The following is a 571,024-nucleotide window of genomic DNA, read 5'->3' as shown; positions in this document are numbered from 1 at the left end:
TAAGGCGGGACATGATAAAACCCCTCTTATCAATACCTGGTATTCCCAGTCGAGTGGGTGTGGGACAAAGGCAAGCCTTTGATCTGCCCTGGCTGCTCCACTTGTGGAGGTGGGGCTCCTGGGAAACCTTTGGAGCAGACCTGCCTATACAAGGAAGCCAAGGTAACAGGACGCTGTGAGGTTCAATCCAACCTGATACCAGAAGGAACTCATGGGTGACTCAGAGTCTAAAAATGTGTTGTGCAAACAGACTGGGTGCCAGGCTCCTGGGTAATTTGGCTGGGCAGGAACAGGCTCCAGATGAGGGAATCAAGTCTCCAGGCTCATAATACAGGCTCCAACAAAGAGCCAAAGAATACCTCGACTGCTCAACATTCTCAAACAGATCATGGGCAGAAAGACATTTCCCATTTTCAACAAGGAAAGTCCAGAGAGAAAACATAATTCATGGAAGCCTCATACTTACCCTCAACTGGAAATGTACCTTAGCTGCATCCTCAGTCTCCAGGACCAATGTACACTTGGTACATCAGTGCGGAGCCGTTTTCCAGAAGGAATGGTCCCAGTGTCTGTCACCTTACATCATAAAGCTTCAACCATGATTGGATTAGAACTGAATAGCGGACAGTTCACCCTGGGCACAGGACAGGTCGACCCCACCACAGCCATGCACCAGGAAAGGCGAGGCCCATCCCTCCTATTTCTTTAGATAGTGAGGATCCTTCCTGTTTCTTTTTTCTCTTTTCTGTCTTATTTGGTATTTCTTTGTCTCTCTCCCTCTCTTCCTTCTACACTATGAAGCACAGACTGGCTTTGAACTCAAAACCCTCCTACCCCAGCCTCCTGAGTGCTGAGATTACAAGTTTTATCCCCTCCCTCATCCCTCAGGAGTCTTTCGATGAGATGAGGAAACCTCGAAGTCCCCAGTGTAGCTGGCTGTCAGATGTTAACTCTTTGATCACAACAGGGTCGGTGCCTCCATGGCAATGGGTCTCCATGAGAAGAACCCAGGCACCAGAGACGTGTGGCAAGGTCTCAGCACTGAGATGGGTGCTTGCTTCAGACACAGGGTAGGTTACCAGACACATCCAGGTGAGAGAAAGAACTTATTTCAGGGTCAGTACTTAGCTCAGCCTTGAGACTCCTCAGGCCGTGCTCAACGCTGTCACCCTCCTAGTGGTGCTGGCAAGGCAGTGGTCCTCCTTTTGCTTCCTCCCGATGTGGGCTCCAGAAGGAGGTGGAGCAGGATACGGGCTGGCAAGGAAGAAGCCCCCTCTGCGCCCTCTCCCCATCCTCCATCGTCAATATCTGGTCTAGTCTGCCTTTCTCACTTGCAACCTTACAGAGGGGGGAGGGGGGGAAAGGCAAAGAGGAAGGAGAGGAAAGGAGAAGGGGAGAGTTTTCCTTTGGTTAGGGTGACCAGAACAACTAGGACCTACACCATCACCCCCTGCTGCCCAACAGACACACACACACACACATTCACACACACACACACACACACACACTCACACATACACACACATAACACACACTCTGTAGACATACACACATTCAACACATACACACACATTCACAGACACATACACACAGACACATACACTCACACACATACATTACACACACTATAGACATACACTCACACACATATAAACACACTATAGACACACACTAAAGACACTCACACACATACACACCACACACACACACACACACACACACACACACACACACACGGCAAAACCAGTAATAATCAGTAAGTTTATTGTCAGAATCCCAACAACCAGCTGCTTCTCTTTTCTCCAGCCCACAGTTTCTCTTTTCCATCTGATGTACCAATATAGACCTTATAATCTAACCTCTGTCCCCAGCCAAAGTGAGATTGTTGAGATGCATACAATCACTGAGTTATAAACTCCACCTGCTCACTGCTATGGTCTTAGTTCTTGATGCACAATGGGTAATACTTACTTAATAAATACTTACTGGGGTGACAGATGCAAAAATGTGGATTTACCAAGAACCCCACTGCCTGACCATCTCTCTGAGGGCGTTTGTGCAGAGGAACCAACAATACCCACTTTAAGCAAGGAGTAGTAACAGTAAAATGCCCACAACGTCACTGCTAGTTAATTGTTGCCTATGAGTCATTTCACACAGTTCAGAAAAGAGTTTTGGCATTTCCATCAGCTTGCTGGCCTTGTGTTTCCTGTGTATAGGGACCTCCCTGGTTCCCACCATTGACATCATTCTGAGGGCCTCCATCCCTGTTCACAAATAACTGCAACCCTACCCACAGAATCAGTCTTCCTTGAGCAAACAGATCTCCTTGTTCTTCCTCACATTCGCACTAATGTTCCCTCTAAAAAGTTGTATACACATTTACATATGACATACATGTATGTCAAGGGGTAAGAGAGAGAGGAGCAGACAGACTGAGAGAGAATGATTCAGGAAGAATGTAGGTCCCGGACAGCCACTCCCCATCTGGGAAGTTTCTCCCTAGCCTCTAGCATTTCCCTTTTGCTTTTCCTCTGTGCACCCCCTGAGTGACGGTCTGCCTTGCTGAGGCAGGAGCCTGTCTGCAGGCCCAGCGGGAAGGAAGCTTTGGCCAAGTTCTGGGCCTATTGCCCATCTGGAGCTGCAGGTCTGACCTTACACATTAATAACCACTGACATTGTGTGAGGAGGGCCATATTTAGACAGCACACACCTTGTCAAGCCAAGCTCAGGGCTAGACAGGGAATACAGGCAGGCAGTGACTCACTTGTAGGGAGAGAGCCTGGCCATCCAGGCTGCCAGAGAGTGATGCGCGGAAGTCCCCGTCTCTCCCCAGTCACCCGCTTCCTACGTCATCTATCCTGTCTGCCCTTCAGTTCCCTCTTCCTTATTCCCACAGCACCATGTGTTCCAGGTACACGGGATGACCTACCTCTCTCCAGATGTCACCTGCTTTCCGCTCTGGGCTTTTATGTGTTGCCTCCTATGCTTATCTTGATGTCCCCTCTGTTTGGTTTTCATGCCCCCAATTCCAGCATTTCCTCCTCTGTGAAACTTTCCCTGCTCTCCTTTGCTCCTGGGAAGCCCTTCATGTGAACTGTATTCAAAAGGCAGCTTTGTATCACGGTGGCTCTCGAGAGTTCCCAGGAGATTTGGAGCCCTTGAAGGAGGGAAGGGCAGTTTGCTCATCTTCATATGCCCTTTGCCCACTGAGGGACTGGCATGTAACTGACTGACACAGGATGGGAGAAGAAGCAGAGATAGGGCACCAGGGGCAGCGCTGGGTCAGCAGAGGCTGGAGGCAAGGCCGTGAGTCTCTGTCCACTTTTTAGACCCTTGGCGTCTGAAAGGACCTGTGCTGGGCATGTGCTCAGGAATGGTCCTGTTGGCTTCCGTGCACTGCAATTGTTGTTTTCAGGAGCCCCAGCCTTGGGGAGAGGGGTGGATCCCCTTGTTCATAGCACTTGGGCAGGTCAGCTGGAATTTCCCTAGGTACCTGAATAAAAAGTTTTTGTTAGACATAGTTTGACTGAAAACAAAACAACAAAACAAACCCACAACAAAACCAATCTAGTACTTGTTTGCAGCTAACCCTGTATTCCAGCTCGAATGTTAGATACTGAGGAGGGTGAAAATCAAGCTGGCGACCTGGTTTGGGCAGGTGGGGAGGGTGAAGAGGAGGGGGAGGATGGCCAGCAGATTCTTGTCTTTCAGGCAGGAGGTGGTGGGCAGGCTGGGGGCTGTAGAGGAGGCTGCCATTTGAGAGTAATGGAAATGGCTGTCTGAGCAGCTCATCCCCGCCACCCTTCCAGCACTTACAACTATTAGAGGAAGAGAAGGGCCTGGAACGAGGAGTGGGCTACCCAACAACTCCAAGCTCAGAGGAACTTTTCCCTCGTGGAGGTCTGTCATGGGTTTTGAAAGTAATGATGTACTTGGATTGTACATTAGGTTCTTCATGGCAAAAGTCAATTTCTTTAATAAGTTTAATTGATGTATTGTTCATGTTTTGTGTAATTGCAAGTCATGTAATGGCAGAATTAACCTGGCCTTGGGTTATCCGACCAGGTCTACATCTAAAAACTATTACACACACACACACACACACACACACACACACACATACACACACAAATACACACACAAACATAATAATAAAAAAAACCCCTATCAATTGCATTTTCTAATAAGAATATTTAAGCTGGGTGGCGGCGGCGCACGCCTTTAATCCCAGCATTCAGGAGGCAGAGGCAGGCGGATCTCTGTGAGTTTGAGGCCCTCCTGGTCTACAGAGTGAGTTCCAGGAAAGGCACAGAGCTACACAGAGAAACCCTGTCTCAAAAAACCAAAAAAAAAAAAAAAAAAGGAAAGAAAAGAAAAGAAAGAAAAAGAAAAAAGAAAGGGGTTCGGGAATTAGTTCAGTGGTAGAGCGCTTACCTAGCAAGCGCGAGGCCCTGGGTTCAATCCTGAGTTCAAAAAAAAAAAAAAAGAATATTGATGGTTGTGGTGATATTTTGTGTATGATCTAACAAATAAAGTTTGCCTGAAGACCAGAAAGCAAAGCCAACCACTAGTTAGTCATAGTTGCCAGAAGTGGTGGCACACACCTTTAATTCTAACATTTGGGATCTCATGCCTTTGCTCCCAGTACTTGGAAGGCACATGTCTTTAATTCCATCACTAGGGAGGTTAAGACAGGAAGTGATATGGCTGGGCAGAGAAAGGAACCTAAGCCAGGAGTAGAAAGGAGCTCAGTCCTTTCGGCTGAGGAGTTGGTGAGGTGAGAGGTGGCTGTGGCTTGTTCCTTTGTCTCTCTGATCTTAGTCATGGAAGGGGTTTGATTGCTAGGCCCGTCCTCCGTTATCCTAACAGCCATCATGTTGAAGTTGGCATCGTAAATGTTCAGTGACGGCCCAGCCTGTGCCACTGTCCGTGTGGAGGACCGCTAGAAGATGGGGCCTAGTGACAGGAAGTGAGTTACTGGCAATGGGATTGAAAGGAATGGTAGGAACCCACTACTTTTCTTTGCTTCCCAGCAACTGCAATGAGCAGCCTCCTCCACCATTCACATGCTAAGGAACACCCTCACCACAGGCCCCAAAGCAAGGAGCCAGCTGACCATGCACACAAACCTCGAAAGCTATGAATCAAAACAACCCTTTGTTCTTTGAAATCTATGATCTCAAGTGCTTTATTACAGTAACAGGAAACCAAGGAGCACTATATGTGCCCCACATCGCTCCCCTGTGACTCGTAGGGGGTCTGAGTCCATGGGAAAGGACTACTGAACTTATCCAGGCCAAACTTGATCCTACATAGTGACCTACAGAGAACATGGGACCCATCTACATGGGGATGAATTCATATTCTCCTTGACTCCTCTTCCCCAAAGTCATAAATGGAGGTTCACAGACCCTTGAAAATCAAACATCCCTATGTTCAGTACAGTACAGGAATACCACTAATCTCCCTCTGAGATGTTACCAGGAATAAAGAAGTCACTGTTGGACACTCCAAAGACCAGAAAGTCCCTTAGAGCTATAATCTAACTTGAAATAAGATGATATTGTGAAGAATTTTTTGCACTATTTTTATGCTTAAAGATAATTCTGCTTCAGATGCATTGATATATACATACATTATATATATGCACACACACTATATATATGTATATATAATGTGTGTACACATGTATGTATGTGTGGATATTTTAGGGAAGGGGATTCATGGTCTTCCTGAGATTACATACAAAATCCTGTTTGGGATGGGGAGACAGCTTAGTTAATAAAGAGTCTGCTGTGTAAATATAAAGAACTGAGTTCTGATTTCTAGAACTTCATGTTAAAAGCTGGGCATGATGGTACGTGGTAAATGCATGTAACCTCAGCACTGGGTAGAGGGTGACCAGTTGACACTGAAGCCAGATTTGACCAGGCAGCCTAGTAAAACTGATGAACTTCCAGCAAAGAAAAAAGAGATGGAAAGTGATGGAATAAAGATATCTACCATCTACCTCTGGCTTCCACACACATATATGCATGTATGCCTATATACACATGTGAACACACCTACACTAACTAGTACCCCACACAGCCTGCAGTCCCCCACATCATGTATGCACAGTGGGTGGTTGTTTGTGCCATGCCCTGAAGCATAGCCCCTAGTGAGGCAGCAGGTAGCTGCTAGGTATCTGCCTCTTGGCATGGCTGCCAGGGACCCTTAAGACCTGGGATGCATGTATGTGCCCCCTTTCTTTGCTACCTCATGGTCTTGGATGCTGGTGCAGAACAAGGCAGAGCTCTCCAGAGAACCACTTGGACCGTACCCCACCCCTCCAGAATTCTGTGGCCAACTCTTTTATTCTGGTTGTGAGTTAACCCAGAATAAATTCCTTTGACCATCAAATAGACTCCGTGGATTTATACCATCATGTATGTGTACATAGGCACTCCCCCCATTTATTGTTGTTTGTTTGTTTGTTTCTGAGACTTAAGGTTGGGGTCCTCCAAGAATTCCAACCGGTGGTGCCTTGACTTCTCTGAAGAGCTGTGCTGAGCTGAGGGTGTCTGGTTTAAATGGAACAGACAGGCAGAATCCTACTGAAAAGGAGGCAAACTTGCCTCTCTGTCCTCAGCTTGTCCAGAAGTCTCTGTTCCCAAGCTCAGCCAGTGCATAATACGTCTCCTGTGCAGCCACATAGAGACATGTCACTGGCCCTTTGTCTGGGCTAGTGCTTTTCTTTCCCGGTGCGTCAGCCTATGTCTGTCTCAACTTCTCTATGTCGCCCCCGCCCCGCTGTGGCCAAAGCTTGAGGGATAATGGTGGAGTGTGGAGAGCAGAGTGTGTCACTCTGGTTTGCAGACAAAGGGTCACAGAGCTCATGCATGACTAAAATGTCATCTGCATGTCCGCTCAGGAAGAGGAAATGACTGGACCCATCACTCAAAGATGTCTTCTCTCCCTTGCAGTGAGTGCTTTGGAACGTACTGACAAAGGGACACTTTTCCCTTTTGTTCTGGGTAACAAGCAGTGACATCATCTCTGTGCTGGTTTACCTGGAGATGCTGCAGCATAATTGCCACCTGGGAGTGAGGAGGCATTTGAAGTATCCTAATCAGGCATCCACATTCCAAGAGTGGCTAGTTAGCAATTGAAATGCCCTAATTAGGGATCAACTCTACAGAGAGCGTTGCTTAGCGCCTCAAATATTATTACTAAAATGTACACCACAAAGGGTTTATTCATCAGCATGAGGCATGCCAGAAGTGAAACTTTCCTTCTGGCCATGGGTGGTATTCAGGGGGTGCAATTAACTGGAAGCATTTGTTTCCCTGCCGTCCTTGCCTGACTGGAGGTTTTAGGAATAAGACAACGGACGCCTCCATGGATAGATCAGAGGTCCAGAGCACATGTCTCAGGGAATTCTGCACCACCACCACCCCATATTTTCCAAAGACTCTGCAGTCATGGCTTTAGATACAGTGATTTCCTTTTTCCACTGCAGCTTAAGTTTTAAATGCAAGGTGCTTATCAGGTGTCCCAGAACAAAGCTGAACTAAACCCCGACCAGAGAAACGACAGTTCTTGGTCTGTCTCTAAAGCTTGCTCAGCTGGCTACTGAGATGCAGAGAGAAGTGGTGGGAAGGACAGGACCTCGCTCATTACTAATTGTCAGATGTACTTCCGTCTTCCATTCAAATGGGCAGCATTGGGCGTAAAGAAGTTTAGGATGAACTGACACCTTTGCATGTAAATTACTTGAGTTTGTCCTGTTCTGTTTGGACTCCATCAAAAGTTTTCATAGCTATGGAGTGGAAGTTTGAATTTGGAAGATTTACATCCCATGGCCAGAGCCACCTGAGCCCATCAGTGACTTCCCTCTAACCATCTGTGTTTGGTTGTGTTGCACACTCACAGTCCCACATGTGCAGCCCGCACAAATCATTCTTATTTCTTTCTTTAAGCTCTTCATATATACTGGTTTGTTTGGGGGGTTGTTGTTTTGGTTTTTTTTTTTTTTTTGGCTGGAAGCATTCTCCCAAACAGTTCTGCTACTTGATACCATTTCCAAACCTTCTCACCTCCATTTTTCTCATCTATAAAATGGGAGAAAACTAATGCCTACAGAATTCCCTTTAGATTACTGACACTTTTTCCTGTTCTCTTCTTATCTATCTATCTATCTATCTATCTATCTATCTATCTATCTATCTATCTATCTATCTATCATCTATCTATCTATCATTTATTGACAGGGTTTCATGTAGCCCAGGCTGGCCTTGAGCCCGTCTGTAACTCTGATGACCTTGTACTTCTCTGATGTTCCAGCCTCTTATCTCTGCAGTGTTGGCCTGCTGAAGTTACATCCCTGTAGCACCAAGCCCAGTTTATGTGGTGATGGGGATCAAACCCAGAGCTTTGTCTCTGCTAGGCAAGTACTCTACCAATCAAGCTACATCCCTAACCTTGGATTACTAAGATTCTATGTAAGGACATGTGCCTGGACATAAAAAATTCAATCCTTGTTTTCAAGGTTTTTACTCTTGTTAAATCCAAGTTGACCATGAAAACTCATCTTATAAACCTTCCTTTTAGCCTCCCAACTCCCAAATCAAATTGAGTCTCTTGTCCTTGCTGTATGTTATCAGAAAGCTGGGACAACTTATATGGAAACACCATCCTCTATTGTCAATTGCTTTATATGTGTTAACCTCTACCTAAAACCCATTGGCTCTTTTTTTTTTTTTTGGTTTTTCGAGACAGGGTTTCTCTATGTAGCTTTGCGCCTTTCCTGGAACTCACTTGGTAGCCCAGGCTGGCCTCGAACTCACAGAGATCCGCCTGCCTCTGCCTCCCAAGTGCTAGGATTAAAGGCGTGCGCCACCACCGCCCGGCTCCATTGGCTCTTTAAGGGCAGAACTATGCCTTGTCTCCAATTCCTAACACTCGTTACATAATAGATATTTAGTAAGTAATGTGTGAGTAAACAAGTACGTGAACTAATTTGGGGGTCTTGAGGGTTGCCATGCAATATTCAGATGAGATTGAGAGGCAAGAGGAGGCAACCAGTGTGATCCGGAAATTAAAGCTAGTTCAGCAGATGTTAATACTATAGCAAACAGCCTCACGTGCTGATGAAAAGGTACCCATCTCCAACACTCCTTGACAATTCCACAGGAGAAATAACATTCTATGAAATACCCTCTCAAGTGAACATTTGGATTTCGTTGCATATTGATTCTATATTTTAATATTCGTACCCTCTTCTTCTAAGTACACATTTTGGTTTTTTAGTTGATTTATGTTTCTCCTGATCAGTTTTATATAAACTCTTATTTTCTATGGAGCTAATATCCAACACAGTTTTATTGATAAGATGATGTATTGAGTGAGACTTCCGCTTGGCTATTGGGAAAGCAGAGTGGTGGTAAATTATTCATACCAAATTGACGGGTTTTAGGTCTACTTGCTAAAAGCACATGGATGCCTGGGGTGGGTGATTTGGCTTAAAATCAGAATATCTTTAAGCTCCAAATGGCTTTAAGACTAAAAATGAGGTAAATGCTGAATTAAGCTTTAAGTTCTCAGTATCATTAAATGATGAACAATCCAAAAGTTCTCAAGAGAATAGTCAAACTCAAAATAAATCCATGGCCCAAACTGCTTTTTTCCCAAATGCGGTGGTCAATTAACCATTGTTAAGAGGTGATTCTCAGGCTACAACTGGGCACAAGCTATTTCACCAGCAAGTGACCATGCTGCTTCTGGGGTCAGTCTCTTTACTCGCTGAAGGACACAGCAGGGGCATTGCATGACACAGGGAAGGCTTAGAAATTTTTAGGACATTTTTTCATGGGATGTATTTTGATCATATTCTTTCTCCTCTCCCAACTCCTCTCTGCTCCTCCCTAGCTCTTTACCCACCCAACTTTGTGTTCTCTTTCTCTCAAAACAAAAACAGAAACCATGAAAATCAAAACAAAAAACCAGCAAGACAAAAAAATACCAAACCAAACCAAAAAGGTCCCCTGTCCCACCCCAGCACACAATTGCAGGAGATCCAATGCCCTCTCCTGGCTTGTCCTGGAGTGTGGTTGATATACCTACAGACACACTTCATTGGAGAACGCTGATGTTCCCTTTCCCAGCAGGTAAGTATCAATTGCAAATAGCTTCTTGATTAGGGGTGGTACTTTGTGTTCACTTTCTCTCCTCTGGCCTGGGATTTTGTCTGGTTTGAACCTGTGTGGGTCTTGTGCATGCTGACACAGTGTCTGTGAGTTCAAGGTGCATCAGTCCTGTTGTATTTGGAAAATGACGTTTACTTGGAGTCACCCACCACCGTTGACCCTTACAATCTTTGTACTTCCTCTTCTGCATAGCTCCCTGACCCTGGGGGTTGGGGGTGGTGACATCCCATTTAGGACTGAGGGCTCCAAGGGTTCTCACTCTCTGCACATTGTCCAGTTATGGGTCTCTGTGTTAACTCTCATCTTATGCAAGAAGAAGCTCTCAGAGACTTTGGTTTTGTAACTATATAATAAGTAGATTTAACTCACTCATGAAGAGCATTTTTCTTGTTTTTAAGATGAAAATCAGATAATGGCCTTATGGGATTAGGCATGTAGCAACTTTGGTCCTAAGCTTCTTTGGAAAAGCAAGAAGGCTCTTATCACACAAGGAGAGAACTGGATTCTTCTCACATTTATTTCTCAGATACTTTCTTTGTTTATTTATGGGTTTTCTTCTCCATCAACTGGATCAAAAGAGAGTTAAGTGTCTATGGGTAGAAAGTGTTCCTTCAGATCGCCAAAGCCTCTTTTCAGCACATGCAGAATGTAGAATGTATAACAAGGTAGGTTGCCAAATTGTGACACTTGAGGAAAGCAGATTTGAGACTGCCTCCCTGTCTTGTTTACATGAGGAAATCATTGGCTCTATCTCAACTCCACTTGAAGCCATGGAGACAAAGTCTACTGACATTCAGCCCTAAGAATTTTCTTGGCTTTTACAAAAGTTTAGTGTGTTGTTGCTCTTCAGGATAAATGTGAAAAAGAGTCACACTAAGATCATATTAAGAAATTAATGAGCAACCGAGAAGCTTCATAGAAAACAGTGGTTCTCAACCTGTAGGTCAAGACCTCCTAGGGGTCCCATATTCATTATCCTGCATATCAGATATTCACATTATGATTCATAACAGTAGCAAAATTGCACTTATAAAGTAGCAATGAAATAATTTTGTGGTTGGGGGTCACCACAACATGAGGAACCATATTAAAGGGTCGCAGCATTAAGAAGGTTGAGAACCATTACGTTATATGGTATTTTGTGATCTGAAACTGCTACCATACAGTGCTTAAGACAGGCTCATGATAACCTCCATTAGTGTTTTTAAACGATTTCATGTTGTACAAAGTTGGTAAGACAATATTCACAGTCTTACTCTACTGAGATTCCCTTTTTTTCTCTTTTTTCTACAGTGCCATGTCAACAACAGAGGAAATAAAATAACACAAAGCATATCAAAAGCTGGATGGTGACTTCAACCTGACAAAGATCCTCCACCCACAGCTACACATCATTATGATTTCTTAATGACAAAACTCTAAAGAGCCATAAGAAAATGTCAGAGATACAAAGTTTTGAACCTTGGTCTTTAAGAATTGTGCAAACAAACAAATAAACTATTGTATAACTTTTGCTTTTTTGATATTGTATAGATTTAGAATTTAATTTCTTATTTAAAAGGTATGTATGTAACATCAATTAAAAAAAAAAAAAACCCAGAGGCCGTGAATTTGAGAGAGAAACGGGGAGCAGTGTGCATGGAAAAGGGGGAAGGGAGAGAATGATATGTTTTAATTTCAAAGAAAACTGAAAAAAAAAAAAAAATAGATCTCCCCAGCTGGAGCAACGGCTCAGCAGGCAAACACTAAGAGCTGAGCAAGCCCGATGGCCTGAGCCTGATCCACCGAACCCACTGGAGAAAGCTGGACAGGCAGCACACACCTAAAACTTCTTACGCAGAAGTGGGAGGCAGAGAGGAGATTCAGCAGAAGCTGGAGATGCAGCTAGCCTGGAGTCTGGAGTCCAGCAGGAACCCGAGGGAGACCTTCCCACAACGAGGTGGGAAGGGAGAAAGAACTCCAGAAAGTTCTCTGACCTCCACCAATGTCGCAGTGACATCGTGCACACTCTCACCTACTAAATAAATGAACTAATTTTTTTCTTTTAAATAAGTTTATTCATTTTTAAAAAATGAGGGTTACAGGGAGAGGAAAAAGAAGTCAACAGTCAAAATGGAACTGAAAATTTGCCTAAAAGTCCTATAATTCTTTATGATGGATAAATATTATGTCTTTGCACATATAACAAATTCCCTGGAAGTAATGGCCAAGACTCTACCAGTTTCTTAGATTATGTAATCCCAAATGATAAAATACTGGGAACTATGAGAAAGTCAAATATCTGAATTACTTATAGCTTATCCCAAATACTGAAATTCAAATACCCTTGAGTTTTAAGTGCATATTGTTAATAGTGAAATGTCTTTAGGAAGAAATACATCAGCTTGGCTTTGAGCAGAGACACATCCAAACAAGCCAGCACTGTCTGGCTATTGTTCTACCGGGCATGGGCCATCTGCTCTGCCCATTTAGGAGCAAGGACGGTGGCCACACAGACCACCACCACCCTCTCAGTTTGCATTTTGGTTTTCAAAGAGATCTTCTGTTAAACACAACACAAGAGCCTCAGCCCACTACTGAGAAACAGTGGTGATTTTCTGGCCCCGCCCACCAACTCCCACAATGGCTCTCGTAGAACTCGCCTTGTTTTAAATTTTTTCTTAACTATGTTTATCTATATTGATGTGGTATCTTAATGTTTAAAGTAGATCCCTAATCATTTCTTCCCATGGAATAACTTCACCCCTAAAACCAGTAACATTTGTGAAGCTAAGGAGAGCAGACAGCCAAAATACCTCTCTGTAATTATAGAAACCATAATGGCCTACTGAGTTACTTATGCGGTTACATGTTTAAACAGGGTTGGGAGGGATGGGAAAGAGGAGGCTGGCATGAAGAAGAAAACTGAATCTTTGACAATGGTCTGGAGACTTCCACCAGACGTATAACTCCTATGAAATTACCTACGAGAGCAACAGTAGTTTGTGTACTCACATTTATTTTCTGTCCTTAAACATCAGAGTTCTCTTTCAGTAAGGGAGTTGCTGGTAAGAAAGCAGGTGGGTTCCCAGCACATACATCACTTGGCATTTAACTCTGGCTCCAGAGTATCAAGTACCCCTTTCCGGCCTTTGTGTGCACCTGCACCCACATTTGCGTACACCCACATGAAATAAATACAAAAGAAAAACCTAGTGAATATGAGAAGAAAACCTGAGAGGCTGTCAGCTATGAGGTGGTGATGGTGGGTGGGGTCAAAAAACACGTGAGATGGCTGGAGAGAGGCTCAGTGGTTAAAAGCATCTCTGTTCTGGCAGAGGACCCAAGTTCAGGTCCCAGTGTCTGTCTCAGGAAGCTCACAATGGCCTTTAACTCCATCTCCAGGGGGACCCAATGCCTCTGGCTCCTACAGGCACCCATGCTCGCATGTACAACCCCCCCCCACATGCACATACAGGCAATTAAAAAATAATAATAATACAGCCGGGCGGCGGTGGCGCACGCCTTTAATCCCAGCCCTCGGGAGGCAGAGCCAGGTGGATCTCTGTGAGTTCAAGGCCAGCCTGGTCTACAGAGCAAGATTCAGGACAGGGACCAAAAGTTCATAGAGAAACCCAGTCTTGAAAAACCAAAAAAAATAAAAAAAATTAAGTAAATATATTTTTGTAAGACGAATTGCTAAACTGTCATATTAATAAAAAACCCAGAGCCAGATATTGGGGTGAAAACCGAGAGATCAGAGGAACAGGACAAGCCACAGCCAACCTCACCTTACAGACACCTCAGTCTCCAAAGAGACCCACTTCCTGTATACCCACACCTATATGCCTTTCTGTCCCTGCCATCACACTTCACTTCTTCTTTCTGCCCAGCTCTATCATTTCCTGTCTGTCTGTATAGACCTCCAGACCTCTATGGTTAGTGCTGGGATTAAAGGAGTGTGTCATCATGCCTGGCTCTGTTCTCAGTGTAGCCTTGAACTCACAGAGATCTGGATGGATCTCTGCCTCCCGAATGCCAGGATTAAAGGTGTGTGCTACCATTGCCTAACATCTATGTTTACTATAGCGACTGGCTTTTTCCTCTGATCCTTAGATAAGCTTTATTGGGGGTACACAGTTATATTCTCACCACATATTTTTTAAAAAGATTTTTATTATAAACAAAAGTTTAGTCTTATTTATGCAATCCTGAGATAGTATCTGGGACAGGAGTAAAGCTATGTGTGAAGGCATGATTCACTGCTATTAAAAAACGTGTGTGTGTGTGTGTGTGTGTGTGTGTGTGTGTGTGTGTGTGTGTGTGATTCTGTGTTTAGATAATCATATATATATGATTATTTAAAGTCATATATATAACTTTATGATTATATATAGATCAGATTTTAAATAAAAATTATAAAATACAACAACATCCTCAGTATATAGGCAAAGATGGTCTTAAACTCATCACCCTCTTACCGTCACCACATGAATGCTGGGATTACAGGCATGGGCCACTGTGCCTTGCTCAAAATTAGATTTGTAGTGACCCTTTGTCTGGTTACAAAGGCACTTCCAGTGACGACTTTAAGTTCAAGGTGTCTTCTTCCTCCACCCCCATTTTAATGAACGAATGAAGGATTGAAAGTGTAAGGACACAGTGGTGCTGAGGAGGGGCAGGGGGGACCAGAAGAATGTTTTCAGTGTCAAATATTTCTCCCACAACCCAGAGATGAGACTCTTAGAAGATACACAGCAGATCTAAGACGTGAAGACAAGAATGAGTAGACATTACAGTAAAGAATACTTTCAAGTGTAGAACTTTCTTACATAAACCTACCAGAAATGAACTCACCTGAAAGATTATTTTTCCAGGACACTGTGTAGAGAATTTGTGTATCAGGCAGGCAGATGGACTCTGAGATTTCCTCTATCCAAAATATTGGGTCATTCTATTATTTTAAACATAAGCAATATATATGCTATGTTGAATATACCTCTGATTTCTTCATTCCTTTCAAAACTTGGGCCAGAGAGTAATGATAGGCTTCCAAGTGCACTGATGTCACCTTCTCTGAAAGCCTTGAGTGTGCTTCTTGGATGTTCTAGTCTCAGGGTGAGTAACATAGGCTGCCATTAGATGTTGTTAAAGCTATTAGGTTTCCTACTATACGGTGACACTTTACTGTTCTCACCCTTTTATTTCATTTCTTTTCCTTTCCATCCTTTCTTTGTTTTTATTTTTGAAGACAGAATATGCATTGTATGTAGCCCAGGCTAGCCTCAAACTCATAATCCCTTTGTCTCAACCTCTTCTGTGTTACAATTCTGGTCATGCCTGATATTATTACAAATATTGCTTTTCTACTTAATTATGATAAATTCCCTATTACAAAGCCTTACTATGTTCCAGGAACTGAGCTATGCTCATTAAAATATAAATTCTTTGATGTGCCATACTAGGGCAATTTTTATTATCTCTAATAATAGTCTATAACCATGCTATCCTGAACAAGCCTGACCTCGTCTAATAATAAGACTGTGTATTAATTTGTAAATAAGAAAATTGAGATTTATAGAAAGTACATATTGTTGGTCCTCTCTGTCTGTGGATTCTGTATTTGTAGACTTAACCAGCTGCATATCAAAAATATGTTTTAAAAAATGACTGTACTGAATGTGCATAGATCTCTCGTTTTTGTCAACAACTATTTCCATAGCATTTATATTGTAAGGGTGTGACAACTAATCAAGAGATGATGTATGCATATGTAAATATTATATCATTTTACGTCAGGAATTTGAGCATCTGGAGATTTCAGTATCTGAAGAAGAGAGCATGGAGAAACTCGGCCCTATGGATACCAAGGGACAGTCTGCTTTACAAAGCCTGCAGAAACTGCTCTGGCATCTGTCCCGCATCTGTCCGACTCATACCACCCAAGATTCCTTCTGTTGTTTTAACTTCATCTTCTGCTCTTCTGAAAAAGAAGGCCTTTCATCCCGTTGCGGAGGGAATAGATATTAATAAATGTCCGTGGTAGCTCCCCTCCATTTTCTGCTGCAGATGTGGCTAGCCATGGTCCTACTTTGGGACTCAGACGTGGCCTGGTGCTTTTCTTGTGGTTGTTTTGCATCAGTATCCTGCCCAGTACCTCCTAAGGCAACACTCTACCAGTCTTGTAGTGGTAGCAATTCGCAGTTGCAACCTTTGTGGAATATCCCCCTTCGCTCCGCCACAGCTAAGATCCTTGAGTAGCTTAGCTATCTGCCAGCCCACTCTACCCTGCTGTGGCTAAAGCCACTTGGGACCAAGTCACAAGACAAAGACTTAATCCTGGTATAGATTGTGGGTGATAAGAATGTCCACTGGGCCCTGGACCAAAGCTAGTCTATAGTGGACTTTGTATTCTTTTTGTTGTTTTTGAGACAGAGTCTCATCATGCAGCCCTGGTGGTCTGGAACTCACTATATAGGCCATGGTTACATAGACATCATAGACTATATTCATAGACATCCACCTGCCTCTGCTTCCTGAGCTGGGATTAAAAATGTGTGTCACCACGGCCAACAGCTTCCTCCAGCTCCAGATCTCCCTTTCCTCTTATTTTCCTGTCCCAAGAGCAGAGGCTAGTAAGTCATTTGGATAAGAATTGCCATTCTTGGCTCCTTTCTCAGAAAACCTGAGTTAAGCCAGTTGGGTTCAATTGAGAGTTGTTTGTATAGAGCAACGCTTAACCCTATGCTAACTACTCCTGTGTCACTAACTCTGAAATTCTGGACAGAAACAACCGAAAAGAGGAAATGTTTATTTTGGTTCATGGTTTCATACAGACGTGGTGGCAGGAAGGGCTGTGTCTGTGGAGATAGGAGCCAGGGGTAGCCATTCACATGACGGTGAGTCAGTAAACTGAGAATCCATCATAGTCTGGAACCAGGAACAGGTACCACCTTCAAAGGCAGACTTGCTCCTCGTGACCTCCTTCTGCCAGGCAGGTCCCAGAGCTTTCAAAATCACACAAGCTGACCATGCCTTCAAAACATGAGCCCAGGGGACCAAGAGATGTCTCAGCAGCTAAAAGTGTGTATAGCTCTTTCAGAGGACTTGAAGTCAGGTTCCTATATCACCCATGTTCAGTAGCTCACAACCCCCTTAATTCCAACTCCAGAGGATCCAATGCTTCTGGCCTCTGTAGGTTCTCTCTCTCTCTCTCTCTCTCTCTCTCTCTCTCTCTCTCTCTCTCTCTCTCTCTCACACACACACACACACACACACACACACACACACTCACCATTAAATAAGCCCTTAAAAACATGAGCTTGGGGGTGGTGTATTTCAGATTTAAGCCATAACCTTCACACTCAAAGAATTTGTTAAAATTTTTCTACTTTATTTTATATGTATGAGTGTTTATATGTTTGAATAAAACTTTATTTTATAGTATGATATATATGCAGCATGTGTGTGCCCAGTAAGAAGAATGAGTCAGATACCCTAGAAATGGGGTTACAGATGGTTGCCAGCCACCATGTGATTACTGGGAATATCTTAAAACCCTGGTCCTCTGCAAGAGCAACACGTACCCTAAACTGTCTCAAATGCAATACTTTTTAAAAAGCCTTTTACAGTTTTCTTGCAGAGCTTATTTATAGCAGTTTTGTTTGCCTGGCTTTTGTTGTTTTATTCCCTGGGATTAGAGGAAGAGGTGATTTTAAATACTTGTTACAGTCCAGCAGTGTATTCTAAAAGGCCACCCCTCTTTAACGGCTGACACAGCAGTAGTGCTTCCTATTTGGGTCCGTATTTCTGGTCAGATGCTCACAGACCTTGCGACCTTGCGGTGTCTTCAGAGAACCTATGTGGCATGGAGTGGTCACTACAGCCCTGTCCCGGTGGCCGGCTGTGTCTCTCCCTCTCACACTATCAGAAATGTCCTCTTTCTTTCCTAAGGGACAAGCAGAACCACATTGTCACTTTTCTCTTTGGCTGGGCTACATGCTGGTCCCTAAATCAGGCTGCATAGGAGACTGGTGATAGCCTGGAGTCCCCTGACTGTACCATTCTGTTCTACCAGAAGCAATAACACAGCCAATCTCTGGGAGCTAAAGAAATAAAGAATAACAGAAATGCTTGTTCCAGATGGACCAGTCTTACAGTTGGCAAGAAAAGTTCCTCCAAAACGCCAACGGTTAAGGGAAACTATCTGTTTGAGGGAAATGATCAAAAGGCTTAGGAGTTTCATTTCTACCAGCTAATTATTTTCGGTCTAGGCAGGCTGACAAGAAACGCAGAAGATAAGGTCGGAGAGCCTCAGAGCGACATTTACCAGGTCAAAAAGTAGAGATTCTTCCTGTGGCTTCTGTGGTCTGATTCATGGTCCCCACACCCCTCTCAGCACTGGCTGAAGCTGGAGAGCAAGGGAAGGCCTTTGGAGAAAGGTTTCAAGATTCATCCAAGGGGGGGACCTTGGTGAGCTTCAGGGCCTCTTCACAGTGAAGATGGAAATCTTGCTTCCATGCCTGCTTTTTCCCGGGCTCAGGTGTTTTTAATTGTGTTATTTATACTGCGGTCATTTGATTTCTTCAGCTTTACAAGCCTGTCGGTGGAGAATGCCTGCCTCTATTCTCCACATTATTTCAGACCCTGACCGCCCACTTTCCTCCCTTCCCATAGAGCCTCTCTCTAGGTGACTTAGGAATGACTGATAAGGAGCTGACGCAAGGTGGAGGCTCCTGGCACCCCTACCAAAATTCTAAATGCTCATTTGCATGTCTGCAGGAAGTCTCAACCATTCTACTTAAATTTTAAAAAAGCCTTCTAAGGCACCATGTCCTCAGATGTCACATCCTACCTAGCTCCCAGTCTACTGGTTAGTGTGGGACTTAAAAGAACAGGCCAAAGAGGAAAGGCTCCTCCGTATTTTCTTGTAAACACTCACACATGCTTTCCACGCGCCTTCATCTGGGTAGCGATTCCTTGCTAATACCACTTTGCATGTGCCTCCCTGTGTATATATATAAAACACACCCATTCGCTGACTCATGAAAATACCCAAATGAATTTTATGCAGTAAAGAACAGTGTTTAGGACTTAATTAAGATTATTTGGGTCATTTATAATCACTGTGAATTGAACTGAGCAGAATAAAAATTAAAGCTTGCCAAAATGCTAACTCTTTCTCTCTGCCTGGCCAAGCCATCCAAGCAAAGGTTTCCGTGTTCCTCACCGAATCAGCCTGCTATCCAGAGGGCTTGTATTCAGTGGGCAGTGTACACAGGGACGCTGACACCTGCTCCCCCATGCCTGGTCACCCGGAGTTTGTACAGTGGAGCGTGGTGCCTGGCTGGGCACTGTGCAGAGAAGCAGGTAGACTGAGAGCCCCTTAGCCTCCCCACCCACTCCACACACTCCCCACCCGTCCTGGCAGAGTGCTTTCTTAATAAGCATCCTTTCTTCTCAGCGGTTACAATCTCCTTGCTAGTCATTCACAAAAAGGAACTAACCACTTTTTTTCAGGAATAATGACTTATGCCACTTTTTGATTACAAAGTGAGTGTCTATTTTAACACACACACACAAAATTAAGGAACACGAGGTAAGTTCATCATTTAGGGATATAGGGGCATTTCTGTAGCTAGAGTTTTCCTGCCTTGCCCACAGTCAGGACAAATCTTTGTCACCCGCCAGTCCCACAGCCGCTCAGACCCAACCAAGTAAACACAGAGACTTATATTGCTTACAAACTGTATGGCCGTGGCAGGCTTCTTGCTAACTGTTCTTATAGCTTAAATTAATCCATTTCCATACAGCTATACCTTGCCACGTGACTGGTGGCTTACCGGTGTCTTCACATGCTGCTGGTCATGGCGGCAGCTGGCAGTCTCTGCTTCAGCCTTCCGCTTCCCAGAATTCTCCTCTCTCCTTGTCCCACCTACTTCCTGCCTGGCCACTGGCCAATCAGTGTTTTATTTATTGACCAATCAGAGCAATTTGACATACAGACCATCCCACAGCACATTTCTCTCAGGTTTTGGGGCCTTTATTTTTTTATTTTTTAAAGATTATTTTATTTTACATGTATGAGTGTTTTGCCTAAAAGCATGTGTGTGGACTACCTGCGTGCCTGGTCTCCAAGGAGGCCAGAAGACCAGCTCAGTGATCTGACATGTGGGTGCTAGGAATCGAACCTGGGTCCTCTGGAAAAACAGCCACAGCCAGTCCTCTTCATGGCTGAGCCATATCTCCAATCCCATGGAGCTTTACTTTATTATTATTATTATTATTATTATTATTATTATTACTATTATTATTATTAAAATAAATAAGACCAGCCAGGTATAGTGGTGAAGAGGCAGGAGGATGTTGAGGTTGAGGTCAGTGTGGACTACACAGTGAGATCCTGTTTCAAAAAACAAAAATGGTTGAGTTTATTTTGTTCATTTTTCTTTTAGCATTAATTTAAAAAAGTAATTATTATTGTGTGTATGTGTGTGCGCAGATGCACAGTGTCGTGATGTGCATGTGGAGAAAAGGGGACAATTTTTGGGAGGTGGTTCTCACCTCCTGTTGGCTTTGGGGATTGATCTCAGATCATCAGGTCTGTGTGGCAAGTGCTTTCCCTTGCTGAACCATCTCCTTGGCTCAGCGAGTCATTCAGATCATGATTAAAGAGTGATGATAAAGGATTCATCATAACACATTCTGTAGCATCATCATAGCTTATTTACGGTTTCCTTGGTACAGAGCATCTGGTCTCCCTTCAGTAGTTAATAGTACCAAGCGAACTCTTTTACATATACCTCCAGGGCATTTTAATAGGCGATAACCCAAGAAATGTCTCCTTTACACTAATTGAGGGGACAGGCTACGTATAGCAGATACAATTTTGAAAGGCAGAGGAGCGTTTGCTTCATTAGCTTGCTTAACTACCCTTGAGGGTGTCCAGAGCCAGGCAGCAGATGAAGCAGATGGTGCTGGCCCACCCTCAAGTTGTCAGTCAGGTGAGATGAGTGTGGGGAAAGCTGACATGTTTTCAGATAGTTTGCTTTGCGAGCTTCCTGACTTCCCTTTATGCTGTCCCAAATGCAAGACTGGCCCTACTATGTGGACAGCCTCGGTGTTCCTCACTGTCTAATGTGAACATACAGAGCAGTGGCCTTCATTGACTGTTGAAGAGAAGAATCAGTCTAGGAATTAAGCAGTCTCCAAGGACAGATGAAGCAAAGCTGTCCCAAGGAATTTCCACCACTCTGCAGGCAATCTTTACTGCTGTGTTTTTTTGGAAGTTCAGGTCCCTGCCTCCCTCTAGCGGTTGACCCGCACACTGGACAAGCAGGATGATTTTGCCCTGCACAGACCAGAAGCCAAGATTGGTGTCCTTAAATGCCCTTTGGAGATAATGGGAGCTGTGTTCCTGAAAGAGCCCTCCTCACGCCGCAGAAGTTTCTGTCTTTAGCAGGCCATCTGTGTCTGCGGCTGCCACAAGGCATTAGGCAGTATTTCTCCTTCAGGGCAGCACCCCAACTTCTTTCTTTTAATGAATTCAATAACCCACAGTGGCTGTGTGTGTGTGTGTGTGTGTGTGTGTGTGTGTGTGTGTGTGTGTGTATGTGTCTGTCTGCCTGCCTGCCTGCCTGTCTGTCTATGTGTTTTGCATTTTCTTTTCACGAGGCTTTGAAACTAGTTATGTTCAGATTGACTTTATGTTATGGGCAAAATGTGTTGCTAATATGGGCCAAACACAGAATAAACCAGCCATGGAGTTAACAATGCTCACATAAACTATTAGGGAGCATGCACCACACACACACACACACACACACACACACACACACACACACACACACACACACTCCAAATTGTTTTTGCTTTTCACGAATTTAAAAACATTAGGAACACAGTGAAAATCCAAAGAGATTATCGGCACCACCAGCAAACCACTTACTTGGGGCTACGTCCAAAGTCTCTGTGAGATTTTCTCCTCACAGTTTAGCCAATTGCCTCAGTTAGCCATACCCCCATTTTATAACGTATTGCATAAATCTTTCATTGATTTCTTTATGTGCTTGACAAGTCTATAGCCAGACGAGGCAATTTGGTTCTTGATGGAGTACCTATCTACCCTCTCCTCCCTTCCTCCCTTCCTCCCTCCCTCCCTCCCTCCCTCCCTCCCTCCCTCCCTCCCTCCCTCCCTTCTCCCCTCCTGTCTAGTCGTTCCTAGCTCTCTCCTTCCTATCTATGGCAAACAGCTGGGAACACTGGTGCAGATTTTCCTATCTCTACCCTTAGAGGACTCAATCCACTGACAGGTAAACTGTGACTCACACATGCAAAGCAGCTGTTTCTCAGGGGCATGACCCAAGGAAGACTGTTACCTGCCACCACCGTGTTTGGCTCCATGTTTCAAGAAAGTGCCACCCATAAAGCAGGAAGCAGTTCCCTTTCGTGACTCCTGCTCAGCTGTCCAGTGAATGCTCTACTGCTGTTCCCTCCAGGCCATCCCAACTTCTCAGACTGTACTTGGCTGAGAACCAGCCACCTTCCAGGACTTCTGTGCAGCTGCAATGTGTGGGGGACACATGTCTCCATCTCATCAGAATCTCACCAATGAGGCCGTGCATTTGAGCTCTGCCCCGTATTTCAACTGACATCACCGTGTAGACGGAAGGCTGTGACCTGTGTGAATGGAGTTAGTACTTCAACCCGGACACCATTTTCCATTTTTTTTTGTGAGCTTCGCTCTCAGTACTTGTTTGAAGAGAGAGCTATTTATGGACTTGTGAACAAAGTGCCAGAGGAAAGGAATTTCAAGGCTGTCCTTAGCCAAGCCAGGGGGTTTTATTTCTAGAGTCCAAACTGTGCATTAACTGGTCACCTCCCAACACACAGCAGCGGCTCCTCCCGAGGCCCTGGAGAGATGGGTAGTTAGGGGCGTGAGAGCTCTGCTTGTGAGGTTGTGAGGAAGTCACTTTCCCAGTGCGCCAGCCCCTGCTCTGGTTCATGGTGAGCACCACAGGAAAGGAGAAGGGAAGGAGACCTTGAGACAGACCTTCAGGGTCTAGTGTGGCCCACTGACCCTCACTAGGTGATCTGCATCTCATTTAAAAGTTTTCAGTCCTAGTGGAAGAATGCGTGGGCTATTATTATTCTTGAAAACAGCAAGTAACCACTATATTGGTAAGCTCCATGCAAAATAAAACTATAGTCGATTTTGATAATAATAACAATAAGTTGATGGGTAGAAGTTCAGTAAGTTCAGAACTATCCCTTTCCTCCTGAGGTGCAGACATTAAACACCAAGGCCATCAGGCTACAGGGTTTTTAATTCATATTACTGTTCCTATTTTAGTCTTTTGACATTCCTTAAGCCTGGGTTAGGGAAAGGAAAAAAGTCTTTCACTGTTTTAAGCCCCAGGTTACCTTTTGAAAGTTTGAAGGCCAGGGTGGTACCCCAGTTCCCCAGTACTTACATGAGATGTTAATAAATGATGCTCTTGAAGGTTTTGTTCTCAGATGAATGAACTCAGCATTTTAGGTGAGAACAAAGCAAGGCCTGTGCTCCTGGCAGCCTCAGCTGACCCCGCTGCTGTCTTGCCCCATCACTGGTGATGGAAGGAACCAGAGCATCCTTGTGCGCCCTGGCACTTGGCCTTGCTTGCAGTAAAGCTGCTGGTCTGTTGCTGGGGAGTACGATTCTTCTCGCTGAATGACGGATGGCAGGGTTACAGAAGGACAGCATTGATTCTGGCTGCCCGGCTTGTGTTCTGCTCCTAGTATGGCAGAGTGGGCAGGAGGGCTCTGTCTTGGATGCTGCTCCCCAGAAGGCCTTGCCCGTGCTTACCTCCAGTGGGGAGGAACCTTTCCCAGAGAGCAATGCCTCACTGCTCATCTCCTGCCCATGCCAGTGGTTCCTAGAATGTGGTTTCCTAAGCATCATCACGTGACCCAGGAATCTGTTAGAAATGCAAATTCTTGGATTCCAATCCAGAAACCCAAAACTCTGAGGTAGGGGCCCAGCCACCGAACGTCAGCGGCTGCTGGGGATTCTGACGCTTGACCAAGTGTAAGAGGGCTGTTCCAATTGGACCACATCTCTGCAGAGCCATGAAATGCTAGCTCCTACCTCTCAGGCTTACCCAGGTCTCTCTATCCTGTGGCTGAGACAGACATACCTCCAGCAGGAAGACCGATGGCTATAGGAGAGCTTGAATTGGTGATTCACAATTGTATCTTGGTTACTTACCCTCTTTATTCCTTATTTTTTCAGTGCTGGATATTGAACCCAATGCCTGGCGTATATTGGCAAGGACTTTACCACTAGGCTGTACTCTCTCCTTCAAAAACATTCATTTCTAAGCAGGAAGACATACTATAATTTTTAAATAGTTTGTTAATTTGACTTAACTTTTACATATTTATGGTATGGCACGCAGGCCTCCATGTTTACTCCTACCCTGGTGTCTGCTTCTGAAAATTTGTAATATTTCATTTACTGGCTACACATTTGCATATTATTATTATTATCATTACATATTAATTTATTTCTGCCTAACAGTATAATTAATGCATTGAGGCATTTATTATTTATTTAATCTTAATAAAAACCCAGAGTCAGATAATAAGGGTGAAAGCTGAAAGATCAGAGAAGCAGAGCAGTCAGCCACCAGAAATTTCTTACCTCTTTGAATCCTCAGACCAAAAGGGGGATTCTGTCTCTATGAATCCTCAGACTGAATGGGCCAGACCCTGTCTCCACCTGCTTTATATTCCTGTCTCCACCTCCCTAGTGCTGGGATTAAAGGTGTGAGCCACCACCAACTAGCTGTTTCTGTTTTATACTGGTTCAATCTTGTGCAGCCCAGGGTGACCTTAAACTCCTGATCTTCCTGCTTCCTCCTCCCAAGTGCTGGGATTGGAGGTGTGTGGGACCAATGCCTGGCCTCTATGGTTAACTAGTGGCTAGCTCTGCCCTCCGATCTCCAGGCAAGCTTTATTTGTCAGAACACAAACAAATACCACACAACAATTCACTGTTATTATTCTAACTTTCTTCACTTCTTTTAAAATTATTTTCCATCTCTCTCTCTCTCTCTCTCTCTCTCTCTCTCTCTCTCTCTCTCTCTCTCTCTCTCTCTGTGTGTGTGTGTATCACAGTGTGCATGTGGAGGTCCAAGGACGACTCTCAGGTCTGTCTTTCCATCATGCAGGCCCCAGGGATTAAACATTAAACTCGGGTGGTCACCCTTAACAGCAGGCACCTTTATCTGATGAGCCAGCTCTTTACCCGGCAGGTGAGGTCTGTTTTGGTGTTTTTGAGACAAGGTCCTGCTACTCAACTTCTGTGCTGGCTGGCTCGATGCTCACTGCATAGCCCAGTCTGGCCTACAAACTCACAAGCCTGCTGCCTCAGTTTCCCAAGTGCGGGGACCATGGCCTCGTGCCACGATCCCTGGCTGTCCTGTCTTGATCATGGTTGCTTTTACTTTGACAGATTCAGAGTGGTTAGTTAGTTAGGTTCAGAGTGGCTAGTCAGGTTCAGAGTGGTTAGTAAGGTTCAGAGTGGATAGTTAGTTAGGTTCAGAGTGGCTAGTCAGGTTCAGAGTAGTTAGTAAGGTTCAGAGTGGATAGTTAGTTAGGTTCAGAGCGGTTAGTTAGGTCTTTTTTTTCTTCATTCTTGTTTTCTTTCTCGGGATGATAGAGAAATGCCGGTGCTGAACTATAATATGAAGGAAAGTGAGTTGTCTAGCTACAGCTTTTTTTTTTTTTTTGGCTTTCTTTTTAAAAATGTAATTCATTAGTTACATTTATTTCTGTTAATATGATATTTAAGTATACATTAATTTTAACCCAGTTACTATTTTTTACATATTCTATATTTTGTCATTAGACACATATACTAATATGTGTGATGACATTTGCTTATTGGTAACTAATATTTACCTCCTTTTCAAGCTCTTTCTCCCGCTGGAGGAGGGTGGGAAATTTCAAACCTCATTCCCTGGCCTCCCTCACCAAAGCTCATGGGGACCTTTCTTCAGCCATTTCTAAGGCAGTTATCACACACCCCCATCAGATATTTGCCACATCTCTGTATCCAATCTCCGAATCTCTTCTGGAGCCATGAACAAAATGATGTTCCATTAATTCATTCTGCATGGCCATGGTAGTTACACACTGACCTTCTGCCCCCAAATCTGAAAAGTCTGTCCACTCTTAGCAGGAGAGTTCTATTCTTGCTAAGTCAGCACATTTCTGTAGCCGCCATTTTTTTCTCATTAAAACAACAGCCTCCCTGTCATCCCTTCATTGTTGATTGAAGAATTGTATTTAGGGGTTTCATGCAGCTGGAGAAATGTTGGAAGTCAGAGGGCAAGGGGAGCCATTCTTCCTGAAGCAGAGGTGGTCTCTGGTGTACCTGAACTGTTGAACAAGAATGCCTGCAGGCTCAGCTGCATGTTACGCCCCCTTCAGGGCCTGCTCTGGGGCTGGCCGGATGCCTGGTGACTTCTGTGATGATTTCCACGCTGCCATCCTTTGCTGCCATCCTTTGCATCCTTTGCTGCCATCGCTCTGACCTTTTCCTGGTCCAGAGACTGGTCAGTTGTCCAGGTGGATTGCATTTGGCCCTGTGGGCTGAAGACACACAGCTCAGCTGTGAGACGGGATCAAAACCCGTGTTCTAGGGGCCCGTCTGAGACTGAAGTGGTGTAGCTGTGGGCGAGGGAGTACTTCACGGGACTGAAGGAGGGCATGGGATGGGTGGGAGCCAAACAGCTTTCCCTGAAAGCACAGATGTAATTTTCAGAACACATTAGGCGTGCTCAGGAACTTGCAGATTGAGAATGGCTTCAGTAATTGCTAAGATGAGCACCTCCAGCTCACTCTGCTGTTTCTGTTCAGAAGCGAGGTGCAGCTAGACCTAAGGAAAAGCAGGCTATCTTAGAGCCTGTGAGGAATGCTAACTAAGTAAGTAGCACTGGGAAAGAATAGTCTCTGTGCCCAAAAGGAAGCAATGTTCCTCTTTCTAGGTCTTGAAACAGCCAGGCAAGCAGGGATGGGGTTGGTTGCTGAGCACGCCTTTCCCGGGGATGGCAAAGGTGACCTCATTTTCTCATGATTTTGTTTTTATAGAAAAGCAGTTCATCAAATACCTCATTAAATGCAATTTTACTTTGAGATTTTCCTAAGAAAATGCATATGCTTAAATAAAAAAAAAAAACCTGCCTCTGTTAACATTCATGTATTCATTCATCCAATTCATTCAAAAAGAAGTTAAATATTAGTGACTCCTAGTTCCAGATACTGTTCTAGGCAACCAAGTTTCAAAAGCTGGGTATGGTGGTACACATGCCTGTAGTTTAAGCTTCGGTGGTGGGGGTGGGGATGTTGAGGCAGGACAGGCATGAATTTAAGTTCAACCCTAGCTACAGCGTGAGACATTGTCTTAGAAAAAGAAAAGAAGAGCCGATAAATAGCCTTGGACCTTAGGAAGTCCATGGTCTAGTCAGGGCAACCAATCCATATACTCATAATTTGATAACATTCATAGACTGCAAGAGGGTTTTCAGGGAAAAAATATATCTCAGAATTAGGATTATATATAATATTATTATATAATGCATTATATATATTAGAAATATATATCCTAATTATGATTGATGAAACAGTATTTCAGAGGACACTCATTCTAGAAAATCCCAGTCCCAGAGTTTGAGACCAACCAAAAGATGCCACGAGACCAAAGAAATGGCCAGATTTATGATTATACAGTATGCAACATTCCAGACTTAGTCACAGAAGCATAGTTTTGGGAAAACCAAGACAAGCTGGTTTGGATTAAGGGGGCCAGATAGAGCAATCAGTATAAAAATGGCATTAGGCAATCCAGAATATGCCCGGCTTATCTCAAGCTCATATAAAAGACTCCAGGCACATTTCAGACACCCCGATGGTGCCAGGGTCCAGGCAGAAGCCTCTAGATTTCAGTTTAGCAGTTTCATGTGTTTACAATGTGGTGGGAAATGACTCTGGGGAAAGCTGACCAGGTTTACTCAAAGGCAGTCATGACAGTGACCACTTCAGAAGGCTACAGGCAGGTCCAGTGGAAATCTTCCAAAGCTTAAATTGATTCCTCCAAGGTAGATAGGGATAGTCAGCCAGAGACTGTAAGCGAGGACAGTGTACGAGTTAGCATTTGCTGCTGTGAGAGAATGCCCAACAGAAACAAGTTAAGGACAGGAATCTTTTATATTGCCTTCTGGTTCCAATCTATTGTGATGAGGAAGGTACAGAACAAAGATGCTCGCAGGGAGAGAGAGAGAGAAGAGAGAGAGAGAGAGAGAGAGAGAGAGAGAGAGAGAGAGAGAGAGAGAGAGAGAGAGCCTGTCTTCTGTGGCACTGTCTCTCTTATTCTTTGTGTAGCCCCTCTGCCATGGGATGGTGCCTCCCACATTCAGGGTAGGTGTTTCTTCGTAGACTGACCCATTGGTGTGCTTTTCTAGTCTTATAGCACTCATACTGACCATCAAGATTGACATAGCAGGCATTATGGGAGGAAGGTCAGTTTACAAGTAACACAGAGGTGAGAGACCGAGAAGGTTCATTTACTTCACAGGACAAGATCTCCCAGTGCAAGAGAAGGGGTAAAACCCAGCGGCCTGTCCTGGAGAGCTCTTGTGACTCACTGAAAGCCTGCTGCTCTCTGTTCTGAGAAGCGACTGTCACCGAGGTGCTTTACACTGTTAGGGGCAAGGCCAGGTGTTGGCTTTGGGAGAAGTGGGTGGAGGTGAGGCACCAGAGACAGTATTAAGGCAGGGAAACCAGAGGCTGTAGATTAGCAGGAAACAGACAGACAAGGAAGGTCACACATGACAAATGCTTCAGTTATCACCTATTAGAACTGGGCATTGATTGAATGTCAGTACAAGGAATCATGTACCCCATGGCTGGTCACACCTCAAAAGTAAGCATATAACATGCACATTAGAATCAACTATCTGCAGATGGTCTCACTGCTCCGAATCCCTCTGCATGCCTGGACCATGTGCTTGGACTTCTGTATATTTCTTCATGTCTTTCCCACTCAAGAGCTCCAAAATAAAAAGGAAAAATGACTAAGAAGCAAAGACCTTTAAAATCTGCTCTTTTAGCTGAAAATATTGTTTAGCTTGTTGACCTGAGATCTGTTTGGATGTGATGGAGAACATTTTTCACCTTCTGGGGCCTTTTCCACAGATAGCCCTGTTTAATATCTTTTTAAGGATAACAGATGGGAATGGAGAGGTGTGCTGTCCTTAGCAAGTTGACTAGAGCTATCATAACACCACTGAGCAAAAATAGCAACCAGATAAAAGGACTCTGCTGTGGAGCTTTGCCTGCTGCAAGGATCTCAGCACACTCTGGCTCCAGGTGCCCCTCAGAGGGTCAACATATTCAGAAAGGAGTGGAGAACTGCATTAGCTGTAGATTGGCTAATTAATCCAGCAGATGTTACTTGAGCACCACTTTCTATGGGTAATTCAAGACAAACAGTCTGCATTCTCTGGAAGCTCATATTTTAATTGGGGGAGGAAGGGGGGAAGAGAGATGGGGAGGAGGAGTGAGACCAAGAGGAAAAAGGGGAGAGGGGGAGAGAGAGGGAGGGAGCGAGAAAGAAGGGGAGGGGGTGAGGGGAAGAAAGAAGGGAAGGGGGAGAGGGAGGGAGGAAAAAAGGGGAGGGGAGAGGGGGAGGAAGAAAGGGAAGGGAGAGAGGAAGAGGAAAAGGGAGGGGAAAGAGGGAGGAGGGGAAGGGAAGGACAGAGATTGGGGAGGGGTAAAAAGGAGCAGAAGGAGGTAGGAGGGAATTTCTGACAGGAGGAAGAAAACTAACAGAACAGAGAGCAGCTGTCCGGTTGCCTGGAGGGGACATGGCCACAGCAGGATTTTCTTGCCTGTTGTATTTAGTACCCTGGGTTGTCCTGTGGTGTGTGAAATGCGGAGTGGATTGTATTTTAGCCTCTGCTTGTATTCAGCAATATTATTTTCTGTAACAATAGCAAAATTAAAAGAACAAGTATAAGGACCAGGAAAATGAAAAGCTAAGTTTTAAAAGAATTTTGTTTACATTTTCAGGTGCCTCAAGTTTTTTGAATAAACCTAAAATAGATACTGTAGTAATGAAGGGGAAAAAGGGGAGCTACTCTATAGATTTCATATCTGCTTAGCAAGGCAGACTTTAATGCACTGGCTACAGCCTATGTAATACTATCTTAGAGAAATAACTCAAGTAATTATTATTAAATTAGTATTTATGAAATGAAGAGGTCTAAAAATGTATAATTAGCCAGGTGTGGTGGCATACACCTTTAATCCTAGCACAAGAAAGACAGAGGAGGGCAGATCTCTGAGTTAGAGGCCAGCCTGGGCTACAGAGAGAGTTCCAGCACAGCCAGGGATACACAGAAGAAACCCTGTCTCAAAAAACCAAACCAAATGAAACCAACCAACCAAACAAACAAAAGATAAAAACATACAATTTGAATAAAATGAAATCATGCCACTAAATGTTTTTCTGAATTAATTCTTTTTAAGAATTAGTTTTTTGCCGGGCGGTGGTGGCGCACGCCTTTAATCCCAGCACTCGGGAGGCAGAGCCAGGTGGATCTCTGTGAGTTCGAGGCCAGCCTGGACTACCAAGTGAGTCCCAGGAGAGGCGCAAAGCTACACAGAGGAACCCTGTCTCGAAAAACCAAAAAAAAAAAAAAAAAAAAAAGAATTAGTTTTTTATTTTATGTATATGAGTATTTTGCCTGCATATATGTCTGTGAAACACATGTGTGCCCAGTGCCCTCAGAGGTCAGAAAAAGGCATCAGATCCCCTGGAACTGAAGTTTTTTACAGATGATTGTGATCTGCCATGTGGGTGCTGGGAATTGAACATGAGTCCTTGGGGAAAGCAGCAAGTCTTCTTAACCATGGAGTCATCTCTAGCCCTTAAACTAAATCTTTAGTATCAAAACAGCTAGTAATTAAAACGAGTAAGCTTAAGTTAAAATATATTAAAATGCAGTAAAATACTCCATGTATAAACTGGTTTATACCTAACAAAAACTATATCTCATCTTGTAATTCCTCTCTTTCTGCTATAGATTCTAAATATCAAATAAGGAAACAAATAAAAATGTCAAGTAGTCACAGCAAATGGCAGCACCAACCCTCAAGTTTGTAGGACAGTCCTCAGGCTATTGTTTTCTCAAAACTTTCTGTTTAAATGCAAGACGCCCAGGTCCCCAGGAGTTGCAGGCATGGGTCTCACTTAAATCCAGCTCTGAAGATTTTGGGCTGGGATAACTGACTTCAGCAATCACATCTGAATCTGAGTGGTCTGTGTGTGTGGCCAATGAGGATCTCTCCAAATTAAATTCCACGCAGAATCTAATGTGTATCCAAGGAGAAGTAACACAATTGTAATAATTTAATATGTGTCATTGATAGCCCACTGGAGCAGTGGTTCTAGCCTTGAGCCTGGCTGAACACTTTTCAGTGTGCTGACTGTTTCTCAGATCATGATAGTAAAATGTAAACTCGTGTTGGTCAGATTTCTGTTTAAAAGAAGATTTTTATTTTTATTTACACCTATGTCATGTGTCTCTGTGTGTGACACATGTGTGGATGCCTTTGGAGGCCACAGGAGGGCGCCAGACCGCCTGGAGCTGGAGATACAGAGGGTTTTGAGCTGCCCAACAGTGGGTGCTGTGAACTAAACTTGGGTCCTCTGCAAAAGCATGTGCTATTCTATTAAGCTCTGAGTCTCCAGTGCTGCTCAGATTTCTCACTGCTTTGAAATTCTTCAAAGTCAGCATCCCCATTATCACCCACACTCTGGCTCTTAGGGCTCCTTCCATCCTTAATGTCACTGGATTTTCCCCTAAGCTTTTCCTTGCCCTGTACCAGGTGCTTGGGATTCTCAGCTCTCTCTCCTATGGTAGGGAAAGGCTTGGGGAGTGTCTCTGTGCTTTGTCTCTCATGATTTTGTTTGTTTGTTTGTTTTTGTTTTTTGAGACAGGGTTTCTCTGTGTAGTTTTGGCGCCTGTCCTGGACCTCACGCTGTAGACCAGGCTGACCTTGAACTCACAGAGATCCACCTGGCTCTGCCTCCCGATTGCTGGGATTAAAGGTGTGCGCCACCGCCGCCCAGCCATCTCTCAGGACAATTTTTACTTCAGTCTGAACTAGCACCTCGGAGCCTAACCTGGGAGTGGAGTCATCCACTCACTCATTCAACTTGTGGCGCAAACTCATAATACGGGAGAAGGAAACATGGCAGGATTGCATCCGAAATTACCGCACAGTCTTGTGGGAGAACAGACTTGAGTGGTAATTGACACACAGGAGATGACAGCTGTTCCCAGAGAACCCACAACTCCGTGAGGTGCTGGTAGAGAGCTGATCGGGAGATACACTGAGGGGGGGGAAAGCCGGGGCTCCTTTCTGATGGCTCCTTTCTGATGACTCCTTTCTCAGAGTCAGCACTGCGGGCAGTGGGCCCTGCCAGAGTCACTCTAAACACACTCATCTCCGCTGGGGTGGGAGACAATAAAGAGGAAAGTGGCTCACAGTGGCAGAGGGGGGATGAGTCTCCCTGTGACTCTCCAGAGGAAAGGCAGAGTCATTTTTTCCTTAAGAAACGCCCTGACCTGCCTGGTGCAGCGCTGACTCCTCTTCCCAGCTGCCCTATTTACTGACAGGGCCTTTGATAGGAAATGGTCCATGTAGCGCTTTTGACTGACTTCCTGTTAATTAACACACTACTTCCTCTCTGCCTAGACATTGGCAAGAATTTCCATGATGAGTTGTACCTGAATTCCTGCCAATCTGTCTATCTTGCGCTGCTTTGCATAATGCGCCTTGTCTGAGAAGGTGCTTGGTCAGAGCCACTGGCTTTGGGACAGACAGGCTTAGAGTTGATTTCCTAAGCTGTGGCTTGTGAATGGTGGCTGTCAGGGAGCCAACACACACTGCCACACACTGCGGTAGGGTCAGGCTGGGAGCTAGGTGGAGTGAGCACCCATGTTTTGTGCATCTGGGAGCTGTTTTCTTTGGGGGAGGGGAGGAAAGACGAACAGAAAAGGGATGTGAATTAGACGAGTCTGAAGAAGCTGGGTGCCCAGTCGTTTCAGGTCAGTGTGAACAACAGACTCAGAGGAGCAGGGCCAAGACTGGACAGGTCCCGCTAATTAGCATCTGAAAGTGGGGGCAGGGAATGGAGCTGAAGGTGGCTGCCCATGGCTTCAGCAGATGGCCAAGAGAAGGGGAACTGGCAGACACACACACACACACACACACACACACACACACACACACACACACACACACACATTCCTTCTGCACTTGCTGCCATGAAACTCAAGGCAGCCATCTCCTGAATGATGCAGTGAGTCATGTCACGGGCGAGGTAGCTATGAGGGGTAGAGAAAATCCACCCTTCCCGGATTGGTCTCCTCATGTGAAGACTGGCTTCTACAGTTTTCGAATTTTATTTGAAACGCTTTGTTTGTGTGTATGTGTGCAAATGTGCAGCTGTATGAGCAGGTCATAGGACAACTTTCAGGAGTCTGAGCCACTGTGGGTTCTAAGGGTCAAACTCAGGGTTTTAGGCTTGCACAGTAAGTGCTTTAACTCATGGAGCTATCTCGTAGGCCCAAGGCTGGCCTTTTATATTTGCAAGAGGTTCTTTTCTCATGCTGAAGATCTAGGATTCAGTCCTGGCTGGGGGGGGGGAGGTGAGGAAAGGCTGACAGACAAAAGACTAGCTAGCTGGTATGTGGAGGTCTGTTGCTTGTATGCATTCAAAGGAGCTGGAGAGCCTGTGGGCTAAACATGCCACACCTTTCTTTCATGAAAGACCCATTTTCACATTAAAACAACAACATATTGATGGTTTAAAGAGAGTAAGATATAGCCCTTGCTCTCAATGATAAATTGAGATAAATGGAAAATAACCCAAAATGTAAAAGCAGCCTGGGTACCCTCCCAGGAAATCATGACTCAGACAGTTGAGTCAGCTGAGTTTGGGAGAACAGTTCTTAGAATCTAGAGGGGTCTGATTACAGTGTGTTGATCCATTGGTCTAGAAGCATCCACCACCAGCACACTCAGAGCTCTTCCTGGGGGAAGCAGAGAGGATAGTCTTTGAGAGCTGGAGCTAATGAGGTCAAGGACATAGGGCTGTGTCTAGGCACAAATATCAAGAACCTGTTGCCCGATGTCTACTGTGTTCTCTCTGCTGCCCACAACTCCTCTGGGTTTGCCCACAACTCCTCTGGGATCATCTGTGGGATGAAAGGAACTAGAGTGTCAGATAAGTGCCCTCCCCATTGTGGCCCACAGCCTCACAGGAGCAGCTTTCCTATCCCATCCCCTCAGCCTAGCTCAGGAAGGACCCTGACAGAAACTAGGAAGTGCAGCCTGGTCTCATGTCAGCCCACAAGTCAGAGCCTGGATGGCTTCTCATCTGTGCCGGGACTGAAGTAGGTTCGTGTAACCATGTCCCTTTGGGGACAACTTGCTTTTGCTCTTTCCCCACAGCCCATCTGGGTCTGTTTATCATGACTGATTGGGTATTCCAAATCTGTTCCCCATCTCCAGCATGTGGGTCAGTCTTTCCTGGACTGTGATTCTAAGGCTGAAAACAATGACTCTCTCAGCCCAGCTGGCAATACTGGGTATCAACAGCTGAAGCTAGGATGGCCCTCCTTCCTGGGACATGGGGGAATCGACAGTTCTCAGAGCAGGGAGTGTGGACCAAGCGCTTGCTCTCAGGAGTGGGTTTTGCTCCTTTCATTACCAGAGCACTTCTCATCCTATGAATGACTCGCAGACGGTCTGTCTTGCTAAATTATGATAGTATCTCCCTAAAGACATGAACCAGGCCCCAGAGTCATTTCTGCATCCCCAGGGCCTAATAAGACAGGAGTGCCCCTAGGCAGCAAGGGTGGGACCCATAGTGGATCATCTGCTAGCCATGTAGCACATCTGGCCACTCCCCTGAAAGGATGAGTGACATTCCTATTGGGCAGAGGGAATATGCATAAAGCTTGTGGACTCCTTATTGGCTGGCTCCATGATGCACTAAAAAAATGACCTATATCAAAAAAAGATTATGTCAGCCCCCATCCAGTTCTCACCATGAAATCTGTAAAAGCCTGCTGGACAGGGCAACACATGGGTGGGTGTATTCTTCCCTCGGAGCCCCTCCCACTTCAGGACTCACTTTCTCAGACTATGTCTGTGTTTACTCTGTTCATTCCTTGTCCATAGTTTCTTGTCCTTCTTGGGCATGAGATAACAAACTCAATGACCTTGGAAGTCATTGTCTTGGGGTGGCTCTGGTTTCTCAAGTACCCCATGCCTCTAGTTATGTTCATCAAGAGTCAAGAAAGTCTCCATTGCCTTTAAAGAATGTATATCACCAGGGCTGGGCCAGGAACATGTGTTTGATATTTAGTGAATGTTTGTAGATGGAGGTAGTGAATGAAGGATCCTGGCTGGGTCATCTGCAATGCAGAGAATGTGGAGGATAAGGAAGAGAGTGGGACATAGCAGAGGATTTTATTTGTAACACACTGTCTTTCCTTTGCCTTACAGAAGACTCAACCCTGCTGGTTTCACAGCCAAATGTTGCATTGATTATATATTAATTTTCTTCACACACATTTCCTGCTAATTCACACAGTTCCTTCTCAGCAGATGAGCTGGCTGGACCTGCTGAATCGGTGTATCTGCCAACTGTCCATCTTGTGCCTGCTTTGCATAACGTCTTCGGTGTGACTGTTTCCGAAGAAATGACACTTGGCTTCTGCTTTGACAGGAACATCTCTACCTTTGCTGATCTTTCCACGTCATAGATTTTGTTCTGTTGCCCTTGGCAAAATTGTTTCCCAGCCAGTTGGCACTCTGTGGGGAGGGAGAGTTATGTGTCTCATTCAGGGATGGCAATCACTAACCATTTCACAGCCGTTTTCCACCGAGTTTATTAGGGTCTGTTTACAGAAAGCCAGCTTGTCTTCTAATAGTTTAGAAGCTGATCATAGGCTAAGGTTGAGTATCCACTTCCTCTCTCACATCTTGGAGAGCTGGTCTTCCAGTTTTGTTTCCCTAAAAGCCACCTGTTAGCTAATTGCTTAAGCAGGATGCTCCAACTAACATTCATAAACACAACATTCTCTCTCTCTCTCTCTCTCTCTCTCTCTCTCTCTCTCTCTCTCTCTCCTCTTTTCCCTCTCCCTGTCTCTGTTTCTCTCCTCCCTCTGTCTGGAAGAGGCAAGTGACTGAGTAGATTATAATCCCCAAATTCCTCTTCTTAAAAAAAAAAATTAGGGCTGGAGAGGTAGCTCAGCTGTTAAGAGCACTGACTGCTCTTCCAGAGGCCCTGGGCTGGATTCCTTGCACCCACGTGGTGGCTCACAACTGTCTATAACTCCAGTACTAGAGGATCTGATGTCCTTTTATGGCCTCTTCAGGCACTACCACCTGCATATAGTACACAGACATACAAGAGGATGAGGCAGGAGGACTTGTGTAGGCGCTTTTCTATCCAGAAGCCACTCTAAAATAAACACACTAAGGCTTATATTAATTATTAATACTCAGCTAACAGCTCAGACATGTTACTAACTAGCTCTTATATTTCAATTAACCCATATTTCTTATCTATGCTTTGCCGTGTGGCTTGATACCTTTTATCAGTATGGCATGCCCATCTTGCTTTTCCCTGTGTCTTCTGGTGACTACAGACTCTGCCCTTCTTTCCCCCAGCATTCTCTTGGTCTGACTCTCTTGACTAATGTTATTCCTTTCAGCTATTGGCCAGTCAGCTTCTTTATTGAACCAATCACAGTGATATATTCACACAGTGTAAAGAAACATTCCACAGCAGACCTGACTTTGAGGCCAGCCAAGGCTACCCTGTAAGAACCTGTCTTAGGGGAAAAAATCAAATCATACTTAAGTTTTATGTCTTCCCAGTTATTTTGAAGCAAAGCAAAGTATTAATATTTGACATGATCTTCATCTTACTGGGGTGTGTCCTGCTGCTTGGAGCACTTAAGGAAGATGATGTCATTGCTGGTACTGAAGGTTACCCTGGATTATGGAGGACTCCATCTGTGGGTCCTCTACATGGATTTGGCTCCAATTATAATGCATTTGTTAAATTTCATTTTGATAAACAGAGCCTTTCGAATTTATAACCGAACTCTGGGAATTATAAAACACTAGTGTATTTTTATAGGTGTGTTGCAGATGGAGAAATTATCAGTTTTCATAATGGTTAGCTGTAAAGATCTGTGTGAACATGTGTTTTCATTAAGACAAAAAATTTTAAATCATCCATTCATAACATATTACTGTCTCCTGCCCCTATTAACTACAAGAAAAAGAACGATAAAGTTGGATTGAAAATGAATTTGTGTGTTCATTTACCTCCGTTGGCTACTGAAGTAACGTCAACACTTTGAGATGCACTGATGGTTCAGGCTAAAGCCCCAGATGAGCCCAGGGGACAGCTCGGAAAAAGGCACCTGGCTTATGATGTTTGTCAAAAACATGACAGAAGAAAGAAGGTTAGAATGTCCTAGCTGCCAACAAACTAGATATTGCCAAGCCTGGAGGCAGTTGACTGACAGCCTGTTTAAACTGAAGCTGCTTACATAATAATAGTATCATTCCTTGATAATGCTAATACATGCAAATTCATGGACAATACATTCCTATAGATGCTGTGGACCTGAATATGAAGAGAGCAGGGTGAGATGGCATCTGAAGCTTGACTGTGCATGATGCCTATGTATAATTTTTGTTTTGTGGTGTGGATGTGGAATTTTCCCTGCTGTGTTTTCAGTTGTATTAACTGCGGATGTACGTGCATTTGTGTGTGTGTGTGTGTGTGTGTGTGTGTGTGTGTGTGTGTGTGTGTGGTGATGATGGGTATCTTCTTCATTCACTCTCCACTTTATTTATTGAGGCCAAGTCTTTCACTGAACTTGGACTTGGCCAATTTCAGCTAATCTAGGTAGCTAATTTGCTCCAGGGATCCCATCCTTTGGGTCTACTTCCTATAGGCAGCCACTTGGCTTTGTTGTGAGTTCTGGAATTCTGAACTCTGGTTTTAAGCAAATGTTTTATACACCAAGCCACCTCCCCAGCTTCTATCACCATCTTTTTGAAGCTATCTTGACTTGAAATAGTAATTTTTCTTAAAAAGTGAAGATCTCAACTACTCAAAGAGCTATAAGCAACTGAGGAAAACCGGGAGTTTGCAGGTGGTCTTCCCCAAGGAAGAGCATGCCAATTGGTTGTCAAGTGCCAAATGTCAGTGCCCAAATCATAGATATGACTAACATTATATGGACTTAACAGATCATATTAGGGAATACACATGTATATACATATATATGCATACATATACATATGTATACAAACATATGTGGTGATATTATGTTCCCGAAAATATTGTGCACCCTAATAAATTTATCTGGGGTCAGAGAACAGAACAGCCACTAGACAGACATAGAGGCCAGAAAATGGTAGCACACACACCCTTAATCCTAGCCTTCTGGAGGCAGATATCCATCTGGATCTCTGTGAGTTTAAAGCCACACTGGAAACAGCCAGGCATGGTGACACATGCCTTTAATCCCACGAAGTGAGCCTTTAATCCCAGGAAGTGATGGCAGAAAGCAGAAAGGTATATAAGGTGTGAAGACCAGAAACTAAAAGCATTTGGCTGATTAAGCTTTTAGGCTTTTGAGCAGCAGTTCAGCTGAGACCCATTTGGATGAAGACTCAGAGGCTTCAAGTCTGAGGAAACAGGATCAGCTGTGGAATTGGTGAGGCTAGGAAGCTGTGGTTTGTTCTGCTTCTCTGATCTTCCAGCATTCACCCCGATACCTGGATCCAGGTTTGATTTTATTAATAAGACCTTTTAAGATTGGTGCTACACACATACAATGACAATTGTTGAAAAAAGAGACCATGAATTTGAAGAAGAGCAGGGAGAGGTGTATGGGAAAGTTTGGAGGAAGGAAGGAGAAGGAAGAAATGCCATTAGATTATAATCCCAAGAGAAAAAAAGGAAAGAAAGAAATGAGCCCAGTCTCAAGCAAGCAAACAAACAAACTAACAAGCAAGCCAACAGACTGAGCAAGCCATGAAGAACAAGACAGTAAGCAGTATTCCTCCTCGGCCTCTGCATCCGCTCTTGCCCCCAGGTTCCAACCTTGATTACTTGTCTGGCTTCCCTGATGATAGACTATCACCTGCAACCAGATGAACCCTCCTCCCCCTAATGAAGAGCTCCCTATTCCCATCTCTGTTCTTTGTTCCCTTCAGCTATTCCCAAATTCTCAAGCTTCATTCTATAATGCTGAAATTATCTACTTTTCCAAAACCGCTATGTTGAAAGTAAACATTGTCACTCATGTTGCACAGAGAGGAAACTGAGGTAGAAAGGAGTCATGGCCTCCACTTAGTTGTTTGGAAGTGTGAAAGGGAGTAGTCATACAGCAAGGCGAGAGAAGCAAGAGGAATTTGGGGACTGGGCTTGCTGATGGCGTAATTCATTTTTGTGGGAACTTATTTGGGTTCCTGGGCACTCATTAACCCTTCTGAGGACTGAGTCCCAATATCCTGAGTTTTCCTTTCTATCAGGCCTCACCTCTGAAAAGCTCCACTTCTCCACAGCCACATGCCGGGGACCAAGATTGCTGTACATATAATTTTGGAGGTTCACCCACATCATATCCAAACTGTGACAGTCACAACAATGTTCAGCAAAATATTTCAGAGGCTAGGGATCTCCAGAGTCATTAGAAGACCAAAAGAGAAATTGAGTCTAATAGCATTTCTTTAGGCTGCTAGGAGAAGGGCCCCGGGGAGCTGGGAACTGGATCTGGTTCTTTATTTGGTTTCTATTCTCATCTCTAACCAGACTACAGCCTACATGAAGCCATGTGAAGAATCGTGGTAGAGCAGAGATACCTGTCACTCCACTACCAAGTCTCACGGCGAACGAGTGTATTTTCTCTTGTGTGTTCTCTCTCCCTCTCCCAGAGCAGAGGATCGAATTCATAGCCTTGTGCATGCTCAGCTCATCCTCGGGACTACACCCTGACTCACAGGGGAATTCCAAACTCCCTTTGCACACCAGAATCTTTATCAGTTTCTTGTGTGAAAGAAGGCAGATTCTCTTGTGTGGCTTCCCTGTTAGCCTCCTGTGACAGTTCTTTGCTGACCATGGCCCAGTAGCCCGGTAGGGCATCCCAGTGTGGCATCCCCGTGTGGCATCCCGGTGTGGCATCCTGGTGTGGCATCCCAGTGTGGCTTCCTGGTGTGGCATCCCGGTGTGGCATCCTGGTGTGGCATCCCGATGTGGCATCCCGGTGTGGCATCCCAGTGTGGCATCCCGGTGTGGCATCCCGGTGTGGGTGCAAGACCCTCTGCAGTCTGACTCTCCCTGGCCCACCTCTTCCTTGTTTGCTCCTCACTACAAGCAACCAACCTTCGCCAGGTAAACAAAAGCCTGACTGAAACAAATTAATAGAGGAAACATCTATCTTGCTAATGGCCTCTACGCAGAGTCATGCCGAAGAAGCAGATTACAGGGGAGCAGAGGGAGAGGCCAAGGGAAGATGCAGCCCCAATGCACACCTCCAGAAACTTCCTTCCGCTAGGCCTGATCTCCCTATATATGGCCCGTCATATTAAGAATCCACCCAAGGATTCATCTCCCTAGCAGGTCAGAACTTTTAAGGTCCAATCACCAAGCTGGGGTCGGGTCTAACCCCCAGTGCATGAGCCTGTTCCTGAGCACTTGGGTTCACACTCCGGCCACCTTAGCGTTCCTATATTTCCAAAGAAATCAGGAATCAGAAACTGGTAAAGGAAATGGATTTGTTTACGGCTTGACTGGGCAGAGCACGACTCCTGGTCTCCCTCCGCCCTGCGTCATGCTGTTATAGTCTTCTAGGACAGATGGAACAAAGGAAATCTGCGGATGAGATACTCTCAGAACTGAGACGGATTCTCCTGGAGGACAGGATGCAGCCTTTCCCTCCTCTAGCCCCGGGGTTGTGAGGAAATGTTGATTCTTAGGGACCACTGTTTTAGGGTCTTTGACTCACCTGTGAGGGACATTCAGATCCAAACCTGAAAACCATGGCACTTCGCTCAGGCTTCAGTCACAAGCTCTTTCTGCTGTCCATCTCCTATGGCCTGGATCAAGCCTTTCCTACTTGATCTCCCTTTCTCCCACTCAATCCCCTATTCACAGTGCTGTGTAAGGACAGCTAATCTTTCCTCACACATACTTTTATGGATGGCAGATTCACCCTGGATCGATTACACAGACAGGGCCCTAATACTGGACTCCAATTTGGCCATTTACAGGGTGACTTTTGTGAGCTGTTTGCTACCAGTCTTTCTTAGTTTTTCTGTGGAATGAATTTAATAATAGACCTATAGAGAAGATACAGGAAGTAATACATGTAGTAACAGACAATAAAATGCATAATAATGATAACTGATACACTTGATATATAGCAGCTTTCACTTTAACATAACGTGCATGGCACTCTTGGCAGGGTCTGCTCCAAGGACTTTACATATTTAATTCATTTAATCTTCCATGTGACCCCAACAGGTAGTCACTGTTATTATCCCTTTTATAGATTAACAGTCTGGGGGAGAGAGGTTAAGTAATTGCCCACCCCTCCCCAACATTATAGTTCGTAAGTGATGAAGATGAGATCGGAATCTTGGCACTTGGGCATCAGCCCATGTCTTTCACATGATAATGTTTCCTAATTATGACTCAACACCAATATGGGTAAAACCCACGACTCAGTCCCAGCCAAGGGTCCTGGGGCCAATCCAGAGTTCTGTGCTAGGTGAACCTTAAAAAGTTCAAGCTAGCTTTGGGTTTGCTTCCGGTCCCCTCAGCCCACATGTGGGACAGGACAAAGAAAAAGGAAGCCTCATGTCATCTCCACAAAGATTCCAGTCTGGCTTTTCCCCCAAAGCCAGATGTCACACGACCACATGGAGAGGTAGCTCCCATGACCCTGACACAAACAGCAGAAGGTGCATCTTTGCCAAGAGGTAGAGTTAACTGTGAAAACAAGCAGGGCATGCTCCTCAGCCTAACAAGCTTCTCAGGAGGCCAGGTGGGCTGCAAAGACAGCAGGTGTCCTGTGTGTCCACTGGCCACTTGCACAGGGGTGGGTAGAGGCGAATCCTGAAACGTCTCACTCATCATGTTTCTGGACCTTGGAGGCAGGTGACATTCAGCACAGCAGGAAATTAGACCACTAGGGGGTGCCTGGACACTTCAGTTTCCAGGCAGGAGCTCTCTTAGGACCTGAGCCTCACCGCTGCCTGTGCTCTGTATCTTTCCTAGAGACTCAGCAAGCTAAGAGCCCTAAGAACACACTGCTCCCTTTCCTAGCAGCTCACCTTGAAGTCCCTCCCACACAGCTTTGAGCATGGGACAGGTGTGTGGAGGAGGGTCATCCCTCTTAGGAGCCTATGTGGTTGGAGTAATATGTATGTATGCATGCGTGTGTGTGTGTGTGTGTGTGTGTGTGTGTGTGTGTGTGTGTGTGTTACTGCTGTACTAGGGATTGAACCCAGGGCCTCAGGCATGCTAGCCAAGCACTCTACCTTGAAGCTATATCCCCAGTCTTCTTTTTCTTTTCTTTCTTAATTAAAAAAAAAAAAAAGCAAAAAACCATTTTTAACTTTTTATATTTTGAGACAAGGCTGCTTAGTTTGACCTTGAACTCTCTTTGTGACCTATGCAGGCCTTGAACTTGTGATCCTCCTGCTTCAGTCTCCTGAGTAGCTGGATTGAGGCATCTTAAACTTTCTCCAAGCAACCCCCTAAATCATCTAAAACATCCTTATGTGACCTCAGGCCTCTAGGTATACAAAACACACATTAAAAACAAAACATTTACTGATAAAGAATCATCACAAGGATATGTATTTTAAGACAATTCTTTGCTGTACAGATAATTCTAGCACTGATTAGAGACGAAAGCAAATTTACATACTAATGACATGGATGTGCTTGTTTACTTTTACAGGGAGAATTAAACTGGGTAACTATTTGGTGCTAATGAACAGAGATCATCTTAACATGATTGATAGGAAGGCTGTAGAATCACTGGCTTGAGAATGCCACTTGGAATAAGTTTGCAGTACAGAGTGGCAGAATCTGTTTAGGGACATTTTCAAAATTGTTGGAAATTGTTCCCTAATCCTAAGACAAAGTTCACTTAAAGATTTAAATCAAGAAAGGAAGGAAGGAAGGAAGGAAGGAAGGAAGGAAGGAAGGAAGGAAGGGAGAAAGAAAGAAAAAAGGAAAGAAAGGAAGAAAGAAAGATAGAAAGGAAGGAACTGAAATCAGCAATTCAAACAGTTTTTAAATCAGATACTCATATATTACTTCCATGCTGAGGAACAATGGGAGGAAAACATCGAGTCTTTGCTTTCTCTAATGAAACCATTATGTTTCTATAGCAGCACAAAACCTCTGTACAGTAAAATCACTGCAGTCTATCATAAGCAGGGTCTGGAACCAGAGCCAGGGTGTTTCAGCAGCGTTTGCTGGTGTTGCATGGGGTGACGTCAAACACAAGGTGAACAAGTGTACTGAGAACCAAGGCTGCATGCAGTAAAGTCCCAGGATGGAGCTTGGGTGAGTGCTTTCAGAAACACATTGAAATCATTACACTTTTGATTTTCAACTGATTTTACATCGTGGTGTGTTCAGAAACATTTTCCTTTGACCAGGTTCTTCTCAACCTCCACAGTGTAAGAGGCTGGGCCTGGGATCACAGGTCTGCACCCCCTAGCCCCGGGTGTAATGTAGTTACAGAGCATGAGTCTAAACTTTTCCTTGTTTTCATCATCTATTAGCCCATATGCTCTCCTGTTCTATCAAAAAGGACATCAAGAAAACTTGAAAAGCAGCCCCAAGAGGAGGACACTGGGAGAGGACTAAGAGAGGCCAGAATTAGGGTGAGGCAGAGGCAGCCTTGCCTGTGCCAGCCTGACTGTGAGAGCCTGCATTCAGGTGCTCTGCCTCCTACCATTCCCTGGTTTGAACTGCCACCAGGCAGTACCCCGTAGTGATGAAAAATGGCTTCTTGCTGCTGCTGAATTTCAACTCCTTACTCATTCTCCTCCATTTCATTCTCCTAATCGTGTATCTTCTTGCTCATTCTGATTAAGACACTGATTGCTATGTAATAATAAGACTTCCTCATTAGGAGCCTTCAGAATCAAAGCAGCTAACATTCATTCAGAACTTTCTGTGTATCCAGGGCTCTTTCAAATGCTCTGCCAATATTGGCTCATTCAATCCCCTCAACTGTATAATGAAGAAAGTACCTCTTTGCAAAAACAGATATGGTAACTAAGGCTCGGAGGGATTCAATATGTGATTTCATGTGGTGTGCATTCAGCACACTGGCCATAGGAGACTCTGCTCTTGGAAGTGTCTGTTTATATTTAAAAACAGACTACTGCCTTTTTGAGTAGAGGTTTGGTATCACTGGCTTGTGATAATCTGCAAGACAGGATTTACTCATGTCTTATTCTGGTCTGGTTCTGGCTAGGTGACTATGAATTTCAGGGAGAGAAACAGCATCTTGCTCCCTCTGTATTTCTACAGCTCTAGGTTCATGCTGGGTTTCACTGTGTTAGACTCCTGGCATCTCCACCACCCATCCTTCACTATAGGGTATGGGAAAGTTCCTGTTCTAGAACAGGCAGATAGCCATGACCTGTCCATAATGGCCTGCAGGTGGCCATGACTTGTCCATCATTGGCCTGGAGATGGCCATGACCTATCCATCACTGGCCTGCAAGTGGTCATGACCTGTCTATCACTGACCTCCAGGTGGCCACGACCTATCCATTGTTGGCCTACACACAGCCATAACTTATCTATCACTGGCCTGCAGGTGGCCATGACTTGTTCATCATTGGCCTTCAGATAGCCATGACCTGTCCATCACTGGCCTGCCTTCCTCCAAGCCTCCTCATTTCTTTGTTCAGATTCAGCCTCTGGGGGTTGGTTCTGCCAGTCATGACAGACATATGTGTTTTCAAGTTATACCTTTTAGATTCATGTGAAGAGGAAGGGCTTAGAGAAACATACCTTTCATTTCTAATTGCTTGCCTTCAAGAATAAACAGAACACTATTATTCTATATCAGTCCATTTAACATATCATTTTACATGTTTTTCTCCACCACATGCTCTCCCTGCCCTCAATATCCTTTTACAAAAATCACAATTAGTTAATTTGTAGTGAATATATGTGCACATGTGTGATTGGCTATGTACTTGTGCAAAGATTAGAAGGTTAAGTGCTTTCCTCTACCACTCACTGCCTATTCCTTTGAGGCAGGGTCTCTCCCTGAACCTTGGGAGTGTTTTCTCAGGTAAGCTGGAAGTTGGCCAGTCCTAGAGACCATCTGTTTCTGTTCTTTGCTGAGCTGTTGTCACAGGTGTGTACAGGATGCCTGGATTGCTATGTGGGTGCTGGGATATGAATTGTAGTCTTTAGTCTTTATGATTGCACAGGAATCTCTCTTAAGTACTGAGCCAGCTGTCCAGCACCTACCCCTGCTCCCCTGCCCAGTGTCCTCTACAGGTACTGCAAATCCAAATCCTTCATTTTTGTTCTCCGACCAATCACTATTTATTTATTTATTTATTTATTTATTTATTTATAGCTTTTTTGAGATAGGATTTATCTGTGTGGTCCTGGCTGTCCTGGGACTTTCTCTGTAGACCAGGATTTCTCAAACTCAGAGTTCTTCCTGCTTCTGCTTCCTGAGTGCTGTGATTAAAGGTGTGCATTACCATGCCTGGTTCAACCACCTTTTTTTTTTTTTTAGTTGAAAATGGATTTTTTTCATTCAATAAATTCCAATTGTGGTTTCCCCTCCTCCAACTCTTCTCAGATCCTCCTCTCTTCTTCACTCACCCAAATCTACAATCCTTTCTTGTTCTTTCTCAGCAGAAAACAAACAGGAATCTTAAAATAACAACAAAAACAAAAACCCAAGCAAACATGAATAAGATAAAACAAACAAATGAACAGAAAAACAAAGAGCCAGGTGGGGTTGGGGGACACAAGAAACACATACAGACACAGAGACACACATTGGCACACACAGAAATACCCTAAAAATACAAGACTGGAAACCATAATATATAAGCAAAAGACTTGTTGGGTAAGAAAAGAAAATAGAAAAAGAAATTCCCAGACAAAGCATTATGTGACAAAAAAAACCCTTCCAAAACAAACATTGAGTTCATTTTGTGCTTTGCATGGGGCCTGGCCTTAAGAGTAGTTTGTCTACCTAGTGAGACTCCATTAGAGGAAACGAATTTTTCATTTGCTAGTGGTTATCATTTGGAGATAGTTTCTGATCAACCACGGATTTTTAACTCTGATAGACACAAATTTTATCTGAATAGGAACTTATAGATTGAGAACTACCTACCAAATTCTGGAGTGACAGGAATCTGAAAGATGCAGTGGTCTTTCCTGGACAAGTAGACATCCTGGAGAATCTAGATTCCCAGTGTAGGATAGATTGTGCTTGAGAAATGAAGTCCAACTGTACCTGGAACAATCTGGGACAAGACTGACAGCAAGCAATGACCCCAACAGTCAGGCTGACCCAGAGCCAGACTTGCTTTGTCAGTGAGGTGAGCTCACCCGCTGTGTGCAGGAATCCTGTCTTTGCCTGTTATAGATGCATGAGACCGCCCATCTTCTTCTACCAGTGTGTTTCAGCACATTGAAAATAAAAGGCCCCACAAGGCAGAGACCCACAGCCAAACTTTACGCAGAGCTCAGAAAACCTTGTGGAAGAGGGAGAGAAGGATTGTAGGAGACAGAGGGCCTGGAGGACACCAGGAGAGCACAGCTCACAGAACCAACTAAGCAGTGCTCATAGGGGCTCACAGAGCCTGAAAGGACAGTCACAGAGCCTGCATGGGTCTGCACTATGTCCTCTGCAAATGTGTTGTGGTTGTTTAGCTTGAGGTTTTTGTGGGACTCCAAAAAGAGGAGAGGAGGCTGTGTTGGGATGTATTGTATGAGAGAAGACTAAATAAAAAAAAAAATAAACATGTACTTTAAAAAGTTATTTGCCCTGGAGGAGGTGGGAATGGGAGGTGGGCTGGGGGGAAGGGGAGGGGGGCAGGAGGGGAGAGAACAAGGGAATCCGTGGCTGATATGTAGAACTGAATAGTATTGTAAAATAAAAAAAAAAAGAAAAAGAAAAAAAAAGAAAAAGAAAAAAGCTTCCACATCACTGCTGTGGACAATTGATTGATAAATAAAACACTGATTGGCCAGCAGCCAGGCAGGAAGTATAGGTGGGACTAGTAGAGAGGAGAATTGGGGAAACAGGAAGGCGGAGTGGAGGAGATGCTGCCAGCCGCCACAATGGTACCAGTAAGTTAATAGCCACGTGGCAAGGTATAGATTTATAGAAATGGGTTAATTTAAGATAGAAGAATTAGATCACAAGAAACTTGCCATGGCCATACAGGTTGTAAGCAATATAAGTCTCTGTGTGTTTACTCGGTTGGGTCTGAGCGGCTGCAGGACTGGCAGGTGAGAGATTTTTCCTGACCGTGGGCCAGGCAGGACTGGAGAAAACTCCAGCTACACATCACTTCCTGTGACCATAGCTGATTAATCCCAGTCCCAAGAATCTCTGAGTCTTTATTCTGTGTCCTGATATCATTCAAACCACCAAACTTAAATAATGACTTTGTCAGATCTCTTCTGTAGAAACAATGGGTTTAGAGTCTTTTCTGTGATAAGTGGATTTGGGACAATCTGGGTATTAGGAATAAAATTGCTTATATATTTTAAATGAGCCTTATTTTTTCTACTTGTGTATCTGTTGCTTTAAAAAGGTCCTCCAGACTTTGTGTGATGCTTTCCTTGCCAAATAAACAAGTCCGGGCATGCCATGTTCCCTCTCTGTACAAGCCTATGTTCAAGTCACCCAGGACAGTGTGCTGTTGGTGTAGAATCTCTCCCAGAGTGATGCTAGGAGTTCAACTCTTTCTTAATAAGCCCAGTCAGTATCTAGAAATAGTCGATGCCACTTTGTTATGCAGGAATTTTTCTACTCAGCAAAGATACTTTCCTTCTATGGGGGAAACAGACGCTGACCGGCTTTCTTTACCACACTTACATAACCATCCTTAGTGTGCCTCTGCTCTGGGGCCTCAGGATGAGGGAATTTTCCGCTGTCTCTACTATGGGCTTTCCTTAGGCAAGCTTGGAAAACCTGTCTCCTGCCATGCGCCCCCTCTCTGTGTCTTTCAGGCTTCACCTGTGTTGCTTCTCAAACTCCACTGGCTGAATTGGATGTGGAGCACACGAATGCTGAGGGATGGCTCAGTGCACGGAAGCGTTTAATAAATATTGCTCCAGAAAGGATTGCTTCTCTGAGCACATGACAGTGATGGACTTCTCGGGAGGCTTCTTTGTGTCCGTGAATAATCAAAATGCGTTGAGCATATTTTTGTCTCAGCTCCTAGTAATATTGACAAAAGGGCTATTTTTAGTTTGTTAAGGAATTACTCCACCAGGGAAGGTAGCTTTGGAGGAGGAGGAGGAGGAGGAGGAGGAGGAGGAGGAGGAGGAGGAGGAGGAGGAGGAGGAGGAGGAGAACTAACCAAAATAAAATCGACTGGAAAAGGATTTTGATAAATTCTTTTATTTTCTCTCTGAGAGACCTGGAAAACGATGGGAAAGGGAGTGGAGAGGACCACTCATCAAGAGGTGTTTTGAGAAATTTGCTGGCTTCTATTTCAGGAAGGTTTGCATTGACATTACTAACAGAGACAAATGAAGCAAGAGGAAACACGGCTCGTTAGCTGCGTTTCTTCTGAAGGCTGATGGATAATGTCTCCACATATTTGGGATGGTCAAGGACAGAAAACAGTGTCACAGGATGGAGAGACTCTCACATCGGTGGGGAGTGCAGCTGGTAATGGAAGCCATTTTCTGCTAGTTGTATTGGGTATCTTTGAGGTACCTCTGACATAGATGTCTAGAGTGTTCTTCCTCTGACCCTCTCACACAGCCAACTCCTCATTGGCATGGTTTTACCCCACGACCCGGCTCCCGTAGGCCATCATGCTCTGTTTATGCTCAAGAATGTGTTAGAAACAGGTACCACAGGTAATGGCATAGCTTTCCTCTTCCTTTGAGGGATGATGGCTTACTTTATTCTGGATAGCTCATATTACACTTAAATGTTTCTACTCAAGTCATCAAAGGCCAAATTCTCCTCTTTTTTTTTTTTTCAGAATAAGCTATGTAGATGAGCCTTGATCCTCAGCCTTGATCTCAAAGAGATTTGCCTGACTCTGCCTCTAGAATACTGGGATTAAATGTGCAAGTCACCACAGTGGGCTCCCTTTTCCAGATTCTAAAGGTAGAAATCTCTGTCTCATCAGCCAAATGGGAAGGTCATCCCCTTTCCCAGGGTGCCACACCCAGTCTGAGCTGTTCCTCCAAGCCTCAGTCAGCCCCATTTATTGAGAATGAAGTGAGACAGAAAAGTCTCACGACGAATTCTAAGCTGACTCATTTATTATTTTGCTTTGCACTTTTGAAAACTAGTATTGCTGGATGGTGGTGGTGCACGCCTTTAATCCCAGCACTTGGGAGGCAGAACCAGGTGGATCTCTTGAGTTCAAGGCCAGCCTGGTCTACAGATTGAGATTCAGGACAGTCACCAAATCTACACAGAGAAACCCTGTCTTGAAAAACCAAAACAACAACAACAACAACAACAACAACAACAACAACAACTATTATTTATTTTTCTGGCTGTAGAAGTGCTAATTCTGATGCTAAAATTTCAGGAAAAACATATTTAAAAAATTAAAATTCCACAAAATAAAAAATGCTATCAGAGTTTGGTGTCTTTCCTTCCATATTGTATTTTCTGGAGAAAAAAGTAACTATTTGGCAAATACTTATGTGTGCAGTAGTCAGTTTATTGCTGCATTGAACAAAAGGGCTTGGGGGGGGCAACATAAAAGGGGGCGCTGTCTATTGTAGCTTACAGTCACAGAGCTTTCAGACGACGCCTGGCCCAGTATTATTATGGTGGCAGAGTAGGTGTGTGTGTGTGTGTGTGTGTGTGTGTGTGTGTTTCTTTTCCTCACTGCAGGGAGGGAACAGAGTAGAGAAGACAGAGCTATACCAAGGACATCCCCCAGTGACCCACGTTCCTTCAGTACCCCCCAATAATGCCACCAGGATATGAATCCCCAGGCTTTTACCCACTCACTAGGTCAGAGCCCTCCTGATCTAAGTATCTGGAAATGCCATGATAGACACAGCTCTTGTTAAGTCTCCTGTGAATTTCTCAGTGTAAGCAAACTGTCATTCAAAATTAACTGTCATCTCCCCTCTCACAGACACACTCATATATAAATTCTCTCACAAGATCAGAATCGTACTCTACATGCAATTTTGCAGTGTTTATTTCCTCTTTGCATGTGAGGGTGGCCATTTCCTAATGTCTTCAGGTTCTGTTCATTCAATCATTTTAGTAGATGCTGCCACTATAAAACAATGGTTACTGGCGTCTACATAAATCTTGTATCCTGTTTCATTTTTCAGAATAAATTTGCAGGCAGCTAAGTCAATGGCCCGTGTGGCAGGAGACATTCTGACTGCATGCATGTATGTATATCTGTCTGTGAATATATATGAATATATACAAGAATACACACACACACACACATACAAACATCATCCTCAGTGGATGCAAGATCCAGTCCCAATACAACTTCAACTTTTTGTTGAAGAATGTATTTGCATGCATGTAAACATATCTTTTCAGATGAATAAAACAAGATAGATGTAAGAGATGGTGTCTGATTTTAACTTGTGTATTTTGTAGGTGGTAGAGTTCTTTTGCACAGATAATTGGAGAGCCCAATTAGCTGTTGGTCTGTATTGGGTTCACATCCCCTGTGGATTTGTAAGGTTGTTAGAGGTTTGAATTTGTTCTCCCCCCTTCACGTTCCTTCTTGTCATTTCAACAGAAACAAAACCAGGTTTGTCCATTTAGTACCAGGTGTTCCATGTGCACTGAAATGAAATGTAAATCAGAGGATGACGGCGGCAGGGCTGAGATAATCAGACCACCCAGACAGAGCACAATAGCAGCAGCAGAGGAGGCAGGGGAGAGACTGAAGCTGGCATAGCAAACGTTGGTATTGCTGGAGAATCTGAGACTAAACAAAAGTGTGAGAAGGAAATTAATAACACTTCTATCCATTTTATCTGTATTACCCTATTCCAACCAAGCCAGACCAGTTGCAGGGTAGGCAGCTTCTGTGGTACATAATCACCTGGGAAGTTAGCACTTATTGGCAAAGATCTTGGCTTTGTACCAGCTCTGGGCTTGAGCCCAGAATTTATACTTACTTCAAGTGGTCTTAGCAAAACTCATGTTTCTTAGCCTCAGTGTAGAGATAATACTGACTTCTCTGTGTAGCACATAGAAAAGGGAACAGTGTCTGGGACCCAATGGCAGCTGTAATTGTGATCTTCCGGGAGCAGGGAAGGGTATCCTCAGCAGTCTCTTGTGGTCACCAGCACTGTGTCTCATCTCAATGTCAGTCATAGACAGTAAATTGATGGTAAAAATGAATCCAAATCCTTCTTATTAATACAAATTCCGCTCTCTGGCTGTGAACTGGCTTAACACATTACCTGCCTGCATCATAGATCAAGTAATAATTTTCTGAACCCAGATAGGAATGAAAATGACCCAATTAGAGGGAATATAATAAAAAAGACCAGTCAGATTTTTATCAGTGTGTTTTGCTCATGTCTGGCTCACATTGCTCTCCAGATGTGTCTCATAGAAAGCAGTAATGATTAGGAGTGTGGATCAAGAGGGCTGACATTTCCAAAGGCTGTATTTCTTGTCAACAACACTGTGACTCTCCTGACTTTGGTTTCTAGAATAATTCTATTTTTATGTATTTTGCATTGGTTTAATAGTCTAGAACACATTTTAATAATATGGATCATGTACACATATATATGACTTAGAGATGCCAATTTGAGCCTATTTGAAGGATGGGATGTTTCCTTTTATAGTTGTTCCCAGGTCTCCTTCTTCTTGCTGCTAATAGACAAAAGTGATCTGAGTATTTGACATATTATTATTAGTTAATGGATTAATCCAAGACAATTTAAGAATAGAGAGGGAAAAAAAGGGACATTTTGGACACGAGCAATCCAAATGCTTTGCATTGGCAAAGTCACTGTTGACATTAAAAGCAGCCATCTCCACATCTTTTGTAGCTATTCTTTGTTGAGACTAGTTCTCACTACATAGTCCAGGGGCTCTTTGAACTTGCAATCCTCCTGCCTCAGCCTCCTGTATGCTGGGATTCCCGGTGTGCACCACTATGCCTAGTTTAACTATTCCTCCTCACCTCCTGCCTTAATTAGCACCGTCCTTTCACGAGAGGGTTGCTCCTAGTCTGAGATAACTGAGATGGATTTCCGGGATGCTCCAGGATAAGGTGGACCTCCCCTTTCTAGTCTGGCAGTTGAAGTGGGAACTTAGAGCGGCGCTGGCACAGGCTGGCTCCCAGGCAGCCCTTCCGCTCTCCCTCCCCTTCATGGTTTGGTGGGCAAAGGATCCGGTTGTCATGACAACCTCAGCAGCCATTTCAGGCTAGAGGGAACATTCCCTAAGGCTCCTCTCCATCTGTGTGTCCTTGGCGATCTCTCCTGCCTTGGTGAAGGAGGTGGGGAACCACTTCCTCCAGGGATCTCCCCCAGTGCGGCGATGGTAGAAATGGGCAGGGGAACGGCGTTACCATGGCAGCATCTCCTCTAGTTCTTCCATTCAAAGAAAGCCCGGCTCAAGGGATCTGCCTGGTGCTCCCAAAGGCAAGTCAGCAAGGAACTGCATTATCATAATGGCTTCCACAGGATCCTTCCAGGAGAGGAGTTGTTGGCATTGTGGGGTGGCACCTGGAGGCTGGGCAGGAAGGTTGGCTAGAGAGGCTCCAGTGTCCAGGGATCTTATTGCCATGGTCAACCCCCAATGGAAGGGACCAGGAAGGTTTCTCTCAGCAGCTCCAATGCCACCTTTTAGGTCTGCTTTTGCTCCCCTATGCACCTTTTGTCCTTTTCTGTTACTGTCACATCTGCTGGTTGCCAGGATCACAGCAACAAAGCCTTTCCTCCTCTCAAGACTTGATATAGGCTAGGATGCTGTCTTCCTGGGCTTGGAACCTTTCATGGATTGAATCTTGTTCTGATCTATTCTTACCAGCCGAGAGACCACGAGTGAGTCATGTACTCTTTCTCTTACCCACTTTCTTATCTATTGGAGGAAAAAAAAAATGTCTCCATTGCCAAATTGTGCTAAGATCAAGAGATAGTGTATAAAAAAGTACTTTGTCAGGACTCAGGCTTTTGGGGGAACCTTGGTTATTTTGGCAACTCTCATTCCCACAGGACACTCTTAATTGAGTGACTCAGTTGGTTAGTCATTCACTGGATGAATATGCAGCTCATTATAATAATTTCTCCTTTATGGTAGCTTCCCCATCTAGGTGCATTCCTTGCCCCATCTGTGCAGTGGGATACTACTCCTTCCAAGTACGATTCTGAGGATTAAATAAAGTACAGAATATAAGTGTACTTTGCATGCCCAGACAGAAAGTCCTTGTGCAGTTAAATCATTATTGTGATGGATTGTCTACTGTGTGTTCTTGTAGAGTTTTCCTCTCAAGGCTTGAGCATGTTCACAGCTTTGGTTCTAGTCTATCAACTCATGTTTTTAGTACTCCCCTTCCTCCCCCCCCCCCCCCCGCCCCCCCAGTGCTGGTGATTGAACCTAGGCTCACATGCAATCTAGGCAAACAGTCTGTCATTGAGCTGTATTCCTGTGATAATTCATTTCAACTGTCAACCTGATAAGATCCAGAATCACCCAGGAGGCCTGACTGGGCATGCTTACGATTCACCCACGGTGGGTGACACCATTCCCTAGTTGGGATACTGGAGAAAACAGAGAGAGTAAGCTGAACTCAAGCACTCCTCTTGCTTCCTGACTGCAGATGCCACGTGATCAGCTGCATTAAGCTTCTACGGCCGTGACTTCCCTACTACGATGGACTGTGATCTTAACTGTGAGCCAGGATAAACCACTCCTTCTTTCTTTATGTTGCTTCCATTGTATTTTATCCCAGCAACAAGAAGTAATTAAGACAACACCGAGCCTTCTTTTTACTATTATTTTGAGACAAGATCTCCCAAAGTTGCCCAGTCTGGCCTTAGCCTGCACTCCTTCTGGCCCAGCCTTCTGAGGAGCTAGGATCACAGACCTGCATCACCATGCCTGACTCTTTCATACATTTGTTTATTTTTGAGAGTCTCTCTATTATGAAGCCCTGGCTGTCCTGGAACTCACTACATAAACCAGGCTGACCTTGAACTCACTGAGATCCCCTTGTCTCTGCCTCCCAAGTGCTGGGACTAAAGGTGTGCACCATCATGCCTGGCCTCTTTCATACTTTTAAAGGCTGAAAATTTACAAAAATATGGGCAGGATCATAAAATCTCTGCAGCTAGTGGCTATGACCTGTAGCAACAGTTTGACTTGGGTAGAGATACCCAAACCTTTCCCAACCTTCTTTACGCAGTGGTGGCCTGCCAATTTTGGCCTGGGGTTTTGGAGCAGGGGCAAATAGTTTGAAGAAAACCTCTCTTCCTGCCTCATCTTTCCTTCTTTATGTCTTTCCATCTATTCCCACCAAGGGTCACTATCCCTTTGTTGGCATCCTGGGGACTCTCATCCAAGCCTGCCCTGCCTCTGGTGATGCCACCAGCTCTCAGACCTTTGCCATGTCCTCTCTTCCTCCAAGTTCACCTGACCCGTCAGAGGCGAGTTCTTTCAAGTCCAACTCAGCGTTCAGCAGCCTAATCAATAATTTATAGATAAGACATTAAAAAGTAATGAACACTTAAAACACCGCCCCACCCAGAAAATATTTTTGCAGTTCAACCAAGGCTTTCAAAGGCTTCACTCCTAATCCCTGGTGAACGCTTTTATAACTACATCAGCCTGCGGTGACTGACTCCTCCCCCTGAACTACTGCTAAACTTACAGCATTTCAGATTTAATTGTACTTTAGTTATTTCATGTGCTAGTCTGTTCTCCCCAGTGAGAGTGTACATTTCTTGAGGGCAGGAAATTTTTTAATAGCAGTAGAATTCAGCATAAATGAAACACTCAGAAATTTTTTTTTACAATTGATTAATTATGAGCAGAAGTTTATCAACCAAGAAAATGTCTTTTTAATGTACGGACTTAGATTTGCAAAGCAGACGCCACTCGCTTCTGACCACAAAGACCCTTGCGATTCTGTGTTTATACACTTCTCCGAGCAACCCATGTAAACCTGAGTAGGGTGACTATTCCACTTATTACCTTGGCATTCCCAGTGAGATAGCTTTAAGAGAATTCTTAGGCTAGCTCCGTATAAATGTACACCCAAAGAGGCAGTCGCGGACTTGTAAATATACTGTATTCAAAATGTCTAATTATTTCTGATAAACCATTGGATAGCTTAGTTCCAGGAAGTTCAAGCTTAAAATAGATCCTATGAAAGGAAGCGATGCGTAATGGAATTGCATTTTCCCTATTGATTAGATATTTTTAAGATGTGCCTTTTGCTCAAAACCAAAGGACAGAAAATAAGAAATTACATCCTCCAAAATAGTTAAGTCAGAAAAAATGGGGGAAAAAAAAACCCTCACCAGAAGATAAAGAAAAAAAAAATGCTTGAATTAGCTAGGCTACCTCAATCTGTAAGGAATTTCGTTTTGACTGTTGGCAATGGAGAGGATAAACTTCAGACACAGAGTCTCTCTAGTAAAAGGCTACAGGTCTCCAGCTTTCTCAGGCATAAATGAAGGAAATGTTAATTTCTCACGGCTTGCAATCATCAGAAGGTGTAAGGGAGAGCTATTCTCAGCAGTGACATCCAATGCATCAAATTACATTTTGTGAAAATTAAGTTAACATGCCCTTTAAAAGGCAGGATATTGGACTGGGGATGTAGCTCAGGGCTAGACTGCTCACCTTGCACAAGGCCCTAGGTTCAAATTGTACCAGAAGAAAGGAGAGGGGCAGGCCATCAGCTCGCAAGGTTCAGCTGAATGTACTCTGCAATGCCACGAAGCCGAGCTTTCCCCATGGGGCTGTTTGAGGAGTTGGAATGTGCTCAGTCCCACCAAGGCAGGCAGAAGGACTCCAGTGGAATTTTCCCTTCAGGAATTCAGTATAGAGAACACAGGGCCATCAGATGAGAAGGTGGGAGACAAGAGACATGGTCCTGTTGCCTTGGTCCTGCTACGGAGAAGGTGTGGGAATAGGACACACCACAGGTACCCTCATGCTCACCACACAGTCCCGTTTAAGACTGAAGCATCCGGGTTCCAGTTTCTGGGATTGTTGGTGCTGACTATTGAAGGTTCACTGTGGAGTCCTTCTCAGACCACTCCCAGCAGCCCGAACTGACTGGCCTAAGCTGCTCTGGTCAGAGTAACCTTCACTAATTTGAAAGTAGAGGGTGGGGTTGCCTCAGTTTGTACTCTGAAGGACCATCCCGACTCCAGAGGTCCTGTGTGATGATGGCTGATGGGACCATTCTGGTGACGACACTGCAGCTCGATGCTTCCCTTCTCCTCTGGCCCCTCTCCCCATGACCTCTGGTCCCGGTAGTACCCTCCTGTGGTAGTTTGAATGTAATCTGCCCCCATAAACTTATGGGGAGTAGCGCTACTAGGAGGTGTGGCCTTGTTGGAGGAAGTGTGTCACTGTGGGGGCGGGCTTTGAGGGTTCCTATGCTCAAAATATGCCCAGTGTCATAGCACTTCCTGTTGCCTGCTGGTCTAGATAGAGCTCAGTCTCCACTCTCAGCTCCTTCTCCAGCACCATGTCTGCCTGCCTGCTGCCATGTCCTGCCATGATGATAATGGACTAAACCTCTGAAACCGTAAGCTGCCACCTCAATGTAATGTTTTCCTTTATGAGAGTTGCCGTCCTCATGGTGTCTCTTCACAGCGATAGAAACCCTAAGACAGCTCCTCACCCGGGACTCCCTTGTACAAGTCTCTTCTCAAAGTCTTTTCTTTTTTTCTGAGACAACTAAACTACAACAGCATCTTTTAAATTGTGAATTAAGACTGAGATTCTTCTACCAGGGAAGTTTACCTTAGATGGTAGAGAGCTGCAGTCATACAATGGAACAGGGCGATACTAACTGGCTTTATCGAAAAGAAACTGAGACCACAGGAGGTTAGAGGGCTAAAGGCAGGTGGAGATGCTTCAGCATGGGCAGGGCAGACGCCAGGAAGGTGAAGCCCAAACCATGTACTCCTGGACACCTCCATGAGGAGAGGCAGGTATCAAGGGAACCGATGCCAAGGGACTTGCCCACTTCTGTGAGTCAAGGGATGGGTAGGATCAACCAGTCCCTACTGAGCTGTTGGAGTTGTGTGTCCTGGTTCCATGGCTGGTGATCTCCCTCTAGCATTTTCCCTTTCATATTAACTATGTTACAAAATCGATGTCTCGGGGATGAATGAGGAGCAAAAGAACCCTCCAGGCTTCTGTAGCTCAGGCTGTCCTGTAATAGCAGTCTTACAAGGAGGGCCGCTGCTAGAGTTACCAGCAGTGGAGCCTTCCCGAACGCAGGCAGTCTTTAGTGAGTGAGTGTCCGGAACTTCAATGACCCCATCACTGTTGTACAGCAGTTCTCCACCTGTGGTCAGGACTGTTCTGGGGGATCAAATAACCCTTTCATGGGGGTTGCCTAAGACCGTTGGAAAATGTAGGTATTTACATTACATTTCATAACAGTAGCAAACTTATAGTTATGGAGTAGGAACAAAAGTACTTTCATGGTTGGGGGTGGCCACACATGAGGAACTATATTAAAGGGTCACAGCATTATGAAGGTTGAGAGTCACTGGTGTAATAGGTCATACCTGCAAAATGCTTTACAGACAGTGAATTGTTTTCCCCAGACATCAATCACCACATCATTGCTTTCCTTTATTGAAAGAGTCCGAATCTATCAATTTCAGCGTCTGTAATGCACATTGCAGCCTTCCATATATCAGAAAAGCTCCCCACCCGGGCTTTATAACACAATATTCAAGGGCAATATTAGTTCCTAACGTCCTCAACCCCCAGCTAAAAGGGAATGTATCTGTCTCAGTACCCTAAACTGGTCAGCTAATCCCACCCACGTCACCATCGTCACTGTCTTGAAGATTATTTTTAAATGTGTGGTGGTCAGCTCTCAGTATCACCTTCCTCTTGGTGACTAGTTTCAGGGGGGTCAAGTAGAGGGAAAGTCTTCATGGTTGCAGGGAGAAAAGTTTTCTCTTCTCTTAAATGGAATCATGAAGAGAGAGAAGGTGCATATTTACCCATCTTGTCTGAAAGGATCCCCTTCCCCCTGAGGGGTGTGTGTGTGTGTGTGTGTGTGTGTGTGTGTGTGTGTGTGTGTTATGTCTGTGTGCATGTGGCTGTTCGTGTGTGCCCGTGGAAGCCAGAGGTTGACATTGGCTGTCTTCCTCTGTTGCTCTCCACTGTGTTTTTTGAGACAGGGTCTCCTGCTGAACCTGGAACTCATCAGCTTGGTTAGGCTGGCTAAACCATGAGAGACAGGATCCACCTTACGCTGATGCTCCATGACTGGGGCCACAGATACGTGTCCACGCACTTGGCCTTTACACAAGAGCTGGGGATCTGAACTCAGGTCCTCACGCCGTCATAGCAACCGTGTTTGCCATCTCAGAGTCATCTCCCTAGTTGTCGTCTTAAAGGGGCCTAGCAGAGGATGACTTCATTTTTTCTTGCTGTGCTAGGGATGAAACCCAGACCCCATTTATACGGTGGGTAAGAGGTCTGCCCCTCAGCTATACAGGAGCTCCTCATAGCCTGAGGCTGAAGCTAACACATAGCATGTGATGGCTACTATAGATCGTTGACTTGCCAGGATCTAGAGTCACCCAGGAGACAAGCCTCCATCGTGGAAGGTATTGTTTACATTGGGACATGCTGTGAGGGATCTTCTTGATTAGGTTAATTGAGGTGGGAAGACTCAGTCTAAATGTGGCTTGGACTCTTCCTTGCATTAGGATCCTGGACTGTAAAAACGGAGAGAATGAGCAGAGCTCAGGAGTTCATCTCTTTGACTCTACCCCGTTCTTCTGTACTCAGTGTGAAAAGCTTCCTCAAGCCCTGCTGCCGGGCTGTGCCCATCATGATGGACTGTAGTCTTGAACTGTGAGCCCAAAAGACCCTTCCTTCCTTCCTCAAGTTGCTTTTGTCAGGGTGCTTATCAAGCAAAAGGAAAATTAATTACTACCTAGAGCAGCAATGTGCAGTTTTATTTATTTATTTATTTATTTTACAACACCATTCAGTTCCACATAATAGCCACAGATTCCCATGCTCTCCCCGCCCCCCGCCCCCCTCCCCTCAGCCCACCCATTCCCACCTCCTCCAGATCAAGATCCCCCTGAGGACCGGGATCGACCTGATAGACTCAGTCCAGGCAGGTCCAGTCCCCCCCTCCCAGACCCAGCCAAGCGTCCCTGCATAAGTCCCAGGATTCAAACAGCCAACTCATGCAACGAGCCCAGGACCCGGCACCACCGCCCAGCTGCCTCCCAAACAGATCAAGCCAAATGACTGTCTCGCCCATTCAGAGGGCCTGACCCAGTTGGGGGCCCCTCAGCCTTTGGTTCATAGTTCATGTGCTTCCATTCATTTGGTTATTTGTCCCTGTGCTTTATCCAACCTTGGCTTCAACAATTCTCACTCATATAAACCGTCCTCTTTCTCACTAATTAGATTCCCAGCACTCCACCAGGGGCCCAGCCGTGGATGTCTGCATCCAGATTCCTCAGTCCTTGGATGGGGTTTATGGCACAACTATCAGGGTGTTTGGCCATCCCATGCAATGTGCAGTTTTTATGTTTTTTGTTTTATGGTTTTTTTTTTGACACTTTGTGGGCCCACCTCCCAGCTCCCAAATAAATACATGGAGACCTTTTCTTCCTTATGAATGTGCAGCCTTAGCTTGGTTTGTTTCTAGCCAGTTTTCCTAACTTAAATTATCCTGTTTCTCTTTAGCTATCTTTTTCCTCTGAGCTTTTTGCCTTTATGTATTCTATATATATTTCTTCCCTTCTTACTGTGGTTGGCTGTGTGGCTGTATGACTGGCACCTGGCCTCTTTCTTTCCTCTTGCTCCCCTCCTCTTCTCTGGAGCCTAGATTTCTCCTCCTATTTACTCCCCCTGCCTGGCAGCCCCACCTCTTCTTTCTCTTGCCTCGCTATTGGTCATTCAGCTCTTTATTAGACCAATCAGGTGTTTTAGGCAGACAAAATAATGCAGCTTTACAGAAATAAACAAATGCAGCATACAAGAATGTAATACATCTTTGCATCACTAAACAAATATTCCACAGCATAAATGAATGTAACACATCTTCAAACTGATATTCCACAACAGCTGTGGTTCTCAACCTTCCTAATGCTGCAACCCTTTAATACAGTTCTTCATATCGTGGTGACCCCTAATCATAAAATTATTTTGTTGCTCCTTCATAACTGTAGTTTTGCTACTGTTATGAATTGTAATGTAGATATCTGATATACAGGGTAGCTGGTATGCGACCCCTGTGGGGTTGTAACCCCTGGGTTGAGAACCGCTGACCTAGAAGAAGGCAGAGTAGAGGTGATTTCTGCAGGGCCAATCAGACAGCATTTGATTTACATCCTCTAGGGACACTTACCACTGACATGCGCTATGCGTTCTCTTTGTTTCGTGGCAGGGCTTGAACACGCGTCTCATGACGGTTGCTTCCTGCGTGTGGGTTCCTTTCCTGCGCAGTCCTAGTTACAATCTAGGAAGAGAGATTTCCGAGTAGAAAAATAAAATTGTGAGAAAGAAATCCAAAAGCCCAGCTCAAAGAACAGCCACAGATGGGCTTTATGCAGCCCTTCTGGCTTGTGTTGCAGGACACACATGTTGGCCTTTGCGCACACTAAGCTTCTCTGTGTGGGTTCATAGTTTTGTGAGCTGGAAGGGCAGAGGCAATACGGAAAGTATGTGACATGCATGGCAGCTGATGAAACGTTTGCATCCCAGGGATGCTTAAAAACAAGAGGGGATCCAAGTAAATTCAGCTCCTATTGCTGTCTCAAGCACATCCTCCACATTGGACAATATGACACTGTGAATTTTGGGACTAGAAAGCAAACTCCTGTGGCTAGATTTTTTTCCCTTGTTAAATCTCTAGCAATGGGCACAGTTTCCAGCCCAGAAAGAAAGCACCAAAACGTTTGTTGAACAGACTTTAGGTTTGGAACTACAAAATGCTGGTGGTCACTAGAATTTCACAATTCTGTTTTTCTTCAGAGCTGTACTCAATCCTTTCTTTCTCCTGCTAGATCTCTTCTACCACCCACTTCTTAGCCTCTCTCTCTCTGGGCTTTATGATTCTATCTCCAAAATCTCAAATCTGCCCCCTTTATGCCACCTCTGCCTTCTGACTCTCCGGTTTTTCTGTTTCTATCTTGTTCCTCTAGAACTGTGAAAAATCTGTCTTCATTAACAAATGGAATGGTTTCTAAAAGCAAATAAATAATACAGCATGCGTGCTTGGATTCAGCTGTATTTCTTGTCTCTAAGCATTACCTAACATTAGCAGGCCCTCAAAACAGTTTTGGTAAATGAATGATTGTGTGCAAGAGTGAGTCGCTGTGTATGTTTGGGAAGTGACCTCATCCTTAGGACCTCTCCTTTCCTCTCTTCTCTTCTCCTCCCATCTCCACTCCCTCTTCTCTCCCCTTTCCCCTCCCCTCCTCTCCTTTTTAAAACACAAACACACACACACACACACACACACACACACACACACACACACACACACACACCTCTATTTCTCTGTCTCTCTTCATGTGTTCTCTACTTAGCCCGAGAAGAATGGAAATTTGTCCTTTGAGGTGGTCCATATTTCTGTCTGTAAGGATGGTTTTGTAGCTGTAAAGCTGTTTATTTGCTTTTATGTTATTTGAGAGACTGTGGATTATGTTCATTTATATCTTCCACTATATGCATTTACATTAGGCTAACTTTTTATTCTATCTACAAGTTGTTTCTCTCTAAAAGCTGAAGTGTGGTAAACTTTTGGAGAGCTTAGTAAAGCAGGCTTTTCTAGAATGACGGAGGGGTGTGAGTGGGATGAGGCAATGATGATGGGATCCTGGAGGGTGTTCTGAATAGGATTGCTGGGACTTTCTCCCTATAAGCAACGCTGCATGACAATGCCCTGGGGTGATTGCCAATGGTCATTGTGCCGAAAGGAAATGACACTTCTCTAAGCTACTCATAAAGTTAGTCATAGTAAATGTTGAGTTAGGCAATAATCATCTCTTCTAGTGTGACCTTATCCTGGCAAATAATTGCCACTTCTAAGCAAGATGATAAAGGGTCTTTCATTTCTATTAGACTAAACAGCAGAATAACAAGGTTACAGGCAATGTTCCTCGTTCAAGACATTTTGAATGTAGAATGTGTATTTCCTTAAGAGAGTAAACAGTGTTTGGATGGCTGGAAACGTGTTCTGAGTCTGGTCTTTTTGTCCATTGGCTAGCTGACATTCAGGAGAACCTACTCATGCATAGACATGTATACCTATAATCCTACCAGTCATGAGATTGAGGAAGGAATACTGTAAGTTCAAGGTCAGGGTAGACTATATAGGGAAACTTCTATCTTAAAAAAAAAAAAAAAAAGAAACCAAATTAAACAAAACATCTGCCATTTATAAAAAATATGTAATTCATATAAAAGTTATCTGTTTTGTATGTATGTATGTATGAGAATTAAAATCATATGTCATATTACTCTACGGCGATTTGAATGAGAATGGTCCACATAGGTTCATATGTTTGAATACTTGGTTTCCAGGTAGTGGAACTATTTGGGAAGGATTAGGAGGTATGGCCTTATTGGAGGAGGTGTGTCATGGGGCTGGATTTGAGTTTTCAAAATCCACTTGAGCCATTCCCAGTGATCTCTCTGCCTTGTAACTTGTGCACCAAGACATTATCTGTCAGTTGTTCTTGCCACCATGCATTTCTCAGCCCTCATGGACTCTAACTCTCTGAAACCACAAGCTCAATTAAATTTTTTTTTATAAGTTGCCTTGGTCATGGTGCTCTGTCTCAGCAACAGAAAAGTAACTATGACACTTCCTTTTTTGATAATGTTGGGGATGGAACCGAGGACCTTGAACAAGCGCTCAGCCATTGAGTTACAACACCAGTCCTTATGAAAATACTTAAAAAATGTTAATATAATATGAATGCTCTACATATACACATTTCTTTTGACTTTTAATAGTATATTTTATTGTATACATACATTTTTTTAAGCGTTTGTATTTTTTTTGAGATTTATTTATTTATTATATATACAGAAGAGGGTGCCAGATCTCATTACAGATGATTGTGAGCCACCATGTGGGTGCTGGGAATTGAACTCAGGACCTCTGGGAGATCAGTCAGTGCTCTTAACCTCTGAGCCATCTCTCCAGCCCGTATACATACATTTATATAATAAAATATTCAATATTTCATATTAGATAAATTTCTACTTTTAACTATTATAGGTAATACAAAAATAAGTATCTTTGTAGAAAATTATTTTTACATATTCTTTCTTTATATAGAATTTTGTAAGCTTTTGCTGCACACTGTCCCGTCTTCCCTCTCACATCTCTACCCCCTGTGTAGTATGTGATTATCTACTTGTCTCCCCCCCCCCTTTACAGGTTTTTACTATGTAGCCCAAGATGAACTTGAATTATGGATCTTTCTGCCTTGCTTCATGAGTGCCAGGATTATAGATGTGTAATCTTTTGATTTTGTCTTTATTAATGTGAAACATAGATGTATTTATTCTTGTTTGATTTTGCTTTCTCAGTAACAGCTCTGATTCTCTGTTAATCCCTTCCTAGACATAGACTCACAGCTCTCTTTAGCCTAGCCTCTGAGGTGCCTTACCTTCTTTTCCTTGGTCCGTAAGGACAGGATCTATCTCGTCTGATTATCTGGGAGACCTTTAAGGAATGACAAATGTCAGCCCTTCATGGTTCCATTTTAGAAGTTCCCTTTCTATTTTCCTGTCCAGCACTGCCCAGGATGCTGGGAGACTGGCACTGGTTCAGGGGACAACCCCTCAGTCCTGAGCAGAGACAGGAGGACCTTGGGAGTCCAGGGGAACAAGTCCATATTCTATCTCATGTATACTGCCCAGGTCCTGCCTGGCATGGCTGGAGTTCTGCTGTGGGTCCCCCCATCCCGCCCCAAGCCTGTGGTCTAGCTCTTCTAGTGATTTCCTTCTTGTATTAGCTTTCAAATGCATGCACAGAGACTCTTTAGCTGTAATTCCCCAGATTCATTCTTTTCTTAATTTTCACATTGTGCTCTGCCTCCAAGGTCATCTATTACATATGCACTCCCTCCCACCCTCCACCTCCCCTATCCCTTCCACCCTCATTCTGTTGCTGTTGGTCAGGGGCATGAGCAACAGCTCACATCATCCCTGGTCCCTCACGCCATCCCTGGCCTCTGATGCATCACTTTAACGACACTGTTGACACCTACGCAGCTCTCCTGAAATTCCTCCATTAGTCATTCCCTCGGTCAGGGCTCCTGAGGTCCTTTTAAAATTCATAAACGCTCTGCGGGAAGGTGGTGCATCTAGCCACTTTTTAGCTATTAGTTTGCTTAATCAACTAGGTTCAGAGAACAGGACTGTGAGGCAATTAATAAAGTGGTTAGGGAAATATGAAGCAATGCCCTGGAAGATGTTTCAGCAAGGACTGAGCAGCCTCAGAACGGGAGAAGCTATCCAGTGATGAGAGACTGGAATTCAGCTCTCTGAGGAGATGGGAGGAAGCATGGACAGACACCACTCTGCTGCCTTGCCTTTTCCCTTTACAGATTTAAATCGAAGGGGGATAGTCAACCATGTGACTTTTAAGGAGTAAATGAGAAAACCCTTAACTTTTCTGTGATTGGGCTAGGGAGCTGGCCCAGTGGGTGCTTGCTGTTCAAATATGAGTTCAGATCCCCAGCTGACCCCCAGGTATAGTGGTATGTGTCTGTCTGGAGACAGGAGTATGGAGACCGTGGGCAGCCCTCTGGCTAGCGAGTCTAGCTGAAATGGCAAGCCCAAGCCCCAAGTTCAGTGAGAGAGACTTTGTTCAAAAATAAGGTGGAGAGTGATAGGTGAAAACATCTGATGTCAATCCTTGTCTGGCTTTCGCACATGCCTGGCAAGATGTACCCATAGCACAGACACAGAGGCAGAAACTCACACATGCACATCCATCCATGCGCATGTGCTCATGAATGCAGGTATGTACACACACACACACACACACACACACACACACACACACACACACACACTTTACATTATGAATAACATAAATAAGAATTGTTAAGAAAAAAAAGAATTGCTATGGGCCCTTGAGGGAGGCACCAATGAAGATTCTTTACATGGTTGAATACCAAATTTTGCATTTTCACTTAGGAGCCAAATGAAAAAAAAAAAACCTTTTTGTGTTTATGTTTTAGGGCTTCTACTGCTGCAATAAAACACCACAAACACAAGCAACTTGATGGGGAGAGGGTTTAGTCCAGCTTATACCCCTCAGATCTCAGCCTGTCATTCAAGGAAATCAGGGCAGTAACTCAAGGCAGGAACCTGGAGGCAGGAAGTGAAGCAGGGGTCATGGAGGAGTGCCACTGCTGGCTTTCTCCTCTAGTTTGCTCAGTTTGTTTTCTTATACATCCCAGGACTACCTACATAGGGGTGGTACTGCCCACAGAGGGCTGGGCCTGACCGCATCAATCATCAATCAAGAAAATGCCCTGGAGACTTGCCTACAGGCCCATCCTAGGGAGGCATTTCCTTTATTAAGATTTGTTCTTTCCAGGTGACCCCCCCCCTACCCACTAGGGTCAAGTTGACGTAAAATAGTTGGCATAGTCCATCACTGAGAGAAGTCAGGGCAGGAACAAAAGGCAGGAACCTGGAGGCAGGAACTGATGCAGAGGCAGTGGAGGAGTGCTGTGTTACTGCCCTGCTCCTCATGCCTCGATAAGCCTGCTTTCTTATAGTACCCAGGACCACCACCACAGGGATAGCACTGCTTACACAGTGCTGACTCCCTCCCCCCAATATCAACCCAGAAAATGTACCACAGGCTAGCCCACAGGCAGTCTAGTGGGAGCATTTTCTTACACGAGGTCCCCCTTTCCAAAATGACTCTAGCTGTGTCAACCCGACATAAAACTAGCCAGTACAGTCTGTGACGTTCATATACAGTCATATGGCAAAATTTCAGGTGAGAAAATAATATCTATCCATTCTTAGTTCAAAATAAAAACAATTAAATGTGAAAATTTAGAGTCAGGCGTGACTGGAGCCAGGTCAGGAGTATTTATTGACTTAATCCTATCTACAGAAAGGAATTCCTGGAGAAATGATGCAAAATGGCCTTCAGCTTACAAATGTGGCAGTCCCGATTCCCTCCTTAATTGGAGTTTAAGTGGCTTTCCATAAGTGAGTTGCCCATGGTCAATTGTGGTCAAGAACATCTTATGGAAAATTCCAGAAGGAAACAATACACAGACTGAAAGGCCTGCCGCCCTGAGACTTATTTGAACACAAATGTTCAAATCACCCTGGTAGTCAGTCTGACGGCTTTGATGGCTAAGTGACTGACTGGGTACAAAGTGTGGGTGAGTCGTACCCTGAGTGGGATGGAGCAGGGAGGTGGGAGACCTCATTGTTCTCTTCAGACTGCTTCCTGGGCTTCGGTGGAGACGGCTGATGCTAACCTAGTGTGATGACACATGCCCGTGTTATTCACTCTCCTCATCACATCAGTGAGCTATTGTGTTGCCCCTCATCATCACAGGAAGAGGATGAGTACAGTAAGACTCTAATCAAGGCTGACAGTAGTGGCTCACATCTGTAAGCCCTGAACATGGGGGTTGACACAGGAGGACTGTCACTGGCTCAGTGTCAGCCTGGGCTGCATGGTGAGACTGTGCCTAAAACAACAACAACAACAACAACAACAACAACAAGAAGCAAGCCAGCAAACAGGCAATGACACTATAATAGGGCATAGTGCTCTAACTGTTAGATTTTAGTATGGTGTTATCATTACCTACTGTGCCTAATTTATAATAAACTTTGTCACTGGGTTGAACATATAGGAAAAATCATAGTGTGTGTAGTGTACTAACGGTGGCTCAGGCATCCATTGTGGGTCTCCATGGATAAGGGAGACTTAGCTGCATTGCCTAGAGAATGAGTAGGCACAGCAAACACATTGGGAGTGGACAAAGCTTTGTCAGAGATCCCAGCTCACCATGATCCCAGTGCAGGCCCGAGGAACTCAGTGAGGGCAGCCGTGGAGGGCACCATGCTGTGTGCTGCATGGGAATGCGTTGGAGTTCTGCTGCTCTTGTGACTTGGCAGGTGGGACCTTTAGGAAGTGGAGCCTAGTGAGGGGTCTTTACAACATAAGGAATGCACTTGAAGGAGGTTATGGGACCTCAGGCCCACCCTACTCCATTGCATACCACTGCCACAATGTGCTACCACAGTCCTACGGCACTGGGACCAACCAGTCATCTGTCAAAACCTCCAAAACTGAGAGCCAAATAAATGCCATTTCTTAGAAAGTTGATTACATCAAGTATTTGTTATATTGACGGGACACTGACTAACACACAAGAGGTGGCTGAGTGTGAAAGACACCGTGTAGCTAGAGTGAATAACACTCGGTGAACGACTTACTGGATGCTGGGAGGTACAAAGAAAGAATCAAATGACTCATGGTGCTCAGAAGCTTTTTAATAAAGGATAATGCTGTTTGCCTGGATCGGAAACATGGGCAGAAGGTTGAAAATGGAAGAATGGCGAGTTTTGTTTCTTAAGTCAAGTTTGAAGTGTCTTTATTTTATGCCATATCATCCAACATAATCTTCACAGCTCCTGGAGAAGGCCTTGCCAGAATCCCTATGCTACAAAGGAGGAAACTGAGGCCAAGAGAGATGAAGTCCTTGCTCACTTCAGTGAGGGAGAGTGTGGAGGACTCTTCCTCTTTTTCATCTTCCCACTTTCCTCGCTGACATAATTAAACCTGCCGAGGTCCTGCTAACTGGAACCATCTCATTGTGAGCATGTGTCTGGCAGACACAAATTCAACTTTATTTCCTGTTTATATTTTATTTTCCTTCTGTCTTGTTCGGAGCACTTTCCCTCTGCTTGAGGTGGAGCTCCTAGCCTCTTTCTGAATGATATCATATTCATGACTGCACTTATCATATCTGTTTTTTTAGCTAGGGTTTCTATTGCTGCAAAGAGACACCATGATCATGGCAACGCATAAAAGAAAAACATTCAATTGGGCGGCTTACATTTTCAGAGGTTTAGTCTTTTGTCATCATGGTGGGACATGGTGGCATGCAGGCAGACATGGTGCTGGAGAGGTGCTTAGAGGTCTACATCTTGATCTGAAGGCAACAGGAAGTGAACTGAGACACTGGGTATGACTTGAGCATATATGAGACCTTAAAGCTGACTCCCACAGTGACACACTTTCTCCAATAAGGCCAAACCTGCTTCATCAAAGCCATACCACCTAATGGTGTCACTCCCCATGAGATTATGGGGGCCATTATATTCGAATTACTACCCTGTCCATCAATGAGTCCAAAGGAGTTATCTTGGTCCTTGAGAGTCAGTTTCTCTAATCTCTGATAGGACCTCTTCAGCTGCCTGCCCAACATGCCCAATTATGTAGCCAATGCTGCCCAAACACTCAGGCTCTTCTTGAGGATTTGTAATGAGCCAGTGGTATCAGTATGAGATGGATGTATGTTTTCTTTATGCAGCAAAAGGTAGTTTGGAGTAGAATATCTACAATATAGATTTTTCAGGTTGAGGCAGCAGGCAGCCCCTGTTGTCTAGTGACTGACATAATCTGTCTGCCCAAGGGTCTGCCTGTCTTATAACTTGCTTTGTCTAATATATTCTAAATTGAATTAGCTGTGGGAGTGTGTGTGTGTGTGTGTGTGTGTGTGTGTGTGTGTGTGTGTGTGTGTGTGTATGTTTGGGGCTCCACCACCAAGCTGAAGCAGTCCCAGCCTTTACTAGCCACATTTCATGCTCACATTGCCATGCTTGACTAGTGGCCATCCTAATGGATAATTCTGGTACAGAGCATTTTGATCATTGCAGAATGCTCTTAACCTGTAGATTAACCCAGCAGCATACCTGAAACTAAATGTCTAAGAAGCTTCACATTCCCGGGATCTCACAGTAGCATATAACACCACTGTTATGAATTGAATTCTGTCCTCTGCAAATTCCTGTACTGAAGCCATAATTTTCAGTGTGATTACATTTGGAGACAAGTACTTGAAGCTAAAAATACTTAAACTAGAACTTAAAAGAGATCATTAAGGTGGGGCCCTCATCTAATAGGACTGGTTTCCTCTGATGGAGAGGAAGGGGTACCACACATCTCTCTCCTTGCTTCCCGTTCCCTTCCGCATCCAGAGTACAGGCCATTTGAGAACACAACGACAAGACAACGGCCTGCCAGATACAGAGACGTCATCAGCAGTCACTCAAAGCGATACACTGCTCTTGGAACTCTGACCTCCCAAACTGTGAGAAAATACGCTTCTGGTGTTTAATCTTGCCTGTGGTATTTGGTTATGACAATCAAAGATGACTGATACGACTGTCTCCTGGAAGCCCAGCCCTACGACTCAGGTGTAACCTAGGGTGGCTCACTCCTACCCGCGCTTTCTTACCCAAACCTAGTGTTTCTTCTTTAAAAAACTATAGTTTGGACTTCGATTTCTTCGGTTTGCTGGAATCCACTCGTATCTGAGATACTGAGATACCTGGTGCATGTCCTCTACCGCTGCTCTCAGTCTGTAAATCAGCTGCACTTTCAGATTGCTCCCATTTATGTTACTGTATTAATTACACTTCTGTTGTTGGGATGCGATACCAAGACCAAAGGCAATTTAAGGAAGAAAGGGTTGGTTTTGGCTCAAGATTGCAGAGGGATAGAGTCTGTAATGGCAGGGAAGGCATTTCATGTGACAGGAGCAGGCTGGTTAAGTTTTCATCCACACCCAGGGAGCAGAGGAAGAGCAAACAAGGAGTGAGGTGAGGCTCAAACCTCCCAGTGACATTAGGTTCCACGTCCTGATGGTTCAGAACCTCTCTGAACACTAGGACCACCAACTGGGACCAAGTGTTCACACATGAGCCTATGAGGACATTTGCCATTCTAACTACAACAACATTCTTGTCATAGATCTTCAGAACTTCTGGATTAACTCCTGCACCAAACCCATACTTTCTATGCCTAAATACCCTGCCTGGGTGCTATGTACACTCACAACTCAAACTGTTCCCTCCAGACAAACTGATGCCCTGACTTTCCTAGTACCTGGTTGTGGGACTTGCTCTTTGTTCAGTCACCTTGTCCCAGAACATCATGCAGTCTCCTGTACACTGTGGTCACTTTCCCGTCATCCTTCAGGTCCGTACAACCACACTCAGCTCCCTCTATCTTCTCTTCTTTACTCAGCAATGGCAATACCATAACAATGGAAATTAGAACAGAAATAATGCTGTGCTGGGTTTTTTTTTACTATGATACAGAAACTGAACTAAGCGCTTTAATTATCTGACTCCCTCTGCCCCCATAACCCCATGCGATCAATAGCTCTGCCAACATCCACTTTTTAACGAGGAGGAAATGGACACTCTCGTTGTTAAGGTCAAGGCAAATCCTGACTTATTTTCTGCTTGCCACATTCTGTCCTCAGCCCTCACTTGGAGTTTGGTGCCAGAATGTTTCAAATGTGGATTCTGTTTCACCCAGTGGTCTGGCAGCTTCTTGAAGCTAACTCTCACGCATTCCTTCATTTGGGTGTCCCAAACCATGATGACTCTTCCCACGAACCTGCTTCTCTCCCTCACCCTAAAGCTGCGTCAGTTCCCAAATCTCAGTCTCAGTCCCTCTGCTCTTACTGCTTTTCCACTTCGTGTTGGCATCTCACGGCACCCTGAGTCCATTACCTAGTGTCTGAGTGCCAAGGACATCATCTCTCAAAGCATTTCCAACCTTCCAAGCAAGCAGGCCAAACAGCTTCTGGTAGCAGCAAACACCATCATGTAAGGAAATGTTGCCAGTGTTCAAGGATGATGAACTCTACCTTGTGATCTCTGACAGAATTAGCATAGCTCGAATGTTAAAAGGTCTTATTAATAAAAAAAACCTAGAACCTGATACTGGGGAAAATGCTGAAAGATCGGAGAGACAAAGGAACAAGCCACAGCCACCACCTCTTACCTCCCCATCTCCTCAGCCTGAAAAAGCCCCTATTTCATGTCTCCTCACGCCTTCTGTACCTTTCTCTGCCCAGCTATCACTTCCTGGGATTAAAGACGTGTGACTCTCAAGTGCTGGCATTAAAGGTGTTTCCCTCTGTGTTCCACCCTTCAGAAGAAGAGACACTGCTTATAAAAGACATAGGGACAGAAGAGTCAGGCACAGGGGGCAGGAACTCGGGGACCAAAGCAGTGGAAGGGTCTACAAGTGTGGCCTTGGACACACTGCCGAGGCCTCTCCTGGGAACTCGATAGCGCTCACCCAGATCTCTTGCTCTAAGCCTCTGGGAGCCAGTTCATTTCTCTAAGCCTTTTGGGTGACTCTATGCTAGATGCTGATCAGGCAGGGAATCGGACGGTGCTAGGAAGGACTTCTAGAGGCTGGTTAGATTAAAAACTGGAACTGTAGCTTACCAGTCTTGTTCGGGAGCAGAACAGACCTTGGAGAGTTTGTTTCTCTTAAAACCATTAAACACAGGAAACTTGGTTAGGCAGGAGGTTACCTTTGGAAGTTACTAACCAACAGGTTCCCAAAGGCACGACTTAAAGAACAGTGTGTAGGCTAGCTCAAGACTGCACATAGTGTCAAGACAACAGCCATGGTCCACTCCGGCTGGGCCAGCTCATAGTCCTCCAAAAGATGGAAGAGACTGTCAGTTAGATTAAAGCAACTTTAAGGCTTCCTCTGCAGGAGAGTGCTTGCTAAAAGTTATCTTTTCCTCTAGTAAACTTCTCAAGGTTAGGGCTACCCATACCCCTGTCCATACCCTCACATCCTATACATCAACTTATAACAGACTAAATTTGGGATAAAATAGGCTTCTGAGAAAAGCATGCTCCTTTTCTAGAAGTGCCTGTCATGGAGGAGACACAAAGGAGGGGACAACTTAGAGAAGAAAGGCATAAACCCGATGCCTGCGAGACTCAGGGACAGTGGCTGCTTTGCTGAGGCACTTTTTCTAAAGAGCGGGCTCTTGCTTCCAGGCTTGTTCTAATTAAACTCTTGATTACTTGATTGACTGTCCAGTTACACCTGGACTCTTCTCCTCAAGAGTGCAAGACTAGAGACCAGAGCAAACTGGAGACCCAGAGTTGTTGTTGTTGTTTTTTAAAATATTTATTTATTTATTATTATATATATTATTTATTTATATATATATTTATTATTATATATATTATTTATTATTATCATAAAAATATTTATAAATAAATATTATTTATTTATTTATTTATTTAGAGATATGTTCTCACTATGTAGCCTGGGATGGCCTTGAACTCCTTTTTTTTTCCTGTTTCAGCATCCCAAGTGCTGGGGTTATGGGTGTGTGCCACCATCTCATGTAAGAAATAGAGTATATTGAATAAAAAAAGTGAAAGGAAATAAATAGATTCTGAAGAAACTAGAATGCCAGGGGATGATTAAGGGGAGGCAAGCCAGTATGGAGGCGACTCAATGTGTCAGAACAGGCACAGGAGCATTGCAGGGAACCACAGCTTATCTTGCACTGTGATAGAGAAAAGTGATAGAGTGTGTGGACTCATACATATCAATCGCATTGTAGTGCTTCTACGATGCTTATGGCGCAGGAGATTGATCTCAGAGCCTCATGCACATGGGCAAGTTCTCTGCCACTGAACCCCCTTCCTTGTTCCTTCTTCATCCCTTGAGATTCCCCATCTAAAACTCCCCAAAAGCCATCCCAGTCAAGGCTATCCCAGTTTCTAGACACGCTACCGCAGTGGGATCCAATTGCAACTATTCTTTATATATAGACTGGGAAGCCCCAGATCAAGTCAGCCATGTTTTGGTGTCTGGTGAGAGCCTGCTTCTTTGTTCAGGGCTTCTTCTCACCCTGACATCATGTGGTGGAAGAGGTAAGTGAGTCCTTGGAACCTCATTTTTCTTTTTCCCTTTATTGGAAATAGATTTTTCTCTCATATAATATATCCTGATTGTGGTTCCCCCACTCTACTTCTCCCAGAGCAAACTGGAAAATAAGAGTTGTTTTTCAATATTTACTTATTTAGAGATATGTTCTCACTGTGTAGCCTAGGATGGCCTTGAACTCCATTTTTTCCTGTTTATATATGAAGTTTCCACTGTATTAGGTTTCCACACTACCCATCACATGGTCCTTAATTTTAGCTGTCTCTCTCCATATTCCCTCCCTCCCCACTTGATCCTTCCATTCCACTCCCCCCATCATCTATCCATAGCTATCTATTCTATTGCCAATTTCTAGGGAGATCTATCTGTCCACCCTTAGTCCCATACTCTATATCTAGCCTCTGTGGTTCTATGGATTATATCTTGATTAACAGCTAATATTCACATTTTAGTGAATACATTCCATATTTGTCTTGCTGTATCTGTGTTGCCTCAGTCAGGATGACTTTTGTTTTCTAGTGGAACCTCTCTTTTAAAAGTACTAACACTGTTCATGATGGTTCTTCATTCATGACATATCCCTGCTCCAAAGATCTATCTCCTGTATGAGAATGTGGATTTCACATGGGGATTCTGCAGCATCCCAGACGTTCAAAGTGTGCCAAAGCAGGTGCTCAGCTTTGTCTGACTCTACAAGTAAGCTGTTTGTTTTGGAACTGGGACTGAACTACACAGAGGTACACCCCAAACCTGTGTCAAACAAGTTCCTGGAATGTGACGCTGGCGTTGTTCTATGTCCTCAACCGTACCTGATCTTGTCAGTCTTCCCACAGCATGGGGCTAGAAACAGGCATTTTGCTATGGTTTGAATTTGAATCCTTTGAGTACTAACGTAGCCTAATTCCCTCTTATATAGATATTATGAGTTTCTTTTTTTTTTCTGGTGAGGAGGATGCATGTTCAAGACTTTTGCCCTTTTTTCTTGTTGGACCGTCTACTTTATTATTTAATATTTTTCCTTTATTTACTCAGGTGCAAGTATTGTGTATGACTTGCTTGGTCACAATCAGTGGTATCCTATGATAAATAAAGTTCTTGATTTCAATGTTGAATTTATCCATATTTTATCTCATGGTTAATGTTCTTGTGTCCTGTTTAAGAATTTGTTTTCTAGTTCATAGTCTTGAAGATTTTAGAGGATTTTTACAGTTCTTATTTAGACAAATGATCTTGGAGCTGATGGTACAAGCTGCTGTCAAGACCAATTTTTTCTAAAGCATTCCAAGTTCAGTTCCTATGAAATACAATCTGAGACAGCATGATTCTTTGTAGGAAAATGCTCAGGCAGGAATTGAGAGGGAACTGGAGATGCAGGATTGAATGGAGGAAGCTGTTAATTTTTTTCTTACTTTAGGAACTCTGATACAATGATGGATAAATTACCAAGATGAGTTGCTATGTTAGGTAATTATAGTACAATTTATCTAGCCAACAGATAGTTAAGGTGCAGAGGTTAAGATTAGCAACACATACAGGTCCAAGGAACGAGCTGGAACCAGAACAGTCTCTCAGAGGCCAGTCTAGGCAAGGAACCTGGACTTGGAAACCCTGGACTTACCATCTAATGGATGGCAATGGATCTGGGCTGCCCTCAGAGAGGGTTTGCTCTGGGTTGAAGTGGTCTTTGTTTAAGGGAAGTTCCCAAGAAGGATGCAGCTCTGAGCTGTTGGCTTCCAGTGTTCCCAGTGCCTCAGTTCTGAAGTAATCTGTGTCCAGCTGAGGTGCTGTGAGACTCCCCTGGGGTTCTGCAGGACCATAGATCAAGTGGCTGTCTCTGTCTGTCTGATGTTAACTCCACCCTGTTTCTTTTCTTTTTTTGTCAGTCTTTGGGCCCAATACCATGGTGTCTTAATGAGTATAGCTTTATCATTCTATTTCTATATGGGGGCTTAAGGACACTTTGTGTTTCATGACCATCATGACTCTGCTTTGTCCTGTTCACTTCTATTACCGTGCTTAAATTGAATTTACAGGTTTAATTAGAGAAACACTGCCATTTTTGTAATAGTGATGGTTTATTTCATGAATGTTATTGGTCTTTCCCCTCTTTTTCTTTCTTTGAATCTTAATAAGTAATATTTTATAGTTTTCTTTGTGGAATTTTCCTAAGTATTTCCTGCTGCAGGAATCATCTATAAATTTTAAATTTATTTATATTAGTATAAATATACACCTAATTTTGTGTTCTTGCTTGTGTCTGATGATGAACTTATATATATATTAACTTAAATAAGTGGCTTATAGATTACTTTGGATTTTATGCAAGCATGATTATGTTGTCATTAATAATGGTATCATTATGGCTTCTTCTCAATTGCTAATATATTATAACTTTTTTCTTACTTTAGAAACTCTGATACAATGATGGATAAATTACCAAGATGAGTTGCTACATTAGGTAATTATAGTACAATTTATCTAGCCAACATTTGAGTTAAGGACAACTAAATTGGTCTAGTCTCTTTCTTATAAACAACACTGCAAAGAATATCTCTTTTCATGACTGCTATTGTGCACCTTGGCCATCCATTCTTTTGAATATGAACTTGGGGCTTTTGGGGGAATAATCCAGTCACTTACACACATGTAAATTAAATAAAGCACTTAAGAACAAGCATAGATAGCTGTCAGACTGAAATACATTTTCTTTGTAATGTCTCTTTAGAGTTATGATGGAGCCCAAACTCTATAGTGTTGAAATGTAAATCTAGGAAAAGGGATTCTAACAGTCTTACTGTGTTTGAAAACCTCTCTGCAGCCTCAGAAGGCCCTAGTCTGCTGGAACACTGTTCCAACTATTTTTTTTTTTAAATTGAAAGCAGAGAAGGGGAGGATGGAAGATTTTGAGAGGAACGAATGGAAAAGAGAGTGCAGATGAAGGCTAAGAGACCTATTTCCTCCACTTGGCTACTTCCAGGCTGTAATTCTTGGTCTCGGGGCAGGTGCATGGCAGCTGGGAACCATCTGTAGAGTCTTCTGGGCTCCTTTTCATAAATCTACTACTAGGCAGACTGATAACTCTCCTAGAAAAGAGTTCCTATGTTCTAATAAGTAACAGTCCTGCTTATTTGTGCTATCTGAAGAGGTAGCACAGTCTCAGAGAGGAATATATAGGCAGGTAAGGTCTCTGCAGAGTTTTCAGTTAAAAATCACAGGGTATTTAATTAGATTTGAATTGGAATCATCTATACAAGCAATACATTTTTTTAGTACTATTACATGCTAAGTATTGCATTTAAAAGTTAGCTTTTTTTTTTTTTTTTTTTTTTTTTTTTTTGGTTTTTGGCTAAATCTCAAAAGCTTAAAATGCAGACACATCACAGTTTAGCTTTGTAAGGACTATGATTCTCGTGGAGTATGCATGGCTTGGTTGGTACTCACCAGAGACCCATTGGGTCTGAGTCTGCACCAGGGCCAGTGTTTGCTTTATGATAAATCATGGAGATAGGTCCTGAAGACTATGTTCCCAAACCTTATCACTATGTGAGGCTCCAGTACCTGAGATCAATTAGTTGCTTTCCAGAACAGTTGAGACTTAATCTCTTATTTGATTGAGATGAACCAGTAAAGTAAATTTAATTTGGCTTCTAGGGTATTTTCATATTCTTTGTTTAGTGTAGCCAGGAGGTTTCTCCAGTCCTGCCAGGCCCCTGCAGTCCCACATCCCACTTATAAAATTGTCATTCAGAGGCTTAATATTATTTATAACTGCTTGGCCATTAGCTCAGGCTTATTACTGACTAGCTCTTACATCTTAAATTAACCCATATCTATTAATGCATGTTTTGCCACACAAGTTGTGGTGGCGGCTGGTGTCTCCCTGCCCTGCCTTTCTTCCTGTCTCACTCTTTAAATTTCCTGCCTGGCTATAACCTGACTTGCCATAGGCCAGAGCAGCATCTTTACTAACCAACTGTAGCAGCACATATTCACAGCACACAGAAAGACGTCCCACAGAAGCTGAGGTTCTTATTCATGATAATTCAAAACTAAAACCCAAGGTAGGTGTGGTGGCCAAACCTGTAATCCAGCATTTGGGAATTTCACCAATATGAGTCTAGGTTGGGCTATGTAGTGAGGCCCCAACTTAAAAACAAAACATTAAGGGGGGGTTAGAATTTCAAATTTTGGGTTGCTAGGAGCATAACTCTCCCTTCCTAGTAGTCAGATCATAAAAAAAGTTTTGTTTTAATGGCAGGAAGCAAGCTCAGGATGCATGATGGTCTTATGGTACTAGCTGTATCTGAGTATGTCCTCCTATGGGCCTCTGCTGGCCCTGAGAGGCCTCTGAGCTTCCCAGTGCTTGGCATGAGAGATAGGCAGCTCAGACACACAAGGTATGCTCTTGGCTGGCTTACCCTAACGAGTCACATGCTGCCCTCTGACATGTCACCTCAGAGCTGTGACAGCAATGGGAAGAACCAATCAGTCTGGATGGTGAGGAGTGTGGCCACAACTAACACCTTTTAATTCATCCCATTTGAATGTGTGTGAAAACAGCTCCCAAGTCATATTGAGAACCTATCACTTTAGAGCTTATGTTATAACTTGCATGTAGCTTTCCGGAGCCTGATGAGTCTAGCTGGACCACAGGTAGGCAGTAGCACAAAATGCGCAATGGCTGAGTCCTTTTCCTAGCTGTTTCCTCTACGCTCGAGTGTTAGGATTGGCCTTTAATGTCCCATCACTCCTATAAGCAAGAAACTGCCCCACCAAGCCAAACCAAACCAGACAGACAACGGAAAGCTGTCAAGAAGAAGGTCTTGACAGTCAAGGCTGGACCACCTCCCCAGGGCTGCCTTTCTACCTGTTTGCTTGTTTTCCTTTGAGTTTTGTCTGGAAGTTGTTTATATTTGTGCCAGGGAAGAAAGGGCGTGAGAGGTCCTTCTCTCAGGAAGAAAGACATCCATGACCTACAGTTTTATTTCAGTTGCTTAGATGAAGAGTTTAAAGAATGGAAAAAAAAAATTCTAAAAGAGGCACTCAGGAGGTGTAGCTCTTAGTAGGTGTACTACATACAGATATGTGTGTGCATTTTCAGTAGGTGTATGACACACAGGCAACTATATGCATCTGTCAGTGGGTGAACTACACACAGGCAGGCATGTGCATTCTTATTCACTTATTTAATTCTATTTTTAGATATGTCTTCTTCACTTTTAATATCAAAAGTCCTCTTTTTTAGTACTGTGGTCCAGTGGTCTGCCTGATTATGATTCTAAATCCACCTTCACACCAGGAGGAAGTGGATGCAAAGACTGGGAAACTCACCCTCGTCCCTAAACACTGTAATACAAGACTAACAGACTGGACATGAAAACAACTTTATCAGAATTTGCAGGGAGCTCCATGGCGACTTTTGGTTTTTCAGAAATTCAGAAGTCACCTGATGATGTCACTAAGGATTTCCTGGCTCTAAAAAAAATACATTTTAATTTACATATAATTACATCACATAGTAACCTCTTTTTTCTTTATTACTATCACAACATATGTATATGTACTCACAAGTATGTAAATATAACCATTAGAGTCCATTTTGTTGTTTATGCGTATGTAAATGGTTCCGGGGTGACCACTTTGCATTGGATAATCAGTCAGGGGGCTCTTCTTTTCTCTCCTAGCAGCCATTAGTTGCCTGTAGTCCTTCCTCTAGGGCTGGGACCCTGTGAGGCTCTCCCTTTTCACTTATGATGTCCACCAATATTTCTATTGCTCAGATCTTGTCCCCCCACCCCAAGAATTACACTTTCCATGATTTCCAGCCCTATTTTAGAGACTAACTTATTGGCAATCGTAGAATTGCCGCATGAGGTCTATCTTCCTATGTTTAAGGAATCATCGACTTCCAATTTTTAAACTTTAGTCTGCATGCGATAATCAGGGTAGAAAAGCTTCGTAAGAGGCAATGATCTGGAATCATCTTTATTTTCATGTTGGCTTTCTAGCCTGCCTGAGTGTCTAACTGTGCTTCCTTCTTTCCTGGGACAACTGCCGACTTGCACAGATTCTTTCTTCTTATTTTGAAGCACTGGGGGTCAAACCTGGGGCCTGGCCTGCGCTGAGGCATACCTCCAGCTCCATAGTGCCTGGGTGTTTCAGAGAAGAGTCCTGCTGGGAGGGTTTCTCTTGTTATTAGGAGGAGGGCTGACCAGATAACTTCCACTTCCAAGGGAACACTGAAGCCAGCATCCCTGGGGCATCTATCCTCCTTTCAGGAGCATTGAAACTCGTGACTGTGGGAAGTGAGCCTTTCTGAGTTCACACCTTAAGTCCTTGTTAGCAAAGCACAGATCAGTGGCTGTGACCAAAAGCGGGGAGCAAGTGTAGAAACTTCATTATTTCCTAGGTCCACACCCCCCTTAGGGAATCTATAAATACCTATTGTCAAATAGGTAAGTCCTTACTCTTTTACTATTTTTACCCAGTTTTCAGACGCTGTAACCATTTTGCTATATTTTGCTGTATAAATCAGATTACATTTGTGGTCTTCTCTCATTTCCCATCACTATTTATTTGTGCTGAAAAACCAAGGACCATTTCTTCAGGGACCATGCTGCTCTGTCATTGATCAGAACTGGCTTTCTGGAGAATTCTGCAGGGCCACTGTGATCTCGCTGTGTGCCCCATGCCGAGAGCTTAGCTGTCCTCAGTGGGGACACAGCCTCTCATTTCCTAGGCCTTCTGTTCACCACTTAAGCATCAGATAGAGGACGGTATTGCTCCATTGGGAAAGTGGGTCAGCCAGACGGTCCAGAGGGAGCCATGTGGAAGCCCAGAAATAGTGCTTTGGAGATAGACTACCCAAGATTAGACACAAGCAAGGGAGAGAAGAAGGACCTTAGTGTGGGAAAGCGGAGTCAAGCTTTGAACAACTAGCAGAGACTCAGCAAAGTCTTAGGCACATTGAGGACGATTGATAGCTGTTATTAATGAAAAAAAAATCTGGTTTAAAGAGGACACAGAAGCAAAATCTTTCATGATCTCAAGGCTTCCCCAGAGCCTTGGCAGAACACAGAACCTCCATATGTGTATTGCTGGGCTGCTAGGCCAAGCTCCATGGAAAGACTGATTTAGGAAGAGAAAAAGACCCTGGTATCTGCTGGGACATTTGCAAAGCTAGTCCATCCGTCAGTCAGATCTGGAAACCTCATGAAACGCAAGAGATGAAAACTTGTCACATAGCATATGCAGATTATTTGTCAGGGGTCAAGACAATCAAGAAAACAAAAATTGCCAGACATTTCTTCCCTTCTCAACTCATGATCCGATTTGTCTATTTATTTGTTTTAAATGGACACCCATAAGTCCACCACCTGGCACTGGATATTTTCATCCAGCTCCATGCTCATCTCCTCACCTTACCAAGGAGTTCAGCATCTCCCTGATCCCAAGTGCATAACTCCCTTGCTTCTGTTTTGTCTGCCCATGTCACAGTTTAACAGTTCCTTGCTGATAAATGGTTGTGTTGCTTCTAGTTTTTATTACTAGAGCTGATGCTGTTGACACGCTCGCACATGTCAAAAGGAATGTGTGAGTTTCTTTTGTATACATGTCAAGAATGGAAGTGACCAGCAATGATGGAGGCTTGATGTTATAAGATAATGCTAAACTGCTTCCCAAAGTAACCATGCTAACGTGAGGGAGACTTTGGGAACGCACATCTTTTCCATTCCGTCCACAGCTGGTGCTGGTAACTTGACAATATTCAGCTTTCAGACTCTTGACAATCCCATAGAGTTAACTTGTACTTCACTGTGTTTTTAACTTGTGTTTCCACTCAGTAATGAAGCTGAACATTCTGTCACTTGCTTATTGCTTACTGTTATGCTTCTGCTTAAAATTTGTGTTTTTTGTCCATTTTTTCAATTGATATAGGAATACTTTTATATAAATATTTGAAAAATATTCAATTAGGACTCTGTTTCAAGATAGAACTGAAGAAATTATTTCTCATATTTATATAGTTCCTGTATTAAGACATCCTTATTTGTCTCTAATATACAGAGGGTATTGATGGGTAACATTCATGACCAGAAAATTACAGTCTCGATGTGCAATTTGTAACCAAACTGCCTTCTTCAATCCATCATGCTGCCTCCTGAAAAAAAATCCTGCCTTACTGAGCCCTTGCCTTCTCCTTTTTCAGTTTAGTAGCAGCCTTGGACTATTGTCAGTCCTGTCTAAATCCTCGGGTGCCGTCCGTAAGTCATCCCAACACTGGATCCTCAACACCTCTTTCCATGCCTCATTACCTGGTCTCCATTCACATGGTCATTTGACTGTTCCTGGATAGACTAAGCCTCATCCCTTTTTGTGGCCTGGATGGTAGTGTTTTCTTCCATGACATTTTTTTCCTTCTGGGGCTTCCTTATGTAGCACTCTTCCACACCTGGGTCATATGGTTGTTTTCGTCTCACATTCTGAGCTATGGCTGTTTTCTAGATAGGTTGTGCCTCTTTACATTCCCATCTGATATATGAAAGTCCCTTATTCTCTACCTGTCTAGCAGCCTTTGTCATCTTCTGCCTTCTTTACTGTAGCTCTTGCTGCAAGTGTAAAGTGAAATCTCACCGTGGTTTTTATTTCCATTTCCCTGATGGCTAATGAGGCAGAATATCTTTTCATGTGCATGGTCATTCACTCACCTCTCACATGTGGAGAAGTGCTTGAGAGTTGATGATGTTAAAATGTTTCAATGGAGAGGAAGCATGTGTTTGCAGATGTTTTCTCAGTAGACAGGATTACGTACTAAGAATGCAGACAGGTCAGCTTTTGTTAGTGTAAACCTGGTTAGATCTGGGGACTCCCTGAAATGTAATGGAGACGTGGTAGGGTGAAAAAAAAATCTCGCAAAAGGACTGCTAGACAAGGGAGACTGGGCTTGGGAGACAAGTTTTTGGTGTGTTAGACAAGTTTTCTGTTGCTGTAACTGAATACTGAATATGGGGTAATTTATCAAGGATAAAGGTTTATTCTGCTGGTGGTGAAGACTAGAGTTCAAGACTGGGTGGCCATGTCCAGTGAGGTCCAGATCACAGGAAAGATTTCGAAGTCCTAAGATGTTGCAGGATGTTAACTGAAGACTCAGTGAGAATGTTAACATGAGTCTCTCCTCCTTTTCTTACAAAGACATCGATCACCTAAGAAGGCCTCACTCCCCAGGACCCCATCTGATTCTATTGACCTCCCAAAGCTAAGTTCTGCAAACACCATTTATTTGAGACCATGAAACCATCTCTCATCATCCACAAATTCCCCCCACCATTTACAAATTGTTTATTTATTTTGTAAATTTTATTTTAATTTTCTGGAGCCATTCTTCTTTCATGATGAGAAAAGGAGTTAGTCACTGGCTTGGATTTTTACAGGTTTTTTTTTTTTTTTTGACTATGGTACTTACCCAGTCCTGCGCTGTTGAGTATCAGGTCATTGTCTTTCTGTGTCCCCAAAAGAATGTCCTCCAGATTCACCCATGTTACCTCTTAAGTATCTGCTCTTCATGAATGAGGAATTGTCATTGTATTATCATGATACACATTTATCACGTAGGCAGTTCTTAACCACTCTTATTTAAAAATGAAATATTACCCCACAAGCTCACGTATTATTGCCAGCTGATAGATAGGTTTGGGGGGAAGTGATTGAATCTTAAGTGTTCTGATCCGGTCAATGGATTAATACCCATAATGACATTATAAAATGTGATAGCATTGTTGGAACATGATGAAAAGTTAGAAGTAGGGCTTAGCTGGAGGAAATTGGATACCTCGAGGCATGAAGGATGTAATGGTCTCCTGCTTCTTAGTGTCTGTCCCTGCTTCCCGGTATGGGGTCAGTAATGTCTCTCACATGCCTCTCTTACTGTGGTGGATGCTACAGGCCCAGAAACATGGAGTCAAATGACCACAAACTGAAACCTCTCAAACCATGGGTCAAGTTGAATTTTTTTCTACGTTATTTCTATCGTGTGCGTTGTCTCAGCTTCAGGAAAGATAATGAACACATCAACTTTTCTGTGTTTAAAACAGAATGCCAAGTCCCACCTGCCTATGTTGTAACTGATCATGCTCCTGCTCAAGGCAATATGCCGGTGGAAACAACACTGAGATCTGATTGCAGATGGAAACCTTTGGACGGGCTGTTTCCCTCAGCAGCTGAGGCAAACAAAGTTGAGCAAAGAAAAAACTAATTCACTTCCATCTCTCCTTATCCACAAACTCCTCCCACCATTTACAGATGATTTATTTGTTTTGTGAATTTTATTTTAATTTCTTTGGGACCATAGGTGTTTCCTAATGAGAAAAGGAGTCAGTAATTGGATCTTTACAAGTTGGCTTTTTGTTTTTGACTATGGTGCTTGCCCTTTCCTGTGCTGTTGGGTATAGGGTCCATGTCACGGATCATGCAGGTAAAAACTGGGTAAATACTTTGCTTTAGTGTGTTCAAGATTTTCCTACCCAAATGCCATCCCCTGGTGGTTTCTTCCCCTGTGTTTGGGAAGGTCTTTAGGGGCCTTCTGGGTTACAGACCTGTTAAAGGCAGTACAGGGGGTAAGAGGGATAGCTGGTTTGGATTGAAGGACTGGAGTGTCTCTGCAGTTAGCGCTATACTTGGTAGTGTTTGTTTTTTAAATTTTCTTCCTTTCTTTTTTATTTTTAAATAACACACTTCAGTGGGAATGTGAGAGGATCCCAAGGCTTGCCCTTCACAGAGAAAAGCAGAGGAGACACCACAGGGAAGAGGCGTCAGGAGCGAGGCTGACCTGGAGGCAGAGATTTAAGGGTAAACTGGAGGCAGCGAGAACAAACTGCTAAGTGACAAACGTAAGCATCTCCAGTAGGCTTCCTAACTTGAAAATAGACGGACGGGATGATTTTCCTAGACCCCCAGCATCTATTTAGCTACTTCGGCTTTCTCCTCTTCTCATGTGAAAATGCACAGAAGGCTGTAGCCTACCTAATAGTTACTCTTCCCTGTCAATTTGAGCACATTAAGAAATGCCTAAGGGATCTGTTAAGTATGCTTCTGGACTTCTCTGAGGGTATTTCCGGGGGGCAGTAGATCATTAGGAGTGTGATCTCTTGCCTGTTGTAAGCCCTTCATAATATCCTATCATTTTTGAGAGGGTGTAAAAGGGTAGAGACAAGGCCCAATTAGGGAAAGTAACCATATCATGGGGGTGACATCTTGCCCTGGCTCTCTTCTGTATGCCCATCTCTCTGTTTCCCAGCTGCCATGATGTGGACTGTTCTGTGCCACCATGCCTTCCCTGTTGTGATGGACTGACCCTTTTGAAACTGTGAGCCAAAATAGAGCCCTGCTCCTCTAAGTCGTGTACATCGAGTGTTTTGTCAGAGTATCCAGCAAAGTAAGCAACATAGAACATAAAGGTGGTTCCCAGAATGTGTCCCCTGGACCAGCAGTACCGGAACAACTTAGGGAAGTGTTTGGAGTGTTGATTCTCAGGCTCCATTCCAGCTCCACCAAAACAGACATCTGGGGAGTGAGACCACTAGTCTGTGCTTTTAGAAGCGATTCAGGTGAGCCCAGTGCTTATTAACAGTTGAGGACTACTGGTCTAGTGATTAAAAGCCTGACATTTGGAGCCAGATGGCTACATTACTTAGGGCAATTCATTTTGCTGTTGTTGTTATTATTTCCTGCTTGTAGAATGTAGCAGCACTGAATTCATACTGTTGTAACGAAGATTAAATGGGCTAAATTATGTAAAATCCTTAGAACAATGCTTGGCCACTGTAAATACCCCACAATGACTGTAATGATGACAACCATGATTCTCAGTTCATCATGAGGCTTTGTGTTTCCCAGATCTTCCTTTCCTCCTGTATTTTACAATGATTTTCCATGGCTCAAGGCAGTATCAGCAGGGACTCAATGGTGCATTTGCATTAGAACCACTTACATTATTAAAATACAGGTTCTCAAGTCCTTCCCAGACCCACAAGATAAGAATTCTCTAGTGACACTTTTCATGCGGAAGTTTCAAAACCACTAGTCTTAGATGACAAAGGATGTAATCATCATTTGGCAAATGAGCAAATGAGACCCAGGTATAGGATATGATTAAGGAAATGGGGACTCTCAGTAGGACGGGCAGAGGCAGCCCATCTCTCAGTTTGTGTTATATTGAGAAACTGCTGTGTCTCTATAGTTTTATCTGAAATTTTTATTGGGGTCATGCTACTTTATTTACCAAGACTCGTAAATCTAGGATTATTAAAAACAATGAATTCCTGGAAAATATATCTTGCCAGATTTGTTGCTCAGCTGCACCCGTTCAGCTGTGGAGATGCATCTGCTACATCACTCCTACTTTACAGATGAGGAAATGCTTTCAGGTTGAGGACATTGTGAGTCACATGATTAGCTAAAGGAAAGGCCTTTAGAACTGGGTCTACCAGCTGTCAACCTAATGTCCTTCAATTATATCTGACTTCCTAATTCCTACTTTTAGGAATGACTTAGCCCAATATTCAAACATTAAAAGGTGGGTGTACTTCCTTCTATTCCTTTTACCAAAAGATACACCAAGTTTACCATGCCTTTTACAGATTTCCATTTTAGTATTTTTATTGCTCTGTGTGTGTATGTGTGTGTGCATGTGTGCACGCACCCATGTGTACATATCACGTGTGTGCAGGAGCTTAGGAATGTCAGAAGCAGGTGTTGGATCCTCTGGAGCTGGAGTTAAAGGTGGTTGTGAGCTGCCTGACATGGGTGCTGGGAACCAAACTCTGGTCCTCTGAAAGAGTGGCAAGGGTTCTTAATCTTTAGGTCCTTCTTCCTTTTAAAACTAGCGATGAATTATGAACCGACAATGAATAACTTGTAACTCCATTACATATTGCTGTCTCCTGAAGGAAAACTTGTTCTCAATTTGATTGGCTTTTCAGGTTGTGATGAAAATGACTTGGGCCTTTTCACACTGTACCTCCAAGTGTGGTATCCATTGTTCAATAACAGTCAAACTTCCACACAGTATTAATGTGCATTTAGACAACTTAATTCTTAATTTTGAGGCATGCACAGGGATGTTTTCCTACAAATCTACACCTACAAGTTATATTATGTAACTGGGAAGGGAGACATCCATATCCTACTCAATTATTGTCTTGATTATCCTAAAAAGTGATTTTCCTTTTGTCTCTATTGTTGATAGTTTTTGCATTACGCACAAACTTTAGCCAGTTGCAGGGCTCATCCTCCATCCCTCAACCTTGTTAAAGAGAGAATATTTGTAGTCATAGTGCCTTCATACCCTACACTCTAGTGAGGTAAGGTTTTCATCTTCTTAGTTAGTTTACTACTATAACTATATATATGTATGTATATATAGTTTAATACTGTAACTATATGTATAGTTTTTATATAGTTTATTACTGTAACTATGTATATATATAGTTTTATATAGTTTACTATTGTAACTATGTATATATGTATATATAGTTTTATATAGTTTACTACTGTAACACACACACACACACACACACACACACATATATATATATATATATATATATATATATATATATATAGAGAGAGAGAGAGAGAGAGAGAGAGAGAAAGTCCCTCCTTATTCTTTTGGTGTCACCTCAATTGACTCCTTTTGCTCCTCATTTCTGTTTACCTCTTTCTACAAGAAGCTACCTGTCTCTATGCCGTCTGCTCCTTATGACTTCACAGTGTGTATTTCTTCACGGTCCTCATCACAGTATGTAATTGCCTTGTTTATTTGCCTCTTTGCACCCACTTGAGCGTGACGGCCAGGAAAGCAGATGTTGCACCTGTTTTCATTCAGTACCAGGCTTGGTAGTTAGTAGAGGTTCACTAAACATTCACTGGACTAAACTCATTTTGTATCATTTGTGAGTTTGTAGGGGTTTTGTCTTCTGCTTTGAGTGTTGTTCTAAATCTTGGTTCCCAATGAGAGCTTTAGGAGGATTATTTACCCCTCTAATGGGTACTAAAACACAGGATTGTCCTTCTGTTCAGTCACCTTGACCAGATCTACTGATCATAAGAGCATGTGGGTCTGGGTGTCTTATCTTGTGGGGAACCTAGATTTTTCTACAGTGTTCTGAACCACAATGTACTGTTTTCTAGATCTGTGCTTTATGGTAGTTTCTAGTGATAGGCGACTTATTTAGGCTATTGTGAAGCACCAGGTTCTATGAATATAAAATACACACAATATTAGAAGACTTACTGAAAACATTAGAGGGATTGATAGTAATTTTATATTGTTTACTTATTGAAATGATAAAAAAACATGACTTCACTATATTGGGCAAAATCAAATATACTGTTGACAATAATTTTACATTTTTATTTACATTTAATTTTATATTCATAAGTGTTTTGCCTGCATGTATGTATGTGAAGCACATATATGCCTGGTGCTGGCAGAGGCCAGAAGAGGCTGCCAGATCCCTTAGAACTAGAGTTACAGATAATTGTGAGCCACCATGTAGGTGCTGGGAAATGGACCTGCAGCACCCAGTGTTCTCTTCATCTCTTCAGCCCCACACACATTTCTTTAAAATAGTGCCAGGGCCAGAGCTTAGGTGTTTTGATTATTCTGGGCCATTGAATTAATTGTGTAAAGGAACAACTAATGAAAAAATAGCTTCCTTTTAAATTATATACAGGAGAAATATAAAGAATTTTAAACAAGTTTTACAGGTTTTCTAAAATACTCAATAAGGAGATTACACTTCAGTTTTTAGTTGAATAGATGCAAAATCAGAGTATACTATGATAAATTCAACAGAAACTCCATCTGTAATTATTGCCACATGTGCTGTAACAGACTATTAAATTGGAATTACTTCTACTTAGCATAGGGGCATATGTTGCAAAGCAAAATTTAAGCAAAAATCAGATAATATGCTGGCTAGTTTTATGTCTACTTAACACAGGCTAGAGTCATTGGAGAAGAGGGAGCCTCAAATGAAAAAAAAATACTTCCATAACACTGGGCTATAGACAGACCTGTAGGGCATATTCTTAATTAGTGATTGATGGGGGAGGGCCCAGACCATTGTGTTCCGGGCCACCCCTGATCTGATGGTCCTGGATTCCATAAGGAAGCAGGTTGAGCAAGCTACAGAAAACAAGCCAGTAAGCATCACCCGTCCGTGGCCTCTACATTCCTGCTCTGTTTGAGTTCCTGTCCTGACTACCTTTGATGATGGACTATGATGTGGAAGTGTAAGTCAAATAAACTCTTTCCTCCCCAACTTGCTTTTGGTCATGGTGTTTCAGCATAGCAATAGTACTCTTAAGTAGGACAGACATGAACACAGAAGCTACGTATAAGTAAATACAAGTTAAATAACTATTCTTTTCATAGCTACAAAAATTCACTTGGAAACCATGTACAGCAATTGAGAAAACTGGTTGCTAAGTCCTGTTCCAAAAGCCTTCATCCCTAGCTCATTGAGAAAGGAATAATTAGATTCATCACTCTCTTGTTCATTCATTAATTACCAAGTATATACTGATAACTTACTATGTTCTATCTTAGATGGTCAAAGTACCACCATGATTGTGGTGGAGAAGATTTGTGTGCTTTGTCTCTCACATCCCAGTACTTAGCTATTGCTATTACTCAATGTGGATGGTGCTCTGAAGATTCCTTCATTGGAATCTTTGTCTGTAGTGTGAAGGTATTGATTAATATGGTAAAACATTAAGAGGCAGGACCTAGTAGAAGGCCATTGTTTTATGGGGGACTTTGCTGTCACTAATGGATTAATGCTGCATACTGAGAGTTGGCAGGGTTTGGGGGGGCAAGATTGTCATAAAAAAGCCAGTTTGATCCTTCCCTTAATGCTTGCTTCTTATTGTGTCAAATGACTTCTTTCTCCCTCTTCAAAATGCTCCTGAGCATCATATTATCTTCCATGTTCTGATGTATTCAGAAGGCCATCACAGGTTTCCCAAATCAGAGACTACCTGATCTTGAACACCCAGTGTGCAAAACTAGGAGCCAAATGAACATTTTTCTTTATGTATCAGTATATTATGATAGAAACACAGAATAGACTAAGGTATTTTCTCATTAGAACAAATTGGCATAGCACAGTAAATCTAAGCAGTACTATCTTGGACTGCCATGAGTGACATTTTTCTGAGTTGGGGGACTAAAATGAACCTGATATTTTTTTTATGTGTGTCTTGAGGAATTTGAAAGTGCGGAAGCATACAATAAAACAGGTCTCTGCACCATTTGTCCTTTGTCAGAGTGTAGGAGACAAGCTCAAATGCCCTGGGAAACTTCAAGTAGTACAGTCAAGTGGCTTTGGGGCCCTCCTAATTATTTAAGGAGCTGGCACACCTATTCAGCTCTTCTATGAAGTCTGAGTTGTTATTCATCAATTCCAGCAACTCACTCACAGTGACTTTGTATCCCACACAACACAGACTCACCCTTTCTTGTCCTCATTCTCTCACAGTTATAACACACACTTCTTGGTCATGCCCCTTCTCTACACATCTTTATTTTCACAGGTTCCCTTCCATTCTGGCCCTGAAGAAGAGGTTCCTTAAACATGACATTTATTTTTCCTTGAAGCTCAGCCAGTAGATGTCTCCGTTACTCTCTCACAGCTAAGACCTTTCTCAGCAAGCCAGGTTTAATCATTTCCTTAACCGACAACAAGGAAGGGAATTTGATAATTTGCCTAAAAAAATGAGCAGATGCTGAGAAGGACACGTTTCCATCCTACATTCCGTCCCCCCCCCAGTTTTAGTCAGAAATGAAAACTACTCCCTTCTCCCTCTTTTCCAGGCAAAAGAAAGGGCTGGTTTAACTAAGGAAGCAAGATGCCAACAGCCTCCTCCTTCTCAGTACGTCCAAGTTTCCTTCGCTCTCAGCCACCAAAAGCACCGCTTCTCCCCTCCTTTCCGCCCACTCCTCGCCACCCCTGCAGGTTTCCGAGTCATCAGGGAACACGAGTGGGTGAAAGCACCCGCGCCGCCGCCTCCTCCTCCGCCTCCTCAGTGCGCCTCGGGTTCAGCACTGGACAGCTCCCGCCCCAGCCAACAAATGGCAGTCACCTGATTGACAGAGGCGCCGACCAAACAGGGCACAAGACGACTTGAAGCCGCCCTACAAGGGTTTGGTTGCGGCCAAGCTGTCTCTTTAAACTGGTTTCAGCGGAGAGCAGGGAGAGGCAGCGATGTGGTTTGTGGCCAAACCAAAAGGCTCCAGTTAACCAGCTGCCTGGCTGTCTGGACTCCAGAGACACGAACGTCTTCAAAGAAAACCCTGGCTCCTTGGGACTCGCCGCAGCGCAGCGCTCGCGGCGTGGGTCTGTGTGCGCGCTTCCATCTCGGGGCGAAGGGGTCCAGGAGGGGCCAGAGCCGGGAGGCGGGAACGACCTGCCAAGGGTGAGATGATGGAGCAGCGTCTTCGGCGGCCGATGTGGCAGCAGCAGCATCAGCAGCATCAGCAGCAGCTCTTGAACACACCTCAATGAGAGCGGCGGTGGAAGCGGCTGAACAGAAAGACGTAAGCGGGCTAACTATAGCTGCCGGGGATGTAACCTGTTTGGCTAAAGGCTGCGAGGTGCGTAATCCCGACCCGACTCATTGTGGAGCGGGCGCAGCCAGCACTGCCACAGGTGATTTGGTCTGTTACGGCAGCTGAGCCAGCTGGGCCAATTTCAAAACATTCTTATTTTAAAGTCCATCTGGACTGAGCGCCACCTGGAGAAGGAGGAAGACACCCCCACCCCAGTAAAAGTCTTACTGGTGGTAAATTGAGGACCAAAATTTACAAAGTGACTCCTCCGGTTACCTTCTCTCTTCTGTGCTAGACAGATGGGAGCTATGGCTTACTCTTTATTTCTCTGCCTCCTGCTGGCTCATCTAGGATTGGGAGCGGTTGGCTCCAGCCTCGATCCTCCGGGACGGCCGGATGCCCCTAGAGAGAGGACCCTGAGGGGGAAGCAGCATGGCCAGCAGCTGGCGCGAGCCTCTGCCCCGGACCCCTCTACTCCCTGGAGCCGCTCCACCGACGGCACCATCTTGGCACAGAAACTAGCCGAGGAGGTGCCCATGGATGTGGCCTCTTACCTCTACACCGGGGACTTCCACCAGCTGAAGCGAGCCAACTGCTCCGGCCGCTATGAGTTGGCGGGCCTGCCGGGGAAGTCACCGGCCCTAGCCAGCTCCCATCCCTCCTTGCATGGGGCGCTGGACACTCTGACACATGCCACCAACTTCCTCAACATGATGCTGCAAAGCAATAAGTCTCGGGAGCAGACCGTGCAGGATGACCTGCAGTGGTACCAGGCTCTGGTGAGGAGTCTCTTGGAGGGCGAGCCCAGCATCTCCCGGGCGGCCATCACCTTCAGCACCGAGTCACTGTCCACGCCTGCCCCGCAGGTCTTCCTCCAGGCCACCCGCGAGGAGAGTCGCATCCTGCTCCAGGACCTGTCCTCCTCCGCTCACCACCTGGCTAACGCCACCCTGGAGACCGAGTGGTTCCACGGGCTTCGGCGAAAGTGGAGGCCCCACTTGCACCGCCGCGGCTCCAATCAGGGGCCACGGGGCCTGGGCCACAGCTGGAGGCGTAGGGATGGGCTCGGTGGGGACAGGAGCCACGTCAAATGGTCTCCACCTTATCTGGAATGCGAGAACGGGAGTTACAAGCCAGGGTGGCTGGTCACTCTCTCTGCTGCCTTCTATGGGCTTCAGCCTAACCTGGTCCCGGAATTCAGGTAGGGAGAGGGGAAAAGGGCACAAGCAGAGTCTTCCTTTGGATTTGCAGGTGGGCACTCTGGGAAAGCACACTTGTCCGTGATCCTTAACTCTCCAGCCTTGGAACAGAGCCTCGGGCTAAAGGATGCCCAGGCAGGCTCATGTGGGGAGGGGGTGGGAAGTGCCCGGGTCTGTCTGCTTCAGGCACTCACGGGAAGCTTTGCCCTGGTGTGCAGGAAAGGTAACACTTGGCCTCAACCCTCCCATAGCACAAGGGTGGTGTCCCCGAACTTTGGGGGTGCTTGGGATGCGCCCATCAGGCAGAGTGGAGAACATCAGCTGAGAGGGAGAAAAAAAAAATAAAGCAAGCCGCCGCAGGGAGTGAGAATTCCTTGAATCCGCCACTTCGGGGTAGCCTCAGCCCACTTCCTGTGAGTGTAGTCTGGAGCGCAAGCTTGCTGTTAGTCAGCTACCAGAGCGTGTAATTAAACCTGTGCCATCCCCTGGGCAGTTCTGGCCACTCAGCACTGAGTCACTCCGGCAGCAGAGCCATCTCCAGGATCCAGACTTGGCAGTTTGGTCAGAGTGTTCCTATTGGCTTCCTCCTCTCCTAGTCATCGGCTTTCCTTCCCTGGTGTCTTCCTCCTCCTATTCCCTGTTAGACACATCTGAAGGTTCTCTGCTAGAGTTGGGGAGGGAGGAATCTGTTCTACCCAGACAGAAAACTGGGGAGAAACTTCAGCATCTCTCCCGGTGGCAGGGGAGGAAAGCTAGCATTTGCAAATGAGCACTGCTGTCCCTCAACCTCACGGTGAGGAACTTCTAGAAGTAGCTTTTTAGGAATGGATGCAAGGAACGAACAGAAAAAAGAGAGGAGAAACTCCATAATGGTCCTGGAGAGAATTGCCCGTGGATGGGAACTGCTACAGGGCCTCTGATGGGAAACTCTGGAAAGAAGGGAAGGGGGATTGGAGTTGCTTTTATTTATTTTTCATTTAACCTTTTGAGGACTCGGAAAAATTGAGAAAACGTGTGTGTGTGTGTGTGTGTGTGTGTGTGTGTGTGTGTGTTATTTACTTTTGCTCTAGTACTTCAGGGACAGGATGCTGACATGCTAAAACACACCAGGAAGAGCAAGGCACGAGCAATCAGTGAGTGCCAGAAGCTTGCCTTACCGTTGCCATTTACTGTAGAACTGCTTCAGATGTGTTGGTTAACCTCTTTGGGCCTCAGGTACTTATCTACCGAGTGAGAGAACTGAAATGTATTGCCTCTAGGGAATTATACAGCAGAGAAATTCTATAGCCTCCAGTGCCAGCAGCACTTGAAAGGGCATAAGTGAAAACCCCCCTCTCTTCTTTGACTACACACGTCCCCCCCCCCACCATGTGTGTTTATGGCTTTTTAAAAGGTCTTATCTTCAACTGCAGAAACTTTCCCACTTTCGGGGATAACCTCATTTCCTCCTGATCTTTCAGGATCCTCTTAGTAAGAGCTCAGACCAGCTTTGAATCCTTGCCACACCATTTTCCCAGAAGAGAGCTCAGCAGATGCCACTTACAGCCAACAAAGCATGGCCTTTGGATGATCCTTTTCAGAGAGTCTCAGGACCAGCCTCTCTGTCCCTTTGTTTCTTTCTCCCTCTCTCCTCTCCCCCATTCCCTCTCTCCCCCTTCTCCCATTCCCTTTCTCTTCTCCCTCATCTTCTCTCTGCACTCTCCCATCCCCCCTCTCTTTCCCTTCTCCTCTCCCTCATCCTCTCTCTCCCCCATCCCCTCTCTCCCCCTTCTCCTATTCCCCTTCTCCTCTCCCTCATCCTCTCTCTGCTCTCCCCCATCCCCTCTCTCCTCTCCCCTTCCCCTATTCCCTCTCTCTCACTTTTTTTTTCTTGATGTTAGGCTCTGTGTTAATTGCTTGCTGTGACTATCTCGGTAACTTTTCATAGCAGTCTTCTGCTATGTGTTATTATTGTTTTCTCTACTTTTCAGTACAGGAATCTGAAACACAGAGGGGTTAAATTTCGTGGCTGATTGCACAGATATTAAGTAGAAGAGTCAAGATGAAAGTCCACTTTTGCTTTTAACCACTATGCTAAGCCCTGTTTCATGAAGATGCTTATGCAGCTAATGCATATAAATGAGAATATTTCCAAGGGTCAGGTGTGGGACCAGGAGGAAGACCTTTGGTTTTAGAATTGTTTCTCTCTTCCCCCTTTCTTTTCCTCTTCCTCTCCTCCTTTCTGTCTCCCTTTGTCTGTTTCTCTGTGTCTTTTTATTCATCTCTCTCTCTCTCTCTCTCTCTCTCTCTCTCTCTCTCTCACACACACACACACACACACACACACACACACACACACACACACACATTGGGGATGTAACCTGGGGCACAGCAATGCTAGCCAAGGGTTCTACCACTGACTCACACCACCAGCCCCTAGAATCATTTCCCCTATGATCAGAAAATCTATGTTGTCTCAATGTACCCAGTGCCTTCAGCCAGCCAAGGGGAAAGGCTGAAGATGCAAAAGGGTCCAAGCTTGGGAGAACTACACATTCCTTGACTATGTCCAGTAAAAGCTTGTTTCCTTAAATGCATTCATAGCTGCCAGTGGTGTTCTTCAGCTAAGGTACAGAGCCCATCCTTGTGTGTCTGGCTGCCCACAGAAGCCGACCGTCCCAGTGGATCCATAAAGAGCAGAATCTGCTCTTGTGAGCCCCATCTACTCCATAGATGTACTACCCCACCCTCCACCCGTATTGGAGATGTAAAGAAATGTTCTCTGCAGGAACTAGAAGAACTATTCCAAGGATCAGGTGGTTCTACCTGTTGTTTCCCAAGGATGCAGAACTAGACAAGAGAAGGGACTTATTCAAAAGTCATACACACAGTTCGTAACAACAATAGAACTGGGCCATAGGCTTCCTCTCACAGTTTAGAAATACTCATTAGATAAACCTACAGCATGTTTCTGCAGCTCCATGCATTGGAGATGGAGTAGAATAGGAACCCCTTTTGCTAAATAGATGTATAAACATCTTTCTGGTGGTGGCTGGTACTGTTCAGTAATCAGGACTGGTACAGGATATTTAAATCATGATCGCATAATGAGTGCAAGTGAATTCCCTTGAGATTTATATTTTTTTTGTAGTTGTTTTGTACTGAATGTTAAACCCAGGACTTTCATGGACAAAGTAAAGTACTCTACCACTGAGGTACATTGCCGTCCAGGGAATTTTCCATTTTTGATGAGACGAAGGGAATTCAGGACTAATTTGGTTTTATCCTATTTTTCAGTTGTGGAAATTGAGACACAAAGAACTAAAGAAACTTCTCAGAAGTGACATAGCTCTTCTGTGGCAGTTCAGAATCGATGGGACCCTTATTTGTTGAGCACTTACTATAGGTTGGTTGCTATATCTGAACAACTGCACTTGCTTCTTAAAACTATTCAGTACTTACAATGTCAAAAAACTTGAGTTTTTTGTCAAAAATTCAAGCTGTGAGCTGCTCATTAAGGAGCTCAAATCTGATTTCTACCACCCACCCATGAATTCTGTTTAATCTCTGAGTTAACATACCATGCTTTCAACCTTTTCATTCTCCATTGTTGAGTTCACATTTTTTTTTTTACTGTTTGTTTAAAAGACAGTATTTGCTGGAGTTAATATATTTGCCATGAATAAGTGATATACATTTATTCTTGTTGGCTAGTCATGCAATGAAGTATACTGTGTTATATAATAATAAATATAATAAAGTTAGCACTTGGCTTCAGTTCCCACTTTTGTCTCTAGACAGGCTACATCACCTGTTTAGGAACTAGTTTCTTCATAATTAAAATGTAAAATGGGCCCTAATGATCTTTGCGATTATCTACTTCTCTACATCTGTGATAGTAGTTCCTAAGTGGCTTATGCAAACAATGGTCAAGTAGCTTTGGAAGCTGGATAATATAGACAAATCTGGAACTTGGAAAAGTGATATTGCCATATCATGGTCATTTACTCACATTAACACACATAGAAAATCCAATCCATGTGTACAATGCTAAGAGTTTAAACTAATGGAAAAGAATGCTCCACTTCAAAATAAGACCAAGTGTGATTTGAGTTTCCTGGTCTTGAAGGAACGCTGAAATATATTAGAACCCAGTTTCAAGTTGTTCCACAGCTTTCTAACCCTAAAGTCTCCCTCTATCTCAACATAGACGTCCTGAAGATTGCCAATGTTTTCCTGTTTTGGGGCTCCACATTTCCCCTCTGAAGAGCTTTAGTTTCCATTTACCACTGTAGTTGTCTGTAAACTATTTAGGGGAAGTAATTCTTGCGGCCCCAGAGAACCTTGCTATCTTCTGGAAAATGTGTTTGGATGCAGAAGTGGGACACGCAGCTAAATAAATTGCAAGAAGTGAAGGCTCTGAAAATTGCCTACGCTCTAGAAAGGGAGCTAAGGCCCCTTCAGAATGGGTTTTTACAGCCTTAACTTCTGCATGAGCCAAGTGTTATTTTTAACTTCAGAAAGGTTCTGTGGGCTAGACAGTGTCTAGGTTGAAAGGCTCTCCTTCTCAGTCTTGAGTGCGATTGAATGTGACACACACTGCATCTTATGATTATATTTTAATGTCCTAGCATGCCACGAGGTATGTGGTTGATGGGATTTTGTGCTTAGCTGGTCAGCAGCAGCAGCAGAGTCTGATCTGTTTTCTCTCTTTAGTTCTAGCTTGGGGTGTGAAGGGATATTCAAGCTGAATACAGCACACTGGAATGCTGAAACCTCTGGCAGCTTGAGGGTTGTTAGGCACAAATAGGAAGCTTACTGGGGCTATGCCTCAGAGAGTCTGAAGCCAATAGTTCTTCAGCTTTCCCTCAGCATGGGAATGGTACGTGCAGCAGGAAAACCTGTTTTGTGGGTCTTTTAGCCTTATCTGCCTTTTAGCTTTTAGTAACAATTCTATGTGCAATTTCTACTTCAGCGGCGCACTTGTTCATTTAACTGGAGTTTATTCCTATAGGAAAAACCTTGATCTATAGAAGCATTTAGGTAGATGGCTGTTCCATGAAATATATTTTTGAGTTAGAAGAAGATTAATGATTTAGGCTGGAAGTCTTTTACAGCCCTTCTCACTTCACTTCCTAAAAGGCCAAGTCTAGTACAGGGATGGTGATGGAATTGCTTATTTATACCTTGGACTATCACAGTGCCTCAAAGTCATTACAGGATTTCTCTAGTTCATTACAGTAGAGTTTATGGAAAATATACACTGGCTGATATAGAATCTAACCCCAATATTAGAAAATTTAACCTATCTTCTTTTGTTCAAGAGGGGCAGTCTCTCTCTCTCTCTCTCTCTCTCTCTCTCTCTCTCTCTCTCTCTCTCTCTCTCTCTCTCTCTCTCCCCCTCTCCCTCTCTCTCCATACCTCCTCAGCATACATTATCATTAAATGAAACACCTATTTCAAAATAAACCAAGCCAATTGATTCTTACTCATTGTAATGCCTGTTATAATTTGCCGCACCTAAAAATATAACTAAAGCAAGGCAATATATTTTTAATGTTTTTCTAATTATCAAAGCACAGAGTAGCCATAACTTAAAAAAGACTGTAGTTTCATAAGTTTAACCTTTTTTTTTCACTATTTATACTTTCTGGAAAGACTTATATACATTAACATGACACATGACTCTTGGGGAGGAAAAGAAGTATCAATAAATGTATTCTATCATTTCTAAGATGTTTCTTTCTGACTTTTTAATGTTTCTCAAACCAAAATGAATTTTACAATTAGGAGCCTATAATTTACAATTGATATTCATTTTCCTTTGTTTGTAGAAAGTAAAAGAAACTTCATCTTAGAATCAATGGCATCTTACCTTTGATGAACTTGGATACTGCGAAAGGGGAAAATACATTCCAAGTTCTCTCAAAAGATAAAGTTATATCATCATTGGTAGAAAACTATGCATGTATGCAACATGAAATGCAGATCTTCCTCAGCACTGTATGAAGACTAGAATGCCATACATCTTCATCATAATTTTCTTTAAAATGATGAGCCAGAGGCTAGAGAGATGGCTCAGCATTAGCTCATATACTGGAGGAACTGGATCTGGTTCTCAGCACAATGGCTGGTAATTCCAGCTGCAGGGGATCCAACACCCTCTTCTGACCTCTGTGAGCACTGCACTCCTGTCAACCTATATACATAATTAAAAACCAACAATGATGAACTACATTAAAATGTGTAACCACATTTTCTTCCTCACATATATGAAGTGTGTTACATACTGGGCCAGAAACTATAGACGCTTTCAGAATAGGTTAGGGAAGTATGATAAAAATCTTTCCCATGCCATCTGGCCAAACATTTCATTCACACCATGGGAAAACGCCCTAAACACTGAGGAGAAAAATAAATGACCACCAGGAGACTAATGGGAGGGAACAGGAATATCTCACTTTTCCAAAGTGCTTCAATTTTTTTTTTTTTGTGTGTGTGTGTATGTATGTGTATGTGGAAATAAAAATTTCTTGCTTAGCAACATAATGAGTTTTGGTCATTGGGAGTAAAAAAGAATTCCTGTAGAGATGAATATTTTTCCTTTATTTTTGCCTGGGATAAAATGAAGAGTTTAGCTTCTCAAATGTTTGATGCCTCAGCCTGCTGTGTAGATCAGGGTTTCTTAATTCTGGCACCATTGATGTTTTAGGCCTTATAATTCTTTGCTTTGGGGCTTGTTTTTAAGGATTTTTAAGTCTTTAGCATTACTTCCGGTCTTTACCCATTAGACCCAGGGGCAGACACCCTTGGTTGAGAAAGTGCCTGTTTGAAAGCCACTGGTATAGAGAAGTGAGTATGACACATGGCATCCCACATATCCTGAGGATATATATATATATATATATATATATATATATATATATATATATATATATATAGTCTTCTTATATGTATACACACATAAACACGGGTATCCATGTATGTGTGCATGGTTATATATGTGCATGCAGAGATGAGTAGATTTCTTTACTTACTCAGTTAAAATATAAGATTATAGAAGAACATGACTTGAAATTTGATCATCAGTTAAGTAGCAATTTAGACTTCTATAAACCCAGGGCTCGGATGATCTCAAAGATTCCTGGCAGATTCTGTTGATAAGCATTGCTTTTTTTATATTCAGCATTTCCCATTAAAAGATGTGTTTTGAAAGGGTAGTATGTGTTTGTAAGAGTATGTGGGTGAATGGAGAACTGGGGCATGGGGCGGGGGGAGGAGAGAAGACGAGGGAGAGGAAACCACTGGAGATGAATAAGCAGATGAAAAATGATCAGCATGAACCATGCTGGGGTATTGTTTGAGAAGTTTCATAGGTGGATGAAACTGAGCTATTCTTCCCTAGAAGGCAGTGGAGGAACCAAGTTCCTGGAGATTTCATCATTATAAAGATAAGTTGCCCATGCTTTCATTTCAGAACTTCATTTCAGGAAGTTAGAGCTATTATTAGGCTAACGTAGAGCTTATCTCGTTAAAGGAACATTAATATCTTAAAATAGTTAGAAAATATTCTAGGCAAGAGCTACCACTCAGTGGTAGAGCTACTGCCTGGTATGTTCAAGGCCCTGAGTTTGACCTCCAGCACTGTAATGTATATACTCCTGTAATTGTTTGTCTCCTAAGGGAACTGCTCAGACAGCCTGCATCCTAGAAGTATGAGGATGCTTTGTACCTCTGTATCCAGTGCCTCCTACAGATGCTTTGCATATTTCAGAGACACAGCATGGAGTAGTGTCTAGGTAGAAGGATTGGGGATAATAAACCTAGGTTTGAATCCGACAGTTTTCAGTTCAGTTTTTTGTGACCTTGGGCCAGTTACACAATCCCTCTGTGGTTCAGTTCTCTTATGTAAAAGGTTTAAGAGGTAGGATATCCCCTGTTGTCACAAAGAATGAATAATCTATCTATCTATCTATCTATCTATCTATCTATCTATCTATCTATCTATCTATCATCTAATTTAGGAATTTCTATTTGTATTACTATTCATTTTTAAGATAATATTTTAGATTGTATTTCAATCTCTTGCTAGAGCTGTAGGGAATATATGATGGCAAACAAAATCCTGATCTCACTGACTTTTTTGGGGAATGAGGGTACATAGTTAACAAACTAACAAAATTAAAATAATAACTCTGGATAAAAACAAGTGCCATGAGAAAACAGTCCTCTGATACAGCATCTCAGGTACATTATACACTGTACCACTAGCTCCCTGATCCAAAGGAAATGAATAGGGGAATGTGGTTAAGAATGTCTGGAAGGTAGAGTGGGATCCATGAAAAAAAAAAAGGCTGGGAAAAATTCTTGTTAAGGGATGAGCTTAACTGAGAAAGGAAGGATGGGAAGGAGATGTGACCATGCTGCCCAAGAGAAGGAACACTAACACTTAGTGTTGTTTGCCCAAGACTGGCTCTGATTTATCCAGAAGAGTTTTGGTATCTTCTCTCCTAATATAAGAGAGTCCAATCTAAGAAGCAGTCCTGAACAAAGGCCACCCTGTTTATACATGAACAGCACAGCAAATATGATAACAACAAGGAATGAAGAACTTTTGTCTTAATCAATCTTTTATAGGAATCTCACAAGGAAGAAAATTATTTTTCCAGCCTTATTGCCTCAGAACAGCATTCAAAGCCACAATGAGATCTTATTCCTCTATGCTCTTATGTTGCTTCCAAAATATTGCATGTGTATAGGAGGGTGGGGGTCAGGGGGCCTTGCTTTCAATGACTCGCTGCTTCCAGAGCGTGGACGTGGTCTTAGATCTGGTCACCACCTCTCTCTCTCTCTCTCTCTCTCTCTCTCTCTCTCTCTCTCTCTCTCTCTCTCTCTCTCATCTTTCATTGTTTTGAGTCAGATATATTGATGGGCCATAAAGGAAAAAATAGGGAACATGGTAAAATCAAAGCTGTGCCTTCAGCTAGCTGAGCTCGTAGCCAGTGATTACATTGGGAATCCAAAGCATAGTGAGATTGATTACGATGTTTTTCCTAGAAGTCCATTAAATCTGAACAGCTTGAGTATACAGTATGTAAGCAGAATGAGTACATGGTTATAAACGATCTCCAAGCACATTATTAACCTGGTTGCAATTGGGTGAAAGTTTGATTTGTAAAGAAGAGCTTTTAATAGCCTTTCTTAGAAAAAGACATGCGCTCAAGGAGCCAGTCTTGGAACATGCAGTTCCAGAGGGAAGAGTATCAACAGCAAAGGCCCTCAGACAGGACAAAGCAGAAAGCACTCCAAGAACTGGAGGAACACTGGTGTTACTGGAATGTAGACAAGTGGATAACATATCACACAATGATGGTAAGGTACACAGAAGTTGATTCATGAAGGAACACAGTTGTAGCTGTGATACACAGATACATAAAGTCTTGTAGAAGTCATGGCTCACAGAAAGCAGTAGAAAAATCCTGAATTGTTAAGCATGCAGGTCTTTTCTCTTCAAGGGAAGAAAACAACTGATTCCTAGTCACTCAAAGGCTGGAGTGAATATGACCTAACAAGCTAGTGATCTTTTGCTATTCTATGGAGCCAGCCTACATTCAAATCCTCCCAAATGCTGAGCATTGCTTAGGCCCTAATCCTGAGCTTTGTCTTTCAGTGAATAGAACCAATCCTTATGAAAGAGGCCCCATGTACTTTGCATCCCACACCAATAGCATCCAGCCTTATGCTTATAACAAATCCCTCCTCCCTACCACTTATCCTGAGCACTCTATATGGGACAACAGGACTCATTCTTATTGTAAAGGTCACACAGGTGCTTTGCTTTAGAGATGCACTTTGCAAGGGACTTCTGATGTAGCCACTGAAGCTTTGTCATGATAACTGTCACGTGGAGATTTTCCCCAAAATTTTTACTGTATTTAAACATGTAAGAAAAATAAATGGTGAGGTCAGACTCTGGAAGTTTTTGACTCAGTGCCTGCTAAAGTGGTACTGACCCGAGTTTCATTCTTCACCTTACAGGGATCATTTCCCTGCTGACCATGACACTTGTAGGGACCCCGGCAACGAAAGACATAAGGTGATTCTGTTTTCTCTATTCTTGAATGTGGGTATTAGACAATTAGAAATGTAGAGAAAGTAGGAGTTAAAAAGCCAGAATCACTTTTAAAACTTTGGTGCATTTGTTGCTTCCAGGCTCAAGCCTGTAAGATACAACACTTCTTTTCAGATACAGAACCAGAGGATACAAGGAGAGGTCCAGTAAGGTGGGATAACGTCATACAGGTCCCTGACTGCCTTCCAGCTGGCCCATCTAGTCAGTGGATTGACTTTTGAGGTTATATCTAAGATGCTGGGGTCAGAGGCTGCTTGAAGAACAGCTGATGAGGCAGAGAACCCTGAAGCAAGACCACGAGCCTTTGAAACATGGATTTGGAGGTAGAGTTAGGAAAAGATGTGTAGGTAGACATGTTTATTGTGATCGATACCAGTGAAATCAGGCTTCCTTCTCGGGGCTCTTAGTTTCATGAGTAATAGAATTTAATTTAGATGGACTCAAATGGAAGCTCAAGGACAGTTTTATTTGAGCTTAAAAGAAAACCCCCAGATCAGGCAAGCTGTAAATCTCAGCATCTGCCTGGAGAAGGAGAATAGAAGAGAAAGAAAAACAGCAACAGTAGCCTGCTGTTGGGATTGCAATGTGGCAACAGGCAGCCATATGGTGGGGAGGAGGCCTTAGAGAAAAATTAGGGCAGCCCAAAGTATCATATTTAAGGTCTGGACGGTATGTGAAACAAAAAGACAGGACAAAGAAAAGAGAACGGTTGTCACTTTTTGAGTCAGAACTCAGAAACACGGGCATGCCCAACAAACATCATGGCAACCTCGTGGTGACTTGTAGAGACTGTATTGGGGGCTGGTAGTTTGGGGAAGGAAAAGTATAGTTTCTTATTAAAGGAATAAATATTCCACCCATCTCTTTAATGTGGCCTAAAGTGAACACATCTTCCCAGGGATGTTCCTTCCTGAGGGGTGGTTCCTTAGACAGGTCATTGACTGTCCAGTTGGAATGTTAGGTCTTCACCCAGGCCAGAAATTCTATTCTCTTGACCAGGAGTTTTCCCTTAATGGGACTTTATTGCTATTCGAACATGATTATTAATAATAGGAGATTGAAATGATAGCTTTTAGGAGTAAACCCTCATTATTATTTTTTTTCAGTGTGACAAATTGGGTTAGCTTCTCTGTACTTCCTGCGTTCCCTCTCCTTTGTTTTATTAACTATATTTTTAAAATATTTTCAGCAGGTTACTTTGGATTTTGCATCTATACATTTTAGTATCTTCTGCTGTTGTTTTTCTTTCTTTGGCCTCCTACTCTTATTTATTCTGATGTAATTAAATGGTTCTTTTATAAACATTTTTTACTTTATTTTTGACATTCTTATCCATATATACAATGTATTGTGATCATATTGGCACCCATTGCATCCCCTCCTCCTCTTATTGACCTCCTTCTTCTTCCCAGGAAGATTTGTCCTGCTTTCATGTCTTTGTGTGTGTGTGTGTGTACAGATCTTCTGCAGATAACTAGCCAAAGCTGTTATGTGTTCATGACAGTGATGACCATGTCATATCCAGAGGATAGCATATTGTAGAACTCTTTCTCGTCCTCCAGCTCTTACAGTCTCTCTCCCCCATATTCCACCACGCTTCCTGGACCTTGGGGAAAGGGCACAGATGTCCTGTTTAGGGCTGAGTTCTGAACAGTCACTTACCAACAGCACTTCAACCAGTTGGGAATGTCTGCACTAACCATTATCTACCACAAAAATATCTTCAGTGATCAAGGCTAAGAACACTCACCAGTGTCATATTTTACAGTAAAAAATTGTATGCTTCATTTTATTACCTCTAAGAACTGAAACTTGGGCCATTTAAGGAATATTCTAAAGTTCTAATGGGTCACCATTTTCTGAGATATCTGCTAAAAACTATGCTACATTTAGTTGGTATAAACTTGCACTTAGAAACCCACCATGCAGCCAAGGATAGCCTTCACCCCAGGATCTTTTCCTGCCTCAGCCTCCCGAGGGCAGGGGGTTATTGGCCCATGCCACTAAACCCAGGGATTGCTTAAATTGCCTTCTTTTTTCACAGTAAAGATACAAAAATATATTATGTGACGCTAACTGAATCTAGCCTCTTAAAGCCTTGTTTTGTTATAGGAAACTCATGTTTGTATTGATGACAGTCTTGCTTTAGGTCTCCTGCAGAGTGAGTTATGAGAATCTGCTCAAAACATTGACATTTTGTTTTCCTCCAATAACTATCCTAAAGAAATATCTGTATTTCTTCCCCGACCATGAAAGCATCTTCTCCAATACTGCCCCCCCCAAGGAAGCATGTGTAGAAGGCAAAATTTCTAATCTTTCTATGTCTGAAACTATCTTTGTCTTCATGAATGATTGATTAACAGAATACAAAAATAAAGGTTCAAAGTCACTTTGCTTTCCAAATTTTTTTTTTTTTTTTTTTTTTTTTTTTGGTTTTTCGAGACAAGGTTTCTCTTGTGTAGCTTTGCGCCTTTCCTGGAACTCACTTGGTAGCCCAGGCTGGCCTCGAACTCACAGAGATCCGCCTGGCTCTGCCTCCCGAGTGCTGGGATTAAAGGCGTGCGCCACCACCGCCCGGCTACTTTCCAAATTTTAAAGGCATTGTTATGCCACTTTTGGTATTCACTGGTCCCACTGAAGGCTTTGGCGCTAAGCCAACAGATAATACTTTATATAACTGGTATGTGCGTATAAAGACACACACACACACACACACACACACACACACACACCTCTTTCTTTTCCTCACGAAAACTTCTAAGATCTCCTCTTTTCCCTGGGGTCAGAATTGGAGTGCTGATGTCCTCAGATGGGTTTTTTTCTCATGCCTTGGTTTCACTACTTAGTGGCCCCTTTAGATTTGGATTTAGAAGCACATCTTACAGTGTTGTCTGCCATCAGTTTTCTCTTTCTGTAACTCCTGTTCCTTGTGCATTTGGCCTCCTGGGCTCGTTTCTGTATTTCCTGTATTATTTTCACTTACTTATTTTTAAAATTAGCTTACAAACTAACAGGTTTCCTCATCATAGTTTTGTAACAGTTGGGTTACTGGTTCCTCCCACCTGCCCCTCTTGCTTCATTCCCCCCCCATTTCTTCCCCAGCCTTCCCTCTTCCACTTTAGTATCTCACGTGTCCTGTTGTTTGCTGGCCTTCCTTTGGTCTCTCTCGTGCACTTTCTAGTTTTCTGATTTCTACCCTTCTATCTGCACATACCACACAATGAGAAGGTAGAAGGGGCATACGAGAGAAAAACATGTGGGTTTTGTGTTTCTAAGCCTGGGTTATCACACTTAATATAACAAAAACTGACCACAGAGTAGCAGCCCACAGAATGGAAGAAAATGATTTTTCAGGCAAAGGGTTAATATCTAGAATATATAAAGAAGTGCAAGAATTAAACATCACTCCCCAACTCCCAATCAACAAACAGGCCAGTGTACTGCACAGATCATTCTCAAAGGAAGAAATACCAAAGGCCAATAAGCATTTTAAAAAGTATTCCATATCCCTAGTCAGTTGAGGAATGTGAATTAAAACTATGTTGAGAGTCCTTGTCACCCCAGTCAGAGTGGTTCCTATCAAGGAAGCAAAGGACAGGGGAGAAGGAATTGGGGAGGGAAGAAGCTCACACTTTGTTGAAAAGAGGCAGACTTGTGCAAGCACGGTGGAGATCAGCAGGCGAGCTTCTCAGCAAACGTAAACTCCAACTGCTGTTTGAGCGCTGTGCTTTAAAACACGTTTGTTTACTTCGTTTGTGTGTGTGTGTGTATGTGTGTGTGTGTGTATGTGTGTGTGTGTGTGTGTGTGTGTGTGTGTGTGTGTGTGTGTGTGTGTACGCACACATAGAGGTCAGAGGATAGCTTGCAGGAATCCAGTCTCTCCTTCCACCAGGTGGGACCTGGGCTTTGATCTCAGATCATCAGGTTTGGCAGTTTTTCCAGCTGAGCCATTTCTCCAGCCCAATATCTGTGTTTCTTAATTATGCTCTCAATTCTATTTCATTTTCTTCACATTTTGTGAGATTTCATTTTTGTTGAATTATGCTATCATCATTTTCATATCATTTTTAGTGTTCACAAATACTTTCTTCTATCCAATTATTTCTTTTTCTTAATTGTATATTCATTCTCATTAGCCCCCTCGAGGCTGGTAATTAAGATGTCTAAAAATTCTTTGTTCCCCAAATGATCATTGTTCTTCCCAGCTTCTGATGTTCGGCTTGTTCTGGTCCAGTCCTCCTCTTGTGTTTCTGGTTTTCCTGGAAGATAGTCCTTAGCTGGTCATTAAGTGCTTGTCTGAACTTGATCAACTCGGATGGCATGGATTCTTGTAGCAGATGGGTAACTGAGTTTCTTGGTGTGCTGCCCTTGAATGTCAGACTTCATTCACTTTAGGGGTTTTGAAGAGGAAGTTGGCAATTTCTCCCTCCTTAGTCCTTTATCCTCGGAGAACTAAAAGTCATTGTAGGGGCTTCAGCTCCTTGAAAGCATTTCTTTCAACATCTGTATGGAAGTTCTTGCTTTTAATTCGGAAATAATGCATCGGCGCACAGACACAGAGAGGATGGCCGGCCCATGTCATTGTTCAAATGCCTTTTCATTTATGACCTTATTTGTGCCTTACTCTTCACTCCCCTCTTGACATTTGGTGATTTTGAGCTTACACTCCTTCTGCAAGATTATTTAGATTAGGAGTTCCCACCTGTGCTCTGGCCATCCTAAGCTTAACTGCCTCCATTTTTGATGCATCATTAGCACAGTCCTGGAGGAACCTGTCAATTCTGGGCTCTAATGTTTTCACTACTGTGTTTATTCTGTCTTGGACTTAATGATTGTCATCACAGTTAGATGGAGGAGCAGAAAAACACACGCTCAACTCATCATTTCCAACAAGAACTCGAGCTTTGGTCTTTTGACCAGCATGCTACCAGTATGAAATCACATCCTGCCCTTTCACATATAGTGTTGGGAAATCCATTTTCCCTTCTTTGTGTCCTAAATTTCTTAACTGCTGTTTAACAAGAAAAATGTCCACCACTTATTTCACAATACAAGTTGGGAAGAATAATAGCAAATGCAGTTTCAGTGAGGATGTCCTTAACGATGTCTTGCATAATGTCTAACACACACTAAGCACATTCAAATAATTCAGGGCTCAAAAAAATAGACAACAGACACTGAGTTTACATTTGGGAATCTAACCAAAACTTCTCATTTTAAAATCTAGTGGGAAATCATTGTTGTTGGCCGTACTTTCTGTTATTATTTATGGACTCCGAAGTGTTTATTCACATAAGCTACCTCTCTTACTGTGAAAAGTTACCCTGTAAAACTGACTACAAATATAATATGTATATGTAAAGAAATGCTACTTGGAATTTAAAATCTGTACATGTTATCAGCTGCATAATTTGACTTTAAGACCTATATGACTAAATGAGAGAGAGAAATAAGAAAGCAAAATACCTAAATATTTCTTCACTTAGATATTGCTAATATTCGCAAAAATGGCAAGTTTAACTAAATCACTATGGCATTTCAAGTTGTGAGACAGATGTTATGTATTTTAAGATAGATTACTGTGTTTGCATTTGTTTTTGCTGACAGACTATGTCTTGGTCCTTGTTTTTCCTCTTCCAAACTAAAAAAGTAACTTTGGACATATTATGTAACTTTTCTGGACCTTATTTTCCTCATCCATGAAATGAAAGGCATCTTCTCTCACAGGACTGCTTGAATGAAACAAGTTAGTAGAAGCGACTTCTCCACACCCAGTAATAAGTGGCCACAGCCATAGAGATGCTATAAAGAACACTGTAGGTGTGTTTGTTAAACCATAGCTCAGAGTTATTTCAGTGAAAATAACCACAAAATGAAGCATTAGTCAGCTCCCTCTGGAAAGGCAGCAGACTCAAAATATCTTTTCAGCAGACAATCATCTATTATCAGACAGTAAAGCAGAGCAATTTAAAAAGATGCACCACGTTTAGCTTTGAGAGTGTCACCCACAGACATCCCCCAATTCAGACTATATTTGTGGATGTAGGGCTTGATGTCTGCTTATACCTGAGCTGACTTCATCTTATATTTATTGGCTCTCATTAAAATTAAACAAGTTATCTTCCTTTTCTATGTAAAATGGACAGAGCTTCCCAAGGAAGCCTTGACCTGATTGTCAAATAGACTTCCCAGAACACGAAGCTAGGCAGATGGGGGATGCGTGTGCTATGGGAAATGTTGGCAAGCTGCTCCGGACATGGCTGCTACAAAAGTGATGTGGGGGAGGAGAACATTTTCTTGCTTCAAGAAGGAGTGCTGTGTAATTCTTCTAGAGATTGAGGAGGAAACAGAGTCTTTCACATTGTGTCACCATGACAGTATCAAGTCATGATTGAGACTATGGGCAGTCACACTGTTGGGAAACAGATTTAAGCTAACTTCTGACTTTACTTGGGGAAGATATTGTAATTATTATTATATAATGTCCTAGAGAAAATGACCTTAAAATAGCTCTTCAATTTGGTCTTTTAAATAAGCAGATATGCTTGGGTAATTATTCGTTCACCGTTGTAGAGATGGAGGAGGCAGAGATGAACTTATGGTCTTGTGGATGCACAATGGGCAAGAGGACAGTGACCATTTACCTCGCTCGGCATTGCATTCAGCTATCACTGGACCCAACTGTGCATAGTTGTCGGAAGGTCCACAGTCACATTAATGTTATTATTAACATAGCGTTGTTTGTTCACACAGGTCCGGTTGAGAAATTAGATGAGGCTTAGCATCACAATGACAAAGCGATCTCTACTGTGTCACTGTTCCCTTCAGTCTCCTCTGTTTTATGAGAGCATGCTGAGAGTACTTCTACTCAGGTTGCTGAGTTCAGTCCCTTGCTCCCTTGTCTTGACATTCACCAAATGGGCTTGGTGAATAGATGGAAGAGATTCACTCTGGGATCCAAACAGATTCTTACAAATTCAAGATCTTAAGAGATGATAAGGATGACAACAAATGATGTGGTGACTAAAAGAAAAGAGTTTGGAACATCATAAATCTTCTACTCCAGAGAGCACATAATGAGTGAAATAAGTATTGTCTAGTGTTAAGTTGAAACCAATTTTTGCTATAAAAATATGTGGTTACTTTAGAAATTGTAGAAAAGAATGTTCTACCAAAGGAACAAATATTCTGATCACCCTCAGTCTTAATGGTAAGAGATAATCACTGATACATTTTGGTATGCATCTTTTACTGAAAAATGTATGTACTATAATATTCTAGTTTTCTGGAAATGCACATCAAATGTTCTGTACAGTGCTTGGAATTGTGTTTCTAACTCTTCAGGTCTCATGCAGCACTATTGTTAATGGGTGCGTATTTGAAAATGGATCCTAGGTTTACTAAGAACGCAGACTTGATTTCTTGTGGTTAAACAACTTCTTTGCCAGAAGTCAGTGCAATTAACAGGCAGTTTGTAAAGATCCTATGCAAATCCTATCCAGACTTTACTGGCAGGTGAGAAAGTCAGTTTGTTACTGTTTTATCAATGCTGAAGATGACAGGAGGCTCCTGCAGCAGAGAGAGGACATGTCAAGCCACGCTTCCCAGTTCTCATTCCTGAAGAAGTGTCAGGATAATGTGGAAGGGCCCGTGATTGGCACCTCCTCATGTAGTGGGTTGCATTGTATGAGGGGAATTCTGAACCTAAGGATTTTTATAAGAAGCAGAAGAGAGCTTGCTCTTTGTCTGACAGGAGTCGTTATCTTATCTTGCAAGGTTGCTTACTATAGAGCACAACAACAGCCTAAGTAAAGAAGTCAGGATTTTGCATTTGGGGCATGTCCAGCAAGATCCTGGCTTCTCCAAACACATCTCCTTTGCTATATAAATATTTGATTGGTACATCCAGACAGATTTTTTCCCCCTTATTGTTGCTCTACTATTATCTTTGGGACATTTTGTTTTATGATGTTGAATTGCATGATAGAGGTTGTATTGCTACTAGCTTGACCCTATATAATTCTGTTTAAAGAATCAGAGGAACAGGGATGGAGTGGGAAAGCAATGAAAGAGATACCATGATAGAAGGAGACATCATGGGGATAGAGAGAAACCCAGTGCTAGGGAAGTTGCCAGGCATCCCCAAGGATGACCCGAGCTTGGACTACTAGAAATAGTGGAGAGGGTGCCTGAACTGAATGGCTTACCCCAGTGATCAGATCGGTGAATTGCCCTAACTGTCATCACAGAGCTTCTCTCCAGTGACTGATGGAAGCAGATGCAGAGATCCACAGCCAAACACCTGACAGAGCTCCAGGAGTCCAGTCAAGAGAGAGAAGAGGGATTCTATGAGCAAGTGCACGAAGATCATGATGGGGAAACCTGCAGAGATGACCAAATCAAACTAGTGGGAACTCATGAAAGATGGATCAATGATTGTGGAGCCTGCATGGGACTGGGCTAGGCCCTCTGCATGGGGAGACAGTTATGTAGCATGATCTGCTTGGGGGCCCCCTGGCGGTAAGATCAGAACCCATCCCTGTTGCATGAGAGGGCTTTTTGGAGTTCATTTCTATGATGGGACATCTAGTGCAGTCTTCAGGCAGGGGATGAGCCTCCTCATGGGAAGCCTTGCCTTCTGTGTGTGTGTGGGAGGGATGGAGGGGGGTTAGGAGCGGGAGGCTGGGGGAGCAGGAGGAGGGAAGGGGGATCTTTGATCGGTGTGTGAAATGAATGAATATCTCAAAAAAAAAAAAGAATCAAAGGTGCAGTTGGCAGAAAATGTAGTTTTTGGTTCTAAGAGGAAGTGGTATTTCCATCTGCAGGACTTTGGCAGACTCAAATGGTCGTATAAAAACTCACTTTTCTGGTCCTGTTGTCTGAAAATTGTTAGCTGTTCTGTGTGTGCGCACATGGGCATGTGTGTGTATGTATGTGCATATCGGGGCCGGAGATCTGTGTTGGATGTCTTCCTCTATCACTCCACCGTGGCCTTTTGAAATAAGGTTTCTCAATGAACTTGGAGCTCTTCCCCAGGGAGCGCCAGGGATCCCCTCATCTTCACCCCTCTAGCACTTGGATTAAAGTTGTGTATTACCACACCTGGCCCTTTACCCAAGGCCTGGAAATCCAAAGTCAGGTTCTCATGCTCACATGGCAAACACTTTGCTAACTGAATTATCTTCCCAGACTCTAAGTTATTAACATTTGACATTATCTTACTTAGCACTTTTAAGCTATGACTAAGACAAATATGTATTGCTGGTGTTGTTAAATATGGATTGGTAATAAGTGCCAAAGTCCTTTAAAAACTAGAAAGGACTCTGTAATTAGGAGAATTAATTCAATTTTGTGCATGGGACAGGGCTTTGCCATGTAGCTTTGGTTTGTCTGTAATTTACTGTGTGATCCAGGCTGGCTTGACTTTGTGGTGTGCTTCTGTATTAGCTCCCAAGTGTTAGGATTACAGGCATGCATTACTAACCCTGGCTAGAAATTTGAAATATAAGCTATAGTACCTGGTGTATCCAGTTCAACAGAGCACTGTTTACAAACCATATTTACTTTATTAGCCACAAAATTTGTGTGTTTTTTTTTTTTGGCCAGGCCCTAGTAACCATTATTATTTTAATTGATTTTTCATTTTCTTGTATGCAAAGTTAGTAATGACATTCAATTGTGCATCTCTGGTGATTGTTCTGAAGTTATTTTTTCCTAATTTTGCTTTAATATTAACAGATGCTTTTACTAGAAATGGAAAATCTTGAAAAAGAAAAATTCTGACTCTTAATGACTGCATTGTAATTGTAAGAGGAGGGAAGGCAGGAAATGGGACCTTCAGAAGTCAGTTTGCAGCTGGAGAAGGAACAACTGTATCAGGGATGCTTCTATGAAAGAATGAGCAAATAGCTTTCTGTGTACCCTGTATTTTTCTGCATGAACACAGGGTGCTTTTTACCATCTACCTCTTCAGCAACACCAGTATCTTCAGGAGAGCCTTATTCGTTCTGCATGAAACACTCTCACCCCCTCTCTCCTCTACCTATGTATGTATATATGAATGTATGTATATATATATGTGTGTGTATGTATGTATAGAATGATGCTGGCAGCAAGAACACTCAGCAGGGGGTGACCTCTACAAGCTGTATCATTAGGTAGGCCCCAAACCTACTTTCACCTTCAATTCCACCAAAGCCTGTCAATTTTGTACTGCTTGGTGAATGTGGCACGCGAGGACAGGTCACTTCTTATTTTCTTTGGGCATCTCTTTCCTTCATTGGTAATGTATAAATTCTGTAGAATATCATTTTCGAATCATCTTTAATCTTCCTTTGGCTTACTACATTACTCTTAGGTCTACACATGATTCTTTCCTCTTATAGACAAACCCTTAAAAATGGCCCTCTGCTTCCAGCATGGGCCACACCTATACACTCCAGCCCTCAGACAACGCCTCATCTGAGGACTGAAGGAGAGCACAAAGAGGTGGTGTTGTTCAGCAGTGGCTGTCAGAATGCCAGACTCCTCCAGCGCTATACCAATGACCTGCCCCTACTGTGCAGCTAACACTACTACTAGAGTAGTCAGTACTCAGTGAATTTAGCCTGGTTAAAATTTATTTTGACTTCTGGTTCTTTCTTCCCGCTGTACTGTGTGATCTGGTAAAGAACAGTTCCCCATTCTGTGCCTCTATACCACCATCTACTATACCCCAAGTCATCCAGATGAGCCTAGAAAGTCAGGTAATTGAATGAATATTCTGGCAGGCTTACAATGATGTGATCTCTCCTGAGCTAAGTGGAGTAGCTGGGATACAGGAAATGATTAAGATGTTAAGTTAGATGTGCAGGGTTTTTTTTTTTTTTTGGTTTCCTTTGAGATAGGGTTTCTCTGTGTAGTTTTGGTGCCTGTCCTGAATCTCGCTCTATAGACCAGGCTGGCCTCGAACTCACGGAGATCCGCCTACTTAAAGACATGCACCACTACTGCCTGGCCAGATGTGCAGTTTTGAGTACCTTATCCAACAATTCCAGAATTCATTAACTTCAAGGACTCTACTTTTTTTTTAAAATCTGAGAAATGGAGCATATAGTGCCTCTCAGGTTGAGTCTGTGAGGTTTTCTATACTGAAAACTATTATAGATATCTTGCTTTATTGCTAACACTACTTTTGTTTTTAACCTTTGGTTTTCAAGCCATGTTTGGTGTCTCAGCCCCTGACTTTGTCCACACCATATCTTATTCCCAAATAACCCAGATACCCAGATACCTGACATCATGAGCTCTGAGGTCACACTTGGTAGAGACATGCCAAATGTTTTCTCTGGAACTAAGACCTCATGCTTTTGCCCTTTTTCCAATTACAGGCTTGAGCTCTATGATGGCAGAGGCACTGAGTGTTTTTGTGAGCAACTACTACTTTGGATGAGAGGCTCTGGGCAAGAAATGTGTCCAAAGATGAATTTAGATAAAATTTAAAGTAACTTAAACATGAATCTAGACTCTCCTATAGTTACTTGGTAGAAAAAAAGGACATTTCCCCTCCATTTCAAACAAATCCTTTCTGTGACTCTCTTATCCTTTGCAGCCAACCTGGGAATTACATTATTCACATGCTATTTGCTAATTGTTCCAATTAAATGGGATAAATATCATTATTTCTTATTTTTTATTGACATAGTTTTCCAAATAGCTATCTTTAAATTAATTAATTGAGGTAGGGTCATTTTTACAGTCAGGCTGGCCTCAAACTTATGGTTTCCTTCCTCAGCCCTCAAAATGCTTGGATTACCTGCCTGTGTTACCATGCCTAGCTTCAGGTTCTCCAAAGCATTCATTTCTCTGCTGCCGCACAGAGGCCTGTGTTATATGTCCCTGCATGCATTTGAAAGAAAAAGTCAAGAGTAGGGTTTTGGGTTCAGAGTGCAATTGTACTAACTATTATAAGAATGGTCTCTAGAAGGCTGTATTAAGTCTACACACACACACTAGGATTCTGTAGCTTCATAGTACTGCCAACTCTTGGCATTACATAGCTTTTTACTCTTTCCCAGTCCAGTGGATGTGAAATGGTGTCTTGTGATTTTAATGAGCATGTCTCTGATTGGTAATGCTGTTGGAATTGCTTTAGATGCTCACAAGTCTGTTGGGCTTGCTTCTATATAATCTTTTGCCATTTTCTCTATTTTGGATCTTCTGTTTTTGTGGTGTTGCAGCAGCTCTTGCTGCCTTCAAGATATTATTTCCCTGTTACTTTTAGAAATTGCAAGAGCTTCCAATCTGACACATTTTAGTTAGCTTTACCCATAATATCATCCCATGAACATGATTACAAAGATACTCTGGTGGTATATAATAAAAGTTTTGCCTGTAGTTTTATAATTGGGGGTTTTGTTTATGAAGCCCTTCGATATATCATCACAAATTATTCTCCTATGTACCATCCACTAATTTTATAGTTTTACATTTCATAGTCAAATCTTGAACAGCTTAAATTTACTTCTGCACATTAGTATTGGGTGGGAGATGATACTCACTATTATTTTCTCACTTAGAGGACCATGTTCTCAATATTGTTATCTTTCATCACATACATGTGTATAATATTCATGTTTGTCTCTAAGCTTGCTTTTGTTCTCAGCAGCTTCATATATCTACCATGGTTTGGTAGGTAATATTAATATTTATTAATATTTGTTTGGGCACATTTTCCTCCTTTTCATAGATTTTATTATTCCATTTGAACTTAAGTAAGCTTTTAAGTCTTTAAAAAAACCCATCTGGGACTTTGAATGGTTGTACATTAAATTTATAGCTCAATTCAATGAGATTCAATGAGAATTGACTTGTTTTTTTTTTTTTTTTTTTTTTTCTGAGACAGAGTTTCTCTGTGTAGCCCTGGCTGTCCTGGAACTCATTCTGTAGAACAGGTTGGCCTTGAACTCAGAGATCCGCCTGCCTCTGCCTCCTGAGTGCTGGAATTAAAGGCATGTACTAACACCCAGCTGAGAATTGACTCCCCCCCCCCCCCCCGCCCCTTTCACAATACACTTTCATCTTTCAGAGCGTGCGATATCTATTTGTTTGGGTTATCTATTTTGTCCTTTGTGGAAATTTCAGAATTTTTCATTGGGGTTTTGTGTATTCTTGACTAAACTATTTATGAATTATGTTGCTATTTTAAATGTCATCTTTTTACTTACATTTTTTAATGGGAGGTTTTTGGTATAGAGAAGGGCTAGTGATTTTTGCTCTTTTATCTGGTACCTGCAAACTTGGCTGGACATTCTTCTTCTTCTTCTTCTTCTTCTTCTTCTTCTTCTTCTTCTTCTTCTTCTTCTTCTTCTTCTTCTTCTATTTATTACCTTATTTGCTAGGCACATGATGGCATATACAGAATTGAGAACTTAGTCCCCTCTGTTCTTTCTCCCTCATTTCTCTCTGCTTTTGTGCTTATAGAATTGGCTGGGACTCATTCCCAGGCTACATAAGCATTGTGGATACAGTAAGCCTCCTGCTTGAGAGGAAGCATATTAAATAATATCTCTCCTTCAAGTTCAGTTTTACCAGGGGCAAGGATGATCAAGCTTTAGTTTTTTTCTATTTTCTACTTTTCCAATTAAAAAGTTTAGATTTTGAACTTTGTAAAGTCTCTCTCTCTCTCTCTCTCTCTCTCTCTCTCTCTCTCTCTCTCTCTCTCTCTCTCTCTCTCCCTCCCTTCTCTCTCTCCCTCTTCTCTCTCTTTCTCTCCCTCCCTCTCCTCTCTCTCCCTCCTCTCTTTCTCTCTCCCTCTTCTCCCTCCTCTCTGTCTCTCTGTCTCTGTCTCTGTCTCTGTCTCTGTCTCTCTGTCTCTCTCTCTCACACACACACTGTTTAAACCTTTTTCCTAAAGTTGGGGTGGTAGGAGGGTTTTTCAAGGGAACATTGTCACTCCAAATAGCATGACTGCTTTAACATGCACACTTACATATGTGTGTCATTGTAAATAAACACAAAACAATATGATTCCCTTTGGATTTTCCAAACATCCTTAGGGTTATTAAGGGGAACATCTTTTCAGGTTGTTGGGCAGGGGAGTCCAAGAGATTCCCAAAACAATATAGGCTATACTGCCGTTGTCCTGGTTTGCCTCAGTTGAACTTGAAGGCCCTACTGCTGAAGATGCCACACACTTTGGACAGAGAATTTGGAGGAATAGATCTGGGTCTGACCCAGGGGCTTCCTATTTGAGGACTAACTTTCATAGTACCAGAAAGTGTTATGCAAGCTGCCAAGGGAAAAAAAAGCAATCAATAGCCCTAGTCAGCTCTAATACCCCCAAATCACAATGACCCTGGAAGGTGTGATAGTGGCATTTATATCTTGAGGACAACCAACAACTAATTGGACTTAATACCTGCTCAATGGGAGGGAATTCATGCCTGGTACTGTAAACCCAGCCAACTACCCATGGCTGGTGAGGTTCAGGACCACAGAGAACCTACTGTGGCTTCTTCCCTACAGTATGTTTTCTAACCACATTCTAAGTATTTATCCTTCTATTCACAGGTAAATATAGCTCTCACTTCCTCAGCAGAAGCTCAGAGAAGCTTCTTTTTGCAGCAGGGATCATCATAGAAAGCTACAACTCGTTAAAAGGCAGCAAAAAACTGACCATGGGTTGCCTAACCACAGTTGATACATGGATAGCACTCCTCCTCCACCTGAGGCTTAGGGAACATCACAGAAACAGGGTGGGAAAGTTTAAGGGCCAAAGGACCAGAATGTCTCCTGTGAGGTTGTATCCTCTATACGTGACAGGGAAGTTGCACCCATGAAATCTCAAGAACATGGATGACCAGAAACATGACAACACCAATTGTCATGCCAACGTGGATGGTGGAATCTCACAAGGCCCCACCCCTAGATCAAACCACATGTGTCAATGACTGCTAAGAGAGGGAGAATGAGTTTCCTACAAGGATAAGACCCCAAGAGGTTATCCAATCCTAAGCCATTAGCCCTATGCACATATACATATGAACAACTCTAAAGGAACTCAATAGGTTGTATCTATAAATTTATATGTATGTTTGTATGTATGCAATTATAATTCAAGAAAAAAAACAAATCATATTAAGAATTTAGGTTTGATGTTAAATTTTCTACATATAATTCTTACTTGAAAAACAAAATTTAGTCACTTGGACAAAGAGATATAGTATGACAGTGGTATTAGATATGGTATGATAATTCAGTGGGTTCCATTTCATTATGTTAATTTTAGAATTAATTTCCCAGGCCTCATTTTTTTAAAATAGAGAATCTAATTACTAGAATCAAGACTCGAGAATAATTTATTTTCTTCAGAATGGCATAGTGCAGTGATTTTCAACCTGTGGGTTGCAGCCCCTTCGGGTCACACATCAGATGTTCTGCATATTGGATTTTACATTATGATTCATAACAGTAGAAAAAATTACAGTTATGAAGTAGCAACAAAGTAATTTTATGATTGGGGTCACCACAACATGAGGAACTGTCCTAAAGGGCCACAACACGAGAAAAGTTGAGACACACTAGTGTGGTGTTTGAAGTATGCCAGTAGCTCTTCATTCTCCTTAACAGTTTGGTCAAGATGGGACCATGAAACAGAACAAGAGAAGGAAGATATCAGAGGCCTCAGTGAAAGATGGTAATAGCTTGGTTAATTTTAAATTTGTTTTAAATTACCGTTTGATTCTTGTGACACCCACAATATATTTATAGTTTAAACTTCTATTCAATATTGAACTGGAATATTCAAATACTTACTCACAAATTGGAGCTTCTAACCATAAAAATCGCAATACTTATCTTGCACAAAACTATTACATGGGGTTTATACAGTGAGTTTATAACAGTTAGTGATTTCCTTATTTTGATGCACAGACATTCATATTCATATTGTTCAATGAGCTGCCCCGTGTAATGCCTGCTCCCTGCTCCTTTCCTCTTTTCCTCTTTCCTGTCTAAATGATGGAGACATTGTCCTTCACATGTATCTAAGTTCATGATGTTTTGCTCTAGGATGAACCTAAGAGAGCATGGCTGGAACCCTCTGAAACCATGAACTAAATAAAAGCTACATCTTTTAAAAATAAAGTCAAATAGAATCTTTGTGCTCAATTCTCTTGGTCAATTTTCCTATTCTCTTGGGGGAAAATTTGGTATTTCATATTCTCTCTCAGTTTATCTATGTCATCTACATTTTTAAGTTTGTTAGAGTATAATCAATCATATTACATTTTTACATATACTTTTGTATCTTTTTACTTTATAAATTATTTATTTCTATATTTTTTGACTTCTTAATAATTTCTCTTTCTCTCATCTTTTCAATAAATGGCTTTTATAATTAACTAAAAACTATTTTGAAATAATTTTAAAGATCAGAGGATTAGCCAAGATAGTACCCCAAATCCCCGTGTACTTTATTCTGTTTCACAGAATAACACATTTTATGTAATCACTAGGCAATGACCAGTGTAAGGAGATAGTAAGTAGCTATAGTACAGATTTCATTCAGACTTCTTAGTTTTTCATTACTGAGGCCATTTATCATTTATCACATGTCACGGGCTGCACTGTGTCCCCTAAAATATGTATGTTAATGTTCTAGCTCCCAGCATATAAGGATTGCGAACATCAATGTGAAATTGCATGCAGCATCTTTAAAGAGGATGTTAAGTCAAAATGAGGTCATTGGAGTAGGCTAATTCAATAGATTTGGTGTTCCTGTGAGACAGAGGCACAGAGGGAAGTCCTTGGAAAGCCCCACGATGATCACCTACCAGCCAAGGAAGCCTCAGAAGAAACCAACACTGCTGACACCTTTTTGTTACACTTCTACTCTAGAGAATTATGAGAAAATCAAGTTCTTTCAAAGCTGCCTAGCCTGAGGTACTTAGTAGAGCAGCCTTAGAAGGTGAACACACCATACTGCATTTGTTTAGCATGTTCTTCTGTCTTTAGTGTGTAGCAGGCTTTCTTTTGGGCTACCAACAAACTCCCAAATAAAGATACAGACTTAATATTAGTTAAGAATGCTCAGCCTTAGCCTATGCTCGTTTCTGGCTAGCTTTTTTTTTTCTTTAACTTAAATTAACCTGTTTCTCTTCATCTATGTTTTGCCTCAGGGCTTTTTGCCTTCTGTATGTCCTAGTCTGTCTAGCTGGCTGGCAGCTGCCTGGATGTCTGGTACCGGAGGTCTCCCTCTCTTTCTCCCTTGCTCTCTCTCTCTCTCACTCTAGCCTAGATTGCTCCTCCTACTTATTCTTTCTACTAGCCAGCCCTGCCTATCCCTCTACGGCCTACCTATTGGCTATTTAGCTTTTTATTGGACCAAACAGGTGCCTTAGGCAGGCAAAGCAACACATGTTTACATGATTAAGCCAATGCAGTATAAACAAATGTAACACATCTTTGTCTAATGAAAGTAATAGCCCACAACATTAGTGTCTCAGTTTTTCCTTGTCTTTCAAATATACTCTAGTTATGCAATACATTAGAACTCAATTTAAAGGGAGATGAAGTTCTTTCCTCTTCCTGGAAGAAAGAATGTATACCAAAGCATTCTAGATATTAGGTTAAATCCACTATAGTAATGAGTGTCTTAGGCAAGATATTTTGAGGTTATTCGAATATCCTGTTTTTCCTTGAGGATTTTTTTCCACTAATGTTCAGCAGGTCTTAGTTGCAATAATTATTACTATGTTTTTCTTCCTTTCTTTCTTTCTTTCTTTCTTTCTTTCTTTCTTTCTTTCTTTCTTTCTTTCTTTCTTTCTTTCTTTCTTTCCTTCCTTCCTTCCTTCCTCCCTCCCTCCCTCCCTCCCTCCCTCCTTCCTTCCTTCCTTCCTTCCTTCCTTCCGTCCTTTCTTTCTCTCTTTCTTTTGCTCTTTCTTTCTTTTTCTGTACTGGGCATCTCACCCAGGTGTGCATTCTAAGCAACCACACTGTACCACTCAGCTACTTTCTCACCCCCAATATAATGCTATAATGATGAATTTTCTATTACCCTCATTCCTTGTATATTTGTCAACTGAAATTCTTCTTTAAGAAAGTATCCTTTGTGCCTCATTCATTTTATCTTGTATCTAGGAGTATGGACCCACAAATATTTATCCTTTTGTGTTAGAATCCAGTATGACCATTGTTTAGCTTCAGCCTTTTATTTACTTTCTAAGTTTTAGACAGGATTTCACTGCATAGTCCAGGCCAGTCTGGAACTCAAGGTTCCCCCACCTCAGCCCCCTAAATGTCAAAACAATGAGCATGCACTGGAACTTCCTGCTGGTAGCTCATCTCCTTAATGAAAAATATGCTCACTCCTTCTCAGGAAGACGTCTGTCCACTCCAGGCTCTTAGGTCCAGGTGAGGGTGGAGTTCCATGTGTGTGGATCCTTGAAACATAGTCTAGAGACCTATAAGGAAGTTTGCGTTCCTTCCCCCAGCTGCCTACCAACAAACTCTGAGGTAAAAGGCTAGGATAACTTTGACAGCCCTCTGGTTCAGAGGCCACAAGACAAGATAGGAGCAGCGGCCCCTTATCTGTGACAGTTTTGAAATCCACTTGTGCACATGCCACCAGGTCATTCCTTAGGACCCAGTTTTTCTCCCTCAGAATACTTTCTCAAAGGTTTTAGCTTTCCCCTCTGGGCTCTTGTTCACATCCTCTGAATTATCCTTCCTTCCCTGAGGAAGTGAATCTGTGTAGCTGTCTTAGCCTGCTTGCTGACCTCAAGAGACTGGGAGCTATACTCTAAAATGTTATGTGTTTCCCTGTCAATCAAGATGCGGATGCTCCTATTTATGTCAAAACCTGACAGCCGTGTGTATTCTTTTTTAAACTGATAATAGGTTTTTAAAATTTTTTCTAAGTTATTTTATTTTTTGACATTAAAATTACATCATTCCCCCCTTCTTTGTCCTCCCCCCAAACCTCTCATGCATTCCCTTGCTCTTTCTCAAATTCATGGCCTCTTTGAAAATTGTTGTTACACATATACAAATATAAAGATAAGTGTTACCTATACGTATATGACCTCAGGATCAACCATTTGATATTGCATAGCCAATAATAGCAGGACTCCTCCCCAGGGAAGACCGTCTCTCCTGCCCTCAGCACTCCCTTTTGCTGGTAGTTCTCTATCAAGGGTTGAGGCCCACTGAGAGCTCCCCTTCTCTGTTAGCGTGTCCATTAGTGTCATTGCTCAGGTTTGGTTTCAGCACCCAATGTTGATCAGACCTCATGGGCATAGTCTTGATGACTTTTCTAGATGCTATCATTTCCTCTGGCTCTTAGAGTCTTTCTACTCCCTCTTCCTCAATGATCCCTGAGTCTTGGCTGTTGAAGTTGTGTTGTGGATGTATCAGTTTGGACTGGGAGTCACACAATTTCTTGTTCATTTGCATTTTAATCAGTTGTGGTTTTCTGTGATGGTCTTTGTGGCAAAGAGAAATTTCTTTGTTGAGGGCTCCTGTGGTTATTCTATGAATCTTACTGCATTGCATTCTACCAGAAAGAAACCATACTTACAGATTTCATTGACATAACCTTTTCCTTTTGTTTTAGAAACTCTGAGTCTTGGAGCTGGGACTGGAGCTCAGTGGGTAGAGTGTTTGCCTAGTATACATAAAGTCCTGGGTTTGACCCTTAGCTTCTTACAAAACTGGATGTATTGGTCATGCTTACACTTAAAGGCAGAGACAAAATAATCAGAAGTCCAAGGTCATCCTCAGCTACATAGGGAGTTTGAGACCAGTCTGGGCAACAGAAGACTCAGTCTCAAAAAGAAGTGGACAAACAAGCAGCCTGGCAACAATAACAATCATAATGAAATAACCCTGGGCCCCACTGGCACTGTGCAATAAACCTTCAGAATGCAGGGATTCCTTTTGTTCAGTTGCTGCCCAGAAGCACATAGTTTGAACACTGGCAGACCTGTGGATGGAAATGTTCAAGAAGCATTGTCTTAGATCTGTTGTTAGGCCTTAAAGGTTGTCATTGCTCCATTCTGTGGTGGTTCTCTGTTCTGACCTTAATGTATATTATGAGAATCTTTTGCTAGGAGACACTAAGGATAGGAAACAGTTTTATTTTCAAACACTGCAGAACAGGCTTTTAATATTTCTTTTAAATGTTGCTAAAAATATGAAGCACCTCCATAACAGCATTATTTACATGCCCAATGTCTACTTGTAGATGAATAAATAAAGTGAGGAATATCTCTCAACTTTCAAGAAAGGAGATCCTGATACATGCTACCACGTGGATGGATTGAAGCATTACACTAAGCAGCATGGGCCACCAATAAAAATACAAGAGGAAAGAAACAAAAGTTAGAGAGGTGATTCTGCTCTGGGAGCTGGGCAGGAAGGGGCATGGTGAATTGCAGTGAGTGTAGTCATAATTCTGCAAAAGCAAGAGGCCTGTAGGTTGGCTGTACAATACAGCAATGTGAAAATGCTTAATACAACTGAATTGGATATTTATAAGTTGTTAAGATGATAAATTTTGTGACATGTATGCTTTAACAACACAACTATAAAGAGATTAAAAAAAAGAGCAAAAAGTAGCTTTTTGTCATCTAGAAGGAATCAGACAGTTCTTGCTCCACATTTGCCTTAGAGTAATGATCAGAATATACTGGATGAAAAAAATCTATTTTCAATAACAAAAAATTTACATACTGCTAAAATAAAGTGTGCTGAAATACAGAGTTGATGAAAGCAGAGGCTGGTAGATCAATTGATCTGTTACATCAGGTCATCCCTTCCAACAATAGTTAACCAGAACAGACTCTGAGTCTGTGGGCTACTGCCATAACAAAATATGTGGCACTAGTTTTGGACCCAGAAATAATCACAGTGATAGAAAAAGCTGGAACCTGTTGGTGACTCTTGAAAGACAATGAAGAGCTGGGTGGTTGGTTATGCCTTTAATCCCAGTACTTTGGAGAGAAAAGCTGGTGAACCTCTGAGTTTGAGGCCAGCCAGATCTACAGAGTGAGTTCCAGGACAGTCAGGGCTACACAGAGAAACCCTGCCTGAAAACAAAACAAAAACCCAAAACAAAACAAAAGGACAACGCGGGAAGTACTATTGCAGGTAGAACAGAAGGGACATTGTCACACAATAGGCAGGAAGTGTGACAACGCTGGCCTAGTCATGACCTGTGAAAATTGAACGTACCTTTCAGTGGGCCCCGCCAAGGTATGCGGCTAAGCAAACACGCTATGCACAAGAGTTTGGGCAAGAGGTTTATTGGGGAAAGGGAAGAGTGAAAGAGTGAAGGACCATGTCAGAGTGGAGACATGAGAGAGGTAGGCAGACAAAGAGACAAGAGGAAGAAGAGAAGCAAGAGAGGAGCAAGAGGCAAGAGAGACGAGAGAGCGAGCTGCGCTCCGGCGGCGGGCACTTCCAAAGGGCGCACATGTCATAGCGGATGGTGGAAAGGCACCTGGCGACAGGTGATGACGTAACTGCTTTGGTGGCAGAGGCAGGCTGCTACTTCGGCGCAAACTCACAGTGATGGTTAGTTTTGGTCAGCTAGACACAAGCTAGAGTCACCTGGGAAGAGGGAACCTCAACTGAGGACTTGCCTCTCCACCAGACTGGCCGGTAGGCAAGTCTGCAGGGCACTTTCTTGATTGATGCTTGATGTGGGAAAGCCCAGCTCATGGGACAAGGTGTCACCCCTGGGCAGGTGGTCCTGGGTTATAAAAGAGAGCAGGCTGAGCAAGTCAAGGGGAACAAGCCAATACGCAGTGTTCCTCCATTGTCTCCGCTTCAGTTTCTGCCTCCAGGTTCCCGCCTCTGCTTCCCTTGGTGATGGACTGTAAAGTGTAAGATAAATGAACCCTCCCTTCCCCCAACTTGCTTTCTGGTCATGCTGTTTATCACAGCACCAGGAAAATGACTTCAAACACCAAGTTATTGCTGTAGCCAATTGGGGGACCGAATTAGCCTCTGGTAATACTTTGTGCGTCCGTGGTGTGCATCCATCCAAAATTATAATACATCTGTCAGGACAAAGGTCAAACTGTTATGAATGTGTAAGCTCTGAACTTTATAAACTTCACACTGGGACCACCACCTGGAACAAGGCCAGACAGAACCAAACAGCTATTATTGAAAAAGCTGTTTCTCGGGTTAGAGATGAAGATCTGAAACCAGTTAGTGATGAAACCAGTTAGTGGCAATGGGACAAAAATGTCAGAATACAAGAAAAATGTGGGAATCCAACTTACAGCACTTGGCAGGAATTTGGGGCTTGTTCTACACCCCCCCACCCCCGCTCCCCGGGCAACAAGTAGGGGAACACACACTGGTCTGTGGAGCACCAAGGGGCTTAGGAGTATAGCATTTGTTGTTTTCCAAACTCTGGAGCTCACCAATAGGCTTTTTCTGGCCCCCATTTTCCATCCCTGAGACATTTAAACCACAGTCGTTTCCTGGCGGCCTGTAGAACTTCCTGGATGTGGAAGGAAGGAACAGCACTTCCGCCCCAGAGACTTTGCCTCAGGGACTCAGGGTGCAGGCATCCTGGGAATGCGAGCTGGCCTCTGAATGGGGGATCTTACGCTTTTGGGTCTCTGCGTTCCTTCAAACTGTCTGCTGTTCCCCAGTAAGAGAGCTATTTCCCTAACTGAGTCTCCCCAAACGTCACCTCCCTCTCCGGAAGTCTGCAGCACCTTCCCCAGGGCTCAGTGGGTCTCCAGGCACCAAAGAGGCCCTAATGAAGATGAGTCAGCGCTGATCTCCCATCTGGTGAAAGCATGGCTCATTTACCTCTGGTGGTTTGGAGCGAACCTGAAGTGCTTCGTGGCCGGGTTGAAAGTCCGCGGCGACTTTTTGATTTCTATATACGAACTTGAAATTATGGGAGAGTGTTCTCAACCAGTAAGCTACTTACTTCGGAAGCCAATTTTCTTCAAGGAAAATTTGCAGAATAATGGCAGCCTCCTGCATTTCCCACTGGTGACCATCGTGCTGAGCGAGCAAGACATTTGGCCTGTCTTTCCACTAAGCTCTTGTTGGTGTTGCAAATAGCTGGAAAAAAAAAAAAAAAAAACAACAAAAACCCAACAACCCTGAACTCATTTTTTTCTAGCAGTTTTGACACAAGTAAAAATAGGTTTTTGGTTAATGTATGCTTTATAATGAGGCATTCAAGGGAGAATACTACAAATGTAATCGTCAATAATAATAGTCCAGTGGGAAACCTCTTGATGTTGGTGCTGAAAGGTGTGGATATGAAGGGCTGTAATTATTCCAGTGGTAATTTTATCTTGGTCTCCTTTCATCCCTTTGGCCTGTTCCCTTCCACTGTAACATTTCTTCCTTTGTAATGTTTCCTGTCCTCATTTGCCTTCTATTGCCGTGGTAAACACCACGAACCAAAACAAAATTTGGGGAGGAAAGAGTTAATTTGGCTTCTATGTCCCAGATCACAGTCCATCATTGAGGGAAGCCAAGGCAAGAACTTGTAGGCAGCAACTGAAACAGGGACCATGGAGGAACACTACTTACTGGCTTGCTTGCCATGGTTTGCTCAGCTTGCTTTCTTGGACAGCCCAGGACCACCTGCTTAGGGATGCTACCACTACACTGGGCTGGACCTTCCCCCATCAACCATTAATCAAGAGAATGCCCCACAATCTAGCCAACCACTCAGTCTGAGTCAATCTGATAGAAGCGTTTTCTCAGTTGAGGTTCCCTCTTCCCAGATGACCCTGGCCTCTGTCAAGTTGACAAAACAAAAACAAAAACAAAAAACAAACCAGCACATATTGTAGAATTTATTATAACTATCATTCATTATCTGTCATGTGTACTATGTCAGAAACATAGATGGATATGTTTGTGTCTACCTATGATGTCAGAATTTATTGAATAATATGTTTGTAACATTGGTGGTGTTGGCAGTGGTTTGCCAACAACTCTTGATAGCTGGTCAAAGTGAGCACAGGTTTTTTTATCCTAATTTTAGCTACTAATACTAACTCCTGTATCATATGTTTTACAGCACATTGTAAATACCCACCTATTCATCATCTATGTATTTATGTAAATTATAGAAGATCAGTGGAAAGAGATGCTTTTTCTTCTGTTACCTCACTAGTTACCCCAACCTCTCTGACCTCTCCCACCATAGTATGATAATTACAGCAGTAGAAAGAAATGAGATTAATATTTGACCATATTCACTTTAAAGAAGGTATTTTTTTGGGCAGGTGTTATTTTAGAGTCAAGTTTTCTGCTATTTCCACAACCATATTGTCTGGTTTAGTCAATCTTCAGCTATTTACTGAGCACCTGTTATGTGCCAGGTACTACATGAAGTGGCCAAAGATGGTGAAAGTACCAAGTCCTTACCTTTGCAAGCTGAACAAAATGAGTATTTTCTGGTTTGTCCTCCTATGTTTCTTCACTGAGTAAGCCTGAGTTAAATCTTAGTGGGTAGTGTAAACAACTTAGGACATTTTTACATCTGTCTGATTTCCAGAGCAGAACATGCTTAGAAAACTTAAAGACTCAGATTAATTTTTTCTTTTTATCTTTTTCATTTTAGGGGTGTGATGAAAGTCGATATAAATCTTCAGAAAGTGGACATTGACCAATGTTCGAGTGATGGCTGGTTTTCAGGAACTCACAAATGCCATCTTAACAACTCAGAGGTAAGAATTCCAGGATTAGATCCTCTGAAATTGGAAGCAAAGGCTTGGATGGTTCTCACACATGTTTTATTTGTGTGGGTGAATGAGCATGTGCATCCTAATGAGAAAACAGAGTCTGTACAGATCTCAGTTCTGTCAAATGAACAGAAAGAGGGGAGAAAAGAACATTTTTGCAGAGAAACTCTTTAGACAAGGCGAAAAGTAAGGTTGCGGCTGAAATTTGACTTTAATTAAAGGCTGATTTCATTCTTCAAAATGAGCTAGAAATGTGCAACAATCATGGAATGAGAAAACAGTCCCGGCGGGACCAAGCAGAGCAAGCGTCTTTTAATGCACTGAGATGCTTATTGTCACATTTGTGGGATCCATTCAGACATGTTGCCATCTGCTAAAATGTAGTAGAGCAGGTATGGCAGGGAAATTTGGAAAATAAGGAGAGAATTATACGCAGGGACCTGTAAAGGGATTGGTTACAGCTGTGCGTATTTTCCTCCTCCCTATTCCCACCTGTGCTTGCTTGCTTGATTTATCTATTGATAAAGAACCAAGGTCATACTTCTGCAAAATATTGGTGGTTTTTGTTCAGGAAACATTGACAATAGCAATGATCCTTGTCACTTGCCTTTTGCAGTTTCAAAGGAGAAATGTGATGACATACTAATGAATATCTTCTTACTAATCTGTCTCTAAGGTCCAAAAATGTTGTGAAAAAATGCACAGAATTCCAGCTTTCTGATCATTAACACTTGGAATATCCCAATGTTGACTCCAAAATTTGTAGGAAAGTTGACTCAGTTTATTTTAAATAGGAGGGTGTTTCTACAAAGTCATAACCAATATCTTTAATTTGAACTTTTTCCAGTTGTGAATGGTAGTTGTGCACAGTGCGTATACATGGTTTCAGAGCAAGGCCATTTAAGCCTGAAGGATGTTTGCCATTAAGTACTTCTTTGTGTCAATGTGGTTATAGGCAGTATACGCATGAACATATATGGATACAATCCCCTCGCATGTGCATCATGTGCACACCCAACAAACCATGCTATTACACATCACGCAGAGACCACCAAGATCATCATACTCCCAATAATCTGCCAAAGTCCCACATTCCCCTACACATCACACATAGCTTTATCCATGCCCATTCTCTTTATCACAGCATCCCTCAATTCCCCTCCCCCAGTACCCCGGCACCTCAATACTCTTGCATGTCCCCCTCAATCCAGTGGTTCTCTACCTTCCTAATGCTGCAACCCTTTAATACAGTTCCTTATGTTGTGGTGACCCCCAACTAGAAACTTATTTTCGTTGCTACTTCATAACTGTAATTTTGCTACTGTTATGAATCATAATGTAAATATCTGATACGTAGGACGGCCTTAGGTGACCCCCGTGAAAGAGTTGTTTGACTCCCAAAGAGGTCACAACCCACAGGTTGAGAACTGCTGCTCTAAATCTATTCCAGCTCCATTGTGTTCCTCTAATGCCATTTCACCTCGTTGGTTCCTCACACATGTTCTCACATCTCTTCCATGTCTATACACCCTCACATAGCCAGCCCGTTACAGCTCATCTTTTTACCTCCACTCCTACCCAACTGGGTCTTCATGATATGTGCAGTTCCTTTTGCTTTGGTAAAACCTTTTGCCCCATTTGGTCCTCCTATGGTTTTGAATGTTTCTGAGGCTTTACTTCCCTCTGATGACTCTGGCAATTTCAAGCATATCAATTTCAATTGATGATTGGTGATTGTCCTAACTTGGTCCACTTTGCATTGTCTTTAGCTAGCATGGATTCCCCCCCCCACCCCCGCCTCCGCCCCCATTGTGGCTACTGGTCTAAGAGGGACCATTTCTAGGCAGCCTTGCTTTGGTGTGGGTACTGGCTTCAGTGAATAGTCTGTCTAGAAACAGAAAGACTGACCCTCTTTGAGCCATTTTTCTTTCTTTATAGAATTCTTTTTTTTTTTTTTTTTTTTTTTTGAGACAGGGTTTCTCTGTAGTTTTGGTGCCTGTCCTGAATCTCACTCTGTAGACCAGGCTGGCCTCAAACTCACAGAGATCTGCCTGCCTCTGCCTCCCGAGTGCTGGGATTAAAGGCGTGTGCCACCACCGCCCGGCTTGAAATTCATTTTTTTAACTAGGTGATTATATTACCAATAGCTACTTTTAGAAGACTGATTTATTTTCATTGCACCAGCAACATTAATTTTCTGAGTCTTGCATATTTTTAGAGCTTTTAAATAAATTATTTCAAGAAACAATACTGTGTTCTATTCCAATAAACAAAGATTAGGTTGAAATATGTGACTTTTAGGATTATATATTTTTATTATGTATTTATGTATTTATTAGTACATACATTTCTCTTATGGAAAAATTTGAAAAGCATATTCTTTAGAACAATTCACAGTTCAATGACTTATTTGAAAATGTTGTAGCAAGAAGTTCAATGCTCCAAAAGTAATGTTAAGAAGCTGAAATGAGGGACCGAAGAGAGGGCTTGGTGGTTAGAGACTGGCTGCTGAGCAGAGGACCTGGGGTTCAGTTTCCAGCATTCCCACGGCCAATCACAACCACCTCTAACTCAAGTTACAGGAGATCTAGGGCCCTCTTCTGGTCTCTGCCAGTTCCAGGTACATGTGTGGTGCACATACATACATGCAGACAAAACACTCAAACCCATAACATAAGCTTTTATTTTTAAGAAAGGAAAAAGTAAGACAATGCATATTTTGCCTTAGAACCTGCTCCCTTCCAGTTCTGTGGCTTCAAAAAATACTTATTTAAAAATTTTTTTCATTTTACATACCAACCATAGTTCCATACCCATCCCTCCTCCTGCTCCCCCTTCGCCTTCCTCCCTCCAACCCGCCTCCCATCCACTCCTCCAGAAGGGTTAGATGTCCCATGGGGAGTCAGCAAAGTCTGGTACATTCTGTTGAGGCAGGACCAAGCCCCTCCCCTGCTACATCAAGTCTGAGCAAGGTGTCCTATCATAGGGAATGGGCTCCAAAAAGCCAGCTTATGCACTAGGGATGGATCCTGATGCCACTGCCAGGGGACCCTCAAACACACCAAGTTACACAACTGTCTCCTACATGCAGAGGGCCTAGTTTGGTCTCATGTAGGCTCCACAGTTGTCAGTCTAGAGTTCGTGAGTTCCCACGAGCTCGGTTCAGTTGTCTCTGTAGATTTCCCCATCATGATCCAGACCCCCCCTTGCTCATATAATCCTTCTTCCCTCTCTTTTACTGGACTCCTGGAGTTTGGCTATGGATCTCTGATACCTGATTTCTCAGTGGAGACTCTGAAAGCCAAAATGTCCTAGACAGACATTATGCAGACACTAAAAGACCAAGGATGCCAGCCTAGACTATGATACCCAGCAAAATTTTCAGTCACCATAGATGGAGTAAACAAGATATTCCATGACAAAACCAGATTTAAACAATACTTATCCACAAATCCAGGCCTACAGAAAGCACTAGAAGGAAAACTCCAACCCAAGGAAGTTAGATGCACCCACAAAAACATAGGCAATAGATAATCCCACAGCAGCAAATCCCAAAGGGGAAATATACACATACCACTCCCCACCCCCCCCCAAAAAAAAAACAAGAATTAACATTCACTGGTCATTAGTATCTCTTAATATCAATGGACTCAATTCACCTATAAAAAGACACAGGCTAACAGAATGGATATAAAAATAGGATCCATCCTTCTGCTGCATACAAGAAACACACCTCAACTTCAAAGACAGACACTACCTCAGAGTAAAGGGTTGAGAAAAGACTTTCCAATCAAATGGACTTAAGAAGCAAGCTGGTAGCTATCCTAATATCTAACAAAATAGACTTCAAACTAAAATTAACTGAAAGAAATGGAGAAGTTCTGTGGCTTTTACAGATATTTAAGCTGAAAGTAAGGGCTTTTGGTTCTGGGCAGGGATTAGGAGGTTCTTGTTGGGGTAGTATATATTATACAAGGGCTATTGTGGAACTGTTCACACTTCTCTAAGCTCCTCTGGTGGTGTTGGTCTCTTCGAGAAGCTGTAGTCAGTGCACATCACACCTGAAGTCTGAGCACCAGGAACCCCCTTTTTATCCTTCTCTGTGCTGGTGTGAATTGGAGAGTCTAAGCACTAAGAACCCCTGTTCTGTCCTTTTCTGTGTTGGTGTGAATTGGAGAATCTAAGCAGCAGGAACTCCCTTTTAGTCTTCTCTGTGATTATGTGAATTGGAGATTACAACCTAGGTTTTCTTGAAGAGTTCACTATTTGGAAAAACAAAGAAAAATCTCCTGCTTGGAGTGGTTTTCATCTGCTCCATTTTTTTTTTTTGTCATGATCTTGTGGTTCTAACTGCAAGGCTCACTGTGTAAACTTGTATATTTTTGAAACTACTTAATATGAGTCACATTTTTGGATGCAGGGTTTTATCTTTATGAATGTCAGTATCATTAGAAACCAAGACACTGCAGCTTGGAGTAGGTTCTGTATTTTGCTAATGTTTAATAGTCTCCTCTTGTCAATAGTAGAGGGACTTCTATATGTCCAAGTCTTAAGCAAGACTAACTTCACTTTATGATTTTTCTGGAGTGTTGACTTGTGGGCTCCTGGAACAAGTTCTATCAGTCGAGTGGGGCTCATGTTGAAAATGGAAAACTGATGTGGGACAATGACAAAAGCCCCAGAAACACCATGAGGGGAAAAAATTTCCCACTGAGTTCATGTAGCCAGGTCTAGGAAGCTATGGCACCCCACCTCTCAGAATGGACTGCAGGGTGATTATTCTTTGTTTGTTTGTTTGTTTGTTTTTTCGAGACAGAGTTTCTCTATGTAGCTTTGCGCCTTTCCTGGAACTCGATTTGGAGACCAGGCTGGCCTTGAACTCATAGAGATCCGCCTGCCTCTGCCTCCTGAGTGCTGGGATTACGCCGCCGCCGCCGCCGCCGCCACCGCCGCCGCCCCCCCCCTGTGATTATTCTTAACTGAGCTTCATCATTGCAGAGTTTAATTGACCATGTTTTCCATACACATTTCTTAGTCTGTTTTCCTACCAGTGTTTTGAGTACACAAAGAATTCTTTCCTATAGTTTATTAGAAATACAAAATGAATTGATTTTTATCTTAAGAGTCTACTTTTGCTTATTTCTACTATAAGAATAATAAAAAAAATTGAAATAGGAAAACTAAGGCAGTAGCTTTAAGCTGTTTGTTTATGGGCCACTAGTAAACATTAAGTGCCTCCTTTTAAATATACAGTGAATACAAATCTTTTATTATATTTATATATCTTTTTGTAAATCAGAAAACTTAATCAGGTTGGCATAAGGATGAAATAACTTAATGATAATGATATTTTGTAAAAGTAAGTAATCATATCTTTAATGAGAGCATTGCAGCTAACTCACACTTTAGTAATTTTTTTATTGAGAATGTTACAACCGATTCTTTGTGCAGCTGGTTTTATACTTAGTTTTAACGCCTGTCACAGGTGATGAACATACTTTGTAAGGATCTATCAAATCAAATGGAATGAATCTACTGTTGACTCTTTTTGCTAAATCATGATGTCCATTTTTTCAGTTCTATCTACCAGTTTTTCAAAGGTTTATGTGAAAATATAGCCAGCAACTTTTCATCTTAACTGGTGTTAGTTGGTCCCTATAAGCTAATCTGAAAACTGGTCATTTTAGTATTTTAAAGGAATGTATATATATATATATACATTCCTTTAAATATACATATATATATATATATATATATATATATATATAAAATCAGCTTGTTCTCTTCTTGTGAGATTGATTAAGAACTTTTATCTTCAAGTTTAAATTGCAGAATATTTGTGGATTTTGGCAACAAAACTCACATACACTAGAAACATTTTCAAATATTCATTTTCAGTATTCTCACTTTGAGATATTTTCTCAGGATTGCTAAAGTGTCACTTTGGGAGATGGAAAGATATCTTAGCAGTTACGGTGTGTACTGCTCTTACAGAGGGCTGGAGTTTGGTTCCCAGAACCCATGTTAAGAGTCTGGCAGCTGCCGGGAAGCCCAGCTCCAGGGGATTTTGTGCCCTCTTCTGGATTCAGTAGAAACCTGCAGTCACGTGTGCCCAGACTCTCGCACAGAATACACTTATATACATAATTTAAAAAATAAATATTTAAAAATGGCTTTTTTTTGGGCTGTGGAGATAGCACATACCCACACATGTAACACACACACACACACACACACACACACACACATCAGTCACAAACAGCACCTCCATGTCTCTCCTTAATGGAATGTCTTAGGTTGGAGTCTGTAACTCCACATAATTTTAGTTAGAAAATATGCTTTAAGAAGGTAAGAACGGGTATCACTTAGTATATGAGAAGAGGAGTTCAGTGCAAAGATACAAAGAAAGCAGCACTTGCCCCTTCTCTTTGAAAAATGCTTGTGTTCAGAATACAACTCAGTCCCTTGAGCACTCAACAGTCTACAGTTTTCTGAGAGATCTTTAGCTTAATTTCTGATTCAGTGAAGTTGGAAACAGCTACTTATTGGTTCTCATCTTGTATGCCCTGTTGTACCAGGGCACTATTTTCATTGGAATTTTTAGAAAAATTGTTGTATTTCTACAATTGTGCTGTCTGTTGTGAGAAGCACTGGCCATATATGGCTACTAATTTCAATTTATAATAAATAAAATTAAGTAAAAATAAAAATTTCAGAATAAGTGGCCTCCATAAACCGATTCAAACATTTCATAGCTTCGTGTAACCAATGACTACCATAGAGGACAGGAAGGTGTCCAGCCAGTTCTAGAAGATGATCTAGCTCTTAGTACAGAGGGGACATCTAAGTTTTAAAGGCTTTCAAATCTCTGAGTTTCTATAAACAGCCCAATCAGTAACATTGCCTTCAAATTCAGTGAGGGGCATTAAGGACATTGGAGTAGGTTCTGCATTTTGCTGTTTAATAGTCTCCTCTTGTAAATAGCAGAGGACTTCTACCTGTCCAAGTCTTAACCAAGACCAACTTCACTTCATTATTTTTCTGGAGTGTTGACTTGTGGGCTCCTGGAACAAGTTCTATCAGTCGAGCAGGGCTGATGTTGGCTTCTGAAATCTTCTCTCAAGCTACCGTATTAACTCAGTGGAAAGGAGTGAGGGCAGAATCAGCCATGGCAGCTTGTGCTGTGAACTTGGAAGTCAGGAATTTAGGGCAAAACCTTGTCCCAGGGAAAAAAGAAATGAAGCAAGACACTTGCACACTGTTTTTAAAATTTTTTTAAAAGATTTATTTATTTATGTTATGTATATGAGTGCTCTATCTGCATGTATGCCTGCATGCCAGAAGAGGGCATTAAATCCAACTCTAGATGGCTGTGAGCCACAATGTGGTTGCTGGGAATTGAACTCAGGACCTCTGGAAGAGCAGCCAGTGCTCTTAAGCCATGAGCTATGTCTCCAGCCCTGCACACTGATTTTTACATGCCATTATTTCATGCTAGAAATGGACAAAAAATCTTCCAGCAAATGGAGAGCAGCGTACTGGCCATCATCCAGACATTTAAATGTCCGTCACACTGCATCATGACTTTTCTTTTCACTCATTGTCAGCACAAACTGTGGCTGTTTAAAGGGAAGCAACACCTCCTTATCAGAATGAAAGGTGGTGCATCAAGGTACCTCTCAGGGTGCCAGGCGCAGACAGAAATCTGCAGCCAGCCCTCTGTCGATGGTCCTCCTTCATCTGCAGCATCTCTGTCCATGGTCCTCCCTTCATCTGCAGGCATCGCCTTTGCTTCTTCCATGGGAACTGTCCAAATTCAAAATGGAAACCTCTTCCTCAGCCATTTGGAGACTATTTTCAGCTACTGTTAAGTTGTCTTTCCATTAGGCTAAATATCCTGTGGTTCAGTAAAACAGCCTTGCTTTACCAAGCCCAACTAAGTGGGTTTCCTGATTTGTTCTCAGAGTTGTGAATAATTAACTTGCTTGAATTTCTTACATAGTCTTTCTTTCTCTAAAATTTGTAGATGCCGATTGATTTTTTTCTGGGGGTGTTTATCATGTTCTTGAGAGTTCTTAAGCTAAGTTTGATTCATAGAAATTGGATGAGATAAAACTTTGCCCTAAGTCCCTGCTCCCAGGACTGACCCAAGGGTACTCAGTGCCCTTTGCCATCCTGTGGTTGGGAGAGTGTGAGTCTGTTGTGGGACTTTGAGGCTTTGTGGTCGTCTAGACATCTCCTCTACTAGAACACTACATATCTTTCCTTATGGAGAGTTGCAGGTCGTGGGTTGTGCTCTGTCTAAATGGTAGAGTACTGTTTCTAATACTGTCTCACACAAGCCACTTCTGACTTTAATTCCCCCCTATTCAGTTAGCTACACTAGCCTTTTCTGTTTGAGGGTTGCTGAACACAGTCTCACTAACTGTAAATTTAATAATTAGCAATGTATACATTTGATTGTCTATGGGGTACTTTTTCTGATAGATTAACTCAAATGCATCTTGCAAGTTGTGTGTGTGTGTTTGAGACAGAGATTTGCTATGTGGCCCTCGCTAGCTTAGTGCTCAGGCTGGTCCTGGGCTTGCAACAGTTACCCCACCTCAGCTTCTAAGTGCTAGTATTACAGGTGTGTGTTCCAAGTGTATTCCTACTCTCTAAAATGACGTGAGTAATAAAGGAAATCATAATTTAAATAAATCACCACATTCTCCAGAGATCCAGAAAATTTGAAAATGTAATCAACCATGACATTTTTTAGGTGCTAAGTGACTAACATACAAAATATGAAATAATAACCTCTATTATAAAAGACAAATCTTCACACAGTTCCTAAAGGTGAAAGAATTTTGCCTACTAGATTAGCAAACAATAGTTTCTGCACTCAAGAAACTAAGGTTGGGGGAATTGAAGATCCATCTGGACACAGCAAGACCTTGTCTCTCCAAACCAAATCAAACCAAACGGAATTACTATACTGTATGGTGAGTATACTACCATGAAGAGTTGGTAGAAATGCAGTTGTTATTGAACTTTTTGGTAAGATGGTAAAATCACTACAATTAACAGTACGCACTTCTTGGTTAAAGCTGTTTTTTTTTTCTTTTTCTTTCATTTGCCAAAGAAAATCTTCTGAATCTGCTACATACATCTGTGTGCCACAGCATTCATTACAGTAGTGCACTGAAAATTTGGAAACAAGTGAATAATACAGAATTGGCTAAATAAATTACGATGTATTAGAATAGTTCAGTGATAAAGGAAACTAGTTCTCCAGTATGATTTAACAATTCGTGAGGATTCAGTGGTATAGAGAACAATTGTGGTATGAGGAAGTCTTTCCGAAACATATTTAGTAAGTGAGGTAAGGTGCCAGCTGCCAACCCTTTTTGTAGTAGTGAAGCCTGTAACTTGGCAAATGTGTATAGGGTGCCTTGTACAAGCCAACTCCCAGTGTCTTAAACTGCAGGCCGCGGCCTCATATGTGAAAACAAGTGGCAGCAGCATGTTTCTGAACATGTAAAGACCAAAGATTAATTGAAAACCAAACATGCCACGAATCCAGCATGTTTCAGGAATGCTCTCCCTGCTGCATCCATGGCTCCGCTGCAGCCTTGCTTCTGGACACACAGTGTGCACACTTTGCACCACACCTGCTGCATCCATGGCCCTGCTGCAGCCTTCCTTCTGAACACACAGTGTGCACACTTTGCACCACACCTGCTGCATCCATGGCTCCGCTGCAGCCTGGCTTCTGAACACACAGTGTGCACACTTTGCACCACACCTGTTGCATCCATGGCCCTGCTGCAGCCTTGCTTCTGGACACACAGTGTGCACACTTTGCACCACACCTGTTATACTACCCACGTCCTCTCCAATAGCGACAAGTGCTCTCAACTTCTGAGCCCTCCCTCCATCCCCAAAGTTTATACTCTTATAGAAACTTTATAATTATGGAGAACAGATATTTTTAATGTCTTCTCACTTTCATTTTTAACATGTAAGTCTCAAATATATATATCTTTGAATTATATTGTATTAGAATGTTTGATTTTAAAAATTGTTGAGTTGTTGATTTGAATTTCATAAAAATGATGAAATGAATTTTTGCTTTGGATTAGGACAGAACTTCTTAATTCCCACCATTTGTAAAGTGGCCCTATTCTGTAGGCTACTGTTTCATCCTATTGACGGTGTCCTTTGCCTTACAGAAGCTTTTCAGTTTCAGGAGGTCCCATTTGTTAATCATCGATCTCAGTGTCTGTGCTACTGGTGTTCTATTCAGGAAGTGGTCTCCTGTGCCAATGAATTCAAGGCTACTAACTTCTTTCTCTTCTATCAGGTTCAGTGTAACTGGATTTATGTTAAGGTCTTTGATCCACTTGGACTTGAGTTTTGTGCAGGGCTATAGATGTGGATCTATTTGCATTCTTCTACATGCCGACATCCAGCTATGCCAGTGCCATTTGTTGAAGATGCTTTTTTTTTTTTTAACCATTGTATAATTTTGGCTGCGGTTTTGTGCTACATATTTATTTATTCAGAGGCATTCTTAGCATTGATAATTATGAAATAAAATATTTATCAATTTTTAATAACTTTGAAGACGCCATATCAAATATCTAGCAATATTTAATTCTTTATGTAAAAACAAATAAGCGCACATATCTTATTAACATGGAAATTGCTTACATCTTAAGAAATGGTAAAATTATCTGTAAATCCAAGAATTTTTTTAGAGGTAAAGTTAAATAACTTATTACTGACAATTACTTTCAGAGTTATTGTTAGTTGCTTTTTATTGATGGACTCTCTGAAATGTTACAAAAATAAAACCTTCACAAAACCTTTATGAGTGGTACACACAAAGGTACCTGTGCCCCAATGCTGGGAATCAATCCTGGATCCTTGTCAGGTAGCCATGTACTCTATCATTGAGCTATAGTCTCTAGCCTCCCATTCCCATTTTTTAAAGGCAAAGACTCATGTAGCCCAGGCTGATCTTGAACTTGTGATCCTTCTGAGGCAGCTTCCAAGTGTGGGATTACAGATATGTGCCACCACTTTCTCCTAGGCATCCAGGCTTTAGTAGTTAGGTTTTCTTTGCTTAAGCACAGTCTATGAGATCCCAAAAGCAATTCGTCCCAGTGATATAAAGTTTGTTTCTGAATTTCCATGTAAGAAAACATTTAACAATAATAAAGTCATAGTGAGGTAATATATAGTCACCCTGAGTGATGGCTACAATAGTTATTTCTATTTTGCACACAAGGAAACCAAGAGCTACAGCTTGACAAAGATAAAAATATCTGGTGGGGTAGTTCAGGAATCTAAGCTATCAGAAGGTGGTAGAAATGATGGATGGTTACTTAGGAAAAGACTCTCTGACCAGTAGGGGGCCGTGGGATGACACTGCTATGGTTCTCTTACTGGGAGTGCAGCCAAGACACATGATGGAGTCACTCCTATGGGACATTAGGCAGAGGCCAGTCCAGACGTACTGATGTAACTCATGGGAGGCCAGGACAAGTCTCCAAGAGGCATGGTGAGCTAATGTTCTGAGTTGGCCTAGGACCAGTAAGTGATCCTGTTTTGTAGGCAGTTAAGTTGTGGCAGCAAGGGTTATTTTTTTTCCCCAGAGACTTTTCTTTTTTGTAATTTTTTGAGAATTTCATACATGCATACAATGAAATATGATCTCGTCTACTCTCCATTTCTCCCCTCCCAATCCCTCCTTTGCTTTTCCCAACTTCGTATCATTGTCATCATTGTCTTTCCCCCCTCTGTTTCTTCATCATCTTTCTTCTCTTCTTCCCTCTCTTCATTTTTGATAACCTAAGTCCAATAAGTGCTGCTCATGTGTGTGTCGGCGTGGGGCCCACCCAACGGAGCATGGTAACCTTACCAGTGCCACACCCTGGTAATGGTAGAAAAGAGTGATCTTCTTGCCCTCAGCGACTATCAATTGCCAATAGATCCTCAGTAAGCGATGGGGCCTGGAGAGAACTTCCTAATATTTGCTGGAAGTTTGACTGGCTTCATCTTGTGCAGGTAACCACAACTACTCTGAATTTTTGAGTGCAACAGCTACATCATGTCTAAATGACAGCATTTTACTGCACTTCTTCCCATCCTTCAGCTTTTATATTTTTTTTTTCTGCCTCCTCTTATGTAATGCTCTCTGAGCCTTGGTGGTAGTAGTGGGGATGATAAAAATGTCTCATTTAGGGCTAAGTGCTCATAGTTCCTTATCAGCCTCTAAATTGACTGGCAGCAGGAGTTTCTCTTGGTTTAATGTATGATTGTGACTTTGAATGGTGGTAATGTCCAATTTGAAACAGGACCCAAGGGGCATGATTTGTCTTCTTGGATAGGGATTGGTGAAAGCTTTGAATACGTGTCTGAGCATCACCCAAGAGACTGGTATTGAGGGAAGAGACTCATTCTGCTTCAAGATTTAGAATAAAGGAATAGAATATAAGTGAATATGAGAGGTTCAGCTCATCATGAGCACTGAAGCCAAGATGAATACTTATGAAACTATATAAGTAAATGTTGGACTCTGTTGTTGAAAATAAGATACTAAGATGCTGCTAAGCATCTCTGTGGCTTAGAAATCTGGATGAAGATCTTCAGTTTATGCAGCAAGGCAAGTGTAGGCTGGGCGAGAGTATTAAATCACACACATCGATGGACATGGATTTAAAGTACCAGACTCTCTCAGTCTTTTCCATTTGGCGAGAAAGCATCTGAGGAAATTGGAAGTTAGTGAACGGATTCAGAATATGTAACTAAATTTATAGTGGAGCCAATTGGGAGGGGTAAACCTACCTATTAAACCTTTGCTTTTGTCATTTTCTGTAGCAGAAAAATTGCTAGTTGTCTAAATCTAGATATGAGAAGCAATCAGAGTGTACAGCAAGTGCCTGAGGGTGACTTCTGGGGGTTAAATATAACTCTGCATCATTAGCTTATGTGGGAAAAAAATCCCATTATGACAGCAAATCAGATCTAATGGGGCACTCCCTCCACTACAGTTATATAAAACACGGTGGAAACTTGTCAAAGCTTTCAGTGAGGAACCAGGCTACTGAAGTTCAGCAGCCCCCTTTGGAGCACAGGGGAAAACCATGTTGCTTAGCTACTGCCTTTGGCTGATTCAGACAGCTTTAACTGTCTGTATTATATAAGAGTTAGACTTCATTCCTTGACCTGCCTCCTTTCCCTAACACCAAGACATACTGCCCTCTTCATCTTATTACTAGGGTTACTGTTATTTCTGATGTCTTACCAGGTGGTCCATATGTTTGCATCCAGGACAGGTTGAGATTTCTCATTGTTTTTCCCTCCCCACAAATTAGTAGTGGGTGGTGGATGATAGCAGTGGAACCTATCGTGTTGAGATATGACGTGACAGTGCCTTTGTCCTCAAAGCAATGTGTGCAAGTACCTACCTTTTTTGTCACATGAAATCATTGCACTTTCCTACTTTTGTTTAGAGTATTCATAGTTTGGGTGGCCACTGTCTACAAACTTTACAAGATTACAGTGAACTGTATTACACTTCATTATGTATGTAGTTTAGTACTTCACAAGATAAACCCTCATGTAGGTGTATGGAGAAATGGAAAAGTCAGTAAATTTAATTCATGAGGCTGAACTGAAAGGTCTTTGAAAATAGAAGGATCAGGAGAGAGAAAAAAACCAGACCTGTTATTAGAGGAAATTTACAACTATTGCTCACACAGCAGGAAATTAGGTGAAGAAAGAAATCTTGTACATGCAGAGTCTCCTTCAACAGGATAAACATGGTCAGAGACTCCTGGGTCTGAGTGAGACTCTGCGAAGGGTTTTTGATTCATGCTTTGCCTCCTGGAGGGAACACTTCTGTGCTGTTCTAAACATGTGGATAGCCACTTTATTTCTGCAGTTCTTTGGGAAAGAGAGCTGTCCCCAGACATGTTTTTATCTCATTGTCATTATTGTAATGAACTGAAGCCATGGCCTGATCTTGATTATGTAATTATTTTAAGAGATCCTTCTGTTGGCTTGCCACTACAATCTCTGCTTTATGCATAAGAAAGCCGTTTTTTTTTTTTCTCAGCTTGTACTTACAATCCCATGATCACCCAGGGGAAGGCCAAAGAGTCAGTTTCATATTTATTCATGTTTGTAATGATTTTTTTGTGTCTCAGGCTTGGCTCCCTTAACTTTCTAGTTGTATTGAAGCCCAGTCAAAAGACTTAATGTAAAGTGACTTACTTATAGGACTCCTGGAAGACCTTAGACCTAGTCAAGGGGATCCATGGAGTTTAAAACATTTTCAGGATAATTCAAAGCCATTGGTTGACTTTTGAACTGTCTTCTGGGTACACAGAGATTCAGGAAGGTGTGATACGGAGGCTGGTTGAACAGAGAAAAGGAGATGAGAATTGTGTTGTTTTGTTATAAGGCAGACACTAAAGAGATTTTAAGAATGTAAAATAATAATATTCTTCTAGATATTTTTGAAAATATAATTGTTTTTATAATTACATTACTTAACATGCAATGAATACATTGTTGTTTTTAAATAAATTAATGCATATTTTAGAAATTTGTCAGTGTTGCTTTTTAAGATGGTAAATATCTGTACTGGTTAATTTCTTGTCAACTTGATATAAATTAAGGTCGTCTGGGAAGAGGGAACCTCAATTGAGAAAATGCGTTCATCAGATTGGCCTGTGGGGTTATTTTCTTGATTAATGATTGATGAGGAAGGGCTCAGCCCATTGTGGGTGGTACCACCCCTGGGCTGGTGGTCCTGGGTTCTATAAGAAAGCAGACTGAAGCCAGATGGTGGGGGTTCACGCCTTTAATCCCAGCCCTCAGGAGGCAGAGGCAGGTGGAAGTCTGTGAGTTCAAGACCAGCCTGCTCTACAAAGCAAGTTCCAGGACAGTCAAAGCTGTTACACAGAGAAACTCTGTCCAAACAAACAAACAAACCCAAACAAAACAACAACAACAAAGCAAGCAGACCAAACAAACCACGGGGAGCAAACCAGTAAGCAGCACTTCTCCGTGGCTTCTGCTGAAGTTCTTGCCTCTAAGTTCCTGCTTTGGTTTCCCTGGATAATGGACTGTCTCATAAGATGAGATAAATCCTTTCCTCCCCAAGTTACCATTGGTCATGGTTTGTCACAGCAACAGATAGCAAATTAGAACAGGCCGCTATCTATGTTTTTGCCACACTGATGCTTGTATTGGACCTAAGAGTGGGCTAGGGAGTAGGGCAGCTGGAAGAAAGTACTCCATTTTTCTCCTTGGGCAGAGATGGTTAGATTTTGAGTCATGAAAGTGTGTGTAGTGTGACCTCTGCTGACTGCGGTAGCCTTTCCCCTTTCTTCCCGCATCCAGTCATGTGATACCATATTGACTTTACCTCTGCTATCTCATGGATCTTTTCTTCCTTTCCTACAAATGGACTTTATCAACCTGTTTCCCCACTCATATATGTGATGACTTTTAGTATTATATTTATTTAGAGCAGTGGTTTTCAAACTTTCTAACACTTTGACCCCCAACCATAATACTATTTTTGTTGCTACGTCATAGCTGTAGTTCTGCTATTGTTATTAATTGTAATGTAAATATATGATATGTAGGGTGGATTTTAGGTGACCCCTGCGAACGGGGTTGTTTGACTGCAAAAGGGATCGTGACTCACAGGTTGAGCACTACTGATTTAGAGCAACACAATGCACTTTTTAAAAGAAATATTTCTTCTATTTTTGAGATTATAATATAATTACATCATTCCACCTTCCCTTTCTGTGGTGATCTTGTGTTCCCCAATATATTGTGCACCCTAGTAAATTTATCTGGGGTCAGAGAACAGAACAGCCACTAGACAGACATAGAGGCCAGAAAATGGTGGCACTCACACCTTTAATCTTAGCCTTCTTCTGGAGGCAGAGATCCATTCGGATCTCTGTGAGTTCAAAGCCACACTGGAAACAGCCAGGCATGGTGACTCACGCCTTTAACCCCAGGAAGTAATGGCAGAAAGCAGAAAGGTATATAAGGCATGAAAACCAGGAACTAGAGCCTGGTTAAGCTTTTAGGCTTTTGAGTAGCAGTTCAGCTGAGATTCATTCTGGATGAGGACTCAGAGGCTTCCAGTATGAGGAAACAGGATCAGCTGAGGAATTGGCGAGGTGAGGCTGTGGCTTGTTCTACTTCTCTGATCTTCCAGCATTCACCCCAATACCTGACTCCAGGTTTGTTTGGTTTTTATTAATAAGACCTTTTAAGGTTCATGCTACACCTTTCTTCCCTCCAAGCCTTCCCATATGGGAAAGAAAATCCCTTGTTTTCTTTCAAATTCATGGCTTCTTTTTTTCATAAATTATTGTTACATACATATGTACACACACATATATATTCCTAAGTATATGAATATAACCTGCTCAGTCTGTACAATGTTACTGGAATGTATGTTTTTAGGGTTGACCATTTGGTATTGGACAACTAACTAATTGGTGTGCTTTCTGGGTTAGACTATTTTTTTCCTGCTTTCAACATGCCTTCATCGTTTGTAGTTCTCTGTGTAGTAGGGTTGAGGCCTCCTGTTGTGAGATATTTGATTACACTGTGTAAAGATAAGTAACTCTGATTGATTTAATAGAGAGATGAATGGTCAATAGCTAGGCAGGATTTTCAGGCACAAAGGATGCTGGGAAGAAGGACAGAGTTGCAGGGAGATGCCATGAGATGCAGAGCGAGCAGGATGGGCAGTATGTAGATGAGGTAAAGGAGCCTCAGGGCAGCACATAGGTGAATAGAATACAAATGGCTTAATTAAAATTATAAGAGCTAGTTAAAAACAAGCCTAAGATATTGGCTGAGATTTCATAATTAATAAGAAGTCTCTGTGTGGTTATTTGGGAGTGGGCAGGTGGGACAGAAAAGTGCATGTACAGTCTCCTGCTCCTCTTACACTCCCATTAACATGTCTACTGCTGTTGTACTTCTTTAGCTCATGTTTTGGCAATTGTGTTTGTGTGACTTTGTGGGTGCAGCTTCTGACATTCCTAGAATACACAATCTCATAGCAAACTCTCTGTTTCTCTAGCTCTTAGAATCTTTCATTCCCCTTTTCTACAATGATCCCTGAGCCTGGGGTACAGGAGTTGTTTTGGAACTTGGGTCCACAACTCTGCCCTTTTGACTGGTTATGGGTTTCTGTAATGGTCTCTGTTTATTGCAATGGGAAGTCTCCTTGATGAGAGATAAGAACTTATCTGTTGGCACAAGAGCAGATATTTAGAATGTAGTTAGGAATTACGATAGTTTAGTACAGTAGTGATTGTAGGTTCTTCTCCAAGATCCATGACTTCAATAGCCACGGGTAGTTGGCTGGATTTCCAGTACCAAGCATCACTTTCCCCTTGTTAAATGACCTTAAATCCAATCAGAGAGCTGTTGATTACCACTAAGGTATGTGTGTCTCTACTGCACTCTTAGGGTTATTTGCCATGCTGCTCATTGATGTGGTTGTGAAGGACTGTTGGTGGCTTCCCTCCTTTGCAACCTTATGTGACACCTTTTGGTACCATGAAAGCTAGTCTTCAGGGAGGAGGCTTTCAGGTCAGTCCCAGCTCAGGAGCCTCTGGGCCCTGTATCTGAAGCAATAGGGACTAACTTTCCACCTCTAGGAGTGGGTGGACCCAAGGGCATTAGCAATAGTCTGCGATGCTTTGTCTTGGAAAACCTTGACCAACAATTCAAATAGGGTTTCTCATGCCTGGTGTTGGGATTTTTGTTAGATGGCTCTTTAGCTCATTGTCAAACCAGATGGGAAATTTTCATTTAAACCATATATGTGTGTGTTTATACACCAACATAATGTGCAGGATAGGTATTTTTAGGTAGATAATAGATGTTTCCTTATGACTTTTTCGGACATTACTTTTATTTTATCCCTTTATCTATTCATCTCCTAACTCCCTAATTGGAGTTTCCCAATTTTTCCATTTCCCCCTCAGACCACTCATACCTTGCTATTCTCCTCTCATTTGCTCCTCCACTCCTGCCATAGTCCCCTTTTACTTTTCTGTTTTCTGTAGTTACTCCAGGATATGTACTTACATATGAAGATTTGGGTTAGGAGCCTCAGATAAGAGAGAACATGTGACATTTGTCTTTCTTATAGTTCTTCATGAAGTAGTGTGGGAGACCATCTCCCACCTCTTAAAAGGGTTCCTATGAGAAGGAGAGAGGGATAAGAAACTTTTAGATAGAAAGATAGCAAAGAAGAGAAAGACAGAAACACAGGATAGCTTCAGGAGGACCTGGATCAAAACCCAGTGACCCCTTCTGCCTCTTCAAAAGGGCTTTTTATAACAATGCCAAGTGGTGGGGCAAAAGACCTCCCCCCTTGCATACCGCAAGCATACCGCACAGCCAAGTTTAGAACCTTCCAAACACCTGGTAACCATGCCCATGTTCAAATCATCCTCTTATGCAGCCCTGCTGATTAGGGCAAGCTGAGATTCTCAGACCCTGAGTAAGTTCTCACTAGGAAACCTCTGTGGGTCTCTACAAAGCAGTTACTATAGTCAAAAAAGGAATTTGTCTGTCATGTAACATGTCTATTCCCTGCCCCCACCTTTTTTTTTTTTCTTTTGAGCAGAGCACCTAAAATGTATGCTCTCAGCCTGCCTGGGCTCCACCTATGCTTTCAGCCTGCCTGGGCACTGGTAGTATTTTTTGCATTTACTCTCATTCTTCTCTAATTCATCACCTGCACTGCCGAGTTTAGGAAATTTTTGTATAAAGATTATATCATATTGATTTTTTTCTTGCAACAGTATGGCTTATTACAGTTTAAAGTGCTTGCTTATATTCAGACTGCTCATATTTCTTAACCTCTCTGAGGTTCACTTTCCTGTAAGTGTGGATAATTCTATGATCCATGCTTTGCATGGAATGTTTCCTACACATGTTAGTTCTTTTCCATAGTGCATAGTAAGCTTGAAAATACCCTTTATTTGTAATTGTTGATATGTGTTGGTCTTCTGTGCTGGACTTTAAGTTTCACGAGGTCCTACTACAATAGTATTTTTCATAGCTGTATTTCAAGTACCCTAACAATGTATATAATTAGGATGCACAACATGATTTTCTAAATCTATATTTTATCCCATTCTGTAATACCTGGCCACTTGTTTCCCACAGTTCTCCCATGTGATTTCATGGTTCTGTGCATTTATTTGTTCATGCCCTTTCTTTAGAATAGCACACTGCTTCCCACTTTAACTACCTGATGGATTCCAGTTTAGTCTTTGAGTTCTAGGATGATGCCTGTGGGATTTCATAGAATGTTTTCCTTACTTTGGTGTGCATTATCTTATGTTATTAACAAATATGTTTATTTAATTGTTATTAATTATAGTAACTACGTTTATTATAATCTTCTTTTTCATTTTGTCATCAAGATGTGTATAGGCATACATAGAGATGTACAGATACATGTCCTGCATAATGATACGTAGAAAACATATCATTATTCCAGGAATCGATTACATTATGTTTCAGTTTAGAATTTTGTTCAGTTGTGGGTGTAAGCAAACCTTTAGCCCAGGCTGTGACCTAGTCATAGTTCTCAGGAGTAAGACTGACCTTATGGTTTAAATTTATGTATAATATCAGGGCTGGAGAGATGGATCAAAGGTTAAGAGTTCTTGGTGTTCATTAAGAGGATCAGAATTTGGTTCCCAGTACCATTGTCAGGTGGGTCACAGTCACCTGTCACTCCAGCCACAGGGAATCTGACTCCATTTCCTGGCCTTCATGGGTGCCCACATGCATGTGCACATACACTCAAAAATAAAAATTTATGTGTAAGACCAGATTCATATAATCAAACATCTTTTCTTCCTACTGGTTTCATTATTATCTCACACTCATAAGAAAGATTTAGATGAGTTACATTTTAGTTTGTAAGGTGCTCTCATCCTTGTTCAAGAGTGGAAAATTCCAGCTGGAGCCTGGTTCCTTACAAAATTCTTCTTACTATCTGAATATTTAGTTTCTAGGTCTACTTTATTTTGCTTTATATTTTACTTCATTTAAGTTACAAAGCAGTTGTAATTAAAAAATGAATGGTTTAATTAAAATTAATGACTATAATTCTTTTAGTGAGCATCTATTGTAATACCTGCTATAATCAACTGCTATTATTTGTATCATCAAATGAAAAATTTGCATATACCATGAAGACTTAGTTATGCACTTCAGTTTCTCTTGTTTTTTGTTAGTGAGAGATGTGTTTTTAAAGAAGACTACAAAGACTTTAGAGTAGGTGGCTTTACAAATTGAGTAGTGATTATTCTCAGTTCTCCATTGTTGAATGTTTCTGTCATTTATGTAGATTTGAAAGAATGAACCAACACACGATAATTTTAAAAACGACATCTTGTTCTTTGGCATATAAATAGTGAGCTTTACAAAAACTGTTCAGCTAAATCCACATAAATCTTCCTCCACAATCAAACGACCAAATTAAAAATTAGGTTACATTCTTTTTTTTGTAGCTCACATAAAGTGTAATTGGATAAAAACTATCTTTAATCTCCAGCTCTCACAATTCCTTTCCCTCTTCCTGTCTTACTTCTTTTCTCTCCTTTCTCCATCCTTTCTCACTTATTGTTTTGACTTTTTCTCTCCCTTTTCCTTGTATTTTTTTTGTCTTTCATTTTTTTCTACCCTGTCTCCCAGAAAGTGACAACTAGATATTCTATGTTCCAGTAAGTCCTAGACCAAGAAATAGCACAATTTGAACACAATTTTAGGATTCTCAAGCATTCTTAATACATGTGCATGTGTGCTAAGTGTGTGTGTGTGCTAAGTGTGTGTGTGTGTGTGTGTAACTGTGGAGTTTTGCATGCTGTCTTTCTCTATTGCTTTCTACATTATTGTATTGAGACAGAGTCTGTCACTGAACCTGGATCTTCCTGATTTCTCTGGACTGATTAGTCAGGGAGACCCTAGGATTCACCTGTCTCTGTTCCTATAGTATTGGGATTAAAGATGTATTCATGTTTCATGACTTTGCAGCAAACACCTTGCCCATCATATATCCCTTTAGCATGGTTACAGACTTCTAAGAGCAAATTATATTTTTCATATGTCAATGGGTAAAGCAACACTTAATGAAGAAATTCATATATTTCATGTATCACCAGTCACAAGAATTCTCTCTATATATTTGAAGAGACATGGGTGGTCAAGGAACATTAATAGTGTAGCTTTAATTATTTCTTGGTGTGGTTTCTTGAAAATTTTGAGTTATTTATGATAGTTAAGTAACTCCTCAGATTCATGAGATTTCAAAAAGCTGGGGATTTTACTTTCTAGCTCATCTAATTCTGCTTTTAAGAAAGCACACACAGGGCTGGAGAGAAGGCACAATGGTTAAGAGCACATGCTGCTCTTGCAGAGGACCAGAATTTAGATCTCATTCAGATCACAGCTCACAACTACCTATAATTCCAGCTTGAGGGGACCCAGCTTCAGGTCTCTGTAGGCACTACATATACACTCACACAATGACACATGCATACAAATAATTAAAAGTAAAAGTAAGTCTTAAAAAAGCAAGCATTTAGGATCTCAGTCAGTTAAACCAAACCAAGCTGGATTAGAAAAGAGAGTTTCTTTTCATGGAAGTTACAGCATAACCATTGCAGAGGCTCATCCTAAGTCCTAGCAATGTGCCTGAGAACACAGTCATGTTAGTGTTTCTTCTTCTGAACTCTGAGACTCAAATCTATGTAGTTGCCTGACACATTGACTGGAAAGCATATTATAAGCATTGGGAATAGATTTTGGACATGTTTTCTCAGTACAACTAATTGTTTAAAATACACTTTTTAATCCATGGATTCATTTGTCACACCACCCCCACTTTTTAGAAAAACCATTTATCAATAATAATATTCACAAGCATGTGTTCAGGTCTGTTTATTTCTAACTAGTATTGTGTTGACTAGCTGTGATTGTACCCTTTATTTTTTACAGTAGTTTGTGACTAGCTCTTCTTCAGTTTCTCTCTACAGTTTCTATACACACTTAGGAGCTAAAACAATATGTCTGTTTTTTCTTCCTGTTGTTGGTCATAGTCATGGCCTTCCCTTTGGATGTGGTTTTGTTGGTGCACTTTTGACCATAATTGATGGAAGTTCCCTGGGCCTCATAGGAGAGGGATTGTGGAGGGTTAGCTTCCTCTGTTTTTTATGCATAAGAACACTACTGACCTGGGATGCAAGCAGCCACCTTTGAACATCTCTGATCAACTCAATTCTCAGGATCTTCTGTCTCCATGAGGATGGCCAGTCTTCATTCCATGACCACTGGAATACATACCCTTGGGAAACTTTGACTTTTAGGCTATCCATTGCTGTGTGTCTGGATTGGTTTTGCATGTATAATTTCTCAGGCCCTATTTCCTTCTTGACTTTAAAAAAATAACTATTTTTTAAAGAAATGTTTTAACACACTGAATCCAATTAGTGCTACCCATATGTGCATAGATGTGGAATTCTATACTGGGGGACAGGAATCTACCAGTGTTGACACACCTAAAGAAAAGCAACTCTTCCTCATCCAGCAACCATCAACTGCCAGTGACACTTTAGCTAAAGGTGGTGCCTCTGTAGGCCCCTTCTGCTCTATCCTGGATCATTTAACTGGCTTGATCTGGTACAAGTCTTATGCAGGTTACCATAGCTGATATGAGTTCATGTGTACACCAGTCATGTCAGGTCCAAGGACAGCATTTTAGAGCATTTCCCCTATTATCTGCCTCCTACATTATTCCTTCCCCTCTTTCCAGTATTGCCTGAGCCTTGAAGGGCAGCTGGGTTAATGTAGATGTTCCCACTGTGGCTGAGCATGCATAGTTGCTTATTCTGAGCACTTTGGACAGCAATGACTCTGCATTAACCATTGCCTACCACAATACGAAGCATCACTGACCTCTTCCTTTTCTTATTAAAAATGGATGTTGAGGATCTTTTGTAGACTACACACATCCCAGGGATTGCATACATGCTAGTGTCCAGTTCTGGCGTGGGGGTATCCTTGAGCTTAGACTATTAAGTAAATAAGTAGCATATTCTATTCACTTTCCTTCACTGTAAAATACCTGTGACAATGAACTTGCAAGAAGAAAAGGTTTATCTGTGCATTGCTTGGAGATTCCAGTCACAGCTGAATGCATTCACTGGTTTTTGCCTCTGGTACGTGGGGGAAGCACACAGAAAGCAAACCATTCACATCATGGTTAGGAAGCAAAAAGTAGGTGGAGAAGAGGTCAGCACCCTCATCCCCTAGAAGAATGTGTCCCAGTGAGATTCTCCTAAAGGAGCCACCATCTCCCAGAGCTGTCTCAGTGATCAAACCCATGACACATGGGCCTTTGGAGGCCACTCAAGGTCCAAACTGTCCCACTAAGATTATTATTAATTTTAGGGATCAGACTATATAGGAGCACGAGAGATCATCCTTGCTTTTTATTTAGATAGACTGGGAAACTAACCCTTGCACATGCTAGGCAAACATTCTGCCTCTGAGCCATACCACTGGTCCTACTCACTGTTCTCATACCATCAGTATTTTCCTTTGATTTAATAAATCCTTAGGTATAACTCACTGCAAGGAAGTACCTGTTCAGATACTAATTATTAGTATTAGGTACACAATCTGCTGCTTATGTGTTACATTACATAAATCTCTTCTGAAGGGTTGAAAAGCAGAAGGATGAGTTGAAATTATTTGAGAAGATAGGTCTTAGTATGATAACTATGAGTATATGGTCTGTACCTGGATTCAAAGTCTGTTTTTACCATTCATTCATTTCATGTCTTACGCACTGCTCTTATGCTGTGAGGAGATGCCATGATGAAGGCAACTCTTAGAAAGCATTTAACTGGAGGCTTGCTTACAGTTTCAGAGCATTAGTCCATTATCACCAAGGTGGGGAGCAGACAGGTGTGGTGCTAAAGCAGTAGCTGAGAGCTTCATATCCTGATTCATAGGTAGCAGATAGAGAGAGGGCCTTGTGTAGGCTTCTGAACCTCAGAGCCCACTCAGTGACATATCTCCTCCAACACAGCCATGCCTCCTAATCCTTCCCAAATAGATCCACCAACTGGGGACTAAGCATTCAAACATATGAGCCCATAGGAGCCATTCTCAATTGAACCACTATACTATGGAACTACAGGAAAGCCATTTAATAGTTCTTGTTTGGTTCATTCTCTTTTGTTAATAAAAGGCAACAGTGTTTGTTTCATACTGTTATTGAGAAGATTATATCTAAGGGTAGATGCTTCTATCTTCCCCACGCTTGAGTCTGCTTCTTTAAGTTTAAAATGAATTAATGAAATTATCAGGTGCTCTATGGACTTGTGTGGACAGTGACTGTCTGATGTTTGAGCTGTCACCGGAATAAAATGTCCTTTACTGTGGAAGGCTCTATCGGATCTCTTGTCCTATTGACATGTACAATCTGTCTGGCTCTGGTTTTAGCTATATGAGCTACTATCTTAAATAAAACAAAGTCAGTCGCTTAAAAACGTAATAAAGAACAGTTGGATCAGGTATGGGAGTGCATGCCTTTAATCCCAGCACTCAAGCAGGAGTGAGCTCTGTGAGTTGGAGGCCAGCCTGGTCTATATAGTGAGAGCACCAGAACTTCCAGAACTACATAGAGAAACCCTGTCTCAAAAGAAAAAAAAAAACCTTTGATATATCTTAGGTTTGATTGGCACCAACATCTATGAATATCAGCTCAGCAGCATAAATACCAGTAACTATAGAGATTTTTTTTTTAAAAAAAGTAACTATGATATGCCATCCTTGTGTTCAAGGTTTATATTTCTAGTAGAAAGATAGAACATATGTTTTCATACTGTCAGAAAAAAAGCAACAGCTGTCCTACTATGTATTCCCAAGGGCACTGATCAGTTTTTTCACTCTGTGGGTGAAGTTATTGACAGGGTAGCACATGTTCTAGTATAGGTTATTTTGCTCATGACATCATAAGTTCCAAGGAAGTACGCCCAGAGTTCAGAGAGGAAAGAGGTCACTTGTGACTAAAGTGGTTAGCAGAGGCCTCGGCTTTATACCTTCAAGAACAAGAAGACTAACTAGAAGACCTGTAAGAGCTTTAGTCTTTTTTGTTTATGGTAAATTAATTTATGGTAATTTAATTTATGGTAAATTAGCAGAGGCTGAGAAATTTATATGGGAAAGAGAATTATTTAGCACATGTTTCTGGAAATCTAAGAATATGGCACTTGCATGTTTTTTAGCTTGTCATAGAGGCTGTGTGATACCCCATGCATTAAGGGAAAGAGGAAGAAAGATGGGTATGGAAGAGAAGATAGGGTGAGATGGGAAGCAAGACAGTGAGTTGAGGAAGCTTACTTTATAATAACTCATGCTTGAAGTAACTAACCCACTCTTACAGGAACTACGGCAATCCATTAGTACATACTGTGCCTATGTGTTGTCTGTTGAAAGAGAAGAAATTTATGCCATATACTTTCTAATGGATTCTTGTGTGATATGTGAGTTTTAATTTCAAATACATTTATCAGAATTTAGCAACATGAATTAATCAATCATTAACTATCAACTCATTGGGAGTAGAATTACCATTCAGAAGACATTTCTTAAAACTCTTTACCTCTTAGCCAAGATTTACTTACAAGGAGATGCTATCAGATTTGGGTGAGCTTTCTAAATGTTTAGTTCACCTGACATTGCTTGCTGAGAGTTTGAATCATTAGGCATCTTTCCTTAAGATGGATTCCTTTTGTTAGCAGGAGGGTGGGCAAAATGAAAAATTCTGAAAAAAGTGGGTTCTAACTACTTTTCGTGTCGAGGGCATGTCTGGAGTTTTTGTTTCTCTTTTGTTCAGTGTCAGTTTCTGCTTTTATATTGCAAAACGTAACAACCCTTTTAAGCTCTTTAATATCTTGTTATGTGGTTTGCCAGAGTTTAGTAAACTCTGTATGTGGCACAAATGAAATATTAGGTATTAAGTTAGTTGCTAGACGATTCACATATGGTCTCCTCCTATATCTAGAACCATGCGGCCAGACATTCCAATGGTGTTGTGTTTACTATGTACCTAAATAAATAGTTGACCATCTCCTTTAGCATGTACTTAACAAATAGTGTTTGAGGAGTAAATGTGTGGCTAGAATGGATGAAATGTTTATCTAAATAAAACATGTCAATTTTATGAAAAAAGTAGCAACTTTACAGACTTTTCAATCACCAGATGGATGTGTAGAACTGGAGAGAATTTCTTCCCAAAGGAGGCAGCAGCTGTTAATAGCATAAAACAACCTACATTATACTTAGGGTAGTTAACCCACAGATGCACGAATATTGGCAGTGGACCTGAGAATCTTCATTTCATTAAATAGCATCAGAGACTAGATGGAAGGCACCAGATGCTGACCAAAATAAAATGTCAAAACCTGGCCAGTAGGAAAGCTGTCCTAAAATTTCCCTCCAAATATATGACCACTAATTAGAATAAGAGATTTATAAGATAGGTGTCTGAAACAGAAAAGTAGGAATGAATTTAAGTAAACAGTGATTGAATCTGTCCTGCAAAGGTTGTGAGATCTGTCCATGTATCCTTGCTTCTCTTTAGTGCACGGACAGTGAGTGAGACGTGGGGATATTAGTGCTAAGGAGGCAATCAGCTCTCATCAGAGCTGTCAGGGAGACCCTGAGACTGACCTGTGAGTAAATATTTGTCCAAACCTCCTTCATCAGATCATGTTTTTCTTCATTTAACTCAATAACATTTTAGACTTATTGTGGATTTTCTCATACTTAAAACCAGGAAATTCATGCAGGAAAATTTTCTGGTTTCTCTTAACCCTATAGTTCTTTGCATGAACTTTAACTCTCTCTCTCTCTCTCTCTCTCTCTCTCTCTCTCTCTCTCTCTCTCTCTCTCTCTCTCTCTCTCTCCAGGGTTTCTCTTGTGTAGCTTTGAGCTTTGCGCCTTTCCTGGAACTCACTTGGTAGCCCAGGCTGGCCTTGAACTCACAGAGATCCACCTGGCTCTGCCTCCCGAGTGCTGGGATTAAAGGCGTGCGCCACCACAGCCCGGCCTTAACTTTCTCTCTTTTAAACATCTTTGTTGGTGACATTTGAATTAGGGGGTCTTAGTGCTCTATACAGAGAATCTCAGGGAAGATATGCTGTGTGCTTATTCTGAAGGCCCCACCTAGTAGATTAGATTAATATTTCCCAGAGGTTAGGTTCCTATCTAACTTCTTGCTTACTGGATGCCCAGTTTCTTGTTACGTCTGAGAGTATGGCTGGAATTCACAGGCCTGGAGCATGGCTGGTGCACAGTGGAGATTAAGACAGCAGAAAGACAGGAAACACTGAGTTTTGCTGATGCTGGCTCATCATCGTGAGTCTTGTGCAGTCTTGTCAGCATAGCCCCTCATGCTGTCTGCACTGAGTTGATACAGCTGAGCTAATGCCCCTCCTCCGTCTTCTCAAGCTCTTCCCATGGTTAACTTTTCATGAAATCCCACATCTTTTTCCTTAGCTTTGTTAGTACTTGTTGTGTTTACCCTGTCTAAAGTGTTATTTCACACTTATTAAATCCCAATTCACAACCTGTCACCTCAATAATCAATAAGAACAAGCAATATTCTCCTCTAAAATGGTGGGCCTGGGCTCTATAAGAAAGGTAGCTGAACATGAGCCTGGGAGTGACTTGATTTCCTCTTTTAGGTGTATCCTGCTCCCAAATTATTGTGTATTTCAAAGCGGATCTCAAGTGAATCTTTTGAAGACTTTCAAATTGACTATGGCTCATGTGAAGCTCATAGCAAAGAGACAAAGTTAGTTGAATACTGTGACCCCATGTCCCTCTCTATTTATCTTCTATTAATTCCTCCAAACTAGCTCATATGTTGCCTGCTCAGGGAAGACACTCTTTGATTTAAAAGTGGTCCTGTTCTTATAAATTGCTATAGTAAGTGTGTTTCCATAGCATAATTGTATTTAATTTGACAATCCCTCTTTTATATCACGTTCTTCTGCCTGGACTCTGCTGCTTTTCATGAATAGGTTTCTGGTGCCAGCCACAGACATAGTGTATGATATAAGATGGGCGGTCAGTAAACTGGTTGTTTAGTGGAAGTTTGAAATTGTATATCCTTCACCTCCAGTAAGATTAAGTTGCTTAAGGGTTTACCTTGTATGTTCTTCCTTCCTGTAGCACAGAGGATTTTTATTTATCAAGTATAACAGTCATATTTCCTGTTTCTATGTTGCTCTCTCCAAGTAAGGTTGGAAGAAATGTCATAAGACATTAGAGGACATTTGATGGTCAGAAAAAATTTATATATTTTGGGGGAAACTAATTTTTCTGTCCCAACTCCCAATGACATTAGCCTTGCTCCATCAGCACTTAGAAGAGAAATCATCTTTTCTATATTCTTAATCAGAGCTATTCCATAGTTTAATTATCTGGGTTTGAAAAATGGAGGTAAATAGCACCCTTGTCTAGCTCCTAATTCAAAGGTTCTGGTAGATTCTCTGTTATTTGTACTCTATCGCTCACACATTTGGTAGTTATTTCTTCTTCATGCAGATTCCTCAGTGATTTTTTGGGAATTTGAACCAATTTCCAAGTAACACTAGAGTCCTGCCATGGCAGGAAGTGTTGAGTATCCTAGGTGTATGGAACTTACAACTTTATATACTTCTGGCTGAGTGAAATTTATGTTCCAGAGGGTGCTAGCTAGCAAGATCGGCAGATCATATGGAAGTCTGGAGGAACCGAGGAACATCCACTGTTGAGTATTCCTTCGTGTTCTGTCTTCATCATCTCCTAGAGTCCAAAGTGAAGAACTGAGAGCTCTGATTCCCTATTCAGCACCTCATGTTCAGCCTAGTCCTCAACTCTGAGACAGTGAGAGATGCTTAATGACTGGGATGTTGTAGAAAAATGTTGGAGGGTTATGGATAAAAATGACCACAGTAGAAGAGCCAGCACCATTGGGTCCCTACTGCTTCATACTCTGGGTGTCTTTTTTCTTGAAGTGAATTTCTTGCCATTTCTTTTTCTATAATTCCTGGTTTATTTAACCAGAGAAACATGGTTCTTTTGGGGCTTTCTCTTGGAACTTGATGGTGTAAAGTTCCATTAATGGTGTAAAGCTATAAAACAGCATTATATATTTATAGCTCAGCAAAGCTATAAAACAACGTTCTGTTTAATAGTGCCCTGACACTATCTTAGTCACTATTTCAGAGTTCTTCTTAGTCTCAAGTTAGACTTTTTGGTTTGTCAACTACACATAGAGAATAATGTCCTTAAAAGCTCCTTTGTCTACTGAAGTACTTAAAAGGAACCCCAGTTGAATTATATTAAATGAAGGAGGAGCCTCAAGGGGGAAATCAGTGCACTGGAAGAGGGAGTCAGTGTACTGGAAGAAGGAGTCAGTGCACTGGAAGAGGGAGTCAGTGTACTGGAAGAGGGAGTCAGTGCACTGGAAGAGGGAGTCAGTGTACTGGAAGAGGGAGTCAGTGTACTGGAAGAGGGAGTCAGTGTACTGGAAGAGGAAGTCAGTGCACTGGAAGAGGAAGTCAATGCACTGGAAGAGGGGGTCAGTGCACTGGAAGAGGGTGTCAGTGCACTGGAAGAGGGGGTCAGTGTACTGGAAGAGGAAGTCAGTGCACTGGAAGAGGGAGTCAGTGCACTGGAAGAGGGGGTCAGTGTACTGGAAGAGGGAGTCAGTGCACTGGAAGAAGGAGTCAGTGTACTGGAAGAGAGAGTCAGTGCACTGGAAGAGGGAGTCAGTACAGTGAAAGGGAGGGTCAGAGCACTGGGAGAGGGAGTCAGTACACTGGAAGAGGGAGTCAGTGTACTGGAAGAGGGAGTCAGTGCACTGGAAGAGGGAGTCAGTGTACTGGAAGAGGGAGTCAGTGCACTGGAAGAGGGAGTCAGTGTACTGGAAGGAGTCAGTGCACTGAAAGAGGGGGTCGGTGCACTGGAAGAGGTAGTCAGTGCCCTGGAAGAGGGAGTCAGTACAGTGAAAGAGAGGGTCAGAGCACTGGGACCAGGGAGTCAGTACACTAGAAGAACAAAGTCAGTGCGCTAGAAGAGGAAATCAGTACACTGAAAGAGGGGGTCTGTGCACTGGAAGAGGGGGTCTATGCACTGGAAGAGGGAGTCAGTGCACTGATTAACAAAGAACAGCCCCCCCCACACACACACACATTAAAGGGATCATCATAGGTCAGGTCTTTGAGGGTGGCCCTGAGTCAGGCTATGTCTTCTGATGAGTGAACCTTAAGAGTTAGTCATAGAATCACAGGATATGACTATTTCTTTCTCTTAGCATCAAAAGTACAGTGTTCACTGAAGAGGCAGATTAATTAAAACCCCTCATAAATAGCAACTCAGGAACACTAATGTATTTTTGGACTACAGCCCACTCTTGAAAGTAAATTCTGGCTCCTTTGTATGTGTGTGTTGGAAGTGTAAGACTGATTTTCACCCTTTGTTTGTGACTTTGAAATTCTCCAAAGTTGTGGGTTATTTCTTTTCTTTTTCTTTATTAAATTTTTTAAATGTGCTTACTAACCCCCTTCCATCAGCATTTTAGGGAATAGAATAGGTGTAGTTTGATAATAGTCAATGCAGAGTTCTCTCTCTGACTATCTCACTGAACTATTGTAAGTAATATTTCCAACATAATCACCAGGCATTACTTTTATAATTTTGTGGAGAACACTGTCCTTCAAGATCATGACACTTTTAAGAAAGAAAGATAACAATTATTTTTCATTTTGTAAGAGTCCAACAAAAATAATCCATTATTGTCTCTTGGCTTATGCTTTTATTCTTACTTTTTACCTCATTTAATTTTGAAAATTATGTTTATAAATAGCCAATTAGAACGTCAGACAGAGGCATTACCAACTAAAGAAATAACCATTAAAGCTTTCACATTTACTGTCAGTTCAACTCAACAAACATGTTAAAGACTATAAGTGAATGTTATGGGGTACAGAAAGCCAAAAACATGGAACCTGCCTTTAGGTTTGGCATTTTCTTGTGGGTGAGGCTAAGGAGTGTGTATGGAGCAAACAATGCTTGGGCAATCAGTAGTCATTCAAGAAACTTCTAAATATTGGGAGACCAGGCTTTCACAACAACTAATATTGACTACTCAAGAAATATAAGATTATTTTCACAAGCTAAGTGTCTGCTCTATGCATTGAATTGATGAATGGGTATTTTGGATGTGGTACTTTAAGAAATATGTAACATTTTCTTTGTTTTTCATTATACTTGAATTGCAGATGCTTGGTACTGAGTATTAAGGGGTGGTCTCTGAGGAACTGAGGGCTCTGAAATCTCCCTTTTGATGCTTCACATGGTTTTTGGTCATACTTGAAGGTCTTGGGAATGTAACATCATGAATAGAGAAGATCCATTTCTTTTCCCAGGATTCACTCTTGCATTGGCCATTCTCCTCTTGGGATGCTTCTCACAACTTTGCTGTCAAGATGACAGCTTGGTTTTTGGTATTTTAAAATTTCATTTTTATTTTTTGTGAATGGGTATTTTGCCTGCATGTGTATCTATGTCCCGCTTATGTGCCTGGTGCCTGCAGATGCCAGAAGAGTGTGTCAGGTCTCATAGAATTGGAGTTACAGAAGGTTTTGAGCCACCATATACATGCTGGTAACAAACCTGAGTCCCCTGGAAAAGCAGAAAGTTCACTGAGACAACTCTCCAGCCTTTCGTTTTTGTTGATTTTAAAAACAGTATAATATGTTACTATATATTCCATCAACATTATATATACCACCTAAGAATTATACTGAAGACCTCTGAGGCTGGGTCTTAGTCTTATACCAAATCACTTTTTAATAACTTGTAATGAATTTTATTCCTAGATAAAATTTGATTTCTTCTTTAGGACGGAAGATTCTTCTTTGAGCCAGTCACTTATTAGTGCTAATACTGAACAGTCTTGCATTGCTGATTTAGAAAGCTATGAGATCACACACAAGTTTATAGAAGCTTTAAGTGGAATTCTGCAGCTGAGATTCATCTTCAAATTGAAGGAGAATGGAAAGAAGCCAAGTGTCTGGGCAACGCTACCCAGAATCTTCTGTACAGGTGGAATACAACATAGAAACCATGTTTATTTTCAGAAGCATACTGTGGATAAGATATTGGTAAAACATGAGAAAGCATCTCAGCAAATGATGCTTTCTAAACACCTGAGCCACAGGAACCATGCAGTTCTCTGATAGTTTTCTAGAATGTGTCCTGCAGTTAATGCCATAGAAGGTGGCTCTGACTTGTTGATGGTATAACTATTTGAAAAAGGTTTCCTGTGGCAGGAATCTTAAAAGTTCTTATTAATAAAATCAAACCCAAGGCAAGTTATTGGGGTCCATGCTGGTAGATCAGAGAGACAGAACAAGCCACAACTAACCTCACCTGGTCAACTTCTCAGCTGATCTTGTTTCCTCAGACTGGAAGCTTCTGTGTCCTCAGTTTCCCTTTGAAAAAAATTTTGAAATTTGCTGATTTTTTCCAGCAGCAAATAAATACTTTCTGTCAATTTAGTATCTATGAAACATATATCAGAGTGATAAATTATAGGAGCCATAGAAAAGACTAGGTATTTATAAACTGGATTGTTAACTTCTCCCTTTTGAGAGGATAATGTGTATATGAATTGAAGAGGTTTGACTACTGTGGTGGTTTGAAAGAAAATGGCCCCCATAGGTAGTGGCACTATTAGGAGGTATGGCTTTGTTGAGTAGATGTGGTCTTGTTGGAGGAATGGTGTTACTGGAGAGGTGGATTTTGAGGTCTCATATATGTTCAGCCATGCCCAGTGAGACAGTTCACTTTCTGTTGCCTTTGGATCAAGATGTAAGGACTCTCAACTCCAGCTCCATGTCTGCCTGCATGCTGCCTTACTTCCCTCCATGATGATAATGGACTAATCTCTGAACTGTAAGTGAACCACCACAACTAAATGCTTTCCTCTACCAGAGTTTCCCCAGTCATGGTTTCTCTTAACAGCACTAGAAACCCTAGTTAAGACAGAAGTTGGTACCAAGAGTGGGGTATTGCTGAGATAGGCCTGACCATGTTTGTTTTTTTTTTTTTTTAAGGAATATGGACCATGGGACTATGGATTAGGAAAGCAGTGGAATGCTTTAAGTGCTGCTTAATGGGCCATACAAGTACAAACAAGGCAGACAGTGGGGCTAGGAGTGATTTGAACTATGAAGGGCTAGATCAAGAGGCTTCAGAGGAGAAGAACGTTAGCATGTGGCCTAGAGACTGGTCTTGTGATATTTTGGTGAAGAATGTGGCTGCTCTTTGTTCTTGTTTGAGAAGTCTGCCTGAGGCTAAAGTGAAGAATTTTGGATTAATTCCATTGGCAGAGGAAATCTCATAACAGCCTAGTATAAATTCTGTCGTGTGGTTATTAGTGGTAACTCTAATGAAGATTTATAATGAAAAGGAGCAAGCTGAGCAAGAAGATAAACAGATTAAAGAATGGAATAAAGGGAATGGTGACCTCAGGAAGATCCCAACCAGCTAAATTTCCAACTTGTGAAAATGAGTTAAAGAAAAGCTTAGAGCTGGGTGTGGTGGTACATTCCTTTAGTCCAAGAACTTGGAAGGCAGAGGATGGTGGGTCTCTGAGTTTGAGACCAGCCTGGTTTACAGAGCAAGTTCCAGAACAGCCAACCTTAGGCAGTGAAGGTAACTATTGAAATCAGAAAGCTGGTGAAGATATAATTGAAAGATCTCTGGCTTCAAGGCCAGACTGGTCTACAGATCCAGTTTCAGAACAGCCAAGCTTAGACAGTGAAGAAACCCATCAAAAACAGTAAGTTGGTGAAGATATAATTGAACAGGGGGCCTATGTTCCAGTCCTAGTAAGCAGCAGAATTTGGCAGCTTTGGCCATATGGTTCTGGAGTTAAGCATAGAAGAAAGAGGCTATTGAATTTGCCTCTACAACTAAGGAAAGCTGCTGACCCCAGGCATGTATCAGGGGTGTCCCTGAATGGAAACCTAAAGAGACATTGAATAAAGCCTGGATTACCTTGGAGACCTCTATATGTTGGAGATGCCAGAGCCATGGAATACCTGCTGAGGAAAGCTGCTAACAGAGTGGAACTATTCCAAGAGAAAGGAGTGTGTTGCAGTCAACAAAGCTGAAAGGAGTTGTAGACCTGGAGAGTGTTTTGACATCAGATGTGGAGATGCAGAGTTTGGAGTTTGCCCACTGGGTTTCGGTCTTGCTTTGGTCTAGTATTTCCTTACTATGGTTTGGAATGGTAATGTATATGCTGTGCCATTATATGTTAGAAGTATGTGATCTGCTTTTTGATTTTGATTTTACAGGTGATTACAGCTAACAGATTACATGAATCTTAAAAGAGACTTTAGACTTTTAAATAAGTTTGAGACTGTTATATAGACTATGGGGACTTTTGAAGTTGGACTGAATGCATTTTTGCATTATGATATGGCTACAAGCCTTTGGGGGCCAGGGAGCGGAATGTGATGGTTTGCAAAAAATGGTCCCCAAAGGAAATGGTACTTTTAGGAGGTATGGCCTTGTTGGAGTAGGTGTGGTCTTATTGGAGGGATTGTGTCACTATGGAGGCAGCCTTTGAGGTCCCATATATGCTCAAGCCATGCTTATTCCTGTTGCCTTTGGATCAAGATGTAAGGACTCTCAGCTCCAGCACCATGTCTGCCTACATTCTGCCTTGCTTCCCTCTGCACTATAATGGACTAAACCTCTGAACTATAAGCAAACTGCCATAATTAAATGCTTTCCTTTATAAGAGTTGCCATGGTCATGGTGTCTCTTATAGTCTTTTATAAGCAATTCTAACTAAGACAACTGCTATCTGGTACTCACTTGTCATTGAGGAGAACTCTTGTGGGCTAGGATCTAAGAACAACATGGGGGAGATTTTATACAAGTTTATTCAGTTACCTGCATTTGGAATTTTGGCTCTTTGTTGTGGTATTTATATAAAATCCTATCCATGAATTTCAGGGCTGTTCATGTAAGTTAGGTTTTTGAACTAGTTAGTTGTTTGAATAGTTAGTTCCTATTGAAACAGGTATTAACTCTATGGACTGCTATATGACCCAGCTCTGCCGCATCTCAGTAGACAGCTGAAGATCTCTAACTCCACATACTACAGACTCATACACTTCCATGTTTACTGTTGCACCATTCGCAATGATTAAGAGATGTCCATCAACAGATGAATGGATATAGAAAATGTGGTAAATATGCACAATGGCATTTTAGTAAAGAAAAATGAAATCATGACATATGGAGGAAAATTGGTGATCATATCTTAATCAAAATATGACACAGAAAGACAATTGTTGAATGTTGTCTTTCATATGTGGAATCTAGATTTAATTTTTTTTTTGGTGTGTGATGAAAATAGAAAGGAGCCTGTGGGAAAGGAAGAGTATACCTTAAATGAGTGTGGAGGAGTGAATCCTAGAATACATGTGACATAAAAGCAGAAGGGAGAACTACTTGAGGAGAAAATAGGGACCAGCAACAGGGAAATGGAGGATGGAGGAGGTAGTGGGGTTAGGAAGGAACAAGAATAAAGTTTAATGACATGAATGCATGACAATGACTTATGATTTTGAATGCTAACTTAAAATTAGTATATATATATATATATATGGATAGTTCAACTGACTGACAAAAAAAAATGTTCTTCCTGTTCTGGGCTGTGCAGGGAGACTATCCCAGAAAGCAATTGAACAACAACAACAAAAACCCAATGTTTTTTTCCTTAGGATAAGACAGGGCAAAGTAATTTATAAACCTTGTGAATACTCTAAAATGGGCTTCTAAATAAATATGAAGTCTAACGTAGACTGTCCTCAAGGCAAAGCCTCTTGCTGCCCATCAGAAGCATCAGTTCTGTTAGTTCAGGGCATGAAAAATTGTGGTTTAACTATTTTAAAAATGCTAAAGATTTAAATGTTTCCAGAGTCATTGATCCAGAAAGTCCTGAAAAGTTCATGAATGAGGGAATCATTAAGTTTTGAAGTAATTAACTTAGAAGTGAAATAATAAATTCTTGCAACAATGTTTTTACTGCAATCAATTTGATATGAGAAAATGAGGAAAAGTTAAAGACCTAGATCAAGCATCCATTGCTATTTTTGTTGGAAAGTAGCAAGCAGACTGTATGTTTGATTGGAGCCTGAGCTTGTGTTTTGAAAAAAAATCTTAGACTAATGTGTTTGCTTACTGATCATTTCGAGAAATGTTAGCACATTAACTTGCCCCACTGAAATTAAAGTAGAAAATCTTTGGTGTAGTCCTTTTGGATTTGATAACTTCCTGGAAATTCTTACTGCAGGTTTTTAATGACATCAAATATTCTATGACTCCGGACTCCCTGCTATTCCTGGATGCTGTTTTCACCATTCATTTCACTGTTAGTGATTCATATCTCCTTTCTCTCTCTCTCTCTCTCTCTCTCTCTCTCTCTCTCTCTCTCTCTCTCTCTCTCTCTCTCTCTCTCTTTCTTTCCCTTCCCTACTGTCTCTCTATGCAAAGAGCTCTTTTGCTGAGGCAACTACACTGACCGCTCCAAATCCCTCATTGGGCTGTGGCATCTGAGTTTTTATTTTTCTCTTACGTTCTCTTCAGCTTTCAGTAACTCTATTCAGCTCTGTCCATCATATCATGAGGCACTTTGCTGGATAACAGCGCCAGAATGGGTTGTCTTAGTTTTTAAAGGAATATACATTATTAGTTTCCTTATGTTGTACAATGAAATATCACAGTTAATGGTCAAAACAATAATTTATTACCTTATAGTTTCTTAAACCAGAAGCCCAGGGAGAGGTGGCCCAACTTGTCATTTGTCTCAGGAAATCTTAAGATTTCAGCAAGGGCTGTTGGCTGTACCAAGGTTGGGTCCCTTCCCAAGGCTGTACAGGTCAGAACAGAAATCACTGTCTTGTGGTTGAGGACTGAAATTCCTGGTTTGCTGCCTGTCAGCCAGGCCTTGCTGTTTATTTCGCCCACAACCTGGAGTCTTGTCTCTCTAATGCTAGCAGGAGATCCCTTTTCCCATTTGAATGACTTTTCAGTGCCATCTTAAAACACATCCAGAGTAATCTCCCTTGTCCCTTAAACTCAGCCCATTAGAGATTACAGTTATAAAATTCCTTCATCTTTACTGTGTCTGGTGGTTTGAAAGAAAATGGCCCCCAAGCCGGGTGGTGGTGGCGCACGCCTTTAATCTCAGCGCTGGGGAGGCAGAGGCAGGTGGATCTCCGTGAGTTCGATGCCAGTCTGGGCTACAGAGTGAGATCCAGGAAAGACTCCAAAGAGACACAGAGAAACCCTGTCCCAAAAAACAAAACAAAACAAAACAAAACAAAAACAAAACAAAACAAGAAAGAAAGAAAGAAAGAAAGAAAGAAAGAAAGAAAGAAAGAAAGAAAGAAAGAAAAGAAAATGGCCCTCAAAGGGAGTGGCAGTATTAGGAGGTGTGGCTCTGTTGGAGTAGATGTGGCCTTGTTGAAGGAAGTGTGTCATTGTGAGGGCAGGCTGTGAGGTCTCCAATGCTCAAGATATGCCCAGTGTGTCAGATCACTTCCTGTTGCCTATGAGCCAAGATGTAAGAACTCTCAATTCTTTCTCTAGCATCACATCTGCCTGCATGCTGCCATGCTTCCCTCCATGATGATAATGGACTAAACCTTTGAAACTATAAGCAGCTACCACAATTAAATCCTTTCTTTATAGGAGTTGCCATGGTCATGGTGTCTCTTCACAGCAATAGAAACTCTAAGATAATATCACATGAGAGTGAAATCTATCACAGCCACTGTCCTGTCATGTTTAAGGGAACCCCTGGAAAGAGATAGAGAGAAATCTTGTGGGGAAACTCAGAGTTCTGCCTTTTACATGCAATGTCTTTATGGGTACGTTTCTCTATTGGCTCAGATTCGAGGTGCAAGTGCATCAGTGGGCAGGGACTCCCAGTTTTGTACTGCTCACCATACCTTAGTAATTACTTTATGCTTAAAAGAAAAGAAGTTTCTGTTTGACAGCAAAATAGACACTCAGAGGTTTCTTTAATTACTATCAAACCCTGAAAATATTTAGACCAAGAGACATACATTTATTTAAAGGTAACTTCCAAGAATCTGGAATTCCGTATAACTTAACATGTTTCCGTATGTGAGAATCTGATCTTTAGAAACAGTGTGCTTCAGCTGTTGGTCCTCCCTGGTTGTTCTGTCTCCTGTCCCCATTAAACATATAGATAGTCTTGGCAAGCCCAGGGATAAAACCAAGCTGCAAGCAAAGTGACTAAATCAGTAATTTCAAAATTGAAATCCAAAACAGCCTTCTAACACAATAGACAGAGCAGACAGAAGCTGACAAGGTAAGTTTGGATAGAGACAGCTAACCCTGCTTGCTGTTTTTTGCCCCCTATGGAAGAAGCATTGTATAAGGCACAAGTTGGTGTCTTGGTGGCCCAGCCTACCTGCTAGGACTGCTGAAAAGCATTATAGGTGTTGAATAGCACCGAGTCCTGTAGGAGTCAGCAGTGGGATGGAGCTGCCAGCTGAAGCTCTTGGGCTACTTTCGAAGTAAGGGCGGCAGTAACTCTGCCCCATCTCATAGTCACCCAAATAAGCCAACGGCATCTGGTGCCTTTCCCCTCTGAACTTAACCCAAAACAATTTCTCACCGTTTGAAGACATTTTTGGATACCTATTTATGCACCCCTATTTTGCCCGTTTTACTTATTAAATATAAACAATTCCATATTTATGTCATTAATTTGTGCTAGCATTTATTTTGAGTGGCTACAGTTTACAATTTGAATCTGTCCATTTTTGCAAGGGCATATCTACTTTTGTGACAGATCTTTAAACGTGATTATGCTTTTACTCATTGATATTTGATGTGTGCATGTGCCACAGTACATACATGTGCCACAGTGCATACATGGGTGTTACAGCAACTCGTGGGAATTTGTCCTCTCCTTCCATGGTGTGGAACCTCATGATTGAACTCAGATGTCAGAATTGGTAGGATCCTTTCTTTGATGAGTCATCACTCCGGCCCCTGTGTGACTGGGCTTTTTTCAATTCTTGGCTTTGGTTCAAGCTTCTGAATTCTTTCACAAGGGTTAAAGAATGTAGAGATGAAAATTTCCCCACACCCTTGCACCTGTCCCTCTCCTCCCCACACCCTTGCACCTGTCCCTCTCCTCCCCACACCCTTGCACCTGTCCCTCTCCCCACACCCTTGCACCTGTCCCTCTCCTCCCCACACCCTTGCACCTGTCCCTCTCCCCACACCCTTGCACCTGTCCCTCTCCTCCCCACACCCTTGCACCTGTCCCTCTCCTCCCCACACCCTTGCACCTGTCCCTCTCCCCACACCCTTGCACCTGTCCCTCTCCCCACACCCTTGCACCTGTCCCTCTCCTCCCCACACCCTTGCACCTGTCCCTCTCCCCACACCCTTGCACCTGTCCCTCTCCCCACACCCTTGTACCTGTCCCTCTCCCCACACCCTTGCACCTGTCCCTCTCCCCACACCCTTGCACCTGTCCCTCACCCCCCACACCCTTGCACCTGTCCCTCTCCTCCCCACACCCTCGCACCTGTCCCTCTCCTCCCCACACCCTTGCACCTGTCCCTCTCCTCCCCACACCCTTGCACCTGTCCCTCTCCCCACACCCTTGCACCTGTCCCTCTCCCCACACCCTTGCACCTGTCCCTCTCCCCACACCCTTGCACCTGTCCCTCTCCTCCCCACACCCTTGCACCTGTCCCTCTCCCCACACCCTTGCACCTGTCCCTCTCCTCCCCACACCCTTGCACCTGTCCCTCTCCTCCCCACATCCTTGCACCTGTCCCTCTCCCCACACCCTTGCACCTGTCCCTCTCCTCCCCACACCCTTGCACCTGTCCCTCTCCTCCCCACACCCTTGCACCTGTCCCCCATTTCTACAGCCTCCCCTCTGTGTCTCCCATTTTGATACCCTTCCACCTAGCCATCTCTTGGTTCTTTGGGGTCAGAATGTCCCACTGAAGTAGCAATCCAATCTTCCCAGCTGATTCCAAGGGTATACCCTGAAGAAATAAAAATTATATACTAGTCTAAAACTAAACTTCTGAGGTAGTTAAGTTACCACAGTATGTTATGCCCAGAGCCCGATGGAAAGGCTTAGGCTATTTAAGATAAAAGGCGTTAAGCAGAGGAGCAAGCATCAGATGCTGCTGGTTGAGGGTGCCGCACCATCCATACAATGAAGCATGTCGTCACTTGTTCATGTGTTTGGCATGCACTCAGTATAGACCTCAAGTGCATCATCTGCACTGCAGCAATTCCTGTGGCTACTTAAGGTTAACTGCAAGAATGCTACGGCGCGCAGCCTATGCCAGTGAGTCAGAGTCCTCTTAGCCTGCAAGTCTGTCTGCTGAAAGGTCTCCTTTCTTTCTCTCCAAACACACACATGCACGCACGCGTGCGTGCGCGCGCGCACACGCGCACACACACACACACACGCACACGCACACGCACGCACATGCACACACACATACACACACACACACAGGCCCATAATGTACAAAACAGTGGAAATAAAAAACACACCTAATAGTAAAATTAAAACTTGTATAAATACTTTTCAGCTTCTAACAGATGTCTCCAGACTCTGGTAGAGTTCTCTCCAACACTGTGGTCCTGTTCCTCCCCCACAACAGAACTGAACTTTGTGAAAGAGCTCTTTTGCATTTAAATACTTGGTTTTTTTTGCCTTTCATTATAGTTTCATTATACAAAATACTGAGGTTTTGTTTTGATTTTTAAAAAAGATTTTATTTCATGCTTATATTTTGTCTGTAGTTGTGAGCTATCATGTGGATGTTGAGAACTGAACCAAGTCCTCTGAAAGAGCAGTAAGTTCTCTTAATCACTGAACAATCTTCATAGTCCCAGAAAAATATTTTAAAAAATATTGTAATTATTGTTTTCAGTCATACTATAAAAGAGATTATGTCAGCATTTATTTTGCTGAAGTGCCCAAAGCACGATTTCCTGTTTGACTTTAGAGAGTCCCAATTTTGTCCTCAGTTAGCCAACCTAACCACAGCAGTCTTTAAATCATTGGTTTCAAAGCCTGCTGTAACCCAACCTCCTGGAAACTAGACATCCTGGTGGGCGGGCCATACACAGGATGCATTAGATGAGAACATCAGAGCCTTATAACCTTCGCAGCTCCCGCAAGCATCCTTGTACAGCCAGGGTTAGGACCACTGCTTAAGTTCTAGCGGCCCGCTTTGATTCATGTCTTTTCTGTCCACTTGCTTTTTCTTTTTCCTCAAAGAGTTCACTTGTGAGACTGTGTGTCCACACTCACGGAAAACACCGAGTTACTTCTACCCTGGACCTCTTCTTCCAACTAAGGAGCTTTCTGTGAGGCAGGCTGCTGCCTCTGTGACAAACAGAATGGGATATACTCGGCCCTGTTGTGTTTTCCTTCACAGCATTCTATTTTGAAAACTGTTTTCACACTCTGTAGATACAATTCATTTCCTCTACCGAGAAAATCTTAGTGCAAGTCTCTTAATTTGCTAATTAATTCTGATAGACTACTTTCATAGTCCCAGGAAATCAGTATGTGATATGCTTAGATTAGGAATAGCTTAGCATGGAAAATGATCTAATTTCAGTGGAATAAATTCAAGCCGATTAACATGGCAGAATCAGTTGTCTTTTTGAATAATGCAGACTTGTTCAGAAAAGCACTCTTTTATTTGTGAAATGGTCCACGCTTTTAACCACTGTTATCTCTGCAGCCCTTCCCGTTTTGGAGCTGATCGGAAAGGAAACGAGAAATGATAGCGTGGCTAGGCCAGATGTACTGAGACAGAAAGGCCCCACCACACACTTTGTTCTGGGTCTAAGTATGTTAATTGGTCATAACATGCTATTTAAACACTGCTTTATAACTGCCTTTAATGTACGCTCAGAGCATCTAAAATATGTAACATAATTATAGGTTTGTATTTTTTCCTCTCCTGAGCAAAATAGTGACTTATTTCTTGTAAATAGAACAACCTGTTTCAATTTCCAGAGTTTTCTTGTGTGTCTTTCAGGGAGTGGGGCTAACAGAGATCTATCTATAACATTAGCAAATGATTAGCTCAACATGCTAATTTTAGTATATCCAAGATAAATGATATTTCAAAAAGTGGACAAATGATTTGCCTGAGGATGTGCAGACATGTGCTGAAATAGGGAAAGTTGAGCCTGGAATGCTCTAGAGAGCAGCCACAGTCCTTGGGCAGCAATTGGACAAGTTGGTCTTTAGGAGCTCATTATTGCCCTCCATAATAATGGATAATTATCATTATTTTCCCCAAGAGAACATTGTGTAGAATAAGTAATTAATGACTTCAATGCACTTTTGAAGACACTCGAGGTAACTTCTTAGTTTTTTTTTCAGCTTTTGTTTCAGAAGAGAAGGAATATGGATTAAATAAATAAGAAAGCTCTTATCCCAAAATTTTGTGATATAAATTTTCTGACATTTTTGTATTAAAAGGATTAGTTTTTTTGTAAGACAGTACTATAATTTTATTTCACATTCAGGGATATTGATTCTCATGTTTTAAAAAAATTCTGTTGTTTGGCAAGTCTGGATAATTAGAAGTGGCCATAGACCCAATAGATGGCTCAGTCCATTTTACGGAAGTGTAGCCTTTGGATTAATGCCATTTGTAGTCTGTGAAGATCTTTTTAACCTCATTGGACACACTGTGGGCTTGTTGTCAAGAAGGTCATTCCAAATGGAGGTTTGTCACCTGTCAACGTTTCTTATTTTCCAAAGTGTGTGAACTAATTTTCAAAGACATCTCTGGCCCAGTGAATCTTATTTGATGTCTATGACCCTGTCCTTTCTTTTCCCCACTGAGTCTTGGCTGCCTCTTTCCAACCAATAGAGTATAACCAGACTAGTCTGGCACATCTTCCAGAACTAGGATCTAAGAAACCCCACAGTTTCCCTGCTGATTTCTTAGAACCCTTCCTCTTAGGGCAGACAGTTTTTCTGTAAGAAGTTCACTCAACCTGTGGTTCCTGGGTTGCACGGGGGCTCAAACAAGACATTTGGGGGAAGGTATGTGGTAAGGGGGAGGGGTCTTCTACACCATTGGTTCTGGTTATTCCAGGCGAATTGCTAGGCACAAAGTATCATTTTGAGTGTCCAGAAGAGTCAGGCCCCCAGTAGTCTAGGCCCGTTTGTCGTCTGTCTGCATAAATTAACCCTGAAAAGCTGCCCAGCTGGATCCCGTCCACATGGAGCTAGCTGTAGGAACCAGAGTGAGGGGCAGTGACGACCGACACTGTTTGCTGCTATTCTGTTATCACAGTGTTCATTAGCTTTCATGACCTTTGTGTCCAGTAAGATGCGGATTCTGCACATGCTGAGATGATGCTCTGGGCCTCAGCACAGTGGTACCTGGAAGGAGCCTTTGCAGCCTCTGGTGCTGTCTGTGCTCATGTTCACTTGATGGTAAAATCAAGATGGTGACCTGGTTTTAATGTTTCTAGAAGACTGGTCAAAATGGTAAGTGGGTGTGAGATAAGTCTGTACAGCTAGCATGTTTCTTTGCTTTTTGGGTGGGAGCACTTAGCTTTGGTTAATCATGGGAATCACACAGCCAGACACTGGGTAAGGAGACTTTCATTTGGTCATTAGGAAGAAGGAATAGGTCGTAGAACTGGATTCCACCAAAAGTAATCCCAAAGCCAAGTTTTGATGGAAGAACTAGTAATGTGGGGACCTAAACAGGAAACTTCCTACTTCAGTCACACTCAGAAATGTTCTGAACTTTTCCTTATTGTCATTCAGCAACATCATTTCCATTTTACTGTTTGAGCAGTATTTTCAAAATGAAAATCGGTTCGTACCCCCTACTCAAACATCTCGGTGCCCCCACACCACTGATGGAATTCAGAACCCGAGTGGATTAAGATTAATCCAGTGGATCAGGTGACTTGCCTGGCAGCCTTCCGTTTGCCTGCCTTAGTGCACTGGGTTTCTGAGAATGTATTCCTTCACTGCATGGGTCCTTCGCTTCAAGCCCCCTTCGTCCAACCTCATGTGTCCTACTTGATCCTGCTCCGTCTATGGCTCCCTCTCCTTAAGCAGAAGTGTTGTTCATTAAGTTTATTTGTGAGAGACTTTCATAACTGGGTTCCTTTCTTCCAGAGTTATCATCTATAATTTGCATGTTAAGTGCAAATATTTAGTTGAGAGTCATCTTGTATTTCATTGGAATAGAATCTTGTTAGTAGTTTTTAGCTTTTTTTTTTTTTTTTTTTTTTAATATCTAGTGTCTCGACAACCACCATTATATAGAAGATGGAACGAACATCCTTCTGGGGCCTTTATTGCAAAGGACCCAGATGAGATTCTTTTTGATGGAATTAAAATAAATGAAGAGAGGCTATTTCACACAAGTAGATTGTTGTTTTGATTGCTGTTTTATAGTCTAACCTTCCTGAGCACCACATTTCTCTTTCATTTCTACACAGAAGTAAAAGACAAGCATAGTGCATAGCCTGGCAGACAGACTATACATGTAGTAACTGTTTCCAATGAATATGTATTGAGTGAGTGGATGGTGATACTTCGCTAGAGCTATGAGCTGTTCCTAACCTTGTGAATAGTTGGTTATGATGACTATGGGAATGATTCTCCAAGGGGTTCTAACTGATGAATTCCTTCCCTTTGAAAATGTTAGTGATACAGAAAATTACACCAAGAGTTGATAAATGGAATTGCAGGAGTTGAAAATCTTCAGCAAAATAAAGGAGATCGTGAGTAGAATGAAGAGACAGCCCACGGAATGAGAGAAAATCCTGGCTAACTTCTCGTCTGACAAGGACTGATATCTAGAATTTATAAAGACATCAAAAGTTCAACATCCAGAAAATCATTCAGGGCTGGGGAGAAGGCTCAGTGGGTAAGAACACTTGCTGCACAAGCATGAGGACCTGAGTTTGGATTACTGTCACTCTGAAAAAACTGGGGGTGACCATGCTTGCCCGTGATTCCACCACTGGGGTAGGGGAGGCAGTTGTGGAGACAGAGGGATTTCTGGGGCTTACTGGCTGCTAACTGAGCAGAAAACTATGGTAAGAGACCCTGTCTCAAGAGATTCAAATAGAGAGTATTAGAAGCGGACACTTAACATTCTCCTTTGGCCTCTGCACACATGCATAGGTGCATACATTTGCACAAACAATGTACACACACACACACACACACACACACACACACACACACACACACACACGATCCAATCAGTAAGTGAACAAATCAGTTATATGCACAATTTCCAAAAGCAATACTAATGGTGAGAGATAGCGATAGGTGGATAAAGAGCATGGCATGCATGTAGAGATGAGAGGGCCATTTTCAGGAGCTAATTCTCTCCTTCCACCACGAGGGGAAAAATGGAACTCAGGTTGTTGGCCATGTGTGGCCCCACAAAGAGATTTACCTGCTGACCCACCTCCCCATGTCAGTCCAATTTTTTGACCACTTGTAATGTGGAAGAGAATTCTGCTAGTTCAAGGGCAAAGGCTTTTACAGAAATCTAGGCATTTGATGTTTGCTGTTGGCCTTGAAGAGCCACAGAATCGTTATGAAGAGTAAAATAATGCACCACAGGTGTGCTCTACTGTAGCTCCTGAAAGATAAAATCACCTGCCTGTTACTGCTCTTCAGAGAGTAGGGTAGACTTCTATTTGAAGTACAAGCCTTTTGTGCAAGGTTATTCTGCTTAAGAACTCAGAAGATCCCCTGTGTTACTGAAGACTAGATGGTCTTGTGTCTTTTCTAAGTGGCTCAATTCCTATTTGCAGAGGGAAACTTAGAGTTGGGTTTGGAAGTAGGACTGGTACAACTGAGATTTTTCCATAGAACAGAGTAAAAGGTATTTGGAATTCCTGGAAAGCATGCTTGAAATACCTGAGAAGAGGAAGTCGGACAAAAGGAAAGGAGTTGATACTACAGACATCTACTCTGAATGCATCCTGTCTGGATGCCCCAAAGACACTCCACAGCCAGTCCACCTTGAATGTCTCACGCTGCCAGTCAGCTCAGTCTGTCCCCGCCACACTCCATGTCCTAGAGCGTGACACCATTTACCCACTCACACAAGCCAGAAACGTACAAGTCCTCTTGGGTGTCTCCCCCCTTGCCACTGCTTTATCCAAGTCCTGTTGTTTTAGCTCATAAATATTTTTGTCTGCTGCTCTTAATATCTGTGGAGCAGCACTTTTGCCCAAACAAATCCAAATTCAGCATTACCAATGGAGCCCTCCACACGCATCGTTAGTTTTCTTCTTTTCACTGTGGTCGAGAGACGTGAGAAGATGCTCAGTGTTTGTTCTTTCTGGACCCCTCGGGTCCTGCAAGCCAGGATCCTGACTGTCCCTGCACCCTTACCCCCTTTGTCTCACACACTTACCCTCTGCACACTGGCATGGCTGTCTTTAGTCCCTTTGCTATACTGTACCCTCCTTTCCAGGACAGCAGTGTGCCCAGTTAACCGTCTGGATTTGTCTATTGCTATGCAGTTCAGCGAGCTGCTCCAACAGCCTTTTTGTAGAGACGTGGGTGGCCTTTCACTAGGTTTGGCTTTGCTGCTACCTGTTTGCATGGTGTCCTATTCAGTTTTGTCATGCTGGTTACAATAATCTCTAACCCTGCCTTTGTATGGTAATGTTACATTGTGTCAATCTTTTCTGTTAGACTTCACGGGACACATGTCTGTTTGAACCCCAGTGTTATCTTTAGCTCTCACTACAATGCTTACCATAATAGTTACTTAAATATTGAATAGATGCAACCCTGAACATTACAGGAGGTAATTCTCTTTAGATATTGCCTCATTTTCAGAGCCTTCTCTGCTTCAAGTTGTGTTCCTGGTGTGGTAATGAATGCACTGGGTTCCACCACATTGATCATATATTCGATAAGACAGGCGATGGTAAGGGTTTTGGCTTTAATTTTTTTATTGTTGGGGAATGTCACACAAGCATATAATGCGTTTTGATCAAATCTACCCCCATTTCCTCCCCTCCATCTCCCCCTTTACTTCCCCATCACTATTACCTCCTAATTTCACCTGTACTATATAAAAACCCCACTGAGTGCTGCTCACGTACATGGGTATAGGACATTGGCTGGAGCGTCTGTAGCCTTTCTGGAGCTATATCCTTGAATAACCCCCCCCCCCCCACCTTTCCCCGAATGCATCAGTTTTCAAGAGCTCCTCAGTTCAGAGTGGGACTTTATAATCTCTTCCCACATCCATGCTCAGGTTTTGTCTGGCTTGATTTTGAGCCGCTCTTGTGCATGTTAGTAAGAAACATGATATTAGAGTATCATCATGCATTTCTTTGTGGATAGACATGCCCAGGGATGCCACTGATCGGTTATTTGGTGCCGGTGCATGCCTCCTGCATCATTATTAACTACCTCACATTCTCCTCACTATCAGACAGTTTAGGACATTCTATTGCAAGCGGGAAGCTGATGCTCAGAGGTCTGAACTGTACTGTATAAAGTAATCAAATCCAATGGTATAATTTAGTAATGCCATTTAAAATCATTTAAGCTTCAGGTTATTTAATTCTTACAGATTTCTTAAGTAAACATTTTTAGGAGCATACTGTTTGTTATTTGCTGTTTAATGAGAAGAGTCTCCTATTATTTCGATAATAGAGATGGCACACAGCACTCAGCTGTCCAGCAGGTGATCTATGTACTTCTCATATTTTTCATCTCCTGTTAGCCACCCTTTATCCATCTTTACTCTCTTCTCTATCCCTTTTCTTCTTTACCCTAACTCAAGACCATGTCTCTTATTTACATGCTCTCATGCTAAAGTCAACCCGTAAATACAGGCATAAAGACAAAAATGTCAGCTTTCTATTTTGAGCAGGAAATTACCTTCTTGGAATATTTATAAAAATAGATGACTTCCCTCAGGAGATTCATTCATCAGGACAGAAGTTAGTCCTCCTGTGCAAAATGAAATGGAAATAGAAACAGTCAAAATACAGCATGATAAACACAGCAATCAGAGACCGAGGAGGGAGGGGAAGCCTAATTTGAAGGGAAAATGTTGGCTGCTTGTGAGGCAAAGAAATAGAAACAGCAAATGTTCCTTCAAATTACAGCACGAGAGAAATGTTCTCCAGGGATGTTCTGGTCTTGAACATTTGATCCAGGACTTCTCTCAACCAAGGCGTACCACCTAGAATTGTGTGTGAGGTCTGTGTCTGTTTCAGTGTCTCAATTTCATGGGATTTTGGATCATAAGAGCTGGAGGGTACCCCAAGGCAAGAAAAGCTATTTCTCATCCCAAATCACATAATGGGCTCATGTCATAACTGAGACTGTAACAGACATTTTTATCACGCTTTCAATAAGAACACTGGTTCTTATGAATAGGCACCCATGTAACACCCACACCCAAACCCCAGCCTCTTGGGTTTGCTCCATGAGATGTAGTCAGTCACCAAACACCCTTTTAGTCACACCCCTGTTCTGGCAACCTCACCATCAACACCAACACGTATTAAAGCATAGCACAGTGGATTAGACAGCCTGACTAGGGCAGTGCTATGCTCCGAATATGAAATATCTCCGGTAGGCTCCTGGGTTTAATGCTTGGTCACTATCTGTTGGCATTATTTTGTGAGATTCTGGAAACTTTAGAATAGGACTGGAAAGAACATATCTCAATATAATAAAAGGCTTACTTGAAGTAATCCAGTTAAAATCAGGAAGGAGATAGGGCTGGCCACCATTGCCACTCCTTAAAGTGCTAACTAGAGCAATGAGACCAAAGAAGGAAATTAAAAGATATAAATAGGAAAAGGAAAAGTCAAATTGCCCCTGCTTGCAGATAACATAATATTATACATAAGAGACCTCACCAGAAAGCTTCTGGAAATGATTAACCCTTTCAGCAAAGCGACAAGATACAAAATCAATTTATAAAAATCAGCAGTCTACATATATGCCAATAACAAGCATGCTAAGAAAGAGATCACAGAAATATCCCCATTCACACTTGCCTCAAAAAGGAAACTATCTGAGAATAAACTTAAACATGTTTTTGAGGTGGAAGACATATGAGGTAATTTGTACCCACCATAAATATGTGAAGAACTATTGACAGACAGGGCTGCAATAGATTATAATTTATGAAGGAAAAGACAAGTGTTTCTTAATTCATTCCTCTCTTCAGCACCTTAATTATTCTTTGAGGAAAGTGCTGTTTGCTTGATAGAGTTTCTCTCTTGCAGTATGGTTTGGAAAAGACTGTGGTTGTCAGTGTTTACAGTTACAGTTGTAATTGCCCTTTGCCATTGAGGTTTTTTACTCTCTACCTGGCCCATTTATTTTGACATCAAAGTCAACATTTTTATTAAAGTTATTTACACAATACTCACAGTTGTTTGTATTCTACTGAACTCTGCAAATATGTTTTCTTTAGAAATAGTAATTCTCCTTCTTACCTACCGAAAACACATAAAGCATATATTTGATTAAAATCGTTTACTACTTCAATTGATCAAATCACATTCTATGTAACGTATAGAGGGTGAAGTAGGCTTCATTTTAAAGCAACCTAGTCATTGTCTTTTAAGATAGTTATGAAGCTGGGTGGCAGTGGTGCAGGCCTTTAATTCCAGTGCTTGGGAGGCAGAACCAGGAGGATCTCTGTGAGTTCAATGCCAGCCTGGTCTACAGAGTAAGATCCAGGACAGGCACCAAAACTACACAGAGAAACCCTGTCTTGAAAAACCAAAAAAAAAAAAAAAAAAAGAAAAAAAAAGATAGTTGTGATATGAAAAGAACACAAAAGAGCCTTAGAGAAGATGCTTAAGAAGATTATCAGCCGGGCGGTGGCGGCGGCGGCGGCGGCGGCGGCGGCGGCGGCGGCGGCGGCGGCGGCGGCGGCGGCGGCGCACGCCTTTAATCCAGGCACTCTGGAGGCAGAGGCAGGCGGATCTCTGTGAGTTCGAGGCCAGCCTGGTCTACCAAGTGAGTTCCAGGAAAGGCGCAAAGCTACACAAAGAAACCCTGTCTCGAAAAAACCAAAAAAAAAAAAAAAAAGATTATCATGTCTCCCCTCCCCCAAGCCTCCTTCATGAGTTAACAGGGTAGGTGATGCTACCTTTTGCCAAACAGCATACTCTTCAGCATTTAAAACATGTAGGCTCTCAGAAGAAAATTGGTGACAGCTGAAAAAAAAGAGCAGATTGCAAGGGAGAGATAAGATTTTGAGCTCATGATGTGATGTACACATTTGAGACATCTAAAAATTCATTAATGCAATGTATGAAAAACTAACTTTGTTTAACTGCTACTGGCCAGCCAGGCTGCATAACTATTATGTAGGTGTGAAGTACTTTATCATACCAGATTGCTATATTATCATGAGTGAGTTAACTAAACCCCAAGTTGGGGATATAAAGTCTTCTTCATTTTCCATATGTTAAGCTCTGCCTGTTTTTTTTTTTCTTTTTGTACTTGTAGCTGTGTTGTCCAGAAATAAGAATTAACTGTTGGGCAAGACTACTTCTAGAATTACATAGAATTATCCTTGTTTGAAAAAGTGGCTGGGGCCATTTGAATTCCATAGACAGCATTCTTTAGCACTATAGGAGCCTGTACACATAAAACACCATTTAGGGTTGTCTTTCCAGAGCACAGTCCAGGTCTCCCTTTATCAGGATCGCCTGGGATGCTCATAAAAATAAAGATTCTTGAAGTGCTTCCTAAATGTTCTGAATTTTGACAATAAAATCTTAGGTAATTCTAACACATCTTAAATATTAGGAACCTTGTTTTATTAAGTAGTTATCATTCTTTTTCTATAAACTTCGTTCATTGAATGCTTGAACCCCTTGTTAGCTATTTAGCTCTTCATCAATAGCTACAGTTACAGGAGAGACAAATGACTCCCATATTAACAACTCTTTCAACATCCTTTTCTACAGACTGCCAGAAAGAGATCTTGGGAAGGCATTGAGAGGGGAAATTGACAAGCAGACACTTAATTTTGAGTGCTTCCGTGCCTGGTTCTATTGCCCCAGCTCAGATACAGCACCAAAGAGCCATCCTTGTGATGGATCACCTTTGTACTCTCTGCCACAGACAAAGCACTTATCATAGATTTATTTGTTTAATTTTTCTTTATGTGTACATGATCATATAGGTGTAAGTGTGGTGCAGGTATCCATGCACACATGTTCACATGGGTGTGGAGGTCAGAAGTCAGTTTTGTTGTTCTCCAAGAATCACCCATCCTGTTTTGAGAGGCAGTCTCTCTCACTGGGCCTAGATCTCGCGGAGTAGTCAAGGCTGGCTGACCACCATCTACCTCCAGGCTGGATCTACCTGGCTGTGCCTTTCCAGTGTTGTGATTACAAGTGAATGCCACAAGCTCAGGTCCTCATTCTCTCAATATAAGTACTTGGCCAACTAAGCTCACTCTCCAGTCTTCATATATACTTTTTAAAAGTGCATGCAACTTGTACCCAGAAGGAAATTCAAAAGGTTTTGCCCAGTTATCTTATTTCACATGTCAAGAAAGTGATGCTGAGACAGGTTTTGTGATTTGTTCAAGATCACACCTCTAATTGTTGGCAGAGCTGGGGTGGTGACGCCCCTACCTGATTCCCTCATCATTTACTGGGGTAGGACACACTTTTCTGAAAGTCCATGTAACCATGTACTTGAAGCACAGTGTTTTATAGCTGCGATATCACCTCTGTTATTATTCTTAAGAGTCTCACTGCTTCCCAGGTCTGTTTCTACTAATTGTTCTGTTGTAGGAAAACAGCTGAAGAAGACATTTCCTCTTGAGTGAGCATTTGTGCAAATTTCGCTTTGCAGAGGGATTGATCCCTGCTGCTTGGGGTTGGATTTGGTGACACTTCACTTTAGGCATCGGGGCATGGTGCATTTAATTAGCATTCACTGTGATAGCACTGATCCGTGTGAATTCTGTTGATTAAATGTGGATGGTAGTGTCACTGTACCCTGAACAGCATCTTCCCATACTGTTACAGTCCCTAGGCTCCTCTTTCTCTCATGCTCAGTTTTGATATAGAGAAACAAAACCTGCTTTCTGTTTCTTCCTCTGCAGTGTTTACACTCATGGCTATAGATATGCTCATGGCATCCTGTAGAATGGGTACGAGAGTGAAATCTTTTGCCTCCCTTCTTTCCCCTATTCTTCAGTTGAGGAGCTACTGGCATCTGAATTTAGGATTTGTGCAGTCTAATGTAGTGAAAAAGATCACACTGCTCCAGGACAAAAGCCAGATTGAACTAAGAAACAGCAACTCAGACAGCTCAGTTGGAATCCTTGTCTTTGGAGCTTAGCAGAACGAAGGAGCCGCCATGTTCTATGTGTGCAAAACAATCGTCCTAAAGAAAACAAACTCTGAGTTAGATTATTCTTCAATCAAGAAAAACTTATTGCCTCTGTTGTTGGTTGTTTTACTCTTTTTATTCTTTTAGGGGGTCCACCACTCAGCTCCCAAATAAATATACATAGTGACTTATTATTACTTATGAATGCCTAGCCTTAGTTTGGCTTATTTCTAGCCAGCTTTTCTTAACTTAAATTATCACATCTGCTTTTTGTCTCTGGGCTTTTACATTTCTCTTACTTTTGTATATCTTACTTTCACTCTTACTCCATGGCTGGTTGTGTAGCTGGGTGACTGGCCTCTAGCATCCTCTTCCTTCCTCTTATTCCTTGATCTTTCTTCCAGATTTCTCCTATTTATTCTCCCTGTCTGCCAGCCCCACCCATCCTTTCTCCTGCCTTGCTATTGGCAGTTCAGCTCTTTATTAGGTGTTTTAGACAGGCAAAGTATCACAGCTTCACAGAGTTAAACAAATGCAACATAAAAGAATGCAACACATCTTTGCATCATTAAACAAATGTTCCACAGCATAAACAAATGCAACACATCTTTAAATTAATATTCCATGACATGCCTATAACCAACTTAGGCAAGAAACTCGCCTCAATCAATCCCAGAAGTTTTGAATTGAGAGAAGGCAGGCAGAATGAACAGATGTGTCATAGGCAGTAAGGACCAACAAAGAGTAGAAATTTAGCCAGAGAACTTTTTCATGCTTAGAGAATCTTAAAAGCATTTAGTTTTTAATTTAATCTTATTGGAGCCACAACAACAACAAAATGTACAAAGGAGCTTAGGTGGAACTATAATAGCACTGTTAGCTCCTCCAGGGGAAACTGTCAGTATATAGATATGTGGTCCTGGTAGAATGACAGATATAATATCTTGAGTAATGGTACAATTAAACACAATTTTCATTGAATACTGAGTATGAAATAAAAACAAACATATAAAATGTAGACTCCCATCTGTAGAAAACAAAACCTAAAGAAAATCTGAACCCAGAACAAGTAGTTGAAATTAAGTTTACGGGTGAGGCTGGAAGGCTGGTTCAGTGAATAAAAGCTCTTGCTGGGTAAGGATGATGACCTGAGTTTGACTCCCACCATCCACGGCAAATGCTGGGTATGGGAGCACATGTGCCTATAACCTCTGTGTCGTGGAGCGGTTCCATGAAAGAGTCTCAAAGACCGACAGTGATGGAGAAGAACACCCAATGTCCTCCTCTATCTCTATATGGGCACTGAACACACGGATATATACACCCCCAAACATATGTGCACCCCCACCCCACACATGGGGGAGGAAGAAATCATGCTTGTGTGTTTGGGCTGTTGTAGAAGGATAGCAGGATGCTTCCCTTGGGTATTAATGGATTTGTAGTGAAAAGCTATATGAAGACCAGACCTAAGGCTATCCAAAATGGCTAAACTTAAGCTTTTAAAGAGACAGTACTCTTCAGAGAAAAATGTCATAGAAGAAATTTATTAGGGCTTATGGTTCCAGAAAGATAAGAGCCTGCCATGGCAGGAAGGTGGTAGCCCTGCAAGCTGAAGCAGAAGCTGCAGGCTCACATCTGAACTGCAGACCTTAAGCAGAGAGGGTGACACAAAATGTCCCTGAGTCTTTAAACTTTGCAAGGTTGCCTCCTGTGATTTACATCCTCCATCAAGGCCATGCCTCCTGAATCTCCCAAACAGCACCATCAATTGGGGACCAAGTGTTTAAATGCCTTAGACTAAGGAGTACGTTCCCCCCCTCAAACCACCAGAGTGCCTTTGGTTGGGGGGAGCCAGTAGTGTTTCTATAGAATTTGCAGTTGTAAGCCTCAGGCCTGTGGGTACCCACATCTAGAGTGTGAATTTAAATGGAATGACTAGTAGAGGAAATCTAAACTGAGACATGATTTCAAAGTAAGCCTTGTTTAGAGACTCTTCTGTGGTACCCAACCAAGACAACAACAGCTCATTTTCTCTGAAAATCCACCTACAACTCAAGATGTTGGATTTCCAGAAACTGGCTTCAGTCAAACAGTATCTGATAAAACATAACAAGCATGTTAGGTAATTGCAACCTAGTTAATGAAAATACAATGAACTGTTTTAGATGTTCGGATACTAGTAGACACGATCATCAGCCAAACACTATACGATGCTTAATAGATAATACATAAAACTGAGAAGGGAAAAGGTAGCAATAAGTGAGGGACCACCAAATGTGCACACAGACTTAATGCAAATTTGTATCAAGAAATGCAAGGATAACAAATTAAAAAATCAGATATAGCTGTAGAATCAGATAATGAATTTGAAGATTGTCTCAAGGAAGTCGTGTGGAGTACAAAGCAGGAAAGCAAAACAGAAATCTGACAGTCTGAGGAACAAGTATAATTAAACCAAGTATTAACATACAGTTGGTACGTCCAGAAGAGTACAAAGATGACATAGTTGAAGAAATAATGCCCCGCGGGGCTGGGAGTACTATAGTTAATGAAACCCCTGCTTTGTAAGCATGAGGATTTGAGTTCAGTCTCTAGAACCCACACAAAAAGTCAAGCCCTTGTAAACACAGCATTGGTGAGGCAGAGACAGGAGGATCTCTGGAGCTTACTAGTCAGCAACTTGGTATACTCAGGGAGCTTTGGGCAAAGTAAGAGACCCTGCCTCAAACATCAACGTGGACACCACTGAGTAACAGCACCTCAAGTTGACTTTATCCTACATGTGTAAACACACACCACACACACACACACACACACACACACACACACACACACACACACACACACATATACACACACACACACACAGACCCAAACACAAGGACACCAAGTTCATAAAAGAAACACTACTACAGCTAAAATCACCCATTGCCCCTTACACAGTGATAGCTGGTGACTCTGGTATCCCAACTCTTGCCAACTGACAAGTCATCCAGCCAAAAACTAAACAGAAAAATACTGGAGTTAAATAACATTATAAAGCAAATGGACTTAACAGGTATCTACATAATATTTGGCCCAAACACAAGAGTTTACTCTCTTCTCAGCGCTCATGTAATTTCCTCCAAAATTGACCACAGACTTATACACAAAGCAAATCTCAACAGATATAGTAACACCCTTTATTCTATATAAACAGCTTTTTAGCATTGAATGAAAATGAAAAACAAAACATACCAAAACATATAGAACACAATGAAGGTCATTCATAGATATGAGTTCATAGCACTAAGTGCCCACATGACATATTTGGAGCAATTTCATATTAGTAACTCAGTAACATACCTGAAAACTCTAGAACAGCACGAAGAAATAACACTCAGAAAGAATAGATGGCAAGAAATAATCAAAATCAGGTCCAAAATTAATAAAATAGAAACAGCAATAACAAACCTGGTGTAGAATATTATTTGAAGGTGCGTTACTTTTGTTTAAGTTTGTGAAGCTGTTACTGTGCCTGTCTAAAACATCTGATGGTCTAATAAAGAGCTGAATTGCCAATAGCTAGGCAGGAGAAAGGATAGGTGGGGCTGGCAGGCAGAGAGAATAAATAGAAGGAGAAATCTGGTAGGAAAAGAAGAAAGAGCAAGAGGAGGAGGATGCTAGGGACCAGCCACCCAGCCACATAGCCAGCCACAGAGTAAGAGTGAAAATAAGATATACAGAAATAAGTAAAGGAAAAAGCCCAGAGGCAAAAGGTTGATGAGATCATTTAAAGGCGAGAAAAACTGGCAAGAAATAAGCCAAACTATGGTCGGACATTTATAATTAAGAATAATTATATTCCATGTGTGATTTATTTGGGAGCTGGGTGGAGGGCCCCCAAAAGACCCAAAGAGCAAAGAGTAAAAACAAACAACAAAAACACATGAAGAATGCTTGTTTCATGTTCACCCAGCATGTAATCTTCCTCTTCTGTCTGTCCTCTAGCTGAACAGGTTTTCACTTGTGTTCTAAGTGTGAGTGTCTTTACAGGATTTTATTCTTTAGAGGAAAAAGTGAACATGAGTTCAGGTATATTTTCATATCATTTCCCATCTTCAACTACCTCCGTATGCTTCTCAACATGCCTCCCTCCTATTTTTGTCTTCTTTAAAAATTTCTGGTAACCTACTAAGTCTAATTAGTGCTGCCTATTTGTATATGGGTGTGGGGCCATCAAATGGAGCATGGGAAACTTACCAGAGGGCATACCTTCAAAGAAGAATGATGTGCTTTCTCCAGCAGCCATCAACTGCCAGTAGCTACCCAATAAGGGGTGAGCTTGGAGAGCACCTTCCCATCTATGCTAAACTATTGGCTGACTTGATTTTATGTAGGTCTTGTCCAGGTCCCCATAATTGCTGTAAGTTCATTAGTGCAATAGTCATGCCATGTCCCAAAAGATTTCTTTCTATATTTGTACATGGAGGACACTGTCTCAGGATAGTTATCCCTTTCTATTTGTATGTGATCAATGGGTCAAGCCTGTGTAGAAGTACTTTTAAGTGCTATGAAGAAATATTGCACATTTGTGAAGTTGAGCTCCTTTTTTTTTTTTTTTTTTTTTTTTTTTTTTTTTTTTTGGTGCCTAGCAGTGTCTGTCTCAAGTAAGCAGATTCTCGCCTCTTGTCTTTCTTGTTAGGAACATATCTTTCCTTTGATTTGTGTCAGAGATTGTTGCTATCAGGCCACTAATGAATTTTTAAAAAGCAGGAGATTTTTAGATAACTCCACATTTCTACATTATTTGCCTTGTATGAAGCGGGAGAGATTTGTGCTACAGCTTTAAATAGAAGTTGTCAGTCTAGGTCTTCTAGGTTTTCTTTTATTAAATTATCTCCTTGACAGTTTCACATGTGTATAATGCATTCTGATTACTCTTCCACTCATCCCTATCATCTCCACTTCTCCCTACCAGAAACAGTACTTTTGGTTGGTTTTGTGACCCACCCAGGCCATCCGTGTGACCATTGGATTGGAACTATCCATTGGAACATGATGAGGTCAGTAGGTACACAACTGAAGACAATGACTATGTGGTCTTTAAATTTTATATTAGTGTACTTATGTGTTGTCTTAGGGTTTCTGTTGCTGCTATGAAACACCATGACCCAAACGCAGGTTGGGGAGAAAAGGGTTTATTGGGCTTACACTTCTATACTGTAATCCATCACTGAAGAAAACCAGGACAGCAACTCAACTGGGTAGGAACCTGGAGGCAGGAACTGATGCAGAAACCATGGAGGGGGGCTGCTTACTGGCTTGTTCCTGTCGCCAAGATCTTGTTCTGTTTTAGGTCCAGTCCTTTGATGATGAACAGTGCTGTGGAAGTGTAAGCTAAAGAAACCCTTTCCTCCCCAGGTTACTTTTGGTCATGGTGTTTCATCACAGCAATAGTAACCCTAACTAAGACATTTATTTATTTATTTATTTATTTATTTATTTATTTATTTATTTATTTATTTATTTGTTTATTGACAATAAATTATGTAGTGTGTGTGTATGTATGTATGTATGTATGTATGTATGTATGTATGTGTGCCAGTGCATTGGCATAGGCATGGAGGTTAGAGGACAACTTTAAGGAATCAGTTCTCTTCTACCATATATGTTCTGCAGGTTGAACTCAGATCTTCAGGCTTGGTGACAAGTACCCATATCACTGAATAATCTCACCATCCCTTCTTTATGATTTACAAAATGAAAATACTAATTTTTTTTTTTTTTTTTTGGTTTTTCGAGACAGGGTTTCTCTGTGTAGCTTTGCGCCTTTCCTGGAGCTCGCTTTGGAGACCAGGCTGGCCTCGAACTCACGGAGATCTGCCTGGCTCTGCCTCCCGAGTGCTGGGATTAAAGGCGTGCGCCACCACTGCCCGGCGAAAATACTAATTTTTAAACTTTAAACTTTTAAAAAAGATTATAATAATTACATCAGTTCTCCATTCTCTTTCCTCCCTTCAAACACTCATGTGCCCTCTCTTGCTCTCTTTCAGATTCATGACCTCTTCTTCTTTAGTTGCTGTTGTAGATATATGCTCCTTCATATTTTAATGGTAAAATTATGAAAGTGTGGGCCATATATACGTGGCTCATATTCACAAAACTTGAATGATTTACCGTGTTCTGATTTACCAACTACTCTAAATTAGGGCTCAGATTAGTTGGGACAGAGCTCCCATTGTCATGGTTTTTAGTTTTCTGAATCTGTCTTTCCACCACTAGTGCTGGTTAGAATGGGGAAAATAATAGCTAAAATGTACACTCTGCAAACCTTGTGCCAAACCCCGTATCAAGCATGTTTTCAATCTCAATGTAATTCTCACAAATTTCATGCTCTCTTAAGGAAAAGGAGGCACAAGGAGAAGAAATCACTTGCCTATGGTAACATACTTTGTAAATGGTAGATTTTGAGTTTCTGAGTTGAGTGTTTTACCCACTGTTTTATTGCTTTTCAAATAAAACGATAAAAGGATGATGAATGAGGGTAATTTAGAATTCTGAAGAGCACATAGTTCACTTTTTCATTTTACAAATGAGAACAGATGAGCTGAATGACTTATCCAGGGATAACCACATAGCTGTGGCTCGTTCAATGTAGAAGGAAGAACTTCAATTTCCCTTCCTATTTTTACTTAATAATAGCATTTGATTACAGATGAGAGTAGAGTGTTAGTGTTCCAGGCCGAGAGATTAATTTTTAAACCATCTCTTATTTGTGCTGGGGTTTATTTATAGGTTCCGTTTATGTGATGGGAATGAGGGCAATTTTCAGATTGCTATTTAATTATTTCACAACCATTTGTACATGCCCTTAACAGAACATGTCCACAGTTACAGTGTGCACCTTTGCTCAGGCGGGGGGAAACTTGGGAATTTCTTGCCAAAAGTCTCTTCCCCTCTAGCTGTGCCTTTTATTTGTTTATTTTAAAAAGAATTTATTAACATTAGTCTTGGTTGTAGCGATGTTTTAACAGCATTTTTAACAGTTGTCAAGTCCTGCCCAGTATTACAACTCTCTCTCATCTGTCTCAGACGAAGGCATTATAAAAAGTTAAGTAATCATCCAGAGAAAGAGACTTGGCATAGCAGACTGAGGTTTAGTAATGGAAAAAATTAACAACTTTCTAGATTTTCTCCACAGTTCCAACTACTTCAGTGACCTAGACATTCTCCCATTGAGATTTCTCTTGCTCAACTTCCATTTACTTCTTCCTCACCCAACTCCTGTGTAGAATTACCTCTAATTATTTTCTTTCCCATGTCCTTTTCTCTATATTTTAAAAATGAGTTCTTGAAGAGTTTGTTTCAATGTGTTCTGATTGTATTCACCCCTTCTGCAAGCTCTCCCCAATATATCCTTCCCCTACTCACCTAACTTTGTGTCCTGTGCTAGCTAGTTTCATGTCAACTTGGCAATAGCTAGAGTCATATGGGAAGAGGGAACGTTAATTGAGAAAATGCCTCTATCGGATTGGCTCATGGGCAGGTCTGTGGTTCACTTCCTTGATTGATGAGTGATATGGGAGGTCCCAGCTCACTATGTTCAATGACACTCCTGGACTGGTGGTGCTGGATACTATAAAAAAGTAGGTCATGTAAACTACAAAGAGTAAACTAGTTATCAATGTTCCTCCATGGTCTCTGCTTCAGTTCCTGCCTCCAGGTTCTTGTTTTAAGTTCCTGTCCTGACTTCTTTGATGATAAACTATGATATAGAAGTGTAAGCAAAATAAATCCTTACCTCTCCAAGTACTTTTTGGTCATGTGTTTTTATCATAGTAATAGAAACTGTAGCAAAGACAATCTTTCTCTTCTTTCTTTCTTTCTGTCTTTCTATCCATTGGGTCCAACTTGTGCTGCCCATATTCTTAGATGCGTGACCTTCTCCTGGAGTGTGGTCAATCTACCAGGGACTATCATCTTAAAGAAACTAGCTCCCTTTCTCAGCAGCTATCAATTGCCACTCAGCTAGAGGTAGGACTTTGTTCCCATGTCCCCTGTCCATTCTGGAATTTGTCTGGCTTGAGCTTAAAGCAAGAGTTACCTTATAATAGGCAACAATTACCCTATAGCTAGACACCATAGGCAAACAAAAAGCCCAGTGGTAGGAATAGGTTACTTTTCTTGGAGTTGTTTGCTAGTGAGGTCCCAAAGTCCCTCCAAATTGCATGATATTGCCAATGATACTTCGTTATCCTTCAGAATTTTGTGGTAAGATATGATTGTTGAAAATACCACATACTTGAATCATAGAACATGGAGAAATCAAACTATTATTCATCTCGAAGCTTCATCCCCACTGGCTCACTTTCATAGTGCTAGAAGGTGCTATGCATGCTACTGGAGGAGAAAGTAATTATTAGTCTTACTCAGCTGTGAACAGGCAAGCTACAATAACTACTGGCTTGGCAAGATATACCCACTGATGTAATAGTGGCATGAATATAATGGGAATAAGCAACCACTTCATGATTGGATTTAAGGCTCATTCCACAAGATTGAAACCTATACCTGGCACCATTATTAGCCCAATAACCCATGGATGGACAGGTCATAGGCCCTAGGGTAGAACCTACTACTGTTATTCTGATAAATGGGCAAAGTATTAGATTGACTCCTAATGACAGTTTTCTTTGCTTTACAAAATCATTTAAATATTAGGAGCCCCTATTTGTCAATGATTGGTCAATTTATTTCTTGATCAAACAGAATCTTAATTAGAAGGCTGTCACCTACCCCCCAGGCAGTTTCAGAGTTACAGGTCTTATGCTGTGTCCTTAATTTACTTGGAGTTTGTTTGTTTAGTGAAAGATGAGAGATAAGGATCTAGTTTCACTCGTTGACATGTAGATATCCAGTTTTCCCAGTACTATTTGTTGAGGACACTGCAGAGCCCAAGAGGAAATATCTGCAAGAATGGAGACCAAATAACAGTAAGAAATAAAAAGAATACTTATGGTGTGGAATTGCTAGTATGCTGATGCTGAGTTGAAATCTCAAGTTCTCATAACTGGCTTTAACAAGCTCCGTAGGTGCTGGGTGGTGGTGGGAGGGTAGGAAATACTGATTTCTGCAGCCTCTGTGTTCTGTGTGGTTCTGGTATATGGGGAAGGGAAGGCTGCAAGTCCTTTCCTCGTGGTTTCTCAGACTCCTGCCCTCCATGATGGCCCCTGTCCTGAGTCTGGTGTGAGGAGCAGCACTTCCCTTACACCTTATACTGCTCCTGCCCTTCCTAGGCAGCTTAACTGGAATTCCAGGAGACTTGCAGCTGTCCCAGATTCTCAACTCTCTGGTTTCCTTTCCTGCAGAGAGCTCCCCTGGCTTAATAACTTCTCTTACAGACCATGTCTTTTGTAGGATAAGAGCAATTTACTCAGGCTACGTCCTGTTTTTATACTTTCCATGCTGGCAAATACTGTATGCAAAACTTGACATTGTAAGGGAAGCACTGAGATTAATAACTCATCCTCTAAAAACAAATTCAGAAAGTCTTCCTAGAATAGCTGATTGCTCTGTTTGTCTTTACTGGATCACTCAAGGTTTCTGTGAATCGATACATGTTTTTCTCCTTGACACACCTTCCTATGACCAGCAGATCATTTAAAGCATGACATCAGGACACTTAAGACTCTCCGTGGAACTGTCCTGAATCTCCTTTCTCAATCATTACATTTTTAGCTCCAGAAAATAAACTTGTTGAGAGATGAAGTAGAGTTTGAGGCTAGAAAATAGAGCTTATATTACTGTTGTGAGAAGAGTATAAAATTTGAGACTAATCAGTAAAAGGGTAGATAACTCAAATCATACAAACTTGAGATAAGCATCCACAGAAAGCATTGCTTCTGTACCTGTCTTCCACATCTATCTCTACATACATGGATGCACACATATGACACATGCACAGAAATGTTTTCCCTAGACAGAACTCATCAATTTTTAATTAAACTGGATTATTTTATCCAAGAATTTCTGTATTATCTGTGACACTGGTATATATTTGTCCAGCATTATGAAGTGCATGAAAAAAAGTAAATAATGATGAGTGATGATTAAAAGTCGTAAGAATTATAATTCAGCTGGTGAAGTTGGTCACAATGAGTTGGATGTGACTTTTTCCCAAGGGATGGATAAGAGCATATATCAATTACAAAGACTGCAACAAAAGTATATTTTGCTATTTTTTTTAAAAAAATTCTTCCACCCTTATTCACCAGGGACACAAGTTCACTGATTTCTAAAACACATTTGAGATTTTATATCTTTTTCCTTTGTGGATTAACTATAGAAAGAAATAGCCTTTGTGTACTACTATAGTCTTAATGGATTCATAATTCTTTTTTCTAATAGACAACAGAAGTTATACTTGTAAATATCCTTTTTTTTTTCTGTAAGAGGAGAACACTATATGGCTGCCATGAAGAGTCAGTGGAGAATGCCCCTGTGAACTATCCCATGACCTTGAATGGAGACTTTAAAGAAAGTTCCCTAACTCTATAACTTATTCTGGGTTAAAATTATGTAGATTAATTTACAAATTAATTTCCTTTATCTTGCCATTTTTGTGCCAGCTATGTTTCTATTGCTACTTTATAGTCAATTGACTAAGAAAAGATGAATGAGATTGCAATTATTTAAACTAGGGGAAGAAATGCTGATTCAAGTAGTTAAACAAACATGTTTAAGTGGGTGATAGTAGGAAGAAACTCAGAGCCAAATTATGGAACAGAATTTTAATCAATATTAAAATCATATCTTAATTTTAATGCTTTTTAAAAATAAAAGAAATATAATTTTTTTAATCAGCTTAGTTTGCACAGCAAGACACTTTTAGTTTATAAAGTCATGCTCTTTTCAATTGGATGAGTCATGCTTGTGACTCACTGGGCTGACTTTGAGAATGAGAAGTCATTTAAGATTTTCTGGGAATAAGGTTGCTGACCATCATTGTTTGCACTCAGTTTGTGATCAGTAGAGAAAGAAGATCACAGAGATAAAATAGTGGTATGGGAAGCAAGCCTATAGTTTGGATGCCTTCATTTCCATCTGCTGAAGGGTAAGTATTTCTGTGTTGTAACTGGTACAGCAGTAGTGGTTCCTACAGTCCCTAAGAACTTCCTGCTTTTCCTCACAAGAGCACAGAAACAGAGTGCCCTACTGACATTTTCTTTGCTGTTTAAAATACAGAGTTAATTGAGCAAGAAAGTTTTTCCTTTCTGAATCTAGTCTTCCTCAGGTTTGTCCCCTGTTCATGTTGACTCCCACACACCCTTACATGAAGCCCAAATCTGGAGTTACCTATTTTTTTTTGTTTCTGATTACTGACATTAATTTCATTAATAAGTTATCTCTTAGTTCTAAATATATCGTATATCCATCTTTTATTATATTATATATAAATGTATTATATATTATATATATATCTTTTATGATATTCAGCATTACATCTAGAATCTAAACTGTCTTGTTACTTTTGTAGTCTTCTGTACTTTTTGTAGTCTCCTAATTGACCTCTCTACTTATCTGTGACTTCTCTATGGCTCCCTCAACATCATCAAAATAATTTTCATCTTTACATGAAAACTCAAAAAGCCCAGTATAGCTAAAACAATCCTGAATAATAAAAGAATTGTTGGAGGTATATTACCTTAGATTTCAAATTGTGCTTCAGAGCTATAGTAACAAAACAGCATGACATTGGCATAAAAATAGATACCTTGGTCAAGAGAATCAAATTGAAGAGCCAGACATAAGTCTACACACCTATGGACACCTGATTTTTTGACAAAGAAGCCAAAAATATACCCTGGATAAAAGATATCATTTTCAACAAATGGTGCTAGTCAAGCTGAATGGCTGCAAGAATGCAAATAGATCCATATTTACCTCCCCACATAAAACTCAACTGCAAATGGATCAAAGATCTTGCTATAAGATCAGATACACTGAATCGGATAAAAGAAAAAATGGGGATAGGATTGAATTCATTGGCACAGGGAAAGAATTTTTAAACAAAACACCAATAGCACAGGCACCAAGAACAATAATTAAAAAAAAAACTGGGACCTCATGAAACTAAAAAGCTTCTGTATGGGAAAAGACACCATCATTTGGACAAAGCATCAAGATACAGAATGGGAATTTTTTTTTTTTTACCAATTGCTCATCTAATAGAGGGCAATGATCTAAAATATATAAAGAATTAAAAAAAAATGGACACCAAGAAAACAACCCAATTAAAAATTAGTATAGAGCCAGACAAGAGATCTTAAAAGATAAAACACAAATAGCTGAGGAATATTTAAAGAGTTCAATATCTTTAGTCATCAGGGAAATGCAAATAAAAACTATATTGAGATTTCATCTTACACCTGTCAGAACAGTCAAGATCAATTAAACAGATGAAAGCTCGTGCTGACTCTCATGTGAGGGTATGGAGAGAGGGGAACACTTATTTAGTGCTGGTAGCAGCAAAATTGTACAACCACTATGGAAAGTAATGTGGTGGTTTGTCAAGAAGCTGGGACTATATCAACATCAAGGTCCAGTTATACCACTCTTGGGCACATATACAAAGGACTCTACATCCTATTACAGAGATACTTGCTCATCCGTATTCTTTGCTGCTGTATTCATAACAGCCAGAAATTAGAAACAGCCTAGATGTTCATCAACTGGTGAATGAATAATGAAAATGTGGCATATTGACACAATACAATATTGTCAACTGTTAAAAATTATGAAATTTTTGTCCTATTCCTAAGTGGTTGTTTCCAGTTTCTGGCTATTATAAATAAAGCTGCTATGAACATAATTGCACAAGTGTCCTTGTGCTATGATTGGGCATCCTTTGGGTATATATAGCTGGGTCTTAAGGTAGATCAATTCCCAATTTTGTAAAAAATAGCCATATTGCTTTCTAAAGTGTCTATGCAAATTTGCACTCCCACTTGCAATAGAGGAGTGTTCCCCTTGCTCCATATCCTCACCAGCATGAGCTGTCACTTGTGTTATTGAACTTAGCCATTCTGACAGGTATGAGATAGAATCTCAAAGTAGTTTTGATTTACATTCCCATAATGGCTAATATGTTGGACATTTAAGTTTTTCTCAGCCATTTGAGATTTCTCAATTGAGAATTCTCTGTTTAAATCTGTATCCCATTTTATAATTGGATTATTTGTTTTTTTGGGGGTATCTACTTTCTTTAATTCTTTATATATTTAGGATATTAGTCCTTTATTGGCTGCGGAATTGGTAAAAAAATAATTTCCCATTCTGTAGGTTGCTACTTCATCTGATTGTGTCCTTTGCTTTACAGAAGCTTTTCAGTTTCATGAGGTTCTATTTATTAATTGTTGATGGGTCTTATTGCCTGTGCTATCAATGTCCTGTTCAGAAAGTTGTCTCCATTGCCAATGTGTTCAAGGCTATTTCTCACTTTCTCTTCTATCATGTTCAATGTATCTGGTTTTATATTGAAGTCTTTGATCTACTCAGACTTGAGTTTTGTGCAGAGTGATAGGTATGTATCTGTTGGCATTCTTCTACATGCAGCCATCTGGTTTGCCCAGCACTATTTGTTGAAGATGCTGTCTATTTTTCCCAGTGTGCATTTCTGGCTTCTTTATAAAAATCAGGTATCCAGAGGTGTGTGGATTTATATCTCGGTCTTCAATATGATTCCACTGATCAAGACATCTGCTTTTATGCCAATACCATATTTTTGGGGTGGGGGTTGGCTCTCTCCTTTTTAATTATTAATTTTTTATTAATTAGTCAACTTTTCCCCAGATTGATCACATTTCCTTTACTCATCTACTCCAAGTACCACTCCCCAACTACCCCCACTCATTCCTCTTTTCTCTTCAGAAAAGGTCACGCATCCCATGTACATCAGCCAGCCATGGCATATCAAGTTGCAGTAAAACTAGTCACCTCCTCTTGTATTAAGACTGGTTGAAGCCGGGCGGTGGTGGCGCACACCTTTAATCCCAGCACTCGGGAGGCAGAGCCAGGCGGATCTCTGTGAGTTCGAGGCCAGCCTGGGCTACCAAATGAGTCCCAGGAAAGGCACAAAGCTACACAGAGAAACCCTGTCTCAAAAAATCAAAAAAAAAGGACTGGTTGAAGCAATCCAGCAGGAGGAAAGGGTCCCAAAAGGAGGTAACAGAGACAGCCCCTGCTCCTACTGTTAGGAGCCCCACAAGAAGGCCAAGCTACACACAGCTGTAGCATATATGCAGAGGGTGTAGGTCAGTTCCATGTAAGCTCTCTGGTTTGTGGTTCAGTCTCTGTGAACCCCTATGAGCCCAAGTTAGTTGACTGTGTGGGTTTTCTTGTGGTATTCTTGGACATTCTGGCTCCTGGCTCCTATAATACTTCTTCTCTCTTTTTCACAGGATTCCCCAAAGTCCACCATATTTGGCTGTGGGTCTCTGCATCTGTTTCCACCAGTTGCTGGGTGAAACCTCTCTGATGACAATTGGGCTAGGCAATGATCTATGAGTATAGCAGAATGTCATTAGGAATCATTTCATTTTTTTTTTTTTGCCAGTCATGTTTGGTTCTATCCTAGGTCTCTGGGCTGTCCAAATGGTTTTTATTATTATAGCTCTGGAGTATAACTTGAAATCAGGGATGGTGATAGCTCCAGCAGTTCTTTTATTGTTCAGAATTGTTATAGCTATCCTGGTTTTTTGGCTTCCTCTGGCAGAAGATGGGAGCAGATGCAGAGGCCCACAGCCAGACATGCAGACAGAGAGTACCCAAATCAGAGGTAGTCATGGAGTACCTCCCTTGGGAGCTTGGGGAATCCTGTGGGAGAGGGGAAGAAGAATTCTGGGAGTTAGAGGGAATGGAGGATACCGTGAGAACATGGCCCACTGAATCAATCAAACAGGGCACATATGGGCTCACAGAGACTGAAGCAGCAAGCATTGTATCCGCTCTAGGTCCTTGACATATATGTTGTGGCTCTTAGCTTGGTGCTTTTGTGGGACTCCAATTGTGAGAGTGGGTGTGTCTCTGATTCTTTTGCCTGTTCTTGGGACTCTTCCTCATGTTAGCTTGTCTTGTCTAGATTCTGTGTGAGACTCTTGCCTTGCCTTATTGTATTTTATTTTGTTGTGTATGGTTGGTCTTTTGGACTTCTCTTTTTGGATGGGAATGGAGGGGGAGTGGATCTGGGGAAGAGGGGAGGTGGTGGGAAGCTTGGAGGAGGAGAGGGAGAACTGTGCTCAGGATATATTATGTAAGAGAAGAATTTATTTTCAATAAAAATATAAAGAATTTTGAAATTTCCAGGTGACAATGAATAGAGCTACAAAACAATATCATCCTGAGTGATATAACCCAGATCACAAAAGACAGATGTTGTATGTATTCTCTTATGTGTAGCTGCTACCTTTTATGTCTTCAATATTTACACTACAATCCATATTAGCATAGAGGTTAGGTATCAAGTAAGGGACTGGGGAAGGGGAGGATCTCCCAAGGAAGGGGAAATAGAAAATATAGTTATGGAGAGACGGGGGAGACTGAAGTGGAAGCATTAAGTGGGAGGGGGATGGAAGAGATGGATAAGGTAAGAGATATGGGAAGGGACAACAAACACCAAGGGCCATTTGAGGGGTCATGTGGAAATCTACTATTGTAGAAGTTTCCTAAAATATATGCATGTATGGAAGAAATCTAAATAGTCACCAAATAATGGAGGAGACAATGCTCTAACTAGACTCTTTCAACACTGTGGTGATATGAATGAGAATGTCCTCATAGGCTCATATGTTTAAATACTGGGTCACCAGTTAGTGGAACTCTTTGGGAAGGATTAAAGAGGTATGGCCTTGTTGAAGGAGGTATTGTCATGAAGGGTGGGTTTTGAAGTTTCAAAAAGCCCATGCCAGGTTCAGTGTCTCTCTCTTTCTCTCTGCCTGCTGCCTCTGCATCAGGATGTAAAGCTCAAAGCTACTGCTCTAGCTAGTCTGTTTGTTTCTTGCCATGATGATCATGAACTAAACCTCTGAGACAGTAAGCAAAACACCACTTAAATGCTTTCTTTTTTAAGAGTTGCCTTGGTCATAGGGTCTTTTCATAGTTGTAGAATTGTAGCTAAGGCGACCACCCAGTGAAACGTCCTGTGCCAGGAATGGGTTACATCTAACTGAATCATTGGTCAAAGGAACCCCATGAAAACCCTGAAATATCTCATGCTATTGTTAAGGCTATTGATTGCTCTCTACAAACTGATGGCAAGGTCTTATTGCTGAAGACAACATCTAAATATGTTATTGAACATGGAGAAGTTGAGCTGACTAGTCATTATGGTATTAGAAGTTACTCTGCATGCTACTAGAGGAGAAAGGTAACCACTGACCCAGCTCTAAACCCTGTGACCTACAGTGGTGACCTGCCTGTATGGTAGGCTGGTACGATACTGGCACACATGTTGTAGGGGTAACCAATCACTCTCTGATTGGATTTAAGGCTCATTCCATGAAGTGGAGCCCATACCTGTCTGGGTGGTCAAGAACTTGAGACTAGGTAGTTCATGAGCCTGGGGAATACTAAATGCAATTGTTCTGCTAATGGAACAGAGCAATAAAATGACTCTTAATAACATATTATTATACCCATAGATCAGTGTCTCATTCAGCCATCATTAGAGAAGCTCCCGCTTGCAGTAGGTGAGAACTAACAGAAAGAACATCAAATGGACAATGTGCAGAGAGTGAGAGACATTGGAACACTCAGTCCTAAACGGCATGTCTTCATTAAACCCTCCCCTTGGGGCTCAGTGAGCTATGTGGAAAAAAGGAGGTGGGAGGATTCTAAGAGCTAGAAGAAATGGATGACACCAAGGAAATAGTCTCTTCCAGTCACAACAGGACTGACGTACACATGAACTAACAAAGACTATGGCAACATGCTCAGGACCTCCACGGGTTCAAGGCAGAAAGGGTCCCAGTGCTGAGAGGAGGAAGTGGACACAATCTCCTACCTCTAACTATAAGTCTATCTGCAACTGACACCTGCTTGCAATGGGAAAATCAGTTTTCTCCAATGGAATCTCACTAGGTATACTAACCACACTTAATGGTAGACCCTATGCCCAGCAGTAAATGGTGAAACAAGCTCAGTGGTATTTTTGTAGACTATTTGGTTCATACTACTTTGTCTGGGCATTTTGAGGGGGGGTGTCTCACTGGTCTTTTGCTTGTATGTTATGATTTCCCAATATGGTGGGTTTTTTTTTTGTGTGTGTGTTCCTTGTGTTTTTTCTGTCTTGTTTGTTTGTTTTCTAATGAGAAAGAGAGAAAAAAACCACATGGAACTGGATAGGTAGTATGGGAAAGATCTGGGAGGAGTTGGTGGAGGGGAAAGTATGATCAGAATAAATTACCTGAAATTTTTTTCTTGGTGAAAATTAAAAAAAAAGACAAAATCAGTTGCTCTTTTTCTCCTGTCCAGAACAGAGCAAAGAATGGAGTTTTTCCTCCTTTACTTTTCAAATAAAAGCTAAATAAACTCTGTGGGACATTTTGCTGCTTGAAAGTGTCAAACTCTACAACAGAGATGTTTCCCTTCCCACTACATTGTTCTCCCAAATCTTTATAAAGCTCTCTTCTTCACATCTCTGCTTCAATATCATTTCTACAAAGAAACTTGCTCAAAAAATTACTTAGGTCAAGGGTCATAGAGGCAGAGACTCCCATATGTATTCTTAGAGAATATTTCTTGGGGAAATTTTGAGAGAATGCTGCTAAAAGAGAAATGAGACATTTCAGGGCCACAGAGAAAAGCTCAGCAGGATGCCTGCTCACAAGAAAATACCCCATGCTCTTAGTCTCCAGGCCATTTGTGCACCACACTAGTCAGTCATTGGCTGTCCCCAGGATGGTAATGATGGGGACAGTATCTGGGTAAGGTCATTTATGTTCAGTTGAGGTAACACTTCAGGGAAAAGTCAGCTTTGAACCCATAGAGGCCTACCCAAATGATGAGAGATCTTTTTGGAGTGCCATCAACCTCTGCTACAAGTAGCTTCCCCATTGAGGAGTCCCGCTTAACTTTCCTCTGTGACATGTAAGATATTGTAGCTATTGTATTGTTTAGTTGTTTGTCATTTGTCTGCCTATCATCTCTCTCTCTCTCTCTCTCTCTCTCTCTCTCTCTCTCTCTCTCTCTCTCTCTCTCTCTTTCCCTCTCCCTCTCCCTCTCCCTCTCCCTCTCCCTCTCCCTCTCCCTCTCCCTCTCCCTCTCTCCCTCCCTCCCTCTCTCTCTCTCTCTCTCTGCTTCCCACCCTCTTTCCCTTCTCTCCCTCCCTATCTATCATCTACCTCTGTCTGTCTATCATATTTTCATCTGTGAATAGTTCCTTTTCAAGGTTAAAGTGAAGTCTTCATAAGGAGAGAGATTTGTCTTCTGCTTCAATGCTCCAAATGGTGTGATAAATACTTGATATTGAAAGTATCAAATAAGAAAGATTCAGACTGAAAGCTATTTTGTGCTTACAACATGCCAGGTGCTGAGAATTATAAATAATCTCACCAAGTAGTACTTCATCTAACTGTCAGAACAGTTTACAGGAAATGTATCATTACTATCTCTGCTTAGCAGATGAGGAAATTGAGGTGTGTGCTAAGTTACTTGCCCATGGTTACAGATAAGGAAGTGTGGGTCTGGGATTTAGCTCAGGCTGGGTCCACAATCCCTACATGGAAGCAACTGTGTTAGATTCCTCAAATATTTCATATATAGCTCCATATTTCGTTTTTTAGATTATTTTAAATTATGTGTGTGTGTATTAGTCAAGGATCTTTAGAAGAACAGAACTCATAGAATGAATTTCTCTCATGTTCTCCCTTCTCTCTCTCTATAAACTATAGTTAGTTAGTTAGTTAGTTAGTTAGTTCATTCATTCATTCCAGATGTAGTCAAGTTGATAACCAAGAATAGCCATCACAATGTGTATACCTAAATGCTTGTGAACTTGAATGTATGCCCCAGAAGGTCAGAGACATCAGATTTCTCTGGAACTAGCGTTACAGGTGACTGTGAGCCAACTGATGTGGGTTTTGGGATCAAATTCTGGCCCTCTGCTGGCACCTGTCATCATGGCTTGTATATTAATTAGCTTTCCATGACTTAGTCATTTGTTGTCACGTGGAAGAATTCCATTTCATATAAATTTAACCAAAATTTCAAAGTCTAGGTTCTGCTCTACATTTGACATCACTATCTTTGTGGACTGGAGCAGTTTTCTCACTCTGTGGGAGCCTTCTATGCCTTGAATTTTGAAGTGAAGGGTTTGGAATAGGCAACTAAATTTATAAGCCCAAAATATAGTAAGACTTCTTACTGCTGGGGATATCTTTATGTATGCTGTGAAAATGTTGCTCTGATTGACTAATAAATAAAATAGTGATTGGCCAGTAGCCAGGCAGGAAGTATAGTATAGGCAGGATAAGCAGAGAGGAGAATTCTGGGAACAGGAAGGCTGAGTCAGGAGTCACCAGCCAGAGACAGAGGAAGCATGATATGAAAGTACCGGTAAGCCACGAGCCACATGGCAACTTATAGATTGATAGAAATGGGTTAATTTAAGATATAAGAACTGAATAGCAAGGAGCCTGCCATGGCCAAAGAGTTTATAAGTAATATAAATCTCTGTGTGTTTACTTGGGTCTGAGCAGCTGTGGGCCTGGGTGGGACTGGAGAAAACTCCAGCTACATGTTATTAATCTTAAGATGGTATTTTAAGAAAGAATCAAAATGTAAGTAAATAAGTGGAGTGAATGTGCAAGTATCCCAGCTCCCAAGGAATTGTTTGAAAAGAGAAAGTAGGAACATCCAGAAAAATAGACATTTCTGTTACATTGCTCTCAGCAAGCTGCACCTGTGTTCCAGTCCTCACTCCAGAAACAAAATATGCTCCATTTTGTCTTTCCCCTCCTTCCCTCCTTCCGTGTGTGTGTGTGTGTGTGTGTGTGTGTGTGTGTGTGTGTGTGTGTATGTTGGCTCTTATGTGAAGTAAGAACACATCAGGTGTTGCCTTGCTTGACACAAGGCCTCTCCTGTTATGGTTCATTACTGCATGTACACCAGCCTGGCTGGACTGTATGTTTCTTGAGATTTCCCTGTCTCCACCACCCATGGCACCATAGGATTATGGGGATTACAGATATATATGTCTGGCTTTACATGGATTCTGAGGATCAGAACTCAGGGTTTCATGCTTGCAAGGTGAATGCTTTTCACACCAGGCCATCTTCCCAGTCTTCTCTTGGTCTTTTAACCTGCAGTTCCTCTATTTACCTAGCTTGGTAAGGCTCAGACAGAGAATAAAGTTTCTTGGCTGAAATTAATTTAATCATCAGGCAGCACAGGTGTAAGGTGCAGTAGTTTAAATGCTATAATCTCTTGAAAGAATTGTAGATTTGGGGGCCAGCTATTTTGAGACCCCTTGGGTGGACTAAGATATCACTGCAGAAGCTGAATTCGCCCCAGGTTTCATATAGTGTACTGATTCACCCTGAGAGAGTTTGCAAGCACTCTGGAGTTGAGAGTATATGCCAACCACTGATTGGCTGAGGAGCTAAGCAAGGTTCTGAATGTTTGAGCTTCAGGTTTCATATGTCAGTGTGGGCCTGTGATGAGGGTCCTTTTACAGATGATTGTTGAACAGAAGGACACTGTATAGATGCAAGTTAATAGTAACAGCTTACATCATGTCCTGGCATGTTTATGGGTTACTTGTGCCTGAAAATCTTCCTAGAGTTTTGATTTTTTAATTAATTTAGCTGTGATTATTTTCCCTAACTTTTTTATTACTAAATACTTTTTAAAAATGTTAGGGCCGGGCGTTGGTGGCGCACGCCTTTAATCCCAGCACTCGGGAGGCAGAGCCAGGTGGATCTCTGTGAGTTCGAGGCCAGCCTGGGCTACCAAGTGAGCTCCAGGAAAGGCACAAAGCTACACAGAGAAACCCTGTCTTGAAAAAACCAAAAAAAAAAAAAAAAAAAAAAAAAAAAAAAAAAAAAAAAATGTCACAAGCTTCTGGCCTTAAATAAAAGTATTCAACCGAGTAGAAAATTTTCAGAGCCATTTTTAAATGGATATCTTCAGAGACATTTAAAATCTTTTCACTAGTTCATAAACAGTAGAATTTGTGATTATACTGGCAAAATACATTTTAGGAAGTTTGCTTTATTAAATGAGAATCATTATAATGTAACATGCCAGTGTCTATTTTAAGTCTAAAATGGTGTTCCTAGTTTTCTTAAGGGTACAGTGTGAGCTGGATCTCCCACACATCTCAGACTCTATTTTTAGCTTTCCATTAAAATTTTTAAAATTTTTGTCTTTATCAATTCATCTTGAAGCCTGGCTTTGGATGTAAAAGATCTCTTGCCCACATCTCTCAATAAATCACATCTTCAGCACACTGGTCCTTGGATTCACAGAGGTTTTGTTTCTTTTCAAATTTCTCAATTCTAGGTTTTCTGTTTTCTTGCTTAGGCATTTGGACTTAGGAGAAAGCCCTAGTTCCTCCGTTTCTCTGTCATACCCTGTGATGAAGTATATTAGGCAGTGGGCTCTGCACCTTTGACTGCTCTCATCACTTCACCCTCGGTGTCCATTCTTAGCTTGGCTTCTTTAGTTGGGTTTCCATGTGACTGTGAGTTCAGACAGTACTTGTTTATTTTTCAAGGCTTGTCAATAACAACTGGATGCTGTGCTCACCATCATTTAAGGGGCTTCTCTGAAAGTTGTTTTCTAAAAGAGCTGTATTCTTTGCTTAGACTAGATTGAATATATTTCCAGTGCAATTTTTGAATTTATTATTGTATATGTTCAATGTGGGCAACATTATATTTTGGTGTCTGTTTACATAGCAAAATGACCACTAGAGTCAAGTACATTCATACCTCCATCATTTTAGTAGCTTTCTGTGTGTGTTTAGTATACTGCAAATCTGTTCTCCAGCAAATTTTCAGGATTCAATACTGTATTGTTAACCATTGTTATCATGCTGTGTGTTAGAGCTCTAGATTCCTTTATCCAACACCCGTATCTTTGTGCTGGTATCACTTTATTCTTGCTGTACTCTCTCTCCTAGTAAGACCTTTCTATTCTAGAGTGTGTGCATTTAAATTTTCTTTCGAAGATCCTAAATCTAAGTAAGAAAATGCAATATTTCCTTTGTCTAGTTTCTTTCACTCAAATTGTCTTCTAAATTTATCCACATTGATACACATGGTTGAATCTTCTTTAAAAAGCATTAAAGCTGAATACTGTTGCATTGTGTGTTGATCTTATTTTCTCCACTATTCATCCACCAGGAAAGGCTCTTTCCATATGCTGGCTGTTGTTTCTATTGTTGCACTGAGCACAGGAGTGTAGGTATCATTGTATTAGTGTTTCTCTTTGGGCTACATCATTGACTTTTCCATCAGTACATAGTAGAGGCATTCTAGTTTTTATTTTTGTTTACTGTTTTTTTTAAAGATGGGATTTTTCAGTGTAGCACAGGTGGCTTTGAATTCTGTAATCCTCCTGCCTCAGCCTCCTGAATGCTGGCATGACAAGTGTGCACTACCAATGCCAGGCACTAGAAGTGGTCTGCATCTGTTCCTTGTCAAACTATCCTCATTGTAGTGGCTTAAGACAACAAGATATATTATCTTATAAAGTTATATATCTTCTATACCCGTGTGTCAGATGGGCTGACATGAAGTGTCTGCAGAGCCATCTCCCTTCCTGAGAGTTTCAGGTGAGGATCTGTTTCCTTCTCTTTACAGGGATTCACTCACCTTCTTCCATCTTCAAATCAGAAAGTCACATCCTCTTGATTATTTCTCCACAGTCACATGACTCATTTTCTGCCTTCTCCTTTCATATTCAAGACCATTTGGGATTGCTCTATGCCTCCCTACTCTTCCAGGATAATACGTCTCTTTTGTTTTGAGTTAAGTAGCCTTAGCTGAATTCCACTAGCAATCTTATTGTTCTTTTCTGTATAAATTACCGTAGCTTTTTGGGATCAGGATATGGGCTGTTGGGGGCTGGGATGGGGCATTGTGTTGCCTTACACATGTTCCTAAATAAAGTTTCCTTCCTTTATTTGAATATGAGTCAGCTAAGAAGATATTGTTTGGAAACAACTTGTAATTTTAATTTATTAGCCCATCAGTGTTTATATGTAAAGTACCCCTTTGGCATTAGTGAGAGTAAACTCCTCTCTCCAAAATTATTTTAATCGCCAGGTAATCTCCTGTGTCGAAAAGAAATAGAGACACTATTGGATTAGAGGTAGAAGTGAAACCAAGGGGATGGATTTCACTTTGTCTAACATGTCCAGATCCTTTAAGACAAAACAAGAATACTCCACCTCACTCACTGGGGGTTTCTGGAGAAATTGAGACCAACACCGTAGCTTGGTGGTTCTGAGTTCTCTCACTCATCTTTAGTCTTTAAGCCATCTGTCACCATTAACTCAAGTGCCACATGGTCACTGTGTAAAGTTATTCTGGCCATGTTTAATCCTTTCAGCATCTATCATGAGAATTTGAAAAAAAAAAAAGGCATATGTATCAATGAACGGGGAAGCCAGCAAAGTGGGGGGGGGAATGTGAGAAACAGTGTCCCTCAGTAAAGCGATTCAATTAATTTAAACTGTCACATGTCTTAGTTTCCCCATCTTAAATTAAGATGGTGTGACCAGATGTCCTCTCAAAAGCCTGTCTTCTGGTTTTAAAAGTGTGTTCCTCTAAGCTTTTCTCAACCTTGGGTACTCACACATCAAGGATGAAGTTAAAGTGTCAGCATCCAGACCTGACCTCCAGGGATGCTGGTTTAACTGGTCAAATTTCTCACAATTTATTTCGGTTGTGTGTGTGTGTGTGTTTCCCCCAAGGTAAATATTTTTCAGGACAAAAGCAATGGAGCAAGCTAAAGTCAATTTCATATGGAAAAAGCACCAGAATGAACGAAACATTTATAAAGGAACACTTACTTGCTTGGACTCATTTCTGGCCTGTGTTGTGTGTCATGTCATGTGTGCTGGATGTTATGAGGGACCAGTGAGGGACAGTCCCAGGGAAACAGGCTTTACTACTGTGTGTTGAAAATCAATAGCTCTGTCGCTGATTTTTAAGTGAGATTCTAGAAGCCATTTAACAATCCACTTTACTGCAGTCAGTTTCTGCCATAACCATATGTATGTATTCAAGGGCAACTGTTGTTGATGAAGACCCAGATTTAAGCAATCATACCCTGTTCAAGATGTCTAGGATTGAACTCCTTTTTTAACATGATTTATTGTAATTGTTTTATAGCCCAATAGCAGTTTCTCCTCCCTCCTCTCCTTCCAGTTCCTCCGCCCACCTTCTCTCTTCCCCCCTCTCATTCACTCCCTTTCCCTTCCTATTCAGAAAAGGGCAGGCCTCCCGTGGATATCATCAAAACATGCCATATCAAACTGTGGTAGGACTAGGCACCACTCCCCATGTTAAGGATGGACAAAGCAACCCAGTATGAGGAATAGGGTCCCAAAATCCAGCAAAAGACTCAGAGACAGCCCCTGCTCTCACTTTAAGGAGTCCCACAAGAAGACAAAGCTATACAACTGGACCGTATAAGCAGAGGGCCTTGTTCAGTCCCATGCAGGCTCCCTGGTTGTTGGTTCTGTGAACTCCTATGAGCCCAGGTTAGCTGATTCTATGGGTTGTTTTGTGGTGTCCTTGACCCCTCTCGCTTCTACAATCCTTCCTCCACTTCTTCTGCAGGATTATTTGAGCTCCTCCTAATGTTTGGCTGTGGATCTGTATCTGGTTCCATCAGTTGCTGTATGAAACCTCTGTGATAACAACTGGGCTAGGCACCAGTCTATGAGTATAGTAGACTATTACTAGGCATCATTACATTGACTTTTTCCCCAGTCATGTTTGGTTCTATCTTAGGGCTCTGTCTCTGTCTCCTGACATTCCTGGCAGTGTCAGGGGTGGCTCCCTATTGTGGCATGCATCTCAGGCTGGACCAGTCCTTGGTTGGCCACTCCCATAATTTCTGTGGTACCTTTTCCCTAGCTTATAGGAGGATAAATTGTAGGTTGAAGATTACGTAGCTGGGTAGGTGTCCTAATCCCTCCTTTGAAAGTTTTGCCTTGTTACAGTAAATGGCTAGTTCAGACTATGATCCCCTATTGTTAGGGGTCTTAGCTGGGATCATCTTTGTAGATTCCTGGGGGTATCCATTGCACTAGGTTTCTCACTAACCCCGAAATGCCCTTTTCCAGTCATCTCTTCTAGTATTATTTCAGTCCACCCACCCACTCACCCCCAGCTGATCACACTTTTCCCATCCCCATCAGTCCCAAGTCCACCCATGAAATCTATTCTATTTACCCTTTCCAGGGAGATCCAAGTGTCCCCACTTGAGTACCCTCCCACCCTGTTACTTAGCTTCTCTGGGTCTGTGGATTGTAGCATGGTTATCCTTTACTTTACAGCTAGTATCCTATTATAAGTGAGTGCATACCATGTTTATTTTTCTATGTCTAGGTTACTTCACTCAGGGTGAGTTTTTCTAATTCCATTTGCCTGCAAATTTCATGATGGCATTGTTTTTAACAGATGACCAACACTCCATTGTGTAAATGTACCACATTTTCTTTATCCATTTTTTTTTTTTTTTGGTTGAGAGACATCTAGGTTGTTTCCAGTTTCTGGCTATTACAAATGAAGCTTTTATGAATATAATTGAGCAAGTGTCCTTGTGCTATGATGGAGCATTCTTTGGGTATATGCCCAAGAGTGGTATAGCTGGGTCTTGAGATAGATCAAGTCTCAATTTTCTGAGAAACCGTCATATTGATTTCCAAAGTGGCTGTACAAGTTTTCACTCCCACCAGCAATGAAGGAGTGTTCCCCTTGCTTTACATCCTCACCAAATGAGCTGTGACACTTAAAAGAAATTTTTTGGTGTTTGTTTGTGATCATTTCCCAGACCCTGTGCCAGGGAAACTCTGATCCGGTGTCTGTCAGGACAGATTTCATTGCTCTAGAGTTTCATATATGTGGAGCCATCCAGAAGTCCTGGACAGAGTGCTGCCCATAATTTATGTGTTTATTGCATCTAGAGACAGTTGCTTTTTAAATATTTTTTATATTAAAAAATTTTCATGCAATATATTTGATCATGATTTTTCCTTTTCCAATTCCTTCCATAGCGTCCCCATCAACCTTCTCACTCAACTTTATGTTTTTTATGTCTCTCTTTCAAAAAGGAAAGAGAAAACCACAAAAATGAAAATTAAAACAAACAAGTAAAGACCAATAAGACAAAAACCAAACCAAATAAACCAACCAAACAAAAGACAAGCAAAATCAACAAAACAAAACCCCAAAATGTACATGCATGCCATGTGTGCGAACATACACACACACACACACACCAAAAATCTATGGGGTTGGCCAACTATAGACATCTGACAAAAACTATTGCTTAGTTTTTAGTGCAGGTTGAAAAATACTCCATTGTGGAGCCCCAAATACTCCTAATCTATTTGACTTTTACTCACCCTCCAGACTCTTTCCCTGTGGATCTTATTAGGGATTTGGGTCCTGGTTTTAGGCTTTACTAGGTGGTGCTAGAATATATTTTATGCTTAGACAGTGTTCAAAAACTTATTTTTTTTTTTGTTATCAGCATACAGGTAGCAAGTGTTTAGAGAGCTGTGAGCCACATGTTGTCTCTGTCCCATAGTCTTTTTAGTTTTTTAAAGAACTATTTAAATATGTAAAAACAGCTCTTAGTTTGATAGCCATACAGAAGCAGAGGGGCAGGTGGGACATGGCCCACAGGCTGCATTTTGCTAATTCCTGCTCTGGCTCTGTACCAGCAGTAAACCTTTATGTGTATATGTGTGTATGTCTGTCCTTTTCATTACATGACACAGTCATTATGATGGCCATAGTCATATGTGGTATTAAGACAGGGTTTGGTAACGAGGACTAAGGGGGTCCAGCCCCTCGATAGTCCCCTCCCAGGGTCCGCAGAAGGCTCTATCAACCAGCAGAGAATCTTTAGGGTCGGTAAATCAGTCTACGCACTCAGAGTTCTTTGATCCATTCGCTTTAATTCCTCTGGCATAACATCCTTTATACACAGCTTCAGTTCTGTTCTCATGTCTAGCTCCTTTCTTGCCTGATTTCTCTCTATATTTATCTACTGTCCCCTCTATGTTCTATCTTAATTCCTTCATCTAGTTCTGTCCCTTCTAGGTTCTCATCTATCTAGTTCTTTCCCCTATCAGCTCCTCTCCTGTCTCCTTCTCTCTCATCTGGCTCTTCCTCATCTTGTTCTTCCCCATCTGGCTCTTCCTCATCTTCCATCTCGTTCCTCTAGTCCTCTCTTTTAGCTCTTCAATCTAGTTCTTCCCCATCTCAGCTTGTTCCTCTCAAGTTCTTACCCATCTCGTTCTTCCATTTTCTTCTCCCTTCCTCTCCTCCTGTCCTCTGCTTTACAGTTATATATCTCCCCAAAATCACAATCCTCCCCTCCACCCAGGACACTCAGCCTGAACTTCCTCAGGCAGTGATTGTCCACTATCAGGATCAAATGGAGGGTTGATAAGAATTGCAAAGAAGGGCACTAGTTGTTAATTACCATTTGTGACCCAAAGTGGAAGTGACTAATGAATCAACTAAAGGCTAAATATGGGTAATATCTAAGAAGAGGGGTCTTACGTGCACAACTATAACCTTAAATGTGTTTGGTAAAGGATGTTAAAAATCTATAAGTTGCTAGGTCAATGGGAGAAAATAAAACTGTCTTCTTTTTTCCTGTGGCTCCTATCTGTCCAAGCTGTCTGCCGTTTTTCTGCAGGGTGGGGCAAAGTGTGCTCAGTCTCTAGGCAACCTGTGCACAGCTAGATGCCCCTGGTGATAGTTAAAGGGAGATCTGGAACTGGAGGTAAGGTTTGGGAAAGGAGGAAATTAAGCTTAATTAGCACATCCACCAGGCCTTCTCAAACAGGTAGCCTGGATGCTTAAGTCTGTTCTTAGAGAGTACAAAGGTATCTCTGATAAGGTACTTTCCTCCATCCAGTGATGGACCTGGCTGGATGCTATCAATAATGATAATTACAGGGAAGCTTGAACTGGGAGTTCTGGCTGAGCATAGCTGTTAGCACAGAAGGTTATCTAAATATTCCTAGAAGTGGTTAGGTAAGTAGTTAGAGGTCTATAAAGTTAGTAAGGCTGTAAGAAAGGAGGGGTCTGAGCTAAATTGTGTAAAGCTATTACTTAATGTCTACCTGACCCAGGCGATGTCCCCTTGTGGATTTTACCTTAAGTCAGGAGACTCGCCTGTGGGTTGCTATCATTGTTAATCCTCGGAAATTGGGTGACCACCTGGGTGATGTCTCCTTGTGGAATTTATCTTAAGTCAGGAGACTCACCTGTGGGTTGCTATCACTGTTAATCCTCGGAAATTGGGTGACCACCTGGGTGATGTCTCCTTGTGGAATTTATCTTAAGTCAGGAGACTTGCATGTGGGCTGTTATCATTGTTAGTCCACCTGGGACTAACAATGGGCGCCCACCTGGGTGGTGTTTCCTGTAGTCCTTGGAAGTGGCTAAGGGAGATAACTGGTTCCAGAGAAAGCCTTTCCTGAGGCTGTTCTCCAAATACCTGGAATGTGTATGTCCAGAGAGTGATCAGTCTACACTGTAGTCCTTCTTAGGGGAAAGTCAATTGGGAAAACTATGAAGGCACACATGATTTTCATAACAGAATACAGCTGATATATAACAAGCCAAGTAACACCAAAAACTCCTTGGGATTTGGCTTCCTCTGGAGGAATTCCCTGATCTCTCCAGGTAGTGACTTTGCCATAACCAGCTGAGTTCTTATGATATATTTCTGCGGCCCGCAAGAGTTTGGAATGAATTTTACATGTGATTTGTGGACCTTGTGAAGAGGAAACAACAGCCAGATGACAGCAAAGTAGATTCATAGTGAAGAAGTGTCTAGGTTATTACAATTCATTTCTTTGGTTCCTCATCTATTAAGTGAGCAAAATGCAGCAAATATACCATGTGACTTTGATAATGTCCTTTATGGTGCCTTATGTCAATACAGCTAAAATGTATTTGAAGACAACTAAAGATTCTTTTAAAATATTTTCAAATGTTAACCATGTATATATGCATATGTATACAAGTGCCTGTGGAAACCCCAGATTTCAGTTCCCTTTCAGCTGGAGTTCCAAGTAGTTGTGAGCTGCCTAATCTGAATGCTAGGAACCAAACTCAGGCCCCTACAAGAGCAATAGCAGCTCTCAACAACTTAGCCATCTTTTCAGCCTCCTAAAAATTCTTAATTGGTAAATGGATATAGAAATTAGGCCAAAACATTAGTACTGTAAATGCCAGTTCATAATATATTATTAATTGTTATGTTGTCCAGTAAGTAAACACTAGCTACCTACAGCTATATCGATACAAATACAATTAAATTTTAATGAGAATTTTTGTCTTCACCTTCCAAATTCTCAGTAGTAACAATGATTGGCAGCTATAGTGTTGGATGGCACAGATGTAGAAGATTTCTACTAGAAAATTCCCTGGTTAGGCCCAGTAGAGGGAGATTTCTTGCACCATGGCTTTGAATTGCCCTTAATCGTTCATTGTCCAACCTCCTCCTGTGATTTTAAGATTGTACAGATGGAGAGTGTCACTGTTCTTTTATAGATAAGACAAAGCTGAGAAGGTAAATAATGTGGGAAAATGACTAAGTGAGCTTCCTAAAAAACCTTGAATTATATATAGTGCCCAAGCTGGATAAGATAATACATGTTAAATGGAAATTGGCTTTCTCAGCTAATGAATGTGGTTTAACTAATCCTGTTTTTGTGAGTCACAGTGCAGCCCAGCATGGTAGAAAAAACCCCAAATAAGTCTGTATTAGCCCAGAGAGATGGATTAGATTCAGCAAGATAAAAAAAAATCTAATGATAAAAGGAAATCATCATCTTATGGGGCTCCATAGTGCTCTCATAAACACACAATAGGAGCTGGCCCAGGAGTCTCATGCTTTCAAAGGGTTTGGGGTCTTCGCCATTAGATAATCAGTGAAGTTAGTAATGTCATTCCTAACAAGAAACTAATGGGGTATATCTGTAGTGCCTATGTATGAAGAGGTGATAATATACTATTAAGTCAGTTGTGGGAGCTGTATTGAAACTCTAAGCAGATTCACATTAATAGAGTATACTCTGTAAATATGAAACTTACAAGTTTTCATTATGAGTGTAGTCAGATATTTCCAAATCCACTATATAGTCAAATGATCTTCAGTCTGAAATACCCAGCTTTTGATCTCAAATTCATACTTTACTAAAGCTATACCACAAAACAAACCTCCTTCTCAACCAAATATGAGTTTTCTCAACTTTAATATTAGATGCTTTTATTATTGCATGAATATCTCTTGCAAACTCACGTAGAATAGCAATCAGAGACCAAAAAGGACCAGAGACTAAACCTACAGGCCCAACTTGCCGAACCAGTGAGTTTTGTTTTACAGGAACACTGATAACCTCCAAATGGCTGCATCACCAAAGAGCCTCACATGCCATGGGGTGATGACCTTCTGAAAGCTGCATAGGTGGAATCTTTCCTCCAGCTGACCTTCTGCCTGCATACACTAGAACTTGACTAAACCATGTATAGCAAAGAAAAATGTTGAGCTGGATTGGGGACAAGAGGGAAGGAGTGGGTGTCATCTCAGGTGAAGGTCTGATAATCTTCTCAGCACCCCTTCTATGAGGAAAACTCAACAAGCCTGATATTATTGAAGGTCTCTGTGAGATTAAGATAGTAATGTTCATATTTTGCTTGGAGGACAGTGCTCCACCAGAGTATTTAAGCTCGGTATTACTAAAGGGTTATGTGAGGTATAAATGCTTCTTATACACAATCCAGGAGGGTCAAATGGGAAGCTGCAGTGAAATAAGGCATTTCAGCCCTTGGCTAACATGCAAGCTCTACCATGCTCATCTTAAGCTGCAGGCTCTCAGTGATATAATTCTCTTACTGTAGGGATAGGATGAGGATGAAACTCATCCAGAGCGCTGTGCTAAGGAGGATGTGGGAGGCTTACTGTGGCATACAGAACATTGCACACCTATGTGAACTCTTGCCAAGCTTTGACTACTTCCTTGGCTGGGTGATTATGCACAGGGGAGGATTAATGGGCAGCTAAACTAGCAAGGCTTTAAGACACCATAGAATTAACTCAGAAATACAGTTATACAGTTGGTGGGTGGTCTGGTCTCCTCACATTGCTTATTTGCTGGAGGTGGAAGTGGACATAAGATACTCATGGAGAAGAGGTACTTTGGGTATTGAATCTTTATTCTTTGATGTCATGGCACAGTCTCAAAATAACTGAAGCTAAGTTACCAGTGACTTACAAGATGACATCAAAACTTAGTGTGCTTTAAGAGCTCATCATCTCAGGTGTCTCCTTGGATTTCTCTTTCCTCTTAGCTTTCACACTCAGTCCCAAGTGGGATGTCTTCATCAAGTCCTTCCCCTTGTGACTCAGGGAGCTGTGCACTGAAGAGGAGGTAGAAAGATTCTAAGAGCTAGAGGGGATGGATGACTCCTAGGGAACATGTCCTCCCAACACAACAGGACTGACATACATATCCACTCACAGAGACTATGGCAGCATGCACAGAGCCTGCACAAGTTTAAGCTGGATGGGGTCCTAGTGCTGAGAGGGGAAGTGGACATGAGCTCTCACCCCTAACCACACATATATCTACAATTGACATCTGCTTGCAAAGGGAAAATTGGTCTTCTTCAGTGGGATCTCATTAGATATATTAACCACACTTAGGGGTAGATCCCATGCTCAGCAGTAGATGTCCAACACAATATGAAATCAATGGTATTTCTGTCAACTTTTTGTGTCATAATGCTTTGTCTGGGCATGTTTTGTCTTACTGGTCTTTTGCTTGTACATTATGGTTTCCAATTTTGTGTTTTATGAGTTGTGTGTGTGTTTCTTATGTTTTTTTCTTTTTTAATTTTATTTTTGCTTGTAAGTTTTCTAAAGAGAGAGAAGAAGAAAGGGCATGAAGTTGAGTGGGTGGGGATTCAGAGAGGGTCTGGGATGAGTTAGGGAAGGTGAAACTATCATCACAATATAGTGTATGAAATTTATTTTTCATAAAAATATGTTAAAAACCTGTGAACAAAAGACACATGGGACCCTGTTATTATGATACCTAACATCTTGCCTCCCATCCTATCCATTTTCTTTCTCTTCATTCTCTACCATAGTAACTTGCAAAAGTAGTGTAGATTTTTTTTTACCTGCCACCCTTCCTTATTTATTCAACTGTTGACCTGAGTCACAAAGCCATTGCCAATTCATGGGGTGTAGTCCAGAACTTATATTTATGCCATATAATATTGTTGCCCATCTTTGAAACTACCAGGCACATCTAGCTTGTATCCTAAAGGCTGTGTACACCCTGGGTAGCTGTGAATGCAGCTCAACACCAAATTGTAAAATCACTGGTGAAAAATTGTAAAAACATTTTGAGGATTTTTTGCATTTGTGATTAAATTGTGTGGTTCTGGAGTTTGATCTCTGTGGATGATAATATTGGGTTGCAATATGAAAAAGCTGCACATGTCTGCCCTTAGCACTGATCTCAGCTCTTCTGCCTGCCCCTCCTGTTCACCTCATGGCATCTCCTCTATAGCTTGCACCATACAGGTTGCTAGAGTTTCTAAGGCTATGGTTTCTTCAAACAGTTTTGTTTCATATGGTCATGTTCATCAGGGACATCTCATTCACTCAAATGGTTTTTAGACACCATCTATGTGTAAGTGCCTTTAGGAGATCTAGATCTAACTTAATCTTTGTTTATTCTCACTAATTATGACTTAGATTTCCCACTGTGTGCTGAGCAGCTGTGGCTGGGCATTGATTAACTCATCATCTTCCACCCAAATAGTAAAACTGGAGCTTCTCCTGACCACCTTCTTTAAGTGGTAATGTGTCTTTCCTGACAGTGCAGCAATGTTTCTTTCTGAAGATCATCTCATTAACCATGGTAATAAGGTACCCCAGCTCACCCTCCACTTCCTTTCCTTGGCTCCTGGACTTAGCTGTCTATCCACAGAGCCCTGGTTCCTCAGAGAGTTCAAGAAACTGAGCTGTGTATGCTCATTACTGCTAGGGTAGAGTCAGTGCTCAGTGCTCAGGACATCTGTGTATTTCACAGCCCCTTTCTCAGATCTGCCTCTATGTGCATGCATGCATATACAGCCAAAGGCCACATTGTCACCTCTTTTTCCATTGTCACACATAGGATTCACTTTCATCTTCTCACTTTCCACACATCTAGGACAGCGAGAAAGCTTGCAATCTGCAAGCTCAATTCAAGTGTGCAAAAATTTGAAATCTATTTCACTGGTGAGGAAACCGACTAAGTCCCCTTCCGTGTTTCCTGCTAGCTTTCTGGGACTTCATTCCTCTTGTATTTCAGAGATGTATCCACATTCCTATCCATTTTCAGCCCTTTCCTTTTCCCTCCTCCCCCCTCCCCTCTCCTTCCCATTCTTCCCCTCCTTGTCTTGCTGTGTGGCATATGATGACTTTGAACTTGCAGTCTTCTTGTCTCAGCCTTCCAGTTGCTAGGTTGTAGTGTATGGCACCACCGTGCCTACTGATACTTTCTTTCTTTGGATAACTAAAATATGGTTCAATAGAAAAATCATTACACAAATGATGCCCTGTGTAGAAAAAATGTCATGGTTGCCATGTTTTCCTATTTAAATTCCACTCAGTCCTGGTGGTAACCAATCTCATTTGTGTATGACGTTTATCTTAATCTGCTATTCTTTTGCCTGAGAATGAGTTAATTCATACTCACATAAATACATACAACACTTAATTTAAAGACTGTTTTTAGAGAGGTTTTAGACTAGCAGTAGAATCAAGGGGGAAGCATAGAGATATCCATTCATATACCTCCTTGTCCCTACATGTGTAGCCTGCCCCATTGTTAGTACTTTCCACTGGGACGGTGGTACATTCTACAATCCTATAAGCACTTAATTTTCATATAAAATCTGTGGTTTAAATCAGATTTCATCAATTCTATGAGTTTGTGTACATTATAATGTCTATAATATCTATTATTCCATCATGTAGAGTAGTTTTAACTGTCTGAACAATCCCAAGTGTCCAGCTCAGTCAAGCCTCCTTCCTCCCAATCTCTGGCATCGATTTGATATTTGTATTGCTTCCAAAGTCTTACCTCTTCCAAAGGGCTGTGTAGTTGGTACAGAGTTATAAGTAGATCCTTTCTTGTTATTAATGCAGTTGATATTCTTTTCAAACTTAATGGTTTATCAAAGGTACATAAGAAAGCAATTGGCATTTGAGTTTTAATTCTGTATCCTACAGTCTTGATATAATTGCTTATCAGTGGCCAAGAGTTTTTCTTGCTTCTTTCAGATTATAATCTGTATAAATGATTATGTTATCTATAAGCAAAGCTTTATTTCTTCACTTCCCAATCAGTGTGCCTTTTATTTCCTGTTTGTAGCTTGCTGTACTGGCTGGAGCTCCAGGTGTGTTATTGACAAAGATGGTGAGAGGCGTGCCCTGGCCTTCTTCCTGATCTTAGCAAGAGAGCTTCTGCTTGGCACTGTCGAACATCACGTTCCCTAGAAGCCTTGCAGTGCTGCTTTTTGAGAAAGGTTCTCAACATGTAGCACAGTCTGGCTGAGAATTCATTATGTTGCCCTGGCTGGTCTTGAATTCTTTAAATGTTTGACTTAGCCTTCCAAGGGCTAGAATTACGTGTGGCCACTACCATGCCTTGCTAAAGTAAAATGTTTTTATTGTTATATATCTATATCTATATCTATATCTATATCTATATCTATATCTATCTATCTATCTATCTATCTATATCTATATATATATGTTTGGTATAGCTAGTTTTTAAATAGGATTAAACTTGTTTTGTTTACTTTTGAGATTGTAATTTAATTACATCTCTCCCTTCCCTTTCCTCCCTCCAAACCTTTCCATATATCTGTCCTTGCTAATATTTTAAATTAACTTGGGTTAAAAATTATATCTTCATGGTGTTGAACTTTTCTGTGCCAAAATAAGAGACATCTTCCTATTTACTCTCTGGGAGTCAAGATGAAAGAAAACACTCTTGCTTTGAAGGAAAAAATGGAAGGATGGGAGTTTGATTTTCTTGGCTTCAAATAGTTGTTAAACACAGAAATAAAAATATTGAGTTCCTCATTTTCAAACAGACTCTAAAGGTGTTTTATAACTTGAAATTGTGTCCCCGTGCCATTTTTCTGTCTGCTAGAGGTGTGTTTATGAGATTTTCTTGTGTAGGCCTTGCATTTTTATACTTATTTGAGGTATTTTATTTTCCATTTTTTTCTGTGTAAATATCCTTATTAGGTGTAATCTACAAGTTATTGTTATATAGAAGCCACTGATTTCTGTGATGGTTTTCTAAATTCTTTTATTACTTTGTTTTGGCATTTGTGCTGTGGTTTGTCCCCCCAGAAACTCTGCAAATAGAAATTGTTTGCTTCCTTTCCTGATACTCAGATGCTCTCATTGACTTTGGGCTCATCGCCTCACATAGACTACTACATGTGTTTTTAATAACCAAAGATATTTTGGTTATGTGAGTTATGGCTGTCAATAATTACACTGTCATAAATTAAGATAAAAAATTAGAAATATTTGTCATTTAATGTTTTGACAATAGTGGCATACATTTCATGTTAATATAGAATTTTTAAGTGAAAAGTAGCCATAAATGGTTTATGTTTACAGATAACATAAAGAGTTATTGAAAAGTAAATTATGCTGAGTCTTTGCAATTCTTGTCCATTTTTATAAATCTCTCTGACATCAGGCTTAGTGTAAGACTTGAATGTGCTTCTGCATTTAATGTATTGCAGAATTTATTTTGGTTGAACTATTGAAGATTATGTGGGTTCTAACAGATATATATATATATATATATATATATATATATATATATGTATGTATGTATATGCAAAAAAATGAATAAAACATTTTTCAGGGAATGTCAATATTCTTTGTATTTCAAACATGAGGCAATAATTAGCTGTTTAAAGATTTATTTTTATCTTTTAAAATGTATGTGGACATTCAGAGGCTGGAAAAAGGTATAGGATCTCCTGGAGCTGGAGGTTCAGGGGCAGTGCTGGGAACTGAACTGGGGTCCTATGGAAGAGTACCAGATGTGCTTAACTGTTGAGCCGTGTTACAGGCCTACACCTTCTTAAATATTATCTATAATATTTAAATATTATCTATAAATATTTAAATATAAATATTTAAATATTATATATAAATATTCAGATAATATTATCTATAATATTATCTGAAACCACTTCAATGTATAGTCCTGCACTGTTACACATATCTTTCAGGTTGAAAAGGCCTTTAATGTATTCATAATTTTCTTATATCTGATATTAAAGATATTGCTTTTACTGAGTTCTTTATCTATCCCAAATGATTACACATTTACTTACAAATGTAAAAATCACATTTGTCAACATCACCATTGATCTCATCAGAAATATACTTAATTTGGGGAAGCTGTCAAGCTCATGGTAGTATATATAGGTTTTCTTAAACTTGAATTTTGTCATTGACAGACCATCTTGGCAGTTGTTTTCTCTGAAGTGTTTACTTCATTCATTTGCAAGAAAATGCCTGCCAGATAACCAGTCTGAACAGCCATAATTTGTCTGTCAATTTTTCTTTCATGGAAATTATGATCCACAAGTAAGTGCTAAATCAGCATACAACTGAAACCATTGTATAAGCGACCTTCCTTGAAGTAAACATTAAGTTTGGTATACAGCATGAGCTATGCATATTAACTCCTTCCTTGAACCAAATGCGAAACCTACTCAAGGTACATATCTAGTGATACCAATTTATATAAGAAGGATGCTCAGGGTTGAGGCTTTTCATATGTGACCAATTTTTATTTGCTTTATCAAGCCTGTTCATAAGGAAACTTGAATTCTTTTCTTTCAATGACTGACAGCGATGAACACAGCCTCTATTCATCAGGTTCAATGCCAGTGCCTTGGTTCATGTGAAGATGCCAGTAATTTTAATTTATTAGTACAAGTTTTGGTTCATTTGACTGGTGTTTCACTGTCCATTCTGCTACTGATGAATATTTGAGTTATATTTGGTTGTTATTATGCATAAAAATGTTCTAAATATTCAACACAAGTGTTAATATTTACATAAAAATATGATTCAGCTTCTCTTGAATAAATACTGAAGAGTAGGGTGGATGGAAGTTAGTATAGGATTACTTTTAGCTTTTTAAGAAATTGTCAGAGTATTTTTCAAAAGTGGTTATACCATGTAACACTCGTAATAGTGGTGTATAAGAGGGTTATTTTGTATCAAAAATCAATCAAGTTCTCACAGAATGATGGAATGTATTCAAAATTTTTAGAACCTAGGTTTCTACTCTCTAAACTTGGTTTATTTTACCTTCAGAACATATAATAATAGTTATTGTTTTAACACATCAAACTATATAACAAAGCAACCAGTTAATGAAAAGTGTATATTTTAATCAGCTTTGAGGTGTTTGGGCTATATCAGACTCTAGCCTGAGGTGTTTGGGCTATGTCGGACTCTAGCCTCTCTAGGAGTAAAGATGAAAGAAAATACTCTTGCTTTGAAGGATGGGAGTTAGATTTTCTTGGCTTCAAATAACTGTTAAACAGAGAAATAAAACATTGGGTTCCTCATTTTCAAACAGAGTCTAAAGGTGTTTTATAACTTGAAATTGTATCCCAGTGATTTACCAGTTATGCCCTTGTTTCTCCTGCTTAAAATGAAGGAGTTAGCAGGAAGTGCATTCTAGTTCTGACACATGTACTGTCAGCCTTGATCCCAGGGAAAACTGCTGAAATCTGTGTGTTGTCAACATAAACTAAACTCCTTAGCAACAGATAGTCTGCAGTGTGAAATTCTAAGCATTGAGTCTATTATATTAGATTGAGATGAAGTTGCAAACAACGTCCTTTTAGAGTTGCAATTAGTCTTTCTACGTATAAAAAAGTTGCCAAATACAGAAGAAAACTCTAGGCTAAACAAAGTCAAATTGACCTCTTTTACTTGGAAATTTTGAAATGTAAAAATGGAAGGATATATGTGATTCCATAAGCATGTGATTAATTGTGTCTCAAATTTAGTTATCCAAGTCCATTTTTAAAGAGTGGTTTGAATATGAAATATCTCCCATGAGCTCATGTGCTGGAATGCTTGGTCTCTGAGTGGGATCAAGTGGAACCTTGAGGAGATGGATGAAGCCTTGGTGGGTAGAGTGGGGTGCCAGGGGCAAGCCTAGTGATGCAGCTCCACCCCACTTCCAGTTATTTCTTTATTTCCTGACTGCCAATTCACTGGCCAGCTGCCTGCTGCTTCTGTGCCTGGTCTTCCCCACTGTGCATCATGGGTGTGGCTGGTGCCCACAGAAGCTATAAGAAGGTGTCAGATTCCCTGAAACTGAAGTTACAGACGGTTGTGAGCTGCGCTGTGGGTACCGGGAATCAAACCTGGATCCCATGGGAAAGTAGCCAGAGCTCTTAACTGATGACCCATATTTCCATGCCCCATAGTTCTGCTTTCAATATTTGAAAGAACCTTTATACTCTTTTGCCTTTTTACTCTTTATTCTATATTAAATTTGTACTTAAAATGAATAAGGGTTCTCTTTTCTTCCTATTTTCACCAACATTGATCATCTTTCATTGTTTTCAAAGTTGTAGTCTTAACAGGTATGAGGTGGTATCTCATGGTGAGTTTAATGTTTATTCCCCTGATAATTAGTGATGTTAAAAACTTTTTCCATATGCTTGCTAATAATTTCTGTGTCTTCCTTTAGGAAATGCCTATTGGTTGGGGAGGTATGCAATATCTAGGAGAAGCTGGGGGAGGAGGAACCATCATCACAATATAGTATAGGAGAAAAGTTATTTTCAATAAAAATATAATAAAAAAGAAATGTCTACTGAAGTGTTAATTTTTCATGTTCCTGCTCTTGATTTGTTTGAATTCCTTATATATTTGGGGTATTAATCTTTTGGCAGATTTATCACTTCCAAGCATTTCCCCTCATCTCATAAGTTCTTCACACTGTGTTTTGTTCTTCCTTCACTCTGCATGATTTCATTTATATGTGGAATCCTTAAAAAGTGGAACTCAGAGTACCATGGAGTAGAAGAGCAGACAGTTGCCAGGAGTCAGGGATGGGAGAGGAATGTTGGCTAAAACATAAATAATTTCAGTTGCATGGAATGAATAATCTATAGAGTTCTATCATATAGTATGATACGTATAGGCTTAAAGTATTACATACCTGAAAATTACTAAGAAATCTTAAATTTTTTCATCGCTAAAGTTATGTGAGGCCATGTATATGTTAGTTAATTAATTAATTCTGTATTATATATATACACATATACATTATAAATATGTCCAATTTTTGTCAGTTATACCTTAATGAAACTGGAACAGATTCTATGGAATGAAGAAAAGCTCAGTACCATGTGCATCATTCTGTCTCTGAACCTGCACAGTTTTAAAGGCTGGTCTTCTGAAGCCTTGATTCTGTGTCACCTAGAAACCCTATGTCCATAGATATCTCCAGCTTTGTTTACGCCCTTAACTTTTTGCTAGCATCATACCTTACAGCGGCTGACATACTGCTGTGCTAAGCACTGTGGCCGGCAGCAGCGCACCAGAGAGTGAAATATCTCACAGGGGAACTATTGAATCTAGTGGTGCACACTGGACTGACTCAGCTCTCGGGTGTCTTGGAATGACTTTCCCTTCTCAGTTCCCAAATGAGGGGAAAATATGCCTCCTCTCTGGGGATAGACTTGATTCTGAGGCGTTTGTGAGTTTTAGAAATGGAAGCAGGTCACGGGGTCTCTAATCTGATTCAAGTTGCCACACAGGCTCTTATAGATGTCAGTGGTGATGGACAGCTAATTGTCTCTGTTGTTTACATTTAACTATTGGGCTTAAGGGGAAACCTAAAAGATGGACAAAGTTAGGAAAGTTTAGAAGAGAGAATCAATGTCGAACGGATCTCACTGGACACCAGATCTTCAGTCATGACTCGGTGGCTGGAACCTTTTCAGAATTTTTAATTTTCAGAAGTCTGTGTACATTATTACAAGAAATCTAGTAAGTATTTGTGCCAACTGTACCCCTCTAACTTAACGGAAAATTGTGTTGCTAGGGAAGCCATTTTCAAAAACTGTGGACACAGATGTAAGGATTGACAGAATTAACAGTGTATCCTATAAAAAAAAAAAAACGCTACTGCAGACAGCTTGTTCTCATGATTTGGTTAGTGCATTGGGTCTGACTTGGGACTTAGTTAGTGACTTAGTTTACTTGGGACAAGTAATTGTCTTGCTAATAAAGAAAGCAAACAGACAGGGCCTGATGTTAGATACTAGATGGTTTGGATGTAAGATGTCCCCCAGAGGATCCTACCTTGGACCACTTGCTACCAGCTAGTGGTGCCTTATTGGGAAGCTGTAGAATTTTAGGAGGTGAGGTCACCAGCTGAAGGATGTTGGGTCACTAAGGTCAGGCCTTGTATATCAGAAGCCACCCTGCTTCCAGCCTGAGCTGTCTCTTTCCTGATCTGCTGAGACATGACAAGTTGTGTTACAAGCATCTGCCACCATGGAGAGAGTGGCAATTGTCATGCCTTCCCCATCCCTTAAAATTTGAGCCTGGACAAGGCTCTACTTCCTAAAGTTCCTTCTTTCAGGTATTTTCAATGACTAGGAAAGGAATTGATTGGCAGAGACACCAGGGCATCCTCCAGTTTGTGATCTAAGGACCTGAAACTAGCTGAGGAAGAAGTCCCACAGTGAGATGAACTCACTAAATACATGTCATACTAGAGAGAGAGGACCGCACTAAATATACATTGTAGTATATAAATATTTGTACGTGATAGTTATTTTGTTGGAGTAGTTCCTTAGTTTCTAGAAACCCTTCAGAATGTATTGATAGCATAAGATAATCATTAATGATTTAGAAGTTCAGTGTGTTAAGTAGACCGACAAAAACTATTTTTGTCCATAGAAAGTGAAATAACGAAGGTGCTATATTAAATTTGTAAGGCACACCTATAGCATTTTATCCCTTCATTTAGTAGTACTTCATATAGTGCTGCTTTGCATCTAGGATCTCAAGCCTTTAGAAATAGACTAGGAGTGATTTGCCTTGTCTTCCGATTGACGTGCTAACATGTTTGTTTTGCTTTGCTGTACATAATGTACATACTAAGATGCATCCTAGCGCCATTGCTCAGTCTACCATACAAATATTTAGTGGTTCTCAGATTATGTGCTTTGGATTTTAAAAATCTAGCCTGGAATCCTTCCTCTCTCTTGAGGCTCAATCCCAAAAGACAAGCTGCTCTCTGTCATGCAGGATTGGGCTTCACTGTTGTGAATAATATGATTGTGTAATGCCTCTACTTAATCATTTTTTCCATCTAAGCTATCCTCTTACTTCTCTTTTTTATTCCTAACAGTTTACATTTTTACAATTGTCCCAGAAAAAATGACTCACGTTGATTGAAGCTAAAGTTTCTCCCCGCAACTCCCAGAGGTGAAGTTATACCCACTCAAATATATCTTAAGGAAACTCAGGTTTAGGGGAAGTGTTTCAGAGCAGAGAAATGGGTTCTGATGAAGTTAAGAAATAGTGGAACTGGCAAATTTTGTGAAATAGACAGGGTTTCTTATGACAGAGCTCGGGGACTTTCTTTTAGCCTGAGATCGATTTAGAATGGAATCTAGCAAGAATTCATAGAACATTAGAGCTGAAATTTGACTGGCTTTAAAACAAAACAAAACAAAAATCCCAGAATCATTGATGTTATGTAACACTTCTGTTTGTGCCTTTAAACTTCAGGAGTTCTTTTTTATCCCAGCTAAACTATCCTTCTACTTTTCTGTCTGTTGTTGTTGCTTTTCTCCTCTCCCCTCACCTCTGATTCTTGGTATTTTAATTTAATTTGCAGGTGCTTAGGTAATTTAGGTCTTGACATAATTGTTTATAAGACAAGCTACCCATAGTTACCAAACAAAATATAGGATTGATTGAACCAGTAAACGGTAAAGAAAGGACAAGCTGGGAAAGAAGACTTCAGTGTCTGTACTGCCAAGAGAAGAGCATTCTATTCCCTAGCAGTGGGTCCCATATGAGCTGAAGGCCCCTCTTAAGCTTGCTGCTGGGGGTCTGCATTGCTAGCAAGAGTGTAGCTGGAGAGTTTCCTCTCCAGCTCCCACCAATCCCGCCAGTCCCAGAGCCCACTTATAAAATAAACACACAGACTCTTATATTATTTAAACTGTTTGGCCTAATGGCTCAGGCTTCTAGCTATCTAGTTCTTCTATCTTAAATTAACCCATTTTTATTAATCTATAAGTTGCCACGTGGCTTGTGGCTTACCAGTACCTTACATCTTGCTCTTTATGGCGGTGGCTGGCAGGTCTCTCCCTTCCCTTCCTGTTTCCTCAATTCTCCTCTCTGTTAGTCCTGCCTATACTTCCTGTCTGGCTATTGGCCAATCGGTGTTTTATTTACATAGAGCAATATCCACAGCACAAGAGGCAAAGAGCCACTTCAAGCATCCTCTGTAAGATGGCGCTGGTCTTTTTCTCCTTGAAAGGGTTTCTAAGGTTGGTATGCTGGTCAGCAGAGGATCACTCCTGGTGTACTCCTCTCAGTAGGGTGAGAATCACTTCACAGCTGCCTTTGAGACTTCTATTATTTTGATGGAGGCCTCCAGCTACAACTGCTGCCCAGTCCCCTGCCCAGGCTGTGTGGTTGCTGCTCATTGTTTTGCTGGACACCGTTCATGATTTATTCTTTCCCGAAATCTGTACTGTCCATCTATCTTCTCAACTTCCCCTCTCTTCATTATTGTCCCCCAAAATAGTGACTGATATTTATTCAAATTAGAATTTTTTTATGCCCTACTCCCAAGAAAAAGGAAGCCTTGAAGCAGAGTTATATACTGGGCTTATAAAGCATACAAGAAGAGTGTGATTTCCACCTTAATGATTCATGGAATTGATTTATTTAACTAGCCTAGGGAGCCTTTCCTAAGCACATTTCTGGGTTCCTGCTCCTAGAGACAGAGATCTTGGACGAGGCCCATTTCTTACTTTTATTGTAAAGAAATTGAGGCCCAGAGATGACATAGCCCAAAAGTTATCTGTGTTTAGTAAATGTTTATTGGAATTATTTAAGGACCTATACAGGTACTGTGTTTGGATTACATGGGACACAGAACTTACTAATTGTTGGCCTGGGGAAACTTAGCCTTGCTTTCCGACTCTTATCCCATGACTCTTATCTTCCTTTTACAACACACTGCCCCTTTTCTCAGTTGTTTCTATATGCAGCCTCCTAGACTTCAGTATTTTAAGGCTTTTACATTATTTTCATTATTTTGTATTAATTTCCAATACTTAGACCTTTTCCTTTAATTTTAAAGATGATATTAATCCTCAAGATGATTTCTCCCTAGGGACGGACAGTTATTCTCCATAATAGAGTAACATGCATTTGCTTCAATTTCCCTAGAATGAGCATTAGATGAAAGATATCTTTAGCAGCAGGAGGAAGGGGGTGAACTGAGTTACTAATGTTTGCCTCACGTTGAGTGGTCTTCAGAGAACTAAGTTCCTGAGAGCAAATTTAGACAAATGTTCCAGAACTGAACTTTACTTTCTTAAGATCCACATGGTCACAGCGTCTTAAAATGAAGAGAGTAAAAAGAACAGTAGACTAGTCTTGATTTTTGCTTGTTGTTTATTTTCTGTTTCACTTTTAACTTCTACTTTATCTGTTCTTTGAAAACTTCACACATTCATACAATGTATTTTGATCATATCCATTTCTCACTTACCTCCTCCAACTTCTCCCAGAACTACCCCCCACCCACCCACTTTCCAACCTCATATCTTCTTTTTCTCCCTTCATAAACCATTGAGTATAGTTAGTGCTGCCCATGTATGCATGAGAGTATGCCCATCCATTGGAGCATGGTCACTCTTAGAGAAGATGGACCCTCACACCCCCAGCAGCCATCAACTGTCAAAAGTCTTGTGAGCACTTACCACATCCACACTGGAATGTTGATTGGCTTGATCTTGTATAGACCCTGTGTGGGCAGCCACAGCTGCTGTGAGTTCATGAGCCCAACAGCCTTTGCCCCATGTGTCCAGAGGACTGTTTCTCCCTAATCTTCTCTGACCCCCTTCCCCTTACAAAGACTGTTCCATGATGCTCCCTGCATCTTGGGTGGATGGGTGGGATACAGATGTCCTATTTACAGCCAGGCCCTCCAGAGACATCTCTTTGCTGAACTTTGGCTAATTGTGAATCTTTATGTTAACCACTTTTCTTGCAATAACAAGCTTTTTTGATGAGTGAAAGCTGCACAAGTCAATCAATGTACGGATGAATATTAGAAAGAAGTGTGGTGTTGTGATCATTTAGCAAAATAACAGTAGTAAGTTCTCCCCCAGAACATATAACCTCCCTAGCCATGGGTTTTGGGCCAGGCTTATAGTACCAGGTATGAGTCCTCTGCTGTAGAACAGGCCTTAAATCCAATCAGAAAACTGTTGATTGCTCCATAGCATTCATGGCTACTACTGCATGAATGGGTGTATCGTACAGGTTAATTGTTACTGTAGTGTCTGGGTTCACATCTAGTTAAGGCTATTGATGGCCTTTTTCCCACAGAAGTTTATACAGCACTGTCTATTTCTGTGAAGGCTAGCACATAGGGAAGAAGCTTCTAGGTTAGTTTGTGTGGAAAAAGTCACAGAAAAGCCTGTTTTATCTTTTTAAAATTTAAACAGATTTAGAATGAAGCTCTTCACCACATGACATTTCAATTTCTTCTAATTTCCATAACAACAACAAAATATGCTATGGTCCAAGAGGTTCCAGGGGTCTGTGTCCAAACAGAATGTTGTAAATATGTAGGCCTGCAGAAGACATTAGATTTGCTCACCCATTGCCTATTAGCTAAGTCTTTAAGGTTCTCTTAAGGGTAGAATGGTTTAAATGCCCATGTTTTGGCATACAGTCTACCTCATTTTTAGGTATATTTAATGTATAGATATGCACCCACACTTATGCTGCTTATACTCATCAATCTACTAATGTTGAGGATTCTCATTCAATCAGCAGCATGGCATTCACTGCAGGTGACATTAGAACTCATTTTGAGTATAAGAGTTGTTGGTACCCCTTGTCCACTGCAAACAGTAGACAGGGACCAGATGACTCAACACATATTGTCATTCAAGAGGAAAAGCGTCATTACTTACTATATTTTAAACATCCACCAAATGGGAAGAGAACAAAGACTAGACATATAAACAGAAGTTACACATCAGGATTCTTTCTTTGCAAAGGGCAGAGCTGCTGTTCTTTTGTGCCTTCTACTATCAATGATAGTAATCCTCCAAAGGTCAGTGAATGGCCTGAAGCATTGATGGAGCACATAGGACTGGCCAGAGCCTCTTCTTCCCTCTCACTTGGGTTTATTTCAAGTCCTGGGCCAAAAGCACATGTCCTGCAGGCAGTCTCCTCCCTCCACTCTTGACAGAGTTCCTCCAGATATTGCATTATTTTTAAGCTGATAGATTTTATAGACAAATGTACCATAGATCCTTTAGAGGAAATGCATTAGTTCTATTTATAAAAACTCTAAATGGGTCAGGAGAGATGGCTCAGCAGTTAAGAGAACCGGTTGCTCTTCCAGAGAACCTGAGTTCAATTCCCAGAACCCACATGGTGACTTACAACCATTTGTAACTCTAGTTCCAGGGTATCCAACCCTCTCTTTTGACCTCTGTGGACACTGCAAGCATGTGGTACACAGGCATACATGCTGACAAAAACATCCACACACATAAAAATAAGAGGGATAGTTTAATTTCCAAGTGCTAGGATAGACAGCAGATAACCCATATAAAATGACAGGAAGTTAAGGTAGACTTGTCCTAAGGATTTTAAAGTCACTTTGCAGCTACCAAAACATTTTTATAACTTTAAATACAGAACACATCATGAGTAGAATTTGGAACAATTATTAGAATAAGAACGCAAAGAATGCACTGTCAGCCTATTCTATTATTGTCATTTCTACAGAGAATATAATTATCCAGTATGTCCTACTGGAAACACATCCCACCCCTTTGCTCAGTTCTCTGTGAAGCCTCAGTGCCCCTGACAACCTGGTTGACATCAAGAACTCTGAAAAGTCAAGAAGTGCTGTAACAGTCCAGTTTCAGTTTCTAATAGGCATGCATTTTCCATCACATGATGTAATCAGAGCTGGAAGCTATGATGTCTGAAGGAACTGAGGTCTGAGTGGGAAAACCTTGAGAACCAGATTTCATTCATGGTTGTGACTGAAAAGCTGGGTCATCTGGTGTATTCACTTCTATGTGAATGCGTTCTCTTATAAAGCTATATACATTATTGTTTCCTTTATTTCCCCATAAAATTCTTGTAAGAATAAATGCACAAAAGAAAGTAAAGACAAATATAAAGTCAGACTTTGACTTAACTCACAGCATCCATCTACTTTATATTTTCATTGAAAACTGCCCCCGCCCCTGTTCTTTTTTAAAAAACACAGTCTTTTAAAAAGTATCTCCATTGCAAATGTACCATCCCGGGAGTGGGGAGTAACCAATGTAGAGTTAAGGAAATGTCAAGACAGAAGAATCTCCTGGTAAACAACCGGCTAGATGGAAAAGGTCAGTGGATATCTTTTATTTTTTTTTAAAGTAGTTTTTCTCCACATCTTATGTCTGGAGTGAAAGGTGCATAAATCTCTAGAATAATGACAGGACCTTAGGTATTACAAACAATTTACTTATTTATAATGCAGGTGTCATCTCATTATATAATGTTTCTAGAATTCCAACTGTAGTCCTGACAGCCTGCTCCCTGTCCTGGCAGCTGCTTCCAAATTGTCCCATAGAGACTTAATATTATTTATAAATGCTTGGTCAATAGTTCAGGTTTGTTACTAGCTAACTCTTACATTTAAATTAACCCATATTTTTATTTATGATTTGCCACATGGCTAATGGCTTGTTACCTCATTTTCTACACATCCTCATTGTTGGGCAGCTGGCTGGTGTCTCCTTTGACTCTATTCTCCTTCTTCCTCTCATTCTTGGTTTAGCTTTTCTTGTCTAACTTATTGCCCAGTCACAAGTCTGTCAGCTTTTTATTAACCAATGAAAGTAATACATATTCACAGTGTACAGAAGATTATTCCACAACATTTCCCCCTTTTGTCTAATTAGAAAGCAAGGTTTTAACTTTATCTTAGTAAGATTTTATACAACAAAAATAGTTGTTAATAATTACAGTTACAATATCTAGTCCATTTGACAACATTAGAGAAAATACTCTATCCTATCTTGGTGAGTCTAAAGTTTTACATCTAAGTTATCTTTTATAAGAATTATTCCACAACACCCAACACAAACTCAAAAGTTATTATTAAAGGGAAGAGAACAAAATGGCTATTCCACTTGGATTTTTTTTTACTGGCATTTGGATTTTTTTTTAACTGGCATGTATACTTGATTTACTAATGGCTTAAATTTGGTTAGAATCCAAGAATACAACTATATTCTTACTATTAATATTTTATTACTTATTAATGGCTTTTTGCATAGGAGTAGGAATTTCTAAGGTTTTAAGGGAGGGCTGTTATATAGTTATAAAGAATGGGATACTGTTCTTATAAATAACTTGTTGACTTAAATTCTACCTATAACTCTGATCTAAAGTATCTCAGCATAGTTACTGCAATTCTCCAAGATTTGCATATTAGTTTTTAAAAGTTGCTATGCTAATTTATTGGCCTGTGGAATTTTCCTAAATGCTGAAGTTTACCCTTGTTATTTCATTTACTAAGACCTTTCTCCAAATACCTCCTTCCTTTTCCTGGCAAGGGAGCTTCAGAGACAGAAGTAATAACCATTCCAATACAAGCCTCAATTTTTCTCTAGAACTTTACAGAGCAATGTTATTGTTTTGTTTATGGCTTACAGTAATTTAGTACCTTGGCTGTAGCATGCTACTTTCTCCAAGACTAAGCCTTGGCATTGTAAATTCCTAGTAAGATGTGGTAGGAGTTACTTTGTTATGCCAAACATCTTTTTTTAATGGGTTTTAAAACTTTACTGTTCCAAATACAACTAAATAGCTCCACCCTTGATCAACTGTGGCCATAGGAAGCTTAATAAATACTCCATGGTCCTGTTCCATCCCTGATAAAAGGAGATCTAATGTCTATGAACTACAATAATGACCAGCATGGCAAAATAGCCCTAAAGGTATAATAGTGGCATTCATATCTGGGTAGTAACAAACAGTTATCAAACTGGATTTAAGGCCTGCTCAACAGAAGATAAATCATGCTTAGTACTAGAAACCTGGCTAATTGCCCAGGGCTAGTGAGGTCATTGATCTTAGAGAACCTACTGTTGCCACTTGACTAGACCAACATAATTCCTAATTGCATTCTAAAACTTATCCTTTTACTGATAGATAAATGTAGCTCTCACCCCACGGCACAGAAACTTCTCTTTGCAGTAAACAGAGACCATCACAGAAAACCAACTGGTCATAATGCAAATATCAACTGATCATGGAGAGCCTGTCCCCAACAGGCACATCTACAAAGCAATTCCTGCACCTAAGACTCATGGAACTTCATGGAAGATGGGGTGGTAAAGGTGTAAGAGTCAGAGGACCAGGAAGTCTGCTATGAGATTGTGTCTCCTAGAAGTGACAGGGAGCTGTACCCATGATACTGCAACAGTATGGCCGCCTAAACATGACTTGAACAATGCCAGTGCCAATAGACATGCTGACTCAGAAGGGGAAAATCTCATAGGCTCTCACCCACCCCTAGACAAAGAACTATGGTCAACTAATAACTACCAAGACGGGGAGGAATAATCACTTCCAAAGATGAGCTGCTAATTGATTATCCTATACCAAGTGGTCAGCCCTAAAGTCATATGCATACAAACAATACTAAATGTACTCAGTAAGTTATATTTATATATTTATGAGTTTATATTTGTAAAAATAATAATTAGAGAAAAAGAGGCCATGAATTTGAGAGAGAATGAGTGAAGAACCCAGGAGGAGGTTGCACATAGAAGGGGTTAGAGGGAAGAAAGGGAGGGAGAAATGAAGTAATTAGATTTTAATTAAAATTAAAAAATGGGTGAAGGAGCTGTGTGAAATACTGAAAAAAAAGCTAACAAGTACTTTTAAAACTTACAAAAAATGAATCCTCATATTTAGTTTATTAACCATCAAGAAATAATACACAAGAAAAAGACAAACCAATATCTCACTTGAAGTTTTACATTACCTAATTATAAATAATACTTAGAATTCATAGATTCATAGAATTAGGACCAAAAAGAATATGTAAAAATTAAATGCTGTGAACGACACCAAAGAATCATTTTTCTGTGCTTCCTTTAGTGTGATTCTGCTGGCTGCTTGGAATGGTCTTTGGGTTGTCCCTCTGTCCTCTTCCCCTGATAACAGAATTCTAGTTCTATTCTGGTATCCATCTCTTCCACAGTGCCTTTGGTTGGTGAGACTCTGATAGATTTTACATAGTTTACTGCACTCTCTTGTTCCCCTTTCCTGTAACTGGTTTAGGCAAAGGCATGTTATATAACTGTAACTAATGAGACTTGAGAGTGAGTCTGCCTTAAGACTTCAGAGAAGCTCAACAATGGGAAAGGCCTTCCTTCATGCTGTGGATACCATCACAAGGGGAAGATGTGTGTAACCTGTTGGCAGACATCTTGTGGTTGCTGTGGTAATTGTCAAGCCAAAACTGATCCGTGAAGGTAGGTAGGGAAGCAGTAAAAGGAACCAAGACTGAAGATGAGCCATGGCGCTACGTTAACCAACGTTAGGTTGCCAACCTCTTGGATTCTTTTGAAGACAATATATTTATTTGTATAATTCAGTACAAATTCAGAAATTTGTATAATTTCCTTTATTAGCATAAATTTATTGCACAAAATAAAGGATTTCACTGTGGCACCTTCATACATGCATGCAGTGTATTTTATACACCGAAAGCATTCTCAATGGTAATATTTACTATATATTTTTTGTGGTTTTATATATTATATTGATGATCATGCAAATGGAAAAGTTGGTAATTTTCAAGTGTGCAGAGGTTTGTTAGGCACAATTTTTTATATGCAGTACTTTCTGGAGATAGGTAGCATTTGATGAGCCTTTCAAATAGAAATAGAAGTATTTCTTCTAGTCCTCATCGACATTTTGATATTTAAAATTTAAGAGTCACATATATTGAGTAAACTGATCTATATTAACATAAATCTTACGTGACATTTGTTGAGCTTTACAATGAACACATCTAGGCTCCACCATTCACACAAGGTGCAGATCACCACTTCCCGTAGTTCTCGCAGTTAATGCCGTCCCCTTCGGGGTACTGCTTTCCTTATGGTAAATACATGTTCCTGGTGTTGAATATTACATTCTTGAGTTATGTGGCATGCACCCTTCACACTTAGCTTCTCTTGCTTAATAATATATAATGTGAGATTCATTCATGGTGTGCCCAAGAAGAACGATTCATTTTCATTCTCATATAGAATTCTATTCAGAGAATATGTCAGAATGTATCCAGTCTGTTACAAAGGACATTTGGATTATTTACGTCCATGAGTAGTGCGGCCAGGAAAATGTTTATACATGTCTTCCAATGAATATGCATATGTATTTCTGTCTGGTGGACACTTAAATGTGGGACTGCTGACTCACAGAGCAGGAAAACAGCCTCTTAGTGATATCTTAAAGGAGCTTTGCAAAGTGGTTGTATGGACGAGCACTTCTACCTGTCACATACAGCTGACACTTGCTTCACGGGACTGACACTATGTGATGTTGTTCACTGTAATTATAACTTATGGGATATGTAGTGATATTATTTTAGCTTCAGTTTCCATTTCCTTGATTCCTAATGAAGTTGACGTATTTTGGGGCATCTTTATTTTTGAAGTTCATTCTCTTGATTTATTTTTCAAAATATATTTTCTTGTTGTTACTGATTTATAGGATATATTCTGCACATATGTCCCTTGTCAAAGGTAAATATTGAAATGTATTCTCATTCTGGTTGCTATATCTTGTTCATAAATGTGTGTTGTGACTGTAGACTTTTCTGTTTCTGCATGCGACCCACATGCAGCTGATTTTTGTGCAGATAAGAAACACAGTAAATTATGTTAATTTCTCCATACGTTCAGCTGATTACACTCTATCTCATACAGCTTTGGGATCAACCTGATTTATCTCTCAATCTCTGTTCAATATTATCCATTTGCTTACTTTCTATCTTTGTGCCAATACATCAGAGCTTCAATAATCTTTTGTATTGACACTCCAACTTTCTCTCAATTGTTTTAATTATTCCTCACATTTCTATAAATTATAAAATGAGACCAAGTTAAAATAAAAGAACCCTGCAAGGTTATTTTTTCACATTTACTTTGATGTTCTTTACTTTTTTTTCAGTGACATGCTTTGATTTTCTGTTAGGGTCCGGCACCGACTTTGTTACATTCATTTCCAGTTCTTAAGTGTTTGGTGCCCTTAGAACACTGTCCAGTTTTTTTTTTATTGTTATCCTCCTGTTTGTTGGTATAGTACAGTGAACTTGAGTTTTAATTCTAATAGTTTGTGATTTTTTTTTCAGAATATCCAAGAACACAATTTTGTCACCTTGGATAATAACACATTCATGTCTTCTTTCCACTTCTCACAACATCTAATTTAATTTTCTTCCTAAAAATGCTGGCTGGAAATTCCAGGCAATATTAAGTGGATTTGTTGCAGATGCTGTGTTCTGTTTCGGTGGGAACACCTTGGTATTTCCTTGCTAGCCATGATGGTTGTTGAAGCGCAGTTTTTGTAGATAATTTTTGTCATATTAAGAGTTTCTTGGCCCACCTGGCGCCACCTAGTGGTGCAGGCAGCTGGAAGATGGCCAGAGGCCCACTCTGAATCAAGTGTAGGCAGGGCCACTAAGATGAGCAACCATATGGTAGAGAGAGGGGAGAGAAAGAGAAGCGGAGCCATTTGCGTGCTCTGAAGAGAGGCAGAGCTGGAGATGCAAGGGCGATGACAGACAGCCTGAGGTGAGAGGCCTGTGGTACCACCTGAGGCTATGGAGATGTCTAGGCTTGTGGCCCTTCCTCAGTGTTGACGTCTGTGGTCCATGTTATCACCAAAAGCTATGCTCATAGTGGTGGTCTGGGCTGCCTCCTGAAAGCCTATTGATGCCTGAAGGCCAGGCTGAGCTGGTCCCACCCCTCACTTGGGCAGCACAGGAGAGCTGGCCCTGGTGGTATGGGTGAGGAAGAGCTGATGGACTGACGAACTCAGCTACCACCCAGGCCCAGACCAGGGCTTTGAGTTAGCCCACCACAACATCTACCTCATCTATGAGCTACTGGCGTGCATGAAGGGACCAGTCACGCAGAACTACAGCTGAAGGATCTCCATGACTCAGGACAACAGCAGGATGTCTGAGAAGAGTTCCAGTGAGGGTCCAGTATTGTTGGTGTAGCAGAAGCCAGAGACCTTGGACCAGACCAACCAACAACTCATTACAATGAACATTTGCAAGTAAAGCTGTTGGGGCAAAAGGGTCTACTGCATGACACATCACAGCTCCCAGTGTCACTATGACCAACGAGTATGTGATGGAGAGGCAGGGAAGATGGAAGAGCAGAGTGGTACATGCACGACGGATCTGGACACTCAACAGCTGTGATGGGAGTGAGAGAAGGCAGAGGTTGAAAGAGGAGCAGGTCGTGCCCAGAGGGGTTGGCAAGATGTCTTATTTATGTATTTTTTAATTTTTATTTTCTTTTAGGTGGGAAGTTATGAGGGTGGAAGGCAGATATAGAAGAACTGGGAAATGAAATGCTTATTCTGAATTTGGTGCACTGCCTCTGTGATTGTACACCTTTTCTATTGTGTTCTGCCAATGTGGAGAGCTACATCGAACAGTTAATATAAAAATGTAACCTCGTGCTTTTGGAATAAACCCAACCTTATCATAAAGGATTATCATTTTATACATAAGTGGCTTCACCTTGCTCCACACGTGCAGTTCAGAAATCAGAATTGCCTTTGGGAGAAGTCATATTTAGATTCCAGTCTCTGACATAGTGCTGGCCTCAGTGGTGCCTTTTCCTCTGTTGCTGGTGAGACCGATATCCACATTAGGGCACCCATCCTACGTGGGCACTGTGATTGTGAAAAAGCCTTGGAGGGCAACCTGCGCCGACAGAGTGCTCTCCTCCAGATTTTCTCTCAGAATCAGCTGGTCAGACCCTGGTTGTTAGATCGGTCTCCAAAGCTTTCCAAAGATTAAGACTTCCTGTTTGTTTTGATTTGTTTGATAGGAATATTAGAACTGAACACACGAGAGTGTGGATTTGAAACCTATCATTTGATGGTCAGAAGTAAGAGTTCCCCATAATGTGAAAAGCTCATAAGCAGGGTTCGTCCATTTCAAGAGGACACCAGGAAAAAAGCATTCATGTACATGTTAAACAAAGGCATTGCAGCATCAACAGTCCTTTATGTGACTTTGTCTAGAATATCCACGGAATTAAATATGATTTAAACTTTTTTTTAGAGAACAAGGAGCTAGTGTGTAATCCCATAGAAAAGCACACCAATTCTATTGCCTGTTCAGAACACACATACAACTCATCTTTTCTGTTTAGTTTTAAGTGCTTTGAATAAAATTAAACAAGCCAGAAACCTTACCAGGGTTCAGCAACCTGCTTATTCTTCAGCCTTCAGTTCAGTCCAAAATCAGAAGCAAGAAAGTCATGGTTTCTTTTACCTCTGAAAATTCCTGAACACCAATGCTATGTTCATCGACATGGTTAACTACACTAAATAGTCGATCAGTGTCCAGTGAATTTATCCCACTCCCCGCCCCCAAGGCTCATGTTTGGACACTTGTTTCCAACTGATGGTCGTATTGAGGGAGGCTGTGGGGCCCTTTGAATGTGGGGTGTGCCTTGGAAGGTGATAGCCGAGTCCCTATTCCCAGCTCTGCTCTCCCTCTCTGCTCCCTGGTCCACCACTGTGTGATGCCTCTTCCTCATAGAACTGAGCTGGTCAACCATGTCTCCACCATGATGCCCGGGGACCCTCGGCAATCATGCCCGGAGTAACTCTTTCCTCCCCAATGTCGTCTCTGCCTGCACTCTGTTGGTGATATAAAGCCATTCAATTCCATTTGGAAATGTTCAGTATTAGGCGGTGGCTCAAAGAAATAATAATAATATCTCTCTCTCTCTCTCTCTCTCTCTCTCTCTCTCTCTCTCTCTCTCTCTCTGTGTGTGTGTGCGCGCGCGCGCGTGCGCGCGCGTGCACGTGCTCTAGGATATAGCCTGTGCCCCCCAAAGGCAGGTCTTATTTTAAGTTTTGAGGCAGTCTCACTAAATTGTCCAAGTTGTCCTTGAACTCTCTCTAGAGCATAGGCAGGGCTTAAACTCATGATCCTCCTGCCTCAGCTCCCAAGTAGCTGGAATTACCAGCCTATGCCACCTGGCCCAGTTTGTAATATTCATTTCTAATACCTAAGTATGTTAAAGGGGGATACAGAGATGTTTTACATTCATGTCATTATGACAAAAAAATCTAAATTTTGTTTTCTTAGACTAGGATACAGGCTTGCAAGTCATGTGATGGAAAACTCATTTTGCTTAGATCACAGACTTTATGTAATGCTTCATTTGACTTGATGCTTTGTTTAGCAGAAAGCTGGGCACACCCTTATGTTCAGCACTCTTGCTATTTGTCTGACACCGGCAATAAGAACATCACATAGCCAGAGGCCTGAGCTTCTGTGAAGCCATTAGAACAAGTGCATGCAAAATCATGAGTTATGTGGAGTAACAAGAAAATCTTGCTTTTCCTTCTGCGATTCTGTGTCTTCCTTAGTTTTTCTCCATCATATTTTTTTTTTAAGGCAGGGTTGCTCACTGAATTTGAAGCATATAGATTTAGTTAGGAAGGCTGGTCAGTGAGCTCCAGGCATCTACCTCTCTCTGTCTTCCCAGTGCTGGGATTACAGATGCAGACTGCTATACCTTGCCTTACTATGAGTGCTGGGGATATGAACTCGGGTCCTCAAGCCTGGATGACAAGCACTTGACAGACTGAGCCATCTCCCCATCCCCTATTCATACATTACAGTTTACATCAACACAGCCTGGAAAGAGAAGGGTACCGACTGTTGCTCCTATATAACCACAATAATGAGAAAAGCACGTGCTTTCAGAGAGTGAGAATAAATGTCTGAAAGCCAGAAAGAGTTACACTCCACTCGCCCCACAGCGAACACCCTGAATTATGTGTTTCTCTCAGGAAAGTAAGACGAAGGTACTGTTTCTGCGTAGTGATTTTCTGTGTCTTTCAAACGTTTTACAACAAAGATAAATTACTTTCTCTCTAAAAACAACAGCATAGTTCTTCCGGTAAGAGTTGCAATGATGGTTAGAAAAACTCATATATGGATTACTATGGAAAAAGCACCAGAAAAGAGCTTCCAAAGCAAGAGACTACAGAGCTGAATAAGGCAGAGTCAGAAACCAGTTGGACAGCAAATATGGGTGTCGTGGCTAGTTAACATCTAGGCTTTAAAGGGAAGCGTTCTTCAGGATTTAAATGACCAGAAACAGCATATGCATTTCAGAGTTTATGACAGAAGCAAAAGGGAAGACATCAGAATTTTGAAAGTAATTTTACGTGCTTTTTTAAACGGTTATTACCCAAGGAATATAATCAATTTCCATGAGACAGATGTGTGTACTGGGTGTTACAAACAAATAGAGGCATGATGCATTTTTATCTCCCTAGAAGAGAGAAGGGAAAAATAACCCAAGAACAGTAATTACCAAGAGCTTTCAATGAACTCAGAGCTGGTTGTGAGGAAAAACAGAGCAGGGTGAATAGGAGGGCCATGAGAAAAAAAACCTTTTATAGTCTTAGGTTGTTATCTGCTAATGTTTTTGTTGTTTTTAAAAAACACTTGTTAAGTGTAGAGAAAAGACTAGCATAGGCGTTTAAGGTAGAGTTGAGCAAAAATCCAAAGTAAAAGTTATTATTGTTAGTGTTATGAGAAATTGAAATGTGCTGGTTAGTGCTGCCCTGCGTGTCAGTGAAAGAATCCACCTTAATGAGCTTTCCTCGACTTCCAGCTAGGAAACTAATACAAGACTATTGAGGAGGTGAGACATGGAGAGCATCCATTTGGCTCAGGAGTTCGTCAGGCATCGTGGTATTCGTGTGGGTGTGGCTGGTGGTGGCATGTGTAGATGAGTGGGATTGTAACCCTCACAGGAGTGTGTGGTGTCCATAGCATGCACTGAGCATAAGACTCCAAAGAAAATGAGGAAACTCACTGAATGTGGCTAAACTTCAGACCTGGCTCTGTGCTACCCCTCCGAGCCGTTCCCAAGTGCACTTAGTGAAACTGTCATGCACATCCATTGTAACAAGAGCTCTGTCTTCACTGAGGTGCCCTAAGAAGCAGCGATCTGTGAGGCCCTCTGGAAGCTCTCTATCTGTGGATGCTCTCAGAATGATTACCTGGAACAAAAAGTCCTGTGAAAAGTCAAAATCACCAGTGGCTTCCACTTTCATTTCAGTTTTGATGCACATAAAGTCACCTGACAGAATGTGGTACTCCCTTCCCACCCAAAAGACCAAAACAGTTCTGACACCTATCTGGGAAATATTCCAAGCTCCTCAAAATTGCAAGTGTCAGTTTTAATCAGTTGCCTCCTTTTTATATATCTGAAACACTCTGTGATTTTAAAGGTGTTTTTAAGTCTATGGAAAGAAGTAGGCAACAAATTCTGGGTTTGGCCCATACTTAGGCCTGGGCTAACTTGGTCGTTTCTAGGCCTTTTCCAAGGCATTCTTCGTAAGCTTTCCTTAGTCCAAGAGATGAAAACACAGTGAAACTTAGCATTGACCATCTTAGCCACCTTGTTTTGTGTCCTTTGTGACTGTTTTTCAGGACCTGGGAATATGCGTGGCTCTAAGATGCTGGTTAACAAAACCCTGAAATATTTTCCCCTGAGCTATCTACATAATCGTCCAGAATTATGTTCTCAGATTTCTTGTATTCTGTGACTGATGTCTCTAAAATTTTATGTAAAAATGAAAAAAAAAAACCATGTCAGAATTGTATAGTGTGGAACTTGAACTTACAAATTTTAGTCACTGGCAGAAGATCTATGCTCTGTTCCTTGATCTCCTTTGGTGTCTGGACACAGGGCAGAAGATCCTGAGCAGAGAGTGAAGAGCACTGTTAGTCAGGGCTTCCCTGGCTCACACAGGAGTATGAAGCATGGGCAAGCCCGGACTACACTAGCAAAACCAACAAAAACAAGACACAAACCAACCACCAGAGAAAAGACTATCGAAATTTTTGAAGAAAAATCTTCCTGGAATATAGCTGATGGCACAGGCCATGTCTGTTGTTTGTGTTTTCATTTTGAGAAAGAGTCATAATGCATACAGTTCAGGACAGCCTCAGACTCGTGATCCTCCTCGTGCCTGGGCTTCCTGAGTGATGAGATTATAGACACATGACATCACATCCAGGCCACAGCTTTTAATAATTGTTTTACTCACGTATTATATTTTTATAATACTTTGATGAATTCTCACCCACCATTTCAACCTTCCCAGAAGAATTATAGCATTTGGAAACTGACAGTGATGTTAGTGACCATACAGTCTACTCTCATTTTACAGAACAGCTGAAGAGTGCCTTGCTCGGTCACCTGACTACAGCTTCTAGTTTGTTAGCAGAAGTGACAGTGTGAGACGCTTCATCCCCGGCCCACTCTACCATGTGCCACCACCATCACTGTTAGCACAGCCAGCATTTGCGTGACTACTGCAGGGATAAAGCCTTTAGTGAAAGTGTCCGTAAGGGAGTTTTAGTAGCTGCTGTCATATGTGCATGCCCTCTTCGCCTCTACTCTCCATGAATGTCCTTTAGGATCTGGGAATATGCTTGGCTGGAACAGGCTGGTTAATGCAGTTCTCTGAATTGTTTTCCCCTGATAGATGCTAATCATCTAGAATTATATTCCCTGAATCACTGTGGTCTATGACGGCTTTAGTCTCCAAAACCTGGGATGTATGAGGGGTAGGTTACATTGTTGTCATATGTCTGGTCAGTTCCTAAAGTTCATAGGTCAGAGGCATTTCCTGGCAGGTCTGCTGCATTTTCAATATTCTGTATGTCTAGGAAACAAATGCATGTAGATAATAGAAATGGTCATTAAAGGCTATGTACGGTTGCTGTGAATATTGCCCAGAAATGTTACTTTAAGAAGAAAAACAGACTACATTGTGTATTTTTCATACGATGGAAGAAACATCACCTTATAATCTCATCAATAAGTATTATGATTTTATGTACACTGGTTATAATATTGACAACACTAGGGAGTGACAAATTGTACATTGGTGTTAAAAGCTGCTGAGATGGGATGGGGTTAATGGGATTGGCCTTACGTAGCATTTCACGTTTCCAAGGAAATGAAAATGGATCATTATTTTCTTTAGTGGAGCTAAAGGCAGATTTTTGCTGGAAAACACAGTGAGTCTATAGTTTCTCCCCAAAGTCCCCCGGAAGAATGGTTGAAGTTATTGGAACTGGGAAGCTGTTGTGTGTGGTGTGGAAAGTGGGAGCTTTAATAATATGCTCTTCTACCCAAATGACAATTGTTTTGAAGAGTCATTCTAGGCAGGTAGCAGTTTACTTTATAAAACAATGAAGTTTATTTTGGATTCTAGAGAAAATCCGCAGTGTAAACTCTGATGTTTACTATTGTTTCATCGCTTACAAGCTGACTCTTATGCCTCTGAAGAAGTATTCATCTTTCCTATAGTTGCATCGGTCCATTATCCAGATTCTGACCTAAACTTAACCTTCTGAATGTCAGAATTCTGAAATTAGTCTCATTGGAGAGAAGTCAAAAGGATTCAGGGTTAGCAACCACTGTGGGGATATCAGGAGGAATCTCTTTTCTGGTCTTTGTGGTTTCCAGAGGCTGCCTGTATTCTTTGGTTCCAGGACTTTAGGGTGTTACTCTAACTTCCATTTTTTTTTTTGATGTTTCTTCTTCTTTGTCCCTGGCTTCCTTCCTCTTGGGAAAGGGTCCTTATGACTCACAATGAGCCACCTCGATTCTGAGTTAAACACACTATGTCAAGATCCTTGTCTCTCCCCTATCTGCAAAGTTCCTTTTTTATGTAAGACAACAGTATTCCTATAACAAAGGGGCTAGAATTTATTTAGACAGCTTTAGGGTAGATGTCACTCAGCATGTGGAAAGAAGAACTCCAGGATCCAGCAAGTCATACTGGTAATGTTTTTTTGATAAGACTGAAGGAAATGCTGACTTAGCCAACCTCTTCCAGAAATTCTATTAATATGATAGTTTAAGTAGATTTTTTTCTGTCCCAACAGCCAGTTCCCAAATAATCACATAAAGACTTGATATTAATTTCAAATTCTTGGCCAATAGCTTAGGCTTGTCTTATCTAGCTCTTATAACTTAACTTAACCCAATTTTATTAATCTATGTGCTGCCCCAAGGCTAGCTTACCTCATCTACGTACTTTCCATTCTGCTTGCTCTGTCTGTGTCTCATAGCATCTCTTCCAACTGCCCTCCTTCTTACCAGTGTTCTCTCTGTCCTGAAAAATCCTGCCTAGCCATCAGCCAGTCAGCTCTTTATTAACCAATGAAAGTAATACATATTTACAGTTAACAACAGGATTATTCCACAGCATCATAGCGTAATATTGTACAAATGGAGTTTGCCTACTTTGTCAAGTCTTTATTGCAAAGATTCTTTCACAAAGATGATACCATGACAATAAAAGTTGGATATAATATAATTGGGCTATGGAGTGGTAGTGGCTAAATTTCCACTTTTAACTAGTGACAGGTACAGATACGTGGCATATGGAAAGGTGAATCGGAATAAGTTGAATTTTTTTTTTCAAGACAGCGTTTCTTTGTGTAGTTTTGGTACCTGTCCTGGATCTTGCTCGGTAGACCAGGCTGGCCTTGAACTCACAGAGATCTGCCTAGCTCTGCCTCCCAAGCGCTGGGATTAAAGGCGTGCACCACCACCGCCAGGCTAATAAGTTGCATTTTAATTGGACCAACTCTAACTTACCAAGACTAGTGGGACACAGAGGGATGATGTTTGTCATTTCTGATTATGTACTATAAGTTTTCAGATATCTAGTTTTTCATAAATTATAATATTGCAGATAAAATGAAGCGAATGAATGGTTATAAAAGTAGGTTATAGATTTTTTTAGATAGAGTTACAGTCACAAGAAGATCTCAGTCAAACCTGAAGAAAAGAGAAGAAAAGCTAAATAGAAGGGGATGAGGAAGGCCTGATGGAGGTACCGGGCACAGGTTATGAAAGGAGGATATGAAGCTAATTGTTTTCTAGTTCTACTTGTCATGGTTTTGTTTGTTTGTTTTTGTGCTAAATAAGTGCATAAAGTATATTTGATACTAAAAAGTATAAAATTCATTGTGAAGCTCCATAGCTTCCATTCCAAATGCCTGTTCTTACCCTATAGAAGTTCATTGAGTTGTATAGACTTTGAGTCTAGTTAATCTTGGTGTATGATGTTTTTAATTTATTTGCAGTATTTTTATGACTAAGTTTATAAAATTAAAAGAAAACAGAATCTCTTGGAGAGTGGATTAAAATGACCCTTGGGCTTCTTTCCCTCACCATGGTTAATATTTTTGGCCAAATCAGTTGATGTTCTTATAAATTGCTACCTTTTCTTTTTTCTCTAGTATAGTGAACCTAGTATTTAAGGTTGTATGCCACAGCTTGCTTGCCTTGGCCCCATTGGCTAAATCTATATACTAATATAAAAAAGATTAGACCAGGCTCTGAAGTGGGGATGGTGAGAAAGGTAAAGAATAGAATGTCTCTTTGTGTTCAGACTCCAGGGAGGGGTTGGTTAGCAGGGAGGGCATTCTCTTATTTCTTTACTGTTTTCTGAATTCAGTTGCCTTGGAGACAGGACTATTGTTTCAGGATTAGGCCTGAATGTCAGAGAGTCAGTTGCCAGTGTGTGGCCATTCTTACCCTTGCTAGGATCCATCTGCTCTTCTTTCCTTAACATCCTGTACTGAGCAGGAGTATATGCTTGTGTGTACTTGTTATACTGTGCTGTGGCATCTTTATTTCCTGGACTTGACTTTACTATTGGTTGACTCATTCATTTACAGTCTACAAATAATGTGATTGTCAGTCATTCCCATCTTATTTGACTATATATAAATGAGAACTGTAATGAGACAGTTGGTGAAGCTTCTAACTTAAGGGATTTAACATATGAGGAGGCAAAGAAAGAACAAAATATCCTTAATCTGTCTTCCAAAACCATGTGATCAACCAGCCTACCAGAAAACAGAAGACTGAGAGAAGCAAATACAAAGGAAAAATAAACAAAGATTTTGTTAAAAGCAAATTGTTAATCTGACATCACTTTGAAATAATTTAGCTTTTCTGGTCAAAAATACTAAGACAAATTTAATTAGCTGGTTCTAAAACAATGTGGTACATAAGATCCAGAGGGATGGGATACTCAAATGTAGAATAGCCTCCACAATATTCTGTAACAACTTTTACCATATCATACTAAGAAAAATTTAGGAATTTTATCCTTATAGTAAGATGTATAAGGAATTTATCCTTATAGTAAGATGTACAATATACAAAGCAGTGATTGAAGGGAACTGTACAATGTCTGTGTGTGATGAGGACCCAAGGGAACAGGTCCCTGACCACTTGGGAAACATCATGGTGTGCCTCTCATTTCAGTCAGTTGGGATCTTCTCTCTCCCTATGCTGGTCCTTATGCTGGAGCATAACATTGTAGGGGTTCGTTCCTGTAAACCGTGCCTCTGTCTGATTCAGAGACTACCGAGTTTGTAGCATAAGGGTTTGATAGAAATGCAGCCAAAACGCTAAATAAAAATCTCACCAAGGAAGATTGTGATCCGTCTCTGTGGTGCTGGAGCTTGAGTTCAGGACTTCCTGCAGGTTAGGGCTGGTGTGTGCCACTGAACTGTATACAGTCTCTGCCTCATGCCTCTATTCTCACTCTAAATCTCTCCCTGTGAAGACGGGATATTCTAGGATTCTGTTTATAACTTCCTTTTCTTTCTTCCATGTAGGATGTCTAGCATTCAAAATGAAAATGTGACATTCTTTAAGAATCTACCACTGAGACAGGCTGAGACAGGAGAAGCCAGTCTGTGTGCTGGCTCCTGCAGAAGGCAGCTGGGAATGGGGGCAAGTAAACAAGCTTCATTTCCAAGATGGCCTATCCTGGGGAGCTGGTGGAGGGTGTCAGTTGCTGCTCAGAGTCTATGCTAAAATGTTGAAGCTGGGCAGTTCTAGACAAGATAAAAATGTGGAAGGATCTCAGACCTTCTTACTGTAAAACAAGAGCACGGGATGCAAATAAACAGAAAGGTAGCTCCTCTCTCATTGAGTTTGTGTTTGCACTTTTTGATTGAATTGGTGATTTTTCTTTTTGTAAGGGTGATACCCTAGCCTGGTACATCAGTGTTGACTACCACCAACACACACACAGAGTGGGTAGATAGCCACTGCTCACAACTACCCACATAACTCACAGTGTTGGCTCAACACACACATGTGCGTGCACATACACCCCCCCCCACACACACACAATATATAGCCATGGCTCACAACTGTCCACGTACCTCACAGTGTTGGCTCAACACACACACACACACACACACACACACACACACACACACACACACACACACGGTACATAGCCACTGTTCACAAATATCTCACCATGTTGGCTCAACCCTAGTCCACCGTAGATAAAGGATGACTGAATCTGCACAGATTTCCTTGATATCCATGCCTGACTAGTCATTCAGTATTGAAAATATTGCTATAGTGGTATCTACAAGATAAAGTTAAGCGAATATATTTAGGTAGTGAACAATTAATACTGCTAGGAGTATGACTATACATATTTATAATCCTAGTACTCATGAGTCTGAAGAAGGAGGATAGTCAAGTACAGCCAACTTAGAATGCATAGTGGCTATCCTAACAAACACAGAATCAGATAATACTGCCAGTATATTGCAAGCTCAGTAATGTCCCATGACTCAGTAGAATATGTTATAAATTGCTTACATGAAAAGAATCTTTGGTGTAGCAATTAAAATTAAGTAGAGAAAGGAATTCATGTTTCTTGCTATTGTTTCTTGTTCTAAAAGATATTTAAAGTTCTGCAACATTTCAGTTTATAAGAATTTTTATATAATTTTATATATAAATTTTGTTGGTATGTATATATGACATTGATAAAGGCATTTTTACCAAATGTGTCATGTACTGTAACCATATTTACACCACTTCCCCTTTCCTCCTCTACTCTTTCTTCTGTTTCCCTAGACAATTACCGCTTCTACTTTCAGGGCATACATGCAAGTGATTTTATGTATCTTTGTAAAACATTGGATCCACAAATGAGAGAAAATGTGATTTGTTCCGCTTAATATGGTGATTTCCAATTGTCTTGATTATGATTTCATTCTTCTTCATGGCTGAGTAACATTCCATTTATATATTTTTCTTTATCCATTCATCTGTCAGCACATACCCAAAGATGATTCTATAAGTTATTATTGCAACCCATACTGCAACAAATATTTATGTGCATATAAATATCTCTATTATGTTGGCTTATGGGTCACTGGGCATGTACCTAGAAATGATATACCTAGTCTACATTTATTGTTCTTTAGAGAAAACTCCATGTGGATTTCCGCAGGGGCTGCACCAGTTAATAAACCATCATCTATGTATAAACTTCCTCTTCTTGGTCTCCCCCCCAGCATTGGTCGTCATGAGTGTTCTCAATCGTCATTCTGACTGGAGTGAGGTGGAACCTCAAAGCCATACAGTAAAAATGTCTTCAGGGTCATGCTTTTTTGTTTCAAATAGAGCTTTCTGGATTTTTCTTAACATATAAAAATTATTATTTTTACTTGGAAAAATATTTGTGTGTGTGTGTGTGTGTGTGTGTGTGTGTGTGTGTGTGTGTGTGTGTGTTTCAGGGTCACCTGGATCCTAGGCTGGCTTCATTTTTTTTTTTTTTTTGAGACAGGGTTTCTCTGTGCAGTTTTGGTGCCTATCCTGGATCTCACTCTGTAGCCCAGGCTGGCCTTGAACTCATAGAGATTCACCTGGCTCTGCCTCCTGAGTGCTGGGATTAAAGACATGTGCCACCACTGCCTGGCTGCCCTCAAATTCTTAATAAACAAAGTGAACTTGAATTTCCCAATCCTCTGTCTTACTCCACAAATCCTTGGGACTTCAGGGATACACCGCCATGCCTGGTCTATGTGGCACTGAGGCTGAAATAACTAACCTGTGCTTTCTAGACAGTAGCCCAAGGCAGTGTGTGTGTGTGTGTGTGTGTGTGTGTGTGTGTGTGTGTGTGTGCATGTATGTATGTATGTGATCTTGTCTCTTCTTATTTATTCAAAGAATGTAATTTACAGCAAGAGTTTTTTAAAGCTGAAAATAGATATTCTTTCATACAATATATTTTGATTATGTTTTCCCTTCCCCCAACTTCTCCCAGATCCTCCTCACTTCTCCATCCACTCTTATCTACATCCTTTCTTTCTCTTTCTCATTAGATCTAGCAACTCAATTAGATCTAACCCAATCCTGGTACTGGAAGCTTCATTTGTAACAAGAGATTTCCAGTTCGGACTATGTCTGCTGTGATATTTGGTGATTTCAGTTAGATAATCTTCACACACACACACACACACACACACACACACACACACACACACACACACACACACACACACACACGAATGCTTCTACTGTATAAGGTTTCCCTACTTCCACTCAAATGCCCCATAAATTTAGTTGTCTATCCTTGTATTTCCTCTTATCCCCCTCTCCCTTCCTCCTATTCACTTGATCCATCTGTTCCAGCCTCCCCCCCATCCATCCATAACTATCTATTCTATTTCCCTTTCTTATGGAGGTCCATCTGCTCTTCCCCTCAAGTTTCTTACTCTATACCTAGCCTCTGTGGTTCTATGGATTGTAGCTTGGTTATCTTGACTTAACAGCTAATATCCACATATAAGAGAATACATACATTATTTGTCTTTCTGAGTCTGAGTTAACTCACTCAGAATGATCTTTTTCTAGTTCCATCTTTTTACCTGTAAATTTCATGATTTCATTTTTTTAAATGGTTGAGTAATATTTCAGTATGTAAATGCATAATGTTTTCTTTATCCATTCTGCTGAGGGACATCTAGGTTGTTTATAGTTTCTGGCTATTATGACTAGAGCAGTGATAAATATAATTGAGTGTCTATGTTGTAGGATGAAACATCTTTTAGGTATATGCCCAGGAGTCATATTCCAGGATCTTTGGGTAGATTAATTCCCATCTTCTGAGGAACTATCACAATGATTTCCATTGTGGCTGTACAAGTTTACAGTTCTATTAGCAAAGGATGATTGGTCTCCTTACTCCACATCCTCACCAGAATGAGCTGTCAAATGTGTTATTGACTTCAGCCTTTAATCCCAGCACTCGAGAGGCAGAGGCAAGTGAATCTCTGTGAGTTTGAAGCCAGCCTGGTCTACAGAGCGAGATCCAGGACAGGTTCCAAAACTACACAAAGAATACATTTCCCGAAACAAACAAACAAACAAACAAACAAACAAAAATATAACGTGTGTTTTTTAGATGCCTCAGAAAGATAGATCTTTTTTTCTCATCCATTCTGTAAGTCTGTCTTTTTGTTGGTGAATTGAAACAGTTGATGTTGAGAGTTATCAATGAGCAGTGATTGTTTGTTCCTGTTATTTTGTTCTTGTGGTGTGGATTTTGATTTGCTGGTCTGGGATTATTTATTCCCTTTGTTTTCTTAGGTGTAGTTAGTCTCTAGAAGTTGAAGTTTTCCTTCTAGCACCTTCTTTAGGGCTGGATTTGTAGATAGATACTACTTAAATTTTAATTGAAAATTTTGCTGGGTATAGTAGTCTGGATTGGCATCTGTGGTCTATTAGAGTCTGCAGACATCTGTCCAGGCCCTTCTGGCTTTTAGAGTCTTCACTGAGAAGTCAGGTGTTGTTCAAATAGATATGCCTTTATATGTTACTCAGTCTTTCCCCCTTACAGCTTTTAATATCATTTTGTTGTTGTTGTTGTTCTGTACATGTAGTGTTCTATTATGTGCTGAGGGGAATTTCTTTTCTGGTTCATTCTATTTGGTGTTCTGGATTCTTCTTGTAAGGAATCCCCTCCACTAGTTTAGGGAGGGTTTTTTTTTTTCTTTTCTTTTCTGTGATTTCGTTGAAAATATTTTCTGTGCCTTTGACCTGGGTTTCTTCTCCTTCCTCTATATTACTATTATTCATAGATTTGGTTTTTTCATTGTGTCTCAGATTTTCTGGATGTTTTGTGCCTGGAGTTTTTCAGGTTTTAATATTCTCTTTAACTGAGGTATCAACTTCTTCTATCATGTCTTCAATGCCTGAGATTCTTTCTCCATCTCTTGTATTCTGTTGGTGAGGTTTACCTTTAATGTTCCTGTTTGAGTTCCAAAATTTTCCATTTCTCAATTTCCCTCAGTTTGGGTTTTCTTTATTGATTCTATTTTCACTTTTAGGTCTTGTTCTGTCTTATTCATTTCCTTCAAATGTTTTGTTTGTGTTTTCATAGATTTCTTTAAGGAATCTATTCATTTTCTCTTTAAGACCTGTATCATATTTATAAAGGCTATGTTACAGTCTTTGTCTTCTGCTTCAGCTGTATTGAATTCTCAGGATATACTATGGTAGGGTTGCTGGGCTCTATTGGAGACATATTGTCCTGGTTGTTATTGCTTGCAATTTTTTTGCTGGTGCCTAGACATCTGGGTTTGGGAAGATTTTAATTCTAGTGCTGATATCTAGTCTTGTGTTTGTTGGCTCAGTGTTTAGTTCGTTGGTTTCTTTTGCCCTCTCTAGTTCTTAGGAGAGTGTAGTGGCTGTGTGTAGACTGGTAGGGAATTCTGCTAGGTGTGTCCACTGAGAGAATTGGTACAATGTGTTTCTAGATATAGGAATTGATACTTAGGAATGGATATGGGTTAGGATAGGAGGGTAAAGGGGGCCATAGGAGAGAGAAAAGTGGAGTGTTGCACCATGATCTGGTTAGTCCCCTGAGAATGGGGGCAGAGAGTGAGAAGAGACCACAGCAGTTAGTCTGCTACCGAAGGGGGCATGAGACTGGAGTATTAACATAGAGAAGAGGAAGGAGAGTGAAGATCTGATGCTAACCTACATGCTTCTCTGGCCTACTTGCTTCCAGCTAATAGGTTCCTAGGAAATGCCTGCTGCTGGAGTTGGGAGCTGGGATAATGGGATGAGTTGGGGGAAGAAATTTTGGAGGGGAAGATCTATGTGATCCACTGCAGGTGGTGTCAAGCAGGGAGGAGAGGCTGCAGCAGGTGGTCTGCTACAAAGCTGGGGATGAGACCAGGGGAAATGGATTTGGAGGACAGGAGGAAGAGGCAGAGATCTGCTAGCCTACTTGCTTCCCTGGCCAGAGTGGCCTCTGGGTTCCCAGGGAATGCCTGCTGGAGTTGGGGGCTGGGTAATGGGATGAGTTTGATACCTCTATCTTGGAGTGTTTTCCTCATACTTTCCTGCGGCACTTTTAACATTTCAGGCTTTACATTAAATTTTCTTATCAACTCTGGATTGATTTTTGTGCACGGTGAAAGTTAAGGATCTATTTCATCAGAGGGGAAGGCAAGATAATTCTTAGGGGGTAGTATAGACATTCTGATTGGCTAGTGGGCATTATGAGCAGTTTTAGAGTATACAAGGCAGACAGGTTTTAAATTAAACATCTAAAACTGTGGTTATTTGGGAAGTATGTAAAGTAGTTGGAAGTGTAAAACTTTTAGTGCTGGTAGGCTATGAGCTAATGGAGGGGCCTGCTGTTTCAAAGAAGTAAGGGATATGGAGCTATTTTTGATAATTTATTTAAAACTATTATAGATGATTAGGAAAAATACATATCTACATAATGTAGATACTATTGTCTCAGCATGTTTTAAAGTGTTTTAGATAGAATTAATGTTGTTAAAGAGCCTATAATTTCATCTTGCCTAAGTACTTCTGGTCTCTTCAAATAAACTTGTATAATATCATCATGGTTATTATATCTACTTTTAAAAAATTAATTTTTGAGGGGTCCCACTTGTTTGTACATTCACAAAGTTATAAAACCAGAACAAGTATTTTGTCCAAGAACATTCTTGCCCCCTCCAAAGACAACTGTATATCTTTAGTGACTCTTATTCAGCCTTTTTTCCTGGCATGTGGAGACTACAAATTATTCTCTGTTCTGTGGGTTTGCCAGATTTAGGCATCCCATTCATACTGGAATTATGCCACCTATGGCATTTCATATCTGTTTAATCTCACTTAGAGACTATGTAATATGTATCATCATTTCATTGTTTTTATGGCTGAATATTCCATCATATGGATGTGTCCATCTTGTGTCCACAGTGGGTACTTCTGGGATGTTAGGACCACTCTGATGTGGTCACTGTAGCTTTGCAGTAAGTTTTGAAACTAGGAATCATGACTCTTCTGTTTCTTCCTTTTCAAGATTGTTTAGACCAGGGATTCTCAACCTGTGCGTTGTGACCCCTTTGGGGAGTCAAATGACCCTTCCACAGGCATCACCTAAGATCTTCAGAAAACATAGATATTTACATTATGATTCATAACAGTAGCAAGATTATAATTATGAAGTAGGAACAAAAACAATTTTATGGTTGGGGGGTCAGCACAACTTGGGGAACTGTGTTAAAGGGTCACAGCATGAGGAACATCGGGAACCACTGGTTTAGACTATTCTCAATAACTTGCATTTCCCTATGAATTTTAAGATCAACCAGTTCATTCTTCAAAAATGGTAGATTTTTTTTTCATGTAACTGGGGATAGAACCCAGGGACATTTGCATAATAGGCAAGTGATCCAACAGAACTATATCTCTTGCTGATTGCTTGGCTTTTGATAGGGATTGTGTTGACTGTATATTAATCTGAGTAGTATTGAGGTTTTAAAACAGTGTTTAGATTGAGGGTATTTCTCAGTAGTAGATAATTTGCCTAGCACTCATAAGACCCTCTGTTCAACCCTTAGCATCAAATACACACATACACATATATGCACGCATACCCATATACCACACATACACACAGACATATACCACACATACAACATACACATGTACACATTTGTGCAATCATACTGCACATATACACACACCACACACACATGCATATACCACATATATACCTATACAAATCATACACCATGTACCTGTACACACATGGGCATACATATATACATACTACACACACATACACCATACACACATGCACATATGTACATATATGCAAATGCACACATACACACAGATACGCACCTGCCCCAACACATATACACAGATTTCCCCACAATACACTCATGCACACATACACATAAGTACACACACATACACATATGTGCATACACATACACATATGTGCACACATACACATATTTGTGCACACACACTGGCATGCTTGCAAGAATATTGAGTATTTTAGCTCATAAATATAGGAGGATTCATATTTATTTAGGTCTTGTTTTTCTAACAGTGATTTCTGGTTTTAAGAGTACAAGTTTTGAAGTTGTTCTGTTGAATTTGTTTCTAAGTTTTCACTCTTTTTGATGGTATTTTAGTGGATTTTCCCCCTAACATTTTGTATCCTTGATGAATTTATTAGTTCAAATAGGCTTTTTGTGACTTTATTGGGGTTTCTCATATATGGAACACATATATGAAATATATTTGGGGTTAGAACCTTTTCAATTTAGCCCTCCCTTCCTGTTCCTCTGGTTCTCTCCTGCTTTGCCCCTGCTGTCTGCTTCCTCTTCCTTTTCCCTCACCTCTCCTTCTAAATTTTTAAAATCAAAATGGATAGCGCTTTGGTAGAGCTCACACACATGTGAATGCCTAGCAGTCCCGTCTTCAAAGGGGGCTTTAAAGCTACTCCCTCTCAGAAATGGTTGCTCACTCCCACGACGTCCGTGCCACTGTCACACCAGTATGTGTGTGTCTTGCCAGGCCACTCATCACTGTAGCTCACAGGATTCATACCTGGGTGTGACTGACAATGACTTTTCTCCTCCAGTAGTTGGCATAGAAGCATCCACTATTACAAAAGCTGGCCAGTGTGGAAGAAGCTTCAGGTCAGCCCCAGCTTAACTTACCCATGGACTGTTGCTCAAGTATGTGGTGTCTACAGTAGTAGGCTCTTCCTGTCAAGTTTTGGCATTGACAATAGCCTGTTTGGGGGATCTATGGGACCTCACTGGCCTACAACTCCTAAAGAAGCAATAGCACCCACCAGGCCTATGCAAACCCAAGACAGACTAATCTCCAGCACGGAGATGGGCATCGAGCTTGAAATCTCATCTAGCCTTGGGGCTATTGGCAGTTGTTAGCTGCTGGGAGAGTTTTCTCTGAGAATATAGCCCCTGATCAGCACAAGTTGGTCTTGATGGGTTAAAAACAAAAACTAGAATTTAAATTTGGGTGGGTAGGGAAGTGGGTGGTGGATCTTGGAAGAGCTGGAGAAAGGGGGCTGGGTGGATATGATTAAAACACATTGTATAAAAGTTTTAAACAACTAACCCTGTTTTAAAAAGTCACTCCCTCTCGGTATTTGTGCCACTGGCCCCGTGTTCCTTGAGGGGACTTTTGTTTTCTCTGATTCTGTAGACCGACTGGTACTTTTGAGAGTTTCTTAGAGTTCTGAATACCTTATCTTTATGAATTTCATGAGTATTTTATTGGATCACGTTTTGTTTTCCTTTTACAAATTGCTCTTCATAAAGCCTAGGACACCTGTCGAGTGTCTATGATCTGCTCACTTACAGCTTCGAGGAACACAAAAGAGACATAGCTACTTTCCCTAAAATTTCTATTTCCACACAAATGTTTGCTTTGTTGCTCAAAAATGTAGTGTAGCCCATGAGGTGAAGCATCCTCAAGAGCTCACACTGGAGGGCAAGTCCTGGACTTTGGATATGCTGGCCATAGAGCTTATTTAGAAGAGCCTGCTTTAATGCTCAGTAGGAAAGCCAATCACAAATGTTTCAACTCTGTGTGCAATTGCCATTTTGAAAGCATTTTGTATGTTAAAAATATTTTTTGCTGTCTTAAAAAACATTTTGTATTTGGATGGTGAGCTAAGGACAAATGCATCTTGAAGCTCTTTGTAGACTCCCGAGATGAATTGTCTTTAAAATACACTTTTCATATTCTTTTTTTTTTGTCTGAGAATGATAGTAATTATACCAATTAAGATGATTTTCTATGCAAATGGTAAATAATGTTTTATTTTCTGACCACAATAAAGGAAAATCGACTGCCATTTGGAAATATAGCATTTGGCTTTAATGTAGCATTTAGTCGACAGTACAGTCCTTGCCTTTTGGTTTAGCCCTCTGCCCTTTATTCTTGAGCTGATTTGCTAATTATATTGAAAAACTCTCCAAAGTCTCACTGGGATATGCAAATGTATCTTCACTTTCTTAATACTTGAGAGGCAGCCAAGAATTTAGTGCATGTAAATCCATTCTGAGTTTGATGTGATGTTTGTAGAATGGCTTTTATTATCCAGAAGCTATGGCCTTCTATTTTAGTACATGGATCTCTTCTCTGTCACCCAAATTAGAATAGATGTTATGTTATGATTCTTTCAACTAAGTTTTAGAAAGCAGAATTGATACCACAGGTAAAAGGGGAAAGGAACTAAAAATATTTTGGGGGCGTGGGAGGCTGCAGTATAATGTTATGTTTCCTAGTGAGTTGTAAAACATTGCCTAAAGGCACATAGCCATAGGGATGGAGTAGAGTGAATTGTTACAAAGACAATATTCCTACACGACACTCCAGTGTAGATGCTGCCATGCTCAAGGAATAAGGAGAGAACTTCCAGAACTGTACAAAGCTTTGTGTACCCTGCCCATCCACCAATTCTTCAGTATTCCCTCAATTCAGCAAAGATTCTGATTTTAACAGTATATAGTATAATTTTCCCATTTTAGTTTTTATTATAAATGAAATAATTCAAAATATATTATGAAATTTATTCTGCATTATTTGTGTGATTGGGAGACACATCCATATTGCTGCTTGTAATAGTAGACTATTTTCATTGTATATTCCTCTGTTATATGGACCTAGCATAATTTATTTCCCCATTGTGATATAGATGAACATTTAATTTTATTATAGTTTGAGTTTAGTGCTAATAGTATAGTTATTTGTGGTTATACTGGATACATACACACATTTTTCAGTAGAATATATACATATGTACTTTTGTTTGAAATAATTACATAGTAGGATATGTTATCTTTTTTATGTTAAGCTTTTTGCTATATTGGGGCCTGAACTAGGGGATTCCCCCTCTGTGAGCTAACGTTCTCAGCCTGTTGTAGTTTTTATTTTGAGACAGCTTCTCTCCAAGTCGTCCAGGCTGACTAAAACTCATGCTGTAGCCCAGGAAGTCCTTGAATTTGTAATCTTCTTGTTCAGCTTTCTAAGGAGATAGGATTACAGGCCTGGGATAGCAGGGTCAACTTGCTATGTTATGTTTGTATTTAAAAGATATGCTGAAGTCATTTCCAGTTGACATCCATTTACATATCTTTGAGTTTATTATTGAGGCTTTAAAAAAATTCTATATTCTCACTTGCATTTAGATTGACAGTTAAATTTTACCGATTTTTTGATACACCAGTTATTTTATTTTAGCTTTTGAGTTTTAATTGAAAATTATATATTAATGGTTTGTAACATGTTGCTTTGATAGAAAGAATGACCAAATCAATGGAAATAACCATTTCATCACTCACATGTTTTGTGCATTGAGAGTATATGAAACCTTTCAACCATTTTCAGGTTTATGTTACCTTGTTGTTAGCTGAGTATGTTAACAGTCTGCTATGTTAAAGATCTGAATTTATTCCTCCTAGCTAAAAAACTGTGTCTTTGGACAAGCCTTTCCCCCAAATAACCCCATTTCCTCTGCCTAGGCCCTTGTAACTGTCTTGTCTTTTTTATATTTTTGGTTGTGAGCCAAGCCTTTAACGGCTGAGCCATCTCTCCAGTCCTATTCTCTTCTTTTATAAATTTGACCTTTTAGTTGTGTATTTGTTACTTAAAAGTGACTTTTCTCAACTGGGTGTGATAGTGCATGAGTGAAATCATGGTCATTGGGAGTGGAGACAGAAGGGTCAGGAGTTCAAGGTCATTTCCAGCTGCATAGTGAGCTCTAGGCTAGTCTGGGCCACATGAGACCCTGTTTCAAAAACAAAAATAATTACTTTTCTCTGATGTCTAATGAGATTTAAAATGCTACATGTGTTTATTAACCATTCTGGTATTCTATTTAAGGCTTTTGCTCAGTTTTATAGTAAGATGTTCTTATTTTCTTTATTCATATATAAGAGATCTTTGATATTCTACATATGAAGTCTTTTACATTGTATGTATTAAGGTACCTTTCCTTATTCTGAAATTTGATTGTTTTCTTTTTGACTTCTGCTAATCAAAAGTCATGTTTAATTTTAATGCCTTTTATATTTAATAATATCCTGCACATCATGAATATGTTCTTTTACATGCTAGGTGCTTGAATGCTTTATCATATATGTATACATATACATAGTAGCTGCTATCTAGCTAAACAAACAGAGTATTAAATACAGGGGATCTTCCAAGGAAGGGGAATTATAGTTTAGTGTCATAATGAGATAAAGGCAAAACTGGAACAGGAGGATTAAATAGGGAGACTGATAGGAGGGCAGAGTAAAGGAAGGAATATGGGAGGGACAGTTAACATCAAAGCCCTTTTGAAAAGCCATATGGAAGCCTATGACTTTAAAAGCTTCCTAAGGTAGGTACATATATGAAAGGAAATTAAAAGAGGTCATCATATAATGGGGCAGACAATGACCCAATTAGACATCTATGTGACCAAATAAAACCTTCAGTGTCAAGAATAGTTCCATCCGTTGAGTCATTGGCCAAAGGGGCCCCATAGACCACCAGCTATACATCACAGGTTATTGCCAAAGATATTGGCTACCCCTGCTACCGCTACCTGACTGTAAGATACTCCTGCTGAAGGCACCACCTAGTAAAATCAACAAACTTGGAGAAATCAATCTGGTACCCAACTTGAATCTTCACCCCTACTGACTAGTGTTCATGTTGCTAGAAGGTCCTTTATATGCCACCCACCTGCAAACCCTGAAACTTACAACAGTAACCTGCCTACAAAATACATTGATGCAATAGTGGTACAAATGTTATGGGAGCAACCAACCACTTTCTGCTTGGATATAGGGCCCACTCTGTGAGATGGTATCCATACCTAACATTGTTACAGTGGCCAAGAACTTGAGACTAGGTAGGTCACAGGCTTAGAGGAAAGTAATCAAACATTATTATTCTGTTAAAGGAACATAGCAATAAAGTGATTCCTCGTGACATATTGATGTATCCATAGAGCAGGGCATTGCCCAACCATAATCAGAGAAGTCCCTTCTTGTAGTAGATAGGAGTTAGCACAGAGACCCACAACTGAACAATGTACAGAGAGTGAGCAACCTTGGAGCACTTAGCCTGAAATGAGATGTCTTTATCAAATCCCTCTCCTCAAGGCTCGGAGATCCATATCAGAAAGAAGACAGAAAGATTCGTCCAAGTCAAGGGTGGGATGTGGTTCCAAGGAAACTGCATTTTAGGCAGAAGAGGATATATATATATATACATATATATATATATAAAACAGTGTACACAAGACCTCCACAAGTTCAAACCAGACAAAATCCCAGCACTGAGAAGAGGAAATAAACACAAAGTTCCATTGCAAACCAAGAAGCTCTTTGCAACTGATACCTTTTGGGAAAGGAAAAAACGGATTACTTCAATGAAGTGTCACTGGGTATATTAACCATACTTCAGGGTAAGCTCAGGAACAGTTGGCCAACACAAAATATACTAAGTGGTTTTTGTTTTTGTTTTGTTTTTTTTGTGTGTGTATGTGTTATTTTGGTACTTTTTTATTGTTTTCTTTTTAATTTATTTGAGTTTATTTCTTAATTTGCTATTTGAGAGAGGAGAGAGAGAAAGAACATGAAGTTGAGTGGGTGAGGAGGGTCTGTGAGGAGTTAGGGGAAGGTAAAGAATATAATCAAAATATATTATATGGGGAACAAAAGAAATCCACTGTGTACCCCTCTACCTGTTCTCTAACCCAACAAAAAGCAGCCAAAAGTCTGAATTTTATATTGTTTATTTATGTTGTTATTTTACATATTTATAAGTTCTTAATCATACTTTATAAGCTTACATATTGTTGGGTTTAATAAAATGGAAATCATATATATTCTTTTACAACTTTCATCTTTTTTTTCTTTTTTCTTTTATGTCTGTGCACATTTCACCAACACAGATGTCTATGTGCTACATGTGTGCCTGGTACCCATGGAGATCAGAAGAGGGCATTGAGTACACTGAATCTGGAGATAGGATGGTTGTGAGCCACCATTTGTGTGCTGGAAATTGAACATAGGTCCTCTACAAGAGCAGCCAGGACTTTTTTCCACTGAATTGTTTCTCCATCCCCAACTTGCATGTTTCTTAATATTGTCTTAGATTGAGCTAAATTGATTTATGATATAGATTATTTACTTTTCCTGATTTTTAGTTTTATGTTTATTATTATATTATAATTTCATATACCTTTCATTCAACAAATATTCTGAATATTTTAGTCAACAAATATGTTTCTGAAAGCAATTGCTTGGTTGTAAGATATACTCATTGTAAACTGTTAATACAATTATTAAATCATTTCCAGTATGTGTTCCAGAAACTCTTTACAACTTTAACCTTTATAATAACAACCATTATGTAGTCTGTGAAACTGAGAGTAATTACAAAGGAAAATGTGTAGGAAATGCTTAAAGGGATGCAAACTTGAAAAACCATGACTAAGGCAGTTGTACTAATGGCTTAAGTGGTTACAGAGGTTTCTGAGCATTATAGTGGGAATGGCAAAGATAAGTTAGGTCAACTTCCCATTTGTGTAGGATAGAAAGTTAGAGGTAAAAGAAAGAGAAGTTTTTAATCCAGGCCTTTGCAGTGAGAAACTACTCAGCTGGTCTTGACACTTGCTCAAAAATTAGAAGATAATACATAAACCAAGTGTAGAGTGAGGAAAAAAAATATAGATCAGGGCTCTGGAAACTCCAGTTAGCTGGAAAGAGCATCACTTCAGGACTGAAGGAGTACCAAAAGAAGGGAGAAGGGAATTGAAAATGTGATAGGAGGAAGCCAAGGGAAGAGTCTGATGAAGGAAACGCCAGCCAGCTATGCTGCCAGGAGGTTAAGAAAGCCTCCCCGGAGGGGGTCTGGTATTTTGACACTGTGGCTTAGGCAATGTCTGTTCACTGGAGAGTGGGTGATGATTGCCATGCTGCTGGGCACTGAGGAGGGAGTGGGCATAGGCAAATGCGGATGCAGAGAGCTAAACCTGTAGAGAAATCGGGTGATCAGTAGAAAGGAGCTTGGGACTGACAGAAGGTTTGCTTAGGAACTGTTACCCTAGGGGAACAGGCTGTCCAATGTAAGGATGAGACACAGAGAGTTTGTGGGGTGGTGGAGAGGAATATTTCAATTTTAAAAGTAACAAGCATTAAATAATAAGAATTTGTGTTTCGCAAGTAAATGAAAAGCCAACCTCTCTGCTGGGTAAAGACTTTTTGGTGCTGTCTTTTCTCAGGAAGCAGCCATACTCCAGTAAGTAACCCCTCACTGATGCTCTATAAGGAAGCCCTATAAAGTCATTGGCTCCCCAGATTGAACTTTGGTGGAATCATACCTCGGTTTGTCTTTGGGACCATGGGAGGAGGGGTGGATTTTGCTTATGTCTTCCCTAGGAAGGAATTTTAGCAACAGGCGTAGTCTTCTTTCTCGCCAGTGACATGCTGCATTGTCTGCTGTTCATGGGTTCTTGCTTCCCTGGATGTTATGATGACATATATGGTGGTGTGTGCCCTACCATTGCCCAGTGGCCTTTCAGACTTCCTCTGTGGCTGAGTCTCCCTTTACCTTAATACAACGGCTAACTATTGGAGGGAAGAAGCCACTGGGTTCTCATCATAACGTGATCTGTTTTAGTAACATGTTCTCGCAAATCCATTTTCAAATAGGCAGATTCACCGTTTTACAGTTTTTCTGCAAAGACAGACTTGAAAGCAAGGAGGCAAGCAAATGCGCTGTCTTTTTCAAACCCAGGAGACTCAGTTACTGCTTCCTCTTGCCAGTGTCAAGCTTTCCCTTTCTTCTAGCTTCTGTGGCACTGCCATCTGCTTTGGAGTGGGGCTTAGTAAATTCAGCACAGCAGGAGACTTTCTGGAAGGGGATCAGTCTTCTCTCAAAGCAGCAAAGTCAGTATTTGCCATTCAAGAGTGGGGGGAAAGGGACAACATTGGCTACCATGGAAACCCTGCCGCTTCCATCTCTGCAGCAGCTCTCACGCTGCTCTGGCTCCCATTGCTGTATAAGCTTCCTTTGCTGCACCAGCATCCATTGCTGCATTAGCCTCAATTGCTAGATCAGTGCTCACTGCTGTGTGTGCGTCCACTTGCTGAGTTTGACTAGTTTGGGATTCTGGATCTGTGAACAGGCCTTGCGGTGTATCAGAGACAAAAAGGGTCTTTTGTTGTGTGTTGTGGTAAATGTGTGTGTGTGTGTGTGTGTGTGTGTGTGTGTGTGTATGTGCATGGTACATATATGTATGTGTGCACTGTATGTGTGTGTGATGTATACCACAGTATATGTGGGCATACATGCAGTAGCCAGAGGAGGACTTTGGATGCCGTGCTCTGTCACTCGCTGCTTTATCTCCTTGAGGAAGGGTGTCTCCTTGAACTTAGAGCTAGCATGCACATCAGCAAGCTCCAACAACCCTGTCTTTGCCCAACCCCCATCTCCAGTGCTGGGCTCAGAGGTGCCATAGCCCCACCTGGCTGATGCATGGATGCTGGAGACCTAAATCAGAGCTTGCCCACTAAACCAGCCTCCCAAACCCAGGCTTCTGTGTTCAGGAAATCTAGGTAGAGAACAAACACTTTCCTTGTATGGCTACCAAGGGAAAATTTATTTCTGAAGATCCAAGTTGAGGAATTCTGCACTAGGAATGGATCAATTTAGACTTGAATACTCCCCGAAACCAAGAAAAACAGAAAAATAAAGCTTTAGAACAATCAAAACAGATGTTAGAGCCACCATGTGCTAGTGCCAGCTGCTCCTTTATGGAACACAGCTCACCGCAAGCTGCACTTCCTGCCGAGCAGTCCTTGCTCTCTGTGGAGAAGGGCCCTGGACAAGGTCCAGCCTTGCCACATGCTGACTGTGTGGCTTTGGGAACTTTAGTATTCTGCACTTTGGTATTATTTTCAAAGTAGATATAGTAGTGGGCCCTCTGTGGGATGAGCTGGGACTTGTGCTGCACTTAGAACAGTGTTTGGCGTACAGTAAACACATAGGGAATGTTAACTATTTGTTCTTTTAGAACACACATTATTATTTGTCTCCGTTACTCTTTGCGTGTGCAGTAAATCAGCTCCCATTTATACAGGGAATTATAGCCATAACACAGCGGGGAGAGCATGTATAGAGGTAAAGTCCCTTTCAAGATGAATGTATAATAGCTGGTAGCTCAGAACTGTAAGAGCTAAGGACTCCAAAAACACAAGTGCTCCCTAGTGCTGGAGAAAAGGGCCAGATGCCTGCAGGAGCTCTGGGCTTGATTCAAGTATGTCAGCATAATTCGCTTCCACTGCTCAGTGATTTGGAATCCTGAAGAGACATGTGTACATTCAAGTCAGAGAAGACAGACAATGGGCTACATTTTTAAAATGCCAAAGCAAAAATAAAATGTAATAAATAAATAAAAGGCATTCAATGTCCATTTTGTGAAGGATTGGGAGTTATTTAAACTTTATTTTGTTGCATTTTTTTTTGCTTCCTCTTGGCACTCCAGATTAGTTTTTCTTCAGAGTTGCTTGTAAATGTGAGTCTTATACACTAGTATTATTTCTGTTAAATGCTAAAAAAGTCTTGTATATACCTCAGCCTAGCTTTCACATTAGACATCCCTGTGCTTAGTACTCAGCTACACAGAAACAGTCCTGTCTGTTAGGCTGGCCGTGTTTGCTCTGAGGTTCTGTGGACCAGGAGTTGACAGCCTGACTTGTGAGATAAATCACATGTCCGTCACTTACAGTATGACCTAGAAGGTACTCATCCTGGAGAAAGAGAGACCATATAAAACATATTTAAATGCATTAAATATAACCATCTTATCCTACACACGTGAACAGTTCAGCAGATGTGTTCACAGAGTATTGTCTAACTATTCTCTAGATAGTTTTCATCTTGCAAGTTGAATCTCTGCCAAACAACTCCATGTTACCTGTCTTCCCAATTGGGTGCTGGCAGCCACTAGTCTGCTTTCTATTCCTGTGGGCTGAGTTTACTTCTGTAACATGTGTGAGTGGAATCATGACATTTATCATTTTGTCTCTAGATTATTTCACTTAATGTCCTCAAGTTTCAGCCACATTGTGGCAAATGAGAGCATTTCCTTCCTTTCTAGTCTGAATATCATCTGTTATTTATACATAACACTTTCTGTTAGCTATTTTTCCATTGATGGACATTTGGGTGAATTTCATTCTGGCTATCATGAGTAATGGCACTGTGAACATGGGTTTGCCAATGCTTCATTGAGATACTGCTTTCAGTTCCCTTGTGTACACATGTAGAAGTAGGACTTCAAAATGTCACAATTCAACTTTTCATTCTTAAAGAAAACTTCATTTGTTTTCCATTGTAGCAGCCCTGGTTTATATTCCCATCAAGAGCACACAAGTTTCTAGTTTTCTCTCATTCATCTCTCATTCATCTGACAGTGACTTTAATGTTGGATATGAAGTATTACTTCACTGTCAGTTTGATTATGTTTCTCCTGTGATTAGGGATGTTGAACATCATTTCATCTGCTTGTTTGCCATTTGCATAACTTCAGAGAAGTGCCTATTTAAGGATTTTTGCCTATTTTTGGCTGGATGACTTGTGGCCTTCTTTTTGCTGTGGTGGGTGATTTAAAAAATCTAGTTGATTAAATAAATACTGCCATATAAAAAAGCCCTTGGACAACAATAACAACCAAAAAGCACTCTAATTTTGTTACAGAAAACATAGCATCATGAATCTTTAATTACCTCAAACTTTTTATTCTGCTCTTACTTACATATATTGTATGGTAGCTTCATTGCATAACAAAGCATACATGGTTGGCAAATATCTTCTTCTCTTCTGTAGATTACCTTTCCATTTTGTGATTGTTTTCTCTGCTATGCAGTTGATTGAAACCTGCCAGACCCCCACTGTCTGTTTTTGGCTTAATCACCTGGGGCTTTGAGGGTTGTACTCAAGAAAAACCTCCAAATCCAACATCACAAAGATTTTTCTATATTTTTTTCTTCTAGAAGTTTTGTGGTTATAGGCTATATGTTTTTATCTTAATCATTTTGAACCAAGTTTTGTAGTAATGTCATAGACGAATGCTTGATGAATTTAATTTCTTTGCTTGTAGATGCCCAGTTTTTCCAGGACCGTTTGTTAAAGAGATCGATCTGCCATCATTGCCCACGTCAAAGATGACATCATGTGCATGGGTTTGTTTCCAGCTTTCACCCCATCCCATCAGACTCTGAGTGTGCCTTCCTGCTGTGTTCTAGCTTTCACTGCATAGCTGGCGACTGTGTTTGGAAATCAAGACAGCACAGCGCAGCTTTGTAGTCGCTTTTTGAGAAAGTAGAGATTCCCCATATTTTGGATTTTTTCATTATCTGCTGAAAACACTTTTGGGATTTTTTTATATGGATGGCATTGAATCTTTTGATTAGTTTAGATGACATAAATATTTTAATAATATTAAATTACTTAAACAGATTGTCTAGTGAATAACAGATATCAACATATTCTTTTTTTTTATTTTTTGAGATTATAATCACAACATTTCTCCCTGCCCTGTCCTCCCTCCAAACCCTTCTATATATTCTTCTTTGTTCCCCTTCAAATTCATGACCTCTTTTCCATTAACTGTTATTGTATATATATATATATATGAATATGAATATTATATATATACATATAAATATAACATGTTCAGTCTGTATAATGGTACTTATCTGTATGTATTCAGAGCTGACCATTTAATTTGATCAATGTTTATAGTTTTAATGATATAACTTTCCACCTACTTGTTAATTTTATTTGTAATTATTTTACTCTTTTGGTGTTATTATAAGGAGATAACTTGATTTTTTTCCCTTTCATATTGTTTATATAAAACAGCCAAATTTGTTTCTTAATGATTAATAGAATTCTCTACTGATGGCATATGTTTCTGGGAACATTTTTCATTGAGAGATTTTTGATTATTGATTCAATCTCCGTACAAGTTACAGGTCTATTCAGATTTTTAGTTTATTCACAAATAAATCTTGAAATCTAGGAAGGTTTTCATTCCACAGCAAATTCTTGGTAACTCTGTCTATTCATCTGTTTCAGATCACTCTTAGCAAGGGTTAGTGTGGGGTGCTCCATAATAAATCTCTGCACTGCGGCAACTGAACTCAGGGTCTCATGCATGCAATGCAAGTATCACATCATCAGAGCTACATCCTCAGCCTGCCTCCAGCAAAGCTTAACAGACAGCTTAGTGAGCGTCATCAAGGAGTGAGTGCATCCTCACTCACCAAATGATTGCCACTCTTAAACGGAAGCTCAATGTCTGTCAAAGGTTGCTCACAGAACGGCTGCCTCATGTACGACATGCTGCTTTCCTGCATCCACTCTTTTTGACATTCAGAAGATGTACTAGGAAGGTTTAGACTTTAATATATCAAATAAACACCACCAATATCTAAAGCGAATGTCTTACATGAGTATTGGAACACAGTTTGGAAAGTTTTATCCTGTGTTAAGTTAGCATCTGTGTTTATATTCTACATTCCCAAGGAGAAGAAAGTCAAAAAGGCACCTTCTCAGCTCCCAAAGGAGGAGCATCAGTTGCACATTCTCTACGTCACAGGGGACTTTCAGAACCAAATTTACCATATGATTTCCTAATCTTGAAAGTGTGTGATTTTTTTTAAGTTGGGAGATGAACAAAGAAATGGTGGTGGTAGATAGAATAGGCAAATGATGCAAGTTGGCTGAAAAGTCACAATCCTTATTAGAAGAATAAGTGAAGGCCACTTATACTCCAAGGTGACTATGTGACTGTGGCAATCCAGTTCCTGTAGGCACTGCCATATTGGAGGGGGAGCCAGAACAGGAGGATAGGACACTTATGGATTCAACTAACTAAAAGTTGCTTCTCTCAGTTGAGATTGAAGTAAGGGCAGAATAAAAACTTTGAGGTAATTAAGGATTCATGCTCCTGTTTTCTGTAACAAAATTAGGGTACCTTTTTTTGTTATTGTTGTCCAAGGGCTTTTTGTTTGACAGTATTTATTTAATCAACTAGATTTAAAAAAAAAAAACTTCCAATGTTATATCAGCTCTGAAGTTAGCTAAGTAGTCCAGAAATACTTTTATTGCAGTAAACTTTCAAATTTGCCCTAAGCTTTAATAATTCTCCATGGATTGGTGTTCTACTGTTGAGTAGTAACATCAAGAAATTAGTACTCTCTTAATAAATACCATTACCCTTCAAATTCTAGTAGAGAAGATATTGTTCTCCAGTAGAGAAAGTTGTCTTAGTTTGGTTGGAAGCTTCTGGGGTGTGGGGACCTATGGAGTATTGAGTCAGGAAAGGGGCAGAGACATAGTTAGCCCAGCCAGCTAAAGTGACCCTGGTGATCAGTGAGTGAACAACAGGCCAAGGGATTGATTGCTCATGTTTCTAGTCTTGTTTCCTTCCTTGCCTGTGAGTGCTCCATTAGTGATTCCGGCTTACTCGATCTTATTCACTGCTTTACCTGCCATCTTTGTGCAGTTCACTTCCAAATTACTTGGGCTAGACACCTTTCCTAAATACCATGCTGTTTGTATCTTTTTCTGTTCAAGAATTTGTGATCTAGAGTTAAATTTCAAATAAGTGCTTCCACAGTTAGCACTGCTAAACAAAAGTGATCTTTTCCCCAGCCTACTCTATCTGTCTTTATTGGGTCAGTTGACAACAATGCCATTATTATTGTTGTTGTTGTTATTATTGTTGTTATTATGTGATATTGGGGTCCAACTCATGGCCTTGTGTCTGTTAAGTGGGTAGTCTATCATATCTGCCTTTTTTAAATTTTTATTTTGAGACAGAGTTTCATTAAGTTGCCCAGACTAGTTTTAAACTTGATTTATAGTCCAGGCAAGCCTTGACCTTGCCATCTTCTTGCCTCAGTCTTCCTTGTAGCAGAGATCACAGGTGTGTGGCATGAGGCCCAGCTGGCAATTCTGTTCTTAATGTTTCTCTTGTCACTTTTACTTCTCAAAAGGTTTGTCAACATAATTTTTTCCTCTTCCTCTTACTTAGTTGATTGGAATATTTTATAGCTCCACCTCCTTCAAACTATATGTATGTCTATCTCACTGAATGAATGTTCTCACAAATTAAAACAAAAACTATGTGTGAGAGAGTTCAGAGAACAAGCTTAAGTCCACATGGTTAGGATATGATCAAGTCAGAATTCAAATCTCCACTTATGACTGACCATGTACAATATAATGTTGCCATAATTCTGTTAAGTCTCCAAAGTAAATGCCGTACTTGTTCTTTTATTTATAAAGTTCAGAAATATGATTTGGCCTATTCTGTACTTGCTTGGAATGTGATTGGATCATTGCAAATAGTGTGTAATTTGTCCACTGGGTCCTGTAGGAGGTCTCTGTGTGCACAGCAGTTATTTTGTAAATACCGGTTAACTTAGTTGAATTGCCGGGTGCTCGCCTGACATATTATTTTCCTTTGAGCCAAGAACCTATGTTCTTGCAGTACTTGAGGCTGAGTCTTGGCTCTTGAGCATGCTTGGCAAGTGCTGCACCACTGAGCTACATCCCCAGGCCTTTGTATCTTTTATTTGATGCAAGGCATTGCCAACTTAACTACAGTGACCCTGAACTTACTGTGTAGCCCAGACAGGTCTTCAGTTTGTGATCCCCCTGAATCAGCCTATTCCACAAATACAATTGCAGATAAGTGTTTATTCCAGGGACAAAAAGAGGGGTTGGAGGACCTCAAAGGATAAAACCAAGCAAAGTGTAAAAAGGGGTATTCATGAAGGAACGTGTTTGTGGAGGCCATTTCAAGATGTTTCTCCTCTACCTCTGACTTAGAAAATCAAAATACATAAATGCATTTCATTTCCTGATGTTTTCACAATACACCGAATGGGTCTTGATGCTCATACATTTTGAGCTTAGACTATAGAATTATTATTTAAATTATTTAGTATTTTATCCTAAAAACTTCTGCATTAGAAAACCATCTTGTCACTTTTACTGCTTAGAAGTTTTAACTTTGCACAGCTGGTCACAGGCCTTCTTTTTATGACTACGTAGAATATTTATCTATAAAACGGATTTTAGGTACCGAACCTTTGGGATCATTAATTTACCCAGATTCTTCTCCTTTATATTTACATCTTAAAATTTACTGCATTTTCCCTCAACAATTTGTGTTAGTTTGACCCAAGGATGAAATCTAATGAATATTTAAGTCAGAAAAGTGTTTTCTGTGCCTGGGCTTTTTTGAACCCGTGTACTCACCTCCCCGTATTTCCTTTGACATGCTGCTGTGGAATGACTCATCAAATATTCATATGGGTTTTGGAATAGTTCTTGAAGCAGTAAGATGCTCTGAGAGGTTGAAACAGAAGCTACGTCTCAGAATGCTTGAGACAACTGAATGCGTGAAAGGTTGGCTACAACAATTTATGCTTAGAAAGGGAACTTTGTTACTTTAAAAACATGGCTGCTGGCAAACAAACCTAAAACAGAAGTTCAAAAAATGAAACATTTTATTTATAGAAAATGTGCTGGTTCTAATAACATTTTCAATGTGATAAATATATGTAAGTCTTTGTGTTGTGAGCAACACTGTGATCTTATATTGCTATCTTTTCTTCTCTCTAGTGTATGCCAATCAAAGGCCTAGGATTCGTGCTTGGAGCCTATCAATGCATTTGCAAAGCAGGATTCTATCATCCCCGTGTCTTCTCGGTGAACAACTTTCAGAGTAAGTGTTCTTTGCCTCTGTGCATGCATGTACACACACACATAACCCATCTGCTGACCACACATCTTCAGACTCCTGTTTAACCTTGTTAAAGTTACAAGATCAAATGCTCATCAACTTGGCCTTCTTGAATCACTTAGAGGATTTTTGTTGGGTTTGACATTTTCAGTGCTCGGGTGGCTGTGCATGAAGACATGTGCTTAGGGAATATTTTGGCTTTCAAGACATTTAAAAATCTGAAGGAGTTATAGCTCTTGGAGATGACCCTTTAAGGTTTAATTTTTGAGAATTGTGACTAGAAAGTTTCTAAAGCTTATTCTGCCCTTTTATTTTATTTGTGAATTTATTATATGTTACTTTTCAACAGTGTACGGACAGTTACCAGTGAGCAGCTTAACAACACACAGTTGTTATCATTCAATTTCCATGGGTCAGGTTGCCAGTTATGGATTAGTGGGATCCTTCACTCAGTGTCTCACCAAATTAAAGATGTCACAGGTGTGATTTCTGAGGCTGAAGGTAATCCTTGAAGCCTTTCAGATTGTCTGAGGAATTCAGATCTTCACAACCAGAGCTCCTAATTTTGTGGCTGAATGTTTGAGTGGAGTTATTCTCAGTTCTAAAAGTTCCATCAAGGTCTGTCGTTTTCCGCTCACACATTGACGCTCACACATTCCTACTTACTCCCTTATAGCCACCAGAGGCCCCTCCCATCCTGCTCGTCCAACCTCCTCTAACAGCATGTAATTGTGGGAGTGACTCGTCTCTCACTTTGCTGTACAATGTCCATGGTCAGAGAGAATATTGGCAGGTCTATTCATATCCAAAGTGGGGTGATTATACAGGGTTTATACACTAGCATCGAAACTTCATCACCTGTTCACTTTATGCCTACTCCAGAGAATGTTAGTGTTGTAATTTGAACACTGAGTTTTATTCTGTCTGTAATATAGAACATTTTATATAGCCATATTGGCTTTTGACCAGCTATTGGACATACCTGGTGAAAAGGAATGTAGTTGGTAAAAATGTGGGGATTTCATGGGAAATTGGATTTAGAGGCTGCTAAAAATTAGGCATCTGCCTCTTTCATACAGTTATCCATTAATCTTTGGCACTCTGTTACTGCTATCTGTGGTAATTTGCATATCTAGTAGGCAGTATTAAAGGGTACATTTGAGACTCTATCCTGGCAGTTTTCCTCTATGAATTTAGACATTTATAGGTTTATTAATAGACTGTTTTCTTCCTCTTAGGAAACCTCCTTCTTGAGTCTGGAATCTATTTACATTTTACTTCTTGGTTCCCCAGTCATGTTTAACTCTCGTTCTGAGTAATAGGTGTAGGCAGAATTTTGGACGGTTCCGTCTTCTACATACACATACATCATAAGTCCTGTGTTTATGTGTGGTGGGGCCTGTAAGCACAATGAAAGAGTCAGTCCCCTTGCTGAGAAACTACCTATGGTTGCACTGTGATGTAAGATAGAACCTGTTGTAGAAGACAGAGAGGAAGGGAAAGAGAGTGCATACACACATATACTAAGACACACACACACACAGAGATAGACAGACAGACAGACAGACAGACAGATGATAGATAGATAGATAGATGATAGAGACGGAGAGAGACACACAAAGAGAGATAGAGAGACATACAGAGAGAGACTTGTACTGATTTGAAGAGATAAGCGATCTTGCTGTGAGAATGTAGGTTGGGACTTGAGGCAAACTTCACTGACAGCCTTCAAGAAGACAGGGATTTCAGTTGAGTTTCACAACCTGAGCTGTTAGAGGACTTGAGTTCCTAGTGAGAGTGTGACCTAACCAGATGTCTTGATTCCAGCTTGACCAGATCTGCAGCTGGAAACCCAAGTATACTCTGCTCAGATTCTAATTGCCAGAAACAAGGAAATAACAAACATTTCAAGCTCTCGGGTTTCTAGAAGTTCCTTTGAGGCCATAGAAAGCATACAACCATGCTGATAATGTTTTTAGGAAGTTGATACTTTTCTTGTGTGTGTGTGTGTGTGTGTGTGTGTGTGTGTGTGTGTGTGTGTGTGTGTGTGTACCCAGCCACCACAATGCCAGAACTACTGTGGCATTCTTCACAGCTCTGGTCTAGACATAACTTATGATTCAGCACTGAAGGGGAAGGGGGTATGTTTAGCTTGTGTCGTGTGAAGGTATTTGGTATTTTGTGTCTGGTTTACCCACATTTGTTCTCAGCTCCCACTGTGTGACTGAAATAAAGCATCTAAATATTGTGGGACTAGAAAATGACTGCGCCACTTGCTTATAACACCGCCAGGAGAAACTGGCTAACCTTTAACAACTTAGCTTTATTTAATTTGCACACTCCTACTTTTCTCCTTATTTCAAAAGCTGGGTTTTTGCTTTTTTTAATTATAGACTGGACCCACTCTCTAAGAACAAGCTGATTTTATTTTTTTATGTCTACCTCCCATGTTGTGTACACTGTTTCAGAGAGAGGAGGCCAAACTCTTTGGAAGGATGATCTATAGCTGAGTATAGCTTTGACCTCAGCATATACTTAACTGTGATTGACTTTGCTTAGTGACAGAGCAGGAAGCCAGTTATTGTTATAATTTGAAGTCCATAAAGTCCATTTAGACCAAATATATCTTTCCTGATGGCCTTGTCAGGTTGCATGAAAATCGAACATTTAATCACTTACTTTCCTAAAGAAAAAGTCTAGCACTCTGGCCAGGAAAATGAATATTATCATCCAAGGTCTACGCAGGCTTTCATTATACTCCTTACTAAGTATTAGACTATACCACATGACCGCACATTGTAATATGTTAATTTTAGTCATTATTTAATCATAGTAATTCAGAAAATTATAGAAGTTACTTTCATACTTTTAAAATTGTATTATCTAAAATCAGCACACAAACAATGGATTTCTTTATAGCCCTTTCATACATAAACATTCTGTACTCATTACCCTCTTTTACCCTCTCTCTTCCCCACTGATCCCTCGCTCCCTCTTTGCTTTAATGTTATGTGCAGTATATATGTATGTAAAATCTAGATTCTGCATAAGACAAAATATGACGTTTGTCTTTTCCTCTATTAACCACCCCCCACTTCTCCCTCTTCTCATTAGTTCCCCTTCATCCCCTCAAATAATAGATTTTCTACTTTCATGTCATATAGATGTATATATGTATGTATGTCCCACATTCTGCATATGAAAATATTTGTCTTTCTGAATGTGGCTTGTTTTTTTCTATTTTCTCCTGAAGTGATATTCATTTGGTAAGAATGACCTTGTGTAATCTTTAGGCCAAATGTGAAGAAGGTATTGAACATGTAAAGTCTTTAGACAAGTCCATGGCATATAATAAGCAGTCCATAGACATAGTCAGATGAATTATATATGTATTACACACACACACACACACACACACACACACACACACCACACAACACAACACAACACACACACACACACACACACTAATACTACTGTTGATGCATATGGTGAGATAATCCTTAAGGCCCATTGGCACCATATTTTAAATTTTGTGTTATGCTGGGATAACTAGTGACTTAGGATAGAACTTTGGAGAATGAGTTTTATCACAAGGAGGATGTGGCCATCCAGTCTGTAGCAATGGTGGCCACGAGGGGAGAGCACTAAGAAGGAACTCGCAGGAGTACAGAGGCATCAGAGGGAGACTGGCCAGTTGCCTGACGGAGAGAACAAGCCCCAGAAAGCAGAAAGACTGCACTGCAAAGATAACATTTCCAGGCTTTAGCCTAGAAAAGGATTCCACAGTCCCATATGCAGTCTATTTGCTCTTTGGAGAGGAGAGCTATCCTGTGGTCCTGATCTTTTGGAGAAAATGCAAATGTAACTGTTAAAAAACCTTTCAAAATGTGAAACAACATAGGAACCTTTATTTAGACCTAAGTGCACAGTAGACAGGGGCTTGTAAAGACCAACCAGGGTATGTCTAAATGATGTGATTTGAAATTAAGCTGACAGCCCTGAGACCTGGGTCCAGGCATCTCTTTAGAAATCAGTAGTCATGTGAGCTAATAGGAGCTGACATCCTGAGATAGCATGGTTTCAGAAAAACTAAGTCCTGATGTACAGCTGTCTCCTCAAATCCAGGCTGTTCACTTCCAGGTTGATGAAATGCAAACTCATGATGTTCTCACACCCTAAACCCCCAAATTCATCCATGTTAGTATGGATTCCATCTCCATACTAATCTATTCTGTGTTCTGTGTGGATTGCTACCAACTTCTCGGTTATATTTCTTGCCTTTCAGATTGACTTCAAAGACAGCCTAGGTTGCCAATGACCCATAACTAAGATGGCAATCTGTCCTTTACCTCCCTCCAGGGCTACTGATATGAAAAGCACGTGGTACAGGAGACAGACAAGAAAGGAACTAGAGCTTTTAAAATGAGTTGTTCAGGAAGAAAAAAAGTTCTTTGCAAAAGACAAAATGCAGGAATGCTGAGTGCTAAGGCAGAGGGCAGCTCCGAGCTGAGCGAGGACAGGCTGATGAGGGACAGTGGCCACACTTAGCTATGGATATAAGGATAAGCTTTAGAATGTAGTACCGGATTATGCTGATGGAGTACAGTAGTGCTAATAGGGTCTTTGCTATGACTATATGGTCAATGTCTTCACTAACCCAGGTAAGTGTCTAGATTTCCAGTACCAGGCACGATTTCCCTCCGGTTTAGTGGCCTCATGTCCAAGGAGACAGTTCTTGGTTGTCACCAACATGTAAGTGGAATTTATTGAACTTTGATGCACATCTTGCCGTGCTGTTAATTTTTGTGCAGCTGGGTAGAACTGTTTAATTGCCCTTTTCCCTTGGTGCCTTACAAAGTATTTTCTGGGACCGTGGAAACTAGACCACAGGAAACAGGCTTCAGGTCAGATCCAGCTCTACCAGTGGGGCCAGTTTTACTTGAGATGGCTGCTTACTTTGTGGCTCTGTGGCTGTGCTGTCGTGTTTAGGTACATTTTCATCCATGCAGGGCTGCTGGCGTCACTAACCTGAGATGTAAGCTTCTACCTGTAGTGTCAGATAACAATTAAGCACATAGCCTTTGGAATAGGTCCTACGTTTGAATCCCACCTCAATGATTTATGTGAACTGTGACCTTGGCCAAATTATTTAAGTTTAGTTATATTATATTATATGTAAAATGGGATATCACTTGCTTTATGGAATTTTTATAAGGAAAAAAATGAGGTGATAAATAACAACATTCTAACCATAGTGGTTAGCACCCAGAATTCTTGAAAACATGTCTGTCAATGTTATTGGAAGCTTGCATTCTCTCTCTTTCTTCTCCTCTTCCATCCATATTTGTCCCCTTGAGTGGGTATCGGTAACACTCCCAGCATGGGAGCAGATTTCCTAGTCTCGGAGGTTTTCAGGTTGCCCTGTCCTATGACTCCATGTTTTGAGGTGTAACGTTCCAATCTACAAGCATCTTCCTACTTGCCCATGGCCTGAAATTATATGTTGCTTTGTCATTCTCCCAACTCATCTATTTTGTTGCTTATGTTATTTTACTTTAGTAAACTGTTATGTAGAGATTCACATACATTAATAGTTGTTTCTCAAGTAAATATAACTACCAGTATTTTACACAGCAGCTCCTTGTGTTAGACAGAATATCTGTAAGTTTGTTTATAAATGTTAGTGACTTTTCTCCTTGAATCTTATAATTATTTTTTATTTTTGTTTTCTATTTTCCTGTTTGTTTTCTCTTTTTGTGTAAAGATGAATTACTTATCTAACAAAAACCACAAGGCTCTAAAAAGGAGATATAGCCTTCAGAATTTTAAAAATAAAACTTTGATAATTCAAATTTAGCAAATGTTGCTGAGAAACAAGGGATTTAATATTTAAAAAAAATTTCTTTACTTTTATACATATAAGTGTTTTGCTTGCACGTGTGTATATGTACCAGTACCCAAAGAGGTCAGAATTCCTGGAACTGCAGCCATGGATGATTGAGAACTACTTTGACGGTGCTGGAAACTGAACTCAGGTCCCCTGCAAAAGTGACAAGTTCTCTTAACTGCTGAGCTTTCTCTCTAGCTGTGGTGTTTGATCATGTATGATTTTCAAAGTAAAGAGTATCCTACATTCCAGAAGCTTGTAAGCCACAAGCTCCCAAAGCAAGAGTCTTCAGGTCCTGGCACCAGGTGATGCTTTGTGTATGGCATACCCTCCAAGAGTCAAAACTCCGAACCTAGTCATGAGGCAGCAGCAAGCAGCCATACATTGAGGGACTGTCTATAAAAGGTCAAATATTTGGGGATCCAAAGGGAGGTAGGGGTTAAAGAGGTCAAAGAAGTGTTCCAGACCAGAGACTGAAAAAGTGGCAGTGGGATCCATCACACCCTGGATTTCATCTTAGATAGAGAAAAGTAGCTACAATAAGTACTGTTGTGACATATGGTAAGATTTTGATATGGGCTACACCAAGATAATTATGGAGGATCTGTATTAATTCTCTTAATTTTGAAATTGTACCCTGCTTTATACAAGGAGGGGCCTCTCATTAGTCTACACAAACTGAAATGTTTGTGTGTGAAGACACAGTGTCCAGCTGACACCCAAAGTGTCATACAAATAACACTTGAGACTTCTGTTAAAAGAATATGTGAATATTAGCATGTAAATAACTCATGACTCCAGGTAAAAAATATGAAATTGTGGTTGATATCTGTGGGTCAGAGAACAGAACTGCCACTATATTAAACATAGAGTTTAGGCAGTGGTAGCACACGCCTTCAATCCTAGTGTTCTGGAGGTAGAGATCCATCCAGATCTCTGTGAGTTCAAGGCTACACTGGAAACAGAGCCAGGCATGGTGGCACACATCTTTAATCCCAGGACTTGAGATGTCTTACTAGGGAAAGACACATGCCTTTAATCCCAGGAAGTGATGGCAGGGAGCAGAAAGGTATATAAGGTGTGAGGACCAGGAACTAAAGCTTTTTTTAAGCTTTGAGGCTTTTAGCAGCAGTTCAGCTGAGATCCATTCAGATGAGGACTCAGAGACTTCCAGTTTGAGGAAACAGGACCGGATGAGGAGTTGTCGAGGAGAGGTTAGCTATGGCTTGTTCTGCTTCTCCAATCTTTCAGAATTCATCCCACCACCTGGCTCCCGAGCTTTTATTATTATTATTATTACCATTTAAGATTTGTGCTACATGAAATTACTTTGTACTCTCTTGTAACTTTTCTGTAAAAGTTAAATTATAACACAATAAAAAAAATAACAAAATCTGAGATTCAGAACATTACCAGTCCAGAGGATGGAAAATTTTCAAGGATTTTTAACAGTGGTAGATTTCCTAATTCTCTGTGATTTGGAACAAAATTTTACTTGACAAAGTCAACTTATTGTGTATAAAAAGACATAATGTGTGTGTGCATGTTTGTGTGTGTGTGTGTGTGATATGTGTATGTGTGATTTATGTGTATGTGATATGTGAGTGTTGGGGGGTATGGTGTATATAATGTATGTATGGTGTAGTGTATTTGTAGTATGTGGTTTATGTGTGATGTGTATTTATATATGTATGTGTGCACACACATGTGCTTGTGCATGGAAATGTGGAAGACAGAAGATGATGAGGATGTCTCTCCTACGGTGCTGTCCACCTTATGTTTTGGGACAGGGCCTCTTACTGAGCCAGAAACATTGAACAATAAGTCCCTGGAATTGCCAGGTCTCACCCTACCCCTCAAGTTCCCAGCAATGGGGTTACAGGCATATACCACTATGCCTGACTTCTGTGTGGGTACTAAAGATATGAACTTAGGGCTTTATGTTTGCCCAGTGAGCTCATTACCAGACCCAAGAAGACATAGTATTAAAACATTTTTATCACAAAAATGTGGCATACTTATTGAGGAAACCTTGGAATATATATAAAATTAAAATTTAAAAAGGACCTTCTGAAGTTTATAGTTTAATAAATTCTTCCCATTTTACAATTTCTAAACTGTGTCTATTTCTATGGTTTTCCTGGTATTGTAAGCATTAACACAGTAGAAGAAAATAAAATAGACTTGGTTTGCCTTAAATCAGCAAAAGCAGACTTTTTGGTCTGAGAGATAGGTGCTTTCAATTCCTGGCTCAGTACCTGAGGGTCCAGGAGAATGTATTGTGAAGTTTGAGAATGGCTTTCATAGTCAAGACTGAGAGGGTATTGTAGCTAGAGTTTTCCTGCCTTGCCCACAGTCAGGACAAATCTTTGTCACCCGCCAGTCCCACAGCTGCTCAGATCCAGTCAAGTAAACACAGAGACTTACATTGCTTACAAACTGTATGGCCATGGCAGGCTTCTTGCTAACTGTTCTTATAGCTTAAATTAATCCATTTCCATAAATCTATACCTTGCCACGTGGCTTGTGGCTTACCGGCATCTTCACATGTGGCTTGCCATGGTGGCAGCTGGCAGTGTCTCTGACTTAGCCTTCCACTTCCCAGAATTCTTCTCCTCCTTGTTCCTCCTGCCTGACTACTGGCCAATCAGTGTTTTATTTACTAACCAATCAGAGCAACACATTTGCCATACAGAACATCCCACAGAAGGGTATGGTTTTCCAGGCCCAGAAACTGCTTTTCAGGATAAACTGTTTTAAAAGTGCAGGGTAAGATGAAGCAGCTATTTCTGTACTCTGGGCTGCAGAGTAATAGCTTGGTCCAATTGTCTGCTTTGCAACCTCTGGGCTCCAGGTTGTGTGATAGAGCTGGCTGCTTTCTAGAGCTCCATGGTGGGTGCAGTTTTCTTAAAGCCTGTTTTATGGCCATGGGTTTGGGATTCCCTTTAGGTATCACATCCAATGTCAATGTCACTTTGAATAGGATGTTAATAACCATATTGAAGAAATGTGTTATGCTTTGCTTATTAGTCTAGAGTTTACATGTTTTTAGTCTATATCAGTAAGATATATATTTATGTATGTATGGAATTTATAGATGTATGTATAAATTTCAAGCAGTTTAATGTTCTTCTGTTGTCAAGGTAACAAAATTAAAATTAGCAAATAGGTTACACACTGTTCACACACTGACAATTTGCTTTGACAGACTTGTTTAGAGGTGAATATTTAATATTCTTCAAATATCCTATAAATGTAGTGATAACTTTCTTTCACAATCCAATCCTTTATTTTTCCCAAGGCTCAGTCTTTGTCATTTTTCTTTAGAACATATCCATTTCATCTGAAAGTTCCAAGTCTCATATTCAAGGGCGCCTAAGCATCAGCACAGCACATTGACATTCTGTCTGCAGAGGAGCTGAGATTTACAAATCAAACATCAGTGGCATGGTTTGCACATATTTGCCTACAAAGTGCCAAAGTCATCTGTAATCACATATTCTTAATGCGTTTTTATAGTTTGTGTCTAGCATCTAGAAAAATATCATCTGTATGAATTCTTAGATGGTTTGAGAGCATGAAGAATGGAACATTGGGTGATTAGCTAATTCACTCTTTTCAGAGAGCACTTTCATCATTAGTAAGCATTTCCTGAGTGTCCAGTGTATGTAAACATTGCCTTCAGTGCTGAGTGTAGTAGCATGCACAAATTCTGGCATCTGTTCTCACAGAATGAAGAACACTAAATAGCCGTGAACTTAAGTACCACCCAACAGTTCATCAGTGAGCCCACTATTATTTGTTGGTAGCCATATGACTTAAATAAACTGTTTACTCCCTTGTCCTAGATAGAGAACATAGCACAAATTGATGAGTTTTGAGGGACTATGTGATTTGACTAACTGTCTTTTATGTCCTGCAGAAAGCAATGAGTATTTAAAGCATTATCTTAGATACTTTAAAAAGATTTAGTTTTCTTTATTTTTTCAATTTATGTTCCTTAGATAATCCTGTGATTTTTATGTGCATATGCAAATACCTTTTTAATGAATTCATATTGATTATGTAGATTTGTGGGTTTCTCTATGACATTTCTATACACATGTCCATTATTTGTCTCTGTCTCTAGCTCATCCCTTTGATCAACCCTCTTCATCCCAGTTTCTTTCTTCTACTTCATTTCATCATCTCCATGTATGAAGAAGAACATGTAACAGGTGTCTTGCTGAGTCCAGCTTATGACGTCCTTCATTCCCACCCATTTTTTGAGAATGATGTATTTCATCTTTATGGATGAATAATACTCAACTATGTGTATAGGCCACATTTTCTTTACCCATTCTGCTGATAGAGACCCAGCCTGATCGCCTAGGTTTTAATAGCACCACAATAAATGCGAATGTGTTGGTATTTCCATTGTATTTTTACTTCATTGCCTCTGGAAATATACCAGGAATTAACCTAAAGGTTTTTGATAAACAAATAATGTTAAGAAAATTGTGATAGAGGATCTTGCATGACATCACTTTATTTGCCTTCTTTGACCTTGTTTTGAGTTTGTTTTTTTTTTGAGCACTAAAGAATAAAGCATGGTTGTTTATTTTCTAATAAATTTTCTTTTACCTATGAATGCTGGAATAGTGATCTGATCAATGCAAATTATTATTGTTCAGATTATTATTATAGAGTGATTTAGATTTTTACTGCTAGTCTTGTATCTAGTTGTTGTCATTTCTATATTTATAAATTTTTCATTGTTTTAGTCTTATCTGAGGAAGAAAATGGAACATATGTGGTACTTTGATCAGCCCAGGAAGTAGACTCTCTCACCTTCTAGGAATTGAGGTATAATCTGCTAAACAAAGAATGAATAGAAGACAATCTTTCCCACCCTCAGTATTACCAAGTTGCCTGAAGTTCTTTGTTTGGGGTTGCGATCCGTGAAATTTCCCCTTTCCATGTTAGCATGTCCAATGGTTGTCTTTATTTGTGACCTTTTTTTTTTTTGGCTTTTTGAGACAGGGTATTTTTGGTTCCTGTATAGTTTTGTTCCTGTCCTGGATCTCACTCTGTAGACCAGGCTGGCCTTGAACTCACAGAGATCGACCTGACTCTGCCTTCCGAGCGCTGGGATTAAAGGCGTGTGCCACCACTGCCCAGCTAGTTGTCTTTATTTAGGCAGTAATGTTGATGTGACTTTGTGGATGCAGCTTCAATAATGTTTCTAGGAGACTCAGTCTCACAGCACACTTCCTGTTCTCCCAGTATCTACAGTCTTTCTGCCCCATCTCCTGTGATTCATGGGCCTCCAATGCAGGAGCTGTCTTACAGATGCATCAGTTGGATCTGGGCACCCCATAGTCATGTGTTCTCTGCAGCTTGATCAGTTGTGGTTTTCTGCAATGGGTCTCAGTGCAGATGGGTCTCAAATAGATGCTTCTTTGATGAGGAGTGAGACCTACACTCATTTGTGGATATAATAATCAATATTTAAAATGTAGTTGGGATTTTTGCTGGTTTAGTAAAGGTATAGTCATAGGTTCTCCAAGATTCATGACTTCACTAGCCCCAAGTGTGTAGCAATGTTTCTAGTACCAAGAATGATCTCCCTCTTGTCAGGGTAGACTTTGAGTCTAATTAGAGAGCTGTTGATTACCACCAGGGTATGCATATGGCACTACTGCATCCTTAGAGCTATTATGACATAGCTGGTCATCATTGTGGTTCGTAGTCATCACAGCTGGGCAGGAGTACTGGCTGCTTCCCTTCTTGGTAGCTTGAATGACACTTTCTGGTACTATGAAAGCCAGTCCTCAGAGAAGAGGCTTCCAGCTCAGATCCTTGGGGTACATTCCTTAATCACATGGAAATTGGTCTTAAACAGTGCAAATACACAGTCTTCTGTATCCTCCTATAATTACTGTGTCCTCTCCCTATGTATCTATGGTGTTCTGTTGCAGAAAATCACAACACCTACATGAAACTATCATTGTAGGTCTCATACTGTCTTAATGTTGATTCTTCCTTCAAGTAGACCAATAAACCATACTGCATCATATTGCTGCCTTAATTGCTCCTGAATTCTGCCTTAAAACTGTCTCTATACCATATGAATAAATTTAAGAATAGCAACCATATAATTATTTCAGTTGACACTGCAAAGGTATTTAAAAATTTCAGCATGCCTTCATGACAAAAAGCTTTTGAAACAGATAGATACACCTCAAAATAATAAAGGCTCTATACAACAAGTCTACAGTCAATACTGTATTAAATTAAGACAAACTAAGAGAATTTCAGCTAAAATGAAAAACTAGACAAGGATGCCTAATCTCTCCTCTCTTATTCAATATGGTTCTTTAAGTCTTAGCTATATCAACTAGACAACAGAAAGACATAAATGGGATAAAAATATGAAAGGAAGAAATCAAACTATCTTTATTTACAGACAATAATTCTTTACTTGAAAGATGCTACTTGAGTCTACTAGAGAACTCTTGGATGTAATAAGCACAGTAAAATAGAAAGGTTCAAGATAAATGTAAAAACAGTAGCCATAATTTATATCAGCATTGTACTCTTAAGAGAAAGAGATTTGGAAAAATACCCCATGCAAAATAGCTACAAAAATTAAGCATTTAGGAATATATCTAATTGATGAAGTGAAAGACTCCCATAGTGGAAAGTTCAAGATATTGACAAAGGAAATCACAGACAATATTAGATAATGGAAAGACCTTCCATGCTCCTGGACTGGTAGAATGAATATTATGAAAATGGCTACACTACCAAGATTAACTTACAGACTTAATGACATCCAGACCTAATAAAATAAAATTATGATGTCATATTTTACAGGTTTAGGAAAAGCCATACAAGAATTCATATGGTACCACAAAATACTGTGGATGGTCAAAGCAATCCTAAAGAGAACAATGCTGGTGGTACCACAATACCTGATCTTAAATTATATTACAAGGCAATAGGGATAAAGAAGCCCGGTACTGGTATGAAACTAGATAGATAGACTGATGAAGTAGAATAGGGACCCAGAAATAAAGCAGCAAAAGCTATGCCTACCTGCTGGAGGCCTTGCTCCAGATGGCTTTGTGAACCTGGGGTGGGTGTGCGGAACTAGTGCCGTGAAGAAATTGTAACCACCTCTTGTCATTCAAACAAGTGGCCCAGATAGCTTAAGTCATCTTTATTTATACAATTTCAATGGTTTGCATGAACAATTTTACAACCAGCTTCTACTTCCTAAGTTTCTAAAAATGGTTACAATAATTACCATCTTGTTCCTTGGCTCTTTCCCTTTCCATCTCCCAACTCTCCCACCAGTAGCCATTACCTTTTCTATCTATATCTCTATCGTCAGAAGCATAAGCAGTTTTGCGAGCTACAAAGGAAAATTCCTGACTAGACACACCTACAGGTGGAACAGTGTGCCCAGTTGGCAGCACATACTGTTACAGACTCATGCAAAGTGAGAGACAGATTTCTCTCTTGTAGTTACTATTTACATTTGGTAGGGTCTGGGTTCTCACAATCAATTCACCAGCCAAAGCTGGATCAAGCCATTCTACTTTTTGTACTACTCTATCTCCTCTGGGGGCACACCAGGTTTTCCTGTTTATCCTATAGGCAGTATAACTTGGAATACTCTTAATAGTTGGCACTGATCATCCCTTGTCATTAATTCCATCTCCTTTAACTTCTTAGGGTATTGGCACAGTTATTAGAAATGAGGGAACTGTGGTTTTCTATGATTCTGTTTCATTCTCTATCCCTTAAATGTACTTATTAAATCCTGACATCATCTATTTAATAGCATTTCTTTAAAACTCTTGTGGTTAAAAATCATTCATCCCAGAAGAGTTCTGCAAATATGTAATAGTAAACTTCATGACCTACTGTGACTTGTTCAGGCCAGCAGTATGGCTAGCATAGTGAAAGCAAGGAAAGCACACAGCACACATGCTCCCAGGGTCATGCCCAGAATCACGCAGCAAACTGTCCACAGGTCCTTGCCAAGTGGGTCAGGGCCTCCAGGGTCTTGCCACAAATAGAGCCATTTGTGCTATTCTCAGGCCTTGTTTCCCAAAGAAGTCACATGGCTCCTGCCACCCATCTAAGTTTTGCCAAAAGGGACAAAAATATCCATTGGAAAAAGACAGCCTGCTCAACAAATGGTGCCAGCAAACCTGGATCTCTACTTGTAGGAGAATGAAACTAGATTCTTATCTTTTGCTTGTATAAAAATCAATTCCAAATAGATCAAAGATTCCACTTAACAACCTGTAACACTGAAACTTTGAGAAGCAAATGTAAGGTGTACTCTTTGAGATATTGGGGCAGGCAAGAACTTTTTTAATAGAGCACCAATAGCACAAGAACTAACCACCAGTGCAAGAGATGGGCCTACATGAAAATAAAACAGTTCTCTACAGCAAAGGAAACACTCAGCAGAGCACACAGACAACCTGGGGAATGGGAGAAAAACTTTACCAGCTACACTTTAGCTAAGGGGCTAATATCCAGAATTAACAAAGAATTGTACAAATTAAATACCAAAGTAATAAATACTGTCAATCAACAAATGGGCAAATGAACTGAATTGATAGTTTCAAATAAGAAACACAAATAGCCAGTAACTATTTTTAAAAGTGTTCAATGTTCTTAGCCATCAGGAAAATGTGAATTAAAATTTTGAGATACCACCTCACCTTGGTCAGAATGACTATCATCAAGAAATCTGATAATAAATGTTGGAAAGGATATGGAAAGAAAGAAACCTCTATTTACTGTTGGTGGTGGTGCAAATTAATATAGTCATTATGGAAATCAGTTTGCACATTTCTCAAAAACTAAAAATAGAGCTACCATATGATCTAGCTATTTCCCTATTGGGCATGTATCTAGAGAACTTCATACTCTACAATAGAGATATCTGCACTACCATATTTATTGATGCTGTATTTACTATAGAAAGGAATTAGAATCAACCTGCTTGTTCATTGATAGATTATATATATATATATATATATATATATATATATATATATATATATATATATATATGTGTGTGTGTGTGTGTGTACACACACACACACACACACACACACACACACACACACACAATTTTCATTAGCCTTTTTATTCTGAAGCACCACAGCTTCAGAATGACTGTTCTAACTACATAAAAGTGCTAGGCTTTGAGTAGTGTTAATTTCAGTGTGTACTTTTTTATTTCTACATTTTGAGTAATAAAGTTTATGTATGTAAAAAAACCTTGTCCTCAAATTTCAACACACACAAGCTTGGCTGAGACATAAAAGGCTCTATAAGACTGGCTTATATATTTACTTTTTTTCTTTACTTCAAAATGTCTTAACTTTTAGTAAATATATCTGCAAAACAAAATTTGAAAATCTTTAGTTCACATTGAGCTCCTTCTCTGTTAGAAGAGATGTAAACTGTTTCCAGGGTTGATTTCTTCAACTTTGTTCTTGGTTGTGCTCTACCCTGACTTTGTAGTTCTTCTTTGTTGTAAATCTTTTTTCTCCTTTTGTTGAAAATGGATTTTTTTCTCACATAATATATCCGAATTTTCATTTCTCTTCCCTCTACTCCTCCCATTTCCTTCTCATCATAATATAATATAATATAATATAATATAATATAATATAATATAATATAATATAATATAATATAATAATATAAAATATAATACATTTGGTATAGTATAGTATGATATGATATGATATGATATGATATATGATATGATAGAACAAAACCTAACACATCTAATAGGACAAAACAAACAGAAGGAGAAGAGACCAAGGGAAGGCACAAGAAACAGATATAGATGCAGAGACCCACTTGCTCACACACTTAGGAATACCATAAAAACACTGAACCATAATACATGCCAAAAGACCAATAGGATATAAAGGGGTAAATTATAATATATATAATATATATATGTAATAAATTTTAAAAATATAAAATTGAAAAAAGGTCTGACTTGTCATTATGAGACAAGGAACTTCCAAAGATGCTGTTGTGTTTGTTTTCTGTTGGCCATCTACTCTGGGCATGCAGCCCATCCTTAAGAATACTTTGTTTCTCTCCAGCATAAGCTGTCTTCAGTGTTTTTGATCTTAGCCGTTCTGACAGGCATAAGGTGGTATCTCCACGTCGTTTTGATTCGCATTTCCCTGATGATTAGGGATGTTGAGCAATTCTTTAAATGTCTTTCAGCCATTTGAGTTTTCTCTGTTGAGAATTCTCTGTTTAGCTCTATAGCCCATTTCTTAATTGGACTATTGGGCATTTTGATGTCTAATTTCTTCACTTGATCTTAGCCAAAAGGCCAGGAAGCAATGATGTCTAATTTCTTAAGTTCTTTATATATTCTGGATATCAGTTCTCTATCAGATGTGGGGTTGATGAAGATCTTTTGCCATTCTGCAGGCTGTTGCTTTGTCTTGTTGACCATGTCTTTTGCTCTACAAAAGCTTCTCAGTTTCAAGAGGTCCCATTTATTAATTGTTTCTCTCAGTGTCTGTGCTACTGGTGTTATATTTAGGAAATGATCTCTGGTGCCAATAAATTCAAGACTACTTCCTACTTTCTCTTCTATCAGATTCAGAGTAACTGGATTTATGTTGAGGTCTTTGATACACTTGGGCTTAAGTTTTGTGCACAGTGACAGATATGGATCTATTTGCAGCCTTCTACATGTTGACATCTAGTTATGCCAGCACCATTTGTTGAAGATGCTTGAAGGTGGAGCAAGGGGAACACTCCCACACTGTTGGTGGGAATGCAAATTTGTACAGCTACTTTGGAAATAAATATGGTGCTTTCTTAGAAAATTGGGAATCAATCTCCCCCAAGACCCAGCTATACCACTCTTTGGCATATACCCAAAGAATGCTCAATCATAGCACAAGGGCACATGTTCAGCTGTGTTCATAGCAGCATTGTTTGTAATAGCCAGAACCTGGAAACAACCTAGATGCCCTTCAACTGAAGAATGGATAAATAAAATGTAGTACATATACACAATGGAGTGTACTACTCAGCAGAGAAAAACAATGACATCATGAGGTTTGCAGGCAAGTGGATGGATCTAGAAAAAAAATCATCCTGAGTGAGGTAACCCAGACTCAGAGGGACAAACATGGTATGTACTCACTCATAGGTGGACACTGGATATAAAGCAAAGGATGACTAGACTGCTACTCACAGCTCCAGGGAGGCTACCTAAAGAGGACCCTAAGAAAAACACAAGGTTTGCCCAACGACAGAGAAATGGATGAGATCTACATAAGCAAACTGGATGTAGGGGGAGGGTAATGAAAGTCAAGGGTTGGGGGAAAGAGAGCTTAGGGGAGCAGGAGATCCCAGCTGGATCAAGAACAGAGAGGGAGAACAAGGAAAGAGAGACCATGATAAATGAAGACCCCATGGGAATAGGAAGAAGCAAAGTGCTAGAGAGGTCCCCAGAAATCCACAAAGATACCTCCACAATAGACTACTGACAATGGTCAAGAGAAAGCCCGAGCTGACCTACTCTGGTGATCAGATGGCTGAACACCCTAACTGTTGTGATAGAACTCTCATCCAGTGACTGATGGAAGCAGATGCAAAAATTCACGGCCAAACCCCAGATGGAGCTCCAGGAGTCCAATCGCAAGAGAGAGGAGGGATTATATGAGCAAGAGATATTGAGACCACGATTGGAAAAAGCACAGGGACAAATAGCCAAACTAGTGGAATCACATGAACTATGAACCAATAGCTGAGGAGTCCCCATGGAACTGGATCAGGCCCTCTGGACAAGTGAGACAGTCAATTAGCTTGAACTATTTAGGAGGCCCTCAGGAAGTAGGACCAGGACCTGTCCTTGGTGCATGAGCTGGCTTTTTGGAACCTAGGGCCTATGCTGGGACATTTTGCTCAGCCTAGGTGAAGGAAGGAGGGGACTGGACCTGCCTCAACTGAATCTACCAGGCTGAGCTGAATCTCCAGGGGAATCCTTGCCTTGGGGGAGGTGTGAATGGGGGGTGGATTGGGGGGAGGGCAGGGGTGGGTGGGAGGAGGGAGGACAGGGGAATCTGTGGCTGATATGTAAAATTATATTAATTATAAAATTAATTAAAAAAATACTTTTTTCACCAGTGAGACTCCCTTGGAGAAAACCCAATTTTTGTTTGCAAAAGACTTCAATAGTAGATAGCTTCTTGGATAGTGCTGGGCTCATGTGTCCACTGCTCCCAGCTCTAGGACTCCATCTGGTGCAGACCTGTGCAGGCCCTCATCTTTGTGAGTTCCTATGTGATCCGGTTCACTTACAGGGCCTTGTTTCCTTGGTGTCTTCCCCTCTGGCTCTTACATTCTTTCTGCATTCTTACACTCTTACATTCTTTCTCATTTTTTTTTTTTAAATGGAGATTTCCCAGTTTCGAGATGATTATTCCAAGGTCTCTCATTCCCTTCATATTGTCTGGCTGTGCGTCTTTGTATTTGTTTCCATCTGCTGCAGGAGAGGAAGTTTCTCTGATGATGGCTGAGCTGAGCAAGGCACTGAACGGCTTCCCTGGCCAGCATCTGCAAGGCTTTGGTCTCCTGGAGGGAGACCTAAACTTCCTAAACTTCCATAGCCTCCTTTGCTGACTCTAATTATTAAAAAATTTTGATAATGTCAAAGAGAACACAACACAGAATCCAAGTCCATTTCATATCATTTTCATTTTTCTATTGACCATTAGCTTTTCTTACTTGCTTTGTTCCGCAGACTTCTACTGAAATAATATTCCCTCTTATTATGTATTTAGTCTGTAAGCCTTGGTAGCCTATTTTCAATCTAGTTTGAAAGGTCTCATGTTGAAGGTTACTCACGTTTAAAATCTTTACTTTTGATAGTCTTTCCTAGGTCATCATACTTCAACAAATACTTTTCTAGTTTTCTGTCGTGACACTCTAAATGCTTCACTTGCCAAGGGCTTTCCTCTCTCTTCAAATATCTCAGTCCACTCCCAGAGCCTCCTACAGCTTTTTCTCTAACACTGTTATGGTTTAATTGTCGACTTGACACAGTCTAGAATCATCCAGGAAGAGATTCTCAATGAGGGATTGTCTAGATCAGGTTAGTCAGTGGGCATGTTTGTATGAGATTATCTTGATTGCCTTGACTGATGTATGAGGCCCAAGCCTGAAAGTAGGTGGGACCATCCCCTGATTTGGGACTCTTGACTACAGAGGAATAGAGAAAACTAGCTGAGCAGTAAACATGGGTGTGTTCATTTTTCACTGTGGATGTGATGTGACTAGCTGCTTCAAGTTCTCACCACCTTGACTTCCCCACAATAATGGAATGTAACCTGGAACTGTGAGCTAAAATAAAGCCTTTCTCCTCTAAGTCACTTTTGTTAAGTTATTTTATCACTGTTACAGGAAGAAAAGTAGGACAAACACGAATAGGCTCTTACACTTCAGTACTGCACTATTTCTCAGTTATTGTGTATCCTGAACAATGAGTTGAACCTCAAATTTAGTCATCTAAAATAGAACTCACCATTCCTACCCAGGCCTGTATACCTTCCTTCTAATTTCCATGTTATAGCATTTCTCATGTATGGAGAAGACTAAATTAAGAACTGGTCACTGTGTTTTACATAAATCATTTAACTTAATCCCTAAAGGCATTCATATTTCATCAATAAGAAACTAAGACCAGAACTGGCCAACCGAAATGTCTAATGATTTTGCCTAAGAATAGGAAACCAGTCTACTTAAATTGGATGCTAAATCCATGTTTTTACACTATGTTGACAGAGTAGTAACTATTATTATTAATATTTATTTATTATTTTTGTGTGTATGTTTGTGCATGAATGTACCATAGTGAACACACGATGCTCAGAAGACAACTTCTCCTCTTCCCCTATGGGACTGAACTCATGGCACCAGGCTCGCTTGGCAGGCACTTTACCCACTGAACCCTATCAAAGCTCCCAGAGTGATTACTATTAAATAGCAACAGAATCATCAAAGTATATTCATTTATGTTTTTGTTGCTGCATTTACTGAGGACAGAAAATGAACAAGTCAACTTTGGAAAGACTGTGAACCTTTTACAAGAGCTGAGATACCTCAAACATTTCCATTGAATTTGGTTACTAAAAGCTAACAACAAATACCCTTTTCCTAACTCCTAATTTAACCAAGGTCATGCTACCTAATAAACTTGGTATTTACTTTCGTCCCTAATGTTGAGTTCATGATAAGGATACTTGTTTTTAGTGTCTATTGCTACAGTCAACAATCGATACTCTTGGAGTACTGTGCCTTAGTGATAACTTAAGCTTGATAAGTGAGGCAGACAATTCTAAAATTAATCAGATGATCAATAGGAGCAGTAACCAAACAGCACAGAGATGTCTAATGGTGTGTAGAGTGGGGACTAAAGGGTAGGTTGTATGGATTGATTCTAAAGGATGCAGCATTGTTAGGCGATTGAACACTGAACAACTGTTATTTCAGTACCATTTTATGTAATTTAGACTGAATGAACTTGGTAGATGAAATCCCTGCTGAATTAAGGAGTGATGATTGTCTCATTTTAGACTCTGCCTCATCTAGGTCAAGAAGTTCCAGAAACGATGAGTACATTGACTTGGTACATTAAACACATCCACTTTCCAACCCTTCTTCTTGTTTCTTTAACAAGTGTGTCTGGAGTATGACTGTGCTTTAGGGAGTGACAACAGCCTTGAGTGGAAGCTGGTGATGTCAAAGACTTAGCAGACTGTTCCCTGACTCTGAGGCATTTTGTCTCCATTTTTGTTATTTTTCTCAATTACTTTGAATGACAAGTTTAAAATCAAAGGAATCAAGAATTTTGAATCCGAAAACAAAGTAGCTCTATTTCTTGGCAGAGGATTTGATGAAAGGTTTATAATCAGGAGAAAAGGGAATGAAGAGGGTCTATCTCTCTTCTAGTTCACTTACCTTGAAAGTACAAATGACACTGTGGTTTTATTTGGAACTTTCAGGAAGGGGCCCAGACCACCATTTTTCAGGAAGCACAAAGGATGGGTCAGAAGAAGCCTACGTCTGCCTGCCCTGCAGAGAAGGCTGCCCCTTCTGTGCTGACGACCGCCCGTGCTTTGTCCAGGAGGATAAGTACCTGCGACTGGCTATCATCTCCTTCCAAGCCCTGTGTTTGCTACTGGACTTCGTCAGCATGCTGGTGGTCTACCACTTCCGCAAAGCAAAGGTAAACCCAGGTATCCCAGTCCTGGCCTTTCTTTATACTAAGAGTAATTGCTTCTCTCTCTAGGGAGACTGAATTTCCAAATCCCTGTTAGTGTTCTAGTAAGCAGACATTTTGTTTTGCTATAATATGATTGGGTGAGAGCCATATCCATTAGCTTCCCAAGGAAAGCAGAGTTAATGATATTTTGTATTAGTATTTCCTTATAGAGAAGGTGCTTTCTGTTTATCTGGGGGCTCTAATGCTCCACTGCCCTGAAGGACTGTCCTTAGTGTCATCTCTTTGGTCACTGGAGGACCTTCAGCTCCTCTGCCCAGTGCAAGGTTTATTCTTCATCTCTAGAAGGCCCTGTTGTGGTTTTGTTTTGCTTTATTTCTTTTAGTAATATTTAAAGGTGTAAAGAATTCACATTTTTTTTAGCACATTATGCTCTGGAAAATAACTATTCATGACCTTACATGTGGTCTTGTATTACTGTCCAGAGATGATAGAAATGCTAAAACACCCAGGGCAGAGTTTTCTGGGGAGCTTTCTCCAGTGGTCAGAAATGAGTCACGTGAATCAAGTGTTGTGTTAGAATGTCTGATTCTGTTGCTTTACAGTGAGTTCTTTGTGGCACTAGAAAAGACAATAAGTTTCCACCATTCTTGAATTCAAATGTTCTCTTCATCATGACAACATTGTTCAGATTGTTGTAGATTATAGAAATTTTTGAAAAATATGTGTCCCCACTAGAAATTTAAAAAGAAAAGAAGCCTTTTTGGATAATATCTGCTATGAAGCCACTAGATAATATTTTTAAGACACAATTAAGATTCTAATAAATTGTATCCACTATGCTAATGTTATAGATGTTATTAGTTACTTTTAATAGCAGGCAACACAGTTAAAATCAAGCTTTGAGTCATCAGGAAAATGCAAACATGCAATTTGCTTCCATTTCACTAGCACTCATCTTTCTCTTGAAGAAAAACTATGTTGATTTTATGTATAATAAAATAGTAGACTAATATGTTGCCAGATAAGATTTTTTAAAAAGCAAGTAAGTAGCAGAGCCAGAATTGAAAAGTCTATTTAATAAATTGCTCTGAAATCTCTCCGATGTAATAAATTCATCAGTGATATGACAGTGGATACCATGGTTCTTTATGAATTTTAATTGATTTTAATCATTGATGATTGCTATGTTAAATAAGTCAGTGATAAATATGGGTAGAATGCATCATTGGGTACTGAGAAGCTTCCTATAGATAGTTCTGACCAAACCAATGTCTTAATATATTAATGTTATTTCACACAGTTATTAACCTTTCATATCTCCCCAGACCTTCAGAGGAAATGGGCAGCAACTGACCAGAACCTTTTTTTTTAACAAGGCTGCCATGAGAATACATGTCTTTACATATAATTTTGATGTAATTTCTTAGATATTTAGTTTGAAGATGATTACCTTTTGAAATCAGTTTTCCTAGAATGAGACATAATGAAAATGGACCTAAGTAGGTCAGACCAAGGAACACCGATCTGGCATGTTAAAGAAAGGAAATATTTGCTGGTGTGTCCTCTAGTGATTTCATTTGCTAAACTGGGTTAACTATAACAGTAATAATACATTTCCAGTATAGAGACTCCATATGTCTAGCATGTGGACTTTGGAATTTCTATTTAAACTTTTTTATGTGTCTTGACAACATTTCTTTACATAGTAAAGAAACCCTAGGGGACAACACTAACACTTTATCTAGATATTTCTCATTGTATTTTCTACTCCTAATGATTAAAAGGACAAAATGTACTCATTTTTGCCAATTTCATCTATTTTGACAAAAGAGAAAAAGTCCAGTTGTAATATAGTTGTAGCATGACAATTGTCAGGCACATCATTTAGAATTAAATCCCATCTCAGACTCCCTTGGACTAGTTTTCTCCTATTTGAAGTGGGGCTGCTACATCAAACCCAAAACACTGATCCAAAGTGTAACGTAGACCTAAATGGAAAAGCCGTAACTAAGAGGCTTTTCTTAGATGGAAACATAGGTGCAGATCTTCAAGGCTTTGGGTTACTCATTTTTTAAAGATATAGCATAAAACCCACAAATAATAGAACAAAATGATAAATTGTACTTTATGAAAATTGCCACTTTAGACCATGAAAATACACTATTGAGAAAGTCAAAAGACAGCCCATAGAAGAGTAGAAAACATTTACAAGACATATGTGTGTGTGTGCATGTGCGTGTGCATGTGTGCGTGTGTGTGTGTGTGTGTGTGTGTGTGTGTGTGTGTAGACATTTCTTCAAAAAAAGTATGATAATCCAACAAACACATGAGAAGATGCTCAATAATATTAGTTATTCGGAAAATGCAAATCAAGCCTATAATACCCACTAATGTAGCTAAAATATTTTTAAAATTCTATTAACAAGTAATGAGAATTAGAGAAATTGAAAATTTTCCCATTTATTTCTACTGCAGATGCAGAACAGTGTGCCCAGACTGAGAAACATCTTGATAATCCCAACAAAATTTAAAATATTGTACAATATGACTCAAGTATTGTATTCCTAATACATGTCTACATAGAAATGCAAATAAATGTTCATGAAAGTGTCATCCACAACAGCTAAATGGTGAAAGCATCCCAGCTGCCCACCAATTAATACAAATGAATAATTAAGATGTGATATTTCCATATACTAGAATACCATTTGTCAATGGAAAAGGATTATGTACCAATACATGGTATAAACTTGAAGATGCTAAGTAGGAAAACAATTGTAAAATACAATATGTTGTATAATTCCATTCATCAGAAATGCTCTGAATAAGCAAGTTCATTGATCCCAGAAGGAGATTAGTGGTTACCAGGGACTACCAGAAGAGAAGAATGGGGAGTAAACACTAATGAGATGAGGGTATACAGGGTGTACAGTGTGATACAAGATTCCAGAATTTTAAAGGCATTTATATACCACCCATCTCCAGAACCAGCTATGAGAGGTTCATCAATTCAAGTAGAATTAGCCTTAACTAGGCACTGGTCTTTTGTCACCTGTGGGTCCACATATGACATTTAAATAATTGAAAAAGAGTTGGAAGGTGCAGTCCTGGCTTTGAAGCTCACACCTGTGCTCCATGCTCATTCACATGCTAGTTGACTCCAAAACCATTACTATACATCTACTTCTACACGGCCTTTGTCTGAAAAGAGATATTAAATGTACAATTAAACTAAACTAAGAGTTACTTACCCTATTTATAGCAGTGTCTGTTCTAGGAAAGTTTAATTTTCCTTCAAAATGAGAGCTATGGAGATCTCTCCTGGCTATCAATTGTGAAGCCATTGAAGATATTTAGAAACCAGACTCATGCTGTGTACAGTCTTACTATTAGAGAAACAATTGAAAAATTCATAATATATGAATAAATATATTTGTTCTTTTCCTAGTTTTCATTTGGAAAGAGAAACTTTTTTTTTCAGAACTGGAATCATGTCTTATACAAGAATACCCAGACTTGGAGGGTTTGTTAGTTACCCAAGTTAGTACAGCTGGGTTGGGAAATTTATATCTTTGTACTTCCTTTTGTTCCAGCCAATGGTATAAGCACTTTCAGGAGATGAATAGAATATAGCCAAATAAAAATTAGAATAAAAATATTAGTGAAAGTGAATGGTGAGGTTAAGATAGGAATTGATTTTTTGAGGTCAGGGTTATGGCTTCAACCGGTTGTTGGAAAGTCAGAGACAACAGGGAATTTTCTAGCAGCAGCACTATAGAATGAAAACAATACAGCCTGCCCCCAAATACAAACCAACCAAAAGAAACTCTAATGTCCTGTCGCTGAGCCTTGAATGAAATGTCTTCTGTGGATCATCACATAAAGAGGCTATAAAATGTAAAGATCGGCTACATCCTTCCATAATCTCTTCTACCCCTTTCTGCTCCTTTGTCTTGATTATGTTGAGGTGTGGGGTCTTGACACAGCTCAGACAAATAGACTCTAAGAGTGCTCCATGGTGCTCTAACACATTGCTTTTCGATTCTTGGTTTGTGTTAAACGTGTTCTCACTGTGATAAAACACCTGAGAGAACATTTTAAAGGAGAACATTTAAGGCTTGGGTTCATAGTTTCAGATGATGCAGTCTATCATAATGGGGAAAAGACCATGGTGGTGGTGTATGTTCACATGGTGGTAGACCCGAAAAAAGAGAGTTATACCAGAACTAATGTCAGCATGACCTTCACTTGCCTGCCCCAATGACTTTCTTCTATCACCTCCTTCTCCTAAAGGACTCACAGCCTTAGAGTAGTCCTTCAGTCTAAGCACTGGGTGATCTAAATGTAAGCCTATTGGGTGACACTTCATTTTCAAACCCTAACAGTAATGAATGGTGAGGGGGGTCTACCGAGAGACATATACCTTAAGAGAAACATGCTGTTTTATCTGTAGGATCTACAATGAGAGAGGGATGGGAATGTCTGGTTACAGAGGCACCTCAGTTTGTTCCCTGCTACCTCTGTTGTCAGCCTGAGAATCTTAGACTTCCATAGTTTACACCAAAATTCATGATATAACCTGTCTTAATCGCCAGTAGTCTGTATTTGCATTATTTCCTTTAGAGTCACTAGCCATGAAACATATTGGAACTTAAGCCTCTTTTATTTAAAGTGGACCACTTTTGTGAATTAACAGAAATAACCACACTGACAGGTAAAAATATAGGAAAATGTTAGCTATATCAAACCCAGCACAGGCCAAATCACTGTAATGGTAATAGTTCTGCTCTCAACTGAAGCAATAAGTATTCACAGTAAAAGACCTAAGAGGGTTCAGAGACTTGACTGGTCAGGTAATTCAGTCTGGTTCTAAGTACATTCATTTGAACAAGGTTAACCTAAACCAAATTCAAAAGAACACATTTCTCTAGAAAATAACTAACAATCAGGGATCAACAACTATTCTAACACCTTATTCTTTTAAATGAAGTAACTAGATTCTAGTCTGCTCCTAGGCTTACAGGCTAGGATCCTAAAGAATTAATGAACTCCCACTTTCCAGAAACATGTGGGAAACAATGCACACATCTGTGTCTATATTTTGCCCAAAGATTCAATAAGCCAGTAAAATATGAATGATTTTCAAACCTGTGAATTTCTCTAAAGCAATGGCAATATTACAAAAAGATCTTAATTTTAAATACTGTTGAATTATTTCTTCTTCATTTTTACCAAACATTGTGACAAGTAACATATTTTCCTATTAGGTATTCCACACAGAGAGTATGGTTGGTTACAGCTTAGCAATGTCAAATGTGGGGTAGATTTACTTCTAAGTAGAGATCTCAGAGGAAGAAGATACATTGAAGAGAAGCGTGGCTTAAATTTACTCTACCCATTTCTGCATGATCTGGTTTTAGTACAACAGAGAAAGAAAGAAGAAAGTTGAAAAAGTAAGTGGACTGTGGTTGATTTTTTCCCCCATTCCTATAGAAGTTCTTTCTTAACTTAGAAATTAATTGACATAGGAATGAATAATGATGCCACTTTTTGGTTTGGAAATTGAAGTGTTTTAATATAACATGTTAACTGACTTTTGATGTTCTATCACCTGTGTTTGTAAAATATGGAGAGACAGAGGTATCACTTTTTGCTGCTGTGAAATGACTGAAGCTTTATCATTCTAACCACCCTCAGCAATTTGGTATCATGAAATATCTTCATATTATGACTGTCACCACCATCCACCACTATACTCAGAAATCATGGCTTCCATTCCTACTCACAGTTGTGTATCCTGATGTGTATTATCAACAAAAGTTATTTTATGAGCTCTGGGGGGAGCTTAGTCTCACAATCCAAATGCAGAGGTTCCTGTGGAAGCATTTGTAACTAACCTTTCCTTAAAGCTGTGTTTACTACTGATCAGGGTCTCTAAGTATGCACAACATACAAACAATTAAAAGAGAAGTTAGAAAAATCATTTGAAACATACAAAACAATAAAGGATTAATAACTTTAATCTAAAAACATCCCCCAAATAAATCAAACCAAAACACCTTTTAGACTCAAGAAAAAGAAGAAAAGAAAAACACTCACCAGAAAGTGTAAAGAATATATAAAAATAAAACACGAAAATATCTTATTTTCTTGAGTAGTTACAAAATTCACTGAAAGAACTGCATTTTTATGAACACAATTCTCTGAGTTGGTGATGGTGATAGTTATGAGATAGGATTTCCATCATTGGTGATAGCTGTATACATTGTAGGATTTTTGGCTGAAATTTAGTAGAGCTTAAAAATTCATAGTATTTTTAGTAAACTACTAGAAATCTCCACTAAAAATCATATATTTGCACAAATATTTCCAAATATGTTCACATTCACACATGTATATGCACATACACACACATCAATGTTTTTGATCCATAGCCTCTGATCCTGTCAAAAGGACTAACTGTGGGTGACATAGTTCTACAGCAGCATTGAATTACCACCTCGCCACACTGGCGGCCACTGTCAGCCTTCCACTTCCTAGACACCATGCTTCAGCACAGCCTGGTGTTTAGCCTTATCCCTTTCTCTTATTTCTGTCACAATCACTCACTGCTGCCTTCCCTTTCCTTATGTCCACCCTTATTTATCCTCTGAATGTCTACTGAGGGCTTAGATTACCTGTATTCGGAATACAGTCATGCACAGGGCAAATGAGATCTTACACTTAAGGAGTTTGTGTGGGGCTGGCAATAAGTGTAATGCAGAAAGCCAAATCAGGATGTGATAAAAATGAAATAATTTGATAGTGAATGACTTGGAGCCATGGAATTCTTACAGCCAGTTAAAGTGAGGTATTGCCCTCAATTTGTTTAAATAAATCCAAGCGTGCGCAGTTAAGAAGCTGGTCCAAGCTTGGAGAAGCTGGGATTTGTTCTCACCTACTTGAATTACAGCTCACTCTGTCTCTTTATTACTCTCTCAACATGTATGCCGTCACTCATATGTTAACAAAGAAATTTGATTTAAATTAAAACAATTAAATAAACATAACCAGCCCTGGTCCCATTTAGCAGTCTGAATGCATGACTTCGTTTTTTGCTCACTCCATCTGTCCCAGGAAAGCTTACATGTCCTCTGTAAGTTTATGTCCAGTTCCTGCTATGTACATACTAATGAGCTGAGCAAATCAAATCCTTCCTTGGTAAGAGCAATGTTCCTTGGCTCAACTCATTCATGTTGCATGCTTTATGCTTTAACCAAAGAAAAAAAAGGTAAAATAGCTTGTGCATTTGTGTATGTGTGTGTCAGGGTGGTGGTGAGGAAAACATTACGAGAAGAGCAGAGCAAAATAGTTCATCCAAAAGGATCTTTAAAAATATCATTTAAATAACCTCATACTCCATCTGGTGGCTGCAATACTAATTATGAATTATAAAAAGCAAGTAAAGTGATTATAACATATTTGTATATGCCTTAAGAGATATATAAAATTCTTAGTGATTACCAAGGCTCCATTATCAGATTCTCTTGAGACATTTGTACTAACTAATGTTTATTTATAAAGCCAGTTGCTTATTAAGTATGCTAAAAATAGCTTTTTAAAATTTAATGCACTAATATACCAAACTGCTTGTTAGCTGAAATATATTGTGAGAGATAAATCACTTGTATTATTTACAAATTCCTAGGGGCTTCTTCATTTTTAAGGCTTATCAAACATTTTGTAAATAAAAGACTGTATAATTATAAAGCAATACATGTGCATATTTAGAAATTAAAATTAGTTATGTATCCATGAATATCTGGATAAGTTTACAAAAATGATTTGGATACTGGCTTGTTCATAATATATTCACAATCAAATAGAGAAAGGAATATAAGGAAATATATAATATATGCACACACATAACATGGTGTGTGTGTGTGTGTGTGTGTGTGTGTGTGTGTGTGTGTGTGTGAATATTCTGTAAAGTTTATTGAAGCCTTGGAAAGGCATTAGAAAAAAGTGATTAAGTTCATAGACTAGTTGCTTTTCCTGGCCTTTCAAATAACTACCTTTTTAAAAAAGGTTTTTACTTTTTTATAATTTAATTTAATTTTACATATCAGCTATGGATCCCCTTATTCTCCCCCCTCCCGTGCCACCCTCTCATTCCCCCTAGCCCACCCCCAATTCCCATATCCTCCAGGGAAAAGACTCCCATGAGGATTGAGTTCAACCTGGTAGATTCAGTCCAGGCAGGTCCAGTCCCCTCCTCCCAGGCTGAGCCAAGTGTCCCTGTATAAGTCCCAGGTTTCAAACAGCCAACTCAAGCACTGAGTACAGGACCCAGTCCCAGTGCCTGGATGCCTCCCAAACAGATCAAGCTAATCAACTGTCTCACTTATCCAGAGGGCCTGATCCAGTTGTGGGCTCCTCAGCTATTGGTTCATAGTTCATGTGTTTCCATTTGTTTGGCTATTTGTCCCCGTGCTTTATCCAACCTTGGTCTCAACAGTTCTCGCTCATACAAACCCTCCTCTTTCTCACCAATTGGAGTCCTGGAGCTCCACCTGGGGCCTGGCTGTGGATCTCTGCATCTGCTTACATCAGTCATTGGATGGGGTTTCTGGCAACACTATTAGGGTGTTTGGCCATCCTGTCACCAGAGTAGGTCAGTTCGGGCTATCTCTCAACCATTGCCAGTAGTCTATTGTGGGGGTTATCTTTGTGGATTTCTGTGGGCCTCTCTAGCACTTTGCTTCTTCCTATTCTCATGTGGTCTTCATTTATCATAGTCTTTTATTCCTTGTTCTCCCTCTCTGTTCTTGATCCAGCTGGGATCTCCCACTTCCCTAAGCCCTCTTTCCCTCGACACTTGCCCTTTATTATCTCCACTCATGTCCATGTTGTTCATGTAGATCTCATCAATTTCTCTGTCATTGGGCAATCCCTGTGTCTTTCTTGGGGTCCTGTTTTCTAGGTAGCCTCCCTGGAGTTGTGAGTAGCAGTCTAGTCATCTTTGTTTTACATCTAGTGTCCTCCTATGAGTGAGTACATGCCATGTTTGTCTTTCTGAGTCTGGGTTACCCCACTCAGGATGATTTTTTCTAGATCCATCCATTTGCCTGCAAACCTCATGATGTCATTGTTTTTCTCTGCTGAGTAGTATTCCATTGTGTATATGTGCCACATTTTATTTATCCATTCTTCAGTTGAAGGGCATCTAGGTTGTTTCCAGGTTTTGGCTATTACAAACAATGCTGCTATGAACACAGCTGAGCAAGTGCCCTTGTGGTATGATTGAGCATTCCTTGGGTATATGCCCAAGAGTGGTATAGCTGGATCTTGGGGGAGATTGATTCCCAATTTTCTAAGAAAGCGCCATATTGATTTCCAAAGTGGTTGGACAAGCTTGCATTCCTACCAGCAGTGGAGGAGAGTTCCCCTAGCTCCACATCCTTTCCAGCATAAGGTGTTTTCAGTGTTTTTGATCTTAGCCATTCTGACAGGCATAAGGTGGTATCTCAGAGTCATTTTGATTTGCATTTCCCTGATGATTAGGGATGTTGAAAAATTCCTTAAATGTCTTTCAGTCATTTGAGTTTCCTCTGTTGAGAATTCTCTGTTTAATTCTATAGCCCATTTCTTAATTGGACTGTTGGGCATTTTGATGTCTAATTTCTTGAGTTCTTTATATAGTCTGGATATCAGCCCTCCGTCAGATGTGGGGTTGGTGAAGACCTTTTCCCATTCTGTAGGCTGTTGCTTTGCCTTGTTGACCGTATCTTTTGCTCTACAAAAGCTTCTCAGTTTCAAGAGGTCCCATGGATTGATTGTTTCTCTCAGTGTCTGTGCAACTGGTGTTATGTTTAGGAAGTGATCTCCTATGCCAATGCATTCAAGACTACTTCCTACTTTCTCTTCTAGCAGGTTCAGAGTAGCTGGATTTATGTTGAGGTCTTTGATCCACTTGGACTTAAGTTTTGTGCATGGTGACAGATATGGATCTATTTGCAGTCTTCTACATGTTGATATCCAGTTATGCCAGCACCATTAGTTGAAGACGCTTTCTTTTTTCCATTGTACAGTTTTGGCTTCCTATATACAATTGACAAACAGGCTGAGAAGGATATCAGAGATACATCGCCCTTTACAATAGCCACAAATGATATAAAATACCTTGGGATAACACTAACCAAGCAAGTGAAGGACCTATATGACAAGAACTTTAAGTCCCTGAAAAAATAAATTGAAGAAGATGTCAGAAAATGGAAAGATCTCCCATGCTCATGGATTGGCAGGATTCACATAGTAAAAATTGCAATCTTACCAAAAGCAATCTACAGATTCAATGCAATCCCCATCAAAATACCAACACAATTCTTCACAGACATGGGAAGAATAATACTCAACTTCATATGGAAAAGCAAAAAAATCCAGGACAGCTAAAAGAATCCTGTACAATAAAACAACCTCTGGAGACATCATGATCCCTGACCTCAAGCTCTACTATAGAGCTACAGTAATAAAAACAGCTTGGTACTGGTATAAAAACCAACATATGGACCAATGGAATAAATTGAAGACCCTAACATTAATCCACATACCTATGAACATATAATTTTTGACAAAGAATGTTTTTACTTTTAGTTATGTGTATGCATGTGTATCTGAGTGAGAGTATAAGCATATGTGTGAAGTTGCCTGAAGAAGCCAGAAGAGAGCATCAGATCCAGTAACGCTGAAGTTATAGGCAGTTGTGAACTGTTCAGTGTGGATTCTGGGAACTGAACTCGGGTCCTCAGTGAGAGCAGTAAGGTCTCTTCCCTGCTGAATCATCTCTCCAGCTTGTTACACAATAAATCTTTAATTTGCCACACTCTTTTTTTAAATCTCAATTTCTTCCTCTATAACAGAGAGATAACAATAATTTAACTTTCTGTAGCTGCACGGAAGATCAAAATATAGCAGATGTCCTTAAACTTATGACTAATGGCTAAAAGAAAGTGCTCAGAAAATGTTAATAGGGTATGTTCCGGATGTGTTACAGCATAAACATACAATTGGTTAAGTCTACCCTGGGTGGGTAAAGAGGTTTGTAGATGGGCTTCTGTGATCAGACCAAAAGGAGGTCGGTGAGACCACCAACCTGGAAGATACTTAAAAACAAGGACATATTAAGAAATTAAAAGATTTCAGCGTGAATCCAGAAAAACCTGGTGTGGTATCTTGCACTTTATCATAAAGGCAGTTGGGATAACTTGTTGAGCTGGCTGGCGTCATTACACATTGGGGCATAGCAGTACAGTAATAGTCTTACAAGTCACATACTCCTTCACTGGTTCCTGAGAAAGCATTAAGGTCCCGGGATGGACAGCAGTGAACACAGAGAGGGAAAAGAGGGAAGATAGGAGGATATGATGTGAGATGAGTGGTCCATGAAGAGAACACCACACATGTGAAGGTGATAAAGCACAGAGAATCCTGGAGTGTCCTGTGAGCTGCAGGGCAGAGGGCAGGAGCAGAGAGGGAGAGAGGAGGAGGTGAGTGCAGGGAGGTAGCTGGGAGTGAGTGCAGGGTCATCGTGAGCAACCTATTTTACCTGAGGTCCAGTTCAAAGCCACTGAAGGGTTTGGGGCAGGAGGGCAGGTGATTCCATTTACTGAGATCCTATATATTGATGGCCCTTTATTATTGCTATTAAACTAGTGTCTATGGGGTAGATTAGTGGGGGACTAGTGTGAAATGGGGAAAGTGTTAAGTTCACTGAATACTCTACACAAGAGACCACAGTGGCACTGTGAATGGAGCAGAGTGGGTATATTTGAGATTGATTTGGAGAAAGGATTCTCGGGAGTTGCTGTAGAGTTTGGTACGGGATGTAAGGAAATAGAAAAGTCAAGTGTGATTCCCTTGGCTTTATAGCTTGCGGAATTGAGCACAGTACTGCCCACTAAAATTAGAAAAACGGGGAACACCGGAAGAGGGTTGGTTGAAGGCTCAAAGGGGGGGGGGGACTCAGAAGTTCTGTTTTAGACATGCTCAATTGATCTAGATTTGACAAGCTCTGCAAACAAAATACAGTATTCCCACTTAAATTTGAATTTCAGATCTGACCTAACCTACTTCTAAGAAATCAAAGTGGAGCTGTCAGGTAGGTAAGTAGGGGATCTGGAGACGGAGCCATAAGTCAGGAGTCGTGAGCACAAAGGCATGGGAAACTGAGCTGCAAAAAGACGGGATGAGACTATGGATAAGACGTAGAGAGAAGGAGAGAAGGGGATGCACAGGGCTGGAGTCCTCACTGTTTGGGGAGAAGCAGAAGTGAGGAGCAGCCAAAGAGAGGAAAGGAAGGCCAGACTGCTGCCATGTTCCAGAACCCGGGAGCCAGCGCTGGTTGAAGGAGAGAGAGAGAGAGAGAGAGAGAGAGAGAGAGAGAGAGAGAGAGAGAGAGAGAGAGAGAGAGAGAGAGAGGGAGGGAGGGAGGGAGGGAGGGAGGGAGGGAGGGAGGGAGAGCAAGCGTGGGGGGCACAGACGGCCATGAGGGAGCAACGATGTGGCAGTGCAGAGCTCCCTGGAGACCTCAGCGGTGAGTGAATGGTGAAACAGTGGCCGAGGAAGCACGTGTGTGTGTCTAAACCCTCTATTTCCACAAAGGATACAGTGTACCGAGTAGACAGCAATCCTTCAAAACGTGAATACCTGAGAATTCGGGACGTTTATTTAGATTAAGAAGACATCTGCAACAGCCTTTGGAGTAGAGAGAAGGAAAGAGAAGGAAGGGCGGTGGAAGACGGAGAGCTGTGAGTCAAGTGGAGTGGAGGGATTTGATGGTGAGGAGGCATGAAGAGAGATTAAGACTGAGAGGGGCGGGGGCGGGGGCAGTGAACAGCAGCGGAGAGGGCAGGGAGTCAAAAAAGCACGGGGTAGCTGGTAGCTGTCCCGTCTCCACACTGTTCTAATTACCATGGTATCACAGGGCCTTAACCTTAAAACCAAGTTGGATATTTTCAGTGTTTATTATACCGTTTATGGACGCTGGCTGAATTCAATATAAAAATCTTGCTGGAATTTTTGAAAGTGATTGAATTTTATCAGTAAAAACACTATTATCTATCTAAGCCTAAAATATAGATCACAGCTTTTCATCTTTGCCGTAAATCTCAGCGAGAAATGCATCTACTAGTTCAGGCACCCTCACCACTGTTGCTAGAGGTCTAATCTGGGGTCGTCTGTGTGGATTCCTGGGAATTTCCCTAACACCAGGTTTCTCCCTTACCCCATGATGTCTCCCTGTATCAAGATATCTATCTGTTTCAAAGGATGACCAGACTGCTATTCATAACTTAAGGGAGGCTACCTAGTAAAGAGGACCCTAAGAAAGACACAGGGATCACCCAATGACAGAGAAATGGATGAGATCTACATAAGCAAACTGGACATGAGAGGGGGTTAATGGAGGGCAAGGGTGAAGGGAAAGAGAGCTTAGGGGAGCAGAAGATCCCAGCTGGATCAAGAATAGAGAGGGAGAACAAGGAAAGAGAGACCATGATAAATGAAGACCCCAATGGGAATAGGAAAAAGCAAAGTGCTAGAGAGGTCCCCAGAAATCCACAAAGATACCTCCACAATAGACTACTGGCAATGGTCAAGAGAAAGCCTGAACTGACCTACTCTGGTGATAGGATGGCCGAACACCCTAACTGTCATGATAGACCTCTCATCCAGTGACTGATGGAAGCAGATGCAGAGATCCACAGCCAAGCCCCAGGTGGAGCTCCGGGAGTCCAATCGGCGAGAAAGAGAAGGGATTGTATGAGTGAGAGATGTTGAGACCATGATTGGAAAAAGCACAGGGACAAATAGCCAAATGAACGGAAACACATGAACTATGAACCAATAGCTGAGGAGCCCCCAACTGGATCAGGCCTTCTGGATAAGTGAGGCAGTTGATTAGCTTGAACTGTTTGGGAGGCCCCCAGGCAGTGGGACCGGGACCTGTCCTTAGTGCATGAGCTGGCTTTTTGGAGCCTGGGGCCTATGCTGGGACACTTTGCTCAGCCTGGGTGAAGGGAGAAGGGAACTGGACCTGCCTGGACTGAATCTACCAGGCTGAGCTGAATCCCCAGGGGAGTCCTTGCCCTGGAGGAGATGGGAATGGGGGGTGGAATGGGGGGAGGGTGGGGAGAGGGAGGACAGGGGAATCCGTGGTTGATATGTAAAATTACATTAATTATAAAATTAAAAAAAAAAGATATCTGTTTCATTGCTCTCCCACTCCGTCCCTCCCCCAGCTCAACCATACCGGTTTGTCATGTTCTCATCCCCCACACCCTACCCTCTATTGCCTGTCCCCCGCCCCATCCCCAGTTTACTCATGGAGATCTCCTCTGTTTCCCCATTCCAAGGTGATCCATACATTCCTCTTAGGGTCCTCCTTGTTTCCTAGCTTCTCTGGAGCTGTGGGTTGTAGTTTGATTATCCTTTGGCCTACCCTGGTAATCAGACTGGTGACTACCCTGTCACCATAGAGCCTTCATCCAGTAACTGATGGAAGCAGATGCAGAGATCCACAACCATGCACCAGGCCAAGCTCTGAGAATCCAGTGGAAGAGAGGGAAGAGGGATTACATGAGCAAGGGGGGGTCAAGATCATGATGGGGAAATCTATAGAGACAACTGAACCAAGCTCATAGGAACTCACGAACTTTAGACCTACAGCGGTGGAACCTGCATGGGACTGGACTAGACCCTCTGCATACAGGAGACAGTTGTGTAGCTGGGTCTGTTTGAGGGGCCCCTGGCAGTGTGATTAGGATCTATCCCTGGTGCATGAGCTGGCTTTCTGGATTCCATTACCTATGGTCGGACACCTTGCTCACCCCTGATAAAGCTGGGAGGGGCTTGGTCCTCCCTCAATTGAATGTCCCCTATGTGAGAACTTACCCTGTTGGAGGAGGGGAGGAGGGGTCCGGGGAATGTTGGGGCAGAGCAGGAGGAGGCATGAGAGGGGGATCTTGGTTGGTATATAAAATGAATAAAAAAAAAATTAAAAAAGAAATGCATCTACTAGATGTGATAATTATTGATCATTGATCATCAGAGATGTGATGATTATTTGAGGAGTTATTGATAAAATTTCCAGGCAATTGCCAAGCGGTAATAGAAACAGAAGCCCAAGTGCTGTTGGGTGAGAGGTGAGTTGGAGGCAGGAAGGAAAGGTGGAGACCGACACCATTCTTTCAAGAAGCCTCCCGTCTGCTGAGGTAAGCAGATGTGTGACCACTTGGCTGAAGGAGAGCGAGCCTGAGGGTTGGGAGACTTTCATTTAATTTTAAAGATAGCAACATACGGATAAATTTTTAAAAGGTGGCATAAGCATATGAAAAACACAGGGCAACGATGGACTAAAACCCAGAACAAGGAAGAACGCAGCAGAAGAGAACAGTTCTGAATGTAGGGTGTTGATCAGAGATAGGGGAAGGGCTGCATTTTATCTGTGAGGCTGATGTGGCAGAAATGGAAAAGCTGGGGTTGAGATATGAAGTTAAAGAAATTCTGGCTGGGATCTGGCATGTGGCCATTTACTTGGCTATAATGGAGAGTCTTGAGATTATTCAAATTTTTTATAGGCACTGTTAGAGAAGGAAAGGGAGAGCCCACATACACTCTCAGGGACTGCTGAGAGCAGCTGGAAGCCCCAAGGACACAGCTTGTATTAAAATTCTGCCGAGAATGGCTGGTTATGATGCTGGAGGCCTTTAATCCCAGCACTCCCAGGCAAAGGCAGAGGCAGGAAGCTCTGAGTTCAAAGCCAGCTTGGTCTACATAGCAAGTTCCAGGCCAGCCAGGGCTAACAAAATGAGACTGTCTTTGAAAATGGTTCTGCGGAGTGTAAGACAGAAAGATGAAAAGATAGGAAATACTCCCGGGCACTTGTGTTAAGTGGGTATTGTCTAAGGAATCTGTAAACATTTGTAGATAGCTTTTTTTACTTTGTGTCCATTTATCCTTTTCATTAAGGCAGATTTATAACAGGATCCCTCCAAGCTTCTTGGGGCATTTACAGCATTAATATGTGTGACCATTAATTAACTTTAGAGAATTCCGCGGGGGAGGAAGAAATGATAGTGATTAGCATCTTCAGTTACAAATGGAGAAACTGATGCTTAGAGGTACTCTAAAGTGGCTTCATAATCCGCAGTTCACTGATCATTACATGACAGTGTCCTCCAAATACAACGGAGGCAGCAGATTTTCTGTGCCATCCGTGGGAGTGGTAAAGCTGCATGGCATCTTGAGTGTGTCACAGGATCTTGAGACACATACTTTGACCCATCTAGTTAAAGATGAAGCCCCGGGGCTTAGTCTGTAAGTCTGAATTTCTAGTGCAGCAGAAAACAGTAGCTTATGACCTACTGCCCATTATGTAGAATACCAAAATGATAATATTTCCTGCTGTGGAATTTAAATCTCAGCATTCATAAAATGTGATTGGAACACAGCCTTGATTTCCTGCGTGTTGTCCCTGGCTGGCTCCAGAACTGAGGAGTTGCAATAAAAACAGCATGGCCTGGAAAGCCTGGAATCCTCATGTCCGCCCTTTACAGGGTAGGTCTCCTTCCTCCCAGAACAAAGCTCTCGGGCAGTCAGTCTGCTTTGCATCCTCAGCTCTCGGGCTCTGGTTCCCAGCTCTTCCCTGGGATGCTCACTGTGTTCCTGATCTTTAACACCACTTTGTAACTCCTCCTGCATCCGTTTCTTAAACCACAGATCAGCAGCCATCCCTTCAGGGGTCCCAGAGCTCCTTTACATCAATTCCTTCCCATATGTATGGTGGGGCCTAACGTGTTTTTATCCCCTAGTGGGCTCGCTCCATCCAGTTAAGATCACAGGCCCTATGGTTGCAGAAGGGCAGCAGCAGCCAGGAGTTCTGTACTTTTCCTGTCAGCTGGGGATCTTCAGAGTTGAGCTGATGAACCCAGGCCTCTCTCTCTCTCTGCATCTTATCTTTTCTTCTGCATTCATAGGTCAGTCAAACTCTTCTCCGTGTTCCAGCAATTCATGATCTGGTTCCCTGAGGGCAAATGGTGGACCTCTGGTGTACAGTTTTCTGGGGACCAGCATTAAGAAGGGATAGATTTCTCTGGGGGAATCTACACTTTGCCTCCAGGCTGTCTCTTGTGTCCCTGTCTCACAGATGAGAGAAAGAGATGACGGAGCACTGGCTGAGCTCCTGAGCCTGTGTTGACATCTTCAGAACAAACCCTCTATGCAGCCCTGAAATAGGGGATTTGCTTGTTTATACAAAGACTATGTCAACCCTGCTTTGAGCTAGGTTCATGGCAATAGCCAGGAAGAGAGAAAAGAAGGCCTCTCCAGCCAACCCTCCCTTAGCCGACAGGGAACTGCTTTTACAGAAGTGGAGTATGGCATCTCATCTTCCATCCATGATCCATATGGCATGCAACCAGTGGTGCCCGAGACACATTTGCCCTGGAAATACTGGCTTATGAAAGAAAGATTGAGCTCAGGAGAAGAAAATTCTCATTGCCTTTTTAAAAAATGTGATTTGCACAAAGTCTCTGAAATTTATATTATGTTTATAATACTAACCAGCAAGGCCACAATTCTTATTTGCAGAGATAGAAAATACAGAATTTTTGAGAAATGAAAATATTTTTAAATATGTTTATTCATTCACATGATTTCCCAGTTTATTTTATCCTTTCTCCGACAACTATTCTTAGATTGAAGAACAATACTGTTTTATGTCATTCTGAGGGTTGTTAAAGGTGATATGAATGTTCCACTTCAAAGTACACACTACAGATGGGATTGCTTCTGACATTTCAGGAGTGCAGTCAAGCTTTAGTTCCCAGACCCACATTTAAAATAGGCTCAAGGTCTCATTTATAAAATGTTTGGCCTCTTTTTTTTCTTTAATAAAAAATAAGGATAAGGAAGCAAGGTACATAGTAAGAGCAGAAAAGCTTTAAGTAAATTTAAAAAGAAAGCACATAACCTTTGCTGACTTGTAGCAATAGAACTTTAATGTATAATCATTGTGGAAGCTACCATCACCTGCAGATATTGCTTATCTACCTGTCTCTGAGCTTAGGGACTATTTCTTCTAGCTATAGAGTTTTCTCACTCAGCTCTACGTTCTTAACTCACTGCACACAAATGCTTTGCTACCAGCACTCCCAAAACAGATTCAGGAGGCAGTTAGTGTCTCAGCAGCATCAAGGCTGCCCGAGTCCCACTGTGTCCCCTTCTGCTTCAGCATTCATTGTACAGCCCCCATCTTTCTGGCATCCAGGTCCTGGTTGGCTCGTTTAGACACTTACTTGGTCCTCAATGTTCACAGGAGACTATGAGTTCCTGTGTTCTTGGGTTTGGAAGGAACCTTCTGATTTTAGGAATAGCAGACCTATTCTCAAACCTCAGGAATGAGTTTCTCAAATAAGGTCTCTCTCCATGTGTAGAATTTTTGATTCTCTCAGGTGTTTGTGATATACTTCCAAGATTGGGGAACATTAACTTATAGCTTGAAATTTTTCTTTTCTATAGCTAGAGGTAAAACTGAAAATCAGTATGTTTGATTGGGTAGAGACTGTCAGTGCTGTGCCTGTCAGTCTTGGACCCACCACGGCTTTCAGTTACCACAATCAATTGCTTTCCTAGACAGAGAGAAATAATACCGAAGGGTGATGTGTTCTTCAAGGGCTGTGGGCTGTGGGCTGTGGGGGCTATGGGGCTTGAATGGAGAGATTCACTCAGTGAATTTATTAAATCACTGAACTGGTTACCCCAGCCCATGAAATAGCTGAAGGAAATTTACATGGAAGAAAGCCCCAGACACAACTGTTCTGGTTGTTAGCAGCAGCAAGTGACTGGGAAGGTCAGGGAAAGCTGCTTGAAGGAGAAAGGAGTTCTAGGGTTGTTTTTTTCATGGACACAAATAAGCAAAGAGAGGAGTGCTTTCCTGAAAGTAAATGAGCAGTTAGGCGTGCGCGCACGCACACACACACACACACACACACACACACACACACACACACACACACACACACAATGATCCAGTAATGCAGAAGGCAAACAATAGTGGCTCACCAGTAAGGTAAATAAAGGAAAAAAGCAAGAAGACGCGGCTACACAAGACAGATACAACAAAACAGATAGTGGATGAGGTTGCATTTAAGTCTAGAGGCAGCAAGAGTTCACTGGAACCCAGTACCCTCTGTTCCATTTTCTGTCTGGGAAAGCCCAAGCATTCCCTCTGTTCTCCACATCCACAGTCTTGATTGCTCAGTGGGTAACTCTGCTTATGTACTGATGCATCAGTAAGTTTGAAAGCAACCTCTCAATCTTCCTTTACCCAAGTTCATCGGTTTGCACTCTTTGAAGTCTAGGTAATGGCCCTCCACGCATCCAAGAGTCAGCTGAAAGCACAGCATCATCCATGACACATCAACCCTTTTCCTCATTCCTCACCACCAGTGTACCAGAGAGTCCTACCAGTCTTACACCCTCAGCCTGACTCCCCTCCCCTGACTCCCCTGCTGCCTTCCCAGTCCAGGATTTCACCGTCCCTTGTTATAGCACCCTCCAGCATGCATCCACGCCCCCTTCAATGTCTTCTGTAGGCTGCAGCCAGAAAGCACTCTTCTGAACTGAGTCTCATCACTTCACATTAGTCTCTTTCCCCCAAAACTCTGATGACTGTTCATTGCCGTGGGGTAGTGGCCCATGTGTTATGCCAGGCTCAGAAGAGCCACCGTGATTGCCACTGATTATCTTTGAAACTTCAACATTGACTTGGTTCCTCTTTCTTTGTTGTTGTTGTTGTTTTTTTTTTTTCCTTTACCCACACTGCTGTATTTAACAAACTCTGAGATTGTTTCTCTCTTTGGAATACTACCACAGTTCTTTCACTGACCCACCAAGCCAGTTCTTTTTCCTTCCTCAAATTTCTGGTCTCCAAATCATCCAAAACTTTCAATGATACACATTCTGAGCCTCTGTCCTGGCAAAGTTTCTTTCCTGTGTCTCCCTGCAACCTGGATCAGTTTTCCTGTAGAGCTTGTTAATAGAGCCTTGCACTGTTTCCACGTGTGTAAGACGATCTCTGGGTTGGAAAGAGCCATCCTGTGTATGGTAATTGGTAATATCTCTGACCTCCACCTAGTAGAATACACTCATTGGATGCAAACTGTCCAATTAGAATGTCATCTGGTGATGGAAAATTAGCTATGGTAGTTAAGATGTTTGGACCAACTACTTCTCTCAGTCTAGATAGCCTTGCCCTTAAAATGAGTAAATGAGTACTATGAAATTGGGAGCACTCACACATTCTCTCTCTCTCTCTCTCTCTCTCTCTCTCTCTCTCTCTCTCTCCATATAACGGGTACGTTCAATGTAATAATCGATAAAAAGCCCACCAGTGTATAAAAATATTAACAATTGATTTGATTCTAATCTCCCATGTTCACTTTTACATCCAAGGGAAAAGTAAGAACTTTCATAATATCATTGAGTTTCAAAGTAGTATAATTTTAAGATAGAGTTCACTAGAGGACATTATGATAGATGTTTCTGGTTTACTATGGAAAAGCTCTAGGCCATTATCCTTTTAGGGAAAGCACACTGCTGCTTTGAGTCTAAGTGAGAGCTCCAAAACCACTCATATGACAAGTTAGTTACCAATGACTTGGAGGAAGACTGTACCTACACCATAGATGAAGATTAAGCTTGAAGTGGAAAAGGAGAACAAAGCCATGTTTAGACTTATCAGGAGTGCATCCATTATTTTAGGTGACTAGTAAAAACAATGTGAACATGAGCATTAATAATAAATGAGAAAACAAAGACAGGTGGTGGTACATGCCTTAATCTAAGCACTTGGAAGAGGCAGGGTGATAAGGAATTCAAGGCCAACTTCTGCTACATAGTGAGTTCAAGGCCATCTTGGGCTGTGTGGGACACTGGATGTGGGGGAGCGAGGGTAGGAATGGATGATGGATGTACAGAGAAAGTAACTTGATGCTAAGTGGGAACATCAGGAATGTCTTCCCAGAAAAGGTGATGTTGGAATCCTTGGAAAGATGTGGAGGAGGTTTCTAGATAAGGGAACTGCATCTGTAAAGGTCTTGGTTAAAAAGAGCACAGTTTATTCAAAGAGTGGCTTGGCTGTGAGGAGCGCAGTACCTCGACTGGAGTGTTTGATAAAGGGGGGGGGGGAGTTCTAAATGCTAGCTTATGGGATTTGGATCTATATATAACACACCACTGCTGTGATTTGTGAAGATTTATGAAGGGTAATGATATGGTGCAATTGTAGTTTGCAAAAGTCTCTCTAGCAAAATGTGGAAGGTAGCTTAGAAAGTGTGAAGCTGGAAATACAGAAACCAGCTCTGGGTCTGTTCTAATGCTTGGAAGAGAAGCAGTGAAAACGTGACTGGGGCTGGCAACCCTAGGAGGAGAAGAATGAGAATGATGCAAAGCGAGTGGAAATGGCTCGGCGTTAGCAACCACCACGAGAAAGTCAAAAGAGACCAGGACGATGCTGCCATTTCGATTTTCGCTTTTTATCTGGGGTTTGAAGCCAATAATGGAGAGCAATTAGAAGGAACGAGTTTTGATATACAAAGTTGAGTTTGGTTTACACGAGCTAAGGTTCAGTCATTTGTAATACTAGTTGAACAAATTGCGACTGGTATACAGGAGAGGTCCAAAATAGAGACAGATTTGAGGTGATCCAAGGGGTTGGCCCTTCATGCTAGGCAATGAAAGAGGCACCCAAGGGAAGGAATATGGAGAAAATAGGTGACCTCTTGCTGTGTGTCACCAGGAGAGGGTTGAAAAACATCACTTAAAGAATTTGTATTTTAAGATTCAGAACTCTGCTTAGTTCACTCTCATGACCATTTGCCCTGATTAATTTATTCTGATGTATCAGAACTAATCTTAAGTGCCTTGAGATAAATAGCTTTATTTGCAGCTTTGTGCAAGTCAGTAAGTCATAAACTCTTGTCAATTCTGTGAGTTTGAGAACAGCCCCCACAGTGTGTGCTTTCATATCACAGAACAGTGATTGAAAAATAGGAGGCTTTGAGTTAGATAGGTTCTGAACTGATTTGGTATTAATGAATCCATTCTGTTTTAATGACTCTTTTTTATATTACTTTGAGATCATACTTTATCCATGGCTTCAAATACATATCTATTTCATATTTCAGAAGTTCTTATATTTTATCTGACATATAGTTCATCCATGCTAATGAATAGATATGTAATTTTGCCTGTTTTAATTAGTTATACTAAAAGCATTTTACTCAATAATTTCATGGGTGACATGTGTAAATCAATTCTAACCTATTTGCTAGCTTTGTTGACTTACTATTAAAATGTGTCTGCCAGAACCAATTGCTGTGGACACTAGGTAATAACAATTGATTATGATGTAAAGTGATTGGAATATTTAACAGCCAATATAGACAACATTTATTTTCCTCCAACAACCATGAAACAAATTGTCAAAGTCTAGAGATGATTTAGATCAATAGATGAGAGAGGCAAGACCAATCCAGGGAATCTGCTGTTTGTTTTAAAGATGGTCTTAGGGTTTTGCTGTTCTCTATATCTTCATAATGCTGTTTAAGCTTAAAAAAACATTTGAAAGAGAGTCACTTATAAACCGAAGGCCATCAAATCCTGTTTTAAATGTAAACAGTTAAAATATAGTAGGAAAAAAAAATCACATCAGATTGAATTCAAGAAGTTACTGAATAAAAGAAGGTTTATATCTAAGCAGGACAGGGTAGATTTAATCATAGGTTTATAAACACTGGTTAAAATACCAGTATGGAGTTTCCATTTCCTAGTATTCTTTCTGGTGATTGATATTATCAGCCTTTAAAATTTTTTTCAATCTATTAGATTGAAAGAAAAATACAATTGGCCCATCCCATTTGTGTATTCTTCATCCATAGCTTAAGACATGTACATGTAAAATATTTTTAAATGTGGTATCTGTACTGCATGCATAGAAGTTGTCCTGGTCGTCAATTGTATGATTTACTGTGTAATTGTTCTTCTTGGGGAAGACATGAACAAATATCTATTCATGTCAGGGCACTAAAAAAAGACCAAAGAAGTGATTTAACCTAAGTTTAGTTTGGTAAACCAGTGAGCTAACTAGGGTTACTTACAGGAGCACTTGTGAGTGGTGACTTGCTACATATATTCACTGCTTTTCTGATGTTGTGATACAACACCATGACCAGAAGCAATGTTAGAGAAAGAGTTCATTTTGTCTTAGGGTCTAGAGGGCTAAGAGTCCACCATAGAGGTGCAAGCATGGCGGCAGGAAGAAGATGAGAAATCACATCTTTAATCACAAACATAAAGCGGCGAGAGTAGTCTGGAAGTGGCATGAGCTTTAAACTCTGAAAGCCTGCCCCCCAGTGACGTACTTCCTTCAGGAAGGTCACACCTCCTAAACCTCACAAACAGTGCTACCAGATGGTGAAAACAACATGTTCAAATGCCTGAGCCTATGGGGAAATTCTCATTCACACCACCTCACCGAGACACAGGCAGCTCACGGGCAGCTGCAGCGCTGAAAACACCAGCTATTGTAGTTTCCCTTCTGTTGCTGTGATGAACACCGTGATGAAAAGCCACTCGGGGAGGAAAGGGTTCATTTATTTTATAGGTTATAGTCCACTGTTGAGAGAAGTCAGAGAAGAAACTCAATCAGGCAGGAACTTGAAGCAGAGACTGTGGAGGAAGAGTGTTACTGGCTTGCTCTCTGGATTACTACTTAGCTAGCTTTTTTGTTCAGCCCAGGCCCAGCAGCCTAGGGATAGTGCCGCCCACAGTAGGCTAGGCCTCCTTAAATCAGTTGTCAGTCTCTTTCACAGACTTGAACATAGGACAATCAGATTGAGATAATTCTTCACTTGGGGGATGTCTTTTCCCAGGTGCCTCTGGGTCTGTGTAAAGTTGAAGTAAAAGCTAGCCAGCAGTCAACCCCAACATGACTGAGGGCTCAGGAAAGCTAGAAGCCTTGAAGTTCCCTGCTCAATTTTCAGGGAGCTCCACCAAAGAGATTCTCCTTGGTTACTGCTTGTATAGCCTTGGAAAGGGGGCCTTGTAAGTCTTGTAGCTTTCTGAATTTCCTGAGCCTGGTAAATTTCATGATCTTGATCCTTTTATATTTTTCATTGTGAGACTCCTTCCAGGGGTAATGTTTCCAATGCAGAGGCAATGGCTACGTCGTCTAAGCAGTTTACTTTAAGCTAAACAACCTAAAGGGTGCACTTTACTTTAAGTTTTACAGTGAGTGGGTGCTGTGAGCAGTACAGAGATGATTTCATGTACATAGGAGGATGTGCATAGGTTTTATGCAAAAGTTACATCCTTTGCTATGAGGGACTTTGGCCATCATGGACTTTAGTGCCTGTGGCGGACCTTGGAACTAGTTCCCCACAGATGCTGAGACAGCTGTTGTTTCATTTTAGTTTACATTTCCCAGTGGCTTGTGGAGAGCCACACGTTTTTCACACTTTCATTTCTGTTTCTGCTTTTGAATTGGCAGTTCACAGCAGGGCCTCGGTTTCTTATTTCATGTGTCTTTGTATTTCAGAGTGAGGTCAGGAAAGGAGGCATTCAGGAGCACCTCTCAGATGATATTTTAAATGGCAGCTTTACAAAATTGGATTTTGAAAGTCCAAGGGCAAAGTTGAGCAACATTACTGTGCAGCCTAGGTATGAATTCTGTCAATCTCTTGGCAAACATTTTAACCTCCCTAAACCTCAGGCTCTGCATTTTCAGAGCAGGGATGATGATAGTAACCACCTTTGCCGGGAGGGTTGAAAGCTGGTGTGAGAGTTAATAGAGTGAAGACTTAGAGTAATGGCTTCTACAAGAGCCCAGCTGTCCTCGTCATTATAGGTATCACTGTGCCCCTTGTGGTCATCCTCATTAACATTCTGTTAAAGTGAAAATGTGTTTTCAGTGGGGGAAAAACTTGTAGAAGGAGTGAGCTGGCAATGATTGAGTTTTGTCTCTGTACACTGGTTCTGAGTTTTCCTATCCTTTCTCGGAAGTCAGCTTTTAACTGCTGGAATTTATGCATTTATATACTTTTTTTTTTTTTTGGCCTTAAAAAGATAAGGAAGAAAGAAACCAAGAAAACTTGCAGGCAATGGGATGCTTGGAGTGGAGGAGTGCTGCTTCTCTGGACCCGCAATGACACTTCCTCAACTGGGAAAGCTTGTTTTCAAAGGCAACTTTCTCACTGAACGGACTCTTGCTTCAAAGCAAGAAGAGAATAAGAAGCATGCCTGCTCTTTTAGCTCGCTCTCGGCAAAGGCTTCAGGTCTTGCTGTGGCACTGAGGTGCAGCAGTAGCTTGCTGTATTTTATTTTAAGATATTTAATTATCAAGTAACAGTTATGTATATCCAAAGCACATGAAGCAATGGAGAGATGTTGATCAGACCGACAGTTGAGAAGAGTGAGTTTCTAGGAATGTGATGTGCAGCATGAGGAGGGTTGGAAATGAGTTTATGTGATGGTGATCCATGCTGAACAGTGTGTGCCAACTCATTGCTTCTTTTTAATTTTTTGGTGGAACCACTGCACTGGTTCCCATCATGGTTTCAGGAATGTGCATTCCCACCAACACTGTGACAGGGTTCACAGGGGCTCCTTCTCTTCACACCTTCTTGTTATATCTTCTCTTTTTGGCAGCAGCTATTCTAACAGATCTAAGAAGATATTACATTGGGTTTTCTCTTGTATTTTTTTTTTTACATCTTTCTGATTACTGATGTGAGGACTTTTTTAAATAACAGTTGGCTGTTTATCTTATTTTGAAAAGTATACATTCATACCTTTTGACATTTTAAATCATGTTATTTATTATTGAATTATTTGATTTCCTTATATATTTTGATCAGTAACTTCTTATGAGATGTGTTTTTCAGATATTTTCCCCATTCTACAGAATAGATACTTTTCATTCTGTTGACTGCTTCATCTGTTCATTTAACAATTCTCTACTGTCAAATCTCTCTATCATCAAATTTTATATATATTCATTTACTTCACTTGTGTCTTTTTGATAGTCTGATCCTTAATGCATAAAACAGTATATCTTAGGGCAAGAGATCCATCACAGAGAAGAAAGAAACCAATTAAAATATCCATCAGTTAGTATGACCTTTTTGAATTTTGTATGTAAGGGTTAGCACTTATTATCAACTTAAAACTTATGAATTAATTATTTGAAATCTTTCCTGAGCCACATTCAAGATGTAAGATATAAAAATCTTAAAATATCAAGATAATTACTTAGTCACAAACATTTAGATTGCTAATAAGCACAAAGATGGAAACAGGAGAATTTAATGAAAAAAGAGGTTAGAATTGACAAGGAAAATGTAAACAAGACAAACTCTTGTATAATATTAGATGGACCAGCTTTAATATTATACATCCCAGGGCCTCAGGAGAGAGAACTACTAACAGCCAGGACTATTTTCAGGAAATAGAATCCCAGCACACCGAGCTCTATAGTCTACTTGCTTTAATTCCTCTGGCATAACATCCTTTATACACAGCTTCAGTTCTGTTCTCGTGCCTAGCTCCTTTTTTGCCTGATTTCTCTTTATACTTATCTATTGCTCCCTCTAAGTTCTATCTTAATTCTCTCATCTTAATTCTGCCTGATATAGGTCCTTTTCAGCTTGTTCTTACCCAGCTAGTACTTCCCTTTCTGGCTCTTCTTCATCTTCCATCTCATTCCTCTAGTACTCTCTTCTAGCCCTTCAATCTAGTTCTTCCCCATCTTAGTTTGTTCCTCTCAAGTTCTTTAGTTACCCATCTAGTTCTTTCATTTTCTCTTTTCTCTTCTCCATTCTGTGCCCTGGAAGTCCTGGTATATAAAGCCAGGCTTCCAGGATCAAATGGAGGGGTGATAAGAATCACATTGAGAGGCAATAACCATTAATTATCATTTGCAACCCCAAAGGGGAGTGACCAATGGGGAAATAAATTAACTAAAGGCTAAATTAGTGTAATATCTAAGAAGAGGGAATCTTATGTGCTCAACTGTAGTCTTAAACATGATTAGTAGAAAATATTAAGAATATATAAGTTGCTAGGTCAATGGGAGAAAATAAAACTGTCTTCTTTTTTCCTGTGGCTCCTATCTGTCCAAGCTATCTGACGTTTTTCTGCAGGGTGGGGGAAAATGTGCTCAGTCGCTAGGCAACCTGTGTACAGCTAGATGCCTCTGGTAATAGTTAAAGAGAGATCTGGAACTGGGGGTAAGGTTTGGGAAAGGAGGAAGTAAAGCTTAATTGGCACATCCGCCAGGCCTTCTCAAACAGGTAACCTGGATGCTCAAGTCTGTTCTTAGAGAGTACAGAGGTATCTCTGATAAGGTACTTACCTCCATCTGGGGATGGACCTGGCCAGATACTGCCAATGATGATAATTACAGGGAGGTTTGAACTGGGGTTCTGGCTATGCATAGCTGTCAGCACAGAAAGTTATCTAAATATTCCTAGAAGTGGTTAGGTAAGGAGTTAAAGGTGTATAAAGTTAGTAAGGATGTAAGAAAGGAGGGTCCAAGCTAAATTGTGTAAAGCTATTACTGAACATCCACCTGACCTAGGCGGTGTCTCCTTGTGGAATTTATCTTAAATCAGGAGACTTGCATGTGGACTGTTATTACTGCTAGTCCTTGAAAGTGGCCAAGGGAGATATCTGATTCCAGAGAAAGCCTTTCTTGAGGCTGTTCTCCAAATACTTAGAATGTGTATGTCCAGAGAGTGATCAGTCCACATTTAGATTGGGAAAGCTATGAAGGCACACATGATTTTCATAACAGAAGACAGCTGATATATAACAAGCCAAGTAACACCAAAAGCTCCTTGGAATTTGCCTTCCTCTGGAGGAAATCCTTGATTTCTCCAGGTAGTGACTTTGCTATAACCAGCTGAGTTCTTCTGATATATTCCTGTGGACCGCAGCAACAAAACTAATTAATTAATTAGTCATTTAGCTAATTATTATTCCATCCTACTTTCCATTTTATCTATTGGCAAACATCTTCAAGGTTTTATGTTCAAACCCATCTAGAGGGAAAAAGTGGTCTAATGTGGGGGGGTGAGAAAAGGGAGGTTGGGGGTTGGGGAGAATATGTTCAGCATACAATACACATTTGTATTAAACCTTGACAAACAAATTTTATAATACTCACTTGGTTCTTAGTGCTCAGAAGTATCAGGCAAGTCAGAGTCCAGCTTGTTCCACACCATCTAGAAATCTGAAAACTGTTTTAGAGACTGAGTTTTTAATTCCTGTCTTCATCATTTTTGCATCTGAAGTACTTTGGGCTCCCCATGCCCTTCACCACACACTTTTGCAGCTTACCAATCAGCTGCAGAATTACAATTACTGTTTGTAGCTTTCTCAAAGTGCTCTGTTCTTGCAGGCCAAGAGCATCTATTACATCTCATTAGATCATTTCTTGGTTTTCGCATTTAAATGCTCATCTTATTTCTATGATTTTATTTGCAAAGGTCTTGTCAGAGTAAACAAGTGTGCTACATGTATAAAATAAGAAGCATACCTCCCGATGTCAAGAAAATAAGAAGCGGATCTTCATTTGACTGTTCTAGTCACTGCCCCGTTTCATGAGCTATGGAAGAAACCATGTGAGACAAACTTATCAGTTCTGAGAAGTTCGACCCCAAGTCTCAAATGTATTTCCCGCTGAGGATGTTGGCTGTCCAGCCAACAGCTGGTGATGTGTGGACATTAGCATTTGAAAACAGTGCCTTGAAGATTGTAGTTCTGTGCAAATCTAATTAAAAACAAAACACTTGTGAGATTAAAGAGAAATGAGATGAGATAGGCTTGTTCAGAGTAGTACTGTCTTAGACTAGATTAAATAGAAATCAATGTTTAATTATTACTTAGATCTCTAACTACTTAGTGATCAAGTGAAAATGAGTAATGATTTGTGAAATCTCTTGAATTTTCTAATATAAAATACATTTATGTTTTTAGAAGATGGATAGCAAACTGAACTGTGGTGGTTTGAAAGCAAATGGCCCCCAAAGGGAGTCACACTATTAGGAGGTGTGGCATGTTTGGAATAGGTGTGGTCTTGTTGGAGAAAATGTGTTACTGTGGAGACAGGCTTTGAGGTCTCATATACGCTCAAGTCACGCCCAGTGAGTCTGTTGATTTCCTGCTGCCTTCTGGTCAAGATATAGCCAGCACCATGTCCGCCTGCACACTGCCATGCTTCCTGTGATGATGATAATGGACTGAAGTTCTGAAACTCTAAGCCATCACCTCAATTAAATGTTTTCTTTATAAGAGTTGCTGTGGTCATGATGTCTTTTCATAGCAATAAAAAAAACCCTAATTAAGACATTAATTATTTCAGAGTTCATTTCAATAGAGCAAAGAATAGTATTTTTGAAAAGCAGTCACTCTCTTAATATCAATATTTTAGGATTTAATAATCTTTCATATTTTAATTCTGTTCTTTCCACTTAGACTATTTTTCAAAAGGAAGAATTTGCTGTTTCAATGATCCACTTTTTATTTTAAAAAATTTAACCATTAATCTCAGTGGCTTTTAATGAAACATAAAATTGAACACACAATGCATTATGGGAATTTTGTGTCATCTTTCTTAAGGATGTACAAGAAGCTATCTGAAGAAAGATATCCTCGTGTGATAGTTCAGTCTTTATCATTCACTTCTGTATGCTTTCTAGGCACTCAGAGAATGTATCTCCATTATATGAAGCTTGCGTTACATTGTTTAGTAGTTTTAAAAAAAGAGTGGCGCAATTGAAGATAACAGAGAGATCACAGAGAAGTAGCTAAAGGCTTAGGCCAATGAGTACAGATAAGACACAGTCCTTGGTTGAGGAACACATTCAGGCGGTATCTTAGCAAAGAGGGACATCCATCAGAAGGCCAACCAGGGTTATATCAGAGATGAGTTGCTTTAACAGCAGCATGGAGGTGGAGCGAGTTGAAGATTAGCCAGAATGCTTGCTCTCCTGCCATATGAGTTCTTCTGTATCTTTGAAGCATTGGATGTGTATAGTGGATGCTTCGAGGTATTAACTTGACTTGCAACAAAGGAAAGTGAATTGTCAAACATCTAATTATTTAATTCTGCAAAAATAATAATGCCTGTAAAAAGTTTCTGCCCAGCAATTTGCAGTAAATCGTGATTAATAATGCGGGACCCATTATTTCTAGTTTCACATCGGTGTAAAAATAACTTACATGCTGTTTTAAAATTTATTAGACCATGTGTATATCACTGTGTACTTTATTTCAGATAGACTAATCTTTTTAGAAGTTAGTTTAAGTTTAACCAGAAGTTCATGTCATATGTAAAACAGACAAAAATTCAGAAGTTAAACATCTGGCCCAGTGTTGCATGGTTAATAAAAAATGAATATTGCCATTGCAAATCAGCTAGACATCACCACTGTCCACAACACTAAAATTCTCTGGGCTATTCATGTTTTACTTTGGGAGTATCTGTCCTGGCCCTCATTCTGTTTTTACCCTTTTCATCGCTTAATTTTTTTTTTCTGAAAAGAGAAACTTGATTGTAACAGACCCCATTTGGAACAACTGTTCCTTTACAAATAACTCCATTGGTTGAGTTTTCAGTATTTCATTACAGATATCCTTACTGTAATTGAACTTCATGAAGTCTTTCCAACAGGACACTCTATCCTCATCCATTTATATAATTCCTAATATCGTTAAACAATCACTTCCTCCAAATTGCCAGTACTAAACATGTCTTTAGTATCACTTCCTCCAAATTGCCAGTACTGAACATGTCTTTAGTATTACTTCCTCCAAATTGCCAGTACTGAACATGTCTTTAGTATGGCTTTTCACTCCTTGTTTCCAACCTATGTTGTGTCATTGTGTCAAATGCTTGTCAAGAGTCACTGAAAGGAAGCCTGTCCTCTGTAAGACAAATTACTAAACAGATATTGGGGTTAAAACTGAGAGAACAGAGGAATAGGAAAAGCCACAGCCAAACGTATCTCACCAACACCTCAGTCTCCAAAGAGACCTACTTCCTGTGTACCCATGCCTATATGCCTTTCTGTCCCTGCAATCTTATTTCCTCTCTCCGACCAGCTATATCACTTCCTCTTCCTGCCCAGCTCTGTCACTTCCTGTCTGTCTGTACAGACCTCCAGACCTTTATGGTTAACTAGTGTTGGAATTCAAGGTATATGCCATCATGCCTGGCTCTGTTCCCAGTGTGGCCCTGAACTCATAGAGATTTGGGTGGATCTCTGCCTCCCAAATGCTAGAGTTAAAGGTATGTGCTACCATTGCCTGACTTCTGTTTACTATAGTGGCTGGCTTTTTCCTCTGATCCTCAGATAAGCTTTATTAGGGTGCACAATACATTGGGGGACACAATATATCACAATCTGTGAATTTCTCTATGGAAACAGAAGAGTTAAAAGAAAAGGTCAACCCCATGAATCTCTTCTGCCAGTGCCACTAAATCACTCTGTAAATGAGAGATTTGTGAACTCTTGATTTCTCACCGAATCCTGTGCTGATTCATCCTTTTGAAAATAAAATCCTATTGCTATCTCAGAGTTTGCACATAGATTCTAAAATTGAGCTCTTTAAAATGTTTCCTTCTCCTTTTCAGAGATTTCTTTTGTAATGTAAGGAAAGTTTAAATACTGCAAGGTTGAAGACATTGGCAATGATCAAAAATAGCTGCATTGTGTTAGCAAGATGTGTGTTATTTCCCTAGAGGCTAAAACTGTTTAAAATATAAACATGAAGTAGAGCTAGTCACAGAGTCAGGGAAATAATAACAAGGCATTTTAATTGTTTTCAAAAACTTAGCCTTCAGCATTCTTGTTCTTTTATTATTCTAGTGGCTGAGGCTTTCGTGGGACTGTTGCATGGGGCAAATCTGCCTCTAGAGGCTACAGTTGTGCATTGAGTCATGCACTTCCGCCTTTTGCAAACTAGGGTGATGGGAAGCTGGCTTTGACACAATTTAATAAAAATTAGTAGAATGTTATTAGCCTTTTATTTGAGCTACAGGTTTGATTTGGTCAAGAAATTTGTCACGTCTGTGGGGAAGGAATACATGGCGAGAATGGAAGAAGATGAATATCCCCTCTCTAGTCATGGCTTTGCAATCATATTTATTAGTTAGAAGAAAGGTTTTGTTTAGTTTTTTGCATATTATAACTCAAAATCATATAATTTTATAATGGCTGAGTTAATAGGTTTTAGATTTTCTTTAGTTAATTACTAAAAAGCTTATATTCAGCAATATCTGATTAAATCTCCTTCAATGAAGATGATATTTCTATATTAGTTCTCTTATACCCAAATACACTCTCTTCTTTAGAAGAAACCATTGCTCTCAGGTTAGGATGAATGCTCTGGATCAAGGGTGCCCCAGCCTCTGACATTTTGATGTGGTATTTTTATCTACAATGTGATGGGCTGCATTCACAGCTGGCCTGGGCTAAGCACAGCCTGGACCTTTGTTTATATAGATATGCATGTATGGTTGCTAGGTGTTTTATGTAAAATATGCATCATTCCATACGTTGTTGGCTATATTTCAAGGAAGTACTCCCCTCCCCTGAATTTCCCATTTCACAACTCCAATTAAAATTAGTTCTATTTTTACTATTTCTATCTCAAGCAACACTGTTTAGGAGGTGAATTTTCATCTCAGCCTCTGTGAATCTGCTCATTATCTCCTTTAGCTGTCTTTATTTCTTAGTTCCCTCTCTCCCATCACTGAGCACCTCTTCTTGCTTCACATCTGTTACCTTAGTTTATCCATAGTAATTGTATATGAATCTTTGGTACCAATTATAAGGCAAAGATTTTTGTCCAAGTTAAAATTTCTAGTACTACCACAGTAGTGGGGATGGTGTTCTCGTTTAGAAGCTAGAATTCTGGGCTTCCTTGCTCAGCCAGGATGGAGGCTAAGCAAGACGTACATACATCTCTAATGTCAAGGTAGCTGTGAGAGTACACGTAAACATACACGACTGCTATTGTTGTAGTGATGGCTGAAACACAGACATATAATCTACTGCTGCTAAAATAATCAGAAGACACTGAAGAAGGGAAGATGCCACCATACCACATGATCATCACACACAGAGGACTTCTGGGTCCTTATCTCTGGGCTCTTTGCCCCTCTGGGGTAATTTTGGATTTTTACTTCTTTTTATAGTTTAAGTATTGTTTTAAAATTATGTGTATGTCTGTTCAAATGTGTGCAGATGCTCCCAGAGTCCAGAAGAAAGAGGGTGATGGGTTCCCTAGACCTAGACCTACAGATGGTTGTGAGCTGCTTGGCGTAGTCACTGGGAACCAAACTCAGGTCCACTGTAAGAACAGTATGTGCTCTTAACCACTGAGCCATCTCTTTGGTATCTTCTGTAGTTTTTCAGTCCCAAACATGAACCACTTTTTGTTGCTATCAATATATACCTAGAGTTTTCAAATTTGTCAGCTGGGTACTGCTTAGGGCTGAAAAACTAGATATACAATTATGTGCCAAGTCCAGTGCTAGTCATTTTAACTACTTCATGTTTAATAACGTAGTGGGTTTAATAAGGTATGTCTTAGGGTTTCTATTTTGTGAAGAGACAACATGACCATGGCAACTCTTATAAAGATTTTGAGGTGGTGGCTTACAGTTCAGAGGTTCAGAACATTATCATCATGGCAGGAAGCGTGGCAGCATGCAGGCAGACATGGTGCTCGCTACATCTTGATCAGAAGGCAACAGGAAATACACGGTGACACTGGGTGGTATCTTGAGCATATGAACTCTCAAAACCCATCCTCAGTGACACATTTCCTCCAACAAGGCCATACCTACTCCAACAAACCACATCTCCTAAGGGTGCCACTCCCTATCAGTTTATGGGGCCAATTATATTCAAACTACCACAAGGTATTCAAATACTCGTTTTTATTGGGTAAGGCCACTGAAGTAGCTTCCTTCACTGCCTGCTTAGGTAGTTATTTCAGACTTCACAGTGGGACAGAATTAACTGCAAAAACTTTCCTGCTGTACTGTCTAGCTCCCTTCTCTGTTCCTTTATCAGTCAACATTGCATAGATTATTTTATAAGAAGTTTTGCATAATGGTTTGGAGTCTGAGTCTTAGTGTCATATTACAGAAATTAGAACACAGCTATTAAAAAAAATCCATAAGTAGATTTTGCTTTGTCAAGTGTAATTTGCCATTTTAGAAATTCTACCAGCCTAAACTCAAATACTGCTGATAGAAATTGTCTTTTCACCACACTAACACATCTACTAGGTAAAACAATTATCAATATCAAAACGAATCTAGAGGCAGAAGACATACTGTGGAGGTACAATTACTTGCCTGGTATGTGCAGGCCAGGGGCTCCATCCTCAGCACCACAGAAAAAGAAATGAGGGGAAAGAAGCTACCCAAATGATTGACACGGTATACTATTCTCAAACTCACAGCTGTGAGTTCCTTTGGAGGATTACATAAGACAGTTCTGTGTGTTTAATACCCTGCAAGGTTTTGAAAGAGGAATTAAAATTTTCTTTTTCTGACTATCCAGTTATCATATCATTTTCAAAAAAAAATATAATACACTGTCATAGTTTGGATTCCTGGTATCATTTGGTTGTTGCAGAATTAATTTTCTTACTTCACATAACTATCTTTCCTGTTAAGTAAGACAACTATATGTTGGCAATTTGTATGCACATTTTAGATTGCATTTAATGAAAATGTAGGGATTCTAGAGTGACTAATTTTTTGTTTGATTTGGTAATTAATATACATAACCTATCTTGAAACTTTAGCTCATCGAAGCCAAATTTATTGTTAAAAGCTATGATTGTTCTTTTTTTTTTTTTTTTTTTTTACCTCAACACTGTTTTGTTTTAGGAATTTTCTATTCTGCAGATTATAAAAAAAAAGTCGTAAGATTGTTAGATACATTCATGGTTAGAAACTAAATACTAGGAGGTCTATTTAAAAACAATTCTATAGGATAAATAACATTTAAGGTGAGAAACCTTTTATATCTAGAGTGATTCATACTGTTTACACAATGAAGCTGTGTTAAGGGGATTATATTACATCGTTGAGATTCCAGGCCCTTCTACACTTCACACACCAAGACTTTGTCTCAACCCTCCACAGTGATCCAGCAGGTGTCCATGAATGCTTTAGGGCACTGGTGGCTTATGTCTCAGAAACAGAAAAAAGATCTCTGTTAGTTACAGTTTCTCAGATTGTAGGAATCTTCAAGGTAATGATCTTGGCTTCTCAGAAGTCACTGATGACATTTTTAGGCCTGTTATCACTTCATAATCAGGCTTCTCTCATGGGTCAGCTCTTTGCCCACCTAAACACTAGCTAGATTTAATTTATTTACTTAACTTCCCCCAGAAGAATGCTGTTCTCAGGACTGAAGCATTTTTACAGTAGCATAAATCCTCCCTGCCTGGAAATTAAGTTAACAATGACATTCTTGATTTGTCTTTTAGAGCATCAGGGCATCTGGCCTCATCCTGTTGGAAACAATACTCTTTGGGTCTCTGCTGCTATACTTTCCGGTAAGTGATGTCCTGCTATTTTAAAAGCAGTCACCTGTTTCATTTTGATTTTCCATATTGTATATACACTGTATATTACCAAAGAGTTGATAAATGTATAAATCTGATTTCTATCATATATATATATATATATATATATATATATATATATATTCTAAATATTGTGGGTTTTTTCTTGTAAGTTAGTTGTGTTTTTCTTCCTAGTTTTGTGAAAAGGGTCATACTGTTTACACAATTTAGGTAAGGTAGCACATGAAGGTCATATTTAGTATATATATTTAATATATACGAAAGTATTACTTTCATTCTTCCTTCTCCCTTATATAAATCAGAACCACAAACAACAAGGTAATGCTAGTAATTTCCCTATGAAAAAAATATAAAGAAAAATAAATTCAGTGAAATAAATGTATCTGTATGTGAAATGCTCTTACATAATTATTATGTAAGTAGCAGACTCATGTTGCCATTGTGGTATAGAGTTTGTAATGATAAACACAATTACTAGTTCAGGTCAACCATTGGCATTCTGAAGTTACCATGTGATAAGCATGGAGGTCATTTCTGGGAATACTCTTGATTTTTTTTCTCTAAACAGGCTTATGATTTACAGGAAGAAATGAGTCAGTACAGACCCCTGTGATACAATATGACAAAGACTCAGAGTAGTGGCAGCAGCATGCCATGGGGGCATTTAGGAAAGGCTCACATCACATTCAAATCTAGGGAATACAGTATCAATTAAGCTTCCAAGATCTGAAGTGAGATGGCGTCAGGGGAAAAGGGAGGCTTGGCCCCACATAATATTCTTTCCTTCTTGCTTCTTTTGCTGTTCCCACTCAAATTTCTCTATTCCTTCTCTCTCTCACCTCAATAACCAATTGCCTCAGGATTCCATCCTCAGAATTTTTCTTAGTGGATTCTATCACTGACTATCTAATCTAGCAACACCATTTGAAATAGCGCTGTGTATATGCTGCACCATTTGTATCTCCAGACATGACCTTTCTCCTGAACTCCAAACTCATATTCAGTTGCCTACTTCCACCTCTGTGGGGGTCACAAGAAAACTCCATAGCTGCAGATATGATGCTCCCTAAAATTCAGTCTCCTCAATCTCTACTCAAGGCTACTGGATCCTTCTAGTTACTAGGGTCAAAACACTGCAATGACTCTTGACACCTCTTCTGCTCTCCCATTACACAGCCAACCTTTGAAAATACAGCTAGAATGCAACCAGGCTCCACCATGCTCCCTGCCACCACCCTGATCTTAACCAAGATCTATCATTTCTGGATTACTATGACAGTCTGTCAGAGGCCTCTCTTAGCTTCTGCCCCTTACAACCTATTTTCAGAACATTAGCCCCTTTTAACATTAAAGTTAGACTGGCCGGGTTACTCTTCTCAAAACCTGTAAAATGTTCCCCAGTAAAAGCAAAATCCTTACTATAAATTAGAAAGCCAAGTATAATATGGGTTATCTCCTCTCCATTACTTTTCTGTTCCTCTCCTCTCAGTCAATTTAGAACAAGTGTTCTTGATCTATTTAGGTCTTGAATTACATTTTCTATTTTCTTCAAAATCCAAATGTATTCAGATATAATCAGTGCTGTGAATGAATATGTCCCCCAGAATCATGCATGAGAAGCAACCCTCCTGCAACTGTGTTGGGAGTTAGAACTTTCTGGAAGGGCTGTGCTCTCATACATGGATGGAAGGGCTAGATGGAAGAAATTCTATTCCTTTTGTCTTCCTGTCTTCTACTGCTGGGGTTTCTGTGATTTAAAAAAAAAAAGATCAGAAAAGCAACTTGGGGAAGAAAGCCTTTAATCCATTTATACTTCTATACCACAGTCCATCGTGGAAGGAAATCAGGGCAGGAACTAAAGGCAGGAACCTAGAGGCAGGAACCAATGTAAAAGCCAAGGAGAACTGCTGCTTGCTGGCTTGTTCTCAATGACTTTTCAGTTTGCTTCCTTCTACTGTCCAGGACCATCTGTCCAGGGGTAGCACAACCCATAATGAGCTAGCCACTGTCACAAAAATCAGTAATCAAGAAAATGCCCAACAGACTTGTCTACAAGTCAGTCAGTGAGGGCATTTTCTCAATTGAGGTTCCTACTTCCCAGATGACTCTAGCTTGTGTTAAGTTGACACAAAACTAGCTAGCCCATCTACCATATTTTCTTTATAAATCATCCAGTCTCAGGTATTTTGTCATAGTATCTTAAAGGAACTGAGAAAATCAGATTTTATTTCCCCATAGAAATCATCTACATTAACATTTCTAATGCACATAGTAGCATGTATTGTAATTAATAAAGAAACAACATAGAGTTTATAGGCTGGATATTTCTCATTCCTAGTATTGTGCCTCTGTAAGTGGTATGCCACGCACCCTAATATTTAATCTTTCCATAGAGCTACCACAGGTATTTGAATTACCTAATAAGGCAATGAAAGATTTAAAATGACCTGACTAATCTGAAGAATTATCTTAATAATGTGAATATATTTTGCATTATCTGTTTGGGTTTTTTTTTTTTTTTGCATCAACCTCTGCTGTGTTTAAACCCATTAGCTACCCAGTTATTAATAGGCCTTTAAAAATATCAGCTCTAATCTGTTGTTGTACTGGTGTCGCATCGGTCTTCATAGAGGAAAGGTTAAAACCCTTGTCCTGGCTTGTGATGTGTTGTTTATTTGCCTCTTCTGTCTCACCATACACTATTTCCTCCTCACTTTCTGGGTCCCCAGCTAGATGATCCTCTTTCTGTTCTCAAATAAATGCAATGCCTCCCCCCTGCTCCCGGCCTCTGTCCTGTTGCAATGGCTTACAAAAGCTATGCTTGGCAGTAGTAAAAATCATGGCCCTTTTATTATTTATTATTTGTTTTTAGTGTCTACAGCTAGGGAAAAAAATCCTTGAAATGTCATTCTATGTTATGAGCAAAAGTTTGGCTCATTTTTACTGTGAGATGCATGCTTGTTTAAGTGATCATATTTCTGAGCATCACCTACAATCTACAAAAGAATTGTAAAGCCTGTAACAGCGAAGAGCTGTTATAGAAAAGTAGAACTTTTGAAATAACAATGTCTGGTTGTTAAATATTGAACACAATGATTTGGGATCCTTTAATTGAGTAGAACGCATTCTGAAAATCATTTGATGGCCTTATACCCATGGTGATATTAGATACAGGGAAAAAGGAGAGACACTTGATAGTTAAAAAATGTAAAGGCAGCACTTCTCCATAATCTTCCATAAGAAGGGAAACTAACCATGCAAACTCTCCACCAGAGTCACCAGTGTGGCTCCCCCTGCTGGCTTCATCCTTAGCAGCCTCTTTCACCGTGTATTAACGTAGTTCATTTTGTAACTCCTTGAGATCCAAGGTTATGTCCTGTTTCTCAATCCTTAAGTTAGTGTCTGCTCTAGTTTTCTCTCTGTTACTGTGATAAAACATTGACCAAAACCATGTTGGGAAAGAAATTTTTTGGTTTACAGGTTACAGTCTGTCATCAAGGGAAGCCAAGGCAGGAACTCCAGGCAGCGACCTGGAAGCAGGAACTGAGGCAAAGACCATGGAGGAACGATGCTTCCAAGGCTTGCTTCTTCTGGTCTGTGTTGTTACCTTTCTTCTACAGCTCAGACCCACCCACCTAGGACTAGGAAGCTGGGCCCTCTTATATCAATTAGCAATCAAGAAAATGCCCCCATAGACATGCCCTCATGACACTCTGAGGAGGCAATTTTCAACCAAGATTGGCTCTTTCCAGGTGTGTCAAGTTGATAACTGAAGCTAACTATGATGGTGTTCATATTCTGAAGACAGAAGTGGTCACATTACTTAAGATGGATTAAACTAAGAAGTATAGCGGACGCTTCTGGAGACAATGGAGATTAAAATGCATTATTGATAGAGTCTAGAAAGGAGAATCATTTTACTTTACACAATAGATCAGGAAATGCTGTTTTGGTGACTGATATGAAGTCCTTCATGGTAGTAGATGCATGCCTGGATGTACATATATGAACCGATCTTGAAAAGAATGATCTAGTCGATGGTGCAGGCTGACCTTGGTTGCTTAGAATTCATAGATAAGAAGTTTATAACTTTCAGATAGAGTTTTGCTTGTTCTGAATTCAATGTTAAAAATAATCAGATAAGCCAAATACAAATAGAAAGTTCATTATCTGAAAGGGGACTAGAACTACTTCTGATAGTAGAGCATTTTGAAATATAATCAGACTATAGCAATTGGGCATCCCTAATCTGAAAATAAAAATCCTACAAGGCTCTGAATCCAGAAACCAAGTTTGGATTGGGGATATTCAGCCTGTATAGTCAAAAGGTCTAATTGGTATAAATGTGACCAAAATCTTTCCAGCTTTGAAATATCTTCCCTACTTTCTGGGCTCCTTCTGTGGAGAAGAACTGCTCATGAAATTTGCTGGGAATTACAGCTTTTTAAAGTACGCTTGAATAAAATAAATTGTTTCTAGGGCTGGGTTCTTCCATAGAAGGAGACTGGGCTGTTCTCTGCTTTCCTGTGCTATGCGGTGAACTTTATATTCTCTTTATGCTGCATATTGTCATCCAGATTTGCAAGAATTAAGGTTATTTTTGCCATTTCTAAGCAATCTTGGACTACAGACGATTTCATAACAATGCTTACATTGGAAAGTCCAAATTAGACATTATCATCATTGTGCAGACGAGGACAAACCGAAATCTGACTAAAGTTAGCATTGTTATAATTGGTAGCACAAGCTGCAGCTTTTGAAGCCTTTTCTTACAGATTCTCAAAAGAGTCTCATGGTTTGAGGCCCATACATTATGAGCAAATGATTTATCACCCATGATCACCTACATACTTTTGGTATAGCTATAAAAGAAATGAAACAGATTTTCAGAGAAGAAAAAAAAACTTAAAGTGTATGTTTCTTGTTAAATTGCACCAAACAGCATTTTCAATTTATAAAACTTATTATTGACACTGTAAGTCTAAAAGTTTGTTTTGCTTTGACAAACGCATCCATTTCAGTTGATTGTGCTGTCTTAGCCTTTGGGTTCCTTAACTGGTTTGTGGTGTGCCTGTCAATAAAGGACACCAATACATGAGTCAATATGATGCATATTTTAAGCTCCCCAGTCCAATATAAAAGAATAGTAAAATGCTTGAGGTTGAAGAGAGATTTGATGCAATGTAGCATCTGCCTCAACTCTTTATTTTGCAAAGGAAAGAGGAGAAGCTGAGAGATGTTTCTAAGTCTACACCTTTTCCCAGGTACTTAATGACAAAGCCAAGACAAGAACTCATCTCTCAACTCCCATACCCTATGCTATGGTGATAGCAAGATGCTGAAACAACATCTGCAGAAAGCCAGGGAGACCTAAGTATCCTCATTGCCCAGTCAGTAAACCCTCCCTGCTTCATCTGGTGGAAATGGAAAATACAAAGGATGAAAATGGACACTGAGTTTTGATAGAGGTTTGGTTTGAGACCCATGTAAAATTCCTTATAAGTATGAATGGACCATTGCCACATCTTGCACAACTCCAGGGACAGATGTGACTCGGGTGGGGAGGGAATGAGGAAAGGACCAACACAGACATGTGCAGGAAACAACATGTGCAGAAGTGGGGTTTGGGTGCACTGGGCTGTCTGCTGGAGACACTGCAGCACCCCAGAAACTTAGTATTTATTACCGAGAGTTGAACATAGAACTGGGGTTATAGCATGCTACTGAGCAAGAAGGCAGGGCTTATAGTCTACAGCTGGATCAGGGAGAAAGCTTTAGCTAATGTCTGTAAGAGCGCTCTCTGTAGGGGAGCTGTCTTTAGGCCATACATATCTTGGAGGAGAAAGTTCTGGTGGACATTTTCTGCTCACACTGTTCTTTCATACTTGGTCCCTGAGGAGGAAGTTTTGGCATATCTCTGAGCCTGAGGCCACCCGGCCCTTGCCCTTGTCTTGCCTGTATCAATAACACACAGCCACTCACTTGGGGCTTCCTTTACTGTAGTTTGCAGTTCAGCCTAATGTCAGTCAGGCTGGTTTGAATGGCATAGAAAGAACCAAAGCCAGTTAGGAGATCATTTCTACTGTGATCAGCACAAACCTAACTTGGCTTGTTTTGGAACTCCGAGAAAGCCACCCCAAGCCTGTGACAGCCACATGCAGAGGAAGCAAGGGGACTTAACCCAGCACTTAACAGGAAGGAAAACAAAGGAGACAAAAATCCATCCTGTTTATGATTCCATCATCTCTTCAGCAGAATGTTCTAGAATAATTTTATCATTTTCTTTCCTTAGCCCTGGAACCAGCCTCTTCTGCAAAGCTCTGTGGCTGTGGTTCCCCTTAGGGGAGAATGGTAGCAATCCAGTTCTGAGACATTCACTTTCACTGTGAGGAGTACAGGGTAGGAGAATCTAATTTTATGTATGGGCTAGTGTATTTTTAATGTTCATTTTATTTATTCTTTGAGTCTTTCCTATGTGAATATGGTGTATTTTGATAATCTCCACCCTCACTTGAGATACTTCCCTTTGTAGTATTTTTCAGCTGATCTAGAACCCATCTCATGTGAGGCCTTCTGCCCCACTTGGTTTGATATCTTTCATGGTTGGTTTTAATGTCAACTTGCCACAAATTAGAATCACTTGAGTAGGGAGCCTCACCTGGAGAATTGTCCTGACTGTTTTGATTGACATGGGACCCACCCAGAGTATGGGAGGCACCTTCTGCTAATAAAGGCTATGTCAGAAGGAAGATGCTCTCCCTTTACCCCCTGGCCTTCCATAATGCCACCAATTAGTTTGCTCTGCTGCTGCTGCTCCCCTCGCAGAACATGCTAGTGTTCCTAAGCTTGCATTATAGATGTGGGACCCCAGTGGCTCTCCAAGAAATTTTCCAGGCTTCTGGTGCCAGATTTGGGATCATGGAGACAGCCTGTATTGTGGACTGGGTATCTATAGATAGTCACCCCTAGTGACAGACAGCTATCATGGGTCTTCTCCAAAGGCTGAGACACCCATCCTCAAAGACTGAGTAACCCTGGTTCTTAGCTTCTTGGTGTTTAGTTCTTGTTACTATTTTAGAGCTGACTTAATAAGTTCTGATATATATATATATATATATATATATATATATATATATATATATATATCTCCATCCATTGGATGTGATCTTCAAAAGAACCTATAATATATATATTATATTATATTATATTATATTATATTATATTATATTATATTATATTATATTATATTATATTATATTATTTGGGTTTATTATATGATATATAATACTTGCCAGAGCAAACAAGAGAAAGCAATTGGGGAAAAGGCAGGGAATAGTTATCAAATGGCAAAGTAGCTTGAAAGCATGGAGCTAGGAGTCTCCTCACTTCTCAAAGCTTAGACTAATTCAAAAGCATTGGCTAAAGTACTAAGCACAAAGCATTATCTGAAGTCTAGACCTCCTCCTTCAAGGTGGTTTGAGCAATCTCATGGGAGAACATTCTATTCTCCTCCACAGGCTGGTTATAAGGTCAGAAGAAATGTTTACAGGTGTCCTAAAACTGTGGTTCCATTTATCCACTTGGCTCATACCCGCATCACTGTACAACACGTGGAAAGTTCAGTCATGGGAGTGGTTACCACACATGCAAGGGTGTGCATCCCGTGATAATTGGCTAACAGTTTGGGTCATGGCTAGGCAGGAGATTATCCAACCATCATCTCTTAGCTGAGAGGTTTAGTAGACTGAAAGAACCTTGACCAATTGAAATTTGAAACCTTTAGTTTTTAGTGAAAAACAGTAGCATTATGATCTTTGATAGGGCAAACATGAATTTGACTGTATTACCTGTTATAAACAGTTTTTTGGTTTTGTGAAATATAGTAATTATTATGAGCTAGAAAAAACAAGAAAATAAAAAGAGGGTTTTAATAACCAATTCTCATTGCCTCAAGTACAACACAGAAAAAAAAGTTTCTTGTAATGAAGAAGCTCAAAGAAAAGAGGAAAAACAGCGATAAAGTTGTTCCAGAAAAGCAAGAGTAGAGTGAAAGAAATGAGAATAAAATCAGAACACTTACAGTTATAGAAAAAGTAAAGACGAGCTGAATAAGCTACACGAAGAGTACCATAGAGGCGATGGGTGAGGACTGAGGGAGCCATAACAGCAAACAGGGGACAGCCGTGCAAACCGAGAGTACCACAGACACAGAGGGACAGCAGCAAAGAGATGAAAGACCCCTGGCTGAGATCTTCCTCCGGGAGAGACCCCAAACCCAAGGAACACACCGAAACCACAGATCAGATGCAAAAGCAAGAGGGTTTATTTAGACCAGGTACCTGGGGCGAAGTCTCTTGGAGGACTTGCGCGCTTTCCTAGGGCAAGGGGGACTTTTTATGGGATCCCAGGGGCAGAGGCGCGGTTACAGAAGGAGAAGCATAGTTACAGGGTCCCTATTGGTTGTTTCAAAGAAGGCCAGGGTGAACTTGGGGTCGTATGTGTGTGGCTGATTTGGCCTTGTCCAGGCCAGCTGCTTATTCCTCAAGGCCAGGGGGCCAGCCATAAAATATCCTGATTCGACTCAACTGTCTTTCTCCCAAGGCCGCCGACCACAGTTATCTCTCTCAAGGCTGGCCATAGCTATCTCTGTCAAGGCCGGGTGGCTGGCTATGGCTGTGAACTCCTGTTTTTCTGATTCCATTAGAATGGCGTTTCTTAGGCTAAGTTATGGGGGGGGGGGCGCATTTTATTGGCCCAAAGCCCCATGTCCTCATAATGGAGCGGGGGTCTTTCAGAGAGGACAGCCGTGCATGAGACTTCAAAGTCTCATGCTATTTGTAGTCTCTGTGCATCCCCTGTACGATGGATCTTATAATCTATCTGCTGTGTGGAGAGGTAGTTACCAGAAGGTGGGCTGTATGAGGCAAGCTTCTGAATTGACGACACTGAGGAACACAGAAAGGCAGAGATGGAAACTTTGTCAAAGTGAGCCTCACAACTGTATATGGTATTTGAAAATGAAACATGTTCAAACTTAGGGTGGAAAGATTCTGTAGAGATGATTAGGTCATGAGACTGAGTGCTCATGAACTTTTCAGACTACTAAACTGTTTTCAAAGTGAGTGATTTGCACCTCACCAGAGATGCTCACTTCACCCCCACCCTCAGCAATCCTTCTCATTTTCCATTGTTATTAAGAAGTCAGAGCCATCTCAGTGGATGTGAAGTGTGGTTTTTATTTTCTAAAAATCCTTCAAAGCACATCCAGAACCTTTCCTTCCTTCCTTCCTTCCTTCCTTCCTTACTTCCTTCCTTCCTTCCTTCCTTCCTTCCTTCCTTCCTTCCTTCCTCCCTCCCTCCCTCCCTCCCTTCCTTGCTTCATTCTCTCTCTCTCTCTCTCTCTCTCTCTCTCTCTCTCTCTCTCTCTCTCTCTCTTTCTGTTTTATTCTGTTTGGTTTTTTTCAAGACAGGGTTTCTCTCAGTAGCTGTCCTGGAACTCACTCTGTAGACCCGGCTGGCCTCAGACTCACAGAGATTTGCCTGCCTCTTCCTCCCAAGTGCTGGGGTTAAAGGTATGCACTACCACTGCCTAGCTCCATTTCAAGGCCCCATTATCATCCTAGTCTGAATGACCTTCAAGATGAATTCGATTGTTGCAGTATGCATCTGACCAGTTTCACTATTTCTACTCTTGGCCTCTCAAAATCTTCTAAACACAGAAGCTGGAATTTGTTAAAACCCAAGTCAGGTAGTCTTACTGCTGCCCAAAAGCTATCACAGCCACCTCCCCATTTTATTCAGATTACCAGTGTTCTATTCTCAAGCAGGCCAGGCAACAACACCCTGAGCCCTTGCACTGGGGTCCTCTTAGTCTGAAACTTGTTTCTTCCACCCACATGACCTCTTCTTATCCACCGTGTCCTGTCTAAAACATCACACAAAACCTTACAGAATCCAGCTCCTCATCTTTTCTGCCCACTGTCTTCTTCCTTCTGCCACAATACTGATCTCCTTGCTATTCTTGGAGTAGGCCTGGCTTGCTCCACCCTGTGACCACAGTGTGGGGTGTGGGCTGTCTCCTGGAGTGCCCTCAGCTGACAAGTCTCCCAGGGAACTTCCTGAATTTTTGAAATATTTCTAAATGAAGTTAAATAATCAATTATTTTGGAACAAGCAAGAAGAGATTAATTAGGGAAGGAGGATAAACCACCACAATTGCAGAGGATCTGGAATTGGATCAAAATGAGACAGAAGCAGCAACAGAGTAAGTCAGATCTTACAGTCACAGTGTGGCATTGTGCTAAGAACATCTTGAAGACTCCCAAGATTGCCTTCATGGGGACAAGTCGGGAGATGTTTGCTGTGAGAGAATTCGACAGTCAGATGGTTCCAACTGAAGAAACAGGGTCTGAAACACTGTTTTAGTTCTGGCCTAGCTTGGCATTTTAGCTCTTAGTGAAAAATAATTAAGAGAACAAAGTACCTGTTTCCAGCTGGCTTACTGCAGTCTGTGGGTTAAGACTTTTGCTCATAGGTGAGACATGCAAGGGCACTTTTCTGTTGTCTCTCTCTTTCTGTCTCCCTCCCTTCCTCTCTTCTCTCCTCCCTCCTTCCCTCTTTCTTGTGTTCTCTCTCTCTCTGACAAAAGTGCATCTTGATTTTTTCCTGTGCTAACCCAAATTGTGTAAGTCATTTTCCATTACTGATGTCTAATATGTTATTTTTAATTAATGTAAAGCTTAATTAAATTAGATTTTAGTTTTAGCTATCCTCTGCTAGTGTCTCTGACTTCAGAGAATTTTAACCGTCTCAAGGAAATGTCTCTGAGCAGTCACATACAGCGGTGTCCAGGTTCCTCTCTGTGGACCTAATACAGAGAAGGTGACATAAGCATCATGATGTTCAGGGAATAATTAAGAAAGTAACAGTAGACAAAAGCAGCATTGGCCCCAAGAAATGGTTTCTTCTTCAGTATCATTGAGGTAAAAAAAAAGTTAAGCAAAAACATTGTAGGTAGATATGTGTGTAACCTCTAGTGGTCCACATTCACATTAATTTTCAATGGCATCGCTAGGCTTTGGGACTTAGATGGTCTGAATGTATCTATCTCTTTAACCTGTTAGGGTGGAGAGACTTTGTGGAAGTTATTAGGTCATGAGACTGTGTTTTCATGAATGTGCCCAGTGCCCTTACAAAATCATCCCAGAACTGACTTACCCCTTTCGTCTGTCTGCAATTAAGTAGGTCCACACCAGACACCAATTCTGCCAGTGCCTTAATCTTGGAGCCGTGAGAAATAAACATTTTTTTTTTTGTCTATTGAATTGTGATTCTTTAGTTTAACAGCCATCAATATTTGGCATTTTTGTCATAGCAGATTAGACTAAGACAGTGATCATGCAAATTTGACCAGTTCAAATGCAGACATATCTATGTACCACCCTAATCCAAATCTTTCAACTCTTTGGTCACACTTCTATTTCTGTAGCTAGTATCTGCCTCTCACCATGTTTTCTAAAATGTGGAGAAGTGTGGTGGTGGTGGTTTTGTTGTTGTTGTTGTTGTTGTTGGTGGTGGTGGTGGTGGTAGTGCTGCTGCTGCATGGTCTTGTCCACTTCACAGGTTCTAGTATGACCAACAGGCACCTCCCCCCCCACACACACACACAAGGACATGAAAAGATTGAATTGCTTACATAGATTTCTCTCTGAACAATTGTATACTTGCCTTTGGTACAATACTATATCTCATCAGATATGATAAAATCAAAGATGATCTGTGAAAAAGATGTCAAATATGTTTGCTTCTACTTGGGAAATCATAGTCAATATTAACACAACAAAAGGCTCTGACTCATTAACTCTTTACCTCCACCTCCCCATCTACATATAGTGTTATTTTAATACTCTTTCCCACATAGATCCACTTACAACTAGTGCTATACTAGAAATCCTATAATGCTTGCCTTATAATGTATGCTAGAAGTCACAGAATATTGCAGACATGCTAGTCCATGTGTATAGAGTAAGTTTATGTGTGTGTGTTGGGGTATGAGGAGATAACCTCCTGAGGGGTGTGTGTGTGTGTGTGTGTGTGTGTGTGTGTGTGTGTGTGTGTGTGTTGGGGTATGGAGGTATTTATGTGTTGGTCTAGTCCATGTGTATAAAGTAAGTTTATGTGTGTGTGTTGGGATATGAGGAGATAACCTCCTGAAGGGTGTGTGTGTGTGTGTGTGTGTGTGTGTGTGTGTGTGTGTGTGTTGGGGTATGGAGGTATTTGTGTGTTGGGGTATGAGGAGATAACCTCCTGAGGTGTGTGTGTGTGTGTGTGTGTGTGTGTGTGTGTGTGTGTGTGTGTTGGGGTATGGAGGTATTTGTGTGTTGGAGTGTGGGGAGATGATCTCCTGAGGTGTATGTGTATTGGAGTGTAGAGAGATGACTTCCTGAGGGGTGTGTGTGTGTGTGTGTGTGTGTGTGTGTGTGTGTGTGTGTGTGTGTTGGTGTGTGTGTGTGTTGGGGTGTATATGGGGAGATGACTTCCTGAGGTATATGTTTGCTGGAGTGTAAGGACATGACCTCCTGAGGTAGATAATAAAGAATGAGGAGAAGAACACATAACATACAAAATTCAGGAAGGTGGTTGCTTCTGAGAGGGAAGGGGAAAATATGACACCCAAAGGAGACAAAAGGAAAAATTGTTCCTAATAGTAATATCCTTAAGCTGAGGAATAGATAAGTAGAGCATAAATTTATTATACCACAATGAATATTTTTACCTCCATCTTTCAATTGATTTAGTGTTTGAAATGAGTTAGATACTTTAATGATGATGGAGTTCAGATGAACAGGATCCAGAGAAAGGAATGAGATGAGCTGGTGGAAAAGTCACCTGATTAATTAAAGTACATACTGGGATTGAAAAAGGGTAAGTAGTCAGCTCTTAATGTTACTGGCTCATCTCCCAAGATGCAGCAAGAGAATCGTCTTTGCATTCCAGTGTTAAGATGATATGATGGTCCTGATGGGAGCAGAGCCAAATGACCTGTATGATTGGCAGGAGTGACTAGAGGTGATGATGGGAAGAAAGACATCAGGTAGAAACAGCCCTTTCCAGAAAAGTTGCAGAGAACTGGGGCACTAGAGGATAACTTAAGTTAGCTGTCCACCAATTATTTTTTGTTTGTTTGTTTGTTTTTGTTTTTTGAGACAGGGTTTCTCTGTGTAGCTTTTGGAGCCTATACTGGAACTCACTCTGTAGACCAGGCTGGCCTCAAACTCACAGAGATCCACCTGGCTCTGCCTCCTGAGTGCTGGGAATAAAGGCGTGCACCACCACTGATCAGCCTATCCATCAATTCTTATCCAGCCTCACCCAGCCAAGGTCATCAAGGCCCATGGCTGCTTTAGAAGCCTTCACTGTAACATTTACTCAGTTACTCTGTGTATTAATGCATAAAGCAAACACTGAATAGTTAGCTAGATAGTCTGAACTGTGTGGACCAAAATCCTCAGCATGAAAGTTGAATTAATCAGTGACATGAGTTCACACAGAATTTTAATAAAACCTTTTCAGCTGTAAAAAGCACTGGTGGCTCTTGATGAGATACTAGGAAGTATTAGCATTCTTTCCCTTTTTCTTCACTTGGTAACCTTTGGCCTCCTCATCCCATCTACTTCTCCTACACTGTTTAAAAGAGGCATTGACTGTGGAAGCTGGAAGCTGTGTACTGAAAACCCTCCTGATTTAGGTACCATGCAAATAGCATCATTTCCACCCTGGCAGTCTTGGCTTCAGGGAAGTAGAACATTTGTCTTCAGGTGTCTTCTCAGTTTTTCCTTATAGAAAGTAGATTTTATTTCTGCTCCTTTCTGTTCGAGAGAAATGAACCCGTGATTTAGTTCTAAATAAAGTCTTATGGTGAGTTTGTAAAAGCATTAAACAGTGGAGCTCCCCACGTGAAGATGAGGAGGGAGGAGAAGACTTAGAAGGAGAGCACAGCAGTACAGCTTTTGTTCTGCTACAGCATCATCTGTGCCTGTGCCATCCCATGGTCCTCTTTGCCTTCCTCCCTCACATTACCTAAATAATGGCAGTGCCCGCTGAAGTTCATCAGATATCTTCCTTGTTGTATCCCACATTCTACGTCCAAATTGCTTTACATGTGCTGTGTTATTTCTTACTTAGCTGCATTCCCTGATGTGCAGGATAGTCTCTGGCATACATTAATAGTTCAAGAGAGAGGGTAGAGAGATGACTCAGTGGTTAAGATCACTGGCCGCTCTTCCAGAGGACCCAGGTTCATTTCCCAGCACCCACATGGAAGCTTACAACCATTTATAATGCCAGTTTCAGAGGATCCAATGCCCTCTCCTAGTCTCTGTGGGCACCAGGAACACAAATGGTGCATAGACACACATGTAGGCAAATCACCCATACATACTAAACAAATAAATAGAAAAATAATAAATAAATAAATAAATAAATAAATAAATAAATATATATATATGTCTCTGAGCATTTGCAGAAAAGAATTTGAATTGCCAGCCACACAGACTGCAGCAGGACAAGAGGTGTCAGAATTGGCTGCCAAAGGCTCTAACAGAATCATACGACCAAATATATATGAGTAAACTGGAGTGCTGCTTAAAATTTTTCCGGATTCCCCCATTACACTGAACCTGATAGAAGAGAAAGTAGGAAGCAGTCTTGAACACATTGACACGGGAGACCACTTCTTAAATATAATACCAGTAGCACAGACACTGATAGCAATAATTAATAAATGGGACCTCCTGAAACTGAGAAGCTTTTGTAAGGCAAAGGACATGATCAATAAGACAAAACAACAGCCTATAGAATGGGAAAAGATCTTCACCAACCCCACATCTGAGAAAGGGCTGATCTCCAAAATATATAATGAACTCTAGACATCAAAATACCAAACAATCCAATTAAAAAAATAGGCTGCATATCTAAACAGAGAATTCTCAACAGAAGAATCTCAAATGGCCGAAAGACATTTAAGAAATTGCTCGGCATCCTTAATTATCAGGGAAATGCAAATAAAAATGACTCTGAGATACCATCTTACACCTGTTAGAATGGCTAAGATCAAAAACACTGATGACAGCTCATTGGAGAGGATGGGGAGCAAGGGGAACACTCCTCAACTGTTGGTGGGAGTGTAAACTTGTACAGCTGCTTTGGAAATCAGTATGCGGTTTCTCAGAAAATCAATTTACCTCAAGACCAAATGATACCACTCTTGGGCATATACTCAATGAATGCTCAATCATGCCACAAGGACAGTTGCTCAACTGTGTTCACAGCAGCATTATTTGTAATATCTAGAACCTGGAAACAACCTAGATTCCCCTCAATGGAAGAATGAATAAAGAAAATAAATGTGGTACATATACACAATGGAGTACTACTCAGCAGTAAAAAACAATAACATCATGAATTTTTTCAGGCAAATGGATAGAACTATAAAATATCCTGAGTGAGGTAACCTAGACTCAAAAAGACAAACACGGTATGTATTCATTCATAAGTGGATACTAGATGTAAAGCAAAGGTAATCAGATTACAACCCACAGCTCCAGAGAAGCTAGGTAACAAGGACTCTAAGAGGGACATACGGATTGCCCTGAGAAGGGGAAATATATGAGATCTCCTGAGTAAACTGGAGGTGATGGGAGGCAATAGAGGGTAGAGGATGGGGGATGAGAACATGAGAGAATGGGATGGTTGGATTGGAGCAGAGATGGAATGTGAGAGTAATGAAAGAGATACCTTGATAGAGGCACACATCATGGGAAAAAGGAGAAACCTGATGTGAGGGAAATTCCCAGGAATCCACAAGGATAACCCCAGCTTAGACTACTAGCAATAGTGGAGAGGTTGCCTGAGCTGGTCTACCCTGGTAATCAGATTGGTGAATATCCTAACTGTCATCATAAAGTCTTCATCCAGTAACTGATGGAAACAGACACAGAGAGCCACAGCCAAGCACCAGGCTGAGCTCCAGAAGTCCAACTGAAGAGAGGGAAGAGGGATTCTATGAGCAAGGGGCATCAAGACCATGATGGGGAAACTTACAGATACAACTGAATCAAGCTAGTGGGAACTCATGACCTTTAGACCAGCAACTGTGGAGTCTGCCTGAGACTGGACTAGGCCCTCAGCATAAATGAAACAGTTGTATAGCTTGGTCTGTTTTAGGGACCCCTGGCAGTGGGAATAGGATCTATCTCTGGTGCTTGAACTGGCTTTTTGGATCCTATTACCTATGGAGGAACACCTTGCACAGCCTTGTTGCAGGGGGAGGGGCTTAGACTTACCTCAACTGAATATACCAGGCTTTGCTAATTCCCCTTGAGAGGCCTTACCTTTTTGGATGAGGGGATGGGGGGCAGTAGGGGGAGGCTGGGGAGGGAGCAGGAGGAAGGATGAAAGGGGATCTATGGTTGGTATGTAAAATGAATAAACAATTTCTTAATTTTTAAAAAAATTCCTGGAGATACATGACTGAAATGTATTAAAGCAGTTACTTTCTGAGAGTTTTAACACTTTAGCTAGTGAATTCCTGGTACTCACTGATCAATATTGGGCTTTAGCAGTTAAGGGTATGGACTGTGGAATCTGCCACTCCCGCATATTCATGACCCATAAAAGGGAATGATAAACATACTATGTGAAATTGAATGATTATATGCATGCACAATGTATGTAATTAGAGCACTGCTTGGCACATTTTCCAGGTGCTTCAAGGTGATTTAATTAAACATTGTCCTAGGGCAGCAACTCTCCATCTTTAGCCAGCATCTCTAGGATATCTGAGCACAGGTGGCTGGCCTCACCCCTCATCTTCAGCTTCAGTAGGTCTATGACAGACCTACCGTGGAATTTGCATTGCTAAGAAGCTCCAGGGAGATGCCAAGGAACCCTTGGTGAAAAACATAAGGCATATCATCCTTTCTCTGAAAGAACACCACAAAACTGGCATGGCTTTTTATTTCAAGAAGTCTCCCGTATGCTTCTTCAGTTGAACTAAACAACTGGTCACACAATAACGTAATTAAAAAGAATATCACTATGATTATTTACAAGCTCAAAATACAGGTCATAAAATAATTGCTAGGAAGCAGTGTTGGGAGGGAATACATGCCATGACACAGAAGAGCGGGCGCTCTAAAATGCCAGCCCTATTTCCTCTACTAAGGAAAAGCACGGGCACAAACAGTCTAAAGTAGGTTGTATTTCACAATGACAGGAGGAGCACTAAATGACTTCCATTCCCTGAGACACCCACACCCCAAATACTACTCTGGTGTGTTTCATTTTGCTTATTTAGTTTCTTTGTGTGCAGGTTGCTCTTGTTATTTTGAGACAGGCTCTCACTCTGTAGCTCAGGCTAGCATGAATATTGCAAACTTAATAGTAATCTTCTTGCCTCAGCCTCCCGGGTGGTGCTGTGTTTGCAGGCATGAGCCACCCAGTCCAGCCGGACCGTGACTCTACGCAGTGAAGAGGGAGTAGGAAAGGAGAAGCAGGAGAGATTAGTAAACTTCCTTTCATCTAACCTCATCACAGAGAATGAAGTCTCTCTTGTGGTTTTGAGAGAGGCTTGGAAATAGTCATTCCTCCAGAGGACAATTCACGGATCTGGAAAGCTGGGGTAAAAGAGGATCCCAACTCTCTGTCCTGGGCATTTTATCTTCTACTTGTCTTCTCGAATCTTGTGGGTTCCTGCTGTCGACAGGAAAGCACAACTATCAACTTGGAAGAGATAGGAGATACTTTTCTGGAGCCAAGTGAGATTGACCATGGACTAGGAACACAGATTCTGGCTACCACCAGTTCCGAGTTACAACACAGTAGCAGTTGCATGGAATTTTACAGTAACAGGACAAAGAAAATCATAGCTCAAGATCTCTTTCAAATACATTAGTGGGAACAGCAGATAGGTGAGTTACAGATGAACAGAAAGCCTCGGGTGTTCTCTGACACTCTAGGCTTTATGGTTTACAGAACCTAGGGGTCTGTTTGATGTTCAGGAGGATCTCCATCCTAGTCACAAAGGTGTCAGATCACATACAGCAGTGGGCAGCAAATGACTATATTTAAAGGCCAAGATAGTGCAGGATAATTTGTCATTTGGCCCCGGACCTGCAACATTCCAGCCTCTCTGCAGTCATTGCGTTTCTCATCATCCTGTGGTCAAGCAGGTGTGTCTTCTGTTCAGGATATCGGTTTGCACTACAGTGCCTGTGTGTTATCTTCGGGAGGAGGGAAGAAGCATGAGAGCAGTCCTGTCTCCGACTCTGCTCAGTCATTACTTCTGGGAAGAAAACCCAAGTTGCCCAGGAGTTTATTATGCAACTGCCAACACAGACCTGGTTTTGTGGCAAATTGCCTGTCATTATTAATTGTAGCCTTTACATAGCTCCTCTCTCTTGTTTCTTCCATTTGCTTGGAAAGAAAGGAATTATGTAACCGATGTGATCCAGGCAGAAGAGAAAGCGCTTATTTAATCCACAAGACTATTAGGTAACTACTGAAGAGGGATTCACCTCAGGTGAATTTTTCTTAGTTTCCACCCTCCCTGCCCCCTGGTGACAACTCAATTCCTTTTAGGGTGCACTAATTTCAAAGCCCTTTGGAAGTTATTTTAAGGTATGGTGTAGGCACACTAAGTATAGCATGTTAAAGCTGGTGGGATAAATGGGGAAAACCCATTGTTTTACTTAGAGCTCATTCCCTTTGACATGGATTATTTTTTTTTCAAAAAGGTGATAGTTATGAAAATTTCCCACTTTAATGAATAACAAAATGCCTAGAAGAAAGGAATAGAACTAAAACTTGTGTTCTGCCTGAAATACTAATCGGAAGAAAAATAAGGAAGTAAAAATGTTTTCTTCCAAATGATTTTTTTTTCTAATGTGGAACAAGGTAAGTACTGACTAAAACATCTAGAAACTGGAGCTATCTGAAGCCATTTAAAGAAATTTCCTTCAGTAGTTTCCCCAGGAAACTGTGGATATCTCCTGTGAGCAGGACTAGGCTGGTATTCAGTAAGTGGTCCTTTTCACTGTTTGCATGTGTCTTTCATCCCCATTCAGTCTGTACCCCAGTTTCTCTTCAGTACACTGGGTAGAAGGTGTCAGTAATGTTGTGCATTGCATAGAGGCTTATAGGAATTTAAAAGTATTGGGAAGGCTTGTCATCCCGGGAAACATGCACAGATTGTCTCATAAACACAGAGTGCTAAGTGAAGCCACACGACTTTCAAGAACGCAAGTCTCCCATATTGATGGTTCCTGCCCCTGCTTCAAGACCATAGGCACACCCTCCCCTCTTCACCTTCTTCACCTGCATAATGACACCTTATATGTGAGGTCAGGTTCCCAGGGAAGACTTCCATCAACTGCTGCTCTATTTTCGATCCTTTCTCTTCCATCACTTTCTATAACATGCCCCATACAGAACCTTGCTGTATGCACAAAGCAACATAAGGCAGTGGAGGAACGAGAAATTCTTCAATGAATGCAGAAGTAATAAGAGGTGGGGTTTTCTGCTAGCCTGGATCTCACCAAGTAATCTAGGGCAGCTGCCCACTGAGCAGCAGAAATCCGCCTGTCTGCCCTGCCCAGCACTGCTGTCTGTGCTACATAAAGAACTAGAGGGATTTTCATTTGTTTTGTGGTTTGAATGGTTTTGCCAGATATCCTTATTGTTTTTTTTAACCCACCTCCTTTCTTCTTCTATATTGACCTCCCCCCCTTTCCATAAACATCCTCCTCTTTTCTCATTTTCCCTATCATATCACGTGTATCCTGCTAGTCCACTTTACCCTCCTTCATCTTCTTCTAACACACCAAACTAGACAGAGAAAATCCCATGAGGCCTCAACCCTCCACAAAGATCTAGAGGCAACTGAGAAAACTGGGAACAGCAGTGGTGGCCCTCCCCAGGGAAGAGTACACCAATTGGCTGTTCAATGCCAAGCAGTCAGCCCTGAAAACATGCATATAGGTATCATTATGGACTGAATGGGCTACATTTAGTAATGTATGTGTATATACATATACAAATATGCATTCAATAACAGTAAAAATAGGCTACAAATCTGAAGGAGAACAAGGAGAGTTTGGATGGAGGAAGGGGAAGGGAGGAAATGTTGCAATTCAATGATAATCTCAAAAATAAAATTAAGAAAAAGAACTATAAATAGCTGTCTATAAGAATTATATCATTTAAAATACAATCCAAAGCAAATAACATTTAACTTTGACACTGTTTTATAGTTAAAACAAATCATGCACAGTAAGGTCACAAGATTGTTGAACATCAGAGAGGAAAGGAGACAATTCGGATGGGGAGGCTCAATATCAGGATGCTAATTTGAAAGAATGGAGGAGGAGAAAGGAGCCAAGAACAAAGTCTAAACATTTGTTTTGTATAGCAAAGAGCTCTTATTACTCTTATGAGTTATTTTCAACTCAAGTACTTGCTAATGATGTTAATTTTCATATTTCTAAATGTAAAGTATTATACTTTAATTTAGAAATTTACTAAGTATAAATTTATGTGGAGAAAGGAGTACAGGTCATCCCCATCCCCTCATTTTGAGTTAGCTGTTCCTATCATGAGAATGGTATGGCTTTTATTTAAATATGCAAATTAGAAACCTATGATAGAATGTGCTTTTATCCTATAGTTTAGTTCTTATAGCAGCAATCAGCCTTTACTAACATTATGATTTATAATAGCTGCATAGTAATTCAATATGTAGTATTATATTAGTGAAATTAACTATTCCTCAACTTTTTGTTTATTCTTGGACTTCCTTTTTATTTTGTTTTTAAATATTTTATTACTTTATGTATATGACTGTCTTGCCCACATATATGCATACCACCTGCATGCTTGGTGCCCATGGAGGCCTCAAGAGGGTGTAGGATCCCCTAGAGTTGAAGTTATAAATGGTTGTGAGCCACTGGGGCTAGAACCCAGGACTTCTGCAAAAACAAGTGTGGTTGGCTGCTGAGACGTCTCCCCAGCCCTGAGCTTTCCTTAAAAAGAACAACAACAAAATTACATTCAAGGCCATCTCAAGCCTTTCCACAGCAAAGTTCTACGTTTAAAATAATTTACTATGTTTTACATTTTCATTTATTTATTCTATGTGTATGGGTGTTTTATCTACACGTATGTCTGCACAGCATGTGCTTCCCGAAGCTAGAAGAAGGTAGTGGTACCCATAGCACTAAAGTTACAGGTGATTCCGCTGCCACGTGGGCACTGGGGACCACACCTGGTCCTCTGGGAGAGCAGCTAGTGCTCTTGACCACTGAGCCATCCCTCCAGCCCCTATTTACCATTTTAAAATGAGGTTTTATTTGGGTATGGTAGCTCATGCCTGTAATCTGAGCACTTGTGAGGCCAAAACAGGAGAATTGCCACAAATTTGAGGCTAGCCTTGGCTACAGACTGATCTCTAGGCCAAGCTTGGTTACTTAGTGACACCTTGAATAAAAAAAAAAAAAAAACTAGTATACATTACTTTAAACATGTGTTTAATTAAGAACTATTTAAGAATAAATTTTATTATTTATTCTCATAGCCTAAAATTGTGAACCACCTATAAGTGAACGTGTATGTTCACCCCAAGCTGAACACATTGCCACTCAAAAGCACATATCCACTATGATTCCATTTGCCAGAAGCCGTGGTTGCTGAAGCCTGAGCCACTGTAGCAGATTTGTGGAGTACAGGTGAGTGAAGAGAGGGAGGAGCTTGCATTGTTTAGAGATGTACGTAATCTCTAACGCTGCTACAGAGGCACATGAGAAGCAGGCCAGGTGCAGGGAGGTTGATATGCATACTGAATATTGTTTATCAGATAAGAAAATTGCTAAGCATGTGTACAGGCAACACTTCTGCTTTTGCTACCCTGGGAATTATATTAAGCTATCATTCTTTCCCGGTATTTTAATGTTTTCCTTAATGTTGTGTGCTGTCCTATCATTTAGAGAAATTGCCCAATGGTGAATTGTATGTTGTCAGTAAATTTTCTATTAAATCTTTCCACAGCTTGGGTTTCCATTTATTAGAGAAAACAGAAGTCTTAAAAATTATCACCAGCGTGCATCAGAAAATTACTAATATGCATTTTATTAAACAAGTTTCTTTTCTTCACCAGCCAGGGGATTTTGTCTGCTCCGTTAGCTTCCACTGTTTATCTCTGAGAAAGCTTTCTCTGTCCAGCATTGCTGGCATTCTGGACTGCCTCATTCTGTTGGAGGTCTGCCTAGTGCACTGAGGATGTTTAGCATATTGGTCTCAACCAAACTTCAGGCTGGTAGCATCCTGATCCTATTTATGACAGCTGACAGTGTCTCTGGGAACTTCCAAATGTTCCTTGATGCATGAAAATCACTTGTGATTGAGAACCCACTGGTTAAAGATAATACAATACTTTATTGCCCTGAAAATATCCCCACAGTTACACTTGGCACCCCCTTAGCCACTGAACTTTCTTTGCATTAGCAAGCTCTGCTTCCTAGTGATTTCAGTTTGGTGAAGTAGATTTTGGGAAGCTTTGAAATGAAATGCAGTAGGTTCTCATCTTAGTGTATGCAAAGGCAAAAGCACATCGCCAAAAGAGCAGAGAAATATTTATTACCTGCTGCAGGTGAGGAGAGCCCAAGAGTGATATCCAAAGCAATGCCCTTGGGAAAAGGAAACATACAGGGTTTGTTTGTAGAGCCTGTACGTATTCGTGTGAGAAAATATCTCAGAGTACATTCCTGAGCATGTTCAGTTAAAGATCAAGGTTCTAGATGGAAAACTAGCAGACACATTATCAGGCAAGCTTAGCTCAAGGTCATTGGGCGCATTTCCAAGGTTAAGACAGCAAAAAGGTATACTTTCAAATGTACTCAGCTTGTGCCACGAAGATGCCAGATAGGAACACCTCTGGGCATGGCCATTTTCTCCAAAAGTTTTACCTGAAACAAAAGGTTGTGTAGAAGATGCCATTAATATAAGAGTTCCCCCTAAAGGCACTTCCTTCACTTAGAAACTGACAAAATAACACCATTAGCTATCAAAAGTCTATAAACCACTCAATCATTTCTGAACATCAACTATGCAAAGACTGTTTTTGGAATGCCACCATCTTATCACATGAGATATGGAGAGACACTTTGCAGGTGTGGTCCTCTTTACAATATTGGGCTACGTCTTAGTGACACAAGGATCTGCTGGGTATCATTCTAAACAAATGAACAGCCTTAATTGACTTCTGTAGCTAACCAGTGCTTAACAAGATAAGTTCAAGTTAGTATTCAAGTTAGTTCAAAACGTTCGTTCGTGGAAACTGTTGGTGCTGTCCCATTTAGCTAGAAACAGACGCTTGGATGAGGAAGGAAGCCTCCGAAAGGCAGAGAAGGACTGTTGGCCGTGGAAGCAGCTGTCCTCACTCTCATCTTGTGCTAAAGGTTAAGTTCCAAGGGACACAGGAGCTTACACTGAATAAACAATTAACTGGCATCCAGCGTTCACTCTACCAAGGGCACTGTCTTCAGACCGCTTAAAAAGAGCGGAGCTCTAGTCCTCATGGAATTGAAGTCTAGAAGCGATTGTGCACTATTTATTTACAGCTGAAAAATATCACTAGATGAGAAATGGTCACTGCAGCCGTAGGCAGTTTTTTTTTTTGCCAGCTACCTGTTGGGTAGAACTGACAGCGGTAATGGGCATCTGAGAGTGGGAACTTTGTTGACTGGAAGAGAGCAGTAGGCTTTAGAAAGATGAAGTCTGAGTTTGGAGTAGAGATAGACACAGGAGGTGGGGAAATCCATCCTCATTAGGAATAATAAGAATCATTAATGAGGCAATGACTGTAAGTGTATGTGGCATATATTAAGTAGACCCAAGAAGTAAGGAGAGACACATGGGTCTTTAAGGTCCTGAACATCAGACTAAGGAATTTTGCTGGTGTGATGGAAGCTAATGTTTTTCCAAACTGAATTCTATGAAACGGTGATTCCAGAATATCTTCATTTAAATTGTCCTATGACTAAACAAATGAGGAATATTACACACTCAGAGCAAATGGAGATTTAAACATATACTAGAACATAAAAGCCATGATTAACTTTGTTTAAACAGCATTTCCAAATGTATTTGTCCCCAAAGTGGATGTTGGGGAGTATTTTAAGAAAAAGGACACATAGCTCTCACCAAAGTCAGGGAGCAACTCACAGAAATTTGCCACTGATAATAAGGACTATTAGCCTTGTTTTTTTAAATCAGGAAGTGTTATCAAGAGCTAACATGATTCACTATCAGTAAGTAAGCATACATGCTCACCTGATGTGTCTAAAATATTCAAGAGCTAAGTTCTTTAAGGAGATCTTTTCCAGCTCTTCTGCCATTTCAGTTTTTCATCCATTCATGAAATATCTATTAAGCAAACAATGCATGTGGTGTGCTGCACACAGTAAATACCAAAGCAGAGCATTGAGAAATGATACCTGCCCTCAGGAAGGTCAGAATCAGAATCAGAACCAGAATCAGAATCAGAAGGGATGACCTCAGGAAGGTCAGAACCAGAATCAGAATCAAAATCAGAATGGATGAAAAATATAGCATTACATTCTTAAAAGTACCTGGAAAATTAAGAAAAAAAAGATACCTTTCTACCTTTAGCTGAACAATTACAGTGAAAGAGACTTTTTCATTTCCTCTTAAATATATCATCAAGAAAGAATCATTTTAACCTAGATGTGGTTGTATGCTTCCTAATTCCAGCACTTGGAAGGCCGAAGCAGAAGGACTGCAATGAGTTTGAGACTGTCTGGAATATACAGTGAATTCCAGGCCAACCTGGAGAGAGAAAGAGAGAGAGAGAGAGAGAGAGAGAGAGAGAGAGAGAGAGAGAGAGAGAGAGAGAGAGAGAGAGAGAGAGAGAGAGAGAGGGAGAGGCAGAGAGGGAGGGAGACAGAGAGGGAGGGAGACAGAGAGGGAGGGAGACAGAGAGAGAGAGAGAGAGAGAGAGAGAGAGAGAGAGAGAGAGAGAGAGAGAAGAGACAGACAGAGAGAACCATTTTAATTTTAATGGTATCCTTAAACTTCTCACAATAATTTGACTTTATTACACTTTAGTCATGGCTTTATTTGAGTCTAGACTGGTGGTTCTCAACCTGTGGGTCGAGATCCCTTTGTGGGGTTGAACAACCCTTTCACAGGGGTGGCATATCAGATATCCTGCATATCCATTATGATTCATAACAGTAGCAAAATTACAATTATGAAGTAGCAATGAAAATAATTTAATGATTGGAGGAGTCACCACCATGAGGAACTGTATTAAATGGTCCCAGCAGCCAGGCATTGGTGGAGCACACCTTTAATCTCAGCACTTGGGAGGCAGAGGCAGGCAGATCTCTGAGTCTGAGGCCATTCTGGTCTACCAAGTAACTTTCAGGACAGCCAGAGCTACACAGAGAAACCAAAAAAAGGGAGCTGAAGTATTAGAAATGTTGAGAACCACACTTCTAGATTTTTTTTTAAATTTTAAATTATTTATTTATTTTAATTACACTCATGATATTCATTAATTACACTCATGATATTAATTACATTTGTGGTATTCATTGACCACATTCGCAGTACTCATTCAATAATTATATTTATGATATTAATTAATTGTATTGATATATTACATTCATGATATTATGTCCTGATACTACTGTCCATTTGTGGGACTTTTCCATCACACAAAACAGAGATTCTGTACTTAGGAAATCATTGCTCTATATTCCTTTCTTCTCCATCTTGAGATAATGTCTGATCTTTCTATCTCTATAAATTTGTATATTCTATAGTAATACAATTCTATAGTATTTGTCCTCTTTTGAATGTAAAAGCATTTTATGTACAACTTCAGGAGAAATAATATACAGCCTAAGTAAAACATAGCTCTCTGAACAGATGAAGATAGGTTTCTTCTGTATCCCAGGATCTAATCAATATTTATATGTATAATTCAGCTATCATTTGGCTTAAAAGGGCTTATTGGGAAATGCTACCAATTTTTACTATTTTCTACAGAGAAAATATTTTACTGTTTAAAATAACCATGGACTTTTGAATTATAACCTGTTTTTATGTTCAAGGTTCTCGAAAATTTTTAGCATTTTGGAAATAGCATTTGAAAATATTGAGACTCCTGGTTCCCCAGCCCCAAGTGGCCATTCCCAAACACAAACACTGTGAACAACACTGAATGGACTCAGCGGGTTGTATATAGTTAATGATTTGAAAGAAAATGGCCCCCAATGGGAATGGCACTATTAGGTGTGGCTTTGTTGGAGTAGGTGTGGTCTTGTTGAGGAAGTGTGTCATGGGGAGGTGGACTTTGAGATTTAATATATACTCAAGCCACACCCAGTGTTGAAGTGGGACACCGATTCAATGGGCCAGGTAAAATACATTAGGGAAATGAAATCAATAAGATACACCCACAACACAGAACAAAGTAGACACTGCTGCTGACCCAGCTGTCCGTGTCCTGCCATTCAGAGGGCGATGGGAACCAACCACAAGCCACACTTCTCTGCCGCTTGCTCCTGCTCCAACCACCCAGTATAGAGCATAGGACCCCACTCCTCTGTTCTTATTCAGTCACATGCTCAGAGAAGACCACTCCCCATAGGGCCAGTCACCCTACTACCATTGGCTGGTTGGATCAAATTCCCACAACACAGTGTCTCAGTTTACTGCCTGTTGCCTGCAAGATGTAGAACCCTCAGCTCCTCTAGCACCGTGCCTGCCTGCACGCTGCCAATGCCCTGCCATGATGATAATGGGCTAAACTTCTGAACTGTAAGCCAGACCCAATTAAATGCTTTCCTTTGTAAGAGTTGCTGTGGTCATGGTGTCTCTTCACAGCAATAGAAACCCTAAGACAATATACATAAGTATACATACATATAACTATTATTATCTATAATATTAAAAAAGAGGTCATGAATTTGAGATCTGGCCACAGGAAGAGTTGGAGTGGAGAGAAGGCAGGGTAGAAATAATGTAAATATAGTATCCTTTCATAAAATCCTAAAGAAAATATGAAAAAAATATAATTTGGATAATGAAAAGGAAGTAAGGGATAGAGATTGAAAGATTGGGTTAACTTTTATTTTTACTTGATATAAAGAAATGGATATACATCATATACAACCTGAGACACCAGTGTAACAAATTCCCCTTAATTCCCTTGCAATTACACACATATTTGTAGCCACTGTCTTTCATGTAAAATCAATCTACTTCCGTGTATGTGTGCGTGCGCGCGCGCGCATGTTGAGTATATAAATGCAAGAATTAGTTATTTTTCTTTAAAGCAAGTCCAGAAGGTACTCTCATGGCTGAATGTGGATCTTTCTGTAACGCAGTGGTTCTCAAACTCTGCCACACATTGCAAACAACACCACACATTACAATCATCCTGGATCTGCGAACACTTCTGGTGCCTGGGGCTCCACCCCGTCCCCAAAGAGCTTGTTTCTGTGGTGATATTGTGTTCCCCAAAATATTGTGCACCATAATAAACTTATCTAGGGTCAGAAAACAGAACAGCCACTAGATATAGAGGCCAGAAAATGGTGGCGCGCACACCTTTAATCCTAGCATTCAGGAGTCAGAGATGGGTCTGGATCTGTGTGAGTTCAACTGGAAACAGCCAGGTATGGTGACACACGCCTTTAATCCCAGGAAGTGATGGCAGGAAGCAGAAAGATATATAAAGGCACGAGGAACCAGGAACTAGAAGCTTTTGGCCTAGTTCAGCTGTTTTGAGCAGCAGTTCAGCTGAGATCCATTTAGATGAGAACTCGGAGGCTTCCAGTCCTAGGAAACAGGATCAGCTGAGGAACTGGCAAGGTGAGGAAGCTGTGGCTTGCTCTACTTCTCTCATCTTCCAGCATTCACCTCAATATCTGGCTCTGGGTTTGTTTTTATTAATAAGACTATTTAAGATTCATGCTACATGTTGCTGTAACTGGTTTGAACAGAACCTGAGAATCAGCTTGTTCAAACCGCCCTAGATGATTCTCATGTGCACCCAGGGTCGACAATTTATTCTGTAATGTGTGGAAGATAAAGCCATGCATGTTTACATAATATTGGTGCTAGTTTGAGGCCAAGCTGTCTGACTAGTATTTGTAAACCTGGCTTTCTATGTCTAGATTTGGGTGGTAGTTTGGCAGTAGAAGTAGATACTGCAGATGACTAATATTACTCCCACAGTTTGCCCCCTGAGCAGCAAACTGCTTTGGGTTCAGGACTGTGTGGGAGGTGAATGGGGTCACCTTACTTTAAACAGCTTCTGCTCAGAGGATGATGGTATGTCATGCAGTAGTTGCTGCCTGGAACTGTCAGGTTCCCTGGGAAAGCATTATATTCAGGCGCTGAGACTTCAGAGACGGGCATCATTTGTTTGAGGGCTTTAGGATGCCTGGCAGCCACAGGGCCTGCTCATGGCCCTGGCATCTGGGCCTCCTTCAGGTCTCAGAGCTAAAGGAAGCCTTCAGAGACTTCAGATTTAGAAGTGCTCGCAGTTGAATTCCTGGGAATTTGGTTAACAAGAAAGGGGGGAAGTCTGAGTTCTATGAGGCTATTTTCCTTTTAGATTGAATATTGACTTGGTTAGCAAGGTGGCAGAAGTTGATATCTTTCCTTTTCTTTTCACAAAGTCCTCTGATTTTAGTTAAAATTTGGAAGAATTTTATTTCAGAGACGATATATTATAATTTCAAGTCTGGATTTAGGAAGAAGTTCATGAAAGGAGAGTTTACCTTCTTTGAAATGCCACAGGCTTACTGTTTCATACCCAGGGTGCTGCTCAGCTGTGCTGAGATTCACAGTGAATGCTCAGCCCGCATTCAGAGGAGCTCCCGGGGGCAGCAGGAGTTTCCCACAGTGACATGGTGGGAGCCCTGGCTGCCCCTTGCTCTTCTTACTTACATGGCTTCCTTTTCATCACCCGTGTAGTCTGAATGGCTTACCCTTTGGATTATTTTTTTTTTTTTGATACAGCAGTTAAAGACAGATTCTCATGCAGCTTATAGTGTTGTATGGAAGACAGAACATAACTAATAAACACTGGGAACTGTCAGATAATGATGGGTGCTATGGAGAATATTAAACAGGGAAGAGCTGGTGGGTAGCATGAGAAGATGATCCTGAAATCATTTGATGCCGGATGGACAGAGGAGCTGCTCATGAGAACGCCCACAGCAACAATGCATAAGGAATACCTTCCAAGGTGGCAGTCAACTTAGCCGTGTTTATGATGCTAATGGGAGAAAAATAAATCCCAGTAGGCTGGGAGAGTGATGAGGAGTAGCAGGAGTAAGAGTAAAGCAGAAGGACTCAGTTATAGAGGGCTTTGGAGGCCATAACAGAGTTCAGAGTTTGCTATAATTTCAAAGGAAAGCCTTTGAGCCCAGAGGATTTAAATTTCCTTTGCTGAGTTTGATTTCAGCATGTGATTAACCAGATTTCCTTTTTTTGAAATAAGCAGAATGAATTAATTCTTCTCAGACCCAACATTTGTGAATTTCTTTTCAATTACACATTAACTTGATGACTAGTCCCATGTTGTCAAAGGAAGAAATGAATTCTTGCCCTTAGCCCTGATAATAATTGAGCTTGCGGTCTGTGACAGTCATTGTTTTTATTTAATTTGGTTTGCCGAGGGCTGAGGACCTCTGTGAAAACCTGCATTTTACCAATTAGAATTTCTATGTACCATGGATAAATATGCAAGGAAGTATTGGTGTGAGGCCCATGTTCGCTTTAGGAATGACATTTGCTTTTACATTAATGAGCTGCTCTGACTTTTTCAAAGCACCTGGGAATGCTGCCTGCTTTTTTGGTAGGGGAAAAAAAAAAACAAAAAACGGGAAAGGCTAAAGTCGCCACTGGATCACCTTTAAATCCTGAAAGAAAGGCCAGTAAGGCCTTTACTAGGTTAGTCTATAATGCAACAGGGCTTTAGAATGTGACATATGTAAGCTGCACACAGTGATTTGACATGACCAGTATTAACTAAGTAAGCATATTGTATTCATTTGGAATTGAACCACGAAGGCCAGTAGGTGTTCTATGCCCTTTGCTAACCACTAAAAGTGGCTGAGGTTATAGTGAAGGAAATGCATGAACTTAAACCTTGGGGAGGTACTTGCACTGTAACGTGACTGCTCATGAACAAGGCTCACAACCACAGAACTATTGCACATGGCAGCTTATTGGCATATAAATTAAACTGCTGCAAGGTATAAGAATGGGGGGAAACAGATTGCTGTGTGCAATCAAACTAATTTAGGAATCATTTGGACATTTTATTCCTCTGCAAATAGTTTGCTTGGAGGTCTCCAGCTGTGTTTGGCATCGAGTACACCACACTGAAGAAAAATGTTATGGAGCATTGAAAGTTATGCAATGCCCATTGACATCTGCCTGTCTAGTGCATGGGCAAATGGATGCTTTAGGGAAAGCAGTTCAGGACAAGCCTCTTCAGAAGGATGGTCACCACGGTCTCCACAGAGGGTACACACACTTCTTGCTTCTCTACCTTCTGTCACAGCATAGCACCATTGCCTTTAGAAGGATCTTTTTGTTGTTGGAGGTTTTTTGAGACGAGGTTTCTCTGTTGAAGGAGGTTTTGGCTATCCTTGAACTCACAGAGATCTACCTGCCTCTGCCTCCTGAGTTCTGGGATTCAAAGCATGCAGTGCCACCTTCTGGTGGGGGATCCTTCTTAACGGCCTCCTCACAAAATCCCTCTTCCATTATTTGCTGTAATCAGATCTTGTCCTTTTTATCCTTGTGATCATTTGAAATCCTATCTTCGTGTGTAGTGTGCCAGTTCTCTCTCCCTCGACGAGCTAACCATCATCCCGCTGCCTGCTTAGAAAAGAGTAGCCATATACAGACCGTTGAAATACAGAGCCTGGAAGGTCACTTGGGAGCTGCTGAAGACTGGGTGGTGCCCCATGACCCTGGAAATGACTCACTGGCCAGTTCAAGCAGCTGGGAAGGTTACATTTGAAAAGACTCTGAAACCTTCCTCAGAGGCTGTGGACTAGACGGGCGAATGCTGTCAGTCCCACTTCAGTGGCCGTAGACAGGATCTGCCTGGCAGTAGAAACTAAGCCAGGCATGCTGGCACATGCCTATGATCCTAGCATTTGGGAGGCTGAGGCAGGAGGATTCTGAGTTCCTGGAAGAACTCCCTGGGTAGGGAGAGGCCCAGTCTCAAGGCGGTGGGGGAGACCAATTTGCCTTGTTCGTGAGCAGCAGGGCCACAGTACGAGCCCTACTCCCTATTTCTAGCTTCCTCTGTCTCACCTCCTGTCGGTGTTCTCTTGCTATTGGACTCACCCTAGCATGCATAAAGCTCCAGGGACTGTGCCTCGGTTCTGTAGAGCTCTTACCTCCAGAGAAACCTTCTACTTTCTTCACAGAACACACACTGTGGCCTAAAAGGTTACTGGCGTTCTCTCTCTCTCTCTCTCTCTCTCTCTCTCTCTCTCTCTCTCTCTCTCTCTCTCCCTCCCTCCCTCCCTCCCTCCCTCCCTCTCCCTCCCTCTCCCTCCCTCTCCCTCTCCCTCCCTCTCCCTCCCTCTCCCTCCCTCTCTTCCTCTCTCTTTCTCTCTCTCTCTTTCTGAGAGACAGCCTAGCACAGGGCTAGTCCCACACCAGGAATGTGTGAGTCTGATACTATTTCAGGCTGCCTCTGAGACAGAGATAGGCTTATATAACCTCATGCCACTCACGGTTTCCAAGACTGACAACAGAACAGATTCAAGTGGTGCAGCCAGGGTGTTTCTACAACGAGTAACCCTCCCCAGAGTCTTAGCTCAGCACTTACAACATGTCAGTGCTTTCTATAGATTATCCTAGAGAAGATGAATGAGGTAACCAGAAGCTATAACTGAAGTCCTGGAGGATGCTGTAATCAGAACCATGACTATAGAGCTTTCCCAGAACTGGCGCTGTGAGTAGGGGTCAAGGTGGGATCTCACTGCTGTCTGGTGATTCTCCATTCACTGAACATAAACAGACTCATGTCCCCAACAATCAGTGATCTCACCGAGAAGCTCAGGCTGCCTGGAACTCATGATCCTGCCTCAGCCTCCCAAGTGCTAGGATTCCAGGTGTGTGCCACCATGCCTGGTTTAGACAGTTACTATTTATTTATTTTGCTTGTTTGTGAGTTTTCATCTTTTGACCACACAAGTTCTGCCTGTAACCATGAAAGCGGGAATCCTAAACAGGTGATATGCTTTATGCACTGGGAGGTTATCCTTCAAAAGTACAGCGTGCAAACTTAAAGACTGAGAAGTGGCAGATTCCAAGATCAGGCAAAGCCACCCCTGCCACCAAGGATGGACTGTGACTCAATTTCAACCAAGACAAGGCTCTCAGGTGTGTGCACATCTTTTCCCAGCACGTGCACCCTTCACGTGCAAAGATGCTGTGGTATTTGTAAGCTCCTTCCTGTAGGTACTTATATGACATGTTAGTGTTTTGTCACTATTATGACACACAGTAAGAGCATTAACTTATCAAGCGAAATTTCATTTAGCAAGTTCCAGTCAATAATCAATCATCCCGGTAGCTCTGGGAGAACAGAAGGTAAATCTAAACCACTTACTGCCTAAGTCAGGACACAAGGAAGAGAGGATGGTCAGAGGCCTGGCAATTCTCTTTTAACACACCCCTCCAGTGACCTGAGGACTTCTTGCAAAGCCCTACCTTCCTGAAGATTCCACTGCCTCTCTGGAGCAACACCTTGTTCACCAAGCGCTCTGTCGAATTGTAATGTTCCTCACAGGTTCACGATTTGAATATTTGGTCTAGCAGGTGGAAACTTGAGGAGGTGGGTCCCAACTACATGAAGTAGGTCCTCAAGGTTACCTGTTCTTGACTTCTTCCTACCTCTTTCTCTGCTTCACATCCACATGAGGTGAGGGAATTCCTCTGCTACCCAGACCTGCCACACTGGTGTTCTGCCCAAATCCAATCAACCATGGACTCAATGAACTCTTCCTAAGTGCAAGCCAAACTAAATCCTTTTTAAAAGATGATTTATGTCAGAGACTTTGGTCACACCTATAAAAACAAATTAATCTTCAAAGCCTCTGAAATATAGGCTTTTGGAGGGAATTTAGCATCCAAACTATAACATATGGCAGAAATGATAAACATGGACTGTAAGTCAACCAGTTCCTTCACAGACAAGGTCACCTGGTCAGAATTGCTGAGCAATTCCTCAGCGAACTCCCCAACCTCTTCTCTCTCTCTCTCTCTCTCTCTCTCTCTCTCTCTCTCTCTCAATTCCTTTTTTTAAACTTAGCTATAGATACTGTTAACTACAAAGTTACTGCTCTGTTTTTTATTTATGTTTATGTCCATAGTGTGTATGTGTGTATGAGTGTCTAGGGTGATTTTAAAGTTCTTACTCTGAAATCATGACCATAACCTTACAGTTGCAGATAAAAATCTAAAAAAAATATATGAAATCAAAATCTGATTCTTTGTGTCACATTAGTAAAAACATCTCAACCTCTATCGTGGGTGCTTCTCTTTATCGTGATGTCCATCTACAAGACTGCGTTGTTGTGAACAGGAAAACCAGCAGGCGACAAAAATGCAGTCAGCACGACAAAGGAAGTTCACTCTCCACGGTTTCCCATTCTTTACTGTCTCAGGATTAGCAGAGTACCTCTGGGCATTTCTAACCCTGCTCTGGTTCCTCAGAACACACCCAATCTGCATGTACTCAAACACGTAGAGATTCCAGCCTCAGGTTGGGTCCACCAAACAGCTCATCACATAACAAAGACAAATTTTTCAACCTGTCTCTTGGTCACATCCCCAGTGGGGCCTTCTGGTCACTCCTTAAGACTCACACTGTTCCTTACTTTTTTTGTTTGTTTGTTTCTTTGGTCGTGTTTACGGCTTATAATTAATGCCATTCCATTTCTCCTTCTTCTGAGTTCAGTTCCATGAGCTCAGAATACATTTTCGTTGTTGTTGTTTTTCGAGACAGGATTTCTCTATGTAAGAGCTCTGACTGTTCTGGAGCTTACTCTATAGACCAGGCTGACCTCAAACTCACAGAGATCTGCCTCTGCCTCCTGAGTGCTGGGATTTAAGGCATGCTCCACCACCGCCTGGCCAGAATGCATTTTTATTTCCTATTTTACTGTCCTTGTCTAGCACAATGCCTGTTGCATGAATTCAAATATTTGTTGACTAAATGAGTGAGTGAATGACAGAATGAATGAACCACTCAGGCAGAATGGACGACCAAGTACCTCTTTCTTTTTCTAAAATTCATTAGTTCTCCCACCTAACTTCCTTTGCTCCTCGTTAGCTGCAAAGAATCTATTGCTTTCACCTACAGTCAAAGCACAGGCCCTAATTCATCAGTGTTACCTGTTACTGTCTAGCTTCAGCCAGGTTCCACATGGTGACACATTTGTAATTTAGCCTTTGAGACATGCCCTAATCTATCTTGTTGCTTACAGATAGAGGTTCAACCAAGGCAAGCCTCCAACATGCTATCTATCATCTAGAGCCCCTGAGAGGGGTCTTCAATGCAGACCATCATCACTGAGGACCTTGTTCCTCATCAGGAGGATGCCTTTGCTTGACTGACTCATACCGTTTGTCATAGATACACTCTAACTCAGATAGACATGCTTTTATCCTTCATTGTGATTTTTTTAAACACTCTGACGTGCCCTCAATTGCATACCCTAGCGTTTATTCTGGCTTATCCATGAGCTGAGTGATTGAAGACAGGCATGTGTAAGGTTGACCGCATGATGTCTCAGGTGTGACTATCCAGAACCCAGTGTCACCCCTACAGTTTGCCAGCTGTGCAATCTTAGGAAAATGACTCTTCTTTATGTGCCTCAGTTTCTCTATCTGTTAAATGATAGTATGTACCCATTAGAGTTACAATCAAGATTAAATAAGAACACATTTTTCTACATCTTTTCATACTTGTCCCATCAATGTTGGCTCATGTTTGCTAAGATTTCAGCCTGTCACTTTGAAGAAGACAAGACATCTCACATCATGGAAGCCTGCACAGGGTGGGATGGGGTGGGAAGAGTGGAGAGGGAGAGAATAATAGTGAGAGAATGAGATGCTTCTCTCTGCAAATGCCATCCCAGACACATCCAGTAATATGCTTTTACTATTCTCCTGCAGGGGCCTCAATCTAAACAAGTCAACAACCAAGAGTAAACATCACATGTGTAAACTTTAAGGCAATGCCTAACATACAGATGTTCTCTAAACATACTCTCTTATATTGACGGTGACAGAGACAACTCTATTCTATCCATACATTTTCTACAAAGTAAAGGAACAATATGAGGTTAGTTCTGAGGGCCTGTTCCCATTCAGCCAGGCTAGAGGGCACTGATTTGTTCTAAGATCAGGATTCTAAGCCTATAGAATAAATGTTTATCCTGAATGGAAACAAATTCTTAACAGACTCTAAGTAAACAAGGCACTTCATACTCTGGGATTATGCTTTAAATACAACCATTTCCTTCTGGAAGTCCTCTCCTCTCCTCTTCCCTCCTCTCATCCCTTCCTCCCCTTCCTTCCTTTTCCCTTCCCTCCCCTCCCCTCTTTCCCTCCCCCCTCCCCTCCTCCCCACCTCCCCTCCTCCCCTCTCCAGTTTCAAGTTTAGATGCTCCCCTCTGTGTCTCTGACTTCTGATTCTCCAGGTCCTTAGGCATCTCACACAACTGGACTTCTTTAATACTTTTTCATCTGTTCACACCATCACCAGGCTAAAGGTTCAAAGGTTTCAGTGTAGTTACGCTATTTTGTTGCCCAAAACTTCCCAGGATCTCACAGACCTGTGGAATAAAAGGCTGTTGTCCTTGTTGGGGTGTGCATGCACGACCAACAGCAGCTTGACCCCTTCTTCAGCTCTGACCTCTCTTCTCATTTTCAGCACTGGGCATCAGTGAGTAGGTGGTACTTGTGTTCTCCTAACCTCAGGGTGCTGGCCCAGCCTCAGGCCGACCCTTCCCTCTTCAGCTGAACCCATATGTAATTTAAGGCTTACACTAAGCTGCATCTCACTAGGGACTTCCTCTGTCTTACTTCTTTCCCTGTTCACAATTCTCAACCAAAACCCCTTGGCCAATATTTTGAAATGATTCTAGCTGAGTGTTCTCTCTCCTTTAGAGTCTACATTCCTCCATCACAAAAGCAGATGTGATTGTCTTCATGTTCCACAGTATTTAAAACATTTATTAAAATGCTGAACTAAGTTGTATCTCTTTAAGAATCTGATGCCAGGTTCTCCATGTACCGCAAGCTGGTGTTTAAAGTGCTGGAACGCCACCACAACCAGTCACAGGACATCACAGCCAGTCACAGGACACCACAGCTAATCACAGGACATCACAGGCAATCACAGGACACCACAGCCAGTCACAGGATATCACAGCCAGTCACAGGACACCACAGCCAGTCACATGACACCACAGCCAGTCACAGGACATCACAGCCAATCACAGGACATCACAGCCAGTCACAGGACATTACAGCCAATCACAGGACATCACAGCCAATCACAGGACATCACAGCCAGTCACAGGACATCACAGCCAGTCACAGGACACCATAGCCAGTCACAGGACACCACAGCCAGTCACAGGACACCACAGCCAGTCACAGGACATCATAGCCAGTCACAGGACACCACAGCCAATCACAGGACACCACAGCCAGTCACAGGACACCACAGTCAGTCACAGGACAGTTCATTTCATGATCTATATTTCTAAAAATAAGCACTGAAGAGAAGTCACAAAAAATGTCTACAGCAATAAGAGCATTAACATAATTACACCTTCCATCAGATCACCATCAAGAGTGATTTTCATTGAAGATTTATTTACAACCACAGAGCTTACGTGAATTATCCTTCAGAAAGAAGGTCGTGACTTCAGCTGATATATCATACTGAAAGGGTAGATTTCCATCAATCAATTCCTGATCTATCCAAATGGCAAGAGAGCTAAATAAACCCAAGCACATATGAGGAAAGAAGGAGGCAATGTTTAAACATCCTGTTATTTTTGAAGCACTCGAAGCCAATAGGCTACATATAAGTTAAAACTGTTTCAAAGTACTGTTCACTGATATGAAGTTTTAAAATATAGACAGAATGATATCCCCAAGAATATGCTAAATAACAATGGAAGAGCCATACTAATGACTGACCTTGTTTTTATACTGTGAAATGCATCAAGTAGGATTTTGAAAAACTTATGTAAATGTATTCTAAAAATGTATGCTCATTCCTAAAACACACATACACACACACACACACACACACACACACACACCTACACATATATACATGTATACACACACACACCATTTAAAAGGAGTTTGTGGAGATAACCATAGAAAAACAAAGTAGCAAAGATAGTTTCTAAATTAAAACATAGGAATTTAATATAGAAATCAAAAAGAGGAGAAAATTTAGTAGCAAAAATTTGTTAGCAAGTAGGTAGTCTCCTGGATATACCTTGTATGGTTTTGTAGTTTCATAGCATGGTCAGTATTATAAAGCAGACTTGGAGCTTGCTAACAACTGACATAACATAGTCACATGACTTAGAGCCTTCCTGAGATGAAAGCCCCCGTTTAGCATAGGTGTGCTCCATGCTGAGTACCACAGAGTCTCACGAGACAGCTCTGCTGAGTTTTCAGACCTTGCAATGGCTTTCTAGAGTATTTCCTGAAACAGTCATCAGTGAGGGCTGACAACATGCTACTAGAATCCACCCACCAAACTCTAGCCAGCACTGCACGAGCATTCATAGTGAGCATGGAGCACTCTCATGTGCCTTTTTCAGACATTTAGAAGTAGCTGCAAGTGTCTATGACTGATTTCCTGCAGCTTAGCTCTTGATGCTTGCTTGGGAGTATAAAATTATATGCTACTCAGAGTACAGATATAATCTGTTTTTGGGACATAAACTTCATAAAGTTTTCCATAAATGTCTGTTTGATCAAAGTATATCCATGGTTGAAAACAAGAATGAGTGTTTTTGGGTTATGTCTCATGTCAATCAAGAGCCGTCTAGGCTCTAGCCCACATGCGTATGGTCATCATTCATCACTAGCCATGGGGACCGACATAAAAGAGAATGAGCCAAGCACATACTGGCTCTTACAGTTCCAAATGAAAGTCACATGATCATTTCTAACTTGTGAAGACTTAGAAGGGTAATCTTATCATTGTCTGGAAGGAGAGAAAGGATTTTGTGAAAGATCACTGATAAACACTATACAACAATGTTGTCAAGCCCATTGCATATTCCCAATTTTTAGAAATAAGACACAGAAAATGCACATACTCAGGTCTGTTTCTCTAACACACCTATGGATCCTGAGTGACTGAAGAGCTCAAAGTGTGAACTACAAAATTGTGTTTCTCATGTTGAATGTTAACAATTCAGGAAATCCATTGTGCATTTATATTTTTAAAATGCAACAAGAGAAAGAAAACCTATGAGTGTCTGTTGAGAAATGTGCTTGCAGCAATCTTCAGCATACATATACATGACAAAAGAAAAAATTGCATCTATTAGGAACAATCCTTTAGAACTCTAAGGATATTATAACAATTATCTGACATGATGATCACTTAGATTATTTTAAGGTAAAACTGTTGAATCATCAGTTATTTTCAGTTTATAGCAAAGAGGGAAAGGGAAAATTTCTTTGACTTGCAAATATTTTCAAATATTTATAATTTTAGAAATCTAAGATTCTTGTCTGCATATTATTACCAAGTGCAATTGGTTTGCATGCTTAATAAGGAAGAAATAAGTAAATGTAAATTATATCCCATGGGATGTGACTAAAATTTCTGATGCACAATTCTCTTTAAATGAGTCTCTGTTGACAGTTGTGTAGCTTGGTCTGTTTAAGGGGCCCCAGAATCAGGATCTATCCCTGGTGCATGAGCTGGCTTTCTGGAGCCCACTACCTATGGTGGGACACCTTGCTCACCCTTGATGCAGGGGGGAGGGGCTTAGTCCTGCCTCAACTGAATGTACCAGGCTCTGCTGACTCCCTATGGGAAGTCTTACCCTTTTGGGAGAGGCGATGGGGGGTGTGTTGGGGGGAAAGGCTGGGGGGGGGGAGTGGGAGGAGGGATGAGAAGGAGATCTGTGGTTGGTATGTAAAACGAATAAAACAGTTCTTAATAAAAAAAGAAACCAAAAAAAAAAACGAGTCTCTCTTATTGCAGAAACTTTGTATTGTCAGCTTTCAAAAAAATAGCAAACATCTAGTCATTGTCACCTGAATTATCCTGTCAGGCAAGTAGGGTTAGGTGACACATTTGTGACTATTTTAGCCTTCAACTTCATCACAGTGTTAAGAATTAGATGTGGTGAAGAGTCTCATTAGTTAATATCTGAATCCTGATAGTGATAAACAAAAAGAATTTTGTTTGGACTAACAACTCAAATATGCTTATGAATGATCCAAAGGAGAATAAAAGATGTACATCCTATATAGTAATGTATCACTCCCACTGCTTCTATTATGTAGTAAATCCTTGTTTGTTACTTATTTTAGCATAATACATAAATTGATAAAAAGATGATAGTAATATGGTAACTTGGACCAATAAAATGTGAGTATTTGACTGACACCATCAATTAAGTTTAGCAAAAAAAAAAAAAAAAAAAATGGCGTCTTGCTGATGCTGTGAAGGCGATAGAAGAAAACATCCTACAAATAACAACCCATGAGAAATCCTGCTGAAATACATTCACTGAGCCACTGTACCCCGCATAGACAAACAGCAGTGTAAGGCAGTAGTCCTTCCTGATTACTGAAATTTGAGGCACCCTGGGTGAAAGGAAACAGAGGCCCAGAGACTAACTGCCTTGACATTTTCCTTTGATCCTTAGAAATAATCCCTGGGATATCTCCACAGTGCTCAGTTTAATAACCAGTGGTTAGTGGGGAAAGTGGGGAAATCAGAAGATTTGAGGTTTAGTCCTGGTTTGACCAATCATATATCTTGTGCATGGATTCTCAATTATATATCTTAGTACATGGAGTCTCCATCACATATCTTGTACATGGAGTCTCCATCATATATCTTAGTACATGAAGTCTCCATCACATATCTTGTACATGGAGTTTCCATCATGTATCTTGTACATGGAGTCTCCATTATATATCTTGTACATGGAGTCTCCATCATGTATCTTGTACATGAAGTCTCCATCATACATCGTGTACATGGAGTCTCCATCATATATCTTAGTACATGAAGTCTCCATCACATATCTTGTACATGGAGTCTCCATCATATATCTTGTACATGGAGTCTCCATCATGTATCTTGTACATGGAGTCTCCATCATATATCTTGTACATGGAGTCTCCATCATACATCGTGTACATGGAGTCTCCATCATACATCGTGTACATGGAGTCTCCATCATACATCGTGTACATGGAGTCTCCATCATACATCTTGTACATGGAGTCTCCATCATACATCTTGTACATGGAGTCTCCATCATGTATCTTGTACATGGAGTCTCCATCATGTATCTTGTACATGGAGTCTCCATCATGTATCTTGTACACGGAGTCTCAACCACAACAGAACTGTGACCCTCTTCTTTGTAACCCTGTTCACAATTACACTAGCTTCCATGTGGTTCTCTCTTGTTTTAGGCATGAGGTAAGGATGTTGGGGGAAATGAAAGACAGAAAGGAGTTTTAGGTTAATCTGTCCTGATGAAAACTGAATGTTTTGTGTAATTTACTATAAGAACAGACCTGTGAGTTGTAGCAGGCCGATGAACAACTTATTACTTAAATACAATGTTGATTTTTAAGACAGGTTCTTGCCATACTGCTCAAGCTGCTCTCAAACACTCAGACTCAAACAATCCTCCTGCCTCGGTCTGCAGAGTGCTTGAAACTCAGTTATATACTGCCATACTTAGTTCCTACATAAAAATCTAAAACTCACAGAGTAAGGCTATGTATTATTGAAAAGTGCATACAAATGGAACCAATGTAGAAAACACACTGGATAGTGCACACCAAATTCATTTGGAGAAGGGAGAAGACTATGAAGGAAAACTAGGAAGCTTCCACTTGATATACATAAAGTTTTAAATGGTGTTTTCAAATGATAAAAATTAATGTATATTTATAAACTTATAGAGTGTACAAATGACAAAGTTTATTATTTTCAGTCAATATCTATTTTTAGACCTCAAAAAACAAAAGCAATAAAAAATAAGTGGCAATAAAGCATAGTATGGCAAGTTGAGCATGACCTGGAGCTGGCAAAGTGGCCAAGCACCAGAATAGATGATTAAGGCAAGGAGCCAAAAACCAGAGCCAGGGCCTTAAGTGCTTAGTGTGATCAGGAGGCTAACCTGAAGTGAGTACCAGGAAAGCACTGGCGTTCCACAGTTCCCTCGTGGGTGGCACAAGGCACTGAGGTCAGATGGATAAGCACAAGTACTAGAGATTGATTCACCGCATAGTTAAGAATGCACAAAATGCTGACCCTTGAAGGTTTTTTGTTTTTTTGTTTGGTTTTGGTTTTTGGTTTTTCGAGACAGGATTTCTCTGTGTAGTCTTGGTGCTTTGTCCTGGATCTCGCTCTGTAGACCAGGCTGGCCTCGAACTCATAGATATCCTCCTGGCTATGGCTCCCGGGTGCTGGAATTAAAGGTGTGTACCACCACCGCCACCCCGAGACCCTCGAAGCTTTAAGGCTGTAGCGAGGATGGAAAGACTAGAAATGAAATAGTGGTGACTACTAAACTGACAATGAGGAAAGTCTTCAAGATCTTCTGAGTAGAAAACCTCAAGATGGAGATACACCAAGACCACAGATAGGGATAAAAGCATAATCTGCCAGGGGGCAATAAACTTGGAGAGCAGTGTCTGCAATGCATCAGGGCTGGGCAGCAGGTACAGTGGAGCAGCATGTCGCCCCACCAGCCCTGCCAAAGAAAGCCCTTTGTTACTGCCTATGGTTATGCCTGAAGAAACTTACCAAGGTTATCATCAGGAGAGGACTCCTTAGATTCTCGGTTTGTTTGCGTTTGGAAATCATATAAGTAATATTCAACTTCATTTTACATCTGGAGGCTTCTGATTTCAGTACTTCTGGTGATAAATGAAAAGAGCTAAACAGAAGAGCAGCAAAGAAATACTGTCAACCCTGTTGACCCAGAAGACATCCATAGAATATATCCCTGCTTCAGAAATGCACAATGGCATTAGCCAACAGCACTTCTGTTCAAGATTGTGCTAGAGGGTCTAGCCAGAGCAGGTAGACAAAAAACTAAGAAGAAAAAAGCAATTCTTTTATTCTTTTTTTAGAAAGCTAGAAGTAAAACTATTTTACTCACAGATAAGATAATGCTACATATTGAGACTCCTAAGAAGGAAACTGCGGGGGGTGGGGGGACACCATGAGAAATAACAAGCATGCTCAGCAAGTGTGCAAGTTATGTGGTCAGTGTATAAATAACATTCATTTCCATGAGCCAGCTGTGATGGTTTTAAGGAAAATGGCCCCCAAAGGGAGTGGTACTATTAAAATGTGTGGTCTTGTTGGAGGAAGTGTGTCACTGTGGAGGTGGGCTTTGAGGTCTCATATGTGCACCAGATACTACACAGTGTCTTAGACCACTTACTGTTGCCTGCAAGATGTAGGACTCTCCACTGCTTCTCCAGCACCATGTCTGCCTGCATACCACTATGTCCCACCATGATGATAATGGACTGAACCTCTGAACTGTAAGTGAGCCACCCCAATTAAATGTTTTCTTTTATAAGAGTTAACATGGTCATGGTGTGTCTTCACAGCAATAGAAACCCTACCTAAGACACCAGCTATGCAGAGTCCACAAATAAAATCAATAAAATGTTTTCATTTAAAATATTAAACCACTTATAAACAAATTAAGCCATCAGCCACCCCCCCAAAAACACACCACAGTTTAAAAATACACACTGTAAATCATTGAAGGGCACCACAGGGCTGTACTAATATAGCCTATGCTGGTAGAACTTGAGTTTTAATGTCTAGGCTGATATACAGATTTGGTGCAAGCATATGGAAAGCTCAGTGTTCCTTTTGCTAATATTCACAAGCTCACCCTACAATTTATGGGAACATGCAAGAGGCCCAGAATTATCTAAACTATTTTGAAACAGAAGAATAAATTTGGAAGATTTACATTAGCTGCCATTAACCTTGCTACAAAATTATACCACCAAAAAGAGTAGTATTGGCACAATGATAGACCATAAGTCAACTGAATAAAATTGAAGAGCCTCAAGAGAAACCCTGACATTTATGATCAATGCATAAGCATATGAGGATAGTTTAATGGAGAAAGAATAGTATATTGACTAAATGCTGCTGGAAGGTTGAGACAACCATGTCCAGAATAATTAAGTTGGACACTTTTGTGCATACTGTATAAACACTCTGAAGCCAATGGAAGAGTTAAAAGTTGTATAATTCGCCATTTCTGTGAGAACCGGGAAGGATGTTGGTGTAGAGGACATTCACTACCATGAGTTCTGGTGCATTGCCAAAACCTCAGATGCATGGTCTTCTGGCCAAGCGCCTGCAGGTTCACATTGTTGGTGCATTCATTATGGCCCTGGGAGTTGCTGCTTCCTATAAGTTTGGTGTGGCTGAACCCAGAAAGAATTATGACTCTATGAAGGACTTTGAAGAGATGAGGAAGGCTGGTATCTTCCAGAGTGCGAAGTGACATCAGAATGTACAGAATTCTTTGGATTGCGCTCCATAGAAGTTCATTGCTGACCTGTGTTCCTGAATTATGAAACACGAATATGTGGGCTAAGGAGTAGTTTACCTCAATAAACAATTAACAATTTTATGGATAAAACAATGCTGTATAACTCTTAGGAGGAAATGTAGATATTAATCTTTTAAAGTATGAGTTTGGAAATGATTTCCTTTTTTAATGCAAGTCAGAAGTAATAAAAGATAATACAAACAGGTTGGACTTCATCAAAATGAGAAGAAAAGGAGGAGGAGAAGGAAGAAGAAAAAGAAGAAACATGTTGTAAATTATACCATTAAGAATGTGAAACAAGCTGGGTGGGGGCACATGCCTTTAATCCCAGCACTTGAGAGGCAGAACCAGGAAGATCTATGTGAGTTCAAGGCCAGCCTGGGCTACAGAGTGAGTTCCAGGATATCAAGGGCTGTTACACAGAGAAACCCATCTTGAAAAAACAAAAAACGAAGAGGAGGAGGAGAAAAAGGGAGGGGGGAGGAGGAGGAGGGGAAGGGGAAAAGGAGGAAGGGGAGGAAGAAGAAAATGAAAAGAACTGCTGGAGAGATGGCTCAGTAGTCAGGAACACTTGCTGCTTCTTCAGAGGAACAGAGTTCAGGTCTTAGTACCTGAGAGAGCCAGGTGAGAATATATAACCATCTGTGCCCACACTACATGGGTCACAACAGCCTGTTACTCTAGTTTTAGAGTATCTTCATCCTCTTCTGGACTCTGTTGGTAGTTACATAAACATCACACACACACACACACACACACACACACACACACACGTGTGCACACATACACCTTTAACAAAAGACAGTGAAAAGAAATAATGTATATGAGAATGTGTGCATATCATGTCTGATAAGGGATGTATATCTAGAATGTATGATGAACATTTAAAACCCAGTAAGAAGAGAAACAACCCACTTTAAAAAAGCAAATATATACAAATATATACCAGACAATAAATACAGTTAACTGGTAAGCAGATGAAAAGATGATCAACATTCTTACTCACTAGGGAAATGTAGACCAAACCCACGAAGTTAGTCCATTTAACATCCATGAAGATGACTATCATAAAAAAAAAGGGCAATAGCAGGTTTTGATAAGGAGGTAGAAAAATTGGAGAACTTACACATTGCTGATGGAAATGTACAGCAGTACAGTACTCCCTAAAAGTGCTGGTGATTTCTCAAATTGATAATGTCAAACATAGAGTTACCATATGGCTCAGCAACTGCACTCCTAGGTGTAGAACCAAGAAAAATGTAAACACATGTTCTCATATAATAAACCTTGAAATCATTATGCTAAATTAGAGAAAACAATTGCAAAAGACTGTGAGTTGCCTTATCCCATTATATGAATTCTCTCTAATTGATTTATAGAGATAAAAATTACATTAGTGTTTGCCTGTGGCAATGAAGGATTATGGAATGACTGCTCCTCTTTCTGGAATGTCTTTGGAGATATTAAAACCTAAAAATGACTGTGGTGCTGGCTGTATAACTATGGTGTATAGTAGAATATTGAATTGTATTCTTTAAATGAAAATGTGTCATGGCATGCAAATTACATTGTAGCAAAGCCATTTACAAGGTCATGTAATAATTATGATTCCAGTAACAGTTGCTTATATTGAATTAACCTTCCAACAGACAGTGGTCACAGAAACTGAAAAACATAGAAAGCCACAACTACAAAAACAAACTAACAAAACAAAATTGGAAACTGACAAAGAGCCAGAAAGTGAAAGGAATTTAATCTCTAAATAAAGGGACAAAAGATATGGGGTCTACAGGGATTCAGTTGATTTATAGAGACAAAAAGTACATCAGTTTTTTCCCTATGGCAATGAAGGACTATGGAATGATTGCTCCTCTTCATGGGATATCTTCTGAAGATAGTGAAATCAGGGGAAAAAATCTAGTTTACATAGTGCATGGAGGTCAAATACTGGGAGCCTTGCTTCAAATGGGTCCAACGACCTGGAATGGATGTGTAAAGTTGGCGCAATGAAGAAACTGTGACCACCTGTTTCAAACAAGTGGCCCCAGATAGCCTGGGCCGTTTTTATTTATACAATTTCAATGGTTTGCATGGAACACTTTACCATCAGATCTGTTTCCTTGAGTTTCTAAAAATGGTTACAATAATTACCAGTTTGTTCCTTTGTTTCTTTTCCCTTGCGTCCCCCAACCTTCCCATCGGTAACCGTTACCTATTTGATCCATAGCTCTAATGTTAGATGAATAAGCAGTGCTGCAAGCAAGGAAGCTTTCTGGCCAGGCACACCTACAGGTAGGGCCGTGTGCCCTGTTAGCATTTAAAAAGCATCAGTCTGTTTGTCTTGAGGTAGCAGAACCCAGAGTCAAGCTCTGCTAGGGAAGCTGGAAACGAAGGGAGTGAATTGTGGGAGAGAGTGAGCCAGGGGAGAGTATACAGCCATCTGTGCCCAAACACAAGTCAGCTATGCAGCAATTTGCACAGTGGTGAAACTGATGAGAACAGCAGCCACAGTGATGTGAAGAGAACACTGCCATCCAAGGGCTCGGGAAAGAGTATTACAAGAAGGTCAGAATGAAAAGGGACTCCCTCCGTACAGATGGCGTCCTAACATCATTATAGATGTGGTGGTGCCCACTGGACTGCAGAGAAATTGGCCAGGTTTCTCAAGCAGAGCTAGTCTTCAGTAGTCAAGCAGGCAGGAAACATGAAACAAAACCTGCAGCCCACGGGAGGAAGGCTGATAAATGGAGGCAGTGGAAACCCACTTAAGAAGTGGGGAGCACTTGGCAGACCCCAAGACTGATGAAAGGTAAGACACAATTATAATACTAGAGCTGCAGCTCAGAGATGCAGATACAAGTAGGAAGAAAGAATTGGGAAACTGATTAAAAAAAAAAAACTAGTATGAGGGCCAGAGTGACAGCTGTAAGTACAGTGCATATCATACAGGCATGAGGACCCGAGTTTGACACCCTAGAGCCCACATGGGCATGGGGGCAAATGCTTGTAATCCTAGGGTTGGAAGACAGAGAGAGATGCACCCTTGGGCATTATTGGCCAGCCATCCTAGCCTACTCTGTGATCTACAGGCCAATGAGAGACCCTGTCTCAAAAAACAAAGTGGAAAGTGGACAGTGACTTAGGAATGACAGCTAAGGTTGTCCTCTGGCTTCTACACACAGGTTCACACATATGCATGTGCATGCACACACACACACACACACACACACACACACGCACGCACGCACACATACATTCACACAAATGTGTGATTCTATTAGTATAAGACCATATGACTTAAAGGAAAAGGATACCTGGGTGCTAGTGAGATAGCTGGATGGGATAAGGCGCTTGCTGAGTTTGACCCAAGCCACTCAAATGGTGGAAGGAAGGCCGGGCGGTGGTGGCGCACGCCTTTAATCCCAGCACTCGGGAGGCAGAGCCAGGCGGATCTCTGTGAGTTCGAGGCCAGCCTGGGCTACCAAGTGAGTCCCAGGAAAGGCGCAAAGCTACACAGAGAAACCCTGTCTCAAAAAAACCAAAAAACCAAAAAAAAAAAAAAAAAATGGTGGAAGGAGAGAACTATTACTTCCATGTTGTTCCTTGATCTCCCTCCATATGTCATTTTTAAAAATCATTCTGGTCTATGCCTTTAATCCCAGCACTCAGGGGACATCAGGCTTGCAGAACTTGGTGATTTCGAGAGCATCCTGGTCTACATAGCAAGTTCCAGGCCAGCTAGGGCTACAGAGTGAGACCCTGTCTCAAGAAGATTTTTTATAGCTAAAAATACTTACATAAAATAGGGATATTTTATGTAATGACAAAACAGTCTGATCATCTAGAAGCCATGAAAATCCTAAGCATGTGCCCATAACAACAGACTTCAAATGAATAAGATTTGAAAGATAGTAATATAAAGCTAAAAGGATAGATAAATATTCATCAGATTAGAGATTTTTTTACAGCCCTCTATAATAAATAATACAAACACACCAAGAAAATAAACAGTGATGTAGAAGATTTGAAAAAGCTTGGCTTAGCTATAATTTGTAGCCCATTATGCCTAACATCAGAAGAATGCACATTCTTTTAAAGTACCCATGTAATGTTTACAAAGGCAGCAATCAATCTGTGTACCATAAAGTTGAATACCAATAACTTTAGGTACCAATTATAATAAGTACATTCTATTAGTTCAATTAGAACTTAATCAGTAGTCAAATAGTATGTTTGGTAGAAAAGCCTCATGTAATTGGAAATTAAACAATTTGTAACATAAAAGTGTTGTTGAACTTGGTGAGGTCACAACCTTGTGCCCCAAGTCAGGTCCAGCCACCTGTCCTCAATGAGCCAACTCAAAGAGCCAAATAAAAGCAGGAAGCAGGAAAAGGAGTTTTCTTCAATGTGGCCACATTGGGAAGAAAGCCAAAGAGATCCATGCCAACTCCTCAAGCCCTTCTTCAGGGTCATGAAGTGAGATCAAATTTAAATAGAGGACTAAGGATGTGTGCACATCTAAGCATCAGCTCAGGGTGTGGTTTTGCCCATTGTTAACCCCTCATTGTCTGGTTTCCAGTCTCATCCTGTAGAACTGTGTGAAAACTCTTGCATGGAGACAAGTCTCTGCTCTGACTGGTTCTTTTTCTTTCTCTCATCATGAGATGCCTGGTTAAAGGCCCATTTCTTTGGTGTCCATTTTTTTTTAATAGTCAGATTCTTTAAAGCATCTTAATTTGTGTCAGAACAGTTACAAAATCATAATAGAAGTAAAGAATATTTCAAATTAAACAATAAAGAAAATGCAAGGTTTCTAAATTTGTGGGATGTGATCAAAGCAGTGCTTTCAGGGGGCTGTGTAGAGCTAAATGCTAATGTTAAGAATATGAACTATGATTTTAACTTACAAATTGAGAAAAAGAAAAAATTAAACTCAAAATAATTCAAGGAGAAAAATAAAGATAAGAATATCTTAGAAGTCTACAACTAATAGATGAAATTAAAACCAAGAAGTTTTTTTCTAAACCGCAGAGTTCGTAAATCAAGGAACAGGGAACATACCAATTGCCAATATTGGGTGCAAGTCCTGCAGGCACTGAACGATGATGAGGCAGCACAGTAATAAGAACATCAAGCCAGTAAAACTGCACAGTGGATCTGCAACGAATAAGCTCACCAAACCCAACAGAAGATGAGCTAGAAAACATGAACTCACATAAACGGCATTTATCATTTTAAAACTTCCCAGGAAGAAAACAGTGTTCGATGTTTTTGATCACAATGTTACATGCTTAAGGAACAAGGCATTCTTCCATAACTCTTAAAAGCCAGCACAAGGGTAAGCCTTCCCAGCTCCTACCAACCACACCCTGTGAAAGTAGACCCACATATGAATGACCTCACCCAACAAGACCCTGGTGAAGAGAAACTCAGGTTTCCCCCAAAATCACTAGCATATTAAATCTAGAAATACATTAAAGAGATTACACGTTGGAACCAAGTTTAAATGTTAATGGTATGTCTTTTAACTAATAAGGTACTTGCCACAATGACAGGATAAGAAAGAAAACTCACATGATACTGCCAATAAGTTCAGAAAAGCATTTGATTACATGCAACTTGCATCTATGATTAAAATTAAACTTTCGGTAAAATGACTAGGAGGACCCTTTCTCAGGTGATGGAGTACATCTAGTCATTTTATTGAAAGTTTAATTTTAATTAATAGTAAATTAAATTAAATTAATGCTTGGAAATAAATTTATCAAAATTTATGGAAGATATCTATGCTGAAAATATTGCCGATTAAAGAAAATCTGGATAGAGAAGCACGTGATAAACTGAATTAATTACTGTTAGTGTCACTGTAGAACCACTGCCACTGTGACCCAGAGCCCCGCTGACTCAAGTTGCAGTGCTTGGCAAGCTGACTCAAAGTCATAAGGAGGAGCACAGGGTCCTGATGCTCTGAATCAATACTCAACGAGAGGGAAGCTGGAGAGCTGTACTATCAGATTCTGGAGTTACTCTAAAGCTTAGGACTTCATACGGTGTTAATTGTTCCAAGAGGAGATAAATAGATCGATGGGGCAAAAGAAAGCAACCAGAAGTAGATCCACACATATCAATTGATTTTTTTTTTCTTTAAAGAAAGGTTTTAAGGCATTTCAACGGAGAGAAAAGTCCCTATTAATAAACGCCCTTGAAATACCTGGCTAAATGTAGTGGAGGTGGAAAAAGTGACAATCTTGAATTAGGAAAAAAAATGTTGAAAGGGCACATAAATCACTGATCATAAAATACAAAAATGGATAAATTTGGATTTATGAAAACTAAAGACTCTTGCTGGTCAGAAGCCCTCATTTTGGAAGCCTTCCCTTGCAGAGAGGAAGGGTGCCCTGGATGCAGTCATGGCTCCTCAGGTGTCATCTTATCTTCTCAATGGTTCTTTTAGTAAAGGCTAGAAGTAGAAAATAACAGTGGAAGAGCCACTAACACAGAAGCAATAGCTGTAACTGTAAACCATGAATAGCGCAATAACTTCCTTGTGAAAACGGAGGGTGCGGTCCCAGGATGCCTGAGATGGCCCACAGGACAAATTAGTTCTCTCAGGGGCTTTACTCATTCCTGGCCATTGGCATGATGGTTTCTGGATAGCCTCCCCCTGCTTTGCACCCTGGGCCTGCAGCAGGCCACATTTTCCTCTTTCACCAAGGCACACTGATCTACAACCCACATGCATTTTTACTCACTGTTACCTCACTTTTCCATGATTTTGAGTTAGAAAGGACAAAACCTACTGGCCCTTCTTATCTAACTCCTCTGTAAGACTACATCACACACTTGTCATTCCAATGGCAACTCCCCAGGAACAGAGTTCCTGAATGAAACTCCAATGGGAAAATTATATGTATATATAACTATATATAATATTAATTAATTTAATTAATTATATATTCTATTAATTAATATATTATATATAATTATATTATATATAATATATATATTATATATATATATTATATATATATAACCACTTTGCGACATTCCCAGGGCCTTCTAAATGCGGGAGTGTTGTAATGTGAAGCTGGTTACAGTACCAAGAGGGCAGTCAGTCCAGCTCAAGGACGGATGCTCTGCTTTGCTTTAGTTCTGGGAAGTTCAAGAACAGCTCCACTTGATATGTAGTGCTACAGTAATTACAAACAGAACAGCCACAGGACCGCACACCTGACTGAACACTGGGAAGGCAGGAGTTCAGGGTGACAGCCCTTTGAAGGACTCAGATTATCTTTGCCCTGTCCATCTGCAGCAAGCTCTTGGCATTGCTAATGAGACTGCACCAGGGACTAAAGAATGAAAGTTTTCAGAATCAAGAAAATGTATCCACATAAACAAGCACATGTCAGAGAAAAGTCATGTCTAAGGCATTGTTCACATTAACTTCTGAGACTGATAACACTCTTGGTAGGGAACATATTTTTAGTCAGGGGACAAGTAGCTAGAGTTTTCCTGCCTTGCCCACAGTCAGGACAAATCTTTGTCACCCGCCAGTCCCACAGCCGCTCAGACCCAACCAAGTAAACACAGAGACTTATATTGCTTACAAACTGTATGGCCGTGGCAGGCTTCTTGCTAACTGTTCTTATAGCTTAGATTAATCCATTTCCATAAATCTATACCTTGCCACATGGCTTGTGGCTTACCGGCATCTTCACATGCTGCTTGTCCTGGTGGCGGCTGGCAATGACTCCTTCTGCCTTCCTGGTCTTTCTTTTCTCCTGTTAGTCCCACCTATACTTCCTGCCTAGCCACGGGCCAGTCAGTGTTTTATTTATTGACCAATCAGAGCAATTTGACATACAGACCATCCCCCAGCACAGCCAAGTGCAGACCATCTCAGACACCTGTACTCAGGCCCGTGGTCCTAATCATCCTCTATGCGGACCTGCTGGGTAAAGCCACGAGGAACCCAAGAACGGGCTCCCACAGGACATACAGAACATCCCACAGCAAGTCATGTCTAAGGCATTGTTCACATTAACTTCTGAGGCTGACAACACTCTTGGTAGGGAACATATTTTTAGTCAGGGGACAGGAAAAAGACCAAGCATTTGTCTGTAGCCTGTCTCTGCCTCCCCTTGCGATGCATCTTAGCTTTAGCACCAAGACCTTTTCAACCTGGTGTCAGATGTCCCTAGTGTCCAGCAGACTGCCTCCCAGGCAGTAGTAAGTTAGGCCCTCAATATCTTCCCTCCGAGTTCACTGGAGAGTTCAGCTGCTCTGTATTCATTCCTTTAAGAACTTATTCTGTCCCGAGTGGCTTCTGACTCTTTGTCATTACATTAATCCTTTCAGATGAGTTTCTTTTGGAGACATTTTGAATATATGAAAAAGAAATCTGGTTGCAGACTTTAAGTATTATGGTAAACAATAGCAAAACATTTTTTGAGTAGTTTGTCCTTCTATTTGAACCTTTAAAATAACCCTACTTATATAGCACATCCAAACATGCTGGCCTTATGTAAAAATTCAAAGGCATGCAGTGGCAGAGCACTTGCTGAGACTCTTGTCATGGGTATTCTAAGACCTCTCCCTTTTCTTTATGACTTGGGCATGCTCATGTGCCTGCGTGTATTAGAGCATTTGGTTGGATCTGATGATAACTAAAGGTGAAACACTTTCATATGTCCATCAATCTATTCATTCATTCAATAAATTGAACATACTACCCAGCAGTGTAACAACTGTAATGTAGTACAATGTAGTATGTCTCTTAATAAATGTGTGTGTTTCATAGTAAAGACTGTAGTGGCACAGAGGATTAAGAGTCCGCCACCACCACAGCAGAGAAACATGGCAGCAGGTACCTGGCATGGAGGAAGAAATGGTTGACATCTCAGACCACAAGTAGGAGTTAGAGAAAGCTGACTTGAAATGGCACAAGTCTTTTAGCTCTCGAAACCTACTCCCAGGGGCATACTTCCTCCAGCAAGGCCACACCTCCTAAACCTCCCCAAAGAGTGCCACCAACTGGGGACCAAGTATTCAGATATCTGAACCTATAGGGACCATTCTCATTTAAACTACCCCAGATAGGCAAAGAGTTCTGGAAACCAATTATGTTTTCATTTGTAACTATAAAAGCAGTATGGCTCGAACATGGGTGTGTGTTATATGGTGCTAGAAGAGAGAACTAATAAAGGATAGTAAGGACTTATAAGAATACCAACTTGTTGGCCATTATAAGCAATGTAAACTTAATTGAATAAAAATGTCTCTAATCAGGAGTAAATATCAGATTTTTATTTTACATTAAAAAACTCTTAAATATGGACAGTACACTGGTAGACTCATGTGGCAAACAGATATTAATGACCTACTATGTTCCAGGTCCTATGAATCAGACAGAAAAATAAACCTCCAGCCCCATGCAGGATAGGTATAATTTGTACCCCTAAGAAACACCAGATAAGAGAAGTACAAAGTTCAAAGGATTATTACTAAAGCAATACACTACAGTAAATTCCATATAGATCATGAAGCTAGTGTTTCCTGGGAAAGATTTAGAATCCTCTCTGACCTCTGAGATGTTTTACCTCATCTTGAAGGAAGAATAGAGCTAAGAAAGGCATCAAGGGCTTCCAAGTCACATGGAACAGCAAAGCTTTATCAAGAAAGAAAACCTGGCAAGTCTAAAGATACCGTGGCAGGGTTGGGCTTGGGTGCAGCAGGGCAGGGTTGGTTGTGGCAGGGCAGGGGCTTGTGTGCAGCAAGGGGGGCTTAGGTATAGCAGGGTGAGGTTTGGATGTATCAGGGATGGTTGGGTGCAGTAGGTGGGCTTGGGTGCAGTAGGTGGGGTCAGATTCAGTAGGTGGGGTTGGTGCAGTAGGTGGGGTCGGGTGCAGTAGGTGGGGTAAATGCAGTAGGTGGGGTTGGTGCAGTAGGTGGGGTTGGTGCAGTAGGTGGGGTTGGTGCAGCAGGTGGGGTCAGGTACAGCAGGTGGGGTCGGGTGCAGTAGGTGGGGTCGGGTGCAGTAGGTGGGGTCGGGTGCAGTAGGTGGGGTTGGTGCAGTAGGTGGGGTCGGGTGCAGCAGGTGGGGTCAGGTGCAGTAGGTGGGGTCGGGTGCAGTAGGTGAGGTTGGTGCAGTAGGTGGGGTTGGTGCAGCAGGTGGGCTTGGTGCAGTAGGTGGGCTTGGTGCAGTAGGTGGGGTTGGTGCAGTAGGTGGGATTGGTGCAGCAGGTGGGGTCAGGTGCAGTAGGTGGGGTCGGGTGCAGTAGGTGGGGTCGGGTGCAGTAGGTGAGGTTGGTGCAGTAGGTGGGGTTGGTGCAGTAGGTGGGGTCAGGTGCAGTAGGTGGGGTCGGGTGCAGCAGGTGGGGTCAGGTGCAGTAGGTGGGGTTGGTGCAGTAGGTGGGGTTGGTACAGTAGGTGGGGTCAGGTGCAGTAGGTGGGGTTGTTGCAGTAGGTGGGGTCGGGTGCAGTAGGTGAGGTTGGTGCAGTAGGTGGGGTTGGTGCAGTAGGTGAGGTTGGTGCAGTAGGTGGGGTCGGGTGCAGTAGGTGGGGTCAGGTGCAGTAGGTGGGGTCAGGTGCAGTAGGTGGGGTCGGGTGCAGTAGGTGAGGTTGGTGCAGTAGGTGGGGTCGGGTGCAGTAGGTGGGGTTGGTGCAGTAGTTGGGGTTGGTGCAGTAGGTGGGGTTGAGTGTCTCAGGGGTTGAGTCGGAGGGTCAGAATCTGAATGTTTGGGCCACACCAAACCACGTGGGCCTCATTTAGCACCTGAGCTGAAAACACCACAGGAGGTCAGGATATCTGGGTAGTCATTTATTCTCAAATGGTTGCAGAAAAGGGAAATTTATGCTGGCCTTGAAATTTTTCTGTAATCTTAAGATTGTTTTGAAGTATAAATATAATGGGAGAAATCCATCTTCTGAGCATAGGAGGCCTGAAAGGAATAGACATTTGGTAATGAACTGATGGGGCAAGAAGAAAATGTGAATTTGTGCTGGGGTTCAGCGGATGCCTTAGGACACACACAATGTAAGTTCCGTGCCAGTGTGAGGAGGTTCAGCGTCTTCTGTCTGGCTTGGTGCTCTAGGGGGAGGACCCCGGCCTTATTTTTCTCAATGCTGAAACCAAACACATGACAGAGCAACTTAAAGAAGAAAGAAAGAATTTGTTTGGGGTTGGGGTTCAGGGTTCCATTGTCCAGAACAACTTGCAGCTGTTGAGACTGGTGGCTAGATACTTGTGTCATGATTGGGAAGCAGAGAGCCCAAGCTGCAAGCAGGCCCAGGCCATGACTCCCAAGGCCCACCCCTCCTGACCTCTATCTGTCCTGAAGGCCCCAAGTCCTAAAAGTTACATAGCCACCCACACAGCACTGACAGCTGGGAACCAAGTGGCCAAGCACAGGAGCCTGTGAGGACATTTCATTACCGTCAATGGCAAGCTGAGTAAAGATGATTCAGCAGCAGACAGAAATGGGAGCCCTGAGACCAGAGAGGCTTTGGGAATCTCTACCACGGACTCAGGTAAAGCAGGGAAGGAAGGAAATCCAGCAGGGAACAGACACAGTTAGTGTGCAAAGACAAAGAAATCTATCAAGAGGCTGAATATCTTGATTTAATTAAGCATAGGGCAGTTGAAATTAAGGCATGAAAAAAAGTGGGGGAGTGGGAGGAAGTGACCTTCTGTGTGTGAGAAAGAGATTTCAATGACAGGACTTTTCCGGTAGTGTTGGGATCTGAGGCACGGCAGAAGCAGGAACAGCTAAGCCTGAGGAAGAGGGCAGAGGCAGTAGGGTAAGGTGTGGAGGCACCGTCAAGCGAGGGTGGGTGGCAGAGCAAAGAACGGGAGCTGAAGGAGGGAGATGTGGAAGGGCAGTGCCTTGGACATGCGATGAGAGCGATGTGTGAGGAGTGGGTTTTTTCATGAATCTCAATACAGAGAGGGAGAACATTTCTCTAAATGTATGTAATTACCTGGCTCATCTGGTCTTGGAACCCTTAGACTGAAGGACACCTGCTATGCTGGTCAGTTTCTGTTGCCAACTTGACACAACAGTAGAATCACCTGGGCAGAGGAAACCCTCACTGTGGAATTTTCCAGGTCAGATTGGCCCGTGACCAGGTCTGTAGAGACTGTCTCGATTGATGTGGGAGGACCCAGGCCCCTGTGAGCACCATCATCCATATGCAGATGGCCCTGGGCTGTGGAAGAAAGCTAGATGAGCATGAGCCACCCAGGGAGCCAGAATCAGCATTCCTGTCTCCAGGTTGCTGCCTTGAGTTCCTGTCCTGACTTCCCTCAATGATGGACTGTAAACTGGGAGTGCAAGCTGAAATAAACTCTTTTCTCTGCCCAGTTGCCTGTGTTCATGGTGTTTATCATAGCAACAGAAATCCAACTGGAACATCTACTGATTGGACTTTTGCCAACAAACCAACTCTACTTTTTTGTGACCAGACAATTTTTATTACAAAAAAAAATGTAAAATAAAAATAGAGCAAGCCATCTGTGAAAATGGTGCCTATTTAGGAAAGTTTCACCTCTGAATGGGCTAAGGTGTCCTAGTGGTCAAATCATTTACCCTAAGAATCTCAATTAAGGAAAAGAGAAAGCCGGGTGTATAATGAAACAGTAAAAGCATGTATGTGTTGGTCTCTATCACTACAATGCTCATGTGTTTAAAAAGAACCCTTCTCCAAAAAACAGCAGGAGGATTAGAAATATACTGAGAAAACCGTTTGTCACTGTCTCTTGAGGAATTCTGCAGATTTCTACGGCAAGCCCCTTTGATTTGAAGCTGAGTAATAAGGGCACACCATCTCAGATGGGATGAGAAGTGAGTCAGGCTGAGGTGGCTGGCAGAGAACGCCCTCTCAGAGGATTTTGATGTTATTTATGTTACTCACTGTTAGAGTGAATTTATAAGGATATGCAGAATCTCCTATTGTTCACTTTGAATGAGAATATAAAGGATTTTACACCAATAGAGACTAAGAGATAAATACAGGGGTGAGGGGATAATTATATTACTTTAGTTAGCATATTGCTCTTACAGCCATTTCTCCCGTGGGAGAAGACCACCAGTTCTGGTTCTGAATGGGGGAGGAGAGGGCAGAATAAATATTAAAGGTTATATATTTAGTAACCTGCCGAGCAGGTCATTGTGTCTCCAAATCCTCCAGTCTCTTCGGTGTCCCACCCGACCTCCTGAGAAGTAGAACCCTCCCTGGCATAGATAGAAAACCCACTGCAGGTATTCAAGCCTTTGCCTGTAAACTGCACATCCTTTGCCGCCTCTCCAGCTTGCTTGCACTACCCGGCGCAATACTAGTGCGGTGTGAGTACCTGCGATGCCCAAATTTAGAGAATATTGGTGAAAGGAGCAGTCACATGTTCAGTGCAGATATTTTCTGGTTTTTATGTTGTGATAACAGGACAGAAAGGCGGGGCCTCAAGCATCCAAGGAGAGACTTGACCACGGAGTTTTATCCTGGACCCAGATGCAGTTATCTTTTACAGAATGTCCAATCAACGATTGAATGTGCAGGGTCACCCGCATCTTCTTATTTCTTTCCAGAGCTCTGAATACTGTATTTGCAGTGATCATGTCCCATAGAGGGAGACTTGAGCTAAAGGGCCCTTCTGAGCCTCCTTTGTGAGTGTGGTTTGCATGGTTGCAATTTTAGCCTTTAGTTTGAACTGTGATTTATGGAACCTATTGTTTTGTGGTTTGCAATTTCTTTTTCAGTCAATTAGGGAGGAGAATCACTGATAAGAGTCTTCGGACTGTGAACAAGAAGTTTGTTTGTTTGTTTTTCCTCCTAAATGGGGTAGTTGAGGCTCAGTGAAAAAAGAGAAGCTATATATTAAACTAAGCATTTGGGCCACTGCTGGGGAGAAGCCTCTCTAGGGGTCAGGGATGGTTCACTAACTGACCACAGGCTTTGTGTATTCCATTCTGGATTTTAAAACAACTTTTGCTGTTTTGTGTAATTCTTTTATCTTGCATTGTGTCTGTTCCTCAATTCCTCCCTTCTCACCTGGTACAGGTTGGCTCTTTTTCTGGGATTTTGGTTCCCCTTTTGTCTATTGAAGTCTGGGGTTCTTAAGATGTACTAGTTTCTCTTACGTCCTAGCACCATTGTCTCTCGGTAGGTATTAAATGTGGTACATCTCTATTTTGCTCTCCGATCCCAAGTCCTTAAAAAATGCCGTCTGTAAGTAATTTTAAGAGCCAGATATTTAAAGAGACTATAATGAAGCAAGGAAGCAATTGGAAATCCATTCATGTATTTGTGTGTGTATGTGCCTTGATAGTAGCTAAAGGTGAATATCAGATGTTTTCTTCCATGGCTTTCCATCTCATTCTTTGGCACATAGTCTCTCATTAAACCCGGAACCTGCTGATTTTGCTGGACTGGCTGCAGCCAGAAAGCCTCAGGGATCAGCTTACTCTGACTCCCCAGCACTGAGGTAGTGGATGTATACTGCTACTCCTAGCTTTTAATCGGTGCTGGGGATTGAACTCAGATCCTGACAGTTATAGCCACTTTCCTAGTCAAGCCATCTCCCCAGCCCCTTTTCATGCATTTTAAAACTACTTTGTTTAAAGGAGATACAGCCTCATGGGGGTGGGGGAAGTACCAAAGCATGCCATTTTAAGAATAGAAGTCCAGCCGGGCGGTGGTGGCGCACGCCTTTAATCCCAGCACTCGGGAGGCAGAGGCAGGCGGATCTCTGTGAGTTCGAGGCCAGCCTGGTCTCCAAAGAGAGTTCCAGGAAAGGCGCAAAGCTACACAGAGAAACCCTGTCTCGAAAAACCAAAAAAAAAAAAAAAAAAAAAAAAAAAAAAAAAAAAAAAAGAATAGAAGTCCAGTTCTCCCTCCACGACTCTTCAATGCTCCAATCACCTATTCCAAAACAGCCTTAATACTTCATTGATTGTGCATCCAAATGTTCCTCTTGACAAACTACAGGCAGTCAGGCTGTTCTCTGAAACATGTTATCATTTGACAGTTTCTCTTAAGGGTGTTTTCACAGGAACAGACTAGTCTGATCTTCTTAATTATTTTAAGTCCCATGATTTTCTATTGTGTGGCAGTAATAAGGATGACACCATTGACTCTACCCTCCATCTGTGAAGAATACTTTCTCTTGCAAACACTGTTCCCGTGAATATTCTTGGACAGACATCTTTGCATATTTTATAATGAATGTGTATGTAGGGCAGTTTTACAGAAATAGAATCCCTACTGCATTTTGTACTTCTGTCTTTCTCCTCATTCTTCCCAGGCCTTCTGAGCCTTGGCTCTACACATTCCCCCAGACTTGCTTCTGGTCTATGAAATATCCCCTGCTGCCCCTAACCCCTATGAACTTCAAATAACCCATGGATCCTTAAGATAAAGGAGGAGAGGTTGACGTCATCAGTCAGGCCCTATTGAATCCAAAGTTTCCTGGACTTCCTTATGTTTTACAACCAGTACAGGGGCTGGAAAGATGGTGCAATGACTAAGAGCTCTTACTGCTCTTGTACAGGACCTGCCTTCAGTTTCTAGCACCCACATGTGGCCCATAACTGTCTATAACTTCAGTTCTCGGGGATCCAATGCCCTCTTCTGGCTTCCATGGGCTCTTGAATACACATGGTACACACGAACTCACGCAAGCATATATACATACAGACAAAAAGCAAGCAACCAAACAAAAACAACCACCATAGACGGAGCTAAGGTCCAGAGTTGAAGATCACTGAGATGGTTCCTGGATTCTCAGTCTTCTGACAGCTGTGGGTGCATCTCTCCAACTCTAAAGTTCTGTATCTGAAGTATCGATCATTTTTACGTTTCTTTTCATGAGTTATTTCAGTTTGTTTTTAACACTCGCTCGCCCATTTATTAACTGCATTCTTTATCATCATTTTTTTCATTTTATCTTCTTGAAAATATTTTTCCACATAAATAATGTTATGATTTTTCAACTCACCTGTTTGGTACTTTGAACCTTTGCTAAGTCATCAAGCATTCTATAACACCCAGCTTCTATTGAAGGCCACCTCATTTTGTGTTCTATCTTTCCTCTGTTAATGAGAGACTAAAGTGATGCTGAAGCTCTGCCATCTTCTAGCTGTGTGACTCTGTGGACATACGTCCCCTCTGTGTTCCCACAAGTAAAGTGAGGAGAACAACCTCCCTATCAGTTATCTTTCCATCACTACATCACAACACCTGAAACAATCAACTTGTAAACATGAAAGGTTTATTTGATCTGATAGTTCAGGCACTTTAAGTCCATGGCTGGGTGGCTCTGGAACTTTTGGGCATGTGATGGGGCAGCAGCACATCATAGCATAGACCTGCAGCGGAGCAAAGGCACCCACTTCGTGGTCTGGACTTGAAAGAGAAAGGGAGAAGCGCAGCTGGAGTCCCACTGATCCGTTCAACACCCCGGCTTTTAGAGACCTTCCACTAGCCCCACCTCTTGATCTTCCTACCACCTCCCAATAGCACCAAGGTGGGGGATAACCCTGTAATACATGGGCCCCTGGAGAAACAGTCCAAATCCAAGCTATAGCATTCTGACCTTGGCCTCCACAGACCCATGCTCATCTTACAACACCAAATGCACTTAGAGTCAGCATTCCTTCTTAAGGGCTCTACTGTTACTCAAAAGTGCAAGTTCAAAGTCTTCTCTGTGATTCTAGACAAACTCAGCTATGGATCCTTGAAAGAACAAGTTACATACTTTCTACATAGAGTAAACAGTCTTATTCCAAAAGAAATGGGTAGGCAGATAAAGACCTGAAAGCCAGTGGGGCAAACATTACACCTTCCCACCCCATGCCTGACACCCAGAGCATACCAGTTTCCAGTCAGTTAAATGCATCAATATTGAGAAAACCTAACTTCCACAGCAGATTTCCAAAGGTGCAATGTGCTGATTTTGTGTTCTCCAATGTATTGCGCACACTAATAAACTTATCTGGGGTCAGAGAACAGAACAACCACTAGATACAGAGGCCAGAAAATGGTGGCACTCACACTTTTAATCCTAGCATTCCAGAGGCAGAGATCCATCCGGATCTCTGTGAGTTCAAAGCCACACTGGAAACAGCCAGGCATGGTGACTCACGCCTTTAATCCCAGGAAGTGATGGCAGGAAACAGAAACATATGTAAGGCGTGAGGACCAGGAACTAGAGCCTGGTTAAGCTTTTAGGCTTTTGAGCAGCAGTTCAGCTGAGATCCATCCATTCTGGATGAGAACTCAGAGGCTTCCAGTCTGAGGAAACAGGATTAGCTGAGAAGTTGGTGAGGTGAGGTTAGCTGTGGCCTGTTCTGTCTCTCTGATCTTCCAGCGTTCGCCCCAATACCTGGCTCTGGGTTTGTTTCTATTACTAAGACTCTTTAAGATTCATGTTACAGTGTAACTTCCATCTTGCTGGCGTTTTACAAGATGACTGAGAGGGTCTATCTGTCGAGGAACTGAGAGCAACCGCCATCCAAAGCCAGGATGGAGATCCTCCTTGCCCCAGGCAACTGAACCCCAGCAACAACAACCCCATGTGTATGGAAGTTATCATCTCCTCCTTGAGCCTTCAGATGGAATCTAGTCATGAGCAGGGTGTGAATGCACACATGTAGAGGACTCTGAAGCTGGCAGGATCTGGATTCTGACCGGCTGAAGACAAGACTAAGCAAAGTGAATGCTGTTTAAGCTGATCAGCTTATAGTAACCAGTCATACACAGATAAGTAACAAACCAGCCTAGGCGCCTTTATCCATCATATTGATTGCTCTTCTTCTTTAAAGACTCATGGCCTGTTTGCCTTCTCTATTTCTTTCCCTTTACCTGCTTACTCCACTCTACAGGATTCAGTGTCCCTCTCTGTTGGTATTTGAAGATACATGTCATTTTAGAAGACTCAGTTGTTATTTGCAATGTGGCAAATATCAAGAATGATTCCTGCTGGGTGGTGGTGGCACACACCTTTAATCCCAGCATTGGGGAAGCAGAGACAGGCAGATCTCTGTGAGTTTGAGGCCAGTGTGGTCTACAAAGTGAATTCACTGACTGTTACACGTAGAAACCCGAGAGAGAGAGAGAGAGAGAGAGAGAGAGAGAGAGAGAGAGAGAGAGAGAGAGAGAATGATTCTTGTGTGTTGGTTATAGAACTTGCACTCCTCAGTCCCTCTGAGTTATTAAATGCTTCTATAGCACCGCACCTTCATTGAGCTGCTAAGGAAACCAGGCAAGCTGAGGAGCTTTGCCTCACCAGGGATGGGGCCTGGACTGGCCTTGCCCACTTTGTTTTATCCACCAAAGCATGCTGCAGTTTCCCTCCTCTAACCTGTATATTTGCATAACCTTGCAAGTGAACTTAAAAATAGTTCTTGCTCTGTTCAGCCTCTTCTGATTCCTGGTGGTAGCTAATTTGTTGTGTGCATTGTGTTTTTATTTAGTTCTAAACCAGGCGTATCTATCACTGTGGCAGCAATCCAAACGACTCTCTTACAGATGTCTGCATTCAGGACAGAGCAGTGCACAGTGGGTCTCCAGGTTTGCAATGGCCTTCCAGCAGAGTGAAGTCGGCAATCTTGTGCTGTTTTAGTCCATGATAAAGACAGCAAACCCCAAACCAGTAAAGCTCTGATTGTGTTCTGAGCTCATTTGTTCCCAAACTGTATGTTTCCCAAGAGAGATATTTTTACCTCCCTGACAAGTATTTTAGCTCACAGACAAACTGCATTTTTGAGTCATTTTAAGAGAAGATTCAAACTGTTAAAGTTATGTTTCCATTAGTGCGAGAACTGAATGGAAAGAGGAGTAAATACATTTATTCGATAAAGTAAGCAAGCACACAACGGCAAAGCACCTTTCAGTCTCATCCAGGAGCTGCTGAGACCCACTTTGTTTTTGTTTTTTTTTGTTTTGTTTTGTTTTTTTTTTCTTTTTGGTTTTTTTATTATTATTATTATTATTATTATTTTATAACACCATTCAGTTCAACATAATAGCCACAGAATCCCCTGTTCTCCCCCTCTCGCCCACCCCTCCCCCCAGCCCACCCCCCATTCCCACCTCCTCCAGATCAAGGTCTCCCCCGAGGACCGGGGTTGACCTGGTAGACTCAGTCCAGGCAGGTCCATTCCCCCCTCCCAGACCGAGCCAAGTGTCCCTGCATAAGTCCCAGGATTCAAACAGCCAACTCATGCAACGAGCCCAGGACCTGGTACCACTGCCTAGATGCCTCCCAAACAGACCAAGCCAACTGACTGTCTCACCCGTTCAGGTGGCCTGATCCAGTTGGGGGCCCCTCAGCCTTTGGTTCATAGATCCTGTGCTTCCATTCATTTGGTTATTTATCCCGGTGCTTTATCCAACCTTGGCTTCAACAATTCTCGCTCATATAAATCCTCTTCTTACTCACTAATTAGACTCCCAGTGCTCCACCAGGGGCCCAGCCGTGGATGTCTGCCTTCAGATTCCTCAGTCCTTGGATGGGGTTTATGGCACCACTATTTGGGTGTCTGGCCATTCCATCACCAGAGTAGGTCAGTTCCTGCCGTCTCGCGACCATTGCCAGCAGTCTTTTGAGGGGGTATCTTTGTGGATCTCCGTGGGCCTCCCTAGCTCTCTGCTTCCTCCCCTTCTCACCTTCTCATGTGGTCTTCATTTACCATGGTCTCCTATTCCTTGTTCTCCCTCTCTTTTCTTGATCCAGCTAGGATCTCCCACTCTTTCCCTCGACTGTCGCCCTTCATTGTTCCCACTCATGACCAGGCTATTCATGTAGATCTTGTCCATTTCTCCGTGTCTTTTTTGGGGTCCCGTTTTCCAGGTAGCCTCACTGGTGATGTGAGTAGCAGTCTAGTCATCCTTGTTCCACATCTAGCATCTTCCTATGAGTGAGTACATACCATATTTGTCTTTCTGAGTCTGGGTTACCTCACTCAGGATGATTTTTTCTAGATCCATCCATTTGCCTGCAAACCGTGTGATGTCGTTGTTTTTCTCTGCTGAGTAGTATTCCATTGTGTATATGTGCCACAATTTATTTATCCATTCTTCAGTTGAAGGGCATCTAGGTTGTTTCCAGGTTTTGGCTATTACAAACAATGCTGATATGAACATAGCTGAGCAAGTGCTCTTGTGGTATGATTGAGCATTTCTTGGGTATATGCCCAGGAGTGGTATAGCTGGATCTTGGGGGAGATTGATTCCCAATTTTCTAAGAAAGCGCCATATTGATTTCCAAAGTGGTTGTACAAGCTTGCATTCCCACCAGCAGTGGAGGAGAGTTCCCCTAGTTCCACATCCTCTCCAGCATAAAGTGTCTTCAGTGTTTTTGATCTTAGCCACTCTGACAGGCGTAAGGTGGTATCTCAGAGTTGTCTTGATTTGCATTTCCCTGATGATTAGGGAAGTTGAGCAATTCCTTAAATGTCTTTCAGCCATTTGGGATTCCTCTGTTGAGAATTCTCTGTTTAGTTCTAAAGCCCATTTCTCAATTGGACTGTTGGTCCTTTTGATGTCTAATTTCTTGAGTTCCTTATATATTCTGGATATCAGTCCTCTGTCAGATGTGGGGTTGGTGAAGATCTTTTCCCATTCTGTAGGCTGTCGCTTTGCCTTGTTGACCGTATCCTTTGCTCTACAAAAGCTTCTCAGTTTCAAGAGGTCCCATTGATTGATTGTTTGTCTCAGTGTCTGCGCTACTGGTGTTATATTTAGGAAGTGATCTCCTATGCCAAGGCGTTCAAGACTATTTCCTACTTTTTCTTCTAGCAGGTTCAGAGTAGCTGGATTTATGTTGAGGTCTTTGATCCACTTGGACTTAAGTTTTGTGCACGGTGACAGATATGGATCTATTTGCAGCCTTCTACACGCTGATATCCAGTTATGCCAGCACCATTTGTTGAAGATGCTTTCTTTTTTCCATTGTACACTTTTGGCTTCTTTGTCAAAAATTATATGTCCATAGGTGTGTGGGTTAATGTCAGGGTCTTCAATTCGATTCCATTGGTCCACATGTCGGTTTTTATGCCAATACCAGGCTGTTTTTATTACTGTAGCTCTATAGTAGAGCTTGAAGTCGGGGATTGTGATGCCTCCAGAAGTTGTTTTATTGTACAGGTTTCTTTTAGCTATCCTGGGTTTTTTGTTTTTCCATATGAAGTTGAGCATTGTTCTTTCCAGATCTGTGAAGAATTGTGTTGGTATTTTGATGGGGATTGCATTGAATCTGTAAATTGCTTTTGGTAAGATTGCCATTTTTACTATGTTAACCCTGCCTATCCATGAGCATGGAAGATCTTTCCATTTTCTGAGATCTTCTTCAATTTCTTTTTTCAGGGACTTAAAGTTCTTGTCATATAGGTCCTTCACTTGCTTGGTTAGTGTTACCCCAAGGTATTTTATGTCATTTTTGGCTATTGTAAAGGGTGATGTATCTCTAATTGCCTTCTCAGCTTCTTTGTCCATTGTATATAGGAGGGCTACTGATTTTTTTGAGTTGATTTTGTATCCTGCTATGTTGCTGAAGGTGTTTATAAGCTTTATCAATTCCTGGGTGGAATCTTTGGGGTCACTCAAGTATACTATCATGTCGTCTGCAAATAGGGAAAGCTTGACTTCTTCCTTTCCAATTTGAATCCCCTTAATCTCCTTATGTTGTCTTATTGCTCTGGCTAGAACTTCAAGTACTATATTGAATAAGTATGGGGAGAGTGGACAGCCTTGTCTCGTTCCTGATTTTAGTGGAATTGCTTTGAGTTTCTCTCCATTTAATTTGATGTTGGCTGTTGGTTTGCTATATATTGCCTTTATTATGTTTAGGTATGTTCCCTGTATTCCTGATCGCTCCAAGACTTTTATCATGAAGGGGTGTTGGATTTTGTCAAATGCCTTTTCTGCATCTAGTGAGATGATCATGTGGTTTTTTTCTTTGAGTTTGTTTATATGGTGTATTACATTAATGGACTTTCATATGTTGAACCACCCTTGCATCCCTGGGATGAAGCCTACTTGATCATGGTGGATAATTGTTCTGATGTGTTCTTGGAGTCTGTTTGCCAGTATTTTATTGAGTATTTTTGCATCAATGTTCATGAGGGAGATCGGTCTGTAGTTCTTTCTTTGTTGCATCCTTGTTTGGTTTAGGAATCAGGGTAATTGTAGCCTCATAGAAGGAGTTTGGTAATGTTCCTTCTGTTTCTATTATGTGGAACAATTTAGAGAGTATTGGTATTAACTCTTCTTTGAAGATCTGGTAGAATTCTGCGCTGAAACCATCTGGTCCTGGGCTTTTTTTGGTTGGGAGACCTTTAATGACTGTTTCTATTTCCTTAGGGGTTATTGGACTATTTAAATAGTTTATCTGGTCTTGATTAAACTTAGGTATGTGGTATCTATCCAGAAAAATGTCCATTTCTTTTAGGTTTTCCAGTTTTGTGGAGTAGAGGTTTTTGAAATATGACCTTATAATTCTCTGGATTTCCTCAATGTCTGTTGTTATGTCCCCCTTTTCATTTCTGATTTTGTTGATTTGGATTCTCTCTCTCTGTCTTTTGGTTAGTTTGGATAAGGGCTTGTCTATCTTGTTGATTTTCTCAAAGAACCAACTCTTTGTTTCATTAATTTTTTGTATTATTCTCTTAGTTTCTAATTTATTAATTTCACCTCTCACTTTGATAATTTCCTGGCGTCTATTCTTCCTGGGAGACTTTGCTTCTTCTTGTTCTAGAGCTTTCAGATGTGCTGTTAATTCACTAGTGTGCGATTTCTCCAACTTCTTTATGTGGGCATTTAGTGCTATGAATTTCCCTCTTAGCACTGCTTTCATAGTGTCCCATAAGTTTGGGTATGTGGTGTCTTCATTTTCATTGATCTCTAGGAAGTCTTTAATTTCTTTCTTTATTTCTTCCTTAACCCATTGGTGATTCAGTTGAGCATTATTCAGTTTCCATGAGGTTGTAGGTTTTCTGTAGTTTTTGTTGTTGTTGAAATCTAGCTTTAAACCATGGTGATCTGATAGAACACAGGAGGTTATTCTGATTGTTTTGTATCTGTTGAGATTTGCTTTGTGGCCAAGTATGTGGTCGATTTTAGAGAAAGTTCCATGGGGTGCTGAGAAGAAAGTATATTCTTTCTTGTTAGGATGGAATGTTCTGTAGATATCTATTAGGTCCAATTGGGTCATGACATCGGTTAAGTCCTTTATTTCTCTGTTAAGTTTCGATTTGGGAGATCTGTCCAGTGGTGAAAGTGGGGTGTTGAGATCTCCCACTATTAATGTGTGGGGTTTTATATGTGGTTTAAGCTTTAGTAATGTTTCTTTTACATATGTGGGTGCTCTTATGTTTGGGGCATATATGTTCAGAATTGAAACTTCATCTTGGTCGATCTTTCCTGTGACGAGGATGTAATGTCCTTCTTGATCTCTTTTGATTGATTTTAGTTTGAAGTCTATTTTGTTGGATATCAGGATGGCTACCCCTGCTTGTTTCTTAAGACCATTTGATTGAAAAGTCTTTTCCCAGCCTTTTATTCTTAGGTAGTGTCTATCTTTGAATTTGAGATGTGTTTCTTGTATGCAGCAGAAGGATGGGTCCTGCTTTCGTATCCATTCTGTAAGTCTATGTCTTTTTATAGGTGAATTAAGTCCGTTGATATTAAGGGATATTAATGACCAGTGATTCTTCATCTCTGTTATTTTTGGTGGTAGTGTGTGTGTACTTCTCTTCTTTGGGGTTTACTGTTGTGGCTTTATCTATTGCCTGTGTTTTCAAGTGTGTATCTGACTTCCCTCGGTTGGAATTTTCCTTCTAGTGCTTTCTGTAGGGCTGGGTTTGTGGATAGGTATTGTTTAAATCTGGTTTTGTCTTCGAATGTCTTGTTCCTTCCGTCTATGATGATTGAAAGTTTTGCTGGGTATATTAGTCTGGGCTGACATCCATGGTCTCTTAGTGTCTGCATTACATCTGTCCAGGTCCTTCTGGCTTTCAAAGTCTCCATTGAGAAATCGGGTGTTATTCTGATGGGTTTACCTTTATAGGTCACTTGGCCTTTTTCCTTGGCTGCTCTTAATATTCTTTCTTTATTCTGTACATTTAGTTGTTTAATTATTATGTGTCGAGGGGACTTTTTTTGGGGGTCTAGTCTGTTTGGTGTTCTATAGGCTTCTTGTATCTTCATAGGCATTTCCTTCTTTAAGTTGGGAAAGTTTTCTTCTATAATTTTGTTGAATATATTTTCTGTGCCTTTGAGTTGGTATTCTTCACCTTCTTCTATCCCTATAATTCGTAAGTTTGGTCTTTTTATGGTGTCCCAGATTTCTTGGACATTTTGGTTCATGTCTTTGTTGGCTTTAGTGTTTCCTTCGACTGATGGAACTATTTCTTCTACTGTATCTTCAATGCCAGAGATCCTCTCTTCCATCTCTTGCATTCTGTTGGTTATACTTGCATCCGAAGTTCCTGATCTTTTACTCAGGTTTTCTATTTCCAGCATTCCCTCTGTTTGTGTCTTTTTCATTTTTTCAATTTCCCTTTTCAGATCTTGTACTGTTTCCTTTGTTTGTTTCATTGCTTTTTCATGATTTTCTTTCAGTGCTTTATTGTTTTCTTCCAGGATTTTAATGTTTTCTTCCAGGACTTTATTGTTTTCTTGGAGGGCTTTATTGTTTTCTTCTAATTTGTTTGCCCTTTCCTCTAGTTGTTTACAGCGTTCTTCCAATTTTCTTGTCTTTTCCTCTACACAAGCCTCTACCTTCTTCATGAAGTTACTCATAAGGCTACTTTCTTCTGCTTCTTCCAATTTTTGGTGTTCAGGTCTAGATGTTGGAGGCGAGCTAGGTTCTGGTGATGCTGTATTGCTCTTCATTTTGCTGTATGTACTTCTGCTTTGACGTCTGCCCATCTCCTTGTGATTCCTTCTTGGTCTTATCAGTGGACTTGTTTCACAAAGATCTGACAGACTCAGGAAGACTCTCTCTCTTGTCCAAAAGGGAGTTCTCTTGTCCAACTCTTTGGTCCAGAAGGGAAGTCAGGGGCAAGCTCTGGTCCAGAATGGCAGTCGGGGACAGGCTGGGAGCTGGGGGCCGGTCTCTAAGTCTCAGGAAGTGGGTGGGGTCTTGGGCAGATGGGCGTGGGGGCAGGGCGCGGAGACTGCAGGGGCTGCCGGGGGCTTGGAAATGGGGATCCCTCCCGGTGGGGCTAGAAGGGGAGCTGCCCGGTGGCCAGAACCTGGTGCCAAGTTGGGCAGGCCTCTCAGGAGTGGTTGGTGGCCAGGGATGGGGTCCGGGCTGGACCCAGGCACTCACCTCTGGTCCAGAAGGGAAGTTGTCGGGGGCAGGCGGGGAGCTGGGGGGCCGGTCTCTAAGTCTCAGGAAGTGGGTGGGGTCTTGGGCAGATGGGCGTGGGGGCAGGGCGCGGAGACTGCAGGGGCTGCCGGGGGCTTGGAAATGGGGATCCCTCCCGGTGGGGCTAGAAGGGGAGCTGCCCGGTGGCCAGAACCCGGAGCCAAGCTGGGGAGGTCCTCCCGGGGTGGCTGGTGGCCAGGGATGCGGTCCGGGTTGGACCCGGGTACTCACCTCTGGTCCAGAAGGGAAGTCTTCGGGGGTAGGCTCCCCACTTTGTTTTTTAATGAGACCTTTCCAGGTGATTCTCAGGGACAGGAATGCTCCAAAAGGATTGTTCCCAATCCTCTTCATGGCAGAGATGCAAGGCACATACAAGGACATTGCTTCTCTCCCAGAATGCACCCTTTTCTGAACTTACTTTAGTGTTCTCTGGCAGAAGATGGTTGTGGTGCATCTAGAGTAGTTATTGACAGGTACTCAAAGCATCCATGTTGGTTACAGAGTACACAGGCTGCACAACCACACTGGGAGGCCTCCACCCAAAGCAAACCCATCCCCAGGAATTATCTTACTGACTCTTTCTGTCCTTTTAAAGGACTCAGTTACTTATCTACTTCAGCCTTGGTATGTGGGGACTGCCAAAATCACTTTATTCTTAAAGTTTGAGGTCTTACACTTTTTCAACACTATCATGATATAAATACATTATTTACCGTCCACTGAGCACTAACAATCAATGTTGGTTAGTTATTTTAGATTAACATTTTCTCTGATTATATTTACCATGTAAACTTCTGATGCGTGGATGCATAACTAACAATATGACCACTGTATCACTGCCAATACTAAACCTTGCAAGATATATATAGACACACATTCACACATGCAATTGTGCATTTATATTGTCATAAAGTAGTGCTTTCTTACCAAAAAATTCATACAGTATTTCTTTTAAAAATTTTATTCTTGAGATTATAATTACAACATTTCTCCCTTTCCTTCCCTCTGTCCAAATCCTCCCATATGCTCCTCCCTAGTCACCTTCAAATTCATGGCATCTTTATTTAAAACTAATTGTTATTGCATGTATATATGGATATACATATATGTTCTTAAGTATAACATGATGAGTTTGAATAATGTTACTTATATGTGTGTTTCCAGGGCCAATCATTTGGCACTGGATAACCAACTGGTCTACTCTTCCCCAGGGATAACCTTTCCTTCCAAGCTTTCCTCAGTTGCCTATAGTTCTTTGTGTAGGTCTGAGGCCTCATAGGCTTGTCCTCACATACTTTAATATGTCCATTTGTGACTTCCTTGTTCAGCTCTTGTTTAGGAGGTCATGCTGATGAGACTTGGGTATAGCTTATGGCATTACTAGAAGACACAATGTCACAGCAAACTTCCTGGTCCTCTGGCTCTTACAGTCTTTTTGCTCTCTCTTCCACAGTGTTCCCTGAGCCTTCAGTGTTAGAGTGTTTTGAGATGTATCCATTGGGACTGAGTTCCACAACTCTGCCTTTTGATTTGTTGTGATTTTCTGTAGTGGTCTCTGTCTCCTGCAAAGTTTCTCAATGAAGGGTGGAGACTACACCTATCTTTCTCTCTCTCTCTCTCTCTCTCTCTCTCTCTCTCTCTCTCTCTCTCTCTCTCTAAAATTTTATTTTAGTAAGAAAAGAAAGCACTACTTACTTTATAACATCCAAAGGGAACCTGGGAAGCAGAGACAAAGGCGCAGGTTTCTATTAACATTTTCTTGGTAACTAAGAAATGTATAATCTTAGGGCGAAATTCTTAAGAGGAATAAATAATAAAGTATATTCTCCATGTACCATTTATGCTTGTTCCCCTTTTTGCTTTGTTTTCTGGAATAAAATAAGGGTGCTATATTTAGGAGAATAGTGAAATATACTTTCATTTCTATATATAGATATGGATCTGTAGACACTCACATGCACATATAGTCTAAGCATGTCTAGTAACATATCAAGTAGTTCATGCATATTGTTATTTTCACTAAATGCATCTCCAGAAAGCTTTTCTGTACTCATCCATTTTGTGAGAACGTGATCAAGAAGGATGAGGTGACCATCTTTCATAAACTGTACACCAGAATTTATTTTTGATCTAAACATTTCTTTTGAACTTGGAATCTGAGGCTGTGAATTCTCAAGACAGTCACTTCTTAGTGATGTGTCTGTGTGTTTGTTTTGTTTGTTAGGTTGGGCTGTTCCCATGAAGAACCTCTCCCTGTAGGGAAATGGGGAAACTGAGTCCAGAAAGAGGCCTGTCTTTCCCACCATTCACCCCAGCACATGGCTCCCCTCACTTGCCATGCTCTTTCCCAGCTGAGGGTCCATAGCTGCCTCTGGGCATCCTGGTCCTTGAATAGCCTGGGAGAGGAGGAGCTGATGAGGTTGGAAAGTCCTGGACGGAAGGTTCCCGTGCTGACTGGTGTAAAAACTTTAGTGTCATTGGATGCTACCAAGTTTGAAGATGTTTATCTTGTAAAAACCTTTGGGTTCCAAGGTTAGACCCCATTTAGATGGTACTTCTTAATTAGACACACCCTACCAAGCAGCAAGAATAGTCACTACTAAGGCTTTGCAAGCCTGTCATCTTTTATCTTTAGTTTTTAACTTGGTTTTGCATTTTCAGGGATATTGGGGATTTTTAAAGAACTTACCAGGTGCATTGTATGTGCTGACACAGTGACCTCCAAGTATTTTATAATTTTAAAGTTATCTCTTTATTTTATATATGTAATTTTGGAGTAATAGGAGCCAAGTACAAAATAATAAGCTGTAGCCCATGGCTGTGTGGGCATGTAATCATAATAATGATCCCTGTCACATGTGTGGTCTTTGTGTAAATGTACAGCTTCATCAAGTACCTTATATTTTTATTTTTTGGAGTTTGAATGAAACTTTAAATAATTAATTTAACATTTATGACCATTATTATGCCTCTTATTAACAAGTAATATTGTTCTAAACCAAACTGTCCTCACAACCCCAGCTAGCAGGAACCCCAAAGCATGTAACACTTCATTCACCCACAAAAGTTGTTTAATTCACCTGGCCTCTGAACTGAAGCAACTGACACGTGTTAATTAGGAAAGCAGTGCTGCTGTTTATCACTAGTGCTCAGGTCCCCAAAGTACAGGGCTAGACATGAGCATCACACCATGAGCATCACACCATGACCATCACACCATGAGTGTCACACCATGAGCATCACACCATAAGCATCACACCATGAGCATCACACCATGAGCATCATACTGTCACCTCCCAGAGCTCTAGGAAGGCTGTCGGACCATGCTGGTTTTTGACCAATGTACCTCTAAGCAATCCTTTTTGAAATGCATTAGGTGTTTTGTCTACTGAGCCAACATGGATCTTGTTTTTGCTTCTAAAGTTGTGACTATCCTTTGAAAATACATGTTCAATTCAAAAGCATTTTTCTATTTTGTGACTATTTGAGAGGCCTAATGAATATTCTTTTTCACACTATTAGCTGGTTTCAGTATCTATGGAAGATTGGAACCCAACAGACTTCAAGCCGTATACTTTAAAGTCATAACTTATTACATTCTGTCATGTCAGCATGTAGGAAGTAGGAGGCAGGAGATGGTCAATTTCAGGCCATCCTCAGCTATGAAATAAGTTCAAGGTTATACAGGAAGACCCTGTCTCAGATAGCCAAGGGCTGAGGATACTTCAGTGGTAGAAGCCTTGTATACTAAAAGTCCTGGGTTCAATCTCTAGCATTACACATACAAAATGTCTAAACTGAAGTAACAGAATAATTACTTGCGTAGATTTACTGGAACAGGAGGGGAAGACATAGAAGGTTTTCACCACTATGTAGTAATTTTTAAAATAATTGAAAATTTAAAAATTAGTGCCCAAAGTGTCCAGTCCCATCAGTAAGATTGGCTGATAGGTTTTCTAAGTATCTAGATAAATATGCCCATGGTTAGAAACCAATACCTTCACAGAGGAGGGTCAGCCCTTCACACTTAAGACATTGTTTACAAAGATGATAGAGGAAGCAAACCTCTAAACAGCGTGAGCTGCCCAGAGACTATGTGGAAGTAATCAGTAGGTTTGTATGACACCTTCTGCTGCTGTCCCTGAGTCTGTCTCTTCTTTTCTCATGCAAGCCCCTCAGCCTGGGATGTTTCACTTTACATTGTCCATGATTCCTAGACTGTGCCCATTTATACAGAAATTATGAGTATTCTTCAGTACTTGGATTACTCGATAGATGGAGTAATAGACGGAGTAGAACATTCCCATCAAGTTTCCCACATAGTTGATGTATCTTTACAGCTCTCATTATCCTCTAGTGCTAGGGAAAGAATGGAGACAGTTTTCCCATGGAGTACTATTTTGGAATTCTGCCTTCAGCATGTCTTCCAATAAAGGAACTTTCTATGGATTCAGATTCTAAAAGTGATCATTTTGATAACATGGAGCAAATTAGTTATTGTCATCACTGACATGTAGTCTTCTTTTCCCTTAAAATAAAGATGGTGACATGTACTTGGGCCCAAAACATGGGTGATGAAGAACAATATGAGCATAGCATAGAGATCAATATGTGGCATGTCTGAAGCATGATCCTAATTATTCTTATTAAATAAAAACCCAGAGTCAGATACTAGGGTGAAATCTGAAAGATCAGAGAAGCAGAGCAGTCAGCTAATAGAGATTTCTTACCTCTATGAATCCTCAGACTGTATGGGTCCAAGATCCTATCTCCACCCACCTTATATTCCTGTCTTCACCTCCCTAGTGCCAGGATTAAAGGCATGATCCCAAGTTCTAGGATCAAAGGTGTAAGCCACCACTGCCAGGCTGTTTCTCTTTTAGACTGGATCAACCTCTCATAGTCCAGGGTGGCCTTGAACTCCTGATCTTCCTGCTTCCTCCTCCCAAGTGCTGGTATTAAAGGTGTATGCCACCACTGCCTAGCCTCTATGGTTAGCTAGTGCCTAGTTCTGATCTCCAGGCAAGCTTTATTAGTCCGAACACAAATAAAATATCACGGAACTCATGTCTCAGTCCATTTTCTACACTCGTAACAGAACATCATAGGCTGGCCAATTATTAACAAAAGAGGCTTATTCTGCTCACTGATTTGCATGCTGGGAAGCAAAAGCACCCGTTGAGTGTAGGACCAGCATCCAGTGAGAACAAATGGTACAATAACACAAAGCTCAGCTTAGTCTGGTGGGTGGTGGGAAGAACCGAGCAACCAAGCCTGAGAAAGGTGCTAAGCAAGGACCATGAGAGAAGAGCAAGCACCATCAAGACACAGAAAAACCAGCTGAACTCACTCTTATCAAGAGCCCATTGCAGAAACATCCCCACTGCTGCCTTTTGACTCCAACACACTCATGAGGGCAAGACTCTCATAGCCTAGCAATTTCTTGAAGGCCCCACCTCGCAGTACTTTTACAGTGCCAAGAATTTCAAAATGAATTTTGGAGGGAGACATTGAAGCCACAGCACTTCCATCACTATCATTATTTTTACCCCACGAACATGGCAGCTGTCAGTTTTATGTCATAGAATCATCATTCGTAAATCCTTCAGCTTAACGGATTAATCTTCCTTTATTCTTTTCCTACAAAGGTCTATTATAGAATGCTATTAACTTATGGTTGGGCAAGAGCAGTGTGTTTCATAATCATTTTGTTAAATTATATGTTAGTATGTAAAATTTAACATGTCATAAGACAACAAAACTTTAGAGACCCATTTTGGGTGTTTTTTTTCTTGTTATATACCATACCAGTGAGCAAGACCTAAATCTGAATTATTCTATAGGCAATTTATTCCTGACTTATTACAGAACAAGCCTGTACTTCATTCCCATCACTTCTTTTTTTTTTTCTCAGTACCACTTGTATATATATATATATGTATATATATGTATACATAAAAGTCATATATCATGTGTAACATGTATCATATATAATAGATTAATCTGCTACCAATTATAGCCAAGCGCTGTGCCAGGGAATTGCTTGCAATTTTTTTCATAATATTTTTATTGATTGTTTGGGAATTTCACATTGTGAACCCTGAGTGCATTCACTTCCCCATCCTCCCATGTTAGCGCCCCACCCCCACCCCCACCCTCTGGTCATACCTTCCCCCCCACACACACATACACACAAAGAAGAATAAAAAAAGAAAAAAAAAAAAACAAGCCCAATTTGTGTTGCCCATATACTCACTGGAGCATGCTCAAAGTCTCGGTGGCCAGCCCGTTAAAGAAGATTGAGTCCTTCCCCACCCCCACCCCTGCCTGAACCTGAAGCCTTCAGTTGTGGAGAGCTGTACTTCAGCATCTTTATCACAGTTCTTCTTCTTTTTTTTTTTTTAATCACAGTTCTTAAGAGTTCTCCTTGATGGTTTTCTGTCTAGGCTGTTACTTTGGGGCAGGGGTTGGGTAGAGGTTGTCACAGAAGCCTTCTCTGTCCCTCTTTCTCAACTGGTAGTCTGAAATCATCAATACCACTGCAAAAGTAGCTTCCTTACCCTTTACAGTCAGCAGGAGCATGGATCATGGACTTCATCGCTAAATGTTCTTGTATATATTATGTCCCAGCAATAAAACAACTGTGTTACAGAAATAACTACTTCAAAATAGAGCTGTCGAGTGAATGAAGGAAGCTTAGCATTCAACAAGAGTAAATAATGTCCACATAAGACGGAACTCTGAAGTTGTGTGGGAGGAGAGGGAAGTGTCAGGGATGCCAGCCTGAGCTTGTGACAGGGAAGGACCTAGGTTGAAGTCTCCTAATTTACTCTATTCTTATACATCATTTCCTTTTATTGGCTTCATTTCAAACACATCCATCCTTCTCTCAGCCACCCAGGCTTAAACTCTTCATATGTCCTTAATCAGATGTTTTTTTGAGTCAGGAATTCTTTCCTTTGTTCTAACAAATGACCGAACTCTTGGTCTCTCTACATTGATTACATTAAGTGGTACCTTCCCCCTTATAGCTTTGCTGGCTTTATTTCATTTGACATACTCCGATGGAGGCCTTTCTGGCATGCCAGGATTCAGTCTCGGTGTCACAGAAACAGACAAGATGAACATGGCTGCCACAGTGCCTGCCCCTGCTGGAGGAGAGACGTGATGAACAAGTAGAGACCTTGAGGCATCACACAGGAAGTCCTCTTCCTCACAGAGGAAGGAGTCTTCTGGCCAAAGCCAAAAGGGATGGGCAGAAATAATCCTGGTACAGGTGAAGGACAGGACTGCGTGAGGAACATCCATCGAACGAGGCCACGTGTGCAAGGGTCTGCAGGCTCGGGTGGGAGCAAGATAATGGCACAGCGGAGATGAGTGGGATTCTGAGGTGCTGAGCCTTGCCAACCACTTGAACGAATTTTCATTTTCTCCGAAGAGTCTGAGAGCCATTGAAGTCCTAAGCAGGATGGCGATGTGAGCAGCAGCATTCCTACAGTTGTTCGGGGCCTGCGCTGAAAGCCATGGAATTAAACAAGGGAAAAAAAGGAAATCTGTCTGCAGGGTGAAGCACTCCAGCTTGTTCCCCCTTCCAATCAATCTTCCTGCCTCCGCTTTCTTCCTGTTCCGTAGTCCAGCCAATCCCATGACAGCCTGTTGCTAGATGAGTTCCTTAACAAATATTCAGACCTCTGCAGGAAGAATCTTAATGGAGTGCTCATGGAGTAATTCCAGATTCCTCACCCTGTTATTCAAAGCTTCCAGTGCTCTAGGCCTGCCCTGCTCCTGTCTCAGAGCTGGGTCATATGTGCTTCTCTTTAGTTATCCTTCCTCACTGTAGCCATACACACTAGACATTTCCACACCACCTTCCGTCTTGCCTCCCTCCAGCTGTGACTTCACTGCACACGTACACCTACTCCTCCTGAAGTCCTTGCTCAGGTGCCCACACTCCCAGCTGAAATAAACTCAATTTTGCTGAAATTATTTGCCTTTCCTCTAAATCCTCCTTATGCTTTAGGTCATAGGTTAATAACACCAGTCTCTTCCTGCTAAGAGAGCGTGTAGAGAGGCTAGTGGGCATAGCTCTCATAAGTATGAGCTCTGAACAGAATGCCTGTGTTCAGACCCTGTCACCAACACCTCCAACTACCAGACCCTGGGCACATTACTTCAGTTCTTGGTGCCTCTCTTCTCGTCTATAAAAGTCCATAGGTAAAAAGTGTTGTGGGGACTAAATGGGCCTACATACATAAAACATGCTCAATGTAGTGTCTAGACTATAATAACTCCTATGTAATACTTCATATGAACATGTCATTACTTTTGTCATATTTTTAACATCTGTTCTGTGCATTTGTAACTTCTTTGAAGATCAAATGCACAGCTAATTTGTGTTTAGGGCTGCTATATTCCTTTCTGAATAAATAAATATTGAATATGTCAGTTAAAATAGCAATGATTGGTGAGTCCAAGGGATTTTCAAATAGTTTATTTTCAAAATAACATTTAAAAAAATCTAAATAAATGTTAAGAAAATACTGTGATTTTTTTTTTCTATTTATAAAGTACGTGAACATACAGAGACCCGTGCCCTTCTATAATTCTACTTTTGGTTTAGAGATTAAAATATGTAAGACATGAGAAAGCTACATAGCCAAAAGAAAAGAAAGAAAGAATGACTGGAAGGGATCCAGGAAAACAGTGGGGTGTGATTATAATGCAATGAAAAACTGTAACTTTACAACAGAGAATAAGTAAATTAACTCTCCAACAAAAATTAGCCAGTATTTACTGGGTCTTCTTTGCAGTGGGTGCTGTTTAACTACTTACCTCTCTGCCTATTCCCCGCAGAACTTACTGTACAATGGGAAGCTGTCTGTAACTCAGAACTGAGTGCCCCCAGAAATCCACACTGACAGAATAATATAATCTCAAAATCCATTTCTAACAGTTGAGATCCATGTGTTGTCATTGTTCTACTCTGGTGTCTCTAATGTCTAACTTGCCATTTCATTTTGCTGTGAGAAGAAACAAGGTGGTCCCCAAATCCCTTAGTCATGTATCAAGATCGCCCCAAGTTCTCTCTTCCTCATTTAGCATCAGATCCTTACTGAACAATGGCACTTGCTTTGTAGAACTGTTAATTATCACTGCTTTCATATGCAAAGAAAACATTTCTAAAATTAATGAGATAGAATTTATTGTACAAATTTACAAAATTTTAAGTGGTTTTGTCTTTATATATTTTTTCTGAGCTCGAATCTTGTTCTTATAAATCTTAAAGGTAAGGCTTTATGTGTATATTCACTCTCTACACACACACACACACACACACACACACACATTCACACACATGCACATACATGCAGTAAGTTGGAAAATTAATAATACATTTTGTGTAAGTGAAAGAATAAAGTCAAAAGTTATTACCTGACTTCCAGAAGACACAACGTGGTGATGTCTTGGGTATGTGCCTACTTTTATCTTTGAACAATGTCTCCTTGAGATTTTTGTCTTATTCTTTCCCGATTTCCTAAAATATTCATTCTGTTTCTCAAATAGTTGAGAAATGGGAAAGAGTTATAATTAATGTCATTTTAGAGACACAGAGGAGAGGGACTGTGTTTGCGCAGTGGTCGAGAGCAATGTTAGCTGCTCACATTAGACACACTTCTAGTTTAAAAAGCCAAAGGTGACACTCAGGCTTTGGCCACCACCAGAGTTTGTTATGACAGCCTTGACTTCAGCAGAATACATTCATGCCTGTTGATACAACAGGTAATTGTGAACCTCCCCTTGCAACTTTGTTCATTCTTTAGCACTATTCAAAGCTCCCTGGCAGAGTCGGACCAATTTTTCTATGAGTACTTGCTGAAATTTACATAGCAGTGTAAGAAAGGCAGTGGAGTGTCTTGTACATGTCTTTTGTCTGTCCCATAGAACTGGTCACTTTTCTGTGGCCCCACTGAAGTTGCTCAGGTACCTATTGTAGCTCCTATATTATGTTAATGCAATTTTTGGCATGCATGTCTCTCTCCTGCTTCTTTTTTGGCCTCAACAGCCTGTAGGAGAACATCTGGAATATTTAATTTCTGTTTATTGAAACTCTGAAGTGAGATGCAAGGACTTAGTGAAGTCATTGGCTCATATTAAGTAGGAAAACCAGAGTGGTGGGTGGATTGTTGAGAGGTACGGTGTGGAAAACCTTGTCAGGGCTGCCTTACACAGGGGGAGGGCCTTGCTAGAAGCATGGGAGAGTGAGAAAGGCTATAGTAGAGGAAGGCAGAGGAAAGCAGTCTGCAAGGTTATGTTGAAAGGAAAGAGATATATATTTGCATGCTATAGACTTAGATGCAGGTGGTCAGAACTCCTTGAAATTAGATTTCAAAAATTTAGGTTTCACTGAAACCAACAGAGTTTCATAGTTCTTCACTCTCAGTAATGAATTAAAAGAGCATTTAAAAGAACTATTTCAGTGAATGTATGCTTGTGTCAAAATTAATACATCTTAAGCACCCAGTTGAAAGTACTAACTACTGTGGGGCAGCAATTGATGCTGATGGTTTCTCTCTGTCTCATCCCACAGGTTGTAATTCTGTACTTTGAGCCAAGTACATTCCGTTGTATTCTCCTAAGATGGGTCCGTCTTCTCGGGTTTGCCACCGTCTATGGAACTGTGACTCTCAAGCTTCACAGGTATGTTATGCTTCATCTGTCTTTATTCCCACAGAGGGACCAACTTGCTTGGTTTAGCAACTAATTATACACTGAGCTGGCCATTATTCATGAGTGTAAATAGCAAGATGATTCACACACACACATACTTCCCACATCCTGGTTAGTTCTTTTCTCCACTTGACAACAGCTAATGTGATCTGGGAAGGGGAACCTCCACTGAAGAATTGCCTCCATTAGACTAGCCCATAAGCAAGTCTGTGGGAGCATTGATTAATGATCGTGTGGGAGGGCCAGGACCACTGTGGGTGATGGGTGCCACTCCTGAGCAAGTGGTGCTGATTTCTAGAAGAAAGAAGACTGAGCAAGCCATGAGGAGCATGCCAGTAAGCAGCATTCCTCCATGGCCTCTGCATCAGTTCCTTTCTCTGGGTTCTTGACCTGTTTTGATTCCCTGTCCTGCCTTCCCTCTGTGATGGACTGGTGGCTGGAAGTGTCCAATGAGATAAACCCTTTCCCTCACAAGATGTTTTTGGGTTTGGTCATGGGTTTAATACAGCAATGGCAACCCAACTTAGACACCCTCTGCAGGTATTTGTTACATTCTTCAGGGAATCTTTAAAAGATTGAACTCTTCAAACAAGGTGCTTTAAGAAACTGTGTTTCTATTATAAGATGGAGTTACTCTGAACAACAACAACAAAAAAAAACATGACACTGTTGGGATGTTAACAGTGTTTAATATCTAAAACAATACAATTGATAGATAGACAATCCAGCTGAAGTAATGGTTAGTGTCATTCTTTTGTTTTTATTTTATTGATTTCAGCTCTCACTTTGATAATTTCCTGGCATCTATTCTTCCTAGGAGACTTTGCTTCTTCTTGTTCTAGAGCTTTCAGGTGTGCTGTTAAGTCACTAGTGTGAGATTTCTCCAACTTCTTTATGTGGGTATTTAGTTCTATGAATTTCCCTCTTAGCACTGCTTTCATAGTGTCCCATAAGTTTGGGTATGTGGTGTCTTCATTTTCGTTGATCTCTAGGAAGTCTTTAATTTCTTTCTTTATTTCTTCCTTAACCCATTGGTGATTCAGTTTCCATGAGATTGTAGGTTTTCTGTAGTTTTTGTTGTTGTTGAAATCTAACTTTAAACCATGGTGGTCTGATAGAACACAGGAGGTTATTCCAATTGTTTTGTATCTGTTGAGATTTGCTTTGTGGCCAAGTATGTGGTCGATTTTAGAGAGGGTTCCATGGGGTGCTGAGAAGGTATATTCTTTTTTGTTAGGATGGAATGTTCTGTAGATATCGATTAAGTCCATTTGAGTCATGACATCAGTTAAGTCCTTTATTTCTCTGTTAAGTTTCAATTTGAGAGATCTGTCCAGTGGTGAAAGTGGGGTGTTGAGGTCTCCCACTATTAATGTGTGAGGTTTTATATGTGGTTTAAGCTTTAGTAATGTTTCTTTTACACATGTGGGTGCCCATGTGTTTGGGGCATAAATGTTCAGAATTGAAACTTCATCTTGGTGGATCTTTCCTGTGATGAGTATGTAATGCCCTTCTTGATCTCTTTTGATTGATTTTAGTTTGAAGTCTATTTTGCTAAATATCAGGATGGCTACACCCACTTGTTTCTAAGACTGTTTGATTGGAAAGTCTTTTCCCAGCCTTTTATTCTTAGGTAGTGTCTATCTTTGAATTTGAGATGTGTTTCTTGTATGCAGCAGAAATATGGGTCCTGTATCCATTCTGTAAGCCTATGTCTTTTTATAGGTGAATTAAGTCCATTAATATTAAGGGATATTAATGACTAGTGATTGTTCATTCCTCTTATTTTTTGGTGGTAGTGTGTGTGTACTTCTCTTCTTTGGGGTTTACTGCTGTGGCTTTATCTATTGCCTGTGTATCTGACTTCCTTAGGTTGGAATTTTCCTTCTAGTGCTTTCTGTAGGGCTGGGTTTGTGGATAAGTATTGTTTAAATCTGGCTTTGTCTTGAAATGTCTTGTTCATTCCGTCTATGATGATTGAAAGTTTTGCTGGTTATATTAGTCTAGGCTGGCATCCATGGTCTCTTAGTGTCTGCATTACATCTGTCCAGGTCCTTCTGGCTTTCAAAGTCTCCATTGAGAAATTGGGTGTTATTCTGATGGGTTTGCCTTTATAAGTCACTTGGCCTTTTTCCTTAGCTGCTCTTAATATTCTTTCTTTATTCTGTACATTTAGTTGTTTAATTATTATGTGGTGAGGGGACATTTTGGGGGGGTCTAGTCTGTTTGGTGTTCTATAGGCTTCTTGTATCTTCATAGGCATTTCCTTCTTTAAGTTAGGAAAGTTTTCTTCTATGATCTTGTTGAATATATTTTCTGTGCCTTTGAGTTGGTATTCTTCTTCTTCTATCCCTATTATTCGTAGGTTTGGTCTTTTTGTGGTGTCCCAAATTTCTTGGACATTTTGGTTCATGTCTTTGTTGGCTTTAGTGTTTCCTTTGACTGATGAATCTATTTCTTCTACTGTATCTTCAACGCCAGAGATCCTCTCTTCCATCTCTTGCATTCTGTTGGTTATACTTGCATCTGAAGTTCCCAATCGTTTACTCAGATTTTCTATTTCCAGCATTCCCTCTGTGTCTTCTTCATTTTTTCTATTTCCGTTTTCAGGTCTTGGACTGTTTCCTTCATTTGTTTCATTGCTTTTTTATGATTTTCTTTCAGTGCTTTATTGTTTTCTTCTACTTTATTTGTCTTTTCCTCTAGTTTTTTTTTATAGCATTCTTCCCATTTTTTTTGTCTTTTCCTCTATATAAGCCTCTACCTTCTTCATGATATTATTCATAAGGCTGTTTTCTTCTGCTTCTTCCAATTTTTGATGTTCAGGTCTAGATGTTGGAGGAGGGCTAGGTTCTGGTGATGCTGTATTGCTCTTCATTTTGTTGTATGTACTTCTGCCTTGACGTCTGCCCATCTCCTTGTGGTTCGTTCTTGGTCTCATCAGGGCACTTGGTCTAGACAGAGCTGACAGATTCAGGAAGTCTCTCTCTCTTTAGTCCAGATGGGAGCTCTCTTGTCCAAATGGGAACTCCGGGGCAGGATGGGAGCTCTTGTCCAGATGGGAAGTCCAGGGCAGGATGGGAGCTCTTGTCCAGACAGGAAGTCCAGGGCAGGATGGGAGCTCTTGTCCAGAAGGGAAGTCTGGGGCAGACTGGGAGCTGGAGGCTGGTCTCTAAGTCTCAGGAAGTGTCTGGGGTCTGTGGCAGATGGGTGTGGGGGCAGGGCATGGAGATTGCAGGGTCTGCCGGGGGTATTGGAGAAGGGGAGCCTTCCTGGTAGGGCTAGAAGGGAACCTGCCTGGTGGCCAGAACCTGGGGCCAAGTTGGGCAGGTCTTCCCTGGAGTGGCTGGTGCCCAGGGATGGGATCTAGGCTGAGCCCAGATACTCACCTCTTGTCCAGTGGTTAGTGTCTTTCCTATATGAAGTCAGCAATACACTCATTGTCCAAAAATGTCATCTCCCTCCACACTTTCCATGCCCCAGGATAACCCTGCTGACATTCCAAGATAAAGTTATTTTTTAATGGTTTTGCATAACAAATTTGGAGACTCTTCCCTGGGGAAGACTAATTCTCCTGATCTAATAATTTCTTAGTTACTTGTAGTTATTTGTCTAGGGTTGGGATTTTTCCTTCCATGTTAGTATGCTTATTGATATCATCCTTGTTCAAGTCAAAATTACACACATATAAGTAATATTATACAGACTGAATGGGTTGTATTTATATATTTTGGGGTATATTTTATATATGTGTAATATATACACATATATATATATATATATATATATATATATATATATATATATATAACAATTAAAGAAAAAGAGGCCATGAATTTGAGAGAGAGCAAGGGGGTTTTAGAGGGGCTTGAGGGAGAAAAATGATACATTTTTATTATTTAGAAGAGTTTTTTTTAAGTATTTAAAAGTTATTTACCCATTCCTTCAGGGTTTATCAACCTTGAAAAATGGAGGATACTGTAAGTTCCCTTACATTTAGTTCAATGCCACCTAAATATAAAAATAGGACAATAAAATAAACTTCCTGCCCATGGTGCTAGGGGTGGCTGGAAATCCTAGGCTGTCCCTTCCCTCTTACCTGCAAGTTTAAAGAAAGCCTCGGTGAAGTTGTGCCAATGAGAAAAGGAGGGAAAATGTCTGCAGGAAGATGCTGTAGCCCCTGGTACTGAAGAGTGTGAGGCAGTTCTGATGACCACAGAACATCCTGCTCTGTACCCATCTGGCTAGAAGTATTTCTTAGTCAAGGTGTTCCGCCATGGCTCATGCAAGGCTAACTTTCAATGCAATGGTATGTGTTATGTTTCTTTAACTTCTTTCATTACAATCTTTTTGAAAACATGATAATGACTTTATCTCCCACACAAGACCACCCCTTCCTCCTACCTTCCTCTCTTCCTGTTTCCATCCATCTTTCTCTTCCTTCCTTCCTTTCTGGTACATAATTGCTGAGAGTGATCCAGATAATCCACGACTCCCAGGATTCCATTTGTATACATTCAGTGAAGTTAGAAACATTATGGTACTGGGTTTCAGGAGAGCAAATAGAAATGTGAATTTAGCTTCGAATGCTAAGAAATCACAGGCCTTTTTGTCTTACAAAAGAAAAGGAAAAGACAGTTGGCATGCTCTTCCTGGCTCTCCCTTTACCTTGTCCGCACACTGTGTCCTACTGCAATGCCATCTGGGTTTCCATTCCATATAGAATTGCTATTTGTCAACTGGTGCTCACCAAAAGACACAAGGCATCAGTGGCCATCTACAATAGGTGGTAAGCATTGTAGAGTCCTGAAAGAAGTGCCTACCTGTGACTTGATCAAGACCTCACTTGCTACTAGACTCCTACTTACTGTCTGTTATAATCTTTTCACTGCTCTATCATTTTTTAAATTTAGTGGTAGTATTTTATCTTCTTCTTGAAGTGAGTGAAAGTCTAGCCATTGAATCCCAGGCGGTCCTGGGACATGTTAGAAGTGCTTAACTCATTAGTAGATGAAAGAAAAAAATGAATGAATGAATGAATGAATGAATGAATGAATGAATGAATGAAAGAAAAAGTCAGTTACAGATCTCTAAACTGTTTCCAATGGTTCATTCATATTCCCTGACTCACCATACAATACCTCAGGGTGACCCAAGTACTTGGAACACATAACACTGTGGCCTGCAGAAAGATATTTGATGCAGTTTGAGAACATCATTAAATAGCACCAAATCATAAAGTGAGAAGATTATTTCCATTCAGGTTCCCTTTCAATCCTCCTGATTATTTCCAGGAGAAGGATTAGTTGGGAGCATCTCAGTTTTTCTTAGCACCTGTCACACTGATGCTCATCTTTGTCTGGAAGAGCACAGACTAACCTTCCGGCTTGGAGCTGTTCACTGAAGTGCCATGTCCTTACGAGTCATCATTCTGTTCTGCTGTGTTTACTTCGGTAGCTGCTGATAATTTATGGAAACTATTATCTAGGTTTTTCCTTTATAGTAACACTATGAAGTTCCCTTTAAAATACTTTAAAAGCAACAAATGGGAACTGATTTAAAGAGGATATTAACTGATTCTGATACAGCAACAACCTTGAGGGCATATGAAATAATTGGAATTTTGGAAAGTGGCTTCTTCAATCATCTTTTGCTTATTTTAAAGACTGGGGTGGAAACTATTTCCTCTTTGAGTCTCTAGAAATCACTGCAATGAAGGAGAATTAGTTTGCTGAAGGCTTAAAGCTGGTAGAAACTTTTTCTAAGTTAATGAGTAAAATTACTCTAATCCTGTATGAATTTCGTGGCCTTACTCTTGTATTCATTTTTTTCTTCTTTATTGCCTTAATGTAACCGACTATAGTATTGTTTGTCCATAAACTGAGCTATTAGCATTCCTAGAAAAACGTGAGCACTCTAAGAGTATGACTGGCCGTTCCAGGTCTGTGCTCCCGCTCGAGTGCTGGGACAAAACACCATGACCCAAAATAACTTGGTGGAGATGGGGGTCATTTGCTTACCCTTCCTCCTCATCACTGTTTATCCATGAAGATGAGGCAAGGCAGGAATTCAAGCAGGAGCAGAGGCAGAATCCACAGGGCAATGTTGCTAACTGGCTTGTCTCCAGACCACACCCAGCTATTTATTATATGCAACCTAGGCCCACCTGCCCATGCTTGGTGCTGTCCACAGTGGGCTGGGTTCTCTCACATCAATCACGAATCAAGACAATGTCCTTATAGACATACCCATAGGGCAATCTGATGGAGTCGATTCCTCAACTGAGGTTCCTTCTTCTCCAATGTCTCTTGTTTGTGTCAACATGACAAAACTTAACCAGCACAGCTCCCATCTTCAGTGATGTACTGTATCTGTTGGGTAGTGGGTGCACTGCATTGGATACACTGTATTTGCTGGTGGTGGACTCACTGCATTTGATATATTGCATTTGTTGGATGGTGGTGTTGGGTGTAATGTATTTGATATACTGCATTTGTTGAAGAGTGGGTAGTTTTAGTGAATGGAGCTTCACTAGACACTTTCTGACTGGACCTCTTTTATAGTGATACAATGGAGAAGAGTGACATAAATCTTGATAATTCTAAATTTGAATTTTAGCTCTTCCATTATCTACTTACACAATCGAAACCTGTAGTTGGAATTTTCTTTGGGCTGCCAACCAGCTTCTCAAATAAAGACATGGATACTTATTATGAATGCTCGGTCTTAGCTTAGGCTTGTCCCACTAACTCTTTTAATTTAACCTGTTTCTATTCATCTGTTTTGCTTTGGGGCTTTTTTTTAACCTGTCTTTCATTGTCTATGTCCTACTTTCCTTCTTCTTCTGTGTCTGGCTGGCTGGTCCCTGGTGTCCCCCTGCCATCTCCTTTTCTTTCTTCCTCCTCAGCTTAAATTCCTCCTCCTGCTTACTCTCCCTGCCTGCAAGTCCCACCTGTACCTCCTCCCTCACTATTGGCCATTCAGCTTTTTATTAGACCAATCAGGTACCTTAGGCAGGCAAGGTAAAACAGCAACACATCTTTACATAACGAAATAAATATTCCACACACAAAAAACAAAATAATTTTAACATCTAAAAATTAGTTTTATCATCTAAAAATTGTTTCCTCACCTGTGAGATTATAAGGATGGCATAGGAGTTGAATATGTCAGGTTGGGGTTTTTAGTTATAAGCCACAGAAACTGAGTGTGGGAAAATTAAACTGAAGGGTAGATCATTGGAACAATATGAGAAAGAACATAGAATTAAAGGGAAAAGGCAGAAAGCCAGGTCCCAGGAGGACCCTGTCCAGGATTTTAAAGGTCAAAATGGTCTGTGCTGGGGAACAGTATATCCTGAAAGTCATAGCCTCATTCTCATGGGAACTTCATTTTCATATCTAGATTCTCTTTTTTTTTCAACACAAGGAAAATAAAATCATGCTTCTGTAAACAGAACATTTTAGAAAATTGTGAGTATGGTTATATGAAATGACTTTGTAGACTTTGGAACACAGGGTAAGCAAGAAAGACCCACAGCTGCTTCTCAGCCTTTTCCCTCAAGGGTTCAGCGTTTCCTTCTCCATTGCCTGCTCTCTTGCTGACTGATGTCATATCTATAGAGTCTCCAGAGCATCAACTACTTGAAAAAAATGATAGGAAAGGAACAAAACCTCACTGGCCCTGCTCTAGAAACACTATGTTTAGTCTGGGTTGCCTCTCAGGATCCTTTTGTGTATATAGGGTAAAGTTAGAAACTACTACATGGAATGGGATTTCAAGAGGATTCATTTAAATCTAAATTTAGCCGCTAACACTGAAAAATCATAAGGCCTATTTATTTTATGAAAGAAAATGAGCAGACCAATTGGCATGCTCTTCCTGGTTCTCCCTTTACCATGTCAGTACACTATGTCCTGGGGACTTGAAAGCTCATGCACATTTACTGGACCTCTCTTTTCTCTAGTGGCCTTTTCCCATGGATAAGCATCACACAGCCAAAGACACCATAACAATCCAGAATAGAATTGTAAGATCCATGATATTATTAACCCTGCAGCACAGGATTCTGTAGTAGTGGGGTAGAGCTACAATGGTCTCTCCTGAGAGGAGGGTTGTGCCACATAGACTGGAATTACCCACTTCTACAGTAATAGAAAGTAGACAGCCATCTATCTACTCACAGGTCATTTATCCATCTATTTATTTGTGGAGCTGGGAATTGAACATGAGGCCTCACACATCCTACTCAGAGACTCTACCACTCGGGCTATACTCCCAACCCCAGACCAGATTTTAACTATCTTTATCATTTGCTTAAGTTCTCTATTGACCATTCTTGGTAGGCCATCCAGGCAGTGCAATTTATTTGAACTTGAAGGTCTTTATTCTTCAGATAATCAAGAAGAGAGTAAGGAGCAGGGGCAGTTTTAGCAAGCTCAGAAGAACTGAAGTAGCTGAAAAACAGTCTTCATTTATTTAAAAAAAAAAAAAAGATTCCTTCAATCAACCACAGACATACTTGTCTCAGTCCATGAACGATGTGGGCTGGATCGAAAGCAGCACAGCTGGCAGTTCCATGGGCTGTGTTTTTGTTGTTGTTGCTTATGAAATGTGGATAATCTGAGCACAGGAGGCTGAGGTAGGAGGGTTATGAGTCTGAGGTCAGCCTGCAGAGTTGGATCTCCTTTTCTGCATAACAGGAGAAGAGTCTTAAGACAATTAAGGAAACAAACAGAAAATTGGGAAGGAACTTTCTCTAGGCTTAGAAAGGCCAGGTGTGTCTTCAGGAAGCAAAACAAGGGATGCTCTTACTTCACAGGAATACAGATTTTAAAGCAATGCTAAAAGAAAATTTCATCCCCTATAATAAATGTTTCTGAAAATACATTAGCTTTTTGCTAATAGAAAATACCAGAAGGGCCTTTTCATGCTGTTTAAAATAAAAATTTGAGCAAGCCATGGAAAGCCCTCCCCAGACTATGGCCTGGGATTTGTCCCTTCATGCATTATTCATCACTCAGCTCTCTGTAAAACCCAGAGCAGTTTTCTGCACTGTGCTCATTAGCACCAAATATTTACAGTTGTGGGAAGGTTTATTTTTTTATATGTTTTAGTTTGTCTCCTCGTGAAATTTAAGAAGTAAGTGGGTGGTATTTATTCCTATTTCTTTATGTGTTCTTTGAATAATAAATTACAGTTATGTATCTTAAATTATTAAAGGAATAGAAAAGCAAGTTTGTAGATGTCTACAGGGGCAGCACTTGAACGTGATGAAGTTTGACTTGTAACTTGTAACAATCATTGTTGGCAGAGAGCTTTAAACAAGGCTTTACACACATATCTGAAGAACGGTTATTTCACTTTATTGATAAATGCACACCCATCGTCCTTAAAAAGTCACTGAACAGAGTGCTGTTGTTCACTCCTCATTCATACAAAGAAATACCAACCTTCATTCCTGGGTGGCTGTGCAAGTATCTGAGACTCTCCACAGGTTTCTCTGCAAGTCTTCCCGTGTTTACTTTTTATATTTAAGGTCTGTATAGTTAGTTACTATAACAAAGCATTGAAGTTAGGCTAACTTTATAAAGAAAGAGAGTTTGTCTCATAGTTTTTGAAACCTGAACATCCAAATAGCATAATGGTATCTCTGGCCATTAATAACATCATGTTTCATTTAGAAACAAAAGACCAGAGGGGCTTCTAGAGGCCAGGCATATCTGTTTTCAAGAAGGAACTTAGGAGCTGCCCATAGTGGTCCAGATCATTGACCCCAGTAGCCAGCAGGCTTGGGTAGGAAGTTGGTGAGTCCAAGCAAGACCTTGTTGAAGAGGAGGAAGAGCAAGAAGAGGAAGAGGAAGCAGCTAACTCAGGTATCCCAAGATAATTCAATTAGTCCATCAATCCAGAAGCAGTGACCCCAATAAACTGAAGGCTCACACACTAGACCCCCAACTTTAAAGTTCTGCCCTTAAGACATGGCCTGTGGAGGGACCAATCTTCCAGCACATAAACCTTTGGGAAATATCCTCTGTCATATCCAAACCAAATCAAGGTGCCAAGTTATGACCAAGAGATTTTTCACATGAGGCATTTCTAAACAGATTTGGCTGAGTGCCTACCTCAGCCAAAATCATATACCATTGATAGTATCCTTTGAACACAGAGTTGTGGTCACTGCATCTTGACTAGGGAAAATGAGAACTTTCTTTGTGGAACCTAGGAATGATATTGTTCCCAGCCTGTTTCTGCAGAGCCCCCATCACTTCACATCTTTACTGGTCAGTACTCTTGATACAGAACAGCCTCAAGTGGAATAGTGTTCAGGGTGGTGTTTCTTGAAGGTCACATTGAGCACCAGAGAAAAAGATTTGTTCTCTGTTTCTAAGGAAGGTCTCTTTTTCCCTGTCAGTGGTGCATGTGGACAGGAAGCAGAACAACCTCTAAAGTCTACGGAAATTGTTAGTGGTGAACAAAAAATTACCCAAGCCTTTCATCACCCTTTGTTTTTCATACACTGGGAGAGTAACTAGATGCCTTCTAGCAAAGTGGCAGTATAGAACTCTCAATCTGGCTTCTTAGAAAACTGGAAAAAGTAGATTTTAAAGGACTTAAATCTCTCTTTTCCTCTTTCATAGCTCATTACCTGATAGCCTGGGTTCTCTCTAGACCAGTGGTTCTCAACCTTTCTGATGCTGTGACTCTTTAATACAGTTCCTCATGTTGTGGTGAGCCCCAACCATCAAATCATTTTTTGTTGCTGCTTCATAGCTGTAGTTTGGTGCTGTCTTTAATTGTAATGTAAATATCTGTGTTTTCTGATGGTCTTAGGCAATCTCCATTAAAGAGTCATTAGACCCTATAAGGGTCGTGACTCACAAGTTGAGAAACACTGCTCTAGACCAAGTCACTAGAGGTACTTATCATTTTAAGTGGCATTTAATGAATCAGGGAGGCTTCAATGTCATTTGGCTCTTAACAAATAGAAATTTGCTTCATAAGTTCACTAGTTGAAAGCATCAGTGTGGAGCACACCAGAGACCCACGCTAGGTTACGGGCCACTCAGATTCAGGCCAATCCTCAGAAACTCGGTGTGGCTGTGCCCCAGAGCTCTGTGTACCTTATATTTTGCAACCCCGTGCCCCAAGTCTTCAAATCACCCAACAGAAGGGAGGGAGTCCTTTGTGAACCCAAGAGCTGGACAGGACATTCCTTTTTTCTCCTCCGTGCTCTCATTTCCCCTTTCTTGGCATATTTGCAGTCTGTCTGGAACTACCCTAAAACCACATCCCTGTGACCTTACACACAGTGATCTGTTATGAATACCACCCCTCAAGGAGCCATTAAAACCATTCTCCTAAGCTTCAAAGAGGTACTCCTTAATTGTAAGCTGTCTCACAAGCTGGAAGATATTCATCTCTGCTCATTCCTGCCACTCTGCCTCCTCTGGGTACTGTTTAGACCCTGGCCTGTCAAACACACTGAAGGTCCTCAGCAGAATAGCCAAGGCTGTTGATTGTGTGGATGCATACAGATCATTTGCAGAAACTATAAAGGGGTGTTATCTTGAAATGCACTGTTTATAAATTAGTATGTTCAGTTATGTCTTCTCCTTTGAAGTACAAGACTTGGGCAATGTATGCATATTGACAAAAAGATGCCTTTTATTAACTAAAGTATATACTCAGAATCCTGAACACCTATAATTACCTTTGAATAAAAATTGAAGTGAAAGTGAAATTTCTCTCGATTATTCCTTTTTTCAGATATACATTAGGTGTGACTAAGACAGGAATGCAGGTTACCCTGAAAGCCAATGAGGCTTAAAGCCTTGCTTATTTTATCTGGTCCAGTTGTTCCATTTACTTTTTTGTATGACACTTAACTTTGAAATGTACTTTATAAAATTTCCACTCATGGCTTTTCCATTTTCAGTTCAAGTTTTAAAATATTTTATATAAGCTCCCATTTCTAATGATAGCATCAATATTTTATGTCTACATCTCAGCAAAGACCCTTGTTTTCAAATACAATTTCATGGCTATGCGCCTTGTTTAAAATATGAATTTTCATTGCTTGCTTTTCAACTTGTTGCATGTATGTATGTAGATGTGTGTTCCAATCACTTTTAAAACAACAAATAAAACCCATTTGGTAATTCAGAATTAGTATTCTCATACTATAACTTTCAAATATGATTATTATCCTAATGTTCTTTATCCACATTCCTCTGTCCACATATTAGATGTCCTTGAGTAGAAATATCTCTCTTCTTTATGTAAAGTAAATAAGAAAGTGAGTATGAAGCAAGATTAATTTGTTCCATGCAGCAAAAATAGAAGAAGCCAGGCTTCTTTAAAAGCCAAGGTAAGTCACTCTGCTCCTGCAAGGCATCTGTTTTCACTGCAGTCCACTATGTGCTGCTACCTATGCTCAGGGCCAGAGCCTCAGCATCTTTGTTGGTAGACACACCTGTGACCATCCTGAAGCAGCAGGGGCTCACCTGATTTCTGGCCACTCTCCTGCCTGTCACTCACAACTGGCACATGTCAAACCCCAGTAATAGAATTGTAACCCCAGAAACTTAATACTAAAGTACCACTACTCTGGGTACTCCTGGAAAGGCAAAAACTGAGAGTGACTAGAGAGAAACCCGAAAGTCTCAACAGATCTGTAATAAGGAAAAGCATTTAATTAATGATCAAAAGAGCTTCCTGGGGAAAAGAAATCCAAGGCCTTGATAGCTTTGATGATGAATTACACCACAGATTTCACACCAATTCTTCACAGACCACTCTAAAAATAGAAGAGCAGCAATATTCCCAACTCATGCTAAGAGACCAGTATTGCTTTAATTACAAAATCATAACTGTATCATGAGAACGGAAGGACACCAACCAAAATCACTTATGGAGTCAGAAAAAGAAAATCTTAACCAAGTATTTTCAACAGAATTTAGCTTCTAAAAAAAAAAAGACTAGAGGCCATGACTTGGAATCTACCCCAGCAACTCAAGAGTGTGTCAATATAGAAAGACATCAATCAGAGCTAATAGAGTACGTTAATATAATATGGAATAAAACATGTTCATTTCAACAAATGCAGAAAAGACATTTGACAAAATCTGACATCCTATTATATATAAGCCTTCAACAAAGTAGGAATGGAAGAAAACTCACAATAGGATGGCGTCATCTACAAAATGCTACAGCTGACATGATGCTTAATGTGGAAGACTGAGAGTTACCTCTTAATGTTAGGAGCAAGACAAAGATGGAAGCATTAACCACTTGTATTCAATGTTCCTTTGAAAGCCCTTACCTGGACACTTAGACCACAGAAAGAAATAATTTCACAGATGGAAGGAAGAAGTAAAACTGTCTCTATTACAGATAGCACAGTTCTCTGTAGGTCAACATCTTAAAGACTGCTGAGAGAGACTCAGAACTAATAAATGAGTCTCCCATATTACAATATCCAAAACTCCATATCCAAAATCAATTCCCTTTCTACACATGAGCAAATGAAACCCCAAAGTAAGAAGAAAATTCACATTAAAGTAGTTTAAAGTAAGTTTGCAGGAGTATGTCTGAGAAACACTGTGAGGCAAGTGGTGGAAACTCTAAAGCACCATTGAAAGAAATTGAGACCCAAATAGATGGAGAGATGTCCATATTAGCTCTTTAGAAGACTTAGCACTATTGAGGTGGCAATACATCCCTCACTAACCAATCCCTATCAAAGATTCCAGACCTCTTTTTTTTTCTCAGAATTTGACAAACTGATCTTACACTCTCTATAGAAATGGAAAAGACCCAGAGTGGACAAACCAATCCTGCAAAAGAACAAAGTTAGAGGAGTCATAATTCTCGATGTCAATGCTCATTCCAAAGGAGCTGGAGAGACAGCTCAGAGGTTCAGAACACTGGCTACTCTTCCCAGAGGACCTGGACTCAATTCCCAGCACTCATATGGCAGTTCACAATCATATGTAACTCTGGTCTCAGAGATCTTCTGCCTCATACTATCTTCAAAGACACATACAAACAAAACACCCAAACACATGATTTTCTTTAATTAACAGAGAAAAAAATATTTTACAGAATTTACTTCAAGGTAACAGCAATGAAATACAGTATTAGAATAAGAGAATGTAGATCAGCTAAATCCATGAATGAATTATTAACCAACATTTGATAAACAGGGTAAGATAATGTAATAGAGAAAGACAGTCTATCTAATAATGCTACTGGAAAATTGCTATCTATATGTGGAGCAGAAAGATAACCCCAGTAAAAGAATGAGACTATACTTCTACTTGACACCATGTGCAAGAATTAATCCTAAATGGATCAAATACCCAAATGTAAGAACTAACCATACAAAACTCTTGGGAAGACATATGGGCATAGTTATTCATATCCTTGGGTTGATAGTGAAAGCACAAGCAATAAGAAAAATATTGAACTACAAATTTGTAGATTTTTGGAAGCTAGGTAGATGACTCAGTAGGTAAAGTACTTGCTACACAAACAAAAGACCCTTGTTTGGATCCCCAGCACCCAGGTAAAAAGACAGGCATGGCTATGTGCATATGTAACTCCATTGTGAGGTGGTGGGAACAGGCAGAGTCCCACAGCTGGTTGTCTGAAATGACTTGCTGTAGGTTCAATGAAGAGACCCTTTCTCAGCAAATAAGATTAGCAGTGATTGAAGACATTCCACGTCAATCTCTGGCCCCAATGGGTGTGTATATATGTGCATACACACATTAACATATCACACACACACACACACATACACACTTTTGTGCATCAGGAGATACTATAAAGAAAGTAAAAAGTAAATGTAAGAATGTGAGAAAATATTTGAACTAATGTTTCTTATAAACACCTGGAATCCAGAAGATCCAAGGAGTTATTATAACTCAACAATTAAAGTGCAATCCAATTTTTAAGATGAGAATTAAACATATAATTTTCCAAAGTTAATATCTAACTGACCTTTATTAATGGAAAAATATTCAAAAAAGTCATAATTAATTAGAGAAAATGAAGTCTAGTGTGTTGATTTTTGACTGGAAAGGGTTTTTGCTAGAACATGTAATTGCCAAGAAAGCAGGTATCCACTGAGACAAGACACCTGGGACTACACTAAAGGAAGTTGTAAAAAGTGGGAACAATTCAGCTACATTTTGTCATATGTATTAAGAACTTTTGAGAAAAAAAACTAAGTTATTTTACTTTCTAAAATCTAAAGTCAACATCACAGGTATGTTCAAAATTTAATGTCAAAATTAAACATACACCCCAAATCTAAAGTAAAAGCTAAATATATGTCCAAAGATTTAACCATAAGAATAGTAATTGAAATATTAAAGAAATAGTTGGATTGATTTCTTTCTGAGAAATAGTGTGTGCTACTAGCGATCATGTCATTTACAAATACAGAAGGTTTTATGGCAGTGCTGAGAGCATTTCAAATGAAGGAAGCAAGAGAGACATTAAATGATCTTATAAAGTATGTGTGTGCCGGGCAGTGGTGGAGCACGCCTTTAATCCCAGCACTGGGGAGGCAGAGGCAGGTGGATCTTTGTGACTTCGAGGCCAGCCTGGTCTACAAAGCGAGTTCCAGGACAGGCTTCAAAGCTACCGGGAGAAACCCTATCTCAAAAAACAAACAAACAAAAACAAAAGTATGTATGCATAGAAAATACACTAAGATTCACCCAAACTCTGAAAGTATTTATATATGACTAGTGCACGTGTTTCATTTCTTTCTTTGTATTTGTTCGTGCTTTTCTAGCTTTTCTTTTTTTTATTTATTTTACAATACTATTCAGTTCTACATAATAGCCACAGATTCCCTTGTTCTCTCCCTTCCTGCCTCCCTCCCCTTCCCCCCAGCCCAACCCCCCATTCTCACCTCCTCCAGATCAAGGTCTCCCCCGAGGACTGGGATCGACCTGATAGACTCAGTCCAGGCAGGTCCAGTCCCCTCCTCTCAGATTGAGCCAAGCGTCCCTGCATAAGTCCCAGGTTTCAAACAGCTAACTCATGCAACGAGCCCAGGACCTGGTACCACTGCCTAGATGCCTCCCAAACTGATCAAGCCAATCAACTGTCTCACCTATTCAGAGTTTTCTAGCTTTTCTTTTCACCGTGTATTATATCTTCATTAGAGGAATCAACTTGCATGTCAATAGATGAGTATTTGCTACAATGAATTTGCTACACAGAATTGTAAATCAAGTGTCAACAGAAAGGGTGGACAAGTCAATATCCAAAGAGCAACCACAGTGGTACTTTAGAACTAATTTCTAAAAGCTTCATTAACCACCACGGAAAGATCTTCTGTGTCAGCATCAAAAACCCTCTGATCAGCTGAAAGCATTATGAAACCCAGAGGTTGTTTTGTACTCTAGGTACATAACATACATTGGTCCCCCATTACTTCTGAGGTTGCATGCCCTTCCTGCTAGTTCATAGATCCCATATATTTTACTGTGGATAGACTAAGGTGAATGCAATGGTTAATTTCAGTTTAAAAAAAAAAGTTTGTTAAAGTACCTTCAATATGGGATTAATTATAGATAAAAGGTGTTAGTACACAAATGCTCTTTGCTAATATGAGCACCTATGTTAAATAGCAGGCTTATTCTTGCAGAGTTGTGTCATCATTCTGCAGTTCTCTGGTAGACCAATAGCTTTCTTTTTCTGTACAGCCCTGTTATAGAGACCGGAAAAAGTAGAGGAAATTAGGTCTGATACACTAGATCCAAACAGTGTTTAGAAAGAAAAATAAATGTGTGCTGTTATTTTTCTGCCACACTTTAGTCTGAGTAGCCTTGACTGAAAATGTTTTGCCTTATGATATTCATCCATGTGAGAAGAGGTGAAAGTTTTCTGTAGACTGTTAAGCTAAGTTACAAGAACAGATCCATTTAAATATTGACAGCTCAAACACCTTCTCTTGTTAAACACCATCCTGAGAAGTATGAGACAAAACACCTGCTCTGGGACCAACACCAAACCACACTGTAGCTGGTACTCAGTCATGAGCCTCAACAAGTGGCAGAAGACCCCACAGGTAATCAACTGCTCAGGCTCTAATGTAGCTTATCCAATGCCTGCTTGACTGGGCTCTAGCCGATGAAACTTTTTCTCAGCCTCAGTTCTCTTCCTGAGGATGCTGGATGACCACTTTGCTGCTAAAGGTTCTCTGGAGCATTTTTGTGTTTGTCGTCCCAGCTTGTAATTTTTTGACATTGTTCTTGCTCTGATGAACTCTGCTGCATTTGGCTAGTCTAAGGAATTCCCCTCTTAATGCTGTCTACAAAACCATGCAATTAGTGATGTTCCCCCTTTGAGAATGTAATAAAATTGTTCATTTAAATGGCTCAATTAAGCAACCATCTGCAGTGAATGTGTTTTTATAGTTTATGCAAATCATGTTGTATAATAACATGGTATATTAAGTAGTTGAAATGTTAAATTTTAAAAACAACTGTGTAATAAAAAATATTTTAGAGTATTTTTGCTGATTAATCAGTGCTAAATAATTGACCTATGATAACAGAACCCATTTTAAGAGATACTTGGCAGAAAATGGTCCAGTTGAAAATTACTGTAGATATAAGGAAAGGAAGGAATGTCAAAGTCCCACACATGATCTGATTTCCTTGGTCTTCAGGAGGACTGATAATCCTAACAGTGTTTGAAGTATGTTTCTGCCAGTAAGCTGGAGGCAGGAGATGGGTAGGAGGGACCAATAATATCTGCATTTCGGTTGTGTTCTCTCTAAGCTTTTGTGATAGACCTTAAAACCAAAAAGTTTTGCAGCAGACCTGGTTTATTTATAATATTGTTAAAATGTCTTCATTGAAATAGCTTCAAGGGAGCAGTTTTAAAAACAGGCATGTATGCCAAATTGAAGAAAGGTCTGGTCTTCCCTCGGTTAACATTATTATTATTATTATTATTATTATTATTATTATTATTATATAGAATTAAACAAGGCAGTGTCTCCACTTTGAAGTACAATTCTGAGACCGATCTGCCTCATTTTTCCTCTTTTTTTGTCTTATTAAAGGTTTGTCAATTTTGTTGATTAAAAAAAACCTTAAATTTATTGAGGGTTTCTGCTGTTTTATGTTCTCCTTTTATTTATTTCCACTCTAGTTATTTCTTTCCTTCAGCTGCTTTGAATCAGCTTGGTCTTTGCTTCCTACAGTTGAAGTTTAGATTATTAATTTCCTTGCTCTTTTATTATATAATCATCATTTGCAGCTATAAATCCCTCCACAGTAATGGAATTTGCTACAACTCTCAAGCTTTGATGTGTTGAGTTTTTGTCCATTCATCACAAATTCTTTTCTAATGGTCCTTGCTTATTTCTTACTTCACCCATTGGCTAAGAGAGTTTTTCTTTAATTTCCATATTTTGGTATTTTTACAGATCCCCTTACTTTATTAACTTCTAATTAAATCCACTGGGTCCCAAATGATAGTTTGTATGATTTCAATGGTGTTAACTTGACTGGGATTTCTTTGGTCTGTCCTGGGTGGTTGTCCACGAACTCTGGGTATTCTGTGCATGCTGATAAGGCATGTCTAGACTTTGGAAGCTTTAATTGGGTACTGATTTTTGTGTTGGGCTGCATTTGTAAGTATCCTGGGGCATATGGCAAAGGGTTGGGCACAACTCGTTGGTTTATAATATTCATAGTCTTTTTTTTTTGTTAGTGTCCGTGTATTATTTTTTACTCTTCAATTATGTTAGAATTTGCTTCATATAGTATGAGGCTCTGCTATTTGATGGATATGCATTTACCTATTGATCAATTGTGTGTGTGTGTGTGTGAGAGAGAGAGAGAGAGAGAGAGAGAGAGAGAGAGAGAGAGAGAGAGGAGAGAGAGAGATGTAATGTATATGTGTGTGCTCACTTTGTATGTGCAAATGTACTCACCATGCAGGCACATGTGGAAGTCGGAGGTTGACCTCAGACTGCCTTCTTCAGTTGCTTCTTCACCTGACCTTTGGAAATAGGGCCCTTGCTCAACCTACTGCTCTCTGTTTCGGCTAGACTGACTGGCCAGAGAGCCCTGGTCTTGCCTCTGCCTCCCCCGTACTGGTGTGGCAGGTGCACGCCCTTAACACTGGCCCTTACATGGGGGCCAGGGATCCAAAATCAGACCCTTACACGTCTGCAGCCAGTACCTTTTCACTGAGCCCCCCTACACATTTACGCTTGTTCATCCTGATGGATGAGCAGTTTTTCAATATTACTGTGGCATTCTTCATCTCTTAACGAATCTTGTCTTAAAGTGTATTTGTTCTAATACTGTTCTAGCTAGCCTCACTCCCACTTGGTTGTTATTTGTATAGATGACCTTCTTTCACGTTTTAAATTTCAGCCTCTTTGTTTCTCTGGACCCAAAGTGAGTTTCTTATAGATAACATACAGGATCATTTTTAAAAAAAAAAAAAAAAAAAAAAAAAAAAACAACTTAGTTCTACCATTTCCACACTCTGCTTGAAGAATTCAGCCAATTTACATGCAACGCATAGCAACGTGCAAGGCAGCACTTCTTCCATTCGGCAATTTGTTTTTACAGCAATCACCACTTGTTTTGTCCTCCCTTCCTCCATGACTACCCACATTTGTGATCAATCAATACTGTCTACTATGCCGTTCCGGCCTCATCTTACTGTACATGCTTTAGATGTTCTCTTAGTGACTTCTCTGGAGATTATAATTATATCATAAATTCATAGTGACTTATTTCAGATTAATCCAACTTGATTTGGGTAATGGAAAAAACTTACTCATGTATATTTGTGTCATCATTGGCACTGTTCATGTTGAAAATGACATATCATATGCCCGTCAACATAGATTGATATTTGCTTTACTAGTGTCTGAAATCACATAGGTAAAAAGAGTCACAAGCTAAAATGCACTAATACCATGTACATTTACTGACTTAGTAACTTTTACCAGAGGTATCATATCTCCATGGTCTTTTGAGTTTCTGTATTGTGTCCTTTTGTTTCTGGGTGAAGCCTTCCTTCAGCATCTCACAGAGGGCATGCTCAATAGAGACAAACGAGTGCATTTTTTTTTTTTATTTATCTAAGACTACTCTAATTTTACCTTCATTCTAAGGGAGAAGTTTACCAGACATGGGTTCTTGGTTAGCAAAGTGTTTCTGCCTTCCCTATTTTTCTTTAGACAATCTGAATATGTCATTCTGCTGTGCCCTATCCTTCATGTTTCTGATTAGAAATCTGCTTTTCCTCATAATGAGGATCTACTGTACATGATGAGATGTTTTGTGTTCAGAGAGGCCACATCATGTGCTGTATAAAATCATTACAGTTCTGAACAGGCTACCAATTTCCCTTTGGTAAAATACTAAAACCTACTAATAAGAGAGTAAATGTTTGTCATTATTATGCCGCTTACTAGCTGTTAATCTGGATGAATAACTCCTCTTCCTGGGCCTCCACATCCTCTCTACACAGGCATAGGATCAAACTAGATGCTCCTCCAGGTTCCTCCCAACTCTAACCACTCAGGAGGATGTGTGTCTCTTCCCTTTGTCTCTTCTTTCTCTTAGTCACAGTTCCTTATCCTACCTAGCTGAGATAAGGTGAGAAAAAAGGAATGATGATGTGAGGTCCAAGTTTAAGCACATCCAGAGACTGACAATGCATGTGAGAGCCCAGCCGTGACTGTTCTTTCTTACAGTAGCAATAATTGAAAGTGCATGTAACAGTCTTGGGAAGTTGCATGTTTGGCAAGGCTAAAACTTATTTTCATCCAAAGTGCCAATCCTTTTTATCCTTCTCTAATTCTTATCTAAAAATCCATTTAGTGAACAAATCAGTAGCTTTCAGTTCTGAAAATGAAGTTTTGAAAAATTGATGAAAATTAAATGAACATGGGGCTTCGTCAACCACTGAAGCAGAGTGACAGGCAGCGACTCAGTCCCTTTTATATGCTTTGTTTCTCAGGAGACTAGTAGAAATTAAAAGCAGAGGCAAACATTCATGGTGTTGAATCCCTCTGGTTAATTGGATGGAATAGAAGCCTGGCTGGCCTCAGGATGAATAGGTTTATTCCTTTTTGCAAATTAAAGAGATATTGCAAAATCACAAAGATATGCACATTTTGTAAGAATGAAACTTTATTTTACTGGAGTCGTTAAATTTTGGCCGTATCATAATAAAAAGTGAAGATCTATTTTGCAGGCCTGAGAAATATATTTGGATAATCACCTTCACCCTCCTAAAGCCTGCTGGAAATAATTGCCTGGATAGATGACCCCTGCATGCTATCCAGAGGGAGCTTCAGTGATGTAGGAAGGAGAAGGAGAGACAGCTGCTGGGTGAGGAGAAGCCACTGTTCAGAAGGCTTTTACCAGAAGAGAGAGGAGCTAAGATTTGAGTAAAGAGCCACGAAAGGATTGTAAAGAGGAGAACATGACCAGAAAAGAGATATAGAAAGACCATGTAGCCTCAGTGTATGCTGTGGATTATAGACTGTCAAGACCGTAAGGAGACAAGTTAGGACATTACCATGGGAGCGAATTAATGGATAAGAGCTGTACAGCGGCAGTGATAATGGAGAAAAGCCGGAGGATTTGAAAGACAGTGAAGACATAGAAATTAAATCCTTGGTGATTCATTTGATTGCTGGAGTGCAGATGAAGGGAAAACACCAAAGTTCATTCCTAGGTCTCTGCATTGTACAATTAGGTCACAGTATCCATGGAGATGGGGAACATACAGCCAAGTGGATTGGAGGGCAGAGTGAGGGAGGGTTTTAATTGGGGATCTGCTTGTCTATGGTAGGCCATTGAGTGCACCGATCTTGGGCTCAGGAGAGGGTTCTGCACTGAATATGTAGATGTGGGACTGGCTGGTAGTTGACAAGTGACACAGGAGTAGATGCAATTGCCTGGGTGTGCTCTGTAGAAAAAAAGAATGTCAGGAGTGACCTTGAGATGGTCCTTAAAAAACACTGCCACGTGCAAGGAAGGCCGAGGAAGGAGATGGCTTCCAAGACTGAAAAGGAACTGACAGGGAGGAAAATCAGGGTACGGAGACACAGTGGGAGCCTGTGCCTCATGCACAGCCAGAGTTGGAAGCCCACATGGTGAGGAGAGAAAAGTGTCAACTAGATCCTCGAAGGATGTGATAGGAACCTAAATATAAGGTCTGATGAATTAATTGTGTGAGCTCAAACTAGAAATGTGAAGAGTGGAAGGGTAGGGACAGGTACCCTCTGTCTTCAAAATTACAAGTTTTTTCACGCACGTGTGAGCCAGTGGTAATGAAAAACAATAGGGTGCTTTATGTATGCCTTTTTCATTCTAAATTCTTATTCCTTTACAAATGGCAACCCATCCTCCCCTGCCCCCAGAAGAAAGTTGTAAAAACATTTGCCTACTCCCATGAAATTTCAACCATGTGACTGCTTAAACAATGACAACACCAGTTGACATGCCACTGTGGATGCGGGGAAATGTCCTGAGGTCCCACCCCTACCCTAGATAAAGAAAAGCTACAGACAATTTAAAACTACTAAGAGAGGGAGAATTAGTCTTTCCCAGGGATGAAACCCCTAAATGGTTATCCAATTCAGTACTAAAACATGCATGCACATAAGCAACAATATATACATACAAGCAACACTGAAAGAACTCACCCAGTTGCATATATATATATATATATATATATATATATATATATATATATATATATATAATCAAAGAAAAAGTGGCTATGAATTTGAGAGGGAATAGGGGAGGGGGAATAATAGAGGAGAAGGAGGAGAAAGAAGGAAGGAAAGCTGTAATTTTATTTTAATTAAAAAATTTAAAGTAGCTGGGCACAATGGCACACATCTTTAATCCCACCACTTGGGAGGCAGAGGGAGGTGGATCTCTGTGAATTCAAGGCCAGCCTGCTATACAAAGCAAGTTACAGAACAGCCATAACTGTTCCACCAAGAAACCCTATCTCAAAAATGAAACAAAAATTAAAGAAAAATTTACCTGTGAAAAGATCATAGAAATGTCTTTAACATCAGAAACTTTGTGTGTGTGTATATGTGTGTATGTATATGTGTGTGTTGTGTATACGTGTGTATGTATGTATGCATGTGTCTGTGTGTATAAATGTGTTTCATAGCTGTTTTATACAAATGCACATCTAGGAAATCATGTTTAGATTTTAGTTTCTAGGGGCCAGCTAGTACAAAGCAACAAGAGCTCAGTTTTTAAAAGATAGACCAGGGTTTCACCACTTTGTTTATGGCATATCTAGAAATGCATCTTACACCATTTAACAAACCCAAATTCTAAAGAGTTTAGAATTTGTTGTTATGGTATTTTATTTGAAAGTTGTAAAACCAGTGCTGGGAGAGTTGTGGGCTTTGTTTTGCTGTTTATTTTCTCCTCTCTAGAAAAAAATATTTTGGGATTTATAGCAACCTTGAGTTATTGGGTTGTACAATGAGTACCCAAGGGTCATCTGGAAAACATAAGTATTTCTGGTAATTTACACAGGGACACTTGGCTCAGTCTGGGAGGAGGGGACTGGACCTGCCCAGACTGAGTCTATCAGGTCGATCTCAGTCCTCGGGGGTGGCCTTGATCTGGAGGTGGTGGGAATGGGGGTGGGCTGGGAGGAAGGGGAGGGGGGCAGGAAGTGGGAGAACAAGGGAATCTGTGGCTGTTATGTAGAACTGAATAGTATTGTAAAATAAAATAAAAAAATAAAATAAAATAAATAAATAAAAGAAATGGTATTTCTTTATTAAAAATATCCAAACTCACATCATATTGATTTCCTGTGTGATCAAAATTCATCTGATTTTTGGGCAGGGGAAATGGCTCTGTGGTAGAGTCCTTGATACACATGAGGACATGATTTCAGATCCTCGGCACTGTATGAAAGCCAGGCATGCGTCTCTAACTCCAGTGTTGAGAGGCAGGGTGGGAGGGCAGAGGTAGGCAGAGCCTGGAGGCTCCCTGGACGGTCAGTCTAGCCAACTGATTTTCTCTAGATTCAGTGAGAGAACTTTTTCTTTAGCAGCAACAACAATAGAGAACAACACCCAACATCAACCTTTACCCTGTACACACACACTTGCACTTGAGAGCACACACACACACACACACACACACACACACACAGAGGGAGGAAGGAGAAGAGAGGGGATGAGATGAGATGAGATTAAGAAGTGTTTTGAAAGAGACTGTAAGGTACTTAATGAATTCACTCTCTGAACTTCAGAGTTTCTATGAACATTTGGTATCAGAAAAAAAAATCATTCTGTATATCTTTGTCAGAGAAATAAAGCATAGGTAACAAGTAATTTTCTCCAAAGCAGCAGTTCTCAATCTGATTTAAAAAAAAAAAAAAAAAAAGCAATCCTGCAGGAACTTGAAAAGCACCCAGGAGTCCTGGGCAAGGTTTGGAAGCAAACACCCCCTCTTGCAAAGCAGTTCCATCAGCTGCTACTTTCAAGATAGCTCTCCTGTCTCCCCTCTACATTGTTCCCTTGACAGGGCACCTCCTCACATCTTGTCACTTTCTACCATTTCTAGGTATGGATCTCCAGCGAGGGTTGGATCCAACACCATGCTTCCCATTAGATTAATAGACTTACTAGCTACATGACTATATATTGTTTTTATATAATAACAATTTCTTTATTCCCTCCATTGATTTTACTTTTAATATAATAATTTTATTACTTTCTGGGACTTTCATACAATAGTAACAATTTCAGACTTATTTCTAGTTAGGATGGAAGCTTTAAAACAGAGAGTTAATTAAACTTTTTCTATGCGTGGCCTCTTTCTTTTTTTAATATTTTTATTTTATAATTAATTTAATTTTACATATCAGTCACAGATTCTCCTGTCCTCCCTCCTCCCACCCTCCAACCTTCCCCCATAATCAACCCCCCATTCCTACCTCCTCCAAGGCAAGGTCTCCCCTGGGGAGTCAGCCCAGCCTGGTAGATTCAGTTGAGGCAGGTCCAGTCCCCTCCTCCCTGCACCAAGGCTGAGCAAATTGTCTCAGCATAGGCCCTAGGTTCCAAAAAGCCAGCTCATGCATCAAGGTGAACCAATAGCTGAGGACCCCGCATGGCCTCTTTTTATATGGGAAAATTTTATACAAACCTAGGTATTTAGGTATATCTAGGTATAGGTATATAAAATAGATACACCAATATTTGCTTATAACTAATTATAATGAAATTAAATTGAAAGGGGTAGAGGCATGACTCAGCAGTAAGGGAAAATCTTGTGTACCTGAGGCCCTGCATTCCATCCCTAGCACCAAACCAAAAAAAATCATTTTATTTGTATCTATGTGCTCCTTTTATCTATCATCTATCTATCTATCTATCTATCTATCTATCTATCTATCTATCTATCTATCTATCTATCTATCTATTGATTTAGTGTATGCATATGTGTGTATGTTGCATGGGTATGCTCATGCCACAACGTGTATGTGGAAGTCAGAGGACAGTTTTGGGGACTAGGTTCTCTCCTTTTACCATGTAGGTTCCAGGGATGGAACTTAGGTCATCAGGCTTGATGGCAAGCATCCTTTCTTACTGACCCATCTCACTGGCCCCAAGAATTTTTAATTAAAACAATTATTTGGTATACGTATAATTTTGCAATTTATTAAAGATGAAATCAGGGTTCAAGAGACTCCCAAAACACTGTAGGCTATTGCTGTTGCCATTGGTTGCCTCCCAGAAATTGAAGGTAAGACCCTATTGATGAAGACACTGTATACCTGAGGAATCAAGCTGGAAATGATCTGGAAGCCTCCTCCCTGAGGAAGAGCACTCATAGCATCCAAAGGTGCTATGCAAGCTACCAAGGGAGAAAAGCAATCAACAGACGCACCCAACTATGAAGCCTACAGTCCATAACAATGACCAGCTAACAAGATATCCCCAGTGGTGCAATAGAGGCACATTTATCGTGAGGCTCAGCAGCAGCTGCTTAATTGGATTTAAGTTCTGCTCGACAGGAGGAACATCACGCCTGGTACTGAAAACCCAGGCAACTACCTGTGGCTACTGTGGTCATGGATTCTAGAAGAGAACCTCCTACTGCCACTCAGCTATGATCCCTAACTGCATTCTAAAGGCCTATCTTTATATCCACAGATAAGTGCAGCTCTCACCCTCCATCAAGGAAGCTGCTTTTTGCAACAGGTGGAGGTTATTACAGAGCTCTACACCTGGTCAAACTGCAGAGAATAACCGTGGGTGCCCAGCCATCATTAATACATCTACAACACAACCTTTACACCAAAGACTCGGGGAAAACTGCGGAAGAGGGGTGGAACGATGGTGAGAGCCAGGGAATAGGATGCCTGGCGCTCGGTAGTGTCTTCTAGACACAGCAGGAAAATGGAACCCGTGAAATCTCAACAACATGCTTACCTAAAGAAAACCTGCATAATTACAACACCAGCTGATATGCCAGTATGGGTAGGAAATTTCACAAGGCCCCACCCCATATGATGAGCTACAGGCAATGGCTGCTGAGAAAGGGAGACTCCGTCTTTTCCAGAGATGAGCTACTGGATAGGTTATCCAACCCCAAGTGCTTAGCTATAAACGAATGTACTAAATGGACTCAGTACAGTGTGTGTGTGAGATATTAACAAAGAAAGAAGAGATCATGAATTTGAGAAGAAATGGGGGAGATGGGAGGAATTGGAGATGGAGAGAGGGAGGGGTGGAAATGATCTAAATACAATATCGTGCATGAACTTCTCAAAAAAGTAAAAATAAATGAAAAGATAAAAAAATCACATAATACTACAAATTAAATGAATATACTTGCTTATTGTTTATGTGAAGAGTTAAATCTTGGTGATATATCTGATAATGCAGGAAACAGAGCACCTTCAGCATTTTTCCAATTCGCTCGATATCTTGATTTTACAATTGGTGGTGAAATGCAACTTTTCATAAATATGTATTAAAGTACAAAGCAGCAGAAGTGTGTTTTAGGGCCATTTCAAAAATTCTGTCCCAATCCCAAGAAAAAAACCACTTCATGATTTTCATGTAAAGTTCAAGTCAGCAACTAAAAAAAAAAAAATCAATTTTTAAAATATTCTAAGACAGCAACCCAAGATTTACTAATGTGGCACATGCAGCAAAAAGACAGTAGAAAATTACATAGTTTTTGTTTTCCATATTTAGGTCATTGTTTCCATAGGAACAGAAAATTAAGTGTACAGTAAAAACACTGAAGTTCACGGCATGCAGCAGTTTGGTCTGAGCCAATATGTTTCTAGCAACACTGGCCAGTGTCACATGGTGTGACAGTATGCACAGTGCAAACGGGTTACGTTCTGTGTTCAGAACCAGCACTGAGGCTACCTCAATGATGCCACGCAACATGGGCATCATGGCCAGAAATACCTCCAATTCAATACCCACTTGACTTTTCATTGATTTTTATTTTTGTATGTTCAGAAACCAACCCCCACAGATACAGGGTCCTGAGCCCTGACTGGAACCTGTATTCTAGAAGACAGAAATCATATCCTGTTCCCCACATAGTTTTGCATGAAGCCTCATGCATGCTTGCTATTGTTTCTCCTTAAAGTTAGTTTTAGATGTTCAAATTTGGAGTAATTTTCTCCTTTTCTGCCCCAGTTAAAATAAGGAAAACCAGCAAAAGAGGCAGGATTGCCGTTTGGAGGACATAGCCATTCCCAGTTTAGAATCTACCCTGCTGTAGCCAGAAGCAATTCTGCATATTTAGTGACTGCAAGTTTCTTTTATTAAAAAAAATAGAATTAGAAAAATATTAATTTCTCAAAAAGCTTCCATCCCTTGTAATATAGAGTTCTTCTTGAGCCTATTCACTAGCTGATTTGAATGAAAGGTTTTTCTAAATCTAAAATGGTTGGAATTCATAATTGGTCCACATATTGGTAAAGTTATTTAAAGACATGAGGAAATGCATACATGCTGGAATTATGACACACAAATAGCCATTCACCAGTCTTTGAAATAAAATCCCTTCTTTTACTATGAGTCCGATGTGTACATCTATTGTTCTTCTGGCATAAGTCACTAGGTGCCTTATCTCCTACACTGTCACAGTAGCTACACTGTGTTCACAATATTGGTTTTTAAAATGAGAACAAGAACTTAGCTTTGGAAGTGACCCGAATATAGAATCCCTTTAGATTTATGTTTACTTATTGCTTCTGTATGTTATAGTTTCCTCACTTTCCCCCAATCAAACATCTTATTTTAGCAGCTGTTAGATTCATTTCAGGCAGACTTTATAAAAATATTTATGGTTGTATGTCATCATCATATATAATTGTGTGACTATTTAATTCTATCCTATAGTAAAACAGTGGGCATTGCTTGGGGACAAATACAAAAGGCTCCTAGCAAGTAGCAGATAAACCAGTTGGAGGCACAGCAGTGAGAGCTCAGCTGCCAGTCACAAGGCTTGGCAGTGCTCAGAAGGTTTTACCTAAAAATTAAAGCGAAATGGGAATGTGTGAACACCTTAGAAGGAAAGGAACTGGGACCCGCTGCTTAGCATTGAGAGTCTCTAATCACAGCTCTGTGGGATATCAGGATGAGGGTGGGGAGCTTAAAATAACCTGAGAATATCCTAGAGATTGAATTGAAGAGTGGATGGGTCTGTATAGTAAAACTAGGTTTTTACCTTCTCTCAATATTTAGAAGTAGAACAATACTTAGGTCATAGAGTGCAGTAGTTCTCACCCTTAGCTATTTGAGCCATCTCTACAGAAAAGAAAATTTCCATTAAAAAAACCCCACATTTTTAAATAACTCATTCGAACTTTCTTCCTTGGCATGATGTTACTGACTTAACCTGATGTTTAAGTTGTTCTCTTATAATTGTTTCATGATACTGCATTATTTGATAGTGTGATAAAATAACCACAAGAAGAAGCCACATTAAATGAGATACAGAAAAATAACAGTAGTAGTGTTCCATTATAAAAACAAACAACTGACTCAGGAAGATTTGACTTAGAATAATATTGGAACAAAAGTGAAATTTAATAAAAATATGAATAATAGTGCTTATCGGTTTCTTTTCTTAAAACTGCACAGGTGATTTTTAGCTGGGCTTAAATTTCCTGAGACTTAAAATGCCACATTTTAAAGATTTTCCTTCTGACCATTTGACTTATCTTCACATTTTAATCTTCTTCATTTCCAGGGTCTTGAAGGTGTTTCTCTCACGAACAGCACAAAGGATTCCATACATGACTGGTGGTAGAGTCATGAGGATGCTGGCGGTAATACTCTTGGTAGTGTTTTGGTTTCTCGTTGGCTGGACTTCTTCTATGTGCCAGAACTTGGAGAGGGATATTTCGCTTGTTGGCCAAGGGCAAACATCTGATCACCTCACCTTCAACATGTGCCTCGTTGACCGCTGGGATTACATGACAGCAGTTGGTACGTGGTCACCCCGTGCTTTGCATGAGTGTCTCATCCTTTTCTCAGCAGCATCAAAATCGGTTTAGTGAAAAGCCTTGTCAAGTCTGATCTTCAAGTTTAAAGGACTTTTTATGTGATTTTTGGTAACAGCAACATTACAAAAATGATAATGATGATATATGGAATGCAAACAAAAACTTTCATTTTTTTCCAAAGGCACATTCCTTTATTGAAAAAAAAAAACAGTGTAAGAAATGCCAAGAACAAAGGCAACATCTATATACAAAGAAATTATCGATTGGTCTCTAGCTGATTAACAGTAGCCATCTTGATTTATATTCTCGGGTGGTAGGAGGTGAGAAGAATGTTGGTATTTTTCTATCAGAGGTCTTATGATATTGATCTGACTTCACTCTTGGTGAATAGATTAATTTATCTTCCCTATATTCATCTCTGATGAAAATTCTCTGGGAGTCCAGGATCAAATGACAAAATCAAAAGATGGAGAGAAGGCTTTATCACTTTGTTGTTGTTCCCATTTGTGAGCCGAACAAACCAACCAACCTTTTTTTAAGGGCATATGTAAAAAGTAAAATAGGAGTTTAATTCTCATTTTCTGTCTCCTTCTTGTTTTTTTTTTTTTTTTTTGCTAGAAGCTAACAAGATATGTCCTTATTAGTTCACAATTCAAATAGAGTGCTCTCCTAGGCAAGGTATTTCAGGACTTTTATAACCCTGATACTGTAATGATGAAGCCATATGGCTGTGGACATGTCTGTAGTGAGAATGTATTTTAAGCAATTTAATTTTCAGAAGATAAGCAAACAGCAAAGATAGAAAGCAATTCTGGGTTTGGCTCTAGTGTGGTTATGAGACGAAAACACTGCAGAAATATCAAATTTCTATTCAGCAGAACCCTTTAATGTTTTATTTGATACTTTTCAAGGTAACCAAAGCAGAAAAAGTCATTTTCTCATATTATTATGAAGAAAACCCCACTCTGTTTATGTTTATCAAAAAGAAAATGAGAGCCCTGAGCACACATGAGGATGCAAACACAGGGACAGCATGGTCAACTCATGTAGTGTTTCTGCTTCCTTGGCACACAGCCTTTTTATGCAATCAGGACTTGTTAAAAATTTATTTTGTACTCTGCAGAAATAGATTGGGATGTATGATTATGAATTGTAATGAATTTAGTAAACTTTACTGGAAAGTAAGAATTACATGCTATCAGTAAGATTCACTTCAGTACTTCCAACTTCTCTATTGCGGTGTTGAATACCTTTTGGGGGATATGAAATGTATAAAGGCCTATGCTACTGGTCAAGTGTTTACTCTTAGTTACAATAAAGAAATGGGAATTATTAAATGATCAGAAAACAAAGTACAGTGAAAAGATTTTTGGTACAATAATTTTTCAGTGAAGGAAGACAAAATATTTCGGACAAGACCCCAAGAATCTTTATGTAGAAGCACATTGAGCCATGGGTAATGTTTGGGTTGTTATAAAGATATGTAGGTAACATTTGATAGGAGCAACGACAGATGGGGGTGGGTGGGAATTATGTCAAACATGATGGAGACATCTAAGTAAAAAGAGCTGGAATACATTATGTTGGAACACATTATGAACGATGCTTGATGGTAAATTTATTGAAAACATCACAAATTTAGAGAACGAGGAAAATGATATAATGATCCAATAAATTCAATTTTGATTGCTTTCATTATGTGCTTTTATAGAAAGTACAGTGTGCCAAATCCAGTGACTTGTGGATTGGAACATTTACAAGGGAGAGATTTAGAAGAGTGGTCCCAGTGTGTCATCCTTGGGGACTTGTTAGAAATGTATAGTTTGGATTCACTCCAAATCTTCCCAGTCAGCACCCTGGTACCTGGGGCCTAGCACTTCATGCTTAATATGACAGCAGATGAACCTGGTTTTATGCTGCTGTGTATAACGTGGACCCTGAGGGCACAATCAGATGAGCTTGCTGCAGCCTAGTGACAACAAATCCCAGCTGTGCTCTGGCCATTCCATGGTGCTCATCGGGACCTCAGACCACTAGAACCCTCTTCCTACTGGTCATTTCCAGTTTGATTTAATTTCCTTCTGCCCCATACCTCCATGCCTCACTTTTCCATTCATACACAACAAACACCTAAGCATAACAAGTAGGTGACATGAGATAGAGGATTCTTGCCTACCCTGTAGCAGGAATCTTAAATGGCCTTATTAATAAAACCAAACCTGGAGCCAGGTATTGTGGTGAATGCTGGAAGATCAGAGAAGCAGAACAAGCCACAGCTACCTCACCTTGCCAATTCCTCAGCTGATCCTGTTTCCTCAGACTGGAAACCTCTGAGTCCTCATCCAGAATGAATCTCAGCTGAACTGCTGCTCCAAAGCCTGAAAGCTTAACCAGCTAAAAGCTTCTAGTTTCTGGTCTTCATGCGTTATATACCTTTGTACTTCCTGCCATCACTTTCTGGGATTAAAGGTGTGAGTCACCATGCCTGGCTGTTTCCAATGTGGTCTTGAACTCACAGAGATCCAGAGGGATTTCTGCCTCTGGAATGCTAGGATTAAAGGCGTGTGCTATCACTGCCTATCCTCTATGTTTAATATTGTGGCTGTTCTGTTCTCTGACCCCAGATATGTAGCATGAATCTTAAAAGTTCTTATTAATAAAATCAAACCTGAGCCAGGTATTGGGGTGAACACTGGAAGATCAGAGAGACAGAAGAGGCCACAGCTAACCTTCCCTGGCCAACTTCTCAGCTGGTCTTGGTTCCTCAGACTGGAAGCTTCTGTGTCCTTATCCCAATGGCTCTCAGTTGAACTGTGCTGCTCAAAACCTAAAAGCTTAACCAGCCAAATGCTTCTTGTTTCTGGTCCTCACGCCTTATATATCTTTCTGCCTTCTACCATCATTCCCTGGGATTAAAGGCATGAGTCACCATGCTTGGCTGTATCCTTGAACAGATGGATTTCTGCCTCTGGAATGCTAGGATTAAAGGTGTGTGCTACCACTGCCTATCTTAAGTATCTGGTGGTTTTTCTGTTCTCTGACCCCAGATAAGTTTATTAGGGTACACAATATTTCAGGGAACACAATACCATCACATTTCCCCTTTTTTTGTCTAAAATTTAAAAAAGCTTATAACTAATACAAGAAAAACTATAACCAAAAAGTATATACAATGTATACAGTCAAGAATTACTTTAACGATGTCTAGTCCATTAACATTTGACAGGTTCAGACGAAAAACTTCATTAATATATAACAATGTCCAGTCCAGTAACATTTGATAAACTCAGACAAAAATTTTCATTACTTATCCTATTTAAAACAAGTAGTTCCTTTTTAAAAGTAGATTTAAATAATTGACCTTTTTATCTTATCATATCCATATTCTCTTTTTTCTTTTCATAATAGATTCAATAATATACCTTTTGTCATTTTTATATCTTCCCCTTTTTCTTTTTAGAGTAGATTCAATTATCTACCTATTTATCTTATTATTTCTTTATCTTTTTTCTCAGAGTAGAGTCGATGATCTACCTCATATCTATATTCTCCTTTTTCTTTCTTTTTTTTTTAAACAAAAACTCTGAATCTAATCTCCTTGTTCAGCTTTTTTCCTGACCATTAACAATTAACAACTTGTAACCAACTATCATAAACAATGACAATATCCATAACTCATTATATGACCAAAAACCTCCCATCCCACCTCTTGGGAATGTGGGCATTATTTTCTTAAAATTACTTCTAAAATCGCTATTAGGCATGGTCATGGTTCCCTTTAGATTTTCTTTTCTTTCTTTCTTTCTTTCTTTCTTTCTTTCTTTCTTTCTTTCTTTCTTTCTTTCTTTCTTTCTTTCTCTTTTTCTTTTTTTTTTTTTTTTGGTGTCTCTGTGGTTTGGAGCAAAAAACACAGTCTGATAAATGTCTGTCTCTTGGAACCATGGACGTTCTTCCCTAGAAGAGCAATTTCTCCCCACCATTTGTCTTGCCAAGCTTTTCCAAACTGACCTTTGCCGATGCTTTCTTGTGAACATGATGGTCCTGGCAATTCTTCACTGAACAAGCAGCAGTAAACCCTTTGTCCCAGGTGGCAGCATCACCGCAGTCACCAACACGATGAGAAGAAGCCAGTAACTCGGAGCAGCTGCCGCTGCCTCCATGGTCCCACCACCTTTTGTGCCTTGACCCCGGCCGAAGCTTCTCCTTAGCAAGCCTCCTAGGGTGGCCTCATACTTGGGATCCTCCTGCCTCTGCCTCCTTCAGTAAATCCAACCAGTGTGCCACCACAACGGGCAATGTGTAGCTCCAGTCTGAGCTGGTCCCGCAAGGCCACAGGCAAGTAGCTTTTTTGCGAATTCATACTGGACAAGTTGGGCGCCAGATGTAGCATGAATCTTAAAAGGTCTTACTAATAAAAACAAACCTAGAGCCAGGTACTGGGGTCAATGCTGGAAGATCAGAGAAACAGAACAATCCACAGCTTCCTCACCTCAGAAGTTCCTCAGCTGATCGTGTTTCCTCAAACTGGAAACCTCTGAGTCCTTATCCAGAATGAATCTCAGCTGAACTGCTGCTCCAAAGCCTGAAAGCTTAATCAGCTAAGAGCTAGTTTCTGGTCTTCATGCCTTATATGCCTTTCTGCTTTCTGCTATCACTCTCTGGGATTAAAGGCTCACTTTCTGGGATTAAACACACAGAGATCCAGGTAGATCTCTGCTTCTGGAATGCTAGGATTAAAGGCATGTGTTACCACTGCCTATCCTCTATGTTTAATATTGTGGCTGTTCTGTTTTCTGACCCCAGATAAGTTTATTAGCATACACAATATTTCAGGGAACACAATACTACCCATCTATAAATCTCCCAAGTCCACATGCATTTGACCTTTTATTGCCCACACCACAATAGTGGACAGCCATTTTAACCTGTGCACAGTTAACCAACCCTTCATCCCATTCCCCATGACCCTTCTCACTTTCTAAGACCTGTTGTCTGAAACTCCCCTGCATTCAAAATCTCATAGAAATCCTCTCTGACCACATTTTTCCTAGCTCTTTTGTGACTCTCGAATATAGGTGTTTAATATAACAGACTCTTTTTATTTATTTATTTATTTTGAGACAGGGTTTCTCTGTGTAGTTTGGTACCTGTCCTGGATCTTGCACTGCAGACCAGGCTGGCCTTGAACTCACAGAGATCCGCCTGGCTCTGCCTCCCAAGTGCTGGGATTAAAGGTGTGTACCACCACCACCCAGCTGACTGTTTTTATTGTACAATCATGCCCACACAATTACATTTTGACTAATAGTAGTCTCTCTATATAATGGTGGTCCCATAAAATTATAATGAAACTGAACATTCTTATCACACAGTGGTGGCATGGCCATTGTTATGTCACCATATAATGCCTTGGTCAGTGTGTTTTGTTGGTGCTGCTGTGAATGAACATAGTACTTGTATGAAAGTTCAGCAGTGTAGTGCATACCACCTGATATGACAGAAGAGGCTGCATTACATACTTACATACTGTGCTCCACCATCCATCATTGTTGTTAGGGCAGTGGTTCTCAATCTTCCTAATGCTGCCACCCCTTAATACAGTTCCTCATGTTGTGGTGACCTCACAATCACAAAATCATTTTCATTGCCACTTCATGACTCTAGTTTTGCTACTGTTATGAATCATAATATAAATATCTGATATGCAAGGTTCTTATATGTGACCCTCAAAGGGTTGTGACTCACAGTTCACACCCACTGTTTTAGAGGGTACCCCTGCCTAGAAAAGCCTTACTATAAAACACGATGCTGTGTTGCTAGGACAGCAGCTCATATTCCTCACATTCATTCACGTACTTCACACACACTGAATGGCTGACTTACACCATCTACACTGATATAAGTGTACTTTGTGATGTACACACAATGACAAAACTGTTTTATGCATCATTTTCTGAGCATATTCTCATGATTAAGGAATATACAACTGTTCGATTACTATGCTCTTCATCCCCAGGGAGGGGAAAAAACATTAAGTAACAAATATCCCCCTAGCAAAAGAAAATATGCAAAGAGTGATTTCTACAGTAATTCTGGGTAATTCTAGAGAACAGAACATGTAAAGCAAGGAGGTCTGAGCCCACTGGGATTTTTTGAGAGCAGAATATAATTCCTCTAAGTTTCCATGCCTCTGAGGGTTCTATCTATAATATTCTGAAGTACTTATGCTGATTATGATATTACTCACCACTTTAAACTTTCTGGCATACATTTAAACACTCTCTGTACATTATTAGAAGTGGAAGAGCGTGTCCTTCCACCCCTTCCTCACCTTTCCCTTCTCTGATAGCCACTTGATCCACAGTGCCACTGCTGTACGGCTGTGTGGTTCACACTGTTTCCCCGACAGTCAACAAGCCAGCTGCCACGTGCAGACTCTTGATAAATATTTGCGGGAAGAATGAAAAAACAAGCCCACCTCTCTTTCTCTCATTGTAGTTTCTGTGGCCAAGATTAGATTAGGCAGAAGGAACTTGCTAAAACTAAAAAATCCAGAAATTACACAACTGTTCTCAATTCATTTTAAATATAAACATGCATGCTCAAATTTTAGAATACATTTTTGAGGCTTCGAAACTAATTTGGTACTCTCCAGCCTTTTACTTTGGTTCATTTCTATTATACCTTTGTGCAGGGTCTCATGGAGAATAGGCTAGCCCTGTAAGTGCTAATTGAGGCTAGATCTGGACTCCTCATCCTCGTCCCTCTACCTTCCCAGGGTGGGATTACAGGAATGTCCCAGCACACCTGGCAGCCATGGCCATATTTACAAGACTTGGTCACATCTGACTTCTCCAGTAGTCCACATAAAAAGCTGGTACAGATTGGCATGGCAAATAAAAATTATAATCTTAAAAAGCATTAAATGGTATAATTATAAATATTAAAGATGTGGAGAATTTATTTACTTCTGATGAAAATTTCAATTGTTTCACTGTCTTTTAAGAGCTCTGAAGAAAGAGTTTGAAACTGGGAAGTATTCTATAAAATTAATGAGAAAAATTCAACTAAATAAAAACCCAGTTAGACTCATTGAAGAAAAAGTTTCTAGTCATGCGTTTCCTTCTGAATGTAACTGCTGCAGTGGAAAGTCAGTTGCCCATCATTGGCAGTGCTTTTCACAATGGCATTAAGATTTGCCATTCTGAGAAATCACAACTCCATTCCGTGAACTTCCTACATAATTGGTAAAACTTAAGATGGGAAAAGAGTTGACTTCCCAGGTCTGAATTAAACTTTATCGTATCTCACCAACCCCACAGTCTTTGTAGTTAGATTTAGCTACTCCAGGCCAGGTCCTTCACTGTAGAGCCTCTATACTGGAGCATGAAAATAGCCAAGATGGTCTGGTGATGTACTTTATTCTTTGGTGCAAACAAAAAAGAAAGAAAGAAAGAAAGAAAGAAAGAAAGAAAGAAAGAAAGAAAGAAAGAAAGAAAGAAAGAAAGAAAGAAAGAAAGAAAGAAAAGAAAAGAAACCAGTTGATTGGTGGTATTATCATGGGTGTTTATGCATTCTAGTTCGTGATTATATACACACACACCAGACTTCAGTGCAGACTTGGGTAAGCACTGAACCATTTCTTCAGTTTCTGCCAGAATTTAGGTTATGCAAGTCAAATGTGGTACAAAGTGACATAATTGAGAAATATTTTTCTGCCTTTCCTTATCTAGCACAAGAGCAGATAGGGAAAGCCTACACAGGCTTTACTTCCTCTTCTGTTCTCCTACATTGTTCCACCTGTCTGTATCACTAATGCACAAGTCTTTTTGGTAGTAGCCATATGAAATAATAACTATCCCAGACAAGGACCCATTAGAGAGTAAGTCCACCAACACCTGGCATGTGTCCTGGCTCTGGAAAGGCTTTGGAGCTCGGCATCTTTTGCTATGAATTTTAATTCACCATGTTTAAAAGGCATTGAGTTACTGAGCTCACTCAATAAAGTGCTTGTTATGCAAGCATGAGAATCTGAGTCCATGTTCCCGATACCCGTGTGACAGTCTGGGTGCAGCTGTGCTTCTAATCCTGGTGCAGGGTAGCTGGAGACAGAAGGATCCCTGGTGCTTCTAGCTGAGTTGGTGAACTCCACAAACTATGAAAGTCCTTATCTTTAAAGATAAGGTGGGAAGTGATTAAAGAAGATACCCAATGTTAACTTCTGACCTCCACTCACTGCCACCAGATAGACTAGACAGACAGACAGACAGACAGACAGACAGACACACACACACACACACACACACACACAGATGCATGGATGGAAAGGATGAGGGTGTGAGTACATGAGCCAAGAGGAGAGAGAGAGAGAGAGAGAGAGAGAGAGAGAGAGAGAGAGAGAGAGAGAGAGAGAGAGAGTTAGTTTACTATTTCATAAGTAAATAGGTGTAATATGCCTGAATTCACATTGCAGTGGGGAATTTTGAAGAATGACTCTTCAATGAATTCTGACACTGAGCAGCCTCCTTTCTGTCCAGAACACCACACGGTATCTTCTCATGACAGGAAAGAAGATCTTTACTTTCCTCTCCTTTGTTGACATGCTCTTTTTGCTCTCCTCCTTCCTGGTATATTTTCAATTTGTGAAACAGACAATGTGTTCTAATTTAATTTAATTTAATTAGTCCTATGCAAATGTTTTAGAAGGGGTTGAGAAAAAATACAATAACTCTTTAATTGAACTATAGAGTGAAATTCCGACGCAGCAATTGTTTCTGAGGATTTCAACAATTATCCTAGAAGACTGGGTGTCATTCTGATAGGTGAGATATTAAAGAAGTGCATTGAATGAGCACTGAAGAAAGTGGGTTAAGCTTCCTCTCATCTGACTCAGAGCAATATTTTTGAATTAGGTTCTGTCTATAAATTTTCTCTTATTCTAATACACCATATGCCTTAATCCATGCTTCATTGCTTGTTTCAGCTTTTAAAATGTGGTTTCCATTTTCAGTCGAAGATAAAAGTTTGTCCTACTTTACACTCCACTGAAAACTATGGCTACCTTTTCCAGAGCTGCTCATGTGTTTTCAGAACAATTGAAGCAGGGTTTCAACTCCTATTTATCACCTCTTATGAACCCCCTTCCACTTCTTTGAGCAGCCGTCAACTATATAGTATCGAGAACATAAGGTGAGAGTTAGAGAGGCTGAGTTATGGAAACTGGGGAGATAGTTCAGATGGTCAGATGCTTGTTGTGCAAGCATGAGGCCCTGGGTTCCACACTCAGAGTCCACATAAAAAAGCCAGGCATGGTGGCATGTGCTGTAATCCCAGTGCCGAGAAGGCAGAGGCAGGAGGGTCCCGGGGGTCCACTGGCTAGCAACCTAGCCTACTTGGCAGGTTCCCTACCAGTGAGACTCAATGCTGTCATCTGGCCTTCTAACATACAAGCATGCCAACATACATAAACACACACACACACACACACACACACACACACACACACACACACACACACACTGGTACCATAATGGAAGATACAGCCTTGGAACAGGACTTGAGGGACATGGAGAATTAAGAAAGCAATGATGACCACCATTTCTTCTAAGACATTTCAGCTCTTGTTAGATCTTTGTTGCACAACAAACTACACAAGACAGTGTATTGCAACACAAAGGATAAAGAAAAGGTCAGCCAGATGTGGTGGCTCAGAACTACAATCCAGCACTTGGAAGGCCAAGGCAAGAGGACTAAAAATCCCAGGTCAGTTTGGGTGACATAGTGAGTTAGCTTGACTCTGTAGGGGGACTAGGTTTCAACAAATGAAGGAGGAAGAAGGGGTGGTATGTTTTGGCTCCATGTTTTGGAAATTTGTGTCCAAGATCAGATGGCCCATTACTTTTGGGTCTGTAGAGAGGAAGTACATTATGATGGGAGCCCACAGAGGGAGAAGTTACTCACCTCATGCAGCTAGAAAGCAAAAGAAAGAGAGCAGGGTCTTTTTCTGGGGCTTATGCCTAATGAGTAGGTCCTTCCCCCAAACCCAGTTCTTTGTTGTTGTTGTTGTTGTTTGTTTGTTTTTTGTTTTTCGAGACAGGGTTTCTCTGTGTAGTTTTGGTGCCTGACCTGGATCTCACTATGTAGCCCAGGCTGGCCTCAAATTCACAGAGATCCGACTGTCTCTGCTTCCCAAGTGCTTGAATTAAAGGTGTGCACCACCACCACCTGGCTAAACCAAAACCCAGTTCTTAAAGATTCAATGAGCTAAGGACAAAGATTTTAACATGAGACCATACCAGAATAATAATGCTTAAGTATACCACAGAATGTAAGAAATAGAACATTCTGGAAGACACAGCTCACTGTACTAATCCCAAACTTATGCCTCAAAAGTCTCTCAACTCATTCTGTGTCATGATGTCTGATATGTGTCCTAGGCTCAGGTGTCTCAGGATTCTCTTAGGGCTCTGCTGCCTCCTGTGAATCTCTGAAATTTGTAAAGGTGTATGTCAAAAATAGGGGGAAATTCACTTTTAGTTTTTTTCACTGGAGATACAAGAGGTCGTTTGGAAAAAAAATTGATCCAGGTTCTAGAGATATGAAAAGGGAAGCAATAAGTAGAAGTCAAGGTGATTACATTTGACTATTCAGAGAGCTGCCTAGCAATGGATGAGTAAGAGAACACCACATGATCTGTCAGTGTTCATGTGCACAGTTATATGGCTTGTTAGTATTGCTGTGGATAGCCATTGACCTGTTAGTGTTGTATTGGTAGCTGTATAATCTGTTAGTATGGAGAGCCATTGACCTGTTAGTTTGTATGGCTAGGTACATAGATTGTTTATGTTGGTGTGGATAGCCACAGACTGATAATGTTGGTGTGGATAGCCATATAACCTGTTAGTGTTGGTGTGGATAGCCATATTATTCCTTATCACTCCCATCAATTTTTTTGGACTCAAGCTTGAAAGTTGACATTCAGAAATTCTCCTCCAGACTTCTTTAGGAGCTACTGTTATACTAATAAAGCTTCCAAAAGCTTTATTATTATAAATGTTAATGTATAACATTCATTTAGCACAATGCTTGGCATACTCAACAGATGTAGGGTATGAAATTAGATCAATGGAGGGCATGAATATCCTTCTGAGAAGGACTCTGATCACCACAGTTCAACTTTAATGAACATAATAACTTTTTTAATATACAAGTGATTGTTGCCTGGTAGATTCATTTTGAGAGCTTTGAGTATTCCTCCATTAATAGCAGAGCAAAAGGAAATCTGGGTCTGGAATATAATCTGGAGAGCACTGCCCAACTGCCCTCTGGCTCACTGAGTGCATGTGGATGAGGTGGGATGACCGCAGGCAAGTCTTACAGTTCTGCTGAGGCATGCAGTTCTTAGCTTCCAGCGTCTGAAACATTCTAGTCTCCTTGGTCCAGCTGTGAAATGTATTGCAATATTTACCTGCTTCTGGGTGCTTCTCTGAATAAAGCTTTATGAACTCAGGTCAGGACCCTCCATGCACCACTTCCCTGCCACACAGCCATGCAGAAAGTCTCCCTTACTGCAAGGTCACATGCAGGCACTTCTGACTTTAAAAATGTGTCTGAGCAGCCACATTCATCTTTTCACCCATGTGACCTCATATTTTAATCAAAGGAGGCCAGACAAGCACCTGAAATACAGGTTTCTTGTGCTTGTTTGAACTCCATAATTCTGGAATTTCAGACAATCTCAAGTTTTTTCTATCTCATGAGTATCGTGTATATGAGAGAGAGAGAGAGAGAGAGAGAGAGAGAGAGAGAGAGAGTAAAAATGTCTGTGTATGTGTGTGCATGCTTGCAGAGGCCCAAGGTTGATGTCCAGAATATCCCTTCAGTGTATGTCTATCTTAATCATTGAGACAGGGTCTCTCAGACAAACACAGAGTCAGTTTGCTCCAGAGATGGGGATCTCTTGTCTCTGCCTTCATTTCCAGGCTAAAATTACAGACTGACCTACATACACACACACACACACACACACACACACACACACACACACACACACACACACACACACACACCTACCGGACATTTAAATTGGCTTTGGGATCCAAACACCTACCTGCTTGCTTGTGTGGCAAGTGCTTTAACCAATGAGGCATCTCCCCAGCCTTAATCTCAAGAATGGCTGATACCATTTGATTTTATACTTAACAATGACCTCTGAGCTGTCCACTCTGGGGTCCTCCTGGTAGAGTCATAAATGCTTTCTACTTTGATCATAAATTATTCTAAGTGAATCAGACTTCGAGAGAAAAGAGTGTATTAAAAGAAACGCTCGGGAAACAAAACCTGGATGTTTTATTAATTATGGATTTATCTCTCTTATTTGAAATGACTTGATGTAGCCAACAGAGGTAGCATCTGTTAACACAGAGGCCTCCCCAGCTTGGCTAAGAGGTGTCGCAGTTTGAGTGGTGTTTCTACTTTGAAGCTGTTATCCTTTTAGCCCTGGTGGGGATCCTCAGATCACAGGGCTGGGACATCTTTGGTGTCACAGAACTGATATGAATTGTTCTCTGTTTTTCCTAGCCTTTTGAAAAAGCAGCATGGAATAATTTTCATTCCGATGTATTAATTTTTAAAGGACCATGGTACTTTAATATTGTTATCCCTCATATACTGAAAATAAAACACCTCAGTTTTCTCTGAACCATATTTAGATATTTAAATATAAAGGCAATTCCATTTTTAACCACACTCCTTCCTCCTGTAGAGATCATTTAACACAAGAAACTATTTTTGAAAGCAGAAGCCCAACACATATTTCAACTCCCACGTAATATCTGCAGAATTCAGTAACATCTGCATATTTTCTCTACTAATTGCAGTGTTAGTCTGAAGTTAATTATATGAAACTGATTTTTTTGTCTAAGCACAACTCTTATATATCACATTTAGTTTAATTGGTACTTTGAATAATAAATTGTTTTTAAGTGAGAGTGTATTGTTTGATACTGCTAATGAAATGATTTTAATGTTTAGCTTAGCTATTATGAGAAATCTTATTTTGTCTTTATGTTTTTAAATATAATTCTCCATGGTGGCATCCTAATTAAACTGATGACTACCTTTAAGATCTTCAGTATGGTGATATATAAAAACACCTCAGTGAGTGGTAGCAAATGCTACTTTATCAGGCAGCTAGCTACATGGGAATCCTTCAACCGCAGCACAGTATTTTCTGTGTGCTACAGGTGTGCAGTAAGTATTTTTGCATCTCACACTCCTTTGTTCCAAACACAATCGTACATGTGTTGTATGTATTGATAAGGAGGCGTCACTATTGTTAATAAGGATGCCGATTATTTACAGGCCAGTTAAAGAAAAGGTGAGGCGAAATCAGATTCAACAGGGATTGCCTGAGCAAAGAAAGAAGGTTCGTGGATCAGGAAGCAACGCAAAGGAAGAGGGTTATGGGCTTCCCTAGAGGAACCAGAACAGAAGTGTTATGGGCAGACAAAGAGGAGGAAGTAGAGGAGGATGGAGAGGGGGAAGAGGAGGTGGGAGAAAGGAAAGAGGAGGAGGGAGAGGGGGAAGAGAAGGAAAAACAAACAAAAACAAAACCCTCTTCCAGGGCTCTACCAGATGCCTGCCTTATTTGCAGCGTGTCCAGAGGGAGGCCCATGTCTCCATCCAATCACCTGGTTGGTCAGGTGATACTGGATTGTGAATGACTGGGTTGGTGGAGAGCCCCTGAGTTTCTGTTTGCTTCTGATGGGATGTGTGCACAAACAGACCAACAGCGCAGCAGGGGCTCCAGTCTAGACCTCCTGCTAATTTCCTCAGCAGACCCCAGCAGTGTTAGATGGAGTGGCAGGTAACAGAACATTACATCTCTAATGAAGCTGACAGCATTTATAGTCTCGCGGTTCAACAAATTCTATTGAGTCTCATGTGTGTGGGCTCCAGGCTGCTGCTACCGTGGGAGGCGGGGTAAAGAACCAGCATAGGAAGGCAAGGGCCTTAGCTGTGCCTGGTGGTGTAGGCCTGAACGTCCAGCCGCTTAGGACTCCAAGGCAAGAGGATTGCAAGTTTAAAGCATGCTGAGGTTACATCGTAATCAAAGCTATCATGGCCGACTTAGTGAGACTTTGTATCAAAATAGAAAACCAAGAAGAGGGTTGGAGATGCCGCTCCAAGGTAGAGTGCTTTCAGGACACATGTGGGCTTTCAGGGTCCATCCCTAGGACTGGGGTGGGGGTGGGGATGGGAGACGGTTATTTCCCTGAAGTTAAGTTTGGGAAGGCTAGGGAAGGAAGTTGGCTGACAATTCCATGAATAATTTTGTACCGATTATAAATTGTGTGACATGATTCTCTATATTAAAATTATTAAGTATTCTACACAGAGAAACCTTGTCTCGAAAAACCAAAAAAATAAATAAATAAAATAAAATTATTAAGTATTAATGGAAAGACAATTTAGTGTAATTTCAGGAGGCTTAGTGATAGGGAGAGAACTTGAACTGGATATTTTAAAAGTATTTAAGAATGTTAAGTAGGGGAGTGAGTGACTGTCACGCCCATCTCCAAATGAGGCATTGGTAACACAACCCCTACATCAAAGGCTCAGGGAACAGCCGGGCGGTGGTGGCACACGCCTTTAATCCCAGCACTCGGGAGGCAGAGGCAGGTGGGCCTCAGTGAGTTCCAGGCCAGCCTGGGCTACCAAGTGAGTTCCAGGAAAGGCACCAAAACTACACAGAGAAACCCTGTCTTGAAAAACAAACAAATAAAAAAAATAAAAGCAAAGGCTCGGGGAACATCATGGAAGGGTAGGCAGGAAGGTGGTAAGAGCTGGAGGACCAGTGTGACTGCCCTGAAAGAGTATCTGATTTTGCATCCATGAATGCTCAGCAATACGGTTGCTGCCACAAGACCAGACCAGTTGATATGCCAACATGAAGAGATGCAAACTTCCAGGCCCTACCAGTAGAAAAGCCACAGTCAATGGCCATTCAGAGAGGGAGAAACAGTTTCCTTCAAGGATGAGCCTCTTGGTAGGTTGCCCAATAGTGAACCACTCAAGATTTCCGAACAGAGATGTAATTGATGGGTATCAAATAAATGGCTCTTCAGAGACCAGGCAAGGAGTTAAGAGTCCAAGATGTAAATAGACAAAAAACCAGAACATGAAGCAGTGTGGGTACCTAACAGGAAAGTGGGCAGCAAGGACATCTTGAAATCAAGAACGTGTTTGCCCTGCAGGAAGACCTTGGAATCTCCCTTTGGGGGCAGGAATAATTTCTGGTGTTTCAAGGACTTGAATAAATCTTTCAGTAGAGATGTGAATAGCTTAACCCAAAATCATTGGCAGAGATTTGGGTAAATTTAGGTTAAATTCTGGTTTAATCAAAATGGCTTTTCAGACTAGCTTGCCTGTCATTGCTATGGTGAGTGAGTTTATGGGCTCAGCCAGCAGGCAGTGATGGAGGCTCCAGCAGTGAGCGTTGAGAACCTTGAACACATGTGAATGCTTAACATGTAGACTGTAAGGGACTCTGAGATTTCCAACTCAGTGACAAAGGTCATGTGATGCTATGAAAGTTGGAAAAGGAAATGGCCTATGAAGATGGTCTTATTTCCAGCACTACACCTGGTAATGGCTGGGGATGGCGTTCGCACATACAGCCAGCACCAGCAAGCTGAATAGTTCGGATTTACCTTAAATCTCACTGAGGGTTTGAAGTGAGGTTTATTTTCTTTCTTTGGCTTTTGTCCATGTCTGGGTTTTAAGCATAGCTCCTGGCAGCTTGGTTTATTTAAAGGATTTCCAGTAATTGGAGCACTGTCTAATGTTTAAATTCTGCTAGGAATAAGCTGAAGTGTTGGCAGAGAGAACAGCTTGGCTTGTGGACGGACAATCAGTGCTCTGAATAGAGACCAGCATTTCAGGTGCAAGGTTACAGCTGGGTGACCCAGCATGCAGGGTGTCTCCACAGGAGAGTGATTGCTCTTAGCAGGTAGATGCTATTTTCCAGCAAGGTCATGTTACTAAGAGAGATGAAGTGGATTAGTCAAAGTGGCTTCGAATTGCAGTGCTCCAATAGGCTGTGGTGTCCTCTGTCTGAAATCCCTGGATTTGGGCTGAAGGCAAGATCCTGTATCAAAACCAAACCAAACTCAACAAACAAATAAACAACAACAACACCACAAAGGAGCAGTAATCAGGTTGAAAAACCGACAAAAGAGAGTCTCAGTATTAAGAAAAAGTTGAGTCAGAAACCATGTTCAGTGCTTTGTATAGCTAGCTCATCTCGTTAGCAAGTCATCTCCCAAGTGTGCACTTTTGTGAGCCTCATTTTCCAGGTGAAGAAACTGTCTTCAGAGCACCCAGCCTGAGGCTATGCGGCGTTAGGGAGAACCAGACTCAGACTTAGGCACTCTTAGCTGATACATTATGCTTGGCTTTCCTGGGAACAAAGATCCAACAAGGTGATTGCAGATTTTATGAGTCTTGCCATACTCCGCCCACAAAAGATAGGATTTCTGTCATGTGTGAAGAAACAATGTTTCATTTGTAAAATATGCCACGGAGTGTTTAACAACCTGTGCTCCCACAGTTCTGACAGTGGCTATTTTTACTCTGAGTTGGGCTTGGTGCAGCAGGAACTTCCATTTCCAGAAGCTGTGTAGGCTTCTTGTCTTGGTACTTTGTGAGGACCCAGACTCTGTATGAACACCAGACATTTGGATGGAGAATTGGAAAAATCATTTCATAGTCATTGTAGAGGGAAAAGGCCACATATTAGCAAAACAATAAGAATATCAATTGTGTTATAAACAATGGCAACAGCAGAGGATACCTTTGAAAAAAGTAGGTATGCTGAAGAAATTTTAAAAATTCAATATATGGCATCTGTATCTTTAAGGGAATGGAACTTCGCAGGCGTCTAAGATTATGTTTCTATAGTAAAAAGCATGTTAAAGAAGTTAAATTTTATATTTTTTTAACCTATGAAACTAACGGGGAATTGTTTGTTTGTTCCTCTCACAGCTGAATTTGTATTCCTCTTGTGGGGTGTTTATCTCTGCTATGCGGTGCGGACAGTCCCATCAGCCTTCCACGAGCCTCGCTACATGGCTGTGGCGGTTCACAATGAGCTCATTATCACGGCTATATTCCATACAATTAGGTAAGTGGTCTGTCTTAGGGTTTCTGTTGCTGCAACGAAGCGCCAGGACCGAAAAGCAAGTTGGGAAGGAGAGAGTTTAGTTGGCTTGCATTTCAACATTGCTGTTCATCACCTAAGGAAGTCAGGTTTCCCATGGCTTGCTCAGCCCCACTTCTTATGGAACCCAGAACTGCCAGCCTGGGCATGGCATCCCACCCCCCACCCCCATCATGGGCTAAGCCCTCCTCCATTGATCACTAAATGAGAAGATGCCTTACAGCTGGATCTCACTGAAGAATTTCTTCAATTGAGGCTCCTCATTCTAATGACTCTAGCTTGTGTCAAGCTGACACACAAAACCAGCCAGTACATGATCCTTGGAGGTAGTAAAACACTGTGGTGTTTTGGGGGTGTTTTGCAGTTTAATTTACATAGCTAAGCTGGAAGAGATGAGTAATTGAAACATTTAAAAAGGATAATGGTTTATGAATACCTAATTTGTTGCAGAAATAGCAGATGAATTTAGCTGCTCTTAGCCCTTCAGATGAGTTTTCTTCCTTCTGACTTCATTTATTTTGAAGATTAGCTCCATATTATTATATTATGTAAACCTACTTACAAGCTACCATGGGATATTATTTATATGCCATACTGAGTTACTAAGATGTAAACAACACACATATATGTGATGAAACAGCTGTAGGGAACTCATCCTTTTTTATTCATATTAAATGTGCTGGCCTAGACTTCCAAACTCTTTGTTCTCAGACTTCCGGCACTTTCTTGTTTTAAACATGATCTCTGAGCAGAGAATCTATCAACTAGCCATTGTTCTGTGCTTGTCTCATGTATATCTCCCGCAGACGAGGAGGAAGGAGGAAGAGTAGCCAGATGAAACAATGTGGATATGACTTTCGAGGCCTTTCTCATACATCACAATACAAAATGAAATGAAAATCTCAGGGGGCAGACAACAAAAGGAATCCTAGCATTTTAATGAAAACAAAAAATGTCATACAATTGCTTGAAACATGCTAAGAGAACATTACATTTAGGACTGCAATTAGAAAAGTTGAATATCTTTGCCCTGATGAAGGGGTTAGGGTTCATTCATACTTCCATGGAGTTTGAGTAAAACAGAAGGCTGGGGGATGTGTGTAAGTTTCTCTATGTGGTTGTCTCTCGGTTGTGGTTTGTTTCTGCTCTTTTGGGGGGCCTGCCACCCAGCTCCCAAATAAATTACACAAGGAAACTTATTCTAACTTATTAATACCCAGCCTTAGCTTGGCTTAGTTTCTAGCCAGCTTCCCTTATCTTAAATTATCCTATCTACCTTTGCCTCTGGACTCTTCCTGTTCTCTTCTGTAAATTTAACTCTTTCTTACTCTGTGACTTGCTGTGTAGCTGGGTGGCTGGCCCCTGGTGACCTCCTCCTTCTCTGGCTGCTACTTCCTTTCTCCTCCGTCTCTTTCTTCTCCCTTTTCCCAGATTTCTCCTTCTATTTATTCTCTTTGCCTGCCAGCCCTGCCTATCCTTTCTCCTGCCTTGCTATTGGCCGTTCAGTTCTTTATTAGACCAGAAAGGCAAAGTAACACAGGTTCAGAGTTAAACAAATAGAACATAAACAAAAGTAACACACCTTAAAATAATATTCGGCAACATCTCCCAGAAAATACTAACTTTTACCTTTGGAAACGGATGATGCCAGAAAGCAGTTGGAACTCCAGGCAGATGCAGTGCTTAAACTTTTAAACAAAAAGGAGGTTATCCAGTTGAGTAGCCCTGGAAACCCAATCAGGTCAGGAGTTGGGGAACTGGCCCAGCTTTGTCTTGCTGCAGCTCAAGAGATAGAGAAATGAAAGAAGAGAAGAATATTAAAAAGCATTGGAAATGTGAGAATAATAATAGAGTGTGAGATTAAAAGTAAGCCAAGGGAGGAAGACTTCTTAAATCTACTCAGACTAGAGTATCCAGATCTGAGAAAGAATGCCCTGCGTCCAGAATGTGGGAAAAGACAGAAGACCTTGTCATGGTCGCAATAGAGTAAAGCTAAAGATTACTTTCCAAGTGAAGTCACCTTTTGTTAGCAGTCTCCAGAATGTCAAGAGTGTAAGTTTTAAGATTTAACAAGCTTGCTTCTCTGTAACCAATTGCAAGTCAAATGTTCTGTTCACAAGCCACACGGTAAAAAGCCTACAAGGAGCCCTCATGAGTGGTTTACTGCCCACTGTTATCACAGTGGAACTAAGGAGTGAGAAAAGCTTATTGCCTTACAATAAGCTGCCAGCTTCCATAGAAACAAATTGTTAAAATTAAAAAAGTTCAAAGAAGTTGCATGAATGTACCTGTCTGCTTTAGATGTCCTCTGTTTGGTCCCATACTAAATATGATTTTTAGTGGATTTGGAAATTGAAACTAGCTTAGGTCTTTTCATCAATAGACAACTAAACTGTTTCTTAGATAAAATTATAAAGGTATTTTAGTAATAAGGCAACATATAGTCATTACAGAAAAATTATAAAACAGTTAAGAAACAAGTAAGCCCCTCATTCATACTCCTAAAGATAAGCACTGTAAACGCTTTAGGTATTTTTATGTATGTGTGTGTATTTGATACATTTTAAATTTTGGAATCCATATAACCAGAAAGGACAAATGAGGGAAATTGTAATTTCACACAGTAGGTCTATAGAACACTGATTTAGAGCATGTGGGGAGGAAAGGAATAGAAACAATTTAAAATCAAGTCTTTCCAAGGCCTTCATTATACATGGAATCAGTAATTCTGATGCTTATAAAGCCCCAGGAAAAGAAGCAATAACAATAATTTTAAATCAACAAGATCCATTTTAGTCCTTGTTTTCTTGAATGAAATACTGTTGACTAAGGTTCTGGTATTAGGAGAGACATGCTATCAATATGACACACATATTCTTGCTTGTCTGCTTCAAGTGTGACATTTTATATATGGGTATATAACATATGTGTATGAAAATTTATCATACATATATTTACTTTCATTCTTACAAAATTGGGTGATTATACAAAAACAATATCAAAGAACTGAATCTGAAGGGGTGATGTGCAAAGACCTTTCTCCCAGCCTGTTCTAATCCTTCCGTTTCAGAGCTAGCCTAGAGAAATCCTTCAGGAGTCTACAAGGTTTTTGTTTGTTTGTTTGCTTGCTTTATTTTTAAACATACAGTTTCAAATATTGCTATGTTCCTAAATTTAAGATCTATTTTTGTAAAGCTAAAATGCTGTTTTAAAATTTAGGCTTCAAAACAACCACAAAATTGCTTTTCTCAAGATACTTCCAGCCAGAGCTACAACCTGGCAGTAATTTAAGGCTGATTAAATTGAATGTAATTAATGTCAGTATTATTTCAAAGTAATTTTTTGGAAGGTCATCACCATTTTTACTTAAAGTGTGTGGAACCACTACTTCTTCTAGATATAGGAGGAAGCTTGCTATGTAAAGCACTTACTTGTGTCGGCTAGAAGATAGGATTTCCACTACAAGAGGATGCTTACAGACACAGATCCATTTCCACTCATGCGCCTTTCTGTGCCAGTATTTGAAATGGCCACTAAATACCTGGGTTCATATCATTTTTCTAGGACATATCATTCATATGTATACATGTATGTTGGGCATGAAAATGTGTGTGTCATACATGATTCAGAGACTGTTATCTGTTGCTTAGTATGGCAGTCCCATTACAATGATAAAAGAAAATTTCACATGACTCCAGGAAACAAATCATGTCAAAAGTTTATTGTGCCCTTGAATAAAGTACCTGCTAAATACATTTAAGACCTAGGGAAGGCCACTTTTCTCCAAAGGAATTAGAGAAGATGGCAGTCTAGAACAGTTATGTGACATGTGGGCTGACATCAATGTTCTGCATGTTCATGTATGCGATGAGTTTGGTTTTTCATATCTCCAGAAGCATAGGGAAATAGCCTTCCATTTTGGATGATCATGAGCTTCTTTTTTAGCCTGATGTTCTAAAAGGAGGGAGGAGGGAAACGAGGACGCAATACCCTTGGAGACACTTTTGCTTTAAGTATTAGTAATATTAATTTACATAGCAAAATTGTAATGAATGTGGTACCTTGCAGATTTTAAAATTAGTTTAGTCACGTTCAGCCATTAATATGTTTGCTTTGTAATTAGAATGTAAACCCTTGGAAAGAGATGTCTCAGTAGTTAAGAGCACTTGCTCCTTGCTCTTCTTCCTGAGGAGCAGGACTCTGTTCCTAGCATCTGCACTGAGTAATTCACAACTGCCCTATAATTCCAGCTCTAGGGGAATCCAGTGCACTCTTCTGGCCTCCACACATTCTTGCACACATATGCCCATACTCACAAACAGACTCTCTCTCTCTCTCTCTCTCTCTCTCTCTCTCTCTCTCTCTCTCTCTCTCTCTCTCTCTCTCTCTCTCTCTCTCTCACACACACACACACACACACACTTAACAATAAAATAAACCTTAATAATATAATTTATTAGTATGTTAGCTTTTCAGATTTTATGTTATATGACATTGGAACAAAATCCTCATTCTTCAATTTCTAAAACAGTAAAATAGCATATTGAGAATTGGGGAATATACAGTGTATGAGGAAAGTTAAAAGGGGGATTATAATTGCAATAAAACCTTTATATAAGAACAGCCCTTGGTTTGGGCATGGGATGAGTCCTCTTAAACAGAGTTCTGTTTGTGCATGCACCTGTGGATTGACAGGAATTCTAGAGCAGACTTGAGTATTAAGTCCTCCTTGCTAGCTTAAAGAAGAGCTTTATGAAAAGCTCAATTGGAGATTATTCTAAATATTATATTGTAAATTATTTAAGACAATTGGATAATTTTGAGACACACTAAAGCTTTATTTGAAAAGGTTCCTCTTTCTGAGTGTGCTTCTCAGAGGTGAAAAGTGTTTATACAGCATGGAAGACCCCCAGCACCACAGAAAAAGAGAGAAAATAAATAAGAAGGCATCTCAAAAAGTATTAGCAAATCCACCTATCTACCGCATTGTTCACTGTTTAAAGTTTTTGAGACTATTCACAAAGACAAGTAAATAATTAACTACTGCTTCCCTCCTTCACTTCAATTCATGTTTTTATAATAAAGAATATTACAAGAATCTATTCAGACATGACGTGCAACTACATTTTCCTGACCTACCTTCTATAGCTTCCATTTTGAACTCGTGTGCATTCTTAGCTTTGTAGAATCAATGTATATATGTATATCAGACCAACATATGTCAACATAAAAGTATTAGCATAGTCTATATGTAAGTACAACCTTAAATAATAACTTTATAGTTCTGCCAACCTAAAAGTCATGTATGCCTTTATTTTTTCTGTGAGGAAAATATATGCTATAGAAGCAGCCTTTTGTTTTTCTAAGTACATTGAGAGGAAATGTTTCCAAACATGCTAGATTTTGAAGCAGAAATCTCTACTTTGACTGCTAACATGGAGAACTCTCCTTTCAGATTTGTGCTCGCCTCGAGACTTCAGCCTGACTGGATGCTGATGCTCTATTTTGCACATACTCACTTGACGGTGACAGTCACCATCGGGCTGCTTCTGATTCCAAAGGTATTCCTCTAGCATTGCGTTTGTTCTTGCCAGGCAACTGTCTGAAGGCGCGTGGATCTTTTCTTCTCTTAAAAGCATCATAAAAGTATCTGTCACAAAGGGAGTGTGGGGATTTGCCTGATGCTCCCAGAGTTGTCTCTAACATTCCTCCTCAAGAAAGTGGGTGTCTGTTTCTTTGGGAAATTATTAAACATCTTAAATAAAATGTAGGGACCTTAATTTATACCAGAACCCACTGTCTCTTTTAGACCCTTTCCAAATATTTTTATTTCTACTTCACTCAATCTTTACTACTTATTCAAAGTCACCTTTGCTGAAGCTGGCAGAAGCAGCAAGGTGTTTTACTTCTGGTTGTGAGCCTAGCCCTTAATGGCTGGGCAATCTCTCCTGCCAAGCAGGAATTTTTCAAGAGCTGTCCTGCTAAGAACTTCTCTATATTCACTTTCAGAGGAATCTTGTGTCAAAAATTTAGAAAATTTTTGTGTAAATAAAATTAGTGAGTGTGATATTTTGTATAAAGGAACCTCTATAGTGATATATTCTAGTTAAGATATGCCTAGGCTTAAAAGGGAAAGTGGATAAAAGCATTCCAGGACCCAGCTGATGTGGACTTAACCTTTAACAAGCTGTGAACTGTAACATCAGCCAAGACTCTGATCTGAGTTTCAGTTTCCTCGGAAGTAAAACTCAGAATATGTAAGATGATATTGGAATTTGGGCTAAAAGGATAGTATACAAGTTACAGCATTATAGTTATTATCACAGCTGTTCTGTTGTGTACGGAGAAACATGGTGTTACAGCAGCTAAACTCAGAGCTGTGATTTCTTGTCTTTCACTTTTGGCTTCATCTCACTTCTCACATTGAACCTTTACTTCAACCTGATTGAAAAGACCAAACAATTACAAACAATAAATATTAGTTGTACTGCCTCCCTGAGTTACGTTAACTGATCACACTGTTCTCAGAGGTTACTTTGTTACTGTAGTTTATCCAAGTTCTTTAAAATTTTGTAATACAAATTATATATTTATTAGATTAATGGATTCTTAGACTGTTCCTTCTATAAACTATTACTGAACTACAAAGAGAATTTAAATCTATGTTCATGCTTTTGCTTGTTCATGAATGTTCACAGCATCATTATTCATAACAATCTAGATGTTTATCAGCTGATAAGTATATAAGTAAAACATGGTATATCTTTATAATGGAATATTATTTGTCAACAAACGAATTTAATGCAGGCTGGGGAAATCATCAGTCAGTAAGGTACTTGCCTTGCAACCATGAGAATTTAAGTTAAACCCCCAGAATCCATGTATATACATATAAAGCCAGATTAGTGATATACAGTTATAATCCCAGTGCTGAGGAGTCAGACACAGATGGGTTCCTGGGACTTGCTAGCTGGACAGCCTAGCCAGCTAAGAGAGTTCTATGCAAGTGAGAACCTAGTCTTAAAAAATAAGGTGAGGGCTGGAGAGATGGCTCAGAGGTTAAGAGTGCTGACTGCTCTTCCAGAGGACCTGAGTTCAATTCCCAGCAACCACATGGTGGCTCACAACCACCTGTAATGAGATCTGGCACCCTCTTCTGGCCTGCAGTCATACATGCTGTATTCATAGTAAATAAATCTTTAAAAAAAAATAAGGTGAACAACCTGCCTCTGGTCTTAAAAAATAAGGTGGACAACATGGCTCTGGCCTCCACATGCACACACATGCATGTGTGAACACATACACACAGAGGCACACTCTCATTCACCCACAGTACACCCCTCACATCTGGCAGCTGTACTTAGGAGTGGGGCAAGGGAAAAGGAAATGAGTAAGATAAATATTTAAACTAGCATTTTAGATAAAGCTCTAAGGAAAAATGATGAAGCAGGAAATGTGTAATATCTGACAAATGCCCATTTGGGTTTTATTTTTGTGGTGCTAGGGATCAAACCCATTGCCTGGAGCATGCCAACCAAACACATTTACCGTTTAGCTATCACCCCAACTCCTAACTCTTTCTTAAACTTATGCTTGTGTCAAAGATTTTGGTTGAGAACAATTCTGTTCACGTAAGTGCCCTCCAGGTGGTATAACCTTGTGAGACATGGGACACTACCATATTTACCACTCATATCTTTAAGTCTGTGGTACCTACAGGTCTCCCAGGGAAAAAGGAAAAGCAAGATTTAGTCACCATGGTTTTTCAATAAGTTCTAATTACAAAACACAGATTATTGTTAAGTGGAAGATTGCTGCTTCCCATGTTGTTGTGCACACATGGATAATTGGTGTTCTAGTTTTATTACTCTTGCTGTGATAAAACATCTTGAGGAAAGAAGGGGTGCATTTGGCTTACAATTCCAAGTCATAGTCCATGGCAACCAAGGGGAAGTTGAAGCAAGAACTTAAGTCGGTAGTCACATCACATCCACAGCTAAGAGCAGAGAAAAATGGATGCACTGATGCTGCTTAATCATTTCACCTAGCATTGTCTCATCTTACATAGCTCAGGCCCCAAAGCCTAGGGAATGGTGACACCCGCAATAGTAGAGGCCTTCCTACATCAACTAACAACCAAGATAGTCCAAATAGAGACCATGCCCAGGAAACAACCTGATAAAGAAAAGTACTCAACTGAGACTCTTTTCTTGAGTGATTCTAAGTTGTAGCAAATTGACATTAAAAACTAACCACCACAGTTGACTAGGCTAGTTGTTTAATGAAAACTGCCTTTAAAAACCTTTCTATCGGGCCGGGCGGTGGTGGCACACGCCTTTAATCCCAGCACTCGGGAGGCAGAGCCAGGCGGATCTCTGTGAGTTCGAGGCCAGCCTGGGCTACCAAGTGAGTCCCAGGAAAGGCGCAAAGCTACACAGAGAAACCCTGTCTCGAAAAACCAAAAAAAAAAAAAAAAAAAAAAAAAAAAAAAAAACCTTTCTATCATAAAAGAAATGATCTATTAAATTTTAAGTAAAAATACACTCTAAAAATTAGACAAGATTAAAGTCCCAAGTGATACTGAATACACAGTTCATTGTGCACACACCCAAGTTCGGTTTTGCTTTCCTTTGCAACAATATTTTCACAGTTGGTAACAGTTGTCTGAGTCTGGTGGAGCTGTCTCTACATGTTCTATTATTTTTAAAGAAATGTTTGAACTATTGATAATCTGGGGCAAGAGAATTTGTGTTTTCTAAGCTTTTATCTCAATTTTCATAAGACATTGTCTACACACTTGACTAGATTGTTCTGACTCTCTTTCCTGCCTGCTATCACTCACCCAACTCGCTCTTCCTGACTTCAATACCTAAGGAAAATGCAGACAAGTCACAAAACCAAACAATATCACATAAAAATAATCAAAATGGGATAAAGGGGGAGCTTGATTAAAAATGGTGTGCTTGAGGAGAAATCTCTAGTATCAGTTAAATTTTCCATTTTAATTTTAATACCATCTGAGTGAAGCAAGATAGTACTGTGCTCTGTAGGAATCCCATGTCTTATAAAGAGCTCACTGATGACCAAGGTGTGACTAGAATCAGATATCCTGTCCACTGGGTTTTACCTAAAGCCACATGCAGTAGCTGGAAAGTCACATCCCTGTCTCTAGGGCTAATTATCTGAAGCAGAAATTATTGTATTATATAACATTATATCAAAACAGTTTTCATCCATATACAAGTACATCAAATTGCTTCTCCTAGAGAGACTTTCCTATGATTCTTCTACTTATTTTCTTTTTCAAAAAGCAAATATATTATGGAAAATGAGCAAAAATTAACACTGGAGTCCTAACAAAGAAACAAGGGTAAATAAAGTTGGAGTGAAAGAGTGAACGGAGTTGGTGTTGCCTCACAAATAGCTCTAGCACATTCCAGGGAATGCAAATCACAAACACAGCCACAAATAATTGTTAAGCGTTGAGTGGGTGAATCCATCTAGATAAAGAAATTAGGTTAGCGTCAGTCCCTTAGAAGATGTTGTTCTATCTAACCATGGGCTGACAGCTATGGCTCATGCTGAATATCTATTGCAGTTTTCACATTCAAGCAATAATCCCCGTGATGACATCGCGACAGAAGCCTATGAAGATGAGCTGGACATGGGTCGTTCTGGATCCTACCTGAATAGCAGTATCAATTCAGCCTGGAGTGAGCACAGCCTAGACCCAGAAGACATCAGGGTAAGGCCAAAGGGGCTTTTTATGTATGTCAGATTAATTCAGTTTATGCCAATGATGCAGATAAGCATGCGTGGATTGAAGCATCTATGTGCACTCGTGGTTTTGTCTATTGCAAAGAAAAAGAGAATGTATGTGTGGGACTGAAGGCATCGCGAAGTAAGTCTACAGTGTAGAGTCATGCTAAAATTGTGCTGCACAAAGCTGTCTCAGCTCTCACACTTGCGTTGGTCACAGTTCCTAATCTTGACCGGCATGTTGGCATACCATGCTTTCAGCAAGGTAAGATATACCTGTGAGCAGAGAGACTGGCTTGTTTAATATAATGTGTGAAAATGGATCAGCCTCTGAAGGAAGTAGATGCTTGGGACTACTTTGCTGTTGCCAGGTCCATCTCTTGTCAGTCATGATGTATCAACGGCTACATTGCTTCCAATCCCCTCCCCCTCCACAGCTTACTGTTCAGCAGTTCTTAGGATGCTGGGTTTTGTTATAGTCCAGATCCAATCTTTGTCAAACAAGTTGAAAATTCCAAGTCTTTGCTCCATGAAGCAAAAGTAAAACCTATGAATTCGTGTCTTAAAGTTCAAAGTTTGTTTAAGAAAGAAAAAAATCCACAAAATTATTAGAAAGTTAAGAGCAAGTAGAAATTGATGGATGCATTCATTACAATTGTCTGAGAAAGCTCAATCTTGTTTTTATAAGCATCAGTCAGGTATTTTCTGTGGCCTCCTCTTCTAAATCTGTGTCTTTTTAAATGTCCTCTTGTCCCGGCAGGATGAGCTGAAAAAACTCTATGCACAGTTAGAAATCTACAAGCGCAAGAAGATGATCACCAACAACCCCCACCTACAGAAAAAGCGGTGCTCCAAGAAAGGCTTAGGGCGGTCCATCATGAGGCGGATCACCGAGATCCCAGAGACCGTCAGCAGGCAGTGTTCTAAGGAGGACAAAGAGGCCACAGATCACGGTGCAGCCAAGGGGACAGGCCTTGTCCGGAAGAACCCCGCCGAGTCCTCCGGGAACACGGGGAGACCCAAGGACAAGGACGAGTCCCTGAAAAATCGAGTCTTCTCTCTCAAGAAATCCCACAGCACGTATGACCACGTGAGAGACCAAACCGAAGAGTCCAGCAGCCTACCCACAGAGAGCCAGGAGGAGGAGGCCACGGAAAATTCGACCTTGGAGTCTCTGTCGAGTAAAAAACTGACACAAAAGCTCAAGGAAGACAGCGAGGCGGAGTCCACAGAGTCGGTGCCTTTGGTGTGCAAGTCAGTTAGTGCTCACAACCTCAGCTCAGAGAAGAAGCCCGGGCACCCGCGCACATCCATGTTACAGAAGTCACTTAGTGTCATTGCAAGTGCCAAGGAGAAGACGCTCGGGCTGGCTGGGAAAACCCAGACTTCGGGTACGGAAGACCGATCTAAGTCCCAGAAACCTCTGCCGAAAGATAGAGCGTCCAACAGGAAGTACTCGAATCCGGATAATACAGACACAAAAGATTCTGGCCTCCCAAACTCCAATCATTTGGAGGAGCTAAGAAAGCCCCAGAAATCCGGGATTATGAAACAGCAGAGGGTCAACCTCCCCACTGCCAATTCTGACCTGAGCCCCAGCACCACCCAGATAAAGGACAATTTTGACATTGGAGAAGTGTGCCCTTGGGAGGTTTATGACCTGACCCCTGGTCCTGTGCCTTCAGAACCAAAAGCTCAAAAACACGTATCAATTGCAGCTTCTGAAGTGGAGCAAAACCCAGCTTCTTCTTTGAAGGAGAAGTCCCATCAGAAGCCTAAGGCAGCTGAAAGTCTTCACCAACTCAATCACAAGAGTGTAGACAAAACAGAGGTGTGCCCCTGGGAGAGCCAAGGTCAGTCCCTTTTGGAAGATGAGAATCATCTGATTTCTAAGACCCCCATTCTCCCAGGGAGAGTCAGAGAGGAGAATGGGAGTCAGCTCTACACAACCAATGTGTGTGCTGGGCAATATGAAGAACTGGCCCCCAAAGCCGTGGTATCAAAAGTAGAGAATGAAAATCTCAACCAAATGGGAGACCAGGAGAAGCAGACATCTTCCTCTGTGGGTATCACTCCTGGCTCCTGTAACTCAAGTAATAACTCCCACCAACCATTAACATCACGAGCAGAAGTGTGTCCTTGGGAGTTTGAGACCCTAGATCAGCCAAATGCTGAAAGAAGTGTAGCTTTACCCACCTCCTCTGCTTTAAATGCAAATAAGATAGCAGGGCCTCGGAAATAGGAGGTCTGGGACACTTTCCAAGTGTAGCACCTTGGGAAGAAAAAGAGTAATCCCCAGTGTGATATAAAATAGATCTGAAAATCAAAACTTACCAAGAAAGTTTTATCAGCGTGGAGAAATATGGCTCATGGTGTGTGGTGAGGTGAAGAAGTGTGCTGGAGAAGGCTGGAAACAGCTGTGCATCACAAGGAGGAAGTCGGGCTCAGCCATGGAAAGTCATTCCCAGAGCAACACTGGGAAAAGCTTGGCATTTCAACTTGTTTAAGGGACAGTGCCCTGTCCGTCTTTACCCATGGATATGGATGGTCCGAAGCAAGATTAACCAGGAGGCACAGAAGATGAAGGCATGGATTTTAAGACAGGGAAAGCTTGGATGTCTGTGACTGGAATTCTAAGTAGCCGATGGAAAAGACCTACTTTACCTATTTAACCTTGGTAGCACTGCTAACTTAATGCACCCCAATACCTTTTATATAAATGATTGCTCTCATTTTCTTAAAATGTATGTTTCAGTACATTGTTGTGTCTCAGATTCAAGCATTCCAGATTGTATAATTTTTGCAAATAACTTTGATATTATGTGACACAACACATTTATGCAATCCACAGCTACTCAATTGTCATTGCAAACTACCCAGTAACTGCTATCTATCAACTGTAGTTGATTCTTGGAGTACAGTAAGCTTTCTCTGGCTTAGGAAGCCGTAACTGTTATGATGTAAACTTTTAGTTTGAACTGTTGTTTATATAGTGTGAAGTTGGATTTGACTCTATTATTTCCCATCATAGTTTTTGTAATGTCTTAGTTGTTTTTTTGTTTTTTTTTAATATAAGTTGAGTTTCTTGTTCTGCACTTCTTGTAGGGACTCTGAAGCTCTATTAGTCTTGGAGATCAAGTGGTCCTGCTTAGTCATATGTCTCAGTAAGTTAAGGACAACTTATCCATTGTTTGTTCCCAGTCAGCACTAGACTATCCCAATACATTGTCCTTTTGAACTCTTTCAGTATTTCATATTACCATTTCCTAAGGAAGAAGCCGAGTGAGGAAACTGTGCTGTGTGTTACTACCAACAGAAGAGGAAAACTCTAGGAATGCTGTGAGAATGAGAGCATACTGCAGGTCCAGGAAATTGCCTTTCACAACAAATACAGAAAGGTAGCTCCTAATAGCACTTTCAAGGGATTATTTTTATAAAGAGAAAAATTAATGATAGCATCAAGATCATTGTATGGATATATTTTTATTATGCATACTGAAAATACGATATTTTAAATTACCTTAAACTATTTATTCTCATAAACTTTTATTCATTGCTTAACCTAGGTTTAGAACTTGCTGGGCTCAAATCCCAAAGAGATTTTATAACCTGATTTACTCAAAGCCCATAAGGTATTATGGGTTTTTCATCCTCCCCAGCACCAGAACTTACAAGTCCGGTAAACTATCATTGCAAGCCGCCTAGCTCAGAATGCCAAGCGTAAGATTTGTTCGAAACCCTCGAAGCACATCTTATAGAACTTGCTGTATTCCATACTGATCTCCTAGCATGAACATCCTGAGTTGCTGATTTAGCACTAAGGATGTTATCTTGAAATGAGATTCCAAAGTTCCATCACATTTTATGTAAAAACGAATCACTCAAAGCTACAGCCCAGGCTTGCCTTTCTCCCATCATCACAAAGACTGAACAACTGCTTATTTGGCCAAGACATTTCCTGCCAAAGGAACCGTTCTTTCATTTGGTGAGCAACAAGGAGAATTTGCTAGGAGGATGGAAAATGGGGAGAAGGAATCAGAAGGTAGATACAAGACTTTTCTTGCTCTCAGTGGAAGATAGAAACAGAATGCTTTGTATCTATCATCAAACTTTTCTCAGTGTTTATTTTTTTTATTCAGGAATAAGCAAGCACTTGAAGAGTTGGCAGAGCCATGCGTGAACTGCCCTCACCCATTTGCTTGTTTCATGCATTACTCAGGTTGGTGGGGTAGGTTTGGAGAGCTATAGACGTTTTATTTTTAACTGCTCCCTTCATTAATTTCTATCCCTCCTTGCCCATCAAAACCTATCTGCTAGATGGCTTTGGCATGCTATTCTGAGCAGCATCTGTGAACTTGGTTTTAGAGTTTCTCGAGTCACGTGCTTGTTACACTTGTGTCCGAGGTCTGTTAGCACTTGATTCACTTCTGAGAATTAAGCGGTCAACTGTCACTGATTTCTGTTGCACTTCAGGATGATCCTGCTTGACATGTGGCTAGCAGAAGGTTTGCCAAATTTTACCTTAGTGACAGTCTGCCCTTCCCCCATAGGTTATTCTCCACTCTCACAAATCAGTGCAAATGTCTAGGGTCTTTTCCAGCATTTCATTGTCATGACTTATCACCAAAAGAAACTGAACTCTGTTGTTCTAGAAGCTCCTTTTTCCCAGGCTGAGAACAATAGAAAGTGCATACCGCGTGAAGGTCTCACAAACATTTGCTGGGCTGTCCTCTTCGGTGCATGTGCAGGCTGCATCCTGTTCTTGTTTTAAGCCAGGGTTTATAAATAAGTAGATTTATATCAGTCTTCATAGAAGTGTATATTTTATGCAAGAATTAAATGCTTTACAACATAAATGATTACCCCAACCCTCGTAAGCGTCGGTGGCAATACGGATCGAAACCCGACAGTTGTCTTGTATTTGCTTCCTAGGTTTCTGCATGCAAGTGGTGATAGGTAGGACTGACAACATACTGCCTTTGACTTCTAGCATTTAGCAGCCGAGAGTTGTAGAGTCAGCAAAGCTGTAAGTCTCTTCACTTAACCTGTGGTTCTTCTACAACTACTATCTGAATCGACAGCATCCCACCATGAAATATTTGGTAAATTTATGTTGTGATGTGTTGCAGCATGTAAATAACTATAACTTCTCTGCAATAAAACATTTATATGAAAATGATTGGTGTGTTGTGTTTATATATTAAAAGCTGATTATATTTATCCAACTTATTCAAAGGAATTACATATATCTCTGTGGCATTGGTTCCGTGTGTGTGTGTGTGTGTGTGTGTGTGTGTGTGTGTGTGTGTGTGTGTGTGTGATTTTCTTGTTGCCTATCTTTGGCAATAAGTAATTAGCCAAGTGTGATTACAGATAAAAAGGTGATCATTTGGTGTCAGTAAAATCCATAAGGCTAGTGGCTGTGATTTTTAAAAGTTTCTATAATTCAGTTAGACTTATTTATTCAATACACACACCAGTCAGTCTGCTCAGCTGTGAGGATATAAAGGTAAACAAGGTTTCTAAGAACATTCAGCTCATAAGAATATCCAGTCATACACATACTATGCCAAGGGGCATCACTAAGTTAAGGGGTCAGGGGAAAGTCAATTAGAGAATTCAAGTTCTCCGGGGCTAAATCCCAGGAAAACATCAGGCAAGAAAGGGATAATGTAAAGCTGAACAGGTAACTGGGCATGGTCTTGCAAGATGTGTTTTAGTTAAATACTGCTTTTTCCCACTGTACTAGATGTTAGCAGAAACTTTAAGCTGGGTGTGGTCAAGTCACAGAGCAAAGGAATTATTAAGAACATCTGAAGAATGCACTGCAGTGAATGAAGAGAAAACAAGAGGCCCCTGGACCATTCAGAGGACTAGTGAGAGTCACAGTAAGATGAGAGCCTGAGTGGGAGACAGGAAGGCTGTTACTGCATCAAAATCACATCTTCAAGTGATGTTACGGTTTTGTTGTCCTCATGTAAAGAATCTAAACAAACAGTTATGGCAAGTATCATATTTGTTGTCATTTGGGTTACCATCAGATGCTTTCTATTCCCTCCATGAGAGAATCTGTTGGGTCTGCTGTCCATGCTGTGGGGATCTTGAAATACTAGGCTAGAAATGGATGCAGCAGCTACGAGCTCATGTCAGAACAGTCTGTTCCTTGCTGGAAGTTTGAAGCAACTCCAGAAAAAGAAGCAAGTGTCAAGAGGGCAAAGAAGGGAGCTGCACCCCCAGTGTAGCTCCACGCTTCTTTCCTTGATGAGGACCAGCTATTGCCTCTTCCCATCTGTTCACACCATGTGCATTCCTTATGGGATGCCCACTACAAATAGGGTCTGGGGAATCTGTGACTACAGCTCTTTGAAAACACCTATCAAGAGATAAACAAAAGAGTACAAAAATTAATGAGCAATGAAAATCAGTTCTATACTACGTTCTCACGATAAAGGAGATGAATTTTTTATAGTTACTGATGAAATTGCTCAGTTGATATTCGTGTTATTTTTTATATGTACATTCATAGTGCTGGTCCTGGTTTCTTGGTTCTAAGTTTAGAGCCTGTTAAAAATTCTTCAATAAAATATTTCTATCAGAAATGTATTTCAACACACATGAAGCTCTGAAAGAGAGCATGCTGGTCAAGACATTGGGTAGTATGTGGCATTCTTTCCCCAAGAATATTTGCAAAGATGGCCATAACATTGCTCCAATTTTGGCTATTTTTCTCCTTAAACATTTGTTTGTAGGAAAGTACAAGGCCAAGTTCAGGAACACCATGTGTTCAAATTCAGCATTGACTGGGGAGAAGGCGGATAATAGAATGTCTAAGTCGGTTTCTAACTTTCTCTCTTATGTGGTGTGAATGCCATAAAGTTCCAGAAATAAAACTGCCTAACCAAATGAAAATGGAAGACAAATATAGGATGAGGTCTGTGCTACTCAATACTCACAATCTAGAATGGAAAATAAACGAGGCACAAATAAAAAGTTCTTGATAGTCTGGGTAGAACATACTACTATGTCAATTCAATCAGCAACAGTAAGATAAACATAGTTTTGTTGTTGTTGTGAATAAAAGAGAAAAAAATATACGTTTTTCCCAAGACATAATAGGGACTTATTCTTCTGTGACATTTGTGCCTTTGACCTACTTCCAGTTCTCTCTTTTCTGTCCCAATATCTTTGCTTCAATATGAGTGTGACCTTCAGTCAATGAAAAAAACGAGAATAGAAATACAGTATTAAAAACCATACCTGGCTAGTAATGTGTAGGCACAGTCCTAGGAAACTAGAAGTGCTTGCTTGCTCTCTCTGTTCAAGCAACAGCATACATGTTTCTGCCCGTGTGATCCAGATGGACTCCTCTGTCCTCTTCTAGGCTTGCCTCAAGAAGGCTTTTACATCTCTAACTGCACTCATTTGCTGCTGAGTTGCATTCTGCCCTGAATTGTGGCTGAATTAAGGACTCTGGAGTGTTTCATTCATTGATGAATCCCCATTTTGCAGCAGTGTGCTTTTCCATGAATTCAGTAAATATTTCCCAAATTAAAATAGTTGACTTTTAATCATTGTTCAGGACACAGGTGAAAGGAAAGAGAGAACCTGAAGGTATTAACAGATCTTCTGTACACAATCTACCAGTTTCCAGGAAATCCTCAAATGATAACTAAGTTAAAAGAATGCTAACTCTCTGGGTTTGTGATTACTGGTTTGCCATCATATGGAAGAATAAGGCTAAAGCTTAGGCCATGCTCTGTGATTTCAGGCTTATGAAAGATATTTTCACATATTATAAAAAGTAAAAAATAAAAACAAAAAAATACCAGGCTATAGGAACTAGCTCTTAGCTGTTGGACTGCTTGAATGCTAGAAAATTAAGCCTTGGCTAGCTCTATGTAAGACATCCGCTGAGATTCTTATGCTAGGCAACAGATTTTCTGAGAAATGAGATAGCTGAAATAAACATTACTGATATTTGACTGACTAGAGTTTTCATCCATGTGTCTAAGCTTTGCTATATAGAATTTTATATAAATGTAGTGATAACATGCATGCTATAACTATAAATAATATGCGTGTGAGCCAAAACACATAGGTTACATGTAAACATATATGCACACCCAACTTACTGGAAGAAAAATAGATTGAAAGCATAAAAAATGTTCAGCATAGTGCAGATATTAAAAGATCAAGAGAAGTATTTTTTCCCTTTTAAATCTTAAAGACTAACAGCTCCAAGCCCATATGGTGAATGATTTGACTTGTGAATTTGACTGTGCTTTTTCCAGTACTTGTTACATACAGTAAGTTGAAGAACTTGGATCTATTTTGTGGGCCTCAGACAAAATTTAGTACAAGAAACATCTCAATAAATTGGGAGGAAGTCAAAGTTAATGGATGTCCCAAAAGGAAACTATTTCTTGGTACATGAGAAAACTGAAAATAGTTGTTGTAGAACACCAGGTTAAGAGCTGGAAAGATGGCTCAGTGGTTGAGAGCCCTGGTTGCTCTTCAGTTGCATGGATTCAATTCCCAGCACCTACATGGCAACTCACAATCATCCATAACTCTAGTTCCAAGTGATCCAATGCCCCCTTCTGGCCTCTTTGGGTACTAGGCACAAACATAGCACACTGACATGCACACAGTTAAACACTCATAGACATAAAATAATCAATCAAACAAACAAAAAAGAACACCAAGTTAAACTCAATTTCCGAAACACTTAATAAAAATCAGCCTGGACTCATTTTCTGGAACACTGGGAAGCTTGTTAGGTTGCAACTTGGGCACACACAGGCTCTGCCATTCTTGCCTCTGACAGTGTCCCACATCTGTAGCCATGTAACACACCCGAGGGCGAGGGCCCATGAAGCTCAGAGAAGGTGAAGTGAGTTACACCTTCCCTCTTGCCTCGTGTATCTACCTGCTGTCTGTCCATTTCTGTAGCTTTTAATGATGAAGTTTGATTTTAAAGCAAACAGAAACTTGGAAAGCACTTTTTTGGGGGAAGGATGTGTGAGTTGGGATATATTTCATGGCTAGTTTTCATGTGTACAAGCAGGGGTAAATACTGCTGAAATGGACAGGCACATGAAGGAAATCAGGAGACCTGGGTCTGTCTTTGGTACGCTTCCCTGAGGAAGAGTCCTTCAATGTACTGCTTGTGTTTGTCACCTGAAAAGGAGATGTGAATGGCAGAGCCTGAGCCCCCTTCTAGTTCCATAATTAAGATCATCTTTGTGTCTGTGTATATGCATGTATGCATGTACATGCATACACATATGTATATGTACCTGTGTATAAGTGTGTATCAGTGTGTGTGTGTGTGTGTGTGTGTGTGTGTGTGTGTGTGTGTGTAATTTCACTTCAGGCTATATGGCTTTGCTATAATGTATATCTAAGTACTCCTTTTGGCCTAGTAAATATTTGATGAGCATTCTCTAGTTTCTATCAATCTCTTTCTATTTTATGACAAGAAATAGTTATGGAGTTCCCTGAAGTTTGGGGTGGGAAGAGAGTCATGAGAAACTTGCTTCAAGAAGCAGCATGAAGCTGGATCAGGCCAGAACAGGAAGCTGATGAAGAGCAGGTTCTTTTCTTGATTCTGTCTATTCAATTGCACATTCAACTGTGGCTCAGTCTGTGCCAGAAATGGGCTGCCTTCAAGTGGAACACTGAAAGCTGGGTGGAAAGACTGTTTAAGACAAAGTTTTAAATGAAGCTCTTTCCAGTTGGTCAGAAAAATTAACGCAACAAGCAATACACAACTAAATGCAAACACAGTAGCTTAGTTCTTTGTTCCATTCGCTTGGAATGCCTTTTCCATCATTTCCCCTAAGGTGGTATGTAGTTGGGTTTTTGTTTTTTGTTTTTTCACTCTTTGGGGGCCTGCCACCCACATCTCAAATAAATATACAGAGACTTATTCTTACTTTTGAATGTGCAGCCTTAGCTTGGCTTGTTTCTAGCCAGCTTTCTAACTTAAATTACCCCATTTCTCTTTAACTATGTTTTGCCTCTGGGCTTTTTAACTTTCTTTATTCCACTTATCTTTTTATTCTTCTTACTCTGTGGCTGGCTGTATGGTTGTGTTGCTGTGTGGCTGTGTGGCTGGGTGTTTGGGTGGCTGGTCCCTGGCACCCTCCTCTCCTCCTTTCTCTCTTTTCTTCCTCCTTTGTTCCTCTTCTCTTTTTGAGCCTAGATTTCTCCTCCATTTATTTTGTCTGCCTGCCAGCCATGCCTATCCTTTTCTCCTGACTTGCTATTGGCTGTTCATCTCTTTATTAGACCAATTAAGTATTTTAGATAGGCAAAGTAACACAGCTTTACAAAGTTAAACAAATATAACATTAAAAAATGCAACCCATCTTTGCATCATTAAACAAATGTTCCACAGCATAAACAAATGTAACACATCTTCAAATAATATTCTACATTTCCCCCTTTTTGTCTAAATAAAAATGAAAGGTTTTGACTTTAACATAGTAAAACTATATACAACAAAAACAGTTATCAAGTAAGAATTATATTTACAATTTTCAGTCCATTTGTATTTGGCAAATTCAGATAAAATACTCCATTATATATCTTATTTTAGTGATTCCAAAGTTTTATGCCTAATTTACTTTCTATCATAACTAAGGAAAACTATAACTCTATTTAGTTTTTAACTCCATCAAAGACCCCAAAAGGATGTAATATTACTTAAAAGCAGAGACATCTGGCTGCCTAGACAGTCACTCAGAGTTCCTCTATAACGTTGTGGCATCCATCTTCAGCCTACAGGACTAGAATATCTGGCAGACTTTTCAGTGATGCAGGAAATTTGAAGGTCTGTCCAGCCTTGTATTGGCAAAGTTCATCAGTCACTTTCCTCTGTGTCTTCCAGAACATCTGTCAGACTCTTATATGAAGCAGGATTCTCAAAGGACTATCCTGCCTTTTTTAGACAAAGTTCAACAGTCTTTTTCCTTTGTCCCACTTGTCCAGTCTGTATAGCATACTGTCAGCAGTCAAGGCAAGAGCAGTTTCTTGCCCAAAGGACTAGCCTTGCCACATTGAAAGCAAACCCCATATGGAGTTTCTTCAATGTTCCTCATCCTTTTATGAAGTAAACTGCTGCTACCAGGAGCAGATGTGTGTCATTGTCATGAAAAACCTAATCTAATTTAATAATCTAATTAAACATCTTAAATACCATGTTCTGCAGGTCTTTGAAGTGTTTGAAAATCATTTATCCATCTAAAATACACCTGTTTAACCTTGGAAATATACCTAATGTGACTACAAGTTTGATTATTATAGATTAACTACTAACCTCATTTCTTAATTATACATTGCATTCTTAAATGAGCTGCTTAAACACAATATCCCAAACAAGAATAGAAACATATATGCAGTATAACAAAAAATACCTTAAATCTGATTCAATATATCAAAATCCATGCCAATACAAAATATCTGAAATTAATAGTTTTTTTAATCCTATATTCCTATATTCCCCTAAATAATAACGAACATCCATAACCCACAAAATAACCAACACCCACCCATACCACCTCTTAGGAATGTGGGCATCATGTTCTCTCGACTGTTTCCTGTTGTCTGTGGGTAAAGGCATCTTTAGCGGTCCCCAAGAAAATTGAGAGAATGGCCAAGTCCTGGGAAGACCAGCTGTAACCTTGGTTGATACAAGTTGATACAAATCACCTGTCAAGATTCAGAAGATCTCCCCCCAATCAAGCCTGATCCATATTAATCCTGAAGGAATCTATAGCCTCTTGTTTCCTATGGAAACAAAAGCATAACCTCTTTCCCCAGAGCACTTTTTTACTTCCATTTTAAAGGTAAGGCCATCCTAAAGTATATAGGCACTTTTATTTCAATGGTCCCTCTTAGCAGCTGTTGTTTGCTTATCAGCAATCAAAAATATTCAAAATCAACACAATACTATATAGGATCCTGACTCCCTGTGTATTTCCCATCTCTGTGTGGCTTATTATTTTTTATTATTTTACTCCTCTCCTTAAAGACTTCACTTTATTATTTTAAACTATTATTTCTATGACTGTCTATCCCTTTCTCTTTCTTTTTTTTAAATAGATTTATTATTTATTTCATTTATATGAATGCTCTATCTGCATGTATGCCTTTATGCCAGAAGAGGTCATCAGGTCCCACTCTAGATGGTTGCTGGGAATTGAACTCAGGACTTCTGGAGGAGCAGCCAGCGCTCTTACCTGCTGTGCCAACTCTCCAGCCACCCCTCTTTTCTTTCTTAAGCCTACACTCATTGTTAAACACACTGGGACCTGTTTAGAGGTTTTTGTTTTTTTGTTTTTTTGTTTGTTTGTTTTGTTTTTTGTTTTTTTTTTCATCTGGATCTGCTTTACTGCATATCTCTAGCCTTTCTTTGTCTGCTAAGTAGTGTGGCTAGAACCTCTTTCCCAGTGTTGGCAGCTGGCTCCACTTGCCTCTTGGGTCTTTGAGAGACAAGCCTAAAGCTTAAGGACCCAGTTGGGGATAGGTGACTGAGAACTGCGTTCAACCTCCCAGCACTGGAATGCTGGTGCCCTATACTATGGCAGGCATTTTTACTTAGTATTTTTTGTTTCTATTTTATGTGAAGGGAAAAAAAAGGCTGTTTAAGTGTTCTCTTGTATGGCAGAGTTTCTAAACAGAGGTCCCCCCCCCCTTCGCTTTCTCAGACCCTATGTGGAAATTCAGGCCCCACGTTGGATGACAAAATATAGTTGGTCTTTCTTTTTGTTCTTTTGGGGCCTGCCACCCAACCCTCAAATGAATACACAGAGACACATTCTTAGTTATGAATGCGCAGGCTTAGCGTGGCTTTTTTCTAGCCAGCTTTTTAACTTAAACTATCCCATTTCTCTTTAACTATCTTTTGCCTCTGGACTTTTAAACTGTATTTATTCTATATCTTTCTTTCCTTCTTAATCTGTGGCTGATCGTGTGGCTGGATGACTGGCCCCTGGCATCCTCCTCTCCTTCTCCTTTCTTGCTCCTCCCTCTTCTCTTTTTTTCCCTTTTCTCTTTTTGATCCTAGATTTCTCCTCCTATTTATTTTCTCTGCCTGCCAGCCCCACCTATCTCTCTCTCTCTCCTGCCTAGCTATTGGCCGTTCAGCTCTTTATTAGAACAATCAGGTGTTTTAGACAGGCAAAGTAACACAGCTTTACAGAATTAAACAAATGCAACATAAAAGAATGCAACACATCTTTGCGTCACATCATAAACAAATGTGACACACCTTAAACTAATATTCCACAACAGTGATGTCTATCTTTAATGGTGAAGTATGTTTCTTGGAGGTGGATCCTGTTTCCTAATCCAGTCTGCTAGTCTTTCTTTTACTGGGGATTTGAGACTGTTAATATTTAGCATTATTACTTAAAGGTATGTATTAATTCCTGTCATTTTATTGAATTTTGCAGTGTTTTCTTAGGTATCCTTTGATTAAGTGCCCTAGTATTGTTTCTTTCCCCCTTGTAACCTCTTGGGTATGTCTATTTTTCTCTTCAGTATGAAGTATTTCTTTAGTATCTTCTGAAGAGCTGTCTTAATGGTCATAAGTCTCTTTAACTTTTTTTTTTTATCATGGAAAGGTTTTATTTCTTCAATGTTAATATACAGCATTGCTAGTATTATAATGGTCAGGGATGACAGCTGAGGTCCTTTGGAACTTGGTGTACATTTTTCCAGTCCCTTCAGTCTTTGAAAACTACTGAATAAGCATGTGTTATCTAACAGGTCTGCCTTTCTCTCTTTCAACTTCCAATATCCTTGCTTTATTCTGTGTTTTTAATGTTTTAAGTATACTATGTCATGGGGAGTTTCTTTCTGATCCTTTCTCTCTCTCTCTCTCTCTCTCTCTCTCTCTCTCTCTCTCTCTCTCTCTCTCTGTGTGTGTGTGTGTGTGTGTGTGTCTTTCTTCCTTTCTCTCGAGTTACCTGTCCTCTTTCAGTGTAAGCATTTAAAATATTCAGGAAGGGCATGAGTTGTAATAGAGTTGAGATACTCTTTTGCTCTATGAGACTGGTGTTGAGAACCACAGACTCTATCAACCAAGTATTTCTCTGAGGGTCAACTACTGCCTCGTGCCTGAGGCCATTTGGGCCAGATGCCTGAAGCTAGTTTCCTGAAGCTTCTTAGGTGGTCCTAAATTGGAGAAGCTGGTTCCTTGTACCTGAGGCTGCATGGTCTAGGTAGCTAGAATGAGTTTACAGTTTGGCTTTCTATAAAAAAGTAAATATTTGCCGGGCGGTGGTGGCGCACGCCTTTAATCCCAGCACTCGGGAGGCAGAGGCAGGCGGATCTCTGTGAGTTCGAGGCCAGCCTGGTCTCCAAAGCGAGTTCCAGGAAAGGCGCAAAGCTACACAGAGAAACCCTGTCTCGAAAAACAAAAAAAAAACAAAAAAAAACAAAAAAAAAAAAGTAAATATTTGTTCTAGAAAGCTAATACAAGAAGATTAAATTTAGAGTGAAAGTTTTGTTGTTGTTGTTGTTTTTAAACTGCTTCATAGCTTCCATTAATGAAACTCAAGCTTCTGGACCATTTGTCATTGGACCAAAAAACACACATGTCATCCATAACATTAGCATGATTTTTAGAGATTATAAGTTATCAGAGCTGGATTAGATGAATTCTTCCAGTAGACAATTGTGAAGGGCCAGAATTAATCTCCAAGTAGCTCAGCTTTTCCCTTATAGATTATTAATATCCATAGTCAACAGTAAGAACTGTGGAGACCCACAGAGGTTTCCTAGTGAGATCTGAGCTTGCTTTACCCAGCAGGGCTGCATAGGACAATGATTGGACCACAGGCGTGGTTACCAGGTGTTTGGAAGGGTCTGCACATGGCTGTATGGTGTGCTTTGATCTAGCAAAGGGGAGGTCTTTTGCCTCGCCCCTTGGCATTGTTATAAAAAGCCCTTTTGAAGAGACAGAAGGTCCTCCTGACGCTATCCTGTGTTTCTGTCTGTCTCCTCTCCACTATCTTTCTATCTAAAAGCTCCTTTATTCCTCTCTCCTCCTCATAGAAACCCTTTAAAAAGTGAGAGCTGGCCTCCCATGGATGGTGCCCTGAACTGGGACTTAGGTTCAGAGACCCCCACAAAGTACAGCTAGAAGCAAGAAGATGAGGATGGCATGGTAAATATGAGGTAAAAAATTGAATATGACAAAAAAAAAAATAGATGCACCAAGCTGGAACTTACATGCTGTCTCCAGTGGTTTTAAAAGGCAGTAAGTTTTCCTATCTCTCTCAGACAGTGGCTTCTATGCTACCATATGGAATGTGAGTTTCTTGGCTTTCCACTGGAGGAAGAAGGTCTGAGTTCACACAGCCACTGAGATCATTCAAGTGACACGAAATTCTCATTTCAGCTTTAAACAATAGCTGTTGCCACCATGGAAAAGCCATATGGTAAAAAACAAACAAAAAGAAAAAAAGAAAAAAAAAACAGAGGCTACTTAATGTCACACAATTTGGGGCTTTGAATTTTCTTTCCTGTGTTTGCATCTGACTGGATGGCAGGGACTGTGGGTTGGGCCATGTTTTATTTCTCACTTCTTGATAATTTAATCTTAGAAATTTAGTGGCACATAAAGTACCCTGAAACAACACTATAATTTTTTTTCTGCTGGGCATAGCCAGGTGACTAAGTTCTACTAAATATGATGGAAGAAAAATCCCTTTTTTGACTTCCAGGAAGAGTCCTTAAAGGTGTCCAAGCATACCTATTATTCTACCTTTTCTTGTAATTCCTAGAAACTGAAGTTCTAATGAAGATGACAAAAGACATCTTTTGTCATCTGGTCACTCATCACACTCCCCTGAGGTATGCTCCTGAACGGTTTGAATCCATGAGAGAAAAATAAAGTTGTAATTACAAGTGACAATGACTTTGCTTCAACTTTCTCCACTTTAAGCAAAACTTAATTTTAATGAATTCATCTGGATATCCAGTATTTACTGGGACCTTATCCACACATCATTTCTTCTGCATGCCTTGCTTATTTAATAAAGGAGATTTTTCATTTTATTTTATTTCTGACCGTGCATGTAAAGTAACACATTTCTGTTCTATTGTGTTCAGTATATCTATGGAGACTTTTCTTTTAGAACTATGTTTTCAGATGATCTGTTGAATAATGCATTGTTTCCATCTACCCAAAAATAACTCTACCATTTAGTTCCCCCCACTTTGTGATTTAAGAGGGAAAGTGATTAGAAGGCAAATATTAGATTCCTATTTTATATTTTATTAAAGTTTCTATGGTAGATCTGACAATATATACTATTGTTACCACTTAGGGACCCACCTCCTTGGAAATCCTGTTCTCTCCCTTTGCTGCATGATTCAGGCTGCCTCTGGTTCTGGAAATGCTTCGCAGCACATAAGAATGTGCTTGTGATTGTCTCTGAACAATTAAAGGTGATCAGTAGTGACACTCTGTCTGAGCAAAAGTTCTAACAGTTCTGTTTCCTTTATCACAAGAATATAGATTTGGGATAGATTGACTGGGCACTGTTCCATGCCACTGTATAGTGCATAAATGCAAAATGAATTTACTCATATTGTTCCTCTAGCATGGATCTCAGTCAAGAAGTTGTAGTGCAGCTGAGCAGCATGGCCCACACATGGCAGACAGAATGTAACCAAAGGAAGACGACTTTCATTGGAACCCATGGGAATGCATGAGTTATGTTTACTATGCCATACCCTAAAGAAAACTGACTAACACAGAAATTAGTACCAGAAAGTGGGATACTGTTAAAACAGCAGCCAAAATTACAAACAGACTTGAAGACCAGGCAGTAATGGTCAAGAAATTGGGACAGAAGCTGACCAGTTTAAGTGACAAAACAGTGAAACTGTTGCCTGGAAAAAAACAAAAAACAAACAAACAAAAACACTTGGTAGGTAGACAATGACTTTAATGAACTTGTGAATTGGATCACACTCACACTCTATTTGTTGGAATTATGAGCTATAAGTGATTGAATGAATTTGACAAGCTTCTACAATAAAGAAATGAGCTCAGAAAAGAATTGGCTACTTTGTAAGCCGTTAGAGTGAGGACAAAGGACCCAGAAATTCTCAAATGCACAGAGCCGTGAAGTGGAACTATTTCTCACCTCCAACAAGGTAAAGTAAAAAGGTTTAGGTCACAAGGCCAGTTCATGCTTATTTGATGTGCAAAGATCTAAATTGAGTTGTTCCCAATAAATCCCTTCAAATAAATGAAAAGGATTATGGAAAAGTAAATAAGGGCATAGCCTTGTAGCAGTAGTCTAAGAAGATCAACATACCAGCCAATCTAGAGAACTGATGAGTGGTTACTTAGCCAGGGAAGTAGCAGACAGGGAAAACTGGAAAAGCTAGATGAAGTTTTGGAAAAAAATACAGAACTAAAACTATTTTTCCATAATGTATTAACCAGAATTTTAAGATAAGAGAAGGCATCACTAATTATACTGGAGCAGCAACCACAAACCAGAGCTTCATGGAAATCTAGTTCATATAATATCACCAGGTGAAAGACTGCAGTGGCTTGAAGTATTAAGTGGCCTTTGGGTCCCCAGCCTTTGATACTGAAGAATAAATATCTACCTCCCTAGAATTGATATTCTTTTCTAAACCCATTTTTAGATGGGGCCAAGGAAGATCACAGGAAGAGGACAGCCTAGAAAGCCAACGAGCAGAATGCATGCGAAATGGGATGCTGTCTCTGGTTTCCCATCTCTCAGGCATGGGAAGATGATGTTCTTAATGGCTACCCAGTGGTATTTCATACCTCCCTGTGGCTGGTGAACCACACCTCACTGCCCCACTCTCCTACGAACCTCCTCCTTTCAGGGTGATCACCATCGTCCTTCTGCTTTTCTACTCCACCCGTGTTTCTTTGGGAGTGTGGGGGCAGAAGGAGGCAATGATATACGTTTTTACTTAGAATTGCATATTAAAAGCTGGACCAGGTAAAGTGACTATCATGAGATGCAGGCTTTGACCTTGAGCTTAACAAAGTGCCCACAGGATTCATGGTGCCTTTCTGGAAAAAAGGTGTTTTGTTTAACGAAGGGAGGGGAGGACTAAGTTTACTCTTTCTATAGTCAACCTTTCCTTGTAGGATAATCATCTCTGCAGACTTGCTCATTGGTGTGTGACTTAAGAGAGTTCTGGCGAGGGAAGCAGTCCTTTCTCTACTGGCTCCGGACTTAACTTAGGCTGCATGAGCTCTTTAGGTCTTCATAGGGTTGTGGCACAGTTGTTCTGTCTCTTCCATAAGAATAGCAAATTGTAAATTGAGACTTCTGCTTTGACCTAGATCTGAGGATAAAAAAGCACATAAGCAAACCCAAGCAGAGCCCAGCAAACTCACAGCTGTTCCACCTCCAATGCTGAACATTAGCAAAAAATAAAATTGGATTTGGGGCACCACCAAGAGTTTAGGACTCTTTGTTTCTATAGCACAGCCTGGTAAAAGCTGACCACTGCTGGATTTATGCCAAATCTATTGGCAAAGTGGGAGTTTTTGCTTTGGCACTTACAGCCATATGCAGGGTGGGGATAGCAATGCCATACATAGGATGATTATTGCAAAGATAATGTGCCTTTGAAAGAATTAGAAACCACCCTGTTAATGAGAAATCTACTCTTTGGATACCGTAAACCATAATTCCATTCTACCCACTGCTTAATAACCAGAGGGTGCATTTCTAGGATGGATTTTGTGTTTGTTCTTGTTATGCATTCGTTACGTCAGGTGCCATGGAGGTCAGAGATTCAAGAAGTCAGAACCATCTTCTGGGTGAGTCTCCTAAGGGAAGGCTTTGGGCTCAAAGAACACATATTTTATAGGGACACATTATGGAAATGTAAGTTACAAAATGAAGTCATTTGCTTCTCATGATGAAGTTTGTGTTGACATAATACTCAGATTGCTGGACAGTGAATGGAAATTTCTGACTAGCTTTAACCAGCTTGCCTGACATCTACCCTCTCTTAGAGCCAATGGCATTGTCTAAAGACAGCTATCTTAGTTTCTTTCCCTGTTGTTTTTATAAAATACTCTGTCAAAAGCAACTAAAGGGGGGGGGGAGTATATTGTTTCTCACAGTCCAGGGTGTATGCCCTTATAATGGGAAGGTGTAGATAGCAAGATCTTGAGACAGCTGGTCCCATGCATCCATAGTTCAGAAGCAGAGAGCAGTGAGTTCATTCTGCTATTCAGTTCCCCCTTCTTGTTTACATAGTTCAGGATCCCAACCAGAGAATGGGTTCCACCCACAGTGGTCGGGTTTTCCACCTCAATTAATGTCATCAAGATGATTCTCCTCAGGCATGGTTGAGGCTCCTCTCCCAGCTTATTCTGTATCTTGTCATGTTGACAATTGGCACTAACCATCGTAGTTGACACTGACCATCATACACTGTAAATAATGGGAAGGGAGCAATATTGGGTACAATTTTCTGTGCTTCGGTGGGTTTTAAACCATCCATCCAAGATGATCACTGAGTGTTTAGGCTTTGTTATGGAGCAATGATTGGCATGGCCACTTGAGGGAGAAAATAAAATATTCCTTCTACCACCTCATTAATAGCTGGTGACATGTGCTGTGGTTGCTTCTAAGAGGAAAGTTCCAGAAGCTTGGGATTTGTCAAGCAATTTGTTCTCGAATTCCTCCTGACTTACTCCTTTTATAACTTTCACAATCAAGAATCTGAGGTGAGCCAGGTATGGTGGCTCACACCTGCAACCCTAGCCCTCAGGAGGTTGAGGCAGGAGGACAGTGAGTTCAAAGCCAGCCTGCACTACATAGTGAGGCCCTGTTCAAAATGAACAAAAAACATCTAAGCTGAGATCCAGAAGAAAACTGTGAAAAGCTTACTGTAATTATATAAGGGTATTTTTCCTAGGAATGGCTATTTGAGATTAATATCTGAATTCAGTAACCCCATGCTATCCGAGAGAGTTGCTATCCAATATTAAGTTCAGGCAAGAAGATACCAAACTGACATTCTAGTCCTGAGTACCTATTTCTCTGTAATTCCAAGTTCAGCTCTCCACTCACAACCAGCCTTGCTTTCAAGCTTGGTAAGTTCAGCATGCTTCCCATGGCACTGTCTCTGACTTGAGAAAAGAGTTTTGGAGAACACAGCGTCTACCTCTAAACCCTAAATACGCCTTCTGAATCCAGGATCCAGGTGTGCCAAAAAGCAGAAACATGTCGATGAGTGAGGATTCAGATCCTCTAGAGATGGCATTTGTAAGTGTTAAAAAGCCAATTGTGATATTAATATTTTGACACCAACTTTCAATGGATGCCTGGCCCCTTGTAAGCTTCTTCCAAACGATGAATCTGGCCCACGAAGAGCTGGAAACATTTGCTTTTCCCGGATCCTGTTATCTTTGACTAATGCTTGACCTTTGGGGAGCATCTTAACTATAGAGGCTATAAAAATAACCTGGCATTTACATAGCACCTTTCTCCCACTCTGCTTCACGGCTTATTGTTTCAGGAATTCTCAGGGGCGTTTTATCCATCACATCTCCTCCTGAAGGCACATTCTAAGAACTAATCTTACTTATTCTCATTTTCTTTGTTGTATCAAGAATTTATAACCTGGTTTCTAAATTCACTTAAAACAGAAAAATTCCAGTACATCCAGTCCCTTGTAGCCATGCTGAATCTGACTCCAGCATCCTCTTCAGTCTTTGGTTCTACTTTGCAGCACACTTTTTCCATTTAAAAAAAAAATTCTCCTTTGGGCTTACCTGAGAAATATTTTAGTTAAATCTTATTGATAGTGTTGGTGTTAAAAATGCCTTTAGTCTCCATATATGGGAGGTCCAATAGCCTCAGGTTCAGGAACATCCCCAAACTCATAAGCAGAAGGACACCCTGTAGTTTGGGTTTGAAATGTCCCCAGAGACTGATGAGCATTTGGTTCCCAGCTGGTAGTGCTGATTCAGAAGGCCCGGAGCCCAAAGAAGGTATAGCCTTACTGAATGAAGTATATAGCTGGGGTGGACCTTGACGTTTTAGATCCCAGCCATGCTCTTGTCCTCTCTCTGCATCCTGACTGATGGCACACTGTGACCAGCCACCTCATACTCTCGCTGCCATGCCTTGAGTACCATGATGGGCTGTTATCCTCTCAAAGGCACAAGACCAAAGAAACCCCCTCCGCCCTTAAAGTGCTCCTTATAAAGTATTTGGCCATAGCAACAAGGAAAGGAGAGAGTTCAGCACTTAATAGTTACTGGTCACCCGAATGGCTGCGAAATGTTGAAACTGCAGAAGTGCCGGAAGACCTACGGTAAAAGGCAGAGCCTGGTGGAACCAGATGAGCTGCAAAGAGGAGCCCCCAGTGACACGGTGAGAAGTGGTAGGAAGGGAACAGAAGGAACCAGGAGCAGTTGCGGGAGAGAAGGGAAGGCTGTGACCAGGGAAGGAGGCCAAAGAAGCTGCTGACGGCCCAGACAGGAACAGATCCACAGTAGCGGGTCTGCCGGGTGCACACAAAGTGTGTCCCGCACTAAATGACCCCTACGAATAGGGCAGACGAAGATGCCCGAGTATGCAGACAGAAAAAGGAGCCGGTGGTCGGGAAGGTAGCGAATGGCTCAGTGGTGAGGCAAGGCTTACATTGTGGCTCCTGTTAAACGTGTCTGCTCACTGAAATAGTGATGTGCTCTTCTCTGTTCGGTTTACAATCCAGCAGAGAACAAACTGAATGAAAACACCACTCGTGAAACTATACTCCTAAGGGGTTCACCTGGTTTGTAAGTCTAATGTTTTGTAAGGGGTTCTGGAGGGGTTGTTAAAGCGGTTTTCTGTAAAATTTCATTTATAAAATGAAAATTAAAAGAAAATTAATCTCCCTAATGTTAACATACTGATTTAAGTGGGGAGGGTAATAAGATGGTAGGTCAGAGAAGGCGGGAAGAGAGGTATAACTAACACTAAGGATGTTTGAAAAATAAAAGCACGTAACAGTCTGCTATTTTATAAGGTTACTAAAAGTATGTATTTAAAAATTAATTTAATTGGAATCACTATACATAGAGGAATAATGCTCCTCTCAGAAACCACAGATTAGTAAACAAAATCCTCCTGACAAGTGTGGGATACTCCCCAAGTGTGGGATACTCCCCAGGTGTGGGATACTCCCCAAGTGTGGGATACTCACCAGGTGTGGGATACTCCCCAGGTGTGGGATATTCCCCAGGTGTGGGATACTCACCAAGTGTGGGATACTCCATGTCAAGGTGTCAAGTTGTTAGTCAGGAGAGTCCCAGAGAGCCCCCAATGGAACACTGGCTCTTGCCATTGCTCTTGGCTACCCACCATAACTTGCTGATAAAACCCTATTTCTAAAGAAACCACATACTTTGGTCACAGTACATGGAAAAATTACAGTAGTACCAACTAGGAAGCTTCCTCCCAGCTGGTTAGATCTCATAGCATCATCGGGTGATATATAGGCAGCTAGGTTGTTTGTTTGTTTGTTTTTGTGTTTTGATTTTGCCATCAACACTCTTTCCCAGCTATGAACCCTGTGAAGTATAATAATTACAGTAATGACTGACCCATCACGATAGGTTCATTCATGCAACAGTGGTGTGAATGTTGTGGAGGTAATCAACAGCTTTAGAGCTGGATTGAAGTCCTACTCCACATGAGGGGGACCCATGACTGGTACTGTAAACCTCACAAAGAATCCATAGCTGGAGAGATCATTGACCTTACTACTAGCGTTTGGTTCAAGTAGCGTAGTTATCAGGATGCTTTCAAAATATGTACCTCTGTATCCATAGATTAATGCAGCTCTAGGTCCTCATCAGAGAGATGGTAGTTAATACAGAGACTCAAAACTGGTCAAAAATCAGAGAACAAATAACTGTAATGGGCTCATCTCCAAGTAGGATGTCTTTTAAAAAAAAACAAAAAAAACACCCAGTCCAATGATCAGGAAACATCAGAAAAAAGTAAGGTAGAAAGGTTGTAAGAACTAGAAGTTGGGGAGGATTTCTGGAAAACAATGTCTTCTGGGTATGATGGGGCCATTGTACTCATAAACTGTGCAGCCATTGCTGCTAGCACAAGATGAAGCCATTCTAGCATGAATGAACATTGAGATGCACAGGAAATGCTTTCCTGTCCACTTTCACTCCTCTCAGTCGTCCTTGGTCTCCAGGAGACAGGGACGACTGAAATTTGCCATTCATTAGGGGAATATTTGTGTTTCATCTCTTTTCTCCAGACATCGTTCTGTTATAAACATATATAAGCTCTGTTTAGATGCTTTGAAACTGTCTTTGATGAATGTATGTATGTAAGGTCATTTTTCACCCTTCTCCTCTTCCCCCAAGCATTTGGATGCAAGAGGTCTTCACTGGGTCCTCATGGTGCTGGAGGAAGTCAGGGGTCTGTTTAACATACTCTGGAGCTTCAGAGCCACTGTCCATCACAGGGCCTGGTTGGTTTGTTCAGGAGTGCATTTTGGTAGCCGATGAACCTCCATCTGCCGCTTTGTGATCTGAGCTGGTGCCATCTCTGGAGCCCATTCTCCCAGGAACCTGGCCCATTTTTAAATCCCTGGCACTGTGTTCCAGTGCTGCCCTTAGCAACTCCACGTCTCATCTCAGCACACAGACACCCGGGTATCTTGCATCCCACGGATGAGGGGCTCAGGGCCTTTCTGCGCTTCCTTACGTGTGTGTGTGTGTGGTTGCCCCCCAGAGCTTCTCCCAGTTGCTCACAGCCTCCTCGTTCTCCATCATTTCCCCTCTGAGGAAGTGTGCCATGAATGCAAGCAGTTTCAGTCCTGGGTCCCCCTGGTGTCTGAAAGCCAAGTTAGGCTAGGCAAAGGGCTGGTGTCTAACTTTGCTCTTCCCCTCTCTTTCTATAATCTCCCCAGAGCAGAAGGACAGATTTCAACACTTTCCATTATCTACATCATACTTGCTTCACACTCACTTTTAACACATTTTTTTTGTATTTCCGGAATAAACTTTATGAACCAAGGCCTTCCAGCCTAAAGCAATCTAGAAAACCCTCCTTTTATGTATAAAGTTAAGCATGAATTTTCTCTGAATCCCAATGGGCAGTCCTCACCTAGATCCCTATTTTGGCAAAAAGCTATATCAGAGTAACCTGGGAAATGATAACTTTCAATATATGAAAAAATACTAATTTGAAAAACACCCAAACTCCATTACCTAAATATTGAAAGCATACCAGAGACATTCTAGCTAAAACCCCCCTCAGTAGATGACCCTGACAGCACAGGCCTCTAATTCCAGCCATTTAGGAGGCGGGGCAAGAGGATCTTACATTCAAGACCTGCTTGGGTATCTTAGCAAAACTCTATATCAAAATAAAAATATGGCACAGACCTGTGTTGCCACCAAAGGCCGAAAGGAAGCCCCAGGTCTGGGCCACAACCTGTGGCAGTGTTGGTGTGGAGTTCCTTGAACCACACTCCCTCCAGAGCCATGTTGATCTGAGTGGCCTGTGCTGCCACCTGGAGCCATGGTGTCCTCTGGACCCAAGCTGCTGCTGAGGGCCATGTCTGTGTCTGTGGTCCTGCTGCAGCTGGGGTCTGTCTTGATGTCTGTGGCCTCTGTTACCACAAGGGGCCAGAGGAATAATTCATAATGAAATCAGAGGACCATGCTAAGTCAGTCCCACCCTTCTCTGGCTCTGGGAAAGCTGGCCCAGCCCCTAGCTGGACATTGCAAAAAGAGAGCTTGTCCCCACCCTCACAAAAGAGCTGCTCCCTGTGCTCAGGAGAGATGGCCTCACCCCTCACCACAGGCATTGAAGAACTGGCCCTGATGCCCCCCTCACCTGAGGGGGGCAGCCCCAGTGGCCTGCACTGACCAGCTCAGCTGCCACCCAGGCCCACATCCAAAGCCTTGGGTTGGTCCATCCTAACATCTACCCTGTGTGTCCTACTGGAGTGCATGAAGGGACTGGTCCTGTGGAATAAACACTTGAAGGATCTCCATGACTCAGGGAGGCCACAGGCTGTCTGAGAGGAGTTTTGGTGAGGGCCCAGTGGTGATGGTGTACCAGAAACCAGAGGCCTTAAACCAGACCACTGACTCATTGCAATGAGCATTTGCCAGTAAGGTTGATGGGACACAGGGGTGTACTGCGTGACACAGTGCAGTTCCTAATGCCACTTGGATGAAGGAAGAGGTGCTGGAGAGGTGGGAAAGATGGAGGAGCAAAGCATTCTGTTGTTGGTTGGTTGGTTGGTTGGTTGGTTGGTTTAAATTTTTAAAATTTTCTTTTGTGGGGAGGTTGCTGCAAGGGTGAGGGGTTGCTATGGGGGAAGTGGGAGATGAGCAGGATTGGGATGCATGATGTGAAATTCCCAAAGAATCAATAAAGAAATTATGTTTAAAAATATGGCACAGAGAGGGATGAGGGTACTGCTCCGCGGTGGAGCACCTACTTTGTACTCATGAAGCCCTCACCCTAGGTTCAATTCCAGCCCTGAAAATAAAGGAAGTGGGTGGACGGTGGGTTCAGGATTTCCAGCCAAGTATAGTAGTCTTTGTTTGAGTGCTAATGAAAGGAAAGAAACGGAGTGGAGCACTTGGCTGCCCTGTCTCCTAGGTCCTCTGCCTAGGAGAGGCTCTCCTTCTGGTCCAGGATCCCACTATGTTTTGGCGGGGAGGGATGACTTGGGCATAGCCACGCAGGCCTTCTGATAATGCTTCCTGTATTTTCCCCAGAGAAGGCATTGCTGATCCTCTGCATAGTTCCCTCTTCTAAATACATATAAAACTTCTCCCTGTCTCTTGGCATATAAGTCCTTCGTTTGTAACCTTCTGCACAGTAGTTGGGTGCTGTAGATAAAATAATGATATTCTCCCAAAAATGTTCACACCTTAGTCTTAAAAAAATTTATGTTTATGTTGAGTTATATAATAAAGAACTATCAAGGTTGCATAAGGAATTAAGGTTTCCAATTAGGTTTCACTAAAATAGAATCATTAGCTCCAAGTCTTCATATTTAAGTATAGAACCTGGAATAACTGCAGAAACCAGGAAAGTAAGGGGACTGTTTGGAAGTGCTAGGGAGGGGAATTGCTGGGTAGAGGTGATATGAAGGGGAAATGGGAAAGTGGGGCTTTAAGTAGGGAGAAGGAATGAGAACAATATTAAAAGAGGAATAAATAACACTAAGGATGTTTGGGAAAGGCATAGGGAATCATATTATTTTATATTTACCTAAATTACACACATATACACTATATATAATATATATCACATATAGATATGCTATAGAACATATATATAGCAGTTACTATATAATATATCACATATAGATATACTAAAGAATGTGTGTATGTATATATGTGTATATGTGTATATATACAGTATATATGTGTGTGTGTATATATGTGTATATATGTGAGATATATATATATATATATATATATATATATATATATATATATATATATCAGTTACACCACTTGGTGTGATAATGCTTTCCCAGGAGCTATAGACAATTTAACAAAAACCCCAGGGCTAGGCATGAGAACCCTCCCCTTCAAGTTGTTACTGTAAGTAATGGAGAGCATTGAGGATGTGGGTAGGCTTCATGTGATCAGTCATTGGCCCAAGACCAAGGACCATTTTTGTCATAGATCTTTAATACAGAGTTTGGCAGCCTCCTCATAGATTGGATGCCCCACATTCCTTAAAATTTACCTCTTGCCTTCTGTATTAATCCATTTTCTCTTTTGTCATTTGTCTATTGGGTTTTGGGGGAGTTGGTTATTGAGATTGGATCTCATACTGTAGTGTAGGCTGACCTGAAACTCAAGATGTAGCCCAGGCTGGCCTTGGATTTGTAGCAATTCTCCAGCTTTGATGTTCTGAGTTCTGGAATTACGCACATGAGCCACTGTGCCCAGCTATTTTGTTGATGTAATAAAATACGCAAGACCAAATATGACACAATTGTAAGTGCTAGATGCCCAGGAAGTCTGCTGTGAGAGTGTGCCTTCTAGCTACAACAGAGAAGCCACTCTCATGAAATCTCGACAACTACAACATGATACCTAAAAAGACCTGAATAATTCCAATACCAGTTGATATGCCAATGTAGATGGAGAAACTCTCACGGGGGTCTACCTCTTGATAAAGAGCTACAAGCAGTTAACAATTTCAGAGACAGGGCAAACTAGTCTTACCCAGGGATTAGCCCCTAAATGGCTATCCAATTCCAAACTATTATCCCTAAACATGTATACATATAGCCAACATATGTGTCTTCGGAGATAAACCATGTGCAAACCATAATATCTCCTATATCTTGTCTAGGTGTCTATTGTCATCTATCTATGTGTCTTCTTGGTTATGCTTTGCTAAAGAACTTTGATAATGGTTTGGATCTAAAAGTGATCCTTGAGAAACAGAACATTGAGGATGAGTGTGCCTAGCTGACTCTAGGGATTCTGGGATTGGTGAAAGGGACAGAGCCAAAAATCCAGACATAACATGATTTACAAAATATCACTACTGAACGCTACAAGCAATTGCATGAAATGGGGTTCTGCAGTAATATGTCTCCATGAATACCTTATAACATTTTGTCAAACTATCACATCCAATGAGGCTGTCTATTCATTCATCACTGCTCTGGACAAAGGAAGGAAAGAAAAGGGTGAATTCAGAGATTCAAAATTTAAGATCCATTCATACTATATGAATGACCTGAAAAATGTATTTATCGGCCCTAAAAAGAACCCCTGTATCTTGTATCCAGGACATTGGTATTTGTGAAAACCAAACTTGGAGTCCAATCCAGTATTTCACAGAACTACTGTACACATTAATTCCCAGCTTTACAAGGTGTCCAAGTAGCATTGACTGGGAAGGAATGAGATCCTGAAAATCAGAATGAGAAATATATAAGTAGATCCTGAGGAATCTGGGAACACTCAGCTTGCCTCCTATGTTCTGTTGAGTATTCTTTAGCAATGGAAGCAGACACTCTTCCCCCACCTGAGGAATTCATCCTGCTTTGCCCAATAACATTGCAATGGCATCACCTGAGGAGGCTGCCTCTGAGCTACCAGTCCTCATGTCCTCACCACTAGCCATGAAGAGTTGTTAGTGTGAGTTCACATTGGATGGGGCACTGGGTGTGCACGTACAGTGACACAAAACCCAAACAAACAAAAGGCACCTCGTCAAGGCAAACCAAGCTCACATGTGCTAGCAGGCTTCCCTCCTCTTCCACAGTCAGTACCAGTGGATGCCGCCTTCCACATTCACGACAAGACCCCCTCTCCCCACTTCTCAGTTTGCTGACCCACAGGCTAGTTCTCTTCAGAAATAACTGCCCAGATAGGCCTGGAAGTATGTTTCCCTAATTTCCTAGGTGACTTTTAGTCCATTCAAGCTGACAATGAAGATTCCCTGCATGCTTGCACTTGTGTGTGTGTGTGTGTGTGTGTGTGTGTGTGTGTGTGTGTGTGTGTGTGTGTGTGTCTGACTGGCTGTCTGGCTGTCTGGCTGGCTCTTTATTGCTCCATATATATGAGTAATATCTATTGTACATATGTATTATGTACACATACACATAATACATATATAATCTTATTTGCATTTGTCTGGGAAGTCCTGTCACAAATCATAACTTCACTTTGTTGGCTTGCCATAAGAGTTAAGCAAAATGAGTAGATCCTCTATACAGGTTTTCCATTCCTGTTCTCTCACCTTAGTGTTAACCAAGCATCAACAAGAGGGAAACAAGGCCATTTGCGGTTCTTCCCTTCAAACAATCCCAATGAGAAAATGGTGATTTCTGCACTACAGTTCATATGGCTTTTGTAAAACATGACCCATTATTTTCCCAGGACAAACATGGGTAAGGCACAGGTATGGAGCAGGTGAGTGAGGTAACCCAGCCAGTGGTATGAAGGACAACTGTGAAACATGCTCAACTCAGATCCTGGCACCTTAAAAAACTGCGAGGGGCAGCGAGACACAAATTACAAGTAGGTGCATATGGAGGAGAAAATCAGCAGTTGGAGTTCTACGGTGGCCAGCTTCCCACAGACGGCAGAAACCACACTAGTAACTTGCACTGGAAAATGTTATCATAACAATTATTAGCCAGTGGCAACTAACGAACTTCTGAGGGAAGAGAAGAGAGTCTTCATAAGAAACAGTGCAGCTGCTTCCTCTGTTTCTGAGAGAGAATGGCCAAGGGAAAGACACACACAGAAAATCTCCACTCAGTGGCTCTGGCAGGCAAGAACGAAGAAAGCTTTGTGGCCTGGTACTCCACTTGTGAGCTACACATACATCCCTTCCCTATCAGTGCACATGGCAACCTGGAACCCTCACCTGCAGTAGGAAATGTATATACCTCACTGCAAACAATGCAGTGGACTGTCCCTCTTGGACAAGCCCAAATGGACAATGACCCATTTACATTTAAACATAGCCTGAAACTGTAGGCTTTGGGTGCATGCACATTAAAGCTAACTGCATCCTCTGAGTGAACTTTTAGGGGGAAATCCTATTTACCCATCTTCTGCCTATGCATATTTATGCATACATATGATTTGAAGTCACATTCGTCATGAGAAATGAGGTTCACAGAAAAGAAAAGTTTCCCTAACCCAAGTCTCATCAATGAAAACAGAGAACTACTCATACCGCCCCCATAACAATCAACTCCTCCTCCTCTTGGACTCTACAGAAGAAAGCCCCACCAAAAGTGATACCCTTGAGAATTCCACTTTAAGGAGCCCTCTACTCTCTTGCCATACATCTGATCTGTATTGTCATTTTGCTTCTGAATAAAGTCCCTCGTCACATTGTAATCTGTATGTGCTTCTTCAGTTCTTGAAATAAGACTCCAAAAACCTGGAAACACACAGCCCTTCAAGACAGATATCTCATCCCATTTGCAAGAAAGCCAGCAATGCAAAGGTAAGTCACCCACTGGCAGCCCTGGCTGTACAGTAAGAGTGAGAAGAATAAGGCACCAGGAAAGAAAAAGAAAGCCCTGTGCCTTGCAGGGTCTCCCTGTGCTCTCACACACCTCAATATTCTGTGTCCCAGCTGAGGGGAAATGCTTCAGACCCATCTGCAGCAGCACCAGGGCAGAGGAAAAGATTTGGAGCTGAGACACTGGTAAATGCCACAGATACAAAGACGATAAAAATGAAATTTGGGTAACTGTCATGCTTACGACTCCTACAGGGAATAGGGGCCGCGTGGTGGGATATTGCCTGGTGGGTGGAAGGCCTCTTGGAATGAGCTGGTTTGTACGTCTGTAACGACAAGCTCTCCTGAGCTGCCCTCATCTGCCATCTAAGAGAAATACAATGCTCTGGCACCCCATTTGTCTCAGCACATTGGACTAGGACCTAATGAGATGCCTGCAGCTTCATGCCTGTTACTACTAACTTTTCAGAGCATGGGCTGGAACTGACAAAGGGAGATTTGGAGGAAACCTTGGCTACAGAGGCATAGAAACCCAATTTGAATATTTTAAATTTTAATTAACTGTTTGTATGAATCATATGACTGAATTTCCCAAATAATCCAGTCAACAGTCAAAGTGATTGCTGCAACTTGATTATATTTCCTGGCTTGCACTCATGTGATGGATACAGTTGAGAGGCCTGCAAGATGCCAGGAAATCCTAGCAGATGAAATATTGGAGAGCAGGATTGTATCAACCGGTGTCTCAAAGGACTTAATTTGGGTGTAATACCTCTTTCTGTTTCTCTTTTGACTGCTGAAACATGGAGAGTCTACTGTTGGCTAATTGGAGCTGCACACAGAGATCCACCCACATGACCAGAATGAGCCTCTAAATTAGGCTCAGGGCTGGACACAACTCATTTATCAACTCTGAGGTTGGAGTAGTCCTTTATTTATGGCCTGTAAGCTTATTTTCCTGAAGCAAAACATTAATCTACTGTATATATAACTCTGTGTGTGTGTGTGTATGTGTGTGTGTGTTTGTTGTTTGTGGATGCATGTGTATGTAGAAGCCCACGGATAGCATTAGGTGTCTTCCTCTACTGCTTGTCACCTTATTCATAGAGGCAGGGTCTCTCAGGTGAAGCCAGATTTTGCTTACTCCAAGAACCTTGTGTGGCCACCTTCTGAGGACTGGAATTACAGGTGGCTGTCATGCCCATCCAACATTTACATGGGTTCTGGGGATCCAAACTCAAGTGCTCACTTATGTGACAAGCACTTTTACCACTGGGCCATCTTTCCAGCCCTAGTGTTCAAAGAAGCAGGGCAGTCATGGTGCACACCTTTAATCCCAGCACTTGGGAGGCAGAAACAGACAGATCTCTGTGAGTTTGAGACCAGCCTGGTCTACAGAGTGAGTTTCAGGACAGCCAGCACCATTTCACAGAAAACCCTGTTTTGAAAAAACAAACGAAGTGTTCAAGGGAGAAATAATCTAGCAAGTACATAAAAATATGTGAAGGTTACAAAGAGCTAAGTAGGGAGCCTTAGGGATGTGGCACAGATTTTAATTATAGGAGATACTTCTAGAGAAGGACAACCTGAATGCCCCTGTAAATCTTGGGCAGGCATCTTGAGAAAGAAAGACCAGCCTTTTGGACACCATGTCACACATTGGAATGAAGTGGTAGCTGCTAGTAGAGGAAAGGTGAGATAACATAAATCCTAGGTCCAATTTCTAATTAGTTGTCTTCAGTTCTGCATTTTAAGAGAAAGCACTAACCTTCAGTCTTATTACAGCAATGAGAATGATAAAGGATGCTCTGCCTACCCCAAATGTAACTAAGCAGGAATGTTCCATCCCTGTTTATTATTAGGAAGATATGCTTATGACTCAGCAACTGGTCAGAATTATGCTTTTCCTGGTTACACCTTATTATGGTTACCTTTGAAATGAGTTGGGTTTTAATGAGTCTGAAAGGAAAGCTGTCTTCAGCTGCATAGTTCACCTGCATGAAGACAGCTTCAGAGAAAGCAATGCTGGGCTCGTACAGTCGGGTTTGTTCTTCTTTATTTTAATCTGAAGGATGTAGTGATTCTTTTCAAGCCATAAGTAAGCATGCCAAGTGGCCAGGTTGCTTTGGTGGATGAGAGCTGAGAGTCCAGAATGAGTTGAAGGCTCTATTTATAGTCTTTAGTCAAAGGATAAAACTCAGAACTTCCTGTGGGAATCATCTATTCTGAGTCACACAATGCCATTGGGCCAGGACAAAAGAGCTGTCCAACTCAAAGCACTCATTACCTGGGAAACAAAGAAACCGAAGCAGGGACAAAGACTGCTCAGAGTGAGTGTCTGGGGCATTCTGTAGAGAGAGCACTTTTGCCTCAGTCTGTACAAATGGGCCAAGAAGTGGATTCTGTAGATCAAAGGGAAAAGAGGAGTGTTCCTCAACAATTCAGTGTGACACAAAAATTAGAGATGACTCAAGTCCAAGGCAAGGACAAAAGTAGCTAGTCACTCTAAACATTATTCAACAACTAGTTTAAAAATATCCAAGCTTTCTGTACAACATAAAGTGTGAAATCTGTGTTTCTGTGGTCAAGGAGAAAATATAAAATACTTGTTTACTCTGAGAATATGCAATATGTCATCACAGGCAGACGATTAAGTATTGTCCCAGCACATGGGCTCATGGAGACACTGTATGATAGAAATCTCTTCGGTTTGGAAGTAAAGTGGCTAGGGTACACAGAACTGAGACAAATTGCTTGACCCGCTAATCAATCACAAAACAGGAGCTAGAATGCACAGAACAGAAATACACAAAGGCTATGAACAATCAAGGTCCCTATTTTCATCCAAATCAGGGGGAAGGGTAGATTCCAAGAATTGTAGAGCAACACAATAAAGGACAGTCAGCTTCATAGCTGGATGCCACAATAGAGAGTGTGGCCTCTGACTTACTCATGTCCCAGATGAAACAGGATGTGCTGGAGTTGAGTGTTTGCCTATCACCATCAGCTAGTTAATGACAAGGCTACATCTCTAGAATCCTGATCTTTGCTCAGGAATCGCCACTTCACTGACATTGGAAGTCTTCTTGGGCAAAATTCTAAACTTTATTCACTATTAAACAGAAGGCTTGGGAGCATTTCAAAAGAGAAAGCAATTATTAGCAGGCAGCTTGTGTTCAGTTAGAACAAACCATGCCAGGCTTATCTCATTTCTTCTCTTGTTACATTTACAAACCATAGGACGCACTAATGTTATTGCAACATGCCAAAATGACAGGACATCAGTAGAATGGAGGGGACCTCTGTTTTCTCAGCCTAAGGTTGTAGATAACTGATCTTGGTTTATATTTTCCTTCTTCTTGCTTTCTTGATTATTCTCAACCTAAGACATTCTTGAAATCTAAATATAGCTGGAATGCTTTAACTTACCCTAACCGTAGGTATCTGGTTTATATAACTAGAGACTTTGTTGTTGATTGTAGATGTTTGTAGACTGTGTTGTTAAATAAGAAACACCGAGCCAATTGCAAAGTTAAAAAGCCCAAAAAGCCAGAGCAAAAGCTAAGAGCTAAAAACCTTAGCCTTCACTGCCTCTGCTGTCCTCCTCAGCAAGAGACCTACATCCTGTGTGTTTGTCCTTTTTATTGACTTTCTATTCTGCCTTCTCATTGGTTGTAAACCCAACCACATGACCTCCTCATCACTGCCTGTCTGTACAGACCTCCAGGTCTTCTATGGTTGGTATTAAGATTAAAGGCATGTGTCTCCATGCTGGCTGTATCCTTGAACACACAGAGATCTGCCTAGCTCTACCTCCCAAGTGCTGGGATTAAAGGCCTATACCACCACCACCCAGATTCCACTCTAGCTTGCTATTAGCTCTGACTCCCAGACAACTTTATTTATTAACATACAAATAAAATCACATTTCAGTACAAATAAAATATCACCATATTTGATTACTAAGTACTGGAAAAGACATAAATGTAGAATCATTAGTAGGAACATGCAGGGAGTTTTTGATTCACTGGGTGGTTTCCCTGGAGCTACTTCATAGGCACCACAAACTTGAAATGCTGAGAGTCCAGTGATAGAAGCTGGCATGGTTAGGTGGTATGTGCCTAGATACATCTTAATTTATGAGGTAACTAAATTAGTAAGCTTTTCTACTGATTATTCTGATATCTGTCATTATGCAACATTGAGGAAAGTTTAAAATTTTTACAACACAGGAAAGAGTTTTCACCTAATAAACTCAACCTAGATGAACTTTGCCCACTCCTAGTAGGCTAGAGGTCAACATGAAGTTTCCAACACTCCCAGATGAGTGAGGGTAACCAGGCATGCTAGTGGATTACATACTGTAGCCTGACTTCAAAAAACAGTACCAGAGACCTCTGTGGTCTCCTCTATATGCATTGCAGCCAGATTTTCTGACACGGTACACACCAACTAACAGCCTTACTGTTCCCTAGGTGAACCATGCGCTCTCTTCTTAGCTCTTTAGAGTTCGGATGATCTAGATGGCAACTACACTATTTGCTAATAAAATAACCAAATATTCTGGTTTGATTTCCTTTCTAACAATTAATGTTGTGCAAAGATTCTACAGCCATGGGAGAGAATTGGATAGGTGAGACAGAGACTAGATGAAGCTTGGTGGAAACACAGACATAGAGGTTTAATGCATCTTTGAGGCCTCTGTGCTAAATATTCTTTAATTTTTCTTTCCATTTCATGATACAATCATTGCGAAGTGGAGTCCATGCACTCTGAAAGTCAAATGCCTACTATTTAGTAACAATTGTGGGAATGAATGTTTGTTCTTGTTTGTTACCCTTTCAGTGCTTACCTGTGCAAGGTGACACAGGCCATATGTGCTTGGTATGCTCAAGACCTAGATGAATAGCTCAGAGGAGCCAGGAGACTGTAGGAGCCTCTGGGTTTCACAGGTGACACTGAGTCACAGTCAGACGGAGAAATTATATTTGCATCACAATGTGAATGCTGAGATGAGGAAAAAAAGAGAGAAAATGACCTATGTGCTTGTCTGGCAAGCATATTACTCAGTGTCAGAAACAGAGCCTAAAATACTCTTTTATTTTATATTAATTTATATTTTATTTTATTTTAACCAACTAACTCATGAGGAGATGTTTCCTGACCTGCTTTGGGTGGAAATCTCCAGGATCCTTCCAGACAAAGGCACATCAAGAGAAACTCTCTCTTTGTATAGATTTTGTGGAGGAATCCAAATGTGCATGGTGGATCCTGTTATCCATACATCAGTGTGGCTTCCTGGAAGGTCAGAATCTTCATGCCAGAGTTAATGTCAATCATTCAGAAACTATTAAACATTTGCAGCAGCCTCCAGGCTTTCCAGATTCAAAACAACATGACTGAGCACAATTAGAAGACATTGCCTTTATAATGAATGTCCTAGTCATGGCTGGAGAAATGCATGTGAAAGGTAAGTTGACACAAGCTTTGGGAAGATGAGGCAACCAAGAACTTGGAAGAATGAGGCCCAGGCTCTGTCTGGTCTTGGCTGTGTGTGTGTGTGTGTGTGTGTGTGTGTGTGTGTGTGTGTGTGTGTGTGTGTGTGTGTTTCTGAGTCTCACATTCTCCATGAATCCTAATTTGAGGGAAAGGATGCTTGAAGGTTGAAATGTTTGAATCGAAGCCTGAAGGGTGCCAAGAATTTAGCCACATGAACAGGTGTTTGGGAAGAGCCTGCAGCAGGTGCATGGATCCCCAGGGAAGGCAGAGCCTGAGGTCTTGTCAAAGGAGCTTAAAGGAGGCTGGCATGGCTCTGAGTGAGAGGGACAGAAAGATAGATGAGGCTGAAGGAGCCAGATTATGCACAGCCTTTGTGCTATAATAAAGTTTATTTCAAGCACTCTAGAAAACAATGAAGTATTTAACTGGCAGTTCAATGAGCGATCTGTTTTAAAGCTTTCTAAAGTCATATGAAGAACAGGTTGTAACAGTATGGTGAATGCAATATATCATAAGGCTACCACTCTGATAACAAATGAAGTTGTCTAGGCAAGAATGGTAATGGTTTCAATGGGAAGGGGATGGCTGAGATGTATTTGGTATGCAATATATCGTAAGGCTACTACTCCGATAACAAATAAAATTGTCTAAGTAAGAATGGTAATGGTTTCAGTAGGAAGGGGAATGGCTGAGATGTATTTGGAGGTATAGCTGAGAGGATTTATAGCTCATGGATGAAGTGATGCTGCATGGAAAAGTGGTTTGAGAAATCTGGTGTCCATTCAGATGTAAGATCCTATTGTTAATTTAGCAATGTCAGTCCAGAGTGTGACTCAGACCATGAAACCTCTTGGTAGACATTCTTGTTAAACCTACTCCTAAACAAAGAGGAAAGCCTCACATATAGACATTTACTCACCAGGAAGCTGAAGAGTCCTGGTGAGTCTTCTTGGTGGGCAGCTCAGAAAACCATCAGCAATGATTAGTGACTCAATTACTTCTTGCTGAAGTTCATCTATCATCACCAGATCAGAGTCCTTCATTTTGACATGAAGTAATTCTCCTACACCAGGGCACCATCTTGAACTTGACAGTACCATGCATGTCCATGACTGGTTTGTAAGAATGATGCTCCTGCCATCTGTCTAGAGAGGTCAGTACAACATCCTTGATGACCTTTCTAGTTTTGTAGGGCATTGGGGATTGCAAAAGATGCACTCACAAAGTAAAAGTAGCCAGGTGGATAAATTACTTCTTCATTGCTATGACCAAATACCTAACAGGAAGCATTTGGGGTTACAGTTCATCAAGAAAGAGAAGCATGGAGACGGAAGCAGCTCTCAGCTGTGCCAGCCTGAGCTTGCAACTGCTTGCTCACCACCCAATGGACAGGAAGCTGAGAAAGAGCAAGGGTGACACTCAGCTGACTTTCTCTTTTCCCCTCTTCATTCAGTCTGGGATCTCATCCCATGGGATGGTGCCACCCCCATTCAGGGTGACTCTTTTTTCCTCAGTTTATCTTCCTCGGATATGTCCTCACAGACACCACCAAAGTTGAGCCCCATTAATAACCTAAGCAGTTCTTAAAATTAATCACCACACCATGAAATTTTGCAAGCAAGCCTCAAATTGAACTTGTGATATTGTATAGAAAAATGTAATGGTTTATTGGCTGAATTTTTTTATGTTTTGGCTGTGAGTATGGGTGCTTTTTAGATATATCACTTTTCCATAAAGGGTTTAGGGCCACCCTAAGTCTGAAAGATGCTATATAAAACTCAGTTCTATTTCCAAGATTGCCATAGAGCCAAAATAAGTCCTCACCAGTCTGTACATTCATTTATACATACATACTGTACCTTCCATAACTGAAAAAGTTCACAGCACAGATTGGATGCAATATGCTTTCCCTGAAGATGTTATTTTGAAGAGCAGAAGTGCTATTACCTAAAATTAAAACAGATAAGAATATTAATTGCACAGTGATTTCATTGCTACCATGTTATCTCCACTGATGATTCTCTTAGCCTTTCCAATTATAACCCCATCCAAATTAAGTATGTTAGTTTAATTAGAAAATATGTGGTCAAGTCCTTATTTGGGAAAGTTGTGTCCCCAAATCAGAATATGACAGTTATTGTCTAGGGAAAGCATCTTTCAGGGTACTCCAAGGCTTCTTGTGCTTGCTATTTTCTTCCTAGACAATGCAAAGCAGAAAATAGATGCTGGTATGTAGAGGGCAAGATGGTATTCCTTTCACTTTGCACAGTGATATTATTTTGTTAAATTAAAAGAGATTATTTGAAATGATGTTTGTTAAAGCTAGCAATTACTGGAAACATTATAATCATTGTGATCCTTCTTGAAAGAAATTAAGCAGTGCAGACCAAAAGCAGTGAAAGTCTCATACCTTCCAGTCTGCCAAGATGGCTCAGCAGGTAGAGAAACATGTGCCACTGATAACCTCAGTTAGATCCCTAGGACACACATGGCAGAAAGAGAGAATGGACTTGTACACACACACACACACACACACACACACACACACGCATGCACGCTTGCAAAAATTGTTCACGCCTTTCAAATAGTGTTGCCCTCAATAGGACAAAATGATAAAATCATCATCTAATATAATCTACTATATTCACAAAACAATTCATATAATTCATATCGTTCACAAAAGCACATAATTGGAAGATATGTATCATATATATATATATGTATATATCTTAAAAATTACGATTTAAAGACTACATTCTAGCATGAATAGTGTTAATTATATGATATTCAGTGATGATTTAGGATTTATGATTATTTGAACATCTGAGAGTCTCATATAAAATCATTAACTAGTCTGAGAAACAAAGAAGTAATAGAGACTGAGGCATTCATCATGTGGTTGACTTGATTGCTTTGTAATGGCTGGTGTGACTATCTATGCGATGCTGGTATTCCTACGTTCATGTTGATCCCACGCCATTACAGAAGAGCCTGACCAGAAATTGAGAAATGAAAGCTGAGGACATGAGAGCAGGGTGCAAGAAGGACAAGAAAGTACTAGTGCTATGGATTGGACTCTGGTCCCTTGCAATCTAATGGACAGTAGTGCCTCTATCTTGGCTTTGCAACAAATCTGATTGTTTTGTACAGACACGGCCCTGACCCCATCTTGTAATAAAACTATGGAACTGAATGGCTGACATCCCACTCCATAGACAGCTGGGCAGGAGCTTAGCTGAACAGGGAAGAACAAAAGAACTTCAGAATGAGAAACTATATGGAAGAGAAAATAAGAATAGGGATATTGAGAAACTTTAGTTTAATAACCTTGATGGTTTGGAAGGTAGACATCATGATTGTTGAGGAACCTGAGGACAAGTTAGGAGGTGAAGAAGGCCCTCTCCAATCCTAGAGGATGATAAAATAGAAACCCCAAGCCCTTGGTGACGAGCTGCTTTGAGAATTCTTCATCCTAAGATAGGCATGAGGTTATGTTTTGGAGTGTGAAAATATCAAGGCTGAGCATGAACTGCTATGGCTCATCCTGCTTGGCTGACATGCCTCCACCTCATGCTCACATGGAAATTCCTAGACAAGAAAACAGAACAGAGACACTTTGGGAAAGCCAAGACAGTGTGTCTGTCATGGATTCCCACCTTTCACATCTGGTTGTAAATGGTCTATAACAGACAGTTGTGCCTCTAACACATGGTCCCATGGAATTCATCATCTGTCGCAGTCATCAGTTGGTAGCAATGACCTATTACTCTACCTTGAAGTGATCTTATGAGTGGCCCTCTAGGGTGGACTGTCTCTCATTCCAGCACCCACCCTCCCCTAAGTTTCCTACTAGAGCACTCTTCTTCCTTATAATATCAGCTGTTAGACCAATGCCAGACCTCGGATCTCTGTCTCTGCACACCTGCCTTGTGCCTGTCCGGTCTGGAGAAGTAAGCCTGGGGTATACGTGAAACCATGTAGTCATCAGTTGGTGGCAATGACCTATTACTCTACCTTGAAGTGATCTTATGAGTGGCCCTCTAGGGTGGACTGTCTCTCATTCCATGTGGTTGACTTGATTGCTTTGTAATGGCTGGTGTGACTATCTATGCGATGCGATGAAACCTCTGGTTTCACAACTTACTTCTATGGTTTTTATTTTTTATTTTTTTTAGTGTGTGTGTGTGTGTGTGTGTGTGTGTGTGTGTGTGTGTGTGATCTTGAAAGACTCAGATTGTTACAGTTTTTCTTACATCATACTTTGTTTTAAAAAAGGGTTGGCTGGTGGAAGCTTGCTATAAGGCAATAGAATTAAAGAAAAAAAGAAATGAGCAAATCAGGACAAAGGAAAATAAGTGTCTTAATGGGACAAGGGGGAACAAAGTTGTCTTCCCACCATTTGTTATAGCTCAAATTGAGTTATGCAGAGGTTTGGTATCTGAAGACAGACTGAGGAAGTTTTTCCTCAGACATTAGCTCCAGTAACATCTGTGACCATGTAGGCATGAAAATAACTACTGGCTGAGATGGTCAATGTTCAATGTCAACTTGACCGGGATCCAGAATCACCTGGGAGACAAACCACCAGACACCTAAGAGGTATTATCTAGGGTTAGCTTAACCTCTGAGCATGCCTTTGAGAGACCACCCTAGTAGGGTTAATTGAGATAGGAAGACCCACCCACTGTGAGGGGCTCCATTCCCTGGGCCTGAATCCTGGAGAGTAAGCCAGGAGAAGGCAAGATGAACTCAAGCCCTTGTTGCTGCCTGCTTCTTGACTATGAATGTGATGTAATCAGCCACCTCAAGCTTCTGTTGCTGCCATGTCCTCACTATGATGGACCGTACTCTCAAACTGAGACATAAATCGCAATTCTCTTTCTGAAGTTGCTTTTAACAGGGTATTTTACCACAGCCGCAGGAAGGCTGAGAACACCCCTGCTTTAAACATTTCTGTGGAGGTCAGTGTCCTTCAGAACACAGTTTAAATAAGCCACCTTACAGGCCCACTTTTACACTGATTCACCAGCTCAATGAAGTAAGTGTCCACAAATGTTCCCAAGAATCCTTCCACGTTGTGTCTTTTGGTCACACAGGAACCTTTAAAGGTAACGGGAGTCTTTAAGATCACAATGTTCCAGCTGGTTAATAAGCTAGCATTGCTGGCACTGCAGATTGTGTTTAAGAATAGCTGGTGGATTCTCCTGAGTCATAGACTCAACATTATGGAGGTTTAACGGATGTAATAAACTGGCCATATTTGTATTGCACTGTTGATGAGCTTTTGACTTAACTGTTCTCAATGGGGAATATATTGGCAGTGTAGAGGGCAGAGCCTGGAGTCAAGAGCTAGAGTCCCAGTCTTTGCAGTCAAGGTAGGGAGCCCTTACCATCTTGACTTTGTGTCTCCTCATTCATATTCCGTCTTTTTGCTTATGCATTTCTGTGTGTAGAGCCTACGTGTGAGTGCACATGTGTGCAGAGGCCAGGGGAGCACGCCGGGTGTTTCCCCCTAGTATTCTCCACCCTATTCCTTTGAAGCAGGCTCTCTCACTAAACCAGAAACCACCTCAGCAAGTTCCTAGGATCTACCTGTTTCAGCTCCCCCATCCCGGGATTACAGGCATTAGTAGTTTTAAAGGGGGTGATAAGGATTCGAACTCAGGTCTTTCTGCTTGCACAGCAAGTGCTCTTACCCACAGAATCATCTCCTCTGCTTTAATCTGCCTGTATCTATCATATACCAAATAGTGTTTTACCGAGAGTCAAGTTCGTTGTAACAGCAGTTTTTTTTATCATTGCTGTTTGGACTCTGTCTCATGATTCTGTCACTTCTGGGTCTCTTAAGGGGAGGGCTCAGCTGGTAACTGAGTCCCTGGATTTCAGACTGAGATGGAGACAGAACTAGGCCAGCTTTTCAGATGAGAACGGAGCATTCAGAATGGGGGGGGAGGAGAAAGGATGCAGGACAGGGCCCCTTCAGAACAAGAGTGCTGCAGGGAAAACAGTGAGGGGGGGGTACGATGGGCAGAGGATGCTGGAGCTGAGAAAGAGCTCTATCCAAAGAGAGAGATGCATGCTGGGAAAGGATGAAGAGTAACAGAGAAGACAAAACAGTGAAGTATACAAGCTTCTGGCTAAAAAATGAGGCACGGTTTTTATGGTAAAGAAACTCAAGAAGGTCATTTAAAAGGTATCCCCACAAAGCTACAGACCTACACGCAGGGCAAGGAGGCAACACCACAAGACACAGCAGTGGTTTCTCCCATGTCAGGGCTAGAGACTGAGAAGGACCTTCCTGACCCAGGGCAAGGGACTGCTGTCTCGTTCTGGTTCTCTGAGCCCAAGCCTGTGCGGCTGAGTTGGCAGCTGAATGTGAGCCGCTAGAGAGACATCTTCAGAGTTAGACTTTCCAGCCAGTCTCCCAACTCAGAGACCACAGTATAGTGGTAAGAACAGACAAGTCCTGATCTTTTTTTTCCCTGACATTATAGCTTAGTATTGCCTTTGCTGGAATCTTACATATTTTTTCCTGTCACTTTAGTTTAGTATTACCTTTGCCCTTTGCTAGGATTTTACATAAGTAAAGTTATATAATGCTTTTTAAAAATTCATCTGATTTTTGAGATTCAATCAGTAGCCAGTGCATTATTTTCATGGCTGAGTAATAGTCCATTATACAATATTCCTACAGTGTTTATCCATCATTTCTGGGTAAATAATTTTACCCATCATTTTAAGCTATTGTCAATAAAGATGCTATTAATGTTAGTGACTGTCTTAGAGTTACTATTACTATAATGAAATACCATGAACAAAAGCAACTTGGAGAGGAAAGGGTTTATTTGGCTTACATTTCTATATGACTGTTCATCATTGAAGGAAGTCCAGACAGGAACTCAAACAGGGCAGGAACCTGGAGGAAGGAACTAATGTAGAGGTCATGGAGGGGTGTTGCTTACTCCTCATAGCTTTGCTCGGTCTGCTTTCTTATAGAACCCAAGACTGCTAGCCCAGGATAGCACCACCCAAAATGGGCTGGTCTCTCCCCTACCAATCACTAGTAAGAAAAAGCCTTACACCTAGTTCTTTAGAGGCATTTTCTCAATTGAGGTTCCCTCCTTTCAGATGACTCTAGCTTGTATCAAGTTGACATAAAACCGGTCAGGACAGTGCCCAAATATTTTTGTGTACATTCATTCTCATTTTTTTCTGGCTAAACATGGTGGAACTATATTTTTAACTTCATAAGCAGCAGCCCACTACTTTCCATTCTGGCTTTACCTCTTAATTTCTCCAGCAGCAACTCCTAAGACTTCCAGTTACCCCACAGGAGAGCCACTGAAATAGTGGGGAATGGTGTCTGTTGACCTTAAATGCATTTTCCTAATGACTCATAATGGGTATATTATTCCTATGCTTTGTGAGGTATCAATAATATTCTCTTCCTAAAAATTTCCTAGGAGTCCCAAGTGAAGCTATCAGGATGTGGCATTGTCTTTAACACACATTAAGACTTTTCTACTTTCCTATTTCTTCTGCTATTAAGGTTTTCATTTGTTTTTACATCCTTTAGTCACTCATTGGACAAGCTCTGAGGCCACATCTACGGCTGACCACACTTGCCCATGAACACCAAGGCCCAAGGCTACAAGTAGCAATGAGCAGAGATTCCCAGCTATGGGCTGTCGAGAGGAGTCTATGCTTCTTGTCTGATGGTGGACACCAACACTGTTCCCACTGCTGAACTTCTGGGTTGAGGAGAACAATGTTCTCAACTAAGGCTTCTCCTGGTGTCTCCTGCTGTCTTCCTCCAACTCTGCAGACCTGGGCCACACTCCAGATACGTTGATTTAGGACCACGCTGGGGAGTCAGATTCTAGGCTGGAGACAGACATCAGCCAGGCAGCCAATAAAGGTACAGGAATGGGGTCAACCTTGATAATTTATTTAAAAAGATTTCTATTCAACCCAAGCTGTCAAGTTTATCCATAGGAAGTCATTAATACTCCACATGACACAATAAGCGTTGTAGTGAGTGACGCAGTCTTTGCTGGTCTTCGTCACTTTAGTTTTAAACTGCTGTGCGCTTTTCATTGAGTCAACACACATTTCCATTTAGTGACATTTCATGTTTTATTGGTTTCTTGTAACCGCCACTCCCCTTTCCTCCCACGCAGCTTGATGCTGTTCATGCAGATGTGGCTTTACAGACAGGGACGCTCGGACGTTGTTTCTAGCTGACCACCCAGGTACGGCCTGAAGTCTCTTTCTAATGTGGCTGTGGAGCTTCAGATTTCCCTCCACGCCCTGGGTCAGCTGCAATCTACAGTTGTAGGTTTTTCCCTTCCCTTATATTTTAGCGATTCAAAGTATTTTCTGATTTCACTTTCGGTTGCTTCTTTAGCCTGTGAATCCGCACTTCGAAGTGTGTTGTTTATGTCTGCGTATTTTGGATTTTCAAGAGGTACTTCAGTTTCTGACTTCTGGTAGTCATCAGAGAGTGTGCTTGCAATAGTTTAAATTCCCAGATTCACATTAAGGCGCTTGTTTAAACCACTGAATGAGTGGCTTACCCTAATCCATATTCTAGATGCACTTTCAGAACACTCTTTTCTGATTTTGTTCATTAGGTTTGGCTGAAATTTTGTCCTAGGCATCTATCTGTTCATTTTCCCTCTTTAATAGCAGAATACCTTACCATTCACAGCTACTGAGATGTATTTCTCTGCCCTCGTGGCTCTATTCACTTTCTCTGAATTCATTGGCTGCTCTACCTTCAGGTGCATAAACACTTGGAAAGGGGATATTCCTCTGACTCCTCTGGAGGTGGACATTTCACTTCCATCAGTAGTTTCGTCCCAGAGTCTATTTGACTGATGCTGGCTTAGTCATCCTGCCTTTCACATTATACATGTTTGTATGGTAAATGATCCTTTTCTTCTAGCCTTTCTGTGTCTTTACTTCAAGATCATTTCCTATAGCCTGTACCTGAGTTTTGTTTCTTCCTATAGACTGACAATGTCTGCTTTCCAGTGAGCTCTTAGATCCATTTGTATTTACTGAGCATCCCAATAATGCCAGCTCACGTGCCCCCCCATCTGCGTTACCCGTATCTTCTTCCTCTTTTCCTGAACTCTGGTATTATGCATTTTTAACATTGATTTTCAGCCTGTGTATCGGCTTACTGAGTGTACTCTGGGTTCATATTTTGGAATAACTGTCATAGGACTTCCAATATGCATGTTTTATTAAATTCTAATTTCAAGAAATTGTAGGCTGCTCATTATGTAACACAGCAGACTTACAGACAATGTCTGTTTCCTCTGACCTCTGTGCTTTGTCACACATTTTATTTTCATATGTTACAAAATTAATAATCCTGTATTCGTGTTTTGTGTTAATATTCAATATTTTAAAAGTACAAAAATGATTAAACAATAATACCACATTTTTTTAAAGGCAGGATCCCTTTAAACAACCCAGGCTCCTCTGAAATTCTTATGATCCTCCTGCCTCAGACTCCTTTGTGCAGGGATTGCAGGCATGGACCACCAAATGCAACACTGCGTCTTTGAAGATTTTCCCACTGGTTAGGAAGTTGTTGGGTGAGAGTTGCATTGCAGTTTCTTTGTGTACTTGGGTGTCACCACACTTAAAGGCACGCCCCCATTGTCTCTGGACTTGTGTGGAGACGGCTATCACCACCTCTGCCTGTGTGGTCCCCTCCATCCCCCACAATTGCTGTGCTGATTTACTCCTCCTCAGGATTTTTAAAAAACAGCTTTACTGTGGCACGCGACTGTACTGTCTTCAGTGGCTCTTCAATGTGCCTGGGGTTTGTGTAGTTCCATATACCTGTAGCTGCTAACCACTCTGGATATCCTCAGATATAATATTTTATCTTGCTCTGTCCTCCTCCGTTTTACGGATCTGAAATCAAATATTTTCACTACTTAAAATGTCCCTCAGTGCACTGAGAATCTTGTCCTTTTTATTTTTCCTTTTTATTTTCTCCAGAGTTCTATCTGGGTAGATTCTAAAGCTTTGTGTTCAACTTCTCTGCCCTTTCCATTTGTAGTGATTATAGTCTTTGTATTGTGTTGAAATAATTTTATCTAAAAATTTGACTTTTCCATTACCTAAAAATTAAATAAATTCTTTTAAAATGTATTTTACATCTTACCTCATGATGCTTATGTTTTACTATAAATTCTTTAGTGAATTTATTTTAAATATTTAATTTTTATCGCTACTTTTATCATCACTCCTTTGGGGGCTCTACATGTTCTTTCCAAATGATGAATGTGCCATGCTATTCCTTTATGAACTTGAGTTGCCAGAGGAAATGAAACCACACCTATTTTAAGGTCCCTACAAGGCTGATGCACTGATTGACATTCCTTTGATTTTGGAGAGCTAGAAGGTTGCAAGTTCTGTGGAAAATTATCCTGGGCTACCTTGAGACTTCACAGCAGCACATTGCCCACCTGTGTCTGACCCAGCATCTTTCTTGATGTCACGTGGACTGTACTAACACATCTCCAACTTCTTCCCACTCAAAAGTGAAGGATGTCATCAGAGAACGCCAAGACTTGTGGCAGGGAGACCCCAGCACTTCACTGCAACAATGTGTTTGACAGAAGCCTTGCTCTGTGACCCTTTTTGTCTGTTACCATAAACACTTTGCTAAACTGTTTCCATGTTGTAACACTTTTTTTGGTTAACCTGAGTCCGTATTTTGGGGGGCCATGGTCACTCAAGCTCCAGAACAAGCTTTCTCTTTCTGCTTCCTGTGACACCTTTGTCTGTGTCATAGCTATCCATTAGAAGCAGGGCTGTAATTAGGCTGATGCTTGAGTGCCAGGTTTTGTCGTCTTGAACAGGCTGGGCTTTGTTCCCAAGTTTGCTGAAATTACGTGAGAATCAACTGAAGCTTTGGGAGCTTGTTTTGAATCCAAGTCTGTGTATGTAGCATGTTGTCTTAGCTTTATGTATAGCTTTTTGATAAATTCTAAACTATGATCTTTCTAGGACTCTGCTCACACCATTCTTGCTGAGAGTTGACCACCTCCCGGCTCCATAACTGTGGCTGTTATCCAGCGCCCCGGAACCCATCTTCCACAAGCTTTATGGAATTTTACTCTCCATGTGTATGATTTACCATTCCATAATTCTAAGGTGACCTCCATCCACACTCCTGTGAAGACCTGTTTTCCTGCACACATCTCCTCCTCTCTGGAACTCTCTTTGTTCCAGCCACCTCAAACCCTGCAGACTTTCCGATCTTTGTCACCTCCCCAAGACGGGGCTCTTCTCAGCTTTCTCCCAGGTGACTGGCTGTCCATAGGAATCATAAAGCAGGGCTGACAGTAGGTCCCCCTTGTGTTTCTTTTCTTTCAGGGAGTTGGTCTTATACGGTGTTTTATCTCAGGTCTGGAAACCATTTTCTGTTTGTGGCAAGGCATCAAATCCTGTGCCTTCATCATGGTTTGAGTGAAGCATCCTTCAAAAACAACAAAAGAACTAAATCACATATTCAATAGCTGATGTGGTTTATAATCACTTGTACCCTTTTCAGTTGAACCCTAGCACTAAAGCTGATTTTTACCCTACAACTTGGTATTTCTGCAAATACACTTTCCACTAGACATTCCCTCAAAATATGGGTAAAGGAATTAATAAACTAACTTTAGTGGAAGTTAAAGATATTTCTATTGAAATTTTGCCTTTGAGTATTTTTTTTAACTTGAGAAATTGCATGTTGTCGTAAGGTATTGTGCCCCTTAAAGAACGATTTTATTGTTCTATTTTCTAATGGACAGAAGAGCACTGAGGCCCTGGTAGATGATTATAAGGAGCAGGCTCTTGCTTTATCATTGTCTCTTTCCTTTCCATTTGATTAATCTTTAATGAGCATTTCAAGGTCCAAGTCAAGTCCATTTCCCCTGGGAATCTTACCCAACAACTTCTTCCTTGTATTAGTTATGATGAGGCTAAACAACTGCCCAGAAGAAGAACATAAAGTCAGAGCCTCAAGGAACAAGGGAATTCTCTCTCAGCTAGAAGTTTCAGGATGAAGCAGGGCAGTGCCTCCCAAGGTTTCTCTCATCCTTGGGTCAGGACCCCTTACACATCCTCTGAGTGAGCCAAGCTGGATCCCCACCACTGTTTGTTCTAGGAGAAAGTTCAGTGGATGGATCGTGAATGGATTAGTCACAAACTCATTGGGCCATTGCTACGGTAAGAGAGGCTGGAGCATGCAGTCAGCCGGGCTGTGGGAGAACGGAGTATGGGATTTGATGGACAGTCGGCATTCTCCTCATTCAACCTTCCCTTCTCAGAACTCAATTCTGTTTTCAGATCTAGCAATTCTGTCAGCCTGATTCTCAGACAAAAGAGAAGAGATGCTCAAAGTTTCATGTGCTTATTTGGCCAGACAAAAAGAAATATTATTTACCCTGTTTAAAAACTTATTTTCCAAATAAGCTGGACTCTTATTTAGGAGTTTTCATTGCCTCTGCCCATTGGTTATATTCATGGGTTTTATAGTGAGACTTCCTCCAGTCCAATTTCTCTTGGTGCTCACCTTACCACAGCTTTGGGCACTCCACCATGGCCAGGTGTATATCTAGGTTTGGCCATTTCCCAGCTTTGTGACTTTGGCGGATTATGTAACTCCTCCGGGCTTTGGCTTTCTAGAAGGGTAACGACACCTGCGTTGCAAATAGAAGCAAGGGTTAAACAGGCACTATTTGTAAATACTGTTAAGTCTGAGAGCCAGGCTCTCACCTGAGAAAATCCAAAAGCTCCCTCTAGTTTTCTCTCTCTCTTTCCTTCTCACTCTTTTAGATAGAATTTCAGCCCTCAAAAATGTGTTCCTAAAAGGCATGAATGAAGTTTATTCTGTCCATCACAAAAGTACAGAATTCTACTCTGGAACAATTAATTCCTCCAAGTGCATGCCCAACATTCCATTAAGTAATAATCACTGGCTACACTTAGAAAATTCAGCCATGACAGTCAGAAGAGAATATTGATTTTTTTCCCTTTCTTTTTTTTTTTTAAGTGGAAAAATCTCCCTGGGAATCCAGAAACTAATGTACAATGATAAAGTCGCCTGTCTGGATATCTCAATATTAGTCTAAATGTCTGAATTCCCTCACAAATATCTATGTGGTCTTGAGTAAAGCACCCAGTTATTAGGATCTTTAAAAAACTGATCATTGCAGCCTGTGGGGATGCTAGTGCCTGATACCACACAAGTATTGTTGTATTTAGTTTCCTAATTGAGGCGAGAAGAGTGTCATTAGTTTGTCTAAGGTTTCTGAGAATTGAAGCAGTTTTGATCCCAACCTATTTTATATATGTCTTGCTCTTGACTAAATTTGGAGATAGACCAGGCCTATCATTCAGGCTGGATAGAGCTCTAAGAGTCAACGACTATGAATCTGGGTCAAGAGAAAGTCAAAGCAAAACCAGTTACCTGGAAGATACCACACCGGAAGCTGTTCTTTGAAATGACCAGGTGTGTAGCGCAGCTACACTTTTGAAGTTTCTTAACACTTTTGAAGATGTACAGATCTGAAATAACACACATATACACACTCATGTGCATATACATGCACACATACATACATGCACACACACATACAAAGAGTCAGACAGACAGACAGACAGACGAGAACTGTTCCCTTTGCCTTACACTCACAGACCAGGATACTTGGAAGCAAGAAGGGATTCTAAGAAAGGGTCATGGTTTGGGAATTCTAACAGAACTGCCTTTCAGCACTCTCCCGCCATCTAAGATAGCACCATGTTTGTCAATGTGCCCAGTTATATTCTAGTCTATCATCTGCCTTTTCCTCGGAGAGAGGCCCATGGTTTTTAGTCTTCTCCAAGGCCAACATTGCAGATTTCCTTGTTGATTTATGTTTCCTCCACACCATACCTACCCACCATGGACTGCCTGGGCATTGTCAGTGACTCCCACATTATAGCCCATTTATAGCACATTTTGTTTGATCATGTGCTTGTGTTTTATCATAAATATTCACAGGAAGACAGCACTGATCCCCAAGCACCACACAAAACACCGACTCTTGCATCTGCACTCAGCCAAAACAGTCTCTTGTGCTATCGTTTACTTGACTTTCATATTCCCAAGTACCAAAAAGTGTTCTGTGGCTTTATGCATTTTTGGTTTGTTGATCCTAGTAAGAACTGGATGCACTAGATGTCACCTGATCTTGAGACTGTTTTGCTTCCTTTATGTCCATCTTGGACTTATTTGCCACCTTTCAATACCTGTTTCAAAACTTCTAAGATTTGGGGACAGAAAAATGTCTCAGTGGGTAAAGGTGCTTTCCACCAAGCATGATGATTTACATTCAATACCTGGGACCCACAGAGTGCAAAAAAAAATGAACCAATGTCTGACTGTTGTCTCCATCTGTGTACTATGGCATGAGTACAAACACACACACACACACACACACACACACACACACACACACACCAAAATGTAATTTAAATTTTAAATTTATAAAAAATCTTCTAAGATTTTGCCTTTCACTTGACTTGCAATGCATTATATTTAGTAAATTACTGTAAACTCAATTGGTGAAAATCTAAATAGGTTTAATCCTACAGTAACAGCATAAGGAAAAAAAAATGAAAGAGAAAACAAGCTGACATTGCTGTCTTTTTAGAACCCGAATAAAGAAAACAAGGATTTACCTGGAGCTTCGGCTCTAAAGCAATTCATTTGTTTGTGTAATTCTGCAGTTTATCTGCTCTAGAACCATAGACACACTGACAGATGAGGCATGTGTGGTGGGAATGAATCCCAAGTGAGTGTGATTGTCTTGATGTCTGATATGCAGGACTCAGTGTGTGAGATTTTTAAATTTCACAATTAGCATGTGGCCCCCCTCATAACTCCAAGCTGTGTCTGCACCCTCTTTGATATTCTCAATGCCTAAGCCCGGGGGAGGAGAATATCAGTGTAGGTTGGTGGTTCAATACTGAGTACAGTATCCAAAGCCTAAACATATGAACAGATAGAAATAAATAAAGATAAGCTTTAAGGAAAGTGGGAGCTATGACATCATGAATGCTAATGAAGCCATCATTTGGAGGGCTTGCCTCTCAGAGAATCTGCAGCTCTGAGCTGAGTCTCAGGAAGGCACATACCGGCCATGGAGCACTTGAATAGACAGGAGCCATTTCTGCTTCCTTTAATACCATGGTTGACATTTGAGCATGAGCTCCACCATTGAATGCTACTTCAAATTTCCCTTGTCAGGAAATTTACACAGTGCTTTCTCATTTATGAAATATATCCACTTTCGGTATCAAATATATTTCATGCACTTAGTCGCATCTATTACTTAAGGAAGAGGACTCTGCTCATAGTCATCAGGAAACTCAATATTATAATAATGCAGCAGTCACTTAAACTCTTAGCAGTAAAAACATTATGCATATGAGTGAAGTTAACGGAGAAATGCAGCCAATGACAGCAGAGAATTATGAGTATTAAAGCCACATAGGCTACAGGAAGATGAACCAAGAACTTCCTGAGTCTTAAAACATCAACCAGCACCTAGGTTCTCTCTGTGTTCCAAATTTACCTGTCTAATATCCAATTGCACAAAAGCTTTCAAGCAACAGACTGTTCACTGTTAAATAGAAAAGTATAACCCACCGGGTGGCAGTGGCCCACGCCTTTAATCCCAGCACTCAGGAGGCAGAGCCAGGTGGATCTCTGTGAGTTCAAGGCCAGCCTGGTCTTCAGAGAGAGATCCAGGACAGACACCAAAACTACACAGAGAAACTCTGTCTCGAAAAGCCAAAAGAAGAAGAAAGAAGAAGGAGGAGGAGGAGGAGGAGGAAGAGGAGGAGGAGGAGGAAGAGGAGGAGGAGGAGAAGAAAGAAAGAAAGAAAGAAAGAAAGAAAGAAAGAAAGAAAGAAAGAAAGAAAGAAAGAAAGAAAGAAAGAAAGAAAGAAAGAAAGAAAGAAAGAAAGAAAGAAAGAAAAAGAAAAGAAGAGTATAACCCAATCAGATTGGAGAGATTATTCATGAAGAAGCAGGTTGAAGATTTGACCAGATCCCTGACACTTAGAGAACACAGAAATCAGAAATGTCGCTCCAGTTTAGAAGGATTTAGAAATCCTTCATGTACCTTAAGACTTGAAATAACTTTCTGAGAGGAAGCTTAAAATAGAAAACACTGAGTGACTTACTAGGCACCTTCTGTAAATACAATGGGCAAAGTGTGAGGTCTTTCTTCTACCACCCATGGGCTCCAAAGGCCTTTGTATTCAAGGCTCCATCCCCAGCCCCTGGGTCTATCAGAAGGTGTAGACAGAAGTTTTCCTATGTCCCACTGTAGTGCATTCCTGCTGAGCTCCTGGCCTGGTTCCAGAGAGCAGCACCTGGCCTACTCCTTCTTTTGTTTAACCACACCTTTTGTTCCTCTTACCTTTTTTTTTTTTTTTTTAACTTGTAAACAGGCTTCTTGCTAACTGTTTTTATATCTTAAATTAACCCATTTCTATAAATCTATACCTTGCCACGAGGCTGGTGGCTTACCAGAGTCTTCACATGCTGCTTGTCCTGGCGGTGGCTGCAGTGTCTCCCCCCCATTCTCCCTGTTTCCCCAATTCTCCTCTCTCCTTGTCCCACCTATACTTCCTGCCTGGTCACTGGCCATCAGTGTTTTATTTATATAGAGTGATATCCACAGCACTTCCCCTTTTCTTCCTTTTTTAAAAAGGAAGGTTTTTAACTTTAACATAGTAAAATTACATATAACAAAACAATTATCAAGCAAGAATTACAGTTACAATATTAAAGAAGATGTCCTATCTATCTTATATTTGTGAGTTTAAGGTTTTATATGGCTCAGTGGTTAAGAGCACTGACTGCTCTTCCAGAGGTCCTGAGTTCAATTCCCAGTAACCACATGGTGGTTCACAACCACCTGAAATGAGATCTGGTGCCCTCTTCTGGCCTGCAATCATACATGCTGTATACATAATAAATAATAAATAAATAAATAAATAAATAAATAAATAAATAAATAAATAAATAAATAAATAAACCTTTAAAAAAAATAGACTTCATAGCCAAGTGGTAGTGGCGCACACCTTTAATCCCAGCACTCGGGAGGCAGAGCCAGGCAGATCTCTGTGAGTCTGAGGCCAGCCTGGGCTACAGAAAAGAGATCAGGGACAGGCTACAAAACTACACAGAGAAACCCTGTCCCAAAAAACAAAAAACAAAAAACAAAAAAAGAAAAAGAAATAGATTTCGTGAAAGAAAGACAGAGAAAAGTTTTGCCAAGACAGAGTAAGATGGTCTTTCAGAAATCCTGCTTCTGAAAATCGTCTGTCAGATACTCTAGGCCTGTAGCCAATTTAAATACACCAACAGTGCTGAGAAACATTAGGTGACTGTCCAGGCTGCCAGCTGTCTTGGTCTACTCTTGCAAGATTCCCGAAAGTTGCTTGCATCCATCTACCATTTCTCAGGTACCATTATGATCCTTCTCAGGTCTTTGATGTGTTCCTCTTACCTTTTGTTTCTCTTATTGCCCTATGTGAATCTTGTCTGAGAGTCAAGGATCAGAGTCCCCCAAGGATCAAAGGACTATGAAAAACCTGGTCCAGGAAACCCAGAAAACCGTGGTACCTGATAAATCAAGTAATTTGCACTTGGCATTTGGTCTCTGGGAGCTCCTTTTAGATTATTTTGAAGGTACAGAAATTAACTATCTAAACTGTAATAGAAAGTAAATAAATATGCCCTAGGCAAAGGGAAGATGCTTCAGTCCTTCGAGGCTGGATCTCCCCTGCAGCCATGAAAGGCTATATTCATTCTTAAGATGCCTCTGAGTGTTGATTCCATGGATCCACATGAACCCACACACCCGTCATGCCACACAGTTACATCCCACAGCTGCTCGGGCTCAAATAAACACACAGAGGCTTATATTAATTACAAACTGTTTGGTCTATGGTCGAGGCTTACTGCTAACTAGTTCTTTTATCTTAAATTAACCCATTTCTATTAATATATGCATCACCGCATGTCTCGTGGCATTACCAGTCTGCTGGCATCTTGTTCCTTGGGTGGCTGGATGACGTCTGCTCAATTCTGCCTTTCGTCTCCCTGTATCTCTCTTGGATTTCCCACATGGCTATAACCTGTCTTGCCATAGGCCAGAGCAGCTTCTTTATTAACCAGTTGTAGCAACACATATTCACAGCATGCAGAAAGACTGTCCCACAGCAAGAAGGTGGTAGAAACATTGCATGGGGCTCAGCAGGGGTCCTTCTGGTCACAGAGCCATGCCCTCAGAAGGGCCTATGGGCCCCAGCTCTTTCATCTTCTTCTTCTTTTTTTTTTTTTCATGTCTTGGCCATCATAGGCCTAAAATGATGAGGCTAACCAGTCATGAACTGAAAGCAAAGTTGGGAGCTTAAATCAGCCTTTTCTCTTTACAGGTTGATTGTCCAAGGTGTTCTGCTATAGCAATGGGAAACTAACTAACATCTCCTGAAAGGAAGCCAAAGTCCTGTTGCCAAACTTAAGGTAAATAAGCTGAGAAGTCAAAATCCTTTGGGCTGGGGGGTCTCTTGTTTTCAGTTTTACATAGGGGCAAATTGTAGTATTCCTGGACAAATTGTGCTTTTCAATTTTATATAAATAACAGAGCCTTACTTGGAGACTTGATGAAAAGCTGAGCTGTTGACAGGTCAAGATTACTTGCCCAGGGAAGGTGGAGATGTGTGATAAACACATGAAAGCCTGGGCTTTTAAGGCAGTGCCATCCGATGATAGCACACTTTGGGAAATCAGAGGCTGCTAACGAGACTTGTCGAGTGAACAGACAGGCATCCCATCTCCCCATCAAAGTGGCTGCATCTCATCGCACTACCAAAGCCACTTGGAGAACATGTGCAGATACCATGTGAGTACCAGGGAGCCTAGAGCTGGCACATGTCACCTCAATACCAGAAGTGAAAGCCTTGTATGTTGGAACTACAAATTCTTCTCCCTCTGATCCTGTAGGTAGGGTCTGTGATAGTCTTGACTGAGTCTGGAATCAACCAAGACACAAGCTGCTAATCTCACCTATGAGGGATCTTCTTGATGGGGCTATTTGAAGTGGTGCCTTCTCATGGCAGATAGGCAGAGGTCTGAGGAGAAAGCATTGCTCTTTACTTCATTGCCTTCACCTCTAACTGATGAGTTCATCTACTCTGCTGCTGCTGCTGCTGCTGCTGCTGCTGCTGCTGATGATGATCTGAAGCCTGCTTTTTCAAGCTTACAACACCAGACAAAGACCAATGGCCCTCTAAGAATCATCCAGGCCTTTAGCACCAGGTTTGGACTGCTGAGACATCTGGCTGTGTGGACTGAGCAACTACCAGCTTGTTGGCCTCTAGTGTGAGGACAGCCATTGTTGGACAGCCAAAATCACATTGTTTAAGCCAATCTAATAAATCCCCCTTTGATATATATTCATTCTATCAGTTTTCTTCCTGTGGAGAACCCTGACTCATACAAATTCCCTTAGCAAGCAACAGTCCTTGAAAAGGGGACGAGTCACAGCTCCTGCTCTGTTCTCTGCCAGTCTATGTAATTCTCCCAACACACTGGTTATATCTTCCTGCAGGAACTAAGAGCATTCCACCTCATGATCCCAAGGCCCTTAATTCTTTAGTTTGTTCTCAAGAGCAGCCTCAGACTAGGTCTCATCACCCTAAAGTTAGACCCTTGAACATATAAAAACAAATTGGTTGCCTTCTTTACCTGCCAGAAGACATTTTCAGACCAGAGACAGTGTCTGACCTTCCATGGCTCTGACCTCATCCTCCTCTGTCATTCCCACTTGAGGTTAAAGAGGTTGACTAAGAAGGCTGTAATAGTTTTCACTATGCTTGATGTTTCCCTTCATTTTGATTTCCCTTTTCCTCTAATTTTTGACCTCTATTTCCATGCTTTTCTGTATAACTGATTTTTTTAATTAATAAAGATTTCTCTTTTCCTCTAATTTTTGACTTCTATTTCCATGTTTTTCTGTGTAACTGATTTTTTCATTAATAAAGTCATCATCTTCTTCCATTTTTTCAGTTCTAGTGATAAACAGGTTTTTCTTTTTTTTTTTTTTTTAAAGATTTATTTATTTATTATGTATACAGCATGTATGACTGCAGGCCAGAAGAGGGCATCAGATCTCGTTACAGATGGTTGTGAGCCACCACGTGGTTGCTGGGAATTGAACTCAGGACCTCTGGAAGAACAGTCAGTGCTCTTAACCTCTGAGCCATCTCTCCAGCCCGATAAACAGTTTTTTTTTAATCAGTGTGTTTTCAAAGCCTGAGAATCAGACTGCCTGCATCAGAATCACCTAGAAACCTTGAGAAAATGTGGATTCCTGGAACACATCTATCAGAACATCTGAATGCAGTCCTTGACCTTAGTGTTTCTAACATCCTCCTTAGTGATGCTGTGGTTCTCTGAAGATGCTGTCCTGGACACTGACAACATGAGAGCAGCTATGTCAATGAGTGGGATTCATCCTTGTGTCCATCCCTAACATACATTAAGTGAGACACAATTAAAGAACCCTGGTAGGTCAGCAGCCTAAGGACAGCAGCTGTGTGTTGTAATTGCCGCTTCTGTTTTCTTGGAGCACTTGGTCTTTGTTCACTGGTAGAGATTCCTGTTGTCTTTAAATCCCCCACCTGACATAGCTGATATCTAAAAATAGATCCCACCTGCACACAACATCGCTAAATGAGGCTGTTGCCTTCCTCCTGGTGCTGTATTCCAGGGACATTGTACTAGAACATTTGCTGTCACTTGTCTTTATTGTGAAGTGGCACATGCGTTCAGACAGCTCTGTGACCTCCTTTTTGGGGAAGGAACTGACGTGGGGGGAAAACAGCCAAATTGTATTTGTAGCCACATTCCTTGCCACTATGTGTAAATTAACTGAGGAATTTACAAATGTCAATATGTCGTAGCATATTTGATTTTCTGCTTTCTTGAAATATTTAGTTTGATAATCTATGCAAAATAATTTTATAATTATTAATTATTACTGAATTTACACAGAGACCCCTCAGCTTGTTTGACCTCTGTATGTGCCCGGTGGCATGCCCTCCCCCACCAAATAAACAACTAAATGTGATAAGATGTAGATTCCCAGGATCTACAGTATATTGCTTTGTCAAGTCTTTGGAAGTAAAATCCAATTATACTTCCTGGAATAAAATTCATATTCAGTGGATACTTTCCCATAGCCCTGCATATTAGTTAATTTAATTCTTAGCACACTATTACTAGGTGCATGCTATTATGATGTTCATTTCACACAGGGAGACTTCTAAACAGAGAAGTTAAAGTAATTTATCCAAGGCTGTGAAGTTGTTTCCATATGACAACTTGCCTGAGTCATGGGGTGCCCAGATTACAGAGTTTTGGGGTGTGTCTATGAGGGCATTCCTGAGGAAATTAGCATCCACATTATTGGAAGTAGATGGGCTTCCCTGTGGCTTCCATCACCTTATCCACCAAAGGCCTGAATAAAACAAAAGGCTGCAGGGAGGCTTCGTAACTGCTTCCCCCAGGCACCTGGAGTGTCTGATCTCATTTTCTTGCTTTGGGATCAGGATTAGCACCAACAGCTTCTATGTTCTCAAGCTCTGGACCTGGACCAATCCAAGCCACTGGCTATCCTATCACAGTGACAAGACACTTAATTCCCAGTGGTTGACACAGCAGCTCTCAAACAGACTGAGGTCCAGGTCAGCACCCACCAAGTACCACAGAAGTAATCTAAGGGGACTCCTTATTATTTGAACTCCTGGATTTGGAGAAATTTCAGTCCACAGTGGCAGGGAGACCTGATTGTGCAAAAGCTGCATTGGCAATGATTGTTCACTCAGCCAGAGGTGGAAGCTGAAGGAAGACCAGGACCAGAAATTCCTTGAAGCTCCAAATGCCCACAAGTCCTGACCTACTTCTGCCGGATAGACCCACTCCTAAGGATTCCACAGCATCCTTCAAGACAGCATCCAAAACCAGGCAGCAAGTGCTTATGTGAGCCTGAGGAAGACATTCCAAACCGAAGCTGTGACACTAGGTCTCAAAATACTCTTCCCTGCTGTAATGCATTACTTCCTCCAATGATTCTTATATACACATTGATATTGAATTTCATCCACCAGCTTACACTATTTTCTGAAAACCTTAAGGTCAAGCACTTATAAATATCCTTCTTTGCCTGTTTCTGGATCAAATCTTAAGTCGTTGGGCGTGGTGGCAAGTGCCTTTATTTGCTGAGCCATTTGTCAGTTGAGAATCTATACTTTAAATAATTACGTTTGATTATCTGAAGCCATAGCTTGTGGGCATCCCTTAAGAGATAATGATAGGAAATCAGTGATTTTCAGGGGACAGTGAGCTGGTCACCAATACCACCATGGAGGTTAAGGGAGAAATGCTTGTGTGCTGTCTCTGTCATCTCTGTCGGAGAGTAAGAAATTTGTGACAATGTTTCAAGCCCTCATCGATCCTGCAGCCTTGCTGCTCTACATGGTTTGGATGCTGTGCAAGGGAAGTAGGAGACTCTAAGGATAGGGATTGATGGTGGTCCCTTATGGCTGCTTCAGAGGATAAAGGCTGACGACAGTCCATCCCAGGTGACTTAGGGGATAGAGGTTGACAAGGTCCCCACAGTTGGTTCAGTCAATAGAGAATGGAATGACTATGGTCCATCCCAGGTGACTTAGGGGATAGAGGTTGACAAGGTCCCCCATGGTTGGTTCAGTGGACAGAGATTGACCATGGTCCATCCCAGGTGACTTAGGGGATAGAGGTTGACAAGGTCCCCCATGGTTGGTTCAGTGAATAGAGACTGACAGGGTCCTTCACAAATCATTTTTTATACCCTGTGCTTTGTGATCAGTTTCAAGTTAGAGTCACACTATAGGAAATGGATTCATAGACTTCACATGTATCTTTACAAAATTCTTGAAAAGATATTTGCTAAGAAAGTATGCATTGATGATGATGATAACATTTCCCATGAGAATGAAGAAAAAGCAAATGGCAGCTGACTTTCATACAGTCCCTCAGCCAGTTGAAGCTCCAGTTTTCTTATGCTCTGCCTTACACAGAAGGATCCCAAAATTCACATTTACCAAAAATTCTGTTTTAAAGCTTATTTTTGCTTTCATTGGTGCTTACATTAGTCCAAGTACATCCCATGCCTGTGTATACATAGGGATGGCACCAATGCAGCTTAGAACACAATGACTTCCAAGATTGTATCATGTTTGTCAACTAGTAAATTCCCATAGAAAGATAAATAGCAAAAAGAAAATGGCCTCAGGCCAGCAAGATGGGTCAGCAGGTAAAGGTGACAGTCACTAAGTCTGACAGCTGGGAGTCTGTCCCAGAGACCCACATGATAGGAGAGATCTGATGCTTGCAAGTTGTCATCTGACCTCTACATATGTGCTGTATCATGTGTGTAAATGTATATGCATATGTTGTGCTCATATACAAATGTGCATGTGTGTGCACAGAAATAAATGAATAAGTAATTAGTAAAATAAAAAAGAAATTGCCTTTTTTCAAGTCTGGAAAATGAATGATCATCCATTAGAAGCTCAGAAGTGTGGTATAGAGTCTCAAAGGTCCCAGGCATTTTAGGTTAAATTGCTTCCTTGGAGCATAAAATAAAATTAAAACCAATTACTCAGTCTGAGCTCAGCTGCAATTGACTTCTCTTTCTGTTTCTCCTTAAGATGCTTTTATAATGAAACTACTTGATGGGAGACTTGAGTATATTTTCGGGAGGCACAAGTTGATTTCCCCTCTGCCTTGGGAAATGACTCAACAAAAGAGAATGTGGGATAGGAAAAAGTTAAATAGGAAACAGATAAAAAAAAAATTGTTGTGATCGATGCCTCACTAGAAGCCGAAAAGAATTTTTGCAGACCAAATGCTTTTGAGAAGCACTTACCACTGTGTGTAGTTCTCTGCAATTGTATCAAGGGAGCCTTTCACTTGTACCTAATTCAAGTTCATCGTCGGGGGAGCACTGACTTCCAGTCTCACACTGTGAAGGGGACAGGACAGAGAGGATGCCTATGCCTCTCACAGTCTTTGGTGGAACAAATAGCTAGCATCTACGCTGCTCAGATGTTTACGGAACAGGTAAGCCATCCCGGACCTCAGCTTTAGAATTTGCATTCCATGACATTTACTGAGAATTCTAGGCATGCTCTGAATTTCTGAACTTCCAAGTACTTTGTGTACCTTCTATTGCCCTGGTATTACCCCTAGCTACAGTTACCTGCCTATCAAAATCAAATATTGGTTCATGGCTTATAATTACAAGCATAAGCCTAAGGCAGCAGAGCTTAAAATTAAGTTGAAGCACATGAATTGCCAGTTTTAGAAACCAGAAATGGTACTTTTTTTTTTTTAATCAGGTCTTGGAGCTGAGGCGATAGCTCAGTGGAGTGCTAGCCTTGCAGCCAGTCAGACTTGCCTATTTGGCACGTTCCAAGCCAGGGAGAGACCCTGCCTCACCAGAGAAGAAAGAAAAAAAGTAGACAGCAACTGAGCACTAAGGCCATCATCCTCTGTGAATGAATGTATGCACACGCATGCAAGTACAGGCACATAGGTATTGCATCCACACACATGCACAAAAACAAAAACAAAATGAAATAAAAAAGAAAAAAATCAACTCAAGCCAAGCAGTCATGAATTGTGTTGAACTTGCAATGCTGGTGAGTGGCCCTGATTGGATCCAGGGCCCTGACTCCTACAGCCTGGGTGTCACACCTCATACACTGGTAATGATAACCTCATGCTCAAGCCTCCTGTAAGGCTGATCTGGATCACAGGAGAAAGCGCTGCAAAAAGAATGTGAGTCCTGCCTTTTGAAATCTTTCCTACAAGGTATATTCACTTCCAGAAGAGATCTCTGCTTATCAAGGTCCAGAAATGTATGAATTTGGGGAAATTAGATATATGAACAGATGGGCCTCAGCATCATCAAACTCATGAGCTCTTCTAGATGACCTCTGCAGGAGCCTATGTGTTTACTCTCCACACAGGTTATTATCTGAAATCCAGCTGCAACTGTTGACATGACCTTGAAAAGACATTGACAAGTATACCCTCAATAACTGACAGTCATGCCTCAGAAATCTCCCCTCAGAGGATCAACTATACCAATACTGTCTATACCAGCTGCTTCATCTGTCTTAACCGTGATGAAGCCTTGAGATGTATGTCCATTCTGTTAAGCACAAAGGAAAAATTCCTAGAGAAACTTTGGGAGGAATCCCAAGAGTATTGGTGGATTACTTTGGTAGTATAATATGACTGCAAGTATTTACCAGTAAGCTGGGAGAAAAATGGAAATATCATTCTGTGGGTGTAATTGGATTTGGGTATTTGTGTTATCCCATACTGTTGCCTAAGAAACACTTAAATTATGTTGTGTGGTTTTGTAGACATTCTGGAAAGTTTGAACTTGAAGGGGTGGAAGTCCTTTAGATCAGTGTCTTCTGACCCTTTTGTATTGGAAGATCTTTCTCATCTAGGGAGAGGATGGTGAGAAGTGCCCTTGAACAGGACCTGCTGAGAGACAGAAGGTGAGTCCCCCTTTAATTCTCTCCCCTTCTAGTAGTTATTCCACTCAGTTACTCTGGCTATGAGTGATCTATGCTTGGGAGACCAAGGGCACAAGACACAGCCTCTCACCAATAGTCCCTCACACCAGAGCTCCTGCAGTGAATCCCATGAACTTAGCATGCAACCCAGGAGCTTAGTGTCTTCCAGCATGATTCCTGTGCAGTTAGCATGCAGCCCAGAAGCTCAGTGTCTTCCTGCATGATTCCCATGAAGTTAGCATGCAATCTGGGAGCTTAGGGCCAGAAACTGGAGTTGGCTTTTTTTTGGAATTGCTTCTTACCCTCAATCATCTGTTTGGAACAATCTCCATGCAAATAACAGTCTCCTGATTCTGTCTTTTGAGGACCTTCAAATGAAGCAAGGTCAATTAGATTTAGTGTCATTTTTAAAAACAATGCTTTTATTTATTCTTTGAAAAATTCAAACATATATACAGTATATTTCGATTATATCTACTCCCACCCCTACCCCAGCTCTGCATACCCCCAACACACCTCCTCATATCCTCTTTTGTTACATAAAGTACTGAGTCTAATTATTTATGCCCATGTGTGCATGGATGGATAGCAACCTAGCAATGGCCACACTCCCAAGAGTGATTCTTCATGCCTCATCAACCACCACCTTTCAGTTGCTTCTCAGCTAGAGGTGGGGCCTCAGGAGTCCAACTCAGTCTACATTGAAATTTTAACTGGCTTGATCCTGTGCAGCACTAATGAGTGCAACAGCCAGGTTATACCTAGAAGAGAGCACTCCTCCTACCCTCCAGCTCTTACATTCTTTCTACCACCTCTCTTCTGCAATGTCTCATGAGTCATATAGTAGAAGAGGTGATATAAATGTCCCATCTATTCCTGAGTACCCACAGTTGGTTATTCTTAGCACTTGGACTAGTTATGGGTCTCTACATTAACCACTGCCCTTTCCACTCCTCTTACCAAGGCTGAGAGCAGCATGAATCGATGTGTATAAGCATAAATACAAACATTTAGCAAACCGACAACAGTAGGCTTCTGCCCTAGGCATGATGACCATGCCCCAGCTGTGGGCCATGTTTACAGTAAAAGCGTGAATTCCCTTCTGTGAGATGAGCCTCAAATCCAATCAGAAAGTGATTGGTCACCTCTATAACGCTCATGACACTGCTGCACCAGTGGGCACATCTTCCCTGGCAGGCTGGAATTGTAGCATACAGGGGCCAATGCTGGGTAAGACCACTGATGTGTTTTCTCACCCAGCAGCCTGCACAGCAGCTTTTGGCATTGTGATAGCTATGCAGCAGGGAAGGAGTTTCTGTTCAGTTCCAGCTTGATTTCTCTATGACCTCTAACCAATGTATGAGGTGTCTTCATGCCACATGAGCAATGGCAAGAGCTTGTGTTGTTTTGGAAGCTTCTGAGGCTTCCTTGACCAGTAATTCATAGGGAAGTAACCTGTGCCCAACATTTTTCATTAATAAACCATGTATGTTTTGAGAAGCATCATTCACCCACATAGGACACCTCTATTCAAACTCCCTTTTAAAATTATTTTTAAATTGGCCTAGAAACTAGTAAATTTTCATAGGCTTCTTCATATACACTTAGTTTTGCTTAGCCCACTACCTTCCTTAATATTGGAGGTTGAAGGTAGTACTAGTTTTTATTAAGCTGGAATAAAGAGATCCATAAGTTTCATGGTAAAACGCTGTTGTTGGAGATCGTCTTGTGTTCCTGGCCACATACATTAGAAATTATGAAATCACCTCTCTCCCCATGGCAACACATTCTGATTATTGAGAACAAGAAAGATGGAATAAGAGCTGGTAGGTCAGCAAATGTGCCCAGAATGCACAGCTCTTAAAATATGGCAACTGATACTGAGAGCACACTCATGGATGGGTGCATCTTACGTGGAGATGCTATGAAAAACAAAAACATACAATTGATACCAAATTTACTGTGTTTAGAGGACATGAAATGAGACAATCCTGGGGTTTGGGGGTAAGTTGCTCTAAGAATGCAAGAACTGACCATCTTGGACTGCTTTAGGGTCATGCTCCAGCACTGGCAGGCCAAAGATGAAGAAATAGCAAGTTCCTGATCACATCCTGCTGTCTAAGGCTCATCTTTCTATGCCCCAATGTTGTTAGGATTTTCATCTCTTCCACTGGCCCTTGACAAACACTGCTGGTAGCAATCGGTCTCTAGTTGGAACCTGTACTCTGCATTGTCCTTGGGGGCTTTTCCTTGCTTGTGTACCAATCTATGGTTTTCCAGTTGGGGACCCCAGTTAGAACTTGTTGCTTCATGCATTACTCCCCTTCTAACCCCAGATCCCAGGGGAACCCAAAGACACCCACAGTCAGAGCTCTCAACTAGAGCACAATGGCAGAGAATATACCTTTATCTACACTGCCGATGACTTCCTTTCTTTTCATTTTTCCTTTCTTTCTTTCCTTCCTTTATTCTTTTTGTCTGCCTATCTGTCTTTCTCTCCTTCTTTCATCTTTTGTGTGCACATATGAGTATTGTGTGTGTGCATATGATGTCTCTGTGTTGTACAAATGTGTGTACACATGTGAATGCAGTTGCACCATGTGCCATAGGACAACTTTGGATCTTCATCATCTTCTGCTGTTATTCTCTCTCTCTCTCTCTCTCTCTCTCTCTCTCTCTCTCTCTCTCTCTCTCTCTCTCTCTCGTGTTTATCTGTCTCTGTCTCTGTCTCTGTGTCTTTCTCTGTCTCGTGTGTGCGTGCGTGTGTGTGTGTGTGTGTGTGTGTGTGTGTGTGTGTGTGTGCGTGCGCGCGCGCGCGCGCATGCGCGCGGACGATTGTTGCTATTCCTATTCTATTGCCTCTGCCTTCAGCAGCACTTGGGTTACAAACTTGTGCTACTACACCAGCTTACATGGGTTCTGGGGATTCCAACCCAAGTCTTCATTTTTGTGCATGGAGCACGGCACCCACTAACAGGTCTTGCCAGCCCAAGGTCCTGTTCTTGAACATTAAAATCCCAACCACAGCCAAGTGGCTACTTGCCTCATCTGGACATCAAAAAGCTTTCTTACATGAGTAGGAAAATGTAGAAGAGGCAATTTGGTTCTCTTGGCCGTGTATTTCTGGTACACTTTTTGCAATGACTGTCAATAAGGTACCTTTAAGAGGCATTTTGAGATCAAATAGGTTTACCTTTGAAAGCACTTTTCTTCTCTGCCAGGTTTTGGGCCAGTCTTTGGTGCAAGATATATGCTGTTATGATACTGCAATCTACTGGTATAAAAATAACTTATGATGTCAAACCATCGGCCCAGGAGTGCTGCCCTCAAGAGAGGAGCAACCGAGAGCCCAGAGCCCGGGAGGCAGAGGGGACCAGGCCCAGAGCTCCGCAGAGTCAAAAATAGAGCGCTAATGGCCTGCAGTGGCATGGGCAAGAGTGGGAAGCAGACGGCTATATTTATAAAGAAAAACGGCTGTGATCTTCTACTAAGTCCCCATTCTTTTTTCTTTCTTTTTTTTTTTTTTTTTTTTTTTTTTTCCTCCCAGGTCTATTTCTGGCTCCTTTCCCCGGGCATAGGCAGCCCCTCCAAATGAAGAGCCTTTTTCCTGCCTGCCCTGACCTCCAGCCGAGCTCTGAGAGGCCAGCAGAGAATGATTGCTCTGAGTCTAGAGTCCTAATTGAACCCCATCCCCGCCCCCGCCCCCGCCCCACAAGGAAAGACCCACGGAGGGCGTGATCTCATCTGATCTTTCCCAACTTTCGGTTTTGTTTCTACTTGGCAGAACTCTGTACAGCAGCGTCGCCTAGTGGCATTATCTTAGAACTGCAAGGACTGTAACTCCAAAAGCCTGGGAAGCTCCCAGATTTTAAACCTTTACATTGATCCTTTCTGGTCAAGGTAGTTGAAACTAGCTTATCATAACCTTTTGTATTGTTCTCTTAACCGACAGTTGGCAGAGTGCTCGGGGTCATGGGTTGACATCATTTGAGTGTCCCATGACATAACCGAATTGGGGGAAAAAAAAAAAAAGACATAGAAAAGGAAAGGACATGACTGTTCCGAGGTATGCGGAGGAGAAAGTTTATTGTAGATAAAAGGGAGAGCATAGCCAGAGGCAGAGACGTCTGGGAGAGTCCAGAAGTTTATGGTTAGGGGGGAGGTATTCCAGCCATACTCTGTAACAGGTAGGGACTGAGGAATGCTGGGAGAACCTGATGGCCAGCAGGGGTCTGATGTGTTAAATGGGCATTTATCCTGGGTTTGAGGGCTAACAATAAAAAATATCCAGCAGGGGATTAAGTACTGCCCGTGATTTTGTAACTTCCATCCAAAAGTAGAAAAATTGAACACAGTATTGCTAAGCCTTTAAAAATTAGCCCCAGCTCCTTTTTCCACTTGTATTTTTGGGGACAGAGTCTTGTTAAGTGGCTCGGGCTGGACTTGAACTTATGATCCTAAGCCTCCCAGGCATCCAGGATTACAGACCTGTACCACCCGACTCAGCTCAGGAAAGCTTTTTACAAAGTAAACTTTATCTGGAAAAGATGCTAATGTGATGATTTTGTGTTCACAGCGTGAGACCGAACTTGCAAACACTTACTAATCATTATAATCTATCACTCTAAAGACCTCAGAGTGAACTCACCAATCAAGATTCGGGATCCCCTCATTCTTCAACTAAATTTCCTATGAACAAATATGAGATCACAGAAACAAACATTTGACTGCGGATCTGCCTGTTGTGGTTGAGAAGCTAAGCATGCTCAAGAGTCTCCACATCCTGTTCTTTCTCCAAATCTTCATGCAGCCAGAAAAGGGAGGCTTGTTTCTCGGCCGGATACACACGTGGCAAGCCTGTCTCAGTCCTGCGCACTGCAACGTGTGATGCAACTTTCCTGGAGATGCTTCCTCTGTTGGACACACACTGATAAGCAATCCAGGTCTCCAAATGTGCACAGGAAAACAGAAAGCACAAGAAATGGCTCCACCAAGAGCAGACCAAGAGACACGACACAAAGTCTAAATCCACCGCTACAGCATCTCTGTCTCCCGGAAGAGTAAATGCTCTACTATGCTTTGTGTCTGAAAATCAAAATACCTGACACTGAGCAATTCAGTTTTTTTTTTTAAAGAATTATTATTTTTTTAAATGGTGTGTATATGTGCATCTGTGTGAATATGTGCCACTTGAGGCAGGAGAGGAGGAGAGAGCTACTCACAGAGGCCAGAAGCATTGGTGATTGCCCAAAGTTGGAACAATAAGTGCTGTGAACTACCTGGTATGGAAATCAAACTCACTTTCTCTGGAAGAGTAAAACAAGCTTTTGACCATATCAACGTTTCCACCCACAGCTGGGTCATTTATGATGAAAAGAAATCTGGTAGCTCACAGTTCTCGAGGCTGTGAAGTCTAAGGTCAAGGAACCCAACAAAGACCTTGATACTGTGGTGGTTTGAATAGGGATGTCCCTCACAGACGCATGTGTTTGAATGCTTGGCTCATCGGGTGTGACACTATTAGGAGGTATGGCCTTGTTGGAGTAGGTATGGCCTTGTTGGAGGAAGGCTGCCACTGTGGAGGTGGCTTTGAGGTCTCATATATGTTCAAGCCACACGCAGTGTGGCAGTCTCTCCTTCTGCTGTCTGCAGATCAGGATGTAGAACTCTCAGCTCCTTCTCCAGCACCATGTCTGCCTGCATGCTGCCATGCTTCTCACCATGATGACAATGGACTGAACTTCTGAAACTGTAAGCCAGCCCCAATTAAATGCTTCCATTTATAAGAGTTGCCATGGTCATGGTGTCTCTTCACAGCCATAAAACACTAACTAAAACAGATACTTTATCACATCATCATGTGGCAGAAAGTAGAAGAATGAGAGACAGGAAGAGAGGACAAAAACCTAACTATTATATAAAGATCAGTCCCCTCCATGAGCATAGGGCCCTCCTGGTCCAGTCACCTCACAAGCATCTACATCTTAATCTTGTTACCATGACAATTAAATTTCAACATGTGATTTGGATGAGACAGTTTTTCAAAGCAGCAATAAGGAAGAGAATGCCTCATGTAGCCAGAAGTTTTCCTGTGTCCCGCCCGGTCTGCAGCTGCTCAGACCCAAGTAAACACACAGAGGCTTATATTAATTAAAACTGCTCAGCCATTAGCTCAGGCCTACCACTGACTAGCTCTTACACTTAAACTCAGCCCATTTCTGTTAATATATATGTCACCACGTATTCTGTGGCTTTACCTGTGTGCCATTACATGCTGCTCCCTGGACGGTGGGCTGGCGTCTCCTGACTCAGCCTTCCTCTTCCCAGAATTCTCATTATCTGCTTATCCCACCTATACTTTCTGCCTGGCTACTGGCCAATCAGCATTTTATTAAACCAGTGTATAAAAGCATTATTCCACAGCAGCCTCTTAAGGAGAAGAGGGGAATATTTACAACTCATGTTCTCAACTCTCCCAGTTCAAATCAACTTGCTGAACTTTTTACTGATTAAAGAATAAACCAAGAGAGAAGCTATGAAGGGGCTTCCAAATAAGGCCTCTCCTAGTGACTTCTGAAGTGATTCTAAAATATCCCAGTTCTTAATAAAGAAAAATGAAAAAAAAAATTCTAGCCTGTCAAATTTTAAACCTGTAATCCTAGCACTTGGGAGGCTGAGGTAGGAGATCATGAGTTCTAAGCCAACTTAAGTTACATAGCAAATTATGGGCCAGCCTTAGGTATATATCAAAACACTGCCTTAAAAACAGTGTGTATGAGCAGATGTATGTGCTTTGTGTATGCATTTGTGTGTGTGACTGTGTATATATGCCTGCACATGCATGAATCTGTATGTTGTGCATGTTAGTGTCTGTTCACCTCTGTGTGTGTGTGTGAGTGTGTGTGTGTGTGTGTGTGTGTGTGTGTGTGTGTGTGTGTGTGTCTAGGTCCCAGGGATCTTCTGCCTCTCAGAACAGATATATTCATAGCATTTGAGACACTGAACTCAAGATGTACAGAGTTCCAAATGTACAATTAGAAAAAGAAGCTGTTAAAATGAATTTGAAATGTTCTTTCTAAGGAAAGCTACATGGAAAGAGGAATTACAAAGAGAAAATGGTTTGGTTCTCACAGAATGAAAATGCTGGGCCAGGGTAGGAGCTGAAAAGATCTGAATGGCTCACTGAGTGGTGCTAACCTGCCAAGCTCGTCTGGATCGGTTGCCTCCACACACTCTGGGTGACTACTGTCTAAGGTCAGGTTTCCCAGAAACAGACAGACTTGGAGGCTAGGATTCATATGAACAGGAGTTTGTTTTTCTATAGAACGTACTTATAAGAAAACCTGTTGTGCTGGCTAGCTTAATGTCAACCTGATACAGGCTAGAGTCATTTGAGAGGCAGGAACCTCAATTGAGAAAATGTCTCCATAAGATCAGGCTATAGGCAAGCCTGTAGGGCATTTCCTTAATTAGTGATGGGGGAAGGCCTTGCCTATTGTGGGTGGTGACACTTTGGACTGGTGGTCTTGGGTGCTATAAGAAAGCAGCCATGAAGAGCAAGCCAGTAAGCAGCACCTCTCTGTGGCCTATGCATCTGCTTCTACCTCCAGGTTCCTGCCCTGTTTGAGCACCTGTCCTGACTTCCTTCAGTGATGAGCAGCAATGCTGAAATGTAAGCCAAACAAACCCTTTCCTTCCAAGTTGTGTTTGGTCATGATTTTTCATCATAGCAATAGTAATCCTACCTCAGACGCAGGGCAAGTGAGGCAGAGGGACAAGTAGGAGAAGTGAGCTAAGCCAGGCTGAGCTCCTAAGTTCAGGTTCAGCTGTGTCAAACTGTACCAAACATCTACGTCCATGAGATGAGAAAGCTGGCATGGTCAAACACCTCCACCCAGGGTCACTGCCTAAGAGAAGTCACCGGTACAGCAAAGCAAGCTCCAGCCTGAGCAGAAGCCAGCCTTGGCCTAGGGTCAGTATCCACTGGGGCAGGCCAGCTGTTGGAAGGAGAAGTGTACTAGAGATTGAGCAAGCAGAGTGGAACGAGGCTCCGGGAATGCAGCACTGCCATGGTTGACTGATGCTCTCCCCTCCCTCGAGGCCAGGACCCTTGCCTCCAGAATGTGGAGGGGAAGGGTGCTGCCTCACAGGCTTACTCTCCAATGTTCCAAATGACAGTCCTCTCTTACATATGCCCTGGGCTCTCAATTTAGAGCCCACCACATCTATGTTCTTTATTTTATCAAATTTAAATTAAGGTGACCTTATCTACATACAGTTCAGACATTTGTTCTTTGCATATTTGTATCCTTTCACTCCATCCCAAGGGAAAAACCTAATGTCGGTTGTTGCAGTCTGCATGAGGGTTCCCCCACAGGTCTCTGTGTTAAAGTCTCTGTCCCCAGCATGAAGTAACTGGGAAGTGATAAAATCTTAGGAGGCAAATCCTCCTAGCAGTTCCAATGGTCATTGGTGGGGTGCCCTCAGAAAGTGTTGTATGGAATCCTGGATTGCCCTTTTCTTCCTAGATCATATGGCAAGCAATTGGCCCTGCCATGATATGCTTCTTCAGAGGCCCAAAGCAATGGAGACACTTGATCTTAGACCACGCCTCCAACACCAAGATTCACAGTAAATCTTTCCTCCATAACTTGATTATCTCAAGCATTTTGTCATAGTGAAATGAAGCTGGCTGATCCATCATCCCAGGCACTTAGAGCCTATACTGTATAAAGTGGAATGGGAGGTGAGGAATGAGAATGACCCAGTCAACAAAGGTTGTGTCAGACTTTCCCATACCGGAAGTCCTGAATTATGTGATCAGGGGTGATAGTTGAGGAACAGAAGAAACCAAAACATTTCATGTATCTTCCCCTTCTCTTGGAAGACACTTATCAATTCTAAACTGTTCATCTTTGCCTTTGGTAGACCATGAAGGAAACTATTACCAAGATAAAGCCCGTGCAAGGCCAGAGTTAATGATATGGAACTTCCCTAAAAACCCTCTGCGTGTGTGTGCCAGGGCTTGGAGCCCTATGTAAACAGACCTCCATTTGTCAAATTCCTTTTTCTTCAGCCTCAGATTCAGAGCATGACCGTCTCTATAATATTTCACCCAACACTTTTCCTTTGCCAGCGTGTTTATTTCTACTCTGGAGCTCCCCCACCCCCAAACATTCTCTGTCTCTGCTCCACTTCCACTTTCTCTGTGTGTAGAATTCTATTATTTTAGCCCCAGGAAAAAATGCTCTCTCTAAGGAGGGTGAAGTTGAAGTAGCTTTTCTTTCTGTTGGAAGGACCCGTTTCCTCCACGCGCCTATTCCTACTACTCTTCTGCCAGGGAGTGGAAAGTCGCTTAACTTTCAGTCTTATTCAGTGAATTCCTCCCCAGCTTCCATAAAGCAAGGGGCAGAAGTGAACTGTTACCACAAGACATGATGTTCTTATGTGCCAGTTAGAAAATGAAGTTAGGAGAAAAGGAAACAAGTCAGTTATGAGCTTGCACACTTGGGGGTACACAGAAAGTGTCAGGAGAGGGTACAGGGACCCCAGGCCCTCTGAACTGCTCTCTGAGTCCTACTCTTCCCCTTTCTCAGCTCACAGGAGACTTAGAGTCACCGCTGTCCGGGAACATGCATTTGAACTGCACAGGAGGATTCTGTGTGGCCTCTGCTGTTGGGTGGATGTTTGAAGAGTATATGGGTTTTACTTTTTACTGAAATCTTATTCCCATACTTTGCAGTCAGTGCCTCAGAGATTTGGGAGTGGGAGGTAGTCAATTGTTCCTATTGCTGAACAGACCAGCTCAGTATTCAAGAGGAGACTCTACTCCAGCAAAGTGTGCCACTCCTGGAAACTCTGAATCTTGGTAAGTATGAATGTTCAGATCCTAGTAGCCGCTGGGTTCTAGTGGAGAGGTTATCCTGCCAGCAAAGTTCCACCCTCTTCTCCTAGCCCACTCTTCATCACACTCTTCTGCCAAGTCTTTAACTCATGTGAAATAGTTCATACCCAACTCAAATATTCACCCCTCCATAATTCCCCTATTGCAAACTTTTTCATCCTTGGACCCACAATCACTTAAAGGGATTTTCTACATTTTTTTTCTGTCATGTATCTATCTTGACTCAATATTATAACTCAGCATGTAGGTATAAAACCTTTTCTTGTCTTGTGTTCATCTGTAATTGAGCTGATAATAACAGTACATGTTCCACTGAGTTACTGTGAGGATGAGATGAATGTACATGGGACTGAATCAGATTCATCAGATTGAGAACTGCCTACAATCATAAAGCACACCTCTGGGTGTGTCTGAGACAATCGGGCCCCAAGGACCACATGGCTCTGATGTTGTAAATGGCTGCTCTATTGAGAGCTTCCAAGTTTGAATAGATTATTGGACAGCAGTGTAACTCTGGAAGATGTGTCTGATTGGAAGAAGTACATCATCAAGAGCATATCATTTAGAGCTGTATCTTGCCTGTCCTCTTTCTATTAAGCCTCAGATCTGCTTCCCATCAGCCATGACATGAGGTTCTTCTTCCTGAGGTGAAAAAACTCCTCAGCAACACACCCTGCTGCCATGGTGTTCTCCCCAAATGCACACAGGCTAAACCTCTGAAATCATGAGTCAAAATACATCCTTTCACCTTGAAGTTGTTTACATAGGGTATTGGTCACACAGATGAGAAGAAGGTGATTAAATTGTGATATGTATAGAAGAGAACTAGATACATAGTAAGTGCTCAAATATTTGTGATTATGATGGCAATGTTTATTGTTATCACAATAACCTGGTGTAGTCTTGCTGGATGTTTTGGAGTGAATTAACAGGGACAAAGAGCCATCAATTACCATAAGTATAGATGACTTCAAATCCCAGTCTCAAACCCAAGTTCTTTAAGACCCACCTGTCATCACTGGGTTTCAATGAAGGCTCAGGACCATCTCTCATTAGAATATGCCATGGGTTCTAAGTCTTATACAACATTTGGACAAAACTCCAGAATAAAGCTAAGCGAGAGACCCAAGGATATAGACAGAACTTTTTGTCCTGCTAGCAATTCCCAAGTACTCAGCAGCTGCTTCCCAGATAATTGACTCAGAGGTTTAATATTACTTATAAATTCTCAGCTGGTAGCTCAGGCTTATTACTAACTAGCTCTTACACTTAAATTAACCCATAATTCTTATCTATGTTTAACCATGTGTCTTGGTACTGTTTCTCAGTATGACATTCTCATCTTGCTTCCTCTGTGTCTGGCTGGTGGCTCCTGACTCTGCCCTTCCTCTTCCCAGCGTTCTTAGTTTGTTCACCCTGCCTATACTTCCTGCCTGGCTACTGGCCAGTCAGTGTTTTATTAAACTAATTTGAGTGACAAATCTTTACAGTGTACAAGAAGATTATTCCACAGCACAAGAATAGCAAATTCTCAGAAGGGAGGAGACAGTTAATAGCCTTATTGGTTTTTGCTTCAGTCATGGTTTCTGCTGCAGTGGATATTTTTTCAAATGACCTAAATTTGAAAATCTTAGAAATGACCAGAAGTTTCTACTCCCTGTAGCCAGGAAGACACAGGACCTCTTGAAATTTCCTTCAGAAAGGTGCATCATCATCAGCCTCCACCTCTGGTGGGTTCTGTGTGAATAGTCATCACTGGGCTCTGGTGATTTTCTCCATATTATTCTGTTACATGTTTTCTGTCCCAAAGAAGGCAAAAAACTTAGAGAAGAACATCAGCCTAACTTTCTCTTTGGAACCCATTTCCCAGGCCTTGGAACTCAAGGTTATTGCTGTAAACAAGTCTTGTAAGATGGATTGCTAAACGGTCTTATTAATAAAAAACCTGGAGCCAGATATTGGGTAAAAACTGAGAGATCAGGGAAGCAGAAAGAAGCCAGCCATGTTCTTATCACTAGAAATCTTCAGCCAAAAAGTGACCTACCCATGCCTATATGTCTTTCTATCCCTGCCCTATTACTTCCTCTCTCCACCTAGCTACATCACTTCCTGTCTGTCTGTACAGACCTCCAGACCGCCATGGTTAACTAGTGTTGGAATTTAAAGGCACACGACACCACACCTGGCTCTGTTCCCAGTGTAGCCTTGAACTCACAGAGGTCTGGATGAATCTCTGCCTCCTGAATGCTAGGATTAAAGGTGTGTGTTATCACTGCCTGAATTCTATGTTTATTATAGTGGTTGGCTTTTTCCTCTGATCCCAAGATAAGCTTTATGGGGGTGCACAAAGAAAATATCACCACAAGGTCGCTCACTAATCTGAAGCAAGCATCCCCTCGTCTTCACACTTAGAAACACTGTCTTCTGCAGACATGGAGGAATTTGAAGAGACTGTTAGACTTGAATATCATTAAGCCTCCCTGACTCTCTGGAATTAATGCATCCTATTTTTAGTTTTCTGAGAAGCCACCACACTGTTTTTCATAATGGTTCCCCATTCACATTCCCACCCACGGTGTCCAAGTGCTCACATTCCTCTAGGTCTTCATCAATACTTGTTATTGTTATCTCTGGTCATTCTAATCATAGCTGTTTTAATGGTGACATAATAGCTCATGGGTTTGACTTGCATTTCCTTGATAATTAGTGATGAACATTTTGTCCCATGCCTATTTATTGCCCATTCCTGTCTTACCTGGCCAAAAAAAAAAAAAAAAAAAAAAAAAAAAAAAAAAATGCCTATTCAGGATCTCCGCTTATTTTGTTTTTTAAGTCAAATTTCTTATTTTTGTTATTTAGCTGTAGGAGTCTCATGTCTTTTTACTTTAATTTTCTTTTACGGGATATGTGACGGGTTGAGAGAATTTCTTTAATGAAAAATAAAGTGAGTCACCAGAGAAAGTGACTCTTTGTATGGAGGGATTGGAGTGTTTTTCTGAAAAGGGAGTATTTGAGAAGGGCTCTGAAAGAATGAATTGTCAGGTCTCAGAGTTCTGTGGGAGAGAGACTTTGAGGGAACAATAGAAACAGCTTTTTGTGATCCTTTATTTGGATGACTTTAAGTGGTGAAGAGCAACAAGGAACTAACATGGTTCTCGTACTGTAAGCAAGGAAGAGATAGAAGCAAAATCAGAGAGATGGCAGGGCAGGCTTACAATGCCTAGGTCATGTCAGAAGAACTTAGATTTGACTCTGAGCAGAGAAACCACAGGACTGGAACAGCAGAAACATTCAATGAGTTGATAGATCTTAATGTCTAAGAGAAAATATTTGAAAGCCGCAAAGCACCCTGATTGCATCCCAAATATACCAAATGTCTACCCACCTCATAAACAATGAAAAATAAAATAAAGTCTCATGTCTAGGGGATGGAGATGCTTGGAGAACACGTATCAGGGGTGAGGTGAAGATTTATTATAACATCAAAGTGGACCTAAAATCCATTGTTAAGCTAAAATCTGCATCAAAACTTTCATGCACCATGCTTGCCCTTCAGTAGGGCATGGGCTTTATTAACTGTGTGAAGTGACTCATGAACAGAACACATGGATGGATAGACATGGCCACCTGCTGGCTCTGCCTGACATTCAGCCTTCTTCCACTGGGGCTTGTCTTGTTTGGGTAGCCAGAGCCCAGTGGGATGGTCACAGAGTCTGTGTCTCTCTGTCTCTGTGTCTCTCTTTTCCTCCCTCTCCTTTCCTCTCTCTCTTCTCTTTCTCATAAATTCCCTCATTATCTTGTGGGAAAAAAAACAACCTCTGAAGAATGTGAACAATGTTCAAAGTACTAAAGAACACTACATTTTCAAGAAGTGTCCACATGAAAATAATTACTATCAGCTAAAAACAATTATTATCAGCTCTGAACACATAGACAGATAGTCGCTTCTGATCCTGCAGGGCATGGGTCTGGGTATAATAAGAGCTTACTAGGTTAAAATCAGGGTATGTCCATGGCTGTAGTCCATGTTGGAGACAGGAAAAATCTGTTTTCTTGCTTTTTCTAGAAGTTCCTACTTTTCTTGGCTATGACCTCTTTGTCTATCTTCAAAGTCAGACACAGAATCTCTCTGGCAATGATCTAAGTCATATCTCTCTCTCTCTCTCTCTCTCTCTCTCTCTCTCTCTCTCTCTCTCTCTCTCTCTCTCTGACTATAACTGCTTCATGGAAAAAGTATCTTGTAAAGACCTGTACTGTGTTGGACATAACCCAGTCATCAGGAAAATATTCCCAGCCCCAAATCCTTAATTTTATATCTTTCTCTAAATTATGATAGTAATGAGTTCTGGGAGTTGGAACATGGGCATCCTTGGAAGGGGACAATATTCTGCCTACCACTTAAAATAATTTTATAAAAGTGCAATATACTATGAAAAAGTTTTCAGGGCTAATGAGATGTCTCACTGATTAAGAGCACTTAGTTGTAGATGAATTTCTAAATGATCTTATTAAATAAAAAACACGGAGCCAGAAATTTGGGTTAGAGCCTGAGAGAAAGATCAGAGGAATAGGACAGACCACGAGCTAACCTCACCTCACCAACTCTGCAGCTTCGTAAGAGAGCAACTTCCTGTCTACCCAGGCTTATATGCTTCGCTGTTCTGCCATCTGATTTGCTGTCTAGCTACATCACTTCCTCTACCTGGCCAGCTCTGTCACTTCCTGTCTGTACAGGCCTCCAGAACTCTATGGTTTGTACTGGGAATCAAAGTGTGCGTGTCACCATGTTCGGCTCTGTTCCCTAGTGTGGTCTTGAACACACAGAGATCCTGCCTGCTAAGTGATAGGATTAAGGGCGTGTGCTACAGCTTCCTGACTTCTTTGTTTACTTAAAACGGCTTGCTGTTTCCTCTGATCTCCAGGAAAACTTTATTTATTAAAGCATAAATAAAATCTCACCACATTTCAACACAAATAAAACATCACCACACTTGGTACTCTTGCAGAGGACCCAAATTTGGTTCTCAGCACCCATATCAGATGGCTCACAACCGCCTGTCACTCTAGTTCCAAAGGATCCAACATGCCTGGCCTCTACAGGCACTTCCTCTTTCTTACATGATGTGCACAAACTCACATAGGCACAAATACTTACACACACACACACACACACACACACACACACACACACACACACAAATGTTTTTCAAATGTTTCAGTTTCACTCTAAAATGACATATTTCAGAAGTATAGCAGGAAAACCTCTACAATTTCACTGCTATATCCCTCTTCCTGGGGAGAAAAGAGCAAATGTCTATTCACCTCAGATAAGCATACCAAAGCAACAATTTCACCTCAGCCTGGCTAATGAGTATATTGAACTTATTAGCAGAAGTATGAAGGAGGGGTTACTTACAGGAGTTCGGGGGACTCAAAAGCATCTGCCTTGTCAAAAAGTCCCACCCCATCCCATCTGACAACCTAACGGAATCTTATCGTCGAGTCTCACCATCAGTAAATACCTGCCTCCTATATATTCTAGTCTAGAACCTCCCAAGGTCCCCTGCAGCTGAGGGGCATGAAGGATTAGAACCTGTAATGCCAGGGCAGGGTCCTTTGTTGCCCCTGTCCCTTATACACCCTTGTTGCTATTACCGTAGACCTAGCTGTGACTACATTGGTGCACTCATTTCATTGTTATGACTAATGGGGCCCAGGTTTTATATATATTCCTTGGTACTGATGGGATGGTCATGGTTTGTGTAGAGGAAAAACTGCACTGCAATACCAGCTACAGTATGCACAGCAGCAGACACAGTTACAGAGGACTGAGAAGCTTAGATGAGGGGTCAGACTTCTGCGGGGCAACAAATATGGTATTTCAACCTGTTCACCAAGGACTTCAACCCATGAGACTTGAACTCCCATTGGAGCAGTGCCGGAGGTGGCTTTGTGTCTTCCTGAGTCAGGAACCCAACTGTGTCATGTGCTTCCTCTCCAACAAAGTATGTGGCATTAAAAAAATAACTAAATAAACAGGATGTTCTGATTTGGAAATATCAACTAGTTTATTTAAATCAATATTTTCTTTTATCTCTGGGCCCTACCATCTCCACCCACTACAATCAATCAAAGACAAGTTGTAATTTAATCCACCTTGAACTTTGTAATTGTCATCACTTAAACTTGACGGAAATGGGAAAGAATCGGGATAATCGCAAATGTGCAAATGTGTAATAGTACCTGCTCCTGCCATTTTGTCTTTTCATTCCCTTCCTCCCTGATGAGAGGAAGCCCTACAGATGCATGACAAAGTCTCCCTGAACAGAATGGAAGGCCCTGTCAGTCCAGCCCCAGCTCAGCTCCCAGACTGCAGCCCACAGCAGGAAGCCAGCAACCAGCAGCAGCATCAACAGCCAGCAGACAGGCAGCTCAGTAAGGTCATTTTGAACCTTCCAGACATTCCAGGGCTCCATCCAATCATATGAAACAGAAGACCTACTGGTGAGACACTGTATATTGTTACTGACTCATGCCATCGAGCTGGCGTGGGGTGTGCCATGCATCAGTGAAGCAAGTAAACCTGCACGAAGATGCTCCTGGAAATCAAACCTTTGATTAGCATGAAAAAGCAACCTCAGCTCTGTGGGCTGGCCTGATACTGGTGGACACTATCTCCCATCCTGACTAATTTTCATATCATCAAGAGAGAGGATTAGAAAGCCAACCTGAGTCCCAACCACAGACCTTTAATGAAGGCAGTATGTGAGGTCACCTTGGCTTCCAGCCAGTGTGAGGTTGGCAGCAGGGACGGCCCTCATCTGCTGGCTCACATTTTAAAGTGACTTTTGACTGTGCTATGTGGGCATGCCACCACACCACCAACGGACATTATCTGATGAATTTGCTATCTGGATGAGTTCTGTTATTGGTTCTATGTTCCTTAGACTTCTCCAGGGACAAGCTTAGAGGTCCCTCTAAAAGAGGGTTAGTCATAAGTTGGTTAGTCACACTAATCATACTTCTAATTTCTATGACCACTTCAGAGGATATCAAAATCCTGAGGATCAGCAGAGGCCTGGGACTCTGTATCCCTAGAGAATGTCAGAGAAAGGCTAGCACCTCTGTAGAAAGAACAAGGATGATCAATGAGAAAAGACTGGAGGGACTTTTGAAACAGCAAGCAGACATACAAATGTCAAAAATCCAAAGACAATCATGCCTACCACACCAACGAGGTGGCCTCTTAATTCTCCAGAGACATCCACATGCCCCAGGAATGTGGAACCTGAGTAGACAGAAACTCTCCTGTCATACAGTTAGGGCTGATATCCCAACAGTCAGCTAGAACTGATCCCCACAGCCCTCCCAAACCTCTCACAGCACTGCTGCACTCGAACAGATCCAGGACTGAAATCTTTGCTGCAGAATCCATCATTTAGCCTGAGATGCAAAGAGGAATCTGAAGGGGTACTTCTGGGGTTGGATTCTCTGAATTCAGGAATTCAACTCTTTTCTGCCTCTGATCTCAAAGTCCTTGTTGCTGAGCCCTGTCTGAAGGGCCAGAAGTTACACCTGCAGACTCAGATAGTCAGAGGCAGCTCCTGCTGTGTCTGTGGAAGGACAAATCTGGGCCCTGTCAGTGAGGACCTAGAATGGACCATACCCTATTTGACACAGACCCATCTTCCAAGGACAGCCTCCGAATGGCCTGTCAGCCACATTAGTTTCCAGAGATGTGTGATAGCTTTGTACCACTGTAATGAAACAGCACCTGAAATAATCAGTTTACAAAGAGAAAGGATTTGTTTTGGGTCATAGTTTGGGGAGGGAGTTTCAGTACATTACCACCTTGCCACATTGCTTTGGGCCTGTGACTGTGTGGTGGGGGCATATGGCAGAGAAAGCTACTTGCCTCATGGTAGCCAGGAAGTGAAGAAGGAGTTCGGGAGGAAAGATCTGGGGTCCCAGTATCCCTTTCAAGAGCTCACCTTCAGTAACCCTCTAGACTCTACCTCTTAAAGGTCCCACAGCCCTCCAATAGCACTATAGGCTGGTAACCAAACCTGTAGCATACAGGTTCTGTGGGGACACATAACGAAGCAAGAGAAAAAGAGCTGGGAGTCTTGCAGCATCCAATCTTGGCATTCAAAAACACTTGAACCTCTTTGTCCTCTCTGGGTCTGAGGATCCCTTGGATTGCTTGCACCATAGCCCTGAACTAGACAGCTTGCCAGGATAACACAGCTCTGTATTGGATCTCAGCAAGCAACTGGGTGGTTCTTAGAGTAGAGATGTTGTGGGTGAACATGACAGGCTCCACCCTGTGGCTGACCAGCATGGGGCAGAATTTGAAGAATGTGTAGTTGAAGAATTTCTCTCCAGCTCCTGCCAATCCCCAGCAGTCCCGTAGCCCACTTATAAAATAAACACACAGATGCCTATACTGTTTAAACTGTTTGGCCTAATGGCTCAGGCTTCTTGTTATCTAGTTCTTATACCTCAAATTAACCCATATCTCTTAGTCTATAAGTTGCCATGTGGCTCGTGGCTTACCGGTACCTTACATCTCGCTTTTCATGGCCACAGCTGGCATCGCTCGCCTCAGCCTTCCACTTTCCAGAATTCTCCTCCCTCTTTGTCCCGCCTATACTTTCTGCCTGGCTACTGGCCAATCAGCATTTTATTTATCGATCAATCATCCACAGCAGAGATACCTGCCCCTCTCCACTCCCTCACCCCCACCCCCAAGCAAGGCATAGCTGTATTAGAAGGTGAAGGAAATGTGTGTGAAATAAAACATGCAACACTACCGAAGTTTGGTGTGGTAGAGTGTACAACCTGGGGCTCGCATGCAAAGAGAAGCCTGCTCTGTCATGGGCTGTTTTTCTTTTGGAATTTGTCACCTTGTATGTTGGCTTTTCCCTTAGGTGACAATTCAGTTTTAGTCACTTGGAGGAACTTTTAATTCTAATGATAGTGATTAGTTTGTGAATTTGAGATACCAAAATTGTAGTTTTGCATTCTTAAGCGATTTTAAAAAAAAAAGACTCCATTTTAACAAGAAACAGAACAAACACACAACTCTTTATGAAGTAAATGTGGGTTGTAATGACATTGACAGAATAAATGACTATGCTGATGAAGGAGATGGGGACTGAGAAGATGAGGAGGCTAGAGTCATGTTCGGTCACACTTTGGGAGATCCTGGAGGACAAGGAGCACCCTTCTTTCCAACCTGACATGTGGATCTCAGGATCCCTCCATCTCCAGATCTGCAGGCAACATCAGGATGCTGAGGGCTCCTGGGATGGGGCACGTAATACAACAAACCACCTAGTATTTGGTAACTAATGAGTGAGGGGCAAAATGTTGTAGGTGCTGCCACCAAATTCTGATCCTTAGGTGCCACCACGTTCAGCTTAAGAGATGTTAACCCAGCCTACTGATACTCTCCCAGCTTCTATCCAGACACTGATAGTATTGAACAGAGTACCTGAAATCCCTGCCATATAAAAAAGCTTTGTCTCTGTTCCCTGTCCCCACCACTTAAGCATCACATCACTTTCTGCTGGATGCCTCCTCTGTTGAAGTCTCTTACAGGAAGATCTGCACTTCCACCACCCCATCAGCTTATGCGCCTTAGCACACATGCTAACCTTGCCCCATTTGCCATCACCCTCCTTTTAAGTGCTCCTTTTGGGGGTCACAGTCAGTCTGAGGCAAAGTTCCTGTATGCCAGAGCCACCTCTCTGAAAGGTCCTGTTATTGTTTTGATCCTTGCGGATAGTCCCCTGAAGGAGCAGCTGTTTACTCCATATTCCTCACATGGACCTTGTGGGGGAGGCAAGTGCCTCCTGTGAACCCCATGGATATCCCCAAACTCTGATTTTCTTTCTCAAGTTCTCGGGTCCCCAGACTATCCTCCTTATGACACCCCTGTGCAGGTTACCAAGTTACCCTGATTTGGTGCCCTGATGAATGTGTTTCCTCTGCCTGAGCTTTTCACTAATGCGGCTCAGTGTTTCATGAACTCGTGATTAAGAATGCCTTTCCCAATACTCTTTACATTCCTCTCTCAGCTGTCCTTCCTTCTACCTCAACCTCCATCAGTCCCTGGCCCATGTCACCATTCAGACAACCTTTCCTCCACTCTCTTTTCTTTTCTGGCTTGCAGGGGTGCAGTCCCCTGGGACATAGAACAGTGAGGGTTGGAGAGGCGGTTGACGACTTGGGCAATGGATTGGCTGAGTGGAAGATTCTCGTTTCATCCAGACAGATGTGATGGCACGTCAAGACTGGAGACACGCATAGGAGCCAATTACATTCAAATTGTAGTTGGAAGTATGTAACAAGTGTGGCTCCAGAAGAGTATTCCGTGTAACAAGAACAGATGGCAAAGGATGGATTGTACTCTGAAAAAGAAAAGCCACCAAGAGTTAGTGGATAAGTGGTAAAAAGTAGTGATATCACAAGAGAAGGGCACTTTGGAAAAGTAAGGGCTTCCAGTGGGGACAGTTCAATAGTTATGGGAGCTATGAAGAACCACATACCTTAACTCTTTTGGTCATCCTTATCCAACTGCCTCTTTCGGGTGATGATTAGACTGTCAACTTGATGAGACTTAAAATCACCACTGAAGCACATCTCTGGACACATCTGTGAGGGAGTTTCTAGCTAGTTAAGCTTCTGTGAGTTAATTGAGATAGGAATAGCCACCCCAAATGTGAGCAGCCACATTGCAGGAGATGGAGTTTGGGGCTTCAGAGAAAAGAGAAATCAAGCTGAGCGCCAGCCTTCGTCTTTCTTGTTCCTTACTGCAGATGCAGCGTGACCGGCTGCCTCATGCTCCAGCAGCCATGCCTTCCCTGACACAATGGACTGTACACTCAAGCAGCAAGCTAAAACTTTAATTTTGAAAGCTTCTTCTGTGGCATACTTTGTTGTATCAATGAAAAAAAGATAACTAAGATATGTGACTACACAGCAGTAGGTGGTCCAAGAATGAAGGAGAACAGAGTAAAGAAGTGAAGGTGACGGTAGCCCCTGCATGTCTGTGCACTTCTTCCTAGCTTCAGTTTGGGGCATTTCTCATGAGTCAATTACCCTAGTTAGCGATCCTGTTTTGAACAGCATCAGGTAGGTGGGTGTTAACTGGGTCCTTGTCTTATTTAGGGTTTCTATTGCTGTGAAGAGACACCATGACCACAGTAACTTCATCTAAAGGAAATACATTTAATTGGGGGTGGCTCACATTTTCAGAAGTTTCATCTGTTTTCGTCATGGTGAGACATGGATGGCAGCATGCAGGCAGACGTAATGCTGGAGAAGGAGCTAAGAGTCCTATATCTTGACCTGCAGGCAACAAGAAATGAGCTGTGGCACTGGGCATAACTTGAGCATAGGAGACCTCGAAGCCTGCCCCCACAGTGACATAACTCCTCTAATGAGGCCACACCTCCTAATAATGCTACTCCCTATGAGCTTATGGGGGCCAATTATATTCAAAACACCACATTCCACTCCCTGGCCCCTATAAGCTTGTGACAATATCATAATGCAAAATGCATTTAATCCAACTTCAAAAATCCCTATAGTCTATCATAGTCTCAACAATGTTTAAAAGTCCAAAGTTCAAAGTCTCTTCTGAGATTCATGCAATCTCTTAACTGTAATCCCTTATAAAATAAAAATTAAAAACGGATAACATACTTCCAACATGTAACAGCTCAGGCTATATATTATCATTCTAAAATGTAGAGAATGAAGAATAATGATGAAATACTGAACAAAAGCAAGACTGAAAACCAACTGGGCAAACTCCAGACTCTGCATCTCCATGTCTGATATCAAAACGCTCCTCAGAACTCTAACTTCTTTCAGTTGTGTTGACCATAACACACTTCTTTCTCTTGGGTTGGTTTCACTCCCTGTTGGCAGCTCTCCTTGGTAGGTATCCCATGACTCTGGCATCCCCAATGTCTTGGAGTCTTCAAGGCAATCCAGGCTTCACTTTCACATCTTCAGGAAATGACCTCTGTAGGCCTCCATTCAGGGACACCCCTGACATATGCCTGCCCTCAGTGGCTTTCTTTAATCACTCCTTGACTCTAAAGTCAAAACCATGTGGCCAAAGCTGCCAAGTTCTGCTGCTTGCTGGGACTGGAACATACTCTCTTTGTTCAATTACATCTTTACCAACTTTCTGTTTTCCATGGTTTCCTTCACTGTCTTAGTTTGACTGTCCTAGAACTTGCTCTGTAGCCAGACTGGCCTTGAACTCAAAGGTCTCTTATTTCACCAGCTTTCTGTTTTCTATGGTTACCTTCACTGCCTAACCTTAGCTTTTTGGAACTTTCTCTGTAGACCAGGCTGGTCTCAAACTCAGAGATTCACCAGCCTCTGCCTTCTGAGTGCTGGGGTTAAAGGCATGCACCACCATACCTGGCTCTAAGCTTTTCTTTAATTCCTTTTCACAAGTTGGAAACTTAGCTTGGTGATATCTTGCCCTGAGGTCACCACTTCTTTTATTCTATTTCTTAATCCATTCATCTCCTTGAATACAGGACTTGGTTCCATTCCATTTCCTGGTGTTCTTTTTCTCCTCAAATTGTACATTTTGTATTTTTTTCCTTGCTCACCTTACTCCTTTTCAGTATAAATCTTATAACCATGAACATAAGTAACCACATGACAGAGTCTACACTAGGCTGTTTTGAGATTTCCTCTGCCAATGGAGTTAATCCAAATCTTTTCACTTTAGTTCCAGGCAGATGCTTTGGGCAAGGGCAAAAAGCAGCCACATTCTTGACCAAAATATCACAAGGACAATCTCTAGGCCACATATTAGTTAATATTCTCCTCTGAAACCTCTTGAGCCTGGCCCCCACATTCAGGACCACTGTCTTCCATGCTCCTACTAGTATGGGCCATTAAGCAGCACTTTAAAGCATTAAACTACTTTTCTAATCCACAGTCCCAAAGTCTATATTCCTTCCAACAAAAGCATAGTCAGACTTATCACAGCAATACCCAAGTTCCTGATACCAACTTCTGTCTCAGTTAGGGTTTCTATTGCTGTGAAGAAGCACCACGACCACAGAAACTCTTACAAAAGAAAACATTTAAATAGGACGGCTTACACCTTCAGAGGTGTAGTCCATTATTATGGTGGGAAAAGGCAGCATACAGGCAGCTATGGTGCTGAAGAAGGAGCTGAGAATTCTATACCTTGATCTTCAGGCAACAGGAAATAAACTGAGACACTGGGCATGGCTTGAGCATATATGAAATCTCAAAGTCTACTCCCACAGTGACACACTTCCTCCAATGTGGAAATATCTACTCCAACGAGCCACACTTCCTAATAGTGCCACTCCCTATGAGTTTATGGGAACCAATCACATTCAAACTACCACAGTCCCCCACCCTAAACTTCTTAGACTTCAGTATCTCGGCATATGACTGGATTTAAAGATGTGTGACGGTGGACACTGACCCAATATGACTGGTGTCCCATAAGAAAAGGAAGAAGAGACCATAGGCTTGTGTGTGTACTTGGGAAAGTCTATGTGAGGTCTTGGTGAGAAAAACAGGTACCTGCAATCCATGAAGAGAAATCTCAGGAGACACAAAAGCTGCCATGTCTTTCTCTTAGTCTTGCAGCCTCCAGAGCTGCGAGATCATGAGTTTCTATTTTGTCTCTGTCTATAGTATTTAATTATCAGGATTTTTTGGGGGGAGGTAGATCATACAAATTCTGACAACCAGTGGACTGTTCGGTGTAAGTGTGCTTGTTTTGGGTAAGATGGATATCTGTGCTATGTTTGCCCTCTCTACCACCAAAGGGGACAGGAATAGGGGACAGGTCAGGAAGACAACAGAGATATTGTATTATGTAAATGACTTTAAGGACGTACCATTGAAACTGTTCAAGAATTTTAGTGCTTTGGCATCATAAGTACCTAAAAAAAGACACATAAATACAAAATTAGTTTAGTTCATTTTTAGTGACACACATCCTTCTGCTTTTTCAGCAACGTGGACAAAGAACAGATAGCATGAAGTGAACTTCTAGACGGAGGGCTGTGAACATTGCACAGAGACCATAAATGTGCTTGAGCAGATGAATGTTTGAAAGATGGATACAATTAAAGAAGAGTCAAGAAAGGGTGGCGTAGAAGATATTCCTAGCCTCTGCTCCCCACCGCCTACCTCCTTCACATCTGTACTTTCAGCAAATGAAGCAAACAGCTTATGGAATTAGCCTCCCCAGCTTCTTACCAACAAGTAAAGAGCCTAGGAGGCCACAGACCCATGTCTCTCGGATCCCATGTGCCCCTTTCCCACACCCCTCTGGCACCTGGGAACATTCAGTTGCCTACCCCATCAGTCTGAAGTCCGCTTCCAGCTACTCTGCCTGTCTCTCACTGGTGTGTAATATGAAACCGAGAACCAGGAATGAGAAGAGAAGGGGCTGGGTGGCCAAGGGCACAGAGCTGGCCCTCATGCAGACTGGGATTCTGTCATTTACTACCAGAAAACTGCTGTTCTGAATTCACACCTGGCATCCCATGTTTGTAGCAAGCTGTGCTTGTCAAAGTAGGAGGGCGGCATTTATTTCATGAGAGGCAGTGTGCTTGGTTTATAGCATTCCATACTGGTTACTTGGTAATGTGAACCCCGGTATTAATCAGCTTTCTGACACTATGGAAAAAAAATACCCAAGACAAACAAATTTAGAAAGGTTTATTTTGCCTCATAATTGCAAGAGATTTGGTCCATAGTCTCTTGACCGGGGTTGCTTTGGGCCCTTGGTAACACGGCATGGCGGGTGGGGTCACATGATTAGAGGCCTGTTCACTTAGCGACAGCTAGGGAGCAAAGAGGAGACAGGAATGTACTGGCCTTCCAATATCACCTTCCAGGACAGTCTTCCGGGGCTGAATTTCCTTCTTCTCTGCCCCCATCCCTTAAAGGTTTCAGACCTCCAGCAGCATGGTAGGCAGGCAACCAAGCCTCTGAGGAACATTCAAGACTCAAAACATAACAGCCATCACTGCGCATTCTCAGGGGCAGGCTGCCCTTCACCCCGGCCTCTCTCCTCAGCGCCTGCCTCTGACGAAGCCAAGACCTTCTTTTTGGTGAATCCGAAGCTAGTTGTCTGTGTATTTGTTGATATGGAGCCCTTTTGCCTACATTTGTCATTTTATCCTGAAAGCATTTTTACAAAGATATGCTCAACTAAGTGTCGGTAACTAAGTTGAGATTTGCAACCTTGATGCTTGGTTCACACGTAAAAAGAGGGAAATGATCTATGCTGTTTTTGATTATTGATTCAACAGTTTGGCATTTGCGTTCTGGTTTTCTATTTTTTCCAATATTTTATCAAGCCACACTGTCATTTGTTGGTTTTTCTTCCAATCCCAGCTGCCACAACAGCTTAGAAGCATCTGTATTAGCTGCCATTAGTTCAGTGGCCTCAGGACACGGGCGGTGTCTGTCATTTTTCTTGGCTGTTATTGTTTGCAATTTTATGTGCAGAGAATAAGATCTTCCAGCAGGTGGCAGCAGACATCTTGTAAGAAAGAAAACCGATTTCCATCCCATTAAGTAGACAGAGAAAGAGCAGGAGAGGAAAAAACAAAAACAGAGAGAAAGCACAAGACAGTGGAGCTGGCGGACTCTACAAAACACTGCACTTCTCCGGGGGGGGGGGGGGGGGAGGTGAGGGGCGCGCGTGCCTCTTACAGGGTCTCTCTCTTGTCTCACGCGCTTGTTTGGGAGAAATTGCTTAGCTGAGGTGTTACATCCATGGCACACGCCTAAGAGATGGGGGGTTGAGGTGGGGTGGTGGCGTTTGGGGCACAGAGAGTCAGCCCTGAATCCTAACATCCCTGGGAAGGCCTGGACTAGCCGAGTGACACTGGCCCCTTCAGACTTTCCTCTCTGACCTGCTTTCAAAGACACCCAGTTCCCTGCTCCTCTGGGCTATTCTGTATGCACCATGCATCCCAGTCTGGCTCCAGACTCCAAAACTGGACTCCCCCCACCTCCCACCCTCACCCCCCCACTTCCCCAGGCAGCCAATTTAGCCGGCTTGTCCTCCTTGCCTTTCTGGGTTGGCGGTTGCCATGGCAACCCCCTAGGCTCTTCAGGCTTTCTTAGTGACTGACCAGGCCTGGAAAACCATTTTGGAATCGACAGTGCCGTGTTTGTGGGAAATTTTAATGAAAGAGCAGCCTGACCTAGCTTCGGTGCTGCTCAGTGGAAATGGCAGGGACGTGAGGTGCTGCTGAATCGGAAGGGGCAGCGGCTGCCAGAAAGATGGACGACTTGGGAGATGAGCAGGGAGGCAGAACAATGCCCCTGCCCTTTGTTACTGCCTCATTTTCAGGGAGAAGGGCTCCCTGTCACGAGTGGAGTGATTCTCCAACACGGTGCGGTGCGGGCATTTCAGGCCATGCAGACACAGGCAGTTCTTTTCCTGGGTTTTAAGAAAGGTGTACACTTAAGCTTATTTTCATTCATGAAAAGAGGAAAGCAAAGCAAAAAAAAAAATGCCTTTCTCTCTCACAGATAAATGTGGGGGAAATAGCTCTGACAATGTAGACGTGAAGTTCACCTTTGTTGTGCATTTTTGATTTTTCCAATTTCCACTGGTTCTGCGGCAGGCAGCCTCTAAGGCACCCTCTGTGAATCTTGCTCTGAGCATGCCTGCCCGGTGTGTCTCTTTCCCTTCAACACAACCTGGACTCATCAGCCTGCTTCTGATGACCAGAATACAGCAGAAATCATGGGATGCGACTTCTGGAAGGAGGCGGGGGAAAAAGTGAGTTTTGTCTGTGTGCCTCCCTATCACTAAAATCCCTTCCAATTTTGCCTTGAGATGCCCCAGTTTCTCTGCTGGTGGCTTCATTGCTCTCTGGTGGGGGAACAAGCGCCAGAGGACCCAGCTGAGCTAGGGCTGGAGCCTTAATCCACAGAGACGGTCAGAAAATAAATTGTCATCTCAAGCAAGTACATTCGGGGGGTCTGAGTTAAACAGAATTTGGTAACTAATAGAGCCATTTGTTTTTTGTGCTCACTTCTGTGTTTTGGACTCTTGGGAGTGCTCTCGGAATCTCTCCGGTTGTATTTAATTCCATACTTATCACTTGCATTTCTAAGAGACATAAGGCAGGTCACCAGCTCTCAAATTTTCAGTTTCCTCATCTATTAAGAACTTAAAGATGAAGTTGATAGAGTTGTCCCTCAGTATCTGTGAGAGATTCTCTCAAGATCCTCCTGCACGATGCAAATGCGTGATGCTCAAGCACCTTGCATAAACGGCATCGTATTTGCATATAAGATGTGCACTTTGCACATGTGCTTTAAATCACCTCCATGATTGCTTATAACAGTCGGTATGATGAAAACGCTACATAAGTAGCTACCAGACAATATTGTTTAGGGGATAATGACAAGAAATCTGCACATGCTCACTACAGATGCAATTTTTGTTTAAATTTTCCATTCAGTATTTGAGTGGATCCAGGAATGCAGAACACAGACACTGAGATCTGGCTTTACTTGTAAAGGCCTTTGAACATAGAGAATAGAAAATGCTTGATAAACTAGATATATCACTATTGAACACGAATCATTCACATTTCCGTGTACAGCTTTTTCTGTAAGTCTACACCAATCATCTATCTCCAGTGACTGAGGGGCTGACCAAATCAACAACTATTAGCCATTGCATATACATTCTAAAGAGGGACCCATGCAGACACACGAGCTGGTGCTTTTACAAAGATGCTGTGATCCTTGAATCATCTTAACTCTGTAAAATCTGTCTGTGAAGGCTGTGCACTGAGAAGGTCATCACCTGGGTAGTCAGGATGGCCTACAAGCACTAGGGAGAGGCTTCTGGAAAGCTGGTCATTCTTGGACTAGGCAAGATAACTACGTCTCTGATGAGCTTGGAGTGAATGAGGGGCCTATATAAAGTCATGAACATTGGCTGGTCCCTGCTGTTGGAATGTAGATTGCACCGTGCACAGACAGCAGCTCTATGGGTTCAGCATTGTAATCCTCTTCAACCTCTGAGCAAAAGTGGGAAATTCTGGGGAAATCTCTAGGGAACTGAGAGGCCGTGGTACTTGCTGGAGAAGTTGGTGGTACCTTCTCCAGGATGTGGACACAGCCCAGGCTGGCATTAATATAAACATACTAATATAAACAAATGTAAGTTGAATAGCTCACTCTTCTTATGCATATGAGTGCATGAGTAGTGTGTGCGTGCGTGCGTGCGTGCGTGCGTGCGTGCGTACGTATGTATGTGTGTGCACTCATAGGCTAGAAGAGAATGTCAGATGCCCTGGTACTGGAGTTACATGCTGTTATGGATGCTGGAAACCAAACCGCAATCCTCTAGAAGAGCAACAAGAACTCTCAACCAATAAGCCGTCTCCCCAGTCCCCAAATCTGTTTACTCTTTGTCTCTCTCAGTGTTTGTGTCATAGCTAGGAAAATTCAGAGACTTGCTATTTTCCACATGAATAAAACTAAAAATATATGGAAGTCAAGTCACCTACCCAGTCACACACATAGACAGAGCAGGGACATGACATCTGCCAATCTGTCAGTGGAAGCTACATTCTTATTAGCTACAGGAGACAAACAACTCTCTGGGGTATTTTCTAGGATCCAAGCTTGCATGCTACTAGGCTGACAAAACTTAACCTCAGACAAGGGAAGCATGTCACCACTCATTTTCTGATGCTTGTGTTTTAATCTACAGGTGGCTGTGAGAACTCTGGTTTGGGGCATCAGAACACACAGGCCATAGCTACTTTGTTCTTTAAAGTTCTGAACAGGCCTCAATTGCTCCATGATCCTTTCGCTACTTAAGAATCAACCAATAATCAACAACCCAGGTCTGTGTTCCAGAGACCCTATGAGAACTTCATCGCAATGCAGCCTCCACAGAGGCGCTCAGTCTGGATCTGCTCCCTCCTCAGCAATCTGTGAGCAATGGCTGTGGGGGAAACTAGACTTCTAAGACTGTGTGTTGTCATCCTCACTTGGTTGGATGGAAGCAGTTGGGTGAGAACAGGGTGGTATGCCATTGGCAGCCAGGGCCTAGTCTCTGCATACTTTAATGGCTGCTTCCCTCACATCCAGATACATTGAGAGGAGGCTACTATTTCCTGGGATTCCATTTATATCCCAAGAATAGTCTCACAAAGCCTTTGCCAAAGCTTTTCTTCAGACAAGCTAGCCTTGTGGCTAATTCAAAGAAAACACTGTTGAAAGCCTTTTGTGGTACAGATCCTCTGAAAATCATGGGTAATTAGAATATTTTAAATCTACAATACATTTTTGTTTGATTATTTGTTTGTTTGCAACAGTCTCACTTTGCAGCCCAGACAGGCCTGAAACTCATGATCCTCCTGCCTCAGCCTCTCAAGTACTAGGATTGCAAGCCTGCCCAGCCCCACCCTTAAACCTGAAATACTTTGAAAGGTAACAGTTTGCTTGAAAGAGAAAAGAAAGTAATGAAAGAGATGACAAAGAAAGAGGAAATAAAAGGAGAGGAAAGAGCTGTTAGTGAACCACTTAGCATCACTGTGTGGATGTTGTGTCTTCATTGGCTTATGGGGACCAATATCATCTCCATCACTTCATTACCAAGTACTGCCTGCATCCTCTGTACTACATCCTCTGCATCAGACACCGAGTCCTGGGAACTACATGCATCATCTTCAACCACACACTCAGAGGTGCCCCAGGGTGGGAGAGGCATCCCAGGACAGGTAGTAATCAGCTCACAGCACTTATTTAGATAGCCTGAGATGGGTCAGGCAAGTCCAGGCAGAGTGCTTGCTAGATAATGCACAGAATGTCTTCTCATGCACACGTTGCTTATGCACCTCCATCCAAGAAGGAATTTCAAACAGGAGTCTTCAGAACTCACTGAGCTCGGGGGTGATCATCCTGACTCAACTGTTCTATCCTCGACTAACTCAACCCTCTCTCTGCTCCTGACCGTATCTCCCCAGCAGGCTGATAGAGTTGTAGGACTGATCTCCCCAAATTGTCACTCTCTTCAGTATCCAAAAATCAAAGCAGCAAGATTTCTGGCTGTTTTTCCTAAGCTTCCAACTCAAGGTTTTGAAAAAGGAAAGAAAAAAAAGAAAAGGCCTATAAAACATTTTCCTAATGAGGTAACTCGTTTATGCACTGGCAGCCACTAGTGGATCATTATGAATTCATTTACTAAATTAATCAATCAATTTAGTCATATAATCGGATCAAGTAGATCACAGGCCAGCCTGCTCTGGTTTGATTAATTAGATGACTTGAAAGATCAGACAATTAGATCACACTAATCGCATGCTTTTTACACTCATTTCCCAGATGGAAAATAAAAGCCCTTTGCAGCGCGCTCCGTGAGTTAGGCTGAGTGTGCCTGTGGTCTTGGGCTCTAGCCTGGCTCTGGTTTTAGAAGTCCAAACTCTGAGATATAGGATTCGGTGAACAAATAATTGCAAAATGGTTTAAAATGTCACAAGTTTGTCTGACGTGTCTTTATGGGGCTAATGCCAAATAATTCACTGAACTGAATTCTGGAGGCGTGGGGGATTTCCCCAGCTTCTTGAGGCTACCCAGCTACCCGTATTTGTTGGGTCACAGTCTCACCACTATTCCATGCCCCTGTCACCTGTCACATCTCCTCCTGCTAGCACTTCTGTGCCCCTCTTCCTCTTGCAGGGACCTTTGTGATCATGCTAAGCCTACCCAGATGGTTGGGTAGGCTTAGTCCCTTCTCAAGTCCCCTATATTAACTCCTGCCAAATCCCTTTTGCCCTGTAAAAGAACCTTCCAAAGGCTCCAGAGTTAAGATATGAACATCTTTGGGGGCCATTATAACACCTCCCACATAACCAAGGTCATGGCCAATTTCAGAGACCATAGTAACACATATGGCCCCTTACAGCTATTCCTATGTTCAGAGCACTGAAAGGCTCTCTAGCCACTCACTCAAAATTCTGCCACATCTCCTACAGCTCTCAGAATCAAAGTAAACCCATGAAATGTAGCTCAGCCTCCAGAAACTCCTGCTGCCATAGAAATAAATAGCCTGAGAGGACCAATAACCTGGCTCATTAACAACCATCACCTACATAATTATATTATTAATTTAACTATAATTAATTATATGTGGAAAGATCAGATGACAATACTTAGAGCTTGGGACACCAGGCCCAGTTTCTGACTTCAGAAAAAGATTTTAAAAATATCTTCTTCTATAAAATATGCTAGCTAAGGTCAGGGTCTAATTACTGATCAGCTATATCAACACACGTTAGGTACAGAAGAAGGGTCTTAATTTTCTTTTAAAAATTGCCACTGTGTGTGTGTGTGTGTGTGTGTGTGTGTGTGTGTGTGTGTGTGTGTAACACACATATTATCTTTTAGTTTCTTGGTTATTTACTCTCACCAAAACAGAGCAGTTAAAGGATCCTCAGCTGGGAACTGGGGCTGAAGTCTGTAGGAGTGAGAATACGAGAGATTAATATATGGTGTGTGTCAGCAAGCAGAGGAGGTGCCAGTTAGAAGCTGGCTGGGTCATCACTGAAGTTGTACCCTCTCTTTGTGATCACAGAGTACCACTGACCAGGTGGCCTGAGACCACAGAGGTTAACCACCTCCCAACTCTGGAGGTGGGACTTGTGAGGTGAGGGACATGGCAGGCTTGGCTCTCCTGGTGGTCTCTCTCTGTAGCTTATCTCCTTTTAGCATCACAGGGCCTTTCTTTGGGTCCACTTATTCTCCACTTTCGATAAGGACACCAACCCTCTTGGATCAGAGACCACTCTAAGGACCTCATTTGTGCTAATTACTCCTTCAAAGGCCCTAACTCCAAACACACTCATATCATGTGGTGCAGAGAATTAGCCTATGAATTTGAAGGTCAAAGTTCAATCTGTAATGGAGGTTTGAGCAAAGCCAAGACAAGCTGGCAGCATGTGGAGAAGCAATAAATGCATGTATTGGCAGTAGAGAAGGCACCAGAGGAGGCTTTAACTGCACAAAAGAGTTTCATGTCCCTCTAGTTCTAAAGAAAGACATGACACAACTGTAGTAAGGAGGCTCCCAGGCACATCCTGGGCACATCTGCATCACATCTGCATGACTCATCAGTAAGCTTTAGTTTCAAGGTTTGGGGGGTCCTCTCTCATCTCCTTCACATCAAGTGCTGTGTCCAATACTTTGAGTACCAAGAACATGGCTATTTAAAACTGGCTGAAACTCTGTCTTCAACCTTTTCTCAGGAGACAGCCATTCAAAATGAAGGATATATGCAATTTTCTCCACTATGCTTCCTTGGCGACAGAAAACTCTGACATATAGAGCATTACCCTAAAACCTCTCAGCCCTAATTTCCTCATTTCTGTCTTTTAAAAAAGAAGACATCATCCAGTATGATTCTAAGATGTATTATTTAGTGAGACTGGAAACTCAAATCTACTTATGAAGCTAGAGAAAATTACTTAATTTATGCTGCCCGGGGAAATATTAAATTTTAGTTATGGTTACATAATAGCTAAATATCAAATGAGGATGCATATCAATAAAGAAAAACATTTTTTCAGAACAAGCAATTGATGTGCTACCTTTATTTTATTATTTCAGCATTAATCACTTCCATAAGGCAAATTGCTGCCTGTATTAGTTTCCTGGAGATGTTAGAATACTGTTTGACATTGGATGGCTTAAATAGCAAAAACACATTGTCTCCTGCTTCTGGGAACCGAAGTGTGGCAGGGTTGGCTCCTTCTGAGGACACTGGGAAAGAAGTGACCCAGGCCTGTCTCCTGACTTCTGGTGGTTCCACAGCTTCTGGCAGCTCCATTAGTCTCTCTGAGGTATTCAGCCTGTGCAGGTGGTTGGGTCCACAGGTTGCAACGCACAGTGGGTAAAGGGCCCACCTACTCCTGTGCTCTTACCATAAGTAATTCTAGCTGCAAGGACCCTGTCTTGATTTGTTTTCTATTGCTGTGATGAAACACCATGACCCAAAGCAACTTGAGAAGGAAAGAACTTATTATTGCTGAAGTTATCTCCAGTCCCACTCAGACCCAAATAAACACACAGACGCTTATATTAGTTATACTGTTTGGCCTAATGGCTCAGAGTTCTTGTTATCTAGTTCTTATATCTTACATTAAGCCATTTCTATTCATCTATAAGTTGCCACATGGCTCGTGGCTTACTGGTGCTTTACATCTTGCTTCTCATGGCAGCAGCGGCTGGCAGCATCTCCTGACTCAGCCTTCCATTTCCCAGAATTCTCTTCTCTGCTCATTCCACCTATACTTCCTGCCTGTCTACTGGCCAATCAGCATTTTACCTATCAACCAATCAGAGCAATACATTCACAGCATACAGAACATCCCACAGCAACTTATACCACTTCATGGTTTACAGTCCATCATTGAGGAAGTCAGGGAAACAACCTAAGGCAGGGAGGGACCTGGAGGCAGGAACTGAAGCAGAGGCTATGGAGGAGTGCTGCTTGCTAGCTTGCTCTTCAAGGCTTGGTAATCTTGCTTTCTTATATGACCCAGGACTACCAGACCAGGGTAACACTACCCTCATGGGCTGGGCCCTGCCACATCCTTCATTAAACAAGAAATTGCCATCCAGACTTGCCTATGGGCAGTCTGATGGAGACATTTCCCCACTTGAGGTTCCTCTTCCCAGATAACTCAAGCATGTGTCAATATGAGAAAAAAAAATTAACTGAGATTAGACCCTATTTCCAAATTAAGTCACTTCTGAAGCAGTTAAGGTTGGGACCTCAATGTATGAATTTGGTAGGTGACATACATTCACCCATCACACTGTCAACTGGTAGTTTTTTTTTTTTTTTATTTTACAACACCATTCAGTTCAACCTAATAGCCACAGATTCCCCTGTTCTCCCCTTCTCGCCCTCCTCCCCCTCCCCCCAGCCCACCCCCCATTCCCACCTCCTCCAGATCAAGGTCTCCCCTGAGGACCGGGATCGACCTGGTAGACTCAGTCCAGGCAGGTCCATTCCCCCACTCCCAGACCGAGCCAAGTGTCCCTGCATAAGTCCCAGGATTCAAACAGCCAACTCATGCAACGAGCCCAGGACCCGGCACCAACGCACAGCTGCCTCCCAAACAGATCAAGCCAAATGACTGTCTCACCCATTCAGGGGGCCTGATCCAGTTGGGGGCCCCTCAGCCTTTGGTTCATAGATCCTGTGCTTCCATTCATTTGGTTATTTGTCCCTGTGCTTTATTCAACCTTGGCTTCAACAATTCTCGCTCATATAAACCCTCTTCTTTCTCACTAATTAGACTCCCAGTGTTCCACCAGGGGCCCAGCCGTGGATGTCTGCATCCAGATTCCTCAGTCCTTGGATGGGGTTTATGGCACAACTATCAGGGTGTCTGGCCATCCCATCACCAGAGTAGGTCAGTTCCTGCCGTCTCTCGACCATTGCCAGCAGTCTTTTGCGGGGGGTATCTTTGTGGATCTCCGTGGGCCTCCCTAGCTCTCTGCTTCCTCCCCTTCTCATGTGGTCTTCATTTACCATGGTCTCCTATTCCTTGTTCTCCCTCTCTTTTCTTGATCCAGCTGGGATCTCCCACTCTCTTTCCCTCGACCTTCATTGTTGCCACTCATGACCAGGATGTTCATGTAGATCTCGTCCATTTCTCCGTGTCTTTTTTTGGGGTCCCGTTTTCCAGGTAGCCTCACTGGTGATGTGAGTAGCAGTCCAGTCATCCTTGTTCCAAATCTAGCATCTTCCTATGAGTGAGTACATACCATATTTGTCTTTCTGAGTCTGGGTTACCTCATAGATATTTAACTCCCTTACCTTATCTACTTCAAAAGAGAAATTCAAGATTAATCAACATGAATATTTACTTTCTTTGTTGACAATTAAAAATCAAGCCAGGCATGGTAGCATTTACCTTAAATTCCAGCACTTGGTAAACAGAGGCAGGTAGATCTCTGTGAATTCAAGGCTAGCACAGACTACATAGTGAGTTCTAGAACAGCCAGAATTACAGTCTCCAAAACACACACACACACACACACACACACACACACACACACACACACACAGTGGCAATTTTTAAAAGAAAATTAAGACCCTTCTTCTGTACCTAACCTCTTTGTTACTATGGATTTTAGGTTGGCTATCATTTATTTAATGGCTAATATCCACATATAAGTGAGTCTATACCATGTTTATCCTCCTGGGTCTGGGTTTCCTCACTCAGGATTATTTTTTCTAGTTCCATCCATTTGCCTTCAAATTTCACAATGTCATTTTTAACAGCTGAGTAATATTCCATTGTGTACATATACCACATTTTCTTCATTCATTCTTCTGCTGAATGAATAGGTTGTTTCCAGTTTCTGGCTATTATGAATAGATCATCACTGATCATGGTTGAGCAAGTATCCTTGTAGCAGGATGAAGTATCCTTTGGGTATATGCCCAAGAGTAGTATAGATGGATCATAAAATAGATTTCCAATTTTCCGAGGAACCATCATATTGATTTCCATAGTGGCTGTACAAGTTTGCACTCCCATCAGCAATGCATGAGTGTTCCCCTTATTCCACATCCTCACCAGAATGAGCTGTCACTTATGTTATTGACTTTAGCCATTCTGAGAGGTGCAAGATGGAATCTCAAAAGTAGTTTTGATTTACACTTCCCTGATGGCTAAGATCTTGGACACTTAAGTGTTCCTTAATCATCTGAGTTTCCTCTACAGAACTCTTTGAAAAGAGAAACCAAATAAATTTTATGGGTGGACTGGGAGTAGGTGGGCACAGAAATAGGAGGATCAGGTGGGAATGGGGAGAGAGATAGGGTTGAGGGAGGAAATGCAGGGAGACACAGCTGGAATTGAGAGACATTTGGGGGATAATATAAAACCCTAGTGCAGTGGAAACTTCCTAAAATATATGAAGGTGATCCTAATGAAGTCTCCAAATAAAGGGGGACATGAAGCCCCAACTGGCCACCTTGGTCACCAAATGAGTAGCAGGACTGGACTGCATTCAGTTGAGTTGTTGGCCAAACAGAGGTCCCCTGGAAATCCCAAATAACCCACCCAGCCTGATGCTAAGACATTGAGTTGTTCTCTGCAAATTGGCGGCGGGGCCCCATTGCTGATGACAACATCACATAACCCATTGGACATGGAGAAGTCAAGTTGGTGCAGGAAGGTACTTTGCATACTACCAAAAGAGAAATGTAAACACCAACCCAGCCATAAAACCTTTGGTTTATGATCTGTCATGCCTGCAAGATATGCTAGAGCAAGGATGGCATAGAACTTGTAGGATTAGCCAACCACTGTCTAATTTGACTTAAGGCCCACTCCATGAGACAGAACCAATATCCTACACTGCTTGATTGACCAAGAACCAGAGACTAGATAGCCCAGAGACCTAGGGTATAACTAAACACTACTGGTCTAAAAACGGAGTATCAATAAAATGACTCCTAATAATATTCTTCTATACTCAAAGATCAATGCCTTATCCAGCCATCATCAAAGAAGCTTCCTTGCACAGTAGATGGGAACAGATACAGAGACCTACAGCCAGACATTATGTAGGGGGAGGGAGGGAGAAAGAGAGGGAAGGAGAGAGAGAGAGAGAGAGAGAGAGAGAGAGAGAGAGAGAGAGAGAGAGTCCTTGGAACACACAACTCTAAATGAGTTGTCTTCATCAAATCTCTGTTCTCAGAGCTCAGGGAACCCTACAGAAAAGGAGGCATAAATAGTGTAAGAGCCAGGGGGCATGGAGGAGAACGGGAGAACAAGGCCCTCTGAATCAATGAAGCAAGGCACATACGAGCTCACAGAGACTAAAGCAGCAAGCCGGGGGTCTACACGGGTCTATGCCATGTCCCCTGCATATGTATTAGAGTTATCAGCTTAGTGTTTTTATGGGACTCCTGAGTGTGTGAAATGAGTGGGTCTCTGATTCTTGTGTCTATGCTTTTCCTTCTGCTGGGTTGCCTTGTCCAGCCTCATTGTGATGGTTTTTGTTTTATGATGCTTGTTGTTGTCTCTTAGAAGTCCTTTTCTTTTCTAATGAGAGACAGAAGGAAAGGTGGGGAGGAACTGGGGAGAGTAGGGAGAGATGAAGCTGAAATCAAGATATATTGTAGGAGAAAAGAATACATTGTCAATAAAAATAAAAATAAGTCAAATAAAAAGGAAGTATCTTTGAATATTTATTATTTTTTAATTTATGTGTGTGAGTGTTTTGCCTTTATGTGTGTCTTTGTACCATATGCATGGAGTGGGCTGTAGAGGCTACAGTAGGACATCGGATCCCTTGGAACTGGAGTTACAGATGGTTGTGAGTTACCACGTGAGTGCTGGGAACTGAACCCAGGTCCTCTGCAAGAGCAGCCAGTACTCCAGCCACTGAGCCATCTCTCTAGCCTCCAAAAAGGGGAATCTTGTATGCATAAAATCTGTAATCATACCAGATCTTCTAGAGCATTGTTTGCTCTGCCGACTTAATGCATTCATTAGTTCCAAGCATTGCTGTTTTTCAAACTCCTTAAGAGAATAAGAATAAGAGATAGTACAGCTATCTCTCTGTATCCCCTAGTTCCTGGTCCAACCAGTCACAAGAAAAACGTATCCAGAAGAACAGATTGTACTGTGTGCCACATTCGTACAGGATGTGGACAGTTACTTCCTTGGCATCATTTCCTCTACAATACCATATAACAACTGTTTACACACTGAGTGGCTGATGCTGGGGTATAAAGAAGAATCTGTTTACCCCAGAGAAGTTTCCAAAAGCCAAAGAAGGGATTCCATCCAGGTCTAACCCGCTAAATGGGTTGATTTAGTATAGGAATGTTAGAGTTACTTAAAAGAGCAAGGATGACCCCCAGGTCCCATGCCAGCATAGGTGATGATGACTCAGTAAAGCCACTTCACTGGAGTCCCAAGCCCTCCCAATAACCTTCTTCTTCTTATCCCCCGACACCTGCAGCTGGGAGGGAGGGAGCCGAGGGGAGTAGGGGGGTGAATTCAGTGAGAGTCCCACCTTTCTATGAAGTTATATTAATAGCTTCCTTATAATTACCATAGGTCCAGCTATCACTTTATCATTTCTGCTTATTTTGTTGACATTATTTTAGGGTCAAAGAATCATGCTTCCTTACATTTGTGGGTCAGTCATACCCAGAGAAGATCATTTAGTACAACATAATGTTGGCCTCATGTTACATAGTATAATTTTTTTCCCCAGGACAGGGTTTCTCTGTGTAGTTTTGGTGCCTGTCCTGGATGTCACTCTGTAGACCAGACTGGCCTCGAGCTCGCAGAGATCCACCTGGCTCTGCCTCCCGAGTGCTCATATAAAAGGCATGCACTACCACTGCCTGGCTTACATAGTATAATTAATCTAGAGATGATTTAACATATACAGGAAGATATACATAGATTATATGAAAATAGTACATCATTTTTGTAAAGGACTTCAACATCTTTGGATATAGGTATCTGCAAGGTTGAGAGGGTATAGAACCAATCTCCCAGGGACACTAAGGAATATCTATGTAATTTGGACCACCCGTGATGATTCAAATGTTTATACAATACCTGAGAGAGCCCCAGTCACTGTTGATGCCAAAGAGAATCCTTAATTTAAATTTGTGTGGAAACCCTGAGGGGAGAGAGTCTCCCAATTCCAGTTTTCTGAGCATATATTTTATAGCAGAAATAAGTACAAGATATACTTTCTTTTTTCTTTTTCTTTTTCTTTTTCTTTTTTTAATTTTATTTAAATTCTTAACTTTTAGCCTTTAAAGAGGATAATATTATACAGATGTCATAGTGAAGTGGTGGCATTCTCTGACAACTTAAGAATCTAAGGTGGTCTTGAGGACTTCCACAATTCAGAAACAGCCGAGTTTTAAAAGATGCCAACACATTTAACATTTGAAAACATCCCTTTAAGTCTAGTTTGAAGGTCTGCTCCTCTGAACATTTAGTATCTGATTTCTTAAGGGCATAACATTTTAAAACCAGATTTAGAACAAAGATCTCATTAAACATTATCTGGTTAACATTCTCAACTCAAATCAAATAAAGTAAAAAAAAAAAAAGGTCTGAGGATATAAAGATATTTCCTAGAACTGGGAGGACACCTTGTGGCCAATATTATTAAATATTTTTAAGTGATTTTTTTTTTTCCTGATTCGGTAAGTACAGTTACTGGTTACTTTGTTGGTAACGGGATATATGCAGGGATTATAAAGACACATAAAACATGATCTTTGTTTAGAGGGAGCTATCAGAGCAAAAAGACAGGGAGCTAGTTAACACAATCAGATCTCCTTTTATTTACTTATACTTAAGAAATCTAGGTGTTGCAATGAAGGACTTGAAATATAGTTGGAAAGGCTGGGGACACAGCTAAAGGGTAGAAAATGCCTTTAACAGGCATAAGGCCTAGAGTTCCATCCCAAGTACCAGTGGGGAAATACAGACAGGGGGTGGGTACTGATAAAGCAAACCCTGCAGGAGCACTATACACTCCACGTCCTTCAGGACCACATCCCAGTCTTCCTCAGGGGAGTGCTCACCTCACTCTTCAGACAGTTCAGGGTAGTTTGGATCCAAATCCCTCCCATCTTCTCATCTGTCGTGGGAGGTGAATATGAATCGGTCAAGACACTTTGGGGTGGAACTTTCTGTTATCTATCAGATGAGAAACAATCTCCTTCTACAGGTTGGCTGTCAGCCTGGAGCCGCAGGCTGTCAGAATGGAGGGACAGTGTGTCTAAGAATGAGAATGCTAGGAGCAAGCTGGCTGTGAAGAACAGCTGAAGTCTCCCCATAGGACCTGAGCACCTGGATCCAGTCACACTGCCACAGAACATTCAGTAGAAAGGGCTGATACTTCAGAAATAGTGATGGGATTATTTTAAAAAATAAGTAAACAAAACAAAAACAATAGAATGAGAAACCATCAAATAATGGGAAACTGTTTACAACTTTCATAGGTAAATATATACACTCATACATGCAAGTATATCAACATTTATACAAATAAGTAATAAATGTACTTAAAGATAGTTATAAAACTGACAAAATACATTATGAAGTTTTCCACAAGAATGAATGTCAGTCTGCCTTGTTCATAAAGCATCATAATGGACACAGCAGTTCTCATTTTTTGGACACTTTGAGTGTTTCATTCATGAGCAACTCTTCCATGAACAAACAATGCTACAATTCATGCTTTCATGAAAAACTGGCATATTATTCCTTTAATATGATAGGTGTTTGACAACCCCAGTCTTTAATTCTCCAACTATATATGAGCCAAAATGAAAATTATACATCCAGGTGATTTTATTGCCAGACGCAAGGGCCATACTAGCATTGACTCAAATAGTAAGAAGCCTCGGGATCAGAGGAACCATTCTCAGAGTACAGGACCCCAGCTTATGAATGGCCAGCACTCATGCATATTAAGCACTTTAAAAGTCATCATGTACCGGGCAGTGGTGGCGCACGCCTTTAATCCCAGCACTCGGGAGGCAGAGGCAGGTGGATCTCTGTGAGTTCGAGGCCAGCCTGGGCTACCAAGTGAGTTCCAGGAAAGGCGCAAAGCTACACAGAGAAACCCTGTCTCGAAAAACCAAAAAAAAAAAAAAAAGTCATCATGTAATAACTTTCTACAATATGCATTTACAATATACAATCACTATTCCAAGATAGAATCTTCAAATTATTAAAATCAGAAAGACATTCCAGAGGAAGTCCTAGTGAGGACACAGCCATTGAGCACTCAGAACTGGCTGATGGGAGTGCAAAGTGATGCCATTTGTTTAGAGAGAGGGCAGTTTCATACATATTTTGTTCTCACGATGGGTCCCAGTCGTTCCATGCATATGAATTAACCCAACATATAAACCCACATTATCCCACAAAGACTTGTATGTGAAATAGATTTGTATGTTAACCCATATAATGAAATATGTCTCCACAGCGAAAAGAGTAAGACATGACTTTCACACAGCAGGGGCGAACTTCTAAATTACTGCTCTTGGTGAAATAGCTTACCACAGAAGAGGCCACGCCATATGATTTCACGATAGAAAGTTCCAGAAAATGAAAGTCGAGAGTGACAAAAAGTAGGTCACTGACTGTGAGGGCTTGTGGGGAGATTGACTGGAATGTAACATAAGGAAATTTTGGGATTCTTCTGTATCTTGATTGTGATCCTGTATGAGCATGGTTGTGTGACAGGGTAGTGAGTTGTGTGTGTGTGTACCCACTGGACTGTAACTGTGAAATGGAGACAGATAATTATATATTGTGCCTCATTAAATCATAAAAACTCATTTGCTGCCTATGAGATACATTTCAAGGATGTATAATTCTGAAAGTAAAAGCATAAAAGAGATTTTCTGCAGAAACAGTTATGAAAAGAAAACAGATATAACAAAATATGGGCTTTAGAAGAGGAAGCACTATTAAGATAGAAGACTCGGTATTCCAGGAAGGCATAATTGTAAATCAATATTATTATCTACTACCATATCCTCAAATAGAATTTAAAAATGAAATACTCAAGTTTATAATCATACCTAAGATTTTTCCAACACTTTATTCAGTAAGTGATTCAACAAGCACACACACACACACAAAAATGAGTGGTGCTATCAACGTTAGAGCAAAATTATTAAGGTAAGTGGTTTAAAGCGAAAGATAGAGCACTATACCAGAAATGTTCATTATTGCCATTTGTACCCAGAACAGTTTCAAAATTGGCTGTTTGCTAAAGGACAAGACAAGTTCCAGGATATTTCAATGAGTTAAAACCATAAAATGTATGTTATCTGCCCACAGTTGAATTAAGCTTGAAATATATATTACAAAAAGATCACTAGGCTGTCTCCAAATGTTTAAACTTGATAAAATATTCATAATTAACTCATAAATCAAAGAAGAAATAATGATGACATTTAAGAATAATTTTGAAGGTATTTTGAGACAGGGGTTCACTATGTAGTCTTGTGTGGCCTAAAACTCTCTGTATAAGATAGGCTGGCCCTGAACTAAAATAATTAAAGGAATAGAACTAAATTCTAACAATTCAAGTTTTAAAAAATTGAAATTCTAATGGGTGACACAGTTAAATTTATTTAAAGGGATTAAAATATGTGTATTATAAAAGAAGATGGTGGTGTATGTCTTTAATCCCAACACACAGGAGGCAGAGGCAGGCAGATCTCTGTGAGCTTGAGGCCAGCCTGCTCTACAAAGTGAGTTCCAGGACAGCCAGGGCTACAAAAGAAATCCCTGTAAATGGATTTTTCTTTGGTTTGACAGCTCACAAAAATGACACAGAGACTTATTATTAATTATGAAAGCTCAGCCTATAGCTTAGGATTGTCCCACTAGCTCTTATAACTTAAATCAAGCCATTTTTATTCATGTATGTGTTGTCCCATGACTCGTGGCTTTTACCTCTCCTTCTGCATGTCTTGCTTTCTCTCTCTCTGCATCTGGCTTGCAACTCTACCTTTCTTCTTCCCAGAGCTCTATCTGTCCAGAAGTCCCTGCTGTACCTCCTGCCTAGCTATTGGCCATTCAGCTCTTATTAAACCAGTTACAGCGACACATCTTCATAGTGTAAAGGAATATTCCATAACAAAACCATGACTCAAAATTGCCCCCCCCCAAGAGGAAGAAGAAAAATGAGATTAAATGATTTGGGGAATTCAATCTTTTTTCTAAACTTTATTTTTTTTAAAAATTGCAAATAAAAAAGTCACACACCGAAATTAACCAGACCCAGATTCAGTGAACTTCTACACAGCTAGAACAGACATTCTGTGCAACCGTGGGGCTTCTCATAAGACTTTGCGCTTTCACTGTCAAATATATTTTTATGTATTTGTCAAGTAATTTAATCTTAGAAAGTAAAACAGCAATTTAAAAACCAAAAACCATAAAAGGCAGCAAAACCATAGAAAAAAGTTAGCTATAAAGATAACAAGCATACGGAATCAAATATTGCTAGCACAGAAAGTCAACTTGTTGGGAAGACTAGTAAAATTGATAAATTCCTGGAAAATATTACTTTTTTATTAAGAAGTAACAAATTATTAACATCAGGAATGGAAAAATATAGCAATAACTATTATAAATATATTAAGAATCTGAAAATAGCAAGCCATAAAGATATGCCAAGAGAACAAAAACAAAAGTTTACACAGAATGCTTGTGAGAAAGTTATAAATTTGAGCACTAAGTATTGAATAATATTTAAGCGACTATTGCTGTAGTTGTCAGTAACTGCAAAGGTAGTGTTTTCTGGGTATCCTTGGTATCATGTAATAAGGCCGGCATGTTTCCTATATCAAATTATGAAGGCATGCCAGAATCTGAATGTTGAGTTCTGCTTAAAATGTGTGTGTGTGTGTGTGTGTGTGTGTGTGTGTGTGTGTGTGTGTGTATAGTTTCAGAATTTCATACATGAATATAGCGTAGGTCAAATCCACCCCTCTCCGACCCCTCCCATACCCTCTACCACTTTGTCCTCCCAACTTCATGTGTTCTTTAAAATCCACTGAATCCACCTTGTGCTGCCAGTGTGCACCATGCACTGGAACACAGGTAGTGTACCAGGAACCACATCCCTACGGAAAAATGACTCTCCCGCCCCAACAATTGCCAACAACTCCTCAGCGAGAAGTGAGACTTCATGAGGCCCTCCCCATCCAGGAAGCCCTGAGTGAATGTCTGTTATGGACATGAGTACAGCCATGCCAAAGACTCCAAGGTCCTCAGACCTGTGGGAAACTGGCAAAGCTGTTGTCCGTATGGCCCAGGATCAACAGAAATAGCAAACCTTTCACGAGAGTGTGTTTGTATGGGTGATTATGAACAAACTGATCAGTGTGTGCAATGACTTGTAATTGCAGCTTCCTCCCCCGAGATGTTTACAGCCTGAGACTACTCACAAAGACCTCCAGCCAAGACTAGCTAATCCCTCTCACTGAGCTGTACCTAATAGGTACTGAGGTTCCAGGTGATAGAACATTCCCACTTGATCCCAACTTTGCTGTATGCATATCTGTGTGTCTGCCCTTTCCTTATCCCTTGTCACCCTTAGTCAGGATTCCAGTGCCCAAGCTATGTGGGCCTTGGCAATGGATGAAACTGGAAATAACCATCTGAATGAGGCAGCCCAGATTCAGAAAAATCAACAGTGTATGTATGTTCTGTCTCATATGTCGATCGTGGTTTGATTCTTTAGATGTGTATGTTTAAACTGGAGTACCCATAAGAGTTAGGAAACAAGAAAGTGGCCATAGAGGGAGATTTCAAGGGAGGAGGATAGTAGAACACTGATAGTATGCAGGAGTAAAGGGGAATGTTGGGGCAGGAAGGGTTAAATGGAGTGAGGGATGGGAGGACATGGTAGAAGAAGGAATGTGGGGAGAGGTAACTAACGTTAAAGATATTTGGAAGAGCTATATGGAAACTGCTCTTACAGTAGCTCCGTGAAACATCTACACAGGCACATACAGAAAGAGGTTAAGTGGAGATACTTTATATGGGGGACTAATGCCAATCCCAGATGCTTTAGGCTATCAAACAAAAAGTAAACCTTGATGTACGTCAACCAAGGTAACTCCAGAACTGGGCAAAGCACACCATACCTGTTTTCTGAAATTCCCAGGAAGCTTGTAAAAGCTGGCCTCTGCTGACCAAGGTAACTCCAGAACTGGGCAAAGCACACCATACCTGTTTTCCGAAATTCCCAGGAAGCTTGTAAAAGCTGGCCTCTGCTGACCAAGGTAACTCCAGAACTGGGCAAAGCACATCATACCTGTTTTCTGAAATTCCCAGGAAGCTTGTAAAACCTCGTCCCTACTGACCAAGGTAACTCCAGATTATGGGGAGAATGCTATCCTTGATTTCCAGGAAGCTTATAAAAATGTAGTCCTTACAAACGAAGCAACTTCAGAATTAGGATGTGTGAAGAGGACTATGCTACTCCTAACCCCCAGGCCCCTAGGCAAAAAGGGGGATGCTCCAGGCAGTCAAACTTTTCTTTGAGTCCTGCTGATTTACCTCTCAGATGTCTCCTTTATAACTGTGACAAAATCTATTCCTAAACTGAAGAAAAATAAGAAAAGAGGAAGAGGAAGAAGATGTTGTTGTTTCTGTTGTGGTTATCTTAGCGTTATACAATGTCACCAGGAATTCTAAAGTCTGATATTAGAGAGAGATGAACAGAAAACCTAATTGCCTGTGCAAAAGTGTACTCCACCTGATCTATCTTCTTTGAAGACAGGCTCCTTCTCAAGGACAGACACCTCCTAAATTTGCTCCACTTATCAGAAAGGGATTACAAAAGATACCACTGGGACTAAAGATACCCATTGATGACCTACTAATAGTAATTTAATGATTTGTATATTGTATAGCCTAGATCTAGGAGAACAAGGGGGTAAAAAGAAGTTAGGGGAGAGGGGGGCATACAGAACTACTTTTGGCAGTTTCATAGAGCAGTTCGAGCTCTCCAGTGGCCTCTTCTGCAGTAAATACATTGACAAGTGTGGTGATATTTTAATTGTGCTGAAATGTGATTTTATTTGTATGTTAATAAATAAAGTTTGCCTGGAGATCAGAGGTCGCATTACTATAAACAGGAGTCAGGTAGTGGTAGCACACACCCTTAATCTGATCACGTGGCAGGCAGAGTCTCTGTGTGGCCAAGGACACAGCTAAGCGTGAGCCTTTAATCCCAGTACCAACCATAGAGACCTGGAGATCTGTATAGACAGGCAGAGATGAGGAAGTCATGTGGATAGGCTTAGAGTCAATGAGAAAGCAGAACAGAAGGGCAATAAAAGCACAGGTTACACAGGAAGAAGCTCTCTCTGGGGAAGCAATCATGGCAAGGTGGTAAGATAAGGTAGTTGTGGCTCTTTAATTTTTCTCTGATCTCTTTGGCTATTGCCTCTGTATTTGGCTCTGTGTTTCTTATTTAATAAGACTGTTAAGAAATTCATCTACAGACAAGTGCTATGTCTACCCTCATATAGGCCCCTGAAAAGTATAACTGCCCAAGTGTTAGATTCTGGAGGGCTTACTGACTCAAGCATTTAAGGACTCCAGATCTGAGACCTATGTTATCCTCAGAGGGAGGAAATCTTCAACTCCAGTTGTTGTCCAGCTCAGCCACCACTATTAGTGAGCCTTATGTATTTGAATGTTTGGTCTCTAGTTGGTAGACTGTTTGGGAAGGATTAAGAGGTGTGGCCTTATTAGAGATGTGTCACTGGGGGTGGGCTTTGAGGTTTCAAAAGTCCATGCCAGGCCGTCTTACTCACACTGCCTCCAATTTGCAAATCAGACATAAGGTTTCAGTTACTGCTCCAGCAACATGCCTGCCTGCTGCCATGCTCCCCACCATGATCATCATGGGACTCACCTTCAGAAACTGTAAACAATCCCTAATTGAATGATTTCCTTTATAAGTTGCCTTGATCATGAGGTTTCTTCACATAGAACAGTAACTAAGACAGAGCCTCATCTGAATCCTGAACTTTCAGGCAAGACTACAAGTTTTCTCCTTGATGATAGAGGTTCCTCTACTTTTACCTCATGTTCTTAACAACTGGCCTGTGACTCCTGTTAGTTAATACGCATCTATCATCATCCCATGGCCAAATGTTCCACTCACCTGTATGCCATCGATGGAACAGTTTAATCATGTCACCTCCCTTTCTTGGCTAGAGACCCTTGGGCAAAAATAGAGATCCAAATCATCTCCAACCCCTGCAAAATTCCATGATAACAGGCCATGTTCGTTTCCAATGGGACAAACATTGATTCAGGGATTACATGCAGCAATGGTTACTCTTCATTGTCAACATATCTGGATTTAGTATCACCATGGAACTCTACCTCCAGATGTGTCTATGAGATGTTTCCAAAGAGGTTTGACTCAAGAAGGAAGACCCCACTCTGAGTGTGGGCAGCACCATCCCATAGTCTTTGTGACTAAATCAAAAGGGTAAAGTGAGCTGAGTATCGACATCCATTTGTCTCCGCCTCCTGCTGTGGATGGAAGTAGACTGCTCCTGTTGCCATGACCCTTCTACCTTGAAGCTGCTTTCAGCAGAAATTGTGTTGTAGCAATGAATGAAGTAATAATAGTACACAGGCCTTCCTAATAACACCACCCCCATGGAGCCAGGTAATCACTGCTGTATCAACTATGATCAGATTAAAGGACTCTCATGTTTTTCCTAACTAGAAATAATATTATCTCTCACCTCAAGTTCAAGAAGAACTTCAACCTCTAGTCAGTAAATTCCTTTGCTATAGGCTGTTACAACTTCTTGTCCGTTGTCCTGTAACACCCTAACACTGGCTGTTATTCCTCAAATGATCTCCCAATATCTCTTCAAAACTACAGTCGTCCTTTATTTCCCATATCACTCTGCAGCTAAATCTCTGGAAATCAGGGGTTTGTTCATTTCTTTCAGAGACCTCTATCCTCTGGAAAGATGAAACATGTTGATCAGACCCTAAAGTTGTCCATTAAAAAGCTGTGCGAGATAGCCGGGCAGTGGTGCTGCACACCTTTAATCCCAGCACTTGGGAAGCAGAGACAGGAGGATGTCTGAGTTTTGAGGCCAGACTGATCTACAGAGTGAGTTCCAGGACAGCCAGGGCTACACAGAGAAACCCTGTCTTAAAAGCCAAAAAGGAGAGGAAGGAAGGAAGGTGGGGGAAGAGCTTTGCTTTTGCTAGAAGCTCATTCATCTCACCCGGAAGGAAACTGTCTTACAGTCTTTCCTGTCACTGTAGCAATAGGCCTTGACTTTAGTCAACTTAAAGAAGGGACAGCTTATATTGGTTCACGTTTCAAGGGTACAGTCCATCACGGCAGGGAGATCCAAGTGGCAGGGGCTTAGAGCAGAGGGCCATTGCATCTACAATCAGGAAGCAGAGAGAGATAAATACTTATGCTCAGCTCCAAGTCCAGGGAATGGTACAGATGACTTTTCCTGTGGGTCTTCCCACTTCAATTAACTTCATCTATATAATCCCTCAGAGGTATGCCCAGAGGCTAACTACTCCCTCAGAGATGTGCAAAGTGTCCTGTCTCCTATGTGATTCCAGACTCTGTCGAGTTGAAAACTAACACTAACCATCGGGAGTCCCTCAGTCACATCCTTTTCTAGAATCTGATATGTTCTTAGATGGTGAATCTTGATCCTCAGACCAAGTTTGTCTCTAGACTCCATGAATTCCAACAGGATATCAAAAAATATGAATTATACAGGTTGCCTAATCCATCAAGAAAACAAGATAAAGATGATATTAAAGCTCACAGAGAGACAGGCGGTGGTGGCGCACGCCTTTAATCCCAGCACTCGGGAGGCAGAGCCAGGTGGATCTCTGTGAGTTCAAGGCCAGCCTGGTCTACAGACTGAGATCCAGGACAGTCTCCAAAACTGCACAGAGAAACTCTGTCTCGAAAAACAAAAAACAAACAAACAAAAAACAAAAAAGAAAGAAAAAAAAAAAACCTCACAGGCCTCTCAGGGCCAATAATTAGCACCACTGAGAATGGCTTTTTTCACTATCTCTTTTCTTTTCCTATAGTCATCTAGGTTGGAGAGTCGCCATCTTGATTGATCACACCTAGGTTAAACCTCAGGAAGGAGACCTCCCATGGACCATTGGAAAAGTCAAACATATAGCAGACTTTAAATTCCTAATCAAACAAACAGATCAATAGAAGTTTTTCTATTCCTCCCTCCCTCCCTCCCTCCCTCCCTCCCTCCCTCCCTCCCTCCCTCCCTCCCTCCCTCCCTTCCTTCCTTCCTTCCTTCCTTCCTTCCTGCTGTTTATCTTTGGTTCTGGCCTGGCTGCTGTTTCTGCCTTCTTATACCCAAGGTAACAACTGTAGATCGCCCTGCTGTGTTACCTACTGTTACATCCCAGCCCCTCCACGTGCTTCTCCAAAGAGTGTCACAGATCCAGACACATACCCATGCAGTCTCTCTCTCCTCCGTGTGCTGCTGTGAAAGAATGACACAGCATGTGGCTGGCACAACCTTCCCTTTGGGATCATCCCTCTGTGAGAGTGCTCAGGTCTGCAGTGGTCTCTTTGGCCATTGCCCACTTTCATTATACCGTAATGAATTCTCTCTTCTACACTGAAATAAACTTCCTTAGTGTTAGAGAAGTAAAAAAGAAATGTCGTATAACATCACAATAAATGCAAGGAAAGTAAAAAGTAGTTAATAAGATTTAGTAAACAATCACAGCAACCTCCTATTGCCCTCTGCTTCACTGGGCGAGCTTTCAAAGAAACCCATGATGAAAATTCCCATTTACATCTAGTAGAAGCAAAAAGAGGGGGTGGGGTGAAAAAAAAAACTGATCAGTATCTGCAGATACTGTTACACAATCTTCCTCGGGGACTAGAAATGAGGGATTATCACCAAGTCTGTTCAGCACTGTACTGGATACTCTAATCACAACTGGATGGAAACCAACAAAAAGATGTCAAAATTAGGGCTAGAGAGGTGAGTCAGTGGTTCAGAGCCCAGTGATAGATTGCAGGCTCCTCTGCTCCTCGAGTTCATTGGCTTGTACCAACAAAAGTCCAGCCATCAGATGGGTGTGGTGGCGCAAGCCTTTCATCCTCGCAATTGAGAGGCGGGGCAGGGAGATCTCTATTAGTTTGAGGCCAGCCTGTTTTAAATTGTGAGTTCTAGGCCAGGCAAGGGTAGATAGCAAGACTTTGTCTCAAAAAAAAAAAAAAAAAAAAAGCTCAGTCGTCACTTGTGTCTCCCATACATTTTGTATGACAAATTGTACCACCAAGGTTCTGAAACTGTGACCAAAATTGGATCTGGTTCTCATCTTCAAATTCTTGTTTCTAACATGTGGCCGAACCCATTCATGGCCACTAGATGGCTCTCTACTCAAAAACTCTGGGTTTGCTTCTTTTTCCTTCCACCAAGCAAAACTTTGCTTTGTCCTCCAGCTCACAAAATGTGTTCATAATACGTGAATAATCAGTGAATAGAACAATGTTTTAATCAAAAGGAATATCTGTTACAACTGGAATTTTCTACTCCGTCAGGCAGAGCAAGGGTCCCAACCGTGAGTTCAATGAAAGAGTAAAATCTGCGTTCTCTTCCCTCTTCTTCCTAGAGCTTCCTCCCCACTCCTTGTTGGAGTTTGGTCCTAACATCTTCCATCACGTGTGCTAAAGGCGTGTCCTCAGGTGGCAGTTCTGGAAAGCGGATGACATCAGTGAGGAGGAGACGTTGGGAGGTTTGGGGGCTCCCAGGGTGATGTCCTTGAGTGGGCAGTGAGATGCAGCG

General features: G+C 41.2%; 1 protein-coding gene, 1 long non-coding RNA gene and 2 pseudogenes across 3 annotated transcripts; 2 read left to right on the top strand and 2 right to left on the bottom strand.

The window, feature by feature from the left end:
• Nucleotides 1–90,618: 90,618 nt before the first annotated feature.
• Nucleotides 90,619–464,584, top strand: Gpr158 (G protein-coupled receptor 158). Of its 2 annotated transcripts, XR_013051445.1 has the most exons (15): nt 90,619–92,554; nt 127,259–127,364; nt 265,815–265,917; nt 286,891–287,114; nt 322,725–322,793; nt 402,748–402,857; nt 432,173–432,411; nt 449,475–449,613; nt 455,105–455,210; nt 459,248–459,394; nt 460,169–462,085; nt 462,514–462,572; nt 462,680–462,806; nt 463,548–463,627; nt 464,341–464,584. XR_013051445.1 is itself a non-coding variant. In XM_042278012.2 (11 exons), exons 1-11 carry the CDS (start codon nt 91,653–91,655, stop codon nt 461,648–461,650), a joined length of 3,627 nt encoding a protein of 1,208 aa, XP_042133946.1. In that variant the 5' UTR covers nt 90,619–91,652; the 3' UTR covers nt 461,651–464,584. The 2 variants fall into 2 exon arrangements, 1 of the variants encoding a protein (XP_042133946.1); XM_042278012.2 differs by having other exon boundaries at nt 460,169–464,584.
• LOC143273214 (guanine nucleotide-binding protein G(I)/G(S)/G(O) subunit gamma-12 pseudogene) lies at nt 222,789–223,064 on the bottom strand (annotated as a pseudogene).
• Nucleotides 345,488–347,367, bottom strand: LOC121829501 (uncharacterized). Its single transcript, XR_006072393.2, has 2 exons — nt 347,205–347,367; nt 345,488–345,838 (listed from the first exon to the last, which is right to left on the bottom strand). It is a non-coding gene; the product is annotated as an uncharacterized LOC121829501 (long non-coding RNA).
• Nucleotides 366,533–366,745, top strand: LOC102920562 (cytochrome c oxidase subunit 6C pseudogene; annotated as a pseudogene).
• Nucleotides 464,585–571,024: the final 106,440 nt, after the last annotated feature.

Source organism: Peromyscus maniculatus, chromosome 5 (assembly GCF_049852395.1).
Source record: "Peromyscus maniculatus bairdii isolate BWxNUB_F1_BW_parent chromosome 5, HU_Pman_BW_mat_3.1, whole genome shotgun sequence".
NCBI lineage: Eukaryota > Metazoa > Chordata > Mammalia > Rodentia > Cricetidae > Peromyscus > Peromyscus maniculatus.
Note: the sequence above shows the minus strand (reverse complement) of the source record. Positions and strands in the feature narration are given on the sequence as shown.

Excerpts from the sequence above, each read along its gene's own strand:
- Gpr158 (XM_042278012.2), top strand. The coding sequence starts at position 91,653 with ATGGGAGCTATGGCTTACTCTTTATTTCTCTGCCTCCTGCTGGCTCAT. Across the intron at positions 265,918-286,890 it reads CTCGGTGAACAACTTTCAGA|GAAGGGGCCCAGACCACCAT; the intron begins GTAAGTGTTCTT and ends TGGAACTTTCAG. Across the intron at positions 449,614-455,104 it reads GCTATATTCCATACAATTAG|ATTTGTGCTCGCCTCGAGAC; the intron begins GTAAGTGGTCTG and ends CTCTCCTTTCAG.